General features: G+C 45.6%; 3 protein-coding genes across 5 annotated transcripts; 2 read left to right on the top strand and 1 right to left on the bottom strand.

The window, feature by feature from the left end:
• Positions 1–3,632: 3,632 nt before the first annotated feature.
• On the bottom strand, positions 3,633–6,453 carry LOC130873342 (C2 calcium-dependent domain-containing protein 4A-like). The gene is made up of 2 exons (XM_057768134.1): positions 5,091–6,453; positions 3,633–4,888 (listed from the first exon to the last, which is right to left on the bottom strand). Exons 1-2 carry the CDS (start codon positions 5,174–5,176, stop codon positions 3,826–3,828), a joined length of 1,149 nt encoding a protein of 382 aa, XP_057624117.1. The 5' UTR covers positions 5,177–6,453; the 3' UTR covers positions 3,633–3,825.
• Positions 6,454–51,302: 44,849 nt separating this feature from the next.
• LOC130873310 (zinc finger protein 22-like) lies at positions 51,303–52,670 on the top strand. Its single transcript, XM_057768076.1, is given in 2 exon segments — positions 51,303–51,900; positions 51,902–52,670. Coding segments are annotated over 2 exon segments (726 nt in total). The 5' UTR covers positions 51,303–51,414; the 3' UTR covers positions 52,142–52,670.
• Positions 52,671–122,273: 69,603 nt separating this feature from the next.
• On the top strand, positions 122,274–544,895 carry Tln2 (talin 2). Of its 3 annotated transcripts, none has more exons than XM_057766343.1 (59): positions 122,274–122,408; positions 197,914–198,003; positions 294,312–294,384; positions 360,104–360,275; positions 362,957–363,054; positions 364,760–364,889; positions 365,883–366,035; positions 368,171–368,313; positions 370,174–370,301; positions 379,379–379,442; positions 380,425–380,529; positions 385,149–385,304; positions 389,304–389,405; positions 390,485–390,561; positions 394,094–394,274; positions 395,455–395,568; positions 398,605–398,713; positions 400,135–400,343; positions 400,879–400,977; positions 407,576–407,743; positions 408,996–409,290; positions 411,439–411,605; positions 413,568–413,696; positions 415,230–415,343; positions 417,351–417,464; positions 422,374–422,508; positions 424,924–425,052; positions 426,095–426,197; positions 433,202–433,410; positions 434,476–434,595; positions 436,499–436,696; positions 437,759–437,898; positions 446,970–447,063; positions 450,211–450,300; positions 452,702–452,824; positions 454,278–454,421; positions 456,606–456,767; positions 463,262–463,402; positions 466,486–466,667; positions 468,409–468,541; positions 471,081–471,182; positions 474,403–474,573; positions 480,287–480,433; positions 485,424–485,525; positions 487,960–488,079; positions 493,566–493,712; positions 497,070–497,236; positions 498,011–498,194; positions 501,902–502,027; positions 502,212–502,328; positions 507,794–507,979; positions 512,313–512,420; positions 519,914–520,019; positions 521,251–521,375; positions 533,621–533,746; positions 535,650–535,712; positions 535,805–535,987; positions 538,877–539,002; positions 540,816–544,895. In XM_057766343.1, exons 4-59 carry the CDS (start codon positions 360,134–360,136, stop codon positions 540,942–540,944), a joined length of 7,635 nt encoding a protein of 2,544 aa, XP_057622326.1. In that variant the 5' UTR covers positions 122,274–122,408; positions 197,914–198,003; positions 294,312–294,384; positions 360,104–360,133; the 3' UTR covers positions 540,945–544,895. The 3 variants fall into 3 exon arrangements, with proteins under 3 accessions (XP_057622326.1, XP_057622324.1, XP_057622325.1); XM_057766341.1 differs by having other exon boundaries at positions 535,805–536,032; XM_057766342.1 differs by lacking the exon at positions 197,914–198,003 and having other exon boundaries at positions 122,310–122,408; positions 535,805–536,032.
• The last annotated feature ends 31,821 nt before the right edge of the window (positions 544,896–576,716 follow it).

Below are 576,716 nucleotides of genomic sequence, written 5' to 3'. Positions count from 1 at the left end.
ATCTCCAGCATCCTGGGGTCTCATTGCAGTTTAAGCGTCACCTTCACATCTTTACACAGTGGTCTCTCATGGTCCCTCTGGGGGATGCCTGACTCCGACACACTTTGCTTGGCCTCAATAGTCATTTGGAGTCCTTGTCCAAGCTTCCAACCTCCGTTCTCAACCACATGGGTGTCCCATTCTTTTCTGGTTTGAGATTCACGCTGACACCGGCTGCCAGTTTGATGTCTTCTATACCCTGGGCGTCTCCTTTATCAAATTCCTGAATGTTGCACTGACTTAGAATTTGGTGTCCCCTACTCTTTCTGTTTATTCTGTCTTCCCACACTCTGTTTGGGCACTATTTATTGAATATCTACTGTATGCTGTACTTGGCTTTAGGCATCGGAGACAGAGTAATGAATATGTAAACCAAGTTTCTACCTTTAATAAAGCATATCTTGTCATGAAAAAGAAAAATGTGTAAACAACACAGACAGCATGTAATGTAATATCTAGTAGCAACAGTGCCACACAGAAGGAGGGGGAGAAAAGGAAAACTCAGTGTTAGCTCATGAAGACAGTGGCACCAGCTAGGACTTTGTGCAGAGGTGACATCATCATCAGAGTGAAGTAAAACGTGAGGCAGAGGAGTCAGGGACAACTCCACTTGACTTGAGTGACAGAAAGATTGATAGTGGGCTTGAGAGATGTCTCGATAAGTAAAATGCTCACCTGCTGTGTAAGCCCGAGTCCCTGAGTTCATATCACCAGGACCCGCATACAGCTGGATATGGTAGCACAGGTCTGTAACCCTAGTGCTTCTGTGTGGAGATGGGACGCAGAGAAAAGTGGAACCCTAGAAGCTTGCCGGTCATCCATCCCAGGGTATGCAGGGGCAAACAAAGAGAACCTGTCTCAAATAAGGTGGGAGGTAACGACTGACTCCTAAGACTCACATGGTAAGTGCACACATATGAACATATACACATGTATGCACACATGCACACACAGATTTAAAGAGAAGAAGAAAAGTAATGATCTCATTTATTAGGTCAGATGATGTTGGGAGAGAAACAAGAGTTCTGGCTTGGAATTGTGAATACAACCTGCTAAGGGATTATATTGTCCTAGTAAGAGGTTACTTAACCATGCTGAACTTAATTCCTCCTTAGATTCATTCCCTTTTCAACCTCAGGGAAATATTACTGGCTACTTCATCTCTAAAAGCATTTGCTGCTTTCCAGACCCAATGGCCTCTGCCACCCTCCTTATCTTGTTTTTATGATAGTTACTGTAATCTGCAGTAATAAAACTTGCTTTTTGGTTCCTCCTCCTCTTCCTTCTTTGTCTTCCTTTTTTATTTTTTGCTATCCACCTGTCTATCTTGTTCATAGCTGTACCCTCTGTGCTCAGTGTGACATCAATTGCAGAGAAAGGGGTTAAAAGATTTGGGTGAGACAACACAGGGTAGACTAGTCATCTGGAGAAGTCTGGATGCTTTGGTTCATGTCTAGGTCAACTTTGTGCACTAGCTACATGGCGTTGTGAAAAATGTCTCTGTGATGGCAACTCATTTTTAAATTATATGATTTTAAAGTATTGATATGCCTGCCTTAGAATTATATTTAATGCAGGATTTGTGTTGATACTCAGAACTTCATCTGACTAACAACAATGGGAAGAGGCTTTCTGATACAGAAGAAGTGTGAATCATTGCTACTACTACTACTACTACTACTACTGAGTATGGATAAAGTGGCCATGGGAAACCTAAGGCATTCTACATTCCTGCTGCTTGGTCACTTGAGTGTTTAGTATTAGCTTCCCATCAGCTCGGCTCCATTCGGGAAAACCACTGGGAAGGAAGCAAAGGAATCTGCCTTCTGGACTGATGTAGCACCTGTTCTACCGTGCAAGCCACCCTTTCCTGCTATGGTACCATAAGTTACTGTATTCAAGAGTTGACTGGTAGCCGGGCGGTGGTGGCGCACGCCTTTAATCCCAGCACTCGGGAGGCAGAGGCAGGCAGATCTCTGTGAGTCCGAGGCCAGCCTGGTCTACAAGAGCTAGTTCCAGGACAGGAACCAAAAGCTACAAAGAAACCCTGTCTCGAAAAATAATCCAAAAAAAAAAAAGAGTTGACTGGTGCCCAAGCATCTCTTTGCAAAGCCCCCAGAGACAGATATTTTACTGATGAAGCAAAGGACACTTGGACAAGCAGCAATGGGCAGGAAGAAACCAAAAGACTAGACCTCATCTGTTTCTATGTCTGTCTGACTATCTACTATACTGTGGGGAAACCAAGGGCAAACCTTTGGGTGCAATTAGTTTCCGGTGAGCTCCAGACTATTTGAAGAATCAACAGATGAAAACAAATCATATTAAGAAACTCTTGGTGGGCTATGGAGATAGTTCAGTGATTAAGAGCATTTGCCACTCTGGCCCAAGACCTAAGTTCCATTCTCTTCGCCCAAGTCAGATGGCTTGCAACCTCCTGGAACTGCAGCTCCAGGGCATCCAATACTTCCGGTCTCACTGGCACCTGCACTCAGGTGCACATGTCCACAGATACACATAACTACACATAATTTCAAAAATAATAAAAATAAACCATATATATACATACATATATACATATATACTCTTAGAACCCACAGTCCAAGTTTGAGAACTGATCTTAACTCATCTAGGAAGTTCTATTGTAAAACTCAGCATCATGTATCTTAAACACACAGTTGGATGGGAAGAAGGCCACAAAAACAGTTTACAGCAGCCAGAAACAAACAAAAGGAATGCCCATCCCCACCATCCCCTCCAGGTTCCACTTCCTTCCCTTCCCTCTGCTCCTGCAGCCTATGAAGAATTCTCTTACAAAAAGGGCGCTGTTTTTTCTCAGAGAGGATTCTCTCCTCACCAACATGTCCTTGTGATGGAGGAGGGCCTTTGTCCAGATCATATGTGCAATTGAGATTGTGAACACCACTGCCTAACCATGTAAAACACTGGAACGGATCCTGTCTGGAATGATTTTGAAAGAATAACCAATCGTACGTGCACAGTTGCCTAGAGAGCCCACGTTAGAAACTTTGAGGATCTTCATTACCATCCACCTAGTTCTCTGTGACAGGGTCTCCCACTGATCTGGAGATCACCAAGGAGGCTAGGCAAGTCAACAAACCTCGGGGATCTATCTGCCTGGCTCTGCCTCTCCCGCACTGGAATTATCAATTATGTACCAACAAGCCCAACTTTTTAAAACGATGGGTTCCAGGAACAGAATTCAGGACGTCATGTCTGCAAGGCAAGCACTTTACCAATGAATGACCTCTCTCTCCTCTCTCTCTCTTCTCTCTCTCTCTCTCTCTCTCTCTCTCTCTCTCTCTCTCTCTCTCTCTCTCTCTCTCTCTCTCTCTCTGCTACGTGAACCTCTCAGAGTTCACACAAAGCAGGGGGACAGGAAAAGCAAGCACGTGAGAGTGCTTCCCTTCTTTCACACTCTTCCACTTCAGGGAGAACCTGTTTTTGTTTTTATGGTCTGAAAGAGGATCAAGTGCTATGAATAGAACTAAGAAAGCCATTGTTTTTTCTTTTGCTACCAAAACGCGACGAGAAAAATGGAGGCCAATGAAGAAAACATTAACACTGCAAGGTTATAAATAGAAAAATAAATAACTTTTATTTTGTACAAAAGGGAAAGTATACTTAAGACAAGAGGCTGTGTGTGTGTGTTCCAGAAGCAGGCCACCGTCAGCGTCCAAGAGGCTCTGAATGTCCCAGGGCCAAGAGTATATGCATCTCAAGGCCAAATGAATGTCAGTGTCCTTGCTCCCACGGAATCCGGGCTCAGAGCAGCAGTAGCGAGCCCAGCAGCAGCTCACCCTGGCCCAGCGGTCGTCCACGCTCCAGCCCGCGGCCCTTGCTCTCAGCCTTAATGCGCACGGCCAGGCGGCGCAGCTGCTCCTCCGAGAGCCCATCGAAGCAGCAGTCCTGGTCCAGGGCGGCCTTGCGGCTGCGCCGGAGAACACTGGCGCGCTGCTGGCCCGAGGGCCGCAGCACCAGGCTGAGGCGGCAGCCCAGGGAGCGGGGTTCGAGCGCGGCGGCCGGGCCCTCTGCGCGCAACAGGCGGAGGCGGAGACACGCGCTGCGCGGACAGTACTCGGCGGCCAGGCGCAGCGTGCAATCCCCGCGGCCCAGAGCCACGTTGGCCTCGGCGTGCAGGCGTTCATGATCCGGGCCGGTTGGGGTCGGGGGCGCGCAGGAGGCAGCACGCTCGCGCTCGGCGCCACTGGGCGTGGGGCGCGTGCTCGCCCGACCTCGAGGGGCCCGCAGTGCGCGGCTCAGCAGCCCATCGGGGGCGCGCAGGAGGCGGCGTACGCAGGGCACAGGAGCGGGTGGCGGAGCAGTGTTCAGATCAGTCGGGGCGGTGCGCGCAGGGTCCGAGGCTCGGCGCGGGCCCGCGTAGGTGTGCGCGCGGTGGCGAAGTCCGGGCCGGGGAACGCCTGGGTGGCCGAGGAAGAGCGACTCCTTTCGGCGCGTGTGCGGGCTCTCGAGCAGCGCGCAGAAACCGTAGGCGGTGCGTGCGCGGGGCAGGTGCGGCAGCGAGAGCGCGGCCTGTGAGCGCGGGTCCCAGTCGGTTCGACCCGTGTGGTCAAAGTCATTATCGTCGCAGTCCGTAGGGATGCGCAGCCACAGGTCGGGTTCGGCCGCGCAGCGCCAAGGTAGAGCTGCGGCCGATTGCGGCGATTCGGGAACGCAAGGGACGGGCAGCCGCGGAGGGATGCAAAACTCTGGGATGCGGCCCGGGGTGAGCACGTTGGAGAAGGCGGGCTCAGGAGCCGAGGAGCGGAGTCGACCGAGGAGGCGCATCCTCCTAGTCTGAGGTTCAGCGCGGCGAACAGAAGCGTGCCTGCAACACAGAGAAAAACAGATGAGTTTGGGCTCCTGGAATCCAGTGGATCCCTCCCTAAATCCTTTGAAATCCTAGATCCTAGTTCCTCTAATTTCCATACATCTAGGGTTCCGGATCAGCACGAGCCTTTGGTGCATCCTCATGCCCATTCTGCCTTCCAGTTATCAAAACTAAATACACGAATATATAGAAATCAGACCTTTTCTTCTTCAGTCTCGCTGGATCTGATTGCAAGAGCACCTTCAGCACTACAGCTGGGACAGTGGTGCGCCTCTTATATACCATAGCCGGAGTCCCGCCCAGCTTTCAAGGGCCCAATCCCAAGGGACAACGGACAGCCCGCCTTACAGCCACTTCCTCCTTCTACGTCTCAAGTGGCTATGTGGGTGTCGCAGGAGCTGGCTCTGGGACCTATCTTGGCTGTCCCTGCGCTTGAGCGCCACATACAGGCCTGGGAAATGTTGCAGGTGACTAGAGGCCACCCTGTCACCCTGCCAAAGAGGATTTGCAGTTCAAAGTGTTTGTGGCCTCTCAGAGAAGGCGAGGAAGGATGAATAAACAGACAGCTGAATTTGGCAACAGTAAATCCGGCCCCCCACTAGGCGCGTGATCTACACTCAAGTTCCACTGGTTTCTGTTTTTCTGCCCCCATTCATCACCGTGTGCAGGTGGTGTTCATCTGTTTCCAAGGACAGACTAAACTTGGCATGTCCGTTTAGGATAGGGTTACATGCAGACAGTTTTGCAGACAGTTTTTGAGAAGTTGAAAATGCATTAGTCAGTTTACCCTTGACATATTCGGACGACTTGTATTCAACACTGGGCGGGCTGAAAGGTTGGATGAAGTAGTTCTGTACCTCGTTTACTCAAAAGCTGTGCAAGTCCTAAGTGCCGGGTCCACACCTTATTCAGCCTCTCTCTCTGCCGGACTCTTCCTGATATCACACGATCTGGGCTACCCTAAGCCTTGGGCATTGGTGACCTGCGTGAATTAATAATATGCAAAAGTTTCTGGATGATTATAAGCTACTGCAAAAGATGGAAGTTCTGCTCCGATCCCTAAAAATACTTAATTTTCCAAAGCTACCGTTTTCTTTCTGCCCTAATATGGACCTATCTAGGAAACAAAATCTTCCACAAAACTGAAGGACACTCTTGGCAAGGCCTAACTTTTATTTGCAGGGGTGTGAAAGCTGAAATCTGAGGGACTTGAGGAAACTCTGCAAAGGCTAAAGAGAGCAGTCCCGGGTGGCCAGGAAAGCATGGCATGGAAAGGGGGCACACAAAACCCAAAGACCACCTGTCCTAAATAACCTGTGGGAGTGGTCCTGACCCTGCCCTGATGATAATGGACTGAATCTCTGAAAATGTAAGCTACCACAATTAATTGTTTTTCCTTTATAAGAGTTTCTGTGGTCATGGTTTTCCTTCACAGCAATAGAAACCCTAACTAAGCCAACACCATATATGTCATGAATTATAGGAACCAAAGTGAATAGTTGGAGAGAAGGAAGAAATGAGATAAATTGGAGCAACACAAAGTAATGAATGGCTGGGCACCTATGTATATATTTATAATATATACACATAGTCCATCTGCTACAGAGCCCCAAACTGCCTTCATTCCAATTACCCTGGTCCAAGTTGTTAACCAGACATCTTACTCAGCCCCTTTCAATTCCAGCACCAGGGATACAGTCCTAGGCAAGTAGTAAGGGTTCAGTCAATATTTGATGAGTTATATTGCATTAAATTGATAGTAATCTACCATTCAGTTCTCATGACTGTCAGATGCTTCCAACTACTTATCTTACTAGCTAGCTATGTTATTTGATTTCTTTCTTGTAATAAACCAGCAAGGCAGATGTTTCTGTTTGCCAGATGGGAAACTGAGGTGCACACTCAAGACCTTGTTTAGGGTCATTTGCCTGAACCTGGCCATACCTACTGAGTTCCAGCTTTCTTGCTAATTCCTGATTATTCCCTTCCTTCTTCCCCCCCTTCACTCTGGTCTCTATAATTGAGGTGTTGTGTGACTTATTGTTGCCCAAAATTTTGCTTGCTTGTTTATTGAGACAGGGTCTCACACGATATCATTGGCTGGCTTAAATTTGTGGTGATCCTCCTGCCTTAGTTTCCTTAATGCTGGAATTACAGACTTGCACCAACAAGCTTTGAGAAAATGTTGTTTGGTTGGTTGGTTGGTTTTTTGTTTTTTTTAAGACAAGGTTTCTCTGTGTAACAATCCGGGCTGTCCTGGAACTCACTTTGTAGATTAGACTGGCCTCAAACTCAGAGATCTGCCTGCCTCTGCCTCCAGGTTTGCTGGGATTAAAGGCATATTCCACCATTGCCCAACTAAAATGTCCCTTCTTTAAACACCCGAGTCTATTCTTGTGTATTTCCTACTATCCTTTCTTCGGAATAACTCATTATGTCCAAATCCTTAAATGTGAGGAAAAGTGAACTTCACTCTGTGTAAATATCAAATTCTTGTTTCTTCTTCCCCCTTCCACTACAAGAAAATCACATTTCTCTTGTAGATTCTTTTTGTGATTGGTCAAGTATTGATCCACATGAACCAACCAGGGTCAGGGAGAAGTAACCATTTAGATAAAGCCAAATTCAGGCGGAGGTGCTTGCTTTTGGGGATCCCTGACCATCTTACTCCCTCTGATTCATCAGGTCAGTTGTCCGGAGTCACTGGCAAAGGGTTCTTCCTCTCTAAAGCAGAGCACATTTAAACTGTGTCCTGAGATAGACTGGGAGAGCTATGTAATAAATTGTGTATTCAGTGAATAATTTGGGAACGGCTAATCAAATCAGTCCCTTTTCTTCCTCCTTGAAGAGTGACAGGCTTTTTTCTGTCATTTTTTAAAAGATATTTAAGGTAACTATCTAGACTAACCTGTGGTTACCTTTTTAACAATCATTAGGCTTTCTCCTTTGATGTCAGACATTTGTTTCCTTCACGTAGGTACAATGTACACAGAACCTTTAATCATTTTTGCAAACATGGTACTTACTTAATCCTTGAGATAATGGAAATCTAATACTCAAGCTCCAGCTGAGGAAATGGAACTTTGTCATTCACAATATAAGAATATATGGCTGAATCATTGCTAAGGCCTGCTTGTGACTCCCAACCATATTTTATCTTAGGGCTGGAGAGATGACTCAGTGGTTAAGAGCCCTGGCTACCCCTCCAAAGGATCTGGGTTCTATTCTTAACACCCACATGACAGCTTATACCCATCTATAACCTTAATTCCAGGGGATATTAAGGTCATTAAACTTTGTCGGGCCTGACTGAGACACAGCAAGGCTCTAAGAATAAGGTGTCCAACTTGGAGAGATTGACAGATGGGACTTCCCATTCTGACAGTAGCTGTGATAGCTTTTCAGCCAGTGATAAAATACTGTGAAAATGAAAGTAAGATTTTTTTTGGCTCATGGTTTCAGAGGTTTTCATCCATAGTCAATGAATTGTCCTGTCACTTTGGGCCCCAAGGAAGCGGAATATCATGTTGAGGGTGTATGTGTGTGTGTGTGGTGTGTGTGTGTTGTGGGGGGGGGGGCGAGAAGTTGTTTCATGACAACTAGAAGCAGAGAGAGCAGGGAAGGAACTGGACAAAAACCTCCCCCTCAATGCTGCATTTCCAATGCCCCCTCACTTCCAAGAGTTTCTATTATCTCCCCCATAGGCCATTAGACTCAGAGGCCATGAGTAAATTAATACATGTCAATATCGGAGCCCTCAGGATGCCAACATCTCACAGCAGTGCAGCTCTAAACATTGCTACACTGTGCATGCAGAGGTTTGGTGGGACATTTGATACCCAAACCAGGAGGGCAACTAACACTCTGTTTACGTCTGGCATTGCTGAGACAGTGGCCCCTCTATGGGGGAAGGGAAGCTGTGTGCTAGGACTAGAACTAACAAGACCCACAGCAAAGTGAGTCCACTATGTTGGTTGGTGGTACAGGGGAGTTGCCTGGATCTGAAACCATGAGTCTTGGACAGGAGCAGCTACAAAGCAACCCATGGTGATAAATGTGTTGTTCTCAGCTAGTGGAACTGTTTGGGAAGGATTAGAGGTATGGCATTGTTGGATTGGATGTGGCCTTCTTGGAGGTGTGACACTGGGGATTGACTTTGACATTAAAAAGCCCATGTAGGCCTACTTTTACTCCCTTATGCTCTCTCTCTCTCTCTCTCTCTCTCTCTCTCTCTCTCTCTCTCTCTCTCCCCTCCCTCCCTCCCTCTTTTGCATCAGATGTAAACTCCCAACTACTGCTGCTGTTCTATGCTTACCTGCCTGCCGCCAAGCCTCCTGCCATAATAGTCACAGACTAACCCTCTGAACCGTAAACAAGACCTCAATTAAATGCTTCCTTTTATAAGTTGTCTTGGTCATGATATTTCATCACAGCAATAGAACAGTAACTAAGGTACAACGCAACCCAGTGGGCCAGAGATAAAGGTCTCCACGCTCCACTAGTTTTTTCCCAGTTAAGATGGACTCTGGCACAACCAGCAACTAAGAAGCCTACACTGGTTAATATAGAACAGCTATCACTGTTCTTTTTAAGTTAAAGATTCAAATATAACATCTTTGCACCCAAATAATATGAAGAGACCATCATCTATTACATACAGAACCAAACATTTTGTTTATGTTTAAAAGATGTTTTATGCACATTTTCTTCGGCTTGTCTGTCATCACGGTACACAGAATAGTGTTCTAATATCATTTTGAAATACATTGTGAGCTGGCAGATCCCTCCAGAAGGTGTGACGTGTATGCACCTCTAAGCTGGATAGGTGACAGCAGTGACTCATCATTCCCAAGAAGCAACCATGTCATAGAATCTGCCAATCCCGCGCTGCTGTGCAGAGTGATTCCTGCCCTCCCCCACACCCCTTCCCATGCCAGAAAAACTTCCAGATATCACATCCTGAGGCTCTTGTCTGGATCCCTGGCTGGCGACCACTCCTCTTCTGCCGTGGGACCTGTGGGCAAAAGTAGAATGATGAAATCAAGCACATGTCAAAGCGTTATTGTCAACGTGGCGCTTTAGGGCACAATAAGCTCAGAAAACCTAAAAAGCTACAAGATAGTTTAAGTAGATGCAGTTGTTTAAAATACATACCGGGCAAACACAAAGTTAGAAGAAGGTGCACGGAAATTACAAAGTTACAGGATATGCAAGAAAAATGACACCAGCAAACTGACTCCAGAAGACTGGAAATGCGTCTATAAATTTGCTTGCCCGAATTTGTTCAAGTGTAGATGAATTAAATGTGCAGATGAACTCCTGCCTCGAGAAGGTGATCCTCCTGGAGAGACACGGCAAAGCCTCTTCACGCAGAAAACAAGTAATGGTCACAGCTGGAGGATTCAGGTAGGCAGGCTTTTGAGTGGGTGAGTGCAGCACGAGTTGCCACTTCAGCTCCAGCAAACGGAAGGAAAGGCAGACGTAAGGAGAGGCAGACGTAAGGAGAGGCAGACGTAAGGAGGCAAATGTAAGGAAAAGCTGCCTGTGACAGGATGAAAGCACAAAACACAGTGAGAAGGGGCTATAGGAAGTCCAGTGTGTGGCCCATGAACTGCCTGCAGTCAAGGCCAGCTATGAAAGTGACTCAACACCAAATCAAATGTTCAGAAGTTTTTCTGTTGTTTTCTTGTTTGTTTTGTTTTTACATTTGTTGATTCAATTGAACAGTTCGGAAGTGTGAACTTTGTAGAGGACAGTGTCACAAGCTAGAACACAGTGTGCCTTCCCTCGGTGCCCTAACTTGATCTAAGCGGGCACCTAAGTGTTTCTATAGGAACCTCTGGGACCACTTAACCTGGCTTGGTTCAGTGCAATCCACAGGAGCAGCTCAGCAGTCCAGCTGAGCATTGGACATGAAGCAGACACCCTAGTCCCTGGAGATGTGCACCTTAAGGAGAGTTATCGAGGAGGGAGGACGGAAGGACTTGCTGTCTGAAACTTGTTTCTGGACCTATAGAACAGTTAGTGTCCGAGAGGGCAGCATGTGGTGGGATTTTGTTTGTGCTTTAACAAATAAAGCCTGCCTGAAGAAAGTATAAGACTGAGAGTCATCTAAAGATAATTTTGGGTTGGTAATGCAAGTTAAAATAAAAGGTGAATTAGGTGCAATGCTTTGGACTCACCAAGGATAGATAAGGAGTATTTTTTCTGAATTTGTCAAATGCAAATGAACTAGACATATTGTTGATGTATTCATTGCCTGTATATAGTGTATATAGTTATTGTACTTATTGTATATAGTTTTTTATATTAGTTATAACCTTTTTTATTTTAGACAGAAAAGGAAATGTGGTGATATTTCGTTTGTGCTTTAACAAAGCTTGTCTAAAGATCAGAGAAGCAGAGCCGCTAGTTCTTACCTCTACAAAGTCCTCAGACAGAATGGGATATTCTGTCTCATCCTCAGACTGAATGCTGTCTCTATGAAACCTCAGACTGAATCCTGAGATCCTGACCCCTCCCACCTTATATTCCTCTCTCTGCCCAGCCACATCACTTCCCACCTCTGCTTCCCTAGTGCTAGGATAAAGGTGTGAATCACCACCACTTGGCTCTGTTTCTCTTTTAGACTGATTCAATCTTGTGTAGCCCAGGATGGACTTGAACTCACAGAGATCTGCCTGCCTGTCTCCTGAGTGCTGGGATTAAAGGTGTGTGCCACCACTGCCTGGCCTCTATGGCTAACTAGTGTGACAAGCTCTGCATTCTGATCTTCAGGCAAGTTTTATTTGTTAAAACACAAACAAATATTACCACAGCAGTGGTTATACCAGAGAGGTTAAACACCACACACCACACACAACACACACACACACACACACACACACACACTTGGTACAATTGATCCAACTGATCCATGAAGGAATCTTGACAAAGGGTCTTCAGCTACCTGTGAATACAGAATTCTGCGTTGCCGTCAGAGGAAAAGCAAAGCATGCATGGACACCTCCCTCTTTCTTTTTACACTCCTATTTTTAAATGATTTTTATAGACACGGTGTATTGTTTACATGCTTATCTGTGTACCCTGCGCATGTCTGGTGCGCACAAAGGCCAGAAGAGGGCACCAGAACACCTGAAACTGGAGTTACAATTGCAAGCTGCCCTGTAAGGGCATGAACTAAACCTGGGTCCATTGTTCTTGCCCCAAACATCCAAACTTCTTATCTCTGCCTTTTTTCCCCACAAATATACTAGCTCTCTTCACTCCAATGTTTGGATTCTTGAGATATTAAATTGGTAGTTAAGTGAAGATTTGATTTAAAAGAACATATCAGGATTGTACAGTGCTTAAGATGCCATCAGCTTTCTTCCCATTGGCTCGCCTGGAGTGGGAGAATCTGTTCTGGCACACAGGATGCTCTGGGGTGAAACTGTTGGACTTCCAGCCAGCTGCCATCACCTTCTCCATCTTCCTCACCTGGATAGAATCTGCCTACGTGCTGTGCCAGACACTCATGCCTCCATTTGTAGTAGGGGACAGGGGAGTATATTCATGGGAAAATCTCTGAAGTGCCAATGGAAGGTGCCCACCGTGTCAAGCAATTGCCTGGGTGCCTATCCTAGGTGGAATAGGTGGTCACAGTCACTTAACCTAGCATACACTGGCCATGAGGGGTATAGAACTTCCAAATTCACCTTCAGAGGCAGAAACAGACACAGTAAACACACACACACACACATACACACAACACATACAGTAAAGATATTCCTTTTTTTTTACAGCTAAAGTTGTAAATCTTGTCACTTGTATAGACACACACACACACGAGATCAAATCAAACGTTCCAGGGTTGTGAAACACAAGCAGGGTGTGAAGGGAGAAATCTAAGAACTCCATGTATGTAGTGGAGAGACGATTGTACAAAATTAAGAACCAGATTCTGTCCCCACACTTCAAATTGGCAACTCGTAGTTCCCTGCAAGGAAACTATGCCTGCGGTCACTCTCACCCCCCAATGTATAGCAAAGCAGACAGAACCAAGCTCAATTCCTTAGAACAATACCTGAGGTGTAATCCTTCCTAAATGTCAGTTAAATGTGCTCCAAGAAGAAGGCTTAAAGGCTTAGCAACCAGTTCATCAATAGCTTGTCCACTTCTAAAGAGTCGCATCTCCGCTGGTGTCTCTCTCAAGCCAACGAGCCAAGTCTTCCAGTGTCAGGGAAATCAATCACCAACCATTAACATCCAGGCTCGCAACTGAGAGATACAGGGGCTCCTCCATTCCACACTCTTTGAAGAAAATAATTCCTAGTTTGATGCCCTAAGAACTACCGTTATCTGCCTTTACCTAACTCACATATGCAGTCTTCAAAAAAATTAACATTCCCTTCAAAAAATGCTTCACGATAATATTCTAGGGCAAAGAGTTTGCGTCCTGTAAAGGGTAAGACAGTAGTTAACCTCGCTGGCCGTGCACGCTTCACTGCTGTTGGGGGTAAACCGTAAAATCAGGTAAGAGTCAGGTAGGCGGGCCGAAACTGTTTCATGTGAGCTAAGAGTATGTGATTTAAAAATTTAACAACATGCCGGGCGGTGGTGGCACACGCCTTTAATCCCAGCACTCGGGAGGCAGAGGCAGGCGGATCTCTGTGAGTTTGAGACCAACCTGGTCTACAAGAGCTAGTTCCAGGACAGGAACCAAAAAGTCACAGAGAAACCCTGTCTCGAAAAACCAAAAAAAAAAAAAAAAAAATGTTCAGAAACAAACCTAAGAAACAATAAGTGATAGATTATTTTTCATGGCCTTAAAATCCAAAGGGGCTGGAGACACGGGATAGTCAAAAACATGTCGCGCTCTTGCAGAGGACCCAAGTTTAGTTCCCAGCACCTACATTGAATGGCTCACAACAGCTGTAAGTCCAGCTCCAGGGGCTCAGACTTCATCTTCTGGCCTCCATGGGGCAATTGCGTTCATGTTGGCACATAGCCTTATAGACACCCACTTACAGGTAATTTAAACTAAAAATGAATAGTTAAAAAGATATCGAAATATTTTAAATGTTTGTTAGAGAAAAAATTGACTGTAGAAAAAGTTTGTTCTTAAAATGTCCAGTTTTCCAGACTCACAGGGTGTCAGAAGAAAAAAAAAAAAGAAATATCTTCTCCCATTTTCTTCAGTACACACAAATCTGGTTTACTTTCTCAAAATAACACCAATCATTTTCAAGGATGGAAAAAAAGTCGCTTTGCAAAACTCAACATCAGTTCCTAGTTAAAAGCAGGCAGCAAACTGGTATGAGAAAAAGTTCCTTCATCTGGATTAAAGACAAAGACATCCGTGTCTACTAAGAAACTGCAGCCTGAACCTTTTTAAAGGCCAAATATCTTCTAAAGTCCAGAAAGAAGGAAACATGCGCACACACTCTCTCTCTATTTCAACCTGGTAGCAGAGGTTTTAACTATTGTTATAATGTCATGGATGGGGTTAAGGAGAATCTGCATAACAGGGTTGGACATCCTGATGGAGGCTTGTGTGTTGTGCACACCTGTGATACAAAAAGTCCTTATGCAAAAAAAAAAATTTCTGGTGTGGGAATAGGGAGTCCAATCCCCTTAAAGGACAGAGAAGAAAGAAGTTCCCCTGATTTCTCCGGTGTCCCCCTCTCTAGTACTTACTTGAATCCTGAGGCATCTACATGGCTGTTTCCCAAAGACGCCGGACCAGCCCCATCACCAGTGCACAGAGGGACAGCACGCAGCACTCGCTCCTGTGAGAAAGCTCATTCCCGGAAGGACTGCATGCTCTAAAAGGTTGCTCCCAAAATGGAATGCGGAGTGTGAGTGTCTCTCAGAGTCAGAGCCTTCAGCATTAAATAGTAGCCCGGTAGCTTTCTTCCGGCTCCAATGTTGTCTCCCAACCCGACAGGCCCATGTTGGCTAGTCTGATTGCCTCCTCGTTTTGAAGCTCACTCACTTCAGCCCTGATAATCCTTATAAGTTTCATTTTGGTTTCTCCTGGTGGATCAAAATAAGAGTCTCTGGCAATTATCCAGATCACATTCTTCTCAAACGAGTCAACAGACTGAGTCACATCAAATTTCTTTGGGCCAAGTATTGAATAATTTTGCTTTATGCCCAGCTTCGAATGAAGGACAATTGGATAATCTGATGGCAATCCATGGGCATATCTGGCATTTTCAGTTTCAAATTCTCTGTCATCAGGACACACAATGAGCTGGGGGTATGGCCAACTCTAGACCGTATCTAGCATGCATAAAATCTTGGGTTCAACCCTTGACATCACAAAGCACACAAACAAAATACTGGAAAATCAGGACATGTTAATGATCTACCTCTAAAATTTTATGCAGTCAGTTCTGTGGTCATGTTCAAAGGAAACTTCTAGAAGTAATCACTATTTTTGAATTCAGGTTCTTCAAGTCTGAAGCACTGGCTTCCAGATTTTGAGGGTCTGGGGCCCCCTTTAGGAAACTGAGGAATGCTATAAACCTTTCTATATGTCCACATTTACATATAGGCATTTTTAGTTCAGAGATTAGCCCAGGCAGCAGGCAACGGCACGTGTGGTGGCAGTAATGTCTGCACACATGTTCTCTATGTGGTCAATGCATGTTTAAAGCTAGCTTTTCAATCATAGTTTACTAACATGAAGATTATAGAGCAATCCTCACAACAACCCTGCGAGGTGGGTATCATTATCCCAACTTTACCTATGAGGAAACCAAAGCCCAAAGACATCAGGAGATTTTCCAGCATGTACGTGGCCCAGAACAAGGACACTGACTTGTGTACTCAGTTCAAGTGCAGAGTGTTTAGGGTAGGGATCAGGGCTTCAAGGGGAAATTCGGTGTCAAACCCTTTCAATAAAGCCATGGCAGAGAAAGACCCCCCGCCCCCCCGGACTCTGTAAAGTTACAGGCCATTCTCCGAGGACTGCCAACAGCAAGCTTGTCATTTGACATTGCTGACTTTAAAATAGAGAATCTAAACTTCATTTCAAACCCAACCCAACGTGAAATCAGCAGCAGCAAGTCACCCAGGTTTGTTAGGGGGATTGAGACTTCCTTTTTCACAGTATCCGTGAAATAGTCAGTTCATAGAAGACAGCAGAGTGTTGGGAGCAGAGACAAAGGAAAAGAGTCATTCACCCAGGGGAAAATACAAGAACTGGAAAACAAACTCCCCAACTTTATGAAGGATTCAGGTGTCGGGAAATTTGCACACTGCCTGTATACATAACCATCCAGAGAAATCAAGGGAGGAACCCATAAGCTAGTCATGTACCAGACCATCCTTATGGGGTTCAGCTCTTCTTATGACATCTGCTTGAAGAGACAAAGATAGGGTGGGTGTACAGCTTGACACCATCACTAAGCTTGTGTACCCGGGTTGGGTCCATGGCAACTTAGATGCTGTCCAAGAACAGTCGCAATCTGAATGTTTCAAAGGCCCATGGCCAAAGAGAAAAAACATGGTGATGCTGCCACATGGGTAGCTACCCCTCTAGAACACCATCCCTCATTACAGAACCATGAACAGCAAACATTCCTCAAGCCCTTGGGTAAAATGACGGTGATACCGCTAACGGTAGCGCCTGTCTGTGCTTTGGTTTCCATTTATTTTGAACTCTGGTTAGGAAACCTGTCCATTGATGAGACCATGGCAGAAGGAGTTTCCCAGACCAAATCAACCACTAGGCTCCCGAAACTCCGGAAGCTCACAAGTCATTTCTCAGGGCCTGCTTTACATTTCCAAAGTAGATGAACCATGATCCTTGGACTCCCTCATATCCTGTGTGTGCTGTGTGTATAGGTCTTCAGAGCTCATAAAATAGCACACATACATCCACCCCCCCCAAAAAAAAAAGAGCCTAGGGGTAAAAACCTAGCAGCTTTTGTCCGCCATGTCCCCAGCCTCAGCAAGGACCCCCTCCACCTCTCAACAATATCTTCTCATACAAGAGTAAGGTTTTGTTGTGCTACTCAGGTTTCCCAGCCTGCAGGAGCCCAGACATTAGATGCCAAATTCTTTGCCTTTGCTTTCTGGTTTTGTTAGTTTGGGGAGACAAGGTGGCTTTTCCCCCCACCTCCTATAAGGCTTACACGTTTCTCCCCTCCCCCCTTCATAACAACCACAATAAAAGACAAGGGGCGCTGCTACTAGACAACCCACAGCAACATGGAGGGCACTTCGAGCAAAGAGATGCACAGCTCTCCCTGTCAATGACTGTGGGCACAACCACGACCCAGGGCTCCTCCCACCCGGCTCATTCCAGTTGCCTGTTCTGTGCTTGTCCCAGCTACTGGCCAAAGGCAACCAACAATGATGCTGTGAGTCCCTTGGCTGACCCAAATCAGCTGCTCTCTAAGCTCAGGCCAAGAGTTGCTTAGATAGCACCTCCTTCATTTGGGGGACTTTGGGTATCTTTGCCCCTCTCCTCCTCTATGCCCAGAAAAGGCAGTCAGTGGAGACACGATTCCATTCTTTCTACAAAAGGCACTCCTTCCACCACGCAACAGGAGACTGCCACAGCTATCCCTGTGCCTGCTCAGCACTTGGCAAGGGTTTGAAGGGAAGGAGGAGGAGGACAGGAAGAAAGTAGAGGAAGAGGAAAAGGTTTCGTCTTTCCTGGTTCTGTCTCTGGTTTCATAGAGCATTCTGGCCTTCCTTCCCTTTGTTCTTTTCCTTAGTGTGTTCCTCTTTTTCTTGATTATTTCATCTTCTCCTGACTCCCATCATCTCTGCTGCTGGAGCCTAACTTCTCTGCCATTTTTAATTCCCTATCTATATTCTTATCTGGGTTTCTGCTTTGATACTTATCTGGGTTTTTTTTTTTTCATTTTTTCTGAATACAGTTTTTTCTTTAAGGCAAGGATCAGACCGACTTAAGTTTATGTGAAAGGGAAGCAATAGCGATGAAGGGCTTCATCTAAGCACTCGGAGAGGCAGTGTCCATCGGTCCACAAGTGACTCACTCTCTTCTGTGACATGGGAATCACTCAGAAGCTCTTCCAGTTACCATCAACCGCGAAACTAACATCCACATTGGGCTATCATCCCATTCTCTCATCATATAGTCTCATCTCCAACAGAGCTAGGTACCACTTGGAGCTCCTTCTTAGATCTCATCTGGGCTCTGAAGCTTATTGCTTTCTATTTATGGTCTCCGCTAGAGGGGACTTGGCATATGCTGTGGAAGAACATGACCCCGGCTTCCCACCTGTCTGTGACACTCCATCACTGAGTCCAGAGGACAGAGTTCCAGATGAGGCAGGGAACCTCGTACCCGCTAACCTCAGGCATTTTTGGTGATGTTAAAGGATACCAGAGAGAAAAGAAACCATCAAAAGTGAAAGAAGGCTTTCTAATTCTGGAAGGTGGGTAATTGACGGAAATACAGTGGCCAGACATTAGAAGATGATCTAGGCAAGCCAGAGGTGTGGTGCATGGAAACCATGGACCTAACAAAGACTCTTGTGCATCAGCTGCACCCAACTCCCACAGCTTGGTGCCACATTCTGGACCACAACAGTTAAAGGGTATTCAGTTCCCGCAAGATTAATCCCAAATTCTTCAGAGTCCTTAGAATTATACCTAAACTGCTGTTTCATCTTCTCTGCAGTATTGTTTCTTTCTTTTTTTGGGGGGGGAGAGGATCACTTGAAATGAAAAACATGAATATACAAAGAGAAGAATTTTGGTCCCCATCCCTTGAGGTCAGGACACCCAACAACATACATGGTCAATCTTCTCTGATCAATACCACTACACATGTGACTATTCATAGATAGGTCTAAGCTATTTTAAAATGAGATTTAAGAATGACCACACCGAAGGATAAAGATAGCGTTTCTTAACACCCCTGCTGCCTTTTACTGGGAAAACCATTTCATTTTTCCAGTTTGTGGCTTCAGAAAGGACACCTCCCCCTTTTCTGTTTCACAGTGCCTGTCAACTCTGGGGTTTCCGCACCCAGACTGAAGTCTAAAATCATTCCAGGATTTCAACTTAAGATTTTCATAAATGACTGTCTCAAGCTTCAGAGCTTCACGCAAGCCATACAGCCACCCTAAAGGACAAAAGGAAGTTTCCCTCCAGGGGATAAGTTCTGGAGGACAATATTCTTTATTTTAATCCTTGCATTCTTATAATATTCTTGTTAAAGTGACTTCAAATGACATCAAAGTGACTTAGACACTTTTTTTTCTTCCTGTCTAGAAAGAATGCCTCTCTCAAACGAGGTCAAGAACAAAGGAGAAGTGGGTTAGGCAGAAACCCCTAGGCTCCTAGGGCTTGGCTGAGCCCTAAGAACTAGGGACAGAAGCTGAGCGGTGTAGGGTAAAATGGCAGACCCTTGGAAAGTTCCTTCTGGGCTTCATTCAAGTGAGATAACTCAAAAGGCAGGAGACAAGCCAGCTCTCTTGTCAGAAAAACCTGGCTCAACATCTTCAGCCTCTGTGGAGCAGTCAGTGCAAGTCAGGAGCCCACAGAAGAACACCACGCGTCCCAGTCCCATATCTCTTTTCTGGGACGGCTTTGAAATGTCCCCAAACATCGCTCCAAAAGGCCACCAAGCAAGTCACTAACATTATTTAACAGAATTCGCACAGTGCCTACCTAATCTTGCCCTAAGGCCACTGTCACCACAAGAATATATAGCTCTGCAACCGTTCAAGGTCTTGGTAACAGTTTAGGGTTTGGGAAGATGGGCTTCCCCACCCTGCCCCCACTGCCCACCAGAGCCTTATGGAGGCTAGCGGCTGCATCCTTGGTGGGGCCAGCCTAACTGAAAGGCACTGGGCTGGAATGGCCAACGCCTTCCAACCGCCCCTGGAGGGTTTTCCCGTTCCAATTACTAGGATGCCTGGGACTGGCTGGGACTTCCGGTGCCGCCTGCCGAGGGTGGAGCCAATGGCTAGGCTTTCCAGTAGACTCCAAGTACGCGCATGTGCATTCCTGTCTGTTTTATCAGTGCAGTTGATCAGTGAGTTCAGGGCAAGTTGGTGGCCGGTGCTTCATGAGGCCTTCGGGAACCTCTCACTTCATGAGGCCTTCGGGAACCTCTCACAGGCTCAGAGACCTCGAGAGGGTGTGTTTTGAAATCAGGGCTTGAGCTTGAGCACACTATACCCAAGCTGTGAGATTGGCCCCACCCCCTTCTTAGAGCCTCGTATTCTTTGACTGAGTTGGGCCATCTGGGACACTTCTGGATCAAGGCGTCGGGGATAGGGGGCTGCCCAAGTCTCACCACGGAATCTCCTATACCCTGTTGTGGGGAGCCTCTCGACAGCCTGCCCTTACCTAGCTCAGAGGTCCTGCTGGGGCTTGCTTGTTCTGGGGCAGCAGGGGCATCTTGCCACCGTGTATCAGGTCCTCTTCCATCTTTCCTAGCATGTTCTATGGTGTTCTTTCCCAGACCTCTCCAAACCACATTTACTGTATCTTTGACGTTGATGGTCGGTCATTCTTTTAAGCGCAAATGCCTTTTGTGAACTAGATAGAGCTATATACCTGCTGCTATGTGCAGAGTTTTGTGTAATGCTATCTCCTAAATGCATACGTTTAATAAGCTTCACTTTCTAAATGCGTTTTTACTTGCACATTTCTTGGCGGCAGTCTTAATAAACATTCTCTTTGCTATTTAGCTTACATCAACAGCATGGTTGAGTTCTTTGAACACCAATCTCACAACACACATCCTGCAAGATCGAAGCTCCTTTTACAAACGCTGATTATGTCACACCCTCCGAGACAATTGATTTGGGTTTCTTACACTTAGTTACGATTTCCTAGACAGAGAGAGCAATGGCCAGACAGCAAGAATATGATGTGATGAGGAATAGTTTTCATTTTCTTTTTCTTTTTACAATGTTTTCCATAGTGTAAGTACGTTAAAGATAGTTTCAGTTTCAAGTGAGAAACTATGGGATCAGGCAAGATTAGAGCCAACTGATGATTTAAGAGAACCCAGCCTGCCTTCCAACCTTCCTTCACTGTGATTTCAGCAAGAATTGGAAAGGAGGTCATGGAAGCTGACAGAGAGGCTAGGCAGTGGGCAGGCTTAGTAGTGGTTCTGATGATGGTTTGGGAGGCAGGGAAATTTGTTTCCTTAGAGGTTCCTAACCAAGGGACCAGCCAGTCCACCTTGCTCACTCACTTGTATTCCTAAGCCAAGCACTAGGAAGTGAATTGGGAACAGACGGCATCATGTCATTAAGGGTTCATCACAGGCTGGTCAGTCCCTGCTTGTGTTTGGTCTTTAGGCTACTTTCCTTAATTTTATTTGTGGACCTAAGTCCTAAACTCCAAGCTCCCTAGAGTGTGTGGAATGTTTGGAGTGTCTAGAGACTTGGAAATCAGAAAGGACTGGCTTTCCTCCAAGTCACACACCTGCTAAGTGTGTGATCCTGGGCAAATTCTGGAAAAGCAGAGCCTCTGTGTCTGCACCCACCACATGACAAGAACGTGTGAAAATTAACATCTACCACAACAGGAAGGAGAGTCAGTAATCATTTCTACCTCCTCCACCCCTGTCTATGGAACTGTAGCCCCAAACTCAGGCTGATCTGACTTACACCCTGCAGTCATAACAACCCTAGGACTCAGCAGCCTTCCTTATCCTCAATCAAAATCTCACCCTTCCATGGCGAGAAGGCACTAGTGGGGAAGCCTATTTTGGTAGGGCCTCTGCCTGAAGTCCCGCCTCCCCCAACAGGGTCCCATCGCCCACCTCCAAGACCACTTTTAAATACCCTATCCTCTCCTCTGTCCTTGGCTGTGACCCCAAGGGGTACCTTTCCTGCTGTGACATTTCCTTGATTTTCACAAACGCAGAGCCGCAACAAACTTTGGCACCGTGGAGCTCATCTGCGGCCAAGGGGTCCCCTTCCCAGCAAGGCTGCTCACAGTCAGGTGCCACTTGCAATATCTTGGGGGCCTGTTTCTCCACTTGTTATATTCCTCCATCACTGGTGCCCGCAGGGACAGCTTCTTTAACCTCTCAAGTCCAATCTGCCCCCTCGTGTCCTCTAAGGGGTCTGATGACAGGTGTTAACAGTCTGAGAGAGGCACCTCCAACTTAGCTTGCCAAATGAAGTTTCACGGGTCAGTACCTGGGACTCGTCAGATCCAAACAGTCCATGGGAAACAGTCTTTGGTGGAGCCTTGGAGGCCCACTGTCTTGGAGGATCAATCTGTTTGCGCCAGTCGGGTGTGCTGAGTAGATGGATAGCTATGTGAACACATGGCTATTGGTGGGGAAAGAAGGGACAAACCCATGGGCTGGAGAATCTTTCAGCCTTTTGGTTACTAGTAAAACACAGATTCAGCCTCGAGTATCAGGAATTTGGAGAGCATTATCAATGAGAATGAAAAAATATGACGTGGAAAGGAGAGGGAACACAGAGAGGAGAAAGACAAACTTTCAAGGGATAGCTGTCAAATGGTAAACATAAGGCAGGCAGAATGCACTGAGAGCCATGCATTGATTTGCCCACATTGTAAGTGGCTGGGTTTTCCTTTCAAAAGATACTGGGAATAGGTAACATTTTTTTTTCTTTATACATTTGATAATGTGTTGCTTACGAAGAGCTACACTTCAAATAAAATGTTCCTGAAACATATGAACAAGAGCAAGTACCTATATGTGCACATACATATACAAGAAGATGGGACACTATTAGCCCAGGATGGAGAAACTATGCCCAAAATGTAAGCACACAGCATAGCAGCTGTCTATATTACACAAAAACTCTGTTCAAAATTCAAAGAGAACTTGACTTTTAAAATAGAATTTAATGAGTAATTCAAAAATAACACCTCATAAATCTTTTGGGGGGGTCTCAAAATCGGACAAAATCTTCACATTCACATATGAAAGCCAGCATCTCTCCCAGCTAAGAATATCACTCTGCCCTCACAGGAAAATGTCTAACTTCCCCCACCAGGAAGCAACATATGATGGGGCTGAGAGCTCAGGACCATTCTGGGAACAAGGACCAAGGTCCTGTAGTAGGCACACAAAGATGGGATTCTGGGAATTCAGTCCTCAGACTATACAAGAGTTGGTATGTCAGATGGGCTTCAGGGAAGCTGCCTCTGCCAGGAAAGAGAGCAGAATGAGAGGCACGGCTGGAAGCTCTGGTTAGCATCCAGCAACAGAAGAAGCAAGGAAATATGGAGGGTTCCTTTGCTCTCCTAAGGAGGGGAAACATGCACAGAGACACGGTGAAAGGAACGGGTTGAGTGATGTTCAATATTTGATAAGCAGGTTCAACTATTGAAGGTACTACTTCTGCTGAAAGATGTCATTTTTGCCAGCAACAGTTATTAGAGGAGCCTTTTAGTGAAGTCTTTGAATTTTAAAACGCTTGGAACTGATTAGTCCCCAACTCCTCTCAAACAGTGTTTCTGGCTCAAGCTCAAAAATCCCTGGAGAGTTAGAGTGGAGGCATTGCCCATCACCCAGGCTCCATTTCCATCCCTCATCTTTCTGGTGTATATTAGTTAGATAAACCTATGTTGCACCTGTGTCTATTCCTTGATAACATGCCCATGTGCATACACCCCCATATGCCCACACACAGATACATGTTTACACTAAGACAGCTCAGCAAAAATTATGCAGACTTTGAAAGAGTAAGTTAAATAATGGAAGATGGTTGCTTTCCTTTGAAGAATGCATATGTTGTTATGAAATAGTGAAAACTTACCGATATAAGACTGGCTTTATTGAAGTTTCTTGCCTATAATTGGAGCCACCACAATGGTTCCTAGAAAGATGCCCTACCCAACTTCATGACCCTGGAAGTCCCAGAAGAAACACTGCCAAGGGCTTGATGCCTATTGAAGTACACAGAACTTCCAAGTTAGGTAGGAAGGATCCATATCTCAGAAATGATGGTGAAGGATAGAAACCATTAGGCAGGAACCAAGTCTTGGGCTATATTCCCTGGAAAGGCGGGATATGTGAAGAAGACATTGAGGCAACACAATACACAAGGTTGTGGTTCTAACTGCAGAACTATGGGGTGGAATCAAGTGAGAGAAAGTTCAGAGTGTCTTCCATAAGGAATCTGTGTGAAGCTTAATGAACAGAAGTCAAAGTGGCTTTGGGGTGGTCACGTCTTCCTGTCCCTGGGAATGGTACCTAGGGAGGACAGGGAACGGCACTTTCAGTGAAATGCAGATTTCTTATGGAGGTAGCATTGAGTTTGTTGACTTATTGGAGGCAGATGTAAAAGTTTTTAGCTCATTCTTTAAAAAAAATAGAAAAAAGGGGGGGGATAGGGGGCTAGAGAAATGACTAAGCAGTTAGGAGCACTGGCTGGTCTCCTAGAGGTCCTGAGTTCAATTCCCAGCAACCATGTGGTAGCTCAATTCACAACCATCTGTAATAGGATCTGATTACCTTTTCTGGTATGGAGAAAAGCAAAGCACTCATATACATAAAATAAATATAAAAAATAATAACCTTATCATTTGAATAACCTTATCTCTTGAACCCCAGAAAGGAAGAGGGAAAATAAGGACTGTAGCTTAATGACAGCATAAGCAAAGGCGCTGAGTTTGCTATCCAGCATTGGAAGGGCAGAGGAGGGGGAAACGCACATATTCAGCAGGATATACAGAAAGGCTCATAAGCTGAGAGAATATATATCCCGAAGGTTACCATATAGTCGAAACAGAGGAAGTCGGGGAAAACAAACACTACAGCACGGCGGTATGGAAATGAGATTGCCCAAAAGATAGGTGGGGAGTTGGTACAGGGAAAGCAGGAGGGAGGCTGAAAGCAGAATCTCAAAGCAATAAAACGGGATGGGGCTTCTGGGAATGTGTGCCTACCATGCAGAAGGAATAAAGGAGGCACACTACAGAGTGTGGGGAGGGAGAGAAGGCAGACGTAATGTCCTAGCAGGCTGCCAGCATGCCGGATCTGGGCAGGCTCAGACTTCACTCTGGAGCTTCTCCAACCAAGACAAACCTGAGAAGTGGAAGTAGGGTTAAGGCCATGTTCCAAGGGTCTGACTAAAGAGCCAGGGGTGGGAAAGTGACAGAGGACATTTTGCTTCCGGAGCAGCTCGGTGACATTGGGTGAGATACTTAAAAAACCTGTGTCCCATTTTCCTCAACTGTAAAATGAAGATGAAGTAGCAATGCCAAGTCCCTAGGGATGTTGGACAGGTAAAATAAGATCCATAGATGAAGACTGCAAGAGTTAACTGATCCCTGGTTCTCGATGTTCATAACGTCACGGTTCCTTCCTCAGATCAGGCACTGCCTCTCCCAACCACAATCCTGGTACCCATTGTGATGTCATATACTTTCAAAGACCCACTGCAACTTTTTTTACTTCCTGGAGGGAAGGTGTCTGTGAGGAAAGGGCCTAAGGACAAGTGTCAGTGGGGCTTGGAGGTGTTTGTGGTCAGTACTCAGACGGAGAAGCTCCCTGCTGCTGTGGAAGCCCACCTTGCCAGCTCTACCCTATAGCTTCTCTGAGTTATAGTGTACCAGAATGGTTGGTGCCACCTCTAGGACTAACTTGGACCTCCTTAAAAGGTTGTCTTAAAGGCCAGCTATGCAATAGGGAAGTCTATTTGGGGTCTTCCATGGACAATTAGCTAGCTCCCCCCACCCGGGGCCCCTTCCTAGCTTACAGGTGATGACTAAAACTTGGGCCCTCCTCTGCCTTCTGAATGCAAAATTCATGCTCTCCTGCTTTCTCTGCAGGGTTCAGATGGCTTGTGTGAAGGATAGGAAGTTATCTGAGCTTGAAGATGTCCTGGCATTTTCACTAGTAGGGATCCTTTTGCCTTCTCTTTAAAGAGAGCCCTGAATGACAAGTTTCACTTGTGTGACAGAGGCTCCCTGCTTGCTGGGGAAGACTTTTGAAGATGAAAAGGACTGATCGCAAGATCACTTCAGGCAAATGCAATGAGACACAATACAGTGTGTCGGTTGCTCATGCTGTCTTTTCCAAGGACGACACTAGAGAGTCTGGCTACTGGGCCAAAGAGAAGGGCCTGGGTAGAATGTACTTGAGCTCACAGGCTGCCATCAGTTCTTGTTCTTGAGAAAACCTCTATGTAGCCTTCAAGAGTATGTGTGAAGAACTGGGAGAGGGCCTGGGATGTGTCCTTGGTGCGTGACACAGATTGGATCCAATACAGGCATTTCAGAGGAGACTTAAGTGTCTACATGAGAAACTGCTTCACGTAAGGAATGAGGGAGAAATCCCTAAAGCTGTGTCATGCAAGAGGTCAAGTGAGGAGCACGTAGGCTAGGCAGTGGTAATTACAAAAATGGAGACCTAGGAGCTCTTCGAGGTTGGTGCCAAGTGTCCTGAGTCTCATGTAGCTCAATGCCTGGACAACATATTCTTTTAAGTGTTGACTGACTGAATGAATGAATGAATGAATGAATGAATGAATGGGTGGATGGATGGATGGATGGATGGATGAAAGAGGATGGCTAATGAAGTTTCTCAAAACCTGCCCAACGCAATGTCCCTCATTTAATAATAAAGGGCTCCTCTATGGAGCCCTGAAAGGGCAATGGAACGAACTCTCCACAGGCACCCACCTGCTACCCCCAACAAGAAACTTCGAAAGCCCCCAGATTAAGCCGGCATTCAGCCTTTCCAACTTGGCAGATTCGGAAACCTTGAGAAGGTTTGGAGATCCACAGGCCTACCACACTCCAGGGTTATCTTACCGCTTTTAACCCCTAGTGTCTCCTCCTATGTGTTGAGCATACAGTCATCAATTTTACTCGTGATACTATGGAGAAAGCTAGCCGTGTTTGCACAGTACTCTCCTTGAAAGCTGGATGTCTTGGTCCTTTAGATGCTTCTGCTGTGAGGGAGGCGGGAGGTTTGAGGCAGCCAATCTGTTGACAGCCCTGCTCTGCCTGGATCACAGAGGCTATTGCTGATGCTACCAAAAAGCAGGGGATCGTGCTGATCCCTGCACGGTCTCCTCACCCCATATGCCTGCATTTTCCACTTCTCTCACAGTTAATGTTCACACCCATTATTTCCTGGCAATGCCTTCTTATTGTTGCAATTCCTGCTTGAAATACTGGAGGGGAAATTCTAACCTCCCCTGGAGCATCAACAGGCTAGCCTATTGGGATAATTACTACCAAAAATCACTGGCCAAGCAGAAGGTGAAGTCTTCCTAAGTGGAAGAGCTGCAAATTTAATGACGGTAAACTTACGTTAGAATACACACCAGCTATCATCAAAGCTGAGCAGGAGAGACTGACAGGAAAACAGGCCGGCCAATCAGTGTCAGGTTTCCAAGCCTGGTAGAGCAGTGCTTTAATAAAACTGAAAATACAAGTGAAAATAATTACCACCAAGTTTTGTTGCAAATCTATTTGCTAGTTCTGGTTTTATGTTTTTCATTAAGATTAAATTTTTTTTTTTTTCGAGACAGGGTTTCTCTGTGGCTTTGGAGCCTGTCCTGGAACTAGCTCTTGTAGACCAGGCTGGTCTCGAACTCACAGAGATCCGCCTGCCTCTGCCTCCCGAGTGCTGGGATTAAAGGCGTGCGCCACCACCGCCCGGCAAGATTAAATATTTTTTATTTATGGTTAGTAAAAGAAGATAAAGTTTTTGTAAAATATTATGCAAACTCTGAAAAGAAATACAAAGAACCCAAGGAAATCACAGATAACCATGCAAGCAGGATGAAGGGAGGCCAATCAGAAGGCTACACACTGACTACTGTGTACCATGGAAACTGGCAAAGTTCAATCAAGGAGGACAGAAGAGGAGGGAGGCAGCTATGACTTTGGGTTACTACCTCTACCTCTGGATGATTGTTGGTCATAATACCCAGCGTTACAAGTCAAACATGATGCTCCTTTGAGTTTTTAGGTCTATGATCAGGATGCCAGCTCTGTGACGATGACCTGCATCTGGGGTCACACGTGGGGATGACTGTATCTCTGTGTGTGATAACTAAAAGACACAGCTCTGAGACTGATGTCATGTCAATAACGACAGTCTTAGGAAGATTTGGGTAGCAGGCTGGGGCATGGATTCTGACATGCAGGAGGACGGGATAGATGCCGGCCAGCAGGACAAAAGAAGGAAGTTGTAGCGCTACCCCTGTCATAGATGGGTCCTTTCCCTAGGCCAGCCTGGTACAAACTTCTTGGAGAGAATTTGGGTGAGAGAGAAAGCAAACAATACTGATGTATGCCAAGGGTAGATGCAGAAACATGTTCAGCACCAACCTCAAAGCAAACAGTAGACTGTGTTCACACAGTAGAGGAGGAGGAAAGAAACACACTTGCCAAAGGTATGGTGAAGAGAATGAAACCAGCAGGGCAGGGGAAACCAAGACTGACACTATCCACATAGCAAACAGCATGCAAGCTGTTGGCCACTATATTATGGTCCTCAGAACAAACCACACATCCAGACGGCACAGGCAGGATAGGCAAGAGTCTTGGCAAAGACACCCTGAAGAAGAAGAGGGAGGAATGAGGCATAAGAGAGAGTTGTTTACTGTCTGAATGGAGTAGAAATGGGAATGAACAGAGGAATCAGCTCTAAAGAACAGGATATTGGTTTTTCCTATCCCTTTGCCAGACCACCTCCCCAAATGGTGCTTTCAGATATACAAAGAGAGGGTGGTGAAGAAAGACCTGGATGAGGATTTGAAGGGGCTTCCAGAAGGCCACCATACCTTCAAGAGATTCTAGGAGGAGTCTCAGGAATCAGCATGGGGTTGCAGTCACAATTGTGGGTTCTCTCCAGAATTCAGAGCTAAATCAAAGGTCAGGGCTCAGGCACAATGGCCAGTCTCCTTCCCAAGGGAGTCTCCACGGTGCACAAAGTTCTCTGCCATCCAGGAACAGTAATATCTGAGAGGATTCTCAACAGAGGGAGTTCACTGCAGATCCTGGGCCCGGAGATTCCATTGGAAGCTGGTCCCACAGATGAATTGCATCTCCTTGGGGATAAGTTGTCAGACGTATAGGGAAACAATTGACAGCAATCCCATTGTGGGCACACACATAGGTGTGAACCTCTGTGGTCTGAGTTGGCCTCCCACTGTCCTAGAAGGTCCAACCTCAGCCAGGCTGAGTTTTGAAACTGAACACTCTAGGACTTGTGGATGAACTCTTATCTGAGCCAGATGCTCCAGAGAGTGCTGCTTGCTCTGGTCCCCACAAGCCTTCCTCCAGTCCCCCTAAAGAGCTGCCCTGGCACCCTAACCCTCAGCCCATTCCCAGGACTGGAAAGCTCAGGCTGCTGATAAGTAGTTCTGCCTTAGGAAAGGTTCTGGAGTCTTCCCACGGAGGCTTCATCTGGACATAAGTCCTGGTGTCTGTTTGGAAACTGACACCCCTCCTCCCTACCATACCCCAGCCTTGCCATGACCTTGGAAACTTGGCTATCTCTGGGAGCACCCCTCCCTTCGAAGCAGCTCAAGACATTCCTGCCAATGTTGGCTCAGGCCTTCCTGCCAGCCTGACAAGAGGCCAGTCTGAAAGGGGACATCCAAGTCCCCTACTCTTCCTAAGCTTGTTGAGTTTTCAGAGCTATTGCTCCCTCCACATCTCCACTGTCGATCTTCTGAAAGGATCTAGGCTCACACTGAGGTGGAACCAGCTGTGTGGATTCTGTTTCAGAGGCTCCTCTCTCAAGACTGACTCCCCCATGGGGAGGTCTGGAGAAGCCAGAACTGCCCCCTCCACTTCGTTTCCTTTCAGACCATCTCAGGTAGACCTCAGCTCCCTGCATTACCCACCCTTGCCAACCCCTCTCTCTGTCTCTGTCTCTGTCTCTCTCTCTCTCTCTCTCTCTGGAGGTGGAGGCCCAAGCCTTCATTCATCTGTCCAATGGGGTGGAACAGAGTCAAGCCTTCTTGGTGTTTCTTACTGAAGTCTCCCCTAGGCCAGGCTGTCAGAAGCCCAGTTTCCTAGAATCAGCAAAGTGCTCCTGTGATTCAGATGCTGATGCCAAGTGAAAGCAGAAAATGGCGTCCTGACGTGATGATGCTCACGGGGCCCCTCACAGTTACTGTGTTTCAGGGCAGAATTAAGATTTTCTCCAGCACAGGCCTCTCAGGAAGGGGGAAGAGTTTGAGTCCAGAGTTGTACATAGAGGAAACAAACAAAAAAAGAAGCAGGAGACCATGACTGCCCAAAGAAGTGTAGCCTTAGCTCCAGGCGTTTGTGGCTCCTGGAGGCTCCTGGATGAGTCTTGTTGTTAGGTGTAGAGATGGCGGTACCCCATGCAGACCAGCACATCCCTAACAACATCATTGTCCTTTCCCACTTTAATGATACAAAGAGGGATGGGTTTAGAATAACCATTTCCACAAACTGAGAACGTGACCTTTCTGATAAGTCTCTTTTACCTGTTGTCTCTGCTATGATCAAACATTGTTGCATGAATTCTCTGAGGTGGGTTTCATTGCTCAGATTCTTCCTGGGGTCAGGGGAACCCCCAGTCTTCTGTCAGAGGCTACCTCAGTGCTTTACTTCTTGTCTTGCAGTTGACTTTGGCCATCAGTACAATCGGGAGCTTCCCTTGCTCACGGTGTCTTGCAAGATCTTGGTTTGTGAACATTGCCTCTCTCCCCTATGAACTCCTCCTCCCATCTGATCATCCTGTTTCCTCTGCCCTTCTCAGTACTCACTTGTGTGTTTTCACAAAAGAATTGGTAACTTGCCCGAGAAGCTGGCTGCCTCTTAGGTCCAATGCTTGAGCCTCAGGAAGTGGAGCTCCGATGGCATGTTCAGATGCACCCATAGGAAGAGTTAGTTTAGCTCTTCAGCGGAGACCTTGGCTTCATTCTTCAAAGTCCTGCAGTGCTGTCACATAGACCTTTTATCCATTGGTCGAGGAACCACTCAGTTTATGAGTCTCTATGAAGACCCTCCAGATGGGATTACTCTGTTCTTCTAGGCCACAGTCTTGGAAGATTCCTAGGACATTGGCAGTGCATGAGAAGTGAGAAGGGGAACATAGTGTCCTCATCTTACCCTTGGGTTGCCAGCTCTGCTTGTGTAGCTGGCCATCAGGTACCCGCCTTCTCAGGCCTAGATGCCTTTCATTGCTAATGTTCTGTTGTTTCCTGTGCCAAAATATGGGGTTATTAGAGTTGTCACTAGCAGAAAGATGAGAAAACACTCCATGAGAGTCAGAAAATCACAGAGAGGACCAAATGCAGGAAAGACCCACGACGGGGTTATCTACATGGGTTAAATAAATATTTTGGGAGGAAAATATACATAAAAGATGGAACCCTAAAGAAAAATAAAAGGTCACTGAGATGGATACCGGGAAATAACAGTGGCACGAAGCCCTCACAAAAAAAAAAAAAAAAAAAAATCAGTGTATGACATGCTGCGTAGAGAATGAAGAAGGAGAAACTGTGGTTATCTCAACTGACTTCTGCAAAGTGAACACACGTTGATGCTAAATGAAAGAATTACTAAAAGATGCAAATCGATGATAAGAAATTGTCCCCAGCCTGATAAAGGCATTTGTGAAGGAACTCAAGACAATGTGACACTCAGTATAAGTACTGAAATCTTTAATCTTTATTCGAAGATGTAAACATATAGTTTTCCACTTCTACTTTCAACAATGCTATTGAACATTGTAATGGAAGTTCCAGCCAGACATATCATAAGCGTGTAAACATACATGCACACATACTCACAGAGTTCATGTAAAGTTGAAAGTCAGGTAACTTTCCATTCCTGGAGGAGGTGATTTCTACTTGATGTCACAGAAATCTGAAAACTCCTCAGAATTTCTGGCTATAAAATAGAAATCAGTGGTATTTCTGTCTCCTAGCGATAAGCAACCCCAAAAGGACATTTAGCAAGGTGTGGGGAGTACTTGTATACAGAAAGCTACAAAATGCTGCCAGAAGAAATAAAAAAGGAGTCTAGAAATGGAGAAATATCGAAGGTTCCTAGGAGAGCTCAATAGGTTACAATTATAACAATTATAAATTATACCCAGAGAGAAGTATAAATTGAGCAAGAACCCCAGTCAAATCCCCGCAGGACGATTTTGCACAAGTATGTACTTCATGGGGATCTGTAGCCTGCCATAAATAAAAAACTATTGGGAAGAAATCATAAAGAGGGATTTATGCTTCCTGATTTCAAAACCGGCTAAAACCACAGAATCCAAACCTGGTGATGAGGCAAGATAAGACACAGACTTCAGGGACTCGTTGACCAAGAACTTGCTTCAATGAGCCAACTTCTACAGACAAAGCAGTCTCAACCCTCGCTTTTTAAACTAGCCAAGCACAATGGATGGGCATCCCATGTGTGCCTCTGAAAGCCTGTATCAACAGTAGGCTTAGAGATTCTCACACTGAGCCTCTCGGGATACTCGGAACCACACAAGCTCCGTGACTCCCAATGCTCTTGTCCAGTAGCCATGGACTGTCCTGCTCAGAGAGCCAGGCCTGCTCGGTATGGATGGACAGGTCTCCATTTCTGTAGTGAACAAGAAACTCAACATTTTTGGTTTTTGGAGGGAGGGATTCTTTTTTCCTATGCTATTTCAGCTATGTGTGGAAAGAAATTCTCATTACCAATTACTATTTGTAAGTCTCCACTAAGGTTGTTGTAGAAGATTGGGATGGCACCCTCACATGCCAGGGCACTGTCAGACCAACAAATAAGTCACTGAGCTCTCTCAACTCAAACCCCATTTGTCCTGCTGATCTTTGCTAGGTAAGCCATTTCAGCAATCCTTGTCAGTTGCTCCCTAGTGTGTCACTGCTGATTGTAAAGAACCGAGTCTCTTTAGAGTCTGTCTAATTCCAATGCTTTAGTCCTCTAGCTTTGGATGGGCATCAGTGGGTGATTTCCGAGGCCCAGGTCTTCTGCAGACCCCTTAGATGTGGTGAACTGAAGGAACATTCCTCACTGGCTATTGAACCTAGGAACTTTGCCACTCTGCAGATTACATTGTTTTACTCTTTTTGCTCTTATTTCAACTCCTGGTTTTTTTTCTATAAGGTCAATGGATGTATAAATCTATGAGGAGATGCTTCATGAAGAACAGAGTTAGGCAAAGGCCTAATAAGTGACCAGCAAAAACAGCTTGAGGACTGAGAACTGGAAATTGTTTAGATAGTGACCAATTTTGGATATAGATGCTGCAAAGAGCCCTGGCCTCTGTGTGCTCAGGTCTCTGAGTTGCCTGCCAAGTGCCGCATGGCTCACCCTGCTTGATGGCCACAGCACAACAGACATTTTGTTGTGGACCAATAAAGGAATGATTGAATGAATGAATGAATGAATGAATGAATGAAAATAGGAAGAGGATAAAAGCACTTGGAGAATGGCATATTCAATGTCCCACACCTTAAAATAGTGATCCTTGCTAAAGCCCCTCAATAGTCACTGGAAACAAATTACCTCCAGACCTTTAAGATTGCAGAGGAAGGAGGAGTGCCTTCTGATTGGCAGCTTTGGAAATGTTGATGAGGCACACAGGTCCCTGTGGGAAACCTTGAAACATTGGAATAAATCCTCCAAACCCTCGGAAGTAATTTCAAAGAACCCAAGTGAAATCCCTGATAACCATCCCAGAGGGATGATGGATGGCCAATCTGGAGGACAGGATAGACAACAAACAGAGGCTACACACTGACTGCTGGCACCATGGGGGCTGGCAATAGTCATTTAAGAAGGACAGATGGGGAGAGAGGTAGCTATGGCTTTTTTTACTACCTCTACCCCTGGCCTGGTGTTGGTCACTGAGACCCAGCAGTACCAGGCAAACATGATGCTCCTTTGAGTTTTTCAGTCTGTTATCATGATGCCAGCTCTGTGAAGATGACCTGCATCTGGGGTCACACCTGGGGCTGACTGCACCTCTGTGTGTGATAGTTGAAAGACACAGTTCTGAGACTGATGTCATGTCAATAACGACAGAATCTTAGGAAGATTTGGGCAGCAGGCTGGGTCATGCATTCTGACATGCATGAGGACAGGCTAGATACTGACCAGCAGGGCAAAAGAGGAAGCTGTAGTCCTTTACCCATCATCAGATGGGTTCTTTCCTTAGGCCAGCCTGGCACAAACTTCTTGGAGAGAATTTGGTTGAAAGAGGAAATAAACAGTACTGATGTATGCTAAGGGTAGAATCAGAAACACATTCAGCACCAACTTCAAAGCAAACAGGGGAGTGTGTGTGTTCACCCAGTAGAGTGGGGAGGAAAGAAAGAAACACACTTGCCAAAGGTATGGTGAAGAGACGTAACCCAGCTTGGCCTGGGGAGCCAAGACTGACACTGTCCAGATAGCAAACAGCATGCGAGCTGTTGGCCACTATATCATGGTCCTCAAAACAAACCACATACCCAGACAGTACAGGCAGGATAGGCAAGAGTCTTGGCAAAGACCCTCTGAAAGAAGAAGAGGGAGGAACGAGGCATAAGAGAGAGAAGTATACTGTCTGAATGGAGTGGAAATGGGAATGAACAGAGGAGTCAGCTCTAAAGAACAGGATATTGGTTTTTCCTATCCCTTTGCCAGACAACCTTCCCAATGGTGCTTTCAGATATACAAAGAGAGGGAGGGGAAGAAAGACCTGGATGAGGAGTTGGGGGCTTCCAGAAGGCCACCATACCTTCGAGAGTGTCTAGCAGGACTCTCAGGACTCAGCATGGGGTTGCAGTCACAACTGTGGGTTCTCTCCAGAATTCAGAGCTAAATCAAAGGTCAGGGCTCAGGCACAATGGCCAATCTCCTTCCCAAGGGAGTCTCCACGGTGCACAAAGCTCTCTGCCATCCAGGAACAGTAATATCTGAGAGGATTCTCAACAGAGGGAGTTCACTGCAGATCCTGGGCCCGGAGATTCCATTGGAAGCTGGTCCCACAGATGAATTGCATCTCCTTGGGGATAAGTTGTCAGACGTATAGGGAAACAATTGACAGCAATCCCATTGTGGGCACACACATAGGTGTGAACCTCTGTGGTCTGAGTTGGCCTCCCACTGTCCTAGAAGGGCCAACCTCAGCCAGGCTGAGTTTTGAAACTGAACACTCTAGGACTTGTGGATGAACTCTTATCTGAACCAGATGCTCCAGAGAGTGCTGCTTGCTCTGGTCCCCACAAGCCTTCCTCCAGTCCCCCTAAAGAGCTGCCCTGGCACCCTAACCCTCAGCCCATTCCCAGGACTGGAAAGCTCAGGCTGCTGATAAGTAGTTCTGCCTTAGGAAAGGTTCTGGAGTCTTCCCACGGAGGCTTCATCTGGACATAAGTCCTGGTGTCTGTTTGGAAACTGACACCCCTCCTCCCTACCATACCCCAGCCTTGCCTTGACCTTGGAAACTTGTCTGTCTCTGGGAGCACCCCTCCCTTCGAAGCAGTTCAAGACATTCCTGCCAAGGTTGGTTCAGGCCTTCCTGCCAGCCTGACTGGAGGCCAGTCTTAAAGGGGACATGAGTCCCCTACTCTTCCTAAGCTTGTTGAGTTTTCAGAGCTATTGCTCCCTCCACATCTCCACTGTCGATCTTCTGAAAGGATCTAGGCTCACGCTGAGGTGAAACCAGCTGTGTGGATTCTGTTTCAGAGGCTCCTCTCTCAAGACTGACTCCCCCATGGGGAGGAGAAGCCAGAACTGCCCCCTCCACTTTGTTTCCTTTCAGACCATCTCAGGTAGACCTCGGCTCCCTGCATTACCCACCCTCGCCAACCCCTCTCTCTGTCTCTGTCTCTGTCTCTCTCTCTCTGGAGGTGGAGGCCCAAGCCTTCATTCATCTGTCCAATGGGGTGGGGCAGAGTCAAGCCTTCTTGGTGTTTCTGACTGAAGTCTCCCCTAGGCCAGGCTGTCAGTAGCTCAGTTTCCTAGAATCAGCAAAGGCCTCCTGTGATTCAGATGCTGATGCCAAATGAAAGCAGAAAATGGGGTCCTGACGTGATGATGCTCTGTGGCCCCTCACAGTTACTGTGTTTGAGGGAAGAATTGGCATTTCCTTTGTCACAGGCCTCTCAGCAGGCCATTGTCATCACAGACATCCTGTCGATCCAGTGGGTACAGGACTACATTTCTGTTGCTCCTCATTCCTTATTTCTAGTACTTGCTCTCTTTCCCAGGGCTTCTTTGAATTCCATGGTTGCTGGTAGGATTAGCACTGAGCAACATGGAGTTATTTCTCCAAACTGCTGTCAAATCGTGAAAAATCAAGAATTTTGAGAAATTACCTTAAAAGACTAGCTCTTACTATTTTAAAAATGCCCTGTGAAACTTATCTAATAGCGTGTTACTCTCACCAGATCGACATGTAGATCAAGCTAGAGAAATCTAGAAAGAAAATTCACATAAAGGCAGTTGATATCCAATACAGCTGACAGGACCTCTTAATGAAAAATGAATTGTCTTTTTCACCAGTGGTGTTGGAACAGCTCAGCTGGGGAGTCATATGTATCAAGGTGAAATAGGGTATTAGCGGACATTAATGCTGTGGATACAAGAATTCAAACCGGAAGTTTCCAGGAAATCTTTACAAGCTTGGACTTAGCAGTGGTTTCTTAGACATGACACCAAAGAATGAAAAACATAGAGTAGAATTGAAGTTTGAACTTTCTATGTCTCTAGGCATCCCGAGAAGACCATGCCTACCCCTGAAATCTGCCTTCCTGTCATAGGGCGGAGATGTCTGGTTCCTGAAGGCCTAAAGAACTATAACTCGAGAGAAGAAACCTCAAGCACTTCTCAAAAGATGACTCACAAGGGGCTAAAACCATATGGAAATGTGTTCCCAGTCTTTAGTCTTTGTGAAAATTCAAAGGAAGAACGTGGGGATTGTCACTTCACACCTGCCTAGACAGCTACAGCCAAAACAGAAAAGGACTGCCGGTGGTGAGGATGTGGAAAAACCGGGGTTCTCGCCCAGGACAGGATAAAGGCAAAAGTCTAGGAACTGTAACAAAAGGCCGGGACGTGTGTCGATACACTGAGCATAGCATGACACCTATGTGATGATCTCTGAACTTCAAAGCTGAAGCAGGCAGGCATTCAAAGAGAAATGCATGTGCAAATGTTTAACGCTGCGGCAGTGTCTGCGCTAGTCAACCGGCATAAGCAGCTTTGCTGTTCATTAGTCAATCAGCAGGTAAACAAAATCCAAGCTCTCTGGACCCTCGCCAAACAGAATGGTATTTGCATGTTGACGAATGGTGATAATATGGGTGAAACTCGCAAGCGTTACAGAAGACAGACACAAAAGGCCATAGTTCATGGCACGATTTTGGAGGGCAGCCAGTCCTGCACTTAGTTGAAAACCCTTCAGGCTCTTCAGACTCCTCCTGTCCATGAGGCTTGGGCTCGGGTTGGACTCCATAAGAAAGAGAAGCAAGCTGGGGGTACTTTGATAGCAACCAGCTTCAAAACGAAAGAATGAGCTGTCGTGGACCTGTCCTTGATGCGTGGGTGGCCGTACCCAGCACCACTGTCCAGAAGCCCTGAGACCCCTAGGGGATTTTATGGCTTCCATCAGCAGTGTCTGAAAGCATGTTAAGTAGGTTATAAGTCCTTACCTCCGACAATCTCTCAGGCCCAGACTCAAAAGTAGTCTCTTCTAGAAGTATCTATTGTATTAATTACAGTTGGTTCAAAGGGGCCAGCTCAGAAAATTAAGTTCTTAAAAGGCCTCCTACCTGAAAGGAGACCCTCTAGAAAATAGTGGCAAAAAGATTGGCAGCTCAGGAACCTTGCTAGATGAGAATTTGAAATGGGCCCACGTTGTCCTGTAGGTGGTGTGGCTGAAAAGACTTGCTGACTGTGGAGTGGGTAGGCCGTGCGAGGGAATCAGAATTCTGAGAGGCAAAGACCACAGGAAGTGGATGAGACTTCTAGTTTATTTCACGCTGAGTAACGCTTCCCAGGAAGATATGTCTTGGGCAAAGACTACTTCTTGTGTCTGTGGGGAGCTCCCAGTCTTCAGGATACAGATTGAGTGTTTCCCAATGCAGGCGGGGGCTATCAGAAGACAGACAGCCTTGGTTTCCCAGCTGCCTAGGAAACCCAGTCTGGGAGGTCTTCTGTTCCCTCGCTCTGGTCTTCTCACTGCCCAAACAAGCGCCGTGGGTGTCTTCTCTCTCATTTCCTTTCTGTCCTCCCACTGTCCAGCTGAAGCATTCTGTGCTTTAGAGAAAACAATGCCGCTACCACAGGCCTTCCCGTGTGGCTCAGTCAGGGCTAGGATGGCTGATGATGGGCTTCTTACCTCAGTTCCTTGCCCAATGGTACAAATGATTTTGCTTTCAAATAAAATAAGGGATTTTGACTTTGGATTTCAATGGTTTTAAGATCTACATGAATCTCTGAGGATTATCTCATTATGTCTGACGTGCCCTTTATGTTGGCGCTTGGAATTATTTTGCTATAGATTTAGTGTGAGCAGAGATGCCAACCTGTTGACGGTGTGTGTGTGTGTGTGTGTGTGTGTGTGTGTGTGTGTGTGTGTGTGTGTATGTATGTATGTGGCGGGAGAGAGGCCCTAAAACCAGAACTAAAGAAGGTCATGTACGATCTGAGAGGAAGTAGAATTACTGTAAGCAGGAGAAGCCAGCCTTTCAGAAGTCTTGTGGTAATTCAAGGTCCTTCTTGACTCTGATCAGATGTGGTGAGATTTGGATTAGGCATAAAGCAATGGATCTTGAGGAGGGTTTCAAAGGACAGAGTATCTCCTAGTATCATGCTCAAAGGGAAATTTCCAACGACATTTGTTTTTCTCCCCACTTTGGTTCTTAGATCATCTCTGAGTTCATCACAATTTCAGAGGCCGAGAGAAAGACTAAGCAAGAGAAGTAGAGAAGGAAGTGTCAGGGAAGAAAGAGGGGGAGGAGAGGGACACCCTGGACAAGAGTTTCAGACAGTAGAACATAAGGGCATCACTGGCTGCGCCTTCTGTCTGTGTTGGCACAGCAAGGAAAATGGAATGTCTCTTGCTCTTTTGTTTTCTTTTCCCTATCCCAACTTTAAACCCACTCCCCCCCTGAAATTAGATTCTTTTGTTTGTTTTCAACTCAAGGCTAAATACTTACTCCTGGGAGAGTAGATTCCTGAGAATAAAATGTCAGGGGCAATGACGTAATTGACCTGAAGAGCCACACTTCATTTTGTGATCCTCCCAATAGTTGTTGAGGCACTTTCTCATCCTTTCTGTGCCCAAACCAAATAGGCTCTGAGTAGCCCAAGTCTACAAACAGGTCTGAAAGGGTTTTAAACTTCACAGACTTGAGACAAAGCAGTGACTGCCAACAGTTCCAGTGTGTCCAGATTCAGCTTCTCTCCAGCCTGGGGAGCAGAGCCACACCAAGATTATCAGTGTCTTTTGAAACACACATGGAATGGTGGAGATGCAAATGCTACCTCAATGCCCATAGTAACAATGAGAGCTGGACCACAAGAGCCAGAGAGTTGAGGCTGTGGAGAAAGTTACTGAATTTCTTTCTCCATCCATGGGGAACCATAGAGCACACCAAAGCAGTTCCTCTTCAAAGAGAAAGCAGGAATCAGTTCATCAAACCAAAATGCAAACAACAATGCAAACAACATGTATTAGTTCTGTTGCTGTGATAAAAATACCGCAAACAAGGCCACTTATGGCGGGGTGGGGGTGGGGGACTTATTTGAGCTTACAGTTCCATAGGGATAAGAGTTGATCATGGCAGGGAGGCAAGGCAGCAGGCGGCAGGCATGGTGGCGGGCTTAGAAAGCTGAATGTTCAATTCTTCAGTAGAAAGCAAGAGGCAGGGAGAGAGACGGTGAACTGGAAGGGGCATGAGCCTGTAAATTCTCAAGGCCGGCTTCCCAGTGACATAACTTCTTCCAAGCAAGGCTGCACCTCCTAAACCTTCCCAGTCACCAACTTGGAACCAAGTATACAAATAACGGAGTCCATGGGAAACATTTCTCATTCAAACCATGACAAGAATTTCTTCTAGGAACCAAACCCCTAAAGCTTCATCTGAGTTTAGCGAATCTGTCAGTAATCCACTGCCTCAGTTCCCCGGAAGGGACTAAATCAGAATGGCAGAAATCACCAGCCAAATGACTTCAGGTGACATTCTCGTCAACTGCTTAGAGCCTCTTCCCAGTTAACTTTAGGGTTCTTTAAAGAGGAAAGGCCTTTTTTGTGCTCTTCTCAGACCCCCCTCCCCTCTCGCATGCTCTGAGCCTCAGACCCTCACCATCTAAGACCAGGTATCTGCCTGCCCCTGCCCTTGCCCCTGCCCCTTGTTCTGTACCAAAAGCAAATGGCCTTTCCCTAACACTTCGCAGTGCTTTAGAAAATGGCCTCCTACTAGAATGTCTTTAGGGGAAGGATTGTGTCCTTTCAACAATTAGAACCTACGGTGGCCACGTACTTCCTGAGGCTGGGATCAAAGATGTGGGAGACATGGCCCCTGCCAGGTGAGCCTCTTTGGATGTAATGTAACTGCTATCAGGCTGAGGCTGGACTTCAGGGAGTTGCTCAGAAGCGTCCAAATGAAGGCTAGCTCGGGGGTTTTGGTGTTCTCAGCTACCAGCTTCTAGGGAAGAGCCTGTAAAAGGGAATCTCTGGGCTCCGGTGGAAAGCGTCCTTTCTGTTGATCAAAAATAGGGCCTGGGTCTGCTTCTCTAAAATGGGTGGGGCTGAAGGGGACAGGAAGTTGGGTGGACATACAAGGTTAGATTTTTTTCCAGTATCTGGTAGATTTGAAGAGCAATAAGAAAGATCCTAGAGGGATCTAGAGAAGAATATCAGTTCTTGAGGAGGCGGAGGTGGCAGAGGGGTGTGCATGTGCATACGGAGATCAGAAGTTAATATTGGCTGTCTCCCTCAATTGTTGTTCTGCCTGGGTTTTTAATGGTTTTGTGTTTTTTTATTGTTTTTGTTTTTGTTTTTCGAGACAGGGTTTCTCTATGGCTTTGGAGCCTGTCCTGGAACTAGCTCTGTAGATGAGGTTGGTCTCAAACTCACAGAGATCCACCTGCCTCTGCCTCCCGAGTGCTGGGATTAAAGGCGTGCGCCACCATCGCCCGGCTGTGTGTTTGTTTGTATTTTGTTTGTTTTTTGGTTTTTCGAGACAGGGTTTCTCTGCAGCTTTGGAGCCTGTCCTGGAACTAGCTCTTGTAGACCAGGTTGGCCTTGAACTCACAGAGATCCATATGCCTCTGCCTCCCAAGTGCTGGAATTAAAGGTGTGCCCCACCACTGCATGGCCTCCCCTTTCTCTTTTGAGACTGAATCTAGAGTTTACCTATTGGCCACAATGACTGATCAGCAAATCTGAGGATCTTTCTTCCTCGGCTTCACAATGCTGGTACTATAGACACACACTGTTGCATCCAGGTTTTTATGTGGGTGCTGAGGGTGGGCACTCAGGTCCCTCTTGCTGGCACCACAGGCACTTGGCCTCCTCTCCCCACACCTGCATAGGGTATCCTCTGATCCACTGGGACAGTGCATGGGGAAAGGGAGTGAATGGTTCCTGCTCCGTGGAAATACTAAGGAGGTGCTTTGTCTTCAACCCCTAGCTTCCCAGAGGTCCTGCCTCTCTTATTAAGAAAACAACCCCCTCAAAAATAAGATACAGAAAAACTGATAAACCAGGAAACATGGGAGAAATAGATGAGATATGCAAATAAGGAGGAAGAGACTGTTATGAATGTGTAGCCAGCAAATGGGGCAAGAAACAAATAGGAAAAACAAGACTCCAGGATGAGATGAAGTGATACTGAGAATGAAGAGTGAAGTGGTGACTGAAAGAAGGGCAAAAGCAAGAATAAAGAGATGGTAATGGCAGGGTCAGGAAACACCCTTCAACAAAGGAACTGGTCTTGCCTCTATTTCTCCTTCTCCTTGCCCCTGCCCTCAGCACCCTTCTGTTTTAATGCTCAATCAGCAAACATTGAGGGCCCGACTCTGCAGTGAGCAAGGCCAGAAACAAACGAGGGACTGAGCCTCGCTCCCTGCTCTGAAGTCTCTGACTTAAGAATTTTGCAGAATCATAACTCTGAGGTTGTCGTCCATGTGATGGGGATCCCAACAATGCACCTGCAGTTGTGTTGACCTCTGTCTACACCCATATCACAGAATGATTGATGTCAGTCATCCCACATTTGGGTCCGCAGCTGGCTGTTGGCTGAGACTTTTCTAGGGGGCTATTTTAAGAGTCTAGAGAGGTAGATAGTAGTGGCTAAATATTCAAACCCTTGGGAAATCTGCGACTTGACCACAAGTATAAGCTGGAGGTTTTGGGATTGCTGGGCCAGAAGCCATGTCTTCATATATGTCCAGGTGCCTCCTCCACCTCTCCAGCATTAGTGTTTAGTCAGAGAATTAACGAATGCAAACAGAGCTCATTAGCAAAATTTAATAAAAATATATCACTAGCAAATTTCAGGTCCCGGTCCCATCTTCTGTGGAACTTGTCCCCTTTGTTGTTGATGGCATCTCCTGGCTTCCTTTGACAACTTTTCCCATAGTGTTCCCTGGAGTCTATGAAATCTGAATGCTGTGTGCCAGGGTCATCTCATGACGTCAGCAGTTTCCAGAGCATTTCAGAGGCCCTGCCCCCTCTAGTTGGTCCGACATAATTCCTTTTGACCTAACAGGCTCCCAGACTCTTCGGCAAGAAGTCACCTCACTAGAAAATATGCAACAAGAAATCCTGCCATGCTTGCCTTCCCTGGTTGCTGCTTGATGGAGGACTGGGGTATGTGCTTTTTCTGCTCCCACAGGGGCATGTCTGGAATGACACCAGAATCTTGGAGAGAGCTTCTTCTCACTCCGCCTCCTTTTCTATGCACCATTCTCTCCCACTGTTGACGTCTCAGGCCAAAGATACAGAGGGCTTTCTTCTCTTGAGCTTCTATGATGTGTGGTTTATTTGCAGCTCGCCCCATGCCTCTCATCACAGCCAAAGTACTTCCCAAGGCCTCTTTTTACTCAGCAAGTGCCTTCATGTTTTGCCTCGGCCTTCCTTGTCAAAGCCCTGGAGATGTGACAAGCATAACACACCAAGGTGAAAAAGACCCACCATCCTTCATTTTGACCTTCAGCCTGCTGCCCAAGGAGAGCATGATGGCCAAGGCGAATGTTGCCTGTATCGACAGGGATTTATACAGTGCCCTTTTCCAGGAAGAGGGAAGCCAGAAATAGACAAGCTGTGGGCTATTCTCATTCTGAATTTGGGGTATGCCAAACTATATCCCTATGTCCCGCGCAACCGTCTCGCCAGCAAGAACGACGCGGCACACATAGGATCCTTCTGCAGAAAGCTTTACTGCATCTTGAGAGGGAGAGCATAAGCTTACAGAGCGGAGACCCCAGAGGACCAAAGCCCAACCCTTTTATAGGTTAATGGTCCTCGCCTCAGACGTGTCACGCTCCGACTGGGTGCAGCTTGTCAGTCCATATGACGCCACGGGAGAGGCAGAGAGCAAGGGATGGAAATTTCAGTTGGCGCTGCCGGATGCAGGCGCCATCTTGTAATGGAGTATGCAGGGGAGGCTCCCCACATCTCCACCTTTCTAATATATTAAGGCAGATAGGCTTCCAAAATTATTGAGGGTAGAGAACAGTGGTCATACTTCCCACAAGCAAACATACAGGACTTGTACGAAAGTCATCCCTAGGTTTATCGAGACCCAAGATGCTCTCGACCTGTCTGTCCTCTGCCATTTTTCTGGGAAAGGGAGATTAAGGCAGGCAACCCTTATGCAGTACAACATGTCTCTCAGAGAGGGTGCTATAGCAGCAACTCTCTGTGTGATATGCTTCGCTCAACACCCCTCTTGGGATGAAAGGCCAGACACCCTACCCTGTGCAATGAACCTAAGTTCCGGGTGTGCAAGAGCTGTCCAGCGAATAGCCTATGGCTTGAGCATAGTTAACCAGACGTCAGTGGGAGCCCCCTGTTCTAGGGCGACAAGAGCCTGTGCAATCACCACCTTGTCTCTGTTGTTTTGGGTTCTGAGCCTGCAAACTAGCCAGAGGAGAAACACCATTCCACAGCAAACGATAACACCAAACAATCCCACCCCCACCCATTCTTTGAAATAAGAAACAGCCAAGGAAATCCAGGAAGACAGCCCCTCTGTGAAGGACAGATCAAGGCGGGTAGAGTTGATCTGGACAATGGCGGCTCTCAACTCGCGAAGCGTCTGTTCAAATTCAATGGTCCAGTTCTGCAAAATGAACTGCGAAAGACTTTTAGACAAATTAGCTGCTCTGGTAAAATTTTCATACTGAATGGAAGTAACACATAGGCCAGGGAGCTTTTGCTCGCAGCCCAATTGTGCCATCTGCCACAATATATCCAACTGTTCTTGTACAAGGTCAATGTGCTGATTGACTAGCATAAGACCTCCTTGTACTTGAGTATTTGCAGAGGCTTGTTTATCCAATGCCATGGAAACAGTGGCCGACAGTCCATTAATGGCTTGTGTGGTTTGCACAGAATTAGACAGGGCAAGAGCAGAGGCTGTAATGGATGCAGCAACAGCTGTGGCAGCTACAATGCCAACAATAATTGCAGAGATCCCAAAATCTCTTTTTTCTCTAAACAATGCCATACTGCTAGATGCTTCCACCGGAACAGGTACGAAGCGCGGCATTCGGGTCACTACCGCAAGGGGAAATTTTTGAGCATCCCAGCACAGGGTATAATAACACCCACCCATACTACAATCCAAATCAGTGTCTAATAAACTTCGATTGCTAACAATCCACGCAAACTGGAGTGGCCTCATAACCTATATGTCTAAAAGATTTATATTTAACATTGGAGGCGGTCCAATGAAATGACCCAGAACTCTTGCCCGATTGAAGTTGTTTACCCAGGGATCCCTGCCAATCAAATTCCAGCTGACCCTGTTCGCTTCTGCCCCCCTTTAACATTACCATGGGTGTAAGATCTGTACAACTTCCATTAATGCTGCAAAGCAACCATTGATCAAAGGGATTAGTGTTGGCCCGCGAGAGATCCAGTGATGTAAAATTAGTTCCCAGGCCTATTCTTGGGGAAAAGGAAAACAGACCTTTAACGGTCCAAGCAGCATCCTTGGACTAACATCCGGTCCAAGGCAACGCCATCTCTTCAATTTGTCTACCAGTACAAAAGGGGGCCAGCTTCGGTTGTCGAGGCGGGGTGAAAGAACTATTTATCTTTGGAAAATGTGGCCACCAGCCATAGATGACTGTAGCATTGGTTGCAATATTACTGTTAGATCCCCATTTAGCCTCTTTTAGGCAGGCTGAGGATTGGTTCCCCATAAAAATACAGGAATCACTATTATTTTGCTCTTTCACCAGGAAGCAAAGGCTCCCTGTAAAGGAGATAGTCCTGTTTTCTTTAAGTTCTTGAATTTGTTCATCTTTGGGCAGAAAGGCAAGTCCCAGCTCTTTATTAGTGGCAAAAAATCGGGGGAAAACTTGTGCATTACACATTACCGGCATTGGCAATGGGAATGTCGACATTATTCCCCAACATGGCTCCCCTTGAATTACCAGAATCTTAATCATCAACAGCATCACAAGAAGCGCCCTGTTCTTTTTCTTTATGTTGCTGGTCGGTATCATTTTCCTGCTCCAAGACAGTTCTGGTGAGTCTCACAGGGACCCAAAAGGGATTTTCTTCATCCTGTGGAAAAACACAAACAGCTCCCCTGGATCTTATTAGAATAGGATCCGGGCCTTTCTATTCATTAGTCAGCACATCTTTCCATTTTACTAATTCCTTAGGCGCTGTGGGTCCGAGCAATGTCTGTGCTGCGGTTTGATCATTTTCATCCGAATTTAAAAAAATCACAGTAAAAAGTGCGACAGCAATAGCAACCCTCAGTACTGGGGGTAAGTCCTGTACAATTCCCCCTTTTTGTATTCCATGAGGCAAGAGTCAAGGACCCGGAGCAAACATACCAGGGAGCCACCAGATCAATTTCTTTGACAAAATTTTTAAGTGTCCGATTGGCAATTTTTATGTCTCGTTGCTTTAACACCGTTTCTAGCGCTGTAACAATAGACTGAGAGGAGCCCATGATAACGAGCAGACACCCGCGGCTTATCTACGTGGTCTTACAAGTGCGAAGAAAATGAAAGTAAACTCCGGGTACGGCTCTTTTATCTACAAGAGACTGAGGCACGCAACAGAGTGCTGCCGCTTATCTACGTCGGACTTAATGCACCTAACAATGATAACGGTGAAAGCAGAGCATTCCCAGAATAAGGATTAGTAGCACTCCCAGGACAATCGCTAAGGCTTCAACACTACCTTCCCAAGGCCGTGAGAGGTCCAAGCCAAAATCCAGAAAAGACACCTCTCTGAGCGTACCCACCTGCAGTTCTGAATCCTCCTTGAATCCAAGGGGTCTCCGATGGTGCTGACGATGTTGAGGTTGCCGGGATTTCGGCACCAGTTGTCCTGCGCAACCGTCTCGCCAGCAAGAACGACGCGGCACACACAGGATCCTTCTGCAGAAAGCTTTAATGCAAGTCCGGGTTTTATCCCATGCTTTTTCAGACCCAGGCCAGCTGGCCTTGGTGAGTTCCTGATTGAACATCCCCATTGTCTCAGTGTGTGGGTGCACCCCTCGCGGTCCTGAGTTCCTTGCTCGTGTTCTGTCTCCTGCTCTTGATTTGGACCTTGAGATTTCAGTCCGGTGCTCCAATGTGGGTCTTTGTCTCTACGGACAATGAGGACTACTGAGAACTCAAGAACAATGGCAATGGGTTTTTGATCCTACTGCACGTACTGGCTTTGTGGGAGCCTAGGCAGTTTGGATGCTCACCTTACTAGACCTGGATGGAGGTGGGTGGTCCTTGGACTTCCCACAGGGCAGGGAACCCGGATTACTCTTAGGGATGATGAGGGAGGGGGACTTGATGCGGGAGGGGGAGGGAAATGGGAGGTGGTGGCGAGGAGAAGGCAGAAATCTTTAATAAATAAATAAATAATCAATAAATAAATAAGAAAGCTTTAATGCATCTTGAGAGGGAGAGCATAAGCTTACAGAGCGGAGACCCCAGAGGACCAAAGCCCAATCCTTTTATAGGTTAGTAGTCCTCGCCTCGGACGTGTCACGCTCCGACTGGTTGCAGCTCGTCAGTCCATATGATGCCACGGGAGAGGTAGAGAGCAAGGGATGGAAATTTCAGTTGGCGCTGCCGGATGCAGGCGCCATCTTGTAATGGAGTATGCAGGGGCTGCTCCCCACATCCCTAGAGCAGGGTTGGAATCCCTCCCCACTCCCACCCTGAACTGTTCTACATTAAATGTGGAACAAGGCTTTCTTGCTCTTTCATCTCCCCCTTTGATCTCTTTCTTCCATGCTCAGCTGTGGGGATCCCCTCCTATTACTACCCATAAAATCGACTTGAAGCTATCTTAGAAAAAGACCAAATACTTGATGCTAGGGTCAATGAGCCCTGAGGTTTCAGGCTTCACCTGCCAACTGAATCCTGGGTTGGGGCATGTTGCATGAGGTTTATGGGGACCCATACATACCCCTTTCTCAAAGAGCTGGTATCTCTTTTGAAGTCTCCAACTCATGGTTAGGTTTTGAGGCTCATCTCTTTTGTTTTGGAAGATTGGATTTAAGCTGGTGGCATCTCTAGCCACTTGATCTTGGAGGAGGGCATGCTATAGACTTCTCTGGGGTTGGGTTGAAATGGGTCTCCTTTGAGATGTCTGTCTTGAGCCCAGAGTCTTCATGTTCCAGATCTCCCTCTCTAGAAACAACCTCCAGTTATGCTTTGGCAGACAGTCAGACCTACAGTGTTTACCGGGGAGGTGGGGGGATGAGAAGTATGGATTTAGCAGGTGGTTTTTTCGTTTTTGTTTATTCTCCTAAACTATTTGCCAAGGAAGGCTGCAGTGACCACAATAGTAGCCTAACTTTCTCTATTTCTAGAAGGGCTTGAAGTCTCGACATATGGATGGTTTGGGCCGCTGTGAGAGGAAGGGTACCTCAAGATGAGTGTGTGTGAAGGAGGGGGCCTAGCGATTATGTGTCCTTTAAATGTGGTTCATTTTTATCTTTCCAGGGGCTCTAAGTCCAGCAACACATGTGTCAACTGAGATGTCTGAAACCCCCGGCCAAGACCAGGGTCACTTTGGACGATGTAAAGCAAGATACTAAATTATAAACATCTCATGCCTTCACTCCCTTATTTAAAAGGTAGATGAGAAACAGGGGTTCAAACTGTCACTTCCCTCTCTTATTCTGTCCCCTGCCTGTTCTGTGAACCACAAAGTTGGGCCTTTCTTCTCAACCCTTCTCTTTGGGTCATTTTAGATTTTCCTAAATGAAGGACAGTAGGGGGAGACCAATATTGATAAGATTCTCAAATACTTCCCCAAAAAGGAGAAAATAAAAATGAGAAAATAAACAGTTTTAACATAATGCGGTAGAAAATATTTTAGAAAGAAAGAAAATACGTGTGTAACTGGAGTCCTTTCCAGGCCTCTGGTGCTCTTTAGCCTATCTGTAGAACCTGGACCATGGGCCTTGCTCTCGGGGTTCTGGCATAGGGATAGAAGTTCTGTTAGAGTCAAGCTTGTGGTGGGGATAAACAGCTTCCCAGCTTCCTCTCATGTGAGGAGACCTGCCATGAGGCCCTTGGAGAATCCCAGCCTATTTCATGTATTGGATGGGAACTATGTGCAGGGGCTGTTGAAAAGGGTAAAGTTCTCTGTTTTATCTGTTTTGACTTACACACAATGCACAGGCAGGGACTAGGCAGTGACCAATTACATCTAGACCACCGAAACAGTAATATTTCCCCAGGGCTGTCTGTTGATGTCACCTGTTCCTGTGCCTAGACTTGGAAGTGTCAGCACTCCCTTAGCTTGTCTTGAGTTCCCCAACACAGCTTGAACGGATGGGTCCCTGGCTGGGGAGATGCAGGGAGGGCAAAATGGATTTCTTCTTATAGGTTGGCAAATAGCTTCTTGGAGCTTCTCTTCCCTGGGCCCCTTAGCTGACTCTCTGTAGCGCCTCCTAGTGCCTGCAAAGAGGAAATGACCCATCAAACAGCGTCTGCTCGCAAGGCTGTGTTGTAGAAAAAGGAGACAAGCAAAAAAGGGGATTTTTAGGGTGGCATTTGGAAACAAGATGAAGATAAAGGATTATTTGTGGCAGCAAATTGGGGGGAAAGAATTTTCAAAATGAAAGACCTTATTAGTGCTTAGGTGACACTGCTCAGATCTGAAGGACTCCCTTGCACTAGAAGACAGTCTTAGACCTATCCTCTGCACACACAGAGAGTCCATTAGCTACAGGAAAGCTGACAAAAATGCCAAGATGGCCGAATGAGAGAAATTGTCAAATGTCCCCTGCTCCCCTGACTCTTAGTATAATTTCAGAAGTCAGCTGGCCATACTGAGAGCCAGCCTGGTTATTCTAAGACTAGAGTTCATGGACAAATGAAAACTTAAAAAGAAAAATTGATGCCTCATGGTTTATACCATAGGTGGAAAATTGATGCCTCGTGGTTGATACCATAGGTGGCTCTAGCAAAAAAGAAAAAATAGTGAAGACTTTAAGAATGCAAAAAAGGCCTTCAGAAAATACCACCCACCACAGACCTAGCTCCAGGCCCCACCCCCAGGAATCACCTTGATTTCACAAAGCAAAATAAGAAATTCAGATTCTCCTGGGGGTGGGGGGCGCTTCCACACACCTCCCAGGTCCCTCTTTTAGGGGACAGAGAGGTGATGTCACTTTTCGGCAACCCATGACTCACCAATGCAGGCCTTCACCCAGTCCTGCTTTTGGAACCAGCTACTGTTCACTGCAGAAGGTATCTCTGGTATGCCTAGAATGCCACTCTTCACCAAATAAATAAAAAGCGAACAGACAGACAAACAAACACTTCATCCCACAACGTGCTCCAGGTTGTGCGAGGAAAACAAGACATGGGCATGGGTTCTGCTCCCTGCACGCCAACCTTCTGATCCATGCAGTAGTAGTCTCTCAAAACCAGTCTCAGGTTGTCATTTTTATTTTAGGTCAGAGAACTTGTTAAGTGTAGACTATGGCACCCCCCACACACACACACACACATTTCTGAGCCACTCTCCCAGGATGTGATGACGGCCTGGGTCCACAGCTTTCTCTTCATTCTCTAGGGAGGTTATGTTTTGTCTTTTGACATCATTGAACTCATAAATACAACACAGGATTCCTGTCCAGAAAAATTTGGCCATGGTCTTTGAAAAGGCACCTCTAGAATTGTTGGAATATCTGGAAGCCCACCCTCTACTGCTCAGGAGGTTCCAAGGTCTCTGCCGGCCTCTTTCCATTTTGATTCTATTTCATTCTTCACATCCATCTCTCTGGTGCCCAGAGCCTTTGAGTTAGTCTCACACTCTGTTACTAAAACTGCCTCTCACCCCTCTTAGGGAAAGGAACAGATAACTTCAGTGAAACACGCCTCTCATTCCCTGCACCTCCCAACCTCTCCTACATCCTGCCCAGGGGGAAGTTTGGCGATTAGAATCCTGGTCTAAAGTATACAGACAGCTGACAGTGACCCTACCTCAGGGCAAATGAAAAATGACAGCATTTCTCAAATCCATGACTGTGGCTGCATCCCTTAGGGTCCTCATCCTTTCTGCTTTGGTGTATACCACCCTACAAGGAGAGGAACTTGCAGTTAACATGGGGCCCAGACTCATGGATTGCTTGTGCTCATTTGGGGGGAGTGGATTTCGGGTTTGGGGGGTTTTGGTGGATTTGGGGTTTTGGTTTTTCAAGATGGGGTTCTCCATGTAGCTCTGGCTGTTCTGGAACTTGCTTTTCAGACAGACTGACATGGAACTCCCAGAGACCCACCGTCTCTGCCTACTGAGTGCTGGGATTAAAGGTGTGTTGTTCTACTGCTTGGTGCGTGTGCTCTTCTTTATGAAATAAAGAAACTTGTTGGTTTATCTGGTTTTCTAGATCCCTTAGCTCACCATCATGAGCTGCATTCATGTTTCCTCTGCAGTGTTTTGCTTCTCCTCACTTCTTCCTGAGAAGAAAACACCTCAGCCGTCGTCTGGAGAAAAAAAAAAAAAAAAAAGCTTTGGCCTAAAAGCTGACATTCTGGAATCTGTTGTCATTCGTCCATGGCTACACTCAGCTGTCTCTCCAAGCTGGCATACATGTGGCAAGTCATGGTTATTGGTAGTGTGACCTGCTTGGGTTTGGTTAGAAAAACTCAGGAAAGAGTCATTGGGATCATATTTGAAGTCTCTGCTTTATCCGTGGACTGTCTGTGTTGCCACACCGTCCCTCTAGAAATGAGTGAAGTCTATTTGCTTGCTCTCTCAACTCCCTAGCTAGCACTACCCACTAAGATCTGGGCAGAAGTTCTGTCTTTTTAAAACTTTGAAAACAGAGGCGGGAGGCGAGCACTGTGGCGGCCTGCACGAAAATTCTGAGTTGCGTCTCTCTAGGCTATGAGACCTTAGTTCAGAAGACAGTACAATCTCTCGACGATACATTTGCTTATTCACCATGAGGTTAGCAAAGCCTAAAGGGGCTATTTCTCGAAGCTCAAACCAAGGCAAAACCTACGAGACCAAGCGTAAGACAGGTCGCCAGCGGCAGAAATGGGGGATGACCGTTCGATTCGACTCCGGCTTAAGTCGGCGGAGAAGGAACGTGGATGAGAAGCCCTACAAATGTAGTAGGTGTTCCAAGAGTTTCGGTCAGAGCTCCACTCTTTTTCAGCACCAGAAGATCCATACAGGGAAGAAGTCCCATAAATGTGCTGATTGTGGGAAGAGTTTCTTCCAGAGCTCGAACCTCATTCAGCACCGGCGGATCCACACTGGGGAAAAGCCCTATAAGTGTGATGAGTGTGGAGAGAGGTTTAAGCAGAGCTCCAATCTCATTCAGCACCAGAGGGTTCACACTGGAGAGAAGCCCTACTGCTGTGACGAGTGTGGCCGCTGCTTCAGCCAGAGCTCGCACCTCATCCAGCACCAGAGAACCCACACCGAGAACCCACACCGGGGAGAAGCCCTACCAATGCGAGGAGTGTGACAAGGGCTTCAGCCAGAGCTCTCACCTGCGGCAGCACATGAAGGTGCACAAAGACAAGAAGCCACGCAAGAAGGGCAAGAACGCCAGGGCCAAAGCTCACCCAGTGTCCTGGAAAGCTGGTAAAGGGAGGAAGGCAGTGGCCGGGCTCCGCCAGGTGAAGGGTACTGCTTCGGGTCTTTTTAAAAAGAAAAAGTGAAAGACAGGCAAATGCGCTCTCTTAAGAACGAGGCTGCTTTATAGTAGAGCACTTAGATTTCGGGTCCTTCCCTAGCAGGGAGATGTCAGGAGTCTCGTGACATTGGGCTAAAACTCAGTCCAGCTGCCCTCACTTCTTTAGAAAAATAATGCATTTATGTGACATGGAGCACAAAGAATTGAAAAAAATGTTTGATGAGGCTATAATATCCTTGGCCTCAGTTGAAATTTCTCCCCTCTGTTTTGATAAAAAGCATCAGGTTTTCATGATTCACAGGTGTGCCGATGATTACTCTGATTTTAGGAATTTCTGTAGATGCAATCATTAAAGAAGAAGGAATGAATTCTCACGTTCTGGAACAGACTATATTTTATGTTTTTTTTTTAATGTTCTGTAGTTTATTAACATTAGTTCAAGTGTTGACTCGGCATTTGACATAAAATGTGTTAAGTTGTAGATGTTTTTCTTTTCTGTTAGTGTGTATTATATGAAGTAATGAGTTTCATTTTCTCCATTGTGTATGATGTAGCTATGTGATGTGCTCGTATCCAGCCTTCTTACCCTTACCTCCACCTCCCAGAGCTCCCTCCACTTAGAATGTTTACCCTAGGTTCTGTAAGGAGAGACGATATATTCGGTTATTTTCTTGAGTCTGGCTTACTTTACTTAACGTAATGATCTCCAGTTCTTCCCATTTTTCTTCACACGTGATTTTGTTGTTTTTGGATAAATAATAGTTGATTGTAGCATTCGAAGGCTTTAATGTCAGCCCATTTAGTTTGTTTCCTTCTACTGTGTGATTAAAGGGGTTAAAAGGTCCCCATGTGGCTTTTTTTTTTAATTTTTGTCTTGTTTGTTTTGCTTACCACTTTCTTAGAGATTCTAAGGAACCCAAAATGAGAGAGCGCAGACTTCCTCTCCCTGACATGGTTTGCGATCGTGTCATTGCCGTGGCACGAGCTTTCTTGAACTTGGGTTTACATTGAATCATGCCAGTGGCCTCTTGGCATGCTCTTGTTCTCTTTCACACAGCTCCTGCATGAATAAACTGTATTTTACCAAGAAGGCCTCAGCTTGCTCCTGCCTGAAGAACTGCGATGTCATAGACTGTGCTTTGAATATCTCTGACTGTCTGACAGATGTTTGTCCACGAGTTTGTCCAGCACACTGAAGCCCTGTTAGAATTTACCTGTTTAAGACTCACATACGTCTGTCTTTCATCAGAACAATACCAAACTGCATTCCCGATCAGCCTTGAGTTTGATGTTTTGTTTATTGAATGCTAATTTTTTTCTGATTTTTTATAATATCAGTTCTTCTTGTATTAATGACAGTTATCCTTAAAAATAAAGAATGAGATATTTTTGCATATTAAAAAAAAAAACTTTGAAAACAACCTCTCCTTGGTCCTTTGGAATCCAATAAAAAGATTCCTTTTCCCCCCTCTCTTTTGAAATTTTTCTTGGTGCCAAAGCAGAGGCTTTCTAATGATTGCATGATATGATTGATTGGGAGAAGCTCCAGAGCCATGCACTTCCCAGGGTGGATCTAAGCCCTCTCTACTAACTCACTCCAGAGGTTCCTGAAGATGATGAGAGTTTACTTAAGCTGTGGTAACCAACATGTCTTTGGCACCACCCCAAGATCTCTAAGAGCCCAAAAGATAATGACAGGCCTAGCATGTCTTGTTTTGTCTCATTGTCTTCTTGATTTTGCTCTTAAAGAAGTTTTCCTAAGGACCTCAAAGAAGTCCGCCCCCAAAAGCCCGAAAGGTTAGCTTTCCATGACTGTGGTCACGACAGGGCACAGATGGATCTGCATATGGATTGGGTGATAAAGGGTTAGGCTTAGGACAAAGGTCTCTTCTTCAGGTTTTGCCACTTTGCTGGAAGAGCGAAAGGGTCTCCTAAACATTTTGATCTTCTGTTTGGTTCCTCATGGGCAAGCTTGGAATAGCTAGCTTATCATGCAGTCTCTCTGACTAAAGCATTCCAAGGAGGAAGGGTATACAGTTCCTTGGTCCTTCTGGCCTAAGGGTCTCACTTGCACCTGTGCTCCTTGCCTACGGTGCGTGTCTGACGCTAACATCCCTGCTGCCAATACTGATGCCTCTCCTTTGTTCAGTGTTTCCGTAAAGTTTTATTGGCAGACAGTCCTAAATATGCATCTTCATCGTTAGATTGTTTAGGAATTCTGAGCAGTGGACCAAGGACCCCTCTGGCTCATGAAACACAAAATATTTGTTGCCTGACCCTGGGGAGGGAAGGTTTGCCTATGTGGGGTAGATGGTGATAAGGGCCATGAAGGAAAATGAAGCCAGGAAAAAGAGATGCGGGGAGACAGAGAGCAGGAAGGCTGCATCTTACTATAAACCACAAGGCTGCTGCTTATTGAGGAAACAGCCTGCGAGCAAATCCTTCTGAAGGCTGTCACATTAAGCACAGCCAATCCATTGCAGTGACCTAGTGACTGTTACAATCTTTGATTTAAATGATGGAGCAGCTGATCTCAGACACCTTGAAAAACCCAGAATCTTCTTGTGGGGAAGATAGCCCTCTCCCAGGCATGGTTCTCTGTCTTGCTGAATGGCTCTGGGATATATTTGCACTCCAAGGGTGAAGTACTTAGGAAAGGAAGTATGCTGCTGGTTTTCTAACAGATGAGGTGAGGTCACACCACTTCCGGTTTCTTAGCTAGGGCCCCAGTACCTGGGATAGAGGCTATCCTCTCCAAACACGGAGGAAAGGTTTTTATGGTCCAGCTGAGACACCAGCAACTTGGTTGCCAGTTACCTTTAGATCTGGGGCTAATGAAGCCACATTATCTACTGTGTAGATACCACTGGGTTGTATATGCAGACAGATGTATGTAGGAGCTGTCTGGGGAGATTATTTCTGGAGAGACTGTTTTCTTCAGATAGCCAACAAAAATCTGAAAAGGTTTAGCACTAGAACTTGAGAGCTAAACCTTTGATTACATGAGCAGAGAGCTCATCCTTGCCCTAGAGTGAGTATAAGGTTTCATAAAGGACTCCAGTGTCTTCTATTTGTGGGGTAGAATGTGCCAGATTGTGTTGACACTGACAACCTGAGACATGGCCCACTGTTTTGAGGTTCACTGTGCACACGGACAAGGCAGACACAGCACAATGGCTATTGCTGAACTCTAATCAACTGCTTGACTATGAGAAGGCCCCTTTATCTCCCCCCTCCCCTTCCCCCGCGCCCTTTGGTGACCTCACCAGTAAAATCAGGTCTTGACCACGTGGTTTTCTTCTGGAGTCTGGAGCCCCTCAATAGCCATAAACCAATCCAGTTATCTAAGGGAATGGCTAAATCCTACCTAGACCCCATAGTAAGTGAAAGAGAAGTGAGAGAGAAAAGTACTTTGGGCACAAGGTCTCTGGATCCACCGTTGCTTCCGGTGGTGGTGTCCCCTTCACTCAGAAAGCTCCATAGTGCAAGAGGGAGGGCCCTGATCCAAGAAAGGCTGGTGGAGCAGGCATTGGTCCTTTGCAACTTTCCCTGCCCTAGATCCAGGAGGAGCAGAGGCCAAGGCTGGCCATTCTGCAAGCCTGTGCCCCTCCCACAGCAAGCAAGTGTCCAGGATAGAACAAATCTTGCCTGTGTTTTTAGACCTGCATTACCTGTGATAGGCTGTGTGTGGGGTGGGGGTGCCTGCCACTGGAGACACAGGGGTCTCGTGGAAATCTCTGGGGCTATAAAAGTATCCCTTGATCTTATACTTGAGCTTTGGTCTTGGTCTGTGAGCATCCTACCCCTGAACTTGAGGGAGAGGAAAGCAGGAGCCTCAGAAATGCAATCACACTGGGCTGAATCAATGATATTCTCTACCATTTTCAAAAATAATACATCACAGATTTATCTATCTTGTCTTGAAAACCTCCAAGGTAACTTTGGGATCATCGCCTAGTGTCACTTAAGACCCCAAAATTTCGGGGAATGCATGAGAGTGAATACATTCTATGACGGGAAAATGTAGGGCAAACCTTAGCAGCGCTCTATTCGGCCATCAGGGAAGAGATTTGGAGACGCCGAAGACAGTGGGGCAAGGGGTGTGCATCCACCATGATTTTCTGTACAAGATGCTGAGAGGATACCAGAAGAGCAGGAAATGGAGGCACCTGTTTCCCAGAGCTGCCACCCCTGCTCCGTGAGGACCAGTGGGACACAGGACACCTTGCTTGGGAGGTGGTGGACATTAAAGATAACAAGTGTCCATGGAGTCCCATGTAAATATCAGGATACCAACAAGAATTCAGAGTAGGAGATAAAAATGGCACCTTTGCCCTCTGTCTGTGCTGGAATAGCTACCGCGGAGAGCCTCTCCTTTGTTTTCTGACCCTTCACACACGTCAGCCTGCTGCGTTCTTCTTCCCGTTTCAGACGTCAGTTTGTTTGGATGTATGGCTCTTTAGCTTACAGCTACCTACATGCTATTCTATAAAACACTGCCCTGCTACAATCATGATAGGGACTATGCCCCACACAAACTCTTGTTTGGCTTACCTGCAAGTTACGTTATCTCTTTTTAAAGGAGTTTTATGCCATGTGAATTGAAAACAGCTGCCCAAAAGTGCTCTTCCTTGACAAAAGAACTTGAAATTGTTTCATCCAATGTTTGGTGGGGTTTTTTTTGTTTGTTTGTTTGTTAAAAATATAGAACATTATTCTCAGTCACCGAAACCAATTCATTTTAAAACAAACTTATCTATTACATACAGGGCAGACAAAAACAGCTAGGATGCAAAGCAGGTAAATGAGTGTGTTGAGGGATTGACAGGTGAAACTGTCATGGCTTCTAAAGACCTGCGAGGGAATGCATCACCCCCCCAAACCTGAAATGTCTTGTCAGCCTTTAAATGTAAAGATTTCAAAAGGGGTAAAGAATTTATGTATATTGCACTTTGTCAGAAAATATTACACTTTTCAAAAGCCCTGGAACATTTATAAAATTAAGCAAGTAGGAAAACAATAGGTTTTATGAGAATTTTTTTTTGTACAATATATAAAATTTAAAAATGGGTAGCTACAATTGCAGCTGCCCAGGCAAAACTATGAACTCCCTCAACTACTGAGTTCAAGAAGACACAGGGAAGGATGCCTTGCTGGTGTGTGTCACACCATGGCTTACCCACGCTGTCTGTGGACCCTGGCATGCTGCCACCTCTCAGCTACCGGGGATAGTCCTGGCATGAACATAGGTGCTCAGATATGCCTTCAATAAATAACCAGAAATGAGATAACTGGGTGCATGGGAACATGATTTTAAACCTTCTAGTGGACCATAACGTTCATTAGTTTTTATTGCCAAACAATGTTGCCTCCAAAAAACTTACGTTTTGTTTACCCATTGGTTATTGTTTCTTTTCAGTGAAATTCATGTTGAGATGTAATTGCCAATGTAGTGGTAATGAGAGAGGTGGGTTTGGGCAGACAGATAGACATTAGCAGGCTTGGAAGCCCTTGAGAGTGGACCTGTCTGTTTTGGGATCCCACCTTTCATTTACCGTATGGGAAGGTGTTGGGGGGGGGGGGGGCGGTACTAGGGCTTTGTTAAGGCCCATGGAGGGGAGGTTACTTCTTCTTGGTCAGAATGTGAGTTCTACCTCTAGCCCTAGGTGGAGACAGAACATTCTGACTTACCTCAAAGATTTAAATAGTGTATACTCTTGTGTCCTCTGCTGAGAACTAGATGGGCCTGTCAGTGGAGACCATCCTTGAGGGTGGAGGGTCCAGCCTTCTTCTTTTCTGAGGGATAAAACTTCGCTTTCATCTTCTTCCTCTTTCTGGAGCTTGTTCTCCTCTATCCTTTCTCTGTCCTGTTCCTCCCCACTGGTGTTTCCCTTCCGTCTCTTTCCTGAGGACCTCCCTCTCCCTACTTCCTGATGTCTTCCTCCTGGCTTCTTTATGTTTGCCCTTACAGCTTATAGATCCCAGCAGTCTTTTAAGCAATATCAAAATTGCAATATGGTTTCATTCTATTTTTAAGTGGATGAATACAATGAATAAGATGAAACCCATGCTGGGCTTTCTCAGTTTTCTCTGAAGACGCTTGCAGCCCCTCCATTGAACAGCCTAACAGAAAGTGTGGCCTCTTCCCAATGCTGTCATGATTTTCTGCTTGACTGCCTTGTCAGTTTTCTCTCAAACTCTAGTAAAATGGCCGTCAAGTTTCCTTCTGAGTTCATTTTAAAATTATTTTATCAGTGAGACTAAGAACCCACAAAACGCCTGATTCCTTGGTACCACTGGGACCTTTATGAGGGACTGATCTCTGCCTCGTGGGACCGCTTTAGTCTCAAAATCAGTCTCAGACTAGATTAGTTCTCGGGAGAGCATGTTGAAAGTATCGGCTCTCTTTTGTCCCCCTGCTCTGGCACACTCTTGCCGCATGACACCTCTACAGTGTCTCAGAGGAGACCCTCCCCGGATCCATCTTTGCTTCTGTATAAAATGAGAGCTATGAATCTGGTTTCACTCTTTTATAGGTGAGTACCCAAGGTTACCAGCACCATTTTCTAAAGAGCCCCCCCCCACCAAGTGTCTATTTTTTTTACGCTTTGATCAAAGAGTAGATGGCTGGCTCTGTTCTGCCCATTGGTCTGTGTGTCTGGTTTTGAGCCGGCTGGGCCGGCGCCATGCTGTTTTGGTCGCTATGATTGTATGTGAGAGATGAGAGGTAATGGTCCGTCTTCAAGACAAAGGGGCCCTGAAGAGAAAACACTGCTGGGGTCTGCTAGTCTAGCCAGCCACTACCCAAAGGGAAGTTTAGAGCAGAATATTATTAAGAGCCAAGCTTGCCTAATGGCTTTACAAACTGACCAAATTCATGCCTTCCAGAAGCTCTAAAATATAGGATATTAAATGTGCAGATGAACACTCATGAACTTTGTTGAGAAAAATGTGTGGGGCGGTTGATATGTAAGATTTTTACCACTACCCCATTTCTCAGCCAATGAGGAAGATGAGGAAGGAAACTTCGGGCTTATAGAAACCATTCTCTGTCTTCCATCCGCTCACCCACCCCGCCCCACCCCTACCTCTACTTATGTTTTTGGGTTTTTTTGTTTTTTTTTAGGCTGGCACTCAGTCCTATTGAAACTAAAACTACCTCTTTTTTGCTACATGAAGTCTCTTGAATTCATTATTATGAACTGTGGGTCCCCATCCTTCACAAATTGGGTGCTCTCTGGGATTTCTGTATTTGGGGAACCAATTCCTCAACCTCTGTTGCATGCTTGGGCACCAACATTGCCTGACTTTGGTCTGTCCCCAGCCATCCAGAAAAGACCCAGAACAATTCTGAGAGAAAATCAATGCCAGGGAACTCAAGGTCTCCAGAAGAAAAAAAAAAGGGGGGGGGGGAGTCTCCAGAGCAACCAGACAATTTCGTACATGAACCAAGGCAGAAAACTTAGAATATTAAGTACTGTCTTGGTAGCTGACAATTTGGGGGGTTGAAACTATTTAACTGTCCAGGGAGAGTCCAAGAAACCTCCACTAAAAGAGACTAAGTCACTCCAGGGAGGAGCGCGGCATGACTCTGACACAGATACACGATTCTCCCGAAGAGGGGCACTACACAGACGGGCAAATCCATGGGGGAGGGGGTGAGGAAACCACAGTGTGTGGGAGTGGAGTATGAAGGGAAACTTAGACCAGCCAAAATCAAAATTCTAGGACTAGGAAATCAGAGGGGGAATTAGGATTTTTTTTTTCCTCTGATGTCTCCTTGACAGTCCACTACAGAGACATGCTGAGCTTTTTAATAGGAGGACCCCTAAGCCAAGAGAAGAGAAAAATAGAAAATGATTAAATATTGTATCATTCAGCCAAAAGAACCCCGCCCCAAGACTTCTGCCTTTGCATCAAAATGTTGCTCAGTTAAGGACTGACTATGTCAACTTCGTGTTAACAAAAGTCCTATCCACCCAGAGTAAAATTAAATTAAGCCCTTGGTTGCTGAAAGAATTATCTCTCATCCATGTTCTCCTTAAAAAGAGGGGAGATTCAGATAAAAAGTCCCAGGATCCCCCATCTTGTTTGCACCCCATTATGTTCCTCAAAACAGAGGGCAAGGAGGCCGAGGAGCAGGGGGTCAGATCACAAGGGACCAACAGCCCCTCCCAAACTTTCCTCTGCCCTCAGGAAGAATTTTGAGCAGTCAAGAAAGAAATAGGAGCACTTTCCCTTCCCTCTAAAGAGCCAAGACTAATTTCCACAAAAGTTGCTTCTATGGAGGAGCGAATGGATTTGTAAACACTCCATGCATTAACAGTGAAGTTAGGACCTTCAAGAAGAACACCAAGCCCCCTGAGGAAGGTCCCCTGGATCTACAGAATAGCTGGGCTGATTTCTGGGACCTAGTTTTTACATGAGGGCTGAGATGGTGTCCGGTTTGACCATTCTTTCTAGGGGGAGAAGGAGGAATGATTAGGAGAACAGATTTGGTTATCTGGGGATAACGCCTCATCTCAGAGGAGTCTCCGAGGCGTAGCAAAAATTTCCAAATAGAGATCTTAAATGGGATTAAAACAATCCCAAGGACAGAGCTCAGATGCAAAAGCTCCCCATGTGAATTCTCTGGGGGCACTAGGGACTTGACAATAAGTCACAAAATATTTCTGAGACACTGGAGGAAAGGCCATCGAACTTTTCCACAAAGACCCAGGGAGACAAAGGAGAAAATGAGTTCAACTAGATCCAGAAGGGCCATCAGACCAAGACCTCCTCAGGGTCCACCTTGACCCGATGACTGAAACATATCCAAAGACAGACGTGTGGCACAAAGGCCCACTGAGAGAGCTCAGAAAGGATTTGTGAAGAGGAACAAAAGATTGTGATCTCTGTGGGGGCGAAAGAGGCAGTCAAAAGGAAATTAGACTATGATTCCTCTGAGAGATGGGGAGATGGCCCTAGATGCCCCCATCTGAGGGGTAGAAAGGATATAAGGACTCCTGAGACTTCAGCTGATGGGAGAGAAGGTCTAGAATAGAAAAGGGAGGAAGATGTATTATCTTTATGACGTTCGATGAGGATTGGGGGGCTGGACTTTGTTTTTTTTTAAGCTAGTACCACTGAGAGGTGGCACATGCCAGCCATGGGTGAAGGGGTGCAATTTCCACTGCCTGGCATCCTAGGGCATGACCGGCTCAGGTTAGGCCAGCCACAGAAGTAGTAGCTTCACCCACTCCCCGGCGTGGGGCCTGTCCTGGGGAAGCCATACCATGGGTGAGGGGGAGAGAGGCAAATTTGAGGGCGGGACCAGACGGAAAAGTATTTACTTTCTGGTGGACTCCAGAGCTGTACACTGTTGTCTCCTACCCTCCTGGTGTGGGGGGGTAGGGGTGGGGGTGGGTCTAAGCCTTCCAGGGAAAATTGACAGTGTCTGGGATAAAAGGGAGAAAACACAAGGTGTGGTTTCTTGAAAAGAATAGATTAGGAGAAGAGGACTACTGGAGAGCCACTCTTGTCTGACCCTGAAGCAAGAACTAAATGCCTAGAGCAGGACTTGACTGTGAGGTGAGGGTTGGTTTGAAAGGAAAGGAAAGAGAAAGAGATAACATAATCCCTAAGGAAAGTGGGGGCTGGGAGAACTGAACTTCTTGTGTGTCTCCTTGTGCTCACAGGCAGAGAGAGGAGTGGATAACATCAGCTAGTGTGATAACTGAGAACTGTTAATCAGCCTGTCGGAGTCCTTAACCTTGACCTACGGCCCAATTAAGGAACCTTCTCTGTGTTCACGAACTTCTTGTTTAGTGTAGCGGAACTACAGGAGGCAACCCCAGGTATGCCTGCCAGAGTCTGAGAGAAGAGATCTCTTTTTCTTTGAAAGGGAAAATCCCATTAATAGGACAAAAAAAGCAACATTGCTGCCTCGTGTTGCCACAGGACTCCGTCAAGGTTCCCACTCTCTCTGGCCAAATCTTGGAGAAAGTTGTATGAGATTTTGCAACCTGTAGAAACAGTCCAGTTGTCATAGATGGCCTTTCAATTGCTTCAAAAAATAGATCTAGTGTCTTGTAGATTAGTGATCTCCTAACCTAGTGGTTCTCAACCTTCCTAATGGTGACACCCTTTAATACAGTTCCTCATGTTGCTTTGGACCCCCCCACCACCACTCACACCATAAAATTATTTTCATTGCTGTTTAATAACTGTAATTTTGCTACTGTTATAAATCATAATGTAAATATCTGTGTTTCCCAATGGTCTCAAGTGACCCCTGTGAAAGGGTCTTTTTACCCCCAAAGAGGTCATGACCCACGCGCTGAGAACCACTGTCCTAAACCCCCATGGTAAAGGAGGCTGATGGACTCCAAAACCAAGCTGGGACACTTAATTAATAAAGGTGTTGCAGAAATCAGCCTAGCAAGAAACAAGCCCCACTGCTTAGACAGTTGGAGAACTCAACTTGAACGCCAGCAGCTAGCAAAGTCTTCACAAGCAAGACCCTGGCCCACTGGTACTTCCTTTTTATGTCATTAAAAGGCTCTCCTGCATCATTTTTGAGCTTTTCTATTTCTGGTGGGTTTGAATTTTAGCCGATGTGACTGTGTACTGTGAGCAGGACTTACTCTGTAGAGAGCATGCTGACAGAAATACAGGTAATAAGGTTAGAGCTGCTGCTTTGCAAGTGTCTGCTTCTCAAGCCAAAGAGGGTTTTTAGCTGGTGTTAGGAGGCCAGCAGGATCACAGAGGCAGAGTTCGGAGCTGTCAGTGGAGACGACTTTTTACTCATTGTAATCCTCTTCTGATGTCCTTATACCTTCATAAGGTGTCAATTCCTAAGTCCTCTTGGCCCAAGGGCTGATAAACTAACAACTGAAGCCTGATGGCATGTCACGAATACAGGGACCAAACAAGAGTGCTGGAAGAAGCTAGACAGCATAGCACGAGGAGAGATCCATTTAGTGGGAGGAGTCAGGATGCCCAGCTCCAGCTGTTGCTCTGGGAACTCCAGGAAGCAGCTAGTTCTTATCTCCTCTTTGTAATTTGTCCTCTTCTCTACTGGATCATATCCTTGACTCCCCCTGACTTGCACACACAGAGGCAGCACTCTTCACTTAAGAAAAGACAGGTGGCTCCTTTCTCAGCAGTTAGCAGGTCCAGTCCTCCTTCTGTTTTGTATATTACTGTAGCCAGGGAATCTATATCATCTGGCATATGCCTGAACAATTGCTGATTAAAGGTGACCTATGAATCTATGCCTCCTATTCCAGCCATAATCCCTAATCCAATCAATAATGGTATGAATTGGATGTCTCTTTTTGGCCAGATGTGTGCGACCAGGGGAAGGGCTAAGGTTTGGTTATTGGGGGGTATGTCCATATCAAGAGTGAGAAAGCCAAGGGGTAGGTACCTGTCCAGTGATTAGGTAAACTTAAGTGTCTGTTCCGTATACAAAAGAGTCCTTGATGAGGAAAAAACAAAACAAAACAAAAAAGCACACATACACACACAAAAGCTATTTGTGTGAGGTGAATGTATAAGGCTTTGATTGTCATGGGGTCATGGGTTTTGTCGCATTGGTCACGATCAATTGTTGCCTTTTTAGTTGTAACCCATGTAGGAGTCCTTCAAGACAGTTCAGTTCCCCTTCTGACAGGCTTTAACAGAGGTATCTGTCAGTGATTGCATTTGTCAGTGGTCCTGGTAGGGCAAATACTGAGGTGTTTCTAAAGATAAGCAAAACTGTCTTTTGTCGGGCGGGGGCTAGTTTTGCTGAGGAGGTAGCACACTGTGCTCGGGATCTGGTAAAGAGAGAGGATGGAGATCATGAGCTGGGTTTGGTTTGAGTTGGGGTGAGGGTGAGTCATTTGGGCTACTCTTTCAGCTGATGAGGCCTAAAGTGTAAGGGTAGGTCTGCTCTGGGAAATCCCGATACTGTGTTTTTACCTCTCCCATTCAGGACACTTTCCCCATTTTCATTGGGAGAAAACCTCATCTGTTTGGCATGTTGGGGGCAGGCAGAGGTACAGGGGCACAGGGGCAATGCCATCATCTGATCTAGGATTAGGGATGGAAGCAGGTTCTTCAGGAGGAACTGACTTAAGGGCATGAACTGGCTCCTTTAGTGGGATGCCAGCAGAGCAGATACTCTGGCTGTGGCCCTGTGATGGAGGTCTGTCCTTTGTGAGTACCGTAGGTGGGCCTTGCTGGGATTCATGTATCAAAATCATTGTCTCAGAAGGAGACCTGATATGCATGGTAAGCACAAGGTGGGGAAGGGGTGTGACCTAGTACCACAGAGTTTAACAAGATATAGGTTAGTATTTTTTTAAAAAAAAAAAAAAGAAAAGAAAAAGAAAATGTAGTTGGAGAGATGGCTCAGTAGTTAAGAGCACTGGCTGCCCTTCCAAAGGTCCTGAGTTCCATTCCCACCACGACATGGTGTCTCACAACCATCTATAATAGGATCCCATGCCTTCTTCTAGTGTGCAGGCATACATGTAGACAAAGCACTCATATGTATAAATATTTTTTTAAAAGTAAAGAAAAACAAGTAATCCTCCTTTAATAGACTTACCAAATTTATAATGTAAAAATAAGGTTAGGGCAATCTTTTGTGTCTGGTTGCAGTCACTGGGAATTGTTGCAGCCAGGAAAGTTAAAATTACCAGAAGTCCCAATAAAGCACACTGGCATCATGGCCCTAATTCCCAAGCTTCCCTCTTTGAAATCTCAGGCTTCTGCCATGGGTAGACCAGGTGACTTTCAGGCTTACAACTGGAGCGAGAGTAAAGAAATTCCCCCAAGTTTCAACCATGTGTAGTTGGTCAATATCTAGTGTGGCCAAAGCAAAGCTGAAGGCCTTAGAAGGGCTCCATTGCTTAGAAAACGTGACCCGAGAGGCTGGTCAGGGTGGAGTCTCATAGCCCGAGACTCCTGCTATTCCAGGGCACTGCCTCTTTCACCCAAGTGTATTGGATCCATGGAGTGGTACCCACCACTTTTACAGCAGGGGGCATAACCAGAATCACCATGTGAGGACCTTTCCACATGGATTGGAGGGGCATCTTTTTTCCATTTTTTTTTTTACCAGATTGTTTTCTCATTGGTGGGCATGTGCCCAATTTTCTAAGAGAATCAGGAACCTTTCTAGGGTCTCCAAGGGGATGTGCTAGAGGATTTTTCCTAGAGCCTGGAGGTGTGAGGACTTCTCCAGGTCAGCTACCTGCCAGGGGTCTCCTTTCAATTCTCCTATTACCAAGGAAAGTCTCTGCTATTGGACTGCAAAAGAAGAACAAACCTAAGGTTCTCAGATCCAGAACAGGGCTTGGTGTAACATAACCCAAGGCAACTGGGAAAGCTTAACTGAAATAGTCTTGAAGGTCTAGTTCTCATGTTCAACTATCCCTGAACTTTGGTACCTATAAACAACATGGAGTTAAGTTTACCTCCAAAGTCTTGGTCAGAATATGAACTGTTGTTGACACAAATACCAGCCCAATGTCAGACTAGATGGTGAGATGCAGTCTTACCATGGAATTTTCTCTCTCTCTCTCTCTCTCTCTCTCTCTCTCTCTCTCTCTCTTTCTCAGCAAAGCCTAGGCCAACTCCTATGCTCTTTTGGTGCATGTGGGAAAGGCTTCAGCCCATCCTGAATAGGGTCAAACTAACACCAACAGGCATTCCTCTGTAGCCTCTACAAGGCTTGGTTGGCATCACTGAAGTCGATCTCTGTATATTTGAGAGGAACCGCTCCTGTTGCTGATCCTGAACCCCAGGATCACGTGCAGGCCCTTGGCTGGCATTGTTTTGTGTACACGCCCCACATCTAGCATTGATCTGGGCATGTGGAGTTGGCGGGAGGGGGGGACATAGGTACAAAATAATATGACTTAAAGGTTTTCCATGGCAGTCTTTCCAAGCTGTGCCATTTTATGGCATAGGTTACCACCATTTTACTTTAATCCCATCTTCATTCATGGCCCATTGGTCTTCTTCCCTGGTATACTGTGGAGAAAGGGGCAATTCTGGTGCCAGTGAGACCTTGGAAGCTAGTTCCAGGCTTGTAAAGGAGTTTGACTTGTTGGCCAAGTCTTTTTGGCTAACTGATGAGTTAATTGGTTTCCTTTGCTGACAGGCTCAGTCCCTTTTTGGTGTCCTTTGCAGTACATTGCTGCCACCTGGGAGGGCTTCCAGGTTGTCATTAAAAGCTGGGAAATGTCTTCTTTATTTTAAAATGTCACCCCTGCTGTGGGCAGTCCTCTCCTTAAGAATGGTCCTGTGCACACGCATGGTGGCAAAGGTGTTCTTTGAGTCTGTGTAAATATTGGCCCAGTTCCCTCTGGTATAGCTGAGGACTTGAAGGAATACCCAAAACCCAGCCCATTGTACCGCTCATCCCCATGGTAGAGCCCCTGCATTTATTTTCTTATCTGTAGTCAATGGTTGAACAGTTGAACAGCCCTGTTACGCTCTGACCGGTTCTGGGCTTGGTGGGCTTTGGTGGTGACAACACAGGGCAGTGGCCTTTCTGTAAGGTAAAGTGATCTAAGGACCTTGGGAACCATAAATAAATTAAAATAAATTCCCTCATTTCTACAAAGTGCTGGTCACTACTCCTCAAATGTGGGAGAGTTTGGAGTTTGCTATTGGGTCCAGCAATACTCTTCCCACCTCAGACGACTTCTGCTGCTCAGGGTCTTTGGCACTTCCATATCATTTTAGGATGGTGTGTTTTGTTTTTTTAGGGTTCTTTTTGTTTTCTTCAAGCTCTAAAGAATGCTAGAATTTTGGTGGAAGTTGCGTTGACTGTATAGGCCACTTTCAGCGTACCTATCTCTGCCAGAGGATCAGCTTGGGGGAGTCTTCCAATCTTCTAGTGTTTTTTTTCCTCAGGGTTCTAGTTTTTATTACACAGGTCATTCACATCTTTGGTTACACTTACCCTCGTCTTTAATTTTTAACAATTTAAACAACTTAACTATTGTGAATGGGCTTCCTCTTTTGTAAATGGATTATTGTTGTACCGAAAAAAAAAAGCTATTGATTTTGGAACATTGATTCTATATCCTGCTTTGTTGAAAGTGTCTATGCGATCTAAATTTTCTCCTGGACTCTATTCAGATGGCTTAAGGATAAGATCACGTCATCTGCACAAGTAGGAAATGTCACGTCTCCCTTTCCCATGTGTTATCACCTTTGTTTCTCTCATTGCTCTGGTTAGAACTTGGGGCTGCGTACTCAGAGCCAGGAGAGGACCCACCTTAGCTGCTTTCTGGATTACTGAGACCAAATGACCAGCAGAAAGCAACTTAAAGGAGGAAGAGACTATTGGGGCACACAGTTTGGAGGGACATGGCAGGGAAAGCGTGGTGTCAGGAGCAGCTCTTAGCTGTGGCAGCAAGAACATAAAGCTGCTTGCTCACAACTGAACGCAGAAGGCCGTGGCGAAAAGGCAGACCCTGAAGAGGCCCTCAGCAGTCCCACTGGCTCTCTTTGTGCAGCCAGGCTTTACTTGATTGAGGTCTCACACAGCTGCGCATGCAGCTCTGTGGGCTCGGGAAGAAAGCTGTGCTTACAAAATGCAATGGTACTTTGTCTTGTTCCTGATTTTTTTTTTTAATCTTTATTTTTATGCTTGTGGGTGTTTAGCTTGCATGCATGTTTGTGGGTCACATGTATGCAGTGCTCATGAAGGCCAGAAGAGGCGAGTTTGATACCCTGGAACTGGAGTGGCAGATGGTTTGGAGCCACCAAGTGGGTGCTGGGAATTGAACCCAGGTCTTCTGAAAGAGCAGCCAGTGCTCTTAACCACTGAGCCATCTCCCCACTCTGCTGTTGCTGATAGGAGAGTATTCTCTGTTTGCTCAGTTACTGTAATGTGGGCTATAATTTTGTCATAATAGCCTCTGTTATGATGGCATATGTTCTGTCTATTCCCAGCTTCTTCGGGGCTTTTATCACGAAGGGCCGTTGAACTTTTATCAAAGGCCTTCTCTGCATCTATTGAGACGATGAGATGGTTTCTGTCCTCAACTGTTTTGTCACATTGATTTATCTACAAATGTTGAACCATCCTTGCATCTAGAACGAGGCCAACTTGGACTTCTGTACGAATTTCTTAGTGCACTCTCGAATTTGGTTTTCGTTTGGCAGAGACTGCCAGTGCCCATATTCATCAGGAAACTGGTTTGTAGTTTTCTTTTGTTGGTGCGTCCTCACTCATTGCTGTTTGGGGGCGTCCTTCCCTTTCTGTTTTTACAATGGTTTGAAGAACATTGATGTTAGTTGTTCATCAAAGACCTGATGAAGGTGAACAGTGACCCTCCCTGGGCGTGGGCTTTTTTCTGTTGGCAGATTTCTTTGCTGCTTCAGCGGCCTCAGCACACTGCTTCTCAGGGAACCTCTGAAATTGTTGGTATACATTTTGGTAGGCCACGTGGACCTTGGAAATTATCCATTTCTTCTAGATTTTTCAGGGTTTGGTTTTTTTTTTTATTTTATTTTTTTATCTTCAACTCCCAGGAGTGTATGTTTCCAAAGTGTTCTCCAATAGTGCCCTGGGTTTCACTGGGATCTGTTGTAAACCGCCATTTAACCACTGATCTTACACACTTGTGTATTTTTTTTCTTTGGATATAGTTGCTAGCATACCTGTTAGTGTTGATTATCAGTAGTATGCCAAAGAACCAAAGTTTTTAAATCATTTTATTTTTTATTTTTCATTAATTTCTGCCAAGCTTTTTTTTTTTTTTATCTGTTCTTGTCATCCATATCTCTTACTAGTAAAGACATGATTTGAAGAATGTCAAGCTGGCATTTTGTCTGTCCCAGTACCTTTAAATTTGGGAACCGAGGTCATGAGTTTTTGGAAGATTCATGTTACCTTGCTGTGCTGGTTAGTTTTTGTCAAATTGACCCTAGGAAGAGGGATCCTGAGTTGAGGAACTGTGTCCATTGGATTGGCCTGAGGGCATGTCTATAGGGCATTTTCCTAATTTGCTGGTCAATATGGAAAGGCCCAGTCCACTGTGACCAGGTCCATCTCTAGGCAGATAGCACATAAAAAAGGTAGGTGAGCAAGCTGGGGGAAATAAATATTCCTCCCCAGCCTCTGCTTTAGTTCTTGCCTTTGGATTTCTGCATTCGGCTTACTGCCTTGGCTTCCCTCAGTGATGGACCATGATGAGGGTGAGGTGGGATACAGGCAGGCAGGAAAAGCAGGGGCTGGTTCATTTTGTTGTTGTTTTGTTTGTTTTCAATACAGGATTTCTCTGTATATCCCTGCCCGTTCTGGAACTCATACAGTAGGCCAGGCTGACCTCGAACCCAGAGATCTTCCTGCCTCTACCTAGGATTGAAGGTGTGTGCCATACCTGGCAGGGGCTGGCTTCTCAAGATGACTGCTCCTCGTCCCGGCAAACATTGTGGCAGAAAAACAGTGGGAAAGAAAAGCCTGCCCAAGGTTGGATACCTGGGTGGGCTGAACAGGGGAAATAGGAGGACTCGGGGGCCTTATAAAAGACCCAACCCAGGGCCCATTTGGCAGACTCCCCACTGTGGGACCTCTCCCTTCTGAGCTTTTACTCTCGCTTCCTCTGAACTGGACGACCGACTCTTTGTCTGTCTCGCAGAATGAACTCGGCTTTCAGTCTGTCACCCACCCCACAATCAACAGAGAAATTACAATTACAGAGAAAGCTTTTCCTCTCCGAGGTGCTTGGGGCCAGTGTTTTGTCACAATGGCAAAAAGCAAATTAAAACGCTTGCTTTCCCATGTCTTAACGTTCACTGTGGTATGAAATCTCTGCATATTGCAATTTGTCCATTGATTCCTTTGGACACCTACTGGCATCAGAGTCAACGGCGCCCAACTCCAGCAATAGTTAGTTAATAAAGTCTGTTCCCAGCCATGGAGGCAGCACCACCTTTCCCCGCACAGTTCTCTCTTGTGCCTTCTAAGTCAGCCTCGTACCCTGGGGCTCTCGCATGCTGGGCTCACTCCCTCAGCTAGCTTGGTTGTAGGTTCACTCTCAAGACAGCCGCAGAGCACAGCCTTCTGAGACGGAGGAAGCCCCACTTCTGATCCACCCTGTGGGAGAAGCCACAAGTGGCATTGGGCTCGGCTCACCTTTTTTCTTTGTGCTTGCATATATTTTTTGGCTCTCCTATGACCCCCTTCTGTGAGCTTTACGAAGCTCCTCCTCTCCTTATTTTTATTTTTCAGATTTATTTGAGACAGGGTCTCTCTATGTAGCCCTGGCTGGCCTGGAACTCTCTATGTAGACCAGGTTGGCCTTGAATTCAGAGATCCTCCTGCCTCTGCCTCCCAAGTGCTGGGGTTAAAGGTGCCCATCACAAAGGCAGCCTACCCCGTCTTTAGAAGCTTCCTTTCCCTTCTCCAGGATCCTAACCTCTTTCATGGGTCACGTGACGGTCCTTGAAGGAATGAAGATATTCGAAAAAGAGTCTTGTGCCCCCCTCTGGCTATCAAACCATTGAAACGGTGGTCCCCAAGAAATTGGAATTTCCCCAGAATCTTGAGTTGTCGTTATTGGGGAAACAGGTTCCCTTTGGGGATTTTTAGTCTTATTATTAAAAGAATTTAGAAATGGGCTCAAAATAAAACCCAAAGACAGTTCAGCATAACTGAAAATCCCAGCAGCTACCAGGAGGTGGAGGAAAGTCATGCCTTTCAAGTTAAGACCTGGACTATAAGTAACTTGTTAAGAAAGGCAAAAGTGTGCCGAAGAGTGGATGTGAGCTGGTGAACTGAGGAATGAGCCCCCAGAGCAACTGGTTGTACATTACACAACCATTTAGTCTGCTACCCCCACTTGCACGCTGTTTGTATAGCCCTCCTCTGATCTTTCTATTTCCGGGACTTTGTTTCATGGAGGCTTTGTCCAATGCTGCCAGTCCTCGGTAAACTAGCTTCTTTTGAATGTTAATCTTTTTTTTTTTTTCTTCAAGACAAGGTTTCTCTGTGGTTTTGGAGCCTGTCCTGGAACTAGCTCTTGTAGACCAGGCTGGTCTCGAACTCACAGAGATCCACCTGCCTCTGCCTCCCGAGTGCTGGGATTAAAGGCGTGCGCCACCACCACCTGGCTTGAATGTTAATCTTGACTTAGTTTTCTGAAATTCTGGTACCAACAAGAAGCAGGAAGTTGTCTCCAGGACACAGACTGACAAAGTTTTGACAGCTTTTCAGACACCCTTGTAAGAGAGACAAACAGAGATAGAGATGTGGCCAGTGACCTACAGGACCACACCCTGCCTGGACTGCCTAACTCTGCCCGCCTCTTGCTTCCTATTTTTGTTGTGGAGTTCTCATGTAGAGAGATGTGATGCGGAGGCTTTCAGCCAGGAAAAAGCATTTATTCAAGCTGTCCCTGGCTCAGCGAATCCACATCCTAAGACCTAGCACAGCGGAGGATATGTCTACACCCTTCCTTAGTTTTCCTTTCTGTCTTAGTCTTTGTTCTCCTTGCTATGGTAACACTCATTCTGACTCAGTGAGCTATGTTATGGGGTCCTGACAGAATCATGCATGAACCATGGGTGCTGCTTACACCACATCACCTTGCCTTTGTTCTGGAAGGCCCTTCACATTTGAGCAGAGGCCTCTGTCGGGATCCTGAAGCAGGCTGGGGGGTAGGGCGGGACTGGGCGGGACTGGGCGGGCCTCTCTCTTTGGGCCTCTTCCCAAAGCATCCATGTGGAACCAAGCTTTTCTCGCTTTTCGCTACCACCTGTCTCTGGAGTCAGTCTTTTGAGGACAAGTTCTGAGTGCAGTTGGTCACAATTGCCGGGGGCCCATGGTCTGACTACAATAACTGGGGTAACAATTCTGGCAAGTGATAACCAGAAGAAAACACCCATTTGGGTGTCAGTCACTAGCAGCAAGTTGACCCGGGATAGAAAAGAGAGACTAAGTAACTCTTAGTTATGGGGTCACTTTATTCCAGGGACTCCTCCTCCCACTGCCGCTGGCGTCATCTGGTTTCTCCCTCTCTTTGGCGAAGCAGAGAGATGAGTATTCAAACATTCAAACTTTAAGAGTCTGAAGAAAATGGCTCTGGGTCAGTTTCTCCCTCACCTTTCCTCGGGGTTGTGGGGGAGGGACTTTTTAACCATTTGAGTGACTTCCATTTGTGACGTGATTTTGTCTTTCAGAGTCCTCTGAGTCGCTGAAGTCTTGTTGACTCATCCGGGCTACTGCATTATTCCCAGGACAGGCCTTGGCAATTTGGAAACTCTTTTTGAACCAATTTTGAGTTCTTTTGTACGATTCATGAAATACTTTGATCTCCTGGGGTTCTGGTGAGTCATTTAGTCTTAGATGAACTACGGTGAATAGTTCATCTCGCTTTCTGCTTAATTGTTTCTTTGGACTCACGGCTTCCAACTGGTGAGATTGCGGCAATGGTTTTTCTAACGAGCAGGAAGAGGAGGCACACAGGAGGCATCCCGCTGTTGGTACGAACGGATATTTCCGATCATGGCACTACGGATCTGGTGAATCATTTGCAACAGAAAATCAGGGGCGCATAGGAGGTCCGGTGGGACCGGTTCCTTTTCCCCCTTGGTTCCTAGACCATAAACAAGCGATCTGTGCTGAAGCCTATTATTTTGGTTGCACTATGGCAAACTGACGGAGTCAGGACAACTTTTCCTTGGCTGTGGAAGTAGAAGCAGTTCCTCTTGTCTCCCTGGGCTCTGGTGATTTCCTCTTTCTGACGGAGGTACAGGTTGGGAGCAAGAGCTGGGTTAGTGCCAGCCTGGGGCAGCTTTGTGCCTGTATCTGCAGATGCCTTTCCTTTTATTTTAACAAGGTGAAGAATTGCATCTATTTTTGTATGTGACGCTTTGATCTGCTTGTAGGTGACCTTCTTAGTGGAGGTCATTTTGGGGGCAGGGATGTCCTTGCTGACTTTGGACCGAGCAGTCTCCGAGTCACCTTCTGCCTGAAGGCACGCAGTGATGGTTTTGCTTGTGAGTTAAGCATCATTTAAGTTTGAATGGCATCCTCAGATGCCATCTGAGCTACTTCTTCTCATTGCTCTTGCTCTAGGATTAGCTGTCCTTGAACCGTTGCTGAGGATGCGAGTACTGGCACAGTTGTCTCTGTGGGTTTTCCTTGCCCAGAAGCGTCTTGCTTTCTGCTTAATTGTTTCTTTGGACTCACAGCTTCTGACTCGTGAGATTGCAGCAATGGTTTTTCCAACGAGCGGGGGAGGAGGCACACAGGAGGCATCCTGCTGTTTGTACGAACTGCTATTTCTATTTCCGATCATGGAGCTTCTCCATTCTCATCATGAACTAGACCAGAATCTTCTACTCTGGGCCAATCTTGGAGACTGTCTACACCACCAGAGGCAAGGGGAGGCTCAGCAAGGGCACACTCTGTCTCATAGTCAGACAGAGTCAACATCCCTTCTTACAGGAATGATAGTCCCAGAATGCCTCATCGAGTCTTCTCGTTCTCATGTTGGCCGCTTTATGTAGGTTTGTAAAGTTGCCCAGAGCCATACATTCATGTCCTGGTCACTTAAGAGCTTCAATAAATGGAAAGCTTTCTTCACTATCCTTTTTCTAGATATTGAATTCTGTTCATAAAAGCCCTAGTGTCACTTCCTACACCCAGAAGCCTCACGGCCCTTGTCAGCCCACCCTCTAGGCTTCCACTGTTGGAAATGAGTTCATCTCGGCACGCGATGCAACTGAGAAATGGTTTAGCTATGGAATCCCATCCTGTTTCACTAGATCCAGCAATATGCACAAAAATTTACTCCCTAGACTATGGCACCTGAGCCACTGGAATGTTGATCTCAACGTTTCAATGAGCAACAGGCCTAGGTCTGCTGGTGGTGATGGACACCCTGGTTTCCCAGTTGAGTAAAGCGCATTGACTCAATGTGATACTTACCGCTCGGTGTAGTACAATGTGTTACTCTGAGAGCCCGTTTAGATCACAAGCACACAGTGTCCGTGGGGCTGTGGGGGGCTTGTTTGGGCTCTACTCGCCATGCCTTCCAGTCATCTGAACAATGATGAGCTTCTGTGACTCTGCATCCACTCTCTCCTCCATTGTGAGCTTGTTAGAATAGCAATAAAGGTCCGTTAAATAATAATAAAAAGCTCATTTGGGTTAGAGTAGAATCTCTGGCCTGGGTGGACACCTCACCATTCTAGTTGGAAGGGTCAATCACCTGGCTGAAGGACCACACCACGCAAGGTCATGCTAAATAGATAGGTAGAATAATCATTTTTTGCATGGGATAATGTACTTTTCCTCCCCATGATTCCTGCCCCTCACTTACTGGGCCACAGTCATAGAGTTTTGTAAGTCTGTCAGCTTTTCGAAATTATTCAGAAAGGTAAACCTTCTCCTTTTCTTACTCCTCTTTTCTAAGTATTAGTTCCTAACACTCGGGGCTGCCCCAACATTTTGGGCTGCCTTACTCTTTTTTCTAAAACTCCCCTCTCTTCCTTACATTGCTTGTCCACCGCGTGTCTGACCTCCGTGCTGGCCTGAACAGTGTGCCTTTCTCCCCGTCTCTGCCCCGTTCCCCTCTTCTTGGCTGGTGCTGGAACTAACAGCTTACCCGTGCTGGGGGTTTCCTTGAAACGCTAATGAAATTTTGCTTCCACTCCCATTTGTGTCCTCCGTAATTTCTTTATTAATAGACCAAGAACCTCAAGAGGGGACCCCAATTTCCCCTGTAGTGTCTGGTAACCACAAAAAGAACCTGAAATTCTGCTAACAATTCATGTAACCATGAAAATACTGCTTGTACTGTCTTGGTACCCTCAGGGGAAGAGTTCTAGTGGACAGTCCTTAGTAAATTTAGGATTGCTTCTAGTAGGGTACAACTTCATCTACCCCTAGAGGTGCTGAACACAACTTAGCTGCAAACTTCTGGCCTTTTCACTTTTGCATCTGGTTTTTGAACTTACTTTACATGTACCAAAACTACTACCCTTATGTCTAATTAAAAGGGTGTGTGTGTTTGGGGTACAGGGGGAGGAACAATGTTTGGACTGCATTAAAGTATAGAAGCCATTGCTTGTGTCTGCTTTTTTCTCTTCTTTTGCTTTTCTAAGACAGGGTCTCTCTGTGTAGCCCTGGCTGTTCTGGAACTCACCTTGTAGACCAGGCTGGCCTCGAACTCAGAGATCTGCCTGCCTCTGCCTCCCAAGTGCTAGGATTAAAGGTGTGCGCCACCACTGCCCAGCTGCCTTCCATTTTCTAAAAGTTAACCAAAAAAAAAAAATGGAGGAATCTAACTGTAGAATTTGAGAGTGGAGAAAAACTGGTTAAAGCGGACTTTAGCTTGGTCAAACCTAACTAAAATGTGAACTAAATGTCATTAATTAAAAAGGTAGATTTCCTTCTAGGAAAGGGGTTCGTGCCTGGCGTTTTCAAATGTTAATTCTGGAAAGTGAGGTTAAGAATTTTGTTGCAGGATTTATAAGGTCACTAAAACTGTTGAAAGGATAACTGAAAATGTTAAACTTTTATTAGTTGATTAGAAAGTTCTAAACTGCTCTATGCTAGATAAATACAATGTAAATTTAAAAGATTAATTTTGCATTTAACTTATATGTGTAGGCACTTTCACATGATATCTGGACTTGAGTCCTTATGACATATGTATGTTTATCTTGTTTGACTGGTTTTACTTTTGTATTAGAATAATACAAATTTTCAGCAACATAATTCATTACTAACAGATAATACATTTGATTAGTAGTAATGTTTAAAAGATTGGATATTTTAATATCCAATGTTTATGTACATTGTAAAATAAAGATTTTGAATTTTTATTGATTTCTGATTCAGTATGAGTATTGACTATGTCAGAAACCCTTTTTTTATGTGTATAGGTATGTTGTAAGTGCATTGCAAGTATGTCTGGTGCTCTGGAGGCCTGAAGAAGGGACTCAATCCTCTGAAATGAATTACAGATGTTTAGAAGCACGTCCTGAGAATCAAACCCGGCTCCTCTGGAAGAGCAGCCAGAGCAGCCGTTTCTCCAGCCCTGAGAAACAATGCCTTAACAAAAGGAAGATTTGTTTGTTTATGTTAAAATCTCTTACATAAACAAGCAACTATTTTAAAGTAATTTTGGTACAATTACTACCCTATGTCAGTGGTTCTCTACCTTCCTAATGCAGCATCCCTTTAATACAGTTCTGGAACCAATCTGTGGACTTACCTGTGTGGGGGTAGACTGGCCTGGAGACAGAGGAGCAGTGTCTCAATTCTGAAGACCACCAGAAATATGTGATCTCCAGTGGTCTTAAGGGACCCATTTAGGGGTCACAACCCATTGTTGGGGAATATGACTTTCAGGTGTGTTACTTTCGTATATGCTCTGGAGCATCTGTTTAATGGTGTATGGATGTGTTGCTTTCGTTTATGCTGCATTTGTTTAATTCTGTGAAGCTGTGATTCTTTGCCTGTCTAAAACAGCTAACGGTCTGATAAAAAGCTGAACTGCCAATAGTGAGGCAGGGCTGTCAGACAGAGAGGATAAATAGAAGGAGAAAGGAGGAGAAAGGAGCAGCAAGAGAGTGAGGAACGAGAGAGAATAAGGAGAAGAGGAAACTAGGGCCCAGTTACACAGTCACCTAGTTAGCCACAGAGTGGGAGTGAAAGGAAGACACGGAAATAAGAAAAGGAAAAGGCCCAGAGGAAAAAGGTAGCTGGGATAATTTAAGAAAAAAAAAAAGTTGGCAAGAAAAAAAAAGTCAAGCTAAGGATAGGCATTTATAAGTAATAATAAGCCTCAGTATGGGATTTATTTGGAAGCTGGGTGGTGGGCCCCCCAAAAAACAAAAGAGTTAAAAAGATAAAGTAACCAACAACAAAGCACTGGTTAAGAACCACTGCCCTATGGAAGGAACCCCAGCACTGGGGAGGCAGAGTCAGGTAGATCTCTGTGAGTTAGGCCAGCCTAAGTTCCGGTACAGCCAGGGTTATGTGGAGAGACCCTATCTCAAAAACAAAATAAACTATGTATCTCTGACTAAAAATACATAGACTTTACTTACAGAATCAATCCTGGCTGGGCGGTGGTGGCGCACGCCTTTAATCCCAGCACTCAGGAGGCAGAGGCTGGCGGATCTCTGTGAGTTCGAGACCAGCCTGGTCTACAAGAGCTAGTTCCAGGACAGGCTCCAAAACCACAGAGAAACCCTGTCTCGAAAAACCAAAAAAATAAATTAATTAATTAATTAAAAAAAAACAAAACAGAATCAATCCTGTTTACTTAATTACTAGTAATTACTTTACAGAATTAAAGACATATTAATTACATGCAGAGTGACCAGGAGACCAGGAAGTGTTCTGTTTTACCCCATATGTGGTGTGTTGTACCTGGAGTGTGGAAATATAAAATGACCAATGAAATTATTTTGAAAATATTTTACATCTGACTATTGATTTGTGTTCCTTGGTGGGACAGGTATGAGCGTGGGTGTATAGATGCCACAGCACACGTGGGGTAAGAGGGCAGCTTGCAAGAGGGTCATTCTACCATGTGGATTTGGGGGAATTGAACTCTGGTCCTCAGACTTGGTGGCAAGCGCCACCATCTGCTGAATCATCTCACCTGCCCTTTAAACAGATTTTCGCGTAGTGGCATTTTTATTCCTCCTGGGCTCTAGCAGTATCATCCTTTCGACACTGCGACAAAGTCATGAAGTTCATGGTTGAAGTCTGCACAATTCAGTCAAAATATATGCCCTTTCCACAAGGTAAAAAAAACAAAATTCATGTTTTAAGCAAATTTACTGTTTTGTGTTGGGTCTTGTTGTGGTCTGCAGGAATCCTGCATGAGATTTCAGCCGATAATGCAGAAGGCTGACCCACCAGAACCAATGCGCTCTGATGGATGGAAACCCAATTCCCAAGGTGCTGGGCCCACCACCTTTTACATATGAACAGATTCTCACAGTGGATCTCCTGTGAAGCCATAAGCAAGGTCCAGCAGAGTATGAACAAGAGGGCACGACTCTATCCCATGCGCTGGTTGGTATATTGGGGCATCCCCACACACACACTCTGTGTGACTTCCAGCTGGAAATTTGGTCACGCAGTCAATAACTTCGGTTCCCACAGTCTAATCTCTGCTTGGTACCCTGAGATCCATTAGAAGCCCCTTCCCGGCAACTGTCTTCCACTCGGCAGGACAGGCAGTCAGGAAAGAAGTCTTTCATATAGATCACATTTGGGACCTTCAAAGATAAAGGGTCGTCCAAGCTCAGAGATTTGCCTTTGTTTTGTGTGTGTATATAAACTGGAAACTTTACAGGGCAGAGGAGCACAGCAGAGGAAGAATAAAGAAAGCGGTACAGAACAGTACGTAGTGGAGCGCTCATTTCTCCCGCGCTTGCTGCAAAGCGTCTTCCGGACCCTGAGGCTGGCACTCAGAGGTCCCCGATAGGGTCCCACTGATATTTACCCTGGGCTGTAGTGGCGCACCAGCTACAGGTTGGACATGCCACAAGCTAAGTTTCTTGCCCATCAGTAAATTTATTTTTAGCTTTTCAAGAGACAGACGAATGGGGCTGGAGGGACAGCTCAGTGGTTGTTCTCAACGGCTGTTCTTTCAGAGGAACTACGTTCAATTTCCTGTACCCACATGGGAGCGCCAGCCCCGGGGAATCTCACACGCTCTTCTAGCCCCTGGGTACCAGGCACACACTGTGGTGCCCACCCGTGCATTCAGCCAATGATGGAGGAAGGTCATTGGTTAACTAATAAAGAAACTGCCTAGGCCCATTTGATTGGCCAACCCTTAGGTGGGTGGAGTAGACAGAAGAGAATGCTGGGAGAAAGAAGCCGAGTCAGGAGTCGCCATGATTCTCCCACTCCAGACAGACGCAGGTTAAGATCTTTCCTGGTAAGCCAGCTCGTGGTACTACACAGAATATTAGAAATGGGTTAGATCAATATGTAAGAGCTAGCCAATAAGGGGCTGGAACTAATGGGCCAGGCAGTGATTAAAAGAATACAGTTTCCGTGTAATTATTTCGGGGCATAAGCTAAGCCATGCGGGCGGCCGGGTGCCGGGGACGCAGCCCCGCCGCTCATATTACAACAAGCCAAAGCACATCATACACATAAAAATGAGGTCAAGTGATGCTCCGAAGGGACCATACCTGTTGGTACCCGCTTGCAGCTTTCTGAGTACACAGGAGGATCCTGTTTCTCACGTCTCCATGACAACATGTGCGGGCCTTCCTCATTCCCAGGTGAAAACACCCAAGACGGAGGCAGAAACAAGGAGTCACGTCATGCTTCCTAGACCAACCAGAGACTGTGCTCATGATCATCCTTCGACCTAACTGGGAGGCCTCTGGCACATGGAGATCAGAGGAAACGAGATCAATCCAGAGAACGGAGCCGACTATGATCTCTTTGACCACTGTCAAGGCCTCTTCAAAAAGCCAGTGCCAGCCAGGACACACCTTTGATCTCAGCACTTGGGCAGCAGAGGCAGGCGAATCTTTGAGTTTGGGGACAGCCTGATCTACACAGCAATTTCTGGGCTAACCAAGGCTACACTAGTGAGATGCTGTCTCCCAAAAGTCAATGTCTTTTAAAAAAGGAGAGATTCTCCTAGGTTAGAAGAAGCGGGGATGACATCTTAAGAAAAGCCTTAGCCGGATCCTAATTTCACGAGAGAAAAGATCTTGGAAAGACACATTGGGAACACACAAGGCAAACATGGCAAAACAGTGGCCACTAATGAACGCCGCTCGTGGGACATGTGTGTTCCTTGAGCTGTTCTTGTATTCACTAGTGAAAAAGTCCCTAATGCTTCCTACAGCAAATTTATCCTGCTGAGCAGAAATAAGATATGTTAGACCGCCTGATGAGATGGCTCCAGGGGTAAAGGCACGTGGTGCACAAGCCTGGTAACCTGAGTTCCATCCCCGGGACCCACCTGTGGTAGTAGAGAATACCGACTCCACAAAGTTGACTTCTCCATAGCGTACATAATGGTGTATGTGCACACACCACGCTCATAGAAACACACACACACACACAAAAAAAACAAAACTGGGCAATGATGGTGCACGGGGTGGGGGTGGAGGCAGGGGAAGGGGAGGAGCAGCAGACCTCTGAGTTTGAGACCAGCCTGGTCTGCAACGCAAGTTCTAGCACAGTCGGGGCTACACAGAAAAACCCTGTCTCAAAAAACAAAACAACAAAAGAGATCTACCTGCAGCACAGCCCAGTCATTGTTCCTCTTGCCGCTAATCCGAATGCATGACTCAGAAATGAAGAGCAGGCAGGGCTTACGAAGAAGAGTATCAGGATCCGGGCTTCCTGCTTCCAGTCTCTTTGTCCTCAGCGACTCTGAAGGAAATCCCATATGCGGAGATGAGAAGACAGCTTTGAAGGAAAAGGATTTTTCTCATATTATGGGGGCTACTGATTCTCAGTAACCCCACGGAAGAGTTTCTCTCCAGAGCTTTTAAAATAAGATGCCCCCAAATGGGGATCTAGAGGAGACAAACAGAAAACAGCGGGATTTGTGAGAAGCCTTCTTTGAGGAAACATCACTCATCTGGCAATAGTTGTGGCGTGTGCCTTTTCCAGCACAGATCTAAACCCTTCCTCTGCAAGGCCCAGACCTGGCAGACTGGGGTGGGTGGCTGGCTTCGTTTTGTAGGTCTAGCAGCGCCACCTGGTGGTAGGTTTGGAAAATTGTGCTGGAGGGATCAGCCTAGTACCAACAGCGCTAGACGATGACCCCAGCGCCTGAGCCCAGAAAGAGAAGCAGTGACATTACCAAGGAAAGAAAAGGCAAAGCGAAGTTTGTTCTCTCTTCCTCCCTCCCTCTCTCCCTCCTTCCCTCCTTCCTCCCTTCTTCCTCCCTTTCTCCCTTCCTCCATCCCTTTGCTCTTTTTTTTTTTTAACTGCCTTATTGTCCTACTGGTAATTAAGCTTCGGAGACACAGAGTTAAAATTCAAACAAAACTTTTTCCAATTCCCCTATGGCATTGGAAAGGATGTGATGTGTCTGAAAGGATAATATTTTTGCACAAATTTGATAGGGGCCACGTTTCATGTGCCATCTAGGAAATATTGCTATACTGTGGCTTGGACCTGATGAACACAGTTTACAACCACATCACAGGTAGCATAGGACACTCACATCTAGACCCGTGAGATAGCCCTTCCCTTCAATGTCAGAAACACCTAATGATTAGAGGCAAATAGTATTCTCTATTTTATTACTAACCAGAGATCAGGGAGTGGACTCCTTCCGTTGAGCACTTCCTTCAGGCGCATTCGGGCAGCGTTTCCTTCTGACCCTCCCGGAAGAGCACCACATAAAGGGCATTTGACAGGATCCTCAACATTTTAATACGCTGCGTCTCTTTCCTCTCCCCCCTCCTCCCCCACTACTCCTTTCCCCTCTTCGTTTCCTTCTCTCCCTCTCTCCCTCTGTCTCCAACCCCGAGGCCATATTTTCTCAGACTGGAACAAAGTTGCTGTCTATACCTCCCACACGCTAGTCTGAGCTCCGCTTCTTGGAGATTCACACACAGGCCAGTCTCACGACAGTCTTTCATAAATGTGGAAAGGCTGTGATTTAAGCTCAAAAGATTCCCCCAAAGAAGCTGCCTCGTGGGATGGAGAGCGCGCATTGCTCTTCCAGGGGACCTGAGTTCAACTCCCAGCATGCATGTCAGGTGGCTCACAACTGCCTGTAAGCCGGTTTCTGTGCACCCAACACCTTTAGCCTATTCAGGCAGCCACACTCTTGTGCACAACCTCCCCCCGCCCCACAACAGCTCATGTGTCACGAAAAATAAAGAGACCCCTGCTTGGTCCTGAAAACAGGGACAGTCTTCAGGTCCACCCTTCCTCGGAATGCCCCTCCTCCACCTCAGCTGTGACTGGAATCTGGATGCACTGCTCCACGGGGACGTTAACCAGAGTGATGGGCTCTGTAGTTATCCAGATGTTGTGTGCTATAGAACAAATGTGTATTTGAAAGAAACATTGGGACTAGAGAGATGGCTCGGTGTACTTCTCTGACAGCAAACCCGAGATAAAGCAAATGAAGGCACCGGCTACCAAATCTGAGGACCTAAGTTCAGTCATCCAAATCCACACGGTGGAAGGAATGGACCTTCTGGCCCACTCAGGAATCATCACAAAGGTGCGCGACCACACACATACACACAAATAATGAAATCAACTGGCAGTGACGCCGCACACCTAGCACTCAGCAGAGGCAGGAGGATCTCTGAGTTTGAGGCCAGCCTGGTCTACAAAGCAAGTTCCAGAAAAGCCAGAGCTACACAGAGAAACTCTGTATTGAAAAGCCAAAAATAATTTTAAAAATTTAAAAAATAAAATCTAAAGTTTTATCAGGGGTTTGAGCTTTTTCTGAGCAACAATGCCCTGCCAGTAAACTGTATGTTACTAAGCCTGGGTTCCTGTTTACTTTTGCTGTTTTTCTGTTTTACGTTCTTCATTCTTTTTTTAATATAATTGCTGCTACCCCATCATTTTATTTCATTGAGATAGACTCCTGCTTATCCAGCTGTCTGTCCTTCCATTATTCATTTTTGAATGCCTTCCATTTGTTGACCACTTCACAGTCTCTGGGAATTCAAAACATCCTCTCTGTTCCAAAGGAACTTATCAACGATGAAGAGCATTAGTATTTGCTTTTCTTAACACCACGGCGCCCCAGAGTTGTTCGGGAATCCTCCCCCCACGTTAGGTTGACCATGCAGCAGTGTGACTGGTTGGGCAACTCCGCCAGTTGGGACTTTTTTTCCCCTCAATTTTATGTATGTGTTTTCCTTGCATGTATGTCTATGTACCATGTGTGTGCCCACGGAGGTCAAAAGAGGGCATCAGATTACCCGGAACTAGAGTTTCAGGCGTTTCTGAGCCACCATATGGGTGCTTAGAATCAAACCTGGGTCCTCCAGAAAAGCAGCCAGGGTTTTTAGCCACTGAGTCATCTTGCCAGTCCCCAGTAGGCCTTTTATTGAGAACAAGTTTAGGCTTACACTATTACACCAAGAATATCTTTCATTATAAAAGTCAAGAAACGGCCCATACCTTAAATGCAAGAATGGTTTCATTTAGTATGATATCAAATTGCTAACTATACTAGAGGAAAAAATAATTCAAATAAAATTTGAAAGCACAATAATAAAAGCAAGTGAATCCTACATAACTATAAAAGGTCTCAAATTTATTTAGCGAATTGGCGTTTAGTAAAGTGGTAGACACGGTGATTTTGAAAGTATTTGTACGTGACTTTGGGTGGGACAAGTACGCAGTAGGACAGGATATTTCTCCTGTGGAGAATGTAGGGTGGGTCACAGGCAGAGCTCTGAGGTTTGCACCTGGGCTGGAGCTACAATATAAAATCAATAACATTTGTGGAAGCCTATTGATTTATGTATTCCAAGTATGGCTACGAAAGGGCTTAGAAATGATGCTGTCCCAGCACATGGCGTGCCTGAGTCAGTTTTCAAAATACCATTCCTCATAAAAGGAACCACGGTCACCTTGAGAAACAGCTGATTCCAGGAAAGCCCAAGACGAGCCAGGAAAGTCTCCCAATGACAGAAGGCAGGTACGCACTCAAAGACAGATGTGAAGGAGCCATCTTGGCGAGGAACCCGTGGGCAGACGCAGGACGACTCGAGCATCTAAATGAATGGTGACAGTAATGGGTTCTAATGGACTACATTTAGAAGGAATCAATTTGTGTAGCTACTGTACAACCAGGGGGCAGGGGAAGAGGATAGATCATTACAAGAGAATTTCTGTTAATACATGTTGAAAAAAATGTTTTGAGAAATAATTACATTTCAAGGTCAGTGAGATGGTTCTGTGGATAAAGAGACCCTGAACCAATCCTGATAACGTGGGCTCAGTTCCTGGAATGAACACGACCGAAGGAGAGAACCGAGTCCAGCAAGCTGTCTTCTGACTTTCACATGCTCAGTGTGGCATACTTTACACGCATGTACATGCGTGCACGCACACACACATACACACACACACTAACATGTAAGTTTAAAATTTTAAAGAATTACATTTCAATCACAAGCATAATTCAGGAACATATTATCAATACATAGCAACGATCACTGGCTGAAGTAATAGAATTAGAAAGAATATACCTTTTGTGACAGGATATGCATGTGATCTCAAAATATCAGTGACAGAACAGACGTGTCTAGTGGAGAGCTGTAGTGAACACCAGCACCATACCACAGAGCTGAGTGAGTGTGCACAGCCTCAACTTTTCAAGATACCAGCACATGTCCACTGCAAAGACTACAAATGAATTGAGAATTCCAAACCTGCCAGGGACAGGATGGGACTAGAATTCTCACATAGCAGAACGAGGTACTGGTTGGGGATGAAAAATGACACAGTCCAGGGGAAATAGTGGGGCAGATTCCTATAAGCTACACACATTACTCTTACGTAGCAACCCACGGTTCCATTCCTAGGTACATATATCGGGAGAAATATAAATGAGTCCACAGCAATATTCAAACCTGCTTTGTTACAGCTAAAAATTGGGCCCATTCAGATGCCCATCAACTGAGCAATGAACAAATCACTTACGCTAGACACATGTAGTGAAATCTTAAATAAAAAAACACAACAAAATATAGGCTCCTTGGAGCTAGAGAGATGGCTCAGAGGCTCAGAGCACCTGCTGCTCTTGCAGAGGACCCAGGTTCAGTTCCCAGCACCCACATGGTGGCTTACAACTTTCTGTAACTCCAAGTTCAGGGGATCTGGCACCCTTTTCTGGTCACACTTAGCACAAGACATGTACATGGCACATATACATACACACAGGCAAAACACTCATACACATAAAATAAAAATAAGTCTTAAAAAAAAACTGTCTTGGTGCCTGTCCAGAATCTGGATAAATCTCTGAAGTACTTATCTAAATGAAAGAAGTCAGACGCGAAAAGTATATTCCTTGTGATCTATTACTATACACGCAAAACATGCAAAGAATGCAAAGCAATAGGGGCAGAGATTCAATGTTTGCAGGATTTAGGGAAGGGGATTGAGTAGAGAGGGACATGAGAACTTGTGGGGATTGGAGAAATTCTCTATAGCTGGAGCAAAGTGATGCTTACACAGCCGGACGGATCTATGTAAAACATACACAATGAAAAGGGTAGTGTGGTGGTTTGAATGAGAATGGCCCCCACAGGTTCATAAATTTGAATGCTCAGTCACTAGAGAATGGCACTATCAGAAGGTGTGGCTTTGTTGGAGTTGGTGTGGTCTTGTTGGAGGAAGTGTGTCATGGGGGGAGGGGCTTTGAGTTCTCAAATGCTCAAGCCAGACCCAGTGTCTCTCTCTTCCTGCTGCCTGCCCATGCAGATCCAGACCTCTCAGTTACTCTCCAGCACCATTTCTGCCTTCATGCTACCATACTTCCCACCATGCTGACCATGGACTAAACCTCTGAACCGTAAGCCAGCCCCAGTTAAATACTTTCTTTTCTAAGAGTCACCATGGTGATGACATCTCTCCACAGCAACAGAACAGTGACGACGGCAGGTAGGTCTGACTGCACGAAAGCTACACACGTCACCCTTCCATAAACCCAGCCCACGTGTGTGTGCTGATGCGCTGCATGGCGAACGCCATCCCTGGAGTGGACTGCAAAGCAACACAAAGAAACCACACTAAACTCATCCATGAAGGAGGAGTCAGATAAATCCAGCCCAAGAGCATTCTCCAAAATAACTGACTCGAACTCAAAAGTTGATGTCTTGAAAGAACTAGAAAGAGATGTGACAAATGCAGTAGGGCCACTCTAAGTGAAAAAAAATGGGACTAAAGCACAATGAGGAACTGGGCAGAGTAGCGCACACCTTGAGTCCCAACACTAACAGGGCAGAAGCAGTCACATCGCTGAGTTCCAGGCCAGCCTGGTCTACAGAGTGAGTTCCAGGACATCCAAGGCTACACTGGGAAACCCTGTTTCAGAAGTAAACAGTTCAAAAAAGTGGAATCACAGCATCTACAATCGACTTCAGTGGTTCAAACCAAAGTCTGAGGGGAAGGAAAGGCGGGTGTGCCAAAACTTTAACAAAGTGGTAAATCTAGGGAAAAAGGTCCAAGTTCTTCTCTGTCTTCTACTATACACAATCTTTTTTAAAAATGTAGGTTAGAAATATTTCAAAATAAAAAAAGTGAGGAAATAAAATAATTTATTTTTTTTAATGTTCATGTATTTAGTTGGAATAACTTGAGTTGTGTGGGGAATCCATATTTTCATATACAACAACTGATCAGACACAGTTTCTTTTCTGTTCACATCTTTCTTTAAGAAGAAATGACTCCTTTAATCCCAGCACTCGGGAGGCAGGGGCAGACAGGTCTCTATGAGTTCGAGGCCAGCCTGGTCTATATAGTGAATTCCAGGGCAGCCAGAACTACAAAATTGAGAGTCCCTATCTCAAACAGACAAGATGAGCAGGAGCAGCCCTGCCAAAGCTTACCCAGCTCTTTCAAAAAAAAAAAAAGAAAGAAAAAGAAAAAAAAAAAACCCAGAGGACTCTGAGGTGCTGAAGCCAGCATGTTCTTGCCTTCAACCCCCTTGGCCAACTCTGTAAAACAAATATATACGCAACAAAAAAGCTTGATGCCCGAGAGAAATGGGAAACTTGCTGCGTTGGTTCAGTTTTGTTGCTGTTATAAACACTTAACCAAAATCAGCTCAGTGAGTGTGTGGCCATTTTATCTTCACAGTTTATAATCCATCTTGAAAAGGGAAGCCCAGGCTGGAATTAGAGGCAGGAACTGAAGCCTATCAAAGGCTTTCCTGGAAATAATAATATGGGACCCCAAGCCACTGTGCATTTGTGGATAGATGCTCAGGGTTCAGTTTAATCAGAGCCTTGTGGACTGAGCCTGCTATGCCTACCCTAACATACTATACCTGTTTCCTGGTCTTTGCTTCTGGGCTCTGTCTGTGGCCCTGAGATAGGGATGCCCACAGGAAGCGCGCCAAGGTTCTTCTGTGCTCCTGAGAAAAGGGCTCGGGCAATGCACAGTTGCAGCGCTCCCAGCGCATGTGGTCTCTCTGTGTCCTGTGAGTCAATAAATGATGTCAGATCTCAAACACTATTGGGACTGCAGGTTCAGAGAACTTAGGAGAGTTAAGTGACCCTAAAATAAAAGGATTGTCAACCTCAGCCTCGACATGTGCACTTTTATTTCTCTGCCGTTAAACAAGGCAAAGAAGAAAAAGAGAAGGAGGAGGAGAAGGAAGATTCCAGGCTGCAGAGTAGGGAAGAGGACTCAGTGTGGAAACCACTTTGCTGCACAAACATGAGAACCTAAGCTGGGATCTCTGACTTATACACGAAAGCCAGGAGCATAGGCACATGTCTGTAATCCCAGCCCGGTGGTAGGGGAAGAGTGGGGAGGGTGGTAGGGGATGGAGGTGGTGTGGGAACACAAAAGATAGGAGGATTCTTGGAGCTCAACAGTCACCAGCCTAGCTGCATCTCTGAGCTCCAGGTTCAGTGAGAGACCCTGTCTCAAAAATTACGGTAGAGAGTAACTGAAGACAAAAAACTGAAGTCAATTTCTGACTTCTATATACATTCTTGCACACACACACACATACATACTTGAACACATAAGTGTTCTACATACATATGCACACGTGCACACAGACATACAAGTACATACATATAACACACACACACAAGAAAATCTAGGCTGTCCCTCTTCCAACCTGATTATCTCTTAATGTCCTCCCCTCTCGATTTACCCAGTCCCACACACACACACCCAGTGACCAGTTGCTGAACTCTCACCAGTGAACACATGTGGGCCACCTGTTCCTGCCAAGCCTTTCTGCTCCACCTCCCAAGCAGCTGCTAGCCCCCTCAAACCAAGGGAGAGAAGCAGGGGCTGAAGCGGGCTCTACCAGGCTAGGCTGGAGTGCTAGCCAGCAGCCGACAAAAGAGCATACTAGAAAAATCAGACTGAGAACTGTCAGCTGAATCCAACACATGGCTCCTGTAATGAACCATCCAAGCTCCAATCCCAAGTCGGTTTGTGTCCAGGGGACAGTGGGGTGTGCAGAATCCTGTCCACAGCATTTTGTAAATCCTGTCCTGAACGAGCATTTTGTAAAAATGCATCCTCGAATATGATTCGACTTTGACATGCACAGGAAGGCTGAGAAGAAGCCTCAGTAAGTATAAGACTTGCTGCCCAACATGAGGTCTGAGTTTGGAGTCTTGGGGCCCAGGAAGATTCTGGAGGCTCACTGGCTACTCAGTCTAGCCTAAACAGTGAGCTGTAAGCTGAGTGAGGTCCCTGGCTTAGAAAAAAGAAAGAAAGAAAAAGAAAAGAAGGAAAGAAAGGAGGGAGGGAGGGAGGGAGGGAGAGAGAGAGAGAGAGAGAGAGAGAGAGAGAGAGAGAGAGAGAGAGAAAGGTGGTGAGTAAGAGAAAATAAAACAGGGCCAACCTCTGAACTTGCACACATGCACATGCATAGGCAAACACACCTGTACACATATTTACACAGACAAGCACACAACACACACGCATACACACACACACGCACGGGGTCAGCAATTTTCTGTCCCTGCTGTAGCGTCAGACTTTCCATGGGCAGTGTGAAAGGTCTTGAGCTCACATGGAAGCTGGCTCTGTTTCGCAGCACACTCAGGAGGCCGCTTGGATGTCAGAGGACTCACTGTCGCTGAGCCCCTAGAGCACAGAGACGTTAGGCTACACTTCCCGGTAGTTCTTTTAAGACACTGCTTAATTCTATTGACCCTACTAAGGTGACGTGCACTGTGGAAGGTGACAAAGAATTCTTTACTCCTACATCCTTCTGTGATTTGGTCCTAGGACATTTTGTGAAGGAAAGCAGTTTCCAGGACAACTGTCATAACTATATGGTGTTGCATATTGTTATGTGATTTATATGGTCTGAAGAGATGTTTAGTATTGAAATACCAGGAAATTAGGAGCTAGAGAGATGGCTCAGGGGTTAAGAACATTTGCAGCTCCTACAAAGGATTAGGTTTCGTTCCCAGAACACACAACAGCTCACAGTTGCCTGCGACTCCAGTTCCAAAGAATCGGATGCCTTCTTCTGGCCTCTGGGGGTACTTCATGCATATGAAACACTTAAACTCAAGTAACAACACACATACGTATAAATAAGTAAATCTCAAAATACCTTGAAATCAAAAACAGTGTCATATGAGGCATAGGATATAGGCATACTATCATGAAGTATTTATCTTTTACTCTGTATTAGACAGGGTATTATGCAGCTCAGACTAACCTTCAACTCGATGTTGAACCAAGGGTGATCCTTCAAATCTCTGATCCTCTTGCTTCTACCTCCTGACTACTGGGATTATGCGCATTGTGCCACTATGCCCAGTTTACATAGTCCTGGAGATCCAACCAAGAGTTTCATATGTGCTAGGCAAACCCTCTACCAACTTAGCTATATCCCTAGCCCTACCTTTTACATTTTAAAATGATATGTGATGGTTATTTAGAGATAGGAGTTATATATTTTGTGGAGGGCAATATTATACATTGTATGGCAGTCAGACTTTCAGGCTGGTTCACACCTGACCACACAGAAGGTCACCTGGCCTTCCAGACAGGATGTTGCCATCCTAAACAAAGGATCAGGATATGCTAATATCATTCTGCTCCTTCCTTATAATTATGGAGATTGCCTGGGAAGAGGTTTTAATCCAGGCTACATTGTTGCAAGGAGGGGCCTGCTCTTTGGTTCCCAGCCGCCCCGGCTAGCTTAGCCCCAAAATAACCACACAGAAACTGAATTCATTAAATCACTGCTTGGTCCATTAGCTCTAACTTCTTATTGGCTAACTCTTACATATTAGTTTAACTCATTTTTTGTTTTTTGGAGACAGGGTTTCTCTGTAGCTTTAAACTCACAGAGATCCGCCTTCCTCTGCCTCCTGAGTGCTGGGGTTAAAGACGTGCACCATAAAAGATGGACCATATTTCATGCTGTAAGTAGTCCACCACGTTATCTTTCCTCATTCATCAGTGGGAGGATGCTGAGGAGTTTTGTTCCTGGCTATTACAAATAGTGCTACAATTAACACCAGAGTGCCTATGTCTCTTTCACAGATTCAGATATATTTTCAACAGTGGGATTGCTGAATCACGTGGTCTTTCTGGTAGGGGTTAAAACAGGCAAGCTCACCCAGCAGTGGTGGCGAACACCTTTAAAGCCAGCACTCGGAAGATGGATCTCTGTAAGTTCAAGGCCTTCCTGATCTACAGAGTGAGTTCCAGGACAATTAAGGCTATACAGAGAGACCCAGTCTGGAAAACGAACAAACAAACCAACAAACCAAACCAAACCAGGGAAGTTCAGGAGCACTAGGAGATGATTAAGAGGGTTTGTATCTGGGGTGTGAGACAGTCAAACTGACCAGGTTCCAGGACAGAAACAACCAGACTGGGGAAAACAACCAAAATGGTTTTGGCGGGTTCCGCCTCCTCCCACGGTGCCCTCCTTGAGAAACTCATGCAGGACACACTTGCCCTTTCTGTGGCTGCGATAAAACACACTCCCCAAGGCAGCATGAAGGAAAAAGGGTTTTCCTGGCTCATAGCAGGACAGCAATGAGAATTATGAGAGCACTGGAACGATAGCTTAAATTAAAGAGGAGAGGAGATTCCTGTCATGGGGAGTATATGAGGGACAGGCTTCAGAGGAACCCCCAAACTAAGAAGACACCTGAGCCTAATAATTGTTCAGGGACCCCAGGAAGTTTTATACAATGCCATTTAGTTTGATACATACAGCATGCATGCCAAGGATCCAGGAATTGGGTAAGATTATAAATCTCTCTTGCAGCTTCAAGGGGTCAGGTTTCAAGGCACATCACAGTTTCTTACTGTCTGTCATAGAGAGAGTTCCAGGAGTTGAGGGGTGGCTGCAGATCTGGTGGCTGAGAGCCCCCGGCATTTTACGGTGGCAAGCCGATGACCTAATAACGGTAGTACAGCTTGGCACAATATCCCTGCATCTTATGTATCTAATTGCACCCGACTGAATTTCTTAGCTTCTAAGAAAGCGTCTGTCTATTCCAGGAAAGAGACCTCTCCAGGGATAGCCAATGGGGACCCATGCATCTACACCAGCACTTACAAGTGCAGATACCAAAGCTGAGCTTTGCTGTGCAACTCAGTCAGGTACTTTGTCTCTCTAGAGAGTGGGCTTTTGATTTCTGCTTCTTCCCTTGCTAAAAATAAACACTGAGTGCTGGCTGTACTTGGGCGGCAGTGTGAATTCTTCTTCGGCAGACCAGAGACTGCTACAGCAGCAAGGATCAGGGGGACTTCATGGGGAGGGATCTGCCCATAATGGTTCTATTTTTAATCTTTGAAGGAATCCTGCGCTAAGCTCTGCCCTGGCTGTACTAACTTACATTCCTGTCCACACAGCGCAAGTCTAGCTTTGTCTCCACATTCTTGACTGTGCTTGCTGCCTCTGACTCTGATGATAGCCATGCTCACTGGCCTGAGGTAACGTCAGAAATAAAACCCGACGGTTCATTTTCAAAGATGCCTTGAACCAGCTTAGGGCCAACTACAAATGAGCAGAAAACACCAGACCCTTGCTAATGCCCGATAGTCTAGCTATTCCCCAACACACACAGACACACGCACAGAGAGGCACGCGCGCGCATGCGCACACACACATATACTTGAGAGTAGAACACTGCTAAGAGTTGAGCTTGTAAACACAGTCATGCATATCAGCTTTAAACCAAACAGGAAGTAAAATGTAGAGACGAACTTGCCATTATTTTTGTTGAGAAAAGGATAAATGTGATGGGCACAGGGAAAGAAAAGACCAAGAAGATGTGTAAGAGTGTACACTGACTGGTTTATGTTTCGTTGTTGTTTTGGCTTGGTTTTGGTTTTTTGAGACAGGGTTTCTCTGTGTAGCTCTGGTTGTCCTGGAACTAGCTCTTGTAGACCAGGCTGGCCTTGAACTCATAGAGATCCGCCTACCTCTGCCTCCTGAGTGCTGGGATTAAAGGTATGTGCCACCATGGCTGGTTTTTTAAAAATAAAACATTTTTTCTTTTTCTCCTCTACTTTTGTTTGTTTGTTTATTTGTTGTTTTGTTTTTTGAAACAGGTTTTCTCTTTGTAGCTTTGGAGCCTGTCTTGGAACTTACTCTGTAGACCAGGCTGGTTTTGAAATCACAGAGATCTGCCTGCCTCTGCCTCCTGAGTGCTGGGAAAAAGCATGTGCCACCATTGCCAGGACCTGGTTATTTTTTAAAAAGTGGGAATGTAGTTGGATTTGGTGACTCACATTTTTAAACTCAGCTCTTAGAATGGCAGCAGTGGGTGGATCACTGTGAGTTCAAGGCCAGCCTGATCTACGTAGTAAAATCCAGGCCAACCAAAGCTACATAATAAGATCAGTGTCTTAAAAAAAGAAAATAAAGATGGATCCAGCTTGAGGATTCTAAACTATTCTCTGCACTCGATCAGCATGTCTACCTCCTATACTGACCCGAATTTTGCATGGTCATGAGATCAACTGCTTGCCTCTTACTGCTCTAAGAGCACAGTCCTCTCACTATGAAGTGAAGACAACCACTGCTTATAAGTTCTAGTTCATTCTGGCCTTGATTTGCATTTTCCTGAGAATTAGTGATGTTGAAATTTTTAAAAATCTATTGGTCATTGGCCTTTTTTTGAGCAATGTTTATTTAGGTCTATTGCCCATTTTTTAAACAAATTTGTGTTCGCTTGCATGCCCATTTGTTGCTATTGAGATTTTCAAGTTCCTTCTAAACATTTTATATTAGGCTCTGGTTGTCAATCTGCAAACATTTTTAACCCATCCTGTTGGCTGTCTCAATACTTTGTTGATTATTTCTATATGAAACCATTTCTTTTCCTCTCACAGTCAAGTCAGAAAATGGTTTCTCTTACCTTTGCAGACCTGAATTAATGAAAACATTAAATTATCACTGAATTAAGGTGATGTGGAAAAATAAAGACTTTTTAAAGAAAATAAATCCTTTCAACTCTGTTTTGAATGAATTTGGAAAATGGAGCAAAATTCATTATGAAACATACTATAATTTTAAATTAAAAGAAAATATGAGTGCTCAATTTGGCTAAGGGTGAAATTTTAATTACCACTGAGGGTCCTACCCCTTTTATGCTTTTAAAAATCGTTTTCCCTTGGGGGCTGAAGAGACAGCTCAGCAGGTTAAATACTTACCTCAGCAAAGTGAAGACAAGCCAGGATCCCAAGCACCCAACCAAGGCAGGAGGGCTGCCATGACCCTCCTGGACAGTGCTCAGGGGTTAGAGAAAGAAAACCCCAGACAAGCTGACTAATCAGCCATATTGATGAGCTTTGGGTCCAAGAGAGAGACCCTATCTCTAAACATAGGTTGATGAGAGACTGAAGAAGATGCCTGATGTTCACCTCTGGCCTTCTCATGCACACATGCATCCATACTTGCACATGTGCATGCACACACACACACACACACACACACACACACACACTTTTAAACCTTTGTTTCTAGAAGGAGTACACATGTTAATTTCAAGAGGTAGGATGTTCTTGAAGGTGACTTTTTTATATTAATAAGCTTAAGTCTGAAATTGACTGCACTCTGTCTTCTCTGTCCTCACATTAACATGAAGAGATGGCAATCTCTTCATATGCCTGTGGTATTCGATAACAAGTACTTCTTTAAAATTTTTATTATACTTTTATGTATTTTGTGTGCATGTGTGTGTATATGTATGGGCATATGTGTGTATCTGTGTGTATATGGGTATGTGTTTGTTTGTGTGTATTTAAGTCTTGGCAGGAGGAACCTTCTACCCATGGTTCCAATCCACCAGCTCAACAACTATTTCTTAAAACTCCAGATGGCTAAGATTCTGCAAAAATACTGCTCAAAGTTACAAGAAAATCCTCAAAAGGCTGATCATGTCTGAAACCCTAGCTGCCCCAACCTGGCAATCACAGGATGATAGCTGAGGAGCATATAACACCTCGAGACAATTGAAAGATTAGACTCTTAGCCCTCAGCATTTCTACCTAAATATTGTTGTTTTTTTTTTTTGCATAAAACAAAACCTTCTTTAGGCCTTGGCAGTCATTAGGCTTTGGTAGGAGGTGGCTGACAGATGGGAATAGAAATGCAGTTAGCTAATGCAATCCTGCCATTTAACATACCCAGTGTGGTGTTTATCTTGATGGATCAGCTCAAAAACTAGCTAAGCAACTCTGGGTGGGTCTGTAAGGACATTTCCTAGAAGTATTAATTGAAAAGGGAAAACATATTCACCTAGGGTGGGTATTTCTCTCCAGTCTACTCTAGATATAGAGAGGTCCCAGATGAAAGTGGTTACTTTTTGCCTGCTCAGCTTTCCTCCTTGTTGATGAGTGCATATGCTCGCCTGCTGCTGCTGCTGCTCCTGCTTCAGTTCTTCACTGGCAACAGAACGCAGCTGTTCCAGTCTTTTATCATGTACTGTTGACCAGTTGCTTTCCAGGAACCTCTAAGGCCTTCAATGCCAAGGCATTCAGATTTTTTGTGGGCTGAGCATAAGGTCAACCTTTCCAGGGTGTAGATAACCATGGTTGGATTACTGTGTAAACCCACCCAATAAATCTCCTTTCACAAAACACACCTATTCTATCAGTTCTGTTCCTCTAGAGCACCCTAGTATAATAGATTAAGTAAAAATGCTACAGATTTGCCAGCGGTTGCAATGGCAGAAACGCTGAAGGTCCCGGAGTGGTGGCAGGCAGTGGGCAATGTGGCAGCAGGCAGCAAACAGTGGGTCCCATGAGAAGAGACATAGACATGGATAGGCACACCAGGAGACCACACCACAGGTCTCCAAATGTGGCTGGTCCCGGGCAAGGAGCCACACAGCGGGCAAGAGACAGACGGATAGGCACACCATGCAGAGTGAGGTTGAATATTTATTTAGTGGGTTATGGAAGGGAAGGGGAGAAGATCAACTTGTCTCAGTGGATGGGGGAGGGAGTGGGCGTGGCTTGTCTCTTAAAGGGACAGAAGAGATCGTTACATTCTCATTTCTTTTTTATAATAAAAAAGGCTGGATTTAGGCACAGTAGGTTAAAGGAATTGGGGTGGCAGATTCTCAAGACTGCTTCCTGCTTATTTGTGGGAGTCATCTTGGGGAAAAACCTGAAAAAGCTGGGTGCTGGTCACATTCTATCATAGCTGATCTGTTTGTTCCTGTCCAGTGTTTATGGTATGGAAATGTCTGGTGTCTCTTAAACCTGTTTAAGGTACTGGCAGAACAGAGGACAAAGCTAAGTTTAGAAAAAAAATTTAGGACCAAGGAATTGAGGGAGATGTATCTGACCTGTTTAAGGTAAATTCTTCAATTCAGATTCCTGGAACTCACAAGAATTATTTGGGTTTGTGAAAACAGAAAATTTAGACATATACATTGTATAAACAGTAGCATATTTATGTCAGAATGACGGTGGCAGATATTTTTGCACAATGAAAAGTATCTTTAAGACCATGGAAGACAGCATGAGAGAGAAATTTGATTACTTGTATTTGTCCTCACATCTTTTCTTAGATACATATGCTGGACCATTATCTGTCTTTATTTGTACAGGAATACCCATGATGGCCATAACTTCTAATAAATGTGTAATTACTGAACCAGCCTTTTCTGAAATCAGGGCAGTTGCCCATTGAAAACCTGAATAAGTGTCAATGGTGTGGTGCACATATTTTAATTTCCCAAATTCCTTAAAGTGGAACACATCCATCTGCCAGATCTCATTCCTTTGAGTATTCTTTGGGTTACTCTCTGCAAATAGTAGTGTTTGGTTATAGAAAGAGCAAGTAGAATAACTCTTAATAATCTCCTTAGCTTGTTGTCTTGTAATAGGAAACTCTTTCTTTAAACCTTTGCTATTGACATGATGTTTTTCATGAAATTCTGGGCTTTCACCATTCTTCTAATCAATAATCCGTCAGCTTCTACATTACCTTGTGCTAGAGGACCTGACAGACCTGTATGGATGCGTGCTATGTATATAAGACAAAGCCTATTACAGGTGATGTCCTAAACATGAATGAATAATGAAGTCAATTATGTATCATCTGTTATAAATTCAGCAGTTTTAATATGCAAGACTTTCTACATATCATAAATCAGTAACTATATTGAGAGGTTCTTTAAAATCTCTTAGTACCATGAGATTAGCATATAACTCTACCTTCTGGACAGAATTATAGGGGCTTTGTTCTACCTTACTCAATTCTTTGGATTTGTAACCTGCCTTTCCTGATTTATTTGCATCAGTATAAAATGTATAGGCTCTAGTTATTGGCACAGCACATGCAATTTGGGGAAGAACGCAAGTAGTTCTCTTTATAAGATAAAGTCTATTGCTTTGGGGTAATTGCTATTAATTTCTCCAAAAAAATATTACAAGCTCTTTTCCACGGTTCATTGTCTCCCCATACTTTTTTATTTCATCATTAGTAAAAGGCACTATAATCTCTGCTGGCTCTACACCTGCAAATTGACAAAAACATAATTTTCTTTTTAGAATTAATTCAGAGACTTATTCTACATAAGTTTTTAATTTTTTACTTGGCTAATGTGGTAAAAAGATCCATTTTAAAATAATATCTTCCCACTGCATTAAAATTCCTATAGGGGAAATTCTGGAAGGCAATATGACAAGAATACAATTAAGATTTGGATTCACCCTATGCACATGTGCCTCCTGTAATTTCTCCTCAATGATCGTCAATTCTTTTTTTGCTTCAGCTGTTAATTCTCTAAAACTATTTAAGTCTTTGTTACCATCTAAGGTTTTGTTTAAATGAATTATTAGATCAGATGTAATCCCAACAGCTGGTAATACACTGGAAATATTTCCTCACAGTCTTTGAAAGTCATTAAGAGTCTGCAGTCAGTCTCTCCTAATTTGTGTCTTTTGTGTTCTAATTTTCTGTAAACCTATTTTGTAACCTAGGTAATTGACAGAATTTCCTCTTTGAATATTTTCAAGAGCAATTTGTAATCCCCATTGAGATAAAACTTTCTTTACTTCTTCAAACATTCTTTCTAAAATATCTGCATTTAAATCAAAATGTCATCCATGTAATGGTAAATTATAGACTTAGGAAATTCCTTACATATTATTTCTAATGGCTGACTGACAAAGTTTTGGCACAGAGTGGGGCTATTTAGCATTCCTTGTGGGAAGATAGTTCATTGGTATCTTCTAGTAGGCTGAGAGTAGGCACTTTGAAGGCAAATCTTTCTCTACTTTTTTCTTATAAAGGTGTAGTGAAGAAACAATCCTTTAAATCAATAACTACTAGATGCCATCCTTTTGGTAATAGAGAAGGCAGAGGAATTCCAGATTGTAGAGGGCCCATAGGTTGAATCACCTTGTTGACAGCTCTTAGCTCTGTCACCATTCTCCATTTCCCAGATTTCTTTTTGACAACAAATACAGAAGAATTCCAAGGGCTGGTTGATTCTTCAATATGGTGAGCATCTAGTTGCTCCTATGCCAGCTATTCTAAAGCCTGCAGCTTTTCTTCTGTTAAAAGCCATTGTTTAACCCATATTGGTTTCTCAATTAACCATTTTAAAGGCAGGGCCATTAGTACCCCTGAAATTTTTTCAGTTGCTTTGTGCTCTTGTACAACCTGAATGGCTGGTGACCTTCGTCTATAATACCTTAAAATATTTTTGCCAGAAACAAAAGTTTTTGGAACTGCAGGAATGTTAATCTGGGTATTCCATTGCTGCAATAGGTCATAATCCTATAAAATCACTGCAATATTAACTACATAAAGCCTCAGACTTCCTTTTTGTCCTTCTAGCCCTATGCATTCAACCCATCTTGTGCTTTGTTTCACTTGAGATAGGGTTCCAATTTCTAGGAATTGAACATCTGCCTCTTGAAGAGGCCAATTCGGATGTCAATCTTTTACAGAGTATTTTACTTATACCATGGATGGTATTATGCATGGTTTATGTGATTTGCCAGTAGCCAGGAAGGAAGTAGAGGCAGGGCTACCAGGCAGGAAGTAGAGGTGGGGCGATGAGAACAGGAGAATTCTGGGAAGAGGAAAAAAACGCAGTCTGCAGTCATCACCCAGCCGCAGAGAAAGCAAGATGTGACTGCCTCACTGAAAAAGATACCAAGTCACGTGGCTAACTCAGACAAGAATTATGGGCTAATGTAAGTTACATAAGAGTTAATAAGAAGCCTGAGTTAATAGGTCAACCAGCTTATAATTAATGTAGACCTCTGTGTGTTTCTTTGGGACTAAATGACTACGGGACTGGGTGGACAGAAAACTCTGTCAACGTAATTGCATAAAATATAAATCTTACAGAATCCCCATTGGCAGGTGTGTGAGTTCCTGCAGACTGTCCTCAGTGTCTAGACAAATGCACCTCCACCATCACTGCTCTATAGCTACCACTGTGGGAGGGAGGGCTCATTTAGTCTATTGACATAGGGGCACAGCGAGGAACTGAGCACGTACAAAAATGAATGGAGTCATCAACCTGAGCATAACCCATAAACCTGGCAGAGTCTACATCCCTTTCCCCTCCTCGTAACCCCCCCCCAAACACACACACACACACACACACACACACACAATCCCTCGGTGTTGTTCTGTTCCCAGTGGGATGCGCCTGGACACCAGGAGTAAATGACCAGTCACCCGTGTGTGACCCAGGCTTTGACAATCTGTTTTACCACTAAAAGCCAATAAATACTTAATGCTTTGGCTGATTGTGGCAGGAAAGAGGACACACGGGAGAGGAGGAAAACTCAGTTGAAGAATTGTCTCCATCAGACGGGCCTGTGAGCCTATCTCTGAGAACACATGCTTTCTTTGCTGGTATACCCCACCCCACTGTGTGTGTGTGCGTGTGCATGTGTGTGTGTATGTGTGTGTGTGTGCACGCATGCGCGCACAACGAGAGTGCAGAGGGCGGGGATTGTTCATGCAGGCAGCCACCCTTGGCCCATGTTCCTACCCTACCTTCCCTCTCTCCTGGGCCCTGGATCCTGGATCCCAGGCATCTAGAGCAGGGGCTGGTGCTTTAATCCCTGCTATGACTTGGGCAGCAGCCATACCAATGAGGCCGAATTAGAACAGCACCTGCTCCACACAGTTCATGTACAAAGTAGGGTTCCATGGGGCTAGAGAAATGGCTTGGCTATTAAGAGCCCTGGTTGCTGCCCTTCCAGAGGACCCAAGTTCAATTCCCAGCATCCACAGTTGGCTCATACTATCTATAACTCCACAGCCAGAGATCTGACACCCTCCTCAAACACTAGACTTCCAAGGCATGCATAGATACACATTTAGACAAAAACACCATTAAACATAAAATAAATATAGTAAAAATAGAGTAAGGTTCCACATGGCTAAGAGGTTAGGTATTGAAGAAGCTACAGGAGCTCAAGGGACAAAAGAACTGCCCAGCATCTGGATGCTGTCGTGTGACTGGAGGATTCACCTTGCCTTTCATTGCAGCTGCCATGGGCTCCAAATGTTCCTGCTGCAGCCCAGATGCTGCAGCTGTGGCTTCCACCACCACTGCCTGAGGCCCCACCAAGGGCAGGAGCAACAGAGCCAATTTTCCTATATTTTCAGCTGTCAGTGCCTCTCACAGGCGACTTCCACTGGAAACAGCTGGCGGGAGAGCCTTGGAACATGCAGGGCAGTCCCCGTCTCCGCTTCATTGCTCCCAGAATGCAATCCCAAGGATTCACGGAACAGTGGCAGTGATGCTGGCATTCCCTTCCATGAAACCCACCCAGTTCCCCTGCACACAAGGGCCACACATTGCCGAGGTTTTGCCTAGGCTTCTAGCGCTCTACCCTCCAGGTGGGATGTGAAGAAACCAGAGCAAAGACTGGAGCAAGAGTGATCCTTGCCTGGTGCCTTGGCGCTCGGCACTGCTTCATACACAGCTGCGCTTCTGATTTGCCATTCAGGACGATCCACGGCTAGAAAACGGCAATGCTTCGCTTTTGTTTCTTTAGCCCCCGTTCAGGACGGCTTCCTTACATTTTTTTCGATTTTGACTCGACCTACATTTCCTGGGAGACATGGCAGAACAGTTGACTCCAGTGTTACACAAAACAGGAAATTGCATTTCACGGGGTTTTATTATCGCTGGTTCCCATTTGCTCCCAGGGCTCTTCTAAGTCAAATGCTGGCCTTTGAACAAACCGCAAATTTAGCTGCAATTCAGAGCTATATACTGAAAGCCTGCTACTGGTCTGACCCAGAATAAAGACTTAAAGAAGAAGAAAGAGAGAAGAAAAGAGAAAACCTGCCACCGTCTTCATTCTTAAGTAGCTTACAGTTTTGTCAAGGGATGAGGCACAAGCATGAGCAACCTCAGAAAACATTAGGTGCAGCACTCCCTGTCGCGTGGCCATTGGCGACACGGCTATAAGAAGCATTTCAGAAAGGCAAAGCTGTTTTTAAAGGTTTTGTATTTGGAAGGCAAAGGGAGGAGGGAAAGGAAGGAAGTGGGGAAAGGAAAAGAGGGAGGAGGGAGTGGGGGAGGAGAGGGAGGACAATGATAGAACAGGTGAAAAATGAGCAGGTGCAGGGTCAACTATTGGGCCCAGGGGGTAAAGGGGCTTGCCTCACAAGCTTAGTGATCTGAGTCTCATCCCTGAAACCCGTGTGCAGGCAGAAAACGGACAGACTCCGTAAAGCTGTCCTCCTGGGCCGGTGAAACGCAGCAGCTGGTAAAGCATTTGCTGCCCCATCACCAGGTCCCACAAAGTTAGGAGGAAATCATAACTTCCTTCACGCCAGTTTCGTCTCCAGATCTTATCACTTTGGGATTTGGCAAGTCCAGTGAACTTTTCAAAGTTGGTTTTTGCCAGTGCATTTTTAATCTATATCATCATCATCATCATTGAGACAGGGCTTCTCTGTGTAACCCCAGCTGTCCTGGAACTCACTCTGTAGACTAGGTTGGCCTCAAACTTAGAGATCTATCTGCCTCTATCTCCCAAGTGCTGGGATTAAAAGTGTGTGCCTCCACCGCCCAGTTTGCCCCTGTACCAAGTGAAACCAAAACACTGAGTTAACAGTGACTGAGTAGAAGACTCTGGTTTAAGAGTACTTGCTGCTGATGCTGAGGGCCAGACTAAGGTCCCAGCACCCACATCAGACTGCTCACCTCTTCCTATAGCTCCATTTCCAGGGATCCCAACACCATCTTCCAATCTCTGAGACCACCTACGGGCACACTTGTGTGCACATGTGTGCGCATGAGGCTACACACACATACTCACAGCGGCACAAGCACAGGCACACACACACACACACATAAGATGAAACTGGAAAAGTAAGCTTGAAAACTCAGACTCATATCCAGAGCTCTGGCTTGCCAGTCAATCGCCAATGAGGCATGCTATGAATTAACTAATCTCAGTGTGGCTGGAGAGAGACGAGGGAAGGGAAAAAAACAGAAAGTGTACACCTTCTCCTGGGATTCAGACAAAGGCTTCGGTGTCAGGATTGCAACAAAAATAACTGTCAGAAATCTGGTGCATTCTTGGAAGGGCCAAATGGCATCAACGATAATCACCAAAAACTGGAAATCTTCCAAACAGCCAATTAGCTCCTAGATAAAAGATGTGATGTGTCCAAATAGCCACACAGAGGTGTGACCCGGAGACAGAAGGTCTTGGTGCGTCCATCTCTTAAGACATGTCCCAAAGTGGCGAATCTAGAGAGACAGAAAATAGACTTGTAGTTGTCAGGGGCTTCAAGAAAAAATAGGGACAGACTGCAAACAGACCTGACTGAGGTTTATTTCAGGAATAATGGAGAATATTCTAATAGTCAGATGGTGCTAATAGATGCACAAGTCTGTGACTTTACATATAACATCAGTCCAATTTACTGAAGTTTAGTATTTTTGTGGTATGCAAATATCTCAACAAGGTGGCCTGTCCTTTATAGGACAGGGCTACTTGTCTCTTTCATCATCTCTCTTTGGCCACTCTGTAGCCTAGATTAGCCTTGAATTCCTGCTCCTCCTACCTCTAGGTTCTCAAAGCTAGATATGTTATAGATATGTGCTGCCACACCTGGTCTATGTGGTGCTGGGGACCAAACCCAGCAAGTTCTCTACAAACTGAGTCACATTCCCAGCCCAGTGAAGAGAATTCTAAGAAGATAAACTGTAGATTGGAGATGGCTCAGCAGGTAAGAGCCCTGGCTGGTCCTTCAGAGGATCTGGGTTCAGTTCCTAGCACCCACAGGGAGGCTCACAACTGTCTGCAAGTTCATTTCCGTGAGATCTGATACCCACTTTTGGCCTTTTCAGGCACCAAGCACACATGTGGTGCCCATATATACATTCAGGCAAAACACTCATCATACACAATGAATCAATATTCCAAGCCAGGTGTGGTGTTACTGGCCTTTAATTCTAGCATTTGGGAAATGGAAGTAGAAGGATCTCTGTAAATTTGAACCCAGTCTAGTATACACAGTGAGTTTCATGACAGCCAGAACTACATAGAAAGACTCAAAAGGCAAATAAATAAATAAATAAATAAATAATCCGCAGATCTTACAGAGATCTTTTTCTCAGTAGAGTTTCCCTCTTCTCAGATGACTCTAGTTTTTGTCAAGTTCACACACACACAAAACAACAACAATACCCAACAACAACAACAACAAAAAAAAAACTACTCCGGCTCCCCTGATCTGACTCCCTCTTCTGGCCTCCTGAGGCACTACAGTCACAAGCAAAGACACATCTGCAAATAATTAAAAATACTTTTAAAGACAGGAGGCTGGAGAGATGGCTTGATGGTTAAGAGACCTTTCTGCTCCTGCAGAGGTTCCCCAGTTGGTACCCACCACCAATGGGACAGTTTACAACTATCTGCAATTCCATTACCATCCTTTCTGTGGGCAACAGGCCCTGGTGAGGCCCATTTCCATACATGCAGGGAAAACATTCATACATATTGTAAACATTACAGCTTGGATGGAAAGGTATCCTGGCAGTCGGGAGCCATAGAGAGGTCATACTGCACAATAAATCTCACACAAGAGATTTATTAGGAGAGGAATAAAAACAGGAGTGTGGTTGCCTCTGCTCAGGTGAGAAACAGCAGAGAACAGAAGACAGTTTTTTTCAATACATGTTTCTTGGGGGGGGGGTTGGAACTTTTTAGGAGTGAAGCTTTCCAGGGTGGGGATTTCAAGGTCAGAGCTTGGACTTTTTACTCTGTAGGGCAGGGGCAGGGTCCAGCTATTAGGGCAGTTAGAGTGTTCTGTGGGTGAAACCTGGCAGTTGGAGGTCCTTGGAGGAGGAGCCTGGCCACTCATGTGACTCAAGGGTTTACACATATAAAATAAAAGCAAATGCATCTTAAAAAAGAAGACAGAGAACAGTGAATGTTTCCATGGGTTTTTATGGGCTATCACATCCTTCCTTTAGTTTGTTGATTTGGTTTTTGAGACGGTTTCTCTGTATAAATAGCCTTGGCCGTCGTGGAACTTGCTTTGTAGAGCAAGCTGGCCTCAAACTCATAGAGATTCGAGAACCTCTACCTCCTGAGTGCTAGGATTAAAGGTGCGTGTGACCACGTCTTGCTTGGTCTACCTAGTTTTTAACTGGAAAGGAGAAAAGCTAATATCCAGTTTTAGAAGAAAATGATAGATAAACTTTTGAATAGAAAAAGGATATGGGCTAGAAGTCTGTGTGTGCTCGTGCACGCGTGTGCGCACGCCCATGCCCACACCCACACCCACTGTTTTGTTTTGTTAGTGATTGACGGAATCACTGACACATTCATAGTGGAGAAGAGACTCCCAGGAGTACACAGGTACAGTGTTGTTAGCCTCCTCAGCATGGACAATCAAGTATTTTCAGGAATTTCCACAGTCAACAGAATAACAATTGGATTTGTGGAGCAGTGACCCAATTCAGTCATCCAGAGAGTTAAAAAGCACAAATATGTCATAACACTGGCAAAAATGAGCAAAGGATAACGTTTGAAGTAAATACCATCAAATACCACAATGGGAAAAAGAAAGAACTCTAAGACTGAAGGAGCCCCAGAAGACTCCCAATCACCTTAATTTTATGGGTGGAAATGGCATTGTAAACAGATTGAAGCTTACCTGATGGTTGGAACACAGGGTTGACAGACCTCCACCCAGTGACCCAAGGACTATGTAGTTCGTAATGTTAGAGTCAGCACTAACTTACCCCAAGGAAAGCTGCCTCTGGCTGTCTTTAGTGAATACGCCTGCATGTTCCACAGACATCACATGGCTTTGACTACCCATTTTTTAAAAAGTCACATCTGGGAAAGGGGGTCTGGAGAGATGGCTCAGCAGTTAAGAGCACTGGCTGCTCTTTCAGAGGACCTGAGTTCAATTCCCAGTACCCACATGGCAGCCCACTGCTGTCTATAGCTCCAGTTCCAGGGATCCAACAGACATACATGCAAGCAAAACACCAATACACATAAACTTTAAAAAATCATTAAAATTTTTTTAAAAAGAAAAGAAATTTGTATCTATTATTTTGTGCTGAACTTTTAAGAAATACTTTGCTATTTTTTAAACAATTAATTTTGTTTTGCTTTGTTGTCTTATGCATCCCAGGCTGGCCTCAAATTCACTGTGTACCTGAGAATAACCTTAAATTTCTTAGCCTCCATCTCCTTAATGCCAGAATTACAGTATATTTTGATTAACACACACACACACACACACACACACACACACACTGGGATCTGGGAATGCAGCTCAGTTTCAAGATCATTTGCCAGGCATATATAAAGCCCTGGGTTCAATCCCCAACACCTCATATAAATTTAGCATGATGGTGTACACCTGTAATCTCAGCATTCAGAAGTTAGGAGCAATCTGGACGTAGTGTACACTTTTAATCCCAGCACTCAGGAAGCAGAAGCAAGCGACTTTCTGTGAGTTAGAGGCCATCTGGTCTACAAAATAAGTTTCAATACACCCAGAACTGTTACACAGAAAACCCCTGTCTCAAAAAGGCAGAAGAAGACGACGACGACGACGACGACGACAACGAAGAAGAAGAAGAAGAAGAAGAAGAAGAAGAAGAAGAAGAAGAAGAAGAAGAAGAAGAAGAAGAAGAAGAAGAAGAAGAAGAAGAAGAAGAAGAAGAAGAGAAGAAAAAGAAGTTGTTAGAGGCAGAAGTAGGTCATATTTGGCTACATAGTGAGTAGGAAGGCTGCAGGGACAATATCAGATGCTGTCTTAAGAGAAAAACAAGACAAATTGTGATTATATGTGCTTATGGGGTACACCATCAGGTTAAGAAAAAGGAGTATGTAGGGGAAAGTTTCTGTCCTGCCAGTAGCTCCCAAATAAACACACTGAGGTGTATATTAATTATAAATGCTTGGCCAATAGCTCAGGCTTATTACTAGCTACGAGGCTTGCTATCTTTTTTCAGTACTGCTTATTTATCTTGCTTCTCTCAGGATCTGTTTGCACCTCCAGGCTCTGCTTTTCCTCTTCCCAGCATTCCCTAGGTCAGGCTGTATCACCCAATCTTTTCCTGCCGAGCTATCAGCCAATCAGTTTTCTATTAACAACGAGAGCAATACATACTTACAGCATACAAAGATTGTTCCACAGCAGGGATACGATGTGGAATAGTTAAATTATACTAATCAGCACCCCATCACTGAAAATACCATCATTGAGGTGAGAACACTTAAAATCCACTCTCAATAATTATGGAGTGTACAATGTGCTATTAGAATCTATAGTTACCATCCTACATAATCTCTTTTAAAATCTATGTATTTCACACAAATGCTCTTTGTATAACTTTTGATTATTAGAAATATAAAAACAAAACATTAAATACATAACAATTATGTGGACTTCTTTTGTCCCCACTTCTTTTATTGATTGCACTGTGAATATCCCTAGAGCATCAGGTTAATGGTTCACTCTCTTCCAGGGTCCCTTCATTCTCAAGCCTTCGGCACTGGGTTTGGTACCCAGCAGGACCTCAATAAATACAAGTTGAATGAATTAATTAGTAAGACCTATTATAGCTCAATGTATCTTGTCTGGTGGCACATTGAGATTGATTCCAGCTTTGTCACGATTACAGATAATGCCACAGTTAATGTTCGTTGATGAATCTTCTTATTATTGCCTTATGATAAATTCCTCAAGGTAGAATTACTAGTTCAAAGGCTTTGGATGTACATCACCAAATTGCCCTTCAGAAAAATGATTCCATCCCCCATCTCCTCGCCAGTATTTCCTTCCATTCCCATCTTTCATCCTTTAGTTTGCTTAAAAAACAAACGAAAACCAAAAAAAAGACATTTCCCCTTTGGGACTGAAGCTAATACTGGCAAAACATTTCAGAAGCCTGTTGTCCAGTTTGACGGAGCGAAAACAGCTTTTGAATGTTCTGTTTCTGTATTGTAAATTGTGCCAGTAATTTATCTAGAGGTGAAAGGTTACTAAAGCCATTGTTAAATCACTTATATTTCTTGAACATGCTTTGCTGTCCTAGTTCAATAAAGAGAAGCATGTGGTTGCTTTGCTTTTTGGTTTTGTTTTGTTTTAGCGAAAGGCTAAATAAAATGCTCAACAGCAGACTGGGACCTGAAAGCATAGTGTTAAGGTGTGTGTGGTGGGGAGATGGGAAGTTTATTAAAATGAAAATGGCAGTTACCTGTGTGGCACAGCCCTTGAGAGGTGGAAGCAGAAAGATCAGGAGTTCAAAGTCATCTTCTGGCTACAGAAAAATTTAGGGGCTGGGGGCTGGAGAGTTGGCTCAGTGCTTTTTTTTTTAAAAAAAAAATATTTATTATTTATTACATATACAATATTCTGTATTCCTGCAGGCCAGAAGAGAGCACCAGACCCCATTACAGATGATTGTGAGCCACCATGTGGTTGCTGGGAATTGAACTCAGGACCTTTGGAAGAGAAGGCAATGCTCTTAACCTCTGAGCCATCTCTCCAGCCCCTGGCTCAGTGCTTAAGGACACTTGTCACTCTTGAACTGGACCAGGATTCAGTTCACATTACCCACTGTCTTAACTGGTTCAGTTCCCATCACTCACTGTCTTAACTGGTTCAGTTCCCATCACTCACTGTCTTAACTGGTTCAGTTCCCAATACCCAATGTCTTAACTGGTTCAGTTCCCATCGCCCACTGTCTTAACTAGTTCAGTTCCCAACACCCACTTTGTGGTTCACAACCAGCTCCTTCTTCTGTCCACCAGGGGTACCAGGCACGAATGTGGTACATATGCATACAGGCAAGCAAAGCACTCATACACATAAAATTAAAATAGAGTTAGAAGCTAGCATGGAATACATGAGATCCTGTCTCAAGAAAAGAACGGGCGATGGTGGCACACGCCTTTAATCTCAGCACTTGGGAGGCAGAGGCAGGTGGATCTCTGTGAGTTCGAGACCAGCCTGGTCTACAAGAGCAGGACAGGCTCCAAAAAAAAAAAAAAAAGAAAAGAAAAGAAAACCAACAAATAAATAATAGTAAATAAAAGTAAAAGTGACATTTGTGGAACACCTCAGAATAGTTTATTAAATGGAAGGAAGTTGTCCATGGACATAAAAGGTGAGAAGAGGGAGCCTAAGTGATGGCTCAGTCAGTAAAGTGCCTGCCACACAAACATGAGGACCTGAGTTCAGATCCTCACATAATGCATGTCTCTAACCCTCAACTTTAGGAAGGCGGAAACAGGAGGATCGTTGGGGCCAGTCTAGCCAATTAGCAAGCTGAAAACATGGTGAGTGAGGCACTATCTTGAAAAATAAGATGAAGGAAAATCAAGATGCATGCTGTGAACCTTTAGCCTACACACACACACACACACACACACACACGATGAGAGAAGGATCATGACCAGACCAATGTCACACACTGAGCAGTGCAAATACGTTCATAAAGAAGGGAAGAGTGGAGGAAGACAGGCAAGAAGTATAAGGGAGTAAAAGGAAGGAAGGAAAGGGGTAGACAGGAAGGAAGTATAAAAGGGAAGAGAGTGGGAGAAAGGGACACAGGATGGCCTGGGGCACCCTGAACCCCAACTCTGGAAGACAAGATGACTTTCAGCCCTGCCACAACTGTGAACACAAGTGGGAACCCAGTGTAACGTTTCTCCTGGCACATACCGCACACAGAAAGCATCACTTTTCAAAACGGGCTTAATGTATGAGATGTTTCATAGAGACCTCCCTAATATTATAAGCAGATGTGCACTGTTTATTAAATTTACAAATAGCAAAGTCTTGGAATAAGGACGTCCCTGGGACGGATGGCTATTCTTTGGCAGAATGCCAGCTATGAGTTTCCTGGTGAGGTCTGTTCTTCTCCTTTGGACCCTCACTGTATCAGGTTACATTTGAATTATTTTGATATGCCCCAGGTCTGCAACTTATTGTCTAATCCAGTGGTTCTCAACCTTCCTAATGCTGTGACCCTTTAATCCAGTTCTTCATGTTGTGGTGACCCTCAATCATAAAATCATTTTTGTTGCTACTTCATAACTGTAATTTTGCTCCTGTTATGAATCATGATGTGAATACTTTTGGAGATAAAGATTTTGCCAAAGGGACCATGACCCATGGGTTGAAAACTGCTTGTCTGATTATTCCAAAGGACTACACTTCTACAAAATCATATGAATGTCTAAGATCCTAATTCGCACCCCCCCCCCAAAAAAAAATCAAGTGAAAACAATTACGTAGGACAGAAATGAGTCGGCAGGCAAAGGAACTTGTTAAAGCCCGGCCGCCTCAATTCCAGAACCTACATCAGGGTTGAAGGAAAGAATCAACTCCACTGAGTTCATTCTGGCCTCCCGTGTACACCATGGCACGATGCTTTCCCACAGTAACAACAAAAAAACTTTTAAAAGCTCTGTGTGTGTGTGTTTGTGTGTGTGTGTGTGCGCGCGCGCATGCATGTGTGTGTGCGCGCACTTGCGTGTGTGTGTTTGCACGTGTGTGTTATATGAGGGCATGTTTCCACACGTGGATATTTATTGATTCTGAGTTAATCCTTTGAGATAACCCGACTTACTTCTATCTTAGCAGTTATTGGATAAGAGAGACCCTGAAGGCAATCCCAAGTCCCTACCAGCAATAATCTCCTTTATCATGGAAGAGAACAGCCTTCTCTCCTGAAACCTGGCTACCTTGTGGCTGATGGACTGCAGACCATCGCTGTATGAGCAGTTTCAGCTTGGTTTTCGTCTGAAGGAGGAAGCAGTTATGAGACCAAGCGTTTTCTTGCTTTTAAAAGAGCAAGTTTGTGGGGCTGGAGAAATGGCTCAGCAGTTAAGAGTATCGCCTGCTCTTCCAAAGGTCCTGAGTTCAATTCCCAGCAACCACATGGTGGTTCACAACCATCTGTAATGAGGTCCGGTGCCCTCTTCTGGCCTGCAGGCATACATACAGACAGAATATTGTATACAAACTAAATAAATAATTTAAAAAAAAAAAAGAGCAAGTTTGGCCAACCTAACTGTTGTGCTGATTACCGCCTACTCTTGGCTGCTGCCAGAAGTCATATACAGGGTGGGTCACATGTGCTCTTGGGCCACACAGCGTGGACCATGTGTGCTCTTGGCTTTTCTAATGGAGACTCGGACTCCTGGGAGACCTGCTGCCCTTGTAGGCTTTGTGGGGACAAAGAGCAGAGCTTCTCCCAGCATGCACTTCTCTCCTGCCCTTCTCTCACCATCCCTGTTCTTTTGAAGTCACCTGTTACAGAGATCAGGTGGGGTGCAGGAAGAGACAGGAAAACACCAGGCGGGACAGTCAGTATCCAGGAGCAGAAGCTGCTGCTGCAGGGCGGAAGCAGTAGTGCAGACGGAGGGGCAGCCAGCTAGGAAGACTGACATCAGCATCCGGACTTCTCTTGGAATCCGCTGTGGTCTCTTGGGGACTGAATTACAATCCATCCTTCTTCCATGGCTCTTACTACCCTTTTTTCCTTACAGACCTGGCTCCTGAAAATATTACCCAGTCAAACCCCTTCCTGTAAATCTGAGTCCCAGGGTCTGGATTCCTTGTGGTTGGAGTTCTGTTCCTATAGGTACCTTCCTGTGGAGCACTCTGAGGCTCGGGGCGTGGTAGATGGTTTAGATGTGTGAATTTGGGTTAAGTCCAGTGTCGTGGTTAAAAACATGGTGGAGGGGCCGTGAATTGAAGAGATAGCTAGTAATTAAGATCTCTTGCTGCTCTTCCAGGGAACTGGGGTCTGGTTCCTAGCATCCAAGTTGGGTAGTTCATAACCACCTATAACTCCAGCTCTGGAATAGCTAATGCCCTATTCTGGCCTCTGTGACCCTCCACACTAAAAATAAAACAATCAACAAACAAGCATGGAGGGGCCATTCACTGGGTTTGATCCCCAGCACCTCCTAAAACCAGAAGTGGTGGCATGTGTCTATAGCGCAGAATTCAGGAGGTGGAGGCAGGAGGATCAGAAGTTCAAGAACATCCTGAGCTATCAAGTTTGAGGCCAGCTTGGGCTACAAAATACCCTACCAAGAGAAATGGGCAGAAGGAAGGAGGGAGGTGAAAAGGGAGGCAGAGGAGAGATACATGAGGAGTGTTGTAGCACGAATTCTAATTGGTATTAATAAAAGCCCAGAGTCAGATACTAGGGGGTGAAAGCTGAGAGATCAGAGAGGCAGAGCGGTCAGTCGCTAGAGAGAGTTTTTACCTCTGTCAATGCTCAGACCAAAGGAGCGATCCTGTCCTTAGACTGAGTCCTCGGAGTGCATCCTCTGACTACATCCTCAGACTGCATATCCAGGCTGCAATGAGCTCCTATTTCCCCCCGCCTTATATTCCTCTCTCCGCCCAGCCATATCCCTTCCTGTCTCTACCTCCCTAGTGCTGGGATTAAAGGTGTGGGATGGGATCCCACGTGCTGAAATCTCCTTTGTGTGAGCTTTGTTTCTCTTATAGACTAGATCAATTTTGTGTAGCCCAAGGTGACCTTGAACTAGCAGAGATCTAGCTGCCTCTGTCTCCAGGGATTAAAGGTGTATGCCACCACTGCCTGGTCTCCAGTGGCTTAGCTCTGCACTCTGATCTCCAGGCAAGCTGGGTTCGCTAAAACATAAGCAAAACATCACTACAGTATGATTTCTCTGTCCTTAGCCCAGTGATAGATATTAGAAGTACATCTGATTGAATGATAGGCAACGTTTGGTAGGAGCCAAAGAGACAGCTCATCAAGGGAGAGTACTTGCCACCAAGCTTAATGACCTGAGTTTAATCTTTGGGGTAAACATGGTGGAAGGAGAAAACAGACCCCTCAAGTTATCCTCTGAACTGCACATGTGTTTTGTGATATACATGCGTGCACACTCATACATAGGCACACAGTAGACAAATAATGTAAAAATTGAAAAATTCTTTAAAAATACAAAATCTATACACTATCATTTATCTACATACAAATTATCCATCTAACCAGTATCTGTCTAGCTAGTCATCATCTCTGTCACCTGTCTATCATCTATCTGTCTTTCTATCTACCCACTGTCTATCATCTGTTTATCTACTGTCTATGTGTCTTCTGTTGATAAATTTTTCATCTATTATCTATGACCTATTTGTTTTATGACTAGGACACTCACTCATATATTTCATTTATCATGCATCACATCCCTTGCCCAATCAGAATTTGGCTTCTTCCTGTCCTGTTTCCACATCTCATCTCTGTGTTCTGTTAACTCTCCTGACTGGAAACATTCTCTATTGTTTTACTGCTGGATCATTATAGTGGTTCTTTAGTCTTCTTATGCCTCTGTGGAATCCAACAACAACAACAACAAACCCTACATTTCTCTTCATCCTCCATCTACAGCCTCTTTACAATTAGGGTTCCACTGTCCCATCTTCAGAGAAACTGCAGTCTCAACCTTCTTGGTGTCTATCTATTTTTGGTCTTTGTAGAGCGCACAATAGCATGTATAGGTGTAGGCATGTGCGTGTGCACACATGCATACACACAGACACACACCCACACCCACAGACACACACAGACACACACCTTTGTCACTTTTCTTCTTCATACTTAGTTCACTGTCTAGTCCACAAAGCCAGTGCTAGAATAAGCTATTACATAGTTACAAGGGGTTACCAGACTGAGACTGTCTCATGAAGTCAGCCATGAGTGAGGCTGCATCACCTGGATAGAGATGTTCCCAGCAACCTCCACTGGTGGTTACTCTCCCAGTATCCTCCAAGCCTCTCCTTCTAGTGCCCTCTTGATCACTCACCTTTGCTGTTCTGCTTCTCGGTGTCCTTCAGCTTCCAGCAAGTCCTTGCCTATCCGTCTCTATCCCCTGGTCTTCACCCTTCATTTCCTCAGTCACTTTCTGGAAGGCCCTTGGCAGCCTCTGGTCTCATGCCTGCCTTGCTGCTGTCTTTCTCCCTGTGGTTGGTTCCACACTGTCACCAGTGTGTTTTGCTGGTCATGATGTGTCCACACTTCTCCAGGCTCCAAAAAGGAATGGCAGAAAGGGGCTGTGGCGGAGTGTATAGCAGCCTTTAAAGGACACACTCAACTCAGAATGGCAGGCTGAGCCCTGTGTGGCACAGACTCACCCCTGTCGCATGGTGAGCATGGTCTAAGCAGGCATGTTCTGATCAAACATGAAACTCGCTGTGGTGGTTTGAATGAAAATACTTCCCATGGGCTCATGTATTTGAACACTTGGTCCCATTATTTGGGGAAGCTATGGAACTTTTAGGACGTGGAGACAAACTCCTGCAGGAAGTACATCACTGGGGGCGGGCTTTCAGAGTGTAGCTCCACCCTGCTTTCAGCTCTCCTGGACTTTCTATGTGCCGGTGAAGATGTGATCTGTTGGTTTCTTTTTTCTTTCTTTCTTTTTTTTTTTTTTTAAGATTTTTATTTATTATGTATATAGGTTTCTTCCTTCATGTATCCTGCAGTACAGAAGAGGACACCAGATCTTATTACAGATGGTTGTGAGCCACCATGTGGTTGCTGAGAATTGAACTCAGGACCTCTGGAAGAGCAGCCAGTGCTCTATTCCTCTGAGCCATCTCTCCAGCCACCGATCTGTTCATTTCTTGTTTTGGCTGCCTGCTTCTGTGCCATCCCTACCGTTGTGGAGTCCCCCTTAAGAGCCACGAGCCCAAACTAAACTCTTCTTTAAGTTGCTAGCAGCCTTAGTATTTTAATCATATTCAAAGAAAGTCAGTGCTGGAGAGGTGGCTCAGTGGTTAGAGTATATACAGCTCCTGAGGACCTGAGTTTGATTCCCAGAGTCACATCAGGCTGTTTATAACCGTCTGTAACCCCAGTTCCAAGGGATTCTGACACGTTCTTCCTTGGGAACTTCCATGCATGTGCATATAGCACCAACCTCCCACATACACATAACTAAAATAATGTAAAAAAGGAAAAGTTAAATAATCAACACCCTTGCCTTGAGAGTACAGAAAAATGCAGACATATTCACAGGGCAGTGGGTTGTGCTTTATAATTCTCTAAAATTTTTATTACATTTATTTATTGTAGGGAGAGAAATATGGAGGTCAGGGGACAATTTTCAAGAATTGATTTTCTCTTTACACCATGGGGGTCCCCAGGATCAAACCCTGGCCATCAGCCTTGGCAGCAGTCCCCTTAACCCCAGGACCAGCTTTCCAGCCCATGTCTAGAATTCTTCAGGCAATACTTCTGAGACCTACAGAATTGTAAGGAACCAGATATACCAGGTGAACCTCAGCGGATATGTGTGTGCCTCAGAATCGTCAGCAATTATGATGGACTTCCCAAATGTGGGGTCTCTGCACCTTTATCACCTGCTTCTCCAGGAAGAGATGAGGCAAACCTGGAGCTCTCAGAATGGGGAGGACCCGGCATCAGGATGAGAAGCCAAAAGAGCTTGGCTAAAAAGCCTCTGCTTAACGGCAGTTGAAGTCTCCGGAAGGCATGCCCAGCACTTTGCTTGCCTCCTCCCCTCCCGCCTCCAGTCCCACCAGACCCTCGTTGCAATCTGGGAATATTCATCTCCATGGAGATTTCATCTGCAGAGAAGAGTTTCCATCTCCCTAACATTCTGAAAGTGAATAACCAGACTTAATTTCAGACTGGCTGAGAATTGTTTCTTCTTATAGATGCTGATGGGCTATGTTATACAACTGGGGAGATTTTCCCAAAAATTACAACTAGAATACCGTGTTGGCTAGATTTATGTCAACTTGACATAAACTATGGTCATCTAAGAGGAGGTAAGCTTTTTTTTTTTTTTTTTTTTTGTTTTTGTTTTTGTTTTTCGAGACAGGGTTTCTCTGTGGTTTTGGAGCCTGTCCTGGAACTAGCTCTGTAGACCAGGCTGGTCTCGAACTCACAGAGATCCACCTGCCTCTGCCTCCCAAGTGCTGGGATTAAAGGCGTGCGCCACCACCGCCCGGCAGGAGGTAAGCTTGATTGAGGAAATGTCTTCAAAAGATTGGGCTGTGGGCCAGCCTATAAAGCATTCTCTTAATTACCAATTGATGGGGGAGGACCCAGTTCATTGTAGGTGGTGCCATCTGTGGGCTGGTGGTCCTGGGTTCTATAACAACACAGGCTGAGCAAGCCATGAGGAGCATAGCCTGATTGAGTTCCTGTCCCTACTTCTTTCAGTGATGGACTACAAATGTGGAAGTGTGAGCTAAATAAACCCTTTTCTGCCCTATTGTGTGATATTTTACTCTTTTGGCTTTTTCTGATTTGTCTAATGACAGTACTGTGAGTGTTGTAGTTAGGGCATAAAGTGAAGGCTCGGAGCTGGAGAGATGGCTCAGTGGTTAAGAGCCCTTGCTCCTGCAGAAAATCCAGGTTCAGTTCCCATATGGCGGCTCACACAAATCTCTAACTGTAGTTCCAGAGTTTGTCCTCTTCCTGTCTCCACTGGCACTGCATATATTTGGTACTCATACATACATGCAGGCAAAGAAACCATACATATAAATAGACTGATGAGTGAGACATTCATCAGTATCAAAATGAGGCTTTGTTGCAATCTGCCACCATTTTATTCTTCATTTTAGGTACCCAGGCAATGGGTCTTAGAATGACTAGTTCCTCCTCGCTCTCTTTCTGATTCTTTCAGAAATGTATCTGGCTTCTGGGTGTGGTGGTGGTACACATTTAATCCCAGCACTCAGGCAGGCAGCTCTCTTGAGTTTGCGGCCAGTCTGATCTACACAGAGAGACTGTCTCAAAAACAAAGACTAAAACTCAAAGCTGATAAATTAAAAAGTTCTTGAATTGGAGTGGTCAGGAAGCTGGGGGTGAGATCGGGAGTAAGCGGTGGATCTGGGAGAAGTAAAGGGGAGAAATAAGGGGTGAATATGCTCAACATACATTGTATTCATGTTTGAAATTGTCAAAGGATTCATAAAAATCTTATTTTTAAAGGAAACTGCATGCTTAAAATTAATAAATAAATTACTAGAGTAGATATTTCTTTCTATCCTCAGCTGTTTTTTTTTTCAAGATTCTGCAGCAGGGCTAGGTGATGGTGGCACACGCCTTTAATCCCAGCACTAGAGAGGCAGAGGCAGGCGGATCTCTGTGAGTTTGAGGCCAGCCTGGACTACAAGAGTTAGTTCCAGGACAGGTTCCAAAACTACAGAGAAACCCTGCCTTGAAAAACAACAGCAACAACAAAAAAAAACCCAAAACAACAGCAACAACAACAAAACAAAAAAGAAAAATAAAGATTCTGCAGCAGGTCAATGTTAAAAGCTTTGCAAAATGTGGTTTTGACTTTTGTGGGAAACCCTGAGTTTATAACAGCCTTGAGACAAGATGAAGACGTTCAAAGGCCCGGAACCAATGATATTTTAGAAGGTGGGCCTGGGGGAACGTACCAGCACTTTCAAAATGGCAAGGGGGTAGTTTCGCGAGAGCCCTGGCAGAGCAGGGCCTCCCAGGCCCGGCAAGTCTGGCCTGAAATACAGCATGTAGATCGCTAGGACTTCATCTGGCCCTTTGTGCTTATGACTGACCCTCCACAAAAGAATGTTATCTCAATACTTTTTAAGCCCCTGGCACTTGTTACTTGGAGGCAAGGAATAAGATAAAAGGAAATATTTAAAATCTATACAATTGATTTGGATCCAGGTATGGCTTCTGTAACCTCAGAAGGGAAGTTTCTGTTTTTATTCTGGGAGAAAGCCTGTCTTGCTCATAATGGATCCTGGTACTAGTGTAGCAACTGATTTAAAAACAAAACAACAACAACAACAAAAACAAAAACAACAAAAAACAAGACAAACAACAATAATACTGGATGTGTGTCTGAAATAGATCCAGAGCTGCCGGTTATCATCCTGAAGTTGTATTAAAAATCTTACATGATCTAATCATTTTCGTCTTATTTTGTTTATGACAAATCCATCACATTAAACGTAGACCTTGAAGGATATTTCCTACATAGCAACAAATAGCTTACTTTAAAATTAAAGCTGATCTGATCCTTAAATACCAGGCTTGTCTCACATTCATAGAATTCTACCTGCCTTAGTCTTCTGATGCTAGAATTAGAAAAAGCACTTATTTTTAAGAGTTTGAACCACAATATCTTTGTATTGTTGATATTAATATTGTTAATAACACGAGAGAGAGAGAGAGAGAGAGAGAGAGAGAGAGAGAGAGAGAGAGAGAAAGAGAGAGAAAGGTGTGATGATACCTTTAATTCCACCATTCCAGAGGTAGAGGCCATGAGATCTCTTTGCGTTTAAGACCGGACTGGTCTACACAGCAAATTCCAGGCCACACTGTCTATATCACTAGTCCAGGCCAGCCAGGGCTATGCCATGAGGTCCTGTCTCTAAACATAAATAACCAATCAACCCAGGGATCTGGAAAGATGGCTCCATGGTTAAGCGTGTGACCTGCTCTTGCAGAGGACCTCCTAGAAACCATGCCCGGCAGCTCACAACCCTCTGCAACTTTAGCTTCAGGAGATTTGACCTCTACGGGCATCTACAGTCATGTGCACATGCCCACAGACTGACACACACAATTAAAATAATCTTAAAAATCCCAAATGACTAAAGAGACACGAAGGTTACATATGTAATGATAGTTTACTGATCTACAACTTTAAAGATTAAAGGTTCATTTATTTACTTATTTGAGTGAGTGTGCACGAACGAACATGCCACAGCACCCATGTGGAGGTCAGAGAACAACTTTCAGGCGTCAGTTCCCACCTTCCATCTCTTTGAGGCAGGTTCTGTCTTGCTTCTCTGCTGCTGTGCTGTGTTCTAAGGCTGTGTGTTAAGGCTGTCATCCTCTAGGTGACCCTGCTGCCTCTGCTTACAATCTCACTGTCGGCTTACTAGGATTAAAAACAAACAAGCAAACAAATAAACACCTACATAGGAAGCTCCAAGCTAGCCTATTGCAAGATATTTGATGATACTGTGTAAAGATATGTGACTGTGATTGGTTTAATAAAAAGTTAAATGGTCAATAGCTAGGCAGGAGGTATAGCCAGACTTTTGGACAGAGAGAGCTCTGGGAGGAGAAAAGGCAGAGGTGCCAGACAGACTCAGAGAAAACAGGATGGGCTAAATGGAGATGACGTAATGAGCACATGGAAGAATGTAGATTAAAAAATATGGGCTAATTTAAGTTATAAGAGCTAGTTAGAAACAAGCCTAAGCTAAGGCCAAGCTTTTATAATTTATAATAAGTCTCTGTGTCATTTTTGTGAGCTGGTGGCCCAGAGTAAATTCCATCTACACTAGCCAAGACTATGTAGTGAGACTCTGTTGCAAACAAGTAAATAAAGATATTGAGAAAGCAAACAAAAGAAAAGCACCTTATCTTTCAAACTATTCCCTCTATAGGAACAATTTGAACTAAAAGTAAATTTAATTTGACAAGATAATTATTGGTATTTTTCAAAACAGTATGCTGTGATGATTTTCTTTTATGTTTGTCCGTGTGTGTGTGTGTGTGTGTATCAGAATCTCATACATCCCCGGAAAAGCCTTGAATTTGCTAAGTAGCTGAGAGTGACCTTGAACTTCTGACTTTCCTGCTTCCACTTTTCTAGTGCTGGGGTGACAGGCAATACCTGCTTTTTTCCAGACACATTTCCAGAACCTTCTACAGTCTGTTTTATAGACTGCAAGAAAATAAAAGGCACCGGGTGGTGGTGGCGCACGTCTTTAATCCCAGCACTCGGGAGGCAGAGGCAGGTGGATCTCTGTGAGTTCGAAGCTAGCCTTGGTCTACAAGAGCTAGTTGCAGGACATGCTCCAAAGCCACAGAGAAACCCTCTCTCGAAAAACAAAAACAAACAAACAAACAAAAAGATCACAGTTGCTTGCAGAACAGAAGCTTCCTACAGGCAATTTTTAATTTACAAATAACTTGAGTGACTGCATTTATAAATGGCTATCTTTTCAGATCCAGCAGGAGTAGTCTCAATTTCAGAGATAGGCCTTATCTTACTCCCACTGGGGAATGTATATATGAATACATGGCAATACATAGCTAGTTGGTTTTACCAAAGAAACAATGGGGTGATTTGAAGTAGTAATAGTTGTTATAGAAATGAATGCCCGTGTTAAGAAGTGTCCAGAAATATTAGTTTAAAACCCAAATTATAGTGAGGAACTCTAGGACCGATACTGCTTCTCTAGGAAAGGGGTTTAACTGATCGCAGAGGGCTGTGGCACAGCACCAATTAGATTAGTGCCACATAAATACTCTCATACCAGTATGCAAGGAAAGATTCAGCTGCTGCTTCAATGCTTTTATTTTTTATCTTTTAATCTCTCTCTCTCTCTCTCTCTCTCTCTCTCTCTCTCTCTCTCTCTCTCTCTTTCATGCGAGTTCAGGTTTGGAGCTCAGAAGAGGGTGTTGAATCACCCCTAGGAACTGGAATTATAGGCAGTTGCCAGCTAGCTGTTATGGGTGCTGGGAACTGAACTATGGCCTCTGCAAGAGCAGTTAGTGATGAAAATGAGGCCATGAGTGCTCCTGGGTCTGGTTAAGAAGAAAGGTTTTATTGTGGGTATGAAGGAGATCACAGCCAGAGGCATGCGGAAGAGTCTAGACTGAACATGGCCAACAGAACAGACCCAGCCATGAGAGGAAAGAAAGAGGGGGGGAAGTGAGAGAGGAAGAGGAGGAGGGGGCAAGCCAACAACGAAAGGAGATAAAGATCAAGAGGACAAGAGAGCTGTGTAGCCAAAATGACTGAGTTATAGAGCAAAGCCAAGCTGGGGGAAGTGCAGCCCACCTTTCGGCTGGAGAGTTTGGGGTAAGGGCTAGTGTTGTAAGGAAGCTGCTTGTTGGTTCCCAGCTGCTCAGCCCTGAAATAATCACACAGGAACTGTATTAATTAAATCACTGCTTTGCCCATTAGCTCTAACTTCTTATAGGCTAGTCCTTACATTTTAACTCATTTCTAGTAATCTGTGTATCACCATGAGGTTGTGGCCTACCAACAAAATTTCAGTGCTGCTGCCTCCATCAGAGGCTCCACGGCTTTTTTCTGACTCTGCCTTCTTTCTCCCAGCATTCAGCTTAGTTTTCTCCACCTAGCTAAATTCTGCCCTGCTATAGGTCCAAAGCAGTTTCTTTATTCACTAATGGTAATCACAGCATACAGAGGGGGAATCCCACATCAGCTGAGTGAGAAGGGCTGGCAGCAGCCACAGGTACTGAATGATTTCCCCCAGGTTTCTTTGAGTCCTAACAAGCAGAATGCATGTCTAATTGCTGAGCCCTCTTTTTAGACCTTGTTTGCTATTTTAAAAAGAGCAAAGTGACTGGGTTAGTGGAGCATGCCTGTAATCCCAGAATTTGGAAGGTGGAGTCAGGAGACCAGGATTTCAATGCCATTTTGTTCTACATAGCTAGTTCTAGGCCAGCCAGCGCTACATAGTAAGATTCTGTCTTTAGAAGAAAAAAAAAGTATTAGATAAAGAGACTAGCTTCACGGAATAAGAATTGATGGAGAAAAAATTGTTTACCAAACTGCATCTAGGTAGGGTTGAAGCCAGGCTCCTTGTTCTCTGAGCTTGCCTTATACTGTTGAACAGTGTCTCACTGTTGGGGGCTGCAAACTGTGGATATACCTAGAGAAGGATGTATTACATAATAGAAATCTTGCCATCCAGGTTTGAGGAAAGACAAACTAACCAGTTTTGAGATGTTTGGTGGAAAGCTCTTGGGCCCTATGAAGAAGGAAATGGGTGGGAGAACCATCATTCTTCTTATGGAAACCTGGATCTTGAACTAGACAAACAAGGTTGTTATTTTCAGCGAACTAAGGGGCAATTTGGCAAGCATCAATTTAATATGCTTCTTACTAGGCTCTTACTGAAATCAATAACCATTTGTTTCTGAATGTCCTGTGAGGTATCTGGCTACCTCTATTCTGCTAGCCTATCCAATATACTATCCAAAGGAGTTGGGGAACAGGCGTGTGTGTTCATGCAGCAGGGAAAAGTCTGTCCTGCAACTTTTAGGACTGTTTCTAGCGGCCCAATAATTTGTTTTCTGATTGAGGGTTCTGATTTATAAAGTGTATTCTCTGCAAAGGGAGTAAGCTACATTTTACTCTAAAACAGTGTTTTTTAAATCTTCCTAATGTTGTGACCCTTTAATAGTTTCTCATGTGGTGGTGAGCCCCAACAATATTATTCTAATTGATATTCATAACTGTAGCTTTGCTACGGTTATGACTCATAATGTAAATATCCATGTTTTCTGTTGGTCTTAGGTGACCCCTGTAAGATTCATTCCTCTATGGGGGTCAAGATCCATAGGTTGAAAACTTCTGCTCTAAGACTAGACTATTTATACCTAGGCTTATCCAAGGTCCCAGAGGACTCCTTGAAGGTAGTTCAAGTTACAAAGTTGATTCACTCTTGGGTGTACAGTGATGGCAATTTCAAGCTGATAGACAATACCCTTGCTGTAGTTGCATTTGAGGAACTGAAGAAATTCACTATCTACTTTTTGGGAAGAGGGGTCTATCCTGGCCACTCTACACTGAGCTGGGGAAAAACCCATCAAAGCCTTTTCTTATTAATTTTTAAAATTACAAAGGTTAAGAATAAAAAGCAGAACCAAGCAGAAAGAGAAAAAACTACCTAAAATTTCACCAACTACTGGGATACACGGATGAACACTTCGGTTAGTTTGAGCATCTCTATATCATAATTTTAAAGAAAAGAGATTTTGTGACTTGTTCTCCTTTCCCCTTCATACGATTACCTAAGATAAACTTCACATTTTACCTTGCCATCCCAGCATTTCCGAACTCTGTATATACAAGGGATACATAACTGACTTTTTATTCCAGGGCATAACAGGAGACATAAATAAATAAATAAAACCCGGTGTGGTGCCGCAGGTCTTTAATCCCTGCGTTCTGGAGGCAGAGGCAGGCGGATATCTTGAGTTTGAGGCCAGCCTGGTCTGCACAGTGAGGTGCTGTCTCGAATTAAAAAAATAAAAATAAAAAAAAACAAAAAACAAATCAGTGCTATAGGCAACACACTCTTTGCTACCCATCTTTCTGGAAGAGTCGTTCGTTCCCTAAACCCACTGGCATGAGGTTTGTGTGTCTTCCTGCAGAAGGACTCAGAGTTCTGTGGGTTCCCGCCACCCGCGGGGCTAGATCCAACCTGGTAACCTCCCAGGACCCGGTCGGTGGTTCAGGAGAAGCGCTCTGGGAAATAAGGCCCCATCCCAGAGACGCCTGGTCCCTATGCCGCCTCATCCCTCTCCAGAGCCAAGCCCAGTGTCTGGGGCAGCCAGGGGTGTCCCTTGTGCCTCTCCCACCCTGGCCCGACCACAGCTCCTTGCGCGCCCCCAACCCGCGCCCGGGGTGCTGACACCCAGGAGCCGGGTGGTGAGCTCCGCCGCGCCGTCCCCCAGTGATGACGCGCTTCCTGCCCTCCCGGCGCTCGCGGGCCGTGCGCTCGCGCTCGCCCTCGGCTCCGGTTCCGCGCCGGGAGCCAGCAGCGGCGGCGGCGGCGGAGGCGCAGCGGGAGCGGAGCCGGCTGCACTCGGGGGCTGGCGCTCCGCAATGAGACAGTAGCTGCATCCCCGCGGTAAGGCGCGGCGCGTGGCGCTACCCTGCTCTCCAGTCTGCATGCGCGCTGCAGGGATTTCGAGTGCCTTTTCCCTCCCCTCTCCAGAAGGAATATGTGGGTGGTTTTCTTCTTGGGTTTGCATCTCGTAAGTGATGTCAATGTAGAAAAACCCTGTCAAGCTTCTAGATTTTATTTCCTAGGAGGGATTTTTTTTTTTTGCAAGAAGAGAAAAATAAATTGCAACGAATGCACCTGTCTATTGCACATGTAGGTTTCGCCGCACTCAGCCCGGGTGCCGGGCTTTGCAAATAGTCTTCCAGCTGGAGCCGGAGAGCTGATCCCTTGCCCTAGGCAGCTGGTCCCCCCCAGGGCTCCCTCTAAGGGTTTCCGGTAACGGGGTCGGAAAAGCGGCCCGGTCTGCACCGAGGGGGGTCCCCTGGACCCGGGCTGGGGCCCCTGGCGCCGACAGAGTTGGTGGAGGGCAGAGCGGCTTCATTCCAGCACTGGCGGCTCCGACTTCCAGCGCCACTTTGCAAACAAGTCTCCCGCCCCGGCTCGCGGCGAAAGGCACTAGGGACTGCTTCCCAACGCCGGACACTGAAACCTGCGGGTTGCACGTCTCCCCCTTTCCCTGGTCATCTCGCTATCAGACAGCTACTGGCCGTCGACCGCTCGGGGGAAGCGCGGGGCCGAGAGCAGTCAGGGTTTGGATCCAGCGCGGCGGCCTCTCGTTTCCTTCTCCGACCCCCAGGAGCTGAGATTTCGCGCCGGCGGGGATCGAGAGGGACCTGGAGACTGGCAATTCGGGGCCCAAGGAACGACGTTCGAGGGCGCCATATTTTCAGTGGGTTTTTCAGAGGCTAAGGGGGCGCCCACTTTCCGAAAGCCCCCCGGGGGAGGCCGGAGCGATTGTCGCTGGGAAAGTTTGCGCGCCCGGGAGAGCTAGGAGGAGGCTGTCCCCACAAGGGCGCGCAGACTGCAGCGTGTTGCTCAGACTGGGCCAGGCTGGGTCTGGGGGGAAAGAGAGACGCTGGGGACCGAAGAGTGCGGCTCGCGGGTGTCACGGTGCAGCGGAGTGGTAGCATTTGGGACTGTGAGGCGCAGGGCACACGCCCCTCTTTTCCCCAGGTCACCGCCGCCCGCGCTCTGCCGGAGCCTTGCGCACCGCCGCTCCCCGGCCCGCGCACGTTGCAGAGCGTTTCCTCCAGCGCCCTTTCTCCCCAGCACCGCGTCTCGCCGGGTGTTCCACCTGGCGCGGGAGCTCACGCAGGGCTGGAGAGGAAGCGGCTAGGTTCGTAGATGGGGCAAAGGCCTGGCTTATGTATTTCAGCCTTAAGCCTCCTGTCGTCCCCTGGCTTGTGGAGGCGACCGGAGTAGCACCCGCGGCTGCGTGCTGGGCTCTCACTGTGGCGCGGGCTGGCGGAGGAAAGGGGGGCGTTTCCCAAAGTCGGGGCTTCAGGTGACACGTGGGAAAACTTGTTTTCTTGCTGCTGGCGATGGGGCAGAGATGGAAGGAAAGTAAAGGAAGGAAGGTTAATGAAAAACTAAGTCCGGATTCTTTCCAGAGAACGGGAGAGGAACGACTGAAGTAGCTGAAGTGTTTGGTGTTATAGAGGATACAGTTGCAGTAGGATGGTATCTCAGGGAAGCGCGCGCTGAAATACACGTTATTATGGGCACTATGGTGCTCACAGTGACACTTTTGATTCTAATAGCCCATGGAAGAGAGAGTTGACATTCGTGATGTCCTAGCTCCTGGAGGTAGTGACTTAATAGAAATGGGCCTGTGGGGGAATCTTTACTTTTGTACAAAGATAGTGACCCCTGCTTTGTCATAACAGGGTAGGGCAGAGTGTGTTTGCTGACCTGTGATTGGCTGGGTGCTGGAATATGTTAGCTTTTCTCCTTGGTGTCTTAATGAAATTGTCACAGTGGAGGGGTCGTGTCAGCTCTTGGGATCTTCATCATTGGAAGAGATTCCGGGAAGGACCACAGAAACCTAACAGGGTGAGGCGGTGGGAGAAGCAGAGATTTTTGTTAGGAAGATGTGCCCCTGACATCGGCACGTCTTCATGAGGCGCCTCCAGTGTGAAAGTCACCCTTTCAGTTCCCAAGGTTGTGTCTTGTCTGGTCCGCGCCACGGGGATCTCTGCGGAAAGTCAGGAGGAGGAAGAGTTATGTGACCGGTGGCCTTGAGAAGGGGTGGTGGTGTGCAGGCAAGAATGCTTTTTCTTCCTTTAATTTGAACACTGGAAGAGAGGAAACGACTGAGATTACATTTGTACAGAATTAGAATAGCTAATATTGGGAAGAATTTGCTGCTGAAAGCCCCCCTCCCCCAACTACATTGAAATTTCCAGACTTAGATTAGAGGTGGTACACCTCCCAGAAGCGGAGGCTTCTCAGTCACTGTCTACCCTGTGCTTTTGTGCCCCTTTTCATTTAATTAGGAAATGCTATGGGACTATGGAGGTCTCAGTTTGGGGCTTTGTGTTCTAGGCTATCTCAGAGGGAGAAGTAAGACTTTCCAAACTCGATCCTTTTGAATTGCTATTCAGAACAGGTGTAGGCTATCTGTGTTTAAAATTCACCATATTCAGATTTGTTTTTCAGCATTGTTCCCTAGAGGGCATTTTAAGTTTATTTATTTTTTATGTGCATGTTCCTGGCTCCTGTGTGCAGTGGCCAGAAGAGGGTGTTGGGTCCCATGGTAACTGGAGTTATAGGTGGTTTTGAACCACAGTGTGGATGCTGGGAACCAAACCCATATTCTCTGCAAAAGCAGTAGATGCCCTTAACTGAGGAGCCATGTCTATGTGCCACGTGTATTTTTGCACACCTTTTAAACATGATGCAATGAAAATGAACTTAAAAGAGCTTTTTAAAAAGTTTTTAAAATTTACATTTGTTTGTCTGTCTGTCAATCCATCCATCCATCCATCCATCCATCCATCCATCCGTCTGTCTACCTATCTATATTTTTGTGTGTGGTAGGTGGGGGAATGCTACAGGCACCCTCTGTGGAGGTTGGAAGAATCAACTCTTCTACCATGTGACTCTCTGGGGTTGAATTCAGGTTATTAGACTTTGGGGCAAATGCCCTCTCCCAGCCAGCTTGTCATTTGCCAGCCTCAGAGATGCTTTGTTTCAGGTCTTCTAATATTTAATTTCAGCTTTACTACCTTAATATTTATTTAATGTTGTATGCACCTTTCACTGGGCATTAGTAACCAGGCTTTGCTGTCTCTTGCTTGGTTTTTACTATCGTAACTTCATAGCTTGATCAAAGTGCCGGATTCCCCACACTCCCGTAAGATTTTGTAACTTTAAAAGGGTTAGTATAATGCCTTTGTGAACTGTAAAGTTGCCTATCAGTTTACCAGGCCACGTGACAGGTGGTGCGTGCACGCATGTGGCATTCCCAGGCTCCTAGGATGGTGTCTGCGACTTGTGATCTGTGACATTCTTGCTCCAGGACTTCTTGAATCAGAATATTTTCTTGGGGATTTTGGGTGGTGTTTGACTAACAGGAAGTGCCAATAACAGTTAAATCGTTCCAAACACTTTTTATTAGGTATAAAAAAATGTTTAAAGACAAGAAAAAAAAATCTAACAAGGAGGCGAGCATTCTAGAATTATAGCTTAAAAAACCCAACTGGTGCCTTTTTAATTACAGTATTTACCTCATCCCGAACTTTTTAATCCTATTGCTTTTATATTTAATAACCAAGCTAGCTAAAACATAAGCCAAACACAACTATTACAAATAATGGGGATAAGTGGTGGGTTTTACCAGATGTTTTCCCTAAAGCTGAACTCTTCCAAACTTTCCTGCTGCTCCCCTCCTCAACAAAAAGGCAAAACTCAAAAGATGAGGACGTCTTAAAGGGAAGACCAGAAATGTGAAAATGGACTCCTGGAGGTTGAGCACCGTAGCAACCTGTGTCTCAGTGGCCCTTGCTGTTGATGGGCAAGCTGGACACAAGATTCTGTGGTCCTTTGAGCCCCCCTTCTCGTGTTGCTCTGAGCTATGTGTGCAGCCCATTTCATGGTGGGTTTTCAGAGTCTGACTGGGGCCCACATGCTTGTTTTGTTTTTAACCAACAATTCCATGTCTACCAGCTGATTCTAGCTACCATACTCTTCTTAGAGCCTAGAGTAGCCCACAAACATTTGTGTTTCCTTTTTTTTTTTACTCTCCTACCTTTGGCTTTAACAAACTGAATTCTTGGTCTTCCATTCACTTCTGTAGTAAAAACTTTTGGGGGTTTATCTTGCTTCTCTGATAAGAGAACCCGGCCCTCACCCCACACCTCCTATCCCTTGAGGGTAGTGCTCTTGTTTTGTGTTTATATAGAAGATAAGGTGAGGGAGGAGATAAGTGTGATTAAGTGGTTTATGGAGCACAGAACTATCAAAAGATGCACACACACACACACACACACACAAACCCAGGCCACTCCCACGAGAGAAGCAGTTGTGTGGCTGGAGAGGTGGCTCAAAGGTTAAGAGCCTTTGTCACTCTTTTGCAGAATCCAGGTTCTGTTCCCAGCACCCATGTGGCAACTCATTACTTACTATATGTAATTCCATTTCTAGTGGATCCGATTCTTCTGGCCTCTGCAGGCACCAGGTTTGCACATATATACACAATGGCAAAAACAAACAAACACAAAACCCACTCATACACATATAATAAAAATAAAAAAGGGAGCCTCACTTTTTTTTGAGACAAGACTCCTGTTCTTTCCTCATTCCTCTGTACCCAGTTCAGGTTCCTGAACACCCTCAACCTCCTTGACCTTCTCCCTTTGCTGAGAAACCCACCCTTGATTAGACTTGCCCTCTGCTTTGCTTGCACTGCCCTAGCCCCTGGCTAATGAGCCTGGGTGGAGAAGCCAGGTGGCCGCCTGCACAGCCGAGCACTTGATCTATGACCGTGAATCCCAAGGGGCCTCTTGACACTGCCAGACCCAGTGTGCTTCTCATCCGAAATTGCTCTCAGCTGGTGCTGTGACTTCCTTCTCTAAGATGCAATTGCGCACTGGTCCCAGCATCTTGCTGTACTGAGTCCACCGACTGACTGGTAAGGATTTCTCTCTTAGCCCTTCTGCAGGCATCTCCCTTCCCTTCTCCACTCTTTGATGGGATTGTCTTCCCTGGAGATGCTCTAGCATCTTCATCCCAGGCAAAAAGCATCACCATCAGCAAGCGGAGCCCCTTGACCCTGTGTCCTAGCTCATTCACTTCCCATTTTTCTGCTTTCCTTTCTTAGCAAATACTTAAAAAAATTATTTCCTGCATATGAGTGTTTTATCTAGATGTATGTCTGTGCACTACTTGTGTGCCTTGTGCCTGAGGAGGCCAGAAGAGGGCATTGGCTTTCTTAGAATTGCAGTTACAGGTCATTGTAATCTACCACGTGGATGCTGGAAACTGAACCCAAATCCTCTGTAAGAGCAAAACATGCTCTTATAAACACTAAGCTATCTCTGCAGCCCTTTAGGAGAACAAAACAAAAAAAAACACTTTTTTTTAAAGAGTTGTCATGTTCTGACTCACTTTCCTCCCCATTCATTTACTTTTTTTTTTGTTTTTTTTTAAACAGGGACACATTATGTATTCTTTGGCTGCTCTCAAATTTGCTATGTAGAACAGGCTGGCTTTGAACTTACAGAGATTTGCCTATAAGATGTGTGCCACCATGCCTGGCTTCCCACTCATTCTTTCTCCCACTTTACTCAGGCTTTTGCCCTATTCCTTTGAGCAAACATTTCTTTCTTTTCTTTCTTTCTTTCTTTCTTTCTTTCTTTCTTTCTTTCTTTCTTTCCTCCTCCTCCTCCTCCTCCTCTTCTTCCACCTCCTCCTCCTCCTTCTCCTCCTCCTCCTTCCTTTTTCAAGACAGGGTTTCTCTGTGGAGCTTTGGAGCCTGTCCTCTGTAGACCAGGCTGGCCTTGAACTCACAGAGATCCCCTTGCCTCTGCCTCCTAAGTGCCGGGATTAAAGGTGTGTACCACCACTGCCTGGCAAACATTTCTTAAAGAACTGGAGAGATAACTCAGTGACTAAGAATATGTGCTGCTTTTGCACAGAGGAAACAGATTTGGTTCCCACAGCTCACCACCCTTAACTCTAGTTTCAGGGCATCTGATACCCTTCTCTAGACACCATGGGCAACTGTACTCCTGTGCACAAGCAAACTACATACATACACACAATTAAGAAATAAACAAATTTTAAAACAAAACATCCAAAGAAACAGTTGCTACTGTTTTTTTGAGACAGGGCCTCTTTTTTTAGCACTTGCTGTCCTAGAACTTGTAGGGCTGGCCTCTGCCTCCCGAGTGCTGGGATTCACGGTGTGCGCCACCACATTCTTAAGGCATCAGCAGCATCTGAGGCCTGGGTCCACAGGTGCAGCTTTCAGCATCTTCAGCCTCCCTACATAATTAGTCAGCTGATTGCCTCCTCTCTGGAACATTTTCTTCACATAGTGAATCTGTCCCTGGCTACTCTGACTTCCAGCCCTCTTGTTTTTATCTAATCTTTCTGGCTTCTGGAAACCGGAACTGTGGTTCCATGAAACATTTCATTTAGGAGTCTGCAATATCCTCTGCTCCTGAGAGAGGTCACAGTGGTACCCTACTTCTGTCTCAGGCCTCTTCCCTTTCTTGAATCCATATCCCTTTGACATTCCATGATATCATGTATGAGATCTTTTTGGTCTTGTGGCCTATAAGTCCCAAGTGCTTTGGAGGTGGCCAGTCTGCAAAGTGTTCACTGCACAAGCTTGAGGACCCGAGCCCCACCCCCAGTTCCCATGCAGAACTTGGGTGTGGTGCTGTGTATTTGTAACCCCAATGCTGAGGAGGTGGAGACAGGAGGATCCTTGGGTCTCCTTGGCTAGCCAGCCTGGCCTACTCCATGAAGCTCCTGGTCTAGTGAGAGACCCTGTTTCAAACCAGAATGTGTTGGGCCTGGAGAGATGGTTCAGAGGACTGAAGTTTGGTTCTCTGTGAGTTTGAGGCCAGCCTCATCTGTGTAGAGTTTCTGGTTACCCAGGGTTACACAATGAACTCTGTCTCAAAAACAGACAAACAACATCAACAACAAAACACCCAGAAAACAAAACAGAAGATGGCTTCTGAGGAATGACACCACCCACCTAAGGTTGACCTCTGGCCTCCCCACATGTACACACACGCATGCACACTTCACTTCTCCAGAAGAGAGCCTGGTTCTGCCTCTGGATCCCCATGTGTCTGAAGCAATGAATGCCCGTCATATACCAAACACCCGAAACATTGTAATGAGTGCTGGACTCTCACTGGTCAGGGTTAGCCCTGGGTGAGGAGATTCTATGTCAGGATTGCAGTAGTTTGAGGTCCTGTTCTGGGAATGAGGGGCTCAGGTACTGACTGGGTGCACACACCCGTGTTAAATACTTGTCGAGTGACAGAAAGCACCTGCCAAGGATGGCTAGAGGAGACAAATGACGGCCTCTCTCATTTTTATCTCTGAAGAGGGGCACTTAAGCCGTCTTCTTGGTAACTTTTGACACTGGGTTGGAGACGACAAATTGACTTGCCTGAAGTGTTTGTCATTGACCTCAGTCAGCGTTCTTGAGAATCACTCATCCCCAGAGCCCACTTGACCACCAGGGAACTGTCTCCCTCCGCTCCTTAGCCTGGGGGAATGGATTATTGAAGCTGGGTGGGACAATTCCCTGTATCTTTCCACTGAGGCTGTTCCAGCTGTTCCAGGGACCTAGGCTAAGGAGACTCAGGCTTGGTATGCTTCAGTGAAAAAATTCTCCTGTTTGCCTTGCCTCAGGACTGCCTCAGTAATGACTTGGCACTCTGTCTAGTTCCTGTTTGATTCGGAGTGAAGCCATTTCCTAAATATGGCCTGAGGTCATTCACAGCAGCTCTTCCAAGGAGAGCGTGGATTATTCCCAGGTTTGAGAGATTATGCGGAGGGCACTTTAAGAGGCTTAATTTTCTCCTTGAAGGACTTCCAACTGGCCTATCGCTTGTCATTCCAAGCCCTCCCCACGTGGAGTTAAAGGAGCCACCCTGTGGTAAGAAGTCAGCCAAAGCAGCTGAGGTTTAGTACCCAATGAAAAAGGCAGATATCTTTGTAGGAAGCCTTAGGAACCCTTAGCCTGGTTCAAGGGGGAGTGTATTTTTATTATCCCTTCAAAAGAAAAGAGTCAAAGGTGACAATTCATTTGGTAAAATCCTTTGCTTGTAATTATGAGGACCTGAGTTTGACCCCCAGAACCAACTTTTAAAAAGCTGGATATTAGTGGCAAAATGCTTGTAATCCCAACACTGGGGAGATGGAGACAGGAGGATCATTAGGATTTGCTGGCTAGTCAAGCTTAGCCTACTTGATTGGTTCCAGGCCAGTGGAGAAACCATGCTCCCAAAAAAAAAAAATGATGTTGACATCCACGATCTCCATGCACATGTGCACATACATGCTCATAAGCCTATGCACAGATGTCCATGTGCACCCAGGAAGACATGTACATGCACACACGCTCACACACACAATTGGTGAGTTGGTGCCGAGACTACTTTTTAGACTGCTGCCAGGAACTTTCTTCTTCTCTTACCTGAGCTGCTGGACCTTCTTCTAAGGCATTCCCTTTCCTAAACCTGGCCCGCCTCACTGCCTTGAGTCTCTGAGGAGTGGCTCCTAGCAGAGACTGTCAGAGAAGGGCTGGGGGAGGTCAGGGCAGCCAGAGGACTGGACAGGCTCCTGCAGGGGACACTGGGCAGACTTGGCTCCTCTGGAATGCAGGACACCCATCTCACTGGGCCACAGTTCCCTAGCTCTCCTACATGCTGGTCACTAAGACCCTGTAGCCTCCTATTTTAAATGCACCTTGAAAGAGCCTTTTATTTTCTTTGGGGAAATTTAATTTTCTGGCCTCTTTCCCCGTTGTGTTTTGTTCTACTTAGATGAGAGGGAAAGCTCAGTTCAGCTTGAGAAAATTACCTCCTCAGGGCTTTGATGATTAGGGCCCTTAGGTGCGTGTTGGGGATGGCACAGATGGGTTTGAGCAGCTCCCCAGCGAGGTGGTGGACCTCTCGATGCTGTGGGACTGGAAGAGAAGCAGGAGGTGTGGGCCAGCTGTGCAAAGGTGGATTTGGCCGTTGCAAAGGGCGTTCCCTGCTTCCTCCTGGTGAACTTGTGGCTGTGGGGACTTTCCTGTCTTGTGACAGTTGCTTCAGGTTGCGCATCGGAGCCTGCAGTTGTCACCGTCTTCTCTGCTGCCCACCTGGTACCTTCCTGAGGTTCTGGAAGCCAGAAGTTCAAGACCAAGAGCTGGTTCATTTTGAGGACCACGTAGAGACTCTGTGATCTCTGCTCGGTCCATGCCCTCCCTGTGCCCTTTCTTCACACCTTCATCTTTTTATCCTGTTGTCTGTGTCCGTCTCCAAATGTCCCATTTGTGACACACCTGACACATTGGATTAAGCCTAAATGACCTTATTTCAACTCAATTATCTCTGTGAAAACCATATTTCTAAATAAGGTCACCTTCTGAGGTACAAAAGGATAGACTTCAGTATAATTTTTTTCTTGTATGAGAAAAGAAATGTTTCTCATAGAACATAGTTCAATCTGTAGATGATCAAACAGTCTTCTGTTTCAAAAATCTGAATCCATCATGGACTGCTTGTTGGTGAAATTCCCCTCTCAGGCTAAGGAGCCCGGGTCCTTCACTGTGGAAGCTTGCACCTACGGGTGCCATTGCCCTGCCCTTGCATGCTGGTTGCCATGACAACTGTGGGAGGCAAGTGTTCTCATCCTACTTTGAGAAAGCAGAGGTCCAGCAAGGTCTTTTTGCCGAATGTTGCATGAGTTTGGCTCCAACTCAGATCTTTTTCATTCACAAGCGTCTCTAACAGCTCTGTGTCTCCATCCTTGACATGAGTAATTGTCTCCTGGGAAACCCTTTGAAAACACGGACTTGGGAGGCCTTGTGGGATACTTAGGTACCTAGCTGGGTTTTCAACCAAGGGATCTGTATCCTTTATTGTTCCCTCTGGAGATTTTGATACACTCAGATAGGACCTAATACACTCTACCTTGAACTTTGTTTCTCAGAGGGAAAAAGAAACACCACCATGTTGGCATTTGGGTTTTTTATTTTTTATTTATTTATTTTTTTCCCCATTGCCTTGCCTGGGAGGCAGCAGGAAGCTTCAGAAAGAGACTGTCACTGGAAGGGAGAGAACTTGGTGTGGAAGCCAAGCTGCTTCTGTTCTGTTGTAAGACAGTCTCATGTAGTCCAGGCTGAACTGGAACTCTCTGTGAGGCTGAGCATGACCTCCGGATCCTCCTGCCGCCACTTCCAAAGGGTAGAATTGCAGAAGTGAGCTATACGTGGTGTTTTGTGGTGCTGGAGATGGAGCCCAGCATGCTAGGCCAGTACTCTGCCAACTCAGCCAGATCCCTGGCCCTCGCTCTGCCCTGTGCTAACTCTCTTGTTCGTATTCTATGGGCTGGGCCTTTGGCTACTCAGCTTTTGTGAGTGAGATTATAGGCTCAGTAAACGTAAAATAAATCTCGTTTGAATTTTCTGTCATATAGGTGCACATCGCACTCCAGAGTGGACATAAATTGAGATGGTTCAATCACAAATAAATGCTGCAATGCTGCATGGTTTTATGATGTGAGTGTGTGTGTGTGTGTGTGTGTGTATACGCGTTCATTCAGGAAGACAGAGCAAGAAATGTGGCAAGGGGCTGGAGAGATAGCCCTGTAGATAAGATTGAGTACTTCCGTTGTAGAGGACTTGGGTTCAGTTTCCAGCACCCGTGTCAGATGGCACACAGCGGCCCATAATTCCAACTCCAGGGAATGTAATAACACCCCTCTTCTGGCCTCTCCCTCAGGTGCACATTACCCCCATCCCATTCATTTATATTAATATTAACACTAAATTATATTAATGTCAATAGTTTAAAGTTTTGTGACAGTTCAGTATCTTTACTGTTTACAGAATATACAGGTATTGGTGAAAATGTGCTTAAACCTCTGGATGCTGAGCAATCGCCCACAGAAAGATATTCAGATGTGCACATCTGGGCTCTGCCCCTTCAAAACTTCTAGCAGCAAGACTGAAGTAGGACTTGAATTCGAAACTGCCGGATCAGGGACTAAACGTAGAGGTGGCAACCCCCATTAGTAAGATGTTGTCCCTGTGTGGTTCCTTGTCATTATTACAGTACCAGTCTCCTTGGAGTGTGAAAATGTCTCTCAGTTCTTCAGTGCTAGCCTGCAAGTTAGAAGCCATGTTCAGGACCAATGCCCAGGCTATCCAGCCTCTCTCTTTCTCTCTCTACCTCCCGACCCCCCGAAACAGAGCCCTTGGCTGCCCTGAAAGTCACCACTGTATAGCTAAGAATGACTTTGAATTTTTGGCCATTATCCTTGTTTCTACTTTCTGAGTGCTGAGATTTCAGAAGTGAGACACCCAGTTTGTGTGTTGCTGGGTATGGAACCCAGGGTTCTATGCAAATTAGGCAATCACTCTACCAACCAAGTTACATCCTAGGTCCCTGAGTGATTATGTCACTCTCAGGTTCATCAGGTCTAGCTGTGAGTGTGGTCCTGGCGTAACCATCATTAGAGTGACTTCGGATATGGGTAAGCGCTGTGGCTGCCCAGCCCTCAGAGAGTCCCACTTGATAGGTTTCTGTGAGCCCCAAGAATTGGTAGTTTTTACTATCAAGATCATCTCAGGTCTTCTGAAATTTGGGTGTCACACAAATAGGGTTTGGAGGTCACTTCTGCACACTGCCTCCCCACTTCCCACCTCCCAGTTATAAACATTACCTCGTATTTTAGTGACATGTCTAACTATTTTCTGCTTTTGGATTTTGTTGTCTATTTTGAAGATGCCAGAACTTTATTCTTCAGTTAGAAATATAATGCATTTCTGAGTTTTCTTTGAATAATCCCTCTCCCGTTTTTATATAAGCTCCTGCAATTCATTTCAAAATAAGTCTTAAAATACTGGGTTCTTCGACCAGATAAAGCCCTCTGGTGCACTGACACAGTCTGCGAATGATAGTAGAGATTTCTGGAGATAATTTAAGGAGATTTTGTGGTTTTAAGCTTGCACAGGTGGTTAGGAACGGCCTGTAGTGGATGTGAGTCTGCATCCTTGGACTCAGTGTGCATATTAAATTAAACAATTGGTAAATGGTTACATATGGGAGGGGGAGGTGGGAGAAGGGCCCTGTCTCCTTGGTGAAGGAGATTCAGTTGCATTAGCCGGGACATTACATCTTGGTATTTTGAGATCCATGTCTTGCAGATGTTGTGTGAATTGATTTCCTGCCCTTAGAGACAAGATTTTTTTTTTTCCCTCCAATTCTGTGTTTTTCCTTTTGGATGAATGGAGACTTTCAGCTTTAGAAAGGGGAGCCAATATTAATTTTGTGTTATTGGGTCATGCGCACCACATTATTTTATGGTTGTGAGCCTAGCCTTTAACGACTGGCCATCTCTCCGGCCCCACGTTACTTTACGTAATGCATTCTTGAGAAGTTAGAGTTAACTACTCAGAAAGCTGTAGGAGACCGTCCCTGTGTTCGTCACAGTTGATTGAATTGTGTTCCTCTAAAGGGTGAATTTTACTGTATGTAGCCGCATTCTTTTTTGTTTTTTTTTAAATATCTATTTTTTTTTTTTTTTTTTTTTTTTTGGTTTTTCGAGACAGAGTTTCTCTGTGGCTTTGGAGCCTGTCCTGGAACTAGCCCTTGTAGACCAGGCTGGTCTCAAACTCACAGAGATCCGCCTGCCTCTGCCTCCCGAGTGCTGGGATTAAAGGCGTGCACCACCACCGCCCGGCTTAAATATCTATTTTTAATTGTGTGTGTATCTGTGTGTGTGTCTGTGTGCATGTGTGTGTGTACCCATCTCTGGCACAAGCTCTCTCTGGAGCTGGACTTACAGTAGGACCTGGAACTCTTAGCCACCTGATGTAGGTACTGGGAACTGAACTCAGGACCTTTGTAAAAGCAGTACCTGCTCCTAATTGTTAAGCCATCTCTCTCCAGCCCCATGCATAAATACATCTTAACTACATACACGGTGTCAAGGGAGCTTGTCACATTAGCTGTACTTTTTGTAAACTAGTTACCAAAAGTCAAGATTGCATCTGTGAAGTAGTGTCCTCCCCACCTCCACCTTGTGCGTCTCTGTTTCACACTGGTTTGAAAATGATGTTGCCCATTTTCTCCTTGCTAGTCCAGACCAGCTGAGTTGTGCAACTGGCCAGGGGCTACTGAGAGATGCACTTGGCCTCTCATTCCTAAGCCAGCACATCTGCAACATCATGGGAGTTCTCCGAGGTACTGGGCATGAATTAAGTTTGCACGTTGATGAGGGAACCATAGTTCAGAGAGGCTGTGGTTTGGATGTGACTGGAGTAGCAGGGCTGAAGAAAGGTCCCCTAGGTCTGTGATTCCCTGCCAGTGTCTTTCTCTGCACATTCTTTAACTCTTGTCTCGTAGGTTTCTATTTTTCTAAGTCTGGTGTCTCACGCAATGGTTCACCTGTATTGTTGTGGATTTTGGAGACAGCCCAGAAAGAGGAGCCCTGGCCTTGGTATTTCTCAGGAAACTTGGCAAAGTTCTTTCTGGGTGTCTGGTGAATGCCTGGAGGTTTTAGGCGGAAGCCCTTGCGCATGCATAGTGATGGTAAAATAGTGCAGAGGGGCAGCACATGGGTGTTGATGTGATTGCCTACCACATAGTGGCCACCATTTATACTGTGACCTTGAGCATGTTACCTGCTTGCTGTAACCATCAGTGTGCTCATCAATAAAAATGCATCCATCATCCCCTACTTATATTGTTGTTGTAAGAAGGGAATAGAAGCCACACTATGCATACTTCTGAGCATATGCTAATTATCTATAATTCTGTAGAGGGAGCAAGTTAATGTATGGTTTTGTTTGTGCCCCAGCCAACCACAGGACAGGAGTTTGGTGTGTTTTCCCTCTTCTGTTTTGGGCCCTGTTAAGAACATCAAGGAGGTGTATTCAAGGGCTGTGCTGCTTGTTTTGCTCATTGGTTGAGGAGGTTGAGGTTGGAGGTGAGCTTCCAACCACAATACTCAATTACAGTCTCGGGTCATCTGATAATGTGTTATTGAACAGTCTTTCTCCAGGTCCCGACAAAGGATTATTTCCCAAGAGTGCCAGGAGCCGGCAACATGAAAATTAGTTCATCTTTCTAACATGCTCTGTGGGGCCTTCGAGACGAAAAGGGATTAATTAGCATTTAAGTTAACTGAAGCGGGGCTGGAGTTGTAGCTCAGTTGGTAGAGTGCTTGCACTCAAGAAGCTCTGGGCTCAAGCTCCAGCACCACACACATGGTGGCATATGTCGTTCCTGCACTCTGGTAGAAGCAGTTCAGAGTCACCTCTGGTTATATAGTCAGTTTGAGGCCAGCCTGGGCTACATGAGACTGTCCAAGGAAAAAAAGACAAAACCCCAGTTAACTTAAATGGAAGATGGAACGCAGGCACTGGCCCATGAGGAACCTTTAAATACAGGTGGGGCGGGACCAGCCGAAAGTGCTTAAACACGCCTGCTTATATTACTCACATGGTACTGTCATGTTCATCACTCTTTCAGGCTTGTCTTGGTGGACTGAATGCTTCCTCCATGCGATTCTCACTAGGGTTGGATTATCAGCCTCTGTCCTTGTTCTTCAGTGTTGACCAATGTTCTGGTAACATCAGCACCACCCAGGGACCTTAGTGTTAGGAACTCAGGTTCCACGCTTATCTATAGATGTGGGACCCTGGAAGGCAGGGACACCTGTCAGTCAGCATTTTACACTAGGATGTGGGGAGGGAGATGATATTACTGTGACTGCTTCCGAACACCTGCCAGAGAGGAGGATCTAAGGATTTAGACTTGGGTTTCTGTTCTGCTCACTCCTGATGCTGTGGATCTTGGCTCTTAAGCTACCCTTCCCTATTCTCATTTCCATCCCCTCTCCTCCCTACCCTCAAATTCATCCCTCTCCTCTGCCCCATCCCCCCTCCATCCTTGTCATTCCCATCCTTACCCCCTTCCCTATCCCTGTATCCACCCTTCCCCCTCTCTAACCTCATCTCCATCCCTCCCCCCATCTCCATCCTCATCACCTCCATCTCCATCCCGTTTCTGTTCTCATCTCCATCTCCCTCCCCCTCCCTCCACCATCTTCATCCCCATCACCTCCATCCTCATCACCTCCACCTCCGATCTCCATCTCTCTTTCACTGCCTTCCTATTAGGGTTGTTCCTAGAAGAATGGTGCCTGGGGATAAGCGAGCATTTGCACGGCTGGGCCCACCCAAGTGTGCTGTCTTCCTTGGCTGTTCTGACACCTTGCTGTCCCTGGAAGGAAAAAAAAAAGACTTAGATCTAGTGTAAAAATCAGCTAGCTTGGCTTTCAGGAGACCTTTAGGGGTTTGCATCCTATCACTGGTGGGTCCCTAGAAACCTGGGTTTATTCCTATCCAAGGACAGGGTTGAACAGAGTACCATTTTTCTAATGGTTCTCCAGACTTTTAAATCCTCCTTCTCCAAGTCCCATATCAGAGGAATTATCCTGGGAGACGCTTGCCAAATGGCACCAAATAAGCTTTCCTGCACTTTTCTGAAAAGACAATTAAAAGTGTATTGAGGAACCAAAGGAGCTTGGTGCCAATTTGGGAAGCTCTCCTGAGGGAACCTTTCTCATCCCAGCCCTTGCTTTGAGAGGCTTAGCTAGGCAAGTAGAGAGACAGTCAGTCTTGGAAGAGGACAGGGAAGAAGAGAAAAGGGAGCCAGTGTGCTGGAGAGGGCCTCCTCAGGAGAATGGAAGTCTCTGCAGATACAATCAAGTGGAAATGGGAAGCCCATTATAAATGCATCAACACTTGAATCATGTTACTCGTTAGCCCTGGCATCCTGGCCTGGGATATGCCTAGAAAACTGAGCTCTTGTGGAGGTCAGACTCTGTTCAAGGTCACATTGCAAGTTAGGGACTAGTCGGCTCAGGATCCAGAGATGGTAATTAGTCCCGTGTGCAGCCCGATGTGCTCTTCCGCCTTCCGTCTGGGATGGAAGATGGTGAGAAGGCAAAGCTATGGTGACTGGATCCAGATGTACTGGCCTGACCCCTCCTTCCTTTAAAGCCAACATAGTACATAGTGAAGTGTTTTGTTTTGTTTTTTTTTAAATAGAATATTTTAATCTGCTGGTTTTATTTACTAGTCTACCTTTGTGCACAGGGCTAAAGATCAGAAGAGGGAAAAAAAATTCCCAAGGCAGTCAGTATCCTTATTGCTGGGGATGCTATAGCAGGCTGTGTTTTTCTTAGCTTCAGGCACAGCTAGAGTGACCTCGGGTGCAGAGGTCAATGGAGACCTCTGCCCTGGAAGTGACGGAATGTTTGTTTTCTAGTTGGGAAACAAGTGATAGACTGTTTCCAAGGCCCACACTTTAGGTGTGTATTAGGTTGAACATTAAAACGTAGGAACTGGTGGCGGCCAGGTCAGTTGGTAGAGTGCTTGTCTAGTGTGTCTGAAGCCCTGAGTCTGACCCTATGCCGTATAAACAGGGTATGATGGTGAATGTCTGTAATCCTAGCACTCAGGACGTGGAGGCAGGAGGATCTGAAGTTAAGGGTCATCCTTGGCTACATAGGGAGTTGGGAGCTAGCCTGGGCTGTAAGTGACTCAACAACAACAATGCCCAGGAATAGTGGAACTTGTCAGTGATTCTCTTAGCAGGGACTCTGGAGACTCCCATATGTAAGCCTGTGGGATGTGACCGCTTCTGTGATTAAATGCTAGGTTATGTGTGCAAACAATCTGAGGGCAGTTTTTGTTGTTATTGTTGTTTTATTTTGTTTTTTTGTTTTTTTGAGACAGGGTTTCTCTGTGGTTTTGGAGCCTGTCTTGGAACTAGCTCTTGTAGACCAGGCTGGTCTCGAACTCACAGAGATCTGCCTGCCTCTGCCTCCCAAGTGCTGGGATTAAAGGCGTGCGCCACTACCGCCTGGCTTTTCTTTCTTTTGGTTTTTAAAAACAGGGTTTCTTTGTGTAGCAGCTCTGGCTGTCCTGGAACTCACTTTGTAGAGCAGTCTGGTCTTGAACTCACTGAGGTCCACTTGCTTCCATCTGCATGTGCCCACGCCCGGCCTGGTATTTCTATTTTTATTTTTTAAACCACATAGTTTAGCAATAGACTGCACTAAACTGGTTAAAAACAGTTTCATGTATGTAATGGATTAAGTAAAATGCTGCTGATCCCTTAGTGGCTGCAGCAGCAGAAATGCTGCAAATCTGCAAGAGGTGGCAGTGGGTCCCAAAAACAGCCAGTCCCAGGCAGGGACGGTACAGTTCCCAGTGGCTGCAGTGGGCCATGAGGGGCAGTGAGTCCCACAAGGAGAGATAGACAGATGGGCGCCATGAGACCACGCCACAGGTCTCCGAAGGCGGCTGGTCCTGGGCAGGGAGCCATGAAGCAGCGGGAAAGACAGAGACATGGATAGGCATGCCATGCAGAGTGAGGTTGGATATTTATTTAGTGGGTTATGGAAGGGAAGGGGAGAGGGGGCAAGGGAAGAAGGGGAAGAGCAGAGAGAAACAGAGAGTGGGAAGGGGGAGTGGAGAAGTGGGGAGAATGAAGTGAGGCAGAAGCTGCCTCTTCAGGGGAGAGGCAGAAAAAAGATGGGACTCAGGCTGGAAGTTGAAGATCAGCTTGCCTCAGTGGATGGGAAAGGGAGTGGGTGTGGCTTGTCTCTTAAAGGGACAGAGCAGACCATTACAATATATATGCTCATTTTGTCGTCCTCTCCACTGTGTAGGAACTAAGTCCTTTGCCTCACTGATGTCTAAAGGCATCAATTAAACAATAAGAGCATTTAAGGGCATTGGTCAAGGAGATGGACTCAGGAGGCTGGACTCCAGGCTGAGGCCTTGTGGGCAGAAGTTTTATGTCTTTCTGAGAACTGTTGGTCGTGTCCATCTGACCATCATTTCTCCTCAGCCACAGGAAGTATCTGCAAAGCTACGTATCTTTTGCTGAGAAATTAAGTCATCTTAGACTAGTTGGTCCTGTGCTCTGAGAGTTCTGTAGCCTTGAAAGTTCAACCGATCCACAGATTGAAAATATTTGTGTATAGGCCGGGCAGTAGTGGTGCACACCTTTAATCCCAGCTTTTGGGAGACAGAGGCAGGCGGATCTCTATGAGTTTGAGGCCAATGTGGTTGTTAGAACAAGTTCCAGGACAGCCAAGGCTGTCTCAAAAAATAAATAAAAAAGGACATGAAACAATAGGTATGCTGGTGCACACCTATAATCCCAGCACTTAGGAGGTCTAGAGACATGAGGACCAGGAGTTCAAGCCCTGCCTGGGCTATATGAGACTTCGGGGGTGGAGTGGGGCGTGGAATTGAAAAACATTATTATCTGTTATATGCCCACTTCCCCTAAAGCATGGGGTATAAGAACTGTTAACTATTTACATATAATTTACATTGTATGAGATATCAAGTAATCTGGGATAACTAGAGCATAAGAGGGGATGAATGTGTTGGCTCTGTAAACACTATGCTATTTTATATGAGAAATCTGATCATCTACAGGTGTTCGTCTCTCCTGGGGCTTCTGTAACCAAGGGCCCTATGACCTCAAAGTGGAAGCAAGCCGTCCTGGGTATCAGAGGTTAAAATTGACATGAAACCAGTGCAGATGTGTCGAGAATGGGGGTGGCATGCTCTGCCTTCAGTGTTGGCATATCAGTGTTCCTGGGGGAGTGGGTGTGAGACCCTGGACTTTGCCTTGCCACTCAGTCCAATAAGAAGCCAGAGTCCTGTCCAGTGGGTGGTGAGGGATTCTGTTCAGCACATACCTCCATGGGATCCCAGGACTAGCAGAGGAGGCAGCATCACTTGGGAACTTTCCGAAAGCACAGGTTGCACAACTGCGTCCCCGCCCAGCAGAACCATCAACTGTGAGAAGTGTGAGTGAGGCACGCATGTGCAGGGCACTTGGTGCACCGCAGACGCCGGGTACAGGACTGGGCAGCAGAAGCTGTTTGGATATGCATTCTGTTGGGTTGTTTCCCAAATCGTTTCATGGTGGGCTAATGTCTTGTTCTGGTAACACTGAGGATGGGGTCAAGCTAGATTTCCATTAGTGCTCAGTGATAATTCACTACAACCCACGGTCCATAGTCTGGATGTATGATAACCATCCGACTCACCTCAGACTTATCCCTGTCCGAAAAAGACTTGGGTTGTGAGCGGAGGCATTTAAGAGTGGCCCCTCTCAAGGATACTCGTGACAGCTATTCTGGGAGGAGTGGAAGACAGGGCCTGATCTCATAGTTAAAGGGAAGCACTACCCTAGGGCTCTGGGGGAAATGGGTTTTTGCTGCAGAAGTGGCGGGCTAAGTGCCGGTATTTCCCATTCAGGCTTCTTTGAATTCTAGGATCTTGAAGTTTGTTTTCTGCTGAAAGGGCGGTTCAGTAGCGTGGTACAAACAGAACATCTATTGTCTGAACAGTTACTCTTGGTTCAACAAATGCTTCCAAAGGAAACAAATTAAATTTGAGATAGAATTTACTTTGACTTTGAATGGAAAGAGGATAGTTAAAAAGTGTCTGTTCATGCCCTTGCCTGGGGCTGGATAGACACTGGAGCAGAAGAGATTCCTGCCTTGTGGGTGTTACCAGAGGCAGCACTGCTTGCCAGCTGCCTTGGTACAGGCCTTGTCTGGGAAGGGTCTGGTCAGCCAGCTCAGGACCTGAGACCTGTCGCCTGCAGGAGACTTCTCCTGGCTTGGAATTTTCTTATGATCTTTGCAGTGTGTGAAGTAGAGGCTGTCACTCAGCTACCTTCTGAAATCCAGGCTTTTTCCCGAGTGAGTTGTCGCCTTCCCCTTCCTGCTCCTGGATAAGTCCCAGCTTTAAAGTTTTAGTTGACGCCGTAGCTGGCTTAACATTAACTTCAAGAGGTCAGTCTGGGTAGAGGTGATTCTTTTGAGTACGAGAGGAATATAATTAAAAACAAAGCTCAGCCCAGAAGGATCTCTGTACAAAGGGGGAAGGAAAGAAAGTGTTCTCATGCTGAACTAGGCATTAGACCGTTGAACACACACCACAGGTAACCGAAGTTACTGCACAGAAGGCAATCTGTAAAACTTTACAGATTACATTGATTTATTTACTGTGCGCTTGGGTGCTTGTTTTCTACAGTGTACCTGTGGAGGCCAGAGGACACCTTGCAAGAGTTCATTCTCCTTAAGTCATGTGGATGTGGCTTCTGGGGGTAGACCTCTCGTTGTCACCGAAGTCTTTTCTGCTGAGTGATCTTGCTGGCCCAAGAAATCTTACATCTCACAGAAAAGTGGTATCCATTCGGTGGGATACCGGGTGGGAGTTTTCAAACCACACCCTTGCCCAGCTCCACCTGAGAAACATTTTATCTAATAGCATATGCTCTTGCCCGGGCCTTGTCGTGTCGGTTTTAAAGCTCTCCAGGTGAGACGGGAGCACAGGCGAGGATGATGGTTTCGGGAACAACAGTGACCTCTCTCCAGAGTCCCTGAGCTCTTCCTGCAGGGTGTATCCTCAGGGCTGCTGGGAAACAACCTTTCCTCCAGGAGCCCTTGACCTCATTCACAGCCACTGTAACTGGTGCTGGTTTCTCTGGGATCCAGGCACAGCGCAGAGCCCTGTCAGCCTGACAGACTGGGGGATGAACTCCTACAAAGTTGTGTCCCCTAACTAGGATTAGGTTGCTTTTTGCTTTGTTTGTTTTATTTTTGTCAGCTTGACAGAAGGGCTGACTAGAGTCATCTGGGATGAGGGAACCCCAGTTGAGGAACGCTTCCATCAGAGCGGTCCGTGTGCTGCCTGTGGGAGCATTTTCTGGGTTGATGCTTGTTGTGAGAGGGCCGAGCCACTGTGAGCAGTGCCGTCCCTGGGCAGTGGTCCTGAGTTGTGTGAGAAAGCAGGATGGATAAATCACAGGGAGGGAGCAAGCCAGTAAGCAGTACTCCTCCATGGCCTCTGCTTCAGCTCCTGCCTTGACTTCCCTCAGGGATGAATTGTGATGGGGAAGTGTAAGCCGAATAACTCAGCTTGCTTTTGGTCATGATATTTTATCACAGCAGTGGACTCTGCATAAGACATTGGGTGAACCAAGCAGTATGTTCACGGTCTCAATCTGTTAGTGCGGTGTTGGGGCATGTGTGTCTTCATGCTTTGGTATTGTCTCTGTTCGCAGTTAATTGTGTGTTACTGAAGTGGACTGAGGGTCTTTGTCTAAGGAGAGGTTCCTGGGTTTTGCTGACATACCAGGGCCAGGTCTCAATCTGCCAACTCTATAGGATCATTTTGTCTTTCCATTGCTGTTTTCTGTAGTAGTTGCTCAATTTAATCTGCCCTCATTGTCAGTGGAGAGATCTTACCATTGCCCCATGTATATAGAGCTATTGTTTGTGGACAGCGTGCAGGCTGTGCTAGAGCTGCTACAACCACCACTCTCTTCCACTCTCTTGCTTGTGGCCTTCAGTTTCTAAGTCCTCTTGACTTTTCCTTCCTTTCCTTTCCTTTCCTTTCCTTTCCTTTCCTTTCCTTTCCTTTCCTTTCCTTTCCTTTCCTTTCCTTTCCTTTCCTTTCCTTCCCTTCCCTTCCCTTCCCTTCCCTTCCCTTCCCTTTCCCTTTCCCTTTCCCTTTCCCTTTCCCTTCCCTTTCCCTTTCCCCTTCCCTTCCCTTCCTTTCCTTTCCTTTCCTTTCCTTCCTTTCTGACAGGGTTTTTCTGTGTACCCCTAGTTGTCCTGAAACTCACTCTGTAGATCAGTCTGGGCTTGAACTCACAGCATGTCCCTGCCTCCTGAATGCTGGGATTAAAGGTGTGCACCACCACTGCCCAACTTTAATTGCCTTTTTAATTCAGCATGTGTGCGTGCATGCATGCACAAGTTCATGTATTGGGGTGATCCTGGGAGTTGTCTTTTTCTATTGCACACTGGAAGCCTAATTCTGGAGAAGCAGTTGTTCTGAGGCCCTACCTAGGGAGGGTTCCAGAGAAGCCCTTGACATCCTGAGGTATAGCTTAGGACAAGGGAGGGGGAGGAAGAAATAGCTCAAAGGGTAAAGTTCTTGGCAGGCAAGTATGAGGCCCTGAGATTAAGCACCAAAACCCAGGTAAAAAGCTGGGCACAGTATTACATGCTTGTAATCCCAGCAGTGAGGTAAACAGGCAGATCCCCAAGGCTTGCAGCCTGTGGTGGTTTGGAAGAAAATGGCCCCCATAGGGCCAGAGGGAGTGGCACTATTAGGAGGCGTGGCTTGGTTGGAGGAAGTGTGTCACTGTTGGTGGGCTTTGAGGTATGAGAAGCTCAAACCAGGCCTAGTGGCTCGCAGTCTCTTCTTGCTGTCTGCTGGTTCAGATGCAGAACTCATCTCCTCCAGTACCATGTCTGCCTGCACACTGCCATGCTTCCTGCTATGGACAATAATGGGCTAAACCTCTGAAACTGTAAGCCATCTTTAGTTAAATGGTTTCCTTTATAAGAGTTGCCATGGTCATGGTGTCTCTTCATAAAACCCTAACTGTGCCACTACCCAACGAGCCTAATCATCAAGGCCCCAGGTCACAGTAAGAGATATTGTCTCAACATTGTGTGGGGACTGGAGAGAGAAGACTCCAAGGTTAAGAGTGCTCTCTGCACTTCTAGAAGACGCAGGCTCAATTTCTAGCACCTACATGGTGGCTTACTGTAGTGCACGACACCCATCTGTGTTCTGTGCGCTACCATGTAGTTCGTGAACCGGGCAAGGGACTGGAGATTGAAACACACAAAGACATACAGATCGAGACAAGGGTCATCCTTGAAACAGGAATGCCCAAAGAATGCCCCCTTTATTGTGTCCAGGGGCAGCTTATATGGGATAGCCATGCCCCAGCCAAACGCACCAGAAACCATTCCTGTCATCAGGAACTCCTGAGGGTCTTGTGCTCAGAGCAGCTGCAAGCATTATAAGTTGTTTACCAGAAATTCAGGATATGGGGTTCACAGCTCCCAACAGCTCACAATCTTCTGTAACTACAGTTCCAAGGGATCCAACACCTTCTTGTGGCCTTTGTGGTCACCTGATATGTAAGTCATGCACAGACATGCATGCAAACAAAACATCCACACATATAAAATAAAATTTAAAGCAAAATGAACCAAAGCCCAAGTAGAGCGTGCATAAGAACAAAACGGAGGTTGACCTCTGGTCTTTAATCTCACACACACACACACACACACACACACACGCACACACGCATAGGCACAGGCACATACATACATGCATGCACGCATGCACACACACACTCCTGGGGCCAGACAGAGCTTCTAGGACAGCAGATCTGATCTGCTACTTTTCACCTTCCCCCTACCCCCACTTGCAGATTCCTATAGACAGAATAGCTCCTCCCCTCCCCCTACCTCTCCCCAAGGCTAGGTGCCCTGGGTCTGATTGGTTCAAGCTTTGACTGGCTAGGCAAGGGGACTTATAGCTAAGATTTTTTTAAGACCTGAATATAGCTCAGCTTGAACAGCTGGAAGTTTCTTTGTTTGATACCAGGGACTTAGATGTAGAAATTTGCCTGAGCTAAACCCTAGTCCTACCCTTGGGGCATGCTGGTAGCTAGCTGAGCTGTTCATGCCATTGCTGTCTTTTTTCCTAAAAGTTTTTTTTTTTTTTTTTTTTTAACATCTTGGCAAATGTTCTTTGGGCAGCCCTGCTTGTGGTGAGTATGTTGGGGACAGGGTTGACCACAGTGCTTGCTCTTCAGAGGCTGAGATTCCAAAGCTGTGGGGCCAAGTGTGGCCTGGAAGCTTCTGGCCCAGTCACTTAGTGTGCTTGTTCATACTGTGGCTTGTTTTTGCCCTACCCGAGCTGCTAAATCTGCATTTTTATCAAGTCTCTCTGACCGCCCACCGCTATAGCTTCCCATAAGGGGTTGGGTAAGCCTGGCTTTGGGGGTCTTTCCTCCCTTGGGTGAGAAGCTGCAGGATGAACGCAGAGTAAACAGATGCTTCCAAGGCAGTTGCTGGGGCGGAACTAAGGGGAAACAGTGTGTGGGATTGGAAGTGTTGAGGGGACCCTGAGTTAATCTGCGTGAGTGCTTTATTGGCAGTGTCTGCGTGGGGCTTTGCAGGTCTTTGCGTACAGGTACACTGTCCCTGTCCATAGGGACTAAAGAACTAAATGTCTACTGGGGGGGGGGCTGCTTGTATCCTCCCTAACCATGCTCCTAGGCCTTCTCCATTCTGAAACACCATCATTTCCTGAATGACATGGGGGATATGGGCCTTGAATGTGACAGGAAGAGGCAGTGAGCAGGGATGCTGAGGTGACATGCGTGTATAACTTGGCCAGGCTGCTGGTGTGGGGCCTGGTCTGGCTCTTTCTCCCCTGCTCTGAGGCAAACCCAGCCCTCTGTGCTCTGCTGGAGACTGTGGTGCCTCTCAGCCTGAGCATGCGGCTTCAGGCCTTCTTACCTTCCTCTGCCTTTCAAGTGGCCTAAGGCCTCTATTTCTCTAGGTGACTTCTGATGGTAGATAATTCTTTGTCGGGGTTAGGGAGAGGCTGTCCTGGCTTTATAGGATGGAGAATCCACCTTCTAGACCCCATTCTTGTAACATGAAGGGGCCTGCTTGTTGGGGTTTCTGTCCCACCCAGTACCCCACAGCCGGCAAGCCCCAAAGAAAATCACACAGAGATCTCCATAAGATTATAAACTGGTTGGCCCATTAGCTCAGTCTTCTTATTAGCTCTTGTAGCTTATATTAACCCATTATTCTTATCTATGTTAGCCACATGGCTCGGTACCTTTCAGCTGGGCAGGTTACATCTTGCTTCTAGGTAGTCTGGGCTGGAATGAGAGAAATGGGCTTCTTCCTTTCCAGCATTCTCCTGTTCTCATTGTCCCACCTCTACTTCCTGTCTGTTTGACCCGCCTATACATCCTGCCTGGCCAATCAGCGTTTTAGTAAATACATGATTGACAGAATACAGACAATTCTCCCGCATCACATTCTTACCCTCTTTCCCCAGCAATGAGCACAGAGACTGTCTCCAGACTTTGTTGAATGTGTCCTATGGATTGGGGGCAGTCACCCTAGTTGAGAAATATGATGTAACTGGTATTGCTAGGGTTATTTTAAAGATCCTAGAGCAAAAAGTAAAGTAGTGAGCAAGCTTAGTCCACTTTCTTCTTTTTAAAAATATTATTTAAGTCTCTCTCTCTCTCTCTCTCTCTCTCTCTCTCTCTCTCTCTCTCTCTCTCTGTGTGTGTGTGTGTATGTATACAGTGCCCATGGAGGCCAGCAATGGGCGTTGGACACCTCTGATGTCTTCCATGCGCCTCACACTGCCTCACTAGGCAACAGTCCTCACGGTTCCCACTCAAAAAACTAGAAAATTATACTATGAGTATTGTTGATCGGAAATGATAGGGACCAGGAGTGTTGGGGGGTTTCAGAATACTTAGAAGTCTAGACCCCAAACTCATGTGTTTCATATACACCTTGCCCTCACAGCCTGAAGGTGATTTGGAGCTGGAGTTACAGGTGGTTGTGAGCCAGCCATCATGGGTCGTGGGAGCCAAGCTGTGGTCCTCTGTAAGAGCAGTCCACATGCTTAACCATTGTCCATCTTTCTAGCTCCAAGCTCACTTTCTAACTGAAAGCCAACCATGTTCTGCAGAGTGTGCAGAGTGGGTGGTGGCTTCCAGGAAAGATGGGTGGCTGAGCAGGTAGGTGGTAATGAACAGGACTTGCCCTGGGTGACTCTAGTGTTAGAAGTCACACATTGGTGCTGTTCCTGAGAACTGACTTCTGCTGCCCTCACTAAATAAACTGGCCCTGTTCTTTAGGGCCACTCACTACATTCTTTCCCTGTTTTCCAAGTGAAGCCTTTGGGGCATAGGAATCTTTTTAGCCCTTCAGTCTAATCGGACTATCCCTTTGTGCTGGCTAGTTTTATGTCAACTAAGCTGGAGCCATCAGAGAGGAGGGAGCTTCAATTGAGAAAATACCTCCATAAGATCGGGCTATAGGCAAGCTTGTAAGGCATTTTCTTAATTAGCGATTGATGGGGGAGGCCCAACCCATCGTGGATGGGGTCACCTCTAGAATGGTGGTCCTGGGAATGCTAAGAAAGCAGGCTGAGGACCCCATGGAGAGCAAGCCAGTAAGCAGCACTCCTGAATGGCCTCTGCACCAGCTCCTGCCTCCAGGTTCCTGCCCTGCTTGAGTTCCTGCTTTCAGTTCCTGCTTTTATTTGATGGGGAACTGTCTTATGGAACTGTGGGTGAAATAAGCCCTTTCCTCCCCAAGTTGCTTTTGGTCATGGTGTTTCATCACAACAATAGTAATCCTAACTAAGATGCTCTTACAGATCAACTTGCCTGCCCACTTCCTGAGAAGACCCTGTTACTGTGCCCACACCTTTGAAATCTCCTCTCCCTGAAGCCCAGCCTTTGAACTTGTGATGTACAGCATGGCTTTTAGGTATCTTACTCAGCAAGGCTCACACTGCCTCTTCTGTTGCTCAGTCCCATGTTGTCCTTCAAACAGGGTTGAGTATCACCACTCCAAAATGTGAAATCAACATTTTGTGTATTTGTAAGCGCACAGTTATACATGCTTTTGTGGTTTGGATGTATGTTTGTGTCCATGAGTGTGGAGGCCAGAGGTCAATTTTGAATTGTTCCTCACCTGTTTTTTTTTTTTTTTTTTTTTTAAAAAAAACTATTTTTAATTATAGGAATCTGTATGGGTATGTGCACATGAGTGTACGCACCTGGGGAAGTAAGAAGAGAGTGTTGGATCCCTTGGAGCAGGAGTAAAGGTGGTTGTAAGATGCCCAGTATGGGTACTGGGAACAGAACTTGGGTCCTCTGTAAGAGTAGTAAGTACTCTTAACCACTGAACCATCTTTCCAGCCTCCACCTCATGTTTTGACATAGTTTCTCACTGGCTTGGAACTCACCAAGTAGGATGGGCTGGCTGGTCATCATTTCCCGGAATATACCTATCTCCAGGTCCCCAAAGTTGGAATTATAAGTACACACCACCATGCCCAACATTTTTATGTGGGTCCTGGGGATTGAACTCAGTACTTTGTTCTCATATAGCAAGCATTTTACCAATTGAATTATCGCCCCAGCCTCAAATCTGAAGCTGACTTGACACTACTGGTGGAAAATTCCACACTTGACCTTGTGTGACAAATCAAAAGGTCAAAATTTGAGTATAAAGGTTGGGTGTGGTGGTACCATACTGAGTCAGATTCAGGAGGATCTCCTTGAGTTGGAAGCCATCCTGGTTTACAGACCAAGTTCTCGGATAGATAGGACTTTATTAGAGAGACCCTGTTTCAAAACAAATAAACAAACAACATGTAAGTATAAAACCACCTTTGGTCCTTGAGTATAAGGTGTATATAAAACAAATAGACTTTGGGTTTAAATTTGTTCTAAGTGTTCCAAAATCCCAAACACTCCCAATCTCAAGCATTTCAGATTGATAATACTCAGATTGTAATTGTCCAGTTTCTTGCCTGGAAACTAAGGATTGCTGCCTGGACTAGGTGGTGCCAGGAACATGGAAGACATCAGTAAATCTTTGTAGAGGACACAAAGGAGTTTGATCTCATTCCCTTAATGCACTGAGAGCTTGCTTCTTGGAAGGTGGGACCCAAAGGGACTGTGAATGGTTCAGGATATCTGGACCCTCAGCTCCTCTTCGAGGATAATTGTTATTACTTCCCTTTGGTGATGATTAATATGTATTATCAGCTAGATTCAATTTATAGTTACCATGGGAATATGGGGTGTGTGTGTGTGTGTGTATGTGCGTGTGTATGAGTTTTCACAGAAGGGTTTAAATGAAGAGGGAAGACCCACTCTGAATGTGGGTGGCAGCATCCCATGAGCTGGGGTCCTGGACTGGAGGAAGCAAGCTGAGCAGTACTGTTCACCTGTCTTCTTTTCCTGCTGTGGGAGGATGCAATGTGACCAGCTGCTTCCCAGGCCTGTGCCATGCCTTCCTTGGCATGATGGACTGTGTCTTTTTGTACTGTAAGCTGAAATAAACCCTTCCTTCCTTAGATTGCTTCTGTCTGGCATTTTGTCAGAGTAAGCAGGGAAGTCCTGGATATGCTCTGTACCATGTGGATGGCCTTGGACTCACTCTTACAGTCTGTTTCTAAGAAAGAAAAACCATTTGTTTGTTTAAGAGACAGGTAGTACTAAGTTGTGAGGTCTACCATTCCTGAGTGGAGTTGCAGTTTTATAAGGAATTTTAGGTCCTAGAAGAGCAGTGGGGAAGATGGTGGAGTCAGTCAGCCAAGGAAGCATTCTGACTCTGGTGAGAATCTACATCGTCAGCCGGGCTAATGAAAAAGGTTCATAAGCAGAACCTCTTCTGCTTGTTTGCCTTATGGGTACGCAGACGTTTCTTTCTGCACATGATTCCCGTGACCTGTGTTTAGCGTAGACGGAATATTTGTGTCCCTGGACTTTATTTTAAGAACAACAGTAGGCGCAGGATTGTAGACCTGGGCTTCGGCAGCTGGTCATTTGAAGGCCAGTTTGCCCCCTTGTTAGCTGGGTGGATTGACGGCCCCTCTGTACTCATGGGTGACTCTCTTTAAATCCCTGACTACAGTGGAATGTGGGGAATCACTTCTCAGAAGATGACAGCTCTCCTGTTGCATTATTTCTGTGCGTGTTTCCAGAGGTGGCATGGGGCACCTGGCAGGTGTTTCTGGGAAGGGTGGTTTTGAGCTGATGGATGTGTCATGCTCTGTGTTAACTTCAAGGGGGTAGGAATTCTGAGTACCATGGTTGTTGGCTGGGGTGGAATACGTCCTTGGGCTATTAGTAATATGAATTATTATACACTGAGTCCTCAGCCTGATTAGTCTTCAGTAATCCCTTGGGAGAGCTCAGAAAATGCAGATTTTAACAGACAAAAATGTGTGTTTATGTGCATGATGGGTGTGTGGCTGAGGACAGCCAGCCATGTGGAGTTGGTTCTCTCCTTCCACTTTCACCTGGGTTCTGGGGATCACACTCGGGTCACCAGGGTTTTGTGACAAGTGCCGTCACTCATCCCGCCATCTCAAGGGTCCAGAGAATACAGACTTTAGAATGTTCCCCAGACTCACTTAATCTGAGCCACTGGGGTTGGGATGGAATGGGGGCTTCTCACAGCAGACAGATGCTGCCAGGCTGCTTTGCCTCTGAAGACCAGTCCTGGAAGGAGGCTCCAGTTTTCACGGGTTGCCCATGGGTTCCCTCCTCTGCTGCTCTGCCTTGTGGGTGGCTGACCCTAGGGACACAGTGAGTTGTTGATGAGCCCTTTAGGATGGAAGAGAAGGCGCTTGGGTCCAGGGCGGCTCTACCTTCCTCTTCTAGCCTACTTTTCTGCGAAGTCTGGAGGGCGACTTTAGACCCTGTTTTGTGGAACCGCCTGAGTCTTCACTGTCTGTTTGAAAAATCTGAAGTCCTGGAGTTTCTAAGAAGCTGGAGTGTCAGGATCTCATCCAGCCACACCCTGACGTGTCCTCTCATTCAGCCACGTCTCTAATATGGCTTCTCATATCTGCAGCTTTTTTACTAACAGCCCTTCCATCGTGACTGCCTGTGTGGTGTTTGTTCCCTTCTCATTTTTGGCATTTTAGCTGCATAATTGAGCAGCGATTGTCACGCTCTCTGTTTAGGGAGCTCTCGTGAAGCTATGGAAAGAAATTTAGTGATGCGGAAGTTTCCTTAACGCGTGGACAGGTTGTAGTCAGCCCTGTGGTGCATTACTGGAAGAGCAGCTGCCGTGTCCTGGGCCAGGTGCAGAGTATGGTTTGATTTTGTTTGGTTTTAATTGTGACCTCCTAAAACCTATCACACTCATATCAGAAGTCCTAGGAACTTTCTAGAAGCAAACCCCAGTAAGTGCTGGAGACTCTGTGCCTCTGTTTGGGCTTCTCATCAAGGATGATTTATGCTGATAAATTCAGGTGTTTCCTGAGAAGCATTACATCATTTCCTCCCCTGGCTGACTGACTGCTGGGTAGGCTTTACATACGAACGGTATAAGCAGACTTTGCCCAGGTTAGCAGTTTCGATAATTATGATAGTGATATTTGGAAAAGTTTATTTGCCCTGGTTTTCACTTGGACCTTTTAGAATGTGTATGTAGACCTGTACACATTCTAAAAGAAAAAAAACCCTGGGCTTTTGTAGCAGCGTTTATATATTCTGAACACTTTTACTGGACTTCTTGCGCTCTGTGATTTACTATTGGTGCTTCAAAGGGAGACAGTTCCATTACAGTTTAATTGGCTTTGGGAACCGAACCACTGTCTGCGGAGTTAAACAACTATTTTGTCTTTTAAGTGGAAAACAAATTTGTGTGAGTTTGGAAATAGTGTATCTCTTTTATTGGGTCATTCATGGTTCAATTTACAACCCAGAAAAAATACACCATCAAAAACAACATTGCAGCTGCTATTTCCTGTTGGCTACCCTGGCCTAGTGGAATGTTGGCTCCAATTAGAACTGGAGGCTTAATTTTCTCTCCTAGATGTTTGTCCTCTAAATGACACTGGGTTACTTGGGGGGTAGCAAACAAGACAGTGCTTGTGAGTTAATGATTTGCATCCGCTTTTCTGGGTACCAAGTGGCTTCCGCACTACAGGAAATAGGATGTATTCTGGGCACGTCCCATCTCTACTGCTTGAGACTCAGATGAACCAATAAATATTTACTGATATCTGCTGGTGGCCTGCGTCATACCCAAAGTCTGTGTAGGTCCTGAGCAGAGTATGAAACACGGTATATTATTTACAAACACACGGCGGGTTAATTGTAGGAAGATGAAAAGGGGCCAACTGCTCCGATGGCTGCTGGATGATGAGTGAGGGTCAGCAGTCACAGGCAGTGGTTGATCCGGGAGTCTGGAAGGATGTGAGAGGAGAAAGTGAGAAAGGTCACAAAACAGTAAAAGGAAAAAAAAAAAGTGTTTCGTCTGAACTGTCTCACTGAGAGATGGTAGCTTTAGGGTGGCCCTTGAGACCCAGGCCCATGAGTAAGGCTGAAGGGGGGACTTAGCAGGTGGCCCTTCCTTTGTAGGCCTCAGAAGGCTCAGGCCGAGAGGACTGTGCCTATCTGATGCATCCTTGAGACTTGTCATGTGCCTTTTGGGTCATGTAAGAATGTGCATGCCGCTTTTCTTGAAGAGGAATTGACTGATTAGTGTACATATGTCTGTGCACAGTTGTGTGTCACTGAGCCTCAGGGGTGTGCATATGTCTATGTGCACAGTTGTGTGTCACTGAGCCACAAGGGTGTGTATATAACTGTGTGCACAGTTGTGTGTCACTGAGCCACAGGGGTGTGCATATGTCTGTGTGCACAGTTGTGTGTCACTGAGCCACAGAGGTGTGTATATATCTGCGTGCACAGTTGTGTGTCACCGAGTCACAGGGGTGTGCATATATCTGTGTGCACAGTTGTGTGTCACTGAGCCACAGAGGTGCACTCTGAAAGATACATCACTAGGTAATTTGGTTCAGGCATCACAGTGAACTTACTGTATAATCTCAAGTAACTTCAGTATCATGGGTGATATAGTCTTGGAGGCACTGTTGTGTATGTGGTCCATTCATTGATTACCAAATGACATTATGGCTCTGTATTTAAATGAACAATGAACGTAAAACAAAACACAAGCAAAAACCACTAGCTCAATAATGTTAAGTTTTCAAATCTGAGATTAGAACTGCACTGCCTTAGGGATAAACACTTAATGAAGGCCCAGCATCCTCCTCTACATATTTGTGAATGTTATTTGCCTACGCATCAATGACATAATAAACATGAGAGTAGATAATTACATAATTAGTCAACTAAAACATGTGTCATGTCCCTCAGGACACTAGCGCAAGCCCTCTGAGGTTGGGAATCTGCAAATATAACCATTGTTTATCTGGTTCCTTGGGGTTTCTGCCTGGAAGGGCTGTGCACATGTCAACTCCGACCCTGGAATTTGGAAACTAAACACTGACAAGTGGTTTACTTGAGATTGGTGCCTCATATTCAGATACTGAAGGAATCCTAAGAGCGAGCAATACGAACTTGTCTAGCTTTCTCCCTTGGAAAAAATAGTTGAGGGAAGACTGGGAAATGTTGCAGCCATTCCTCAAATAAATAAATATTTAGAAGTAAAAGAGAACCTTCTAAATAATGAAAGACCAGAAACTTGTGTTTGTTTAGTTCCGTGCTTCTGTTTAATCTTGATGGTCATGTTCTCTGCACTTCTGAACTGGATCCAGTGCTCAGGACAGAAGTGCTGTGATTGTCAGTGTGTCCAGGCTTATCCCTGCTTACACATTGCTCTTTAGGTATGGGATGCCTTGTGGTTCATAGCCTGGATGTAAAAACAGTCAGGTTCTCTTTCCTTGGTGAATACAGTTTCACATTTTTCACTTTCTTATTACTAAATCGTATTTGTTGATTTTTTTTTTTTTAAAACCGGAAGACATTTCTGGAAAGGAATTAAACGAGCCCCATGGGAAAGTAATCCTCTATTGTCAGGGGGATAAAAAAGATTGTTGCAGTCTGTTTGGTGATGCTCTGAGAGAATACGTGAGTCTGGGTAGCTTGGAAAGAACAGAAATTTATTTCTCCCAGTTCTGGATGCTGGATGTGCAGAATGAAGGCAGCGGTTCTGGTGGGGCCTTCTTACTGCCTCCCCCAGGACGGAAGGGCAGGACAGAATAGCACATTCCTAGTGCAGGCATGCCTTGACCTCCACACCTCTCTGCACTATTGGCATGGGATTGTTTCCAACATGCACGTTTTAGGGAACGTGTTTGGATGCTGGCTGTCAGTTGGTACGGCAGCAGGAAAAATCACTTGTGTTCTGAGCTGTGGAGGGCTCCAATACCTGAGCTGTAGTTTGTGATTTACCGTCTTGCCTTTTAGAAATGGGAAGATGTGTACTATTTCTTCTTAGGTGGCGCCACATTTCCTGAAGACTTTCGTGAAGATAAACACACTTATCAATATTTTCTGCTGTTTATTTTTATTTACTTTTGAGACTGGGACATAATAGGAAGTCCTGGTTGCCCTCAAAAATCACTCTGGAGAGCAGGCTGGCCTTGAATTCACAGAGATTCATTTCTGCTTCCTGAGTACTGAGATTAAAGGCACGTACCAGCACACCAGGCACAAAACCCACCAGTTAGTTCAAACAATATTTATTTATTTATTTGTGTGTGTGTGTGCATACCTCTCTGTATGTGTATGTGCTTGTGCGTGTGTAAGTGCAAGCTTATATGAACATAGGTGCCTACTGAGGTCAGAAGAGGACATTGGATTTCCTGGAGTTGGAGTTACGGGCAGTTGTGAGCCACCTGACATAGGTGCTGGAGACCAAACTCAGGTCCTCTGCAAAAGCAGTTCATGCTCCATTAGGCTTAGTCATCCCTCCATCCCACTCCTCTACTGTTTACTGAGGAGCAGCGCTGGGCCACACTGCAACCATGTGGCTTTTGGGGTGGGAGTTAACAGGACATCGTGTCGAGACTCTGCTGTTGGGCACCTTGGAAATGAGCAGTGGTATTCTTAGTAATTTTCGATAAACTTTGCTAAACTCTCCAGTGTTTTGGGAGATTGGGTTCTTGAAGGCTAAAGACTGCTTGTAGGTTTTATGGAGCTTTTACTCTGTGATAGATAGATTAATTACCAAGGCTCATTTCAAAATTTGGCCATGATTAATGTGAGCTTCTGTGCCTTTTGCCCTACACTGCATATGTAAGGAGTACTTGTGCTTCTTGTGAAAACTGCTTGCTGACTCCATAAAATCCCCTTTGTAGCTGGCAGAAGGGACTGTTTGCTTTGTTCTATGGAGCTATGGGGAGCCCTTGACAGTCAGGCATATACGAGGCTCCTTGTAGTTGTATTGAGACTATTTCCCAAACAGGCCATAGCCCACGGCACTCAAGTTCCATTTTCAGGTAGCTGTGTGGACAGGTATTGAGCCCATATACAGGGGCTGAGGTGGGGAGCCAAGGCTCCCCCTAACTAGGTGAATTGTCACCTTGACAATTGATAGTGGTTGTAGGAAGAAGACCACAGCCTGACGTAGCTCTCCCCCTACACTTTGTTCTGAGTCTGGGACCTGGGACACAGGAGCCCTTTTCCTTGAGCTTCTCATCCTATCGTCTTTATTGAATCATTTGCGGGGCTGTCGAAGCCCCCTGGACTAATGTGTTTATGTGTTCACACCAGAAGGAATGATTCCATAAGCATTGACCATTTGATAGGTCCCATGGAGACCCAGAGGACAAATCCCTGAGCCAGGGGACCACTCCCAGTTTAGCTTCCGGGGCATAGACTATAGTTGAAGTCATTTCTCAGGCATTTGAGCTTCGTGTTTAAGCCTCTTGGTTGGACTGACTTGCTCACTGTTGCTTCAGGGGTTCTCATGGGCGGATTATGCTTCTAGCTTTTAGATGAGGTATTGCCTCATGCCTTTGCCCCTAAATGTCCTTTGCACACAAGGCCCCTGATCTGATATAAAGGGCAACTTTTTTTTCTTTTTTTTTAAAATTTATTTATTTATTTATTAAAGATTTCTGCCTCCTCCCCGCCACTGCCTCCATTTTCCCTCCCCTCCCCCATCAAGTTCCCCTCCCTCGTCAGCCCAAAGAGCAATCAGGGTTCCCTGCCCTGTGCGAAGACCAAGGACCACCCACCTCCATCCAGGTCCAGTAAGGTGAGCATCCAAACTGCCTAGGCTCCCACAAAGCCAGTACGTGCAGTAGGATCAAAACCCATTGCCATTGTTCTTGAGTTCTCAGTAGTCCTCATTGTTCGCTATGTTCTGCAAGTCTGGTTTTATCCCATGTTTTTTTTTTTCATACCCGGGCCAGCTGGCCTTGGTGAGTTCCCGATAGAACATCCCCATTGTCTCCGTGTGTGGGTGCACCCCTCGCGGTCCTGAGTTCCTTGCTCATGCTCTCTCTCCTTCTGCTCCTGATCTGAAACTTGAGATTTCAGTCCGGTGCTCCAATGTGGGTCTCTGTCTCTGTCTCCTTTCATCGCATGATGAAGGTTAATATTCAGAAGGATGCTTACATGTTTTTCTTTGGCTTCACCTTTTTATTTAGCTTCTCTAGGATCACGAATTATAGGCTCAATGTCCTTTATTTATGGCTAGAAACCAAATATGAGTGAGTACATCCCATGCTCCTCTTTTTGGGTTTGGCTTACCTCACTCAGGATAGTGTTTTCTATTTCCATAAAGGGCAACTTTTTATATCCGGTTCTGGCCGTAGTCATTCATCTGAAGCGTGAATGACGTAGGTTACCTGCCTCTTCCTCTTCTATAATTTTAGATTCATAAATTCTCTTTTTCCTTCATCTTACACTTAAAGATTTATGTAGTTCTTATTTGAGTGTGAGTGTATTTCACATGTGTATGTGGGGGTGCACACACTTGTAGGAATGCAGAATGCAGGTTAGTATTGGGTATCTTCCTCTATCTTTTCTTCTTATTCCTTTGAGGTATAATGTAATAATATTTCTTTGGCTGCCAGCTCCCAAATAATGACATGGAGACTTATTATTAGTTATGAAAAGTTGGCCTTAGCTTAGGCTTATCTTAACTAGCTCTTATAACTTAACCCATATACATTAATCTATGCCCTATCACATGACATTACCTCTCTCCCATCTTGCACCTCCTGTTGCCTCTCTCTGTCTCTTTCCACTCTACCTTCTTCCCAGAGTTCTCTCTCTGCCTGGCGTCCCACCTATACCTCCTGCTTAGCTATTGGCTGTTTATCACACCAATCACAGCAATGCATCATCACACAATGTACAAATATCCACAATAGCAGGGTCTCCCCCTGAACCCAGAGCTCATTTATTCTTTGTTAGGCAGAACTCAGGAAGCCTCAGCAATCCTCCTGTCTCCACACACCCACATAGAGGTGGTTTGCAGGTCTGTTGCAGAGAATAAACCTGACTTATTGGGTGGGTCTTGGAACCAAGTTTGAGTCTCATGACTGCTCAGTAAGCAGCTCTTTAGTTTGTTGAGCCACCTCTCTACCCCATGCCCCCTCTTCCTAATACACTTCTAATTGTCAGAAAGCTAAGACTCACACAGGGCAAGAATTTCAATCAGTACAAGAGTTGTATTGTGAGAAGTGTTTTCTCCCACCCGTGTCCTCTGGAAACCAAGTTTTTTCTTGAAAATCAGCGCTCTTGGTGAGCAGTTGAATGATATTCCTGTCTGTGTATTTTTTGTGTGCTCACACTGTATTCTTCATTCTGCACTATACAAACAATACCCTTGTAAATAATTTTTTACTGTATTTGACAGACAAGCCTTGCTCTTTATTTAAAATTTAAAAATTATTTGCGCTTAGTGTGTGTGTGTGTGTGTGTGCGCGTGCATGTGTGTGCACGCATGTGTGTGCAGAGGCTAAGAAAGAGCATTGCTGGCCGGGAGCTCATGAATGCTACCACAACTGACCTCTTCTTTCTTAGAATTGTACTGTGTGGTGCTACAGTATTCTGCTGTATGTTGTAACTGGCACCTTGCTGACAGGTCACTCTTTCATCATTTTATATGATGCTGTTGGCGAGCGCACATATGTTCATCCTGAGAGTTCCTCATGTTTGTTTGACACAGGCACAGATTCTTCAAACGTCTCATTGTGAACCTTGCTCGTCTCTAATTTGATATTCTACATTACTCTCTGAGAAGATTCATCAGTTTAATTGAGAGTATGAGAGCTCCTGTTTTCCCTGACCCTCAGCTACATGGTGTGTTGTCATGGTGGTAATTTCTCATCTGCGTGATGAAAGTGGTGTCTCTCATTTCTTACTTTGCTGTGTGTGATGTGTGTCTTTATGTTGGACTCATTTGTGTTTCATGTTGGTCTGTGCATTTGTTGGGTCTTTTTTGTGCTGATTTATATTTGTTTATTTTTTATATGACAAAACACGAATATTCTGGTACACTCTGAGTTAGCTAGCCCATGAACTTCTGGGTGATTCCATCCCTGCCTTTTATCTCGATGCAGGAGTGCTAGGTTTACAGATGTGTGCCATCACGTCTGGCTTTTTACACAGGTTCCGGGGTAGACATGGAGTCATCAGGAGTCACCATCTTCCTGGTCTCATTTGCTGCATATCTAGTTTAGCGTGCCATTGATCAGTTCCTTGATGACACTGTGGATGCAAAAGGGAAACTGAGAGTTAGGTGCATCATCCTTCACCATTTTCCCATGGAGCCTTAGAATACGGTGACCATGAGGTGATTGAGACCTTGTAAATCTTTCAGTTTGTTGGCCGGTAAATAGTGTTCTGTAGGTGGCCTTCTCTCCTGTCTCCTTCTTCAAGATATCACCTGCAGAAGCCAGGGGAGGGGCTTAAGTGATCCTGAGGATGCAGGGAAGAAAGGTCCTCGCTGGTATGGCCTGGATCTTTTGAACTTTCTAGCAGACGCCTTTGGTTGGACTTAGATTGAAGTCATACTTCTTACTCTTAATTAACATTATTTGTTTTTTTGTACTTAGAACTTAACAGTATGGTTACAGTTTAGGTGGGAACTGTAATATTGGCTTTTGTTTATTTTTATATGTTAATCAGAGAAAGTTAATTGCATATGGTATATATTTGTATATGGTTACAAATATATATGTGCATATATAATGCAATTAGACAATGTAATCAGGTTAGGATCAAGGATAGAAAGAACAGAACTGCGCCATCAACTTCTGTCTTACTTCCATGGTAGACATTACTAGGAGGTCATACCATTTTCTTCCATCCTACGAGAGTCAGCCATTGTCAGTTGCTGTATGTAAGAAATTCTTTTCGTTATTCTGAACCCAGGTTCATCCTGAAATATGAGACATTTGACTATCTTACCCAAGTTTTCATAGGTAGGGTAAGCAGGATTCCAGAGGCCACCAGCTTCTAAAAATGTAATAAGAATAAATGTTTATTTCTGTCAAATAGCCAAAGTCAGTAACTTTGGAAAAAAATCCCTAGCTAGTGGTAGGTGTCCCCCCTCCTGGTGTGCATCACTTTTTAGGAGCATCCAGATCTTGGCCTTGATCCTTTTGAACTTGCAGGTTGTCTTGTGATGAAGTCAAAGACCATTATTGAGGAGGCCAGAAGGCACATGCTGTTTTATTTTTAGTTGTCACTAGGTCAACCAGGGTTAGGGTTGTTCTAGAGTCAGAATTCCATGTGCAAGCCTGGACTTCAGGTACAAGGCAGGACTTCAGGTGCAAGGCAATATTCCAGGTGTAAGACAGGTCTCCATGTGCAAGCATGGAGTCCAGGTGCAAGACAGGTCTCCAGTACAAGCATGGAGTCCAGGTGCAAGGCATGTCTCCAGGTGCAAGCATGGAATCCAAGTGCAAGACAGGTCTCCAGGTACAAGCATGGAGTCCAGGTGCAAGGCATGTCTCCAGGTGCAAGCATGGAATCCAAGTGCAAGACAGGTCTCCAGGTGCAAGCATGAGTCCAGGTGCAAGGCAGGACTTCAGGATCAAGCATGGAGTCCAGGTGCATTGCCCAGTTTCAGACATGGGCAGGAAGACCAGATGGTCTGTTTGCTCTTGCTTTACAGATATTTGTTTGCATATTCCATGTTTGCACCTGAAGAACCTACTGTGTAGAGACTCTGCTGCAGGATTCACTCTTGGTTTTATGTCTTTGCCCATGGTGGGATTCTGCCCTTATCTCAATTGGGGTCACCCTAATTGGTTCTTTCCATCTCCAAGATGTAATATTACCACTACCCAGAGGTAATATATACTATGATTTTAGCATCTAATTCATGTAGGAGCTAACAATTGGGTTTATGATGTACCTTGTCTTGTAAAATTTGGTACATTTAAATTTAAAATGCAGGCTGAGGAATAGCTTAATTATACCAAGCACACACAAAACCCTGGGTTTAATCTCTAGTGTGGTATAAAACTAGGTGTGGTGGTGCATGCCTGTAACTTCAGCACTTAGAAGGTGGAGGTGGGAAGATTAGGTCATCCTTCTTGAGTACCTACTGACTTTGCGGCTAGCCTGAACTATATGAGCCACTGGGTCTCAAAACAACAACAAATTTGGATGAATTTGAAGTTCAATCTGAGTCACACATCTCTCTTATCTTTGCTTAACTGTATGGGAGGGTACCATTCAGTGGTGAGGTACACTGGAAACTTGGTGAACAAGGATCCTTCCTGTAGATCTGCAAATAGAACCAAATGACAGCACACTTTCTGCAGAGGGCCTTGACAGGAAGCACAGTAGGGTGATGTTTGTGCCCAGGGACCAAGACAGTCCTGGCTGTGTTCCTTTGCTCTAGTGGTCATTTTTAATGACAACCTCCTTCTCCCTGTCTTGCCCTTAAGTCTGCAAGGATTATTGACTATCTATTTAGGATTGATAGCTCCCTTCTAAAACAGATGTGTCATGCAAAGTAGCATAAGCAGGTTTCCATCTCTTGCCCCTTCGAAAGCGAGTGCATAGAGGCAATTCAGCCATTGTGGTGTTGGCCTTTTGTGATACTCAGAAACATGGAAAGCACAAGTGAATGACTGTTCAGAGCAAACTGTTCCATAGAAGCAGTTCGTAAAACAAGACCGTTTTCATCTTTTGGGAAATGGCGCATGGGAACAAAGCCAGGATCTGGATGTATTGACATTGGTACATTAATGGACTCCTTGTTGAACCAGGGCTCCATCTCCTTCTTGCTCACCCCAGTCACATTCTGGGATAGCATGTCTCCACACGTGCTCCATGGAACCAGAGGTGTGTCCCTTACCTGAATGTATGCGGAAACAGGTCCCAGGATAAGGATGGATTTGCTGCAAAGTTATAAAGTTGGGGTTGCAGGACCCTCTCAGATAGAGAGCCCTGCCATAGCAGCATAATCATTTTATATTTCTGAAAGGATTTATTTTGTTTTTAACTGTCTGTATGTTTGTATGGGTGTATGTGCATGGGCTGCAGATATGCAGACATATGATCCAGCTTTTGCACGCATGTTGGAGATCCATATTCAGGTCATTGAGCTTGTGTAGCAAGTCCTCTCGATCTCCCAAGCTGTCTCTCTGGCCAGATCCCCATATGTTTGGTACGTAGAAATGTACTGTACGTAAAAGAATAGGAGAAGTTACTCTTCTCGCCCCTCATATCTTAGCATTGAACCTTCAAAATTAAATCAAAACTGAACAGTTTTGTCTCAGCAACTGTTTACTGAATGTAACGTTTGCTAGAGACTGAATGTAATGCAATTTGATTCTCTTATGGTTTCCCAAAGAGTTCAGGGGTCCTACAGTCAGCGTGTCAGGGGGGCTTTGTTCTTCTCGTGACTCTTTAGAGAATCTGTTTCCTTTCTCTCTATGGGAAGTTTTGCATTTTTATAACAACGTTCAAATTTGGCCATTAGGGAAGTAAGCTGAACCATGAATGAATTCTATTAAAGCTGTAAAGGAAGGTTGGTTTTTTTTTTTTTTTTAATTTTCATTCTCATCCACCCCAAGAGACCTAATCAACATCTACCCAAATTCCTAAACCCCAAACAAAAAGAGAATGGAGCCCTGGGAAGAGCTGAGATGGGGAATATGTGTACATAGCTGACTTCACTTGGTGATGGAGAGCCTGAGCAGCCATCTGCCTGTAACTGTGGATGGCCATGAGGGTCATTGATGTTCACAGCATTCACCAGTTTAGTAGTTGATGTATTTATGAGCACCTAGAAGGAACTTGTCATGGCTGGCATGGTGGGACAGGCTAGCCTGCAGAGGAGGTTGACAGGGCTCTGCCTGAGGGAGGAGGAGAACCAGGAAACATTGTAGAAGGGAATGAGCTTAGGGATCTTAGAAGTTGTCTGTAGTGATGTGAGTTCTTTGGTTTCCATGTAGGTGAGGAAGCACTGTGGAGGTCCAGATAGTTGTGGACAGCCGTGTGGGGCTGTGAACTCAACTGCAGTGCTCTGCCAGAACAGGAAGTACTCTGAACTGCAGAGCCCCATCTCCAGCCCCAGAGCCCCAGATTTGTAAATATCCTCACAGATGATAACCGACTCCAGAAAATGCAACAATGTCGTCTTTAAAGACTTTGAGTCTGTGCCTGTTGATACTTTCTCAACAGCTACTGTTTCTCAACCCTTTCTACAGTTTCCATTCTTAAGAGCAGCTTAAGACTGTTAGTAAGCAGTTAAGCAAACAGTTCTTAATCACAGGTCCTTGCTCACTAACAGGTCTTGCCAGTTGTGAGTTGCCTTGAAGTAATCTGCCAATAATTACTGGCGAAGGAGCTAAACATTGTGTGTGACTTTCTTAACAAAAGATCGGCCTCCTAATAAGCTTGTGTTTCGTTTCATGTCTGATAACCAGTAGACTAGACCCAGAGGCAGCTGCTGCCGGGTTGCATGCCTGTTGGGTGCTGCTAAGGGGAAGTGACGTTGTGCAGCCTTGTCTGTCTTTAGTGGTTTTGTGTGTGTTTTTTAGTTGATTGAGTTCCGCTGGGTCTTGATGACGAGCTAAAAGTACGCAGAACCGGGATCTATGCTTGTATACAATTGTAATTGTTATTTCTCCTGCCCTGGAAGCGACTGGAAGGGATGCCCAGTGTCAGGTGTAATTCTAGAACAAGAGAATGCTGGACTGTAGATATCAGGGTCAGAGAGTCTTGGTTGAACAAACACACCCTTGGGAAAAGAACTGGATAACTTGAATTTTCTGGGGCAGCTGTGCCTTTAAGTGAGACCATAAGTCACCAGAGAAGCAGTAGATCTCAGCTTTGATTGTGCTTTGGAGTCGCTTGTACCTTAATCAAAGTGCAGACCTTAGCTCTACTTCTGGAGGTCTTGTATTTGCATTAAATATGTTCACATACCCTCTAAGCCATTGGAATATATGAGCCAAAGATGCTGGAGTTGATCCCATGATATGTTTTGCTAGAAAACTAAGAGCCTCATGTTTCCATAGACCTATTTAAGAACAAGCAGTGGGGTTGGGGAGATGGCTCAAGTGATTAAGTACCAACCAGATAAGCACGAGGGCCAGAGTTTGGATCCCAGAAACCTATGTGAATGCTGGGTGGGTGTGGCAGTCTGCGTGTAATTCCAGTCTCAGAAGGTAAAGACAGAATCCCCAGAGCAAGCTGGCTAGCAAGACTATGCATATCAGTGAGTTCTGGGTTTGATTGAGAGACCTGTCTCAGTGAGTAAGACAGAAGAGCAATGAAGGATGATTCTGTCCTATACTTGCACACACATGCGCACCCCACTGCCATGTGTGACCACACATGAAAAAGCATGCATCCACACACAGGCACAGCACATCCGCGACACTTGAGGAGAAAGAGCAAGTAGTGATTTACACATGTGCACACGTATACAGGTATGTACGCACAACCTCAGGTACCGTTTATTTGACTATCAGTATGTCCCACTTGTGTAAATACAGGCCTCGAGAAGTAAAAACCATTACGGTGCTGTTTCAATAAACAGTCAGGTCTACAAACTACAGAGATCATAGTGTTTTCTCACATTCTTAATACTGAGCATTGAGGCTGTAACTTTCTAACAAGCATTCTGGAATCTTCTTAGTGATTAGTTCCTAATGAGTGGAACTCTGATATTTCTCAGATCTTCTTTCTAATTTCACTTTTTTTTAAAATTGCCCTGCCCAGGCTATTCAAGTCACCAGGGCACCTTCTGTTCATTTATTTGTCGGAAAACCAGATGGAAACCAGGAGAGTAAGGCATATTTAAGTCTCAGAAGAACTAGACTCGCTTGAGTTCTGATCATGGTTCTGTTAATGACTTTTGACAATCCTTTGCACATCTCCCGGCTTCAGTTTTTGTGGAATATTTCTTTACCCTGTATGACTATATGTCACTGTGATTGGTTTAATAAAGGAGCTCACTGGCCAATAGCTGAACAGAATAAGGTTAGGTGGGAGAGCCAAACTGAGACTGCCAGGGGGAAGAAGGGCCGAATCAGGAGAGAGAAGCAATGTGGGCATGCTGTGCTGAGAAAGGTACCAAGCTCCAAGGCAAAGTGTAGATAATAAATATAGGTTAATTTAAATGTAAGAGTTAGCTAGCAACAAGCTTGAGCTATTGGCCAAGCATTTATAATTAATATTAAGCCTCTGTGTGATTACTTGGGGAGTGGCATGCAGGACAGAAATGTCCACCTACAAATTTTCTTCTGTATTAAAAAATGAATGGGTGACTGAAGAGTTAGCTCAGTGTTTAAGAGTGCTTGCTACTCTTGAGGACTAGAGTTAGTTCCCAGCACCAGGGGATCTGATATCCTCTTTTTACCTCCATGGGTACCCCCACACAGAAACACACATACATGTGTGCTTTTTTTTTTTTTTTAAATGAATGGAACTTTGATTTTCTGCTGATTGATATTTTAAAATAATATTGAAGACACACTGGGCACAGGTGATCTGTTAGTTCAAGACCAGCAAGATCTATACAGCTAGTTTTAGAGCTGTCGTGTGTGTGTGTGTGTCTGTGTGTGTGTGTGTGTGGTGTGTATACATGCATGTACTCACTAAGACACATCAGATTTTCTTATTCTCAGATCTGGCACTTCCAAATTAGATGAAATTCTTGGGTATCTCTACTATGTGAGGGATTGACTTGGGTAGGTGAGGGATTGACTTGGGGCAGAAGGAAGTTCAAAGATATGCAAACTATGCTCCTTGCTCTAAGATTTCATTTAAGGTCATGTAAACACAGAGTTAAATCACACCAGGTTAAATAGCCCTTCAAATGAGACACGGGGTAATTAGTTGGTTGTTAGATGAAATAAATCATTTCATCTGGCCACCCATTCTGTAAGAACGGTTTTTAGATTTGCTGAGTTTAGAAAATGTTGGGCGAAAGAAAGTTAAGCAGACTTCTGTATTAGCTCCTGCCTCCGGGTTCCTGCCCTGCCTGAGTTCCTGGTCCGACTTCCTTCAACAATGAGCAAAGATATGGAAGAATAAGCCAAATAAATCCCCCAACTTGCTTTTGGTCATGCTGTTTCATCACAGCAATAGTTACTCTAACTAGGACATTGGACCAGGACTGAGTTGCTGAGGCTCACCCCCAGGGCTGGATGGTTGCTATTGCATCAGAATCCACTAGAGAGAGGGACAGGGGTCTAATTTCCACCAAGTCCCAAGTCCCAGTTTTGAACATTGATGAAAGTTGTGCAGAACCAGCATGGCTCTTCTTGACCCTTAACAACGACCCTGCATAGACCTGCCTAACTTTAGATTGCATTATACCCCTCGGCCCAAGGTCATCCTGAGGAAGCTATAGGCTTCAGGGCAAGGTACTGAAGAGTCAGAGTTTCCTGTGGGTGAATCATTGCTGCCCTCAGACAGGTATAGCCCAGTGGGGGGTAGCAGTTACCAAGGTCCTTCAGTTGCAAATGTTCTCAAGTGCATAGTCCTGTAGGCTGGTCCTGTGCAAGCTGTCTGAGCTCTGCCTCTGCATGTGGCTTAGTCCTGGAGTGATGGTTGCCCCTCGAGTGGACTCTTGGCCATGTGTTCTCTTCTAAACCCTCTGGGGAATCATTCATCACGAGAGATGACATGTCGATTACTTCTGAGATGCATGAAATGGGGAAGACATATATATTTCCATCCTGTGGTGCTGCTAATTTTAAATCAGAGAATGCTGATGAGGGCCCAGAGAGATAGGCCAGTAATTAACTCTTGTAGAGAACCTGAGTTCTGTTTGGAGCACCAATATCAAGTAGTTCACAACAACGTATAACTCCAGCTCCAGGGGATCTGAGACTGTTTTTCTTTTCTTTCTTTTTTTTGGGGGGGGCGGGGTGAGAAGGGGAAGGTGAGATAGGATTTCTCCATGTAGCCCTGGCTGACTTGGAACTCCCTGTGTAGACCAAGCTGGCCTCGAGCTTACAGATATCCACCTGCCTCTTCCTCCTGAGAACTAGAATTAAAGGTATACACCACCATCTTCCTGCCCTGAGGCTGTTTTCTGACCTCTCTGTGCAACTGCACTCAAGTGCATACATGTGCACATGTGTACACACGCGCGTGTACACACACATACACAATTAAAAATAAATCTTAAATGCTGAGAAATTTGTTTTCTATTTTTTCCAGTCCAGTCATTTAACTAAGTAACAAAAGGGAGCTTTCGTCACAGATCTACCCAAAAGCATTTTCAAAGTTTTACACTACAGCCCAAAGCTGTGACCTAATTTTACAACTTATGCTGTTAGAAGATGACTAAGACAAGAGTATTTGTTTCCAGTTTCTCCATTATCTGTCCAGGGGCCCCCTTTCTCTTCAAAGAGAGGGCTTTCTTTGAATAATTTTACCAGACAACTGGCTTCTTTTGCATTCCTTAGTGATGTCTCAGCTTTCCCATTTTGGGGGAAAATTGGCTTTTGATGTGTAGGAAAAGTGATAACTGGTTTTAATATAAAATAGTGAATGCAGCGTTTTAAACTCCTCAGTAATAGAAGAACATAATGTGTCAGAGAGCATTTGCTTTCCAGACCTAAAGCAAAGCAGCTTAATTTCTCAGTGGAAGCTTTGGGGATATAGCAGGTCTTAGGAGGCAGGACCCCAGGAGATGGCAGGTGGTGAGTGGGGGCTGTGTAGGTGCTGGTCCCTCAGGAGTAGCCTTGTCAAAGCTTCCTGCCAGACTCCATTTGCTTTTTGGCATAACTTTGTCATTTGTGGTCCTGACAGTAGAATGCTTTTCCCCTATTCTTCCCTGGCCAGGAGCTTTGGGGTTGGACTAGATGCTAGTAAGGAAGAAGGTGACAGAAGGCAGGGCTGTTTAGAAGTTGCTGTATGTCATCTTTTTGTTATCAGAGCCTCGACTGCAGGGTCAAAGCTGCTGTCCTCTGAGTCCTGATGACCAGTGTTGCCACATTTAGAGAAAATAAGCAGGTAAAAGTTTTCAGTTGTGACCCATTAAGCTATGGTTAGGTCTCTTTAGTCATTTGGGGATCTTTCAACTGTTTTGAGTTTTAGTTAAGAGTATGCTTGTGTGTGTCTGTGGTATGTGTGAGTACAGGGGCCCATGAAAAAGGCGAGTAGTTGCTGGATCCCTTGGAACTTGAGCTACAGGCTGTGGTGAGCGACTCAGCGTGGGCACCGGGAACTGAACTCAAGTCTTCTACATGAGCTGCATCCATTCTTTACTCCTGAGACCTCTGCTCAGTCCCTGTGCAACCATGTTAAGTGGGGAAAAATGGACCTTGCTTACCATACGGAGGCCAACCACCTGACTATTTCCTGTCTTCTTACCCGGAGGGGTGGGCACAGGGTGCTGTTAATCTGTGTAGAATGAGCCGACAGCTGGGGATTCCCAGATTGTTCCAGCTGTTCCCAGGCATCAGGATTTTTCTCTGCTGTGACGTTGACTAGAGATTGCCATATAACCCAGGATGCCCAGCTAGACTTAAATAAACTGATAAGCAGCGAATTATCTTTAAACTATAAATTATGTTCCAAACTTAGGTGTGTCATACTTACTGAGTGACTGATCTGACGTTCAAGTCTAACTAGCTGCCTTACAGTTCTACTCTGCAGACCTGCACGGTGCACCAGTGAGTGCCAACTTGCCTGCCGGTAAAAGGTTCGTAGTTCATTGGGTGGATCTTGGAAGAGGAGTAGACTTGATGGCAGAGGGGGGGAGAAGTTAATTTGACACTATCAAATATTGAGTATTGAAAACCCATTATCTTGATTATGTCTTCAGATATTTAAGTAGCTGCTGATCCACTGGTTAGGGCAGGGTTTGGAGTCTCGAGAGTGGTTGCTGAGACCACTGGCTCCTTGCATCTCAGAACAATGCATTGGACAGTGGTATGAGGATAGCGATAGAAACAAAGGCAGTTTGTGGAAAGAAAGGAAAAGGGCTCTCCTGAGGCTGGAACTGGCCTGGGGAGCTGGGCAGACAGCTGCTGCTCCAAAGCACAGGATACAGGAGTTGTGTTCCTTTGCAGATCACTTTCAAAGCCCCCAGCTCCTCCCTCAATGCCCCTGCTCATGCTCTGTTTGCTATGTGTAGCCCAGGTAGTGATGGGCTCCCAGTGTCTCTCTGCTGACTGCGGTCTTTCATTTGTTAGCCTTGTGCCTGTCTTTTGACACCCACCTTCTCCCTCTGTAACAATATAATCTATGCATGGCAAGTATGAGAGCAGGGACTCTAACACGGGGTCCTTTATTTCTGTGCAGGTGCCTTGGTAGCTGACTGCGGCAGAGACCCAGGGAGGGAGGTTCTGATGGGCAGGCTGCTGTGGCTCTTCTTCTGGCTGTGGTTTATTCTGTTTACTGACCGAGAGTGCCAGCAGCTAGGAGGTGGCTTATTGAGTGTGAATAATTGAACTTTGATTCCAAGAGCCCCCTGCCCCCATAGCAATAACTGTCCTGAAAATTATTTTATTTATTTTTATGGTGGTGTCGTCAGTCAGATTCAAAGATGCCTGTGTTGAGTGAGGCAGGCCCGACTCAGTCACCGTTTCCTGTGCTTCCTGTGGGCCGTGCTCCTTTAGCTCACTCTCCTTTGGTTCAGGGTCTGAGGTTGACGTGCTGGCTGCTTCTTTCTCCTCAGTATTTTGGAGTGTAGAAAATGATACCCTGGAGTTTGCAGCCTGAGCCCTTTCTTGTCGCTGCTGGGAGGAAGGTGGAAATCGTCAGCTGTTGGCTGCCCCCCCCCATCCATGGCTGCCAGGCACCGACCCCCGCAGCAGCTGGTGGGGATGAGTGGATGTCCTGCCCAGAGGGCCTCTGTGGGCCAGAGGAGGTGGATGCATACCAGGTCCCCCCCAGAACAAGGGCAGATACACTTTCTGTTGGGGTTTTGAAGACCCAACAATTTGTGGCTTGGTTTGGCCTTTTTGTTCTCCGAGGGACTGTACAATTTACTGACTCAAGTCTGCTCATACGCTGGATGTTCCCTCTCTACCAATGTTGGTTATGGAGCAGTCCCTGGAAATGTTTTTGCAAAAGGAAAGACAGAAGGGGCCCTTGGGCCTCTGAGGGTGGGCTTCAGCTGCCGTCCCTATGTACATGTACTGGGGAGTGTGGGCTGGAATGCTGTGTTGTTCGATGACTCTGGTGTCTAAGGTTCTCTGCAGGGTCAGGACTGGAATGAGAGGTATCATCTGGAGACCTGACTCTTCAGGACTGCGAGTCTCTGGTCGGGTGGCCTGAATGAAAATCTCATGACCCTGGGTGGGAACATCTTCATGCGGTAGATGAACAGATGTGGTCATCAGGTGTGATGTTTCTGGTGGATGCCTCCTCAGGAAGTTGGGTGCACACGCCCTTCCACCACTACTATCCTTCCTCCAGCCCCCTTCTGACTGTTACCATGGACTTCATCTTGCTTCTAGAGATATGAGAAGCCATGGGGATGATGGAGGCTTCAACATTGAAGGTTTGGCTCAGTGTCTGGAAAGTTGGCTTCCCTCAGACTGAGGAGTGACTCAGAACAGCCTAGGAAGGACTGTTCTGGGATGGGGACCTGAGGAAATGGCTTGGGAGGAATTGCAGGGCATTCTTCCCAAGGTTCCGCCTCCCTCTGACTAACTGCTGGTCAGGAGTCATGAAACTGGTGTTTTTCTTTCTGTCTAGGCCCCTGTGCAGGGTGCATTCTTTTGTGTCTGTGAAGAGTCTGACAGCAAAGACATACTGAGGGGATAATTGATGTAGTAGTGTGTGTGTGTGTGCATGCTCTACGTGTGTGAGTGTGTATGTGTGCACATGTGTGTGCTATGCGTGTGCATGTGTGTGATTAGTTCTGTTATGGAGTGCAAGGACTGAGTAAAGGAGGGAGAGAAAGAGCGTCACAGGTTGACTTTTGCTGTTACTGTTGTGTGTGGAGGTGGGGTGGGCGGGAGCATGTGCCAGTGCCTGTGTGGAAGTCTGAAGACAACTCTGTGGAACTGTTTCTCTCCTTCTGCCTTTACATGGGTTCTGGGGATTGGATTCAGGTCATCAGGTTTGTGTGACAAGTGCATTTACACACTGCGATATCTTCTCAACCCCTTTAAAGAAAAAAAAACTTTTTAGTTGAAATAATAAGGCCTTGCAGGATGACACCCCTGTCCTGAACTCATCGCTTTACTTACAGGCTCTGAATCAGGAAGTGTGGACCGGGAAGCCTTCGCTATGTGTGCCTCAGTAGGCTGGGATTTGATCAGGAAAGGAAAGGCTGCAATTTATGAGGCAGGATGTCTTCTCGTAAGGAGGTGACATGATGAGGACCTTGGAAAGGGGCTCATGGAGGTGCAGGTCCCACCAGGGACGTGACAATATCAGACAGCCAATAGGAGATGGGGGAGATCTTGAAGGCACAGAGACACCGATAGGAAGGTCCCGTGAGGTCGGGCTGGCAGAGGGTGTTACGGATGTGTCTGTAGCTGTACAGGGAATGATTGGTTGGGAGGTGTCCCTGGATAAATTTAGAGTGGCCTGTGCCTCTGGTCCCTTCTCAGGTTCCTACAGTGGCTCCCGCACTAGAGCACCATTCTGGAAGGCTTCCAACAGCCCTTGGTGTCTAAGACCTCCCCTTGGGTTCATAGGTGCCCTTTGAGATTTACTGGCTGCCATATGCTGGCCTTCCTCCTGGGCCTTGCCTCCTGGTCTCTTTCCTCATACTTAGTTTCCTAGGGCACATCTGCAGAGCCCACCCCTCTTCATCTCACCTCTACTTCCCAGGAGAAAGGGTCTAGCTGGCCTTGTTTCTCCATATCAGGGAAGCAAACCCAGACCCTTAAACCTTCAGATCTTCAGTTAATTCCATAAACACCTATTCAGCATCCTTGGGTACCGCCACGGGGGAGATGTCGTAACCCCTGGTCTGCCTTCACTTCTGTGGCTTCTCCCTTCAGAGTTCTAAATTAGCTCTAGTAGTCTCAGAGGACCGAAACTCCTTTTGTCCTTTGTGGGTTTTACGAGTGCACGTACATGTCACATAAGAGACCAGAGGACATCTCAGGTGCTGCAGTTTAGGTGTCAGCCACCCTTTTGGGGATTTACCAGGCCTCTCATTGGCCTGGCCAGTGAGCTCCAGGAATCTGCCTGTTTTCTTTCTTTCTATAGCTCTGGAATCTATACTACCATTGCCAGCTTTAAAAACCAATCCAGCCCAAACCAAACCAAAGCAATGAGGATTCTAACTGGGCGTGGTGGGCCGTGCCTTTAATCCCAGCACTCAGGAAGTAGACAGGTGGATCTCTGTGAGTACTGGGCAGGCTGTATCTACGTAGTGAGTTCCAGACCAGCCTGACTACATAGTGAGACCCTATTGCAAACAAACAAACAAAGGAATGAGTGAATGCACGTAGACTCTGGGTTTCAAACTCAGGTCCGGTGCTTGTAAGGCAAACACTTTACCACCTTGGTTGTCTCCGCAGTCTCTTTCCTTTGCTGTCGTCTCAGTCTTCTGTGGATCGCTAGACCTACGGCAGGGTGTGGCCCCAGGAGATTTATGTGTTCTCTGGGTCGGCATCTTGTGCAGGAGACTCTGAATCTGACACCCCTACTACAAAGCCAGTGCCTGGAAACCCTGAAACCGTTCCTGGTATTCATCACTCAGGTGGTATTTATAGCACTCCCAAGCAAGTTATTGCCAGAGGAGGTAGTGACACTGACTGGGCCACGCAGGAGACAGGCGGAGCCGAGCAGATTCTTTCTCTGGCTAAGTTTAGATTGTCAAGGCCTACTAGGCTCTGAGCTCCCTGGGAGAGCACATACAGTCAAGGGGTTTTGAGCCAACTCTGGTACTGCTGAGCGACTTACTTATTTCTAGCTCTTTCCTCCTGCAATACTGGGCTCTCTGATAAGCTGGCACTGGGTTAGCCAGCTGGGACATGGGAAAGGGCCTGACTGTTGGATCTTGTGCATGACTGGCTAATTCTCACAGCCAGTGAATGCCTGCTTTCCTGCCTCACTTGCCCTTGGTGTTGTCTGCCCCTGATCAAGGGCAGTCTTCCTGGGGTTTCTATTAGTCAGCTTAGCCACCTATCACAAAACCCCATGGACATAACAGCAGAAATGTATTTCCTCGTGGCTCCAGAGAACGGACTCTCTAAGGTCAGGTCAGAGTCTGGTGCGTGCCTCTGGCGAGGGCCCTATTATTGGCCTGCAAACTGCTTCCTGTGGCCTCCTGTGATTTAGACGCTCTCATCCGTGTTTTAATGTAAGACACTAATCTTATTGGATGTGCCTCACCCTTCTAGTGTCATCCTATTAGAGACCTCATCTCCCAGCATCCCACACTGGGGATTGGAGCTTCAGCAGGAATGCAGGGAGGCAAGTAGCTCAGCACAGCGGGGTTTCTTAACAATCATGAGCTATATATTGTCCTTTTAATTCTTACTATACCAGTTTATATGTAAATTGGTTTGTATTTTAAGCACGCCCCATACTTCACTACCCTCCTCTTCTCCCATTTGCCCTCTTTCTTCCCCAGATGATTTCACATCTATTTTCCTGCCCGTTGTACATCTGTGATTTTTGTCTATTAAGTCTAGAACACACAAATGGCAGGAAGTGTGATACTTGCATTCCTACGATTGACTTAAGTCACTTACTATTATCTTCAGTTGGCTCCATTTTCCTGCAAGCACTATGACTTCATTTTTGATAGCTGGAAAAAAATTGATCATGTATATATACTGCATTTTCTTTATCCATTCCTCTGTTGATGGAAGTAGTCTTGTTAGGGTTTCTATTGCTATGAAGAGACACCATGACCACGGCAACTTTTTCTTTTCTCTTTTTATAAAATTATTTTTGTTTTTCAAGACAGGGTTTCTCATACTTGGTCAGGCTGGCCTAGAACTCACAGAGATTTGCTTGCCTCTGCCTCCCTGAGTACTGGGATTAAAGGCGTGTGCCACCACCCCCAACTTCTTGATTGTAGAGCTCTGATGTGCTGAGGGGCCTGACAAAGAGAAAGTATATAGGAGTGTGTATAGGTGAACGCTCACTCGTGTGTGTTGTGTGTGTATTGTGTGTGTTGGTATGGGTGTGTGTGCATGTGTATGTGAGTGTGTATGCTTGTGTGTGTGTGTGTGTTTGTATGTTGGCCTTCAAGGGGTGATGAGGGATGGTGGTCAAGTCACCTTTTCTCTACTTTACCACTTGGCCTCCAGCAGCCTCTCCCTCATTGTGGTTACACCTGACCAGGTAGGTTCCAGTTGTGTTTTTCTTTTGTGTGGCCTGTCAGAGCTCAAATCGATTCTCTTGTGTCATCCATTATCCATACTTGGAACATTTGGCATGTGGAATTTGGAAGTGACTTTGCCAGAAAAGTGGAAAAAGCAGTTCCTTTCAGTGATAGTGTGACATTCATGTCTATCCCACTGTTTCTTACCTAGTGTAGTTGGCCTTGGCTTCCCTGCCCTGCAGTGTGGAAATCTTGCCTGAATGAGTCAACAGCGGCGCCTTTATGGGTCAACTGCTTCTCCGCAGCCATGCTGGCATCTTGGTCACAGAAAGAGCTTATGCAGTGATGGTGAAAATGGGGACAAACTTGGCTCTTGTGCCTGGACCGTTTCCCAGTGTCCCTTTGTGCTGTATGTCAGGCGAGGTCATTCTGCTGCTTGAGTTTAGTTCCCAGTACTCACGTTAAGTGTCTCAGAACTGCCTCCTTTTTCTGGACTCCATAGGCACCTGCACTCACACATACACATACCTCCTCCACGCATGGCCATAGACACATAAAGATAAAAATACATCTTAAAAAAGTAACAAGCTTTGGATCATTCATGTTAGGGGCCTGGTTCTTAGTGTATTTTTGATTTGTAATTATCAGGTGGAGACAAACTGTGGGTTGAAGACAATGGTCTGGTTGGCTGGGTTTGTATCTTGGGTTTTGTATGTGAACAGATACATGAGTATGTGTGTATATGTGTGTGTGTGTGTGTGTGCATGTGTGTATGTGGAGGCCAAAGGTCAATGTCCAGTGTCTTCAATAGCTCTACACCTTTATTTTCTGGGGCAGGGTCTCTCACTGAATCTGGAGATCATCAATTCAGCCAGACTTTTTAAAATTCTGATGTCTTACTTATGGTTTCTATTGCTGTGAAGAGACACCATGACCACAGCAACTCTGATAAAGGAAAACATTTAACTGAGGGGATGGCTTACAGTTTCATATGTCCATTATTATCATGGCGGGGAGCATGGTGGTGTTCAGGCAGACATGGTGATGTCTATATCTTGATCAGAAGGCAACAGGAAGTGGATTGTGACATTGGGAAGTATGTTGAGCATAGGAAACCTCAAAGCCCACTCCACAGTGACACACTTTCTCCAACAAAGCTATACCTTCTCCAACATAGTGACACCTCCTAATAGTGCCATCCCCTATCATCTTATGCAGACCAGCAGTATTCAAACTAACCAAATCACATTCCATTCCCTGGCTCTCATAAGTTTTTAACAGTATCATAATGCATAATGCAAAATGCAATTAATCCAACTTCAAAAGTCCTCGTAGTCTTATCACCGTCTCAAAGTCTTTTTAAAAGTTCAACAACTCTTCTGAAATCAGTGCCATCTGTTAACTGTAATCCCCTATATAATCAAAATAAAAGACAAATCACATATTCCCAAAATATAGTGGCACAGAATATATATTACCATTCCAAAATGTAGGGAAGGGTGCGTAGCGAAGAAATACTGGACCAGAACAAGACAGAAAACCAGCTGGGCAAACTCCAAACTCTGCATCCCCATGTCTGATGTCAAACTGCTCTTCAGATCTCCAGCTCTGTTCAGCTTTGTTGACTGCATTGCACTTCTCTGTCTTGTGCTGGTTCCGCTCTGTTAGCAGCTTTCCTCTGCAGGGATCCCATGACCCTGGCATCTCCAACATCTTGGATCCTCCAAGGCAATCCAGGCTAGTCCTTTACAACTTCATGCAATGACCTCTCTTGGCATCCATTCAAGGACACTCCTGACACATGCCTGACCTCAGCAGCTTTCCTTAGTCTTGGGAGCAAATTCCATAGCCCCCTTCTTCTGCCGTTAACTCCAGAACCATGTGGCTGAAGCTGCGAGGTTCTGCTGCCACCTGGGGCTGGATCATGGCCTGCTTGTTCAATTACCAGCTTTTTGTCCTCTACTGCCTAAGCTTGGCAGTCATGGAAATGGATCTCTACCAGGCTGACCTCAAACTCAGATCTACCTGCCACTGCCTTCCCAGTCCGGGAATTAAAGGTGTGTACCATCACAACTAACTCTAAGCATTACTATAATTTCTGTTCACAAATTGGAAACTTAGCTAGGCAGGATCTTGCCCTGAGGTCACCACTTCTTTTATTCCATTTCTTAATCTGTTTATATCTTTAAACGCAGGATTTAGTTTTATTCCACTTCCTGATTCCCCTCTTCTCAATCTGTACATTTTATGTTTTATTTACTCAGTTTGCTCCTTTTTATTATAAATCTTCATTAGAGTGACCACTAATAACCACACAAAAGAGTGTATACTAAGTTGTTTTGAGATTTCTTCTTCCAATGGAATTAATCCAAAACTATTTTAGCCTTGGGAAGACTCTTCAAACAGGAACAAAAAGCCTCCTCATTCTTTACCAAATATTTACAAGAATGATCCTAGGCCACATATTAATATGTTTTTCCTCTGAAACCTTTTGAAACCTGACAGTGTCTGACAGTTCAAATCACTATTAGCACCATTGTCTTTCATGCTCCTACTAGTATGGCCCATTAGCAGAGCTTTAAGCATACCACTGATTTCCTAATCCAAAGTACCGAAGTCCAAATTCCTCCAAATAAAAACATGGTCAGGCCTATTACAACAATGGCCCACTCCTGGTACCAACTTCTATCTTCGTTAGGGTTCTGTTGCTGTGAAGAAACTCCATGACCATGGCAACTCCTGTAGAGGAAAACATTTTATTGAGGTGTTGGCTTGCAGTTTCAGAGGCTTAGTCCATTATCATCATGGCAGGGAGCATGGAGGTGCTCAAGCAGACGTGGTTCTGGCTACTTCTTGATCAGAAGACTACAGGAAGTGTGCTGTGGAACTGGGCAGTATGTTGAGCATAGGAAACCTCAAAGCCCTCCTATAAGTTTATGGGGCCAATTACATTCCAATTATCATAATTCAGATCTTCATATTTACAGCAGCAAGCATTTTACCCAGCGGGCCATCTCCCCAGCCCTGCTCATCTTATTTGGTGCCATTTATGGGATGTCTTGCCTTTAGGAGGTGGAGAGACCCTGCAGGCAGTAACTTTAGGGTGGTGCATGGTTGGGATGGCCCTGTCATCCTGAGGTTCCTCAGGCTATGCAGTCCTCTGGCACTTCTGCTCCATCTTGTGACTGATGGACATGAAAGAAGGCCATAATAGTGACACCATCATTCCTATGTTTGTTGACCCACAGCTTGGGTTATAATCGGAAAGTGGTGAACTCTAGTTTCCCTGAAAAAGTGAATTACGAAATCAGTTTATCTGGTCTTTCTATCTCATAGGGCAGAAACAAGTAGAATGAATGACCAAAGATGGTGAACTATCAATAGCTTATTTAATAGGACGACACATTTGAGATCCCAGTATCTGTTTACCTTTATACTGTTCTTCTGGCTCATGATATGAGTATACAATTGTGAAGACATTGGCAGGGTTGGAAGTAGGAATACATGTGTGTACACGTGTACACATCCGTCTGCAAATGAGTGTGCACAGGTGTGCCTGGCTGCACAGATCTGGGTCTACTTCTCACTTAGCAGGAAGATAATGATCCAGTTAGGTCTTGTCTCTTTTAGCCCCTCAGCTCTAAGGGAGATGTACACCAGAAGCTTTCTGGGTTGAGGCTTAGGTGTCCAGGACAGGCTCCATTTTTCTTCCTTCCTTCCTCTGCTCCCTATGGTTCTATCCTAGTTCATAGCCAGCAAATCATGGTTGGCCTAGGACTATATGGCTATCTTAGGTGCTAAGCTGTGGACTGAACTGATAGGCTGTTGCTTGTTACTCTGTTTGCCCTGTTAGAGAGAGAAATTTGGTTTAAGACTTGGGGTCTGGAGAGATGACCCAGCAGTAAAGGACACAGGTACTGTTCCCAGCCATCATCTAGTAACTGTCTGTAACTCAAGATCGGGTTTCTTCCTCTGACCCCCTCTGGCTCTGCACACATGTGCCGCACGTACATCCATGCAGGCAATACACATACTTATAAAATAAATAAATATATGTAAAATCAGATCAGTTTTCACCAAACGTTTGAGAGATACTAATAAGCACAGAGAAGTTTTCAGATGTAGAACTTAATAGATCCCTGCGTCCTGCATACAGATCAGGAGGGAAAACGGGAGCAGACTTCAGTGGTTCCTACCAGTGATGACGTCTTCTCCCAGAGCTATTGGCTTGACATTTGATGACTAGACTGACCAACTCCTTCTGTTTCTGTTTTTCTTCCCCCAGCATAATGTTTAGGGGCCCTGTCTGCCTTGTTGTGAGGGCTGTAGGTCTGTCGGTCTCGCCCGTGTGTCCCTTTCCTTCATGTTATTATAGTTCATCTTTCTCAGTTGCCCTTCTTGTCATCGTGACCCAGAATCTGTCAAGAAGCAGCTTAAAGGAGGAAGGTTTGAAGCCAGGAGTGGTGGTGCACACCTCCCAGTACTGGGAGACAGAGGCAGGAGGATATCTGTGAGTTCAAGGCCAGCCTGTGAATTCAGCACAGCCAGAGCTACATAGTGAGACCCTGTCTCAAGAAGGAGGAAGTTCCATTCTGCCCCACAGTCCCGGAGGATCCTTTCTATCATGGCAGCGGCTGGAGTAGGAGTAGACAGGTCACATTGCACCCCACATTCAGGAATCCAAGGGTGCATAGGAAATGCGTCCAGGCTGTGAAGCATCAAGGCTTGCTCCCAGTGACTTACTTCCTCCACAGCCTCCCCAAACACAGGACCAAAATGTTAAAATATGTGAGCTGGAGAGGCAGCTGAACAATTAAGAGCACAACCTGCTCTTCTAGAGGACCCAGGTTTGTTCCCAGCATCTGACCACTTACAACTATATATCCCTCTGGTCTCGGGATCTGATGCCCTTTTCTGGCCTTTGCAGGCACTGCGTGCATATAATGCACAGACATACATGCAAGGAAAACACCCATACCCCTAAAATGAATAATACGTTTTTAAAAACAACAGGAACCACATGAGCCTATGAGGGCATTTCATGTTCCAACCGCAGCACTGTCCTTCTGTACATGGGCACTGGGGAAGTTTCCCTAACTTCAACTCTGTAGCTAATATGGATAATCTCTATGCCTTTTGATGTGGTGGGCTTATCCGCAGGGAAGGCATTTCCAGTATGTTTGTTCTGCATTTTCCAGTATATGCAATGATTGAGTAAACAGTTGCAGAGAGACCACTGTGGCCTCAGTCTGCCCCAGGCCCTAGGATGACCGAAGGGGCAAAGCCACACTGAGTCTGGCTGGTGGGGAGGGAGACCATTTCTGCAAGACTGTCTAACGAATTAAAGGGAGGCTGAGAACAAGCAGCCAGGTGCAGTGACCGCTGCACAGGGGGAAAGACTGACTGCACGACTCTGCAGGACATTGCTGCTGGCTCAAGAGCTACTCGTTCAGCAGAGAAAAGTGTAAGTGTTGGCAGATTCTGTCCAGGCTGCTGACGTAGCCCAGGGCACTTGGTCCCTGCCCCCACACCTCCCGTCAGTCAGTCTGTCTTATGTAACCAAGGCTGGCTTCAAACTCGCTATGTAGTCACAGTTTTCGTCCCTTCCCTCTCCAGTGCTGGGATTATAGGCATGTGCCACTATACCTGGGTTTCATGTCCTACTGGGGCTTGTATCCAGAGCGTCATACAGTGAGACAAGCTCTTTACCCACTGAGGGGCATGGCAGCCTTACACGCAATCTTTGTAGCGGTCAAGATGAAGGACTATGTCTGCATTTTTCTGTTTGGTGGTGAGTTTTGTTTGTTTTTTTTTTTAAATAAACAAAATAGTATGAGAATGACACTTGCCCCAGCTTCGTAGTAAATCATTTCATGGCAGCTCCAGGAGAGAACCAGGCGATGGGCCTGCGCTGTCTGCTTTTCATAGCTGGCCACCAGCCTGGGCTTACCAGACATCCTCTGGGCTGTTCACTCAAGGGAGCTGGCTGGAAGGTTGTTAAGGCCCTGTGTTTTGGAAACCAGCCCTGCCCACTCACTGGGTTCCTGGTTCTCAGCCATTGACTCATCTTCCCCGTCCTGTGAGGGTCTAGATTCCCAGGGTGGACATTGCCAGCTCTAGATGGTGACTCTGGAACATGATGGAGTATCGTACCTTAGGGTTGCAAGGAAAGTTTACTTAGCTAGAGGGTCCAGTCTGTTTTGAAGAAGAGTTGCTGAAGACTGGATGAGAGTTCTGAGCAGGAGGAAATGTTCCTGAGCTGTGGGTGTAGCTCTTGTCAGCTGGGATAGGCCTTCCTTCCAGAAGATGAAGCTAAAAGGCAACCTGGTGCAGGGCCACGGTGGGAATGGGAACCACATGGAGTCCTCTGACTGGACCAACACCCTCTGGAGAGTTCTCTTTTCTCCTTGGAAGGCCCTATGGCTCATTCTTAATTAGAATGTTCCTGTTAGGAAAGCTAGCTAGCTCGCTCTAGGGAAACTTTTCCTGACCACAATGCAGAGCAGCCTCCACTAGGCAGAGGGTGTGGGAGGAGGCACTTAAACTACGGCTGGTCCCCCAGTAAGTCCCCTGTATCACACAGGTTGGTTGGGGTAGCTGTGGCATGAGAACCCTTGTAGACACCTTTAGGGTAGAGGTAACCCCCGCCTGTTTCCAGTCACACAGCTCTGACAGTTCTTCTCTGAACCCCTCTTGGGGCTTTCGTGTGTTCCTCCTCACCCTCCAACTTTATTAGTGAGTGGAGAAGAGAAAAGGATTTTCGGTATTTAATAAACTTAAAAACCACCCTGGTGTGGAGTAACCACCCACTGACTTCCCCTTTTCCTGACCCCTAAGGACCGAGGAGTTGAGAAAAATGCCCCAGCGCTCTCCTCTGCATCTGTCCCTCTTCCTTCAAAAGTCAAGTTCAAAAGTCAAGCTGTTTCCATCAGTAAAGTGCTGCCCACACAAGCACTCAGAACTCCTGGGAAGAAACGAGGCATGGTGGTTTGTACTTGGAACCCTAGAGCTGGGAAAGCAAAGACAGGCAGATCTCTGTGCCTCCCTGGCCAGACAAATCTGAGAGCCCCAGACCGGAGAGAGACCCTGTCACAGACGGCAAGGGTAGTCACTGAAGTCACTGAAGAATAACACTGAAGGCTTACCTCGGGCATCTACATACATGCATACAGTAGTGCACATGCAACCGCACCCACACAAACATGTGCACGCGCGCGCACACACACACACACACGCACATGCACAAAATAAGTTCTGCTTCTTAGTTAGGATTCCAGGCACCACTGATGTTAACTTAGAGATCTTACCAGTGTTCGTCACCATTGCCTTCCTAACTGGGTGACTTCACACTGCCCCCACCACCCAACAGCTCCCAGTGTTTGCACTGCTGGTTGTCATGCAGCTAATAGCTGCGGAAGAAATGACAGGCTTCAGAGTTCGCCCTTCTGTTGACTTCCACTTTGATTTTCATAGGCATCTCTTGTTTCCTGATGCCACTTAGCTTGTCCTTGGGACATGGTAGAGCAAGTAAAGCCTGATCCCTCGGCAGTCTTGTCGCCTTGCTCTCTTTTATCCATTCGATTCCACTTCGCGTGTTGCTCTGGACCCGCCTTGCAAGATGCAGCTGCTACGTAGCAGAGTCCTATGGCCTGTAAGATACCTTGGTTGCCATAATGAGAAATGCAGGGTAGCATGGCATCACTTTCCTTCCTGCTAATGCTAGTGCCAGTGATTAGCATTCTTGGAAGGCTGATGAGATGCTCATTTTAAATGCAAATTCTTTGCGTGGTTAGGAGGAAAATGAAATTGTCCCGGCTCCCAGCACTCCGCATTTTTGCCATTCCATCTGATGGTGGAGGGGAGGGCTCCTGACTAAATCCCTCAGTGGCCTTATTATGATTTCACATTTGAACGTGCTGAGAGGCAGCCTTGGCCCCAGGACATTAACTCTCTGTTGCCAAGTTCCAGCATGTGGGTGTCTGTGGAGGCTCTCAGAGTCTTTAGTAACTGGTGCTCTGCACTCGCAACGCTCTTGGGGTCCACTCATTTGCTTTGCGGATGATGGATGTGCTAGGAAATTTGTGGTGAGCGGAGGTGTTTTCTTTTTTCTTGGAGGCAAAGGAAATGTGCTAAGCCCTTTAGCCTCTACTTAGCAGCATTCACACATGCTGTTTCCCTCAGCCTTAGCAGGGACCTCACCCTTCTCTTCTGGGAGTCCTCTGTACACTGTTGCAGCTTGCTGTCTGGAGATTCCTTGTATCGGGTGATAGAGAGGTTGGGGCTCCCATATGTGGCGTTGCTGCGCCCATGGTTCACTCTTCATGACTCTCTTCTAAAAAGAAGGTATAATGATGAATTCGTAACCGGGTCTAGAATGCTAAGCCTGTTCTGCAGCTTGGTGAGTTAGATTTTTATTTTTATTTTTTTTTAAACAGCTCCTGCACTCTGGTCCTAGAGACTGTTGGTGTATGTGCCCGCGTGGTCAGCCTCTCTGGGAAGCCCTGTCTTTAGAGCTGTGGGTCAGCTAGAGCCAAAGGAGAATGTCTTAAGACTGGCAAGGCAATCATGTGCTTTCTCTGTCCATAAAGCAGTTGGTGTAGTACTTGATCCACCCTAAAAGCCAGGGTGATGGGCTGGTGTATGGTTGCCAAGAACAACGGGTATGCAAAAATCTTTATAAGTATATTGCATATACTTGAGGTCATTTTTTTAAGCTGTTTTTTTCTTCTCCTTTTTTTTGCTTGGCACATTTTTGCAAAACAGAGTTTAGAATTCAAAGTGAAGTGTCTGTGCCTATGCTCTTGTCGACTAACTAGGATCATAGGGTTTTAGAATTAAAATAAGGTGGTGAAGTCCGCAGTGCTTTGGTGGGTGGCAGTGTGGAGCAGTAAACGCCTACAGCATTGCTCTTCCTTCCTAGGCAGATGCTGTAAGGCTTTGAGAGGCTTCCTGGGCAATGCCCCTTAGACCTGGAGAGCCACCAAACTGGTAGGCTTGAGAATTAGTACTGGACGCAGTCGAGGGAATAGAAATCCTTCAAACGGGCCATGTTCTCTGCCTCCATACCTCTCCTGGGATGCAGGAAGTTCAGCTATGTCCAGAAGGAGCAGGCCACTGCCAGGAAGATTACAGCTCCATCTCTTCCTGGTACTGTTAGGCTCAGACTTCTCACCTCCAGTACCCCTGACCTTTGGGTCAGACAGCAGTTCTTGCTGTGGAGGGTGTCCTCTGCATCGTAGAGTGTTGAGCAGCATTCTCGTCCTCTGGGACACAAACGACAATGACACGCTTGCTCCCTGCAGCCATGGCAGCTAAAGTTGTCTCTAGACATAGCCACATGTCCCCTAGAGATAGAAATTGCTCCCTGTTTAGACTGCCTTGGGATGTGTCTGATGGCTAGGAGAGATGGCTCAGTGGGTAAAGTACTTGTCATGCAAGCGGGAAGTTCCAAGTTCAGGTCCCCAGAACCCACATAAAGCTCCACTTGGTAGCATGCATCTGTAACACTAGCAGTTTACACCAAGATGGGAGATGAAGACAGGAGACTCTCCAGAAGTCTGGGGGCCAGCTAGCCTGATGCAACTGCAATCAAGAAACCAGACCTCAAGCAGGCAAGGCTGTCCTCTGATTTTTGTATACATGGTGAGGCCCTCTGCATGATCACATGCACACCCAAGGATAAATGACCAATAAAAGTGTGTATGACATCCCCTATAGTTCCCAAACACAACTTCATTATTAGTGTGGCCCTCTCCCCATTTTACTTTGTAGTATGAAATATACATCTGGAATCTTTACTAATTATTAATAACGTGTAGAATAGTTACAGTAGCTAGCACTGGCTCAAAAGCTGTCCTTAGGAAAGTTCTCACTTGAGCCTATGGTTGTGATGAGGTTTCCTTTGAGCAGATGTGGCCTTGCTTGGTCTTATTTTTAGTCTTTGCTGCTGTTGTAGAGGGTGATGTTTCTGGCTGCTAGAGTGTCTCTGGGGTCTCAGGTTTGGGAAGCCTTTTGTACTTTTGGGAGGTCAGAGAAACTGAGAGGCAGAGCTTAGTAAGAGAAGTTAGGTCATTGCAGGAAGGAGTGATCGAAACTCCAGCCTCTCCTCTCTTGCTCATCATTTTCCAAGCACCACGAGGTGAGCAGATTGGCTTCACCGTGTTTTTTTCTGCCGTCACGTTCTGCCTTACCATAGGTCTAACATAGTGGGGCTAAGAGACCATGGACTGAATATTTCAAAACCAGGAACTGAAATGAATACTGCCTCCTTGTAAGTTGTTGACCTCAGACATCTGCCATAGCAACAGGAAGGTTATTATCACACTGGCTCCGTGACTGTGTCCACTAAACAGCTTATATTTTTAATTTTGCAAATGGGAGTGAATGGGAACAAAATAGGTGATGGCTGGGGAATAAATATTCTCAAAGCTGATGAGTTTTAGCAATCCGGTGACAGTAAAGAATCAGTCCCCTTTCACAGACCTTGGGTCAAGCTTGAGGTGGAAGCTCACCAATCTTAACATACCCCAATATGTAGCAGGTGTATGGGGAGATTAAAAGGTCGATCATGGCCTTATGAGTTAGAGTAACTGAGTGGCTGTGAACTGTGTGGCTCTATGGAGGCAACGAGCTCCTGAACAGTGTCCAAAGATCTGGGTCTACCTCCAAGTCCTTCCTTGCTTGAGTGGCCTGATATATTTTGGCAGTCGGCTCCTTCCCTGTGGGAGGAAGGGAAGACACTAAATTGCTGCCTTTGGCACGGAGCTGAAGGGCTAAGTGGTAAGTCTGAATTTATGAAATAAACATAAATTATGAAACAAATGCAAAGCATGCGCTGTAGCCTTAAGGTTTCTGAGGGGATATGGAAGGTAAAAGCTTGTTCTAGTATGAAAGTAAGCATGCGAGTATTGAATAAGCTAGAATACAGGATCCCATAAATGAGATGAAAACAAGCCCGTGTGCATGGCTTCTCAGTGCTGGCTGGCACTCCTCTGCCTTTGGTTCTGGCCAGAGAGCCTGGAAATTCTTGGGCTATAGGAACCCCAAAGCCACTTCTGCACCTCAAAATTCTAGTTGGAGCAACAGCAAGAAGAACAGCAGCAAAAAAGATACAGTTTTGGTGTAGACTCTTGGCTGGGTTGACATACCGGTTACCTGAGAGGACCTTGGGAAGAATGGGCTGCCACAGTCCTGGTTTTGAAGAGTCCAAGCATTTGGCTTCTAATCTGAATTATGAACTTGGAACCAGAACCAGGAAGGGAATGGGCTTGGGCTGTACCTAAGTGTGACCTCAGTTTGTCAAACCTAGGAAATATGTCAGAGAATTAATACCTCTGAGAGACAATGGTCAATGTGAAGGTTGAAACAGCTCCCTCAGAGCAGGGGTTTACTGAGGTGGGAAAATTGGGGTGTTGGGGTACCATCATCACTCAGTATCTGTTTTTGAAGTCATTGGAAACGTTATCTTTTGATATTAATGCTTGTGCTGATTTTATGGGGTGAGAGAAGGGAGGATAGGATCCCATGTAGCCCAGGCTGGCCTTGAACTCCCTATGTAGCAAAGGATAACTTTGAATTCTTGATCCTCCTGCCAGCACCTTAGGAATGCTAGAATCACAGGCGTGTGCCACCATGTCTAGGCGTGTGCACCATGCCGTGCTAGAGAGTGAACCCTGGGCTTCTCACTTGCTCAGTGAGTGCTCTGCTAAGTGAGGTGCAGCCCTGGTCGCAAGATTATTCTTTAGATAGAAACAAATGGCCAAGGCTTTAGTTGGAATTGTCTCCCCAGTGCTGCAGGCTGCTTTAATGGAGGCCAGCCATGGTGGAGGCTGCACTTAGGAGGCAGGTGGACTAATATGAGTTCAAGGCCGGCCTGGTGTACTAGTGAGTTACAGGTAGAGCCTGGCTGAGTAGCAAAGGAATGCTCGCTCGCAAGCAAACTGCAGCCCAGTTTTGGTAACCGTTTGTTAATCATCTGCTTGGCTGGCTGACGAAAGCAACCACTTTAAATGTCTCATCAAAGCGGGAGTAGGTGGTAGTGGGTTTCCTTGGTCTCCTTTAGGCTTGTAATTGAGAGAGTTTGGATCAAATGAGAAACATTTGTTTGATGGGGGTGGGTGGGATTCCAGAGCCTTCTTGACTGAGATCAAATATTGCTTCCTGATTTTCTTTGAGGCATGGGAGTAGAGCCTCCATCCAAGAGGAGCATTGAGAATAGAACCATTCCTATCCTTTTGTAAGAAAACGCACTGACCTGGGAATTCTCATTTATTTTGTAAAGTTAGGTTAGCATGGCGGTGGTGCATGCCTTTAATCCCAGCTCTCAAGAAGTAGAGGCAGGCAGATCTCTGTAAGTTCGAGGCCAGCCTCATCTACAAGAGCTAGTTCCAGGACAGGCTCCAAAGCTACAGAGAGAAAAAAAATCAAACCAAAAACTAAAGTTTGTATGTGTGTGTGAGTGAGAGAGAGAGAGAGAGAGAGAGAGAGAGAGGGAGGGAGGGAGGGAGGGAGGGAGGGAGACAGAGAGAGACTAAGAGAGTGTGTGTGAGAGAGAATGTGTGTGTGAGTGTGTGTGAAAGTGTGTGTGAGAGTGTATGTGCGTGTGAGAATGTGTGTGAGAGTGTTGTGAGAGTGTGTGTGTGTGTGTATGTGTGTGTGAGAGAGAGAGAAGATAACTTTTAGAAGTCAGTTTTTTTTTTTTTTATTGTGAGGCAGCGTCTCTCCTGTTTCTGCCATATTGCACACTCCAGGCCAGCTAGTCCAGCCCCCTGGCATTCTCCATTCTCTGCCCACCATCTTCCATGGGTGTGTTGGGAGTGCACAGAGCATGCCTCTGCATCTGGCTTTTTATCTGGGTTTCAGCGCTTGGACTGCTTTTGTCAGGCTCTCATGGTGTGCATTTTCCTTGCAGAACTGTCTCCCTGGCCCAGGAATTGTGATTTTAGAACCATGCACACAGGATGAGTCAGAAGGAAAGATGGGTGAACAGATAGCTTTCAAAATTAAATTCATTTCACAATGACACTTGCCCTGAAGCTGTTCTTTATAAGGACAGGTGCTCACTCTGAGGCCACCAACTTTTCACATTGGCCCCAGGGGAGTCTTGAAGTTTGTGGAAGAAATTTGGTTGTGACCTTTGTGTACTAGATCCTAGAAAGAGGGCCCGATGTGGTGGGAGTCTTTTATGCTGATAGAGTATGCACAGATGAGCCACTCCTTGACCTGGTATGACTCACTTCTAGAAGTAGGAGAAGTGAGCCCAGCGGGGTTACCCAAGTCCTCACCATCAGTTAAAGTCTGTACTGGATGCTCCGTGGGGTGGAAAGATAAAAGTGGGTTAGGTACAAGCGCTCCAGAAGAGAACTCTGGTGGTTAGTGTGGATTGTCAACTTGACGAGATCTAGACTCATCCAGGAGGCAAGCCTCACTATATCTGTGAGGGAGTTTCTAGATTCCCTTGAGGGGTGAAGACACACAAGTGTAGGTGCTGCCATTCCATTGGCTGGGGTCCTGGATTAAATAGACAAGACAAAGCCAACTGAGTAGCAGCATCCATTCCTCTTTGCTTCCTGTTTATGGGTGCCACATGACTAGCTGTTCCTGCTGCCATGCCTTGCCCATCCTCATGGAGTGCCTGAAAATGTGAATCAGAATGAATGCTGCCTTCAATTGCTTTTGTGAGGTATCTTGTCACAGCAGTGTTGCTTGTCTGTAATCCTGGAGCCATCCGGTGTGAAGTTGCTCAGTATGAAACAGAGAGCAGGGCCAGAGTCCTGTTGGAGGCTGGGGGTGGTGTGCTGGGTTTTGAGGAAGGAATATTTATATCGGGAAGATAGGGTGAAAAGATGCTTTTCCAGAGGGAATGACTTGAGCACAGACCCCACAGCGAGGGCAGGATGTGGTAGAAGTGGGGAGAGAGCTTCAGACACCAGACACCCCCTTGGGACCGCTCTGTGGTGTGTGTCTGTGTGGGAAAGGTGGGAACAGAACTGAGTCAGGGATCAGCTGGGAGTCTGGAGTCTGAGGGCCCTGGTGTTTCAAGTAAGAAATTGGAAGTCTGTCCTGAAGGCAGAGGAGAATGTCAAGCACAGGCCAGAAAGGAGGAAGCTGGACACCCCCCCCACCCCCCGGCAGTGTTGCCCACAGTGTGGAAGGCACAGGAGGGCACCTCTGCTCTGAGTCCCTTTCTGCTGTCTTGCTGTTGACTGATGATGACAGAAGCTGGGTGTTTATTTGTGCTGGCCTCCGCCTCCCCAGGTTCTATAAGCCTGTATCATCACACCTGGCCTTTGAAAAAGTGCGCAAGCACTTTGTTGACTGAGTGCTCTTCCCAGATCCTAGTCCTTGAGTTTTCAGGGCTGATTGTAGAGTCACTAAATGACTCTGGATTCCGGAGAAGGGGATGAGGGGAAAGAATGTGGAGTAATGCCGTGGTACCCTGCCCCCTCTCCACACTGTTTATCCTGCAAGAATGGGCTTCCTCACATGTCCCCTTTCCTCCTCATCAGTGTCCTGGACACTAGGCCCTCAGTAGGCCCTCAGTAGGTACTACTCTTGTGTAGGACAGGACAGCCTTACCTTGCAGCAGCTGCTGGTTGAGAGAGACAGTCTTCTCATACTGAGCACAGTATGGTGGGGGATGGGGCTGCTGGTGGGGAGAGGAGGAGAGAGCTGGAAGAGACTGCTCTGTAAGTGGGAGGAGATGCAGCTGATAGCCTGTTTCCAAAAGTGTCCTCGGGAGGGTGGGGGTGGAGTGGGAGGCAGTGCTAAAGCTTCTTTCAGGTAGCAGAGCCTAATAGTACAGTGTGTGTGTGTGTGTGTGTGTGTGTGTGTGTGTGTGTTTATGTTGGCACAGTAGCATACCGTGTTTGTATGTGGCGATCTAAGGATAACCTGGAGTGTTGATCCTTGTGCTGGATCGTTTTATGCCAGCTTGACACAAGGTAGAATCACTGGAAGGAAAGGAGCCTCAAATTGAAAAAAATGCCTCCATAAGGGATTGATGGTGGAGAGCCCAGCCTATTGTGAGTGGGGCCATCACTGGGCCAGTGGTCCTGGGTTCAATAAGAAAACAGGCTGAGCAAGCCATGTGGGGCAAGCCAGTAAGCAGCGCTCCTCCATGGCCTCCTCATCAGCTCTTCCCTCCAGGATTCTGCCCTGTTTGAGTTCCTGTCCTGACTTCTTTTGAGATGAACAGTGATTAGGAAAGCTAACCCAAATAAACCTTTCCTCCCAAAGTTGCTCTGGACATGGTATTTCATCATAGCAAAGCAACCTGAAGGAAAGTCCTTGTCTTAGTGACTTTTATATTGCTGGTATGTCAGTGTCCGAGACAACTTATTTTTTCTTTTTTTTTTTTTCCTGAAGCTGAGGACCGAACCCAGGGCCTTGCGCTTGCTAGGCAAGCGCTCTACCACTGAGCTAAATCCCCAACCCCACAACTTATTTTTAAAAATGTTTAATTTGGCTTATAGTTTCAGAAAGCTAAGAGTCCACGTGAGACATGGTGACAGGAACATCTGAGAGCTCACATCTTGATCTTCAAGTAGAAGACAGGGACAGGGGATGGGGAAGGGCTGGGGATGGGGCAGGGCTGGGGATGGTGGAAGTCTTTTGAAACCTCAAAACTCACTCCCAGGGAGGTACCTTCTCCAACAAAGCCGTACCTCTTAATCCTTTCCAGACAGTTCCATGAACTAAGGTCCAAGTACTTAAACATGAGGCTGTGGGGATCATTCTCATCTAAACCGCTGCAGTTATCAACTTTCACCTTGTTTGAGATGGCCTCACTGTCATTTGCGGCTGTGCACACCAGCTGCCCCAAGCGCTTCTGGAGATTCTCCTAACTCCATCTTTCATCTCTGTCTAGGAGCAGATTCATGCTTCTACACCTGCTTTTCCATGAGTTCTGGGGCTTCAGATTTAGTCTGCATGCTTGGACCACACGCACTTTCCACACACAGCCCCCTCCCCAGTCCCCTGTATTTATTTATTTTTGATCTGGTTTGTTCTTGCACCCCATTTTCATACCAGCATGGGTCAGGACATAAGCACATTTACTGTGTTGGGGGTGGTTCATGAAGGGGCCTTTCAGCCATGGGTGTCAAGCATTCTGTATAAAATAAATATTGCTACTTTACAGATGCCTAGAGGGGCTACTGGAAGAGATGAAATACTTAAAGCACTTTATCTTGACATTGCCTGAGAATATGAGACTGTGACTGTATGGAGGAGGGGGTGAGCATTGCTCGCACAAGCTGAAGACCATGGAAGGAACTTTTACTCGCCTTTTAGTACTGCTGCTTAGGTATGTAGGCAGTAAACAGAGGGGAGGTTAGCATCGAGGCTCCTGCTTGGATTTCACCCCGCTGTAGCCTCATGATCTGCTCCAGGTCACTCTCAGTGTCTGTCCTGGTAATGCTGGAAACACAGGCATCACCAAGCCCAGAGCACATGACCTGTGAGGGGCCCACTTGTGTGAGTCACTGGGAGCTAAGGGTTAATAGCCGAGTGCTGCAGAGACACAGGGCTGTTATCAGACAGTGCATTTTAGTCCTGGCTCAGGCCCTCACTGGACAGGAACTAGCAGCTGGGGGCAGTGACTAATGCCTGCAGGTAGACTGAGAGGTCTCGAGCCTCACTGAGAGTTCCAGCCTCTGCCTGGTGGAGGAACCCTGATGACCAGTGGGTTGTCTGGGCTAAATATCAAAGAGCCACCTCTGGAATCTGTTTCCTGGCTTGGCCATCCTCCCACCTCATCCTCCAGGGTGGAATGGGACTTATAAGGGAGCACTCCAAATCTGAAAAGGGTCCCCCCATACACAGGCTTAGGGGTGGGAGCTTGAGGGGGTGAGGTCATTATGTTCCCACTTTAGTTGTTGAAACTCTTTGTTCTTTTGGAGTTGGCAAGACTTGGCTTTTCCTGAGCTATTAACAATGGTTTCCCTGTAAAGCTATTATTGTGAGCCAGGCAAAAATTGTATGTGCATGCATATAGTAGAACACATGTACCCGCTCATGAATGTAAACATGTAAACAAGTAAACATAGACACACATGCACACATACACACAAACATCTTGAAAAGTCAGTTCTGTGTTCCTCGTTTTGCTTTTTAAATAGCAGACTTAGGAAAGAAGAGGAGACCCTCGGTAGAGGAAAAGGAACTAGAATAATTAGACCTGTGTGCCTTTCCTGGGTGTTAGGTCATGTGCACTGCCAAAAACCAGCTCAAAATGTCACTAAGTAAGTGTCAGTTTTTGATTATTATAACTACTGAAATTTAAATGTCCCTCAAAGTCCCTGTGTGTAATCTAGTTCCCAGTGAAAGTATTGGGAGTCAGGCCTGGGAAGAGGATTTTAGGTCATGAGGGCCATGCCTGTGCTTGCACTGATACCATTGCCATGAGAGTGCATCAGCTATTTTAAGAGTAGGTTTTGGACACGGGAGATAGCTTTGTTGGGCTGTCTGGGCTAAATATGCTTGCCTTACATGCACGAGAACTTGCATGTAAAAAGCTGGGCATTGTAACACATGCCTGTGATCCCAAGCAGTGCTGGTCAGCTAGTGTAGCTTAACTGGAGAGCCCCAAGGCCTTGTGAAAGACCCTGTCTCAAAACACCAAAGTAGACAGCGCTTGAAGCATGTCTGATGCCAACATTGGCCTCTATGTATAGGCACACATGCACCTACCCACAGATGTGCATACTCTACACACTATAGTAGTGCCAAGGCCACTTCAGTCCCCTCTCACCCTTTTACTCCCTTACCCCTGCTACCATGGGATGATATGTCATACTCCCTTACCCCTGCTACCATGGGATGATATGTCATGAAGGCCCTGCCTGCATATGAACCTCATAAATAATGTGTTTTATTTTGTTTTTGTTTGTTTTTAAAAATCAATTTTCTGGTCTCCTGTCTCCTGTTTTAGCAACGTGAGAGGAATGAGGATATTGACTTAAAAGATGACAAACTCTGTCTCCTGTGAGACTTGTCTGGATAGCATGCTCTTACTCACTAATTCGGTCAAGATGCTTCTGATGAGCGTGGGGAGGGCTAGAGATTTAGACATACTGTCCACATCTCTCTACCTTTTATCCATCTTATGGCGATGGATGACTTGACTTGATCCTACCAATGAGCAGAGTTTTCATAGGAAATGCAAAGAGAGGATGAGGTCATGGGAGGTGTGTGAAGGGACCTGGGGTTAGCATCTTCATAGAAGGAAGCAAAGTCCTCCCAGATCTGCAGAATGCCTGGCTCGTCTTGTCCCTTCGCTGCTAAGGACAGCATAAGGACATTGTTCCTGGTAACTAACACATGTGCCGCAGGAAATAGACTTGCAGCATGTGTCAGAGAAGACCCTTGGGTGCGCAGATACCCAGTGCTGGCCCAGCATGGTGTGAGCTCGGAATGCAGGACTGTGCCAGAGTGTAGACTTTCCAAAGAGAAGTTGTATTTATAGGAGATGTCTCTAGAGCCTCTGCCTGGCTTGTCAAACCCCGCCCTTGACAAACTCTGGGCTCACTTCACTTTTTTCTGGCATCTTAAGGTAGGCTGAGAATAATTCTCAGAATAATCCCAGTAGATTCCTGTTACTGGCTTGAATCTGTTTTGTGATTTTTATTTGTTTGTTTTATTTTTTAATGTTGTATTGTGATTCTTAAAACATCTAGGTAGATTTTCAAGGCCCCTTCGAGACCAGCCTGGTCTACAAGAGCTAGTTCTGGGACAGGTTCCAAAGCTACAGAGAAACCCTGTCTCGAAAAACCAAAAAAAACCCAAAACATTTAGGTAGATTTTCAAGGCCCCTTCTGGGGTCAGTTGCCTGTAGTCACATTTAACTGGGAGGCTGAGGAGGATCACCGGAATTTAGGAATTCAAGCCCAGCATAGCTGGGAGGGGTCCTTCATAAGGAGTAAAAGGAATACCCATGGAATCCATGCCTTCCTTTCTCCTAAGAGGTGACCAGCATTTCTATGTCTTAAAAATGAAAATATTGATTATTTATTCTCAGCAGGTCCAGATATTTGTGCTTAGATGTGAAGATTTAGTAACATAAAATAATTGGAATACCCATCTAGATTATTGTTGGGAAAACACTCTTGGTTTTTGAATGAAATATGATCTGAGACTAGAATCTTAAGAAAACAAATTTATAGGACTGGAGAGATGGTTTTGATCTTCCAGAGGACCCAAGTTCAGTTCCCAGCACCCATATCTGGTGGTTCACACCTTCCTGTAACTCTAGTTTCTCAGGGGTCTGACACCCTGTACTGGCGTCCAGGGGCATCTACAGATATGTGATACACATATAGACAAGTAGGCATTCACATACATATAAAAATAAATAAATCTTTAAAACAAGAAAACAAAGTACTGGAGAGATGCCTCAGCAGTTAGAGCATACACTGCTCTGGTTTGTTTCCTAGAACCCACGCTGAACAGCTCAGAGGTACCTCAACTCCAGCTCCAGGGGGATTGGGCCTCTGTGGGTGGACACCTGCATAAATTTGCATATATTTTTGCTATATGCATATAATTAAGAAGAATAAAAATCCTTTCAAAAAGGAAACAAAATTGCATTGAAAATTCACTAAAATATGGCATGTCCACAAAATATTTAGTAGCTAATTTCCTAGTTTTTATACACTAACAAATGATTATTATGCATATTCTTTTATGTATTTGTTTGCTTATTCTTATTTATTTATTTTATTTTGTTTTTTCAAGACAGGGCATTTCTGTATTACAGTCCTAGCTGTCCTGGAAGTAGCTCCTATAGACCAGGTTGGCCTCAAACTCAGAGATCTACCTGCCTCTGCCTCCCAAGTTCTGGGTTTAAAGGCATGCGCCAGCACTGCCCAGCTCTTATTTTTATTTTTTAAATTTTTATTGAAAATGATTTTTTTTCTCACATTATGGTTTCTCTCCCTCTCCTCCTCCCAGTTCCTCCTCACCGTCGCTCTCATCTACATCCGTTCCCTTTCTGTCTCTTATGAAAACTGCATATTTTTATGTGCTTTTATCTATTATTATTTCCATAAATCTTGAAAAGTTGAGTACTGAGCCCTACTCTAGCTTTCTAAAAGAAGACCCATGCCGAGGCTCTTAGCTGAGAGCTCTAGCAGTCCTGAGCAGTCCTGGCTTCCAGGACAGCCACACTGTCCGCCGCACCTGCTTCAAGAAGCCAGCGTTCCCTGCTGATGCGATTACTTCACAGAACAGGCTGCCATTCAGGACTCTGCTTGCGGAGGACTTGGGGATAGTTGAGAGATTAAAGAAGAGGGCTCTGGGATATGGTAATGTAGGATCTTTACACTGAGGAACAATTGACTGTTCTCCATTTAGGCATTAAAGGGCCATTGGATTTTCAGAGGAGCTTGCAATGCTCCTTACTCCCAGTCTGTTTTCTCCTTTAAGACTAAGGAACATTGTGGACATTGTGGGAGGGTTTTATATGTTTGTTTAGATGGACCTAGGGACTGTTGACTATTTCTAGTCTTTGATTTGCTTTGTCTGTGTCTTCACTGGTTTCCTTGGGTGTCTAACTATTGGATGGGAAGTGATCAGTTAGCTATGTGCCTGTGTTTCCTGGTGTGGAGGCCTTGACCATGTGGTGGCCCAAGAAGCCTTTGCATTTTTCTCTGAAATCTCCGTCTCCCTCTCATGATCCAGAGTAACTAGAATGTGAACACAGAAGGAAAAAAAAAATTGGAATGGTTGCTGTAGTTTCCAAACAAATGACCTCACTGTCTGAATTCTGCTTTGTGCAAAAGAAACCTTAACTTTGTCTTATAAAAAAAAGTAATGGATCTTTGGGGAAACAGATCCAAATCCCCATTTAGTGTATGTGGGATGGGGGTTGAGGAAGGCTGGCGCTGACTCTACAGACAGACTGTCACTAACATAACTGTGTTACACCAACGTAATAATGAACGCCAAAGAGACACAGCCGCTCAGATTGCTAAAGACTGACAGCCCCTTCCTCAAGCAGGCAAGTCATTCTACTATGTAGAAGCCAACTCCATGTGAAGTTTATTCGGCTCTGTGTTCCCAGAGTGAGGAGGGTTGTCAGTCTGTATCAGTGAGTGCCTTGGCCTTACCTCGTCTCCTTACCTTACTCCGCGTTGCACAGGGGAGCTGTTATGGCATCCGCTGGTTGGGCATAAGCTGCTGGGTAACAGTGGTTAGTAGTCAGGACCAGCTGCAGCTAAAACCCAGGAGGAGGGGCAACTGTTTGGAAGATTATGTTTCAATGTATAATTGGGTAAAGATTTAATTTAAGAACCCAGACCATAATCAGAAGCCTCATTTCGTACAGAATGAGTATTTTGATTGTCTATTTCAGTTCATCAGAATGAAACAGGACAGGAGTGTGTTTGCTGTGCCTTAAGATGTCCTAATTCCGATGGTCCTCAAGCATTTCCTGGGGTGGACTCTGGTCCCTTGAATGTCATCTATGGTTCCCAAGCATTTCTTGGGATGTGTTCTGGTCCCTTGGTTCTCATATCAATTGGTTGTAATTCCCAACACACACAGCTTTCTTCCAGGGAGGAAATATTACAGTTGACTCACCGCTTTAGAGGGTTCGTCCTATCATGGCAAGGGATACGTGGTGGAGTTCAGGGTGGCAGAAGTACATGTCAGAATTTCCCCAGTTGGTGATGGATCAGAACTAGGGGCCAGTTCTACCCTTCAAAGGCATGCGGCTGTTAAACTGGTTTAGCTACCCTCCATCTCCTTCAGGTCCTACAGCTTCTTAGAGTAACAGCCAGCAGCCGGGGACCAAGAATGAAATATTAGCTTCTGGAGAGCGTCTCAGATTCAGGTCCTCCCAGGTTTGCCAACTTGAAGTGCAGAGATGGAATGTTCTCTCTTGGTCTATGGTCTTTACCTCTCAAAGACTTGAATTTGTTTTTTATATCTTTAGATTTCTTGCTGAAGGTTTTAGATAATCTTATGGACACACACAAAGAATGGCTTTGCTGCTTTTTTAACCCTGATTTTTTTTTTTTTTTTTTTTTTTTGAGGGAAACCGGGAACCTTGGCTTGACTGATGTAGGTCTTTTTTGATTAGAGAGGCAGAAGGGGGAGAAGGATGGAGAGGGAGGGAGGGGGAAGAAGGAGAGAGGCAGGAAAAGGGAGGAGGGAGGAAAAGGGAAGGGAAGGAGAGAGGAGGGAGAGAATATGAATGAAGTAGGCAAATGGTTATGATTTGGAACTGTAGGCTACTTTGTCTCCTCCCCTGTCTAGAGCCAGACAGAACAAGAATCACATTTATTTAGACACAGAGTTTTACTAGGAAGGTAACTGCCTGTTGTTGGTCCTGATCCTGGGCTGCTGTTCTGTGTTCTTTGCCTTGGCGTCATCTCTGAACACAACACCTCCAGCCATTGGTCTCCAAGGGCCCCTGCATCCCCAGTCTGGGCTCTGAGAGGCTCTGCTTGATCTGCAGCAGGGTTATGGAGTCTCTTTCTCTGTCTGAAGATGGGGAGTTTGCCAGCTCTGAGGCTGCACCCAGCCTGGAGATCAGGAATTCCACTCCTACTTCTTCGTCATCTGAAATCCAATCAGGAGTGTTCGCTGTGGTGAGAATGTTGCTCCCCTGCTGTGATAGTTCATCTTGATTGCCAGTTTGATGGGATTCAGTATCACCATGGAAACAAACCTCTGGGCATGTCTCTGAAAGGGTTTCTAGATTGGGTTAACTGAGGTGAAGAGACCAGTAAATGTAGATGACACCATTCCATGGGCTGGGACCCTGCACTGAGTAAAAAAATGAGTGAGCACCAGCATTCTTCTCTCGGCTTTCTGATTGGATGATGTGGCTTTCAGTTTCGTGTTCTTGTTGCCATGCTGTCCTTACTTGGTGTACCTGATGGACTATACTCTTGAAAAATGAGCCAGAATAAGAATAAGTCTTTTCTTCCTTAAGTTCTTTTTATCAAGTATTTTGCCAAAGAAATGAGTAAGTGAGTAACTTTTTTTTTTTTTTTTTTTTTGTGTGTGTGTGTGTGTGTGTGTGTGTGTGTGTGTGTGTGGTAGGGTTTCTCTGTGTAGCCCTGGCTATCCGGAAACTAGCTCTATAGACCAGGCTAGCCTCTAACTCCAAGTTCTGCCTGCAACTATCTCTCAAGTACTGGGATTATAGGCATGCACCGCCACACCTGGCTAACTAATACATTTCTTATTGAGGTCTCTGAACTGACATTTGTGTTTCCTTCAGTGCGCTGCTGCAGGGTAACATCTGGACTGGAATTGAGGCTCCTCTGGTGCTTGGATGTCCCTAAATTTCTGGATCATCTTGTTGAAGACTGTGAGTAATGGCCATATTGCTATTTCATGAGCCTAAAGAGATTGTGAGCAGCAGTTAAAAGAGTTCAGCCAAGCCTGGTTGATGAGCTCATTCCATGCAGGCACAATTGTCCTTCATCCATTGGTTGCATATGCCCTATAATAACCATGAATTTGACCCAATATAAATTATGAAATTACATAAAACATCATGACATTTTTGGTGATATCTGTGTCTACCTACTTTTTACCCATCTACCTAACCACCCATCCATCCATCCATCGATATATGTATGTATATGACTATATCTATATATTTTTTGATAACTCAATTTCATGGTACTCCAACTTGAACTTTGTAGATAACAACATTATGCTGCAATGTCAAAAGGTTGAATGTGACTGGTAGAACCAGGCTCTCTCATGCCTAGTTTCAAAAGCCTTAGAGATGGCAGCTGGAAATCTACATGTGACCTTTCTGTCCTCACCAACAGCCACCACCAGAGCTACACATATCATCTTTATCGTCCTGTCTCCTCCCTTTCCTTTCACCACACTCCAGCCAGACTGGCTATTGCTTCTGGCCTATATGCGGCCAATGCACATGATGGCTGCTGCAGGTATCATGCCCCCCCCCCCAGCATTCTTTTCCATGGGACATGTGCATATCTACTCATTCAGGCTGTTCTGTCACACTGCCACATCTTTCTCCACCCAGGTGTTCACATGTCTGTCTGTCTGTCTGTCTGTCTTTCTCCCTCTCTCTCCATCCTTAAAGAATTGTTCTCTGTATTTGCCACAGTGTAGATGGCTTCCATGGTCAGCCAGTTAGTAGACTGCCCATGCATTTGATACTTACATATCAAGCACACACTAGCCATTCAGAGTCAACTTGCTGCTGTGGAACTCTGTGCAGCACGAAGGAAAGAGATCCCATGAAAACCCCAGTGAGCTATCACAGTCCTGTCTGAGTGGGCTGTGGCGTCCTAAGCGCCCTCAGGCTGAGTTGCTAAGGTACCTTGTTGAAACTGCAATTCTCAGGACATAGTCATGCATTGAACTAGCACAGTGCATTCCATTAGTGTTCAGTTAATATGGTTTTTGTTTTGTTTTTCAAGGAGGGGTTTCTCTGTGTATCCCTGACTGTCCTGGAACTCGCCCTGTAGACCAGGCTGGCCTCGAACTCAACAGAGATCCACTTGCCTCTGCCTACTGAGTGCTGGGATTAAAGGTGTGCGCCACCACTGCTGAGCTCAATTAGTATGTTTTAATAATTAAAGTAAGCTGTAGATCCTGCTGGGTGAGGTCTGAGAGTCAGCTGAGCTGCCATGCTGCAGGTGACGCTGATGCTATTGGCCTGTAGACCGTATTTGGAGAAATAATACCTATTGCTTTGAAGTTGATTGAGGTACAGTGATTTGTCAGTGAGTGCAACTTAGTAACCCCCCCCCCCCCCCCCGCTATGTATGTGTGTGTGAATTTGCTGAAGGCCTGGCAGGACTCTGTCTTGTCTATGTCTGGAACTTGTACTTCATCTTCATTACAGCTGTTGTAGGTTGTGGTCTTAGCTTCTGGATCCTTCCTTCAATATTGTGCTGCTCAGATTTATGCCTTGAAACCCTCCAGGGCCTCTGTGCAGTGGGCATGCTGTCAGTATCTCTTAAAACAGCCGGAATTTTTCCATTTGGAAGAGCAGGCATCATCAGCTGGCCTTAAGAGACGCCTGCAAGTGGACTGTCAGGGGCCACATTCCAAGCCATAAACAGGGCGTAGACACCTTAGAGCAGGTAGAGTGAGGGCCTGAGGGGCATGGCAGGAGGAAGGTGTGTGTCGGAGGGGGTTGAAGGGAAGTCTCGAGTCCACATGATGAATGAACCCAGAAATCATACTTGAGGTACCTATGTAATAGTGTCGGCTGAACAGCTGGCAGGTCACCTCTGTAGACACTTCCAATATATCTGGTTTCTGTTTTACAAGAACTAAACCGATTCTTCTTCTAAGTCATGGATAGTTCAGAAAGCCATATGTGGAGCCCTTACAGCATCTGAAATGCTGGGCTAAATGTCTGGTGTACGTCCCTGCAACTTAACTCTCCTCTGTCCAGGTGGCAGGTGTGCCCGCTGTTTCAGTGAGGATGAAGGGACTCGCTTGGAGTCACACTGTAGGAGTTAGGTAGCGGGCGAACAGCCGGGATTGTTGGTCTCACATGGGGCTCTTTCTGCTCTTCATTTCACTTGCTGCTCCGTGAGTCAAATCGCTTTTCTTCGAGGCAAATTATCAGTCTAGCACAGCTGCTGCAAACTCATGTTAGTTCTCCTAGCTCAGCTTGTACCCTGGCTGGAAATAGGGTTTTCTGGACAGCGAATAGGGGTTGCTCGTTATTTACTACTCATTCAGCATGTCCCGAGGAAGGACCTTCCCAGGGAGACAGTTTTAAACCATGTTGGTCCCTTGAGTTAGGGAAGGCCTTGGGTGGTGTTTTTTGTGTTGTGCGACGTTTGCTGAGGGGATGTGAACAGATGTCTATTCGCTGCAGGTAGGGCACAGATGGCAGACCAAAGAACTGATTCCACCTGTGTCTAGCTTAGTGGACTCCCAAGTTTAGCATGGGTGACTCAAAGGCAGCTGTATCACCAGGAAGCTTACCCTCATATGGGTGACATCTCATGAAGGCTGTTATTCCTAGAAGTCCTTGACCAACTCCCAGTTCAGCTTGGTTGGCTCGAGAGTTCCTCCTCCTGAGCAATTGCTTGCTGTTTTTATAGAGGAATCTTGTGAGGTCTGTAACTTTCAGGATCTCCCTGAGCCTTGCAAGTTGCTTTTACTTTACCAGTCTTAGGGCCTTCACCTTTCTTCTGGGAAGGGACTTTCTATTCAGAAGAAATAGCTATCGAACAGGCAGATGTAAACAAGAAATAGAAATGTCAATTTTGGGAGATGGATGTCTTATACTGCCTCTGCCAGCCTTAGCCTCTGCCAGCCTTAGAGGTGGGAGGTGCTGGTGGCTCAGGGAGATAGAGCTGTAACTCAGTCCTTGGCGGCTCACAGTGGGGAGATAGGAAGTGAAAGGTCAGGAGTTGGCTCACTGTGTCATAAAGAAAGAATTTTCAGCCACTTGAGCACTTCTGTATCAAAGATAATCTCCAAACAGCTTCGTTGTGCTCGGATTTATTTAGTCTGTTCTATGTCAGACACACAGACCTGGTATTTTAATGGGTTTTAAGTTTTCAATTTGACTTGTCAATATTTGGCTTCATGTACCTGTATGCAGTTCATGGTTGGGCCAAGGCATTTGCAGTATTGAGTTTCTTCATTTAGCCAATTATCCACATGAAATGTGCACACCAATTCCCACTGACACTTTGGATCCAAGCTCTTGCTTATATTGCAGGCTCTTCTGCTAAACTGGTGCATATAACTCTCTGCTGGGGTGTGAGATGCCAGGGGTGACAATTGCACCTAAACATTAAGTCCCTCTTGTCCTTTTAGGTCCAGAGTTAGCCTTGCTTTTCTACTGGAATAAAAGCTCTGGGTCAGGATCTGCAGTGCAGTAGCTTCCCCCCCGGATCTTGCTATAGTGTGCCTCCCTATATTACTGTTCCTCACATGGGCCCCCATGGCCAGTGGCTCTCTGTTTCCTTGGCTTGTTTCTTTAGCTTGAAATGAAGAAGTGATTTTGATTTGAAGCCAGTTGTCAAAACAGGTTCTTTGACTTCTCTGTCTTTATTCAGGCCATGCGTCCTGAAGAACTGGCAGTGGTGTCCTTTACTCCGTGTGGCTGTCTGATTTCCTCTGAGTTTGTCTGACGTTTCATGTCACCTGAAGCCAACTGCTTTGTCTTTATACAGGGAGACTCTAAGCGCAGGGCCGGATGATGCAGGGATGGATGAGGCTTCCCTTATACTTGAATTTGGGGCCTAGTGCTAGACCCTAAGTGCAGTAGGCATTTGAGGTCTGAACCCAATAAAACAACGTCCTTCCTTCCATTTGTGGCCCTAACTCCAGTCTGCTGGAAGAGCAACAGAGGAACATTGCACACATGGAGACCAGGAAAGCCTGGGCCTTGGCATGGTGGTCATATTGACTCCTGTAATGACAAGTCTACACATGAGCTCGCAGGTGTCCCCAGGCTTTGTGAGTTCGGGCCTGCAGACCTTACTCTCCAGGTCTTAGGTTATATGAGGCAGTGGCAGAGAACAGGAGGAAGAGCTGCTCAGAGAGGACAGTCTTTCCTGTAACTCAGATGGTGTCCGTTCGTATCTCTTTTACACCTCTTCCGACTTTGCAAAGTTGCAAAAGTAATTCACAGCCTGTTGATATGCTGAATAAAAAAATACAGAAAAGAAGGGGAAATGCTCATAAAAAGAGGGCGCTTCCCCACTGGTAGTTTCAGGTCAGGATGGCAGCATTGCCAGTCTTTGGGCCTGTGTACGATGCAATCGTTAATATTGCTAGACTAGCCACTGACTTCCCTTGTTATACCTGTCTCCTCTCCTCTCCTCTCCTCTCCTCTCCTCTCCTCTCCTCTCCTCTCCTCTCCTCTCCTCTCCTCTCCTCTCCTCTCCTCTCCTCTCCTCTCCTCTCCTCTCCTCTCCTCTCCTCGCCTCGCCTCGCCTCGCCTCTCCTCGCCTCTCCCCTCCCCTCCCCTCCCCTCCCCTCCCCTCCCCTCCCCTTCCCCTCCCACCTTCCCTACTTTCATCTCTCCCTCTTGGGGCAGAGAACCTAAGGAGGTGCTCTACCACTGAGCTATACCCTAAGCCTTGCTTTTCCTTTTCCTTTTGAGACTGGGTCTTGCTAAGTGGCCTAGGCTGTTCTTCAACTTGCTTTATAGCCAGACACATCTTGGTCTTGTCTCTCTTGTCTGCTTCCCTGAGTACTAGATTGCAGTTACCACGTCTGACTCTTGTTTTATTTTAAAATGACAAAGTAGAAAATTCAAAGGAATTATGGAAGAATCTCTCTTCCAAAAGTCCGTGCCCATGGAGGAGGGCTGCTTTGAAGATGGCAATGTAATTCCCTTTTAGCTTGCCAAGGCAGAGAGAGACCCAGCTTGTTCTGTTAGGTCACAGGCCCTCTATCTGCCTCTGTCTCCTAGAAATGAGACGTGGCCCTCTGCTTTCCCTAGAGAGCTGATAAGAAAGTGTGCTGTCACCTTGTGGCTTCATGGAGCTGAGTTATCATTCTCCCACCTATAGCTGCAACCAGCTGCTTCTCAGTCTCTACCAGCCAGACTCAAGGCGGCTCGGGATTACAGTTGACTTTTATCATATGAGTCGTATCCTAGCTTGTAGGCTATACCACAAGTGTGGAACTTCCTACCCCTGGAAACCTGGAAGAACAAGAAACCCTGTTTGTCCCCTGAATCTGACAGGCCTGAAGGATCTCTCTCTTCAGAGCTCTACCACGCTGCCTGTGGTAAACAGGGTATACCCCTGTTATTCTGGGAACTGGAGGGAACAAAAGGGAATTGAGGACTCTCTCCCTTCAGCAAGGACCCTGTTCTCTTCATCCCTGATGGCTGTCTGTCCTCATGAAGTGTTCCTTCCTTCCTGGAAATTGGCTCTCCCACTTGGCAGCCCTGTGGCTGCAGCTCTCTTAATAAAGCTCTGCTGAAGTGATGTTCATTTCAGCTTCCCTCTGTACACCTGTAACGTCTCTACCCTGGAAAATAATTCCGTGTGAGAGCCATAGTCAGTGCATCCCCCTGCATGTGCAGTGCTGCGTGAGAGCCATAGTCAGTGCATTCATTTTCCCTGCATGTGCAGTGCTGCGTGAGAGCCATAGTCAGTGCATCCCTCTGCATGTGCAGTGCTGCGTGAGAGCCATAGTCAGTGCATCCCTCTGCATGTGCAGCACTGCATGAGAGCCATAGTCAGTGCATTCATTTCCCCTGCATGTGCAGCTCTGCGTGAGAGCCATATTCAGTGCATTTCCCCTGCATGTCAGTGCTGCGTGAGAGCCATACTCAGTGCATCCCCCTGCATGTGCAGTGCTGCGTGAGAGCCATAGTCATTGCGTTCATTTCTCCTGCATGTGCAGTGCTGCGTGAGAGCCATACTCAGTGCATTCATTTCCCCTGCATGTATGGTGCTGCACGAGTGCCATAGTCACTGATTTCCTGCTGCATGTGCAGTGCCGTGTGAACACCATATTTTGCTATCTTTGTTTTTCGTCTGTGCTTCAAGGTTAGATGCTCAATTTTCTTCCCCATTCATGAAACCAACAGCAGAACTGGTGATGTTCACAGAGAAAATGCAGTGGGGACACAGAGGTGCTATGACTAAGTACCCAGAAGCATCTTCATTCCCGCTAACATGCACATTTAGGAATGCTGTTGACTGCTTTATGTAAGGAGGAAAATACTCTTTGGCTGGCATCAAAATTGTTATACAATGCCTTCACAAGGCTTTGTTCTGAGGAAATGTTTTTATAAACAATGTTACTCTTTGTGATACAGTTGGAACATAATATGTCATAGACCATTGTGCAATGACTACATAATTGCTTTTTATGATGTTACATATTTTCACATATAGTCACCCATTCTCTCATTCCTGACAACTTTTTTGCTTGTTTGTTTTGAGACATTTTGGAACTATCTGTAGACCAAGCTCCTTTTGTCTGATGTTTGGTGGTATCGATTCTGGAGATGCTTATACACTCCAGCTCAGACTTCTGAGAGGGAAAGTAAGATGAGCATGGAGCTTCTTCTGTCCTTGCCTACAGAGGCCTGGCTTCCTCTCTGTGTGGTCCAGTTTCTCTCCCTCCATCCTGGCTTGCAGAGACACTCCTGTGAACTCTTGCTTTGCCTGTGCTGGTCTGTAACCTTTGCTGGAAGTACATTTCTCCAAGGCATTGTCATGCCACACTGCTGTTCAGCAGGCCTCTGTGACAGATCCCGTATTTAACAGCAATGGTAACACTCCCTGGGGATGAGCCTTGCTGGCCCGCCTAACCCCCGTAGGCTGCTTCCTGCTTTGCTGTTCCCTGTGCTCTGTCTGGTCTATCCTTTTATTAGTATCCTTAGAACAGACCAGAACTATTTCTAACCCAAGTTCTCCTGGATTATTCATTCTTTGTTCTCCTGGTTTATTTCATGCCCACTTTAAAAGTGATGCCCCCTTCTCTGGACTGCTCTCCTGTGTGGCTCCGCCCCCTTCTCTATATTGCTCTTCAGCATGGTGTGGCTCCAGTGGGCCTGGGCTTTAAAGTGAATAGAAAGCTGTGCTGTCAGAAATCATGGCTTCCCTTTTCTTCCGGGGGGGGGGGGGGGGGGGGTTGCCTTGACTTCCTTCTGCAGGAGCTGCTTCTCCCAGATGTTAATTGAACAAAGAAGTGGGCGTTCCAAATAGGCTCCACCCCAACAAACCCTGTTGCCAAAAGCCTCCAGGCTTTGGCATGGTCTTATTAGTGAGACAGCATAGTAGTCAGGACAGAAGCTGTCTCATCCAGATGTTGTGTTCCATGGAACTATTTCTGTGATAAAAATACCCTCCCTTCTCAGAGCAGAGACAATCACTTCAGTATCTCCTGCTGTGTAGCAGAGGAAGCCAGCCAGCACAGGACCCATGGGCTGCATTTGGCCCTGTGTCCTTTGGCCAGTTATGTGGCTCCTAAGAGACACATACAGTTGCATGGAGAAAACGTGAGGGAGGGTGACCTGGGGAACCAGCTGCCAAACTCCCAGCACTGACTCTTGCCTCCCTGCCCCAAGCTATTGCTCAGCTGCTGCTGGGACTGCAGGGTCTGCAGTGGAGAGGGTGACTCAGAAGTTTGGATGAATCAGCTCAGCTCATTTCAGCACAGGAGCAGGGGAAGAGTGAGTTGGCCTGGGTTGGGTGGGTTCCTGGGGTTCCCTGAAGAAGCAGATGTGAGCTGTTGCCTGGGCACCTGTCTAGACCATTAGGGTCTGCTGGTTGGTTACACCATAACTTGGGATATATTTTACTTTTTCAATTAGTTAATTTTTGTTTCTTTCTTATGTGTGTGTGTGTGTAGGCGCATACATGTGTGTCGAGGAGCTAGAAGCCAACCTCGAATGTTGTCCCTCGGAGCTGTTTGCCTTACTTTAAAATATGTTTTATTATTTTGTGAGTGTGTACACATTATGATAGAGGGCAGAGGTCAGCTATGCGGAGTTGACTCTACTGTCCCCTTGTTGGATCCAGGGATCTAACTCATTTTGCCAAGCTTGCTCAGCTCTTCTACACACTGAGTGGTCTCACCAGTCCACTGTACCTTACTTTTGTGAGATAGGATCTCTTCCCTGGGACCTGGGTCTCGCTGTTTTTAGGTGATGCTAGTTAGCCAGAAGGCCTCAGAATCCTCTTGTCTGTGTCCACCTGGCACTGGGACTGTATGTGTCACCATGCTGGGCCTTTCACTTGGGTTCTGTGGATCAAACTGAGGTCCTCATGTGTACACAGCAAGTTCCTCACCAAATGAACCATTCCCCCATGCCAAGTTTGTATTTTTATTTCCCAAAAGAAAGATCTCAGGGTTCTGGAAGCAAGCTATGTAAAACAAGGGCACCAAGCAAGTTCAACCCGCTCAGAGCACACATGTCACGTGTTAATTTTCTCTACAGAGCTGTCCAGGAGTCATTGCTTCTTCTATGCATATGAGTATAGGATGTTCTTACTCTTTCAGAGTCCTTTCTTGATGACTCTTGCAAATCCCTGTTTGTCAGGTAAAATGCCCCCACAGGTTTCAGAGGTTAAGATATGAATGCCTTTGAAGTCTGTTTTCTGTTGGCCGAGTGTGGTAAGTAGTCCAGCGTTGGCAGGAAAAGCAGGCACAGGGACCCAAGTATCTCCTGATGACTTCTCCTGCTTCGCTGTGTTATATGATGCCTGGTGGCCGACTGCCTTGCAGACAGTGAATCCCTTCTTGGTAGATAATTTGACCCTAAAAAGGAGGCCATGGGGCCTGAGGAAAGCGACGAGAGCCCTCTTCCTATGAGTAAAGGGCAGATATTGCTGCAAGTTCCTGTGCACTGTGAGATTGCTGTATTCATGGTTCACAGCTCATGAACTGGAACAGAGGCAGTCCAGGCAAGCGCACAGTGAGAGTGAAGGCAGGAATGGGATCTGCTGAGGGCCAGAGCGGTGGTTTGTAGGCTCATGGTTTTGTCAAAGGAGCTTCACACAGACCACCAGCCGGATGCAGTGGGGCTAACAGACTGTGAGAATCGCAACAGAGTAGCCAGAATGTATGTGTGTGTGAATTTGAATAATTGGTGAGTGACTACCCAGCACTGCCAATGAAAACAAAGCTTGAATGAGGCCAATTTTCAAATTCTGTCTGATGAAACATAAACAGAGTGTTTACGAAGCAGCCACACTGCCTGAGTGGTTATCTTCAGAATACAATGTGCAGCCAAATGGCTCCTAATTGGTCTCAAAATATTTACCAAGCCTAGCGCTATCTGTGGTAGTTTCTATCGAGTTGTTGATTTACTCCAGAAAGACAGTAAAATATGAATATTCCATGACTAACAAAAACAACTGTCACAAATGAGGTGTTAAAAGGCATAAATACAAAACGCACAGGTCCTTGACAAAACAGAAATATGCGCGTGAATCCTCTTTTCTGTTTTTCTCGATCTCAGAATGTGAGGTCCAAAAAAGTCACGTATCCCTTAAAACTTTCCATATAGCTGCTAATAATTGCAAAACTGTCATTTCAGAAACCCTGGTTTCTTACTTTCCTTTTTTTTCCTCCCAGGACCCTGAATACCTCAGCATGGTGGTTTCAAAACAGGTTTATAGGTCTAGGGAGGTGGCTCAGCTTGTAGAGAGTTTGCGTAGTAGCATGCGTGACGTCCTGGGTTCAGTCTCCCTCACTGTATAAACTGGTTATGGTGGCTCATGCCTGTTACCCCAGCACTTGGGAGATAGAGGCAGGAAGAACAGTTGGGCAAAGTCATCCTTGAGCATTTCAGTTCAGCCCGAGATACGAGAAACAAAGCAAAACGAAGAACCAGGTCTATCTATTTCCAGTCCCTTTCGTGTCCCTTATCTTTACAAGTGGACTCAATTTAGCTATGTTACTAAGCTATAGAATACAATGGAAGTGTGTGTGGGGGGGTGACTTCAGAGACCGTGTCATCAAAGGAATGGTGGCTTTCTTAATCTCTTAAGATTTCTCATTGGGAGCCTGCTGCTATGTTGAAGGACACTCACGAATCCTGCATAGGGCTGATGCCGTGGTTCATGCCTGTAATTCCAGTGCTGGAAAGGAAGAGTGGGAAGATCTAGAGCTTAAGCTCTGCCTGGTATACTTGATACCCTGTTTTTATAACAACAAAGACAAACCTATATTTTGAGAAATCAAGACCTCTGTCAAAGTCATGTGAGTGCCATCCTAGAGGTAGGACCTCCTGCCTTCCTTTGGGCAAGCCTTCCTGTGACCTAGTCTCTGAGAGAACCGTGGAACTGAGTGAGTACTCCCCAACTGAGTGAGTACTCCCCAATTCCCGAAAACTCTTGCTGCAAAACTTGTCACCCTGAGTATGATTGGATGGGAGACTAGGCAGTGGCTACTTTCACCTTCTAAGGTCCCAAGGACAAACCAAATTTTGATTTCATTAAGTTCTCCTTGGGGAACCAATGAGTTTGTTGGTTTGCAGAGCCATTGGTAAGGTGGGTGACCCCCGAGCACCCATACTTGAAAGTTTGCACCCTGCATGGATGATGGTGTCTCCTAGGACACTAAAGACCCAGGGTGGTTATTTACACAGCTGTAGAGATGAAGCACCTTCCTCTACTCTTTCCCTGGCTATCTACTCCAGCTCCTCCCAGAGTCCACAAGACCCTGGGAAATTAGAGTAGAACTGCGTAGGAGTGGCGGCTCTGGCGAAGGCCCCCCTCGCTCCTTCTCTGAGGGAATCTCCACAGCCCACAATTCCCCCTGTGATGATCTTTTCCAAGGAGCACTACTGTTCTGATCTGAAGATGGTGGCAGTTTGGCTCAGAGGATAGACCTGTATGTACACCAGCTCTTGACTCACAGAGGTTGTGAGATAATGTTTATTTTAAGCCACTCCACTTTGGGGTAAGTCTTGGCAACACTGGTGGTAAACAGTAGACTTGAGACAAGATGGTTAGCACTTTTGCTGGCACATGTGTGGTCAGACTCCCAGCTCTGTAGTGATCTGTAGTGATGTTACCATTATTTTGCTGCTTCGCTTTTGAAAGAGATGGCTCCCATAATAGATATGTAAGTCCCACCCTTCCCTTGGTGTGTGTACGCTTTGAAAAGACAGTTGCTAAGATTAAATTGATTTATGGTCTCATTTGTTTCTCGCTTTTCTGATTTGTTCTGGGCCGTTGTTAATGCTTGAGCTTTCTTGTGTGCTTATCTCTGTGTGACTCTGTGACTCGGGACACATGCTTACCCATGCCCTCAGAGGAATCTGTGGTGACAGGAAGCCTTTGGCACATCCTAAAGACAGCTGGTTGGAAAATAAATACACCCGGGCATATGTTCCCAGAGGATGTGCCTGAGTTGGAGTAAAAATTACAGGCATCCCCAGGGAAACCCCAATAGGAGATTGCCCATCTTCCTTAAAAGGGTGTTAGTCATTTCTTATCCTGGGTTTTGGCCTGAGGCAGTGCTCCAGGGCTGTTGTATACCCTTAATTTTGAAAGACAAATGTTTTGGACCCATAGAAATCTTTTGTGAGGAGAGAGCTTTGGCCAAGCGCTAAGATTCCTCTCTCTGTATGTGTATACAGTGTGCAGATGTGTAGGTAAGAGGTTGGTGTCAGACATGTGTGTGTGTGTGTGTATACACAAATGTGCAGGTGTGTATGGAGGAATGACAAGGCAAAGCTTGGGGCTGGCTAGTTAATAATTTCTGTGTGTTTTGGTCTATAGAGCTAGGATGGAACAAGTGTGTAATCCTAGCACCCATGAGGATGATGGTGAGTTTGAAGCCAGCTTGGGCTATATAGAAAGATGTGGGGAGGGGTCTTTATTACAATTAACCTTATGGTAAGCAGATTTAATAAAAGAGAAATTGAGAGATGGAGAGATGGCTCAGTAGATAAAGCACTTGCCATATAAATGTGCTGACCAGAGTTAGGACCTGTTGCAACCATATATATAATGGAGGTGTATGTGGCAGCCTGTCTATAAGCCCAGCCTTGGGAGGCAAGAGACAAGGCGAGACCCGGCTGCTTGGATGCTGCCGGGATAATTAGCTAGCTAGTCTAGCCAAATGGTTGAGCTCCCAGTTCGAGAAGAGGGGGGAGGGAGAGAGAACTCCTCAACATTTCAGGTGAGAGTGGTCTGGAAAGGCATCAGGTATCACTCTCTGGCCTCTGGTATGCACATATATGTGCATGTATGCATGCATGCATGCTCAAACACATATACTCCCACACATGCAAACATGCATGTACACATATCACATACATATAGATCATAGCCTTGTAACAGATGGGTTGGTGTTATCTGGGGCCGGAGCCTGTCAGATTTCTCCGAGGTCATTGCCACCTTTTTCATGTGTGGTGTTTGTAGGTTTCCTAGCAGCTGTAATGCCTTGCTCCTCCTTGCCTTCTGCCAGGAAAGGGGCTCTCCACCCTTCTGTGGAAGGTGTTCTGGGTGTGCTTGTCCTTATTCAAGTGCTTCTGGGTAGCTGGTGTGTCTTCTCACTTAAAGTGAAGAAGCCTCTGAGAAAATGGGCATGGGGAGGTGATACTGACCCCAGCCAGACCACCCCCTCCCCCCGCAAGCTTCCAGTGTGAAGGTGTGCACATACATATTTTATATTTTATAATGCCTTAAATGTCTAGCTTATAATTGTTATGGTAAAGTAAAGCAGCGCTGTTCCCTGAGTGGCTGTAGCAGACAGCAGGTCCCGAGACCACAGCGGGCCACGGAGGCAGCCAGTCCCAGGCAGGGAGCACCCGAATTTGGTGCTGTTCCCCAGACCACGCCACAGGTTCCTGAAAACAGCTGGACCCAGGCAGGGATTGTATGGTGGTCCGCAGGCCATGAGGGCCAGTGGGTCCTAGGCAGGGAGGGAGCTGCATGGTGGGTGAGAGCCTGAAATGGATAGGCACACTAGGAGACCACGCTGCAGGTCTCCGAAGGCAGCTGGTCCCAGGCAGGAAGCCACACGGTGGATGAGAGAGACCTATTTGGCATGCTATGCAGAAAAAGTGGGTGTTTATTTAGCGGGTTATGGAGGGGTAAGGGAAAGGGGAGAAGGGGGAAGAGCAGACAGAGAGAGAAAGAGAGAGAGAGTTAGACGGGGAGGGGAGAAGTGGGGGAAAGGAGCTAGGCAGAAGCTGCCTCTTCTAGAAAGAGACTGAAAGATAGAAGCAAGGACTGGAAGCAGAAGATCTGCCCTGTCTCAGCAGTTGACCTGGGAGGGAGTGGGCGGGGCTTGTCTCTTAAAAGGACAAACCATTACAATAATAACCCCTGAACTAGCTTGTTTTCAAATGCTTTTTTATAACTTTTACTTGCTATACATGTACACATACTCTGGGATTTTAAAAAATTCAGACTTATAAAAACTTTACTACCTATTTTAAAAATGATATTTGGTCATGTTTTCTTTCCTGATTTTTTTTCTCCTTACACATTTTCCCTTGGGACTTTAAAATGTCCCCAAATTGCTGAGTCTGGAGAGATGGTCAGCACATGAGAGCACATAGTGCTCTTGCAGAGGACCTGAGTTTAGTTTTAGCACCTACATCAGGTGGCTCGTAAATAACCTGTAATTCCAGCTCTAGGGGAATCTAGTGCCTCTGGCATTTACAGACACCTGCGCTCATGTGTGTGGAGAAACAATTACGCATAATTAAAAACAAGATAATCTTCAAAAAGTCCTCAGATTGTAAAGTTCACAATGAAAAACCTGCAAGTATGTTCCTATTTTGCACCCCCCCCCCCAATCTGTTGCTTTCTGTCATGTTGGAAGTTTTGTGATCATGGAATTCTATCACAGAGGATTGTTGTCATCATTCTTATGTTTGCAAAGGTCCTTGAGATGAAACTTCAAAGAGGTGTGCTAGCTCAGAGTGATGTTGTGGCATTCCCTGTCGTTGCTGACATTTTAGAATCATAGTGTTGCTATTTTCTTCTTGGATCGCTGATGTAGACTGGAGGAGGCTGAGGATGTAGCTCTGTTAGTACAATGTTTGCTTAGCATTCAGGAAGACCTGGACCAGACTCCCAGCACTACGTATACCCCATGTGGTGGTGCATGCCTATAATCCCAGCTCTGGGAAGAGGCAGAAGGCTCAGGAGTTCAAGGTGATGCCTGAGCCTCATGGAACCCTGTCAAAAGAAGAAAAAAGAAGAAGAAAAAAAAAGAAGAAAAAAACTTAGCTCCCCCAAAGAGAAAAATATCCCCACGAATCTGGAAAGAGCTAATTATGTGAATTCCTGTTCCCTCCTGCCTTCTTCGGGGGGCAGAGTAGGATGTTTGTAGCGCATAACTGGAGAGCCAGATAATAGGCACAAATCATGATGTGGGAAACTGGTCCCTGAACAGCTGTCAGCCAGCTGCTGTGCTAGTAACTGGGCAAACAGTGCGAATGTTCATCTGAGAATCTCGCATTGTGCAGAACGGAGCCGTGCAGAATTGTGGTCCTACATACTTGTCACAGGCAGCAGAGCTCTGGGCTCACCTCTTCCACCTGCTGGGTTAGTCACTGCAGGCCAGTGCCAAAGCTACCTCCCACTTCTACTGAAACCCTGTTGAGGGACTTTTTCCCTGCAGAGCTAGACTGGATGATGCACGTGACCCTATGGCAAAGACACTTGGTAAATTACTGTCCTCTGTGTGATTAGTTATCCTTCAGGGTAGAATGATTTGAGCAGATTATTGCCAGGATGACTCTGTATTACAAAAAGCTTGCATTGACAATAGTGCTCCAAATCTCCACGATGTACTGTATAGAAGCGTACCAGCTGGTGGCAAGCACCAGTGCTGGCGAGCAGCCTCCAGGAAACGACAATGCTGGGAAAGGTTTCTTTCAAATGTGTCACAGTTTAGGGACCTGGCCTCCCTCAGACCAATGTAGGCTGACATGATTTACTTTTAGTAAGAGAGCAAATGGGAGAGATTGGCCAAAAATTTTTTCATATGAACTTTATCCTTATTTCATTGTTTTTTGTTTGTTTTTGTAGTCTAGAGCATCCTCAGAGTTGTGAACCCCTGTTTGTGTTTCCCTTCAGGGTTTATGTGGAGGTGCCCTGTTCTGCAGCCTTACATGGCCAGCTCTAGAGCAGGGACTTGGTGAAATTGGCTGCAGCCTCTGCTAGGTGTGCTGGACCTTGGCTGGCATTGTCTTTGCGGTGAAACAAAGGCAGGGCTTCTCAGACTAAGGAGACATCTTTTGGGTGTGTGTGTGTGTGTGTGTGTGTGTGTGTGTGAATCTGGGCATGTCACTAATCCTCCTCCAAGCAGATATCGGGTGAGAAAGACTATGTGACCCTATTTAGGAAAATGCATACACCCTGTTAGCCTCTCTTCCCTTAAGAAGGAAAAATCATTACATGGCAGAGGTTCAGGCCTCGTGGGAGGTTTTTCTGGATGATTCCATTTTAAGAATCATGCTTCCATGGGTGTGATAAAATTATCAGTACATTCAGACCCCGCCCCATCCACCTTCGTGTGTGGGTCCATATTTCTTGATATCCTAAGCCTTTGTCCTCTTTCCAGCTCTGGCAGTCAAGGATACAGATGATATTGTAATGTGAGATGGGGGGGAGATGTTCAGCTGAGAAGAGGTGGCACACACGGTGGCCCTGTGTCCCTCCCCCTTCCCTCCCACACATGTTTCATTCTGGCTCAGTGGTAGTAAGTGATGAGAGGGTTCTGAATACATTCCTTCAATATAGCCTAAAGGTGACCTGGTCTCCTTAAAGCCCGCCCCCCTCCCCAGATGCAGCTGCTCAGTCTTCCCAGCTACCCTGCCCTCATAGCCAGCCCAACCCTCCTTTCCCTCTCTGTTCCCACAGCACTGATTGCCACTGCTAGCGGGCAACAGCAGGTAAAGAAGAGTGTGCTCATGCTGTACCAGAGTACCCAGGCACAGACCCAGCTGCCCCGCCCTTCCTCCTCCTGCCGCTCTGGATGCAGAGTGCCTTGCTTTTTCTGCACGTACAATAACATTGTGCAGAGCCTTGGAAGTCCCCTGGCTAGAAAACTGTACTCCTGGAAGACAGGATGTTGCTCATGTTGTTATTCCCAGCCATTTATCTAGTCATTCATTTCTTTACACAATTACCCTCCCAGGACCCAAGAATAGAGAGATGAGCGTGATATGTTTAAGCACGTGATAGGCATCGTAAACTGCCGCTTCTTTTCTTGTTTTTCCGAGTGACCCGCAGAGAGTTGAGGAAAGTAGGAACCTTCTCCAAGAGCTCGCACCTATGTAGCAGCAGCAGAGGGTCTGTCCACCCCTGGACCCTGACTGTGATGCTGAGAAACTAATCTTGGGAAAACTTCTTTTGGGAATGGCAAACTCAGAATTTACAGGTCAGCAGAGATCTCTCTGTTGGAGAGTTTCCCTGCCCGCCGCCAGCTAACTGTAACCTAAGCAAGGCAGAGACGGGGATCCCAGTTTGCTGCTTTTCATGAGATGGGTGTAATCTGAGCATGAGGTTGAGTTTGTGGAGTGGAGTTTGAAGGGCCTTGGAATGTGGATGCGGGAAAATTGGACTGCTGGTGCTGCAAATGGTCCCGGAGCTGTCACCTGTTTTCCCTGGAGAGTGAAGACTGTTATTACTCATCCTTTCTCAAAACAAGCGGTTTTGTGTGTGACAAGCCCCGGGGGACCACATTCCACGGGATCCCTTTATTAACAAAATTGCTCCTTGCAGCCGGGCGGGTGTGGCTGGAGAGCCCTTCCCAGACAGAGCCCAGAGGCACCTGGCTGGGTAATTGCAAGCTTGCCTTTTGGCTTCTCAGTCTTTGATCACAGATGACCTCTCAGCTGTAATTTCTGGACCCTGCAAAATTTTCTCTTTTTTCCCCTCCTCCTCTTCGTAGGTTTTATGAAGCTACCCGGGCTATGATAATGATCTGAGCAGTCACCTTGGAAAGCAATTAGAGTAGATGGGCAGGGTCAAGATCGATTTCATCCCTGGTATCTGTCCGAGGAGTGTTTTATATATGTAATGAGTGAGTTTGACCTGTCCAGCCAGCTGAGCAGGACTTCATTTCCCTGAGCTGGCAGCTTTGCTGATCCTGGGAAGCTGTTGGCTCAGAACTGTTTAGAGAAGGAGACCAGTCGTTCCTGGGACCAGGAGTACTCACAGAAAATCTGCTCAGAAGATTTTCACAGATCTCACTGTGACTTAACTTCCTTAGAATTATCTAGAAGAGACAACAAAAGAACTCCCTTTCCTAAGAGGGTATGTTTGAGCATGTGCCAGGTAAGGGTTGGAATTTGTGTCCTTAGAGAGCTCCACAGGTGAGTAGGGTGATGGGTCAGGCCCGGGACTGTGGGCTTCTTTACCTGGAGCCTGTCAGGTCTGCACATCCCGGACTTCTTCCTGCCTCCGATGTTGCTCTTTATTGGTACCCCTGTCCAGACACTGTCCTACAGGTAGTGCATGATGGTTCCTGGAAAGGGAGAATTCACCCAGGAGTTTGTGTTCGTTTTGCTTTGCTACAGAGAGAAGAGCCCTACTTTGCACTCAGCTAGTTGTTTTTAAGAGTTGTAATGCCCATCAGTCTTTTGTTTTGCTGGTTTTTGTTCTTAACTGCGTTGTGACTTTTTTTTCAGAGTTGCTTTGCCTTGTATTGCCCTATGCACGCACATATAACAGTGTGATTTATTTGAATGTATGTGCTTTATCATGAGCCATGTTCTGCTTGATTGTGTCATCATTGCCTCTGTCCCCCATGCCAGGAAGTAGTCTGCTGGTCGCTTCTGCATACCTGGAGGCAAGCTCCCCACATATGCTGCATGAGTGTCCCCTAGTTATGTGACTGATATTACAGTTGCTTTACATGTTGGAATTATATGTGTACATTTCTGACCCCCAAGAGAATAGGGTCTTTTGGGGGGGGGCATCCCCTACTTAGGGCTTGCCTATTGCACAATAAGGATTTAAAAATTGTTTGCCAAGGGGATGGATGGATGGATGGATGGATGGATGAATGCTGATGAGTGGGAGCTCCCACCCAACTCAAACAAAAGTGTGCGAAGGCAGTGCCTTTGCGTGCTCTCCTGACTTGCTGCTTAAGACTGAATGAAGAAAGGAAGCTGGTGGTAGTGGCGCACGCCTTTAATCCCTGCACTCAGGAGACAGAGGCAGGTGAATCTCTGAGTTCGAGGCCGCCTGGTCTACAGAGAGAGTTCTAGGACAGCCAAGGGCTACACAGAGAAATCCTGTCTTAAAAACAAACAGTCCGAGGAAAGGCTTACGGTTCTTGTCTTAACTGAGAAAGTTCAAATGTAGGCTTTTACAGCTGCCCAAAACAGAAGTGAGATGGCTCAGTGGTTAAGAACACTTGCAGAAGACCCAAATCAGGCAGCTCACAGCCCTCTGTAACTTGAGTTCCTGGGGATCTGATGTCCTCTTCTGGCCTCTGAGAACACCACACCTGTACCTGGTACACATACATACATGCAGTCAAACATGCATACATACAAAAATAATAAACTATAAAGATACTGAAGTATATAAATGAAAGTCAGAACCTTCAAGTGCCCCGTCCAGTTTTTCTCTCCAACCTTAACTTGTCATCTCCCTATCTCTTGTGCTGATTTCATTCATTCTGACTGGTTTGATCCTGCAAACAATCCCTCTGTGAGGTTTAGTGTTCAGGTTTTTTTTTTTCAACTCTAATAAATGTAGCCTTACATGTTCTCATCTACCTTCCTCGAGGCTGAGGATGAACTTTTCTTCAGCCAGAGGAGCTGGCACCCTTGAGAAGAGTGGGATTGTTGGCTGATCTCCTCATTGGCTAGAGTATTGGCTTTGAAAATATGCTTTTTTTTTTCTCCCCTGAGACAGGGTTTCTCTGTAGTTTTGGAGCCTGGAACTCACTTTGCAGACCAGGTTGGCCTCAAACTCACAGAGATCCTTCTGCCTCTGCCTCTGAGTGCTGGGGTAAAATATACTCTTATATTGGTGATTGTGGTCATGAGAGCCAGGGTTGCCTAAGGCTGACTTTGACCAGTCAACTGAGTGAGAGACTTTTCTGTGTCCTTGGCCCCAGCCTCTGTAAGGGTTTGTTAATAGTGCTAGCTTTCTGGGGGGGTCCCTCCCCCACCTCTGCGTTCTTTTGTTTCTTTTGATGACTCTACTAATCCATCATCAGTTCATTGCATGTTAGGGATGGAAGACTGTGGAAGGTATGAAACATTAGTGAAAGGAATTTGGCAAAGCTACTAAGTAATTGGTGCATTCTGAAGTGAGTCCTGTAATAGTTATTGATGTCATTCCAAGGTAGAGATCAACTGTCAGCCAGGGCAGAGTCAAGTCATTGTTGGTTTTTTGTTTTTGTTTTTTGTTTTTTTCTAGACAGGCTTTCTCTATGTAATAGCTCTGACTGTCCTGGAACTCGCTTTGTAGACCAGGCTGGTCTAAACTCAGAGAGCCACCTGACTCTACCCTCCCTAGTGCTGGGGTTAAAGGCCTGTGCCCCCACCGCCCAGCCAAGTCATTGTTGAAGAATGCCTGGTGCGAGGCATGGGGGACTCGTGCTTCACCTGTGCACCCGTTATGACAGAATGACAGCCTCGCCTGCTAGCTTCATGGAGGTATGTGGACACCACCTGAAGCTAAGCACGTCCACCCCATCCTTCCAGGCCTGTGGTTATATCTGCAATATATCTTTCTATTGTCTGGGATGCTACTTTTTACATTTTTATTTATTATTTTTTGGGGGGGGGCAGGGAGCCAGGGTGGCCTTGACCTAATAGAGATCTGATAATTTCTGATTCCCCAGTGTTGGGATTAAAGGAGTGTGCTACCCACCACACCCATCTTGGGATTTTTCTTTTCTATTATGAAAGTTGAACAGAGAAATAGCTTAGGCCTGGCTTGAAGCTAGGCTTCTTTTAGCAAACACAGCACAGAGACCGAGAGTACCATTTGGGCATTTGGTTCAGTGATTAAGATTTCTTTTAAAATATTTTGCTACTACTGATACTAGGGTGGTTTTGTTGTTGTTGTTGTTGTTGTTGTTTTGGTGGGGGCGGGGAGACTGGAAATGGAAGCACAAACCATGCACACAGGCTAGCCTGCCACTCTGCCATTGAATTCTGTCCCCAGCACAGTCACGTTCTTGGAGCATCACAGTTATACAGATTCTTTCAAGATCGCCATTCCAGTGAGAGGAAATGAATGGGCCCAAATCAGTGGGGATTGTTGGTTGTTTTCTCCTGTGGGAACACAGAGGGGCCTTTTGACCACTGTCACTGCACAGAATGTGAGGGGCTGGAGAAGAGATTTACATTGTTTCTAGTGTGTCCCCATGATACTCAACTTCCAATGACTAGTCTCTTCTCCCCATCCAAGGGGGTGGGGCAGGTCTGACTTGCCCTTAGACCCTTAATTCCTAAATAGATCTGTAGAGTCAACCCTAAACAAGCCGAGGAAGTAAGGGTTGTTGAACAATATTCTCTTAGCAATGTTTAAGACCAGAGTATCCCAGATGGCCTTTTGGAGCTACGTCCTTGCCTACTTGAAGTGAAATCTTTTTTTTGGTGAACCTTATTGGGAAAGAAATGGTTTTTTGGTGGTGGTGGTGTTTTTTTTTTTCTCCCTCCTTCCTCAATTAAGTAACTTTTCGGTTTAATGCATTCTCCTCTTGAGCCCTTGAAGATACAGAAGAAAGATAACATTGTCTAAGAACAATTATCAGAGACTGTTCTTGGCCCTTTCTCCAGAGTGTGCAGGCCCCACCATGGTCCATATGTCAACACAGTTCTGTTTGTTCGGAATTCGGTCACCCCAGGGGGCTTGCGGTCTTGGCAGAGCGCTTCTCTTTCTCTCCAGCAGTGCCACTGAAAAATGCATCTTGTGCAAGTTTGGGGGTTTAGAAATCGTGCACTTCAAAGTGCAGTGTGCTACAGGGCATGCTACAGACTGGCCCATGAATGGAACACAAATGCCCGCTTCTCAGGAGATGGCAGAGCTTGGAACAGGTAAGCCGCCTCTGTTCATTGTTTAGGAAAGGAGCTTTTTCTCTACCCCGTGCTTCCACCTGGCCAGAAGTGGATGAGGCCGTGGGTTGGCTGACTCAGGGCTCTGCCTGGTCTTTGTTCTCAGTGTTCCTGAGCAGGCAACACATGTTTCTTTTTGCTTGAATTTCTTAAACAGGCCTCCAGCTGAGGGAGAATACCCATGATTGGTCATTAAGACTCCTTCCCCCCATAATCTCCATCTTCCATGGTGTTAGGAATATTTTTTTTAGAATGAGCCTCTCCACCGATGCAAATAATTCCAATCAGACCATATCAGACCAAATAAAAGATGCCCATGTTTAATGCAATGCTCCCCTGAGGCACCGGGAAAGCATGGAGAGGGAAAGAGAGGAAAGGGGAGACCATGCAACAAAACCCTGAGACCTCGTGTTCATCCTCTGGGGGGCAGTTTAAGTAGCCTGTAGGAGTGGTCTTCCATGGGGAGGAGTCACTGTTTGGTGGGCTTTCTCAGAGGTGGAGTTTGGACTAAGGCAACTCCTAGGGGAGGGGGCTTGAAGTGGAGTTCCTGCCCAGTATTCCAAAGATGGATGCCAGGGGGCTGGGATGAGGCCCCCCAACTTTAATAAATGGGCTTATAGCAAAGGAAGACCCCATCCCCCCATAAGGATGCTTGATACCTTTTGTTTGGGTATTCTCCAAAAATGAAACTTGCTTGCTTGGCTGGCCTGTTTTCCTTCCTTCCTTCCTTCCTTCCTTCCTTCCTTCCTTCCTTCCTTCCTTCCTTCCTTCCTTCCTTCCTTCCTTCCTTCCTTCTTTTCTTCCTTCCATTCTGGGACAGGGTCTCTTATTATATTTTTGTTGTTGTTTACTCTTTGACTCTTGACTTTTTGTTTTTTGGAGGCTGCCACCCAGCTCTTAAATAAATCACACACGGAGGCTTATTCTTAACTACAAATGCCCGGCCGTAGCTTGGCTTTTTTCTTGCCAGATTTTCTTAAATTAAACCATTTACCATTTGCCTCTGGGCTCTTACCTTTTCTTATTTCTGTATACTTACTTTCATATACTCTGTGGCTAGCTGTGCAGCTGGCCCCTTCCTTTCTCCCTCCTTGTTCTATCTTGCTCCTCCTCCTTCTCCAGATTTCTTCCTCTATTTATTCTCTCTGCCTACCAGCCCTGTCTATCCTTGCTCCTGCCTTGCTATTGGCCGTTCAGCTCTTTATTAGAACATCACATGTTTTAGACAAAGAATCACAGCTTCACAGAGTTAAACAAATGCAGCAGAGTTAAACAAAAGCAACACGTCTTTACGTCGTTAAACAAATGTTCCACAGCATAATCATGTAACATACCTTAAAATAATATCGTACAACATTCTGTAACCCAGGTTGTCCTAGAACTCTCTATGTAGACCACTCTGACATTGCTTCTGCTTCCCCAGTGCTGGGATACAAGGCATGCATGACCACAGGTGGCGAAGCTTTCCTTATGCCTGGGGGCATTCCCTTCCACAGCCTCCTGAGTGGTGAGGCCACCGGCTACTGTGAAGGACACAGGTACTGCCGAAGTGACTACACTTACTCTGCAGGTTGCTTGGGATGGGAGAGGGAAAATGAGTTGTGGGTGGAACTTTCCAAGCTGTTTTTCTTTTTCCCCACGCAGTTACACTCAGCAGGATTTTAGGGTACTCTTTGATATCAAGGGATAATAAGCAAGAGCTTGCCAGTCTTTATTTATTGTTCCTAATTTTAATAATTATTATTTGTGTCAATTTATATACATGTGAGGTTAGAGGTCAGAAGCTGCCCACTATTTTTTTTCTTCTGAAATATTTTGATATACAATCTTACTTACATCTAGGAAAAGACATGGTAACTCGAATTTACTGTATTCGATAGCTTTTCTCGCGTGCCTTTAAAGCATGAAGTTGTCAGGAAGTAGGCTCTAGGGTGGGTGACTTTCCTCTGAGGGACTAGTAGTGGCGTCATCATCGGGTTTCAAAGTTTCCCAAAAGGAACTGCCTAGGTAGGGAAAAATCTAGGTTGGCAAGCCTGCTCTATTGCCTCGTGTCTGACCTTGGACAAATTGCCCTAGGCCCTGGGCATTATGGTCACTGTCAGAAGCCAGGTCTGTGACAAGTGAGATCTTAAACTGACTTTCACAAAAGAACCACCTACACCCTTGACTCCAGAATTGGCCACAGCCCTATCTTTAAGTAAAGACTCAATGTGTCTGTTGATTCCTGGACCAGCTATGGGAGAGGAGAGGGCGTCCTCTGTGGCTCTGGAACCAGATTTGGGGTGGAATTTGGAAACGAGAGCACACAGGCAAGCTGTGATCTGCCCCTTGTGAGCATGCAAGCGTATGAAATAGAAAGGCCGGGGATAGACGGCCCTCTCTGCTTGCGTGTGCCCTCTGCCTTCCCTTCCTCGCACTGGCGTTTTTGGTAACAACCTGAAGACAAAGCCTTTGATTTTAGCGGTCAGAGCCCAGCCGCTGGGCTGGAGGGGAACAATTTCATAAAGCTCCAAAGGTCTGACTTTACAGGTCTGTTGGCTGCATTTTCAATATGACTCTATCAGCTGTCCGTTCTTCCAAGGGTGACTGCTTCATGCCTCATGACCTGGCCACTTTGATCCATGGTGCGTGGGATTTATATGGCTAGATTCTAAGCTGAGCTGCAAAGAGAGTCAACACATTTCTTTTAAGGCTGTTAAAATAGATTTATTGTCTTTTATTACAGAAGTCATCTATGTTCGCTATAGTCTGCTAGATGTAGGAAAAAGATGAAAACTGTTGAAGTTACCCACTGAAGTGAAACCAAGGATGCCAGCCTCTTAGAAATGGGCCCTCGGTCCTTCTACCACACCGAGATCTGAACTGGCCCTCCCAAAGCATCTGGGACCCACAGGGTGATACCTATCTAGGCAGTTTTTCTTTTCAATTATTTTTATTTATTTATGTGTGCACACACATGCCAAGGAGAGGTCAGAGGGCAGCTTGTTGGGGTCGGTTCTTCTCTTCCTAGGACTGAACTCACGGTATCACATGTGGTGGTAGAAAGCATCTCTGCCTGCTTGAGCCACCCGAGGGCTCCATGCAGTTTTTCCACCCTGAGATACCTCTCCCATTCATTGCAGCCTTGTTGGCATTCTCCCTTTTGTTTCATCAGAGACTTTGAGCAACTTTGGGACAAGTGAGTTGCTTGCTCACCGCCACAGTCCTCAGAGCACCTCACACAAATGATTTTCTGGGGGTGAGAAGGAAATCATAGTGGTCCAGCGCCCCACCCCCACAACCCCCTGCTCCTCAGGCTCTCTGCCTGAGACTGTCCCAGGAATCTTTGCAGCCAGGTGTATGCTCTCAGCTGCCTCCAAGGAGCAGCCCCATGACTTCTCCTGGCTTAGCTCTAGCTAGTGCTTTTCCAGAGGGATTCTTTCCTCCAGGTCTGCATTTACTTTCCTCTCCTCCCTGCCTCGTTCCTTCTCCTCCTGCTCTTTCAAGTCGGCTTGCTTGGGGACGTGGAAGCTGCCTGCAGCTTCAGGGGCAAGTGCCCGTCATGTAGCTGAACGCTTCTCTCTTCCCCAGCTGCCGTCTCTCCTGTCAGCCTCGCTGGAGTCTTAGTTCTCTGTGAGCCTCAGGGACCTGCATTAGAGAAGAGGGCCTGGGTTTGGGTTGCGTGCCTGCCTTTTGAGCTGCGTGGTTTCAAGGCTTCCCTTTCCCATCAGCTGAAATCTGTTACACATAATGAGATTTGTGAAATGATTGTGGAAAGCTATAATTTATCCACAGAGATGGGCAATTTTCTCTTTCACGACACATAAGGTAGCTCTAGATTTTGTTATTATTTGTGTTTAATATGGATAGAACCTTTAAATGAGAGACGCTGTATTTATGGATTGGAAGACTTAGTGACGGTAGGATGTTTTGTCCACTAATCAATCTACAGGGTCAGTACGTTCCTGACTGATGGAAGTGATGTTTTCTTGTTTACACTCCTGGAAGACATCAATAAGCCAGTCCCAGGATTACATCACATGCAAATGCAAAGGACTAAGGGAAGTGTCAACTATTATAGCTAACAGGTTGAAGGGCTTACACTCTCTGACATGAAGGTTTTCTCTAAAGCTCCAGAGATCAAGGTAGTTAATAGTGTAAAGATGGACAGGAGCATTGATCTCTGGAACTGATTAGAGTGTCTGGAAATGCACCCCACACTTTTATAGTGTGGGGTACATTTTCATCAAAGCAGTCGGGATCAGTCAGTGAGGGGAAGGGGTGGGATTGACAGTTGCACATCAGTACAGAAGAGATAAAACCTGATCTGGGCATTGTACTGTATGGAAAAGTGGACCCAGGATAAACCAGACTTAAAGTTAAGAGTGCTTGTAACTCATCAGAGGACCAGAGCTCAGTTCTCAGCACCCATATCAGGCAGCTTACAAATGCCTGTACTTCTAGCTGTAGGGATCCCATGCCTCCTCTTGGCTTCCATGCCCCTCTCAAGTGTATCCACACACCTAAAAACATCTCTGCTATTGCAGAGAGGTCAGAGTACTGATAAAATAAGGAACTAATAAAACTAATAAAAAAAATAGTGTTTGTTGTAGGAGGCAGCCTCTTGTTTGTTAATGGCTGCCCAGAACTGAAATAATCACACATAAACTGTATTAATTACAACACTGCTTGGCCCATTAGCTCTAGCTTCTTATTGACTAACTCTTACATCTTATTTTAACCCATTTCTATTAATCTGTGTATTGCCACATGGTTGTGGCTTACCAGCAAGTTTCCGACGTGTTTGTTCCTGGCAGTGGTTCCGCCTTCTTTCTCCCAGCATTCAGTTTAGTTTCCCCCACCTACCTCTGTTCTACTCTGCACTGGTCCAAGACAGTTTCTTTATTAACCAATGGTATCCACAGCATACAGAGGGGAATCAAGTGTTCTGTTGCTTGATTTCTTTGCTTTGCTTTTTTGAGACAAAGACATGCTGTGTAGCCCAGGTTGGCCCACAACTCAAGGAGATGCCAAAGGGTCTCCTAGCAGGAGGACTTTCATCTTTGCTTGGTAAAGTGCATTTCCTGGGGCTCTAATGCTAGTGTGTGAAGTCTGGCTTCTGTAGTTAGGGACTTACTTAATAAACATCTGCTGAGCCCCTTCTATCTGCCAGGCACCATGGATGGCCTACAATAACTCAAGGAGATATTCTTGTCTCATCCTCCTCACCACTGAGATTAAAGCCATGTGCTACCACACCTGACTTTTTTTTCCCTTGCTTTTTGCGAGTTTATTTTCTGAATGGTACCACACTGTCCTCCTCGTTGAATAATTAACATTAGAAAGCAAAACCTCAAACTTGATTCTTGTAGCTACCTGGCCCCTTCTAAAGTAGGTTGGCTGGTTCTTCCACTCTGTTCTCCTCCCCTTTTATTGAACAAGATAATCATACCTTAGCTCATGGTTTTCAACGACCCTGTAATACAGTTCCTCTTGTTGTGGTGACCCCAACCATAAAGCTATTTTTGTTTCTACTTCATAACTGTATTTTTACTACTGTTATGAATCATAATATAAATGTCTGTGGTTTCTAATGGTCTTAGGGGACCCCTGTGAAATGATCATTTGACCTCAAAGAGGTTGTGACCCATGGGTTGAGAACCACCACCTTAGTGGGTGTGTTATGTTCATCCATATGCAGAAATGGTCTTTCATCTGGCTTAATTGCATTTTGAAGTCTTGGCCTCCAAACAACCCCTTGGTATCATATTAATAAGCACAGAATCCTTCTGTTAGCCAGTCTTCTGGAATTCCTGCCTGGATCTGGTTTCTATTTATTGGAAGTCATTTGCACCCCCCACCCCAGTTGGGGTTAGGGTGATAGAGTTCTATCATCTGCCTGGTGGCCCCAGGCTGGAATTCTTGAAATCCTCAGAGCTGCACTGCTGTGTCTGTGCGTTTATACATAGACAGTAGATGTTTGTGAAATGTGAAGTCACTCTTTCCTTCCTACTCTGTTCTGGATTCATTTGTTCTACGCAGGGGCCAAACTAAAGGAATCACATCTGATGTGGGGGTGGTGGTAGTCAAAGAAGGTCGGCTTGATCTGTAACAGTCTGGGGTCTGTGATGTCTCTGTGTAAGCAAGGAGTGGGGATGAGGGGTGGCTGACTTTTCAAGTAACCTGAACTTGGTACACTCCATGCCTTGAAACTCTTTACATGATGATGATGTCAGTGTCTAATCTAAGGTTGTAGGTTGCTTCAGGATTTCCATGAGATAGAAACCTACTGAATATCAGCTTTTTGGCAGGCATTGTTCTAGATGCAGGAAAACAATGGGCAGGAACCATGAAGATCTGGCCCTAATGGGATCTACATTGTGGAAGTTCTTAAGACATGACCTCTTGTCTCTTTTTTAAAGCCCTGCACAAACCCAGCTAAGTAGAGTGCCCCAAGAGAAAGCCATCTCTCTGTCTTCTGCCTCTATGATTGTGTGACAGTGTTTCCAGGCCCTCGTGTCTGACTCTTCCTCATTTCTGAGGAAACCTGAGTAGGCTGGGGAGTACAGACTCCCATGGTGCCTTGCAGCTAGAAGGGGCTCAGCAGATGTTTATCGAGCAAGTGTGTAACAACCAAAGCCAAGCTTTACAGACTAGTACTAGAGCCCCAGACACTGCACTTTACCTAGCAAAGATGAGAGCCCTCCAGCGAGGAGACGCTTTGGCGTGTTTCTGGAACAGTTCTATGTGAAAACAACCCTGCCCCCAAATTAGGGAATTCTACACTACCAACATGGTTGAAAGAAGCACGACTCTAGGATGACCTTCCCTAGGGCCTCTCACTCTGTGACAGCAGAAGCAGAACTCAGAGCTGTAAACAACCATCCGAGTCACACATGAGGGTCCCAGGTTAAAATAACTGATTCTGCTTGTTACAGAATGTAAGAGAGCGCTTTTCCAAAGTCCATGGAACAACGTGGTACTCAAATGGGTCTTATTCTTCCTGGAAAGTATACAAAGAAAGTACAGTTCCCCTTTTACACCCCCGTCCATATACTGTTTTTTTTTTTGTTTTTTTTTTTTTTTTGGCTTGTTATATGTTTATCTTAGCATATGTGAAGTAAGCTGTTTTTAGTTGTTTACTGGTGGGAAACAATTAAATATGGCTACTTTTTTTTTTTTTTTTTTTTGATTTTTCGAGACAGGGTTTCTCTGCAGCTTTGGTGCCTGTCCCGGAACTAGCTCTTGTAGACCAGGCTGGCCTCGAACTCCCAGAGATCCGCCTGCCTCTGCCTCCCGAGTGCTGGGATTAAAGGCGTGCGCCACCACCGCCCGGCATATGGCTACTTTTTAACTTAAAGACAATTTCTAAGCTCCAGTGGACAGATATAATGGTTAGAGGGGAACTTTAAGCAATTTAACCTAGTATTTTCCTGGAGAGCTGATCCAGGAATTGGTATGAAACAGCAGAAGGATCGTGTGTGTGTGTTTGTGTGTGCATGTGTGTGTGCACAAGTGTGTGCATGTGTGCACACACATGTAGCATGTGTTAAGATCAGAGAACAACTTGTACAAGTTGGTTCTCTTCCTCTACCATATATATAGGGGTCTGTAATCAGAGATAAAGCTTTTCTTTTGTCCCAGCCGCCTAGTCCCAAATAATCCCAGAAAAGCTTATGTTAAATTACAAATTGTTTGGTCTGTTGCTCAGGCTTATTACTAACTAGCTCTGACAACTTAAAATTAACCCATTTCTATTAATCTACATTTTACCACGTGGCTTCGCGGCTTTACCTGTTCTCTAGTATCTTGCTGGTGCGGGGCTGGCATCTCCCCCTCACTCTGCCCTTCTCCTTTCTGTATTTTCAGTTTGGCTTCCTGCCTGGCCTCATTCTGTCTTGCTATAGGCCAAAGCAGCTTCTTTGTTAACCAATGAGAGGAATACATATTCATAGTGTACAAAAGGATTATCTCACATCAGGGCCCAGTGGTAGAGCTCATGTTGTCAGGCTTCGTGACAAGGGCCTTCACCTACTGAGCCATCCCAGCAATTGAAGGATGTCATGCTGTTTTATGTTTTGACATGCTCATGTCTGTATATATGAATATGTGTGTGTGTGTGTGTGTAGAATATGGACACATGGACCAGAGGCAGATCCTACTTTATTGTTCTCTACCTTATTTCTTTAAGATAGAGTTTTGAACTTGGAGCTAGGCTGTCAGTCAGCAGCCACATTCCGTCTCTGCCCTCTTTACTCCCCTCACTGAGGTCATATGCACACTCATGTATACCTGACTTTTCATGTGGGTCCTGGGGATCTGAAGCCAGGTCCTAAGGGTTGCACAGCAGTTCCTCTAACACATTAAGCCATCTCTCTAGCCCCAGGATAATTAAAACAAATTATTTACTTGTTTTATCTTTTGTGTATGGGGGTTTTGCCTACATGGATGTCTGCACCAGGTATTTCTAGTGTCTGTGCGGGCCAGAAGAGGCGGAGTTACAGATGGTTGTGAGCTGCCATATGGGTGCTGGAAATTGAAACCAGGTCCTCTAGAAGAGTAGTTAGTGCTCTTAACAGCTGAGACACCTCCCCAACCTTAGAATTTTAAAAAGATAAATGTATCTGGAGGCTTGCTTTATTGAAAGATGTTATCCTTACTAGTTTTTAGGTGTAGAAGTGATTGTTTTCAATGAAATAATGGTTTAGGGTTGTTTTCAGGCTGGATGATTAAGGGCTAAGTTATGTGAGCTGTATTTGTCAAGAGTAAGGTTTGCCATTCTGAATATCAGAGTCTGTGCACACCTCATCCTTACAGTGGGGTTTCTGTTCTCCCACTGTCTAGTTGCCAGGGATCAGCAGCAGCATCGCTGGTCTAGCTTTGGCAGTTCTGGCTGAGGTTAGACCCTTCACATTGAAGGGAATCTTCAAGCACAGAGCAGACCAGTTCCTGTGAGGCAGAGTGCAGATAGGCCGGGGTAAGTCAGGTGGGCTCTGGGTCAACTGTTTGATGATTTCTGTGGCTAAAGCGGAAATACCCATGAGTTTGTGTTAGCGCCCTGAATTAATTGCATGGTAATTAAATGTTAACATGGTTGATCAGAGGAACTGCGTAATTGAAGCATAATAAAATATGGCATGCTTAGTAAGCAATTGAGTTGTCTTCCAAGGATGAAGCAGTACCAGGCAGGCGAGGCACAGATGTCTTTAACAAGCTGTTCCTGGCACAGCGATGCTCTTTTGTTTTCTAAGCAATTTATGGGGATGTGTTGCTCTAAAATGATGTGCCCAAAACTGCTTATCACACCTGAAAAGCATATTTGTAATTTAATTAAAAATACTTGAGATGCCTGATAGCTCAATCAGCAGAACATAGGATTCTTAATTTGAAATTTTCTATATTCTATAGCAATTTGAATACTTTATTTTTTCTTTTGAGGCAGGGTTGCACTGTATAACTTCCAGGCTGTCCTGGAATCCAGTAAGTAGACCAGGTTGGCCTCAAACTCACAGAGCTCTGCTTGTCTCTGCCTCCCAGGTGCTGGGATAAAAGCGTGTGCTACTTAAGCTTACCTGGCTTAATACTATATTTCTTAAAAATGATTTGTTATTTTATGTGCATATTTTGCATGCTTTTAGGTCTATATATCACATGCATGCAGTGTCATGGAGACCTGAAGAAGTTGTCAGATCCACTGGAACTGGAGTTACAGACAGCTGTGAGCTGCTGTGTGGATTCTGGGAACTGAACCTGGGTTCTCTGCAGGAGCAGTCTGTGCTCTTAACCTTTGAGTCATTTCTCTGGTTTCTGAATAAATTTTCTTTTTAACAGGCAGATTATTTTACATTTAGTTAATGGTAAAATGTCAACTTTTTTGCTATAAATGTTTGAATATATATAAATACACACACATATATACATATATATGTATTTGGATGAGATAATCTCTCAGAGGATTTCATATGAATACTTTATAGCAGGTCGTTGTAGATTTTCTTATTCATAATCTTTTTCACTCATGAAATATAGGTATATAAGAGATATACTGTCACAATTTATTTAAAAATATTTTTGTGATTCATACTGTTTAGTAAGTTGGGAGCAAATTTGCACAGTGAAATGGATGTTTTTATTTAGTTTTTAACATAAAGAATTGAATGATCTGTTGAATATTTTATGGGTCAGGACCGGGAATGTCTTTACCACTTTTTCAGAGATGTTTGCTATTTTGATTTTATAATCGTCTATACTGAGGATGCTTATTTCCATAAATACTAGGTGCAAAATGGCAGAAGTATGTTTAAAGTATTTTCAGAAATTGCTGGTAATTTTATCCTAATTCAAAACTGAAATTCATTTAGAACGTTTTATGGTGCTTAAGTCAGCTACTCAAACAGCAATCTTAAAAAACAAACATTCTATCACAAGCGAATTCAAAGTAGACTAATTTGACACATCTCAAGGAATGGCGCTCTCAGAGGATGAGGTCTTTATTTCCTGTATCTGTCTCTGTGGGCTCAGGAAGCTTTGCGTACAGTAGCCTAGTGAAGTTCACAACCCTGAATAGTCTCTCCTCCGAGCCAAGGAGCTCTTGGTAGTGCACGCTGGTGCTGGGTGGCATTGATGGCTTCCGCAGTGCAGAGTGGGTGCCGCGCTCAGGACCGACGCTGCTGTGAAGCTGTGAGGTGACTCAGGCAATTGCTGCCAGAGACATCTCATCTTCATTGTGTTTCATTTTGAATTAAGTTTTGGTCACTTTGAATCATCAACTTTATCTGTTGTGTGTGTGTGCATGTGTGTATATCTGTCTGTCTGAGCATATGTATGGGTACCACCTTTGAATGGGTGCCCAAGGAAGCCAGAAGAGGGGTTTAGATCCTTTGGAGCTGGAGTTACACATGACTGTGATCCACCTGATGTGGGTGATGGGAACAGAACTCTGATACTCTGCAAGAGCAACAAGTTCCCTTAACTGCTGACCCCCAACTCTAGTGCCATATACACCTTTCACTTTTGACAGTTTTTTTTAATGGGTTCTACAATGAGTACACAATCCCTTACCCCACAGGTTAAGAAGCTGTGCCCATGGTAACTCCCTGGGCTTAAGCAGTGTGTTTGCTAGAGATGAATGAATGCTCTAGTGGTGGTTTGAGTAAAAATGGCCCCAGAGGCTCCTCTATTCGAATGCTTAGTCACCAGGGAGTGGCCCTACTTGAGAGAATTAGAAAACTTAGGAAGTGCTGCCTTGTTAATGTAGGAAGTGTGTCCCTAGGGATGGGCTTTGAGATATCAAAAGTCCATGCTAGGCCAGTTCCCCCTCTCTGCCTATGACTCAAGATGTAACTGTCAGCTACTGCTCCAGAACCATGAGGACTACCGTGCTCCTACCATGATGTTAATGGACTAAACCTTGGAAACTGTAAGCCAGTCTCCAGTTAAATCCCTATGAGTTTCCTTGGTCATGAAATCTTTTCACAGTAATAGATAATTAGATATTCATATTTCCTTTTTGTAAGTATTTAAGCCCCTTACATGATTATTGAGCATAAGTTCAATTTTTAAAAGGAAGTGATATAAAGATTTAAAAAAGTTTATCAACTGAGGAAAAAATTTAGGGAAATGTTTTTTAAAAACAAATAGTTAACTCAACTTTGAGTAAACAGTAAATTAAAGTGAAAGTTTTATAACTTTGTTTGCTATTTTAAACTTTTCTTGACAATGCTAGTCCAGACTTGGAACATGGAGATTTTGCTAGGGAAGACGTTACATGGGGTGTGCTTTCCTCATAAGCTTTTGTTTTCTGCCCACTAGAGCAGTGATTCTGCTGCAGTACTGTATTCTAGCTCTTCTGGTCTACTTTTCTTTCTGTTGTGATAAAGCACTCCAACCAAAAGCAATTTAAAGAAGAAAGGATTTATTTGACTTCTACTTCCAGGTCCTGGTCCATTGCTGAGGGAAGCCAGGGCAGGAACTTGAAGCAAGAACCATGGAGGAAATATGTTTGCAGGGCCATTCACAGGCTCATGCCTAGCCAGCTTTTATACATCCTGAGTCCTACTGCCTAGGGAATGGTGCTGCCTACAGTGGGCTGAGCCTTCCTATATTAGTTAACAATGAATGCAGCCCACCACAGACATGCCCACAGCCAATCTGCTCTGGGCCATTTCTCCAGGGAGACTCCCATCTCAGGTGTCTCCGGCCTGTGTCAGGCTGACAGTCTAAGCTAACTAGGACACCTTCTTTCTGCGAAGACAACGAACATTCATTGCTTCTAGCCTTGTGCTTCACTGAGTGTGTCTTACATACACGTGGCATTATAGACCACACTTACAGGGAAACACTTATTGTATGTTGGCTTATAATGTTACACTTTTTAAATTACTACTTGTAGTAGGAGCTGCGGGCCTGCTTTTCGTCCTGCCCGGCTCCTGCACGGCTAGCTTTACACCAGAAATAACAACACACAAACTGTATTCTTTTAAACACTGCTTGGCCCATTAGCCCTAGCCCTTACTGGCTAATTCTCATATCCCAATCAACCCATCTCTAATAATCTGTGTAGCATCAGTCTTACCAGGAAAGATTCAGCATGTCTGACCTGGCGGCTTGCTTCATTGCGTCTGCCCGGGAGCACACCGGGATGGCATCTGCCCCAGAGAGGAAAGGAAATAGCGTCTGAGCTCACTTCCTCTTCCTCCCCGCGTTCTGTTTACTCCACCCACCTATGTTCTAACCTATGAGGGCGAAGCAGTTTCTTTATTATTTAACCAATGACCTTCCTCCATCAACTACTAGCCTTCTAACAGCCGTAGGAAGTAGGCTTATTATTACCTCGATTTTATAGTTAAATGAACAAAAGTACAGGAAGTCATATTTACCTTTTTAGAATCCTGTGTCTATGTAGTGGGGTGTTACTAAAATTCATTCCCCGGGGCCGATGTAGAAAAAAATGTCTACCCTATTGTACCTCCTAAGGGCCCCTGCATGCATGGCTGCATAAACAGAGCCCTTGCAGCCTCTGTGCTTTGAACTCTTCCTGGCACCACATGTAATTAGGGCAGGGTTACCTACACCTGGCTGGATATTGTGGCGTGACTCTCCCTGCCCCACCTTCTATGAAGGAATGTCAACACTCAAAAAACCCAACTGTGAAGATTTTTGTGTGTGTGTCAAATGGCACCACTGAACACACGAAGATGGCGTGTATCCTCCATCTTTGGCTTGAAGGATGGTCTTGTGGTTATAGTATCAAATGAGACTTACCCAGTTGACATATAAATCCTGATAGACTCAATGAACTTTCAATCCATCTTCTAGAATAGTGGTTCTCAACCTGTGGGTCATGACCCCGCAGGGGCCGTTGAACGACCTTTTCATAGGGGTCACCTAAGACCATTGGAAAACACAGATATTTATATTAAAATTCATAACAGTAGCAAAATTATAGTTATAAAGTAGCAACAAAAATAATTTTATGGTGGTGGTGGGGGTCACCACAGCATGAGGAACTGTATTACAGGGTCACTTTAGGAAGGTTGAGAACCACTATTATAGAAGAATCTAGATTCCCAAGACCTGCATTGTCTTGGGATTGTGTCTAACCACAGAAATGTGCTCCGCAGTGTTTCAGCTGTAGAAGGGGCAGCCCCTGCTGCTGCCAGCCTTGCCTCTGCTCAGTCCTCCCCACCCCTTAGCATCTCCCTGACTGCAGATCACAACTGACTACACACCTTCCTTATTACAGATTGAGGTGCCACACTGGTTGGCCAGCCTGGCTTCTGGCTCGCCCTGGCTTTCGCTGGCCTAGAGTCCCCTCCTTTGTTGTGATGCTTCCTGTTGTTGTGATGAGGGTGAATGAGGTGAATGGGGGCTCCTGACTAGTCCTTATCATCAGTAACATGGTTAAAAGAAAATTCGAGTCTCTGAGGAGTTTGGTTTTCATGTTGAGAAATGTTCTTAAGTTGAAGAGCTAGTGGGAAAATAAGAATTACTCTATGCTTTCCACGTAAACTGGGCTTGGTGAGATGGTCTGCAGTCCCAGCACTTGGGGGATGGAGGCAGAAGGGGCAGGAACTCAAGGTCATCTCAGCTAAACATTAACTTCAAGGCCAGTCTAGGATATAAGAGACACTGTCTCAAAAACAGAACAAACAAACAAACAAACAAAAACCAACTTCATAAATGTATGGCAGACTAGGGAGTGCTGAACAAATGTGGGGATCTGAGCTTGGATCCTCAGAACCATGTAAATCTGGGCATGATAGTGTACAACTGTAATCTCCTACAGGGAGCCTAGAGGCGGAGTCAGTAGCATCCCCTGAAGTATGAAGAGCAGCAAGTAGCAAGCAAAGGCTTTCTTCTAAACGAAGTCGAAGAGGAAGATTGTCCTTTGACCTCCATACATGTGCTCTGTGCATATCCACATTCATGCATAAACATGTGCACAGATACATATATCACACACACAAGCTAAAAATAACATAGATATAACTGCTTAAGGCCCTTTTCACAGTGTGCATTTTCATTGTTCTCTTTTGAGTATAGAGCAACTGTTGAAAATTCTTAAGTTCCCCGTGCGTTGCAGCAAGCCACTCAATTCTGGAGCATTTGATGTGATTGGTCTGCCGTATCTGTTTCTTGGAAGGAAAAACCATTCTGGGAAGATCCTCAGTGTTGCACTGCACCTTAGCTTATGTTTGGGGCCCGCTTCTCCTGTATGGATTGAGAAAATCTGTTTTTCCTCCCAAGTGAAGGCCCCACCTTCCAGCGACCATCCACAGTCACAGAGTCCTTGAGTCACTCCAGGCCTCCCCTTCTAAATCCCCATTTAAGGCTCTTAATTCCTCCTAGGTGGCTTTGGTTGGTGTCCCAGCCTCTAATTGCTCAACATCTGTTTTATACGTCCGGTAACCTGCAGCTGCAAGCTGTTTTTCCAGTTTTGGAGGCCTCTAAACCCCGTTCCTTCTGAACGGATGGGATACAAGTGCATGAGGTCATTCTGAACCCTTCCTACCTCGATGACCTAAGTTGTGCTCCCCTGGCCTCATCACTTACATGCCTTCCTGCCAAGATGCCCCGTGACCTGCCTTGTAGGCCCTGGGCCTTTGCCATGGTCCTTTTCTCTTTGTTTTACGGTGGACTTTCTGCTGGCTACCCACCATGGTGGCTTAAAAACCAGAATCTATCAGAGTTTTATTTTCTGTGAACCCTCTGCCTGTCTGCCAGGTGAGAGGATATGTCTGTACGTTTGGACTGAGATTTTCTGTGTGTTCCCGCAGCCACAGTGCTTCCGTCCTTCCTAACTGCTTGTGAACGCAGGATTTTTGTCACCCTGTACTCTGGGGGGCAGTGAAGGAGACCTAGGTGTTTTTCTTGCTTCTGCCGATGAGCTCTGTGTGCTTAGACAAGTCACGTAGCCTGTACTTACTCCCCCCTGCTATGACTGTCATTCCTCCTATCTTGGGCCAGTGCTAGAATACAGACTCCACGGGGTCTGGCAGGAGTATCTGGCACATGAGGAACCCTGAATAAATGCCAGTTCTGTCCCTAGTCTGCACTGCAGTCAAGGGACTGGAGGGGGGGCAGTTCAAGGTACAGATGGTGTTGAATAGGTACTGATGGTCCTGCCAGTATCACGCAGCCACAGGCAATGTAGGGGTGAGGACCCAGAGCCCTGTCTGTCAGAGTTACAACCCAGGCTCCATTTCACTGATTTTGATCTTTACTAGGGACAGAGAATGTTCCAGAACTTTTTCATACTGACCCCTCTTCTCTCCACTCAGCAAAGCAAGGAAGAGAGACAGTATGTTAGAGCTCAGGCAGAAACCCCAGTGTTCCCTTTGCTGTTACTGATCTTGTCTCTGTACTCTATTGTGTGAGAGCACACATAATTATCTTGTGACTATCTGCCCTCTCTGTGTATGTGTGCATGTGTTTGCATGCGTGCCAAGGCCAGAGTTTGGCATTGTCTTTTGTGATTGGTTTCTTCATTATTTTATTTTATGAGTTACTTTTAGTGAGTGTGTATGTGTTTGCATGTGTGCATGTACATGTGTGTGTACCTGAGTATAGGTGTGAGATTAGGTCTTCTGGGAGTGGAGTTTCAGGTGGTTATGAGCTTTCTGGTGTGGATGCTGTGAACCCAATTCTTGGTCCTCTGGAAGAGCAGCATGGACTTTTAACTGGGGAGCCGTCTCTGCAGCCCCCACCTATCACTTAAACCTAAAGCTTACCCACTTGGCCTGTCTCAGTAGCCACCTTTCCCCAGGGATCCCCTGTTTCTGCCTCTGAAGTACTGGGGTTACAGGCAGGCATATACACATGGGTAACAAACTCAGGTCATTGTGCCTCTGTGGCCAGTCTTTCCCAGCAGAACCCTTCATTTCCCAGCCCTCAGTGTCTCTCAAGGGGGACTGGCCTTGTCCACACACATCTTCCTTGCTTTCCTGTCGGAATGGATTTTCTGGATTTGTTCCTCCTCGAGAACAAAACTTTTGATTAGACTAATCTTGCCTGTTTTCAGCATGCCCTGGCGTTATGAAATAGAAATCTCCACAAAACGTTTTCTGCTCTGGAAATGAGGTGTCATTCTCCTCAGACGTCCAAATGTATAGTGTTTTCAATGAAACAAAGTCCCTTGAAAAGTATATTTGGTGTGTTTGGAAGAAGGCATTGAATTGGCTTTTTATTCCGACAGATCCTATACCTTGTGTTAAATGGATGAGCTTGTTTAACTAAGTCAGTGTGTTCATCAGTGTGTACCCGTGATCTGACCTTCAGCCATGGAGGAGATTGTGTACTTCCGGAGCTCTGACTTTTGATGGTGAAGGAGAGTCAAATCCTGGGTTTGATATGCACCGTATTACATGGAAATGCTCTTTGTGCTGGGATTGTAATCGAAGCATTAGAGACCTGGCAAGTTGTGAGTTGCGTCTGATCCCTCTGCAATCCTGACGTGCAGGTTCTACCTAGCTGGCTCCTCCAGTGAGAAGAGTTCTATCTCTATACTGCTGGGATGTGGAATGAACAGACCTGGGAATGAGACTTTCCCAGAAGAAAGTGAATATGTTACTGAAGTTGGGGGCCACAGTCTTCATGTATTCCAAGAAGATGGGTTCAGCCACCGATCTCTGAGAAGCCGATTAAAGTGGCCAAATATATAGTAAAAGAGAGAGAAAGGAGGTTTTTTTCAATTTAGGCACATTGGGAAGAGAGACAAAGAGACCTAGTGATCCCCTATCCCTAAAGTCCATTTTTAGGGTCATGGAGTAAAATTATTCTTACTATGTTAAAATATGCCTATGTGTGCATCTGTGTGGTATGTGCACTTGAATACAGGTGCTTTTGATAGTCAGAGGCCTTGGATCCCTCTGACGCTGGAGTTACTGGTGGTTTTGAGTCACCTGATATGGGTTCTAGGACTAGAACTCGGGTCCTCTGAAAGAGCAGTACATGCTCATAACAGCTGACTCGTTGTTCCATCCTAAGACTAAAGTTTAAGTAGAGTTCAGTGTAGCAAGCTTTCTTGTAAGACTATCTTTGGATCACCAGCCCTCAAATATTAACATGGAGACTTCTTATTAATTATGAAAGCTCGGCCTATTACCTTATGCTTGTTCCTAACTAGGTCTTAAGACTTAAATTAACCCATTTCTATTCATCTATACCCTGCCACATGGCTCATGGCTATTACCTCTCCTCCTGCTTGTCTTGCTTCTTCGCCTCTGAGTGGCAACCCTGCCTTTCTTAAGCCTCCCAGTGTTCCTCTCTACCCGGAAGTTCTGCCTGTACCTAGTGCCTAGCAATTGGTCATTCAGCTTTTTATTACACCAAACACAGCAAATACATCTTCACAGGCATACGGATGTCCCACAACAGGTCAGGGCTTTGCACGTCTGAGCAGCTGTGGTCAACATAGGGTCCTGTCTACTGTAGATTATTGTCTGGGCTTCAGTCTCAGCTTGCAAGGGGTTCTGATAAGTTGTGAGAACCGCGTCACATCTCTTTCCTGGAGGCCAGTCCCCCGTCTGGCTTTTCTTTCCCAGTGTGAGATTCCTGTGGAAGTTCTCGTCTCTTGGGGTCCATTGTTCAACAGTTTAGTAGATGATGGTACACCAGAGCCTCTTTAGGATATCTTCATGTCTGCCGGGCCAGTTAGAAATATGCAGTATGCTGTTTTTATCACATAGTGGACAACAGTGAAAAGGGAAATGTTAGTTTAGAATCTCTGGGGAGGGAGACGAAGGGACAGATCTGTGTGTAAGAGGAATATGTGTGGGTTTGACTATTCTCAAGCTCCATTCCTAATCCATCAAATGAAAACTACTAAACAATGGAAGATTTAAGGCAATTTTAATCCTAAGAGTTTATTTATAGTTCTGATATTTGGGAGGTTCTAGTATGTAAATCTATGCAGTGGATACCTGGTCCAAGTTATTTCCATATATATTATATAACATATAGATAATATATAATATATATTATATATATATAATTTTATTGTGTGGTATGTTGCTTTCATATATGTCTGCACATCATGTGCTTTCCTAGTTCCCTTAGAGGTAAGAAGAGGGCATTGGACCCCTAGAACTAGAGTGATGATGGTTGTAAGTTGCTGGGAACTGCACCTGGGGCCTCTGCAAGAGCAGCTAGTACTCTTAATCACTGATCCATCTCTCTGGCTCCTCCCAGTATAATTTTAATCTCCTTTAAGGTAATTTTAGTTTAGCTGTTGCTAGCCATCAGCTCAGTGTTAGGAAGTTCTAACTTTATTGTTTGTAATGCTAGTTTATTTTCACGTTGTCATAGCAATCCACTGTGTGTACATTACCATTTCTCCAACATTACACTCAGAACAAATGGATGTATTGTGTATACAAATGTATTTATTATGACACTAGTGTGTAAAAACCATCATAAAACTTCCTCCATTGCAGCAGTGAAATACAATTCTGTTTGGAAGTCTGAATGTCTAGTTGACTCTCGAATTAAGGACTGTGTCTTGCTTTATGGCTCACCTAGGCAGGAATCAAAGCACACAGCTTTGTTTTGTAATCTGTGTGATGTATATAGTCCTATGAGGTGTGCATGCTAGAAAGGTTGGTGCAATGCTATTTATATAGGAAGAGTTATCCATAATGTTGGTGCTTCCTTTAGTGGACAGTACAGCAGAGGAAACCAGCATGCTACATCTGGGATTGTCATTTAGTTTTGTTTTAATTGCTTTGTGTACATGGTTGAATTTTTATTTATTGTTTATTTTTGTTCTTAATGTATTTTTGTGTCAGAGTCATGTGAATAAGAATTTGCAGTGGATAGTCTGCCGAGTCTAAAATAATCTCACAGAATGTTTGGCATTGCCTTGTTAGGCATCCCTGACCTTTCCTGTGTGTGTGTGTGTGTGTGTGTGTGTGTGTGTAGCTAGTCGCATACCAGTCATGTTGGATGTCATGCCCCTTCCGTACATGCCTCATTACAACCCAGCCCTCACACTCCTTTTCAACCAAGATCTGTATGGAAGGGCCAAGAAGATAGCTTGATTGGTAAAGTGCTTGCCATTGAAGTATGAGGACCTGAGTTTGATCCCCAGAATCTAGATTAAAAAGCTGGGTGTCATGACATGTGCTTGTAATCCTACCTCTAGGGAGGTAGAGACAGACAGCCCCTGAGATAGACCACAGTTTTCCACACGCCCGTGCCCATACACATTCTGGGAAAGAGAGGGATGGCACCAGGGTTATGTGGTCCTGATGCTAAGGAATTGTCAGTCAGGCATGAAGAGAAATCCTCAAATCCAGCTTGTCTGACGGATGCCTCACAGATAACTAGATGTAGCCATTTCTTCCTAAAGATGGAGATGTGAATTTCAGGCTGACAGAGCCTTGTCAGGGTGGAATCTCTTCCTGCCTTTGTGTTACATCTTGTCTGAAATTCTTTATTGGTTGGGGACTGGGCAATATCAAAAGAATGCTGGAAATTTATTGGCAGGACTAACGCCACTAGAGTGGCTTCGGTGCCCTGTGAATTTCTACTCTCTCCTGTGCAGAAGACACATGGTGTCCTTCCCTTCTGAGTTTATGTCTGTGTTTTATGGGGGCTGCTGGGTTATTTTGGTACAAACTTCATTACGCTGACATCTAGTTTGGAGTTTTGCTGTTCTGCCTGAAGAATTCTGAACTTCACTGGGGTTTTGTTTCGACTACAAATAAGACAAGATTTACCTGGCAGGCAAGAGATGTGGTTCACTATATGTCTTGGTTGTCCCCTCATTGTCTTAGGTCCTTTGATTTCATCTTTGGGTGCACACTTGCTTCTAGACAGCTGCCACAGCCACAAAGGTCTTTTCATGGCTTTTCATTCATGACTGAAGCCCCATTGTGTCTCTGCTTTAGATATTGCCAGCTTCAGCCCATGCAGCTTAATGAGACAGCAGTTCCGGGAGGCAGGTGATAGGTCAAAGTCTTACCCATGTGCTGGATGCTGTGCAGTCTCTGCAGCAGCTTGCCAGAGCTGCTACACATCCCATTTTGATGGCAAGAAGATTTTGTTTCGAGCAGTTTTCTTTAAGAGTTCATGTAGATTTTCATGCAAGTCATGATGGAGACTTGTGTTTTCATAAACTTGGTCCCAAGCTTTATTGCAGAGTTGGAGGTTGAGGTTGAAGGGGAAGGGGTGTGGGGTGGTGGTCTGTACTGGGGTATGCCTGGAGTGTGATGTTAGTATGAGGTTGTAGAGAGCCCCCTGTTCCTTCCTGGTGTGGACACCTCCTCATTTTCTTTGTTGGAGATGGGTGAATGCAATTAATGATCTCATGGGTTTCTTTTTATTTTTAAGGTACATTTTGTGTTTGTTTGTGTGTGCACACATGCACATACACTCATGTGCATCCATGTATTTGTTTTCAAATCATACATGGAGAGGTGTTTATCAAGTCCCTGTGAAATGACACATTCTTTCTTGGAGGGAAAAAATTACAAAGATTCAGAAAGTTCTAGTGAAAGGTGTAACTGGAAACTGCTTTTTCGTTTCCCATCCACCCAGACCCAAATAATCATACAAAAACTAATTAATTACAACACTACTTGGCTGATGGCTCAGGTGTATTTCTAGCTAGCTCTTTTATCTTAAATTAACCCATTTTTATTCATCTGTGTATCTCCACGAGTCTGTGGCTTACCAGTAAGGTTCCAGCGTCTTTCTCCTTCGGCAGCTACATGGCATCTGCCTGACTCTGCTGTCTTTCTCCCTGCATTCAGTTTAGTTTTCCCACCTACCTATATTCTGCCCTGCAGCTTCTTTATTAACCAATGGTAATAAAACATATTCATAGCATACAGAGGGGAATCCCTTATCAGAAAGGCTCCTTAAGACTCAGAAAGTAGCTGAGTGCAGTGACACATGCATATTTTTAATTCTAGCCCATGGGATGCAGAAGCAGCATGGTATCTGTGAGTTTCAGGTCAGCTTGGTTTACGTAGTGAGTTATAGGGCTATATAGCCAGGGCCGTGGATTGAACGCCTTTCTCTAAAGCAAACTCTATGAACAATTTACAAATCTCAGGAAGTCCCTGAAACTCACAAGACCTTTTCTTCTCTAAGGTTATATAAGCAGTAAGTCAGGGCTGCTGAGGAGAGGGAACTCTGGCCTTTTGAGCTGTTTACAAGTCATGCCAAGAGCTCCAGGTTCCACATTTCATGAGTCCTCACCCATACTGGGGTGGGCTTTTGCTGATGTAACTCCCTTTGTGTTGTCCTTGGTCTCTGTTCATACTCTTGATGGTACAGTTGGGGCAGGTTAGAAGGTACAGCCTTGCTGAAGAAAGTTAGTTCTTTCTTCCAGACACTGTGGTTCAAGATCTGAGCTCTCAGCTTCCTGCTCTTGCTATCAACACCTGTCTGCTTTCATACTCTCCCATCACGGTGAACCTCTGGAACCCTAAGTCAAACCAAACTCATCCTTCTGTAAGATGCTTTTTGTCATGGTGTTTTCTCACAGCAATGGAAAAATATTACAATATTACCAACCAAACCTAAGGCCTTGGACATCCACTGAAGCTTTCTACCATGGACAACTTTTTATTTTAAATTAGTGTCGCCTTTGTTGTCTGCACTGGCCTTGAAATCACTCTGTAGCCCAGGCAGGCCTCTCTTTGTACTTCTTCTGCCCTGTCCCCCCATGTTGCTGGGATTGTAGGACTGTTCCACTAGACCCAGCTTGCTGGTATTTGTTGCTGCTGCTGCTGCTATTTTCAATAGGGTTTCTCTGTGTAGCCCTGGCTGTCCTAAACTCATTCTGTAGGCCATGCTGGCCTTGAACTCAGAGAACCTCCTGCCTCTGCCTCCAAAGTATTGGGATTAAAGGCATACACCACCACTGCCACTGCCTGAATTTGTCTTCATTTCTTTAAATGACAGCCATGTGGCCAGTATTGCAGGAGTATTGCGGTTTATTGGCCTAGTACCCCACTGGTACAGAAATCAAATAGCCCTACCACCCCTACATAGGTTTCCTCAGTCCTTTAGGAAAATCTGTTTATTCTTAAATGAAACCAGAATGGGATTTTTATCCTTCACCACTACCCCTGACTCGCTAATCTTTGGTATATTGTTTCAGCCACTTAAGCCTCAGTTTTCTTATATGAAAGTAGGAGTAATGTCATCTACCCATAGGGTTGTCCTGTGGAGTGAGAGGGTATAGAAAGTGTTTATGTCAGACCCAGGGCTTAGTACATCCTCAGGAAGTGTGCCTAGCTGCAGTCCTTTGCTGTTGCACTTCTCTGAAGCAGAGGGAGCAGAGCACTGGCCTTGCTGGTGAGCTTTTAAACTGCTCAGAGCTTTGCATTTTCAACCAAGGAAAATCAAATCCTTTTCTGCTTTGTCAGAGCAGTGTGAGGATTTCATGGAGTGACATACACAAAGAGGAGTGCAGAGGAGAGCTAGGAACTGAGTGATGCCTTTCCAGGATAAGACAGCAGTAGTTCGGTGGAAGAATAGATAGTGAGCAGCTGGACAGGTTTCTCAGTTGGTACCATGCTTGCTGCACAAGCCTGAGGACCTGGGTTCAGATCCCCGTAGCTTTTCTGATAAAAGCCAGGCATGGTAGATGTGCTTGTAATCCCAGCTTCAGGGAAGTGGGCACAGGTGATGCCTGGCACCTGATGGCTAGCCGGCTAGCCCGGTAATAGAGCTCAGGCCAGTGAGAGATCATGTCAGCAAGCAGCGGTGGCAGCGGCATCTACATGTATGCACCTGTGAATGCACACGTGCGTGCACACACACCTACACAACAGATGCACATAGATGCAGAATGTATAGTGTTAATTAAGATCTTCGAAACAGTTAAAGAGCCACATGGAATTCCAAGTGCGACTGAACATAAAAATAACTTGTTAAAGTTCTGTGACAGTCCTAAGAAGTGATTGTCCCTGTTATTCTCGTTTCCCCGGATGGAGAAACCGAGATTCTATGTGGTTACACATCATGGCCAAGGTCACGTATCTGCAAGTTCCAGATCTGAATAAACATAGTCTTTTGGATCTGGAACCCACAGTATAATACAGAACTTGTACTTTTGAATCAAGTGTTCCCTTTCCTCCTGTCCTTGTGAATTAGTCTGCTTTGTGGCTTCTGTGAGCAGATACCTGAAAGAAACAACCTAAAAGAAGTATTTGTTTTAACTTAGTGTTTTGGAGGGTTCGGTCATGGTGCCTTGCGTTGGTCCTGTGTGCTTCAGCAAAGCATCATGCCTGGGCAGTGTGCTTTGGAGGAGAACACTTCTCCATGGTTGACCTGGAAGCTGGGGGCTAAAAGGGGACTCCAGTATAATATTCCTTCTAGGCTCCACATCTAGCACTTTGGCTAGAGTTGTTAACTATTCCTTAACATACATTAATAAACATTTCCTTAATATTAATGACTCCAAGTCAGAGATGATTTGGCTCAAGCTATGTTGAATTTTTGTTGATGTTATTATTTCTCACACTCTTATTTTAACCCACATCCTTCATAGCTCATAAAGAAACACCCAGGGAATTCACTTTCTGTGCCTTTTCAATTTAGATCGTTAGCATGAGATGATGAGGGCACATTAAATAAGCCCAACCTTGACGGTCTGCCTCTCCGCCGAGTGCAGAGCAGTGAATTGATGACTCTGGTTGTCTCTCCTCTATTTGGTGATGAATGTGGGTGGTGCCAGGCACTGGAGCTGGCCAGACAGCAGCCAGACAGAGAAAGGGATCCAAGAAGCAGCATAGCAAAGATTGTCAACTTGTGGCAAGCTGATTTCTAGGCACCTTTGTCCATGTGTCTGTCTGCTTGTCTCTGCGGAAGCCAGAGATCGATGTTAAATGTCTTCAATTGCTGTCTACCTTTTAAAAATTAATTTTGAAATTATTTTTAGTTATCTGTATGTGTGGGCTCAGACATGTGAGTGCAGGCTCCATCTGAGTCCAGAGGTGTGAGCTACCCAGGAGTTGGAGTTACTGGCAGATGTGAGTCTCCTGATGTGGCTACTAGAAACCACACTTAGGTCTGGTGACTGAAGTCAGATCCTTGGGCTTGTGCAGCAAGCACTTTATTGACTGAGTTGTCTCTCCACATGCTCCGTGGCAACTCATTTCTGTTTGGTCGTTGACAACTCTTAAAGGCTGACCATATCTACAATTGTCAGCAAAGCCCAGACTCCAGAAGAGAGTGTCATATCTCTCTGGAACTGGGAGTCCATTTCTAGGAAAATATTTGTGAAGTTTTCCCTATTAGTGTAAGTAGGATCCAAAGGAAATTGGGCCAAGACCTGAGGGATATACACTTTCTTGGTCATCTGAATTTTATTTTATTTTTAAACTTTGACATGGGGTCACACTGTGTGATCCTAGTTATCTTGGAACTAGGTACCAGGCTGGCCTCAGTCTCACAGAGATTCAGCTGCCTCTGCTTCCTTAGTGCTGGCATTAAAGGTGTGTAACCCCCTCCCCCATACACCCAATGGTATTTGGACTCTTTACTGTTGTAGATTTCTGTGTTCTCTGAAGTTATGTTCCTAAATTGCCCCTAGTTTAGGGCAACACAATCTGTATATTCATTTCCCTGCTTTTTGAAAAGTCTGGAATTTACCCCCCTGAAGTTTATTAAAGTCCTAAGAAGTGAATGGATGCTTGGGTACATGTACGTGTGCATGTGAGTGTGTACAGGTACACAAACCTCTTAGAAGCAGATGGAAAGGGTAGCTTCCTGGCCAACATCATCAATGTTTTGGAAATACAAATTGTGAGTAGGTCTTATTTCTACTCCTTTACTGGCAGAAGATCAATAAGTCAACCTTCTCTTCTTTTCTTGAAGTAGGAGCTCATAGCCACAGCCAAGAGACTGTGGGAGGTGAATGGGAACATGGTACTTTGTGCTGTTAACTAGAGCAGAAGCTCCAGGCTGCACATCTAGGAGGTTCAATATTATTTAATCAAGTATGTATCTACCTCCTTGGAAGTTCTGCTGCTAGGCATACACTAATGGCAAAACACTGTCTCTGATGTTTTAATTTGTATGCACTTGATGTATTTTGAAAATGCGTGTGCACACATACGTGTGTGTTCACATTCATGTAAGTGTGAACATATACATCTCTTGTAGGTTGAGAACTTGAAGTGATGACATTGAACTAATGCTCTACCCTGCTGCCTGTGTTTTGGGCTGCAGTGGAAGAGCAAGCCTCCAGTGTCTCTTGCCTTTTAGGGTATTGTTTCTTTGGCTCTCTCATGCAGAGGGTGAACATGTCCAGTGCTTTGAGTTCTAGGCTGAATGTCCTTCAACTATGACTCTGAAGCTCAAAGGCTGAGAAGGGCTGTTTCTGCGACTGACATGCTGCAGCACACCCTGCTCTTTCCCTTGGATAAACTTTTGACATGGTGCTTGAGGAAATGAGAACGTGCCCACAATGTCCGCGGCAGACTCTAGTAGAGCTAGCGTGGCTGCGGACAGATGATCTCTGACAAAATGGTGCCTGACTGTAAAGGATAAGAGAGCAGGGCTCATTGGTAGCGGTCCTTGTCTCCCTTTTGCTTTATTTTATTGTTTGTTAAATTATTGCCTATCTGTAAGACAGGGCTTTACAGTGTATGTCCAGCTGACCTGGATTTTGTTCTGGATCCAAACTCACCATCCTCCCGTCTTCAGCTGCTGAGATTGCAAATGCGTGCAAGCATGCCCAGCTCCCTTTATATTGTCCAGGAGAGATGCATTTCTAAGTCTTGTTATTACAACGACAGAATACCTGACGGGAGGCAACTTAGAGGGGGGAAGGGGCTCTATACTGGCTCACAGTTTAAGGGGTGTGGTCAATCATGGTGGTGAAGGCATGGCTACAGGTGAGTCTGTGGCAGTGGGAAGATGAATGAGGATGGATGTGTCTTGCTCACATCTCAGTGAATCAGAAAGCAGAGGGATTCACTTCTTTTAGTCCAGCCCCACATTCTCAAGGTTCCACCATCTCTCCAAATAGCACCAGCCTTCAGGGACCACATATTCAGACCTAGGCAGGACATTTCCCATTCAAAGCATGAAAGGAAGGTGACAGGAAATAGGGAGTTGCTATGAGGATCTCCTGTTAAAAATGCTTAGTAAACTATACAATTGGTTCTTCCAGAGGTTGTCAATCAAATTCTCATAGCTTAGCAGGATACTGGCTGACCGAGCTCGTCTGAACTAGGCACTGTGTACAGCCCCCACCCCTCCTCACACACACATTCATACACACACACATATGCTATGGGCTTCCTACAGTCGTCCGATACAGATAAACTTGGAGCTGTAAACTCTGGCTCAAGAACCAGTTTTTTGAGGTGTATTTCCCTGGGGTACTGCTGTTGTTTTGTTTTTCTAAGAAAAAAGAGAAAGTGAGTTCTTGACTGGCTAACCCTTGAGGTTTTCTAAGGATGTTTCTTCAGCGTGGCAGCTTCTCTGGCTGGCTTATTCTGCCTTTGGGGTTATATTTTTTTTTTCCTCTTCAGCTGTCATTTTGAGGACAGAACAACTCTCAAGTGTCAATTTCAGAGTTCAAAAGCCAGAGAAGAAATCCGCGTCTTTTCCCCTGGGATTGCAGTTAGCTCACCCCACTGAGATATGGGGGAATGTCATGGTCGAGTGCTCGGAAGCTGCTGATAAGATTAATGGTCTGTCCTGAGCTGTGCTCTGCATCCCCTCTCCCTCTGTACATGTGCATGTATGCATTCACATGCATGCACGCACACATGCGCGTGAGTGTACGTACACACACACACACACGCACGCACACACGGTAAGCTTTTAGAAGTTGTTTGTGGTGGGGATGTCATTCTTGCTTACGTTAAATATGCCCAAGCTTATGCCCTGTGTTTTGGGCAGCTGTTTCAACAGCATCTTCAGCGAATAGCAATGGGAAATAAATTCCAACAGAGCAAACTCACTGGGTAATTAAATAGGAGGAGACGAAATTATCAGTTGACATAGGATCATAACCCTAAGCCCTCAAATAAACTTTCTGCAAACCCTCCCCTGCTCCACCCCATCCTGCTACCAGATTGACACTGAGTGCCGTCAGTGGGTTTCCATCCTAGGTAATAGCTGCGGGGTACAGGCCATTTTTTTTTTTTTTTTTTTAAATCAGCAACAGCATCTTTAGACCTGGCCACTTGGCTACGTGTATTAAATTCCCCCTTCCTGTGTAATCCCCTTGAGCTCTAGAAAGTTGTAAATTTCTCTCTTTTTAATGAATTTGAATGGAAGACTTGTACCTTTAGAATAGGTTATAGGACAAGGGAGATGACTTAGGTAAATGTGTTTGCTGTGCAAGCATGAGGACCTAGGTTCAAATCCCCAGTATCTATGTCAAAAAGCCAGGCGTGGTTAGACACCTGGAACCCAGTACTGTAAGCAGGCAGAGAATCTCAGAAACTTTCTGACTGTCAACTTAGCTCAGTGCTAAAACCTACCTTGAAGGACCTGAACACATACCCCACAATCATCACACACATATAATCCCAAACTAATTAATTAAAATTTTAGAGTAAGTTGGGAATCTCACCTAAGCTGCTGATGAAATGAAAGGACTCCCAAAGGTTCCATTGAACATCTGCAATGTGTAGTAATTCTGAACTTGTGTGCTCTTAATATAACTTTGTATGACTACACACACACACACACACACACACTAGGGGGTGGTTAAGGGAGAAGATGACAGATTCAAGTCACCAGTGCATCAAACAACAAATACTAGCCTGACCTAGTGGGCATGTGCTTGGCTCAGAGCTTACTCAGTCTTAGGCATACATAGCGTATTTATGAAGAATGGTGTGTGCACACATCGGTACCATTTAGGAGTGCACATCAAGGGTCCCACTTCAAAAAAAAAAAAAAAAGACAATCAGTTTGGTTGGGAACTGAAGAGACAAAGCAAATCTTTTCCAGTGCTCTGTGAACTGGGGTTGTGCTCAGCCTCTTCTCATGCTGAACTTCCCACTGGGCTCCCACTGAGTAGAGCTCACAGCTGTGGATTCTGACCCAGGAGCAGAGTAAGCTATGAACCTCCGGGTCACACTGGATTCTGAGCTGCTCCTGTTTTGCCTGGAGGGGTCAGGATGGAGGGCGATCTGAAGGGGGAACCACTGTGCTTCCAAGATAGGCATTTTCTGGACATAAATTCGACCTTCTCTACTTCATAGGAGGAACAATCCCCAAAACCACTTGATGCTGGAGATTCTGGGCAATTCCAGCCTTCTAATAACATAGCCTTTTCAGTTCTGAAACTTTTAAAAGTCTTATTGATATAAATTTAAATCATGGGCTTTCACCAAACTGTGAAGAGGACCTTTGTAAATGGAGGGGTTCATTCTCCAAGTTGTTCTGTTAATGGAATAATTCTGGTACTCAGAAGGGCACACATGGTGTGTGAGTGTGCGTGTGTGTGTGTAAGCATGAAGCTCCACCTTGTTTATTCTCGGTACAACATATCAGTGCTTTCTCTTCTTTGAGATTTGGATGAGACTTCAGACTCTGACCTTGAAGCAGGTACTGAAAGAATAGAAGAAAAATCATGTTGTTTATAACAGCTGTCTGGGCTACAGGATTGGTAAACAGTATCCGTTAACTCAGTCCTATAGCTTTAGAATTCAGAATTGGTTTGGCTGTGCTCATGCCTGTACTGTATGCATGATTCTATTTATTCATGCTTACGGATATTTGAGAAACCTTGGGAGGGTCTAGAAGTTCAAGCTGGTGCCTGTTCTTCATGAGACAGGATTTCCAAGCAAATGAGTAGAGAGGACCTTTTGATCTTTACTCAAAAACATTTCAAAATTTGAATGCCTTTTTCTTTCATACTGCACTCGAGGGACTGTAAAACTGATTATCTTGAGTTAGAAAGTTAGCTGGACAGAGGGGCCTATGGATGTTGGTCAGTTGGTAGAGAACTTGCCTAGTGTGAGGAAGGCTTGGTTTGATCCCCAGCACGGCACAAAGCAGGTGTGGTGATACACTTTAGAGGCCAGCCTGGGATGCAGAAGATCTTGTCTCAGAAAGTTAGCTCGATCGTACAGGGGCGATGCTGTGTTTTTTATAACTTCTCTGTGTGCATGTGTTCATTTCACACTGATTACAGCCCAGTTCTTTGTGCAAGAAAACAGAGGCCGCAGTGAATATATGGAGCGTGCCCAAGGCCATGAGCGTCATGTGACTCTCATTCTGTTCTGTGTAGCTGTAGATCATACCCTCCTGTTCCAAGACTTTCACACATGGTCTTCAGAGTGTTCAATTTGCTTGTTCCTATGAGCTTGCTAAAGCCATTCATGCATCTCTGGGCAAAGTGAAGGCAATATGTAAAATGTTCTCAGCCCTCCCTGAAACATTTGCCAATCTCTGGTAGATGATTTAAAACCAGCGTGGATTGACTGGTGCACACAGATTTATGTAACTTGCTTCTACTGGAATTCATTGAGATGTCCTTGTAGTCTCTTCAGAAATGGGGTCATTCACAGGCCCCTGGGTACCTCCTCACCCCTCTTCCTCTGGTCATATTTTCTCAGGCCCTGGCCAGAACCAGACTTGAGGTTAGTTCAATGCCTGTTCTGTGATAAGGCTAGGATTGAGTGTGGTCTTTTCGTTGGTGTCATAAATTGGTGGACACTTGGGTGCTGTCGCCCTTTTCTTACCCATTTTGGTTTTCCCACTGTGTCCTTATCTTATCTCTTCAGTTGCTGAGTGCGGAGTGCTTTGCAGATGGCATTTGCTAGACCCGAGGCCGTTCTGTCTGGAAGGGCTCCGAAGGCAGTTTAAGAGGTCTGGAGACTAAGTCCTAGCAGACAGGGTAGCCTCACGGTGTGCTGTTGTATAGCAACAGAAGCTGCTAGGCTCTGCTCATCTCTCACCCTGTACCCCACAGCTGGGTTCAGGTCTGTCAGTAGATCTCTCATGCACACTGCTGAGGAATTCTGGTCCTCTCTGTCAAAGCTCTTCAGCGACGTGGTGTTGGATCCTTGACTCTGCTGCGAGTGAAAGCTGATGAAGGAAGGCCTAGAACTAAACAGAAAGCTGAGTCTTATGTTCATGGTGGAAGTGGCCCGAGCGGTGGGTAGGAGAGGACAGTGAGGCAGCTGGTCATGTAGAGTGTGTATTTACTCTTTCTTTCATGTAAACAATATACTCAGATATTTCAGGGGAAGTTGATGTTAACCCTTTCACTAATAACCGTGGAAACACTGGTGCATTTCCCATGGATAAATCACATTTCATATGTATGTTAGTGGTACACATAGATACTGGGCTTCACTGATGAGAGCTCCTGTGGCCCAGTGAAGTCAATACCAGTTCACCTAGGCTTCTGGTACGGAGTGGCCTAGCCAGATACTGGCAAGGGTTCACTTCATGGGTCTAGAGGCATCCTCCTCTACTGAGCTGCTCCTTTGGAGAACTTAAAGGTATTTTATTTCCAAACTGAGGTAAGCTATTTTAAACCTGTATTGTCTCTATTAGCTTAAGTTGCTGGCTCAAACGAATCTTCTCCCAGCCTATGTTCTCAGAGATTTTTATTTCTGGTGGGGAGTCGGGAAGTGTTCTCTGTGGGCAAGAGGTCCTGTGGGGTTAGATGCCAGCCCTGTCTCAGGGGAGTTGTCTAGTGTTTGCATAGATAAGCTGTGAATTGCGGGGAGGTGAGGCTGGAGGGAACTGGACTTGGGTAAGTTTGGGGTAGTGTGGTGTGCCTGTTATCTACATAGCAAGCCATAGTTTAGAATCTAGTATACATTGTCATCATGGTATGCATGCGTATGGTGTGTACATGATAGTACAGAGGCTCAGAGTTCTGAAGATCCGTGAGCCTGATAATGTTCATGTAACTGAACTTGAGCCACGTAGCAGTTGGCCTCAAAACTTTCTATCATGACTTTGTCAAATGGGAGTTCAGTATATGAATGTTGGTCTCAGGAATTTTTTTTTTTTAACTTTCTTATTTATTTATTTGTGTGTGTGTGTGTTTTAAGAGGTCCTGCTGGGTGGTGGTAGTGCACATTTTTAATCCCAAACTCTCTGAGTTTGAGGCCATCATGGTGTACCGAGTGAGTTCCAACACAGTCAGAGCTTCACAGAGAAACTGCATCTCAAGAAGAAAAAAAGAGAAAAAAGGGGGGTGCCTTTTAAATGATTCTCAGGCAGGTTGCTTGTGATCTACATTTTGAGAAACTTGAGTTAGACTCAGGAAAGTTGGTGGTGTGGTTGCATTCCTTTATGGCCTTCTTCCATCTGTTTACCCTTTACCCAAAGTGATCGGCTTGGACTCAGCTTTAGTAGGAAGGACCCTAATGCAAGCATTTAAACTCTAAAGCCCATATAGATATGGATAGCTGAAGGTGGCTGTATGAGAGATAGATCAACAGATACATAAATGATAAGTTGTTTTTGATCTGGGTACAGTGGTGTTCCTCATTTATTCCTCATCAGTTACTGAGAGGTTTCCTCCTGTGTTTATATAATAATAATAACAACAAGAACAACAATACCAGGAGGATGCATGAATCACAGTGGTGTTTAGATGTCTCATGCATGTTCATAGAGATTGGTGCCTATACCATAGGCTGTCTTGGAACTTTTCCCTGGGACAGGTTTTAGTATTTTTGTTCAGCAGCCTGTGGGTAGTTGATGAGAAGGCCCCTGCAGCAAGCCCTGTGGATGACTCTGATTTGGTGATGGAACAAAACCTCAACCCGGAGGCCGCAGAGCTCAGGCAATCCACCAGTGTTTGCTTCTGGTGTTAACAGCAGCTTTTTGCCAGCTGTCTTAATCAATGAGAGGCGGATGCTGGGTACTCAGATGGCATTTCCTCCAATGTGTCCCAAATGTCACTGTGGACAGTAGTCACCAGGGCTTCACTCCTGGCTCTGACTCTGCAGGCTGAGACTGGAACCCGATGTCTGCATCTCCCAGGTGGGAATCTGTGCCCAGTCAGGCAGGCGAGCCTAGATGACCAGCTTGGCTCTGCCACTTCAAGCTGTGCTGCCTCATGTGACTTTCATGCTTAGGCTATTTTCTTCTTTCTGTGACAGGACAATGTGACTGAATTGGATGACCCATAAAAAGCGCACATCTAGATAAACGTTACCACTCCTTCAACTGGATAGAAATTGGGTCATGGTCAAAATGTGTTGTAGCAGTCTGTCCTGAACAGATCAATAGAAGAACCCACCGAATGCACTTTCCAAAGCATGGGAGGACCGATTTCAATATGAGATGAAACCCGAAGTTAGTGTGCTCCCCGTCACAGTTTATCCATTCCATTCGAGCCTCGCAACAAATACTTCCATACACACGTGGACTCTGTTGGCTGATACCATCTAACCATGCTGGTGTGGTTTAAGTTGGTGAGGACTGAGTTTTGTGTTGTCAAGTTTTCCAACTTGATATGAAGAAATTGCTCATTTATTTTTTTTTAATTATTAATTAGATTTTATTTTTGCTTGTTTGCATGTGTGCATTTGCATGTTTGTTTGGGTGTGGGGAGGAAGGTGGGTGTGGGTGTGCTCATGGTAGCAGAGGACAACATGCAGGGATCAGCTTTTCCCTTCCACCATGTAGGTCGTGGTTATCAAACTCTGGTCAGCCATCTTGGTGCTAGATACATTTATACACTGAACTATCTCACTGAACCTCCTTGCTTATTTTTGTTAATTTTTTTAAAAAATTATTTTAAATTATGTATGCTGTATGTGGATACGTGGAGCTGAGTGCAGGTGTTCTGTGGAGACCAGAGGCATCGGATCTCTGGAGCTGGAGTTATAGGTGGTTGTGAATTGCTTGACATGGGTACTGGGAATATATTGAACACAGGTCCTCTGGAAGAGTAGTATGCGCTCTTAATCTTTGAGCCATCTCTGGTTCCTCCTTGTTTTGTTTTTAGTGACCTCTTTTTGGGGGTGTCTTGTTTTTCTTCTACTGGATTCTCATAATACCCAGTTCAGAAGACTTCTGGAACCTTTGAGATTTCTTCCCAGCAATGCACGAGCCATTCTGTAGATAAATATCATCCAGTTTAATCCTGTGTGTGTGAGGTCTACCTGGACACAGTGTCAGATCCCATCTGTTCAGGACTCCGTCTCACAAGACTGCCTCTGGCCCAGGTTCCAGGCCAGCAGGTCATAGATTGGAACTGCCATGACACACTCCATGGGTTCATAATTTGAGGCAGCATCTCATGGAACTCAGGGAACACACACCAAAAAGATAAATCGGCCAAGATGTGGGACATGGGTCTTGGAGCTTCTGAGTCTTTTCTGGGCACCACACCCCCTTCAGGGAGCTCCCCAGGGCACCACGCCCCCTTCAGGGAGCTCCCCAGGGCACCACGCCCCCTTCAGGGAGCTCCCCAGGTCTATTCACCGGGAGTTCACTGAGCCAGTGTTTGTGCTGCTTCCTTGCTCAGGCATGACTGACTAAATCACTGGCAATCGGGAGTCAGTCTTGAGCCCCTCTCCCTCCCAGAGTGTGGGGAATGGGACCAAGTGTCCCAATCATGACTTTGGGTCTGGATGATTCAGGGGGTCAACTCTAGCTATGTTGAGGTTCCTGCCGTCAGCTCCTTCATTAGTATGCCAGAGACATTCTTACCATTCTGCAGAAGCTTAGGGTTTGTGGAACCATGTGCTGGGAAACCAGGAGGAACAGGTATGTGTTTGTGATATCCATGCAGTAGTCTGTATTCTATTACCCTACAAGAAATTAGGAGCATGGGGTCTAAGTCTGTCCTGGCTACTGACTGACTCTGTGAGAATGGGCAGGTGCCACAGCTGTGGGCTTTTGCTCTGTCTCATCTCTGAGAGGGTGGAAATCCTGTCTATCCTCTTTGATGTTCATCGAGATGAACAGATTCTGTATTTAGTATGTGCTCAGTAACCATGTGCTACACCAGCGAGGTAACGGTTGAGGCCCAGGCTTCTTCAATGGTGATGTACAATTGTATCACATAGAGATCCTGGAAGAGAAATTCTTCCAGTAGGTTTGAGGTGGGCCTGAGATTCCAGGTGTGAACCCCTGCCTTTTGCAGCCTGTACATTGAATATTTCTAGATGAGATAAGCTGTTCTATAACTGACAGAAACTTTTATGCTTCTTCCTTGTCTTAGTTTATCTTTGTGATGATGTGTGTGGTATGCATGCAAGTGTGTCATTATGGGTGTGGACTCAGAGTATGGTATAGGGTGTCTTCGGTCATTTTCCACCTTAGTTTTTGAGACACAGTCTCTCATTGAACATGGAGCTCACCAGTTCAGCTGGGCTGGCTTCAGTGAGCTCCCCAGCACTGAGGGTACAGTTGCACTGCCATCCCTGGTTTTTATGTGGGTTCTGGGATCAGCATTCAGTTTCTCATACATGCATGGCAAATGCTTCACCAACTGAGCCATCTCCCAAGGCCCTCCCGCCCAGATTAGTTTGTGAATATCAGCTTGTCATTGAGACTGACCAATAGACTGCTTCTAATTTAGCTCACCCTCCAGTAAAATGTCTCCCTTCCAAGCAGCAGCAGCAGCAGCATCAGAGAAACTGTCAGAAGTGCAGATTTGGGGTCCAGCACGCCCTCTGGGATTCCTGTGTTTGAGAACCACTTCTCTGCTGAAAAGTTGTTGGCAGGTGTTGAGGAAGTTCACTGTGTTGCTGGTGCGTAGCAGGGGGTTTTCATGTTTGGATTATGGGTCATGCCAATGTCTTGAAGCCAGGTGCAAGTTGGAGAAAAATAAGACATTCAGAAACCTGCATGGATTTTAGTGAAGGTCCATGACTGAGTGGGAGGTAGGATTAGATGTGACTCTAGTGTAGATGAAGTCATATGACTGGCATGCTGCCCACTGCCCTGCAAGGAGAGTCACATGGTCACCATTGGAATCAACGGGGGCACGTTAAAAGCTATAGAAGCTTCGACCTGCCCTCCCCAGTCTGATGTAATAAACCAGCAGCCTGGGCATCAGGATTTTTAAACACTCCCTGGGAGATTCTAGTACTCAGCTAAGATGGAGAGTTGCTTGCCTTCTTGAATCATCTTGGGACTCTTTTTTCCCCCTTGTATGTTGCTAGTTTAAGCTCCCATCTGGTCACTCTTGTTTTGCATATGTATCAGCAGTTCTGTCAGCGGCTACAACTGTAAAGAGCCTTGCAGCTACTGCTTCATTTATCATAACAAGCATTCAGTTGTCACAAGTGCATTTTTGGAGTCTTGCTTTTTAAGATGAAAAACAAAAACATAACTGTTCTTTGATATTGTCCGTCAGTGTCAGTGATTTTTTTTTCTTTTTCCTCAAAGTATTTTTATTTTATGTGTCTAGGTATTTTCATGTATATGTATGTGTGTGTGATCACATATATATGATCTACATATCATATATTGCACATATGTGTATGCATGTGTACACACACATACACACACACACAAACACACACATATATACAACGTGTACCACATTCATGCAGAGTCCTGAAGAGGGCATTAAGATATCTTGTAGCTGAAACCACATGGGTGCTGGGAATCAAGCCAGATCCCAGCACCTATAGCAGTTGTCTAAACTGTTAACCATCTCTGCAGACCTTATTTTCATTTTTAATTTTGTGTGTGTGTCCCCATCTGTGTGTCTGTCCATCCCTGTGGGATTATGCATATGGAGGCCAAAAGAGGGCATCAGAGCTCCTGGAGCTGGTATTCTAGGCAATGGACTGCAAACTCAAGTCCTTTGAAAGATTAGTACGTGTTCTTTACTCCTGAGCCATTCTCCTACTCCAGTTTGGATGTTTTAAAGGAGAACTAATCAAAAAGACTGACTCATGCATACTAATCTTTGACATTGTCTTCTGATTGGTGGAATTCTGCCAGTTGCCACAATACATCTCTTTTGTCTTTCATCTGTTTCACGTACCATCTTCAGCAGCACGGTGCTATAGCAGATCACAGTTGGATTATCTGAGGACTGTCACATGGCACAGTCCCAGTGACATTCTAACTTAATCCAGAACCAGTTTGCCAAGAGGTGCTCCACCCAAGAAAGATTGGTGTCATTCATTGCATCAGTCAGCTTGATATTACTATAACAAAGTGTCCCAGGCAGGCTAACATTATTATTGAAATAAAATAAGTTTTCGGGGCTGGAGAGATGGCTCAGTGGTTAAGAGCACTGACTGCTCTTCCAGAGATTGTGAGTTCAGTTCCCAGCAACCACATGTTGGCTCATAACCATCTGTAATGAGATTTGGTGCCCTCTTCTGGTGTGCGGGGGTATACATGGAAGCAGAATGCTTAATAAATAAATAAATAAATAAATAAATAAATAAATAAATAAATATTTTTTTAAAAAGTAAGTTTTCTTGGTACCTGTTTTGGGATTCTCAAAGTCTCCAGTTTCGATGGTATCCCAGTGTGTTTTCTCATTGCTGTGTTAAACACTCTGACCAAAAGTAATTCCGGAAAAGGAAGGGTTAGTTTCAGCATACCCTTTCAGAAACCTAAGAAACAGAATAGGGATGCAAACAGGAGCAAGGGCAGGAACATGGAGGGAAGTTACTCAGCTACTCTTCTTACGTCTTTCAGGACTCAGGCATTGAGACAGTGGTCTGGGCCTCCCACATCAGTTAGCAACCAAGAAAATGCTTCTCAGATATTCCCACAGGGTGATCTGAGTGTGGCAGTCCCGTGTCCCCCGCCCCGCCCCTCCCCGCCCCTGTTGAAATTATCTCAGGTTACTCTAGGCTGTTTCTGGTTGCTAGCTGAAGCTGCCCAGGAAAGGCATCTTTTTAGTTCACCCTTATCACATCCTCAACATCATGGAAGCTTGGGGGAGAAGGCGCGTCTCAAAACAAGAAGCTAGAGACCAACTTGTCAGGCTTAGCTTCTGTAGTAACTCACTTCCGGAGACCAGTATTCTTACAGGAAGGAGCCTGTTCCCATTCCCCAGTGTCCTCTCACTATAGACCCCACAGACGTTCCATCTGCTCCCACATTGCCTCATTGGGGAATAAACTTCTAACTCACGAACTTTGAGGAATATTTAGTTTATATCCAAACGGTCTATCTCTATAAAATGTCTAAAGTACTATACAGACAACCTTCATTGGTGCTTAGGACAAACCCATTTTGTGGATAAGACACCAACTTGCCCAGTCACTTAGCTGATTCTTTTGGTCCAAAGCCTTGGATTTTTTACTTGATAGTTTGGGTTCATCCAGGAGGCCAGATGAAAGATGAGAAGATGAAAGAATAAGCTTAAAAATGGTAGTTTATTAAATTCCAAACTGATGGTTATCTGGCTCCTCCTTTTTTCAAGGAAATTTTCTGTTCAAAGGATCTAGTTCAGGCAAGTAGTTAGGCACTGTTTCCGTTCCCTACACACAGTGCTTAAGAGGTAAGTCCCCAAAGGGCTTTTCCTCCTTGTTATGCCCAACCCTTGCCTCCTCCTTGGCTGTCTTGAGAGTGCCAGTTGTACCTCAGTTCTTGCCACTTTGTTTTCTCTACTGTTCGATCCTTCTAAGTTGAAGAATCCTGTGGTGACAGCCATTGGGTATTTTTATACCCCCATTAGCCCCCTGCTCCTGCTTTAATTCCTACTGTGCAGCTGCAAAGTGCTGCTGCCAGTGACTTGTAGTAGAGGTAACACAACTCACCAAAGTCCCAGAGCTCAGACTCTAGCTTAACTGGGAAGAGGAATAAATTACTTCTCAACTGTTTAGTGGAAAGGTGAATTCCAGGGCATGCATTTGTTAAATAAGCACATTGTGTCCCGAGAGGTCGTTCGGAGGGCCCCTTTAGAGCATGCCTCCTCCTGAGTTTTGGCTTTGGAGTTTGAGGTACATGAATCCATGGGTTTCAGTGTGTGCTTTCTGAGAGGCGGGGAGTGGTTAGTTCTGCCTATAAGCCAGAATGTGAAATCTTTGCCTTTGACTGCCTTCTATGTGGGAGGTGCGCGCCCACGCCCACAGATGCGGGCCGCTTGCGAGGCACTACGCAAATTATCATTCTGAAAAATGTTCCAACTCCTGAGAACAAATAGAATGCTTGAAAAAATAGATAGTAGAAAAAATATCCGATTTGATTGCCAGTGGAAAGAGAGTAAGGCTTTATGATCTGTGGATTACTATAATAAAACATCCGTGTCCTTCAGAGGAACATGAAGTCACAGTGTCTGGAACAGTATTCTTTCTGTTGCTTGTCCCTGGTAGGGGACCAGGCTGAATGTCGTTAGCCAAAGGAGGACACCAGTGGACATTTCCAAGGGCCAACTGTGAAGGCGAAAGCTTAGTTTTTGCAGGGATGATTTGGTAACATCCCCTTCCTGCCCACCCTCTGTTGGTATTTAAGTTATGAGTATGTACTTTAGGCGGGCACTAACTGGCATCCTAAGGTACTGTGGTAGGATGGGACCAGCCTTCATGGAAGCATCTGTGTTTTTGCATGAGCACAGTGTTGAAGGTAGCAGAGAACTGTCCTGGTAAATGGTCTGTGTGCCGAGATTGGGTAGTAGATGGGACTGGTATCTCTGTACACAGGCTTTGGGTGGTCTTGATAGTGGTATTTCTTCCACTTTTTAAAAAAAAGATTTATTTATTTGTGACTGCTAGATTCTGATCGACTGTGGGAATACCAGCACTTTTAACTGCTAAACCATCTCTCTAGCCCCATTCATGGTGACATTTCTTGTAACTTCATGACTGAGAGGGCATAGGTTCGTAGTAGGACAGCAAACAAAAGTTGCAGGACAGTGTACCTGAGTAGCATCTGGGTTTGAGTCTGTAGTCAGTTCAGAGAGTGGCGGACAGAAGTTGTGATTAGTGTCACCATCACTGTGAAGTGTATGAGCCAGGGCAGTTGCTTGTCTATCAAATACCTGAACACTGAAATTAGTGTGACATCTTTGAAGCTGAAGGGAGGCTGGTCCAGCACATGAGGGCAATGTACACAGGGACCTCTTTACATCTGGAGCTTTTGCCAGGTGAGAAGTGTGCCCTGGTGGAGACTTGAAAGCTTCCCTGTGTGCTCCCTGTTAACCAACTGGCACTGCCTTTGCTCTTTTTATTCAGTTAACATTACCCGTTAGTTCCTTCAGTGATGGGCTGTGATGTGGAACTGTCAACTGGAATAAACGCTTTCAGCCCTAGGTTGCTTTTGGCCCTGGTGTTTTATCACAGCAACAGAAACCCTTAGACAGACCCCATTGGAGAACTGTAAAAAGCAAAGATTATTTATTTAAAATTGTGACGTCTAGACATTTTTCTGTTATTCATCAATAGGTAAGACATTCCCTTAAAATAAATGATACCTCCAATTAAATTGTTTAAGCTGTGTGGTGGTGGCACATGCTTCTAATCCCAGCAGTTGGGAGGCAGAGGCTGGTGAATCTCAAAGAGTTTGAGGCCAGCCTGATCTACAAAGCAAGTTCCAGGACAGCCAGGACTTCACAGAGAAACCCAGTCTCGAAAAAACAAAAATTAAAAATCAAACAAAAAACAAAAGCAAAAAAATTTAAAAATTCCCCAAATTCCCAGACTTAGTATAGAATCTAGTACCTAACCCTGGGGATGGTGGCACTCACCATCAGCTGCTTCTTCTCATATCCACAAACATAATTGAGCCAGTCACCCACAGTCATGCCCACAGACAGCCTGTTGTAGATCATCTTTCCCGGAACCTCATTTCCGGGTGATGCTAGGTGGTGTCAAATTGCCGAGGAAAGCTAAACATCACAAGGAGCTTTCTTCCCACCCTCAAGAAATTGCTTGTTGCCATGGAAATTGTTTGTCAAGTTATGGGAAAGAAAAAATCTACATTTTTTTTCTGTGAAAGAAGAAAGATTAGAAAGTGGAGAGGGGAAAAGTGGGTCAACGGGAAACGGAACATTTCCTCCCAGGACAGGCCACATCTTTTAACCTTTCATTTGCATGGCGTCTCTCCCCCCCCTCACTCTCTGTGTGTGTGATCCTGTTCTTCCAGAGTTTTCTGGATGGGTTCCAGGCCTAGCAGAGCTACAAATCTTTCACAAATTTGCATATCCCTTTTATGCTCAACCCAGTCAATAATGAGCCATTGTTGCCTGTTCTTGGACAGTGGCCTGAACTGTATATCTCCCCCTATGCATTGAGCAATTTCATCATCCCAGCCCTCTCATGGGAACCTCACCTGGCTGACTTGCAGACAAAGCAATGTTCTGGTGGAACACTCAGTCAATACTTGTAAAATGGGAACCCAGGATACCCACCCACATGAGGGCTTATGTATCCTAGACTGGTTCTGTCAATGCTGTAAATGTGACTTGGAAAACAGCCTGGGGAGCCATGTCCAACCAACTCCGTGCCTTGAATATCACGTCCTTCCTGTACTCGGTAGGATCTATGAAGCAGTACAACCAGATGAGCAGGATGTTTGGAAGAATTGAACATTCTGGAAAAGGGAAAACTTTGTGCGGGAGGAGTAACTGTTTTTGTTGCTTGAGGGGAGACCAAGGCATAGGCAGTGACTTGGTGTGGCAGGCCCTGTGGAAGTGGGGGGTATGGATGTCACCCCTTCTGCTTCTATAGAAGGAGCTCTTTGTGGGTTTGTTAGTGACAGGAGAAAATGTGGCCCACCATGTGGCTTTATGAGAATCGGTTCTTGCTGAGGATTTGCATAAGAAGCAGCCGGACAGGTGCACCAGGGCATGGCGGATTTGCTGGGTCTGGATTCCTGAATGAACAGAAGAATGTGATTGGAGACTTTGGTGGTTGGTGCTCAGACGGTTTGCAGCTGCTGAGTTCAATCTGCTCTTTTTGCCACATTAATTTCATTTCTTGTCCCTTGGTTTGTGAACTGCCAAGGGATTTGTGAGAAAGAGGAAGGAAGGAAGGAAGGAAGGAAGGAAGGAAGGAAGGAAGGAAGGAAGGAAGGAAGGAAGGAAGGAAAAGAGAGGAAAGAGAAGGAGGGAGGGGGACCTGGAGAAGAAAGTCTCATCAAGACTCAATCCCTGTCTACCGACCATTTCTGCTATGGCCACGTTTTGTGTCCCTCACTTACGTCTCGCAGGAATGTGTTCTGCAAACCCCTTTCACCCTCTAGACTTGGAAGAAACTGAAACTCTGTTTAGGAAAGGGGATGAAAAAACCACCTCGGAAGTGTTGCCTGCTGTACTGTGGATGCCCTGGGCGGTTTTCTCTGGGATGATTCTGTGCAGATGTTGGAAAACTGTGGGTCTTTGGTTGTAGATCACACCAAGTTATTCTGCCTCTTCATTGGAAGGACTTCAGCAATCTGCATATGGGAAAGTAGCCTGAACAATGTCTGCTCCTCAGCTAGTTCTTACTGCCAGTCCAGTTGTGAAATGTGGCAAGGCCATAGCCAGAAGTGTGATGTTGAAATTCGCTACATCTAAAAATGATTCTTCATCTTCTGTGTTGATAGTCAAAGGAAGATGGAATGACTGGCAGGGATCAGGGGCCTCGAAGCCACAGTTTGAATTTGTCTAAACAGGATTTATGGTTTTTCTGCTAATTGCAAGACATTACTCCAGTGATCATTTGCATGTGGGTTACAGAATTCCAGTTTGGGACTGGACTCAACCCCAGGATGATTGAGAGATGGCAGCTAGTGCTGAGGATGTTCTTTAGGTCAGACCTCAGAGAGGACCAGAAGACCACAGTCCTGGATGCCTGCCCTCAGAGAATTAGGACTCCAGCCCAGGCAGGATTTGGATGATGGAAAGGCTAAGGGAAAAAAAGACTATGTCAGGCCGCATTAGACATACTGTTGTGGAGCTGGGAACAGATGGGGGATGTCTGGGAACAGCATACAAACTCTTGGAACATGAACATTACATAGGTTCTGAGAGAATAGGGAAAGCACATACCAGAAAGGATATGTGTATAATCTACAACAAGAGGTTTGATTCAATGGTTAAGAGTACTTGCTGTGCAAGCATAAGGACCTAAATTCAAATCCCCAGCATCTATGCAAAAGAACATGGCTGCCCCCTCCCCACAAGCCAGAGTTGGTGCGGGAAACAGTCAGACTGTGAATGCTTGCTGACTTGCCAACCTAGCTGAAGTTGCCAGTTTCTGGTTAAGCCATAGATCCTGTAGGAAAGCAATAAGGTGGAGAGGGAGAGAGGATCCCAGTGCCCTCCTCTGGTCTCTGCATGTGCGTGCATGGACACACACACCTCTACATGCTCATTTACACACATACACTCTTTACAACACACACAACACAACACACATACACATTCATGCTTGCATATACACCACACACACACACACACACACACACACACACACACACACACTGGAATAGGCAGGCATCCCAAACTGACTTAATCAGTAAGCAATGCATTGGCCCAATAATTGAAAAAAGGTCAGTTTCTCAAGTTGTAGACATGTATTGTAGTCAGTGTGCTATTGCTGTGAAGAGATAGCATGACCACAGCAACTCTTGTTAAAAAAAAAAAAAAAGAAAAAGAAAAAGAAAGCATTTAACAGGGGCTGGCTTACAATTTCAGAGGTTTATTGTTATCATGGGTGGAGCAAGGCGATACACAGGCAGACATGATACTGGAGAGTAGCTGAGAGTTCTTCATCTGGATGGACAGGAAGCAGGCAGAGAGGCACTGGGACTAGCTTGGGCTTTTTCCTTTTTTTAACCCTTTAAAGTCCAGGTCTTTTATTTCGTAGGGGATGTGCTCCAGCAGCTTAGGCTCCTTCCCGTTAGTCCTCACAAAGTGTGCTTCAGCTGAACCCAGGTGCCCTTCTCTTTGTTCTCCTTCACCCGCTTCAGGAAGCTGTCTCTGCTCTTCGAGTGCTTGATGTGTTCAATCCGCACATTAATTCTCTAGGCAACAACCTTGCCCTTAACTTGGTTGTTTACAGTGATGCCCACAGCATGCTGGGTGACACTGTAGACTCTTCTGGTTTTGCCATGGTAACATTTATGGGGCATTTTTTTTTTTGAACATTCCCTTGATGTCTGCAATATCGCCCTTCTTGTAGATTCACATATATGTGGCCAAAGGAACAGCTCCATGTTTCCTAAGGGCCTGGAGAACATAGAGTGAGTGCCCCTCCTCTTTCCCTTTGTGTTGTCATTTGGGAGAGTTACTGAAAGATGGCTGCCTTAGCTTGGGCTTTTTAAACCCTAAAGTCCACCCCCAGTGGTACACTTTCCCCCAACAAGGCCACACCTACTCCTTCAATAAGGCCACACCTCCTAATGCTGAATGCCACCCCCTGATGACCAAACATTCAAATATATGAGCCTAAGGGGACCATTCTTACTCAACTACAACATTTCCTTACTCTTTAGGTTTCTGTGTTAGTTACTTGAGACAAAACACCTTACAGCTTACAGGAAGAAGGGATTATCTTGGCTCACAGTTCAAGGGTACAGACTGTCATGGTGGGCAAGTCATGGTGACAGGCGTGTGAACAGCTAGTCACAGCTTGTCAGCCAGGAAGCGGGAGCTATGAAGATTGCCAGTACCCAGCCCACTTTTCTCTTTTTACTCAGTTCAGGAACCTGGCCATGGAACTGTGTGACCTTTCTTAGGCTGGGCCTCCCCCCTCAATTAACCTACTGTAGAAACTCCCTTACAGTAGGTGCAGAGGTTTGTTTCCATGGTGATGTTAAATCTGGTTACCTCGACAATCTTCCCTTATGCTCACAAAGTGGTGGTTAGTGTTTGTCGGGGCTCCAGTGCTGCTCGGTCACATCTACAGTCATCCAGCGAAAGACCTGAGCTTTGTTCTGGAAGGCACACCATAGTGGCCATGGGGATGACACGTGTTTAGAACTGTGCTGAAGTTCTGACTTGTTCATCTTGCAAGTGGCCAGAAGAAAAGGGCTTGTGGCAATGATGATGATTTACCTCTGTATCTCACTGTTGCAGCTTCATTTCTGTTGCTGTAACCAAACACCCTTAACTAATAGCAGCTTATTGGAGACAGGGTTTATTTTGGCTCATGAGTGTGGGGTCCTGTAGTGGGAGCTGCCGGCTGCGTTTCTGCCGCCCCAGCTCCTGGTCCGCCTGGCTAGCTTATGCCCCAAAATAACAACACACAAACTGTATTCTTTTAAACACTGCTTGGCCCATTAGCTCTAGCCCTTACTGGCTAATTCTCATATCCCGATCAACCCATCTCTAATAATCTGTGTAGCACCAGTCTTACCAGGAAAGATTCAGCATGTCTGACCTGGCGGCTTGCTTCATCGTGTCTGCCTCTGAGAGGAGCTGCCCTGCATCTGCCCAGGAGAGGGGAGCATGGCGTCTATCTGAGCTCACTTCCTCTTCCTCCCAGCATTCTGTTCTGTTTACTCCACTCACCTATGTTCTAACCTATGAGGACCAAGCAGTTTCTTTATTATTTAACCAATGACCTTCCTCCATCAGGGTCCAGTGGCAGGAGCGTCAGACAGTTGGTCATTCCTACCCACGGTCAAGAGCAGAAGGAAATGAATGTGAGCATGCTCGCTTGTGCTCCTCTGCGTTTCTCAACCTTTATACAGTTCAGGACCCTCTGTCTATGGAATGGTGCTGCCCACAGTGAGCTGAGTATTCCCACATCAGTTGACTGTATTAAGGCAGTACACCACAAATGTGCCTACAGGCCAGCCCATGTAGACAGTCCCTCATCAAGAATCTCTTCCCAGTGATTCTAGGTCATGCTGGTAATCTCATCATCATATTCGGTTTGGAACCAATAGCACATACGGTCTCGAAGCTGCTACGTGTATATGACTTTCCCAAAGAAAGTCTAGAACAACAGAAAGGAATGGAAGAGAGGATAGCATACCAATGAAAAATGTCCACTCAACAGCCAAATTGTGAGTGAATTTTAACCCTAGGATCAGTGACTTTGGTAAGTAGAGAGGTCATTCTGTGGACAGCCAGCTCACCCTATTATAGTGTTGTTTAAGGCCTTGAGAATAAGAATGGAAAGTCATTAACCGTGTCTGTGTACACCTGGAAGAACGCTTTGGTAACTAGTTTTTCTCTTTTGTCTTCATTACCTCTTTCATATCCCTGTTGGTGCTGTGCAGGCTTATTCAGAGCTGGATTTCTTTCCTGAGACCTATAGAGAATCTTTCACTGATTGACAATAACAACAAATAGTGTCTAATTGCTTAACTTTCCTAAAAGCTGTTCATTCATGTACCCACCCACCTTCTTACCAGTAACCCGCTGTTACTGAGTCAGAAACTATACTGACCTCTGCAGGTAAGTCCACCTGTGGCGTGTGAGCCCTAAGCGCAAATGCCCAGCCTGGCTGCCGGCTCTGACAATGCTTCAGTAGTATTGTTTGCTTGTTTGTGAGACGGTTACAAGTAGCCCAGGCTTGTAGCAGTCAGTGACTCTGAACATGTGATTCTACTCCTCCTCCTCCTGGTGCTGGGATTGTATGTGTGCACTATCAGACTTGCTTTTATGCAATGGTTTCCTGTGTGCTTGGCAGACACTACCAACTGAACTGTATCCCCAAGGCTCTAAACTTATGACTAGGTGAAATATGTGGTATGTCACATGTTTCATGCTGTAGAAGTTCTGAGAAGAGGCGTTTTTCTGACTAGGAGATGCTAGTGGGTAGCATTTCCTAGTTTAGGTGATGTTTAAAATGGGTAGAAAAGGGGGGTGGGGTGGGACACTAGACAGACCTGTAAAACAGAGGTCAGATGATAGTGATGTAAGAATCCCAAGAGTCAGTTCTAGGAAGGCCCGGCTGTTATTCCGAGCTAAGACTACAGTTATTAGAAAGCAGGGAGGTGCAGTTTCTCCAACCATCCCCCTGTGCTCCTGATTAGTATGCTGGGAATACAGTGTGTGAATTATTTTGCTCTCAACTGCATAGCTCAGGCTGATGATGCTCTCATAGGTTTGAGGTCTTTAGTGCTGTACTCAGGTATGGTCCTAGGAGGGATGAGGGACGAGGCTGAAAATGTACACTGCCCAGAGAAACTCAGGGGCTGGAGAAAACGGCCAAAGCAGCAGGATAGAGGAGGACAGGTCACGTGTGGCCGATAGAACCTAGCGGAAACTGAAGACATGAGCTCAGAGCGCCTAATTTCTAGCAGAACATACTTAAAGCAGAGAGTAATCTCATATGGATATTTTTATTGTTGAACTAAGATATCTTTTAAGGAAAAAAATGGCTCTGAACATAATGACTTGGCTCATCTCATATAGCCAAGAATTCAGGTTCAAGCCTCAAGTGTAGCTCCTCGCCAGTCTGCCTTCCAGTGGGGATGATTTACCCTGATTAGCTTAGCTCGGGGAGTTTGGGATTCTCTTGAGGAAGCTTGGAAGCTACGCTACAAATTGCTTGACTCGATATTTTGAAAATATGATAGATTCAGTCGTGCATAAGTGTGACATCCTGGATCTGCACAGGGGAGCAATGGTGGGGATGGTGAGCATGTTTGCAATTAAGAAATGAGGGAGGGACTTAAATTGTACCTCTGCACAGACTTAGCAAGACATTTTTAGTTTCCCACTTCAGGAAGTGTAGCCTTGGAGCTCTTTAACTGTTTTTGACTTACTTTCAAACTTTCTTAGGAATGAGCTGGGTTTTCTAGCTTGGAGACAGTATACAGTAGAAAACATTGTGTATTTTCTATTCCGTGGTAATTTTTATTTACTTGATAGTAAAAGAAAGAACTAAATTTAGACTGATTCATTATATCATGGTTGGAATTACTCAGTCTCCATTATCTCTGAAAGTGACTGAGTTATAATGAATATATAATATAATGAATAATGAAGTCTCTCTCTTACCCCTCCCTTCTCCTGCCCTTCTCTCTCTCCCCCTCTTTTCCCACTTCCTCTCCAGAGTCTCTTGTATTCCAGGCTTGCCTCGAACTTGCTTTGTAGATGATAATGCCCTTGAGCTGCTGATCCTACTTTCTCTACCTTCGAAGCGCTGGGGTTACAGGCCTGTACCATCATATCTGATTGTCTAAGCTTAGTGCATGATAGGCCCATGCTCTACTAACTCAGCTGCATCCCCAGCCCCACATGCTTGCATATATCTTTAAAAAGATTTTATTTTAAATTATATATATATATCATGTAATATAATAGAACACATTATATATTTATTTTAAGTTATATATAATATGATATATATAATATGTGAGTGTATAGATAGAGGGGGGTTATGTGCATGTGAGAGCAGGTACCTTCGGAGGTCAGATCCTCCTCCCATCCCCAGATGGGGCTAGAGTTACAGCCAATTGTGAGCTGCCCAGTTTGGGTACTGGGTACTGAACCAGGGTCTTCTGCAAGAGCAGTGCAGACTCTTAACCACTGAACCATCTGTCCAGTCCCTTCAGTGTAGTTTATAACTGTTTTGTGTCTTTGATGCATCTGCTAATTTCATTAATGTAACATGAAGGTACATGGTCACCAAGCAATGACATGACTCATTAATGGTTATTTTAGGAAGCACAGTGTAGGTTGATAGAAAATACCAAAATATGCACTTTTAAAAAAGATTTTTTTTATGTATGTATATGTGTGTGCCTGCATGAATTTATGTACACTTTGTGCATGCAGGTTCCACAGAGGCTCGAGGGCATCAGATCCCTGGAAATGGAGTTACAGTTGATTGTGAGCTACTATGTGGGCACTACTGGGAACTGAACCTGGGTCCTCTGCAAGGGTAGTAAATGCTCTTAGCTGTTGAGCCATCTCTCCAATCCCCAAAGCTACGCTTTTTAAAAATTGAGATTAGTGGGACAGTTATTACAGTGGCTCCCAATCTCTTACTGGTGACATTTTCAGCTAGATAATTCTTTGTTGTTGAGTGCACTGTAGCACCTCAACTCCATGTACCAGACCCAGCTTCGACAGTAAACAAATGTCACCAGGGGTTGCCAAAGGTCCCCTGGGGAGTGAAATAACTTGTGGTTAAGAACTGCTTATTTAGCAGAGACAAACATTTTTATGGCCTGTGGTTTTATGCTGTCTTTGGCCTATCATTTGAGGATTATGGTCAATAAATTTAACACAGAGTTAATTCTCACTCACAGACTCTGTGTTTGAGAATTTACCCATCACTAGCTGTGGCATACCTGTGAGCCTCTGAGGACCTGTGCAGCTCTGACAAGTCCAGTTGACCCGTGCTAAGTAAGGTTCAGCAATGATTCTGTGCTGGCTCTTTTTAACCGTCAGAGTGGCACAACCTAGAAATACCTGGAAGGCCACCTCAGTTGGGGAATTATCTAAATCATCTGGGCCTGGAGGCATGTCTGTAGGAGACTGTCCTGATGTAGTTAGAACCTGCCCACTGTGAGTTTACCATTTGGTGGGCTGGCCCTGGTCTATGCAGGACTGGAGACAGCTAGCTGGCGGCAGCAAGCAAGGACTTAAGGATTCACGGTCTCTTTGCTCTTGACTGTGGGTGTCATGTGACTTGCCACTTGAGTTCCTGCTTTGGTTTCCTCTCAGTGATGAATTGTCACCAGGAATTGTGAATCAAATGCCCTCCCCACATACTGCTTTTTTAGATGTCTATGGATACATTGCCTCTGTGTGTGTTTCTGCTGGGCTGATGCTCTAAGAGACCAAGCAAGGGTGTTGGAGCCCCTGAGCCTAGAGTGAGCTACATGTGGGAATCAAGCCCTGGTCTTCTGAGAAAGCTTTCCAGCCCTGTGTAGTAGATATGTTTTGGTCTGATTTTTTGTTTTTATTTTTATTTTTGCTACAGCATATCCTTAGTTTTTTTCCTCCTCTCTAGACTTGACATGGGATGGTAAGAATTCACTGTTTGAGTAGAAAAGTAGTGGAATGGATGGGTCCAATGAGTAAACACGATCTGGGGGCATGCTTGATCTCAATCAGTGCGCTGTTGCTCGAGAGAAGAGGTCACTGGGCTGCTCTCTCGTGTGTGTCTGACAACCCTGGAACTGGTGTAAACTTGGTGAGAATTCCTGCTTTTGAGATATCCATAGTCTGGGCGTGAGGAAATGAGGTCTTGCACCAGCTGTCAACACTACATGCAAAATGTTAATTGAGTCTTAAGCCCTACTTAGAGATCAGACTTACCATTTTAATGGGGTAACTCAGAGATAGATAATAACAGTGCCCCGGGACAGAGCTGAAAATACTACTAGGTGTGATCCACAATAAACTCGGGAGAGCCGAAGCCCTTGACACCAATGAGAGGGTTGGTTGTTCTAGCCTGGTAGGATGAGAAGTTAGAACAAGCTTGGGTTATCTATTCACCATTTAGAGGCAAGCCAAGAAGGAATCACCGAGAAATGACAAGAAAATTGTGTTGAGTCTTTGACTGAGCTAAGGAGATTATTTGCTGAGCAGCCTTCTCAGCAAGAAGAAACCTCATTGGTTTTTTTTTCTCTGATGAGACAGGCCTGGAAGGCTAAGGTCCGCTTGGGGGTATCTTGGACTTGATAACCTGGTACGCTGATCCTTCGTTTAACATCCTAGCATGGGTCCAGCAGTTTTTTACATGGTATTGAGGATGCTGAAGGGTCCAGTAGAGGGGTAGTTTGAAAAAAAAAAATCTCTTTTCTTTCTCTCTCGTGTATGTGTAGTGTGCATTCATGTGTGATGTGTATGTTTGCCGGCATGCATGTGAAGGCCCCAGGTTGATGTCATGAGTCTTCATTGATCACTCTGCACCTTATTAGTCAAATCAGGATCTCTCAATTGAACCTGGAGCTAGCCATTTCTGTTAGTCTCCTAGTCACCTTGCTCTGGGGACCCACTCTCTTTAGGAACTACAAGAGGACTTCAGGCCCTCTAGGGCATTTATGTGTGTTCTGGAGGCTGGGGCATTGGTCCTCATGCTTGCATGAATGCACCCTAATCAATGAACCATCTCCCTGATTCTGAAAAGTTTTCCATGTTGCATTTGCTAAATGTAAGTGCATTTGAGTTGGTAAGTTCTGACTAAGAAAAATCAGACCATTCCCTTAGGTTAGGAATGAAGTCATCTCTTTCCCATGAGATTCTGAGTTTGCTTCTGGCATGGAGTTTGCATGTATGTTCATATGAATGCAGATTTCTGTGGTTACCAGCATATCATATGCTCTAGAGCAGGAGTTACAGAAGGATGTTAGCCATGTAACATGAGTGCCGAGAACCAGACTTAGGTCCTCCGCAGTAACAATCAATATATACTCTTAACTATTGAACCATCATTTCTTTAGCCTCAAAAATAAACAGTTTATTTTATGCTCTTCAATAAACTTTAAAATAATGCTGGTTTGGTGTATTTATATGTAACTTTATTTTAGGCATCCTTTTGTCTTCACAAAAATAAAAAATCAGAACGAAATAAAGAAAAAAACCACCTCCCTCTGTTTTCTTCCCTATCTTTATTCCATCCTTTTTCATTATTTATGAGTGGGACTTTAAAAAAATTTCCATTATCTATTTGCCTGTTTGCCTGTCTATAATCTACTTGACTCTAGGCAGACAGGCGTTTCCAGCATAAATAGTAAAAGCTTTTCTGCCTTTGCATTTTATCTTACTTTGTCTTTCTGCCCCGTTGCTGCTAGCGGAACAAAGCGCTGGACAGAAGCAGTGGCCGAGCTCATCTTCCTGACATTAATGGGGTGCTTACTATTAATGGGGCATTGGTGATCCATCATTTCCTCACTCGTTTTTCTCCGAGGAACGCTTGTTGCTTTTAAGAATTAACTATCAAATGATCTATAATTGGGGAAAATAGTTCTCATCTTTTCATTTCTCCTAGGATTCAGCAGGGGCGTGAAATATAGAAAGAAATACAAATAGTCTGGTTGGAGACTCTCCTGTTGGCCTCTTCTCTGAGGAATTTGGTGATTTAGAACCTGCTGAAGCATCCAAGGATACATGGGAACTTGTGTGCTCTGAAGGATGCTGGGAATATAGGCACCTGATGTGTTGTCTGATTTTTCTGAAGGAAATGTTGGGTTAGAGTCTTGGGATGCGTAAGCCATTCATGTTTTCTTGGAATAAATGAAGTTACATTCCAGTTGGTTGGGTTGAGGTTTAAAACATCTAATGGTCAGTTCCAAGGGAAGTTTTATGTGTTTGTGTACATGTGTACACGTGTATTGTTTGTGTATGTGCAGAGGATGATGGCAGATGCGTGCTCTCTCTCTCTCTCTCTCTCTCTCTCTCTCTCTCTCTCTTTCTCTCTCTCTCTGTGTGTGTGTGTGTGTGTGTTGTATTTTCCTTGAAACAGGGTCTCTCACTGAACTTAGGCCCTCAATCAGTTCAGCAGGTCCCAACAATTTTCCTGTCTGATCCACTGCACCTCACCATGGCGCTGTGTTTAGGGGCACATATGCCACCACACCTTGCTTCCTGTGTGTTTCTGGGGTTTTGAACCCAGGTCCTCATGCTTGCACATACCTCTGAGCCATTCCTCCAGTCCTCTGAAGGGAGTTCGGTTGCTTCATGAAGGGAGTGAGCTGCAGTTAAGAAGAACCAGATTCAGAGGAAGAGAAAAGCACACAGTTCTGCGCCATCCCAAGGCTCTGGGACCTTGTTGTCATGCCGTAGCCAGGTGGATTATCCCGGAGGGGCTGGTTTGGTCAGAACCCAAGGCTTTAATTATAACCTCAATACCTTGAAAGTAGTCTTTTTCACCAATAGACTCTACTGTCTGGAATTACTTTTATTTGGCCAGTTTCAGGTTCTGTTTATGGCCAAATGCTCTGAGTACAGCCCCCAGTGTCATCCTTAGAGACATTCTAGACCTACTGAGCTGTGGGTGTCAGGTGCTGTTTAGCCTGGAATGCTTTCTGTAGGAACCTGCTGCCTACCAGGCTCTGAACAGTTACCTCTGCAGAAGAGACGCCTGCTAAAACTGTGGGAGCCATTGCTGGAATTTGCTCCCTAATTTCAGTCCTCCTCCTTAGTGGCATTGATCTTGCTTATAGAGCTGCAGGCATTTTGCATTTCAACGCAATTGCATTTCTCAAGGAGAATTTCCCTGCACGTGGCATTTAGAAACCATTTTCCCATCCAGCTAGCTACCGCAGAACCCTGGAGCATACAAGCATTTGATTGGGCCAACTATAAGCATGTTATATTTATTTTGATGAATTCTAAGCCTCTTAAAGAGCCACCTGTTCCTTTATTTTGCACCACCCCACCGTCCAGTGCCTAACACCAAGTTCAGGATGTCGTTCCTGTCGAAAAGGGAAAGGCATTGATTTCTTCACTCCTCAGAGGTTCTCAGTAAGAATGGAGCCCTGGAATGAAAGACAAAAGAAAAAGTGTTAGTGGATGCGACAGCTGCTCTTGGGAAGAGGGAACCTCAAGTGAAGAATTTCCTCCATCAGATTGTCCTTTAGCGTATTCTAGATTGCTGGTTGATGCGGGAGGACCTAGCCCTCAGTGGCACTGCTATCCCTTGACAATCTGAGGCTTTCCATTCTGGATTCCGTTTAAAATCCTCTGACTGAGCAATCACCTTTCTGTTTAGAATGTTACTCCTCCTGTCCATCAGCAGGCAGCTAAGAGCACCAGAGTTCCTTCCCTGGGGATTGCTCTGACTAGGATCACCAGAATTGGAGGCAGGAGTTTGCCAAGGGAGCTTCCCTCAAGTCTGCGTGGGCTGTGGTCTATGTCATAGAGGCCAACGGATGTGAGCAGAGCTTAGAAGAGTTGCCAGAGGAAGCTTTGCTTCACAGTGGAACTGTCCACCTCATCCTCTGGTTTCAGCTACATCCTTCCTACTCTCTGTAGCCATGTTGGAGACCTGTCTCTTCTGAGGAGCTCTCTGGAAAATCCCGCCCCTCTCGGCGTCACTAGACCCATTGTATTTCATCCCCAGCCCCCAACTTCACCTGCTGCCATGCTTGTGAGTTTTCCAGTGTGACATCTTGTCTCCACCACAGGCTCTGAGGCCACACTGTTGTCACAAGACTGACACACACTATATGCCTGTTTTGGTCAAGCGTCTTTGGGGCATTGGAAGCCCACTGTGATGCCATTTGGTACATAGGGAGGGTTTAAGTTTGTCCTTAGAAGCAAAAGGCCCCTGGATCGGGTGAGCTGGGCTGAGATGGCAGCAGTGCTCTCTGGCTCCTCCGCCTGCGCACTGCCTTGCATTCTTCCTCCCATTCTACAGATGGGGTCACACGATTTCTTCACAATTTGCCGCAGCCTTTATTGCTGTCCCAGCTTAGTGTTAGGATCCTTGGCTCGGAATCAGATGAACTGTTTTAGGGTCAGGACCGCTTCATTTCCTGCATAGCTTTGACGGAGTCAGGGCAGGTGTTCAGATAGTATGGGAGCCCTTTGGCCTGGAAAGCCCACCACCCCCGTATTGAGTGTTCGTGTATTTACTAGGTAAAATGATTGGTCCTTTTCCTGGCTCAAACATTCATTGTTTGGAAGTAAGATTGCCCTGCACCCAGTCTGTTTGAGTTATCAGAAACTACAAGCACTCTGGAGGATGTATTTCCAGTGTGGGACTTGGTCCTGCCCTACTCCTCAGCCCGGCTTTGGAGGAACCCTGCTGAATTGCATTCCAACGGCAATCAGATGGCATGGCATTTGGAAGCAGGGAATGAGGACAGCTATGTCAGGAGAAGTGTAGAAGTGTAGGTTTTTTTTTTTTTTTTTTTTTAGCATGGTGGGATTTGAAGTTCCCATCAACCCTTCCCATGAGCTAAGTAGAGTGGCAGCTGAAGCCCAGAGGCCAGGCGGGATGGTGGCTACCGCCCCAGTTCTTTCCAGCAGGGAACAGCAGTTTGCTTTTCCCTGTGTACAGAATGTTCCCACTTCCCACTCTTCCTGTAGAGTAGGAAAGGAAAAAGAAATCACCATCCTGAAGCGAGAGAGTAGCGGTCGGCTGGGCCTGGTTCGGGGAAGCCGGGTTGGCCTGGGCTCTGTGTTACAACTTCATTAGGCGCATGTGTTATTTTTTTGAGTGGCAGGAGTAGTAAGATTTACACCTAATCAAGGAAAGGCTTGCCAAACAAACGCTTGGGTGGGGTTTCCTGGGTAGGAGTGTGATATTGTAATAAATGGGAAGCAGAGTTCTGCAGTCCAATCTCTGGGCTGATTGCACACATTACAGCAGGGGCCCTGTTTTCCAGGAATGCAACACACCCCATGTCCAAGGCCCCTCCTTGGAGGGTGTGTCCTCATTTCCTCTAGCCCTCTCCTTAACTGTTGGGGCTGTCAGAGGAACTGAGGGCCTAATGTGGGGATCCCTAAGATGCCTGCCTTAGGCTCTTTGCCTTAGGACCACTTGACAGGTGAGTGGACCTTATGTTAAAGTCCACTAGGGACTGATACAGTGTGGGTTAGGTTCTCCAGTCTTCTGAATACAGAACAGAAAGTGAATGTAGGCCTCGGACATACCAGTAACAGTCTTGAACATTTCTAAGCCCCGGTGGGCAGGGTGCTGTCCAAGAGGCAGAGGAAATCATGCTTGTGCAGAGAGGGTATCGTTTTCTGTACCCTTGCCTGGCAGCTGCCTGATGCCCTGAGGTTTTAGATGCTCAGCCAGTCACTTACTTCTGCCTCCTTGGGGATCCCTGGGCTCTACCTTCCCAGCTTGATGCCTCGGAAATTTTTTTTTTCCTGATTCTCCTCTTGCTGAGTCCAACTGCCTTTCTGTCTTTTCTCCTCAGTTTTCGGAATTAAACATAATTCCCCTCAGAGTTGTTTGCCTTTTCTTGCTCCCTCTTGCTTTGTTCATCCCCACAGCATGCCTTAGCTCAGGGTTACATCTTTCTTTCTTTCTTTCTTTCTTTCTTTCTTTCTTTCTTTCTTTCTTTCTTTCTTTCCTTCTCTCTCTCTCTCTCTCTCTCTCTCTCTCTCTCTCTCTCTCTCTCTCTCTCTCTCTCTCTTTCTGTTTCTTTTTTAAATTTTCAAGCTCCTTAAGATCAAAGCCAGTTCCTCTGCTGATTCATGATACTTGACACATAACTGATACACCTGAGCAGTTGGCAAATTTTATCTCTTAAGTTATATGTTCTATTTTTATTACTTTTTAATTTTTGTTTGTGTTTTCCTTTCTCTCTCTCTCTCTCTCTCTCTCTCTCTCTCTGTCTCTCTCTCTCTCTCTCTCTCTCTCTCTCTCTCCCCTCCCTCCCTTCCTTTTTTTCCTTCCTCTTTTTTTATTTTTGAGACAGGGTTTCTCTCTGTAGCCCTGGCTTTTCTGGAACTCACTCTGTAGACCAGGCTGGCCTTGAACTCAGAGATCCTCCTGCCTCTGCCTCCTGAATGCTGGGATTAAAGACGTATGCCACCACTGCCCAGCTTATGTTTTAAATTTTTATTAGGAACAATTTCTGCTACTTCTCAGATATATTTATATCATATTCCTACTGATTTAAGATCTTAACTTTTTCCTTGTCTCTTTGACTTGTTTTTCCCATAACACCTCTCTGATCCTTATCCATTTCACTTCAAAGTGCCAGGCACCCAGTGATATTCGGCACAGGATGGCCAGGTTAGTCGCTCACACTGGGAGTCTCTGGGGCATGCAATAGCTGTCAGAGTAAGGGAAAGCCATGCAGGTGGTAGGCAGTAGTCCTCTTCCTACCTGTCCAGGTCACGTCCCTTCCAGCCTCCCCCAACAGTTCCCTTTCCCTCTTCTCAGTGCTGGGCCTGGTGTGCAGACTACCACAGTTCTCTCCATGATCTTTCACAGTTTCCCTGGGATACCCTGTGGTCCCTTAAGCTTCCTCCACCAGACTCTTCCAAAACATCTGTGGGTGAGGGCCCCTAGCGCACATCATATGTGCTCCAGTTGTTCTGTTAAAGGTCTGTCTTCCCACTGAATTGGAGGGGTGGAATGACTAGGCAAGGACTTGCCTTTCTTTTTGTATTTTCCAGTACATGGCCAATATCAAAAGTAGTAAATGCTTGTTGGTCTAGTTTATTAGTGCATAAGAAATATTCTACCCCTGTCTCTGTCTGTCCCTGTGTGTGTCTTCTTCCTGCCTGCCTGTCTCTGTCTGTCTGTCTGTCTGCCTGCCTGCCTGCCTGCCTGCATATCTGTGTGTCTTATATGTGTGGGGTGGCATGCATACCTTATCTTGACACACCTCACTGGTCACAAAATTATCTTCGTTTCATTTTCACATGTAGCTTCTGTGTCGTCTTCTCTGTGCTCATGGTTTTCCTGGAGCATGCCAATGGGCAGGGACAGAGACACGGTTCCGTGTTATCACCCACAGGAGCCCACGTGGTTTTTATTGCTCTTCAAAATCCCATGATTGATGGCTTTGATGCAGGAAAACATTTTAAGACAAACTAGCATGAAGCACGGTTGCAGTTTATTCAAAGACATTTAGAATACATAGATTTTAAGCACAGGGGTGAAGGGAATGGAGACGAAGAGCTAGGGAAGACAGTGAAGCTATCCTGACACCATGGGTATGGTTTTCTCTAAGATAGGCTCACGATTTTAATATAGATTTTAAACATGGCGGCTCAGACACTTGTGCAAAGAGTACGGCATACCAAAGTGCGAGTACGGGCTTCTCAAGGGAAAGTTACCTGCCTTGAGCTTTGACCATTTGCACCAGTTTTGTGGCTCTCAGATTATGGCTCAAAGGGTTGCAAAGCAACCCCCAACCCCGCTTAATAAGTAAGATCATAGGATGTCTTCATAGCCGCCTTTGATAAGTCTGTAATAGGTAAAGATATGGGATAGATAGATAGATAGATAGATAGATAGATAGATAGATAGATAGATCTATATGTAATAGATAAAGTAAAACCAGGAGGTTAGGATGTGTACTTGGACGGTGAATGGAGTATCTGAGAGTCCTAGAGAACTGCAGGGTCCAGGAAGGGGAGAAAGACCTTAACTCAGTGTTATTAATGTGCAGAATTCCTGATTCTGTGCTGAACCAGACTCCTGGGGGAGCGCTCCTGCCCCTTCCCATGTCCCCCTGATTTTCCCTGCTATCTAGAGTGTCTTGGGAAGATGCTGTATTCCCCTCATTGACAAGCCAGCCCTCAGAAATGCTGATAAATATCTCACTGTCTCCTGGGTAATTAGCCCCCAAAGAGCTGGGGTGCTTTCTGGAGCTGCTAATTTGTGTGTGTCAGCTTGCCAGAGCCTCACCAGCAGCAAGACCCGACAAGCTGCTAACAAGTGTTAAACACTGCAGGAGCTTCCTGCCAGGGGCTTCCAGATAGCACTCTGGGGACAAAAGTCCCTTGATGGCCAGGAATGACTGATGGCCAGAAATACCAGTTTTAGAAGTGTTTTTTAGTTTGGGAATAATAGAAAGTTACCTAACTTAGAGGGTCATTGAATTTGAAAACAAAATCGAAGGAAAGACACAGTGACACTAAGGCCATAGGTGACCGCCTCTAGGAGTTCTGGAAATTAGATCTGTGACACAGCTTTAAGATATTTCTGCCTGGTAGAGGCTTTTAGGGGATCTATGCTAATGGATGTTTAAGAGCAACAATTAACATACCACTTCATAATTAATTATGGGGCATTGGCAACCGACAGGGGTTTAAATTCCTTACATAGCCAAATGTTAATTTGAAAAAAAAAAAAAAAACATATGAAACTATTTTTATTGGCTGTGTTTGCCAGGCAGCCTCTTTGACCTGCAGCTGTCCTGAGTCACCTTATACATGATGTTAGTGTTCTCTAAGCCAAGTGGCTCCTAAGTATCTTCACATCTTAAGCCAGTATTTGCATGTCTGCCTCACACAGCAGTGACCAGCAGCTGAGAGGGAGTGTGGAAATGCTTCTCCTGGCTTCTAGAAGATTATAGTCCTTTTAGATCGCATTGCTAACGTCAAAACTTTGGAATTGGACCCCAGTGCTGTTTTTCAGGCATGGGCACCTCGTTCTTAAAATTTTAGGACCCATTTTCTTCAGCTGTAAAATGGGAATAAAGTTACATCTTTGGGTCACTGTGAGGGAGAGTCAGGCAGTGTGCAATCTCTGCGCATTTGTGGTTTGTGAGGCTGCTGCTAGGCTGCCAAGGAGGTATGGAAGGTGCAGCATGGTAGAAGGTTCCATTAGGTGAGATGGGGTATATTGCACGCTGCTGGGTAGTACTGGGTGGAGATGGGGGTACACATCAGAAAATGGGCTTTGTATGAGCAGGATGTTGATCGGGCATTGGTAATGTGTCCAGGAGTGATTCACAGCAGAACCCAGGCCCTCTTGGAGCCTTCATTCTGGGGGGGAGGGAATGTGGGGTGCACACCCTGTGGAGGCAGCAAAATCATTGAGGTAAAGGGAGTCAGACAGGTTCCAAAAACACGAGCCCTTTAACTGGAACCCAAAGGTCTTATGAGTGCCTTGAAATGGGCGGTCACATGCCTTTATGAAGGGATCCTTCTCAAAACCCTCCGGTGACAGTGGCTAGCCTTGGGAATGGGGCGTATGTTTTTCCTTTTTGTTTGTTTGAGGCAGAGTAACCCAGGCTGCCCTCGAACTCATGGTGTATCATTTGATCACCTTGAAATTCTGAGCTTCCTGCCTCCACCTTCCCAGGGCTGGGATTACAGGTGTTCATCACTGTACCTGGCTGATGTGGTGCTGGGGATCAAACCCAGATCTTCCTGCGAGCACTCTGCCAACTGAGCTTTGATTTTTCTTCTTGAGTTATTTTTCTCTACCTGTAATAACTGTGCATTATAGAAAACATGTACAAAATTTAAAAGTAAAAGAAAAATAAACAGCCATAGCTCACTGCTCTGGCAAACAATGTCTTTTGACTAACTTCCTTTCAGAGTCCCCTTTTCACTCATGGAGTTAGCCACACTCTCTTACTTCTTGGCCTAAGTGCTCCCTCTACTAGTACTGGGAAGCTGCCTGCCTTTTCATTGAGTGAGGGGAGGGTGTTTCTCAAGTTCTTATAAGCAGTATTTTTCGGATCAAATAATGTTCATTTGAGAGTATAGAACCAGCTGAACTTAGGCAGTGCGCCTGCAGGTTGTGATGCTGTTTCCAAGTCCTCAGAGAAAGAACCCACTCATCCTCCTGGAGGACAGGGCTTCTGTATTGGATGACTTCCTGTTGTGAGGTCTGTAGCTTGTACTCAGGGTACTGAGTGTGGTCAAGGATATTTGAAATATCTTCCCAGAGCTCTTTCCTAAAACCGTACCTGCCAGAAAGACTTCTTAAGCTTTTGTGGGACTTGGAGCTGCCTGGGCATGGGAGGGAGGGTGGACATAAGCAGTAGGAAGAAGGCAGAGAAGTAAGTGGGTAGCAGTTGCCTTGGGTTTTTTGAGGAGGACTGCCAGCAGGATGCTTTAAAGTGAGGTGTGTATGTGTGTGTGTGGGGGGGGGGGTGTCATGGCGCCCTACTAACTGGAAGTGGCCGAGGGAGATGCTTGCACTGAAGAGGAAGGTTTTACAACTTGAATCTCCTTCTTCCCGTGTTCTTATGTTATAACTCTGCTTAAATGTCATTATCCCCTATCAGACTGAGTTATCAGAGCCCATGATCCAGAAATTAACATTTTATGTACCTTAATAGTGTTTAATTAAAGCCATAAATATGGACATGAGAGGAAAGGGGGCTAGGCAGGAATGTACCTTGGACAAGGAATGTGACCTCTGGTCCAGTAGGACTTCCACTGGAGGAAGGGAGCATGCCACAAGGAGGAAAGGGGACAAAAGCTTTGGCCAGGCAAAGCAGAATATAGTTAGTAGTAGGGCCTGAAGACACAGAGATCTCTGTTGGTAGTTCTGGCTTCTCTAGTGACTGCTGGGTTAGCTGGGGTTAAACATCAATATCATTCCTGCCCGTTTTCCTTAAGAGGTATGTTAGTCAGGGTTCTCTAGAGGAACAGACCACACACACACACACACACACACACACACTGAGTTTATTAGAATGTGTTCCAGGCTGTGGTCTATCTAGTCCAACAATGGCCATCTACCGACAGCAGGTAATCTAGTAGTTTAGTCCACGAGGCTGGATGTTCAGCTGGTCTTCAGTATATGCTGGAGTCCCGGATAAGTAGGCTCTAAGGCCAGTGACCTTTATATAGGTTGTCTGTAGAAGGCGTTTCCCACATTAACGTTGGATCTTGTCACCTCAAACATCAAGATTAGATAGAAGTGGATCTTCCTACTTCAAATGATTTTACTAAGAAAAAAAGTCCCTCACAGGTGTGCCCAGCCTTTTGGGTTTTAGTTAATTCTCGATGTAATGAGTTGACAGCCAAGAATAACCATTGCAAGTGGTATGCTCACAAAGTCACTCTCTTTTCTCCCTTCCTCCTTTGCTTCTTTGCTTGCATGTCATCCTGAGCTCATTTCTCTGTCCTTCCAAATTTAGCATTGTCCTTCCAACCCACCCCATCTCTTTTAACTTGTAACACTGAGTGGTTATTTTGGGGCCTATACAGATAGGTAGCAATTTGAAGGAAGGGCAGGTTAGCATGAAATCCAAACTCTCAGAATTGCCTGCAGACAGTGCTTGGTAAATGTCTGTTGATAGTCGCTTATTGGTGATCCACACTGTGAGGCCTCCCTGCCTCAGTGACCCTCATGGAAAGGCATTTCTCTGGGGCAGTGCTCTGCTCCAGGACACAGGGAACCCTTGTTTCTTTTGACTGGGCTGTGGGGTTGCCCTTTGGATGACGTATTTGGTCTGAATTCTCAGAGCTCCTCTAAATCCCACCCACCTGAGGTCTTCAGGGCGGGAGGAGAAAGCCCCCGGAAGAAGCCCACTGGTGCCCTGAGCTGGTTCTTCTGAGAGCCCAGCACTGGACAGCTGCAGTCTTATGACACCAATTGAGCAGAGGGAGGCTACTCCAGGAGTGTGGTCTAGGCTGGATGCACACGTCTTGAAACACAAAGGTGCCAGACTTAATCAATGACCATCAGAGGTGCCACAAGCCAGTGGCTTCCAGGTCTTACGAGCTAGAAGAATGAATTTCCTGGTCATGGGAAGGTGAGCTCAGGAAGGAGTTTCATTATGGGATTAGAAGTAAGAGCCTGAGAGATAGACTCCTGTATAGCCTGAGTGGGTTCCAGAAAGTGGGATACCATCAAGGGTCCTCCCCAAGGAGTTAATAAGGCTTTTATATGGGGATGGGGTGAGCTAGTCAGTCAGTGGAGTCTGATGACAGTCACTGACCAGCGATCTGCCGTGTGTGGTGGCTGCCCTCCTCAGTGGCCCTTCTGGAAAGGCTGATTTCTTAGGGTGGACTACTCTCCTCACTGTGCCTGAATTCTTTTGGCAAAGGGGAAACGGCTCTGTATCCAGTGTAGCTCAGTGACATGTAAGAGATTTTGCGACCATGTAGGTTAGCTGCACTGAGTAAGTCACTACACTTGTCACGTTAGCATTCAGTGTTTGTGCATGGAAACAGCGTGATTGGAGTGAGAAGCTGACTGTGGTCAGGACGCAGGTGAGTTGTGGGCTATAGAGCCGAGTTAATTATCAAAGTCTCGCTACTGTGCCCAGAACAGTAATTATGCATTTTTCCTTCTTGCCTTCGTTAGGTTGAAAACACTGCTTCAGTTCTTTGGTGATAACTGTGTGTCTGCCTCCTTTTCTATATTCTATGTTTGTTGTTGGTTTTTCTATGCTTTTGTTTTCCTTTTCTGATGGCTCTGCGGTCCTGCTAAACGTTAACAGTATTGCCTTGTGCCTGCCTGTAAACATGGTTAGTAATTGCCCTCTTGAGAGGCTGAGGTAGTTTTAGAGTCCCCTTCTTGGGTCGTCTTCCCCTGGCTGCACATGGGAGACGGTGCCAGGCCTCTGTGAGGCTGTATCCCAAGTGTGTCAGTAAGCAGTTGGTTTCTACTTCACCAAGAACAGAATAATCTTGGGTAAACGTAGCCATTGGAAAAAAGCAAATATTTGTCTTGGCAGCCATTGTCCCTCAAGAGTCTGGCCTGTTTTTTGGGCAAACTAGGATGTAGGCCAGAAGGCATGGTATTGAATAGTACATTGCTTAATAAACCATTGGAAGTGTTTGAGTTAGGGGCATATAGAAAACAGTGTCCCAGGGGCTGGAGCCTAATGGTAATTCCAGGTGATTGCAGAGGGTTTGAAGTTCAAAGTCATCCTCAGCTACATAGCAACCTGGTAAAAAGCTTGCTATGCAATTGTGAAATCCTGAATTTAATCCCCAGAAGTCATGTTGAAAAAAAAATTGTTTTTGAGGGGCAGTGGTGGGTATACACCTTTAATTCCAGCACTCAGGAGGCAGAGGCAGGTGGATCTGAGTTCGAAGCCAGGCTGGTCTATAGAGTGAGTTCCAGGACAGCCAGCGATACACAGAGAAAACAAAAACAAAACAAACAAGCAAAAAAAGGGGATGGGGAGAAGAGGAGGAGGAAGAAAATTCTTGGCCCAGTAGTGTGTACCCCTAATCTAAGTCCTGGGGAGGTAGAGGCAGATGGATCCCTAGGGCTTTGCTGGCCAGCAAGCCTGACCTAATTCGTGAGTTTCTGACCAAGGAGAGACCCCGTTTTACAAAAGTTGATCGAGGAAGACACCAAGTCAGTCTCTGGCCTCTACTCACATGTATGACACACAGGTGCGTGTAGGCATCCACACACACACACACAGTGCCCTAAGTGAACATGCACACACACACACACACGAGGACACACAAGGAGACAATATCCCTTTCTGCCTCCTGCTTCTCTCTTTTTTTTTTTCTATCCTCACCCACCCCAGCAACTCTGAGAATTCCTTTTTCCCTCTTTCATCTCACTGGCTTAACTGGGGCTTCTTCACTTTACCCTGTTGGCATTTGAGTCTTGCTCAGTCTTTGTTGTGTGGGAGCATCCTGTGCAGTGGGTGGTACTTGGAGCTGATCTTGGCCTCTACTCTACTGGTGCCTGTAATAATACCCTTCCACAGTTTCAGCTTGCAGAATTCCAGAATGTCCCCAGATATCCCTGGGGAGAGGGTACTACCCTTGTTTAGGCACCCCAACTTAAGTTGGCCCTTCTCACCGTGGTCATTGTGATCCCAGTGGCATGGAAGGCCTGAAGTTGGTGATGATTGGTGGACCACAGCACGGGGGTAGGGATAGTCTGTGTCTCTCAACCTTGATTCCTGTTAAGAGTCAGCTTTTATCCTACCAGCAGTGAACTTGGCTGTGATGTGACTCTCACAGAAGCATGGGGGTTAGTGATGATCAAATCCACGTTAGCCGTTGCCTTTCAGGGCAGGCGTGTGCTGTTTCCCCCTCAAGGCTTCTTGCCTTTCTGTGATAGTTTTAAACAGGGCATGCCAGTCACAAGGAGGATGCTCCGGAGATGAGCCTGACACTTGGCACCTCCAGGGACAGATCCCTCAGCTGGCCAGCAAAGCATGACAGGAGTCTATGCCCATCATGCCTGTGAATCAGTCAGACTTACTTTATGTCATTGGAGGCCAAGGCGCCGACCTTTGATGGCAGTGTGTTACTGTGTTTGGGCAGATGTAGTTCCTGGCCTTCTCAAGCGTGACTACACATATGTTCCGCCAGGCAGTCTTGCTGCTTTAGAAATATGAAGAAAAGGCTCTGTCCCAAAGGAACTGCCAATCTGCCTTTAAGACTTGAGCGTTGTATTCCTTAAGAAAAAAAAAATCTTGGAGTCTAAAGTTGTCACAAAAACGTATCCCTGCCTTGGTTACTTAAAAATGAAGAATTTCTGGTCTGAGGAGATGGTCACTGGGTAAAACAGTTGCCATGCAGGTATGAGGAATGAAGTCTGGACCCCTGGTACCCACATAAAAAAAAAGCTGGTGGTTGTGGTGGCTGCCACTGTAACCCAAAGACTTGGGAGGCAGAGACAGGATTCCTCTGGGCAAGCTGGGCAGTTAAACTGGCAGAATCAGTAAATGCTATGTTCGGTAAGAGACCCTGCCTCAGTAAATAAAATAGAGTGATAGAGAGGACACCAGGCATCAACCTCTGACCTCCACATGCATGTACATCCACCTGTAAGCATACCCACACAGACACACGTACCCACACACGTACAAATTCCATATACACATGATTTCCATTTTCTGTTGGCTCCTCTTTGTTTTCCTGCTATTAGCTTTTCCTTGGAAATTTCAAATAGACTATATGATAATCCCACGTGCACTCTGCATTGATAGTCCACGCACGACCTTCTTGTTTGATTCGAGCCCCCACTCAGCTGATGATTTTGAAGCTGAGCCTGTGTGTCACAGCATTCCGTCTGTTTCAGGGAGCAGCTCCAGAAGATTGAGGCTCTTTTCTTCAGTTTAATCGTCACTGCATGTTGTCTGTCTGTCCTTCAGGCCTCTCATAGTGTCTCCCTCTGTATCTAACCAAGGCTCCTGCTGGAGGGATACCAAAGCCATCTTTCATTCTCCTTGCCTCTCATGTGCTAACAGGTGAAGGTACTGCATCCCAGATGGGGTCTTTCTAGATCTGATCTCCTGCTTACGTTTTTCCTTCTGGGTCCTCTGGCTTGACACAAGGCCCAGCCTTCTCTTAAGGAAAATGCTCAACCGTTAGGTGCCTCTGCTTGCCTGATGGCTCTTCTCCAAGTGCCTGCCCTGCCCTTAGCAGGTTGCTGTCTGGCCTCCACCCCTTAGAGGAGATACCACTTTTTAGTCAGTGCTATCAAACTTTCCAGTGGCCTCAGACATGCATGTCACAGTGTTGCATCTCTGGGTCTGTGTTTCGGCTATGAACAAACAGACCAAACCAGAGTTCATATTACTCATAGATGATTTTAAAGGCTGTGTCTTTTTCTTGGTCACTGTTGGCCTGGCTGGGCTGGGAGGGATATTTGTATGAACCCAACTTCCCGGTGCCTCTGACTTCTGCGTTCTGTTCAATTTGCTGTTTGCCCTCCCTTCTTGACTTAGGAACTCTGCCCCAACTTTCACTGTTCCGCATTTAGCTGATGCCTCTCTTACTTGCTAGGGAACTGGTGGTCCCTTCTCACAGTTCTTGTAATACAACCCAGAGCTAGACATGGTCTCCCTAGAAACTGAGTCTGTCTTGATATGTCTGCCCTCACTGTACCCTTCAACTATGCTATGATGTCACTGCAACCGTCCCACGGAAGCTTCTTCTTCTCCCTTGCAGTCCTCTCCCTCAGTATCCTGATTTCTCTTTGTTCTTTATTTGGTCTCCTCTGAGTGATTGTAGCTTCCCCTGTAGCTCTTACCTTGACCCCTTGGAGGTGGCAAGAGGTGTGACCTCCTCTGCCTTCAGCTTAGCCTAACACTCTGGATGCACCATTAGAGGTCAGTGGCAGTTCCCATGAAGACCCATCGTCTTGGCCTGACCCTCTTCCCATAGGTATCCTTCCTTGTAGGTGCCTCTGTGAACCTGTGCTGAGCTCCCTGCGAGGTACCTGTAGCATCACTGTTCATAGAATACTCTCCTCTTTCCTGCTGGGGACCACACTCCCAGAGAGGACATTTCTCACTCTGCAGATGTTCTAGGCTGGGGTATGAGTGCCAACTGTGAGAGCATTTCGACTCTCTTCCAGAGGAATCATCTCCGGCCTGCTTGGTGTCTCTTTTCTCTCTGCACCTTCTGTGGAGTCTTGCCCTGCCCCAGTCCTGGAAGCTGTTACCGACCGAAGGAGCCCTCGGGGAAACCGGGCGATGTGTGCGCCTCCATCCCTTTCACAGATGAGAACACTGCACAGTTGGGAGGAGGGGACTGCACCGGCTCACAGACAGTAGTTATTGCTGGAAACAGACAGGAGCCCAATCAGGCAGGTGCTGTCTGATTCCTGCCTAGACCCTTGATTCCTTCCAGAAGCCCCATCCTTGACCTGGGGTCAAGGAGCTTTGAGACCAAGCATAGCTGAAGTGATCCTAATAGAAGTTGTTTGAAGCTTCTGCCTGCTTCACTTCCCACTCCTTGAGGTACACACCATCTGCTTTCCCAGCTCCACTGAGTTCTTCTGGGCTATTGGCTCATTCCAAGGTCTCTCAGAATACTCTGCACGTACTGGATGCTTGGGGTCTTCCTCACCTAGGAAAGTTCAGCTTGGGGGCCCTTTAGAAACAGTTTAGTGGCTTAGGGGATGGAGTGGATAATGTTTGTTGTGCAATCATAAAGACCCAAGTTTCCATCTCCAGCATCTGTGTAAAAAGCCAGATGTAGTCCTTGTCTGTAGTCCTGTACTGGGAGATGATGGTGGCATCCCATGGGCTCCCTGGTTAGCAAGTCTAGACAATTGGTGAGTTCAGGTTCAGCGGGAGATCCTGTCTCAGAAATCAAGGTATAGGGCAGTAAAAGACAGCAAACACCACCCTCTGGGCACTGCATGCACATGCGTGTGTACCCATGAAGGTATTCCCCACACACTTATGCACACACATACCCCACATGAACACATTCAAATATACAAACAAAATGCACTTTCTGAACTTGTGTGTATGTAATTTGTAGCTGACTTTTTGTTTAGTTGAGGTATAAAGGCATAAAAATCATTGCAAACATGAACATCATATGTATATTTCTGTATGTACATAAATATTCAACTCATGTGTATTTACACCTACAAATGGAAGGAGAGGGGAAATAGGAAATAGGGGGTTCCAGTGAAGTGGTCTAGATCTGGGTTTCTGAAGTCATCTAAAGGGAGGTACAGTTTCTTTTTTTCTTCTCTTTAGGGGAGTTGGGAAAGCAATAATTTTCTTTTAATTGATTAAAATACCCTTTATTCTTTGACAGGTCTTACCGTATCTTGATCTGCCCAAAACCCCACTCTCACTTCTCCTTCATCCTTAGCATGTCCCCCTCTCGCCTTCATTTCTTCATGTTTTTTCCCTTGTTCTTTCATCCCCTTTATTTTATTTTTATTTTTGGTGACCCATTGGTTCCAGTTAGTTGCCTGCTAGATTATTGGCTGATCTTGTGGGTTTGATCTTGCACAGGGAGCCAGAAGAAGGTGATACTTGACCAGCCTCCTTTCTAGAGAATTCTTAAGCCCTCCGTTGTCTTATGGTAGAATGATGTTTTTTTTTTCCTGCTACATAGTGTGAAATTCTAAAATCCCAAGTCCACATCAGTCAGATGTACTTTTATCCTATTCTGATTGCAAGATAAAAATAAATAAATAAATAAATAAATAAATAAATAAAACGACCATACAAGAAACATATGGGAATTACTAAATTAAAAGAATATGGAATGGGAATTGCTTTCCAAGTAGAATAGCAGTTAAATGTTTCTTTTTGACACAGTCTGTAGAGATCTCCCTGGTGGTGATGTCATGTTTTATGCTCAAGGTAGCTGTGATTGTTTTATTGGAATACTTTAATCTTTTTTCTAAATTAATTTATTTTATATTTTAACTGCAGTCTTCCCTCCCTCCTCCTTCAACTCCCTCCTTCTCTCCTCTGCTCCCCCCTTAATCTACCCCTTCTCTGTAATTGCTCGGAAAGGGACAGGCCTCGGGCTTCAGCAAAACAAAGCACATCAAGCTGCCACAAGACCAAGCACTTCCCCCTGTATTCAGGCTGGGCAAGGCAATTCAGCTTAAGGAATAGGTTCCCGAGAGCCAGCTAGAGCACCAGGGACAGGCCCTGCTCCCATTGCTGGGGTTCTTACATATAGACTAAGCTATACAACTGTCACATGTGTGCAGAGGACCTAGGTTGGTCCCATGCAGGCTCCCTGATTGTTGGTTCAGATTCTGTGAGCTCCCCTGAGCCAGGCTAGTGGTTTCTGTGAGTTTTCCATGCCATGTCCTGTCCCTACCCCATTTCTTACAATCCTTCCTCCCTCTCCTCAGCAGAACTCCCCTAGCCCAGTGTTTGGCTATGGGGTCTCCAAATCTGCCTCCATCAGTCACTGGATGAAGACTCTTCAATGACAACCGGGGTAGTCACCCATCTAATCACAGGGGATGGCCAGGCCGGTTCAGGCTATGCATTGACAGCTGCAAAGAGTCGTAACTGGGGTCATCCTTGTAGACTTGTGGAAGTTTCCCTAGCATTAGGCTTCTGCCTGACTCCTTAAAGCCCCGCCCCCTTTCTAATCATCTCTTTCAGTACTCTCTCCCTCCCCCAACTCCCAACAGGATCCCTCAAGTGCCCGTGCCCCCCTCCCCTGTCCAACTAGGAGATCTCTGTTTCCTCTTCCCAGGGAGATGGATGCATCCCCCTGGGCCCTCCTTGTTACCTAGCCTCTCTGGATCTGTGGATTATAGCATAGTTACTCTTTTCTTTACAGTTAATATCCCCTTATGTACATACCATGTTTGTCTTTCTGGGTCTGGGTTACCTTACTCAGGGTGATTTTTTTTTCTAGTTCCATTCATTTGCCTTCAAATTTCCTGATTTTTTAAAAAGATACTTTAATCTTTAAATCATAATGAGAAGTGGTCAGAACCGTTTGGGCAAGCATACTGAATAGTTGATGAAGGAATCCCAAGTGAATCAATTTTCACATCCGAGTCATCCTCACATGGTAATGTTGATGGAAGTTGACTGGGTGGGGCATGTTTGCTCGGTGTGAAAAAGAGTCTGAATCTAGGGGAGCATTATCCCGAGGATAGAATACAAAATAGAGATAGGTCGGACAGTCTTTAAAAAGTGAGCTTAGTATTTTTTTTTTATTTTAAACCAATGCACCTCAATTATACTTTAAAATATTTTTTAAAAATGGCATATTCCTATTTGAGCCCCCAGAGCGCTGCTTTTCTCCCCTGGGCATGATCTCTGTGGAGAGGAACTCCATGTGAGGTCCACACCTAGGCCATTTGGATGCCCGAGTCTTGTTTGCCTCGTCCACACCTTCCTGTGTACAATAGCAACAGAACAAATAAGTTGCCTGTGGTTTTATTTAATGAATATCAAATCAAATCTGTATTTTCTAAGTGTAAGCATCATCATTTTGATTAAAAACACTAGTTTCACATGGCTCAGTGGTGCATTTTAGTATCACATCCTCCCACTCTGACTTCCCAAGAGAAGGGCTCATGAGGATGGTGACCACCTACCCCACTGTGTATCCTTCTGCAAAGCTGAGGCTTGGATTAATGAATGGCTGAGAGCAAAGGCGAATGTCTTTTAGGGTTCCGAGTTAAAGTAGCTTATTTAATAGAGTCTTCGTCTTCCAGACTTTACTTGTTACATCTCGGAAAGCCTTTTTGAGATGGAAGAGAAGACATAAATGTCAAATAGTAGGTTTCCCTAATTGATAGACCAACAAGGAGAGAGCTTTTTCAAAGGCACTGGGTTTGTGGCAGAAGATTGAGCATTTATTTGGTCAGTGCTTAGGTAGGGCTTCTGAATTAGGAGACTTTGAAGTACAAGTGAGGATCCTCAACAGAGAATCTGGTACTCCGATTTTGATATACACAAGCTTGTCTGTGTAAGACTCCATTCTGACCCTGTTTCCTTTAACCCTGTGAGGCCCCATTGTGGGGAGTCATTGCCCATATAAAATGTGCATGTAAATTTCTCAAACACTCATTACCATTTAGTGTGTTTTAGGAACTGAGCTGAGTCTAGAAATAGAGGGTAGGCCACAGTTCCTGCCCTCAGTCCTTCCAGATTAGACACTTAGTAAAATTCATCACCGTACTGTAAATGTAGGAATTAAGATTCAATCAATAAAGATTCCTTTTAAGAAGGTGGACTGTATGTGCAGATCCTATAGGGGCCAGAAGAGGGTAGACTCCTCAGAACTGGGGTTGTAAATACCTCTGAGACCAAGTACTAGGAACTGAACTCAAGTCCTCTGCAGGAGTCCTCTGCTCTTAATCAAGAAACCACCTCTCCAGCCTGACTAGGTTTTTTTGTTTGTTTTGTTTGAAGATTTTTCTGGAGTCTTACTTCTGGGTCTCACTTTCGCCTTTGTCTTGCAGAGGACAAGGTAGTCTTATTTCTAGTCTCCTTGGAATAGCTCTTCGCTGAGATTCTCTTGACTCAGACCAGCACCCAGTCTCTGGCTGGACAAGTTAGTGAGGGGAAGTCCAGAGTAGAGAAATGACCTCTCCCTGTGTAGTCAGACATCTTCAACCTAGCATAGCTGGGCTGTGCTCATCGACCTGCCTTTTTTTTTTTTTTTTTTTTTTTAAAGATTTTATTTATTTATTATGTATACAACATTCTGCCTTCATGTATGCCTGCATGCCAGAAGAAGGCGCCAGATCTCATGACAGATGGTTGTGAGCCACCATGTGGTTGCTGGGAATTGAACTCAGGACCTCTGGAAGAGCAGTCAGTGCTCTTAACCACTGAGCCATCTCTCCAGCCCTCGACCTGCCTTTTGAAGGAAAGTATTTCTAGATTTCAGTACAAGAGCAGGCACGACAAGGGACAGAAGCTGGAGAAAGTTGGAAGAGTTTTAGTCTGAAAATGGCTTTTCTTTTCTCCCTTTGATTCTTGCCATTGCTGTATAGGGTTATCAAAGAATCTTCGTCTTATTTCTTCTTGGATTTTGTGATCTTGAATGACAGTCAAGAATGCACTTTGCTCTTTTTTGAGTTACTTATAAGGGATTTTCTCCTCTGCATAGTCTTAAAGCCTTCAAACTGGATAATTTGGGGCCGCAAAATACTTGGGTTACTAATGCCACAGACAGGCAGGCACATAACAGGGTGGTAGTGTCTCTGTGAAGGGTCCAGCCCCACGTGGCAGGAGGAAGTGGGGAGAGTCTGTGCCACGGTGTATGAGTAGTTCATCTTCTGTGCCTACAGTAGAGCTGATTCTGAATGAGGTGTGAGGGTGGGGAGGGAGAGAACCTAGAAAAATCATGTCTTGTTAGTTCTGGTGGTTTCAGGAATTGTCAAATTTAGCCCCAAACGGGGGGAACTTTATAAAACACAGCCCTGGCTAACAACACCCTTGCTTGTGGTAAATATGGAGAGTGGTAGTAGCTTTTGTACTTCACGCATGATGTCTTCCACACAACGGGCCACAAGGAGCTGCCCGGTGATGGGATGTGATGATTGAGTGCTCCTGCGAGGAAAGTGATCTTCAAAGAGCTGGAGAGAGCCTTACTCAGGTTTAACCAGAAGTATTTTAGGGCAAGGCATGTAGTTCTGATAGAAAGGGCTTGCCTGGGTCCTATCTCTACCACCACAAAAATCAAACAGAAGTGTTTTAAACAGATAGCTGTGCCTGCAGAAGGCCTGTTCTGTGTCAGCGTTCTCTGGGGACCTGTTAAGATCAGACGGTGAACAAGAATCTCTGCCGTAGACTGTTTCCATCTCTGTATCAAATGCCTGCTGCTCAGATAAACTCCGTGTGGCTGCTGAGCTTTGCTGGCTGAATTAACTGTGTGTTCACCTTGAGCCTGCCCTTTCCACCATTGGTTTTAGTACAAAGCAGGAAACTTAAACCCAGATTTTAAGTTTAAGGCATATCCATGGCAAATGACTAGAAAATTGTTCAACCGAGATCAAATTTGTTCCTCTTAGCCACTATGCTAATGCCTTCTCTAAATGCAATGTTGAGTCCCACAAATCTCTTGTTTTTTTTTCCCATTGGCACATGAGTATGATGTGTTGTGTGCTTGTGTATGAATTACGTTTTTGCATGTGTGTGGTTGTGCATGCACATATAATTGGTATATGGGAACCTTTCCTAGTTGGTTCCCGTGGCTGTGATAAAACTCTATGTTCCAAGCAACTTGAGGGAGGGTTTTATTTGGCTTAGACATCATGATAACAGTCTGTCACTGAGAGAAGCCACGACAGGAACTCTCCTCTAGGAAGGGAAGAAGTCAAGCAAAGACCACAGAGGAGTGTTGCTTGTTGGGTTGTTCCTTGTGGCTCACTGGCTTTGCTCTTTCAATCAACTCTGGATCACTTGCTTGGGGGTGGTACCACTCGCAGAGGGCTGAGACCCTTTAATGGGGTAAATGCTTTTGGACCAGTCTGGTGGACACATTTTCTCAGCTGAGGTTCCTCTTTCTAGATGACTCTAGCTTGTGTCAAGTTGGCAAAAAAAACTGAACCAGCACAAGGCCTGAGATTAATTGTCAGGGTTCACCTTCGACCAATCTCCACCTCTTCTTTAGCCACTGAGGCATCGTCTCTCAGTCAAATCCAGAGCGAGCTCTCCGGCTTGCTCTGAGGATCTCCCATCAACACCTCTGAGGATGCAATTATGGAAAGGCCACCATGCCCACCTAAGGGTTCCAGGAGTTCTGAACTCTGATGGTCATAGTCATATGCTAAGTACTTGAACCTCTGAGCCATCTCCCCAGCCCCATCTCACCAATCTTAACACATCTCAAGCCCCTGTGTAGACGGGCTTGGCATTGGGCAGGCTACCTGGCTTTGGTGACCTGCAGGTTTTCCTGAGCTGTGTGTGAGTGCCATGGTAGCTCCTCTCTGAAACAAGAGGGGCTGTAGTCTTTCGTCTTGTCTTCTGCAGGCATTTTCCAGGAATAGAAAGGGCAGCTAGCTGATAAAGGGGGCTAATTAGAAATAAGATTTAAAGACAGCTCTGCAGCTAACCAGGAATTATGGCTTTCTAACCAAGTTCATAATTACGATCTTAGGAGTGCTTGTATGATATGTAATCTTTAAAAATAAAGCAAAAAGAATACATTTATTTTCCAGATGTAAAGTGAACATAATGGGCCCATTGTGGGAATAAATTTCTGTGTTTTGTAATCTCAATAGAAAAAAAATCATTTAATATGTGAATGTAATCTGATGAAGACAAACCTGTGCAGTGGCTAAGCGTACTTAGGCTAGAGAATGTTTTAACAATGGACTGGCTCACCTGGAGACTCGCGGCTCCTTTGTTTCTGTTCTTATACAGTTTGTCTCTTCACAAATCTCACTGCTAATTAATTAGGTGGGGCTGGAGAGGTGGCTCCGCAGTTGAGAGGAGGTGTGGCTCTTGCAGAGGACCTACTCCTACCCAGTCCCTATGTGATGATTTCCTACTGTTCTCAACTTCAGCTCAGGGGATTCGGTACCCCTCTTCTGACCTCAGCGGGTACCAGGCATGCACATGTTGGTACTCATATATACATACATGTAGGTAAAACACTCAAACATGTACAAAGTAAATAAGTCTAAATTTTTTTTTTTTTTTTTTTTAAGATTCTACCTATTTCGTGAAATCACTCTTTGCCTGTGGGATCCTAGGTCGGAGCTGGCCTGCTAACTTTAGCTGGAGGTGACAGACATTAGATGAATTATAGGTGATTAATCTTCACTAGAGGGTCACAGAACTTAGTATATTCCCTTTCCGATGAACTGCTATCATATTTCTTCATCTTAAGGAAAACTACTTGCTTTATCTATCTTAAGGGGACTATTAATTTCCTTAAATTGGTTTGTAAATTATGAACAGTAACTTTTTTGTCTTGTGTGTAATTAATTTTTTTGACAAAAGGATCAGTGAAAGTTTTGTCTTATTTTTGTAATTCATCTATTAATATGTGTGTGTGTGTGCATTCACGGGTGTGCATATGCACACATACACATGCATGAGCATGTGGGTGCCACTCGAAGAGGGTGTTTGATCCCCCTGAAGCTGGAGTTACAGGTGGTTGGTTGTACCTGCCCCATGAGGGCGCTGGGATCCTAACTCTGATCTTCTACAAGAACAGCAAGCATTCCTACCTGCTGAGAAGCTACTTTAGTGTTTTCTTGTTGTTGATGTAGCAAGCCAAATTTGGTTGTGAAAGAAAATTAACCTTAATGGGAGTGGCCTTAATGGGAGGTGTGGCCTTGTTGGGGGATGTGTTGTCACTGTGGTGGTGGGCTCTGAGGTCTCATATATGCTCAGGATGCTACCCTGCTTTTCAGACCACTTCCTGTTGACATAGTGAAGAGATAAAAACTCTCAGCTCCTTTTCCAGCACTGCCTACACACTTCCATGCTTCCTGCCAGGACGATAATGGACTAAACCTCTGAATTTTAAGCAAGCCACCACAATGAAATGTTTTCTTTTATAAGAGTTGCTGTGGTCACAGCAATAGAAACCCTAAGACAACAAACATCTTAGTCTTTTATACTTTCAGATTTTGCTCTCATGTTTCAAAAGACCTTTGTTATCCTAATATTATAAAATATTCAGGCACATACTCCTCTAGTAATCATTCGATTCCATTTTAGATCATGTTTTTGTAAGTTGAGAAGCTTGTAGAATCCCTACCCCCACTTAATAAATCCCCATAATTTATTAACCCACTTTTCATTCCTACCTGGACTTGATGACACATTCTCTGTCTTTTATGAACACTGCACTTCTCCTCTTGCCTTGTTGATTCACTGTGACCAGGCTGTTTTGGTAAATCTGTAATTGATGGTGTTTTTCTGCCTCTTGTTGGGTTTCTACTGAGTGAGGTGTCAGATGGTGAACTCTTGGGGGGGAGGGGCTGGGGCTCAGAATGGACATGACAAAAAGATGAAACAAGAAGGATCTGCTTGATAAATGAGTCCCAGGAACTAAGTAAGAAAGAGGTGGACAGGGCAAGAAGGATTCTGTATGCTCATGGGGGAGGTCGAGTTGGGGGGGCACTGGGTCTGAAATTGGTTTAGACATGGTGCAGGAAGAAGGACACATTTATTTGGTTTTTTGTTTAAATTCAGATCCATTAAAGCCTTCCTAACGCAGAGGAGAGGAAGTGTTCTGCCTCTTTGCCAGCAGTAATGTAATTTTGGTCCTTGCGTAAGTGTCCTGGGACCTCGATTCCCTGTCGGTCTAGCAAATTCCCAGCACATGTGGTGTGAGGGAGACTCATTGCTTTCGGAGTTACTTCCTTTCTTTCTTAGTGTGGGGAAAATGACCAAATGTATAGACTTTTTACTCACAATCTCGTGTCTGAATCAGTACTTGTGTCTAATGGCTTCTCCTATTGTTCTAGGTATTGCTGCTAGAAGCTTCTCACACTCAGGATCTTCTCAGCAAAACGGATACTGCATAAATTGAGAATTTAGGTAAGTCTTTTAATACTGGATGCAAGAAAGACAGTTTAAAGAAAACCATTCTCATTTACCAAGTCCTGGGGACAGGGACATATGTTGATGTCCTCCAAAGCCTGTCACCTGGCACCTCCCCTGTGGTCCTCTCCATAGCCTGTGTGCTGCAGTGGATGTGCAGAATTCCTGGTCCTGGTGCCTGCTTGCTGTTTGGCTTCCTCTCTTAAAGGTTGGGTATATGAAAAGGGATGCGGAGCTGGGCATTTCCTGTACCAGGTCTTCATGAATTCACGTTTATCCCCATGGTTTGCTTTGTACACACTTTTAGAGGGTGAAGATTATAAGCACTGGGTAAGGAACTAATCTAGAAATTCCGTTGTCTTTGTAACGAAGTCCTGGGGACTTCGGGTTGTAAAGATGGATGTGGGATGGGAGGAAGTAAACATGAATTACAGGTAATGGGTTTTTCTTTGGTTGTGCGTGGGACAGATCCCAAGTGATATGCTTGGAAAATCTGCAAGTGGATGTAGGGACACACCTGCAGATTCTGGTTTGCTGAGTTTAGTCTGACAAGGTAAATCTAGTTCGACAGCCCTTAAGTAGTGTCATGGGCCACCCACCTTGTCCAGTTCTGGTTCTAATTGGCTGATGGCCTTGGGCCAGGTCATTTATTCTCTGACCGTTCTCTCTCTCCATCTGTGAAGTTTGTAAGATAGCCCAGGCTAATTGTTTATGGGCTTTAAGATTTGGGATGATAACAAAACCATGTTAAGATGAATTTACAATATCTTTTCAGTGAATATGAGCAAAGTTGATGATTGTTGAAGCTCAGTGGGTTGTGGGAATCTTGTGTTTATATGTAGTCATACTTTGTGTCTGGAATTTTTCATGATAAGGTTTTCACAGAATAATACTATCCTCTGCTAATAACATCTTACAAAAAAATGATTATTTTGATACTGAAAGAGTAGGGAGCCAGACGGTGGTGGCGCACGCCTTTAATCCCAGCACTCAGGAGGCAGAGGCAGGCAGATCTCTGTGAGTTCGAGGCCAGCCTGGTCTAGAAGAGCTAGTTCCAGGACAGGAACCAAAAGCCACAGAGAAACCCTGTCTCAAAAAACCAAAAAAAAAAAAAAAAAAAAAAAGAGTAGGGACAAGGAGTGGTGGTGCACACCTTTAATCATAGCCCTTGAGCCAAGCAGGTCTCTGTGTGTTCGAGGCCAACTTGGTCTACACAGAGAGTTCCTAGCCAACCAGGACTATATCGTGAAGCCTTGCCCATCTTTAGTGAATACGTATTTAGCTTTATAAAAATGACTGGCTTTTTCATAGCCTTTCCTAACCCTGTCTCTACAAACCCGTGACCTTCAGTGGAAGACTCAGAAGCCCAGGACGGAGGGCTGACATTGGTAGGTCCTAGAGTATAGGCCCCCAGAGCCGTGTCCTTTCTCTTAGGCAAGAAACAAGGTGTAACCTATGTTGACGTTGTCTGCATTCAGAAAATGCCCCTTGGGCACACGTGAGTGAACTAAGAGACAATCAATGTCAAGTCGAAGCGAAGGGACTGTTCTGTTGGGAGCCTAGGTAAAAATGGCTCACTTTTAGAAATGTGGAATTATCTGTGGGCTACACTGTAGTCAGTGCAGATCGAAATGGTGACAGTGTTGCTGCTAGTCTGATGAAAGGTCACAGCAGCTCCCGCCTCAGTGTGGGGGGTCAGCTCTGGACGGCTGTATGAATACATATTTCAGAGGCGTATGGTGGTGTCGGGGCAGGTACCAAGATCTTCACAATGGTGAGCCTGACACCTGGCCTCTAGGAAACCACTTACCCCTAGTTTAAGGAACTCAAGGCTGGGTGTAGATCAAGGGCATAGCTAAGAGTGATGAACTCTCAGCAGTGTGGTCTGAGTTCCTCAGGACAGTGAGGAGCTTCACTGAGACATCGGATGTGAAAGGAATATGCTTGGTGGCACTCTGAGCTGTGGGCTGTAGAGAATACGCGTAATGTTTCTGTTGACTTCTTCTTGGACTGTGGGTGGGTTGTTGTTGTTGTTGGTGTCTCTGTGTGTGTGTTGGAGATGGAGAAAGTCATGGCAGGGATTGCTCTTAGACAAGGAAGTCACATGAGGGACAGGCACTGTTCCCTTACTTTGGAGAGTACTGAGATGCTGTGTCGTCTATGTCATTTAGGGCATGGTGGCTCAGTCCTTTGTTCTTCCTTCTCCTATGAGTTCTGGCTTATTTTTCTGTTACCAGTACAATTTTCAGAGAAACTCAATGAAATTTGACAGGCTTACCTGGCTGTTTTCTGCCATGTCACCCCAATTCTTGGCTTACAGCCTGTTGGTTATGCTTCAACTCTCAGGTTCTACTCCAAGAATACATACTCACTGCCCTTTTTAGGGGCGAAAAAGGCTATATCAAACAATAGTGGGAGCACTTGTCTTAAATGTGTAATAATTCAAAAGTATATATCCTAGATGGGGCTTTTATTTTGACATGAACCAGGGAAAGGAAATTTGCTTTAAGGGATCTCTGGACTCCAGATTGGAATAAAATTTAATGAATGAACAATGAAAACAATCAATCATGTTCAGGATTTTTTCAGAAGAGCAGGACGTTCTGGGTGAGAGCTTGTAGGGATGGATGGTTAAGAACTGGAGACAGCCACACTACAGAAATCAGTGTGGTGTTTCAAAGGGTGCTATGTAAGCACACAAGTACATGTGCATGTATGTGGGGAGGAAGATGCTGATGGATGGGGTGGGAATGATAAATGACTAGTCTAGTTTTCTATTTAATGGTTCATGATGTATTCTGGATTCGAGTGTCAATGCAATCTGTTGTTATCGCTGTTCATTATAAGCTTATAAGAAAATATTTAAAGCGCTATCTTAAATTCAAAAGAAACAAAAAGACATTATTTTGGACTGTCTGGGAAATTTCCAGTTCCCATCGCTGTTTAGTGGAGGATATTCAGTCTGTAAAATTCAAAGTAGGACCAATGTAGGTACTTGGTGTTCTATACCAGCCCCTTAAAGGCTATGACGTTGGCAACGATAAGCTGTTTCCATGATAACTTTTCTTCATTAAAGATGAAATCAGTTATGCACTTTCATCTTCCCAGCATGCTCCATCTGTTTAATTCTTTGAGTTGCTTTTCCTGGTGACTTTGGCCACCATTGTATTGCTTGCCCTCCACAGGCTCCTGAGTGCCTGACGCTCCTCGCTAGACCAAGGTTTCCGCACCCGGGCTGGGATCCTTGCCCTGCTGCCGTTTCCTGGTACATGCTTTCAAACAGAAGCAGCAACAGATTTTAGATTGATTGACATCCCATTGAGATGACTCTTGCCCTCAAGACTAATGATCAAAATCTAATCCCCAGGACCCATATAGTGAAAGGAGAAAATAGTCTGTTGTCTCTGAACTCAACACACACGATGGCACGTGTGTACCCTCACAAGTACACAGACCCATACACACACAATCTAAATTAATCAATAGGAAATAAAGAAAGATTAATTCACAGTGTAACAAGATGCACCCTTTTCTTGAACTTGTGGCTAATTATGTCTGCCCATGTTTTTCTTTTGAGGTTAAAAAATTCTAAGGGAGAACTTAAAATTTGAGCCTTTTCTAACAATTGGTTGGATTTTATGGAATCAGTGGCTGTTTTCAGTGATTTTTGCTTGCATTTGCGTAATTCACTTTGGAACATGAACCTGGAACTAAGAATTCAGGGCCGGAGAGGTGGCTCATGAGGACCCGAGCTTGGGTCCCTAGCACCCCAGGTGCACTAGGGAGGCAGAGACAGATGGACCCTGGAGCTCAGTGTCCTGCCAGCCTTCACATTCATGTGCAGACACAGGAACATGTACACACACACACATACAGATACAAGAGATCATGCATCTCTTTAGCTGTAAAATTTGAAAATTCAAATTGATCATGAGAGTTAGCTTTCCAAAACTGTGAAAACAACTAGTATGTTTGCAGAACTGAAAAGTGACGTAATACAATTCAAATAAACATACTTTAAGGTCATCTACAATAGCATCAATATCTGGATATATTGACAAAAGCTGAGAAAAATTCCATTGTCGTGATGTTAACAGTGGTCCCATAGGGGACCTTAAAACAGCCAAGTCCAATTGTTGCATGGCTTAAACATGGGGTGAAGCATTGGGCTGGAGAAGTAGCTCAGCTGTTTGGAGCCCTCACTGCTTTTCCAGACGATGCAGCTTGGGTTGCTAGTACCCATGTTAGGTGGCTTACAACTGCCCGTCACTCTTGCTTCTGGGGAACTGACACTCTCTTCTGACCTCTGAGCACTAGTACGGGTATGTGTGCGTGTGCACTCACACATGTGCATGTGAGCACACACACACAAATTAAATAATTAAACATTTTAATGGGAAACATAAAAATTGAATCACAATAGACCTCATATAACCAAAGCAATCTTGAGCTAAAAGAATCTACCTGAAGGCATCCCACTTTCTGACTTAAGTTTTACTATAGACCTATATTGGACCAAGAATATGGTAATGACTTAGTAACAAATAGAACAGTGAACAGAATAAAGAAAGCCCAGAAATGGATGCATTTGTGGTTAATTGATTTAGATAGTTGTGCCAAAAACACACAGTAGGAAAGGGGCAGTCTCTCTGATACTTCTTTTGTTTGTTTGTTTGTTTTTAATATAGCTATGAGGGTGTCAGATCCTGTGGAACTGGAGTTACAGCAGATTGTGAGCTTTCATGTGGGTGCTGGAAATTGAACTTGGGTCCTTTTAACCTCTGAGCCATCTCTCCAGCACCTCTAATAATTGATCTTAGGACTAGTGGATATCAATATGCAATACAGAAATATTAAACTATGCCTTTACCTCTTGTCACATCAAAGGTCAGTCAAAAATGTATTAGGGAGTGCTGGAGAGATGGCTCAGCCGTTAAGAGCACTGGCTGCTCTTCCAAAGGTCCTGAGTTCAATTCCCAGCAACCATGTGGTGGCTCACAACCATCTGTAATGAGATTTGGCGCCCTCTTCTGGCGTGCGGGCATACATGGAGGCAGAATGTTGTATGCATAATAAATAAATCTTTAAAAAAATGTATTAGGGACTAGGGGTATAGATTAGTGGGTAGAATTCTTGTAAGTATTAAAGGCTTGAAGATCTGAGTCTGTGAAATTACTAGATGAACACATAGTGAAAGAGGCTCTGAGACATTGTTCTGAGCAATGGGGTTTGGGAAATGAATCCCAAAGCAAAACTAAAAATAGCAGTAATAGACAAAGGAGGTCACATCCGACCAAAAGACAGCAGAAGAGCAACAAAAGCCTGAAGAGGGCTGGCAAGATGTCCTAGAGAGTACAGGCACTTGTCCTTGCAAAACTGACAGCCCGTGTTCAGTCCCCAGAACCTACCCGAAAGAGCTGGGTGTAGCAGTGCACGTCTGTAACCCCTGCTCGCCTAAAGAGAAAAGGGAGGTGGAGACGGGAGAATCTCCCAGAAGCTCCCTGCCTAGCTGGTCTGGAGCATGTAGCAAGGCAGTAAGACCGTCCATGTCGCCGGGCGGTGGTGGCGCACGCCTTTAATCCCAGCACTTGGGAGGCAGAGGCAGGCGGATCTCTGTGAGTTCGAGACCAGCCTGGTCTACAAGAGCTAGTTCCAGGACAGGCTCCAAAACCACAGAGAAACCCTGTCTCGAAAAACCAAAAAAAAAAAAAAAAAAAAAAAAAAAGACCGTCCATGTCTCAACAGGAGAAGGAGGGAGCTGCCTTCGGCCCCTGTGCATGCTACTGCGCATAAGGCCAAGTTAGAGGACAGCTTTTAGGAGCCAGTTCTTTACTGTGGGTTCTGGGTCTTGGACGCAGGTTATTAGGCTTTTATCGAAAGTGCCTTTGCCCACTGAACCATTTTGCTGACCAGGCAGTGTTATTCTTTAGAGCCAAAATACAAACTGTATATGTTATCACATAATAAATAGGTCAAGAAAATGATTTATAGGTACACGGTGACATGCTTGTCCTCCCTTTCAAGAAGGTAATTCTGTCTTTCAGCAACTTGAGTAAATCTAGAGAATGTTGCCTGAAATGAAATAATCCAGGCACAGAAAGAAAAAGACTACATGTTATTTTGACATGGGATCTATAAATGTTGAGCTTAAAGTGTAGAGCGATGATTGGCAGCTGCTGGGGGCTGGGAAGCTGTAGTTAGGAGGAGCGAATTCACGAGATCTCTTATAGAGTATGATAGCAACGCTAATGATGACCTCCTGAAACTGATAAAAGAATTTGTGTTATCACCACATATAAAAGCACATGAGGTGATGCATGTTAATTACCTCAATGTAACCGTGTGTGTATGTGTATGTATATATATACATATATATGTATATATATATATTTAGAAATAATACATTTCATGAAATGTGTGCCATTTACTTGCTGATTAAAAACAATAAATTAAAAAAAACATTTCACTATAAATTGTTTATGTCAAATTATTCCATACAAATAACTAAAAACAGAAATCATTTCAGAAAAGCTGATGAACTAGTTTAGGTTAGTATCTTAGCTGGACATGGTCACAGAGGCCTGTAGTACCAGCAGTGGGGGCCTGTGTGATCCTGCTTCTTGGAAGCAACTGCTGCTGTTTGGTGAATATTGTTGGTGTGTTTGGTGATTTTCACGTGTATATAATATGTTGTATCTCTTTTCACATTATTAGTGCCTGTCTGATCTGTCTGTCTGTCTGAAGACAGCATGTGGGTGGGTGCATATGAAGGCAGAGGTTTTGTTCCTCAAGTGTTACCCACCTCACTTTTGTGAGACCAGATCTCCCACTGTGTCGGCGCTCAGTGATCTAGCTAGGTGGCCTGGCCCCAGAGATCTGCCTGTTGCCTTCTCCCCTGCACTGGGATTACAACGATGGGCCACTGCACCTGACTTTGTCCCATGCGTTCTGGGCATGAAACTTGGGTTCTGAAAGGCACACAGCAAGCATCTCCCCAGCCCCTCACTTCATCAGTTTAACGGCTGTTTCTGGGTGTCTTGTAATCAATCCCTTATCAGCTCCTTTCTCTCTTGGCTGATTCATGTTTCAGGACCTCCCTGTCTCCTCTGATTGCTGTCTCCTCTGTGCGATTTCTTTGTTTACACCAACCCACCCCTATGAAATCTTTCATCTTAGGTAGTTATATCTTAATTTTACATTCTTAGGATTGGTGATATATGCATGTATTGTATCTTGACAGGTTTTATTTGTTGGGTTTTTATTGGGCTAGTGATTGACTCTAGTGTCTTATATGCTTAGCAAGCCTCTATCACTGACCTGGATCCCCTTACCTTTCTCTTCTCTTCTTTAATTGCAGTTGAGCTTGTATGATTCATATCTTAGTTCTTAATGTTAAAAACCAGTAAGCAACATTTAACACAATTAAATAAATACTGTCCCCATCAGAGCATAGTGGTAGCCTGATGCCTTTGCCCTTCAGTGGAGCGTGGCTAAGTAGAGAGCTTTTACACTACACTAGCAGTCTTGAGTGCAATCTAAAGTTTCCTGGGCTTTATCCCCCAATCTCCCCTCTGAAAAAGCCACTTTGTTCTGAAGATCTCACTCTCCTGACCCTGAGTCTAAGAGGGTTGTCTCAGCACACCACCGAGCAAGCACTGATGTTGGGGAAAAGCTCCTCCCCTCAGTGGATCACAGTTCAGGGTCTGTTGTGTGGAGGAAGCAAGCATCTGATATTTAAAATTCACCACAGTTTACTGGGGACCTGAGGTGTTAGCCACAAGGTCCTGGAAGCCTGGTATCTCCTGAAATCCTCACAGCTACCCTGCAAAAGGGGTGCTGTGTCCATTTTCACACACAGACATGAACCTTGGACTGAATTGTTTCTCAGATTCTGGGGACGCCTGGGCATGGCCGAGCGCTGTGGCTCTACAGGCTGGAAACACCTTCCTCTGCGCTTTCAGCAGCAGACTTCTCTCCCACCTGCCATAAGAGTCTGCTCCACCCAGCTTCGCAGGCTTGTCATGGAGCCCATCTTACAGAATCCTGCTCCAGCCTGGACTTGGGGAACATTCATTTCCACTCTGTTCTTGCGATGATTTGAGCTGAGAGAAGGAGGAGCCACTCGCCCTTCTGGAATATGGCGAAAGTGCTTTGTCAGCGGTTGTTTCTGTTCAGAGTCTTTCCAGCCCCTGTCACAAGCAAGCTGCTTTGCACCCAGCCTCAAGCGCTTCTAGGTCCTAGTTACCTGGAACAGATTCTAAACTGCTTTTATTAAAAGAAGGAGATAGATGATTTTAAAATCCTTTTTACCACTGGGTACAGCACACCATATTTTCTTTAGTTTATTTACCTCAGGGAGATGAGGGATGATTCAGTCTCCCTGATGAATGATGTCTGGCTCTTGGTGCTGAGGCTGTCCAGGACTCTCAGCTCATTTACTGTCCTATCCCTGTGGACAGCTGGCAGCAGGCTCATGGGCTCTGCACTTAAAGCTAGAGCGAGGACTGTTCTCCGCATGGCGTCCCTTCCCTGAAGGCCGGTTCAGAGGAAGCAAACTCATGGACAGACATAGGAAAGTGGCCTCAGAGGATGGGATCATGTGAGTCTTGTTGCTTTTTCCTGATGTTCACAGACACACTGCAGAGCAGCAGGGTCTGTGAGTGACAGTGAGCAGAGAAAGGAAGCAGAGCAGACGAGGTTTCCAGAAGAAAGGAACTTCTGTGGTTCGTAGCTGCAAGTTTCACCTGGAATGAAGTCCTGAGGTGGCTCTTTAAGCCTGGTCAGGCAAGGGCATACTCTGTCAGCAGCAAGATTTCAGTGTGGTAGCCTCAGGCTTTAATTGGGGAGTGAGCTAAATTTAGTAACTGAGCAACTACCCCTTCTAGACAAATACATATTTCAGAATTGCTTAGGAGGGCTGAGAAGATGGCTCAGTAGGTAAGAGTGCTTCCTCTGCACTGAGAATCCCCAGCACCCAGCAAAAAGCATGGCCCTGCTTGCCTATAACACCTATGCTGTGGGTGGGGGGCTCATAAGACACAGGAGGACCACTGAGCTTGCTGTCCTGCTGGACTCACTGAAAAACAGAGAAGGGAAAGAGTCGTTGAGAGGCCCTGCTTCAAGGGACTAAGGGCAGAGGGATGAAGTAGGTCACCTGGCATTCTCCCTTGACCTTCCTATAGCACACACAAGTAAGTTCTCTCACACACAGGTGTGCACAGACTCACTTATACACTACCACCTGTAGGTATTGCTCTCTATGTCACACACACACACACAGTGCTAATGCTGAAATTTTCATCTAAAAATAGTCAGTGCGTCTCGATTTAATATTTTTTGTTGCTGCTCAAGCAGTCTCATAACTTAGCCAGTGGGAGCTGATTCAAGTTGATGCTCACTTTCTTTGAGATGACTCTTGCACGGTTTGCATCTGTCTGCAGATTCTGCTGTGACAGTGACTGATGTTGCAATCCCATTTCCTGACTAGTCCTGCATCGGCTATGTCTCCAAGGAAGGACTCTGTTCCTTTAAGTGTTTTGAGGGCACAGGTGGAGAAACAAGGCACATTGATTGCTGTGGATCTTTCCGGGGGACAGAACTAGAGACTCTGGATGCATAATACATAGAGATTCAGTGTGTAAGGTTTTTACACAGCTGCATTAGCCTGCCCGCATCCATTCTTCTGTGCTCTGCCTCCCAGTTATGATGAGACTGTGTATATTTTAAGACCACACACAGTGGTCTTCATTGGAAGTATACTTGAAAAATTGGTTTGATTTTATTTTCCATTCCTGGCCATTCCTTATGACTCTTGGCAATGAACACTTGCAAGTAAAGATACATGGACACTGCGTGGCTCACTGTGTCACACAGAGCCTCCATGATGAGATTTTTGTTCTCTTCTTTTTTCTCTTAAGCTTTATTTGGTGGTGGGGGGCGGATGCTTCAAAGGCAGAAACACAGGGGCGGGAAATGAATGGCGCTGAGATGATGATGTGAAAGACACAAAGAAGAAAGAAAGAAAAGGAAGGAAGGAAGGAAGGAAGGAAGGAAGGAAGGAAGGAAGGAAGGAAGAAAGAAAAATGTTAAAAGCAATATCTATTTTATTTTGCTTTGTTTTGTTTTGTGTGTATGCGTGCCTGTATATTTTGTGTGTTTGTGTCTGTGAGTGCCTTTGGAGGCCAGAGGACAACTTCAGGTGTTGTTCCTCAGATGCCATCCACTTTGTTTTTGGAGACTGAGTCAATCACTAGCCTGGAGCTTGCCCAGTTGACTGATGCGGCTGGCCAATGACTCCATATCAGAAGAAGTAAAGGAGTTCCTTGAGGTCTCTTCTGTAATGGCACCAGTCCCATTGGCGTTGTGACAGAATGCCTTCCCCAATTTCCAATCTTAAATACCCCTTGGGGGTTAGTTTTTTTCATGTGAATTTGGGGACCCACAAGCAGGAGCAGGAGGTGTAGCCTTTGTCTTACCTACCTTCTCCTGTTTCCCCTTATCCCACAGGATCCCATGGGTAGCAGTTGGAAGCATTACTGGTTTTCCCTGGGAGCATTCATACATATGCAAATCAGGGTATGCTCGCCTATCTGTAGTGCCTTCCTAGAGAGACACCAACATGCAGCACACACGTTTCTTCCCTTTGTTTTTTTTTCTTTCCCTTTGTCCCGGTTCTTATCCCACAGCTCCATGTGGAGCTCATCCCCCACTCCCTGGAGCTCCCCCCCCCTCCATCCTGTAGATCTGATCTGGCTTGTCTGGCCTGTAGGCGGACATCTGGGTTGCTTCTACCTTGTATTGTTCCAGAGAGTCTGTGGCCACAGTCTTGGGCACTCCCGATTCCTTCTCTTTTTCCTCTTGTAACCTCATGGTAGTTAACTGTGTGTATTCCTTCTAGGCTGTCAGCAGACGGCAGGACCGCACAGTTGTGGAGCAAGGGGAACACTGGGCGATGAACGGAAAAGAGCGTTTCAGTCCTTAACTAAGAGCAAGTCAGGCTTTTAGAAAGTTGGCTAGATCAATGTCCCGTGTGGACAGGATTCTGTGCTTCTGGCCAGGAGTTAGTGACCTGTTCTCAGAAAGGACTAGACTGTAAACATTTTAGGTTACTGTCTGGGTTGCCATCACTCAGCCCTGCTGCTGGAACACAGAAAACAACAACAGACAGCTCATAAATAGGTGTGGCCATATTCTAAATAAACTTGATTTGTGGGCCTTGAAATTTGAGTTTGCTGTAATTTGTATGCACTGTGACGTATTCTTGAAGGTGTTTATTTTTGTCCATCAGTGTTAGAAAATGTAACACCTAGGGACTGGAGGTATTGTCCCTGGTAGAGTGCTTGCCTAGCATAAGTAAAAACAGTTCTTAGTATATATGCCACACTTCACCAACCTCTGCTCTAGGCATTCGGGAGCCTAGAAAATTCTTAAACGTAAGCGGTGCCTGCTGAAAGGTTGTAGGGAGGGGCATGTCAAAGAGGTCTTCCTTTGGGGCCCGGAGCCGAGGCTCAGGAGGCCGCCAGTGGCTTGGAGGCTGCGTCCGGAAGCATCCTGTGGAAGCACAAATGAGATTTCTTTTCTCCTTTTATTATCTGAGGCTGAGAACTATTAGGAAACATGTAGCTCATTATATTATGGGTAGGAAATTTGTTTCTCAAAGCTATGTTGTGTAACTTTGTACAGATGGTACACAGAGACCATTTAAACCCACTCTTCCATGTGTAGACTTGGAGTTTTAGTCTCTCGTCCTTTCTGTCTTTCTTCTACCTCTCCTGTCTAGAAATCGAGCTCTCTGAGCACCATTCAAAGGCGAGCCCTCTGAAGCAGCTGCCTTCTATGTCTTGATTCTTACTGTATTTGTAGCTTTTCTGTTGCGAAGATAGAATTTTGTTTGTGGGAGGAGAATCCAAAGTCGATGTAAATGAAAAGTGCATCTTCGTATAATGGAAATTATTAGAGCGCCTTTTAAAATGTCATCACAGACTAATGCAGACAAGGAGGAGTGGAGCGTATTAGAAAGTAGGTCAAGTTATCTCATGTTTATGAATGAGACAAATTATACTGTAGATTTAGGTTTATAAAACTTGAGTGATAGTATAGTTTATGTGAATTATCCTAGCCTAAACAGTAATACCCAAAAATGTAATTAAATAAATTGAGTTCGTTTCTTTATCCTTTGTGGCTAAGTATTTTATACCTAATGTTTTACAAATATAATAATCTAGTAGAAGCTGCAAGCTTCTAGTTTCTTGTTAATATTTCCTGTATTGGACACAGGGTTAGCTCTCGGGAATTAGAGCCGGAGATAGGTGTTCCCAGAATCCATCCAAGACTCAGAGGAATTATTTTTCAGTGAGCATCCCATAGCCATCTTATCCTCCCAAAACCTTGTCAGTTTCTTTTGCTTCTGCTATAGCAAATTCTGATCTGTGGGCTCAGACACTGTGCCTCTTATGCAAACAGATCTTGCTTGTAATGGATGGCCATACTTTGCCCTTCTTTCCATGATGGGTTCCAAATAGATCTGCCCATCTCTTTGTTGGAATCCAAGCCAAGCAACAAAGGAGTTAGATGGATACGCAGTAAATTTAGGTCTGTAGTTTCTCAGTGCATTCGTGAGCCAGTCTGGTGCTTGCCAGATTTCTGGCCTCATGAAATACCTCTTTAGAGATAAACCTGCCACAGGTAGGTGTTTCCATGTGCAATGACAGAGGAATGAGACCTAAAAGACAGTGTGGAGTGACTTTCTTTCAAACAAGATGGTCAGCCAAAATGCTATCCCCCAGTGTCTCTTAAAGCAGTGTTTGTACTAACTGGGTGGAAAGTCAGTGACGCGCCTTGCTCTCCAGTCTTGCTGGCAAATGTCCCGAACACCGCATTCCGCTGTGAATGATTAGTACGGGTGATCTGTGCTCCCCTCCCCCTCCCCCCACCAATCCCCACCCCTCTCTTCCTTCACCTCAGCTGCTGCTGCCACCACCTTCTTATTGGAGGAGGTTCTGGATAGAAACACTGAGAAATAAGTTGCCAGAAATGGATCTTGAATAGAAGATCTTGGGTTCAGCAATAGTTAGCAGGTTTGTAGATTTTGGCAAGGGTAGACTTTTCCATGCTTGTCTCTGTGTGTAAGAATAGAGCTATGCTACCTTTGCTCTTGACGTTGCCTTTCTCTTTGCTGTCACAAACACCTGAGAAAAGCAGCCAAGGATCTGCTGAAAACAACTTGATGAGAAGGGTTGATCTGGGCTCCTGGTTTGTGGGTGCAGCCTACCGTGTTGGGCAGGCATGGCGGCAGGAGTATGAGGACAGCTGGTCTCATTGCTCCCACGGTCAGAGCTAAGAAGGGGTGCTGCTCAACTCACCTTCACCCTTCTTTTTTTTTTTTTTTTTACTTATTTATTTATTTTTATTCTTTTTTAATTAAAATTTCCACCTGCTCCCCATTTCCCATTTCCCTCCCCTCCTCCCAAATATTGCCCTCCCCCCACTTCCCTCCCCCTATCCCCACTCCTCTTCTCCTCCCCCCACTCCATTCCCCCTCCCTCTCGATACTGAAGAGCAGTCCAAATTCCCTGCCCTGCGGGAAGACCAAGGTCCTTCTATCTACGTCCAGAAAGGTGAGCGTCCAAACAGGCTAAGCTCCCACAAAGCCAGTTCATGTATTAGGATCGAAACCTAGTGCCATTGTCCTTGGCTTCTCATCAGTCTTCATTGACCGCCATGCTCAGAGAGTCCGGAATCAACCCATGCTTATTCAGTCCCAGACCAGCTGGCCTTGGTGGGCTCCCAATAAATCAGTTCCACTGTCACAGTGGGTGGGTGCATCCCTCGTGGTCCTGATTTTTTTGCTCATGTTCTCCCTCCTTCTGCTCCTCATTTGGACCTTAAGAGCTCAGACCGTTGCTCCAAATTGAGACTCTGTCTCTACCTCGATCCATCGCCAGATGAAGGTTCTAAGGTGATATGCAAGATATTCATCAGTATAGGATAGGGTCATTTCAGGTTCCCTCTCCTTAGTTGCCCAAGGTACCAGCTGGGGACATATTCCTGGACACCTGCGAACCCCTCAAGAGTCAAGTCTCTTGCCAACCCTAAGATGGCTCCCTTAGATAGGATATATACTTCGCTGCTCCCGTATCCATCCTTCCTATATCCCAACCATCCCAATCCTCCGAGCTCCTCCCATCCTCCCCTTCTCATATTTCTCATCCCATTTCCCCTTTGCCCCATGCCACCTCACCCGCAAGTTCCCAGTTTTTGCCCTGGAATCTTGTCTACTTCCCCCTCTCCATGCGGATGACTATATGATTTTCTTTGGGTTCACTTTCTTATTTAGCTTCTATAGGATCACACATTATATGCTTAATGTCTTTTATTTTATGGCTAGAAACCGATTATGAGTGAGTACATCCCATGTTCCTCTTTTTGAGTCTGGGATACCTCACTCAGGATAGTGTTTTCTATTTCCATCCATTTGCACACAAAATTCGAGAAGTCATTGTTTTTTACTGCTGAGTAGTACTCTAATATGTATATATTCCACACTTTCTTCATCCATTCCTCCATTGAAGGGCATCTAGGTTGTTTCCAGGTTTTGGCTATTACAAACAATGCTGCTATGAACATAGTTGAACAGATACTTTTGTCATTTGATGTGGCATCTCTTGGGTATATTCCCAATAGTGGTATTACTGGATCTTGGGGTAGGTTGATCCCATAGCATAAAATATCTTGGGGTAACCCTAACCAAGGAAGTAAAGGATCTATTTGACAAGAACTTTAAGTCAATGAAGAAAGAAATTGAGGAGGATACCAGAAAATGGAAGGATCTCCCTTGCTCTTGGATAGGGAGGATCAACATAGTAAAAATGGCAATTCTACCAAGGGCAATTTATAGATTCAATGCAATCCCCATCAAAATCCCATCAAAATTCTTCACAGATCTTGAGAGGACAATAATCAACTTTATATGGAGAAACAAAAAACCCAGGATAGCCAAAACAATCTTATATAATAAAGGATCGTCTGGAGGCATTACCATCCCTGACCTCAAACTCTATTACAGAGCCTCAGTATTGAAAACAGTTTGGTATTGGCATAAAAACAGAGAAGTCGACCAATGGAACCGAGTAGAAGACCCTGATTTTAACCCACAAACTTATGAACACCTAATTTTTGATAAAGGAGCTAAAAGTATTCAATGGAAAAAAGAGAGCATCTTCAACAAATGGTGCTGGCAGAACTGGTTGTCAACGTGTAGAAGAATGAAAATAGATCCATATCTATCACCATGCACAAAACTCAAGTCCAAATGGATTAAAGACCTCAATATTAGTCTGAACACACTGAACCTGATAGAAGAAAAAGTTGGAAGTACTCTACAACATATGGGTACAGGAGATCACTTCCTACGTTTATCCCCAGCAGCACAGACATTAAGGGCAACATTGAATAAATGGGACCTCCTGAAACTGAGTAGCTTCTGTAAAGCAAAGGACACTGTCACTAAGACAAAAAGGCAACCCACTGACTGGGAGAAGATCTTCACCAACCCTGCAACAGACAAAGGTCTGATCACCAAAATATATAAAGAACTCAAGAAACTAAACTTTAAAATGCTAATGAACCCAATAAAAAAATGGGGCACTGATCTGAACAGAGAATTCTCAACAGAAGAAATTCAAATGGCCAAAAGACACCTAAGGTCATGCTCAACCTCCTTAGCGATAAGGGAAATGCAAATTAAAACAACTTTGAGATACCATCTTACACCTGTCAGAATGGCTAAAATCAAGAACACCAATGATAGCCTTTGCTGGAGAGGTTGTGGAGAAAGAGGTACACTCATTCATTGCTGGTGGGAATGCAAACTTGTGCAACCACTTTGGAAATCACCTTCACCCTTCTATTCAGTCTAAAATCCTAGCGCATGCAGTGGTACTGCCCAGATTTTGGTAGATCTTTCCACCCTAGTTAGCACAGTCTAGAAACTCCATCACAGACAAACAGCCAAAGGTTTGTCTCCTAGGGGGACTGTAGATCCTGTCATGGTGACATCAATATTAACCATCAGGCTCCTGTAGTAAGATAGTGCTCTTCATCTTTGATGTGATGGCATTGTCCCCAGGGCCACACATTCATCATCACTTTCATCCTTTTTCTTTTTCTGGATGGAGTTAGGTCAGTTTGACACAAGCTAAAGTCTTGTGAGAGGACAGAGCCTCAACAGAGAAAACATCTCCTTAGGTCCAACTATAGACACGCCTGTAGGGCATTTTCCTAATTAGGGATTGCTGGGGGCGGGCCCAGGCCATTGTTGTTGCTTATCCTGGGCTGGTGGTCCCAGGTTCTATAATAAAGCAGGCTGGAGAAGGCCAATAAGTAGCACCCGTCCATGGCCTCTGCGGCAGCTCCTGTCTCCCTGTTTGAGTTCCGGTCCTGACTTCCTTTGATGATGAGCAGTGATGTGGAAGTGCGAGTCCAATAAACCTTTTCCTTCTCGACTTGCTTTTGGTCATGGTGTTTCCTTGTGCGGTAGTAATCCTGACTAAGACCGACGTCGGGTATTTGCTTAACTAGGTAAAGATGTGTTACGTTTGTTTTTGTTTAATATGTAAAGATGTCTTGCATTTGTGTTAATTAAATGAAATTAACTTGCGCACAGAGAGGTGGGGTAAGCAACTAGTTGACAGGAAGTAACAGAGAAGAGCATAGCATGAGGTTTTTATTGGGGCAACGAGGGGAGGGGAGACTGGACACCAGTAAAGAGCGAAAGTTAGGCAGTTGCTGTACTTACTCTGAGCTCACAGGTTTTCACCCTAGCCTTTGAATCTTGAGTTTTATTAGAATAGAGATTTAGTAAAAGCTACCTTTAATAGCGGCAACAGAGAGGATGTACGGGGAAACGAAACTCCCCCAGGCTCCTGCCTGACCCTGGCCACTAGCAGGTTGAAGTGTAGCCACTCTGACAAAGGTAAAGCAGCAGTAAGACAAAGATGGAACCAGGAGTGGGGTGCTGCTGTGACCAGCCTGACCCTGTCTGGGGGGGCATAGTGGAAGGACTTTGGAATTTTGTGCTAGAAGGATCTATGGAATATTGAGAGCTCGATGGGCTGTTCTGTCTGAGCTTTGAAGATAAGAATGTTGAGAGGAGGCTGATAGGGTTGGAGGGATGGCTGAGTGGTTAAGAGCACTTGGCTCTTCTTCTGAGGTCCCGAGTTCAAACCCCAGCAACCACATGGCAGCTTACACTCTGATGCTCTTTTCTGGTGTGCAGCCATACATGCTGACAGAGCACTCATACCTAAAATACATAAGTCAATTTTTTTTTAATGTTCACAGTAGTGCAGACGATAGGGGCCTTCTTGTGAAGTTTCAGGGGGAAGCAAAGGCTCTACCAGGCCTTTTGTGTGACGAATCTGTGTTGTCTGGGCATCTGGAGCTGAAGAATCAGCTGTGACTCACAAGAGACCAGAACCACTAAAGTGAAACCCTTGTCTTACTGGTACAATTGATTGGTTTGCTGGAGCTGAGAAATTAGTGTGATTAAGAAGAGACCAGCATCGCTGAGGTGAAATCTTCTGCCGAGTTGTTTCCTGAGAGTCAACACACAGAAACTGCGTTCCAGAAGTGGCCAAGGTTGTACCTCGCATGGGCATCTGAACTTGTTCAGTTACCCAAGGTGGTACTGGTTTTGAAGGTATGAATGGGGTTATGGAGAGAAGCTGAGGCCTAGCAGTCTGAGAGGCCAGGAGAGGCCATTAGTGAAGGTATAGCCTAATTGGAGCAGATGATCCCGGCATTTGGGAGATGCCAGTACCATGGGATGGCCACCAAGAACAGCAAAAGCAATGGAGTGGAGCCCGCCCAAGCTTGTAAGATAAGCTGTGTCTGCTGAGGGCAGAGCCGGGGAAGTGACCCTTTGGAGGCGCACAGAAGATAGTGAGTCGCAGACATTGGACACTGAATTATTTATACTCTTGGAGTTGGTTTTGCTTTGTTCAGATTTGCACTGTGCCCCGGTTCTCCCTCTTAAAGTAAGGAGGTAGTTATTTGGTTTTGATCTTTCAGGAGCCCACAGTTGAGAGACTCGGCATTTAAAGCCATCTCCTGGCTGTGGTTTTCTCAGGCTTCAGCTACTCCTAGCTCTACACGCGCCAGTCATTTTCTTGCCCTTGATGCTGGGTCCCTAGGCTGCTGCTTCTGTTTAGTGCTTGCGGGGCTTTCTCCCGCCCTTCAGATGCCCTTGGATTTCTATTCACTGTTCTCTTTCCTCCAGGGAAGGCATCTCTCTTAATGCTTAATAGGCATCAGCGTGGGCGTGAGGTCACCGATGTCATGGTGGCTTTTTATTTGTCACCCGCACGTCAGGACTTTTCACTCAGGCTCCAAAGGATGATGCAGCCCACCCCGCACCAGCCCTCCTCTTAATGAGATTATGGGGTCCATCATAGTGATGGTTTCCAGCTAAAATGGACTTAATTCTGTTGCCTTTGCATTTTCCTTCTCGACTCTTATCTCCTTTGACTTCCCCATCATCCCTTAAATAGATGGGGTGACAGTGGGTGGGGTTCTCAGCATGTTATCAAAACCCAAGGGGTGTCTATTTTACAGAAAATGTTAGAAATTTAAACACACACACACACATAAGGTTTATAATGTTTTTTTTTTTTTGAGGTCACATGCCAAGGAACTTTTTATGCACGGTCCCTCTTTGTATTTCGTCTCTGTCTTGGTCTTCATTGTTCAGGGTTTACCCAAGTCCCATGTGGAAGAGCTGACAGCCTACTCTCCCCTGCTCCTGTGTGTATCTGGGGGTGTGAGTAGCGCTGCCTCCCTCTTATTTCTCTGTTTGCTGTGAGCATGCCTGAGGACCACACTGTGCACACTGTGAATCGAATCAGCTTTGCCTTTGATCTCTGCCTGCCGGACATTGAGCAAGTGTGAGCTCCCCTTCTTCTCCTGTGTGGTAACCTCGGGAATTTGAACTTGAACTAATTAGGCTGTGCAAACTTGAGTACCTTTGTCAGGATTTTGCCAGTGTTATACACTGTGTGTTTCAAACCCGAGTAAGCCTGAAGATTGGAGTCCGTGTTTTAATATTAAGTCGCTCTGGCACCCTTTCATCTAACGACTCATTGCATCCATTATTCATTCGATCACGGGGATTTATATTTATGGAGCACCTTCACTCTGCCGTGAGCTTTATTGTAAGGTGGTGGAAACAGAAACGTTCTTAATAGATTGGTGGAGAAGATCTGAGACAGTACATCTTGTCATGTAGTAAAGGGTTTAGACGGGCCCCTAAAACGGTGGGTGTCCAATCAATGGTCAGAGACTAACAAGCTCTAGACAGATTTAATTTCTGGGAGCCCGTTGGCTAAGAGGTGAAGAAGGCATTGAAGCAGCATAAGAGGAGAGCTGTGGAGCCCTGCTGGAAACCACCCTGGTGATTTGAGTAGGAGACAGTTAAGAGACAGTAGAAGAGGGTGGAGTCAGGGATGTTTAAGGTAAGAGTTAAGGTTGGCAGAGGGTGGTCAGTAAGATAGGGGATTTGGGAGAAGATTGTCTCAGTCATGCTTCTCATATTTCTGGCCTTGGCAGATGAGTAGATGTTGGCACAGTTGTGCTTAGGAACCCAGGAGGGTAGCAGGCTTGGAGGGAGTCAGGGCAGGGCAGAGGTGGTGAGTTCGGTTTTGACTGAGATGAATTTGTTATGCCTGTGGGAGATCCTGAGGAGCTGGGGAGTAGACTTGGATGAGAACTCAGGGAGAGCTCTAGCCTCTGTGTGTAGCCTTACAGCAGTGAGATTAAGCGAGCTAGAGAGTCCAGAGGAGTAGGAAAAGGTGACCAGGAGCAGACATACAGAAAATCATGCTTCAGCACGGAAGAGCCTGCTCGGCCTCCTATGGGGTCAGAGAGGGCAGGCTACTCAAGTGGCACTTTTGCCCACTACTGTGGGCACAGGCCTGGATTGGAAAGTGCATGTGTGCTTCCTCAGCAGGGAGAAGATAAGTCACCTTGATTGGCCCAGGTTCCAGTGGCGTGCTGAGCAGAGTCAGATGAGGAGCAGCAGGAGTGACGTGGGCTCTGTACTCTCAGAGACTTCGTCTTAGCTTCGCAGCTCTTCAAGGGAGGCAGGGGTAGTGCAGTTTTCTTCAGGACTTGTGAGCGGAGTGGACTTTGTGGTAGACGAGAAGAAAACTGAATTCTTTCCCTGAGCATCCTCCCCTTGTATTCTTTCCCTCTGACACACACACACACACACACACACACACACACTCCCTTTAAAAACACATTAGAAGTTTTTAAAGCAATCATGTACTTTAAAGGAGCTTGGAGTGTAGCAGGGACAGCGCTTCCTGGACCTTTGGATTATAAGTGGTGACCTAATTAATGTCCAGTTACCTGCAATTGCCTTGATGTTAGCAGGTTTTTCCTGGAAAGGACATCCTGGAATATAACCCCAGCGCGCCCATCAGAGCCACTGGTGTCCAACTCCCACAAGCCATCTGAGGTCCCACATACCCTAGTGATGCCCTTTAGCTCCAATGGGTGAAGCTGAGAATCATGGCTTTCACTTGGCCTCATCTCCCTCACTCCCCAGAGTCTTGAAAAAAGCTTTTATGGTGTCACTTTTTATTTTTCAAAGAAAGACTCTGTGTAGAGTAGCCATAAGTCTAGGTTTGTAGCTTTACTTGATATTAAATGCGGGCAATATATCTGTGTGAGTCCATTTTCCACCCCTACCACAAAAACCCGTGGTGGCTAAGCAGTTTATAGAGAAAAGAGGCCCAGTTATCTCAGCGTTGGGGGTCGAAAGTCCAGACAGCACAGTGAGGGTGCTAGCAGGGGCCTGTGGCTGTAACGTGTCATGCGTGACACATGGCCTAAGCACAGGAGGACTTGAGAGAGGGAGGGTTTACACAGTAAGACAGGAAGTCAGAGACACTCTGCTACAGTCCTGTGGTAGCTCAGCAGGAGCCCAGGAGAACTCCAGTTTCTTCCCAGGGAAGTGTCCCCAGTGACTCACAAGGGTGTGCTTCTTGAAGAGTCCCACACATATTGGACAACGGGACGTAGGCCAGTGGGAGGGAAGAGAGACAGAGGAGCAGAACTGAGATATGAAATTATTATTAAAGTACATTATATGCATGGAAGAAATTTTTATAATGAAACTAGTTATTTTGTACAATATATACTAATAAAATGAGTGAAGACTGGAAAGATGGTTCAGTCGGTAAAGTGCTTGCTATGCAAACATGAGGACCTGGGTTCGGATCCCAGCACCTACGTAAGAAGCCAGCCTTGAAGGTATTCACAGAATCCCTGTGCTGGGGAGGAGACAGGAGCAGCTTTGGGGTTGCTGGCCAGTTAGTTCAGCTGAATTTGGTAAGCTCCAGGTTCAGTGACTCTCTCTCTCTCTCTCTCTCTCTCTCTCTCTCTCTCTCTCTCTCCACTTGCTTGTGCGCACACACACGGGGGTGGAGGGGCAAGAATGGAATAAAGACAGATTCCCACACAACCACCACAAGGGACTCTGAGCTGCCAACATCCGAGCCCTTGGGGAAGTATTCAGGCTGTGTCTAAATCACAGACATATCCATGGCAGGAAGTCCCAGGCTATGTTGTGCTGTTTTTCATACTGTCACCTGGTGCAGACTGTAGACTTAGCCTCCACCCCTCTTCACCATGTCACTTGACTGAGGAAGGCTTAGCTTTGCTTCAGTCGTGGTTTTCCTGTCCTAATGAGCTAAGTGTTTTACAGGGACCTATTTTGAAACTACACAGAGACCCATTTTTCACTGAACTCGCCTTTTATGTATTCATTTATTTTTATTGATATAGATGCGTGTTTCCATATTTTATTCACAAGCTATAATCTGTTTCTGTCATTATTCCAATATTGAAGATATTAATAACCTAGCCTGTGGGAGCCCTTTTAACTTGGTTTTTATGTGATTTAGATACGCCTCCATTATTATTGGACCAATATTTTACTTTGTGGCGCAGATGTACCACACTCATCTTGCACTGCTCACTAGCCCTGAAATCAGCTGTTTCTCCTGTGAGTGCCAGTTTCTTTGGTTTAAAAAGGCCTCTCAGAAACCAAGATCTGAGCACTGAGCTTGCTCTTTGCTATCAGCTACCATTTGTCCTAGCCCTTTTCAGTGAGCACAGCCAGAGAGTTCAGTTGAGTCTTTTAAAATAGCTTTTTAAAGATATGTTTATTATTTTCGTTTTATGCCTGCATGTATGTTTGTGTACCATGTGTGTATCTCATATTTCCAGAGGCAAGAAGGGGCTAGATCCCTTGGTACTGGAGTTATAGGCAGTTTTCAGCTATCATGTGGGTACTGAGAACCAAACCCAGGTCCCCTGCAAGAGCAACTAGTGCTCTTAATCATGGTTCCATCTCTTTAGCCCACAGCTGATCCTTTGTTTCCCGGCTGCTCAGACCCAAATAATCACACAAACTATATTAATTACAACACTGTTGGGCCAATGACTCAGCCATATTTCTAGCTAGCTCTTACATCTTGAATTAACCCATGGCTATTAATCTGTGTGTTGCCACAAGGCTGTGGCTTACCAGGCAAGGTTCTGGCTGATATCTTTCTACTTCTGCAGCCACATGGCGTCTCTCTCTGACACCACTTACTCTATCTCTGTTTGGATTTCCTGTCTGGCTTTATTCTACTAAGCCGTTTGCCAAAACAGCTTCTTTTTTTTTTTCATTTTTTAAAAATTTGTTTATTTATTAAAGATTTCTGCCTCCTCCCCGCCACCGCCTCCCTTTTCCCTCCCCCTCCCCCGATAAAGTCCCCCTCCCTCGTCAGCCCAAAGAGCAATCAGGGTTCCCTGCCCTGTGCGAAGACCAAGGACCACCCACCTCCATCCAGGTCTAGTAAGATGAGCATCCAAACTGCCTAGGCTCCCACAAAGCCAGTACGTGCAGTAGGATCAAAACCCAGTGCCATTGTTCTTGACTTCTCAGCAGTCCTCATTGTCCGCTATGTTCTGCGAGTCCGGTTTTATCCCATGCTTTTTCATACCCGGGCCAGCTGGCCTTGGTGAGTTGCCGATAGAACATCCCCAATGTCTCCATGTATGGGTGCACCCCTCGCGGTCCTGAGTTCCTTGCTCATGCTCTCTCTCCTTCTGCTCCTGATCTGGACCTTGAGATTTCAGTCTGGTGCTCCAAATGTCTCCTTTCATCGCATGATGAAGGTTAATATTCAGAAGGATGCTTACATGTTTTTCTTTGGCTTCACCTTTTTATTTAGCTTCTCTAGGATCACGAATTATAGGCTCAATGTCCTTTATTTATGGCTAGAAACCAAATATCCCATGTTCCTCTTTTTGGGTCTGGCTTACCTCACTCAGGATAGTGTTTTCTATTTCCGTCCATTTGTATGCTTAATAACCAATGATAATAAAACATATTCATAGCGTACAGAGGGGAATCCCACGTAATCCTTTCTAAAATAAAATATTTTATTATTGTTAGTAATTTGTATATGTGTGTATATTGAAGTATAAGCTTGTACACAAATGCAGTGCCCTTGGCTGCCAGAAGAGGGTGTTGGATCCCCTGGAGCTGAACTCATAGATATTGTGAACTGCCAAACATGGGTACTGAGAACCAAACTGGATTTCTATGCAAGAGCAGTATGTGCTCTGAACTACAGAGCCATCTCTTTAGCTCTTGATTGTTCATATTAATGGCAGAACTCCTAAAAAGTCTCTCATATTAATTATGTAAAAGAATAAGTTGTCTCTGTCTGTGGTGTTCCCCCAAGCCTCAACTCTACATGGCTAAGACTAACCTTGAACTTCTGATCTTTCTGTCTCTACCTCCCAGATGCTCGGATTCCAAGTGTACTGCCGTATATTTACACTTGGTTCCTTAGTTCTGGATGGCCAACCCGGTTCTTCATGCACGCTAGCCAAGCCCATTGCCAGTTGAGCCACACCCCCAGTTATTTGGACATCTTTAAAATACACATCTATCAGAGTGAACCCCATTGTCCTCTCCCATAGCTGTCTCACCCTTGTCTCAGGTCGTCTGCAACTTTCATGATCCAGTCTCTCTGAACGCTGGCTTAGTGCGGACTGCCATGCTGCCCTTAGAAGTTCAGGGTCAGGTTCTGTCTGGCCTCCCATGGTGGCGATTTTGTCAACTGATTAACATATAGCCTTGTTTTATTTCTGTTTAGAGACAGCCTATTTAATATGTGCCGCTGAGTCATTAACCCTGGAATCCTGACTCTTCCCTGAAGCCTAATGCAGGCATTTCCTCCCTCAGACACTGATGGCCAATATTTTTGTCAAACTTTACAGGTCCTAGAATTACCTAGGAAAGGGACCCCCGGGGGTGCTAATGAGGGAGTTTCTTGTTTAGGTTATTTGAAGTGGTAAGGCCCACCCTAAATGAGGATGGTGGGATCCCGTGGGCTGGGGTCCTGGACTGAATGAAAAACGTGAAGGGAACAGGGCAACAGTTGTCATTGCTGTCTGCTATTGTTTGCTGTCATGACTCTTCTGACATCAGGAGCTGTGTGCGTGTGCTGAAACAGATGATTTCTCCATTCACACCCTTATTTTTTATTTCTTCATAACTCTGTGGACTTCCCTCTAGTTATCCCCATTCTGTGCATCCCCACCCCACCCCGCACCTCTTGCTGGTACCTGCCTTGTTCTCTCCCACTTGGAGGCTGAATTCCCCGAAAGGGAAGAGTAGAGGTGAGAAGCAGGAGAGGTATGGTTGTGGCTTGTGTCTCTTCACAGTGCTGCTTTGTTAAGCTGGTTTCACATGTGTGAGATCAACACATTTATGAAGCCTCCTTATAATCAGCATTTTCAAATAAAGGTAAGAAAAAATTAAAAATTCGGAGCTTATAACGTCCAAGTATTATATACCTGTCGACTCCCTGAACACGATGCCATCAAAGGAAGAGTATGTGGGCTGAACCTGACATGGCATTTCCGCGTCCCTGGAATGCCCGTGCAGTGAGTGGTGAGTGTCTGCGAACTTCATTTTTCAGTACCCTGTCCCTCCATCCTCTGAGGAGCAGCTGCTCTTCCTAGGAGTAAAATGATCTCCTGTAGCTCTCTGGCCAGTGTTCCTGAGTTTTTTGTAGGAATCCATCCACTCCCTCACTGCCCAGGCGTTTCTGAATGACTGCGGAGCGTTTGCACAGCCCCCGTAGTAAGGATGATCAACTTCTGGGTTGAATAAAGGCACTCGGGTTCTCATCCTGGTACTTCCAGTCTGGTCAGATGCATGTTACAGAATTTACCCCCTTCCGTCCAGCGTTCTGCCAGGAAAGTGGAACTGTAGCTACCTCCCTCAGCTTTAGTGGGGATTAAATGAAACCTTGCTTCGCTGGTGGCAGTACTTAATGCCGAGCAAAGATTAGCAGACTGCCTCTATCTCAGAGCCTGGCATTCTACTATAAGTGTAACATCTTCCTTTAAATTAACGCCGACTCCAAATTGGGGCCAAGTTCTTGTTTTCTGCTGCGTGTGTAGCCGCCCATTACCACCGCCACAGTCCCGCCCCCAGCCCTGTCCGCGGCTCTGCGCCCAGGAGATATTAAGTAGGTTTTGATTTGTCATTGAGTAGTCCCCCTCCTCCTGTGCTTTAAGATCCTGCTTCATGTACATGATGTTGCTAATAGAGCAATTTCCTTTCTTTTTGTCAGAGCTCTGGGGAGATACTGATTGTTTTTTCCAACCTTGCTCTCTTTTTGATTATGAATCATTTGTGTAACTCGCTCGATGTCACAGTCTGCAGCTGCTTCTGGGAAATGCCATTTTCCCTACTTTTTCCTTAATGCAAGCATGGCCCTCAGTCCTTACCTACTGTGCTTGGAGAATTTTTCTAGACAGGGAAGTGGCCGCACAATGACTCTCTGTATTTTTATGCTTTTAAAATTGTGGCAACAGATGCCAAGAAGTTTTAAAAATATAACGCAATTACTGACCTGGTTATCTTCCAGCCCTGGGTCTTTATACAAGCCTTTTAGTAACTGGATTGGATTTTGTAAAACCACAACAGTCTGAGATACAGTGAATGATGAATCTGCCTGATTATATAGGATTCTTTTTCTGGTTTTTGTTATTTATTTATTTGTTTGTTTGTTTGTTTGTTTATGGTCTCTTCCCTACCAGCAAAGTGCTCTGCCTAAAATAGGCTTTTACCCCTTTTAAAATTATGTCTTTTTTTAAAAAAAAGCCTACGTTTTTTAGTGAGTAGTTTACATCCATTGGATTGAATTAATCAATGTCTGTTCTGGTATTGCTCTGCTAATAGGATATAATAGAGATGTTGGCATTCAAAGACTGTATCATTTGATTTGAATCTTCAGCTCAAATGTTGTGCTCATCATCTCTTACTTAATGGTTTGAAATTAATTCTCTCTGGAAAGACATGTTAGAAATAGTGCATAGTTTTGTGTAATAAGTAACATTTAGTGATATATGGATGATAATAATGGGTATAGGTAGACTCAGATGTCTGTGTCCACCAGTCCATCCAACCATCCACCCACCCATCCACCCATCTGTCCATCCATCCATCTACCCATCCATCCGTCCATCCACCCATCCACCCATCCATTCTTCTATCTATCTATCTATCTATCTATCTATCTATCTATCTATCTATCTATCTATCATCTGTCTATCGATCTATCTATATAATCTATTTTGCCTATCTATCATATCTAGCTATTCATTTGTTTTGTGTGACTGTGTATGTGTATACATGTTCCTGTGAGTGGATTCTTATGTATATGGAGGCCAGAATTAATGTCATTGTCTTCCTCAATAGCTCTTCACTTTTTTTTTCTTTTGATAGGTTCTTACTATGTAGTCCAGGTTGGCCTTTTGATGTAGAAAAGGATGGTCTCAAATTCACAAGAGATTCTTCTGTGCCTACTTCCCAAGTTCTGGGATTAAAGGCATATACCACTATACCTGACTTTAAATTCTACTTTTTTTTTTATTTTTTATTTATGTGATGCTGGGATTTGATCCCAGGGCTTTGTGTATGGTAGACAAACACTATGCCACTGAGCTTCATTCCCAGCCATCTTTACATCCTATTTTTAAGAAAAACCTGGAGCTCACCTTTAGGTTAGGATGGCTTGTTAGGGGCCTCTAGGGATCTTTCTGTCTGCCTCTAGTCCTGGGATTACAGACACATGCCACATTGTCTGTCTTTCATATGGTGCTGGGCATCCAAACTCAGGTCCTCGTGTCTGCACAAGCACTCACCAGTTAAGCAGTCTCCCTAGACCATGGTCCGCATTTTAACTCTGGCTCGGCAGTGGATGCATTAGTGACCACAGATAATCTGTTTTGGGTTTCTGCACCTGTAAAATTGACCCTCCCAGAGTTGGTAGAGGGGTGTACAAATGAGCCGTGCACAGTGAGGTTCATAAAGGACACTTGGTAAGTATGCGAGGTTGTTCTTCGTCACACACTTTGCTACTTTTCGTTGTGGTCTGTCCTACAGGGAGAGGACAGAGATTTAAAATTCACTTTAGTGCTCAATGTTTAGTTCCTATGTAGTAGGGTGTATGAATGTACAATGTATAGGTTGTATAGATATGTATCCTAGCTTGATTCCTATTGCTATGATAAAGGCCATGGCCCAAAAACAACTGGGCGGGGTGGGGGGATGAGTTTGTTTGACTCATGTGTCCCCACACAGGCTGCCTGGAGGGAAATGCTAAAGCAGGAACTGAAATAGAGCAAGAACCTAGGGGTGGGGACCAGGCTACCCCGCCCCCACCTAACTCTCCATTGTTTGTTTGTTTTTTTATATAACTCATCACCACCTACACAATGGGCTAGGACCTCCCCCATCAATCATTAATTAATTAACTAGGTAAATCCCTTACACTCGCCTACAGACAGATGGAGGCTTCTTCTGAATTAGGGTTACCTCTACCCAAGTTGGCAAAACCTAACTGTCACAAAAGGGGTTGTATTCTAGAAGGCACCCACCTGACTCATGGGGAGCATTCAGAGTTCACACTCTGCTCATGGAAACAAACATACAACCTCTCTGGAAAACATTTTTACTACTTCTTCTTACCTCCCCTCTATGCGACCCTGCAATGCTTCCCACCAGCATTCACACGAGAGAGACCTAAGCTGTGGCCTGGAGAGACAAAGACAGACTGTTGACACACACACATCTTAGCACGTGTTTTTCCTATAATAGCTCATACTTGGAAGGTGCATGAAAAAGGAAAATGAAGTACTGGGTCCATTCAAGGGAACAAGAACAAGCTATAAATCAAGGAGGCTATCAGTATATGGAACAAGAGCCAGTCTCAAAATAATTATACTGAGTGAGCCAAGTCAGGTTCCTCCTGTCTCCCCCAACAGGGAGTTATATCCTGTTTGATGTTGTGCATATAAAATTCTGTAAACATACAAATGGGTGCACAGAGACAGGAAGCAGACCAGTAGTTATCTGTGAATAGTGGAGGGGAAAGTTGGAGAAGGCATTATTAAGAGGCGTGGCGAAGTTTTAGGAGTGTGTACCTATGCTCTTTCTCTTGTCATGGTGTTCTCATAGGAATATGCATATACTCTCCAGGCAGTTTCTTATATTGCCCATCTTATTCTAATGTTTAAAAAAAACTACTATATCAAAAAGCATGCTTGCCTAGCTTCTACAGCAAAGAATTCTTCAGCAAACATTGAGTCAATAATTAATTAGCTATGTTCTTTAATTTCTGAACTTAGATGCTTTATTAGATGTTTTTGTCTGGAGAGTCTGTCTGAGAGGATTTGAAGTAATGACCTTTGTGATCAAGTCCTCTGTGGCAGGTAAAAGCTTTTGTAATTATTGTATTGATTTTATAATTAACCATTATAGTAATGCACGATGACATGTTTTCCTAGACTTTCAGTTTTGTGGCTTGGAAATCTAAGTCTTGTTTGTTTTCTAAGTTTCTGTTCTGTTCATACTCTCCTTTTTCTCTATTTCTCTGCTAAAGACGTTGTTCTCAATGTGGAGAGTCTTTTATAGAACCAGAATTCATAGAAAATGTAAATCTGTATTGACATTTAGATGACGAAATGACTATCTACTTAACAGAATCTAGAATCACCTGGGAGACAGGCCTCTGGTCACCTCTATGGGGCATTACCTTATTAGATTAATTGAGGTTGAAGACCTGACCACCGTGGGTGGCATGATTCCTTAGCTGGGATCATAGACTGTACAAATAAAGAAAAGGAGCATGCGTTCATCACCTGCTTCCTTCTTGTTGATGCCACAGAACCAACTGCTTCAAGCTCCTGGCTCCTGTTGCCTTGATTTCCCTAAAGGGAACAGTGAGCAGAATACCCCACCCCACACCAGTTTTTAAAGTTGCTTTTGCCAGAGTGTTCTCTCACAGCCACAGGAGAAGAAGTGAGGACAGATGAGCTTTCTCCACACCTACTCTGTCTCTATACGCATGTACAAAGTAACTTAGACCGTTTAGTATCTTCAGTGGTAAACATCCTGGAACACAAGAAGCCAGCCTTGTCTCTAAATAGAGTAAGCCCTACGTGAAATAACCAGTCAAGAATGTAAGCACATCTACAACTCCTAAAGAAGACGGCCATATTGACTGCCCAAAAGTCCATGTTTGCTCGAGAGGGGGCTGCTCATTACTCTGTCTTCTGGCCAGTGTGATAGTGTTCGGAGCCCTGCTCTCGGGATGGAAATGTCTTCTTGGGTTTCCAGTTGAAAGATCTGAATGACAATGGCCTTTGCTCTATTTCTTTTTAACATTTCATCCATAATTTATTAAAATTTTATTTGTATTTTGTTTCATGATAGGATATTTATCATAGTTTCTTGCTGAGTTCTCCCTTTCCCTCTTGACCACATCTTTCTGATAGTTATCTTGAGTTAGAGTCTATAAAAATGCTTCTAAAGTTCATCATTTATCTTCTGTCTGAATTTTACAATGATTTTACTTTAGATAAAATTTTCGAGAAATTTTTTATTTAAGAACTACTTAATTAAACATTAAATTAATTATAAATTAGTTAAATCAATTAAAAACAATTTATTTTTTAAGAAGTTAATCGTTCTTGTTTTTGTGTACCTGACATATATGCATGCAGTTGCCACAGTGTGCAAACCAGGAACAAAGGAGCTGTGGGTTTGGGGCTCAGACTCCCGCTGATGTTTGTCATAAATGCTTTTAATCACTGAACCATTTCACTGTTCTTTTTTACTTTTGTATCGCAAAATGTCCCTGAGTTCTTTTCTTGCATTTTGCTTTCCTTGTTGTTTTAAGACAGGGTCTCTCACTGTGTATCCCTAACTAACCTGGAACTCACTTTGTAGACCAAACTGGCCCCAAACCCACAGAGATCTGCCTGCCTCTGCCTCCTGACTGCTGGAATTCAGGACGTCACCACTGTGCCTGGCTTCTGCGTTGTTTTTATTTACAAAGTTCCTTCCCAGAATGACTCAAGTCATATGTCCACACCTATGAATGTTATTCCTCCCCTAGACAGTGGGCCTCTTATTTGTGTGCCCTGGCTCAGTAAGAACTTGGATTTATTTTAACGTTATAAGAGCTTTTTACTATGTGGCAATCAGCTTTACACTTTTACAGTGCCTTTCTTCTTCCAACATACTCTCTTCTGTTGCACATGTTTCCAGATGGTCTGTGGCCAAGTCCTGCAGCATTGCAAGTCTGTCCCTGGTTATCCTTGTCTGTGGGTAATTCACTGAGGACCTCGTGGCACTTTTGTTATCTCCTATGTATGGTTTGTTTCTTTGGTTCTTAATATCATTGTATTCAGCTGCTACTAAAAATTCCTTTTCCTTTTTGTCTAGTCTGAGTTCTTTTGCTCCCCTCTCATTTTCTTAGAAAGCACTTAATAAAAATGACTTTTTTTTCAAAAAAGCAGCCCAGAGCTGGAAAGATGGCTCAGCAGTTAAGAATGCTGGCTGCATAATCATGAGGACTGCGTTCCATCACTCAACATTAATAAGCTGTAGTGTGCACATCTGTACGCCATCCTTCCAAAGGGGCCAGGAAGAGCCTGTCTTACTGGTTTCCAGCTTAGCTGTGGAACAGGGACCCCAGATTCAGGGAGAGACCCAGTCTCCACATGAACAGGTGGAGCGCAATAGAGGAAGACACCTGACACCTCTTCTGATCTCAGTCTGCCTTCACACCCACCTATAGTGTGCATACGCCAACCATATGTGCATAGGCACAGAGGTAAATAAACAAATAAATGGTTTAAAATAAAACAACAGCACAGCTTCCTTGTTTCTGCTGTGGCTGGTGTGCTCTGTGCCGTCGAGACCAGCTCTGCAGAGCAGTAGGTCTTTCCTGAATGCAGGTCTTCCCGTACACTTTCCTCACTGTTCCAAAAAGATAATCCAACCACACTATGCCCTGTACCTCTAAAATGTCACTTTAGGATTTGAGGTTGAATGCAGGGCTCCAGGGTGCTTGGGCAACTTGGCCTGCCCATTAAATACCCAGTGCACAGCAATATCAAGCCTGGGACACTGCTTTCTCCATTTTGAGGAAATTGTCCAGCAGTTGCAGTGTCTGAGCAGAAGGCCTAAGTTAGCTGAGCCCATTGGGCTTCACCACCGTTGGGTGTGGGTGAGTTCAAAGGTCTAGCAGCAGGTGACAAAGACTGACCCCAAAGCCCTGTCTTGGGTGCTTCCTCTTGGTGATCTTTTTCTGGGCCTTTTGATGGCTTCCTTCCTGATCTGATAAGCTAGGACACACGCCTACCATTGATGAGGACTGCTAGGGTAAGAAGAACTGTTAGCAGCCTTGAAGAGAGGTGGCTCCCTTGCACCAGAAGCCAGGCAGCATGCTGACTGCTCTCCCTCCCATGCCCTGGCAAGCTTGCCCTGTGCTGATCGTCACTCCTGCTTCAGAGGCTGTCTCGCATGGCTGTATTCCTGTTCGACTCTTGGGCTGCCCAGTCAAGAGTGGGAGCGTCCACTAATCGGTTTGCAGTGTGTGCTGCTGCCGTGAATGGCTCTCCGGTGGGGTTGCCGCTCTCACGTGTTCTGTTGTTGTCGACCTTGTGACGCGGTGGCGTCAGTGAGAAAGGTGCCGGTGTGGATGATAAAAAGGAGCCATCTACTGTTAGAAGCAGCATTTTCCACAGCATGGACAGCGTGAGACCAAAATCTAAGTTTGTTGTGTTTGGGCATAGTCCTTTCTGGGAAGTAACCATGGAGGAAGCCCGTTGTCTTTGCTCATTCATCCTTCAGGAAAGTATTGGGAAGGTTTTTGGCTTCTTGAGTTAGCCAGGTAGATCCTAGCAGTCTGAGACATTGGAAAATATTTTATAGTGTTATGCTGAATTTGAAACTTAGATTTTTCTCTCATGCTCTTTATTTGGAAGGTTTGTTGTTGTGTGTATATGTGTATAGATGTGTCTGTGTATTTTGTTGTTGTTGTATGTATATTTGTATATGGGATGATGCACTTGTATGTCCAAATGTGTATATGTATGTGTAGGGGCCTGAGATCCACATTGGGATTTGTTCTTCAGGAACCCGCCTCCTTATCTTTGGAGACCTTATTTTTTGGTGCAGAGTCTCTCACTGGTTGCTGGCACACGCTGACAGCTAGACTGGCCGGCCATTCAGCTCCTGGGATCTTCATGTCTCCACCTTCCCAGCTCTGGGATAAGTATGCACATGATGGTTGGGTTTTTACAGGGGTTCTAGGGCTTGAAGCGAGCTCCTTATGCTTGTGTGGCAAGCACTCTACCAATTGAGCTGTCTCGCATCCATCTTCTGAGATGCTAGTGGAAACATGTCTGATTTCACTGACTATTTTCTGGTGTAAAGCATAACATGTTATTTTCATTCAATTCCCTTTCTATTCTGTGCCATTGCCACAGCCTTCGTTGCATAGGACAGCCTGTGCAGTGACTACTGCACCTGATACGGGCAGCAGTGCAACCCTTGCACGACACTTAGTAAGAACTGCTGATCAACGGGCTTGACTGTGAAGGTTGTGAGCTGGCTACTTGGTTAGAGGTACTGCATGTGTGTTGATGGAGAGTTTGGATTTTCCTCGAAACCCTGGGTGCTGGCTGTGTGCTACTTGCTGTGACTCAGGCATGGAATGGCCTGTGTCTCCCTCCATCTCTGGAAGAACTGCAGACGAGAACCAGCCAAGTGAGGCAACTCTCCCATCATGGTTTCCTTCTTGATGATGCTCAAATCCTCCAGCCTCAGAACTGTGTAGATGTTGAAAGGTTTTCCTGAAAGTTACTGCTTTAGTTTTTTGAGCAGACCCATGGACTGAAGGTGTTGAAAACCTTTCCTGGTTTTGTATTTATGGAAGAAAGTTCCAGTAAGGAGCAAGCCTGGTTCATGTAGCATCCCCTGTCCAGCAGGCTCTTATTGCTGTAAGTAGGTCAGACTTAACGATGCAAAGAATGGGTTCCAGGATTGAAGAGCTGGGTTTTTAATTGTTGTACGATGGCTTGGGAAAGCGCATTAGCATTTCTCGCTGTGGCCTTTACTGCGTTCTGTTCTTGGCTCTCAGTTTGGATTAATGAGTGTGGCCTGGATGCCGAAATGTTCGGGCTTTTAACTGAGCAAAGCAGTGACTCTGGGTTTAGAAAGAGAAAAGCCATACATGTTGGCTACAAATCTTTCTTGGTTGGAACTGCAGGAAGGGTGACAGCAACACACATTTCTCCTGAAAACTGTCATTGATTTACTGTGTTTGGCTCTGGTGGGAGAGCCTCACTCCTTAGGGAAGGGTCAAGGTGGGGGAGCTATTAGAATGGACTCATTCATTATTCTGGTTTCTCTATATCTCCTCATAGGCCACTCATATGCTCTGTTCCCTGGTTTCCATAATGGCTATGCATATTTTCTAGATCTTTGTAATTCTACACAGAATAATATTTTAAAAGATTTCATACATTTGTATATTTTGTATATGAATATATATTATATTTGAATATGTGTATATACAGATATAGAATATATATTTCATATATTTTATTTTTGAACATATTGGCACCTCTTCAATGTGGGATTCCCCTCTGTATGCTATGAATATATTTTATTACCATTGGTTAATAAAGAAGCTGCTTCAGCCTATAGCAAGGCAGAATATAGTCAGGCTAGAAGAGATATAGAGAGAGTAGGTGGAGTCAGAGAGATGCCATGTAGCTGCCAAAGGAGAATGACGCCTCAGCACCACGGCTGGAACCTTGCCTAGTAAACCACAGCCTCATGGTGATACACAGATTATTAGAAATGGGTTAATTTAAGATGTAAGAGTTAGTTAATAAGAAACCTGAGCTAATAGGCCAAACAGTGTTGTAATTAATATAGTTTCTGTGTGATTATTCAGGTCTGGGCAACTGGAAAATGAAAGAGCAGTCTCTGCCTACATCTCTTGCTCCCCTTCTCTCTCCCATTTGTTCCCTTGGTCTCCCTAAATAATTTTGCTTCTTTATATGTGAGTGCACATGCATGTGCACTCACACAAAAACACACAGACACACGCACGCATGCTCACACACCGGAGGAGGGCAAACAGACAGAATTTTATCTGTAAAAAAATCTAGAAACCACTAATGAAAGAAATCATTTAATATGATCTCCAGTTGCATTCATTTTCCTATAAACAACATAATTTCACTTTTCTTTATGGTATATCTATTCCACATTTTCTTTATCCATTCCCCTGTTGTTGGGTATCTCAGTTAGTTCTGTAATCCAGCTTTTGTTGACATTGGTACAGTAAACATTGATGAACTGGTCTCTTTGTGTTGTGTTGACTTGAGTCCTTTGGGTCATATGGAAGATCCATTGTTAGTTTTTTTTTTTAGATACCTTCGTATTGACTTCTAGAGTGGCAAAATATTTTTATAACAAGATCATACTTGCCATAGTGCTCCACTTAGCATTTTGGTAACAGTGTAGCAGGCTAAATAGTGTTCATGTCTGCCCAGCAACGCAGAATGTGACCATACTTGGAACCTAGTTCTTGGCAGATATTACTATGGAGATAAGATTGTGACAGATGAGGGTGAATCCTAACATCAGTGACTAGTGTGCAGACACAGAGTAAAGTGCCACATGAAGTTGAAACTTCTAGAAAGCTGAAAGGGAGGGAGACCTTTGGAGCAGAGCCTGATTTCAAACTTCTAGGTTCTATTGTTTGTGTCCTTCGGGAGCTAATGCGTCAACCAGCCCACACTGGCAGAGATTAAGGAGCGGAGTCCTATGACCTCCATCTTTCCATGTTCTCAGGTTCATTTGGGTCTGAAACTGCTACTTCTAATGAGTGCTATAAGTTTTTTCTGTGTGCAAGGTGTTCTAGGAGCCAGTGCACCTTCCATTCACATATATTGCCAACACTAACGTGCCTGAATCCTGTACTCCTGGAAGAAGTTTTCACCACCATTCTGATCCCAACCTTCACCAAATGTCTCCAGCAGTGGTTCTCAGTGGTTCTCAGCCTGTGGGCCGTGACTATTTGGGGGTTGAATGACCCTTTCATAGGGGTCACACTATCAAATATCCTGAATATCAGATATTAGTTAGGGTTTCTGCTGCTGTGAAGAGATAAAATGACCACAGCAATTCTTATAAAGGAAAACATCTAATGGGGAGGCTTACAGTTTCAGAGGTTTAGTCCATTATCATCATGGTGGGACATGGCAGACGTGGTGCTGGAGCTGAGACTCCTACACCTTGATTGGCAGGCTACAGTAAGTGAACTGAAACCCTGGGCATGTCTTGACCATATGTGAGCCCTCATAGCCCACTCCCACAGTGACACACTTCTTTAACAAGACCATACCTGCTCCAGCAAAGCCACACCTCCTACTGGTGCCATTCCCTATGAGCTTATGGGGGCTAACTGCATTCAGACCACCACTGATATTTACATTAAATTCATAACAGTAGCAAAATTACAGTGATGAAGTGGCTACAAAAATATGGTTGGGGGTCACCACAACATGAGGAACTGTATTACAGGGCCACAGCATTAGGAACGTTGAGAACCACAGGTCTACATGGCTAGGTCAGCTCTGTTGTTCTGTCAGAGTGAAATTTTCCATTTCTTAAACTGACTTCTTGTCCCACCTAGGGACATAAGGAGTAGGTTACTTCTCTGAGGTGTTTATTTGTCCACTGTTATCAGTGTGAAGGATACAGTCAGAACATCACCAAGGTTGGAAATCCTGTGAAGAATGTTGGGTGATGCTGCATAGCCGTGTCCTTTTGGGAGTTCAGTGGGAAACGCTGTTGAGGAACGGTGCCGTCACTCGGAGCATAGGGTAAGGAGAAGGGGAAGTCGAAGCATAGTTAGGTGAGAGCAGGGAAAGCAATGGGAAAGGTGAATGACTCTCTTAGTTCAGCAGAAATGACAGACAGACTCTTGTGGCCTCTTTGGCTCTCTTTTTCTTCCCTACCCCGTATTCTAAATGGCACACTTGAAATTTAAATCCAAATCGGCCTGGTCTTCATGCTGTGAAATGCGATTATCCAGCAACTACGAGGTCACAGGGAGTGGTGACAGAGGCCCTGACATGATTGGTTCCTGCTGTCTTGAACTTCAACATGATGTTATTTGGCTGAGTAGCTTGGTCCCGAGCCCTCTCATTTGCTATTGAGCACTCCCTGGCCATGAAGGGGTTGGCTTAGTATGGATGGAACCTTCCAGCTCCAAAGCCATGGTGTTAGCAGGTGCTGAAAAAGAATGGTAAAATCTGGACAGTTTCTCCACGCAGAATTTCTAGCTAATTTCGTCAGCAGGCCCTCCCAACATAGATGGGCTCAGGACATAATACCAATTTACAGTAGAGGACCACTTGGCATGTGTCAGGTGTTATGTATGCAAATTTAGGGAAGCTGCCCTGGCATCCTGTGTTAAGATCTGTGTACTACTCTCCTGCCTAGGAGGTGTCATGTATGAGCCAGGCCATTTTGGGTCTGAGGGACTGTCTCTGTGTGGTTGGGAGTAAAAAGAAGGGCAGGAAAATTCTGTGAGTGTCAATTCAAGCTGGCATCCCTTGCTTGATTTAAGACTCTTGGGTGTAACCCTGTGTCCTGTTGGCCTTGAGATTAATGTGGAAATTATTCTGAGTTTTAATTTGGAAACTAAGGGTCAGAGAATGAAAATGACTCACTTGTAGTCATACAAGGAAGCAATTACTAGGGCTTTAAAAACTTAATCATTTTGTTTTATTTATTTATATATCTATTTAGTTTTTTTGAGACAGGGCTTCTCTGTGTAACCCTGTCTGTCCTGGAGCTTGTTGTGTAGATCAGGCTGGCCTCGAACTTAGAGATCTGCCTGCCCCTGACTCCAGAGTGCTGGTGTGGTACTAAAGGCACGCACCACCACCATGCCTGGCTACAAATTATTTATTTTAAATTTATGTATATGGTTGTTTTGTCTGCATGTATGTCTGTGTACCACATGCATGCCTGCTACCCAGTGAGGCCAGTAGTGGGTGTCACATCTCCTGGAACTGGAGTTATACAGGCGTTTGTTATCCAAGGACTCAAACCTGGTTCTCTAGAAGAGAAGCCGATGCTTTTAACTGCTGAACCATCTTTCCAGCCCTTCCTAGGGCATATTTTGAACATACAGAAATAGATGGGGAAGGGTGTTAGTGTGTGGATGTATCTTTGAAAGTTGGGGAGGGAGTGTCCAATTTCTGCCATTTAACTACAAATCATTGCAGCTTATCATCCCCTATACAAGGTATATCTTTTCATGCACACTGGGGATGCAGAGGTAGCCATGTCTTCTCATTCTCTTGTATCCTCATACATTATAAATCATAACATAGATTAAATAGTAGTTAAATTAATTTTTACTAGTGCTTATTTAAGAATGTATATTCCCTGTTCTTAATTTAAAATGCAGATGACAGTGTTTCGTAATCTGTTTGGACACCCACGTTTACTTCATTAAGGAAGCCTTTTTCATGATATGTAAGTTGGTGTTCTTGTTTTGTGTGTTTTTTTCCACGTTCAGGATAAGAGAGGGAAGCTTCCCAAGTCCTGCACTGTATCACAGACAACCCAGTTTGTCTTAATAAGGGAAGATGAGGTTTGGGTTTCTCTCGGGCAGTTCTGTATCCTTAACAACACTATATGCTGTCCACAGAGCATCCATCACTGCCCAGACCAATTGCTTAGAGGCTGTCGATGTTGCCCATTGTCTCTGTCCATGGACCCTGCACAGCTGGCTCCGAGCGCCAGTCCGTCGCCCTTTCTATGGCAGACAGGGCTAATCAGCAAGATGATCAATATGGCCCCCATTCTTCATGGACATTCACTAAGTGGATTTGCTTTTCTTAATACCATATGGAGTCACTGTTGGGGCACTGGAGACTTTAACTAAGCCCTCTGCTGCTTTTAACTAAGCCCTGGGCTGGAGTGAAACTCGATGAGACATTGTCACATCCGTTAATACAAAAGCTTTTTGGGTTTGGGCACCCTGAGCCAGTTAAGTGAATGCTGTACCATCCTAGAATCATTTTCTAGGTGATTTTCCATGGCTTTGTGAATGGATTCAGGGCAGGCCAACAGAAAACGAACTCCATGGCTTTATTTTATTTTATTTTATTTTTTTGGGGGGGGTTAAACTTTTTGTTTCATTTTGTTTTGTCTTGGCTTTTTTCCCCCCGGTCTTATTAGACTTATGCTTGTTTGTTTTGATTTTTGTTTTTTCCAGCTTTTATTTTTAGAGAGCAAGAGAGAAACATATACAAACAGAAAGGACATAAAGGTGGGTGAATAGGGAGGTGGGAAGGATTTGGAGGAAGTTGGGGGAGAGGAAAACATCATCAAAAATATATTGTTTGAAAAAATAACAAAAACCGGAAAATGTCTGGAAAGGGGCTAGGGAAATAGCTCCTTGGTAAATGCTTGCTATGCAAGCATAGAACCTGAGTTCATTTTCCAGCACCAACATAAATAAGTCAGCTATGCTGGTGTGGTGATGCACACCTTTAATCCCAGCAATGGGAAGGCAGAGGCAGGCGGAGCTCTGTGAGTTCGAGACCAGCGTGGTCTGTGTAGTGGGTTGCAGGGTAGCCAAGGCATTTATACAGAGAAACTCTGTCTCATCTTAAAAACAAAACAAAACAAAAACAAGTAAGAAAAATAAAAAGTCAGGTATGGTCCTTCATGTTTATAATCCAAATGCTGGGGAAATAGAGACAGACAGGTTTGGGGGGCTTCCTAACCTGCTGTCCTAGACTACTTGATGAGCTCCAGGCCATTGAGAGACCCTGTCTCAAGAAACTAGGAGTATGGCATCCAATAAACAACCCACGGTTGTCTTCTACCATGTGCACAAATGGACCAGAGCCAAATTTAAATTGTGAGTGCCTGTCTGCTATGTTGCTAAGATAATTGGATGCAAGTTCACTTTTATTTTACTTTATTTTATTTTATGTGTATGGGTGTGGTGCCTGCATGCATGTCTTTGTACTTTGTGCTTGCCTGGTGGTCACATGCCAACAGAGGCCTTTAGGCCCTCTGGAATTGGAGTTACAAATGGTTGTCAGCTACCTTGTAGATGCTGGAAATTGAAACAGGTCTTCTGCAAGAACATCAGCTTTCAGGTATTCTTATCTCTCTAGCCCTGGCTTGCTCCTTCCTTCCTTCCTTCCTTCCTTCCTTCCTTCCTTCCTTCCTTCCTTCCTTCCTTCCTTCCTTCCTTCCAGATTTGCAGGTGATAATTGTAATTTTGCATGGAGTACATGTGATATTTTGGTACCTTTATACCTTATTGATGATCAATACAGAATAGTTATGTTACTCATCTCTGAATTTTTTGGTTTTTTTTGTTTGTTTTTTGTTTTTCAAGACAGATTTTCTCTGTAGCTTTGGAGCCTGTCCTGGAACTAGCTCTTGTAGACCAGGCTGGCCTTGAACTCACAGAGATCTGCCTGCCTCTGCCTCCCGAGTGCTGGGATTAAAGGCGTGCGCCACCACTGTCCAGCTTCATCTCTTATTCTTTTGGGTAATGTGAAGCTGTGTAGCTAACTAAAGTTTGAGCCACAGTTCATCTGTGACAACCCTAGCAGAGGTCACCATCAGGAACAGTCCACTCTGGAGTTATTGTTAATATTGTTATTTGGTCGAAAATTCAAAATAAACATTTTTCTTTTAATTCATTGTCTCTGGTGCACATACATGTGTGCAGGCAAAGCTAATATACACAAAATAAATTCTTCTTAACAAGTTGACTGTTTCTCCAATTCTCTTTCATTTGTGGCCTTTGTTGAAAGTCCAGTGCACATCAAGAGTAGGTGACTGGATTCTCAGCTTTGGTTGGTCAGTAGATTTACCATCGTATAAGAGTAGCCCCTAGATTCTTTAATGTCCAGTTATATTTCTCCTGGTTCTTTGGGACATTAGAATTTGTTTTGCACTCAGCAGTATATCTAAGGTTCATAATTTTCACTGTATCACTGACTACCAATGAGAGTTAGGGATCTGACCCCTTGTAGGAACACAGAAATGTGTTAGTGCTGCATGCGAACATTGTATTCCACTCACAGATGGTGAATGTTGTGGTGTTGGTTTTAAATGTCTAACAGTTCTGTGCTTCACGAGGTAGAGGGAGATCCACAGTTTGACTCGTGATTTCACATGCTATTTATATGTGGTCACGTATTTCCTTATTTGTGCCAAGTTTAAGACAGTCTTTGCTGGCTTGGAATATCGCTCTCTTGCAAGTTGAGCAGTTACAGTAGCACTTCAAAGGTCCCCACCACCTCACTGAATAAGCCATTGCCTCTTTCTGCATCCCTGCAGGAGTCAGAGCACTCCTGTTAATGGGCTTTTGATGTCTCAACTGTCATAGAGATGTGCATCGCTGCCAGGTAGCTTTGTCACCGCAGCTCCATCTTGCATCACTGATACTAAAAGGCTTAGGGTTCTCTCTGCAGGTGCAGGGTCAGATGTAAACAATAACTTAGTTCAGGGGGAGGAAAGGGGAAGGGAGAGGTGGGTAAGCATTGGCAGTTTCTCTCTGCTGCACTGTCATGCTGTCTTGGAATACTTTTCTCAGCTCACTGGAGTACTCCCGGGCGTTACAGCTCTGGAAGTCAGGCTGTACCTGGAGCTGCAGCGGGACAGCTCTGGAGGTTGGAGCTGCAATAGGACAGCTCTGGAAGGAAAGATGTCCTGACTTATTTGGAAGTCAGGCTATATCTGAAGCTGGGGTGCAGTGGGGGTTGGGTTCCCCACAGGATGTAGCAATCCTGCCCCTCTCCTAAAGAGTAACATTACAACTGAGCTCTTCTCCGTTCCCTTACGGGAACGTCCTAGCAGAGCTATCCATTACTACAAGGATAAGTCCCTACAGAAATGTAGCAACCTCCCCTTGCTCTAGCTAAAAGTTGTTACTTTTTCTGCTCAGCCCTCCTAAGGGAATGTCTCAGCAAAGGTTCTTCTGCTCCATAGTGGGGAAAGATCTTCACCCACAACTCTTTTAAGATAAAAATTTAGGAAGGAAGAGTCAAGAGAGTGACTGCCTCTGCCAGGGTGGGAAAGGACAGCCAACAACTGAACAGGCAGGGTGGCTATTATAGGGCTTCTTTAGGGACAGTTTTTCCCAGGGAGATTTACTGCTCAGGGGTTGATTAGTTTTCCTGCTCAGGGATTGGTTCATTCAGTTGGTCTAGGGCAGAGTTCAGGGCCAAAGTGTGTTTCTTTCATTAGTCCTCCACCACGTTTTTTTTTTTTTTTCTCCAGTTTGGGGTCAGGGCGTATTTCTTATAGTAGCTCTGGTTCCAGGGCCAAAGAGTGTTTCTTTGGCTCTGGTTTTAAAGTCAGGGTGTTTTGTTTTTTTTTTTTTTTTTTTTTTTGGTTCTGGGTTCAAGGCTAAAGCGTCTCAAAACCAGGGTGGGTTTCTTTCACTGGCTCTGGTTTCAGGGCCAAGGTGGGTTTCCTTGGCTGGCTCTTTAGCCTACAGTACTGACTGTGCGATGTTTAAAAGTGTCCGTGAAGTGGATGAGGAAAAAGCAGTCATGGACGTAAGCACAGAATGGAAGTCAAGAGTGCAGGAGAGTTGGGGGCCTGGGGAGATAGCCAGTGCCATGGTGAGTGTCTGAAGCTTGAAGGACAATGAGGATGGTGGTCTTTTCCTTCCTCCTTGTTTGAGATAGAATTTCCTTTGTTCCTCACTGGGTATTCTAGGTTAGCTGTACCAGTTGCTTCCAGACAGTCCCTCCTGTCTCACAGACCAACACCCTAGGATCCCTGCACCTGCAGAGGAATGCACTGTGGATTCCAGGGAACTGAGCTGAGGACGTCAGGTTCATGCAGCAAGTGCTTTGCTTGCTGCCAGAGTTAACCTCAGCTGAAATTTAGCAGAAACCTAGAAACACCTGGGACCCTCAACTGAAGAATTCCCATAAGCAGATTGGCCTGTGGGCACGTCTTTGAGGCCTTTTCTGGCATGTTTTTAGTTGTTATTGAATATAGAAGAGCTCTGCCCACTGTGGGTGGTGCCATCCCCTAGGCAGGCGGGTCTGGATTTTATATGAATACTGACTGAACACAAGCCAGTGAGGACCAACTCAGGAAGCCACCAACCCATTCGTTCCCAACTTGGTTTTGGGTTAGTGTTTTATCAGAGAGACAAGCAAACTGGAACATCCACAGAGTCCAGCAGCAGGGTCCTTAAAATGTGGATTTGAAGACAGAAAACATCACATTAATGTCACATATATTGACCACATAAAGAAAGACGAAGCCCATCTTTATCAGAGGTTGTTGCTTTGGTCTACCTGATTGGGTAACCTGAAAGCTGATGCACCAGTGACATCCTAGGTTGCCTTATTTTCCCTCCCTGCCTAGGGGACCCTTGTTGGGTTTACATGACATCTCCATGACAGGGGGTAGACGCATGTTATTGTGCTGGAAATCAAGGCTTCTGGGAAGGTGCAGAGGTGGGGGATGGCAAGAGTAGCAGAAGGATGCAGGTGCAGATGCTACTGCCTGCGTCTTACAAAACCCACCAAACTGTGAGGCTTAGCTCTTCATTAGCAAATGCGCACATCGGGCTTTGGACTGTGACTTGGGCTGCTGACCTACTTTTCTGGCTACTGAGGAGGCTCAAATGAACCAGTTAGGAGAGAACTCCTTCAAAGTTGGAGTCCTTACTATAATCACACCTGGAGCCTCACAAGGCCTTTGCCCTGGAGCAGAACCCCCTCCTCTGGAGTATTACCAGGTTTGGGGCCGTTTCAGGGCCAGCTGGTGACTTTTCAATACCAGAGACCTAATTAAGTCATCTTTGTATATAGAGTAAAGGTAAGAAGCACAGGTCATAGTTAGAACAAAAAAAAAAAAAAAAAAAAAAAAAAAGGAGGCAGTGCCCGGAGCTAGACTCAGCGCTACCAGCTTCATCATGTGTGAGTGAAGTGTTGCTGAAGGGCCGGGAGGAAGCCAGCAGCTGCCAGGAACAGCAAGCTGCTCTGCCCTGGCAAGGGCAGGGGGAGGACAGGAATTCACCCAGCATATGTTTGGGGGCTTGCTGGAGGAGCATAGGCCGAGGCTGATGCGTAGAGAGGAATTTTAAATGAAGCCACCTGTCTTTTTAGCGGATGAGATGTTCAAATCCAGCTACTTTTAGGCTTTTCTGTCAGCAGCGTTCAGGCTGCACAGTGATGATGCCATTTTGTTAGAGACTGCAGAGCTGCATGGGCAGGTGGGAATGGATGCTGGGGGGGGGCGTGCCAGCTGGGGTTGGGGGAGGCGGCAAACATTGAGGTAGAGCTGGGTAGGACCTGAGTTTTCCCTGAAATCTGTTTGCATTATCCCTCCAAAATGGCAGATAGCACATTGTCCCTTGGCCAGCGGGTAACTGGAGACTCTGAGTTAAGCTGGACACAGTGCCAGATGCCGATTGATACAAGTGATCAGGAGATTAAAGCAGGAAGCTCACTTGACAGCAATTCTGTATTTAAAAAACAATATGTATCTCCCTACATTCTCTCTCTCTTTCTCCCCTCCCCCTTTGTGTGTGTGTGTATTTAAACAGGGTCTCTCTCTATAGCTCTTGCTGTCTTGTAGACTAGCCCCACACTCACCAAGAGTCCCAGTGCTGGGATCAAAGGGGTGTGCCACCATGCCTGGCCCATCCTACACTGTTAAAACTATCCATCCTAATGAATTTCAGGCACTCGAGGTGACAGCCTGTGAGAGGATTGTTTGGTTTTAGCATATCTAGGAAATATAAGCGGTTGTAAAAGAGTTTGGTCATACCTTTCAGGCTTTGGAAACTATCAACTCAAATGTACAGATCACCACTTCTGCCTATTTGCCACCAGTTGTATTACCCTTCATTACTTTTCTTCTTTTGAACAAGCAAAAATATGAAACCAGAATGAGTCTTTAAATGTTGACTTGGAATAATCACATAAATAGTTTGTTGAACTGTGTCAAGATGAAGCCTCTTGTCTGCTGGAAGATGACACTCAGATTCAGGTAACTGTAGTGACGCACGTAGTTTAATCTCAGCACTTGAGAGTCTGGGACAGTAGGATCTTGAGTTTGAAGTCCATCTGGGCTCCAGTAAGATGTTCATTAATTAATTAAAAATGACCAGACAGATGGGTCAGGGGGTAAAGGCACTCACCACGGAGCTTGACAACCAGAGTTCTATCTCTGGGACTGATTCAAATGGTAGAAGAAAACCAGTTCCCACAGGTTCTGCTCTGACCTTCACATTTCAGGCACAATATATAACACACACACACAACACACACACACATACAACACACACACACAGAGAGAGAGAGAGAGAGAGAGAGAGAGAGAGAGAGAGAGAGAGAGAGAGATTACAGCCTCACACATTTCTGACTTTCTTTTTTTTTTTTTTTTTACAAAGGACACTTGCCCTGGAATAACGGCAGTGGGTGGTGAAGGCCCGTCTCAGGTCACCTGCCCTCACTACTTACTTGAGTATGAGTCTAAGTGATGCTCAATACCTTGTCCACAGACACACATCCCTTAGAAGCCACTGCATGTAGTGGCATAAGTTACAAAAGTGAGTTTTTAGTTAGAGCAGTCATCTTTGTGGACTGTGAGATGAAGCTCATGTGTAGATAGAACGGAAGGTAGGGTGACTTGTGGTCAGGGGCCAGGCAGTAGACACTCCGGGGAGCCACTTTATGAGTGTAGTGGGGTAGTTTTTAACTTGAATGCTGTCCAGTGTGTTTCCTCTTGGCCTGCATTCAAGACCCATAACAAGAATTTTTGTATCATGCCCAGTTCAGAGAGGAGTGTGGACATTGTTGGGGATCAGAGAGAGACTTGGGCAAGTGCTGGAAGCAGAAGGATCAAGAAGCGTCTTGATTCCTGCTTGGCTGTGCTAGCCACGCCTGGGGTGCACATGCCTTTTTAAAATTTCATTACCAGGATGGCTAATGCAGTTCTAGTAGTTAGACCATTTTGTTTCTTGGCAAAAGAGAATTCTTAGGGGGATGATCCAGCCTTAGATGTACAGGAAGGGAAGTTAGATATTAAAATCTCTGTATCACTCTGCCTTCTGGTGGGGAGGAGCTCTGCCCCATGCTTCCTTTGCTTTCACCAGGGCAAGGATTTATAGGGATTCTGTTTCTGTCTTGCTGTCTTTGTCCCTCCTGGTGAGGGGAGTTGGTGAGTTTTGGGAACCAGCCAAGGAGGGAATTAGGTAAGCAAAGGACTTTTTTTCCCCTCTCTGCTTTTCACATTAAATCCATCCAGTTGTATATTTAATGGTTACAATTATCCTGAGATAAGCAAGGGTACGGAATCACGGTACAGCTCATTGATTTGTGTTTTTAAAGGCAAGGTAAAAATTGAACCGCTATGTCTGAGATGCATTATTTTAAAAATAGAACGAGCTGCACCGTCTCGTCTCTCTCTCTCAGAACCAGCTCCGTATATTCCAGTTTTTAAAATTGCTTATTACACAGTTACATTAAAGTGTCAAGTATACTAATTTTTCTAATTTTCTTTTTCTTTTCTTGTTAAGAATATGTCTTCTTAAGGCTTGCAGAGTAAAAAGATTTTTATTAAGCAATTATTATCCGGCTTGGTTTTCCTCTCTGTTAATTCTTTCCAGGTAGAGGTTGCATTATGTTTCCAGCGCCTGGTGTCATGGGGGAGTTTTGAACTGTTTAGCATTGGAATTTAATCTATTAGGATTCAAATCATGCTATGACTTCAGTTTTCAATAGAAAATATTATGGAAGGGCCCAATACCACACACAGACTAATAAATATTCTCCTCTATAGCCCTGATGTAGAAATTGGTTTCATAATTCTATTAACTTACTTAGATTCTTTTACACCAAGAAATTTAATATTCATAGCAATGCTAATTGATATCTCTTGCTTAATTAAGTCTCATGTTGCAGTTGCTCTTTACAATAAGGTGAGGGTTTAGTTTTCCTCCTCCTTCATTGATAATCCTACACTAAGATTTAAACTGTTCTAGCCATGCAACTGTTCTTCCCCCACCATGACGTGTGTGTATATGTGTGTACATGTACATGTATATAATATACATGTGTGTGGAGGTCAAAGGACAAACACAGGTGTCATTCACTAGGTACTGCTCACCTTGTTTTTGAGAGTTTCTTAATGGTCTGTCTCTTGTTCTCTGGGCCAGGGCTCACCCATTAGGCTGGGCTGGCTGAACAGTGAGCCCAAGTGATCTGCTTCCTCCACCTCCCCATCACTGGGATTCCAATCATCTATCACCACACCTGACTTTTTTGTCCTGAACTTCATGAATCTCCTTTCTGCGTCTGTAAAGTCAGGAAATGTTCTTGTGTTGTCTAGGAAAGTGATTATCTGTTTTATAATATACAGCAGGGATTCCGGAGCAATCAATGACACCTCCACAAAATGACGTCTGCTGTCAGAAATAGCTTATGCTTAATAATATTTCATTAGCCCTGTTGGCTTTATCATTTAAGATATAGCCTGAAAGAAACTTGACTTCTCAGAAGGACCTGTCATTTAACTTCTTATTCTTTGAGATAGAACTATTGCCTGGGAAACAACCCTTTATTTTCCAAATTGGTTATAAGAGCACAGTTAGGAGCTGTGTCTTGAGACCTTTATGCTGTATTTTGCTATAGAGCACACATGGGTCACATTGACATTATCTGAAACGTCTTAAAAGATTTGTTTATTTGTTTATTTGAAGTACATTTATATGAGTGTATGATGCACCGTGTGTGTTCAGGAATCCTCAGAAGCAAGAAGAGGGCTTGGGTCACCTAGAACTAGATTTACAAATAGTTGTGAACCGCCGGGTGGATGTTGGGACCCAAACCTGCATGTGGATGAAGCAGAACACATCAGATGGGGGAACACAAATTAATAATCCTATACTAGCTACGAACAGGGGATACTAAGATTTTTCTTTATTCGAGGGGAACTCAGGGATGACCACGAGGAATCAATGGGAACACAATCCATACAGGTATGACTAGTAAGGCCAGGGAGATGAGCAGGTGGAATCATGGCATTTTGGTACCCAAAGTCACACCCCATCTGACCAAGCTTCTCAAAGGCCATTGGCTGAAGGAGCTTCCCCATCATGTGGCGACCAGAGGTTAACTTCAGGTATCATTCTTCAGTAGCTGTCCACCTTGGTAGTGTCATTATTTTGATTTGGCCTTTTTCTTGTTGCTGTTGTCGTGGAGCTTGTCCATTAGGCCCTGAGGGCTAGCCAGTGAGCGCCGGGGTGCCTGACCCTCCTACTCAGCACTGAGGTTAGCACCATTAGCTACCAGGTCCTACCTTTCTACATGGGTCCTGGGAATTGAGCTTGGTTCCTCTTGCTTACTCTGCTACTTTACCAACTGTGCTGAAGCCCCAGCCCAGTTTCCTCGGTTTTGAAAGCTGATGCAGATCAGTTTACACTCCTGCCCAGAGTGTGTATGAAAATGACCTCCAAACTGGTCGAAGATCTAGATGTTTACCAGCTAAAACTATAGAAGTTGGAGAAAAAAATCGGTCTGTTCCTACATGGTGGCTCACATCTTTAATACTAACTAGGCTGAGGCAGGCAGATCTCTAGGAGTCGAGGCCAACATGATCTACAGAATAAGTTTCAGGTCAGTCAGAGGTGTATAAACTAAACAAAAATAAAAACAAAAACCCTGTGTAAAACAAAACAAAAACAAATAAACAATACTAGATACTATCTAGACAACTTCAAGGATTGGAGAAAATATTTCCAGTCATCTTTCCAGAATCTGGTACCTAGAATATATAAAGAACTCGAAATCCAATAAGTAAAAAAGAAATAATCCAGTTGTCCTCTTTACAACAAGGCAGGGGCTGAAGTAGGACTAGAATAAGTATTTCTCCCAGGATAAACAGATGGGTAATGGGCACTGGAAAAGGTATTCAGCATCTGCAGCCATTAGGTTCATGTGTAAGTTAATGAGATGTAGTGCCAGCTTCCAGGGTCAATGAATGGTAACAGGTCTTGGTGGTGTGGAGGGACTCAAATCCCTGTGGTCATGGACTAGAGTATAGATGGTGCATTTGCCCTGAGAAGCTGTCTGACTTTCTGTTCCTAGGGATGTGACCAATAGAAGACAATTCTGAGAATTTGAGTTCAGAGAGAGGGAAAGGAGGAAGATCTAGTTGAGACAGGTGAGCTTCTCGCCTAACTATTGGATGGGGTGTAGGAATATGATAGTGACTCATCAGAGGCTTCACTTATTCCCAGGGTGGGACTCACTTGGTGGTGTGACTTGGATAAATGTCCCCCAAAGTCCATTTGTGGTGAAGGCTTCATTTCCCAGGCTAGGGTGGTGTTTGTGGAACTTTTAGGAGGTGGGACACATTGAGCAGGAGGTTCTCTGGGGAGGACTATTGGAGTTCCACCTCTCCTGCTTCCTGTTCGTGAGTTAAGCAGCTTTTTCAATTGTGCCTTCATACCAGGATGTTCTGCCTCAGCACAGGCCCCCAAACAAATAGGTCACTCAACCTTGGACCAAAGCCTGCAAAACTGAGAGATGAAAATCCTTGGAAAGAGGATTGCCTTACAGGTGAAGCAAGCCAGGCTTTTGGTATTGGAAGAGAGATTCAGAAAAAAAGACCTGGGAGGCTAGGGAGATGGCAACTGGGCAAGTCCCCAGAACCCACATAATGTTAGATGTGGTAATGTATCTGTAATTCCAACCCTCCTATGGGAAGATGGGAAGTGAGACAGGAGAGTTCCCAAAAGCTAATGGCCAGGTAGGCTGGACTACCCAGTGATGAAGAAGAACCCCTGCCTAAAACAAGATGAAAGGCAGATCAGCAACTAAAGTTGTTCTGTCCTCTGACCTCTACATACATGCCCTGTCATGACTGGTCCTCCACTCAACAGACCTGAAGACACACACACACACAGAGAGAGAGAGAGAGAGAGAGAGAGAGAGAGAGAGAGAGAGAGAGAGAGAGAGAGAGACAGAGAGAGAGACAGAGAGACAGAGAGAGAGACAGAGAGAGAGAGACAGAGAGAGAGAGAGAGAAAATATAAAGGTAATTTTGACAAAAATTAAAGGAATATAGAGCCATATTTTAGACTTGATGCTTTGAGGACACCTGCCTTAGGAGCTTTCTAGTTTAAAGGTGACAAGAACATCAAGAAGGCCTCCTAAGTGTCATTGACATGTCATTCTATGGCAAGACCATTGAGAAGGACCACCCAAATGTTAGTAGACATGTTTTTCTCTGGAACTTCTGTTTTTAATTAACCATCCTATTGCCTTGCTCTTTCCTATGAGCCCCAGTCAGAGTGATCAGCATTATCTAATTGTACATCCATGCATACATGTCTAATATATACATACATCACCTGATCATACATAATAGTCACGGAGGGAAGAGGAGGAGGAGCCTGTGGATTGGGGGGCTCTCATCACAGAGGAGAGACCTTCCAAAGTTCGTTTCCTGTGCTCCCAAGATGAGTTTGTTGTGACACTGATTTCTTGTCTCATACTGCTCTCTGGGATATAACAATGACATTAAATGAAGTCAATCAAGTGTGTGTGTGCGTGTGTGTGCGTGTGCAGGTGTGTGCCTGCCCGTGTAGGTGTGGATGTGGGAGGGGTGGGTCTGCACTTAGTTGATGTATGACCTTGTGACTTTAAAGTCACTCTTACCTTTCTATTTTCTGCTTACCACGTACTGTGTAACTAAATCAATAATGAAAAAAATGAGAAATGGCTTTGCTTAATATTTCAGGGGTGATGGAGTCATAGTGTCTCTAAATATTTATTATATTTTCCTGAAAAGATACCTTTTCCTTTTTGACATTTAGACTTGCTCACTGTGAGATTCTTCACTGCAGGGAGGTGAGAGGCTCCAGAGAGGGGATGAAACCTTTGTCCCACAGTGAGCTTTTTAGATGACGTTGTTTGCTTGTTTTGAGACAAGGACTCAAATTCTCTATGTGTCTGAAGATGAGCTTGAACTGACGCTCCTGCTTTTACCTTCTGAGTGCAGCTGGTGTGACAAAAAGCACCACCACGGCCTGCTTGTGCAGCTGCAGGAGACTGGACAGGCTTCTTCTGTGTAAGCAAGCACTGCCAACTGAGACACAGCCCCAGCCTGAACCATGAAAATCTTTAAAATCAACCCTGACAAGATTGAAATCTACGCCGGGTGGTGGTGGTGCACACCTTTAATCTCAGCACTCGGGAGACAGAGGCAGGTGGATCTCTGTAAGTTCGAGGCCAGCCTAGTCTACAAGAGCTAGTTCCGGGACATGTTCCAAAGCCACAGAGAAACCCTGTCTCAAAAAAAAAAAAAAAAAAAAGATTGAAATCTACTACAACAGTAGAGAGAACTGAACCCTTGTGGGTCAGAGCCCTTGGCCATCACCACTGAAGGACCCAGATGTAAAGGCCGCACTCTCCCGAGAACTCCACAGCAACTGATGATGGGAGGCAGATGTGAACGCTGATGGAGTTTTCATTTGTTGATGCTGTTTTACCGGAGTGTCCAAGGCTGGGCATCTTGTAAGCAAAAAACATTTCCCACAGTTCTACAGGCTGGATGTCAGAGATCATGGGGCCAATAAGCTCAGTGCCTGTTGAGGGCTGCACCTCCTTCCTGGGATGGTGCCTAGATTCTGGGTTCTCCTCCATAAACCCTATATTCTTACATGGCAGAGGGATGGAAGAAACACTTGTTTCCTTGAGCCTTTGAAAATGCACTAATCCATCATGAGGGTTTTGCCCTTGTGATTTAATCATCTACTTGGTCCTCTTGCCCCTTACTATTGTAAATCCAGGATCAAGTTTCGCCATGAATTTGGGAGGGCATGTACACAATGAGTTCTTATTCTTAAGTCAGGAAACCTTCTGTAATGCCTTCTGCTAATGATATTCATCTTTTTTCACACTTGGTATTATAGCAAGGCTTTTAAAGATAACCTGCTATCTGTTTATGATTGTAATGATGATGGAGAACTAACCTGGATGGCTAAGGTATGACCATTGGACTATGCTAATAGGGTGGCCTCACAATCTCCGTAAATTCTAATTAGAGGTTCTATCTTGCCTGAAAATTTATCACCATAGCTTTCTAAATGAGGACAGCAGTTCTGTTTGGGTCTTCCATTGTCGTGAACAAATAATTCATCGAGGATGTAGTCTTATGTTATGGGACTTGTATCACTTATGGGATGGGATTAGAGCTGGATGACTCTAACATGCTTGTCCTGGAGGCCGCGTCAGAATATGACCCACTTGGGTCTTCCCTGGGAAGGTCCATACTGACCTAAATATATCTTGGAATCCTTCAGTAGCCTCAAGACTCCCAGCCACATAGACGCATAGAGCTGTGCCTTCATTTCTTGAGTCATGTAGACTTTAGAGGGACTTTGGTGATGGGAACAACTGACACTCTTTTTCTGAACTCTGGGTTGCTTTGTGGTTTCTTTCTGGACCTACACTGTAGCTCCAGAGGGCAAATCTTTTCTCTGGATGACTGTATCTGGCACTAAGGACTCTGTGCAGAGTCTGTATGCTGTGAGGGTTGAAGCCCCTTGGATGCAAGAGCAGCCTACTTCATCCTCCTCATTCCCCTGTAGCTGTCAGCTTCTCCCCTCTCCCCTACTGTCACCATAGCAACAGAATCTCAGTCTTCCTTCTCAGGTCTCTAGATACTCACAACTGATATTTGAGGTGGTTGTGCTGAATCTAGTGAGCCATTCTGTAGAGCTAATTTCTGTCCTGCCCCTTTCTAGAACATGGGTTTCATCTTCTAAGGAAGTCATGCAGGATAGTCAAAAAACAAATGCTAAAAGCAGGCTTCTGCTGTTGTTGAATTTATTGATTTAAAATCTGCAAAAATTCTGTACCATAGCAAATTCTAACAATCCCCAAAAGATTCTATCACTTCAGAAAAATGCTCTTCGACGATGCTTCTAGGCACATGTGGCAGAGAACTCTCTTGCTTCCTTCACCCCAGGCTGATGGATATTTTCATTGTGACAATGCAGTTTGTTTGTTTTGGTTTGGTTTTTCCAGACAGGGTTTCTCTGTGGTTTTGGAGCCTGTCCTGGAACTAGCTTTTGTAGACCAAGCTGGCCTCGAACTCATAGAGATCTGCCTGCCTCTGCCTCCCAAATGCTGCGATTAAAGGCGTGTGCCACCACTGCCCGGTGACAATGCAGTTTTGTTGGGTGGTACAGAAGAGTGGTGTCCGGGACCGTAGAGGATGAGAGTTCCACCTCTGCCGTTTATACCCTTTGTGACCTTGCATGCTTGTGCCTTTGCCTACATCAGCACCTGCATCTATGACTGCTTATTTAGACATGTGTTTATGCTTACCTCACGGTTTACTGTCTATACTTCATTATGCTATTGATTGGTCAAGTCATGTCAGAAAAGCTCCTAAGGTTAAAACTCCTTCCCAGGGAGAGACATAAACAAGGTCTATCCTCTCCCCTAAGGTCTCAGTGACAAATGGATGCATGTGTCTGCCAGCATTCACGCCAAGGAACCAATGAGTTTATTGGGCTTCCTTACAGAGCCGAGGTGAAGGGTTACCACTTACAGGAGTACAGGTGTTTCCACGCACACCAAAGGCGCCACTTGCAATGCTTTTTCCCATTAGGGATGAGGACTTTCCTGTAGTCACCTAGATGGAGTCCATCTCCTCTACTCTCTGGCCTACACACTTTAGCCCCTCCCCAAGGTCACATGGAATAAAGACAGAGTTGTACACAACTCAGGTCAGGGTCATGTGACCCTTTCCAGCCCTCCATGAAGGAATCTAAACAGTCAGTAAGTACAGCTGGCATGACCTTTTGCAAGCAGGTGCAGCTGAACTCCCCCAAAATAGTGGTTTGACTCAGAGGAGAGTCATGTGCAACACCTACATTTTGTAAAGTCGTGCTAACTAAAGTCATGGAAATATTTAGCCTACCGTAGGAGAGCACTGTGGTAAGGTGTTTGTAACAAGTCCCATAGACTCACACTAACTTAGATGACAGAAATCTCTTTCCCCATAGTTGGGGAAACTGTCATTCCAAAAGGATGGCTTTGGTCAGAGTGACTTCTGAGAACTGGGAGGGGGAACATGGTAGCATATGCTTATCTGTCTTCTCCTTGTGTCCTTATATCTTTATATCCTTGTGTCCTTATATCTTTATATCCTTGTGTCTTTATATCTTTCCTGTTTCCAAATTCTGCCCCTTTTAAGAACACCAGTTATCTTGGGTTAGGGCTGACTGTGTATTAGTCTTTTGTATTTCTCCTTTAATAAGACATACATGAGGTAGGTTTGAAGATGATGTAGCTCAGTTGCTTGAGTACTTGCCTGGCATGCATGAAGCACTGGGTTAGTGGCACATGCCTGTGTTTTGAGTACTTGAGAAGCATAGAGGAGAGGAGCAGAAATTCAGGGTCATTCTTGGTTACATAGTGAATCAGAGCCAATCTGGGATATGAGACCTGTCCCTACCTCCTCCCAGAAAAATCCTTAAGTGATTAACTTCAAAGATGAAAAGGTTTGTTTTGACTGGTGGTTGTTTTAGTCGCGGTCATTTGATCATATTGCTTTACAGACTATGTCATGAGCTCATGGCAGAGGAGGCTGCTCACCTCATGGCATCAAGGAAGCAAAGAGGAACAGGAAGGGATTCCTAAAAGTTCCTTCAGGGACACTCCCCAAGGACCATAGCTTCCTTTTATTGGGCCCCACCTCCTGAATGTTCCACAGTCTCCCGGGGTTGCCATACACTGGCAACCAGTCCTTCAGTATGTGAGTCTTTGCAAGACATTCAAGGCGTATTCATAACAAACTACAGTGAATGACTTTAACCTAACTGCCTCTGCACAGACCGCCTCTCTGAATCAGATAACAACCTGACCTACTGGGAGTGACAGCATAGGAGGTCTTGTGTCTATGTGGCTGCGCCTTAGCTCTGCCATGGGAGGTTCATCGTTTCTTGTCATCTCTCATATGCTCCTTCCTTCCTTCCTTCCTTCCTTCCTTCCTTCCTTCCTTCCTTCCTTCCTTCCTTCCTTCCTTCCTTCCTTCCTAACAATTTCACATAGATACATCACACACAGTGACAACTTTTACCTCCAGTCTACCTACTACCCCTGCCCACCTTTCTCCCCTCCCTCTTTAAATCTCTCACAATTATGTCTATCCATTTTATTCTGGGACCTAGTAAACAAGGATCATCTGTGTGACATATTTTGGAGCTATCTATATAAAGTTGGTGAGCTCAGTCCATGTACAACTAAAGACAGTGACTCCCTTTCTCCCAGAACACATTGATAGTAGTTTAGAGATACAGGTTAGGAGTCCACAAGGCCCTGCCCCCTTTCTGACTGATTGTTGGTGTGGACCTGATCGTGTGTGAGTCCAGTGAAGGTAACAGCAGTTGTTGGAAGCTGATGATTGCGTCGGTTGTCTGTAGTATTTACATCTCCGTGGTTCACTGTAAGGAAGGGCTAGCTTCTGATTAAAGCTTTCCCTTTTGGTTTTTTAAAGTTTCACTTATTTTTATTTAATGTGTATGGGTGTCTTGCTTGCATGTATGTCTGGTCACCACATGTGTGCCTGGTATCCAAGGAGGCCAGAAGAGGGTATCAGATCCCCCAAAACTGGAGCTACAGATGGTTGTTAGCTTTCATGTGTGTTCGGGGAATTGAACTCAGGTCCTTTGAACCCATTGAGCCACCTCCCCAGCCCTCCCTTGCTTTTTGATGAAGTAAAATTGACGCATATTGACTTGACCATGATTGGTTTTTGTTATTCATAATGTAAATCTTGCTCATCATCCACTGACAAATTTGACAAGATTTTTGATCTTCATTTACTAAGACCAGGATAAATAACACCCCTTCAGTCCTTCCATGTAACTAAGTTCCTCTTTATAGCTGGTGGGTTCTGGTGGGCAGTTCGCGAAGCTTGGGCTTATAGAGGTCAGAGTATTGATGCTTGCTAGTTATGTCCACACAGCTTTTTGTAGGAAAACCTGGTTTGCTCCTTTCTTCTGTCATTTCTACATTTTGCAATATATTTTAAAATTTATGTTAAGCATCCATCATCTCTCTGCCTCTTGTGTAGATCTGGTTTATGAACCACACCAGATTTTTTTTTTTTTCTATTCATTTCTTTGCTGATTCTTCCTCTTGTTCTGGTCCCTTACAGCCGAGTCTTGGATAGCAGGATTGTTCTGCAGCATAGATTGCACTATAAAACCCGGATTGATTTTTGGCTGCCCAGTTGCTAATACATATTCATTTAACTTTGCTATAACTCAAAACACAAGCTGACGCTCCCTCTACATTTGCTTCTGTTTTTCTCTTTTGGTCTCAGTCTCTTTTGAGCTTCTCTGAAGAAATGTTGAAATGGAGAAAAAAGGAAAATATTTAGATATTTATCTTACAAAACATCTGAAATTAAAAACAGAGGAGATTTAAAGTGGAAAAGTTTACTATAGCCTTGTTTATGAGTGTTAAAATCTAAGTACAGCTATTGTACGCTCAATACATTATAGGATCCTTCATTGCAATACTATATATCTATTAAAATATTATTTCTACTGTTTACAATACTGTGAAAATGATTATTATGGAGTTAGAGCTTCATATACAGAATTATATAAAATGCATTGTCTTAACTATACCAAAATAAACAAAACCCAAACATCAAGGCGTCAACATTGCCTGACTGTAGTTGGAGTGGCCTAGGCACAGGAGTCTGGATTTAGGCAGCCCTGGATGTCAGCCTTCTGTGTTTTTCTTTTTATAAAGCATGTCTCTTTATCAAACCTGCTTTACCAGGATAAATTGGACCTCGTTTATGAATTATTAGGCAAGTATATGATACTCTGTAATTCACCAATTGCTAGTTCAATTATTAATAACAGTGTTAATAATAAATATACCTCCCATTTTCCTGCTTTCTTAACTCAAGCCCTCAGTTCTGCATGCTCCCTCCTCTTTAGAAAGTATATGTTTGATGAACTTACAAAGCCACTATATTTTGGTTGGCCTACTTAGGCAAAGTCTCAACCCCTTAGCTGTTATGTGTTGGAATCTGTGTGCTTGACCCATAAAAGGGGTTAAGAATCATTGTCAGGTATATAATCTAATGTGAGTTCCCTGCTATTATTTACAATGTTTTAATATATGCATTTATTAGGGTTCTCACATGATAGAAGTGGGAAAATTCTGAGAGATTTACGTATCTTGATTATCAACCTTAGTGGATTCAGAAATACTTAAAAGAATATTAACCATGCCTCTAGGTATGTCTGTGGTGAGGCTTCCAAAGGGCTTTGACTTAATCAGTGATGTAATCCATTGATAGATTGATGATAAGCAAGGCCGGATCTTAGTAAATGGGTTGCTTGAGTTGCATGGCAAATGTTGGCTCTGGGCTAGTCTTTCTGTTGCTATTCTCTGTTTCTTGGCTCCCCCGAGATGAGCAGCCCCTGAAGGACAGCTTTAAGAAGCTGCCACAGCCATGGTACTCTGCCACGCTGCAAGCACAGAGCAGTGGGTGCAGCTGTAACCCAGGTGTCTTTCCCCAGGTGTGCATGTGGTTATAGAAAGGCTAACATGGTCTCCTGTAGAGATCTATATCCTATGGTTTTCAAGTCTGAGATAAGGAACATTTTAAACAGTGCATTTTTACTGGAGCATTCCAGTGTTTGAGTATAAAATGGGGCGGTCCTGGAGGAAGGGCCAGATAATAAAAAGAATCATTTGAGAAATCTAATCCAGTCCGAGAACGCTGAATGGATCACATGACAAGTCTTCTGCTAGACTTTGAATCTATGGGAATGTAATTGTCAGTTACCATATGAACTACTTTTCTCATTGCTGTAATGAAAGCAACTTAAGGAAGGGAGGGTTTGTTTTGGCTCACGGCATAAGTACATCATGGTGGAGACAGCATCTGATCAAGTCTAAGGTGGCAGGTCACATTGCCTCTGCAGCCTCAGCTCACTTTCTCTCCTTTATTCAGTTTGGATCCCAGGCCATGGAATGCTGCCACCCCCAATTAGGGTGGGTCTCCCCACCTCAGTTAGCCCAATCTCGATTAGCTCACAAACATGCCTGGATTGAGTCTAGGAGATGCTAGATCCTGTCAAGTTGACAATGGGTGTTATCCACCACAGTCGCATTCATTGTTTCGGTGCTTCACAGATACCAGATTTTTATAGCAAGTCGCCAACAGAAACGCTCTTCTGTTATGTGGCTGATAGGTTAACATAGACAAATGGCAGTTCCCTCTTGCAAAAGCCATACCCTACTGTCTTTGTGAGTGACGTGTGGTTTGCAGCCTTTCGTTGAAAGGGACCATAGCTGGGAAGTGGGAGGTTCCTTCTGGTTTTTTTTGTGTGAAATTACACATGGTCATGTCCGCGTGCACCCTCCCTTTGCAATTGAAGTCAGGCTGCTGTAGCAGATATCATTCAGTAGGGAACACACCAGCTCGGTCTCAGATTAAATACCAGCATGAGAAAGATCATGGGGGTGTGTGTCTGCATTCCCCCCACGATGAATCTAGAAACTACTGACCTTCGCCCCAGATCTAGTAGAACAGAGCCTCACGTTTTCCAGGTAGAGACTAGCGCGTGGTCTGTAGCCATCACAATGTTGTGTGCTGTGAAGACACACACTGCCTCTGCAGCAGTACCTAACATCTATTCCTGAGACTTTATAAGCTTGTCATGAAGGGTCCAAAACCACCAAGTGAATGGGAGCATTACTGTCCAGCCACCCAGTGCGTGCGAGATTCACCATGCTCCTGGTTTACACCAAGGGATGGTTTCCCTTCTGCTTTTTCTTGGCTATGACCTTTTATTTTTTTCATCACACTTGCTTCTGAAAGCAGCCTGTTGACAACAATCTGAAGAAGTTAAGGTGTAAAAGGATTCAAAATGTGAGTTCAGGGTAGAGCCAGTTTCTTTCTTTAGCTTTTGTTGAGGGAGAAAACAGCAGGTGGACCAAAGGTGGACGCGGAGGGGCAGATGATTTATTCCACTGTCTTGAACATCAAAGCTGAGCTATGAGGTTCCTGGAAGCGCACAGAGCATTCTTAGAGGTCTGACAGAGAATGACAGTACATTCCTTACACAGCCTAGGAATTCACTTGTCTTTCCAGACCCCTTGTATTAGTCCTAGAAAGGGATAATGGCGGCGGGGGCGTGGGGTGGGAGGGTCTCTGTCGAACACATTCAACAGTGACACATTCAGAGTGCTCTGAAGCTGTTCCATACCAAGGGCCATCTTGTGAGGAGCCTGCTAACTTCTGTGGCAACTCCCCCCAGGAGTACCACAGCTGAAGCAAGAGCTACAGCGGAGAGCCGGTGGAGGAGATTGAATTTCCTCATTGTGGCTGTGGAAACGATTGTCAGTACCAGCAAGGCTGGATTCTGGGTCGGAAGGGTATCAGGACCTGGACAAGAGAGTGGTACATTTCAGGTCTGAAATACCTGGATAGTTGTTCAGTAATTAAACCACACCCTTGCCATCTGAGTGGGGAATCTCTGGGTGGATGAAGCTGCCATCTAAGTAGTTTGAATCTGGTTGCCTCTTGCGTTGCTTTCTATTCTAGTTGCTACAATAAATTGTCTAAAAAGAAGCAGCTTCCGAGGATTTGCTTAGACTCACCGTTTCAGGGTTTCAACTATCACGGTGTGGAAGGCAGGGCGGCGGGAGTCGGAGGCCGCTAGCCGCCTTATATCCTCAATCAGGCTCCAGATGGGTGCTGGTGCTCACTCACTTCCTCTTTTGATTCACAGGAGCTCAGCCCACGCAATGGAGCCGTGCACATTTAGGATGAGTCCCCCACTTCATTTAAAATAATACAGAGACTCCCTCCCAGATGTGCCCAGAGGTTTGTCTTCTAAGTAGTTCTAGGTCCTGTCAAGCTGACTGTCAATATTGAGCGTTACACGCCTACATTTCAAAATCCTACATGCATTAAAAATCCCCTCAGGAGAGGATAGAGCTATGTGTGTCTACAGCGTTAGTTTCCTTCCCTCTCTCTCCCGGCAGCAGGATCTTCCCACGGCCCCCTGCTCCAGAGTTCTATGCTTTTCTGTAGTCCGCTAATGCATCCCTCTGCAGAGTCTCCTCATAATTAGACATCATCTTTAATAAAGGGCAGTTCCCAGCTACTTTGCCTGAGAGTCCGAAGGGCACGTTCTGAAATCTGATGGAGGCAGATGCATGTGTGTGCTATTAAAGTCGAATATAGCTGGGCACTGTCAGCCTTCATGATGGACTCTCGGGTGCCAGTGCCGAGAGGTTATTGGAGGACTCCTGGGGGGCTGGGCTGCAGCCATACAACTTGATAGCCCCCTCTGATCGCCTGGTGGTTTATTGAACTGTGACCTTGGGAAGGTGATAGTTCCTTCATCTCCAAGTGGGAAAATGGAGAAACATCTTTTCCCGTCACTCTGTTCCACGCTCTAGAGCAGTGGTTCTTACCTTTCCTGATGCTGTGACCCTTCGTGTGGTGGTGACACCCAATCGTAAAATTATTTCATTGCTACTTCATTTTTCTACAGTTATGAATCATAATGTAAATATCTGATATGCAGACTATCTGGCTTGCGACTCACAGGTTGAGAAGCAGTGATCTGGGCTGTCTTCAGTTCTCTTAGGAGGGAGGAAGGCCCGCTTGCCCCTGCTCCTGCATTAAAATCAGCATTGAGCCCTTCTCCATGGCAGGTGTTACCAGGAACAGTGTACCTGGTCCTTGTCCTGTGAAGTTTGACTTGTGCGGCTTTTGTTTTTTGTCCTTTCTTAAGGTTTTTGTTTTGTTTTCTTCAAGTTTATTTTGTGAGCCACTAGGTTGAGGTTCTGTGGTCCTTGAAATGGGTTTCAGGTGTGTAGCCATAGTTTGGTCTGGTGGATGTTGGCACCCTGTTTATCCCTAAGCCTTTGGATTATTGTGAATAGACACTTCTTGGTCAGATTTGAGGCAACTCCACAGAGTAAGAGTAAGAGTCAGTGTAAACCTGGTTAAAAGCTCAAGGCTGGGGAAGTAAAGGGCCTGGTAAGCAAGCTACTGCTTGTGCTCACTGGGTGGGCTTGATCCATCTATCAGATTGCCTTCTGTAGATGTTTATGTTTCTATCTATACATTAGTGCTGCTGTTGTCTTTAGTCAGAGAAAGGTCTTTTTGCAGTAGACAGTGGTAACTATAGAAACATCTGTTCAAAGTTTTGAGAGAAAGTGACTGTTGGATGCTCTACCTTAAATGGGGCCTCATCCAAGGCTCCAGAGCTTCACAAAAGATGGGACAGAGTCGGGGGAAGAGGCGGACTATTGTGAAAGTTTCTCTTCTGGGCACGCTTTCATCTTTGCACTCGTGAGCTCACAGCAGGTATGATCACCTGCCCACCATTGCGCCCACCCATTTTGTCATGGAAAGAGAAGGCACCCAGAGGCTCTGCCCCTCTCTGAGGATCCACAGGCAGCTGATGGTTGCTAGGAGAAAAAAGGGACATTTTTTTAGTGGTGCAGTCACTGGTTAGGCGTCCATCCATGCTCCTATAAGCAGTCCCTAATGAAACTCGTAGGACACCAAAATAAGACAGGAAATGGATCTTGCCATGAAGTACATATTAATTTTAGGAATCCTCAGCAGCTGCCATGCCTTGGTGTCTTGAGATTCAAAGCCCTTGTTCTCAGAAGCCAAGACAGCTGATGGTGCGCTAATGCAGACGTGTTCCTGAACCCATAGTGTAGATGCTTAATGCCGGATTAAGAATGGGCAGGGGTCACAGTGGCAGCCCCCTGGGCTCTTAGCGCTGCCCATGACTGGGAATTTTATTGACCCCCTTGGACTCATGCTCATTTTACACCTGTTTATCTGGTTAATCACTTCCATGCTCCTTCACTGCCAGTCCTTCTAATAGCGGTTACTTCTAACTGAAAGTCTCAACGTGGAACAGTGGTCCTGGCCTCTCTGAAAGAAAACCACTGATGAACTTGTGGGACAGTTCCCTGTGTCTGGGCTCCCACTGTGACTGCAGAGGGGGCGTGGTAGGCCTGGTCCTTTGCTGCTTTGCCAAATGGATGCAGCATGCTTTGAAAAATCTGTTCCTTGCTGCTTAACCTGAGTATATAATGAAATGGAATTGTCCCGTGTGTGACAAAGCGAGCAGCCTCCTGGGTCCTCAGTGGCTGGGAAGAGATGAGAGGGAGGGAGACTTAGTAAGGAGAATCTGGGTAACTCACAGAAAATACGACTCCTGTAGCAGAAACGAAATGGGGCACCTGGCTGCTTACCCACACCACCTCCCCTCCCCAGAAAAAAAGCCGGCAGGCTCCCAGGGAAGGGCTGGCTTGGTTTACCTTTCTGATGGGCCTGCTCTGCTTAGTGTGTTGGAGTCTGAATAGTCAGGGCAAACCCTGTGCAGCTGAGCCCTGAGAGGCCTAGGAGACAAAATTTTACAGACCTCTGAGTAGCAGGGCCCCAGTGCATGGTGGATTATTGCTGGGCAAAGAAACTACGTCCCTTTCCTTATTAGAGGTGCAGGTCAGACTACAGGGAAGTGCAAGCGCTTCCCTTGGCTCTGCTCTGAGAGAGCTGAAGTCTCACTGGAGCCTACACTGTAAGTAAGATGAAGGCTAACTTTGTAAAGACCCATCTGTATGTTGGCTTTTTGTTATGAGATGTATGCAGCTATCAGACGTGGCTGCAGAGCAAGGGACAGACATGAAGAAGGGGGATGATATCCACCCGTAATTGGATGCAAGGCCATTCTGTGGTTTGCAGTCCAAAAGGGATGAGCATACTGTCCAGTCCTGAGTAGAGGTGTCTGACCTTCCAGCTTGCTATTTTACAGGAAAGAGATAGAGCTCCCATATTGCTTCCTATAGGACATTCCTGGGCAGACTTCACTCATAAGGGCTACTGAGCTGGGGTAGTTATGATACCTAGAGAGGGCACTGTCTTTGCCTCTTGAACTCTTGGATTTGGATGCTAAGACTCAGCCTCTCCCCAGACGCCCAGTTTTACATCTCCTCATGCAATCCCGGGATATCTAAGGAAGAGTGTCCATAAGGCTGATGACTGGATCCCTCCAGTGCCTCTAGGGCTTACAAGGTGCTTGCTCTGCTCAGCATTCTTGTCCGCCTTTGCTCCCTCCTATGGAGTTAGCATAAACAGTAAGATGAAATTTACATTGTCTGTGCTAGCTAAATGCGGTATGATGCTTTCAGTGTTTCTATGACACTCAAGGCTAATTTTAATAACAAAATTATTCACCGTGATCTGTGTGTCTTTGCCATATTTAGCTCATTGTATTCTATGGCAGCCTTACTGGTAGATCTGTTTTTCTCTATCTGAGGGGGGAAACCAAGGCACAGAGCACTTAAGAATTGTGGATGGTACATTTGGAAAGGCAAGGAGGCGTTGAACACCTCTTCTTAGTCCTGACTTGGCAGGCATAAATCCAAGGAATAGCTGCTCATCCTGACCAAGGCTGGGTGTTTATATTGGAGCTCCCTGCCTAAGGCTGGGCTTGCTTATCTCTGGTTGAACCGGGATGATACTAGGTGTATACAACTCTGCAATTGGAGGGTATTTTTATTTCATGTCTGTATTTCATGGCTGGTTCCAGTGGTTCACCTTCTATAATGGAGGGCATAGAAGGTTTCTTTATTGTGTGTGTGCGAGACCAAGTGACCTTTATGCATGGAATGAAAGCAGAGTATCATCAGAATGAGAAGGAATTATTAAAAGGAAAATAAAGGAAATGCTATGAATTTACAGTGCATCCTGCCTTTTAATATACACACAGAATATTTAAGATCAATATGAGAGCAGACTCTCAAACTGGAGTAGAAGGAAACAAAGCTGCCTTGGCTGAGCCATAAATAGGAGCGGCAGAAACTCATACATGAATTTGGCCGTGGGCTTTCTTGCAGCTAAATCTAAAAAAGGAGCCCAATCAGCCATTCTACATGCCAAATGTGCGCCATTAAAATGGGGTTAGGGTACAGGAGTGGAGACGAATGTCAGTTGCCCAGAAAATAACCAGATAAAGAAGGGCATGAGTCATTACCAAGGTGGTTGTCTGGGTGGCATCATTTGCTCAGGAAACCCAGTGAGACTGCTCAGAGTTCCTCATCTTTAGTCCCCATCTCTAAGTTGATAAATGCTTCAATCCCGTCTCCTTGCTGTGGGGCAAAGCGTGGCACTTAATGCCAGCAAATGTCCATTTTGCCGGAATCTTGCTCATTTAAGGGTGGTATGAAGGCTAGCTCATCGCTACGGGGCCTGTCAGGGTGAGCAAATCCTCGGGCACATTCATCTCAGAGCCAGGCACTGGCTGTGTGAGTGGTCATCTTGCCTGGTAATAAAAATCTGGTCTAGGATTCATTTCTTTATGTCCATACATTGCATTTTTAAAATATTCCTGTGCAGGGGCTGGGGAAGTGGCTTAGTTGGTAAATGCTCACCGTGCAATCGTGTGGATTTGATCCCAGATCTCTAGCACCCATGTGAAAAGGCAGGCGTAGAAGCACACACCCTTCGTCCTACTCCTAGGCAGGCGGGGACAAGATGATCCCTGGCTCACTGCCCGTCCAGTCTAACTGAATTGATGGCCTCTGGGTCCAATAAAGAAGCCTTGTCTCCAAACATTTAAGTGAGGAACCATAAAGGAAGGTGCCCAAGGTTGTCCTTGGCTTCCACACACATAAACACACATGGATACATACACGCATACATAACATGTGCACCCACATGCACTCAGTCCCGTAAAGTAAACTGTTAGTCTTGTTCATTTGGGGAAAGCTGAATCACAGTAAAATAAGGAGCTAGGAGTAAGAAAATCATGCTGGACACTCTGGTCCTGGGACTATGAACAAGGCCCATCTGTTTGAGGAGGGCTTTCTTTAACAATGTGCTCTCCTGATGTGCTAGGAGGAGAAGGCATGAAAAACTGATAGGGAAAACTGGCCATGGGAATCGATTTCTTCCTGCTGGCTGAAGGTTGGAAGCAGGAAAGTGATTGGCACAGAAGCCCAAGGCACTCTTGGCCCTGGGACTGAACCCAGACAGCAGGCTCCACCTCATCGCCCCATCTACCAACACCTGCCCATCTTCTGCTCTCTAACAGACTGAGAGGCAGCTGTGTGGACAGGGCCCAGAACTGAGATGGTGTACTGTAATGGAGGGCATGTAGATACCTGGAACCATTAGGAGGCAAACCCCACATGTCGCTGTCTTCCTGATACAACAGGCGGCACACTTTTGGATTGAAGTTTATCCACATAAGATGGAAACTTCTGCCTGTTGCTCTGTCCACTGCCCAGCAAGCCCGCCTAGGAGATGTGTTGGTACCCTTGGAGCCAGCCCTCTCCTCCATCGTGCTCCTGACCCTGCAACCCACTTCAGTTTTGGCCCTTACTCTACTAAACTGTGTTAGCTGAGTTGGCAGAGAAGGTCAAGTTGTTGGACTCCTGGTCCTCCTCACCCTTCACCCCATCTGCTCTGTGATCCGGTCCAGTCTTCCGCTGACTTTTCCTATGTTGATGCTGACGCTCATTCTCCACCCCTCTTTTACCACTACAAGGACGCTTAATTTTTTTTCCCCCAGGGACTAGAAAAGATTAGCCATGGCTTCCTCTCTGCTATATCTGATGAAAGGATCCGTGATGATATTGACTGGCCTTCCCCACTAACTTCTACCCCTGAACTATGCTGGGACATCTTGGGGGTCTGGGAAACTCTACAACACAGCAAGACTGCCCATTCATCTCTGGAGGCCAAAGGCTATTGACTGAAAGTGGTCCGATTGCCTTAAATATGCCTGCAGAGAGAGCGTTGGAAACGGCCTTACAGTTGGCTTTGAAACCTTGACGTGGTGGCACAAAGCGTCAGCCATTTCCAACTCCTCTGTCCTGTTGGCAGTCAGTCCCCTGCACAAGCTGTAGTGCCTTTTGTTCAGGCTGGGGCTAATTTTTGACAATCATTGCTGCTGCTCGCGGAGGAGTTTATGATGACATTTCTCACATAAGGAATGCTAACACATTATCATACATGCCACTCAGACCAGTTCTGACAGGATTGTGAATGACTTTAGAGTGGGGCAGCTGGGGTAGAAATTGAGCTTTTTTGTCTCCCCTGTGGCTACTTAATGATCGTATACATCAGTACCTGTCTCCTTGTGTTTTCTAGACGCTCTGAGTGAAACCCATCAAGTCATCTATGAAAATGGTGGCACTCTCCTTAAAGATCTGTGTCCGCCACTGCAATGTGGTGAAGACCATGCAGTTTGAGCCGTCTACGGCTGTCTACGATGCCTGTCGAGTCATTCGGGAGCGCGTGCCTGAGGCACAGACTGGACAAGGTAGGTCATGGTTATTCCTTGGTGTCCATCCAAGAATGTGCCTGGATAGCCCTTTACTCTGTAGCTAAAAGGACACACATAGATGCATATAAGACATCTCTGTTTTAAACCAAGCACGGAGGCCCATCCCTTTAATCCCTGCACTCTTGAGGCAGAGTCAGGCTGGTATTTCTGATTTAAGGCCAGCCTAATCTACATAGCCACTTCAGTTCTAGGCTAACCTGTACTACACAGTAAGACTCTGACTCCAGGAGGGAAAAATCTGAATTTTGAATCAAATGCCTTCTTATAGTACTTCCTGGCAAGAACAAGGCTTTCATTGTCAATGGCCACATTAACATTGACCCTGAGTACTCGTAGATATGCCTGCTATCTCGGCCCTTCTCGGGTGCTGCTCTGTAGTTTGCAAACCATTTTTTGATGTGCCGCTGAACTAGTTAAATAAAAAATGACATACTTGCCTGGTACATGCTGACTCCTGTAACCTCAGCCCTGAGTGTAGGTCTTACTGTGCAGGCCCTCTGAAGAAGCTTCATGAATTTTATCTCGATTTTTAAAAAAGATTTTTTTTTTTTAATTATGTGTATGTGTGTATATCAGTGTTTGAGTTTGTATGTGTGTGGGTACTGACACCCACAGAGTCCAGGAGAGGGCGCTGTTCATGATATTCAGCTTGCTGAGTTATATTAAATTAACTGGAAATAAAATTTGCAGACAGTCCCTATCTGACTTAAAATTCGCTTGTCTGGTCTTGCTGGTACTCTTCAGTTCCTTTTTTATTATCTTATGACACTATTAGAACTTTTCTTTGTGCTGAATTAATACAAGTTCTGGCGGAGGCCTCTGAAGACCCAAAAATCATTTTCCTGAGGTGCTGTGGAAGCCCGGACCCTTCCGGAAGACTCTAAGGCTTCTTCAGTTACATTAAGGAAAAGATGGGCTGGGAAGATGGTTCAGTCAGTAAAGGGCTTGCTGCATAAGTTTTAGGGTCTGAGTTTGATCTCCAAAACCTTCATGGACTTGAAATACCATCACTGGTAAAGAGGAAACAGGAGAATCCCTAGGGGCTAATGACCAGTCAACCTCGCTGTCAGCAAACAGCAGGCCAATGAGAAACCCTGTCTCAATGAACAAGGGAGATGGCACCCTGGGGAATGATACCTGAAGTTGACCTCAGATCTTCAGAGACATGTGTGTGCACCCGTGACCTCAGGTCTTCAGAGGCATGTGTGCACCCGTGACCTCAGGCCTTCAGAGGCATGCATGTGCACTTGTGAGCTCAGGCCTTCAGAGGCATGCATGTGCACCCGTGACCTCAGGCCTTCAGAGGCATGCATGTGTACCCTTCCCCACTTCACACACTAGGAAGAGAGAAGTCCAGGTGAGAAATGGCTGTTCTGCTTTCTTGCCTCCAGGCCTCTTGAACTCCCCACATTGGACTAAGAGGCCTTTTTTAAAAGATACTAAGTTTAATTCTCCAACTGTTTTCTTTATTTTGTAGTATTTGTGGTATTTGTGACAGAGACTTTATCCCATAAGGAAGTTCTAAATATCTTGTTCTTTTTTTTTTTTTTTTTTTTCTTAAATTCTGTTTTGTTGCAAGTTTCTCATCATATAGCCCAGGCTGGTCTTTAATTACTCAGTCTTCCTAGCCCAATTTCCCTAAGGCTAAGTGTAAACAGAGGTTTCTGTCCCTCCTGGTCCTGTAGCCATTCAATCCCACATGGAGGCCTATGTTAATTACAAAACTGTTTGGCTGATGACTCTGGCATATTTCTAGCTAGCTCTTATATCTTAAATTAACCCAATTCTATTAGTCTATGTATTGCCACGAGGCTGTGGCTTATCAGTAAGTTTCTGGCATCTTTATCCTTCAGCAGCTACATGGCTTCTCCATGACTCTGCCTGCTCTCTCTCTCTCTCTCTCTCTCTCTCTCTCTCTCTCTCTCTCTATCTCTATCTCTATCTCTATCTCTCTCTATCTCTGTTTGGATTTCCTAACTGGTTTTACTCTGCTAAGCCATTGGCAGCTTTATTCATCAACCAATAAAAGCAACTCATACACAGAAGGACATCCCACATCAGCTAAGATTGCAGAGCATTTACCACCAATTTTTTATAATATGTTCCTTTTAATTCTTTTTATTTTTTACTTTATGTGCATTGGTGTTCTGTCTACATATATGTCTGTGTGTGGGTGCTGGAGTTATAGACAGTTGTGTGCTGCCATGTGGGTACTGGGAAGTGAGCCCAGGTCCTCTGGAAGAGCAGCCGGTTGTCTTGACCGCTGAGCCATCTCTCCAGCTCCCTATAACATGCTCTTTTGCTATGCCCAACTTCCCTGCTCTGCCTCGGTGGCTCTGGTCTTAGGTGGTTACGGCCTCCATTTTTTCAGGGCTGTGAGTACCTGGCTAAGTGAGACTTTGAAACCAGGAACCACGTGATTCTATTAAACTGCAGGCACACCTCTAGCCCAGTGGTCCGTATGCATGGACCTTGCGGTGACCTTTGATTCTGCAGGGAGGCCCCTGCTTCCCCGGGGTTGAGGATGCTCTTCTGCTCTTGGTAAGAAGCAGGTCTCTCTTCTGATGGACAGCCTCTTCTCCTTGCTGAGTCGGTGTGCTTGAGCCAGTGATAGCGTTGTTCCCATTTGGCCCCCTTTTTCTCTGTTTATTTTGCAGCCTCTGACTATGGGCTGTTTCTCTCTGATGAAGACCCCAGGAAAGGAATTTGGTTAGAAGCAGGACGGACACTGGATTACTACATGCTGCGGAATGGGGTATGTTGTTGGCCCTATTTTCTTTTCCTTTTATTTTATTAAATCTATTTTTACATGTTTGGGTGATTTAATTGCATGTGAGGCTATGTACTACTTTCTTGACCAGTACACTTGAAGTTCAGGGCATTGGATCCCCTGAAAGTGGAGTTACAGACTACTGTGAGCTGCCATGTGGGTGCTGAGAATCTAACCTTGGTCTTCTGGAAGAGCACTCAATGCTCTTAACCACTCGGCTGTCTCCTGAGCCCCATCGTTAATTTTTTAAAAATAATTTCCTTATTGTATGTCTGTGTATGTGAATTTGTATGTTTCATGGCATGCATGAAGATGCCAGAAAACAACTTTCAAGAGCTGGTTCTTTCCTTCCATAACTAAACAGTCTTGGTACCAAGCACCTTTCCCCACGGCTTCATCTTGCTGGTCCACTGGTCCTATTTTTCTCATTGCTTCACTGCTGGGAAACCAACTTTGAAAACCCACTGTAGCAATGTTCTAATCCAAGGGCTTCTTATGAACAGCTCCCATGCAACAAACCTGTGAGACTGTCCTCACAGGTGGAGAGAAGATTCTACCCATCTCAAATGCCTGGAATTCCACAGAGGTATTGAAATAGTTCGAGGTTAGTATGCTGAGCAGAGTTGGGCTTGGCAGCGGCTGTGAGATACTAGATACATTATCTTCCTTGAGTAGATACTAGGTGTCCCTGGACTGGATCAGAAACAGACTGCATGAGGGGAAGCAGAGAAGCCCAAAGACTGCCCAGAGCTTGTTTTTTTTTTTTGGTGGGGGGGACCATTAACTGGAGATAAAGTTACTTATTAGCTCTCAATGGCAGTGACAAAAGTTACCCTGCAGTTTAAGTGATGAAGACAAAGACACTGAGTGCTGTCTCTCTTCTCCCCCGCCCCCTCACACCTCCAGGATCCTGGGGTTTTGTCTGCCCAATAGTGGGCTTGTCAGACTGACCAGGATTCCAAAAAGCAAGGGTGGAATGTTCAGTTAGTCTATGGTACTTACTCTCCCCATCTATGTTTCTGTTTCTAAGAATAAAAATGAAAACGGGGTCTCCTGTTTTGAAATAACCCCCACCTCACCCTTTGTTTTATCTTACCTTTGTCATGTTTTCCTGCAGTCTTGTTAGACTATTCTTGCTTCGATAGGCACCGTCTCTGAAGCTTTCCGGGGATGTTATTTATGTCTTTCATTATGTAGACTATGTATACAGTAAATATATACAGCCAACGTTCTGAAGTAACATTTTATAAAAAAGAAATGTTCACCTTGTATGGGGGTAGTAAGAATTGTTTCTGGTGGCAAAACATGGCTGCCGACTCCGATGCCGCTGTTTGAAGTATGGCCCTCTCCTGAGTCTCATGAGTGCTGCTCTTTCCCAGCCGCTGGAGCACACAGCCATCTTCTCTTCAGAGAGAGTGAATTTCAGTCATTGTGAGCCTCAAGTATTCCCTCTTGAAGGACGATCTTATTACGAGAGGTTTTTGTAATCCCCCTGAAAGTCGTTACTTAGCTCTCGGAATTCGGTGTGCTAGTCACAGCAGCGCCCCCGCGCATGCTTAGGAAGGCTTTTGGGAAAGTTTTGCACAGAGGAATATGGAGGCATCTTCTGGGTACTTGGCTTCCAAAGAAAAGTGTCCCGTGCTGTCGTGTTTTTCCACTCAGTGTGTGGGGCGTGTGTGCTTGTGTCTAGGATATCCTGGAGTACAAGAAGAAACAGAGGCCTCAGAAAATCCGCATGCTAGATGGCGCTGTGAAGACAGTGATGGTGGACGACTCTAAGACAGTTGGAGAGCTCCTGGTCACCATCTGCAGCCGGATAGGTGAGCACCTCAGCTCTGCCCTCCGCTCTTGCCGTGGCCACACCCTCCCCTGCAGTACTCACAGGCTGAGTTCTCCACACCCCAGGAAGTTCTGTCCAGTCTCTCCATTTGCCTGGCCTCCAGCTGGTATAAAACTTCTCACTGAACTGTGATTGGGAGTTCTTATTTCCCTTGGCAGAAAACAAAAAGGAGTCTCTCAGTGAAAATGATTTTTGATCGTGTGATTCACCCTTCCCCACTGATGACAATTATCTCTTGAATTCTCATGGTAACAGCTAATGTGACTCTCACAGACTTACTTCATGTTGGCCTGTCAGTCTCTCCAGGGAACAACTTCAATGAAACCCTTCAAATGCTGGGTGAAAGGAATTTTATCTATCTTAGACTTCCCTTCAGGGAAGGGCCCAGTTCACCCACATACTTCTTGTTTGATAGGGTCTTGCCTTATTCTATCTTGCTTTTGTTTCTCGAATTTAATGGAGGCAAGGCAAGGTAGTAGACACCTTTAATCCCTGCAAGCAGGAGGCAGGGCAGACAGGTCTTTGTGATTTCATGGCCACCATGGTCTATATAGGGAGTTCAAGGCCAGATAGGACCACATTGTGAAACTAGATCTCCAAATAAGTAACTGCATAAATAAATAAGTTCCTGGAGTAGTTGAGATGTGGCTCAGTGATAGATGCTTTTCTTTTATGTTTTAGGTTTGGCCTCAGAGAGAAGAGGGGGGCAGAAACACAGAGAAAGAGAGGAAAGAGTGTGTATACAAGTATGCTTTGTAGAGAAAATTGTACTTAACACCTTGACTATGGCTTCCCAGCCTGCAGAGCCTTTGTTTGGACTGGAACTGTGTAGCATGTGACCACCCTGGCCCTCAAGTGGGGAAGGCCCCTTCCTGTGTTTTGACAACATGGACCCTTTGCAGCACCCCGGGCCCAAAGCAGAAGTTGGTAGCAATTTAATGATGTATAGTTATGACCCAATTTCTGTTATTAGGAATAACGAATTATGAAGAATACTCTTTAATCCAAGAAACCATTGAAGAAAAGAAAGAGGAAGGGACAGGCACACTCAAAAAAGACAGGACGTTGTTACGAGATGAGCGGAAGATGGAGAAGCTGAAGGCCAAGCTCCACACAGATGATGACTGTAAGTCTTGGATGGGGAGACTGGTGGCCCAGGTACACAGTCCCTCAGAGCCTGAATCCCTGCCACCATCCACATCCTGAGAGCCACTTTGGGTTTTTTGTTTGTTGTTGTTGTTGGATTTTTTTTTAATGTGTAAATGTTTTGGTTTGTCTCACTAAAAGATAATAATTACAAGTAGTAACATGGCTTTAATAATCTTTGACATCTAAAAAGAACTTATTCATATCAAATATATAAATTGTGTTCACGATTTCCTACTATAGTGCTAAAAGTCTAATTCGTGTATTGTGATCTAAATGTGCCAGAATAGCATATGCAATAACTAAGCAAGTTCCCGCTCCAGCTCTCTTAGTTTTCCCTTGCGATTTGTGCGTGCATGGAGTGTGAGTGAGTGTGTGTGTGTGTGTGTGTGTGTGTGTGTGTGTGATAATAGCCTTTCTTATGTTGATCGTTTGTGTCCCTCTGAATCCCTTAGCCCTGGAGGCTTGCTCAGGAGTGTGGGCTGGGGTGGTAATTGGCGCTCCTTCAGCGGGGTGCCTCCATCAGAAAGTTCTTTCTGGCTGTCCCTGAGAAAGATGCTAATAGTCTGCAGCTCAGGCCGAGATTCATTGTTTCCTTAGCGATTAAGATCAGTGCGATTGGTCTGTCACAGCAATGTCACTCCCACAGCCACATGGATAACGTGTACAACAGCAGCAGGTGTCCTTGCATGCACCCAAAGCTCTGCCGTGTGTCCCGTGCTGCCCGCCCTCCCCCGGTGGAGCTTAGTCCATCACCTGGCCTCCTTCCCTTCCAGCCTTGTTCCTGCTGTGGCTCTGGGATGACATCATCACTTTCATAATGTTTATTGATCTTTGGTGGGCCTGCCATTTCCTCTGAGCCCTCCTCGGTTCCCTTCTCTTTCTACCTCATTAAATTTCCAGTTACAGACTTCTTTCCAGAAGCTGTTAGTAGACAAATCCGAGGATTTATTAATGTGTGCGCAGTGCCCAGGTGGCTGTGGGAGAGGAGATCTGTCAGACAGGTTTCTTCTGCCAGAGTCGCTTAGCATTTGGTGAGACTGCTCATACTTAGCCCAGTGAGCTTGGGGCGTGGGGAGGGGAGGAGAGAGAGAGGAGGAGAGGGTACAGGGGGCTTCAGGGAGTGAGCAGGGGAATGGCTGATTCCCGTGAGCCACCATGTGAGGACAGGGTGTTTAGGATGAGGTTAGATTCAAGCTGGCCCGCAGCAGCAGATGCCATCTCTAGCTCTTGGTTTAGAGTCTCTACGCCGCCTTATGACTTTCATTTTCTCCCTATTTCCTATCGGAGATCAGAGAAACTTGTTCTATCCAGGGTGTCCTAAACCATCTCACTAGATAAGATTGATTTCAGGGGAAACTGACATAGTGTGTTATTTGTCTCGTTGCTGTGACCAACCTGACAAGAAGATATTTAAGTATAGGCGAGGTGGCTCAGTGGGTAAAGGCACTTGCTGACAAGCCTGATGATCTGAGTCTGATGCCTGGAGCCCATATGGTTTGAAGAGACAGCCCGTTCCTGTGTGTGTGTGTGTGTGTGCGCGCGCGCGCGCGCTGCGCGCGCGCACGCGCGCGCGTGTGTATTCCACAACATAGCCACACACACTAAATAAATAAAATGTAATCAACAAAAGAAAAACAGATATTTAGGAAATGGAAAGTTTGGATGCATAGTTCAAGGGAATACCTTCCATCTTGGCAAGGAAGGCATGGAGACAGCAAGAGGGGGCTTTCTACTCACATTGTATCATCAGGAAATGGAGCCAGATTGTAGAACCCAATTTCTCCTAGGAGGTTTCCTAGGACGGTCCCATAGCCTTCTTCCCAACTGCAACCAACCCCTGAGGACCCAGAGTCCAGACACTCTCATACAATACGGCTTGGTTTCTTAGTGACTTCTCTGTTCCCTCACCCCCACTTCTCCGTTTCACCAATGCACTGTGGTACGGTAGCTAACTTTGGGAATGGCTGGGGATTTGCATATGGTAGGTGTCAATCATCTCACAAAGTTAAGAAGTAATCGTAAGCAACCATCAACATTTATGGAAATCTACTTCCACGGCAGGCTGCTGCAATGAGTAGTAAACCCTGTCCATCTGTCTGTCTCATGCTGCAGTAAATTGGCTAGATCACAGCCGGACGTTCAGAGAGCAAGGCGTGGATGAAAACGAAACATTGCTTCTTCGGCGGAAGTTCTTTTATTCCGATCAGAATGTGGATTCCAGAGACCCGGTGCAGTTGAACTTGCTTTATGTCCAGGTATGGTATTTCCTGGTCAGACAACAGACGGTGTGAAGGCTAGTGTTTATTGTCAACAGGACAGCACCTGGAGTCACCTGGGAAGGGATTCTCAATGAGATGGTGACCAGCTTAGGTTGACTTGTGGGTGTGTCTCGGTTATGTTAGTTAAGGTAGGAAGACCCACCTGCTGTGGGCGGCACCATTCCCTAGGCTGCAGAGTCTTGATTCAATAAGAGAGAGAGCGCATCTATACTCAGAGCTAGCATTGCCTCTCTACTCTTGACTGGATATAAAGTGGTAAGCTGCTTCAAGTGACAACTGCCCTACTTTCCCACGATGGCAGACTAAAATAACCTAGAATGGCGAACTGTAACCTAGAATTGTGAGCCAGATAAACTCTTTCTCTCTTAAGCTGCCTTTGTTAGCATTTTATTACAGCAACCGAAAAGACACTAAAGCCTTAAGTGAACTGTAGGAGACTTCTGCATGGTCTTGCGGCGAGAAGGTGCCCATCTCCAGTTCCCACATGGTGGACAGAATCTCGAGTCCAGAGGTGCTGTTCTTCAGTCTCTGGTGGGAATTAGCATTGGGGATAATCGGCTGGTTATCCAGAGGAGGGCCTCGCTGGTCCTCTCTGGGGCTTCTTGTGTTTAGGACCCAGTGGCCGTCGTTGTCCCCAGACCAACCCTAGGAGGCAGTTGGATTCATTTAATTGATCTTACTTCGCAAGATAACATCTCAGACTACAGAGGAATATTGGCCAGAAATCAGTACTTCTCAAGAGCTCCGAGCTGTCTGCTTAGTCACCTCCTATGTCTTTGTTAACTCATTATTTAAGCTCAGACAATCGTTTAACACCTGAGTTTTGATCCCTTGGCATATGTGATATGGGCTTTGTACTAGTTTGACTGGGGGCTTCTTTTGACTCAAGGAAAATACCACCCATGTTTCTTTAGAATTTCTTTCGGTGCAAGACCTGCAAACTGTAGCCCTGCCCTCTGCCAACGTTGAAAGTAAATAATTCATTTATGTAAGCATTCTGTATCGGCAGATCCCCTCACCCATTGCATAACTGTTTGTCTGTTTTCTGTGACTACTCTTGGATTAACTAGCAGAAGTGGGTAGGTAGTTGTAAGACAGACTGAGTCCTCCGAAGGTCTGAGATGCTTTACTGTTTGCTGACTTCTGCAGAAGAAAGACTGGTATTGAATGGTGCTGGAAGGTAGAAAGGAAGGGAGCTAGCAAGGCAGTTAGGAGAAATTTTCCACATTTAGAGCCCAGGGTAATAGCTGAGAGCATCCATCTCAGAGTGTTCTGGGTCATGGAGCTAGAGTAAGGAAGACAGAAGGGTGAGGGATAAGTAGGACCAGCCAGTGTGATCCAGGAGAGCTGGGAGCAGAGCTTTCATGTAAAATCTTGCATTGCTGGGCCCTTCATGTCCTCAGACTGGTCTCTGGTCTGGGTATGGGAGTACATATCTGTCTGTCTGTCTGTCTCTCCTAGTAGATCCCATGGTTTTACCTCTTTGTAGATATTCTTCTTGCTGGTTTTATGACCTAGGCTCAGGTGAAGCAAATTAACCCATATAAATCCGGGCATTTCACACGATTCCATTGTCTCTTCCTTTTTCACAGTCTCATCTGCCTTCCTCCATTACCAGTGAGGTTGATTAATTTCTTTGTCTTTTGATAATCCAGGCGCCTGCCGTGCTGTTGTCCACTTTGGAAGGGGAACACAAAACCTCCCTTTCTTTGAGCCTTGTTTGTGCCTACCCCACTCTTCACTGTGGCTGCTTGTCTGCAGTACCTGTCCTGAGTCAGGAATATGTCACTTGGAAAAGTGAAGCCCCTGAATCCCTTCCTTCTTCATGTGTTTCAGGCTCGGGATGACATCCTGAATGGCTCTCACCCTGTCTCCTTCGAGAAGGCGTGTGAGTTTGGTGGATTTCAAGCCCAGATACAGTTTGGACCTCACGTGGAGCATAAACACAAGCCTGGATTCTTAGAGTAAGTGCCCCTCCATTATTTTTCTTCCCCTCTTTCCCCCTGTTGACTTTCGAGGAGGAACCCAAGAGGTACCTCCTTATCCCAATTGGTTGTATGAATTGACCTTCATTCAGCTGAGTTTGGAACCCAAAATGCAGATATTGTTAGAGTAAGATATGTAAAAATACAGACTTATGACTGTCAGTATTACCCATTCTTCATCCCCACAGTAGATGATTCTTTCTTTGCTGGAGAGTCTGTGATACCTGGCCAGTTGGTTCCTACACCCATCTCTTTTAAGATGTTGGAACCCCAAACAGAATAATGGCTAAGCTATCTCTCCAGCCTAGGTTTGAATTCTTTATTAGAATCTTAACAGTTCTTGGTCTCTTTGGGAGCACAGTGTACACATGGATTCCTGGTCGTGGCCTTGTCTCTCTTTTCTAGAAGGACGGGGTGGTTTCTTTTCTCTACCTCTGTACTCTGATACCTACATAAGAAAGGTGACTTTACAGATTCACTGTGGCCATGCAGAACAGGGAACCCTTGGCTTCTCCCTCTTGAAAACACCCTACTAGGCCGCTCTCCTGAGGTTGCCTTTGCCTCGGCATGGATCTGAACTTTCCTAGGGGCTTTATGCATTGCTTCCTTTGGTGCTGTTCTTTATCTGTTGCCCTCCCTTTCCCGCTCTAATTCCATTAGTGTGATGCATTTGGATGAGGATAAAAATAATCTACCATTCTCATCAGTGTCCAGGTCACCTAGAATTATAACCTGGAGGGAGGTGGGATGGGAAGCTTATGTGAGTTCCGCCAGAGGAATATTCGGCCATCTCAAGATGTCTTCAGCGGGTCATCTGTAGAGCTGGGAGTGGCTTGAGGGGTAAGGGTAAGGCAAGCATTTTGGACCTTCACGTTCTCTTTGGTAGAAGGTTGGAAGCAGCCTGTGCCCTTGAGGGAAAAAAATGAAAGAAAGCTCAGCTTTTCTCCTGACTCAGGCAATGTCAGATAGCACACCTTGCTATGTGGTCCGAACTGAGCTGTTAAAGAAAAGACACTACAATATTAGGTTGAGTTAATGAACCCCAGGAGCTTTTGCAGTGTGATGCTTTATGCTGTAATATGCATTCAGCAACCTTGAGTCTGAGGTGGCCTTGAACAGTTCCTGTTATGCTAGTCCCTGTTTCCCAGATAAGTTGTCTGGCCAAGTGTTCCTCTGGGCCCTGTTCTCCACGGCCAGACTGGCTGCCTTCTGTAGGATCCCTGGGGAAATGTGTCCTTCTGTTCTGTGACACTATGTGCCTTGCTAAAGACACCATGCTTGTGTTCTTTTCATGGATTTCACATTCACAAATTCAAACCTCACACTCGGTCAGTCTCTCAGCTGACCTCTGCTTCCACAGTGACTGCAAATGAACAGGAGAAAGTAGAGGGCAGATTAAGGAGACAAAGACACTGTAAGTCAAATACATCACTAGCTTTAGGCTTTCCTAGCTACAGCCTTGTTAGCCTCCTTGATGTCATGTGTTCTGTCACCCAGATTGTGACAGGTGTTCCTTTCCTTTGTGGATGGCCATTTGTACAGCAGTCAGTCTGGCGCTGGTCTGACAGATGTCACTGCAGACTGGTCCTGTTGTAAGCTTCATGCTCACACCAACCAAAATGTCTTGGCCATCTGACCTTCTAACAGCTGATGTTAGGTAGTTGTATTGCTTAGGACTTTCTTTTCCTAGATGAAGCCTGCGTCTCTCAATAGTTTGTGTCCCCTTGCTCAGATTCTAAATTAAAACAAACTTGTTATGCCTGGTAGCAATTATTTCTTCTCTTACATTTGATTTACTTTTTAATTAGGCCAGATCTAGTCTAGGTAATGAAGCTTTTTCATTTACTGTAGATACTTAATTGTGCATGTTCTTGTTTCTACTATATTGGTGAAGATTGCTGAGGAGGTGAGCCCCCCTCTTAATTAAAACAAACCTGCAGGGGCACACTTCTGATTTGTAGATTGAATGTTGGATGCTAGTTTTGCTTAGGTTATCCCTGGTAACTGGCTAGACTTACGTTAGGATACCTGGTAACTAACACTCTCTCTCTCTCTCTCTCTCTCTCTCTCTCTCTCTCTCTCTCTCTCTCTCTCTCTCATTCTTTTTCTTTTGTTGCATGTAGCCTTCCTCCCTGCTTTTTACCTAAACAAGAGTTTGCAAACTTAACTTTGGGAAGGTTGAACTTGTAAGAGGGCCAGGATGACCAGAGCCACTGGGAATTTCAGCCATGTAATAGGTGAACAAGATGTGAAGGAGTGCACATAATGTTATGATTTTTAAAAAGTTTTTTTTTTTCTAGCGCTTGTGTTTAATATCAGCACACTCGGGACATTTTCATGAAAGCATCTTCTGACTCTCCTGCAAGCTTTTCAGTGATTTCTAGACTCAGCACCACATTAGCAAAGATACTGATTTAGAATAACAGAAATCAGTGCCAGGCATGCTGGGACGTGCCTGGAATCCCAGCACTTAGGATCATCCCTACAAGTCTGCACGTTAGAGCCAGTGGTGGCGGTGCACACCTTTTATCCCAGCATTCGGGAGGCAGAGGCAGGTGGATCTCTGTGAGTTCGAGGCCAGCCTGGTCTACAAGACCAGGACAGTCAGGACTTGTACACAGAGAAACCATGTCTTGGGGGAAAAAAAGGTAAGATTGCAAGTTGTAGGTCAGCCTGGACTACTTAGCAAGTTTTAAGGAAGCCTATATTACATAGCAAGACCCTGTCTCAAGAAAGGAAGGAGGAGGAAAGAAAAGAAAGAAGAAAATGGGCCAGCAAGATGACACAGTAGGTAAAGACATAGTCCACAAAAGCCTGACACCTGAATAAAATCATCAGAACTCACATACCACACACACACACACACATTCCTAAATATAACCTGCTCAGTCCATGTAATGTTATTTATTTGTATGTATGTTTTTTTTTTTTTTTTTTTTTTTTTTTTTTTTTTTTTGGTTTTTCGAGACAAGTTTCTCTGTGGTTTTGGACCCTGTCCTGGAACTAGCTCTTGTAGACCAGGCTGGTCTCGAACTCACAGAGATCCTCCTGCCTCTGCCTCCCAAGTGCTGGGATTAAAGGCGTGCGCCACCACCGCCCGGCTGTATGTATGTTTTTCATGGCTGTTTGGTAAAGCTTTAAAAACAAAATAACAGCGTTGTCCTTTAATTCACCGAAGACTAGCATATTTATTTCTGAAGTTGCAGCAGTGTAGAGAAGACAAAAAGACACCACATACTAATTTTTTGATGATTCCTTAAGTCTACCTTGTCTGCTCTTTCAATTTTATTTTTGATATTTATATGTCTGTGCATGCTTCTGTGCTTCTGTGTGGGTGGGAGCAAGGCCAGAAAAAGATGTCTATCTTTTGGAGTTGGGATCACAGGGTCTTGTCAACCACCTGATGGAAGTGCTGAGATCTGAGCTCCAGACCTCATGATGGAGCGGTCAGTGCTGTTAACACAGCATCGTCTCTGTTGCGTTAATTGTAGGGTGGTCTGAGTGTGAACTGTTTCTAGAAAGGTGGGCGACTATGGTCCCAGAGCTGGTACTGCTGAGAGAGACTGACACAACCCAGGCCAGTTTAAAGAAGAAATAACTCCTAAATCAGCAGCAAGGCCCCCCTCCATGAGCCTTAGAAGCCCGTGGAAAATGTAAAGCAGTGTTGAGTGAAAGCCTCCCATAGGCCTTTAGTGTTGGTGAAGACGAGAGTTACTGATGAGCCTGAGACATGAGGTCATCTGTTATAGGTGGGACTTGAATGACGGTAACACTAGGAGACGAGTGTGTAAAGTGCTCACACCGTGAATCTTCAACGTCTTAATGTGTCTAAAGTTGTTCATAACCAAATTATTGAGGGGTTGCTGATGTGTAAGAGCCAGGTGTTCAGTCCCCAGCATTGGCAAAATTACAGAAAATGGAGACCAGGGCTTTAGCTCAGGTGGAAGTGCTTGTCTAGGAGCGTAGACTCCTCACATCCCAGACCCTTAGAGGTGGAGGAGGGGGACCAGGGGTCGGGGACATTCTCAGTTACAAAATGTTTACGACTACAAGCAAATAGTTTTTCATAGTGTGTTTGTTCTGATTTTGTGTGTGTGGATATTTTGTTCGTTTGTGTATATGTTTATCTCAGCATGGTAGCTGAGGAGGGCCAGAAGAGGACATTAGACCCCCAGGAACTGGAGTTACAGATGGCTGTGAGCTGCCATTCAGGTGCTGGGACTCGAACCCCAGTCCTATGCAAGAGCAGAAAGTGCCTTACTGCTGAGCCATCTCTCTAGTCCCAAGTGATCTCGAAAATAGAAAAGGCATGGAGTGTCACATTTCAGAATGCTTGAAACCAGTGACTTCTTAGAGGAAGCAATACATCCCAGAATTTGCCTCTTCTGTGTTTAAAGACACACCCACAAGGAAAAAACGGATATGTTATTATTCATAGCTACAGGGAGCATAGAGTATATTAAAATATTTGTGATAATTAACTCCAAGAAAGTAGCTACTATTAGAGATATCAAGAAGGAACCAGGGTTGATGGCATGTGCCTGTAAATTCGGGACTCAGAAAGGGTCATCCTTGGCTACCTAGTGAGTTCAAGGTTAGCTTGGGCTACATGAGACCCTGTCTTAAAAGGAGGAGCTCAGTGCGTAAGGATTTTTTGCTGCACAAGCACGAGGACCTGAGTTCAAATCCCCAGCTACCTTGTGGCTACCTGAGACAGGAGGATACCTGTAGGCTGCCAGTCTAGTCCCAGGTTTGTTTAGAGACACTTACTATCAAGGGACTAGGATACAGAGTGACAGAACTGGATATGCCTGTGCTTGTGACACAGTTACATCTACAAACACTCAATAAATCAAATGTGCTACCGTTAACATGGACTTCTTCATGGCAGGTTGTCTTAGTTACGGTTTCTATGAAGAAACACCATGACCACGGCAACTCTTATAAAAGAAAACATTTAATTGGGGCTGGCTTACAGTTTCAGAGGTTTAGTCAAAGATCATCATGGTGGGACATGGAGGCGTGCAGGCAGACATGGAGCTGGAGAAGCATCTGAGAGTTCTATATCTTGATCTGCAGGCAGCAGGAGGCTATGTCCCAGTAGCCATACTTGAGCTTCTAAGACCTCAAAGCCTGCCTTCATGGTAACACTTTCTCTAAGGAGGCCACACCTACTCCATAAGGCCACACCTCCTAATAGTGCCATCTCCTCTGGGCAAAGCATTCAAATACATGAGTCTGTGGGAGTTGTACCTATTCAAACCACCACACAGGCATATAAATAATGGAGAATAAACTTTTTATGATATGAAGTATTTCCCAATTAACATCACGTTTCAAAAGAGAGTTGCTGTAGTCTGGCTTTGAGATGGGAACCTGGTCTCCTCACACAGGGCGGAGATAGAGCAGGTTACTAGGTGTTCACACCAGGTCCAAAAGGTTCTGTGTGTCTGTGTGAAGGTAGTGTCTCTTGGTGGAGGGTGGGCAGGCAGGGAACAGGCAGAGGAAGACTCTGACCATGGCTACTGGCGCCTCTGCTCCCTGGACCGTCCTTCCAGTCAAGTATTTACCAAGAGAACAAAGCAATCCCAGAGATGAATCTGGGTTCTGAAAGAATTCTGAGTGAACTTGGAAAATTTCCCCCACAAACTCTAGGTAATTCTACTGTCAACAAGCAAAGCTCTCGGCACAGTAGGAGGCCCAAATCAGTTTTTAAGCTGGTGCCAGTTCAAACAGTACTCCCCCCTCCTGAGCTGCTGTGCTTTTGTGGAATCTTTGGCTAGAGCCTGTGCTTTCAGACTGATCATGAAGGAGACCTTCCAACCTGGGCTTTTCTTCTGCTGTGGCTTGCCCCCTGCACCTCACCATCTCTGTCCCGCTGCATTAAGAATAAACTGTGCTAAGAGACAACTGTCTGCATGAGTGTTTCCCTATTGCCTATACCTATTTGTGGGTCTTACAGCCCAGAGCTCTCCTCAGGGTGGTTAAATGAGGACTAGTGACACCTTCCTTCCACGTCTGTTCCTTGTCTGCCCTCCAGGCCCTGCTTACCTGTCTTATGACATTCCAACTCAAGAACACAGCAAACCAACAAGATCTGGATTAATCCAGCCCTGTGCTGACTCTTGAGTTCCAGGGTAGTGGCCTGGGCTGCCTGGGCTGGCTGTACAAGGGTATTTGGACTAGTTTGGGATCGCAGAACCACTGTGAGGGTAAAATAATCTTCAGACTCAGTTTCTGCGCTTCTTCCAGGCTGCTATGATTAATGGGTCCCTTCCACACTTCAGGGATTGCCCATATGCTAGACTTAATAAGAGGGGTCTTTAGGATACTGCGAGGCCATCAAGATCATGCAGATGGGACCTCAGGATACAGTCAGGACCCTTGTAAAGATGAGGTATTCAGCTAGTATATTCATTACCTGGATGAGGACTCAGTGTCCCTCCACTCTGGAGGGCGCAACCCTCTCCAGATGACTGAACATAGGTTCACCGTGGTATCACATGCCCTGGGCTGCAGGACTATGAGGCACAAGTTTCTGCCATTTATAAATGTCTCAGGCTATGGTTGCAGACGGGCCCATGTGCATTCCTCACCCTCATCTTAAGATGGTCACTTCTTGTGGCCGCTCCAGGCATTCCCAGCTCACCCAGGACTTCCTTCAAGCCATGGTCTTGCCACAAGCCACCAGAGTTTACCCAGGACTCCCAGCCACACAGACATTTTGATCTTGAAATCCGGAGTCAAGTCCAAGTCTTTTGGTTTGTAATTTGAGCTGGCTGCCCAGGGCTTGTGGTGCCTCCGCCTCGCTCAGAACCAGGGCTTGCTGACATATGCCACTGAGCTCTCCATTGAGCCCCTTAGCAGGTCCCCAGTTGACATTCCTAGCAGGTTCCTAGCTGGTGCTGATGCTGCTGATCCAGGGACCACACTCTGCAGTGTCTAGGACACCAGCTAGAGATGCTGTTGTTGTTATTTGGTGACTCAATAGTAAAGACTGAAGTGAAAACGAAGCTGGTTTTCTGTGTCCTTTGGTGGTACTGCTTAGTTCCTGCCACTTCACGTTCCTGTAGCCTCTGCCAGGGGGACACTTCACATCTCTGTGTGTCCCTTTCAGCCCTCAGTCCTCGTGAGTTAGGCACATTCTTGTCAACAAATGTAAGCTATAACAATCCTCTTTGGTCTTCAGGTTATTTAAAGCCAGTGTGGAGGTGGCTGTTGCCCCTTTGGTGGCAATTCTGGGACATGTGGGGACAGTAAACATTGTCCCCAGCAGTAGCAGCTTCCCTACCCATTCTCAGTGTATTGTCACACCAGGGACTCTTCTGTTGGAATTGCTGGTTCAGGCAGCTTCAATTTTACATAAGAAAATGGGGTTTTAGTATATGTATGAGAAAATAGGAATCAGCCTTTAAGGAGACCCTGTCCGTTTGATAACATGGATGAACCTGAAGACGTGTAAATGAAATAAGCAAGAGAAATTGAGATGCTGCGTGTGGAGGAGGGAAATATAACTCATTGGCAGAACACCTGCCTGTCATGTGTAAGGCCTGGGTTTGTTCCTCAGATGGAGGGAAAGGGAGAGGGAGAGGAGATGGGGCCAGGGGAGAGAGAGAAAGCAGATAGAGACAGCAGCAAGATGGAGGGATGATGGAAGTCAAAGAGCAGTTTCAGTTCTTTGGACAAATGACTGAAGAGCAAGGGACCCAAGTTAATATGTCTGCTGGAAATCTGCTAAGAAAGAGTTTAGCTGCTTCATCCCTGACATGCACCAACAGTATGAGCCGATAGATATACTAGTTTGCTTGTTATGGTAATTCTTTCTATCAAACGTATTATATACCTTCAAATATAAACAATAAAAGTAATATTGTAAGTAACCCATAAAAGGAAAGAACTTGAGTTTTAGTGAACATCTGGGTTTGAGACCAGGTCTGGTTTTCTTCCAAATCACTCATCTCTGATTCCAGCAGTGTCTGGACACTTGAAAAAAGAAATCAACTGGCACCATGTCACCCTACCTATGTGGTTGGTTCCTCATTTCCCTTCCCTTTCCCTCTCCTTCCCTTCCCTTCCTTCCCCTCCCCTCCCTCCCCTCCTCTCCACAGGCATTGGAATTCTGATCTCACTGAATGCCATGAGATTAAAGGGTAGCTTGAAGGTATTGAGTGTGCAGTGGTATAGTCAGTGTCTCTGGAACCCAAGAAGGAGTGAGTTGGAACCAGGCACTGTGACCTTGGGTGACTCATTCCCAAAGGGATCCTTTCCTCCTAGGGCCTTGGTCAGAAAGTCTCTTCCTAACCCATGTAAAAGTAGAGGAGAACAGACGCCTCAACACATGTGTGCCCATACACATAATGGACATGCAATCATCACGACATATTAAATGATGATAAATAATAAAATTTAAATAGTAAGTCAACATTTTGGTTCTTATTTCTTTTGTTTATTTCGTCTTAAGGTATATCTCACTAGGGATGTATAGTCAAAGGACTGTTTTCCAAAATTACTTGGAGTCATTATTTTTCTGATAGCAATAGTGTCAACATAACGTACTTTCTTAAAGTTTGTACCAATGTACTTTAGATTTTTAGCTATTTCTTGGCGATTTTGTGTGTTCCGCAATGAAAAACCCTAAAACAAGATATTTTGACTAACCTGGTTTCATCCGATCCATTCTTGTTTTTCTTCTTCTTGGGGAAAACATTTTTCATTAGTATTAGATTAGTTTCCCATGATTTCCTTACAAAATATAATTGTTTTTACAGTAAAAATACTGTATTGTGTGTCTTGAGAAAGGACGCACGCTGTAGCTGTATGTGTTGGCTGCATTTGACTTTTCACTTGACGGTGCGTGCTGGACCTCTCTCCTAAATAAATCAGCTGCCCCTCCCCTTGGGGGTGTCTTTCTTAAGTGCATCCTGGGTGCTACCTCCTAGTATCATGCCATGAGATGCTGGGAGTGTTGGTGACCTATCTGAGAGTTTTACCAACAGTCTCTGCTTCTCCACAGAGTGTGGTAAATGCTGTCTCTCCCCTCCCCCTCTCTCCCTCAGTCTAAAGGAATTCCTACCGAAAGAATACATCAAGCAGAGAGGAGCCGAGAAGCGGATATTTCAGGTATTGTCAGTGTACAGAAATTCCTACTTCCCCTTCATCCTCATTCATTCTCCGGAGGCACATCCCTCACGTAGTAGTCTGGTGCCCCATGCATGTATTCTTCTATAATGAATGATCCGTGAGTCAGGAGGATAGAGGCTGACAGCTCTCCTTTGGACAGATTTATTATCTTAATTCATACTTTCTTGCTAAAGGTTACTTAGCTCTTCTGAGAAAAAAATGTGCATGCATTTAATTTCAAAGGCATTATGCTGGTAACATTGAAACAAGGTGATGGGCCATTAAGCTGCTTTGGGAAAGACACAAAGAACTCCTTTGTCCTGAGATTTGGTTTTTTTGAAGCTAGAATTGGGGAGCTTGGGCCTTTCGAAAATCTCGGATTATTTTAAAAGTCAGTGACTTGTCCATCATAGACAGTCAACAAGAAAAGCCCAGCTATCCACATGACCTTGAAACATTCTAGTGAATCCAAGCTCTCAAGCTTCTTTGATTTTGAAATAGAAATTGAAGCTAAAATATAAATTGTGTATTTATAAAACATTTTTATTCAATATCCTTTCCAAACACAAATAAATCAGACATGTATGTGCCTTGCTCCATAGAAAACATACATTCTGAATCAATGGTAGAAGGACACCTGCCTGTCCTGAGAGGGACATCTTTCTTGCTATTGCTTAAAATGTGAACCCTGGGCCCTTTCGGGTATTGGGTCCTCTGACGATGAAGTTGTCCTTGGGGCAGCTACTCCTGCCATGCTGGATATGGACATGGGTCCTTGCACTCTGCTGTAACCTACGTGGGAAGCCCTGCACTTAAGCCTCCCACAGGCTCAGTGTCATGAAGGAGCAGGAGAGATCTGATGCAGAAATGTCATTACTCCTGGTCCCTGAGCACCTTACCTGTAGGGACCTCCTCTCACTGAGTCCAGCTGATAGCTGGCTACAGTAACAGATCCACCCCACGCCCACTGTTGCTTTTGCAGGAGCATAAAAACTGCGGGGAGATGAGTGAAATAGAAGCCAAGGTCAAATATGTCAAACACGCCCGGTCCCTCCGGACATATGGAGTGTCCTTTTTCCTGGTGAAGGTGAGTGGCCAGGGTTGGGGGATGCGGTTTACCTAAAGCAGATGTGGCATCTGGCCAATCATGACCCAAATCTAACCATAGCACATGAACACCAGGCTAGTGTGTGAGCCTCCTGAAAGCTCTGCCTTGCTCACGTCCCAAGGGAGCAGTCTTGGTACTGCTCTTCTGACCTTCCTGGAGGTCAGCTGACTCAAAGCCCTAGAGTCCTCTAGAATAAGTGATCAGGGTTGACCACTGACAAACAAATTGAATTTGTGTCACATGTCATCCTTAATTTGTCCCAGTCCTGAACTGACCCTTTGTTAAAAAGAAGCAAACTCTTGGTATCTTTTGAGGGCTTGAGGGTCACAGAGTGCTTTGTTCTCCCCTATTCCCTGAAGGTGTTCTAACAACTCCTTTTGTGAGGAGGTCTGTCTGTCTGTCTGCCTGCCTGCCTGCCTGCCTGGCTGGCTGGGTGGGTACCTTCCTCTCTCCTCCTCTCCCTCCTGCCCTCCCTACCTACCTAGAGACAAAATCTCCCGCAGTCCTGGCTGACCTTGAACTTGAAAAGAGGACTGTCTGCTTCCTGAGTACTAGGTGCTAAAGATGGTTTTTGTTGTTGTTTTTGTTTAATTCGGTATTTACTTACTTATTTATTTATTTATTTATTTATTTATTTATTTATTTATTATGTATACAATATTCTGTCTGTGTATATGATTGCAGGCCAGAAGAGGGCACCAGACCTCATTACAGATGGTTGTGAGCCACCATGTTGTTGCTGGGAATTGAACTCAGGACCTTTGGAAGAGCTGGCAATGCTCTTAACCTCTGAGCCATCTCTCCAGCCCCCTCGGTTTGGTTTTTTTCAAGACATTGGTTTCTCTGTGTAACAACCCAGGCTTTCCTGGAACTCATTCTGTAGACCAGGCTCTCCTCAAATTCAGAGATGCACCTGCCTCTGCCTCCCGAGTGCTGGATTTAAAAACATGGGTCACCACACCCATCCCAGAGATATTTTTGAGCTTAGGCATTTGTTCCCATTGTGTCTTTACCATTTGCTCCCATTCTGTCTAAGCAAAGTGTCTTAGTTAGGGTGTTGATTGCTCTGAAAAGACAGCATGACCATGACAACTCTTACAGATAAAACATTGAATTGAGGTGTTGGCTTCCAGTTTCCGAGGTTTAGTTCATCATTATCATGATGGGGAGTATGTCAGCATGCAGGCAGACATGGAGCAGACATCTTTGAGCAGAGGCAGCAGGAAGTCAATTGACTGACACACTGAGTGAAGCTTGAAAAAAGAGATCTCAAAGCCCACCCCACAGTGATACACTTCCTCCAACAAGACCACACCTACTCCAACAGGGCCACACCTCCTAATAGTGCCACTCCCTTTGGGGGCCATTTTCTTTCAAACCACCACACAAATAGTCTCTTCATTTACAAAGGGAAATCTTGATGACAGTGATCTTGTGGAGTCTGGGGTCTTTGGATGATGCATGCTTTAGGGAGCATCAGGACTGCTTTAAGTGCAAGCGCAGGTTCCCAAACATCCCCCAAACATGCATTCTACACGAATGTGAATAGACACACCTACTTTACTGAGGACAGTTGTGTTGGTGTGTGCACATACCACTGAAAAGTCTTTCTGATAGTACTGCAAGTTTAGCTATAGTCAATGAAATTTTAGTAATAAAGAAAACTGTAGCAATCACAACCATTATCAGCATCTTTTCATCTAACACACCAGACCTCTTAAAATGTTTGTTTGTTGAGCCAGGTATGATGGCTGTAATTCCAGATCTTGGGAAAGAAAGGATGATCCAGAGTTTCAGGTCATCCCTGGCTATGTAGTGTGACCTGATTCTCTCCATTATATATAAATATGATGTTGTTGCTGTAGGATCACGTATCCTGTGGTTTTTACTTTATATATGCTGAATTATTTACTTCCATAAAATCTTTTTTCCTACAAAGTTTATCTTTATCTGTGTCTGTGTGTGTGTCTGTGTGTGTGTGTGTGTGTGTGTGTTTGTGTGTGTGTATGTCTACCATGTGCATGAAGTACCTTTGACAGTCAGGTTAGGATGTCCAATTCCTTAAAACTGAAGTTATGGGTTAGCTGCCATGTGGGTGCTGGGAGCCAAATTCTGTTCTTTTGCAAGAGCAGCAAATGCTGTTAGCCAGTGGGCCATCTCTCCTGTCCCACAAAATGATTTTTAAATATTGTAATATGTTTCTTGAATGTGCCATACTTTATTTATATGAAGTTTTCTGGTATTGGAAACTGGGAATCTTTCTAGCCTTTCACTAAGACAAACTCCATTTGTATTTCTTGTGACCAAATAATTAAATACACTTAAAAATTTTATAAAACAAAAAAGTTTCTAGAGGCAGGCTGTGTCAAAGTTTTAAGCCTCTGAATGGGTAGGTATTGACATATTCTCTTTTATAAAGGGTTGTCGTTTTTTAAGATATGTGTGCTTGCGTGCTTGCAGATGTTAATATAGTACCTGTGGAGACCAGAGCCATCAGATTCCCTGGAGCTGAAGTCACAGGTGGCTCTCAGCCGCCTGGGCTGGGTTCCGAGAGGCAGACTCAGGCCCTCTCCAAGAGTCGTGCATGCTCTTCACTGCCAAGCATCTCTGTGGCCTCAGGCTGGACCATTTTTAACTTCCATTAGTTATGAATTAATTCCTTTCATACCTTCTTCAGTTCTGAGAATTAATTTTAGAACACTTTTTTGACATAAATGAAATTTTATTTCCTAAATTTTTGTTGTTAGGAATACTGTCTGTATTATTTTTTGGAAGGTATTTTGTTTGTTCGTTCGTTTGCTTTTGCTGATGTATAAAAACGCTTCACAGATAGCAAAGGGCACGTGTCTAGCATATGCTTGGCGTATGTCCTGCAAGCATTTATTCTCTAAACCTTCACTTCCTAATCTTTCTTCCCATGAGACTTACTTCTTGTGACTTTCCTCTGTCCCTCTGTCTTTGTGTCTCGCCTATCTTGTGTGCTAGAGTGCTGTGCTCTCTCTCTGTCCCTCTTCTCCCTCTTCCTCTCTCCCTCCCCTCCCTCTCTCATTCTCCCTCCCTCCCTCCACCTCATCTGTGTGTGTTGTGCTAAAGCGCTTTCTCTTTTCCATTATTCTTACTCAATGTTTTTGCTGGAACAACACTTCTTACCCAGAAGTCTCAAAAATATACCCACCTGGCCGGGCGGTGGTGGCGCACACCTTTAATCTCAGCACTCCGGAGGCAGAGGCAGGCAGGTCTCTGTGAGCTCGAGGCCAGCCTGGTCTACAAGAGCTAGTTCCAGGACAGGCTCCAAAGCTACAAAGAAAACCTGTCTGGGGGAGAGGGGGGTGGGGAATCCACCTGTGTTCTTCCTAAATCATTAACAAATCAAAAGGTTTAACATAAGTGTGAAGGAAGAATCAATTATTTTAATGGATAACGTTATGTTTTTAAAAACTGTTGTAATATGAGCGGTGGGGCTGCATCCCCGGCACCCGGCCGCCCGCATGGCTTATGCCCCAAATAATTACACGGAAACTGTATTCTTTTGAACACTGCCTGGCTCACTAGTTCCAGCCTCTTATTGGCTAGTTCTTACATATTGATCTAACCCATTTCTAATATTCTGTGTAGCACCATGAGCTGGCTTACCAGGAAAGATCTTAACCTGCGTCTGTCTGGAGTGAGAGAATCATGGCGACTCACTGACTCGGCTTCTTTCTCCCAGCATTCTGTTCTGTTTACTCCACCCACCTAAGGGTTGGCCTATCAAATGGGCCTAGGCAGTTTCTTTATTAATTAACCAATGAAAGCAACAGATTAATACAAGACCCACCTCCATCAAAAAACTATTAAATTAAACATTAATGCCATTTTTAGAATCACCTGGAGTCCCAGCACTTAGGAAGCTGAGACAGGATGCTTACCATGTGTTCCAGCCCAGCCTGGGCCCTATATCAAAGAAACAAAATTGGGATGGGGGTGCTCGTTCTCCGTTATATGCCTGTAAGAAACTGCATAGCACCGCAGCATGTACAGTGAATATACACAGTGACAAGTCTTCAAATGCTAGATAACGCCCCAAAAACAAGGCCACAAAGACTTGAGACCTGTCGCTGTGCAAAAGCAAGGTCTGGGAGAGGAAGTGGATTGCAGGGATGTATTTAAAGGGGAAGAATCTCTCCCTCTGTAGAAGAAGATCCTAATTGGGGCCATTTGAGTTCACTTTAAGGGTTTGAATTATACAGTTCCCCTCTTTGATTTTTCACCCACCCACATACCCCCAGGATGATAATACTTGGATTTCACCCCCAGTCTCTTTCTGGGTGTCTCTCCGGTTCAGTCCCTTCTTTATGACACAGCTTTGGAACAGCCCCTCTGCTGAACAGTGTTCCTATACAGGAAGCTGCACACTTTTATGAATCTCTCCAGTGTCCTGGTGTCCTCCTGCCCCATTCCTTTTTCTCAGTGAGTTATTCACCTGGCTTTTCTAAAAGCCATACATGGTTTGTAAACAAACTGCAGGTAAAACACACACACACACGCACACACACACAAAAAAAAAAAAACCAGTATATTCTAGAAAGGCTGATGATCCCTGGCTTCCCTCTTTCCAGGAGAAAATGAAAGGCAAGAACAAGCTGGTTCCCCGCCTCCTGGGCATCACCAAGGATTCCGTCATGCGGGTGGATGAGAAGACCAAGGAGGTGCTGCAGGAGTGGCCCCTCACCACAGTCAAGCGCTGGGCAGCTTCACCCAAGAGCTTCACACTGGTAGGGACAGCAAGACCCTGAGGGGACTGATATATATGGTCCTAGGTAATACTGGAGGGCAGCCTGTGGGTACAGCTGGTCTTAAAGGGCTAGCATAGAGGGAGAAGGTGGTGCAGTCTATGGGCGTAGAGGGCACTGGAGCAGAAGTAAGGGGCTGAGCAGCTCTGGGATTCTCCGTGTACCACCTCTCTCATGTCCTATCCAAGTCCTCTTGTAGTTCATTGACTGCAAGGTGATGCTCACCAGGACGCTCAACCATGTGCTCCTATCCTATAGGGAACTATAACCCTAAGTCTCACGTGTGCGTCCTCCTCAGACTTGCACTATTGTGCTGAGGATTCCAGCTGCCTAGAAAGAATACAGGCTGTGTGTAAACATTGTAGAAATCTAGGGTATTACTAAAACTCTACAATGTCATTTCCTAGCTCCGTGACCTTGTTCAAGTTACCTCTTCTCTCTGAGCCCTGATTTCCCCAGCTTAAATTGGGATAGTAGTGACTTCTTCACAGTGTCCAGCACTGGGTGAAATTCATAGAAAGTAGTTGACTGTTCCAGACTTTCTGACCTCTACTCTGCCTCTCAACTTCAAAAATTGCTCTTAGCAGAATATAAGTATGTAGCCATCTGGGGACACATTTACACGTGAATCTTGAAAATGCAAGTAGTTTGCCAAGCAAGTTGAGCAAGAAGAAAAGTAAAACAGTACTGGAGGTTGTTAGCTGCAGACTAAAGTCTTTGGAATCTACATTTCTGTGTAGACATTGGAAAATAAGACATTTTAAAAAGTATAAAGGAGTTTGGAAGGAATGATTGGTTACTGTTCTTGTTTCTTTTCTGTTGCTCTGATAAAATAACCTTGACCAAAAGCAACTTCAGTCCATTGTTGCGGGCAAGTCCAGACAGGAACTTAAAGCAAGACCTCCAGAGGCAAGAGCAGAGAGAGAATAAACACAATAAACACGTGGAACCTTAATTACTTGCTCTTGATAGTTGCTTCCTCTCTCATCCTGTTGGGGAACTTCTCTGTTTAGGGAATGGTACTGCCCACAATGGGCTGGGTCTTCCTGTATCAATTAACAATCAAGACAGTTTCCCCACTGACCAATTCAATCTTGATGACTTCCCAGTTGAAACTGTGCCAAGTTGGCAATTAAAACATATTTGGCGATAGAGAGACTTGCAGAGGACCCAGGTTCAATTCCCAGCACCCACGTGGTTGTTCACAAGCGTGGGTAACTACAGTTCTGGAAGATCTGATGCCTTCTTCTGAACGTCATGGGCACAAAGCATTCACATGGTGCACATGCGTACATGCAGGCTAACCTCACATAGTAACATGAATAAATCTTGAAAAATGTTTGAAACAAATAAAAAGCAAAGTAGCAGAGTCACATAATCTGATCATAGATTGATAGGCCCAGATGAGTCTCACCTTCTGTAGTCAGCTGTGGCTGGATGGACGGCACAGACCCCCAAACATGGACGCTTGTTCTCAGAGAGCTGTGTCCTCTTCTTTCATCGTGGGAAGTCATGGAGTATTTCTAGTTTTAAGATTGATATACATATAAGCATGATATTTAGGCATACTAGAAGAAATCGCTTTAGGAATTTTGGAGTGGCACTTCAGGGAAAGGCATTTGAATTGCTAACATCTGTGATCGTTAGCTTGGTTAAGTGTGGTGCCTCTGCTCCTGTTAACTGCTAGAAAAACCCAAGCTGCTTCATGAGTAGCAACCACTCCAGGGTGGCTTTCAAGTCTTTAATTAAAACTGTGATTTTTTTCTATTGTTGTATCAATAAAGATGATTTATATTTAAAAAAAAGAAAAGCAGGAATAGATAATTTGGAGACAAGTATATTTGTTATATCTCTTTCAATACCATCGGTCTTTCCAAAGAATTCTAAGTACTTAAAAATATTGTTTTATTTAAAAAATAGAATATATTTATAATAAGCTATTTAATGGCCTCACCCCAAAGAGAGAATGTATATTGATATTTTCACCACGGTGTAAAGTTAGGTAAAGACTTCTCATAAGGAGTTCCTTCCGCCTACTCTCAGCTTTTATTAATGTCCCAGTTTTTGGTGCTTTCCTGCTGACTCTCTGTGATTGATTTCTGCTTTGGTTCTCTTGTGGTCAGTTGTTTGGAGATCTCCCTGTTGTCTTTCTACTATTGATTTTCTGTTGGATTCCATTATGGTCAGAGAACATGCTGAAAAGGAATACAGGGTTTTGTTTTGTTTTCCCTTTCAAGATACTATTTTATGTGTGTAGATGCTTGCCTGCTGTGGACTGTTAGCTATGTAAAGGTGTGTTACATTTGTTTAATCTGCATTTGTGAGGCCATATAAAGATGCGTTGCTGTTTTACCTTACCTGTCTAAGACATTTGATTGGTCTACTAACAAGGCCAATAGGTAGGCAGTAGAGGTATAGGCAGGCCTGACAGGCAGCGAGAATAAGTAGGAGGATGAATCTAGGCTCAAGGATAGAAGAGAGAACAAGGGAGAAAGAGGGGGAGACCAGGGCTAGCCAGCCAGGCAGAGTAGGACATATAGAACGAAAGAAAGGTAAAACCCAAAGGCAAAACATAGATGAAGAGAAAGAGATTAAATTAAGTTATAAGAGTTAGTGGGACAGACATAAGATAAAGCTGATCATTCATAATTAATAATAAGTCTTCATGTCATGATTGGGAGCTGGTAGTGGCCCAAAAGAAAGCCTGCTACACTTGCCTGTGTATGATTGTGTACCTCATATGTGCCTGTTGTTCACCATGGCCAGAAGAGGGCACTAGATACCCTGAAATCACAGATGCCTGTGGGTGCTGCGAACCCAACCCAGGTTCTCCGCAAGAGTAACGAGTGCTCCTGACCATGGAGGCAGCTCTCCAGCCCTTACCTGTGTTTATTGGTTTGTTTGGGGACAGGTACTCACTATGTGGTTTTGGGTGAACAGGAACTCATTAGTGGACCAGATTCACAGCCTCTGCCTCTCAAGTGCTAGAAGTTGGTGTGAACCACTCACCCAGCTCACCTTATCTTTCTGATACAGTCTGGATGTGCTGGCTTTCTCTGAGGACAGAAGGCACTTCTCCATAGTACTTACTATTGTTTGATGACCTTGATGGGAAGAAGCAGAAGCCAAACGAGGCCTGTGACACTAAGGGGACAGTGGGGCCACACAGAAATTCACTGTGTTTACTGTTGAAATAAAGTGAACCTTCTCACCTGCCTGGCATGTCTTGGGCCTCAGCTCTTCAGCTGCTAGTGAACTCCGCCCACGTTGGGCTGCATCTCCTGTCTTGCACTCTTGTGGCCTCCACTCTCCTGGTCCCCTGGAAAGAGTAGGCTTTTCAAGAACGGCTGCTACACGCTGAGGTATACAGGCCTCTCAGTTCTCTGCTTGAGGATGAGTGGGTTGCAAAAGAAAGCCCGAGAACTCACCACCTTAGATCCCCTTTAGTCCTAAGGCTCCAGTCCTGTCTGTCTTCCTTTACAGTTTCTGGAGCCCCTTCCCCCTTTTCATGTTGACATTTATTTAGGTGGAGGGCACACGGAGGTAAGAAGACAACTTGCCAAAGTCAATTCTGTTCTTCCACCATATGGGTTCTAGCGACTGAATTCAGGTCCCGAGGCTTGGCAAGTCCCCAACTTGTTTGTTTGTTTGTTTGTTTAGAGTCAGTTTTGAGACGAGGTTCTCTGCAGCTTTGGAGGCTTCCTGGAACTAGCTCTTGTAGACCAGGCTGGCATTGAACTCACAGAGATCCACCTGCCACTGCCTCCCAAGTGCTGGGATTAAAGGCTTGCACCACCACTGCCCAGTTTGTATTTGTTTGTTTTAATACTCACTGATGAATAAGCTTTTAGAGTTGACTTTTCCTTTGAGCGGAGAGCAGTGAAAAGTGAGCCGTGTCCCAGAACTTTACGGCTGCTCTCCGAGGCCTCAAGAGGGCTGGTCTATCCGATACAGCTGTTTCTCCTACTCTTGCTCTTCTAGGATTTTGGGGAGTACCAGGAAAGCTACTACTCAGTACAAACCACCGAGGGAGAGCAGATTTCCCAGCTGATTGCAGGATACATCGACATCATCCTCAAAAAGGTATGCTGTGTTGACAGAGCCCAAGAAGATCAAGGCTCGATGATGGAGCCATGTTAAAGGAAATTTTTATTTGAAATGTTTGGTTGACAGATTGGGTCTTCGACATTCAGACTGCTGTGTGTGAGATCTCTGACTTTGAATCCCCTGAGCATGTCTAGTTTTGCTGTAGTGTGTATTTGTATCTGCTACTGCTGGATAAGGAACAGCGGTCTGTGCTCTAGTTTGATTTCTCTTGCTGAGACGAGACAGTCTGACCAAAAGCAACATAAGGGAGGAAAAGGGTTTATCTGGCTTCCACTTCCATGTCACAGTCTGTCCTGGACAGTACGGGTAGGAACCCTAGTAGGAGCTTGAAATTGGGCCCTCTTGCTGTCCTGTATAAGCAGCATACCCTCCAACCAGGTGCTCACAGCCGAGGAAGGAGAGCAGAAACCATGGAGAGATGCTGCTGAAGGCTCATGCTCTGCCAGCTTCCTCGTGCAGTCCAGGAAATGGGACCACCCAAAGCCGGTCGGGCCCTCCTAAGTCAGTTAACAATCACAGCACTCTCCTACAGACATACCCACGGGTCAGACTGTTCCAGGGCAGTCCTCAAGCTGAATCAAGCTGATAGTGAAAGCTGCTTGGGATGGTCTCTCCTGGTTCCTCACTGTTTCTCTCTAGAAAGCTTTTGGCTTTCCTGACTTTGTAGAAACTGAAGTGTTCATTGTAGTTTTCCTGAGTTTTTGTTCTTGCCCAACATAATGACACCATGCGCCATTGTAGTATATAGAATCAGACGTTTTAAGGCTTCCAATACAACCCATCCAAACAGCCATATTCTGATAGAGTGTTTTTAAGTGTGCCTGACTTCTTTCTGTGTAAGCAGTGATAAACAAGGCTTGATATATTTATATGTCAGGTCACGGTTTCTGCTTTATTTTCATTGGCATTGTGCTTTTGTTCTTCGCTTGTTAACTCTCCGGTGCACAGGATTTGCAGTAAACTTGAGTATTCTGCTTGTGTCCCCTGACAAGCTCTTTCCAGTGTCCTGTGCTAGGATTTGCTGATGTTCCTTGTTGTGTTTGTTTTGCCTCCAGAAACAAAGCAAAGATAGATTTGGGCTGGAAGGGGATGAGGAATCAACCATGTTAGAAGAGTCAGTTTCCCCAAAAAAGTAAGTATCCAGGGTACCAGGGATCTGCCTCCTCCTGCGGCGAGGTGGTGATGGGATAGACAAGGCTTGCTTTTCAGTTATGGCCCCTAGGTGAGCAGTGTGTGCCATATAGCTGTCCCGTGTGGGCGCTGAGCAGTGCATGCCTCCATCTTCAGCAGCAGCCGGTTTTCCTGGGTTATTGCCTGCATTTGCGATATAAAGTTCATGGATTGGGTTCTTCCCTCAAGACCTGTAACTTGCCTTCTGTTTGATTCTGTTCCGGGATCTCAGAGGCTTGCCAGTCCATGTGAGGCACTAATGACAGGGCCACACTACTCTCACTGGCTGGGAGGCAGCAAAGAGACAGGGCTAACCATTTGCTCTTGGAGCTGGAGAGATGGCTCAGCTCTTAAGAGCACCAGCTACTTTTCCAGAGGACCCAGGTTTGGTTCCCAGCAACCACATGGCAACTTTACAACTGCCTGTAACCCAGTCCCAGGAGAATCTGTCACGGGGCTTCTATGGGCACTGCGTGCAAGGGATACACTAGCATGTATGCAGGCAACACACTCATACATGTAAAATAATACAATTTTTTAAAGAAAAATAATTTTTTTTTCTCATAGGAACTATGCCCAGAGAAGATCTGGGGTCTGTTCTTTGATTTTTCTACCTTCAGGAGTCCGTGTATAAGTCAGGAATAACAATAGTATCACTTCGTTATATTTGGTTTTGATGACAGAATCACAAATAATGCACACAAAACATACACATATTGTTTGTTTGCTATTATAAAGATCATTGCGATTTCAAATTCAAAACTTGGTGAAGCATTTTTCTAATTATTCTTTATCAATAAAAGCTCATGGGGTTAGAACCTGAATGATCAGAGAAGCAGCAGCGGCAGAAAAGCAGCCAAGCACCTCCTCTCTCTTGTTCCTCCATCCAAATAGGCCGAGACCCTCTCTAAGCACCACCATACTGCTTCCTGTGTCTGTCTATCTGTCCTCCGTCCTCCAAAACCTCTGTGGTTAATTTTGGTCAGCTAGTAGCTAGCTCTGCCCTCTGATTCAAAACATTTTATTAGGATTCTCAGGAGTGTCAAAATACAGTCAAAATATCACACAACTTGGGGCTATGCAAACACTTCAGCTGTTAAGAGTGCTTGCTCTTCTCACAGAGGACCAGAGTTTGGTTCCCAGCACCCACAGTGGGCTGCTCACAACCACACAGAATTCCATCTCTAGGGGATCTGACTCCCCCTTTTGGCCTCTACAGAAACCTGCACATACCCCCCTCCCCAGACATACACACACGCACACATAAAATTTTTAAAATTGTATGATTAAGAACTCTTAGCTCGCCGGGCAGTGGTGGCGCACGCCTTTAATCCCAGCACTCGGGAGGCAGAGGCAGGCGGATCTCTGTGAGTTCGAGACCAGCCTGGTCTACAAGAGCTAGTTCCAGGACAGGCTCCAAAACCACAGAGAAACCTTGTCTCGAAAAACAAAAAAAAAAAAAAAAGAACTCTTAGCTCAATGTATTAATGACAGAATGGATTTAATAAAAATAAAAAAATATCTAGTACGTGATACTAGCTGAGGAAGGCACACAGATACCCTTATGTTAAACAGAACTTTGTGATAACTGCTCTTATCTTCATTTTTATTCTGTGTGTCAGCATGCTGTCTCATTTGATCCCAACATGGTTCCCTATGTAAGAGTAAGGCCCATGTTGCCACCCAAAATTTGTTTCCTCTAAGAACACAGAGGGGAGCTAGACTGGCCATGGCATATTTCAAGGCTGCCGTGTGTTATGCTAGCCTTGTTTCCTTCGTCCTGGAATGACTAATGTCCAGCAGGTGTAGTAAGTCCGTGCTCCCCACCAGAGTGAGGTGTTCGTTTGACAGCATCTGTAGCACTTATGTACCCCACAGGAAGAGTCAGTGTGGGTGTGCAGAGCGCCAGGGCCCCGCCTGTCTGGGACTTCCTCTACTGCTAGCGCATCGTGGCTTTAAGTCCGCATGAGCAGGAAGAATGGTCCAGGAGCTCTGATCCTGAGACCTTCCATGTCTTCACGTATGGCTGTAGCTGAGGTACAAGAAAGGGACCTCCAGGCCTCACTCCCTGGTGTCGTCTATTCTGAGTTCGTATAAACTAATGTTCTATAATTATTTTCTACAATTTTGAACAGATGTGTTATTTACTTCAATCAGATTCACCCCCCATTACCTTCTTCCTCCACCCTTGTGCTCCCTCTGACCCCTTCTTTCCTCAATGGATCCCACCTCCTCTTGATTCTTTGTTTATTGTCCTAGTAAGTTTGATTAGGATTGCTTACATAAGCATGGATGTAGGAAGCATGGAGAACTTACTAGTGTCTACACCACCAAAGAAAAATGACTTCCCTGCCCCGAACAAAAATCAACTCCCATGGGCTCCTCAGCTAATGCTGGGGCCTCATCAGACCCACTCCATGCTAGAAGGCCATGGAGCTTGTTATTGTGCAGCTGTTGTTCAGGTAGCTGTGCCTGCTGTGACTCGAGAGCCTATCAACCACATCACATCCAGTAGAGCGTTTGCTGCACTCCTCCCATCCGCTGGCTCCTTTGCATTCTTTCTGCCTCCTCCTTTGACCCCGCCCCCTCCCCCCAACAAGGGCCAAGGTTATACAGAAGTTCTGTTTAGCGTTGAACACTTAATGGTGATTGTTCTCCACACTTTGACCTCTTAGGACTCTTCATTAACCACCACCACCTCTGCTCACACTTTTGACTCTCTCCGCTTTTCTATAACTTGGTTAACAGCGATGGTCTGAGATCGTCCCCACCTCTTGACATAAAATCTCTCTTCCCTTGTCACCTCTACAGGCACACCTGAGTTCCCCAGACCCCTGTACCCCTTGTGGCTTCCCCACTGGGTTCCTGAGAAACTGCCCTCCACCTAGCTCCTTACTTACACATGTGCAAAGTCCTTTGCACTTATAGCTCATTTACCACTCATTCTAAACACTTTAAGATGGGGTGTGTGTGTGCACGTGTGTAAAAATCCTAATCTCTGGTTGGAGTCATTTAGAAAAGATGCAAGAATCTCTCAAGCCTTCAACGATGATAAATACCCTCTGTGGTCACTGGACTTGAACTCGTGAAAGGTTTTCCTTAAGTTTATTTGCACAAGATACGGGTGAATACCATCTATTGCTCCCTAGACTGAAAACCTGTTGAAAAATGTTCTTTCAGTATGACTGACCACGTGATAGAACAGAATATTCCAACCTTCCCTCAGAACGTCATTGTGGTAGGACTGTCATTTGTCTTGAGAACAAACGAATTGTATGATACTAAAACACTACCCACTGGAGACACTGGCCCTGGTCCTGAAGGGATTCATCTCGGGTGCTTCCACTGAGCATCGTGGTGCCGTTCTTCTCCTGCCCACTGTGTGCTTTTGAAGTGGCCTCCTCAACCTAGGGCAGTGCACATCCTTCATGTCTTCCCGCTGTAGTACTGCACATGGGTGCCTACTTCGCACTGACCAGCCACCTCCTCCACAGGTCTACCATCTTGCAGCAGCAGTTCAACCGGACTGGGAAAGCGGAGCACGGCTCAGTGGCATTGCCAGCTGTCATGCGCTCTGGCTCCAGCGGGCCTGAGACTTTCAATGTTGGTAGCATGCCCTCGCCACAGCAGCAGGTCATGGTTGGACAGATGCACCGAGGACACATGCCTCCGCTGGTGAGAGTGCCTGATTATTCATCTGTTAATTGCTGGGCTGTCAGAGATGGCAACAGGTTCTATGTAGGACCCCTGTGCCTCACATCTGAGCCACAAGTCATCAACTGTGCATGCCTGTAATTGCATGGCTAATTGTTTCTTTCTAGAATCAGTGGCTAGAGAGTGAGGCAGCTTGTCTTTAGATATGTTTCTCATTGCAATTACAAAACACCTGACCAAAGCAACTTATGAAAGAAGTATATATTTTGTCTAACGTTTTGAGTATAGTTCGTTGTGTGGAAGAAGGGATTGGCAAGCATACGAGGCTGCTGACCACACAGGGAATCACATTAGGAAGCGGGGGAGGGGCATGCTGGTGCTCATAGTCCAGGAGCCTAGCCTGTGGACTAATGCCACCCACATTTAGACTGCAGCTTCCCACCTAAGTTAACACAAGCTAGAAATTGATCTACGCTCAAAGACCTGCCCAGGGTCTTGTTTCCAAGGTGATTCTTAATCTATTCAAGCTGGCAATAAAGGTTAACCATCCTGAACCTCTTGGTGCTGTAGAAACAAAGCCCCTGCCCCTGTAGCAGCTTCAAGCTGATTGACCCTGAGACCCTTGTAAAGTGTGGGAAATGGGCAGGTCATCCATGATCTCCTTTTGCAACCTAATCTTGCTGAATCTTCTGATTCATCTGATTCACTACCGCCCAGACCTGGGAACCCCTTGGGAATCCCTTGCTATTGGGCTGGTTCTGAGAACTCGTGAGTGTCAAAGCTTAGAAATCATTCAGCTGTAAAAGTGTGTTGGCTCTAAGTTTGGGCAGAGTCCTAAGGATGTTCAAGAATCCATCTTATGAAACTGTCATCTGTGTTCTGTACATGAGAGCTTTTATCCACAGTACTCAGATCAACTGTACCCCCTGAACTCCCCTGTGAAGATGCTCGTCAGCCTTCTTGTCTGCTAATTAAGCCCTCCACACCCTTCTGATTATAAGCCCTTCACTGCAATCACCTTCGCTTTGTGTTCTATTAATATAATGCGCTATTTCTAGCCCTCAGGTTGAAATGGGAGCTAGTTCAGGTGCATAATGAGATGTGCTCTCGACTGAGGAGGTTTAGTTTTGTTCTGGTTTGCAAGGGGACCCTGTCAGTCCCCAGATTCTGCTCACCACCTTGTGCTCATCCACCTTTGCAGACTTCGGCACAGCAAGCCCTTATGGGGACCATCAACACAAGCATGCACGCTGTCCAGCAGGCTCAGGATGACCTCAGCGAGCTCGACTCACTGCCACCTCTCGGACAAGATATGGTAAATATCCATCAGTGCTTCTCATCCTGTGTCTCTGTCTTGACTCGGAGTAAGGCAACGTGCTCTGTCTGGGTTCCACTGGATGACGCTGTCTTCAGCTAGCTGGTAATGAAATCTGTGTGTCTTGGTATACATTGGGTCTTTGATTCTTACTATTGTGCTAAGTATAGACCCGGGAGTCCATTGATCCCACCTCCTCTGTTCACTGGCTGTGTGAATCTGGGCATCTCACCCACGCAAGCTTTTCCCCTGTCATCTGTGATCAGGGATAATAGGAGGAGGTGATGATCCAATTCTTAGCATTCTCTTAGCATCTAATAAGCGCTCAACTCAGGTAGCTGGCTTTGTCATTTTAAATACTGCCAGCAGCTCTCAGATCTCAGTACACAATGGTGTCTCACGGATGGCTTGTTAGAACCTACCTCAGGGCCCTGGCAATCATCTTCGCTTATGTTCTCTGCTCTTTGCATGTGATTTTGATCTAGTGGGTATGGGGTGGGGCCTACCAATGTGTGTTCCCAACACATTCCTGGGGATACTGGCTAAGTACAGTGTTTTGTCGAGCCCTGGCTTGGCTGTCACACTGCTGACCTTGCAGCAGGGTGAGCTGATGAGCACTGAGGCCTTCTGGTGGCTGCTGCACAAAAATCAGCTAAGGCCTCACACTTCAAGGTGCAGTCTGAAGGACAGCAGCGTTGCCATCACCCAGGTTCTTAGGAGAGAAGCAGAAATCACGGGCCCCTCAGCACCCTCTGTCACTGTGCCTGTTAGCCTGCTGTCCCTGGGGTTTGTTGGCATGCTAAACTTTTAAAAGCACTGGCCAGCAAGCTTGCTCCCTGCCACCTTCTTCTTCTCCCTCCTCTCCTTTCTCTGCACCCCATCACAAAGAAATCTTAGGTTATACAAGTCGGTGTCACAGTGCACAGGCCTGGGCAACAGCGGGTTTGGTTGGTTGGTTTGCCTTCCTCTTCTGATGGGCAGTCCCAGGGAGAAACCACTGCCATGGGATAAACTGATAGCCTTGCCGGAGCCAGCACTGAGATGCTTTCTGCAACCTCATCCTGTCTGGTGGGACCACTGTTGCAAAGTTGTCCCTGAATGCTGTTTTCCATCTCTACACTGGTGTAGGTTGCTACTGCCCCTTATACCATTTCTCTCAAGTCCTTGAATTCCTTTTACATTTTACTCAGGGAACTAGAGTGGAAATAAATAATGGCCTTTCCTATCCAGAACAGTTGGGAGATAAAGCCTTAAAATATGTGGAGGTGACTGTCCCAATTCACCAGTATTTGAAGAATTAGAATACGCTAAGATAATACGTGATTCCCCTGAACCTAGATCAGTGCCTTACTTGCAGGGTCATCATTATCGATATAAATCATCATTTGATAAGTGAGCCCTGAAATGCTAGAAAATAGACGTTTATGAACATGTATAATCTAAACTTTTGATATGAGTGAAGTTACAAAACAATACCAATAAATCTCACAATGTTTTAGGTAAATTTACATTTTTGTATTAGGCTCCATTCGTAGCTATCATCAGCTGCTTGTAACCCACAGTCTTCAGGTTGGACACACCTGCTTGCTTGAAACACAATATAAGAGCTAGGAATGCCTTTTGAGCTTCTGTAGTAGGAAAAAGGCAAAGCCCTGGACTTGGGTGTGATTTGTCATTGTCCTGCCACCTGATAGAGCAGAAGCTTCCCAAGCAAACTGGAGAAAATGCCACCTGCACATGGCCCTGATACTTGATTTTCTTCATGATAGTTCATGTCATGCCAATAGAAAAAACTTCCATGTTGGTCAAGAACCCTTGTGAGCTGACATGCACAAGTTCTAACTCTGTTGCCTCCAAAAGCAAAATGAAGATTACCATCAAGTGTTTGTGTTAATGCACATACAGAATTAGCATGAGGCATTAGCATATCCCAATTCCATATAATAATGGGTTTCATTGCAAAATTTTCATACATATATATGTGTGTGTGTGTATATATATATATAATATTCTTTAATCATATTTACCCCATTGCCCTCTCTTATTCTTCTCCCACTCCTATTGAGCCTATTCATTCCTCCTTCATCTTGTTTATTGTTGTTATTGTTATTTTAATATGAAGCAGTGAGTTTAATTAGGGTTACTCCTGGGAACATGTACTATGTATTGATAGCAACACCACTAAAGAGAATGTCTCTACTTCTCACAGCAACCATTAAAATGTCTGACAATCCTCAGTGTGAGGCAACACCTTAAGAGTCTCTCCAGCCTCCCTGGGGGACCCAGTCTTGTACCCAAGAGGGTCATGGCCGTGTCACGCCCAGAGCCCTGCGTGTACAGCACTCTACTTGTCTTACCTCTCTGTTGCTGTGACATCATGACAAAGACCCTTAGGAAAGAAAGCATTTAAATAGGTTTATGGTTTCAGAGGGTCCGAGTCCGTGATGTTGGAATGAAGGCACAGTGCAAACAACAGCTAAAATCTCCCTCTTGATCTTCAAGTAGGAGGCAGAGAGGGGCTTGTTTTAGTTTTCTGAAACCTCCACCCCTGCCCCCAGTGAAACACCTCCTCCAACAAGGCCACACCTCCTAATCCTTTTCAAACAGTTCTACCAACTGGGAACCTATGGGGGCCATGCTCATTCAAACCACCACAGTGCTCTTCTCTCCAGCTTTTACATTTTCTTCTTCCCTTCTGTGATGTTCCCTGGGTCTTGGAGGAAGTGCTATACGTGATCTTTGACTCTTTTACAGGTGTTTTCACCCAGATATAGCCATCTCAAATTACTTTTCCTAAAAGTTGTAAACGTTTTTTTTTTTTACATTGCAGGATAAGTTAGAATTTATAGACCTTTAACATCTCTGAACACACGGGAAACCTGTTCAGGATATGGTTTAAGGTGACGTGGGCTTGTTCACTGCTGGCACAGGCAGGAGAGTGCAGCCAAATTCTGATCTCATTCTATGGCTCAACTTCTCTGGTCTCCTGGGCAAATCAGTGCTGCGATTATGTCATTCCATTGTCTGGTTTTACAGGCATCTAGGGTATGGGTTCAGAACAAAGTGGATGAATCCAAACATGAAATCCACTCTCAAGTCGATGCTATCACAGCTGGGACAGCTTCAGTTGTCAACCTCACGGCTGGTAAGTCCCTGGGTGATTTGCACTGGTGTGTGTGTGTGTGCGCACGCGCGCGCGCACGCATATTTGTGTGCATATTCATTCTTTCTCTGCAGCAACAAATTGCTATACTGTAAGAAGACAGTCTATTTTTAGACATCTGGCCTGGTTAAGCATTTCTCCAAATGACCCAAGAGAAACCTTGTAAGAAGCATTGCATTCCTTCTTGTTGATATCGTGCATCATTAAAAAGCGCTCACTTGGTGTCCATTGTCCATCAGTGTGTAGACATATTTCAAAGTCTTTGAGGCCGGTTTATCCTGTGAAGAGTTTAGAATCTTGAAAGGGTCTGGACATGCCAAGCATCTATCCTTTGCCTGTCTTATCCAGCCTGACTCCCACCCTCACACAGTCTGGTGAGAGCCAGGAAATACCTAGACTTCTCTCTGCGGTGTATCAATGTTTCAGGAATAGAGCGACCCCTGAGCTGGGATCATGGGATGCTGATTCATACACTGGAATTTGAGGAGAGAGAAAGAGAGAGAATACATGTGTGCTTCCACATGTGTGTGTGTGTATGTGTGCATGCATTTGTGGAAGTCATGGCACAACTTGAGCTGTCCCTCCTCAAGCACAGTCCTTTTTGTTGAGATGGGTTTCTCATTGGCCTGAACCTCTGGAAGTAGGTCCAGACCAACCCTCCATCAGGCCCAGGGTTCTACCTGCCTCCATTTCCCCAGCATTAGGATGACAAGTTTATAGCATCATGGCTAGCTTTTTTTTTAAATGTAGATCTACAAGGAAAATGCTTTGCTCACTGAGATATCTCTCTAGTCTGCTTTGGAACTTTATTTTTTAATTTTTAGTTACATTTGCTTATCAGCATGGGTGGGGTTACACACGTGTGCCACAGTGCGCATGTGGAGAGCAGTGGACAGCCTTCAGGCATTAGATCTCTCCTTCCACTGTTCAGGTTGTAAAGAACCAATAGGGGTCATCAGCCTTAGCAAGCATCTTACCTGCTGAACTGTCTCACTAGCCCCTACTTTGAAATTATAATTGTGTATATATTTCATAACAGAGTACACTGAATTTTTATCGTTTCCACATCCCTACCCAGCCACTCCAACTCTTCTTACTGCCCCTCTCAAATTCAAGACCCTTTGCTTTAAAAGGTTATAGGAACCTTTTTCACTGTCTCAGTATGTGAGACCTCCAGGGGAGAAGACCTTATTCTTATCGAAGCCACTCGGAGTCAGGGTGATTTCCAATTCACTGAGCACCTCAGAGTTTTGTATTGGATACCTGCAGGATGGTGGGACGTGGGCTCTTGCCAGTGGGAGTATTGAGGAAGTCTCAACAGATCCACTTACCTCCTACCAAGCGAGGTTCTCCTTATCCATCACCACCCCCCTTTGGTCTTGGTCCTTCCTTTTCTGTCTCAGGTGACCCCGCTGACACTGACTACACGGCCGTGGGCTGTGCAATCACGACAATCTCGTCCAACCTGACCGAAATGTCCAAGGGCGTAAAGCTGCTGGCGGCCCTCATGGACGATGACGTGGGCAGTGGAGAAGACCTTCTCAGAGCGGCCAGGACCCTCGCCGGGGCCGTGTCTGATTTGCTGAAGGCCGTGCAGCCTACTTCTGGAGAGGTGAGCCCTAAGGACCCATAGTCACATTCAGATGACATACCTGCATCCCTTCAGGTCTGTGGAGCTCTGGCTTCCTGACAGGCTTCTGCCGTCCTCTTTCAGGGTGGTACTGAGAGTTAGTGAACCGAGTCAGATCCTATGGTTCAACCTCTGGGGAGGGTTGTGCTCCTAGTAGGAAGCCTTCCCAACAAGGGTCTTTGATTAGACACAGCTAGTTACTCAAGTCCCGTGACTAGTACATAAAAGGCATACATACAGGTTTGCAACTGGATTTCTGCACATACCAGCTCTGATCTTATTGTGCAAGACCGGGTCCCTGGAAATTTCAAGTACATCTGCCTATTATTGGTCGATGAGCATTTTCTTGCATCAGTCTCACCAGAATTCTTTTTCTCTCCTATCTTGCATACAACCCAAGATCTTCATTTGCGAGTGGGAAGAACTGATCTGTGTGATTCCTCGCTATACTGATGTGTGGTGAGACTTGGGAAGAAATTCATTTTCTTTCCAACCAAATCATGTTATCTGTTCGTAGCCTCGACAGACTGTTCTGACTGCTGCTGGGAGCATCGGCCAAGCCAGTGGTGATCTCCTGAGACAGATCGGAGAGAATGAGACAGATGAGCGATTCCAAGTAAGATGTCTGCGGCTTCCCAGTCTTGGAAAGGAGTCTGAGTGATGAGTCTGACCTCGCAGGGAGGATGTATTGGGATGCAAGCCCCGACTTCCTGGGGCTGTTGAGAGTAAGATCAAAGGAGGTGATTTGAGTAGTGAGGTCTTTTAGTTGTTTATCAGTTCCTTGGACATTTTATGAACAAACAGTGAATAAGGTAATCATGAATCCCTTTCTCTTGGCTACCCAACCTCTATACCTGCCATTCTTAGCAAGTCTTGTTTTATTTCGTGGGGAGTAGTTTCTAATGGCCTCATTCTTTGTGACATCAATGTTGTTTTTATTTTGCATGGGGATGTTGGTGTACTTGCACGTATGTGCGCATAAAGTGTGGAGGCCGCCGGGCGGTGGTGGCACACGCCTTTAATCCCAGCACTTGGGAGGCAGAGGCAGGTGGATCTCTGTGAGTTCGAGACCAGCCTAGTCTACAAGAGCTAGTTCCAGGACAGGCTCCAAAACCACAGAGAAACCCTGTCTCGAAAAAAGCAAAATAAATAAATAAATAAAGTGTGGAGGCCGAAGTTCAGCCTCTGATAGCATCTCTCAGGATGCTGTTCACCTTCTTTATGGTTTTGAGATAAAGTTTCTCACTGGGACCTGGGAACTGTTGATTCAGCCAAGCCGGCAAGCAGTCAAGTCCTGGAGATCAGCCTCTCTCAGCCTCCGTGGCACTACATGCCCCACCACGCCCCCTGAGCTATAGCTCCAGCTCCAGTCTTTGCTTTTCAAAAGCATGTTTCTAAATTACCATATTTTAAAAAGTAGAATCTGGGTATTTGACTCAGCCTAACCTAACAAGCACTCGATGGCTGAGCTAAGAACTGGCTATGCAGGGACGCGGTGTCGTGTGCAGCACCCCACTGAGAAATCATTTTGTGGCTCAGACTCTTCAGTGCTAAAGTCTTGCACTGCTTGTCCTCTGCTGAGCAGCTGTTGCTACTGTCTGCAGCTGGCTTGATTCACTGCCAGTTTCACAACATTGAAGCTTAGACAAGATCTCAGCCTGTCTGCCTCCCCGTGACCCACAGTCAACATGTTGAGGACTAAGCCTGAGGTTGTAGGCCAGGGTGAGCTCTGTGCCATATACTTGGGCCCAGGGCCTCTTATTCCTCTTTAAATGTCTCTGATTTTGCAAGTAATACATAAGTCCATCCCAATTAGAATATTTAATTTCTAAGCTATGCTTTCTAAGGAATACACTTAATCTAAATCTAGCAAATTCATTGTCTGATAATTCGATTGAATTTCACTGGCCTTTACATTTTACTTTTTATTTAGCTTATTTTTATTTATGTGAATGTGTGCCTCTGTGTGCATGTGCATGAGGGTACCCTCGAGGACAGAAGAAGGTGTCGGAGCCCCTGGAGGCAAAGATGCAGTCAGTTTTGAGCCACCAAGAATATGTGACTGAACTCGTGTCCTCTGCAACAACAGCAAGCACTCTTAACCACTTAGCTGTTCTTCACTCCCTTTATTTCACTTTTGGCCACGTGGTCTCAGGTAGTCTGAGCTGGCTTCAGGCTCACTACGTATCTGAGGGTGACTTTGAAATTCTGGTCTTCCTGCTTTCTTCAACGTGCTACGATTACAGGCATGTTCCATCATGACTTGCTTATGTGGTTCTGGGAATAGAACACAAGACTTCGTGCATGCTAAGCAAATACTCTATATCTCTGACCCTGGGCTTTTTAATCACTTTTGTTTAAATTGTCATAATGCAATATATAGCTATATGTGAAACACTGATTATGAAATCAGAAATCTCAAAAATTTAAATATAGAAGAACTGACACTAACTACCAAATTCAGAAAAATGACATCCCTTTTTTCTTTAAAGATATATATATGTCTTTACACATAAATAAATGCTCTGTCTTCATGGACATCTGTACTCCAGCAGAGGGCATCAAATTCCATTATAGACTGTTGCAAGCTACTATCCAGTTGCTGGGAATTGAACTCAGGACTTCTGGAAGGGCAGCCAATGATCTTAACTACTGATCCATTGCTCCAGCCTGGAAAAAAATTCTTTTTATCAACCACTTGATACCTTAAATACATCCTTCCCACAATGCAAGAGGATGCATTTTTTTTCTACATCCCCTTTGACCACCTCTTCATTGGTCACTGACATCATACTATTTTCTAGAAAGAGATCAAACAGCTTCCTCTCTTAGCTTTCCCTGGCATTCTGGCTTTTTACCTCATGGATGGCCACATGCCACTTGTCTTATTTAGGGTTACTGTTGCTATGACGAGACACCATGACCAAAGGAACTTGGGAAGGAAGGGGTTTGTTTGGTTCACACTTCTACATTGTAGTCCATCGCTGAAGAAAGCTAGGACAGGAGCTCAAACAGGGCAGGAACCTGGAAATAGGAGCTGATGCAGAGGCCATGGACGGGTGCTGCTTCCTGGCTTGCTCACCATGACCTGGTCAGCCTGCTTTCTTATAGAACCCAAGACTGCCAGCCCATGGATAGCACCACCCACATGGACTGGGCCCTCCCCGATCAGTCATTAATTAAGGAAATGCCTTATAGCTGGATCTTATAAAGGCATTTTCTCAGTCAAGAGTCCCTCCTTTCAGATGACTCTAGCTTGTGTTGACATAAAACTAGCCAGGATACCATTTTCCCTAGCGTTACTGGGGCAGGATGTGTCACATGAACTAAATCATGATTGTATGTGCGAAGAGAAACTTACACTTTCATCCATAGTAGTGTCTTTGTCTCCTTCCTGTCCCTGCACTTGTGGTTCTGGGACCCCAGGACCCATTCATGTCCTGAGCTGCAGTAGGATGTTCAGTACACAGTAGAGACTAGGTCCCAATAATCACTTCCCGGAAGTCATTTCTACACTGAGATTTCTAGAAGCCTTCTTACTATGTGCAGAATTCACCACAGATCACATAATAAATAGACCCCACTGACACCTACTCTTGTCCCCATCCCAATTCCCTTTCAGATCTCCATACTGTCTTTGTGCTGGCCTCACATTTTATATTGGTACAGGTAATTCTCCTAGGCAGATAACTCTTAGGAATTCGGTCTATATTAGATTCAGCTGCTAGCTTGCTAGGCTTCATTATCTTTAAGCACTCAATTTACTTTCCTCTAAAGTATTGCTTTCTGGAGACTGGAGAGATAGTTCAGACAGTAATGTACTTGCCATGAAAGCGTGAAGCCCCCAGTTAAATCCTCCATTCTCATGTTTAAAGCTGGGCATACACAGTAGTATGTGTATTTGTAATGTCAGCACTGGAAAGACAAAGACAGGAAGATCCCCTGGGACTCACTGCCAGCCGGCCTAGCTGAGTTGGCAAGCCTATAGTCAGTGAGAGACCCTATCTCAGAACAAACAAACAACAAACAAAAACAAGGCAGACAGCTCCTGAGGAATGGTACCCAAGCTTGTGCTCTGGTTTCCACACTCAACTGCACACCCAAAAACAATACTTTGTCCGGTGTCGAGGGCAGTGGAGGACATGCTGTTGATTCCTGTCAGGCGTGCCACTTGCTCTTACAGTTTTCTGAAGCTTTGCATCCTCTCTGCCTTTGATGGATTGTCTACAGTGTTCAGATTCAGACTCCGCCTCCTGTTTGGCCACGCTGAATGGTCCAGAGAGTGGGGTCTTTAGAGGAGGATTAGCGTGGTGAGATGAGCTTCCCAGCCTCCTGCAGTCATGGGTCCACTGGCAATGGGTTTCCACTCTGATCTTGTGTCTTGAGCTCCAGGGTGGAGCCTCCCTTGTGTTCTCAGTGTACTGCATGTTCCCAGAGCTGACAAGGATTTATTTCACACACGCTACACAACAGTGGACTTATTGAAAAGTTTGACAAAGACCTGGTCAGCAGCTCTAACTGCACGATCCCATTCTTTTCCTATTTGTTTTGGAAGAAACAGAATTTCTTTAAATGACTCAAACAAAGTCCTTTGTGACAATCGTGGTCATGGGTGACCCATTCTTGGTCCCTGTGCAAGCAGATGGATTCGTATCACATGAAATACTGCTCTGGTTGGCTTCAGAAAGTTAGGCTTTAAAGTCTTGTTAGTAATGTGTGACATCCAAATTGCTTTTAACTTGAATTCAGTGACAGATGTCCAAGATCGGTGGGGGGCTGAAAGGAGAACAATCCTTGAGAGCCATGCAGCAGCTAAATGCCTCCTGACTCCTGAAAGTGTCACCAGCGTTTTCTTGTACCCCCAGACACTGCCACAGACCCATGAAAGGGCACAGTAAATGGTTCTTTTAAGACCATTTTATTTTCATCCATTTTAAAGTCAACTTCTTTTTTTCCATTTTATTACATTTGTGTATGTGTGTGCACATGTATACATGTGTGTGTGCGCGCGCGCGCAAGCTTACCACTTTACCACTGTATACATGTGAAGGTCAGAGACAACTTAAAGAGTCTCCTTTAATCATGGGGTTCCCAGTGACCAAACTCTGGCCATCAGGTATATCAGCCAGTGTCTTTTCCCTAACGAGCCATCTCCCCAGCCCCCAAAATCAGTTTCTTTAGGCTGTTTGCTACTTTTTAGAATTACCTGGGTTGCATGTATTTATCAGCAGTATGAACTATTCAGGCTGAACACCATTTCCAATATATTTTCTCATAAAATCTTTCGTTGTAAAGACCCTGTGGGTGTCCTTGATGTTTAGAACCAAATGTGCTTTTTTTAATATATATATATATATTAATATATATATATATATATTAGTTGATGAATAACTAAAGACTTCTGACCACAATTCCTCTGGAGAAATGCCTTGACATGCTTGCTCAAAGTAACAGTAGCTTGGGTGCTAGGGAAGGTACTTCTAAATCAAATAAGCTGCTTTCAATATTTGCAGCACTGAAGTAAATTAAATGGAGAAGTGTTTCCCCTTCAGGTCAGACAGACAGGGGACAGATCTGGCGGTTGTAATCAAAGGATTCTCCCCCTTGCAGGCGAATGCCTTTCATAAACTGAGCTTTGAGTTCCCAGCAGCCCTCGCACACTTTCTTAGAGAAGGTTGTTGTTGTTTTGAGATAGGGTTTTATGTAGTCTAAGCTGGCCTACCAATTAGATTAGCCCAAGACGACCTTGAACCGCAGGTCCCCTGCTCTGCCTCCCAAATTCTGGGATTACAGGAAGGCACCACCTTAGCTGGTTCATAGGCATGGCACCCAGGGCTTCACCTCTGCTAGGCAAGCTGTCTGCTAACTGAGGCATGCCTCCTGATCCCCATCATCTTGCCACTAGTTTGTTTATGCAGGTTCTCTTCTGCTCGCATAATCCAATCCCTATGCGGAAAGTTCCGAACACTGAGCATAAGTTATGTTCAGAGCAGTCTTTGGCTCTCCGGCTGTAGGCGTTGGTGCCATCAATTTGTCTGTGTGTGTCATATGTTGCTTTCTGGAGGCATTGAAGCAGCTGACTTTTGAATCGTAACAAGCAAGATGTTCGAAAGATAAATTTTCAACTTACGCTGGGGCATGACGGTTTGGAGGCAGTAATTCAATGCCTACCTACTGCAGGTGATAGTAGTGCTATCTGAATATGTATTTGTTTCTCCTGACACCACACATTCATCACACATATGAGAGTCTAGGATCAACGGGAGAACATGAACGTGAATCATCAGTTACACCCTTCCCCTTCAGTCTGTCTTCTTTCATGTTTAAATTTGTGTGCGGTATTTTGGGGGATCTATATATGTCCTCATATGTGTGTGTATGTGTCTGTTTGGTAATATGCACATATGCATGCACATGAGTACCAGAGTTTGATGTCACATGTCTCCCTCAGTCACTTACTCTCCACCGTCCTTTTGAGACAGTCTAGTCTGTCTTGGGATCAGAAGCTCACTGATTAGGGTAGGTTTGAGACAGTCTAGTCTGTCTCAGGATCCAAAGCTCATTGATTAGGGTAGGTTTGAGACAGTCTAGTCTGTCTCGGGATCAGAAGCTCACTGATAGGGTAGGTTTGAGATGGTCTAGTCTGTCTCTGGATCAGAAGCTCACTGGTAGGGTAGGTTTAAGAGTGTCTAGTCTGTCTCGGGATCAGAAGCTCACTCATTAGGGTACGTTTGAGACAGTCTAATCTGTTTTGGGATCCGAAGCTCACTGATAGGGTAGGCTGGCTGACAAGTTAGCTCCAGGGATCTCCCTGTCTCTGGGCTGACAGCACATCTCAAGCATGTGCGCTTGGCCTGCGGCTTTCTACATGTGCACTGGGGATCCTCAGGTCCTGGTGCTTGTGTGTTAATGGCTGGGCCCTCTCCGCAGCCCCCGACCTGTTTTATATGAAACCTGTGCTACTCGTTGTCTACAGGGACATATTTTGTTATTAGTATACAAGTTTTTCCTCTCATTTCTTATAAGGATGAGCTGGCATTTCAAATAATAAAGGGAAAAAAATTTAGGTGATGAAACCCTATAAAAGCCAAGTGGGGTTTTAATAGAAAGTTTGGGTGCATTTCATACAGTTTTAGTGTTTGAAGGGTAATTTAAAAAAAAAAACAACAACAACAACAAGAAATAAATGAGTAGTTTTGGTCCCCTTTTCCTAGGATGTTTTAATGAGTCTGGCTAAAGCTGTTGCCAATGCCGCTGCCATGTTGGTACTCAAGGCGAAGAATGTGGCCCAGGTGGCCGAAGACACCGTCCTACAGAACAGAGTGATTGCTGCAGCCACCCAGTGTGCTCTCTCCACCTCCCAGCTTGTGGCATGTGCCAAGGTAAGCCGGCTGGCATGCCAGCCCTTCCTACAGTGTCATATATTCTTACCTATCATCAGTCACTAGGTCTGGAGCTTCCTTCCCATGGCTGCTTTGCGGGGACATGATAGAATTTTTTGTTTGTTTGTTTGTTTGTTTAGATTTGGGGCATATTTTTGGTTTTTTGCAGCAGTGGTTGGGAGACACCGTTCTCAGTATGTAGCTTGGTTCTCCTGGAACTATCTATGGAGACCAGGCCAGCCTTGAACTCACAGAGATCTATCTGCTTCTACCTTCCAAGTGCTGGAATCAAAGTTGTGTGCTACCACACCCAGCCAGACATGATAGGATTTTAGTATAATCAGTCTAATTTTGTTTTTATTGTTGGCTTATCTATTATTAGGTGCAAATTGCTGCATCTCCCTTTCGGCCTCTCAATGCATCTTATTTCCAGTGCATAAAAGAGGCTTTACAATGGGTGGCACAGGGGTTCATACTGAACCCACAGCTTCCTGGGGAGGCCTACTCATCCTTCCTGTGAATGGCTCCAGGGTGTGTTCATTGTATCAGAATCACATGACTGGGTTTGCCCAGCAGTCCTGCACATTGAGCAGGCATTAGCCTTCATTTACTGATGAAGAACCTGGGATGACTCTGTGTTAATGAGGGGCCTTCGGCCGTGGAAATAAGCAGCAGAATTGCGATTATGACTCAGACCTGCCCCGACTCGAGGTGCCCTTCCGCTCCATCATGCATGTCTGCTTCTCCAAGGATGGGGCTTCTGCTTCTGATCTTTCCATTTCCTGCTGTGTAGATCTGTGACTGACAGTGGCTTTTCCCACCTGGGATAGGATTTGGAGTCTTCACAGGCATCCTTAGTGATGCTCCTTGTTAGCCCTGGAGTCCACAGAGGCCTGACAGACTTTCCCTAGCCTTTGAGGAAGAACAGGCAGAGTTTCAGATGGCCTCTGGAAAATGCATGCAATTCTTTTAGGTAGTCATTTGCCTTCTCTCAGCCTAGAAGAGTCACTAAGAGGAAAAGCATATAAGTGATAAATATCAAAACTTTGTCCTTGTTTAATTATGGGGCATTGAGGACTGCCACGCATGGCTAATTAGTAGGATTTCTCAAATAACAAAGAAAGTATAATAGTGTGGGGGTTATCACATTGGTATATATGCTAACTGAAGATCAAAGGGACCTGAGGGAGACGCTGGGCATCCTGGGGCACCAGGAACATCCCCTGCAGCAAACTTTTCTGTGTCTTTCCAGGTCGTGAGCCCCACCATCAGCTCTCCTGTGTGCCAGGAGCAGCTGATCGAGGCTGGGAAGCTGGTGGACCGCTCTGTGGAAAACTGTGTCCGTGCCTGCCAGGCGGCCACTGGCGACAGTGAACTTTTGAAGCAGGTCAGCGCGGCAGCCAGCGTGGTCAGCCAGGCCCTGCACGACCTCCTGCAGCACGTGCGGCAATTCGCCAGCCGTGGCGAACCCATTGGCCGCTATGACCAGGCCACCGACACCATCATGTGTGTCACCGAGAGCATCTTCAGTTCCATGGGTGATGCTGGTGAGGCACTGATTTGGTGGAGGAGGGACTGGTTAGGTGTGGGTTTTCCTCATGGTGACAGTCACTTTCTAGGTGAAGGCTTCTAGAGTAACCAGCGGGAGCAAATAGAGTATCTTCCTTAGTCCGAAACTTCCTCACTGAAGCACAGGGAAAGATCCGGGAGTCCTGCCAACCTGTTCCAGGGCCATAGTTAAAAGCCTCATCAGAATTTCATTATTTGAATTTATAATATTAATAAGTTCTTTTATCCCGTTTGCAGGACATAGTTGGTAAAGTCAGAGCAGCCACCCAAGGAATCAGGAACAAAGCTTGGAATGAAGAAATTTATGTAGAGATCCACTAGAAGTGTGGGGGGTCAAGGTCACTATAGAAAACCAGGAGGGACAGCAGATGAGATTGACCCACTCCGTGTTAACATTTCCTGGGGAAGTGTAGAGTGGAACATTTTAATATACTGTGATAAACTCATGCTATAAATTAAAGCTATATATGCAATATACCTTTCCAGCCTGCTGAAAAGCAAACTGCTCTGAATTTATCCGGTCACTGTGCCCTCTCGATCCCAGAACTGACCACTTGATCTTTGTACTGATGGTAAAATGGCCGCTATAGAAGACAAGTTAGCAGTCCCATCCTAGAGCACCTCTAAATTTAAAGGTTGTGGATATGGAGACAGACGGAGGCCCCTTCACAGCTTAAATAAACATCATTGTGTTATACATTCTATGAATTTTTTAAATGACAGGATAACATCCCATTTTGGAGGCATCGTCATACAGTTAACCAATTACCTTTTTTCTCAGTGCTAGGAATCAAACCCAGGGAGGGTTCTGGCTGTGTGCTGGGCACTGAGCTTAGCCTCTGGCCTCTGACTGCTCATCTGTTAATAGACTTTTAGTTTCCAAGTTGGTTTTGCTTTTACTAAAATGTTCCTATGTGGAGCCTTCTTAAAAATGTGTCTTCACTTGCCTTCAAAGTTTTGTATGTACCGGCGGTGCCTATGTGTGGAAGTGCCCAGCCAACTGATACTCAAATTTTGAAGTTTAAACTTCTTAATGAAATTTCTCTCTAAAAAGGATTTACAGCCCTACTAACTGCCTGTACGAAGTCCGCTTCTTCTTGCTTTGCGGTGTGCAACCATGTTTTATAACAAGTTCTGGGAGGCGGTCCTTTTGTGTGGCTAGTTTTTCCAGACAGACTCTCTTCTGTAGTCAGGGCTACTAGCCTTGTGCTTGTGATACTCTGTTGGCCGGTGATGTACTGGGACTCCAGGTGTGTGCCACAGGCCTGGCAAGTGTTTGGTAGTTATTGAGAAAATTATCTTGTGCTCTTTTTTTTTTTTTTTCGAGACAGGGTTTCTCTGTGGTTTTGGAGCCTGTCCTGGAACTAGCTCTTGTAAACCAGGCTGGTCTCGAACTCACAGAGATCCACCTGCCTCTGCCTCCCGAGTGCTGGGATTAAAGGCGTGCACCACCACCGCCTGGCCTGTCTTGATGTATTAAAGCTTGTCTCCCCTCAGACAAGCTATGGAGAGGAACCGGTCCTTTCCCTAGAATGGTTTCATTTTTAGTGTTATAATAGACCTCCCACTTCTGAAAGAAAGTTCAAATAGACTTTTACAAAGTCACAGGCACAGCGAGGACAAACAGGACAAATAAAGTCTCCAAACCTGGATCTGGGTGATGGTGACACATGCCTGTAATCCCAGCACTTGGGAGTCAGAGGCAGGCAAATCTCTGTGAGTTTGAGGCCAACCTGGACTACAGAGTGAGTCCCAGGACAGCTGGAGCTATTGCTCAGAGAAACCCTGCCTCAAAAAACCTAAATAAATAAATAAAAATGAATTTTAAAACTCCAAACTGTGGGTGTATCTCATTTTGGTAAATTGCTTAGCTATAAGAAAGCCTTGGGTTCTGCCCCTAGCACCTTATAAACCAGACATGGTGGTGCTTGCCTATAATCCCAGCACTAAGGAGATAGAGGCAAGAGGATTTGGTGATGCTTGACTGTATAGCGAGTTAGACGCTGACTTGAGACACATGAAACCCTGTTTCAAACAAATAGCAATAAAAAACCCTTCCTAACCACTGAGATCATTCTAGACAGAATGGTAAATAAACATCCCATACCTGCTGTCCTGTCCTTTAGGTGAGATGGTACGCCAAGCTCGGGTACTGGCCCAGGCCACGTCTGATCTCGTTAATGCCATGAGGTCAGATGCGGAGGCTGAGATTGACATGGAGAATTCTAAGAAGCTCCTCGCAGCTGCAAAGCTCCTGGCTGACTCCACCGCCCGCATGGTGGAAGCCGCAAAGGTAGGGCATTTGGTCTTTTGGCTTGAAATGCAAACACTGTTGAGTGTTAGGGTTTGAAGCTTACCTTCAAAGGTGAAGGATGGAGTATGGGTTTCTCCTTGTTGAATACTTGAGTGGCTTTGTAACATTTAGCACACTTGGGATAGCAGAGTTGTTGACCATGAGAAAGAGGTGCTGACTCAGCACAGACAGCAAAGCATGACTGCTTCTGCCAGCATCGTGATTTTCTCATTGCTGCAACAAAATGCCTGTTGGGAGTAACTCAAGGGATGAGGGATTTATTTTGGCTCACAGTTTGAGCACACAGTCCTTCAGGGTGGCAGAAGCGGTTGATTGCTGGTCACATTGCATCCCTAGTCATGAAGCAGGTAAATGCAGGTGCTAAGCTGCCTTCCTGTTTTTAGTCTGAGACCCCAGCCCTGTGCAGTGGGACTGCCCACACTTAGGATGGGTCTTCCCACCTCAATCATCTCAGTCTAGAAACTCCTTTGCACTTGTGCCCAAAAGGTTGTTACATGGTGATCCTAAATCCCCTCAAGTAGATGATCAAATTTCAGCATCGTATTTTGTCTCAAAGGGAATAAAAGAGTATCCACTCCCTGCATTAACTCCAGCCTGTCATGACTTGAATCCTGCATATCTCAGTAAACCTGACAAGATTCTGAGGACAGGCCCAGCTAAAGTACCGTGCTGCAGGGGCTGTGGACCTACACAACGGATACTGGTGACCGCTACGTGGGTGCCATACTCTTTTGCCAGTTAAGGGCAGCAGCTTTGCACTTTTAGTATAGTTGGGTGCCAGCTGTTTGTCTCCATTCTCCCAGAATACTCCCCAAGGACACGATTTCTTTTGCACAGCCTTTAGCAGACTTTTTGTAGGACGTGCATACCCCTGTGGCCTCCGCACCTCCTCTCATCATGCTCCGTTCAAGCCCGTGTTTTTCCAATGGAATCTTCATTTTTGATATTGACTTTTGCCTTGAAATGTTCCAGCAGCGATGTGAAAACATGCACCGTCAAGGTGTGTCATGCCAGTTAGGATACCTGATGGGGAGAGATTTATCAGAGCCTCTTTCTTCAAAAAAGAAACTGAAATTGACTCACAAGAGCATATACTTCTGTCCATCACTCTGAACATTCGCTCCATGTGCATTTTCACCATATGTATGTAATTAGTTATCCTCGACCATAGCTTCCCCTCCACATTACAGAATGTTAGAGGTCAATCCCAACTATACACTGAATTTCTCACTGTTCTCCATCCTTTGTCTGTCTGTCCCTCCCCCCACCCTTCTCTAATAAAGACCATTCTGTTTTCTCCTACAATAAGATTGACTCTTTTTTTTTGTTTGTATTGACCTTCAGTGTTTGGCATAGTAGTAATTGAAATCAGCAAACAGGAAACAGTTGATGGTTTTGTTTTTGTTAAGTAAATCATGCCCACACAACTGTTCTTCCTCCTGGAATTAGATTCCCAGGGCCTTTTATCTTACAAGATTTGTAAAATTAAAGCCCAGACTAGAAGAAAATATATTTCTTTTTACTTAAACTTCAGCTGCTAAATGAAAATAGAAAGCATGCATACTAATGTAGTATTTTGTGATAATGCCTTAAATGTCTTTGAAGCCTTGAGTTTTTGAAATCACCAGTTACAAGATAATTTATACAGACACCCCAGACTGATTTACAATGTTACTTCTTATAATTGGAACTGCATAGCCATGAGGCTTGGTCTTTATTATAATGATGGTGTTTGTAGGGGCTGGGGATGTGACATTCAGGAGACTGTGGGTTCAGTCCCAGCAACACAGCCTGGTGGTCCATTGCTATGATCCGAGTTGACGGCTTTCTATTCCAAATGCTATGCGTTATTAGTTAGAAGTGAAATTAAAGGCATGCGTTTAGCAGCTGTGACCTACTGCCCCTGGGTACTTGAAATATCTGTTTCTTCCACCTTTGCAGGGGGCTGCAGCCAACCCAGAGAATGAAGACCAGCAGCAAAGGCTGAGAGAAGCTGCCGAAGGCCTCCGAGTAGCAACCAATGCCGCTGCACAGAATGCTATTAAGAAGAAGATCGTCAACCGGCTGGAGGTCAGGAAAGGGGCTGGCTTTTAGGGTGCCAGCTGTGACTGCAAAGAGTTACCTGGAAAAAAAATCAAATCACCAAAATGATGCCCCTATAAAGAAAGCCAAATCAAAGTTAGCAGTGTTGGATAGTTTGGGTATTTTAAAAGAATTGACACAATTTGAAAAATTGCTTTAGTTCATAGCTGCCAAAGGCTCAGGTTCAGAGTTCAGCATTCAGAAATAGAATGAAGTCTTTTTACAGGAAGACTGGGTTCTTTTTTCCTGCATTAAAGAATATATTCAGCAGACCAGCCATGCAGAGTTCCTGTTCTGTTGGAGGCGATGATTTTTCCTAGAATTCTAGAGCAGGGCCAGGGAGCAGGGTGGGACTGAGAAGGGAGGAAGAAGAAACTTTTTTTGTCATTTCTTTTCAGAATATTTTTTTCAATTAAAGAGTTGAAAATAATAGGCACAAACTATGTAAGAAAAACATTTCTTTCCATGGACGTTAAAATTAAAATGTGGAAGGATGGAGGTCAAGTGACCTGGCTCTTTAATGTGAGTTCCCCGCCCCCATAGACAGTCCGCTGGGCTCTGTAAGAAATCAGCCTCATTATTGGAAGTAGACAAAAGATAGAACTGGATTAATTACCTCAGAGGGGTATGTCATATCTGAGCTGAGGCCTCTGCTGTAAGAGGAGGGACATGGACACCTCCGTGGACATAAAAAGCAGCCTGGGCCTCATGGGGCAGATTTTCTTTCCCTGGAACGTTAAGACTTCGTGCTGCTTGCCAAGGCCATCTCAGCATTGCAACTGTCTCTTGTCTTTTTGTATTTTCAATTTCCATTTCTTCCGTGGTAAATTCATACGTGAACGTATTTAGATCATATCCATCCACGTTGCACTCCCCAGTTCCTGGACCATTTCTCTATATCCCCTTCCTAACTTTACGCCACTGGCACTACCCAGCACCTCCTCTTCCTCTAATAATAATAATTCACTCAGTCCAAATTATGTTGTTTACATGTGCATGGGTGTAGGCTCCCTCCAGGAAGCATAGGCAACTATGATGGGCTATGCCTCTTCTTTTCCTATTGGCCATCTACTACCAGTAGCTCCTCCGCTAGGTGTGGGGTCTCATGAACCTCTTCCTGCTCCATGCTGAAGAGTTGGCTGGCTTTATCATTTGCAAAACTGGGGAATGTCAGGGTAGAAAGATCGAATAGCCAGAGGTCGGGGAGGTTCGCTGTGAAGTAACATCTTCCGGGTATGACAGGGCTGTTGTGCTCATGAACTCACAGGCACCTATGCTGGGCAGCACAAGACCTGTAACCGATCAAGCCAGTCTTATGAAAAGCAAGTGAGGTGAGCTTGCTTGCCTTCCGGTCCTTACCTCTTCATTCGGGATTGCAAACCCAAGGGAGGCAGCAAAGAGTGACAAGGTTGAGATCATTGGTGACTTTAAAGACATAGTGTCTGCCCCAGTCATGGAAAGGCAAGGCATATGAATTTGCGAGTATAATATTGGACTGACCTGTGTCATTATCCTCTGCAGGTTGCAGCCAAGCAGGCTGCAGCTGCTGCCACGCAGACCATTGCAGCCTCCCAGAATGCAGCTGTGTCCAACAAGAACCCCTCAGCCCAGCAGCAACTGGTCCAGAGCTGCAAGGTAAGCTCACTGTGTGCCGAGGGCCAGGTCTGCAACATGTTACTGATAGCATTAGACCTCCACATGCCCTGGTAATTCATTTAAGGCAGGTCTTCCAGGCTCCTAATCCAGTTTGCGGTGGCTCCATGCTCCAGGTGTATACACGTCTGGTCTTTGTCCATTAAGTAGATTGTCTGTGTTTGGAAGGAGTGGCTTTTTCCTTCCAGCATTATCTTTCCTTTATCCACATTATTTTTAAGAGACTGAATTAAATAAAGAGAATTGATGAGGCCATTTCAGAGCTTTGAAATAGAAATGGAAATGAGCCCTTGGCTTTCCAGAACTCCTTCCCCTCTGGGAAGCTGGTCAAATTCAGTCTCTACACACTACAGCACGTTGGCTCCCTGCTTTCTCCTCATCTGGGGTCTGCTTTGTCCCATCTGCCTTCTGTGGCCTCATGTTTTGGTGCTTTCTGCTACCTGCTGCTTGTTTGTCTCTGTTTTTCTGGAGCAGGGGCATTGGTGCTGTGTTGAGGCCAGCTTACCACAAACATTCTCTGTTCCCACTAAGAGGCTTGACTCTCCAGGACACCTTTGATGGGTACCAGATACATCATCTTGCAGAGCCATTGGCCACACATGCTGGGGCATCTTACTTAGACCGTTGACAGTGGAGGCTGGTGACAGGCATGTCTGATTGTGACAGTTCTGACAGTTAACCTGTTGTGATTTTTTCCTCCAAACCTCTGAAAGGTAACAATCACCTGAGGGAAATGCCACTTCTTCAGTAGTGGCCATGCTTCCGAAGGGACTCGGTTCTCCTCCAGAAATGGAAAGAGTTGCCTAGAGCTCTCTATTCCTGGTTCTGGTTTTTCTGAGGTCCCCCTCTTAGAGTTGACTGTGTTCTAGGGGAAGAGCATCTTTAGGACGCAGGGACCTGAGGTCCTTTGTGCTTAGGATCTGTGGAAGAAGGGCTTGCTGAGAGTGCCGCCTCTGCTCAGTGTAGTTCTTTCTTATACTATTCGGTTGCCAGCAGGGTGGGAAAGTGGCCTTTTCCTTCCTCTGGGACCACAAGCTGCTCACATCTGGGAACCTGTTACAGAATCAGTTTTCTCTCCCTCTTTGCTAAAGGAACTGAAGGGATTAGATCTCTGAGCATCCCTGCTAGGAAAGGAGAGCGATGCAAAAGGACGGACTGATGCTGAGAGGGAGGATGGATCAAGTTTCTGCAGTCAGCATTGGAAAGGACCTGGGCACATATCCATAGGGATGCTTTTAAATATTTTTTACTCTGGCTGGGGTTGGGGTCTGGACACCAGGCCAGAACGCACTGGCACCTCTACCAGCACCATTTCCGGTGGTGGCCCTCAGCCCTCTAAGCCGGCCCCATCAGAGGGTAGCTAGGAAGAACACAGTAAATGGACTGAACGGCTCCTGAGATGACTCTGGAGGTGACGGTCTTGTGGCAGTCCTGCTTTGCCATGGGCCCCCCTCTCCTGTTTTGGGCTTTCTCATCTGAGAAAAGCTAAGTACTGGTTGGATCAGAGAAGCAGGAGACATGCCCACATGTAGACTGAGGCCCACAATCCATGCCCACGAAGTCAGAGGCCTGAGCCTGTAAACAGACTGGTTCATGATCCTCTCCCCTACTTCTTCTGGCCATGGGGCCATCTGAGTCAGTTTACCTCCTTGTGAATTCTGTACTCTTTGATTTTTGCTCTTCAGTCTGCATGGCTAGAAGCTTGTGAGTTTTGACTCAGAATGTTCTTTCAAGGCTTGGGTATAGAGGATTCTATCAAATAGCCTAAGACCATTAGGACTATCGTTAAAGTGGGAGGGGTGGGGAGAAGAAGACGTGGGGACTGGAATTCAGCATTGGGAAGGACCCCACTGACGCAGTATGCTGTTTAATCCAACGTCTGAAACCGGCGTCCTTGGGAGTGAATCGCGCATTGAACAACAGCACTTTGGGTCATTCCCCTGCCCCTTCGCTAGTCATGCTCAGTTCCTCTTTTCTTACCTCTTGCAGGCAGTGGCCGATCACATCCCTCAACTCGTTCAGGGGGTGAGAGGGAGCCAAGCTCAAGCAGAAGACCTCAGCGCCCAGCTGGCCCTCATCATCTCCAGCCAGAACTTCCTGCAGGTAACAGACACCAGCAGCATGGTCCCTTGTGGAAGCCCCAGCTGGCAATCTGCCCTTTGTCCCTGAGGAAGGGAACATGCCTGTGTAGACCCCACAGCCATGGCTAAGGTTTTGCCTGAGCAGCTGCAAGGCCTCTGTACATTTCAGGTGAGGGAGATGTCACTGGCCAAGCTGAATGCTAGTGATCAAGGCACATACCGGTGGGTTGGTTTTCAGGTGCAGCCCGCGCCTCCACTGTACAGAGATAAAACACAGCTGCTTCAGCCTACTTTATTGCGTCTTTATTACACACAGAGAGATACACTAGCAGGGGTGTGGGGAGGAAGTATAATCTTTTCTTTAATGTTAAAGATACCTTTGTTAATTCATTGAGAATGTCATGCACTGCAATTTGACCAGATTCACTTCGGCTCCTCACCTTAGCTTCTTCCAGAACCACTCTCACCTCTTTACCCTTAACTTAGGCTCCTCAGTTTTTACAGTTGAATAACCTATTGGCTCTAGTTTATGTTGCGCATATACTTCTGCTGCATGCACACTAGAGGGTGGTGACTCTGCCAGGGGCCACACCCTTAAAGGAAACTGACTCTACTAGCATTAGTTGCTCCTCAGTGATGCATGGGGGCTCATGAACCCCTTCCCAGTTCACACGAGAAGAATGCTGCCTGGCTGGGTATTGTGCAGGTCTTGTGCCGACCGCCATGGCTGTTAGGAGTTCCTGAATATCGCAGTCCTGTCCTGTCCAGAAGACAGTTTTGTTCCAAACCTCCCTTACTACTGACTCTTAAAAGCTTTCTTTTTTTAATTGAAAATATTTTTTCATACAGTGTATTCTAATTGTGATATATAATCCTCTGAATTACATTCATTGTATATACACCATCTGGGCATTGACCCTAGCATGAGAAGCAATTGTTCTAGCCCTGAGCTTCAGCCCCGCCCTGCCTTTGTAATGTGGGTGCTTGTGATTCAAAAGGTCTCCCATGTCACTGTACTCTACCTTTAACCGTTGTCCCTTTATCGGACATGCTGGTTTTTATTTGGGGGCCACCCCAAGCACCCTGTAATTCAGTCCTCTTTGTGTGCTCATTCTTCACCCCCAACTTGAGTTATTTACTTGGGTGAATTCCTAGAAATCAGTTTGCCAACAGCTTACATTTTCGTTGTCACACTGAGACTTAGGATTTAGAAGATCTTTCCCTTTCCTTAGTAATCACAGAGCCAACTGTGTGTTTAGTCTGCACCCAGGCGAACCATAGAGAGTTAAGATTGGGCAGTGTGGGGGTGCTTCTCAGTCCACGCTGGCTGAACCTGCTTGCCAGTGCTCTCTCCCACCCCTTCCCACCTCGTTTCCTCCTTTCCCTTCTACCTTTTTTCTCTGTCCTTTTTTTTCTCTTTTCTCCTCTTCTTTTGTTATTATGTATTTGTTTGTTTTGGTTTTTTGAGACATGGTTTCTCTGTGCAGCCCTGATTGTCCTGGAACTTGATCTGTAGATCAGGCTGGCTTCGAAAGCACAGAGATCCAATACCTGCCTCTGCATCCTGCGGGCTGGGATTTAAAAGCATGTGTCACCACTCCCAGCTCTCTGCTACTCTTTTCACTGCTATTGTAGATACTTAGGTCTTTGTGAGGTGTCTCTTAAGAGCAACAGAAGCAACAAACCAAAAAGTATGTGTTTAAGCCGGGTAGTGGGGAAACCTCCTGACTATCATGGGCTTGAGAAACACATGGCATCTCCATGATTCATGAGGCATAGGAGATTACAAGAGAAGACTTTGCCACATTCGATTATATACTATGTATGGATGAAAGCAATCTGAGAGATCTGAATAGAAAAAGTAATCAAGTTAGAAACTGCAAAGCTAACATTGAGCTACTTGGGAGCTATGATCCACAGAGACATCCTAATGTGGCAATGACTCCGACTTCGAACTGGTATATTAGTAATACCTCAGGTGCTGCAAGGCTTTCCTGGAGAAGGCTCACTAGATGGTCCTGCCCACCACTATGGAGCTCACTCACCAGAGCCGTGCCCAAGGGTGGTGTCAGTCCTTAGCCCCTTGTCCTTTCTGTCTTTTTATCTGACTTACTGTATAGCTTTAAAATAGCTATAGGCAGAATTTAGGTATATGTTCAGAAAGATAAAAATACTAAAAAATAAGACAGTTTGAGGTGTGGCTAAGCATTCTTAGACTAATTGAGCCTCTAATTACAAAACAGTGAAACAAACAAATATGAAACAAAATAGAACCCAATAAAGTAAGAATAAAGTAAGAATGACTCACAAGGTCCAGGTCTGCCAGCCTGGGTAGTCTGGTCTAACTAGAGTGTGTGCATGGCCAGCACCCAGTGGTGTCATCTGCTTGCCTTATACCTCTCTATCCTAGACTATTGTGAAAATAACTCCATCCTTATCAGCCTTCCATTTAACACTGGAAGAGTTTAAACTCAGACACACTGAGAGCATTGAAATATTTGATGATGTTGCCGGCCTGCAAGTCCAGCAGGCCATCCTGTGCTATACGGTGAAGATAGGGCGACAGACTGACGAAGTAACATCTTTATCTTGCTTGGTTTTTGTCTTGTGTTTTTGAGCTTTGTTCATAAGTGAGTCACCGCCTCTTAGATGGGGTGGGTGCTTAAGTAGTAGTGTGTGTATAGTGTTCCTTCATCAGCATTTTAAAGTTACCGGCAAGCATAAGTCATTCTAATGCATTTTTAGAAAGTGATCTCATTCTCATGGCTGTATGTCAGAAAAGAACGTGAGTTCGGCTGGGAAGTTAATAAATACAACTGAAATTTAAAAATGTGTGTGATCTATATTTTACTATTGGGCTACCCTCCCCCTAGCCTGAATATACATTTTCAGCTTTCCTCATGAATATTGTAGAATTGCCCTTCCAGAAGGATGAACAAATCCAAATTTACGACTCGCAGTATATAGAGCATACTTTTTAATACATCTTTTATAGGATGGAGTTAAGAGCTTTAAGAAAGCATGTTAGCTTGTTTGTTCTTTAAATTCGGTTTGACTTGATTTCATGTCCTTTGTTTTCAAATGTTAAGCATTTTTCCTGCACTTCAGTATTACGCTTTTAAGGCCTGATAACCTGAAATTATTCAAGCGCTTTAATACTTACGTCTGGTTCTTCCACTGATTCTCATTAATTCTTTAAATACTAAAAGTAGTACTTTTACCCTGAATATTTATGATCAGGCACTCAAATCATTACCATTTTTCTGACACATACTTACAGCATACATTTTTAAAGCTTTAAAAGCCTGTATGCTTTTGAGTCAGAAAAACTACTTCTATAATTTTACACACTGAAAATTATTGAGTTTTAGCTAATTCTTTACAATTTTTTTTCTGCACTGGCAAGGAAATGAACATGTGTCCAACAATAGGAGACTGAGACACATTAACAGGACTCTTAGAACACTATATACCTAGGAAAGAGGTTATTGTAAAACAACTCAAATGGCCTCCCCTGTTCTTGAAGATGTATCTACATGTGCATAGGCATTCGTGCCTGCTGAGTGTGTTTTGGTTTGTGAAAAAGTAAGATCATATTTTCCTTTATTTTTCTGGTCTAATAGGTGCATTTAAATGTCAGGGTAAAGGACTGCTCTAAGAAACACTAAAGACATTTTTTTTTATTAGATAGCTATCTTTGAAATCTAATTTAAATGAGAATTTCAAGTCACTTTCATCAGTTTGCCTGTCTTGTCCCTTATGGTACTTTGTACTGCCCAGAAATATCTGATTTACCATGGTAATTATTATTTTAAGATTTATTTAATTTTAGGTTACATGTTTATGTTTTGCCTATGTATATGTGTGTACCGCATGTGAAGACCATGGAGGCCAGAAGAGGGCATCAGATTCCCAAGAACTGGAGCACAGACAGCTTTGTGAGCTGCGCTGTGGGTCCTGGGAACTGAACTTGGGTCCTCTGCAAGAGCAGCCAGTGCTCTTTACCGCTAAGCCCCACCTCTCCAGACCTAGGAGCTAGTTGGTATTTAATGTCTCCCTTTGTATTAGTTATTCTTTATGGCTATGACAACAATTACCATGACCAAAGACAACTTAAGGAAGAAAGGATTTATTGTGTCTTAGGTTCCAGAAGGATGGAGTCCATTAATGGTGGAGAGGGTATGGCCTGGCACGATGGCGACAGAACCCTGGCTTATCACATCTCATCTACATACAGGAAGCAGCTAGAAAGAGATGAGAAAGTAGGGCGATGTTTTGAACCTTCAAAGCCTTGCCCTCGCGTGCTGGCTGGTTTTATGTCAACGTGTGATAAGCTATAGCTTATGGGAACCTCAGTTGAGAAAATGCCCCAGAAGATTGGGCTGAAGAAGAGAAGCCTGTAGAGCATTCTCTTAATTCATGATTGACGAGGAAGGGTCCAAGCCATTGTAGGTAGTGTCACCCCTGCCCTTGTGGTCCTGGGTTCTATAAGACAATGGGCTGAGCAAACCATGGGAAACAAGCCAGTAAGCAGCACCCCTCCACGCCTCCACGGCCTCCGTATCAGCTCGTGCCTCCAGGTTCCTGCCCTGTTTGAGTTCCTGCCCTGACTTCCCTCGAAGATAAACAGTGCCGTGGAAGCATAAGATAAACAAACCCTTTCCTCCTCAAGTTGCTTTGCTCATGGTGTTTCTTCGCAACAACGATAGCCCTACGACGCCTAGTAGCGCCCTTCCTCCTCCAAGGCTCTACCTTGTAAAGATTCCCCAAGTGTTCAGACACGTGATCCTGTGGGAGACATTCCTCATCCAAACAACCACACTCTGTTTTAAGGGCAAAAGTTGTTCTGGTCCCCATGGAGGCAGTGCTGTTGCTTCTTTCAGCATCTTGTTGCCCAGGAGATATCTTACTTCCTGTTTATCTCTCCGCAGCCTGGAAGCAAAATGGTGTCCTCTGCCAAGGCGGCTGTCCCCACTGTGAGTGACCAGGCTGCAGCTATGCAGTTGAGTCAGTGTGCGAAGAACCTGGCGACCAGTCTGGCCGAGCTGCGTACCGCCTCGCAGAAGGCAAGTGGGGCCTTGTGCCAGTGGTTAGCTCTTCAGGCGACTTCTCATCTCTTGGTGATGCTGTGGTATGAAGGCTGCCCAGGCCCTAGCATTGCTGGGCCAGTTTCTCAACAGAGCCGTCTCTTTCATTTAAAGAATATTGAAGATAGCACTATGGGGTAATATTTAATATAAGCTCCCAGGCTTGCTCATCACCTTCCGGTTACAGATGACTTCAAGCTCTTCCTGGGACAGGTGATGGTCTGTTTTCAGGCTTAGGTCAGACTGCTGATCTTAAGTGTGTTGATAACCAGATCAATTGCAGGTCAAATAAATGTGCTGAATAGCTTTTCGTTACTAAGGCAAATACCAAAGAGAATCAATGTAAAAGGAACAAAGGTTTAGTTAAGCATGGAGGCACTTGGTAGATGAAGCAGAAGCTTCCAGAAAGTTCAAGGTCATCTTTAGTTTATTGGCTACATAGGTCATCCAGGTCTATGTAAGGCCCTGCCTTAAAAAAAAAACAAAAAACAAAAGAAGAGTGAGGATGCTGAAGGAAGGAAAGGAAAGAGTGAAGAAAGGAAGAAGGGACATCATGGTGGATTTCTGTTCTCTGTTAGCTGGTCTACTTGCCTGTGGCCAGTAGCAGTACTGTGTGCCTTGTAGTGGCAACACTATGTGTCTTGGTAAAAGTTCTGGCGAGTGGAATTTGCTTTCTTCATGGCAGCCAGGACGCGCAAGATCTGAGATGGAACCAGGGTCCTAGTAACTCCTTCAAAGGCATGCTCCCAATAACCTACGAGGCGCCATTTCATAAAGGTCCCAACACCTCTCAGGAGTGCCAGGGGCTGGGACTAATCCTTCTTCTCACGAGGCTCCAGCAAACTAAAGCGATAATTGATGAGTAATTCATATCTTCCATGTATCATCTTGAGAACTTTAAAACAGACTATATATATATAGAAAATATAGTTTGGAGTCAGGCTATCATCTTAGGTGTGATTTTCTTCCCTAAAATGTTTTCATACCTTACATGGACATGTTTGCCTTACAGAACCTCAGTAGAACAAAACTGAGGACTAAGTAAATTTCTGTCTCTGAAACTCAGTTATCAGAGGAGTTCATTATAACTCTGATGTAGTTATTAGCATGAAGTTCTGGCTTGATTTCATTTTTTCCCTTGTAGCAATCCCTTTATAGAACCTAGCAGCCTCATAAAGTAGTGAGAGAAGAAAGTAGAAGCCAACTTGAAAGCCTGACATGAACAGAGATTCTCCATTGCCAAAATAAAGTGCCAGGGGCCCTAGACTATCTCCAGCGAAGATGGTCTTTGAGCTCTTTTTCAAAGAGGTCCTGGAACCATCCACACTGTAACAGCCTGGTGTGTGTGTGTGTGTGTGTGTGTGGTGGGTGCTTATTAGAATGTAGGTACCCAGCATGCCTCTGACAAGCCCATCCCCAGCACCAACCATGCAGCCCCCACAGCTGCAGGCTGATTCCGCAGTGAATCTTAGCATATGCCAACATCACAACAGCTACCCCGGGACAGTGAGCCCCAAAGTGATACTTAAGCATGACTGTCTGCTGGTCCAGAAAGAGGCCACAAGAACTTTTCATTTATTTTTTTTAATACGTCAGAAGGCATGAAGACTCTGGAATCAGGTAGTGTGGATTTGAATTGGGCCTCTGTCGTTGTCACGTTTGTTGATCTCTCTGAGCTTCTGTACCTAACAACATGGACACCTAAAGATCAGCCACCTCGTATTTACTGCTGCTTCCGCAGAACGATAATTTATAAGTGTTGAGAATACTGTTAGGCAATATTACATATGCATAAAATTTATTAATGTGTTTTGGGGCCATGAAGTCCTGATTGTTGGAGGCCGTGTTTGAAATGATCAAGAGATTTAAATAAGTAAAGCAAATAACTAGATGGGGGAGTTTATAAATCTTTAGTATGGAAAGCTAATGATTTATGGTGTTGAAACCTATGAAAAGAAATTGCTGTGGGCTCTCTGAGGAGTTTCCTCAGTTTGCTTATCCACTCCTTTGCTGCATGTGTCCCTAGCCTCTGTACACACATACCTGAGTACAACTCAAGCCTGTGTACCTACATGCTCTGCTTTGTGCCCTGTCGCTGCAACCCGGGCCTGGTGAATCAGGGATGCATCTTCCAGGTCTGAATGTAAAGTAGTTTCAAGGAGGTTTCTAAGTGTCTGCAGTCCTAAGAGACACATAATTAATGACTTAGGAAAAATGTGGTTAAGGACCCGAGTGACGAAGGTTCTGTCCTCTCTGGGGAAATACTTGCTACCTTTGCCTTCTCCTTGAGTTAGAGTTACCAGGAGTGTCTAGGAAAACATTTAATAGGTTGCCGAGTGTTAGAGACATTTTCCCAAGCCTACTGTATGCACACATCCTCCGCTCTGTTGGCAGGCCCATGAAGCCTGTGGTCCCATGGAAATCGATTCCGCACTCAACACAGTGCAGACTCTCAAGAATGAGCTGCAGGATGCCAAGATGGCCGCTGCAGAAAGTCAACTGAAACCACTTCCGGGAGAAACGGTGAGGCGTTTGGGGTGTGGGTTATGCCATCTTCTCGCTCACTCTCCCTCCCTCCCTCCCTACTTTCATTCCTCCTTTTCTTTTTCCCTCCCTCTCTGTTCTTCCTTCCTTTCCTCCTTTTTCATTTGGTTACAGTATCTCATCATGTAGCCCAGGTGACTCTGCAAATTCCTAGGATGGACTGAAACAATGTGAATTGTACATTTACACCAAGCAATAGGTCTAGTAGAGTACAAAATAGTGTAATTTTTACTTATTTTGTCCATTTGTGTGTGTGTGTGTGTCTGTGTGTGCATGCATGCACGCACATCCGGGGGAGGGGGTTGTACATACTATGTTCCACCATTGGCTCTACTGGACCAGACTCCATCTTCAGTTGAAGGTATGGCCTTCAGTGGGGAAGGCGTGTGTGCATCTCTTCTAGACAGCGTCCTCATATGCTCATTAATTATCTGTACCCTAGGCCTTTACCAGTTTCGTTTTTTATTTAGTGGACAAAACAAGCTGGCATGTTCTTCATGAGAGGCGCGCCCTCTGCCTTCCTCCACGGTCTCAGTTGCCACTCCAAACCTCCATTTTTCTTGCATGTCTTTCAGTTTGAACTCCTTGAGGGATAATGACCAAACTGGGCTGTGGTAATGGTCCCACCAGCCAGGAAGCTGGTGCAGTTGGATGCCTGCCTGCTTCCTGCCAAGGCATAATCACTGTCCACTAATGATTTCTTTTGGACTTTCTAAAGGCCTCATGCTAATCGCTACAGTCTGTTAAGGAGCTGTATTCATTTGCTGAAGGCCGTCTTAGCTAGGTCCCTCCAGGAGTGAGGCTTAGCGAGGGTCAGTAGCTCACAGTTTCACACAGCTAGCAGGACCTGCACTGAGCTCACTTAGTCTAAGCCGGGCCCTTTTCCCCTGTCCTGCCCAGCTGACTAGGGTGAGAAAGAGCTCAAGTTCAGGTTCTGATCCGCATCATTGATCTAAATCATGCTGAGACCTCAAGAGAATGTTTCTTTTCTAAGTTCTGACTTCCTTGGATTTCCTTACAGCTAGAAAAGTGTGCTCAGGACCTGGGAAGCACCTCTAAGGGAGTGGGCTCCTCCATGGCACAGCTCCTCACCTGTGCTGCTCAAGGCAACGAACACTACACAGGTAGGACTGACTCTCGGGGTCTCCTGCTGCCCGCGGCGGGGTTGCACGCGGGTAGGACTGACTCTCAGGGTCTCCTGTTGTCCGTGGTAGGGTTGCACACAGGTAGGGCTGACTCTCAGGGTCTCTGGGATGCCTGCGGCGGGGTTGCACACGGGTAGGACTGACCTCAGGGTCTCTGGGATGCCCGCGGCGGGGTTGCATGCCCAGGACAGGGTTATATGCCCAGGTCGGGGTTGCACGCCCGCGGTGGAGTTGTACACCCACAGGTCTGGAAAGGAAGGTTCACTGGCTGACAGTAAACTTTTCCCCCAGCTTCATGGCACATCCATCAGGACAATAATCTTACCTTTTCCCCCCAGCTTGACAGCATCTGTCAAGCACAGTTGCTAAGTTCTTCCCAAGCATGGTTGATACTTTTCTCACGGCTATGATGAAAATACCTGATGAGTGTCCAGTTAAGTAGGGAAGTGTTTTTGACTCACAGTTTAAGGCTATAGAGTCCATCATAGCTGAGAAGTCATGTTGGCAGGACCATGAGGCAGCTGGTCATGTGGTACCCATAGTCAGGAAGCAGAGAGAAATGGATACTGCTTCTCAGCTTGGCTGCCTTCTATTTATTTAGTCCAGAGCCCCAGCCTTTGCACCTATAATAGGCCTTCTCACCTCATTCAACCTATCTCCAAATTCCCTCACAGACATAACTAAAGATCTGCCTCCTTAGCCTGGTTCATCTCTATTCTGTCAGCTTGACAAAGAGATAACGTAATAAAATTATCCTTAAACTACATGTAGATCCCTTGTTAGACACCGAGCAGTAATTGTACATGTTTGGGACTATCTCTAACTCCAGAAATCCCACCAAAGTATAGAAACATAAAAGCTAGAGAAAAAAGAATGTCATCAAAGTCAGAGGGAAGGCAGGTGATGGAAATGGTGGAGCTGAATGAGTCCAGGGAGGGATAGAAGGAGAGTAACCAGTGAGAAGGAAGCTGGGTTGTGTTGCTAGACAAGCCACTAAAGGGACCTGAGTTTTCCAATGCCAAGTGTCTGTCTCTGAAAGGCAGAAGAGTCCTTAATTAGGAATCGTGAGGAAGAGGCTGTGTAGCTAATGAAAGGGAAAAGCGGAGACTGCTGGCTGGGAGTCATGACATCTGTTTCCGGTTTCCCTACCAGGGTGTAGCCGCCCCCCCCCCCGCCCCCCCGTAAGGCTATAGTGTGCACCAAGGCTGCGTCCTCACAGGCTTGGAACTATGTTCTCGCCCACCCCATGTGATCTCTTTCTGTCCCTCCCTCCCTCCCTCCCTCCCTCCCTCCCTCCCTCCCTCTCTCTCTCTTTCTCTCTGCTGTTATAAATTAGGAAATGTCTTGAGGGAAGAAGCAGCCCTAAGCCTTGGGCTCCTCTCTGCTCTTTTCATCCTTCCAAGATCTTGGCCAGCTCCACCTTGATGCCTTCCTGTTGCCCAACTGACTTCAACCACATGTTTCCCAGTTTCTTTGTGAGAGGGTTGGTTTGCAGTGAATTAATCTGCCATTCCTCTAAGCAAAATAAAAAATGCACATATTTATTAGTTGGAAAATAAAAGAACAAAACAGGAAGTCAAGTGGCATCGTATAACACAATATGTGCAGTAATAAAAATAACTCTGTCCTACACCTCTCAGAGAATATGGGAATGTTTTAGAGGAGACCAGAGTGTTGAAGATCACCCAGAACACTTTGAGGGGCTCCAGAAGAAAGGGAAATGTTGGTATGACTTCGTACAAACTAGAATACAGGAAAGAAGTTTACGCTCTAGAAACTCCTGCATGATCCTAGAAGTCTGGCAGATTCCATGTAGATGATGAAATGTGTGCTTCAGGGAGGGGAGACTGCGCTGGAGCCCTCGAAGGTACATCACCTGGTACAGACAACATGCAGGGTGGCAAGCAGCCTCTTTGCTTGGCATCTGAAAAGCAGCCTAGATAACAAGCCATTCAGCTTTGCAGGCATTGGAAAGGGGGTGTTGAAATGGATGCTGTGTGTACGAGTTCTCAAAGGTGAGTGGGAAACTGAGTCGAGGAACTGGGAAGCTTCTAGTAAGAAGGAAGACACAGCTGGGAAGCTGAGCCAAGGTGCAGCTACTAAGGGGTCTCGTAGGCAGCATGAGCAGCTTCAGGTTTCACCAAAATCCATGGGAAGCCATTGGAGGGTTTTAGCTGTGGAGACAGGTGACAGTGGCCTCTGCGCCTCTTCCTGTGTGTGGAACAGACAGCGGAAAGCAGGGACGCTGACAGTCAGACTGCTGAATTCGTCTAGATCAGATGGCAATCTTCTGTGAGCGTTGGTCAGCTTTCTGTCACTCAAGTAAAATAGTTTTTTTTTTGTTTTGTTTTGTTTTGTTTTGTTTTGTTTTGTTTTTCGAGACAGGGTTTCTCTGTGGTTTTGGAGCCTGTCCTGGGACTAGCTCTTGTAGACCAGGCTGGTCTCGAACTCACAGAGATCCGCCTGCCTCTGCCTCCCAAGTGCTGGGATTAAAGACGTGCACCACCACCGCCCGGCCTCAAGTAAAATAGTTGAGGTAATTAGCTTCCATAGAGAAAAGGTTTATTTTGGCACATGGTGGCTCTAGTCTATAATGATGGCATAAGATGGCAGGAGAATGCAGTAAAACAAAACCACTTACGTCATGGCCAGAACGTAAGAGTGAGAAGGAAGACACAAAGGGTGTCTCCCATAACCATCTTCCAGAGCACATGGCCGGTGTCCTGAAGTCCTCCCACTTGGCCCTGTGTCATAAAGCTATTAGCATCACCTTGTCTTTAACACATGGACCTTTGGTGTTCAAACATTCACCAACTAGAGTATAGCAATAGTGCATAGATGAAAGAAGCAAGCAGACACTGCTTGGTGATTGGTAAGGATGTGGCAGACATGGAGATAAAGAGAAAAACAAGGAGTCTTAGCCCATCAGCTAAATGAAGGGTTCCGTGAGCTGTTAGAGTTAAGATCGCAAGATTGTTAGGGTTGAGGGCTGAAGTTCAAGGATGCAGTTCAGTTCTAACTTCAGATGGACTTGGCTTAAAGTACTTAGTGTGTTTACCTATAGAGATGTTGTAGGCAGCTTGCTCTCTGACTCTGTTAGGAGAGGAGGCTTGGCTGGAAATGGAGATTTTGTAATTATTAGTTTAGTCATGCTCATTGAAACCTTAACTGTGGAAAAGTTTGCTTGGAGTGAGTGGTCGATTGGGAAAAGGTTAACTAGTGAAGCATGAAGCCGAATGGTAGACATGGGAGCCACATCCATGGGTAAGAGGTAACGTGTCTCTGGAAACAAAGAACTGCTGCCCAGAGAGTACCATGGGGCAATGGAGATGCCCCCATTAGCTTTAGGAATAAGGAGGTCCTTGCCCATCTGGTTGGGGGCAGTTTCAGCAACTGAAGAGTGTGGGAAGCAAGGTGGACAGTTCCTCACTGAGTCCAGGATCCCTCCTTCCATGTTTGAGGCGTGGAATGTTCAGGGGCTGCACATTAACTATTAGTGGGCTGTACCAGAATGTAAGTAGGTTTTTGTTTGGCCAGTTAAATAGTCCAAATACATTTCTAAATCATTTAACATAGCTACGTACAAATTTTTACTCAAAACAGAATAAAAGATTACATCATTTCTAAATTCATCTTGGAACCTTGCATTGTGGTCCAGCACTGGCTTGGCATGCAATACGTGTGAATTCTGGAAATAACAAACATTCTGAGAGCTGGGCGTGGCAACATGTGCCTGGAGACAGAAGGATCAGGAGCTCAAAACTAGAGTGGGGAACATGAGACCCTCTTTGAAAAACAACTTCACAGTATGCTGATATGTTGGATATTTCTTGCTGTTCTGAAACTCTGCTACTGAGTATAACTAAAGATCCAGATGTGAACAAATATCCGTGTTCTCCAAGGATTGCAGCTATGAGAACAGATGTGTGCTCTACAGCCTACCTTGTTTCGTCTTCTTGATGATGTGACTTCCTCTCCCTGGGAAACCTGGTTCCTCCCAAAAGGAGCCTTGGTTGTGCCTTGTGATTTCCCAGTGAGATCTCCATAGAAGATCCATGGAAAGGACAGGTGCAGGGTCTTCGAGCTTGGCTTTCCAGTTTCTGTCTTTCAGAAATCATCTTAAAGAACAGTAGGGTGTCTCAGCAGTAAAGATGCTTGCTGCCAAGCCTGATGATCCGAGTTCAATTCCTGGAACCTGCGTGGAGGAAGAAGAAACTGACTCCCACAGTTGTCCTCTGACCTTATGCATGCCACACCTGCCTGCACACGTACACACAGACCCACACCTAAACTGTCACATTTGCTCACACAAAATAAGTAAATAAAATGTAATTTTAAAATTTTTATATCTTCTTAAAAGGGAAGTGGCAATACGAGATGTCTTTTAAAAAAAGAAAAATCGCAGCCTAGAATCGTCAACAGTCAGTTCTCAGTTACTCCTGAAGCGTTTGGAAAGCTATGGCCTATGAGAGAGACAGCAGTCTAGACACAAACTTGGCAGGGCAGACGGTGAGACAAATGATAGCCTGACCACATCTGGAGTTCTTCTAGTGAGGACATCCTTCAACCCTGAGCCAAAAGCTGAAACAGAAAGTGTTTCTCCTCTGGCCTTAGCTTTATTTATCTTTGTGTTTTCTATTCTGGACTTCTTCGTGTCTGCACACACACACACATACACACAACTATCACATGTGCACACATACCTGTCACACACATCACATACACACCCATCACACGCACAACATATCTGACACACATATCACACACACACAAGAAAGAAATCCCGAGTTTAATGCCCTTCTCTTCCATAGGCTGGCCGACAAAGCATAGATTGACAGTATTGTGACCTGCCATGGTTAGGCTGCAGCACTCCATCCAGCTGTGTGACATGCGGATCCTTCATTGAGTCTGCAGCTACAGAGATGGCTTTATGGGGTCTGGGGCTTTTCTTCTTATGGAGCCTCATGGGTATGACAGGGAAGGCCGCCAGCTGTGTCTGCGATGACTCGAAGAACAGCGCTGTAGAAAGCTATACTCCGGCCTGAAAGGAGTAGCTTCCATGCAAAGTGCCAATAAGAGGCCCTCACTCCTCAGTGTTCCCAAGAACATTCTAAAGACTGTGTGGCAGGAAGCTAGGAACCTCAGATCCAGCTCCAGTGCTGCCTAGGAAGTGTCCTGTGGTCAGGACACTGTCACTGCTAGGCCTTCTGGGCAACCATTTCTTGAGTAAAACTCCATGGTAGATCAGACCCCTTTGTTCACAGGAGAAAGTTCCCCGCGCTCCGTCCTCTCTGTGGTGGTCTCGGGGTCCTCACGGTTGGACATGTGTTTGTTCCGCATGAGGTGTTGCTGAACCTTTAGAGGACTGGTATACATTCATCGTGGCTCCACAGACCTGCTGTCTGCATCAAAATGGTTTTAAAGATAGGCACTTCACAAGAAGAGATCCAATAGCCACTAAATATATTTAAGTGTTGTCAACATCACCCCCATACTAGTTCATTTTGGCAGACAGCTTGACACAGCCTAAAATTACCTGGAAAGGGAATCCTTAAAGCAGATTAAGATCTATTTTTTTTATGTATATGAGTGTTTCGCCTGCATGAATGAATGTATGTATGTGTACCATGTGCAGGGCTGGTGCCCTTAGAGGTGAAAAGAGAGTCAGATCCCCCAGAACTGGATTATCAACAGCCATGAGCCATCATGTGGTTGCTGGGAACCTCTGCAAGAACAACACGTGTTTTTAATTGCTGAACCATCGCTCTAGCCCCATGGAAAGAGAATCTTAGTGAGGAATTATCTGGCCCAGGTTGGCCTATGCGCTTGAATCTGTGTGAGGTTGATTGCTGGGCCATCTAACATCCGTTAGCGAATTGTAGGCAGTGTCATTCCCTGGGCATGGGTTCTGAGCAGTGTAAGGGAGACGAAAATGCAAGCATGGAGCAACCATACCTTGGTTTTCTTTCTCTGCTTTCAACGGTGGATGTGGTGGTTTGAGTTCCTGTTTTGACTCCCTACAGTAATAAACGACAATCTGGAATTATTAGCTGAGCAAACCCTTCTCTCCCCTGCGTTGTTTATTGTTATTTGTCATAGTGACGGAATAGAACTTGGATGCTTACTTCTCATGCAGTTACAGACCCTCAGAAATTCCAACTCCAACAGTACCCACAGCTCCTCACTGTTGTCTGTGGGGTGTGTAAAGGCAGAACCATTCTGGAACCCTGCCGTGTACTATTTTCTAAAGCTACGTTAGCCCTCTGTGACTTAGCAACTCAAATCCTAGGCTTTATTTAAATTAAAGTGATTCCACATGTCCACCTGAATGCATGCACAAGACCTTTCTTGGGAGTTTGATCCCAAACACAAAACGGCTTAACTGTCCATCAGGAGGGACAGATACGCACATGTTAGGACATTTGTGTAAGATCAGATAGGAGGAAAAAGAAATAGTGCCACAGAGCAGCACCACTTGAACTCACAGCCTTGGTAGTTAAAAAACAGATACTGCATGTTGTGTGGTTCCTTTAAGCCAGCCTAAGATGACAGATGAGATTAATTACTTCCGGTGTGAGGAGCATTGCTGGGAAAGGACGCTGTAATGATGGATGTATCTGCCCGTGCAGATTCACTGAAGTGCTCTCTCTCTTTTGTGTGTTCATGCCCCAGTAAAGGCAATTGGGAAGATTAGTATATTAAAATAACACATATTCTGTGTACTCCATCTGCATGCCTGCTCCCATGTATGTGGTATGTTAGATCTAGGGACATGTGAGGCAGTAGAAATTGGAGCATGGAACATGTCATATACTGTGATGCCTACATTGATTGGCTTGGACACAAGAGAGTGAGCTACTTCATTGAGAAACACAGCAACTCACATTTGTCAGAAGAATAGTCTAGACTCCAGGGGTATCATAGGGGAGAAATGTAACTTCTGATGGAATTTAATAGAAACTCTAACTGGCTTCTCTCCGCAGGAGTGGCAGCTAGAGAAACCGCCCAAGCTCTGAAAACATTGGCCCAGGCTGCCCGAGGAGTGGCTGCATCCACAAATGACCCCGAGGCTGCTCACGCCATGTTAGATTCTGCTCGGGATGTGATGGAGGGCTCTGCCATGCTCATCCAAGAAGCCAAGCAGGCCTTAATTGCGCCTGGTGATACAGAAAGTCAGCAGAGGCTAGCCCAGGTGAGCCTGGGAACCAGGAACCATGGTCATTGGGCTTGTGAATTCTGGATGTTTTTCTGGCAGGAATTCTAGGGACTCGGTAGGTATTTTCAGATCTTTCCAAGTGTGTGTGGTAGCAAGCTGGACCATACATGATGCTCATGGTTATGTCTTACTTAGCATTTCCTACATTAATGTGGCATCTACTTAATTCACAGTCAACAAGTGACTTGGGGGCTTTGAATTCTGTCCAGCTCGGGACTCCAGACATAGCATGCTTGCTCAGGGCTTGAGTCTTCTTCACTAAACTCTTCCTAGTGAAACAGATATAATACAGGTCCAGCTACCCAAAAGTCCCTTACCCTCTTCGGATGATTCTTCAGCTTCCAATGAAACTAACTGGCTAGGGGCAGTCTGAGCGGTGTTCTCGACATGGGACTGGGAAGGTATCTTAGAACTAAACAAAATGTCGCTGCCACTCCCTGGCTTCCATTTTAACTGAGGCGACCAGAGCTTGCAACAAGCAGGGAGTCATTTCAGTATTCCTGAAAGGCAGCATGCGGGCATCTTCACCAGGTTGGGCTGGTTGTACTCGAGCACCCTCCTTGTCTATCGTGAAAGTGAGATCTTGAGGTGGGTGAGCCCCAGAGGGTCAATGAGAAAAATCAGCCAATGGTTTAGCTATGCTCCCAAGAATTTAAGTATAATTTCAACCTTGGGGACCTCAGCAGGACTCCAGATAAAGGAGGCATTCTGTTTCATTTAAGAGAAGGTGCCTATGCTTTAGGATCTGGTCTCATATTAGAGAATTCTGTGTTGGGATTCCAGAGCTGTAGCTCATCCTGGCCCTGGGGAACAGGTAGCATGTGAGCATTTAGGCTGTTACCCCCAGCCCCAGGGTAGCAGAGACTGGAGACCTGGCCGAGCTGATTTAGTTTAGTTAACAGTGTTGGGTGGCTGCCAGTGAATCATTCCCATGTCGGTGGCAGCTCTGCTTGTTTTCTCTGCTCCTTCTCAACAAACATGCAAAGGCATTTGTGCCGGAAGTGGCTTTCTTAAGGTGTTTCCATCCCTTTGTGTGTGCAGGTGGCGAAAGCCGTGTCTCACTCCTTGAATAACTGTGTGAATTGCCTCCCTGGCCAGAAAGATGTGGATGTGGCCTTGAAGAGCATCGGGGAGTCCAGCAAGAAGCTGCTTGTAGATTCGGTGAGGTCCTTGTATGGGAAGGGGTATCTAATTGCTGTCCACCCAAGGCGGGAGCATGACTTTCCCCTTCCTGGATCTCTGAGCATCTTTCTCTTAGGAGTCCTGATGGTCTGCCATTTTTCTATTTCCTTTCTGGTCAACAAAATTCCCAAGGGAGGAATTGTCGAGGAAGAGTTTGTACTGGCATGAGTGCACATGTATGTGCAGGTACATGCATGCATATATGTGTGCATGCCTCTGAAGACCAGAGGACAGCTTCAGGTGTCATTCCTTGGGTGCCTTCCGCTTTTTGTTTGAGGCAGGATCTCTCAGTGACCTGTAACCTCAAGGCTAGGCTGGCTGGTCAGTGAGTTTTCTCTTCCCACCATGACTGGGGTTACAGGTGTGCACCCCCACCTCCAGATTTTTATGCACATGAATCGAACTCCAGTCTTCATGTTCATATGGCAGCCCCTTTACCAATCGAACCATCTCCCTGACCCCCCGGGGTAGAGCTTTTAACATTAACACTTTTTTTTCTTTGAGTATATATTTACTCGAGTCATCTGAGTGGGACAGAAAAGAGGCTGTGATCATCTAGGTCTTTATCAGGGTATAACCGATGGTGACAGACAGTCCAAGGACAGAGGGGCATCTGCTCAAGGCTAAGAAAAAGGCATCATAAGGGTTTTTGCCTTGGAGCCCTCTCCTAGCCCACACTGAAGGAGAAGCATGGGACACATTTGTCTGCTTCTGGCTCCAAGAACCTAGCGGTGTGTGTGAGTGCTTAGTAGCATCTGCAGTCTTGACACTGCTGGGTGTGTAGCCCCCCTCCCCCCCGACCTTTAAGTTATTTTCAAGGACCACTAATAAAACAAAGTTGGTAGTTATTAGTTAAGAAGAATGGATTCGAAGCTGGCTATCATCAACCTCTTCGCTCTAAAAAGCTTAACCTGAGAGTTTGCGTCATGAGAGACACACAAGAGGATAGAGACTGGATCCCAGAGTTGAGTTGTCTGGCCATGAATCTTGGGCCTGCCATTTCAAGGAGTGTCCATTACTGGACAGTAGCTGCTTTCACCACATTTAGCTCTCTGGTGACTGCAAAGTGGGTGTTCCATAAGTGTGGTTGGATGGATGGATGATGGATGGATGGATGGATGGATGGATGGATGGATGGATGGATGGATGGGTGGATGGATGGATGGGTGGATGGATGGGTGGATGGTGGATGGATGGATTGGTGAATAGATGGATAGATGGATGGATGGAGGGAAGGAGGGATGGATGGTAGATGGATGGATGGTGGATGGATGGTGATGTGTTGAAGGCCCAACTTAACATGGGCTCACACTGCATAGCTTTGTATAAACTAGGGGCATAACCACTCCAGGGTGTAGTTGAGGGAAAGATTTTTATTGTGTATATAAGGGAAATTACAGACAGAGGCTTCTAGAAGAGTCCAGAGCAGGGAGAGAAAGTGATAAACTGAACATGGCCAGCAGACCTAACCAGGTTATGAGATGAGGGGAATGGGATGGGAGAGAGGAAGTTGAAGAGAGTAAGTAAGTCAAAGTAGAGAGAGAGGGGGTCGAGAGAGGGGCGAGCAAGTGCATGGCTGAAATGGCAGGGTTATGTGGGGATGAGAAGCAGGGTGAGGAAAGCCTTGAGCTGGAGTTAGCCAAAAGGGTGGGGTGAGAAGAGCCACAGGTACTTGTTATCTGAGGCAGCCTGGAAGCCAACATGCTCTTCGGTATGCTGATAGGCACCACAGATAGCCATCTGTTTCTCTTGGACCTGCCGTCCTCTCCCTGGATGACTCAGAAGCACATCCCTGGGCAGTCACCATTCCTTCCACAGTACCGTCCTTCACCCCCTTATGCAAGGTAAAGCTTCCCATGGCCTGTGCCTTTTGTCCCCATAGCTACCTCCGAGCACAAAGCCTTTCCAGGAAGCCCAGAGCGAGCTGAACCAGGCTGCTGCTGATCTGAACCAGTCTGCTGGGGAAGTCGTCCACGCCACGCGGGGCCAGAGTGGAGAACTGGCGGCTGCTTCCGGAAAGTTCAGTGATGACTTTGATGAGTTCCTGGATGCTGGCATTGAGATGGCTGGCCAGGCGCAGGTAGGCGGGAAGGCCGTTTGTGTTGCTCCCCTGAGCCTCCTCCCCCTGGTAGACCCTCCAGCTGAGGGCAGCGGGTTGAGTGGGAGACAGCATCCTATAAACAAGCTACAGCATCTTCCTTGACTGCCTTGGAAATTCTGTGACCTCACAGGCTTGGCATGCCTGGCCATGGTGGGGATGGTGGCGACTTTTCCCACGGTCCACCCACAGAGTCTATTGCATTGGTGCAGGGTCAGGGGGGCGGGCGTCAGGAGCAGAGAGAATTTTTATCAGAGGTGAGATGGGCTAATACACAAACATGAACACACATATGTGTGTATTTGTAGTTTGGCGGGCTCACTTAATGGATTACATCCGGTACTTTCAGATGATTAAAAATTACCTCATTCAGGTAGAGATGAGCCGCTGGGAACATGACTGGTCTGGCATCAGATAGCAGGACTGTTTTGTGTTTTTGTTGTTGTTGTTAATTTGTTTTGTTTTGTTTTTTCTTTCTTCTTTTTTTTTTTTTTTTTGAGGTTTTATGAATATTTTTTGAGGTTTTATGAGACCCCTAAAAAGATAGCCAGGGTACTTCTTGCTACATTTTCCACAAAAGGTAATTTGTCAGTTAGCAAGCTGGGTGAGAATTGTGTCCCTTCCCCAGTTGGATACTTCCGCGATGCTGTCAGCTGTGAATATCTACACAGTGCTGGTCGCTTGTGCCAGGCTGGGATGTGCAAGATGCTTGACAACTCCAGCATTGTTGAGCAAGATGCCCGAATCATTGCCCAGTCTGGGCACTGGGGCAGCTCTCATCCTCCCCCTCCAGTCCCGTAACACTCCCATAGAGCACGAAAGCCAAACTCCAGGCTGACCCACTTGGACATGGATTTCCTTCTGCCACGTGCATCTTGCTCTGAGCATCTGTTTGAGGGTGCATAGACTCTGTTTACACATCTGCAGACCGACTTTCCTGACATAGTCTATGCCTCCTCCTCGGGAGTTATTCCTTGCTCACTGAGAGCTTCCTGGGAAGCTGTGGTCAGTTCCAGCTGACTCTGCTTCCTTTTGACTCTCCAGACAAAAGAAGATCAGATGCAAGTGATAGGGAACCTCAAGAACATCTCTATGGCATCCAGCAAGCTGCTGTTAGCAGCCAAGTCTCTCTCGGTAGATCCTGGAGCTCCCAATGCAAAAAACCTCCTGGCTGCAGCTGCAAGGTAGGAGCAGGACAAGATGTGCTTTGTGGGTGTGTAAAGGGTTCTGTCATGGTTGAAGGGTGTGCCAGCATCCTGCCACTTCGGCTGAGCACAGAATTGCTGCCATCCTTGTTGTCGGGGGTAGAGTAACAAGTACTTTTTCTGTAAATTGATGGAACTTTTGGTGTTCTGTAAAAGTAACTCATTCCTGTATTTTGAACCCACTAAGAATGTCTTCCCTCTTTCCAGATGGCCTATTTGGTTCTTACTTAGACGGCGCTGACTTGTAAACATGATGGTTTAAGTCGATTTTTTGTTCATGTTCATGTATAGTGTGGTGTGTGTGTGTGCATGTATGAGTATGTATATGTGTGTTCAGGTGTGTGTTCACACATATAAAAACCTGAAGTGGATGTTGGGAATCATCCTTGAACATACTCTGTTGATCTTCCACCTTTTTCACTGATCAGTGTGTTTTAGTCAAGCCCAGAGTTTGTCTCACTAGCCACCTTGCTCTGAGGCACCCCTGTCTCCTTAAGCCAAAGCTAGACTGCCGGGTGGGCTACCACATTCATTCTGTGCTTTACATAGGTTCTCGGAATCTGAACACTGGTCCTCAAGATTGCTCAGCAATCATCTAAACCACTGAGCCATCTCCCCGGCCCATAAGTGGGTTGATTAAAATAACATTATGTTGTTCAGATAATGCAAGAAGTATCTGCTCACTGCAATAGACATTGGGGCATACTTCAAAACAGTGCTCGAGCCATTCTGTAGACACTGGGCTCGTACTACACACTGGCATCTGTGTTGGATTCGGTTTTAGGTGTTCTACCCATCACCTGCAGGAGGGCATTGGTTTAGGGTTGATAGGATGACAACGGATGTACACTGTTGTTGAGCTGAATTAAAGTGTGAACCAAGTTTGGGGTGACTTCAGACCCTTCCCCTACTCACTCAGGGATGCACTTGGGCTCCGTAGGTAGGATTGACGGCTGCTCTGTGTAGCACTCACACAGCCTCACACTCATTTTCCCACACTTCAAGCAAAGGATGTGTTGTGATTCTACTTATTTTGAGACAGGATCTCTCTGGGTAGCCCTGGATGTCCAGGAACTCCCTATGTAGACTAGCCTGGCCTAGAACTCCCAGAGATCAGCTTGCCTCAGCCTCCCCACTATCAGGATCAAAGGCATGCCCTTGACTTGCATTTGATTTTTAACATGGTTTTTGTTTATTTTGTTGTTGTCCTGTCTTTAAGCTGTCTAAGTTCAAAACCTTGAATTCTAATCCAAGGTACTTTAATATTAATAGTCTTCCTGCCCGGTCAGATGTTCAGATGGGTCAACCTGCCCAAGCTTGGCTACCTGTAAAGTGGGGTGTAAGCACCAGCTGCCTTCAACAGGTTTTAGCATTTATGCTGCTAATAGTGGCATCCCATCTTTCCTCCCTTGTTGACGTGAGTGATTTATTTTTATTTTTATTTTTTTTGCTCTGAGAGTGTATATTGACAAGAGCAACCTAAGGAAAGTTTTATTTGGGGCTCAAACTTAAGGGTAGAGTCCGCCATGGCAGGGAAGTCATGGCAGCAGGACTTCGAGGCAGCTGGTCCTATTGTCTCTGCTCTCAGGAAGGAGATCCATGAATGCTGGTGCTAAGGCCCCAGCCCATGGACTGGAGTTACCCACAGCTAGGGTGACCTTTTCTCTGTTAGCACAATCTGGAATCTTCCTCTCAGGCACGTGTAGTGCTCCCCCAGCCCATGGACTGGAGTTACCCACAGCAAGGGTGACCTCCTCATCTCTGTTAGCACAATCAGGAATCTTCCTCTCAGGCACGTGGAGTGCTCCCCCAGCCCATGGACTGGAGTTACCCACAGCTAGAGTGACCTTCTCATCTCTGTTAGCACAATCTGGAATCTTCCTCTCAGGCACGTGCAGTGCTTTGTCTCCTGGGCGATTCCAGCGCCTGTCAAGTTGACAGTCAATATGAGTGATTGGAGCAGAGCAGCAGGTACATGTAGTGGCAAACAGTATCCAGAGCCACAGGGGACAGCAAAATTCACCTCTCATCAACCTGCTCCAGTCTGTACTTCACTTGTGATCGCTCTGGTAGAGCAAAGGCCTTCCCTTGACAGTGGGCACGGGGTCAGGGTGGGTGTCTGTTCTATTTGGACGCCCTCTTTGAAAGGCTTCTTTTTTCTTACTTTTTTTTTTTCCTGCCAAGAGCCTTTGGGAAAGATATTTCCAGGTGTCTGAACTCCAATGTTTTTTTTATTATCTTCACTTTTTGCATCATTTCCAAGTTGTAGTTTCCAGCTTTAATGAGCTGTTCACTCTCTTGAGCTGTGGGAAGAAGGCGAGAATATAAATTGGCTTTTTAAAAGCTAGCTGTAGAAGGCCAGACAGACCAGAGAAGAGTGATGGCTCCAGGTATCCACAGGCCCCCTGGTGGTGGCTCTGAGAGCAGGCGCCCAGATGGAAAATCTCAGCAAGTGACCCAGCTTTCAGCCTGGAACTTGAGGGTTGGCTTTGGGTTTTTTGTTTTGTTTTGTTTTGTTTTGTTTTGTTTTGTTTTGTTTTGTTTTGAGACAGGATTTCTCTGTGTAACAGCCTTGGATATCTTGGAACTCACTTTGAAGACCATGTTGGCCTCAAACTCACGGAGACCCGCCTGCCTCTGCCTCTCAAGTGCCACCACCACCTGGGGAGCCTGAGATTTTAAAGCCAAGAAGGTAGTCAAAACATCTCACTTGAAAGTGTGGAATAGAAGTGACGCGATGATCCTAACACCTCCTTTATGATTTCTTGGTATATTTTGGCTCCTTTTGCTCCTGGGTGGTTTCTGGTTATTCAGCAGGAGTCTGGCAAGCTTTGTCTGATTAGGGGAGCATCTGTTCATGCTTGTTTTATAGGTTCTTTGTAAAAATGTACATAAGGGGCCAAGGCCAGTGCTAGGTGCTGGGTTCTGGTTGTTAGGTACACACACACAGGCTCATACAGATACCTAGGAGGTTGAACAACAGGGTCCTCTGTCGTCAGGTCCATAGCCCTCTCCATTCTAGAGACAGCCCAGCCCTGCTTGTCCCTCTGGCATGGCTCTGGCTGGCCTGTACTATTGCTGTCAATCTTGCTGTACCACTTGTTCTTTGGGGCTCTGTGATCCTTCGTGCTTTGGGCATAGAAGTTGCTTTTGAAAAAAATACTGAGGTTATCTTTTCCTCACCTCTGAACTCCACCTCAGTGCCTCATGGGGCAGAGAGCCCTCATCTGGCTCCTTCCCTCCCTGGACCTGGTCTCTTGGTCGGACAGCCCTGGAACTTGGGCCTGGAATGGAAAACCAGTCTCCAGCTCCCTATGAGCATGGTCCCCACTGATTGACATCAGCTTGCATCACGCTGGCCACAGATCAGCCGACTGGTTGTTTTCTTGTCTTCTGAGGGTCTTCCCTAGGAAATGGAGGCTCCTTGTATCCTCTTGGTTCCTGCTAGACAGTCTTCTTTCTATCTCCAGAGACTGTGACAGAAGATTACCGTGGAAGCTGCACAAAGGGAGGATGGCCTGCACCCAATAAAATAGAAAAATACAAATGGCAGCTTTCTTCTCCTTATTTGGTCTCATTCAAAACATTCTCAGCCTTTATCCAGCCAGAATCTAATTCAGCATAGATTCTTTCAATGTCCTTAGTCCTCATTCAGACCTTTGTTTGTACAGAATCCCAGCTCCATGATTGAGGTTGTTGGGTTTTTTTTCCCATGCTTTTATCTGGTTATTGTCAGCAATTTATCATGTTCTCTCTCATGTCATGTCTATCTCAATGTCTTCCCTTTCCTCATCTTGCTTCTTCAGCCAGATTGTGAAATACAGTTAATAGAAATTCAGAAACTGATTGGGCTTCAACCTGAAGACTAGAAAAGCAAAACAGTCAGCCACTGGCTCTTACCTCTACCTCAGTCCGAAAATGGTGGCCCTGCCTCCAGGAATCTCAGAATGAAACTGAGAGCTGTCTCCTCCCATCTTATAAATCCTCTCTAGTTCTGGGATTAAGGGCATGCACTGTCTGGTTTCTATGGCAACTAGTGTGGTTACTGGGATTAAAGGAGTGTGTTACCTTTGCCTGGTCTGTAAGGCTGACCAGTGGGGCTGTTTTACTCTCTGAACTCACGGCAAGCTTTATTTATTAAAATACAAATGAAATATCACTACAAGATTGTCAGTACCTTGCTGGCCTAAGAAGATCTCCAAGCCTTGGGCATGATAAGGCCCAGGGGATGCTTTCAGAGAAATTGACTGTGTCTCTCTTCCCTTCCTTGCAGAAGAGACTAGTCATGTTTTGTTTTTCCTCCAAGTTCCTTAACAGGTGACCGTTTGCCTTATGATGATTCTAGCACTGTATAGTAAGACTCGGTCTCCAATAAGTAGGAAAAATTAATCCCAGCGAGATCTGCCAAACTTAAATTAAGTCTGTTCAATAACTTTGAAACAAAGCGATTTTACTTTAGAACCCCCTCTTAACCTCCGAGGTTGCAGATCTCCGTTCCTTAAATACACCTAGACAAAAGACAAAGCATAGGCCAGACAGTGGCGCACACCTTTAATCCCAGCACTCGGGAGGCAGAGGCAGGCGGATCTCTGTGAGTTCAAGGCCAACCTGCTCTACAAAGTGAGCCCCAGCACAGCTAGGGCTGTTACACAGAGAAACTGTCTCAAAAAACCAAGATAGATATGGAGAGAGAGAGAGAGAGAGAGAGAGAGAGAGAGAGAGAGAGAGAGAGAGAGAGAGAACAAGAAAACAATCTGTAGACTGTAAAATATAACTATTTAACCTATGTGGAGGGGGTGTGCGTGCACACATGTGCACACATAGTTATGTATGTGCATGTGGAGGCCAGTGATAAACGTTGGGTGCCTTATTCAGCCTCTCTCTATCTTACCTCTGAGCCAAGGTCTCTCATTGAGCATGAGCTCGGTCTCAGATAGATTGGCTGGTCAACCAGGCCCAGGCATCTTTTCATACCTGCTTCCCCAACGTTAGGAATACAGGTGTGCACCACTTCATCCTGCTTTTTATGTGGATGCTTGGCATCTGAACTCAATTCCTTATACCTACACAGTAAGTACTTTATCAACTGAGCCATCTTCCAAGCCCTAATGTTTTTATATTAAGAAATAAATTAAATTAATGTCCAATAAAAAAAACTGTGGTAAGAATAATAATAACTATAGATCAGGCATTTTGAGTTTGCAGAGCCCAAATCCTACTTGTTTTGGTGACCTTTTTACTATAATATAAATTGGTCAATATATAGTTTTTTGAGATTTATTTCAATTTTCATTTTAAAGCAACATTATAAACTCACTATTAACCTTTTTATGTGTTTTAATCTACTATTTGTACAGGGGATGGACTCACACTATTTAGACCATTTTTTTCAATAGTATTGTATTAAGGCATATATCATGAATATTCTAGTACATTAGCAGTATGTCATGCATTATGACTTTTACTGAGAAGCCTCAAACCTTGTTATGCTTTCTGTCCTTATTTAGCAAGTCCTTTATTGGTGCATAGGTAGGGTCCCTGCTCGTTCTTTGCTGGGAAAAAATCACTGCTATCTTGTGAAATACGTAAATGTTACTTCTTGTTGTCAAGTATTTGTTTGCCCCTGAACCACTGAGTTTATATAGCTCTGTCATCCAGACGCTAAGATGACTTACAGAGATTAATCGTACCGTAATTCTATTTGATCATGGATCAGTTACCTAAGTGACTTGTTTACATGTGCAGTGCCATACCAGCATTTTTGTAGTTTGTCCAACCCCGAACCACTAGTCTGCCTCGTTTTCTTTGGTGTTTTGTTTTGTGTTGTGTTTTCCTTATCTCATCTTTTAGTTTAATTTTTCTTTCACGGCTACAAAAATAAAAGACTAGGAAAGGGGTCTCTTTCTCCCAGCTCTGCGTCCTCTGGATTCGCGAGTTGTAAACACTTTCTAAGTGGAAAACGGCTCACGAAGTTGCGCCTGTGAACCCAGAGCACCTATAGTTGCTGTACACAAGATCAGCCGGTCAACATCTCACGGGGCGGGAATAGGTTCATGAGCCCCACCCTCGTCCAAGGGACTGTAGGCGGTTGGTGGCTCCTGGGTGAGGGAGAACCAGGCCTCCTTAAAAGGGCGTGGCTCCTGGTAGGTGGATCAGCTCAGTAAATAATTCTACATCCATGAGCGTACAAGCAGCACAAATTAAAGTGGATGGGTTATTATTTTTTTTAAAGAGGCAGTGAGGTGAGGAAAGATCAGGGCAAAGTTACAGGGAAGAGTTGGGGGTGAATATGGTCAAGATACATTGTAAGAAATTCTGAGAAGAAATTAATAAAAATATTTTAAATAAAAATAATAACAATAAATTTAAACCAGATAGGGGGTGAGAAGATGCCTGCTGCACAAGTGTGAGGACCTGTGTTGAGATCCCCAAAACACACATAAAAACCTGAGTGTGGCCACTGACTTCTAGAGTAAGCCTAGTGCTGGCCATAAGTGTGGGTGGGGCATCAAAGAGAGGCAAAGACAGATCCTGGGGCCTCACTGGCAAGCTAGTACCAGCTTCAGTGAGAGACCTTGTCTCAAAAAAATAGGCTGGAAGGAGAGTAATAGAGGAAGACAGTGAATATTGACCTCTGGTCTCCAGGCACATACACACAAACATAAATACGCGTGTGCACACACTCAGAAACACATTTAAGGAGGAATGAATTTGACGGAAAGCTTCTGTGATGTCTAGAAATAAGCTCTAATGATCATGTGTTCACAATTCAGGACATTCTCTACACTTTAGTACAGTGACATATGCTTGCTTGTCCCCTCAGAATTGGGTCTTGACAACTACCAAGCAGGATGTGGCATTGACCTCTCTGAGGAACATTTCAAATGCATACATTGTGGACTGTGCCCTCCCAGGTCACTAAAGCTAGGGACGGCCATGCCACGTTGGTCTTTCTTTTTCTGCTTACATGGAGGAAAGAATGCTTTCTGATGACACCATAATAAAGCACTTGACAACAAGCCAAAGCGTCCATCCTACAATCACTATTTTAGGGTTCTCTCTTGAGTCTGAGAATGTTTTTCTCCTTTTCATCCTCCCTAGCTAAGCTTAAAATGAAAAGCAATATTTGATTGCATAATTCAGCTAATTGCTTTTGTTGGCAACATCGTTTTCCATCTAATTTGATATTCTGTGGCAAGCTGAAAAGCCTGTTGAACTAATAAAATGAGGATCTTTTCTATTAGATAGTGTTACTAACCACGTGGGTCTTATTTTGGCCTGCCTGTTCTAGGTTGCTCATCAGCTGTGGCAGGTAGGAAGCATGAGTAGAATTCCGAGCCCTGCCAGAAGTTTGGACCTGTCATAGTCCTGCAGAAGTGGCTTTTGGGGTCCGCTTTAGAGCCACACAGGCAGGCGTGGGTTTAAGTCTTTTTATCTATATCTTATTTGTAGCTTCCTCATAAGGAGTCATCACATCTTTTGGAGCCTTCATTTATGAAACATAAGAGATTTATTGCTTTTACTGACACACAGTATCTGTATATATTATTTACACAGTAGAACAATTTAATACATGTGTACAATGTGCAGTGATGATATCAGTGGTTAGCATTTCTTTTGGGGGAGCTGGAGATAGCATTATTTTTTTGTAGCCCTGGCTGTCCTGGAACTTACTATGTAGACCAGGCAGGTCTTGAACTCAGAGATTCTTCTCCCTCTTCCTCCCGGGTGCTGGGATTAAAGGTAATGGGCAACTACCACCCAGCTTGTGATTGGCATTTCTAATGCCTAGGTATTTATTGTTTCTTTGAAATTTCAAGGCTTATTTTTTAATTTTTAAAAATTGTATGTGAGGGAGGAGAAGAGGAGTGGGGATGGGGGAGGGGAGTGGGGGAAGGGGGCAATGTGTGGGAGGAGGGGAGGGAAATGGGAAACGGGGAGCAGTTGGAAATTTTAATTAAAAAAGAATAAAAAAAAAATTGTATGTGTATGTATGTTTATATTCGAGAGTGGGTGCTAGTTTGTAAGCTACCTGACACAGATACTAGAAACGAAGCTCGGGTCTTTTGCAAGAGTAATACTGTCTTTTAATCACTGAGCCATCTCTGTGGCCCTTTGAGACTTACTATAAAACTATAGCACTGAAGATAGTGTGATATTAGAGAAAGAATAGACCATTGGCCAATGGAACAGAATAGAATCCAGAAGCAGACCCCCACAAACACAGCCAACAGACTGTAATTACAAGAGCAATTCAATGGAGAAAAGTTGTGTTAAAACAGACTTCTGTCCCTAAACTAAAAACAAAACTTCAGCTTCTATTTCCCACCTTGTAGAAACTAACTCACAATAGAACTTGCGTTGGTAAATTATCCATAACCCAGGACAAGGTAAGCCAGGGGCTTCTCATGGTGGAACAGAAAAAGAAAATTAGGTTTGCCTTTTAAGTTCTGAAAATAGAAAATAATACCAGGGGCTCTGATATAACCCTATTGGTGTTAATTTAAAAAAATAGCTATTTCAAAGACTGGGGCTTGCCTACTCAGGTCAGGCCTAGTCATCCACACATCCTTTACCGGAAAGTAGAGATTTGAGGTCCTTGGCAGATTTTACTTTCTGCTTGTAGTATTTGAAAATGATCAAAATATACCAAGGCAATCTGAAACATCCTGACTGAATAATCTTGTTCCTTAAAGACTGCCACTGAAGGGTCCTGAAAATGGCGTCAGTACGGTCTTTTTGCTGTTTGGAGCTTTATTGTCTCTAATGAATATATCAAAAGATAGTCCTAATTTCTTAAGGGAACTATTAGAGCACTTGAGAAATCAGAGGAGTAATCAGAAATAAGGTAGGGAGTCTGCCTTTCCTCTTCCCTGGGTGCGTTTATTGGGGTTGTATAGAGAGAGCTTGTGGAAGAGGCCTCATGGGATCACAGCCTAAATAGTCAGTTCTTGCCTCTGCTGAGGAAAACACTGAAATGGGTAGTCACGTAAAATAGTAAGATGAAGCAGTGACACCTAAGCCCGTGCTCCCTTCTGTTCCTGCCCTAGAGCTGTGACAGAGAGCATCAATCAGCTCATCATGTTGTGTACCCAGCAGGCCCCTGGGCAGAAGGAGTGTGACAACGCCCTGCGGGAGCTTGAGGTGAGTGTCCTGAAGACTTCCAGGGATGGGAGCACTCTGCGCTTGTGTGTGGGGGTCTCTATCCGTGTTTGGTGACTGTCTCTTTTCTGTCTCTGCCTTCTCTCTCACCTAGGAGGCTGGGAAGAGCTAGAAAAAATGGCATTTTGTAATATTTTTTGCCCATGTTCCTTTTCCGTCTAGACCAACGTGTATTTTGTAAAAGAATCTTTCAATTCAAACAGGAAGTGGTATTGACGACCTATGAGCAAACTTTGCCTACAAAGTAGAAATTATTCTCAGACAACCGGGAGAGATAAAGAGGCTGGGGCTGGGGATGGAGTGTAGCTCGTAAAAGACTCGCCACAGACAGGAGCTCCTGAGTTCTAGCCCCAGACCACACATAAAGAAGTTGGACATGGCGATGGAGAGGTGGAGGTAGACCGGTCCACGGTCCGTGACGCTTGCTTGCCAGACATCCTGGGGATTTTGTCTCAAAACTGAAGTTGGTGGCACCCGAGGAATGACACCTGAAGTTGACCTCTGGCCTTCATACTGTTGGCGGATTTTTCTTTGGGCCGCCAGTTCACAAAAACAGCACAGAGACTTATTATTAATTATGAAAGCTCAGCCAATAGCTTAGGCTTGTTTTTAAGTAACTCTTAAAACTTAAATTAAGCCTTATCTTTTAGTCTATGTTCTTTTATGTGGCTCTATTACCTTGACCCAGTATTGCCCATGCTACTTCCTCTGTATCTTCTGGCATCTCTACCCTTCTTCCCAGCATCCTCTATGCCTGGAAATCCTGCCTAGCTATTGGTTATTCAGCTTCGTATTAAGCCAATCAAAGCAACACATCTCTATAGTGTACAAAAAGATTATTCCACATTATACTCGTGTGCACACATCTTTACACAAGCAAGCACACACAATTTTTTCTACATACATTTATTCTTCCCCACACAAGGGACACACTGGAGGAGGTCAAAGGGAGTATTTGCCTCTGCATAACTTAGGAGGTTTCTAGTGGTGCTTATGACTTGCATTTATGTGTGTATTTATATTTGAAATTCTTCATGTTTCTCATAGTCTGTGGGTAAAGAAAGCCAATTGTGCATACCCCTATGTAAAATAGCCCTTATCTACAAAGATCTGATTGAATGGGCCCAGTGGTCATCTCAGTAGACATGGATTGTTTGTACCTATTGTTCTAGTTGTCTGCATGGCTAGCATGGGTCTGACTTCTTGGAAGTACACATGGCAGCTTCTAAATGCTTGGGCCCTGAAGATAGTGATCAGCAGAGTAGAAGTGAAAGGGGTCAAACACGCAGGACTGAAGCCTTTGAAAACTTCTGGGAATGCTTCTCACGTGGTGTTCTAGTATGCTCTCTGTTGCTGTGATGAATGCCATAATCAAGAGTCTAATTTGGCTTACCGGTTATAGTTCCTCATTGAGGGAAGCCAAGGCAAGAGCTCAGGGCAGGAGCTTGAAGCAGAAGCCATGGAGGAGTGCTGCTTACTGGTTTCCTCCTAGGCTCTTGTCCAGCTCACCTGTCCTGTACAGCCCAGGCCTATCCGCCTCATAATGGTGCCACTCACGATGGACTGGGCCTTCCTGCATCAATTAGTGATCAAGAAAATGTCCCAGAGACATGAGACGTGCCCCCAGTACAGTCTCAGGAGGCAGTTCTTCAGTTGGGGTTCCCTCTTTCCAGATGTGTTGGGTTGACAACCAAACTCAGCCGTCAGACATGGGATGTTCACTGCTCTAGCATGTTCATTTCGGTTTAAAAATATTATGGCACCCCAGGTGGTGGTGGCGGTACCTGCCTTGAATCCCAGCACTTGGGAGGCAGAGGCAGGCAGATGGCTCTCTGTGAGTTCGAGGCCAGCCTGGTCTACAGAATGAATTCCAGGACATCGAAGGCCACACAGAGAATCCCTGTCCTGAAAAATCACATATATATATAATGACGCATGGGCAGTTGGTCTAAATAAGATTTGTTAGCGTGGGTACCCTGTGCTTTAAAGGTATCCTTGGTTGCCTGCCAATTTGGTGGCTTCTAACTAGTACTGAAAAGATTTTAGTTACCCAAGAAGAGGCTTGCAATGAAGTAAGCTCCCGCCTTGCACAGCCCGCTTTTCCGTATCTTTAAATGGATGTGCATCAGCAGCTCCCGTTATCCCAAGTGCACCCTGTGGAACTCGGCTGCTTGTCGTTTGTTGACTGTGCTCCCTGAGGCTTCTGACCCTAGTGTGCAGTCTATTGATGATGAGCAGATTCAGGGGTTCACCCCAGGCTGTCAGTCACTGGAGGAACTCCTCCTGGGTGCTAATCCAAGGTCATTGTGCTGAGAGAGCTAGTGACTTTTTTTAAATATATATTTATTTATTTATTTATTTATTTATTTATTTATTTATTATGTATACAATATTCTGTCTGTGTGTATGTCTGCAGGCCAGAAGAGGGCACCAGACCTCATTACAGATGGTTGTGAGCCACCATGTGGTTGCCGGGAATTGAACTCAGGACTTTTGGAAGGGCAGGCAATGCTCTTAACCACTGAACCATCCCTCCAGGCCCGTTTTTTCTGATTTGGAGAGACAGAAATCGAACTCTACCCATTTCCTAGATGGGTACCTAAATAAGAGTAGACTTTTTCTATACTGCTTAAGCCAATAACAAATGAACCATTCCAATGGACCATCCTTGGGAACCACCTTCTTCCATGTACTTCCATTAGAAGTTTCCAGAACTGAAATATTGGAGTCCTTCTTAACCGTGGATGAGTGAACAAATATGCACTTAGAATGGAAGCTCTTCAGAGTTACCCAGTGGAGAAATTGTGGTCGCCAACCATGAATATATTGCTTTGTATTAACTTCCAATTTCGTTTTAAAAGTTTCCCTGTAGATAACAAGCTTCTGAAAAACTGAACTGATAGCCCCACTGTGGCAACGGTAACCTGAGGCTCCCACCCCATTATTGTTTTTGCTGGCAGGGAATCTGAGGTCTTGACACCCTGATCTGAGTTCCTCCTATGACTCTAAATGAATGAGCATTCATGGCCCTTGTCCTAGTCCAGCAAGGGGTAGGAATGGTTACACTCCACAGTGCGTATCCTCTTCTCTGCCTCTGGCTCACTTTCCAAGTTGTGTTCTCCTTTGTAGACTGTCAAGGGGATGCTGGAAAATGCCAATGAACCTGTGAGTGACCTCTCTTACTTCGACTGCATTGAGAGCGTGATGGAAAACTCCAAGGTGAGTCTGTCTGTGTTAGTTACTTCCTCACTGCAGTGATAAAATACCCAACAAAGGATAACCTAAAGAAGGAAAGGTTTATTTTGGTGTAAATTTGAAGGCTCAGCATGATGTAAGGACTGTGAGACAGTCTAGTCATAATGCTTCTACAGGAAGCAGAGAGAGACAGATGCTGGTGTCAAGTTCAATTTCTCCTTTATGACGTTCAGGACGGTAGGCCTGTGGATAATGCCACCCACATTTGGGATGGGTCTTCCCTTCTTAATTGACCCAGTCTAGAAACTCCCTTCCAGACATGCCCAGAGCCTTATTTCCTTGATGAGTAAAGATCCTATCAAGTTGACATTCAGTATTAACCATCACGCTGGGCCAAAACACAAATGTCAACAACACTGATCCTCAGTGGGGAGACATTGAGGAAGGCTTTGAAGGCACCTACCTTGCCACTGGATGACCCAATATGGGGAAGCCTTGTCATTCAGCACCTTGCTCAAGTATTCCTCAGCACTCAAAATATTGCAGATCCATGTAGGAAGCTTGGGAAACACCAACTGCCAACCCCCAGCTCCAAGATTTGAGGTCTGTGCATTTCTGAGGGGTCCCTGTCCTGTCTCTGGTCTAGGAACCCTCCTATGAAAACCACCACTTGTATCATATCATAGATGGGTCTCCCTGCGAATCTAGTCGTGTGTTGTCTGTTCTGGAGGCTGAACTACTGTGGAAAGTCACCCTGTGACCTTGGCTTTCATGAAAGGCCCTTGTCATATTTTGGTCTCTCCAATCATAGCATACATTTTTTTTTTTTTTTTTTTTGGTTTTTTGAGACAGGGTTTCTCTGTGGTTTTGGAACCTGTCCTGGAACTAGTTCTTGTAGACCAGGCTGGTCTCGAACTCACAGAGATCCGCCTGTCTCTGCCTCCCGAGTGCTGGGATTAAAGGCGTGCGCCACCACCGCCCGGCCCCATAGCATACATTTTTGAGGGAGTAAGCGTTAGGGGTTTTGAGTGACTGGGAAGAAAAGTATTGCAAAATTACCACAGTTTCTAGGCCTTCCTCCATCTTTTCCTCAGTAAAGTCTGATTCCTTACTATTTAACTGAGTGATGGTGGTAATTAAGAAAAGGCAATGCTAAGAGTCCTTTGAAGGACAATAGTGGAGGGGAATGCCTATGAATCAGAAAGTGACAGTGAGGCACCAGAGAGATGGTTGCCACCTGACCTCGGTCCTGGTACCCATGCATGCTGGTTTCTATCTCTTCCGTCTTGGAGAACCATCTGTATTGATGATGTCAAGAGTGCTCTGTTGTGTTGGGCTAAAATGAGAATACCCTCTGTTCAGCAACTTGCTTGGAATAAAGGGCTATGTAAATATGATTTAAATACTTAAATTCAGAAGCTTCCCCCTTTTTTTGAGACAGGGGCTCATGTAGCTCAAGTTGGTCTCAAATGTGCTGTGATAACCTTGAGCTTCTGATTCTCCTGCTCTTTCCTCCTAACTGCTGGAATTGCAGATGTGCACCACCACAGCTGGTTCCTTTGGTGGTGGGTGAGGTTACAAAAGAGAGTAAGATTCTGTATTTACAGATACTCCCTAGCTGTTTTGCTCTGTACCTCTTTGTGTAAACTCAATTAGTTTGTAGATAAGAAATTATTTTGCTTCCTCTCCCAAGTGGCTTATTGTCTCAGAAAGAACCCTGTATCACATTTGAGACTTGACAAAGCCATCTCTCGCCCAAGGGTGAACACTTTCTACTTTATCATCCATGGCCCTGGGGAGTACAAACTCTCCTCCTGGCACATGCCAAAGCCCACAGAGGACAGGACACCAGATGAGGAGAGATGTTCTTCTCTGCCCATGAGACCTGCTACATGATCTCAGAGGACATATGACCTCCCTGAGCTGCACACTGACTCGAAATCCTTATCAGCTGGTATGAGGCCAAAGAAAGAATGTGCCAGTGCTTTTTAATAAATCTAACTACTTAAAATACTTAGGAAATAACTTTAACACAATTCTATGTAAATTTTCAGTTGATAAATTAATCATGCCAGGAACAGTATGTCTTCTATTTTCTGGCTAGAACTTCAAGTCCAGCTCTTGGAAGTAAGTAGTTGTCAGATTGGGCCATGTGCCCATGAGAGGCTTTATATAATTCTTCCTGGTCATCTGTGTGTACTGACTGTACCTCCTGGAGATACCAATAACCTTTGGATGCAAGGTTTATACTTTTATTATGTATTTATCTTCATTGAACAGAAATGATATAATTCTCTTGAATCTCTCTTGGGCACAGTAAAGGCAAAGATGACAAATGCTTTAAATTAAATACCCTTGAGTATTAAAGACAACTCCTGTGCCTTGGATTGGAATAAAAGCTCAATGATTGGTTGTTGTTTTGCAGGTTCTGGGCGAGTCAATGGCAGGAATTTCACAGAATGCCAAGACTGGGGACCTCCCTGCCTTTGGGGAATGTGTGGGGATTGCATCCAAGGCTCTCTGTGGATTGACAGAGGCAGCGGCCCAGGTGAGAGCCAGTCCCCTGTCTATCCCTTCTTTCTAACTTGTGCCCTAGGACATAGCACAGACCCCTTAAAGATACCTGTTCCAGCTCCCCAAGCTCTGACACAGGAACCGTGGAAAGGCTGGTGGCTTATGGGTGGGAGGGGCATATGTGCAGGCTCCCAGCCAGTGTTTCCATGCAGGAGTGGGGAGGACAGTGAGCCCCCATGAGCACTGCAGATGCAGCATGCAGAGGTCCCCTCAGGCTACACAAACTCATCTTCTATTATCTAGTTCCCGGCACAGCCAAAGGGAACCCAGAGCAGCAGCCTTTTCTGGGAGTGTCCTGTTGGAACCAAATGCCATCTTGTTGTTTTTGGAGTTTTGGTTTGTTTGTTTAGTTTCATTTCGTTGTAAGCAGAGACTGTACATTGGTTTCCCAGCCGCCCAGACCCGAATAATTACACAAAAATTATATTAATTACAACACTGTTATACTGATGACTCCGGTGTATTTCTAGCTTTCCCTTCTTAAATTAACCCATTTCTATTAGTCTGTGTATTACCATGAGGCTGTGGTCTACCAGTAAGGTTCCGGTGGTGTCTTTCTCCTTCAGTGGCTACATGGCATCTCTGATTCCACCTTCTTTCTCCCTGCATTCAGTTTAGTTTTCCCACCTAACTCTATTCTGCCCTGCCATAGGCCAAAGAAGCTTCTTTATTAACCAATGGTGATAAAACATATTCATAGCATACAGAGGGGAATCCTACATCATTTCATTTTCTGAGTCACCTCATTCTTTTCACTCAATTGCCTCATCTAAGATGCTAACTGCTATTGGGAAGAGTGACCTAAACAAGGACATGTTAAGCTCTGTGTTGGGAAACTTTTGGGTAACAAAGGCCCTGGGACCGTCTGTCCCTGAAGTTCCCTTTGTCAGTCTACACCAGCTTTCAAGGAAAGTATCCTTCATGGTCAGACGATGGCTGCCAGAAGCTGTGTGGGCTACATCTGTCCACATCCATGTTCCACAGAAGAACGTCTCAAAGCCTTTTTCTTAAGAATAAGGAGGCTTTGTTCCCTGATGCCTGCAGCAAAATCTTGACAGTGTGTCAAACCATCATGTGCATGCACTGTCACCATGCACTCATCGGTGAGAGAAATGGGCTTACTTTGTGCAGTTTGTGCTGAGGAGCACTTGAGCTTGCCAGCTGCAAGTACATCACGGGCCATTGTGTACACCGCAGACCATTGTGTACACTGCGGACCATAATGTATACTGTGGATCATTGTGTACACTGTGGACCATCGTGTACACCACGGACCATTTTGTATACTGTGGACCGTTGCATATACACCACAGACTATTGTGTGCACTGCGGACCGTTGTGTACACATATGCCGCAGACCATTGTCTCCCATGGGCTCGTGGAAGAGTTGTAGAGCCTGAGGGGTGCTTTTGTTTTTCCTTTTCCAGGCTGCGTACCTGGTTGGCATCTCTGATCCAAACAGCCAGGCAGGCCACCAAGGCTTGGTGGACCCCATCCAGTTTGCCAGGGCTAACCAAGCGATTCAGATGGCATGCCAGAACCTGGTGGACCCTGGCAGCAGCCCATCGCAGGTAACTGGGGAATGACGATGGATCATGTGATCTCTTAGGCGTCTCTGGGTGGGAAATGGGCAGGTGAGCAGGGAATCCTGTGTTTTCAGAGCTCACAGTCCCAGATGACTGTAGCTGTGCAGATAATGACTGTCCTCGCTCCATTTCTGTTGCTGTGATGACATGCCCCAACAAAGAGCAACTTAGGGGAGAAAATGACTATCTACCTTCCATTTCCAGGTTTCAGTCCATCATTGAAGGGAAGTCGAGGCAGGAACTTCCAGAAGCTAGTTATGTCACACCACACTCAAGAGCCAAGAGTATGCATGCGTCCACTCAGCTTGCTTTCTTACACAGTTCAGGGCCTGACCCCAGGGAATGGTTCCTCCCATTTCCAGACATCAGTTAAGGCCATCAAGACAGTCTCCACAGGCATGCCCACTGAGACTCTTCCCCAGGTGACTGTAGGCTGTGTCAGGTTGACAGATGAGCTAGCCATCACAATGACCATGAAAGTAATGTGCAAACGCTTACGTATAGGGCTCTGGGATGCTACAGAGTGAAGCAGCCCAAAAGGAGTCATGAGGAGCTTCATGGCTGTCTATTGACAGCTTATTCTCTGCTCAGCACTAAGAGGTCTGTATAAGTGAGACCCGACCTATGTCTCCTTTGGTTCTCACTCCATTGGGCAGCTGGATTGGGCTATGATGGCAAGATAAAGGATTGTTCTAGTTTCTGTGGCTGTGATAAAACACTCTGAAGAAAAAAAAACTTGGGGGAATAAAGGACTGATTCCAGTTCCCATCCTAGAGGAGATGTCATGGCAGAAACTCAGGTAGAAACCATAGACAGGTACTGTTTACTGGCTCCTGCACTGGCTTATGCTCAGCTTGCTGTCTTATATAGCCTAGGCCCACCTGCCTAGAGATGGTGCTGCCCACAGATTGGCTGGGCCCTCACAGACCAAGTATCAGTCAAGACACTCCCTCAAAGACCTGGCCGCAGGGCTGGGCCCTCACAGACCAAGTATCAATCAAGACACTCTCTCAAAGACCTGGCCACAGGCCAATCTGGCTGAGGAAGTTCTTCAGTTGAGGTCCCCTTTTTCCTAGATGACTCTGGGTTGTGTTGAGTCAGGAATAAACACTAAGCAGGACAGGGAGGCGTCAGGGTAAGTGTGGCAAGTGTCCTCGGGTCACTTCAGAGATGGTGGCACTGAGGCAAGCCTCACAGTTGAGGTCAGAAGCCACAACACAGAAAGGAGCCAAAGAAATATTTGAGGAGCAGATAGTATGTGTCACATTCTGTGGTGCTTCTGGTGTCACAGAGATCTGGTTATGTCGGAAAGCTGTATACACTGAAAAGAAAGAGGACCAGATGCTATAGGGTACCATGGGCAACCTTGCACGTGGCATGCCTACTGTGAACTTAGGCCAGCATTCGTAGGGCAGTACAAGAGCTTGCAGACCAGAGTACACAATCAAATGCCCCTGAGCCCTTGCCTGTCTAGCCTCCACCAAAAGAAGTCTGTGGCTTCAAGAGAGTATCTGAGCTGAGGATGGGGATGGAGTTGATAGATGGTCCACAGACTCCTAGTCACTGCCTACAGCTCCTCCAAGGGGGAGGAGGGAGAAGTGCATCTTGATGCTTATTATATCCATGTAAACGTGTGTTCTCCAAGGAGTTGGCCACTAGCAAAATGTTGTTATTCATTACTAGAAAAATAGTGATGGCCTGGGAGTATCTGATGCATGCTGAATTTCAAAGACTTGGTATGAGCAAACACTTATAATATCATATTGCTATTTGTAAATTGATTGTGGTAAACTATATATTAACTATATTACTTAAATTAGTTTCTCTTGTTTTTCTACTCATTTTAATGTGCCTGCTGGAAAACTTTAAGTCAGGTGTCTTAGGTCTTGACCTGGGGCCTGGACTCTGGGGGTTCCAAAGACTAGCTGGCCGTATCCCCATTAAGACTGGGGCCAGCACAACCCTGCTACAGCACCCTTTCCCTTTTCTATTTTCATTTTCTCTTGCTTCATGTTTCTTGCTCTTTCCTTCCTCGGGGTGACTTTAGGGACAACAGAGCTAGACAGACAATACTGCCCAAATTCTAGAAATAAGAGTCGCAGAGAAACCCAGGCTTCTCTGCACCAAAACGTGTGGGGCCCACTTCCGAGCTAGCTCCATGCTTTGTAGGTTCTGTCGGCTGCCACGATTGTTGCCAAGCACACCTCAGCCTTATGCAACGCCTGCCGCATCGCCTCATCCAAGACGGCCAACCCTGTGGCCAAGCGGCACTTTGTCCAGTCCGCCAAGGAGGTCGCCAACAGCACCGCCAACCTAGTCAAGACCATCAAGGTAGGTCACTGTATTGCAAAGTAGGTCATTGAATTGGTCCCTGTACAGAGCTGGGAAAGGAACCGGGCTGAAGCTCTGTCTCCTCAGATACAGGAGTCGTATGACATCCTTGACATCATGAGTGGGAAGGGCTTGCTTACTAATCAGGAATCATCCACCAGGAAAGCCCAACCAACTACATCTCCACTCACCTCCATGGTGGTAGGAGAGCTACTCCTAATTCTGTTGCTAGGAGCTTAGGGCCTGAAATTAGGGGCCTCCCTTAGTGCTGTGTGTCCATAAACTCTGTGTACTTGGTGTGGTCTTGAGTGGTCGAGTAGAAGTTGTACCATTGTTGCCAGAGACTTTAGAACCAAAAGATGATGTGGAAGGGAAAGGGAATGGGAAATTATAAAACAACTGCATTATTAAAAATTAATTTGGAGCTGAAGAGATAGTCCCGTGCTTGCCATACAAACACGAGGACCTACAATCACATCTCCACAGCCCATGTCAAAGCCTGACATGTTAGTGCACGTCTGTATTCCCAGCACCCCTACAACAAGATGGGAACTCACAGGCCAGCTAGGCTGGTTGGTGTGTATACTGGCAAAACAACAAAAAAGATTGTGTCTCAAGAAACAGCTCGGGGGGGGGGGGGGATTCCAAACCTAGAATCGACCTCTCACCTCCACATGTGCACACACCTAGAAATGACCTCTCACCTCCACAAGTGCACTGTAGTATATTGATGCCCACATTGACACATACTAACGTGTACACATATATAATGTCTTGAATATTCCATATGACATCCATGCTATTTATAAATGTTTAGGTCTCCCCACACACACCTTGGGGCACCAACTTTTTTTTTTAAGATAGAGCATTCTGTATTTCTAAAAAATCATCTTTGTGTGTAAGTCCATGAATAGTTGAGGTGTCCGGGAGGCAGGCTCCCTTGCAGTTAGGAAACTGAGTTGCTCCGGCAGTGGTCTTTGTAGGTTGGGACCTCTAAGCCAGGCTCATACACATATCAGGCAGTGACCTTGTGGGGAGACAGCTGAAACCGGACAGCACAACACAAACACCCAGTATCTTCTCAGGCCCCTCCCTGGCCTTTAACAACACAAACACCCAGTATCTTCTCAGGCCCCTCCCTGGCCTTCAAGGACATTGTTATAAGCAGCAGTGAACCTTGCAGTGCTGAAGGGAAAAGGATTATTTGTTTGTTTATGATTTGGGGTGGTGCTGGACGTCAGACCAGTGGTTTTGTGCAGGCTAGGTAAATGAGGACATGACCTCTCCAAGATTTGATTGAGGAAATAGTTTATATTGTAAATATGAAAGAGAGTACAGCCAGAGGCGTCTGGAAGAGTCCAGACTGAATGGGGGCCATGGGAGGGAGGGAAGAGAGAGAGAGAGAGAGAGAGAGAGAGAGAGAGAGAGAGAGAGAGAGAGAGAGGAGAATGAGAGAGGGTAGTCGGACCAAGAGGGGAGCCGAGGATCAAGAGAAGAACTGAGAAAAGTGTTGCTGAATTGGCAGGGTTATAGATAAAGAGAAGCTGGGGGAAGGGAAGCCAACTGTCTGGGTTACAAGGCTAAGGAAGTTTAGGGCAGGGGGCCATGGTGAGAAGAGCTAAGAGGTGCCACCGGTGCTGAGCGAGCCTGAAAGCCTTTGTGCCCTTTGGTATGCCGATGGACACCACAGTTCCAGGTTTCCTCACCACCTGACACTTGCTCTATCGCTGGATCACACTCCCAGCCTGACTTCAGTAAGAGTCTACAAACCTTACTGTAACTTGGCCTTTTTTTTTTTCCTGCAAAAATCACTGTATGATCCCATGGAGAAGTCAGTCACAGAGTGAGCATTGCAGAGCCGACAGAAAGAGCATCCATCCGGCCTGGAGCAGCTGGAAGCTGACTGTTGAGAGCCGGGCCAGTCAGCGGTTTCGTAGCTATTTTAACAAAGAGTCATTTTAAAAACACACAAAAGCCCCGTGTGTTTGAAGACAAGAAACTAGATGGGAAATGAATAAACAAATTAAATCCAGTGTCCTGGTGCTCTGGGAGTCTTGCGGTAGCTCATCTCCCTGGCCATTACAGTTCATGACATTAGCAATTAACAATCTATGTTTTTAAATATGTATTTTATGTTTTATGTATATCACTCATTTCATCCACACATGCAGGCTATGTTTATCATGCCCATTTTGCTGATGGGGAGCCAAGGCACAAAGAGGTTAAACAATTGCCTAGGTAAACTAGCCAGGAAATGACAGATGAGAAATCAAGTGCAAGCTCCAGAGCCCCTGTTCTCAGTCCTGGCATGCAGTTGGGCTCCCTGGAACAGAGGCAATGAACTCATCCCTCAGCCTGGGGAAAAAGCCCTGCCTGTGTTTACAGAGCACCAGTGTGGGGGTTGGGAATGGAAAGGACAATGTAGTTAAAAGCTGTGATGTCACTGTTGCTTGCTGCATAATTAACTGTTCTTAGTTAAAAGTCAAGGGGAGGGAAGACCTCAGAAACTCTTGAAGCTTCTCCCTCCTGCAACTTCTCCCTTCTGCAGCCTCTCTCTCCTGCAGCCTCTTTCTCCTGCAGCCTCTCTCTCCTGCAGCCTCTCTCTCTCCTGCAGCCTCTCTCTCCTGCAGCCTCTTTCTCTCCTGCAGCCTCTCTGTCTCCTGAAGCCTCCTTGGTTGTAAATTCTAGTCTGTCTGTTAAGATCGAATCTTCTTTTACATTCTCCTCACAGTGTCAACCCCTTCACAGTTCCCTGCAGCAAATAAGCTCTTGTGATGGTCCAGAAGATAGGCCCGTGGGAAGGAGGAGAGCCGGTGATTATAATGTGGGGCACATAAAGCCGATTTCCCATGAGTATCGCTGCAAACCGGCATCAATATAAGGGGAACAGAAATGAACCTATTGCCCCAGCTTGTCAAAATGTGGCCAGGGTTTTCAATTTCCACCGTGTGACAGGGTTTGCTGGTCAGTCCTTGAGCATTGCCTTTCACTAACTAATAAGAAGATGGCAGAGGTCACTTCCTTGGTGCCCCCTGCTCTGTACTGAATGGATTTCCTATTCGAAGGAACGGTTAGGTAGCCTGTGAAAACCGGATCCTTAATTTCCTGACTAGTCCAGATAGCAGTGCCACAGCTGTCTTGTTTGCTGTCTCAGACTCCTTAGCGTGTGCTTGATTTGTACCGTGAGGCTGTGCCCATACGTAAGCCCAGCTGCCACACCCTTCCAGCAATGAAGAAGGGAGCAAACAGCATATCACTGGGACCTTAGATCGCTGCTGATGGCATTCCTTAGACTTCCCAAGCATAGCCTGGCGAGAACCCGCTTCGGTCTGTCTCCTACCAGGGAGGGCTCTCAGTGCCGGGTGAGTTGCAAGGACTCTGGCTGAGTTTCCATTATGCTCCTTACCTAGCCTTGAATCAGATGTGTGGAATTGAATGTTATTTTAAATGTGCAGCCGCTCAGGTTTGAGTGCCAAGTAGAAATTATGCAATCCCAGCTTTTGTTTTGCTGAGACGTTGAAGTTTGGCCTTGTCATTCACCGCAGAGTGCGTGCTCAGGTTTTTGCAATTAGGCACTTCCAGCGAGTGCCGCAGACAGCGATCCAGCTCTCTCTAATTGAATTTGACTTGGCTGTAAGTATATTTTCTTGGTCATCCTTATGTTTGGACTGGTAAAGCCGAGTTCTTCAGATTGGGGTAGGAAACTCTCCTGGATGGCTTTGGCCTTGCTGCCTTTGCTGTTGCCTAGGTCTGTAGGAAAGAAGAAAGTGGAAGTCTCGGGTCGTGACTTGAGGCCTGACCGCAAGTAACAGAGTAGCCTGAGCAAACTGTGTCGTTTCTCCAGGTGCCAACTGATTGGGAAAAGCAAGACTATTCAGCGATCTTTAAGGCCCTCTCTAGCCCTTAAGCCCATGAATATTTTCCCCACATGCCTGTGAGGTTAGACTGAAGATGCAGGAGTAGCGGGCTTAGGGGTAGGTAATGCTCTTTTCACAATGGTTTTGAATTTGCAACCAAGTGAATTGACCCCTTTGGTGACTAAGGCGACACTCTGGACTACAGAATGGACACAGGGATGCATTTCTGGCTGCTCAGCATTTCACTGCAAGGCTGACTTGAGTGTCCACTTTACTCAGGTTGGCTCCGTCATACCCAGTGCAAGCAACATTTGGAAATGAAATAATAGCTTTCCAGGCCCGTCTTTCAGGTGCCGAGCGCCTCCCTTTGAGGAAATAGCTTTTCCCTTTTAAAAGCCAAGGAAGGTGGGTGACGCAGGTTTCTCTCGCAGCCCGTGTTAGTCAGTGCCCTGTATGATAGCAGTGAGTTCCATGAGATGTGGCTTTTAGGATCTGTGCTGAGCCAAAGGGAAAATCCTCCTGGCATCCCATTGGCTCATGTTTTGAGGTTATACCCTTGAGAACTGTCCCTTCAGATTTACCTCAAGGAGCCATCTTTTCAGTTTGTGTAAGGTCAGACGTGGGCTGATGACCTGGTCCAGAGGAGGAGGTAGGAAAGGATGGGCCTGAGTTTGGAAAGGCGAGAGGGAGAAAGGAAACCATATCATTTCAGAACCCAGGCAACGGGACTGGTGGAGCCGGCACCCAGACTCTTGGGACTCCACAGTTCGCTATGACCACCCTCTTGCTTCACTCCTCTCGTGCCGGGACCATTTGTACCAGGCACCCGCCAGGTGGCAGCCACCATACCTCCCACTGGTATTCCCGGCTTGCTCTGAGGCTTGGCAGTACCCGCCCTTAAGGAAACTATTGTGTGACTGGCACAGTGAGGCCAGCGCTCTGAGGCTACCCTTTTCTGTGCGGCCAGGGCCAGCACTGTAGATCCAGTATTTAATCCTGGAGGGCAATCAGAGGTGGGGCCGTACGTGTGAGCAAGATATAAGAGGCCTTAGCTAAGCTCTCCAGTGGGCCCAGAAGAATGGCTGAATCTAGGAGGTTAGAATAGGGTCAGGGTCTGTTGGGTGAGGGAAGCCAGACACCCTAATTACTGAGCATGGTAAGTGAGCGGGCTCAAGGGAATGCCTCTGAAAATATTAGCATTGTGGCTTTGTAATTATTATCCCAAGCTGCCAAGGCCTGGCTGGAATGCCGTTGTTATTCAGAAGTAGCCTTCAGACCTACAGCGCCTGCCTCCTCTTGCCTTACCGAGGAGCAGCTCCCTCCCACCCAGCTGCTCGGATAATGCCAGTGCCTCTGGTTTGTTTGTTCACTAATTGTCTAAGTAGGCTTTTAGATATTGCTCGTGCTTAAATTAAAAGTTTAATTGGTCATTTAACAAGAAAATTTGCATTCTTCTGCGAGCACAACTGCCTTCTCCCGGTAGAAGATAGGGCGGTGTCGCTGCTTCCCAGACTGTTTTGTTCTTGAAGAGGTGGAACCTGAGCTCCTAGCTCCGAGAACCTTGACCTCAGCTGTGAACCCTTTGAAAGGCAGCTTGACGTGTCTCCCAGGCCTCATCCTGGATCCTCACCTCCCAGGCCTCATCCTGGATCCTCACCGAGCTGGCCACGAGTCCACAACATGACTTACCGCTCAGTCATCTCGTGTTGTCGGCTCCTAATTAAATAAAGATGAGGCATGGAACGTGCAGAGGAGAAACACGTCATGTCTAGAGCTCAGTGAACACCCCGAGTCACAGTAGCTAGGCTGAGAAATAGAACCTAACCAGCACCCAGAAGTCACCTCTGCCCTGACTTTGTGTACCTTCTGTCCCAGCTCCTCCAGAGTGTCACCCAGCTTCTAACACCCCAGTTAGTTTTTTTCATGAATGGAATTGTGCAAGAGGTACTCTTTCATGTGACCTCCTTAACTAGATAGACCATGGTGTGTGTGTATGTGTGTGTTTAGGAATTGCCCATTTAGTTGAGTAGGTCTAGTCTATTCCTTCACATTGGATTCCATTATCTTTTTTCGAAGATGATGGTATTGCAGGGATAGCCTTAGATGTAAAAGTTAGAAAAGTTGGAAGTGTGAGGGATTAGAGATTTAGCTCAGGGGTAGACTCTGGTTTTCATTCCCAGAAACAAAAAAAAAAAAAAAGAGGGAGGGAGGGGGGAGAAAGGGGAAGAGGGATGGAAGGAGGAAAGGAGGAAAGATAGATTGGTCAGAAGTGTCACACCATGCCATGTAAAGGATCTTTGTCATTTGTGAGGGAATGGACTCAGTGGAGAGGATCCATCTCAGAAGTGGAAGAGAAAGTGACTTGGCAGCCAGGTGTGACATCATGGCTGAAGAGGGAGAAGAATGAGCGGGCTGACGGCAGGACTGCTCTCCTGTGAGCTGCATGTCTAGATTTAGTCCTCAGGATGGCTACCTGGGCCTCTCCGGTTGGTGGCAGGGATCGACCGCTCCAGTTGCTGCTCACTTGTTGAAGAGTTTTCCCGCTGAACTGCCCTCCCTTGCTGGGAGGTGAGGGCTATGGCTTAGGAATGGTACCTGTTTCTCAGTGGGATGAAATCTCCATTTTTTTCACATTAGGCCCTGGATGGGGATTTCTCTGAAGACAACCGCAATAAGTGCCGTATTGCTACCACCCCCTTGATTGAAGCTGTGGAGAACCTGACTGCATTTGCATCAAACCCTGAGTTTGTCAGCGTTCCTGCCCAGATCAGCTCCGAGGTAGGGGAGTCTGCAGCAGTCGTCATCTTAGAGTCCGTGGCTAATTCCCTGCCAAGTAGAATGAGCACGGAGAGTTAAAGCTTCAAAGGGCCTCCTGTCAGCGCCCATAGACTAACAATGTAGTAAGCCCAGTATTTTGCAGTACTAAGTAGTGTGTTATGTACACAGTACATTGCTACACTGCGTTACTATGGGTGGTGCTTGATGCACGGTTACTAAGCTCAGTGAATGTCTATCTTTTAAGAAATAATAGCTTGATATTGAGAGTGAGCTCTGTGTCTGAGATTGTGGCTGATTCTTTCATGAAGTGTGTTTTTTTTTTAACTTTAACATAGCAAAATTACATATAACAAAACAGTTATCAAGTAAAAATTACAGTTACAATATTTATATCTATTTTATCTTTTTATCATAATAATGGAAAACTATAACTATCTATCTATTCTTCAACTCCATCAAAAACTCCAGAAGAATACAATATTACCTAAGCAAACAAAAAATAAGCAACTTTCAAAACTCTAGAAATGACAGAGACATCTCGCTGCCTGGACAGTCACCCAAAGTTCTTTTGTACTGCTGGGGCATCCATCTTCGGCCTTCAGGCCCATAGTATCCAGAGACATTTCCATGAAGCAGGAAATTTCAAAGGCAGTTCAGTCACTATCTGCTGTTTCCTGCAGAATGTCTCACAGACTCCTTCATGAATCAGGAACCCCGAGAGATCATCTCAGCTTTAGGCAAGTTCAGTAGTCCTCTCTCTGAGGGTTCTCTGTATCTAGTTTATACAATAGTCCAGGCAAGAGCAGTTTCTTGCCCAAATGGCTATCAAACTCCATAAGGTGCCTCTTCGATGCCCATCTTCTTCTTGAAGTAGATTGGTGCTGCCAGGAGCAGATGTGTCTCATTGTCATGAAAAACCCTAAGTTTTTAAAACATTAAATGTCCTATTCTGTAGTCTTTGAAAGATATGAAGAATGTCTATCTAAAATATATCTATGTACATCTAGAAAATCTAACTAACATGACTACAAACTTGACTATTATAGATGATTATCTATTAACAACCTATATACATTACATTTTTAAATGAACTACACAATCACAATACCTTAATCAATATCAGAAATACATATACATATAACAAGATTGACCTTAAATTTATATCAATAAAGTCAAATTCATACCAATGCAAATTATTCATATCTATATCATATCCCCCTTTAAATGTAAAAGAACATTTATAAACAATATTTGGGAACATGGGCACAGTTTTTTCTCTCCAAACTGCTTCCTGCTAATGGGGGTGCTGTTATTTAGGTCTTTTATGGTATAACCTGTGTGCCAGGTTCATCTCAGTCAGCAGTTGAGCAAAGTAATTTTTTGAAGGTGTTCACAGCAACCTTTCAGGAGGGCGTGGTCTATCATACCATATTGGGATAGAAGCAATCCACGGGGTCTCATCCTCTGTGAAAACAAAATAAGATACTCTTTTCCAAAGTATCATATCCTTAGATCCAAATTTTAAAGTCAAGGTATTTTCAAAATATCTATGTTGGATTAGTTCAGCAGCATTTATAAACAAATATCTTTTAGCAGCTGTTACTCTTTCCTCAGCATTCGAACAACTCAAAGAGAGCATAATAGCATACAGTATCAAAATTCTCTGTGTATTTTCCACCTTTGTGCGGCTTTATTTTAACCTCTATTTCATATATTTTTACTTTTATTTTATATTCTCTGTATATCTTTGTCCTGGAATAACTCTGTAGACCAGGCTGTCCTTGAACTCTCAGAGATCCCTCTGTCTCTGCCTCCCAGGCACTGGGATTAAAGGTGTGTCCTACCACACCTTGAAGTCATAGAGGTCAATCTACCTCTGCCTCCTAAGTGTTGTGATTAAAGGTGTATACCACCACACCCAAACTACTCTCTTTCTTCCTTTTTTTGTTTTTTACTTTAAGAACTTTAGCCTGTAGCCTGCATATATTTTTAACACACTGTAAATTATTTAAAGGTTTTTTTTTTTGTTTTTGAATCTCTGTTTACTGTATCTCTCTCTCTCTTTTTCTGACCACATGAGCCTTTAAATTACTGAGCAATATGGGTAGGATTAAAGCCGTGGCTTTGCCAGCTAGATCCAGCCCATTCCTTAGCTTTCAGCTCATGGTGGAGGTACTGGCTGTAGCCATGTTTATTGCCACAAGTCTATGGCGTTTCAAGGTCCCTGCCAGCAAGCAAGCTGCAACAGTATGTCCACAGACAACACTCAAGTCCTCTCTCTGTAGCCGGCCCTCCTGCCTCAAACAGTCAGATTTTGTCCTGGCAGGACGGCCCAGAAAGCTGGCATTTTTAAACGGCGCAGCTTTTTTCCTGCTACAGTTGAAAACTGAAAAGTATGCTTTCAAGTTTTCATCAACACCGTTTAAGTGTTTCGTGGCAGGACCTCTTAAGAGCTGCAGGGTTTTGCAGCTAAAGCTGAGTCAGGAAGCCTCTCTTAGCTGAGAGCGCTTGCTTGCCTCTAGCAAGCAGAGCAGACCCAAGAAATTGCTGCTACCAGGAAAACATGCTTTACTCTATTCTTTCTCAAGGTTTTTCAGGCTTTTTGTGGATGTAGTTATCCACATCTTGGCGCCATTCTGTTGAAGCAGCTGTGGGCTGCATTCCTGCCACCCGGCTCCTGGCCACCTGGCTAGCTTATGCCCCGAAATAACAACACACAAACTGTATTCATTTAAACACTGCTTGGCCCATTTCTATTAATGTGTGTAGCACCACGAGGTGCGCTTACCAGGAAGATTCTAGCCTATGTCCATCCTGGGTCGGAGCTTCATCGCGTCTGCCTCAGAGAGGAAAGCTATGGAGCCTCCATGAAGTGTGTTATACTCAATAGTTTTTATTTAAGAAAAGAAATATGTATTATTTAAGGATCAAGCCTGGGCCCACATTGCCCCAATCTAGATCCTTCCTGTTAGCTAGCTTCCCTCCGCAGGGTAGAAGTTCTGGCGTAAAGAATAAGACTTCCTAGGGCCCAACTCACTGGTCTCTGCACACTCACCTTTCACTTCTCTTTTGGTTGATCTCAGGGCTCCCAGGCACAGGAACCAATCTTGGTCTCTGCCAAGACCATGCTAGAGAGCTCATCGTACCTCATCCGCACCGCACGCTCTCTGGCCATCAATCCCAAAGATCCACCCACCTGGTCTGTACTGGCTGGACATTCGCACACTGTGTCGGACTCCATTAAGAGCCTCATCACCTCTATCAGGTCAGTTTCTCATCAAGAGAGGAGCTCCCAGCCTGCCTCTTGAGTAGAGCAGGAGGGGATTACGCCCATCTGGTAACGCTGGTCGTTATTGTCATGGCTCGTCTTGGCTAACAACTTCACACAAGCTAGAGTCGCCTGGGAAGAAGGAATTCAGCTGAGGAGTTGTCTCCATCATAAGACCCATGGGTGTCTGTGGCATTTTCTTTATTGATGATTGATGTAAGAGAGCCTAGCCCACTGTGGCTGTGCCATTCCTGGGCTGTCTAAGAAAGGTAGCTGAGCAAGCCAGGGAGCAGCGTTGTTCCATGGTCTCTGCTTCAGTTCATGCCTTTAAGTTCCTGTATTGAGCTTCTACCCTGGCTTTCCCTTAAAGGTGAAGTAAGTTTTCTTCCCTTCCTGGGAGGTTTATCACGGTAACAGAAAAGCAAACTGAGAAAGTTGCAGTCCTCTCTCTCATCTCTAAGACCCATGGTAGTGCTGGCCACAATAACAGCAAATCTAAGCACCTATTAAAACCAGATATTATTCCGAATATTTTACCTACGTTACCTTTTCTGATCACCACATTTTACAGTACATCTTATCGTTGTTTCCATTTTAACTACTCTGAAGTTTGGGCAAGAGAACTTAAGGAATGTTCTCATGGTCATCCAAAGGCTCCAGTCCCAGCCCTCTCACCATCACACTGAATTATCAGCTCATAGGGGCTTGGAGAGCTCTACTGTTCCAGTTCTCTTAGTCTGATAACAAAACAAAAGGAATATTCTATAGCACCAACTCTGGGTATCCTGACCTTCTTAGTAATAATATGCAAAGACTGGGAAAATGAAATTTCTCAAGTTGACCAAAATTAATATCCTATAACATGGAATGTGTTTGTTTTCTCAGTTACACTATCTTGCTTCTTAATTGTTTCTGAAGCTCAAGGCCATAATTGAACTTTCTCTTAATGTATTACGGTGAGGAAAACTCCTCTGACTGCTTGAATCTTACTGCAACCCTTGAGTTTATGAGTAGTGTGTAATGTAGAACGCCTCGTGTGTTTACACTGCAAATGGTGCTGCACTTTATTTTCAGTGGCTGGAGCGACGGATCAGGGGAAAGATGCTTGCCGCAGAAGCAGGAGGGCCCAAGTTTGAGTACCTAGCTCCATATAAAAAGCAGGCTGTGTGCTTGTATTCCTGAACTGTGGGAGACAAATACATGAGGATTGATGGGGATTGCTGCCTGCCACACTGGCCCCAGGTTCAGAGAGAGACCCTGTCTTAAGGAACTAACACAGAAAGTGCTCAAGTCCGACACTTGACTTCCTCTTACAGTCTCCATGTGCTGATGTTTGCAAGCACGTGCACACATATAGACACATAACAGCACACATACACACACATACCACATAGATACATAGATACACACACCCATGCGCACTTTTTTTACTTTAATATTTAAAGTGAAGGAAGCACCCAAGTGCCAATTGTTTCCTTTGTAATTGCCTATAATTAGCCTGAGAGGAAGGGCAAGATTCCATCCCTCCTGCTAGAAACAGAGCTCTGTCAGGGACGAGTGTTAATGGAGAAATGTATGGGCTCTGTACCAAGCTTTGCTGAGCAATCCTCAGAGACGCACTACTTAGTGAAGGTGATCATGTAGAAGGGGTCAGGGGCTCCTGGCCCATGCGCGCAGGGGCTGTGTGACATGTTTTAAGCCTTACAAACTTTTGCTTGCTTTATTCTGTCCGTTTCAGGGACAAAGCCCCTGGGCAGAGAGAATGCGACTACTCCATCGATGGCATCAACCGGTGCATCAGGGACATTGAACAGGCCTCACTGGCGGCAGTCAGCCAGAGCCTGGCCACGAGGGATGACATCTCTGTGGAGGTAGGCTGGGGCTCTGTCATCTACCTTAGGAGCTCCGCTGGAGTGTGATGATGGGCAGCCCGCCCCTGGAGATGTCAGGGGGGACGTAGGACAAGGGCTCAGAAGGCAAAGAGGGCATGGGAAAGAGCATGCCATCTGAAGAAGAATGTTCAATGAGGCTGAAGTTTGCAGGAAAATGATCAGTGCTGGTAATTCTGTGTCTTAAGGTCGACCACTGTGTTCAGTTGCATGCATCAGTGGAGCAGGCCTGGGCATGCAAAACTTGAACGCTTCTCTCTGGCCACATTTTGTCTTTGCACTTTTTCGGGCAAGTTTGGTACTAAACTTTAGTGCTTTTGATCCATCCAGAGATAAAGAATTGTGCCCTGAGGTATTCTTTATCTCATATGTATGTGTTTGGGGGTGTCTTAGCATCCTATAATTTGGGGTCACTCTGTCTTTTCTCTCTGAGTGTTATACATATGTGTGTACATGTGTATGGGAGTTCTCACCCATGTGGACCTAGAGACCTCAATTGCTTCTCTATTTTATTTTATTTTATTTTTTGAGACAGGGCCTCTCTAGAACCTGGAGCTCACCTTCAGCTAGGCTGACCGGTCAGGGAGCCCTCAGGATCCACCTGTCTCCACCTTATCCCCCCTCCCTGCACTTGGGCTGTGGACACTCAGGATCCACCTGTCTCCACCTTACCCACCCCTCTGCACTTGGGCTGTGGACACTCGGGTCCTCATTCTTGTAGAGCATCCACTTTATCCCCGAGCGTCTCCCTAGCCTTAACTTTATTGGTTCTTGGTGGTCTCTCTTGAGTTGTTTGTTACCCATGAAAAGTTCACAATCCATACTTATTTCTCTACTAAGAGCACAGTATTCATTATTCAGAAGACATTTGGTTTACATAAATGGTGTGATTACCTTGATGCCATAGAATTTAGGCATAAAAAGCTCTTTCCCTGTTCTGAGCAGTAGACCTAGAGCTAAGCGTTCCTAATTTTCATTAATAGAGCTATCTGTATTAATAAAACTACTTAATAAAGCTACTTCAGCTTCACACACACACACACATTCTAGGAAATGAGGAGCAGGACTAAACACTGTAACCATGTGAACCACTAGCATCACTGTTTTAAGCCGGTTCTTGAACATACAGTGAACACTCAAGAAGGGTGTGTGTTGATGACCTGTCATCAGACCACCTCCTTTAAGTAGCCCCCATGTCCAGAAGCCAAGATGAAGCCAGGTCTGGTGGTGCACACCTTTAATCCAGCACTCAGCAGGCAGAAGCAGTTGAATCTCTATGAGTTCAGGAACAGCCAGGGCTACTTAGACACTCTCCCCCCAAATCCATGACCACCACCCCAAAATTGCCCCCTCTTTCCATCCCTTCTAAACTATTTCCTCTGCCCTCCCAGAAAAAAAAAAAAAGTACCCCTTTTACATCCAAGGACCTTCACTGTACAATAGTGAATTTAACAAACCATCTATCATAAAACACCAAAGGGATTCTCTGGCATTCTTGCCCATAATCACATTAAGTGTGTGAGGATAATAAATAATTAGCTAAATAAGGCCTTTGGACTCTAGGGAGGCTTCTCTCTGCCTGCCCCATCTCTCTAGCTCTTTTCTGGTTTGCTTTCAAGCTTGCCTGTTAAGCCTTTTCTTTCCCAGAGTGAACTTTGCCCAAAGCCTTCCTGTTCAAGTGTATCATGGCTCTGTGGTAGAGTAACCAATGCAGGAAGGATATTGTCACTTTATTAGATGACATATGGATGGTATGTCTCTAAGATGCCCAGTGCCTTTATCTATTAACACTGAACCTCTCCAGTATAGGTCCTAATGTGATTTTGAGAAACAGGTGGGATTTTTCCTGCTTCCAGTTAATCTCCAGCTTTGAATCCTTCATCCCCCACCCTACACCCTCCCAGCAGAGTCTGGCTTTCCTCCCCTGTCTCTTAAGAGCCTGAACTCATTTCTTTGGAGCAGACAGGATAAACCATCTCAGGTCTGATACGTCATCCCTCAAGAGTGTCATTTCCAATATTTGCCTACAAGTCACCAAGGACAGTGAGCCGAGTCTGACAGGCTCTGCACGTAGCCCACTGGTGTCTTCAGGAGGCACCGTCGGAGACACTGTCAGAGGTCAAATCACGTGTTCACATCGTCCTTAACCACCTCTTTAACTTCTGAGAGTACTAAGTCCTGGATCCTCCCTTGATCCCCAATGAGCTGTCTCCATTTGGACCAAGTTGTCTCTCCTTCTTGAAAACCACAACTATTCCCCATTCCCATGCTATATAACCTAACCATGGAGATCCCACCAGCATCAGTTGCCAGGGCTTGTGGGAATGAAGCCAGTAAGGAACACATCCCTCAGACTTCCCTCATTGCACATCTGAGGCAGGATAAGGGATATCACCCTGGGGAGCAAGGCAAGTCAGAGAATGCAAGATCAGGGGAGCATCCAGACATTCTGATTTTATGCAGGTCCCCTGTCCTTCATAAAGGGCTTTTCAGAATAATGACCTTGGCAATTCTCTATCAGGCCCTGCAGGAGCAGCTGACCTCAGTGGTCCAGGAAATCGGGCATCTTATTGATCCCATTGCCACAGCCGCTCGAGGAGAAGCTGCCCAGCTGGGACATAAGGTAATGTGCAAGCAGGGAATCCTGTTGATAGAGAGATGGTACGTGTGTGTGTGTGTGTGTGTGTGTGTGTGTGTGTGTGTAGGGAGGAGGGGTGTCATTATTGCCAGAAGCCTGTGACCAGTGTTTCCTGTGCTTTGATTCAGTCTCCCTCACTGTGCCCATGAGCCTGGTGCTGTCACCAATCCCAGATTACAGATGAACAATCTGTAGCACAGTACGTGAAGAAATCTGTATAAAATTCTTAAGAAGATAAAAGCAGGGAAGGTCCCAATCCAAAGGACCCAAGGCTAGGACTATCATTCTTTATGATCTGGCCCTGCTCACCTTCCAGAGGATGTTGGGTCCTAGCTTTGTTTCACTTCCCCTACTATGTAACAACTCGTTACATCTGCATTAGTAAAGTTAATTCCTAATCAAATAAACCTGGAGAACAAGTAGGATTCTAATGCATTCAACATTTTGGCTGTAAGTTTTGAGTTCTCAGGGACCCATCAGTTACTGTATTAGTTTCTTTTTGGATGCTGCGATAAAAAGCCCTGACCAAAAAAGCAACCTGGGGGAGTAAGGGTTTTTTTGACTTAAAGTTCCAGATGGATAGAGTCTGTCATGACAGCCGGAGTGTGAGACCAGCCTGGCAGTCCAGGAGCAGAGAGATCGTATTTCATTAGCACACAAGAAGCAGACAGAAAGAACAGGAAGTGGGGCCAGGCCATGAAACCCTAAAGCCAGCCCCAGTGACTCACTTGCTCTAGCAAGACTCCATCTTCAGAGTGCCACCAACTGAGGACCAAGTGTTCCAACATAGGAACCTATTCCTCATTCAAACCACCACAGTACCCTGTTGCCTTTAATGATAAACACAGTATCATTTCTGGGAAGGGACAAGTCCTGTGCCAGTGTACAGGGTTGCCTGTGCTTGCTCAGGTTGGGACCTCCAGATGTGGAAGATCTCCACATCTGGACAAAGCAAGCAGCGGGGAGCCAGATCCATCTGTGCTCTGCCTGCAAACTTCCCGCCTGGTCTTCAAGGGGTTCTAAGATGCACTCAGAGAGGTTTGGGGATGCGTCTCAGGTAAATTCTTGCTACGTGAGCATGAGAACCAGAGTTCGGATCCCCAGCACCTGCGTAGCTAGAGTCAGTAGTACACAGCTGTAATACAACCCAGAGGAGGCAGAGAAAGGCGGGTCTCTGACTCACAGGCCAGCCATTCTCGCCAAACCTGCAAGCTCCAAGTTCAGTGAGAGACCCTGCCTCAAAAATTAAGATCAAGGGGCAGATGGTTTGGTGAGCAAGAGTGCTCACTGTGCAAGCATGAAGACCCGAGTTTAAATCTCTAGCACCCTTGTAAAAAGCTGAACATTGCTCTATGTTCCTGTAGCCCCAGTGTGGTGGAGCAGACAGGCAGATCCTGGGAGCTTGCCTAGCCAAAATGGTCATTGTAGATTCAATGAGAAACCCTATCTCAAGGGAATAAGGCAGAGACTGGTTAAGGAAAACACTAGACATCTTCTGGCCTGTCACATGTGGACATGGTCATACGGACCCAATCACACACATGCACACACACACACCTCACACACAAAATAAAGGGGAGAGCAATTAAGGAAAAATACCAGATATCAGTCTCTGGCCTCCACGTATACCCACATATATGTGTGCAGACACACACAAATGCACATAAAAGCATGGTAGGTCAGCTGCAGCCACATTCGCATGTCTGTAAGATAGCCTGATGAGAATAACAGAGCAAAGTATTCTTACTGCTGGCCAGGAGTCCCGTCTCGCTGTTAGCAGCAATGACTGTTGTTTTTTTGGACACTGCTACTCACACTTAGGCTTGTCCTTGTAATGCCCCAACCCTTGCTTTGTTTGGGGCCCAGTGTCTGCTTGTGTGAAGTGCTCTCTCTCCACTTATATGCCACAACACGGTGGGGAAGAAAGTCTTGATGGAGCCACAGGCTAAAGATGTACATAGGAATACCCTCAGTGGGAATCTTAGCAATAGTCACGACTGCACAAAATTGAGCACTTAGACTAACCATCGGTGCTGGTTTGTTTCATTAGAGCGAGAATATATGGAGCCAAAGATGAAAATATGGTCCTTTAGCTGTCAAATAGAAGGGTGTCACTTTGAACATGTCACCAAACAAGAAACAGATACCAAGCGATGAACTTCTCAAGTCTGAGTGCAGCAGAACGAGAATGCAAATTAAAGCGTGAACGGTGGCAGTGAGAGGAGGGTAGCAGCCTAGAGCCAAGCTGTGAAGTGAGCCCAGCCCCCTCCACATCCCCACCCAGCTGCAGAGCTGCAGCGTACAGCCCACACTTGCGCCTCAGCTGCTCTTCATCTGGATCTGTCCCTTCAAACTGGGGGGAATCGACTAAGGAATTGGATGGAAACATTTAACAAGTGCACAAGGGATGCACCTCATAAATATGTGTGACATGTGGCTTCAGGGCATCCAAATGTATAGCATGCATACATATAAAAGATATTGCAAGTGTGTGGCATGGTCCGCTGGAAGGAAGTCTGCCCTAGGGCAGTAGGTAGCTGTCTTAATCAGTTTTGCTTTTGTTCTTTTAGTTGTGGAGTTTGGTTTGGTTGGTTGTTTTTTGGGTTGGTTTGGTTTGATTTGATTTTAGCACTGGTGATTGTGCTAAAACCCTCACACATTAGTAATCTACCACTGAGCTACATTCCCAGCCCCTTGACAAGGTCTTTTATTTTCCCAAGTTGAGCCAAACAAAGCAGTTAGACAGTGGAAATCATTTTGCTTTTATTCCATTGCTGAGGTGGCGATGCCAGGTGGACTGTCCACTGAAAGCCTAGCAGACTCTCTTCATCTCACCCCACCTCACCCCGCTCTCCCTCTCCTATTCTCGTTCCCTTCTGAATCTGTGAGATGTCTTTTATTCTTAACAGTTTTTACTTATAAAACTGACAATTTCTAAAACAGGGTCTAAGTCTGGTGTTTACCTCTAAATCCCAGAATGGGCTTCTTACCATATATGGAGAGGAGAAGGAGAATTCCTTGAAGGAAGAAAACCCAAGCAATAGTTTGTTAAATAGTGGGTATTTTTGAAGGCAAGCTGTAGCCAAATTGCCTTTCTCTAATGAGTCATCTCATCGTTGCTCCAAATCCCCTTCTTACCCAGGGAGCCTCTCCAAAAGGAGACCTGAACTTATATGATGCATCTGGAATTTTTCTTTCTTGAAAGGTGACACAGCTGGCAAGCTACTTCGAACCCTTGATCTTAGCTGCAGTTGGTGTCGCCTCTAAGATGCTGGACCATCAACAACAGATGACAGTGCTGGACCAGACCAAGACACTCGCAGAGTCTGCCCTGCAGATGCTGTACGCAGCCAAAGAAGGTGGAGGAAACCCCAAGGTATGGTTCTGGGATCCCACATCCCTCTTGTGTTATCTCCTTCCTCGAAAAATACCTCCGAGTTGATTTTCCAGTCTAAAGGAGAAAGAACCCAGTGGCTTTCCAAACAGATATAGCTAAGGGTTACAAGTCCTCTTTCCTTGGTAGGGTACGTAGGCAAGCATCTGCAGGGCGGGAGAGCGCATGGTGTGCTCTCTGTAGGAATGAAGATGGTACACTTACTGGTACCCACTGGGTGTTGATCCCTAACTTCCAAGAAGGAACACAATTTGCTTTCAGTGAAGATGATGTCTTCTTCCTATAGGATACTTATTTTTGCAGGGTGGGAGGGCCTCACATATGCTAGGCAAACATGCTTACCACTGAGCTAACTCCCCACCCCAAGAGATGCTAATTTATTATAACGGTGCCCCACCACCCTGTCAGTTTGTGAGAGGGACATTTCTTCAGTGAAGTGCTTTTAAGAGCCAGGCATAGCAGGAGTCTGTCATGGATGACTGACCTTGTGCCACATTTGGCTTAGAACTTAAGAAGTGTCCGCAGGGCCTGAAGAGTGTCTTAGAAGAGCGCTTGCTGTCCTTGCAGAGGGCCTGGCTTCTGTTCCCAGCACCCATGTTACATGTCTCACGACCCTCATAACTCAGTGCCTTCTTCTAGCCTGCACATACATGGTGTACATGCATATGCCCAGACAAACGCACATCCAAATAAACAAACAACAACCTAGCATCATCATGGACATATATAGAATTGAAAAAAGGGGGGTGTCTTCAGAAAATTGTAAGTAGTCTGGCTGATCTAGAATGCACAGATGAGGAACACAGCTGGACAAGTTGGATCAAGATGTGCTAATGCATCTCATCTTCTTTGCTAAGGAGTAAGACCTTTCTGTAAGTCGAGGGATCTGGTGGGGGCTGTTATACAGGGACATGGCACTGCCTGTTCTAGTTTAGTTCTGACCCCGAGCAACTTACAGGAGCAAAGAGCTTATTAGGTTTACCCTGCCAGGTCAGTCCATCACTGAAGGAAAGCAGGAAGGAGCTCAAGGCAGGAAGCTGGAAGAAGCAGAAACTGGAGGAACGCTGCCTCCAGCTTGTTTATTCCTGGATTTGTGCTCAGCTAGCTTTCTTACACACCCGGGATCACTGATTAAAGATGGTGCCATCCACAGTGGACTAGGCCCTCAGTTAAGAAAACCCCTCACAGACACACCCTCCAACCAATCTGGTAATGACAGTTCCTCACCTGAGATTTTTTACTCATTCTAGGCTATGACAAGTTGACAGCTAATACTAAGACAGACCCATATGTTATTTTATTACTTATAATACATGTCTGTCTGTCTGTATTTATCTCTCTTTCTCTGTCTTTTAGAAACAGGGAATATAACCTATACTGACCTGAATGGCTTGATAGCCCAGATTGGCCTCAAATTTGTGAGCCTCCCTCCTAAGCCTCCTAAGGACTGAGGTAACAGACTTCACCCGTCACCCCCAAAACAAGCATCGAGTTTGCTCCCTTAGACCCTTTGCTAAGAGACCAAAGCCACATAATTAATTATTTTAGATGTTATTGTTTGGGGGAATAATTATTAAGCTTTATTTGCTATTGGTTTGGTATTGTTTTATCTCATTCGTAGAAGAAATAAAGTTTAAATGTTGTTAAATATAGTAGCAGGATGGCTCCGCTGGTAAAGGTAACTGCCACCATGCCTGCTGACCTGAGTTTGAGTCCCAGAAACCACATGGTTGAAAGAGAAAACCAACTCCTTCAGTTGTCTTTTGACCTCCATGCATGGCACTGTGGCATGCAGGGTCCCATATACATGTATACACACTCACGCACACTCACGCACACACACACATACATGCGTACACTAAATAAATGTAAACTTTTATTTTAAATAAGCACATAATGTTAAATAGTCATGAGTAGTCGTGATTTGGCAAAACAAACAGTCCAGGGACTGGATCAGACATAAAGGTTTTCAGATCCCAGTGCCGCCTCTTGCTAGCAAGTACTCCATTTCTTTGTCTCCCCTACTAAGCAGTAAGGTTAATGATGAACCTCTCGATGTTGCTATAGAATCTGAATGAGCATGGTGTTTAAAAACAAGAACATGAGGGGTAGCTCAGGTGGTAGAGCACTGGCCTAGCATCCACCGAGCCCTGGACTCCATTCCCAGCGTAAACTGGGAGTGATAACACACACGTATAACCCCAGTTCTTGGGAGGAGGAGGCAGAGGATCAAAAGTCCAAGGTCAGTAGTCTTCAGCTGCACAGGGCATTTGAGGCCATCATGGGCTGACACCCCGTGCCCATCAGACCAGTAATCAAGCAAGACGGCACCAAGGCACGTGTGTGTGGCCCCTATCGCAGCTCCTTGAGCATCTTCCACATCACCCCTCCCCTCCCCCATTCTCTTCTGTAGAATTCCCTTCAAGCTGCCGCATGCAGTGCCCCCTGCAAGCCTCATCTAACTCAATGGAGAGCGCTAAGTATCTGCTGTCCTGCCCCGCCCCCAGAGTTCTGAGTTCCTGTACTGCTGTAGTCTCCTCTCACTTCCCATGCTTCTCTGATGTCTTTGCCTGCTGTCCTGAGCTTTGTAGTGCAAGTCCTGTCCGGAAGGAAAGGCTCCTTGGAAGCCATCCTCAGACACTTGTCCAAGAAAAGACAGATGTGGTTTTTCTCCTGTGTGAGGAGCAATCTTAAGGAATTGCTCCAGACCCTAAAATAATGACTGCATTGTTGGCCTGCTCTCTTTGCTTCCTAGAGGACTGCTCTTGTTAAAGCGTGTTTTCATTGAGATCCTGCTACGTCTTTGGATGTCTAAAGCTCGTGTGCTCAGCCAGTCCACAGTGTATGGACTGGGGCCAGGCCATTTACAGAAGATAGAACTTGCCCCTAGGCTTCTGAGCAGAAGGCCATGGTGAGGAAGTCATGCCTAGGGATGTCATAGAGGAAGAGAACTCTGATCTGACACTCTAGAAATCTTTAAAACTTAAATCTGAAGAGCATGGACTAAGGACATGGCTTGGTTGCTAAAGTGCTTGCAATACACGAGTGAAGACCTTAGTTCACATCCTTAGCACCTCCCTACAAAACTGGGCGGCACAGAACACACAGATAATCTCAGCCCTGGAGACCCGAGACTCACTAGCTGGCCAGTCTAGCCAGATAGTCAACTCCAGGTTCAGTGAGAAACCCTGTCTCAAAATAAGGTGGAGAGTGTCCGAGGACGACACCTAAGGTCAACCTCTGATCTCTACACTTGTGTGCAAATGTACACATGCATTCACATACATGTGAGCATGCACACACACACACAGAGAGAGAGAGAGAGAGAGAGAGAGAGAGAGAGAATATGAAGGAGAACCTTCTAGAGACTGTATCAACTCATCTCTAGGGCAAACGGTCAGGTATCCAAGAATAGAGAGCTATCCAAGAGCAGAGATGTTTACTGAGAGGTTCAAAGATCATCCTTTGATCCACTGATGCTGTCCCTGAATTATGTTCTCATGTCCAGAGTTGTTATGGTCAGACCCTGGTTTGATTCCCTTCTATGGCTTCCTCGATGCCTGCCCCCAAGCTGTAGTATGCTGACAAACTCGGTTTGGCACCCACTGTCAGTGGGCCAATGAAGAGACAATGAATAGTGAGAATAATTTATTCATTATATCAACATTGGGAAGAAGAGCAAATAATTTATTCATTATATCAACATTGGGAAGAAGAGCAAATAAGGGGTCCAGTAACTCCCAAGTCCCAAGTGTAGATTTACGCAGATAGTAAGAGGCGTGTATAGCGAAGCAGTTCAGATCATGGTGTGGTCCCGCCCATCATCGTTGTCTGAGCTCCAGTCTCTCCAGCAAGGTGGTTGACTAGTTGTCAAACTGTGAAACCTCTACCTAGGAGACAGCTTCCCTCTCTGACTGGCGCCAGACCTAGCCTACCCTTCTCCCAGCCTGAAGCTCCTGAGAGACTCCAGTTTCTTGGGGAGTGTTGTCAGTAGTCTGCCAGCCAGAGGGAGGGCACAAGCATCTCTCCAGCTCCACTTGTGTTAAGAGTTTGTACTCCTGAGACCCATGAAGGGCGTGGGTGGAAGCAGGCCTCTGATTGGCAACTGTTCTCCCCTCTCCTAAAACATGTGCTGGGCTCTGATGTGGTCATGTAGAGTTGTGGCCGTAGGGTTCTCGTTGCACTGAGGCATAGAGGAAAGTACTCCTGCTGTCTGACCACATGTACTGAGACTCTGTGGGGTTAGAAGCTTTCTCCAGAGAGTTCTGCACAGGAATATTACCTTTAGGATTGTAGCAGGATAAAACTATGAAATAAGCTAGCAAACTAAATCATGAGCTTACTCAGTTCCATCTGCACAGGCAGAATTCTGTGTGTCCTGAAGGTTGTCCCAAGGATAGCTGTGAAAAGTGTGTTTGACATCTTATCAGATGCCATATTTGAGGAGGAGTTCTTGTTTCCCAGGGTCCATGGCTCATACTGACACTTCATCAAGCTCTTTGATTTAACAAAAAGAGATGAAAAAAAGCAAGGAGTTTCCCTCTTCTATGACCCACTGGCTTCCCTTCCTTCGTATCCACCAAAGTAAAGCTGCAGTATCTTGGGCCTTTGGGGAGGCTCACTCCCCTGCATTGGGCCAGGATAAGCACAGATGTTGCCCAGGCAGATCTAGTACTTGAGGACAGTGCAGTTGTGATGTTTAGTCACATTGCACAGGGTTAGAGCAGAGTTCCCTGCTAGCCTGCCCTTCTTCTGCATGAGGTGTCCGCACCAGTGTAAATAGCCAGACTTCCTACAGTTCTCCGCACCTCACTGAAAAGAAAGCCAAGCTCTGCCATGTAGCTAGTTAGTGGCCGAGCCAGAATTAGAACCTAGGTCTCCTGTACCCATAGCTCAGCTCTCTCTTCTTCCTGCCAGGTGAGGTGTCTGCTAGGGAGCCCTGCACCAGTGCTGTTCCCATTCACTAGTTCTTGTTAAGGCCCCGTTTCCACCCTTGACATTGGCAAGTCTCCAGGATGCTGTTTTAAGAACACATGGTGACTTGGGTTTTAACCACAGTGCATCAGCCCTTGGAGGACTCTGCTCATCTAGTCTGCCAGTGTTGCACAATATAACTTACATATAGTTCTAAAGCCTAGTAGGCTCTCTGCAGTTTATTTCTTTTATATGCACCTACATTTCTATAATCAGCTTATTTACTGAAAGAGAATGATAGTGTGTTGGGCAATGTTAAAGAGACGTATGTTTGTTACGAAAACATTTTTTCTTTGTATGATGGATTTTTTAATTAAATGTGTCTATTTGTGTATGTTGGAGCCTGTGGCATTTTCTACCATTCTGAATATAGCAGCATATAAAGCTAGTTCTGACAGCTTAGGGTTGCATAAAAAGGGATTACTTTTGATTCTGCAAGTAAATGGATGAAATCAGGGAAAGAAAACATTTCAGATGCATTACATGTTTGTTTTTCTGCGGTGTGGCTCTCCTGGGGCTTGTAAGGTCTCACCATACTGCTCAAGTTAGCCTTAAACATGAGGGCCTCCTACCTTGGCCTCCTGTGTGCTAGGATGACAGACATGCACCGCCATGCCAACTCTGTCTTCTGACTTTTTAGGATTATTTTTAGCATATCAAGTGATTCTTAAGAGTGAGCAATGTTTTGTGCTGCTGAAGACATTTTTAACTCCCTTCCCAGGCACAGCACACCCACGATGCCATCACGGAGGCTGCACAGCTGATGAAGGAAGCTGTGGATGACATTATGGTGACACTGAATGAAGCTGCCAGCGAGGTGGGGCTGGTAGGAGGCATGGTGGATGCCATCGCAGAGGCCATGAGCAAGGTAGGTGTAAGCTAGCTCCTAGAACCCCTTCAGCCACATCCCCATCTCTCTCACATTCTGTCCCTACATGCTCTTCTCTGGGAAACCGATCGTCAGTCAAAGCTGAGATCAGCAAACCTTCTTTCCCAATGGCTGTAGCTAATGAGCAGGTGGCCGGTCATATACCCAACATATTATTCTTTCTTCATTATTAACTCATCGGCTTTCTAAGCCACTGTGCAGTTCTTCCTAAGTTACATGTGGTAAGAGAGATATTGTGAAAGTAATGTTGTTTCCTTGTTTGTAAAATAAAAGTAATTACTTATGCTTTGTGTCCTCATCATAGGCCTGTGATGGGAAGAAAACTCCAAGAGGAGCTAGAAAGTCATTTCTGAGTGTTAGCTCTTGGAATGGCAACGTTGGAATTGAGGAACTTTCTAGAAAGTAGGATCTTGGGCTCTACCCCCGACTTGCTCAATTACAGTCTCAATTAAGTGGAGTCTAGGAATCTCTAATGGGACTTTCAAATATCTTATGCTTTCATTATCTACTTAAATGCATAAGCCATTAAATTGTATGAAAGGCCTTGGTGAGCTCTCAGAGACAACAGTTATAGACATGAGTCATTTTCTCACTGGGCAACCAATCAATTGACAATGCTTCAGACTGAAGACGGTTTTGACTCCAAGGTTTCTACTTTTCCTGCAAGGATTCTGTCTCTAGTCATGTCCTTTTGATATTGTTGGGGTAAACAGTTGTTCATCAACATTTAATTTTCAGCCTGTGGTAGCTGACCATAGTGTTAGACAGTGTTTGTGTTGGGGAATGCCTGCTGTTGGGTCGTGAATACATCTGTATGGTATTTCAGGATAATATGCAGTCTTAAGTTGCTGATTTAGAGATTAGTTGTCCCTGTCTCCATAGGGAGTGACTCCACGGAATGGTCACTAGAGTAAAGCTCCTCAGCCTCCTGCCATCGTCTTCACACTAGTGAAGTGGCAAGCCTGGGTCACACCCTGTGTCCTTTAGAAGACCTGATGCTCTACTTTCTCAAAGTCTCTTCAGTGTTCACTCTGCCCTGCTTTTACTTGAACTTTGGATGGTTTGGCAGATAATATGTAAATTTCCCATCCTCATCAAGGCCATTGGGCAAGGCTCAAGAGGGTTTGTTTGAGTTTCAGAGCAGCAGAAGAGCAGAACTTTGGAAACAAATTCATGTCCATCAGGGATGTTAGCTAATGGAGTTCACAGCTCCTTAGTAGCAGTTAAAAGGCAAACGGTCCCTCCTTTTATTTTTCTCAGTATGAATGTAAAAATAGGGAAATGCACTGTGAATCCCTAGAAGTTAAAGTTGGGCCCTGAGGTCGTTCTTTGGTAGACCATGAGCCTCACTGACTGGGCAATAGCATCTCTGGTATCATTGGCCCAGCTACCCTCTTCAGAAATAAGCCTGGTCTTTTCTGATAGGGACAGGAACTGCTGGCAACTGAGGCCACACACGAAAGGTTTCCCTCTCCTTTCTGTAAAATATAAAGTGGGATTTCATGGCTCCCCACAAGCCCCTACTGTCTTAGTTACAGTGAGCATTGAAAAGTACTTGGAAAACAATATATAAGGAGCCAGGTGGTGGTGGTGCACTGTTGAGTCTCAGCAGTCGGGAGGCAGAGGCAAGCGGATCTCTGAGTTCGAGGCCAGCTTGGTCTACAGAGTGAGTTTCAGGACAGCCAGGCTACACAGAGACCTTGTCTCAAGAAAAATTAAAAATAAAAATAAAAGAAGCAGCAGCAATATAAGCGTAAAAGGTCTACTTTGGCTTACAGTTTTGAGGAGGTGCAGTCCAGCCTGGTGGGAAAGGATGCTCCGGGCGTGTGAGGCAGCTGCTTGCCTGCATCTGCAGTCAGGAAAGGAGCCGTGAGCACTGACAGTCAGCTCACTCTCTCCCTTTTATTTCTTCTAGGACCCAGCCTATAGAATGGCCCACATTGAGGCTGTGCCTTCTCAGCTTAGTTAGCTCAGTCTAGAAACTTCCATGCAGACACTCTCAGGGTCTTTCTCCTAGATGACTCTACCGTCAAGTTGACTATCAGTGTTAACCATCATATTTACACATCTTGACCTGACATTTAGAGGATCACCCTTCACCCTTCCCTCATTCTCCACGTCCTCCGCCTGTCATCGGGGCCTTCGGGTGAAGTGATGTTTTAGGCCTCAACCCACATGTCCATGAGCAGCTGGCATTATGGACCTGAGCTTCACTAATTTACTTGAAACAGTGCAGCAGTGGGGTTACCAAAGTTAATTCTAACTTGGATGCCATTTTTGACACTTATGAGCTTCTGCCATGGAGGTGACCTAGATTCTCTCTGTGTTTAAATACCAGCGATTTAAGAACTGATGGGTTAATACTAAGTCCTGTGCTGTATGTAGGTGAAGCCACAGGAGCTCTTGGTTTCCCCAGTCAGTGAGGTTGGAGGGATTCCATGGGGCCTTTCCTATTTGTTTGTTGGTTTTTAAGACAGGGTTTTTCTGTGTAACTCTGACTGTCCCGAAACTCACTCTGTAGACCAGGCTGCCTCAAACTCACAGAGTTCCACCTGCCTCTGCCTCCCAAGTGCTGGGATTAAAGTTGGGCTCCACCACCGCCTGGCTCCGTGGGATCTTATATGTCTTTTCTTTCTCTGGTTTGGTTTCCTCCACACTTTTCGTGCCAAGTATGTAAATAACAGGGACAAAATACAAATCTAGCTTTTATATCACTGATATTTCATAAAAGGTCACAATCTAGAAAGGTACAAAGGCTAGATTCCTAGAATATGAAAGAGAGTTCCTTCAACTAAATAAGTTTGAGATCCCCAAACACTTGTTTTGTTCTTGCCTTTCTCATTGCCTTCCAGGGGCTAACTTTTCACTATGTGGGGAGTGGTTATCATTGCCTAAGTATTTTTTTTTCTTAAGGATACCTTATTTATTGCTTGAAATCAGTCACTTTTAGTTCTTTCAAGACAAGACACCTTCCTCTCCATCTCCCAACTCATCCTTGCTGATGAGAAGGCACATGAGGTAAAGCACCTTGCAGCTAGTCCTGACCACCTGAGTTCCAACAATAAGAAAAATTAAAAATGAAAATAAAAGAAGCAGCAGCAATATAAGAGCGAATGGTCTACTTTGGCTTACAGTTGGCTTCCTTTTTATTTTGTTTTGTTTTGTATTTTGAGACAGGTCTCTCTGTGTAACGGCCCTGGCTGTCCTGGAACTAACTCTTGCAGGCCAGGCTGGCCTCAAACTCACAAATATCCGCTTGTCTCTGGGACCAAAGGCGTGTGCCACCACCGCCTGGCAAGGACTGCCTTCTACAAGGCCTCTACATGGCTGCCTGGGCTAGAACACAAGCACACAAAATAAATAAGTAAATGTTAGAAATAAAACAATCAGTTTATTCATTTATCCCTCAAGTATTCATCAGCTTATGGACTTGATCTTTTTAAAGAAATAGACCTAAGCCGGGTGTGGTGTGACTGTACCTTTAATCTTGCACTTGGGAGGCAGAGGCAGGTTTGCCTAAGTATTTTGACTTCTCTTTATTCTCAGCACGCTTTCTTGTTCAAAGTTAGGCCATGTCTCAGTTGAAGGAGACTGACAGACTGCAGACATTTAAAAAGATGCCTAGTCAGCTCTTGCTGAATGAATGAGCTCCCAGCTTGATCCTCGCCTGGCCCATAGGGTCCATGCAATGGTGGAGGTGTCTGGCACCATCTGTCTGCCTAGAAGAGAAGCCTTGACAGGTTCCGCTATGGTTCACGCTGATAGTTTCATGAAAGCAGCTTCCTGGGATGCACGATATGCACGGTGATGCATCTCTACCTCACGGCTAGTTCATGCCTGCCTGTAACACGTAGCCCTTCTTAAGACACTGCCTGGCAACTCCTCAGTTGACCGCTCAGCACATGTCCTGCTTTTTGACTCTAAACCATGTTGACAAAGAGCTGCCAAAAAGATTTTCTTAGTTGCCTACCCAGGGCCCATGGTGATATCAAGACACTCCATCCAACAGATCTAAGCCCCGCTCCCACCGCTCTGCATGCCCCCCTTTCCTTTGGCAGTGCTGTCTTTACAATAGTTGGTCACCCTGTGTTGATTTCCATGCCCTTCGCTGCCTCCCTGGGACATCATTTGGGTGCTATTCAACATCATGATCGGGAAGGGGTTGATAGTGAAGTGGGTGGAATTTTTCTTCATTGGGGTCTCTGACTTTTCCTCCCCTTCCTTCTCCCTCTTCATAGTCATCCTTTATCCCTTTTCCTGTCCTTTTCCTAGTTGCTGGTGCACTTAGAGGCAGGCAAGCAACAGATTGTTCTTAGCGGCTCCAATTCTTTCTCTTGTTGACTTAGTCATCACGGGGCATCCCCCAGCACAGATATTGGTGGGCTGAAGTACTGTCTTGGAAGTCCTTGGTGATGTTGATTCTGCCTCCTCTCCTACCTCATCTTCCACCCCTCTGTATTCCCCTGGAGTATCATCAGACTCATTCGGTTCGCCATGTGCTTGAATGCTGGTCCCTCTTCCTGGGAGTCCTTCCCTTCATTTATGTGGGCATCCTCCTCCTTATGTGGAAGACTTAGCTAAGTCATAATTCCCATGAAATACTTCCACCTCTGTAAGATAGAACTGGGACCCCCCAGGGAGGCAGAGACAGGCGGATCTCTGTGAGTTCGAGACCAGCCTGGTCTACAGAGCTAGTTCCAGGACAGGCTCCAAAGTCACAGAGAAACCCTGTCTTGAAAAACCAAAAAAAAAAAAAAAAAAAAAAAGGGGGGGGGACCCCAACTTGTCTGTGTACCCTGGATGCCTTACTTGTACCTCCATTGCAGTTCTGATTGGAGAAGTTGGGGTTGAGTTTGGACCAAAAAACCTCTGAGGGGCTCTCTATTTTTCCTAAGTGTCTAATTCTTATAAGTACAGTCCACAGTTGGCCAGGCTTCTTATGACTCCTGGGCTCTCCTCTTCTCCACAGCTGGATGAAGGCACACCTCCAGAACCAAAGGGAACATTTGTTGACTACCAAACGACCGTGGTTAAATACTCCAAAGCAATTGCTGTCACAGCTCAGGAAATGGTAAGAAAAGGAGATGCTCTGCCCACTATGTGTTGTCCTTCTGTCCACCACCATCTGAGTCATCGGATGGGATCTGTGCTGGAGTGAGTGGCCAACTGGTGATTCCAGTTCCTCCTGGATGCCAGCTCCTACCCCCTCTCTTGGTCCCTCTGGCTGCCTGTGGTGTACCCCAGCAAGAAGGATTTAAAGTTGACAGACATTTGGGCATGAGGACAGGGAACAGAGGCAGGAGAGAACATTCAAGAAGGCATGAAATGAGGAAGAAGATAGCAATAAGAAGGAAAGCGTCTTACTTGTCTCTGAAAGCACTCAGGGTGTTTTAATAGATTTCAATTCTCATAGAAGAGAAGATATTTGGGAACAAAACAGTAAAGGGCGAAGCTGTCTGACAAAATCGTATCATAACGCTTGGGCAAATTAGTCTTTTAGGCAAAATCAATGTGGTTTATTTTTTCTCAATTCCTTATAGCAGACACTGTGCCACTTTTGAAAGTAGTTTTTCTTTCACTGAAACAATGCAAAACGCTGTTCAGATGAATCTTTGTAATCAGCCCTGAAAAGCAGCGTGCACTCTCTTGACTTTATAGAGTTCCATGAAGGATGACAAATGAGATCTTCAGAGAGCTAATACCCAGAAAATGTTCCTCTCCACATGGAGTCCCAAATGCTGTAAATTAGAGAAGATTACCACATAAGCCTGCACTGGGTATTGGAGTGGCCCAGCCCGAGTGGCCAAGGCACGGCTCTCACTGTCATATAATTGTGTGTCCACTAGAGGTTGAGCTTGGATCACGAAGACCTCCCTGCCTGCTCTGCTCATGTATGGGAACTCTGTACCAGGCCTGCTGTTTAAGTGAATGTGGCCTGAGGGAGTAGGGAGTAGTCACAGGTACCTCTGAGTGTCCTGGAAAGCTGGAGCTACTCCATGACTGTCCTTTCAGGGGAGGACAGGACAGAGCAAAGGCCCCTTAATGTCCAGCATGGCAATGGAAGGAGGCATTTTTGAGTGGCTTCAAAGGGTTTTAAGAGAGTCTTCTGGGTCAGGCTTTGAGCCAGGCTGTCTCATGCCTTGGCCTCTGTGATTTCCAGCAAGCCCAGCCTCCAGGAGATAGCCATCCTGAGGTAGCTAGCCTGGCACTTCAGGTTGGAGCTAGGCACTCCTCACCTGGTAGATAAAGAATCTCTGTATTCCTATTGTCAAGGCACAGATGGTGCCGCTCAAGATACAACTTCATTCTCTTGGGATCCAGGTTCTATACTTTGGAACTCGCTGTTCCAAAGGGCTGTAATATTGGGTCTTAAAACATAAGTATTCCCACATCAGTAGATATGGAGTCATTTAAAGAGGCCCTTTAAAAGCCCTTTAAGCTGGTCATGGTGGCACATACTTGTAATTCCAGTCCTCAGTAGGTAAAAGCTGGGGATTAGGAGTTCAAGGCCATCCTTAACTGTATACTGAGTTTGAGGGCAACTTGAGCTACACGAGACCTTGTCTCAAAAACAAATGGAACAGCCCTTTAAAGTCAAGGTGTTAAAGGGCATGGAGAGTGTCGCCAAGCAAGTGGCCATCAGGTAAAGATGCTTGTAACATAGCCTGGTGGCCTTCCTTCAGTCCCTGGAACCCACACAGAGGAAGGAACCAACTCCTGTAAGTTGTCCTCTGACCTCCACACGTGCACTGTGGTACATACAATGCACACACACCACAAAACTACAAATAAACATAAAAGAGTTTTAAAAGAATGAGAAAGAGATAAGGCAAGAGTGAAATCCCTAGAAAAGAGACAAAGAATGTCTTCAGACAAACTGCAAAACCCAAAAACAGACTGGATAACATTAAACTTTGGCATGCTGTTCTGAGGTACGGAGAGACTGGGTTTGTGGACCACCACGTTTCTGGTAGCACCTTGTGATGCTTTGTACGAATTCGCCCCAAGACTTAATTCCCTTCTTTCCCTGATGTTGGCTTCTCCACTGAGTCTCATTCATGGCTTTGTGGCAGCGCTGTCTTCAGATCCTCTCTTGCCCAGATCCCCATAGAAGCCTGGATCAGGGTACACCCTTCACAAGGCTTATTCCCCTAAGTTCCTTGTGGAAATTCTTCCAGTGATCCCAAAAGGACAAGCTCCCTGAGATCGGCCCCTGAGGCCCCAGCTCTATGCTGCACGGCCTGCGTGCTGAGCATGTGCCCCCATCTGGCCTTTGCTGCAGGATAGTCCCAGCTCTGGCCTGTCTTGTGCAATGTAGCATGGGCTTCGCTTGAAATGCCCTCCCTTGTACCCAGCCCTCATGCAAGGCCTGGCCTCCACCTTCCCCAGGGGCTAAAAGTGAATGAAACCCTTTGGCTTCCCCGGGGTATTAACACACATGGTTCTGATGCTTCTCTTTGTGTATGTGTGTATGTATTTGTGTCTTGCTTGTTTTCTTTTTCCAGATGACTAAGTCGGTTACTAACCCGGAGGAGCTGGGAGGCCTGGCTTCACAAATGACCAGTGACTATGGGCACCTGGCTCTCCAGGGCCAGATGGCAGCAGCCACCGCCGAACCAGAGGAGGTCTGCCACCTTAAGACCCCTATCTTAAGAAGCAAGCGCATGGTCCCCATTCCTGGGGATGGGAGAGGGGAGGACCCTGAGCCTAGTTCTGTAAGACCCTATCACAACAGCAAGGAACAGGTTTCATTCCCCCTACTGTGAAACTGATGCCCCAGCTTCAGTCAGTTTCTGAGGCCAAGCATTAGGGCACCCTGGAGAGTGGGCTCTCAGATAGAAGGGTTCTCTTTACAATGATCTGCCAGGTTCCTTGCAGCTGCCCGTCACCCTCTTTAAGTTCCCAAAGCTGGGGCTGCCCTTCCCGCTTCCTGCCCACCCCCAGCACATCCCACCAATGATGTTTATGTTTTCCAAAGTTTCCCCAAAATATTAGATCCACATGTGGGATTTTATATCCCCTCTCTTGAGAAGTCTGCTTACATGATACAGAACCCATCCCGACTTTCTAAGAACTGGCCTAGATCCCACCCACCATGACACCTCCATTGTGCTCCTCAGGCCCCACCCGCTTTCCTTATCCAGAGGCTAGAGTAGACATGGCCTCAGCAAGTCTATACTCATAAGAGTCTTTGACTAGGAAGTTTGACCTCTGCCAGAGAGCAATCATCTCTGGAAACTATGAGAAATAGAGTGGTCTCCTGGGACAGGGCAGCCGAGCCGGGGACCCAGAGGGCCTGGTGGTAGCAGTGTTAGTGTGAGCACCTAGAAGGATAGTAGAGCCCGAGAAAGCATGGCTCCTTAGAGAAAGTTCAGTCTGGGGAACAGCATGATGGGACTACAGGAACACAGGAAGATACAGGTAACGCATTCTGTGAAAAGCAAGCCGTTAATGAATGTACATCCTGTTCAGTGTTCTCCTAAGTATTTGGGGCTATGGGAGCTATAGGTTTATAACTGGTCTGCTCCTTTTCTTGAAATAACAGGCGCTGCCCCCACCTACCCAGTGCTGCTGATTCTGCTGGGAATAGTCAGGACCAAGCGTGTCTAACAAAGGCTTCTCGAAACAATTATTGCAACACAGACCCAAAACACATCCTCTTCTAATGTGTCATAACAATGCATGTGAACAGGAGTATCATATATATGTACTAAGGTACATATATATTCAGCATGGAGTTTCTTTGGTTTCTAACCATGCCCCTGTCTTCAGATTGCAGAGCAATCAGTTAAACCTCTGCATGAATAATTGCATTTATAATAATTATGTTAAGTCACCAAGAAAATACCAAAGCTTGATTTCTTTTATACAGCTCCCCCTCCTTCTCTTCCTCTTTATCTTCTTCCTCCTTATCCTCCTCCTTCTCATTTTTTTTAATAGACTCCCTGTTTTAGTCAGACTAGACTATAATTCTAGTCTGTAATTTATCTAGACATATAATTCATTTGGTCAACGTGTAATTTTGAATTTCATAAACAAGTAGAAGAGGGCTTGTGTTGCAGTCAGGAAACCCTAGTACAAAGGAAAGAAGTGTTTGGCTTTGAGAGGGAATTAAAAACACAGACCATGATTGCCAGGGAGGTTTGGACCCCTCGCTGTGGAAAGCTTTGCACATGGGATCCACCCTCATCTGTCTGGGTTTGGAACATTGGCCTATCCTTTTCGTAATGGAGTTCTCATGAGCTGCTCACCCCAGTGTGGGAAGCAAGCAGAGCCCTACTGCAACAAAGATTCGACCATAGCACCGAGGCCGCAGGGAAAAGTATCTGTCACTCAACCACTCAACACTTCACCTTGCTGGGTACTGGGCTTTAACCTCTGACATTGTTAGTAAGGTTTGCTGTTTTCAATGGGGCATCTTGAGATGTATTTTACAGTCCAGGCACAAGAGCAGTATTACCCACAGCCAGAAATGGCAGCGAGAATATAAGATTACCAGTGGCTTGTGCAGGAACGTTCTGTGTGCATTTGCCAGACAGATGCTTGGGGGAAAACTGAGAAGGTTAGGAGGTCCCTGAAGCAATGTAGATTTTTTTTTTTTTTAAGCATACCAAAATTGTGGAAGTTATTTGTCTACCCGAGAGGGCCCCATATCCCAGCTTGTGAAAATATTTACATCTAGGGCAAGCGGGAAGCCTTTTCTGCAGAGCCTGCGGTGTGCCCTGCCGAGTACAAATTCTGGTCTTTTCCACAATGTGACAATTACAGGAAAAGCTGGCCCTCTGTCCTCGAACATCAAGCAGGATCTTTCTCTGTTTATTTTTCCATGGAAAACTTACAACTTTGTTAATAGGACTGTGGAAAGTCTTCAGAAAAGTGAAAACCCTTCTGGCAACTTTGCAACTTAAGATTAGTTCCTCTCTGAATACAGAGAACAGAGAGGGCTGGGAGATGGCTCAGTTCTCTACAAACATGAGGACCTGAGTTCGTGGCCTCTTCGTGTGCATACATGGGTACATGCGCCAGCATCCACACACCCAGAGGGGGTGGGCAGAAGTGGGGAGAAGAGAAGGAAGGATGGAGAGAGGGAGGAGAGACTGAGATCCTAGGAGCTATGGCTCCTAAATGTGAGTCCTGGGGAAAAGATTTAGTAACTGCAGCTCTGTCTCTCGGGGAAAATGACATCACCACTTTGTAAGCAGGGAGAGGATCCGTAAAGTGACTGGGAAACATGCCTGCCCTCAGGTGGGATGGGTGGGTGGATACTCTAGGTTTTTGTTGTTGTTTTGGTTTTTTGATTTCTACCCAAAACTTGCTGTCTGATGGAGAGAAAGTGATGCCTGGTTCTGTTGTTCATACCATTTGTTTTTCCTGTTCCGTTTCCTAAGTTGATCCAAGTTCTGATGCCGCCCTTGTCTGACTCTCATAAGGTCCCCCAGGCAAGCGTGGACCCAGTTGCTTTTAACATCTGCGAAAAGTCATCTCATTTTGTTTTGTCTTGAGCAGTAAAGGAAAGCGATCCGATCCGTTTTTCATAGACAACTCTTCCCCGACCCCATTGTAATCGGATCTAAAACTCTACCGAGGCCCTAGCATTTTTTTTTTTTTTAATTTCCTTTAAGGCACAAAAGCAGATGGTTTTTCCCACAATATTTTTCTTTGAGCAAGAAGGGAACTGGGGGTTTTTTCTTCAGAAGGAATGCTCTCCTAAAGTTGCCTGTTTGAAGCCCCAAGTTGTGTGTCTTTGAGCAGCATTCCTTTATAATAAACACTGGTCATACATTCAATCCACCCTGTGGGTCTTGCAAAGTTGGGCCAGACTTGCTGAGAAATTTAATGTTGCTTTGGGAACTGGGCAATTCTTAGTGCTTATCAGTGGAAACCCAATCTTGAAAGTGTGTTCCCTTTCTAGGAAGCTCTTCCAACCGTAAAACCTTCCAGTGAAATTGCCAATAGACTGTTGACTCTGTGGTCCTCTTGTGTTTAAGTATCTCACCGTGACCTGGAAAATAGGCAGAGTGATGAGTGCCGAGCCCAGGTGCTATGGCCTTCAACAGAGTCTGCAAGACAAAGATCGTTCTTCATTTCAGAGACAATCAAACAAAAGTTAAGAGAGGCTAACAACATTCTGATTCTATTAAAACCACTCTTAAAAACTTAAATTAGAGGGGTTTCTTATTTTGTTTCATTTTCTAATTCCCTGGGTGTTGCTTCCACTGTGTCCTTCTCCCCTGGTGTCACCAGCAGTCCCCTGGCGTTTGGGGGTATAAGAGCTCCCACCTTTACTGCCGCGCCCTTGGATATCCTTGTTAGACTTTGTGGAAGCCTTTAAGGACCAAGTTAAGTTTGAAACTAATGTCTCAGCCCCTGACTTCGCCTTGATGTCGTGTGTAAGCCTTCAGCATATCTTGAAAATATATGTCTGATTGTCTCAGCACTTGGGCAGCTGAAGCAGGGGAATCAAGACCTCCTGGACAGCCCAAGCTCTGTCTCAAACAATGAATGTTTGAATGGTATCCTTGCTGTACGTAAACATCTTTCCCCCTCAGTGGTATGTGGTTTGCTGCACCAGTTCAGACGTGTACAGACTGGCACGCTGTAGACTCCCAGGCTAACTTTCCTATTGTGCATCCCACGGAGAGGGTCAACAGGACAGCCTAGCTGTGGAAAGCCTGTCCCAGGGCACATAAGAAGATACCTGGAAAGCAGACGCTCACCCTTGGGCATCTAGTGAACTTTCTGCTAAGTGGCTTTCAGAGTCCTGTGGCCTTTTTCCCTCCCAGCAGTGGGCATTTCTACAGTAGGAAAGCAGACATATGCAGTCCTTCCACTCTCCAGAGTCACTCTGCCCTAAACTTTGCCTGCTGAGATACAAGCAGGAGATAGCATCCCCTGGCCGGAATCTCCCGAGAATTATTTACGGTATCTGGGCCCTTTTGGTAAACAGTCTTAATGCTAGAAGAAAAAGCCCCCCAGCTTGTAGCTATTGTCGATTCTTGGCGGTAACACTGACTCACGCTTCAAGTGTTTGCTCTTCTTCTTAGTTGCTTACCTGGCCTGGAAGGCAGTTCATTTGTGGCTGTATTTATCCAGCTCAAAGTGAAAACTGACACAAAACAGAACGAGAGGCATGCTTGCTTTTAGAAGGCGGAGGGGAAATTTAGTACGGCTTGAAGGAGACAGCTAGCAGCCTAGCTATAGTGAAGTTATTTGGCTTCTCTTAGACAAACTACCCCTTCTAATCACTCAGCCCAATATCCTTAATCAAATGCACGCCCCAAGGGCTTTAACTTTGTTGATAGATTACTAGTCTAAGATGTATGAGGCCCCCAGCCCCGCAGACTGGATTTACTATAGTACATATCTGTAGTCCCAGCACTTGAGAGGTGGAGGCAGGAGGATCAGAAGGTCAAATTTATTCTCTTACAGTCAGTCGAGGCCAACCTGGACTATGTGAGATCCTGTCTTAATTTTTTTTAATCAAGTAAATTAATGAAGTAGGGACGCATGTCTGCCGAGACTTTAGAACTGAAAAGGGAAAGTCAAACCTGGCTCAGGAGACAGGAAGCCTGGCTCCGTGGGATTGCCCTCACCATGAATACACCAGGAAGAGGTGTTCTGTTTGATAAATATACCAGTTTTATGAAAATATGACTACTTTAAGTTATGCGAAAGATGTACTTTGAATTCATGAAATGGAACGGATAGGAGAGGCCTTGGTGTACTGTAGGAACTCAGTAAACACTTGTTGGATGGATAATAACAATAACCATCCCACAGAGCTCAGTCTGGGGAGCATCTACTCCTTGGGTATAGACTCTCAGGTGGCTTGACCCAAATGAGCCAGACCAGGAGAAGATGAACAAACACCAGGAAGGCATTGTACTATCACGGTGAGCTACAGGCTTGCTTAATGGAGGCTGTGGGCATTTTTACAGTCATTTTACAGGAAGGTAAATCAACTAAATTCCCTACCTCACCAGACAGGGGTTCCAGATAGAATGGAATTTTCCTAGCTGGGCTCCCAGAAGGCACAAGAGAAATTTTCCACCCAGGGCAGGCTTGGATGGCAGGGTCCCTCACACTCCTTCCCTCTTCTTTGCCTCTGTAGATCGGATTCCAGATTCGCACCCGTGTGCAGGACCTGGGTCATGGCTGTATCTTCCTGGTGCAGAAGGCAGGGGCCCTCCAGGTGTGCCCCACAGACAGCTATACCAAGAGAGAGCTGATCGAGTGTGCCCGTTCCGTCACTGAGAAGGTAAGGGGTCCCTTGTGGGTAAGATGGATATAGCCATGGGACTGAGCCCTGACAATGTGACCAGCTCTGGTGGAGACCGAAACCAAAGTTAATCCAGCTAAGGCGGCTCTTTCCCTCGCCACCCAGATCTTCCCCAGTGAGGGAGCTGTCACAGGACCTGAGAAATTCTGAGCAAAACAGAGGCAGCCCTGGGAAAGTCAGGGACTCCCTCCAGATGGCCCTACCAAAATCAGCATTCAGAGCCAGCCAGTGGAAGACTGATATCACCGCCCACCCTGTAACGGCCGATCCCCTGTCTCAGAGAGTTTCTGAGTGCTAGAGCTGGGACAGAGAAACTGGAGGCGCTGGGTAGAGTGGTGCAGCCAAAACCCCAAAGAGCCAGCCTGGGCTATTTAGTGAGACCCAGTCTCCAAAGGCAAAGCAAACGAAGCGTGAAGCAGAGTGGTCTCCGTGACAAACAAAAGACTGAGATCTGTTTGGTGTGTGACCTCTCCACTTACATACCGTGAGGTCCTAGTGATTTTGGACAGTCACCTGATGGACCATGGAGGAAAAGAAACCTGTCCTGGGCTTCTGAGCCTCAGGGCTGCAGTTGGGGAAGATGGTCAGGAGTGTGGGCAGCAAGGCTTGAAGAGCATATCGGTTACATCGCGTTTCCAAGCCTCAATCTCCTCATCCATAAAACGAGCACACAAACGTGCAATCTCTGACTCACAGCGTCAAGGTGTGTAACAGTATCTGGTACTGTGCCAGGTACGGAGTTAAACATTGAACAAAATAGCCGCCTCCTCTGAAATTGTGTTCTCCCGTGGCACTTCCCTAGCTGACGAGGCCCGCATCAGATCCTCCCTTCATACCCAGTGGCTCTTTTATCCGCCCCCGGTCTGCTAGTTCTGGCTTTGTTTCTGGATCAGAGTCCTTCTGTGGCAGCTGTGGCAGCTGCGAGTAGTGAGGCTGGAGCATCCGCGCTCCGCAGTTCTCGTCACGTCTGTGTGCATAGAGCTCCGCATTATTCCGAGACTTGGCAACAGGGCTGGAGGGCTGGGCAGAGGAAGCGCTCAATGGGAAACGGCTAACAGAGGCTGCTCTGTCAACCAGTCCTGGGCCAGGCCGAGCCTCCCTCTGGCAACTTCCCTCAGCCCGCAGGACTGGCCAACTACTGGACTCTACAGTTAGAATTAAATCTCTCAGCTGGAGGAAGGCACCTTCCCTCGCTTCAAAGACTTTGCCCATTTCCCCAGGCATCCAAGCTGCGTGCAGAATCCTCCTGAGCAGGTCTTGGTCTTGCTGCTCCCACTCAGAGTGGCCTGACTTGGGACACGGGGAGGACAGAGATGGGGAGGTGGCCAGTTCCTAGCATTCGATGCTGTGACAGAAAGCACCAACAAGGAAAAGGGGTTCATTTTAGGTCACAGGTTACGATCCATCTGTGGGGGAATCCCAGCACCCAGAACTTGGGACAATTAGTCTTGTCATAGCCACAGTCAAGAGCAGAGAGAAATGATTGCCTGTGTGCTTCGTGCTCAGCTAGCTTTCTCTACTCTGATACAGTTCAGGGCCCAAAACCAGGGGATGGTGCCACCCACAGTGGGCTCACCTCAGTTAACCCAGTTAAGGAAAAATTCATGGCTGGAGAGTTGGCTCAGTGGTCAAGAGCACCAGTTACTGCTCCAGAGGACCTGGGCTTGATTCCCAGCTCCCACACAGTGGCTCACAGCTATCCGTAACTCCAGTCCTGGGGCTTACAACATCATCTTCTGGCCTCTTTGGGCACAAATAAATAAAATTAAAAAGGCAGAAAGAAATCCCTCATAGCGGGCCCATGGGCCAACCTGATCTTAAGACAGTCCCACATTGAGACTTCCTAGGTCGGTCTAGGTATGGCAAGTTGGCAATTAAAACTAACCATCCCAAGAAACAGTTCTCTGTGGACTTGTCTTGGAGAAAATGGCCCATGTGTCCGGACATTCTGCCAAATTATACCCGCAAGTCTCCTGAGTCCTGAGGGGTACAAGAAAGAATATCCCAAACTCCATGCCTCTTATTTATGCTTTGACTCCCGCTTGTTCGTCATGCTTTGAGACGCGTATTTCCCATATAATCCCAACACTGATGGGGCAGGGATGAGCAGAGCCCTGCAGCTTACTAGCCAACTACTCCAGCAGAATCTGTCAGCTTTCAATGAGAGATCCTGTCCTGCTCCGTCTAGCCCACCCTACCACTACCACCTGGGGTAGAAAAACAAAAGCGCAGTTTGGTGAGCAACTAAAGAAGACACCTAGGGTTTGACCACTGTCCTCACCCCCCACTCCTCCCTCACCCACACATGGTGTATACATATGTGTTTTTACAAAGCATTTATGTGTATCAGCATGGTCAAGACTAGCGGGTGTGTACAGGCAGAGGTTAAAGAGCCTTCAGCTGCCATGTGACAAACTGTTTCTGATCTATAGGACAATGGCTACCTTGAGGACAGGAATAGTGTACTCAGACTCCTTGGGCAGAACTGCCTGTCTGAAGGAGAACAGAGAGCCATCTAGGGGAACCTGGAGCTCTATCTCACAGGGTGAGCGCATCAGTGCTGGGGGAAGAGAGCAGGACAAAGCGCTTACTCTGAGCAGCAAGGCAGGAGTGTGGGGACCTTAGCCGCTGGCAGACTTGACAGACAGTGGGCAGGTGGACAGGTGGACACATGGTTTAATGGTGAGCATGTGGGGCAATCAGGCTGCAGCTGTAGAAAGTGTCTCTAGGAACAGGAAGAGGTGCAGGTAGAACCTGGCGCCCAGGGTTTCTGATATGGACTGTGAAGCCGTTAGCCAACTTGCTGGACCCTCAGGTCACTGCATTGCTACCTAGTGATGGACGGTGACATGCAGGAGCTCCACTGGGTTCCACTCTGGAAAGTGACCTGTCCTGCATGGCCAAATGAATGATGAGTATTGACAGTGGTTGTTCCTTCCAGACCTAATTGATGGGTGGAAACTGCCACCCACATCTTGGGAGCCTAAACCTGTTCCCTCAGTATGGTGTCAGAAGCATTGTAGTGACTTTGTGAGCACTGTCCTCCAGGAAATAGTTGTGACCTACAAACACCTTATTGGGCACTTTGCATAAGTTGTCTTGTAATTAACTGTTTTACATTCAAGGAAACTGAGGCTCGGTACCTAAGGTCCGGTGGCGTGTGAATGGTAACACTGATACTCAGACCCAGGCTCTTGGCTCTGATCTTGTGCCGTTAACCTCTGTGCCGCATCAGCTCTAAGAGGGAGAATTCAGTGTTTTCAATGGGGGCACACTATCTTAGTCTTACCTTCTCCATTCCCTGGCTCCCCTTCACATCCCCTTTCTACCTTCCAGGTATCCTTGGTGCTCTCCGCTCTCCAGGCTGGCAACAAAGGGACTCAAGCATGCATCACGGCTGCTACTGCTGTTTCTGGGATCATCGCCGACCTGGATACCACCATCATGTTTGCAACAGCAGGGACACTGAATGCGGAGAATGGCGAGACCTTTGCAGATCACAGGTACCGGGGGAGACTCCAGCTGGCATCCCTGAAACTGGTGATCACATTTGGTCACCTCACTCTGCCTTGGACGTCAATAAGATTCTCAGAGGGGGGCGTGAACCACAGGGTCAGAATAATTCCCTTTGACAAGTTAGAATTAGTCTTCCCCAACTGAGGTCAGCTTTTTTGATGCTTGCACACCAGGGAGTTGCCCCTCTGGTTGCCCACAGACCCAGTAGGACCAGGAGAGGCAGAGTTAGCAGTCACTTCCCAAAGCCTCCTGCCTCCTCGGATCCTTCATTAGGCATACGTGTGTCAGTGGCTCTGCAGATTTACCACTGATGACCCCTAAATCCTTATCATGTGTCCAGCCCCTTTCTTGTCTCTCCAGTCCAAGGGATATGATAGAGTGGAGATTCTCTGTATTCTGTTGTCCATTCTGGAGCCTGGCCCCATGGGCTCTGAGCCCCAAGCAGGACGTACAAGCTATGTACCCTCACAACCCTGTGTGCCTAGGAAATATCTTGAGAGATTGTGGGGCCATAGGAAGAAGCTGAGCTTCTGCCTAGCTACTGTGCTGAGCCTCTCTCTAGAGCCGTGCTACCAATCCCGCTATATACTGTTTGAAGCTACAACCTCACATGCATGGAAGACTCCCCTCCCCTTGAGGGGGGTGGATCACTGGGGCCTCTCTTCTCAAAGCCCCCGGGAAAGGATTTCCTTCCTTCCCAACTGCAAGTGAACAGGTTTTGTTCTGTTTCTCCCGTCTCTCTGACCTCCCTGCTTTCTCAGGGAGAACATTCTGAAGACAGCCAAGGCCTTGGTGGAAGACACTAAGCTGCTCGTGTCAGGGGCCGCATCGACTCCAGACAAGCTGGCCCAGGCCGCTCAGTCCTCTGCAGCTACCATCACCCAGCTTGCCGAGGTGGTCAAACTGGGGGCTGCCAGCCTGGGCTCCAATGACCCTGAGACCCAGGTATGAATGGGACCTGGGGACTGCCTTTCTCTTTTTCCTGTACACCCTGCATCAGGCTTCAGAATGGGGTTAAGCATGTAGCTTTTGAAGTAAGCAATACGTGTGCATGCTTGATTGGAGAAGCGGATAAGAAGCGGTTGACAGAGAACGTGGACTGTCGTGACGGTTCAGGGGTTGAGACAAGCCTATGGATTTGGGAGGAACCTAGAAGGATAAGTCAGCCAGGTCTGGTGAACAATTGGTTGAAGAAGACAATGTGAGGATAAAGCCGCGGGAGGAGTGCCAAGTGTCCTGTGGTCAGGCTGGAACAGTGTGTAGTTTCATGAAGCCAGAAAGTGACCCATCCGTGGGGGGAGAGCCATCCAGACCTGAGGGAGGAGGGTGAGCCCCAGTCTAAGGCTTGTTGAATCAGAAGTGCAAGACAAGCAGCTAGAAGCATCGAGGGCATGAACCTGCTCCTGTGCACAGGTATGACTCGGGTGTGGCTGCCTCTCAGCATCCACAGGCACAGGGAGGGGAAAGCATGGGTCAAGAGAAAGGATGTCAGATTGAGCCTGGAGAACTCCAACCTTCCGGGCACCTGCTGAGGAAAGAAATGCCTCAAGAGTGGCCAGAACTGGTGTGTGGTGGGTGGCAGCTAGAGAGTGTGACCTGCGAGAAAGGAATATTGTCACCTATGGCGACAGTGAATGTCTGGCAACAGGCCGTCGGTGACCCAGCTTCTGGCCCGGAGTATGGTGCACATGTCGCTTAGCTGGAGATGGCTGGCTCTGAAGCAGAGGGAGAAGTGGGAGGACTTTCTGCTCAGGAGGTGGTGACTTGGTTGAAATGCCCCACCTGAGCCTTAATGCCCTCTCCAGGCCAGAGTCACCGCAGGTTTTCATGTTTGACACCAGCACACCGTGTATAGCAGCACCTAGCACATGCCAGATACACAGTGAGCTGATGTTCCCACGACCTGGAGCTGACAGCCAGCTGGAGTCCTCAGGAGCCTGTCCCACTCCCCTGCATTTGTCCCAGTAACAGAGGTGCCTGCACCCGTCAGGTCAGCAGTCTAGTCCACTGGGCCCCAAACCAGATAACACTTGTCCCTCAGGACCTGGGCGGGCAGCAATGACTGAACTAATTAACTGGGGGCCACCAACCTTGCTCCTCTGTCCCCTGCCCCTTCCGTTCCCACTGTCCTCCGAGACAATGGAGCCCCATGAGGAACCCTCCTTAGTGTTTGTATCCCCCAGCTCCGTTTCCTCCAGCAGCCCTAGAGTTCAGATCCACTGTTTGCACAGTGCTTCTGCAGGAACCTGAGACGGTGGTCCCACCCTGGGGGGAAGGAAGGAAGGAACGGCTGGCATCCCTTTTGCTGAGGTTGGAAGTGCAATCCCACTCCCCACCCCCATGATCTTCTCTCACCAGCTGATTTTGAAGAGAAAGCTATGGATCTTCTCCACACAGAGAAATGTGTTAAATTGCTGAGGGATTTTTTTTCTTTTGTTTGAAAACATCTTATCTCAACAAGTTATATTAGGCACAAAAAGTAGAGAATCCCAAAATGAGTTCTTAGAACCACCTCCAATCTTCTGTGACACCTGGTGTTGTTTCCTTTTGCCCCCCCATCTGGGCAGCCTGTTCCCCAACTCCTATTCCTGTTTGTTGGTGAGCGCACTTAGCGTGCCATCTACTCCGCAGACCTTTAGCTGCTGTCCAGTGGTCCTTATCTAAAGGTGCCATCCTGTTCTGGTTACCGGACAGCTGACTGGCATGCAGAGGGGTCATTTTTCTGAGCAGATTTTTAAATTAATTTTATTTACATAAACCGAAATAAATTTTTAAAAAGAGGTTTCTGTTTTCAAGATATCTAGAAGGTTTGGAGTGCTTTGTTTTTTATAATTATGTGTGGGTGGGTGTGTCAGCTGTGGGTATGTGTGCATGAATACAGGTACCCAAGGAGGCCAGAGGCATTCAGTCCCCTGGAACTGGAGCTAGAGACAGTTGGGAGCTAATCGATATGGGATCTGGGAACCTAAATTGGATCTTCCAGGAGAGCAGTTAAGTGTTTAACTGCTGAGCCATTTGGCCAGTCCCCTGAAGGCAGCTACTGCTAATGAGAACTCACTTTAAAAAAAAAATTGGGGAGGGGGAGTGAGATGATTCAACAGGTAAAACACCTACTTCACAGGCTTGACAACCTGAATTTGACTTCCAGAACCCACAGAAAGTTGGGAGAAGAAAGCAACTCCATGGGGTTCCACTCGGACTGCCACACACACTAATACTAATTAATAAATTAAAATTTTTCATAAGTTATTTTTTCAGATCTGCTCAGAAAAAAAAAATGTTCCCTCTGCATGTCAGTCACCTGTCAAGTAACCAGGACAGGGCAGTACTGTTAGCAACAGCCCTGGCTTGCGGTGCCTCCATTTCTTGCTGCACATCTTCACTGTTCCAGGCTCGGGAGAGAGTGTCAGGCCTTCACAACCAGCTGACCCCAGCCTGTGGGTGCAGGAGGGCTGGCTGGGGTCCCTTGGCCCTCTTGATGAGGTGACACAGCAAAGGGTGCCAAGGACGGCAGGAGGCCGCTAAGTTACAATGTTTCTGAGTCACTGCTGTCTGGAGTTCTGGAGACTACAGAAGGCTTTGATGTTTATTACCCGGGTTGGTCCTCACAGCAACTGAATGAGGTGGGAAAGGCTGGCACTCTGTGAAGGTTACGTCTTGGGCCCTTGGCATCACATTGACCAGAGTCCAAATTCTAAACCCTCCGCTCTTGGCGCCAGTGCAGTGACCCAGTTCATGTCAGCTCTCCCTTTGGCTGGTGCTTCAGGTTCCAGCTCCAGCACTCGAGATAGCATCAGCTCCAGGACGGAGCAGGCCACTTTGTCTTCATTTCTTCCTCAAGACTGAGTGCCAGGTGTGTGCCAGAACACGTTCTGAGGAGGAATCCAAATAGGGTCTGTTCTAACCTCATTGGGTTGTAGGAGAAGATAAATCATGGATAAGCGAATAGATCAAATGGCACTGTGGACTAATACGACTGTAGTATTAAACAGGGCCATCTGATAGTATTTTGATATTCAGGAGTTAGACCCATTGCTAGGTGGTCAGGATCGGTCTCTTGGGACATACATTCAAGCTGAACCCAGAGGATGGAAAAAGCCAGGTTCCAGGTAAAAGACAACAGGAAGAAAGATCTACGTGTCCAAACTCATGGTGTGGGGCAGGGAATTGCAGGCACAGAGCTAGAGAGTAAGCACAGTGCCATAGAGACTTTACTGCCCCATATGAAGCTGTCATTGTGTTACCAATGCTTCTGGGTGAGTGATGGTACCTCAATGATGGTAACTCTGCTTTTGTAACCTTCATCCAGTCAGAGACAGCTTGTTGGCAGACCTGGTAGCCAGGGGACTATGTACCCAGATCCCAGCCTGAGCATCAGCATCAGCCTCCACTTTGGTGTCAAGCTAGGCATTAGTTCTCAGCCTCGGCCTTAGCAGCAGCAGTGGGAGCAGCCTCTCTGTTAGTTTTATTATCAGCAGCAGGAAGATTGGCCTCCCTGAGCCACAGACCCTCAAGGGTAGCTTCTTGAGTGGTGGTGTCATGTGCAGAACATAAAGCTACCCATAAAGAGCCTCCTTCCCACGTCCTTGCGCCCTGGCAGAAGCCAGCAGTGAAGGTCATCCTCTCTACTCACCAGCCTCCTACTCTTTCAGGTGGTGCTGATAAATGCCATCAAAGACGTGGCCAAGGCTCTCTCTGATCTCATTGGTGCTACCAAGGGAGCTGCTAGCAAGCCAGCTGATGACCCCTCCATGTACCAGCTCAAAGGAGCTGCCAAGGTAGGGTGGGACCCCAGCGGGGGCTGACCATGATGGGATGGTGATATGCCAGACTGCTGGAAGGAAGAACATTTGATCATCTTCCTCGTATGAAGGAAGGAAATTATCTTCCACACCATTTGCATAGTAGGTTCAGATGCTACACCTCAAACAGCATACCCTATGCTTTTCTCCTCCCATGCAGGTAATGGTGACCAATGTCACCTCTCTCCTTAAGACCGTGAAGGCGGTGGAAGATGAAGCCACCCGGGGCACAAGGGCACTTGAGGCCACCATCGAGTATATAAAGCAAGAACTCACAGTGAGTACGCAGCAGCCGTCACCCTCAGCTAACTGTCACTGTCCAGCATATGACTGACACGTGAGCTTCTCTGCAGTTTTTAAAGAGCTTTTACCTGGAACTCCTGGACTGGGGAGGCTTACGTATCTGTCTCCTGGTGGCATTTGTAGCTGCTTACCTATATGTCAGTGAGTGTGCCTGGGACTCTTTGTTTGTGAGACAAGGTTTCATATAGACTAGCAAGACCTTAAACTTTTATATCTTCAAAGGTAAACTTGAACTTCTGATCCTCCTGCCTTTACCTCCCAAATGCTGGGATTACAGGTGTATGCCACCGTGCCTGGTTTTACAGAGGTGACGAGGACCGAATTTGGAGCTTGATGAATGCTAGGCAAACACTGTGCCAACCGATCTATATTCCTAGCCAGGTTGTAGCCCTACATCCCTAGGGTTGATATGTATCACAGTCCAGACTTTATTCCACCCAAATGACAGCATGAGACTGGAGCATTGTAGAAGATTTCTGGCCAAGAGAAAAGTCAGAATGGCAGTTTACGCTAGCCTTGTGTTTAGATTATGGGGATTACACACATCCTTTCTTGTCACATTGCTGTTGGCCACATGTGGAATGACAGTTTGAGGTTCACTGTTAGGGGAGAGGCGCAGATGCCTTTAGGTGAGACACTTCTTCAGCATCCGGTTCATCTCTGTTTGAGATGTCTCTCCTTAGAGACATTAGCTCTGTTTACTCTTCCCTCGTTCTAACCCTGGAGAGTTACAGGCACCAGGAATTGCAACAGTAGAGATGTTCTCTGTTTTCTCTGTGCTGTGCAAAGTTGCATACCCCTCATCCTAACACCCACAAATAGAAACAGACAGGAAATGAGTGGTTTTGCCCCAGGATTTCTTTGTAATAGGTATAATCACAGATGTAGCTTTTTAAAGGGATATGCAGGCACTTGGGGACTCTGCCTCTGCTGCAGGTGCTTTGCCTCTCAGGATCACCTGTGAAGGCAGCATGAGAAGCAGCGCTAGAAATGAGCAACTCTGCTGGTGCTGGGATGACTCTTGGCTTCTTTTGTCCTACCAGCTTAGGAGATACAGTTAGGTCATAGTTTTAAAGGAGAAGCTAAAGAATATGTAACTCAAAAGCAGGTGATTCCTTAACACATACTATATGGGTTGTAAGTGGAGAGTGCTTGTTCATTTCCCAGCTGCCCAGATCTGAATAATCACACAGAAACTATATTAATTACAACACTGTTTGGCCAATAGCTAAGGTATATTCTTAGCTAGCTCTTACATCTTAACCCATTTTCGTTAATGTCTGTATCACCATAGGGCTGTGACTTTCTGGTAAGATTCCAGCATCTGTCTCCTTTGGCAGGTACATGGCGTCTGCCTTGACTCTGCCTACTCTCTCTCTCTCTCTCTCTCTGTATATATATATATATATATATATATATATATATATATATATATATCTTCCAATCTTCCAGCCTGGCTGTATTCTGCCCTGCTGTAGGCCAAAGCAGCTTTTTTATTAACCAATGGTAATAAAACATATTCACAGCCTACAGGAGAAATCCCACATCATCTCCCCTTTTCTGTCTAAATAAAAAGGAAGATTTTTAACTTTAACATAGTAAAATTACATATACAAAACAGTTATCAAGCAAGAATTATAGTATAATATTTAGTCCATTTACCTTTGGCAAATTAAGGAAAATACTCTTATCATCTATCCTATCTTTGTGAGTCTAAAGTTTTATATTTAATTTATCCTTTATCATAACTAATGAAAACTATAACTATCTGTCCTTAATTCCATCAAAGATGCCAGGATATATTACCTAAGTAAACAGGAAGCACATTGTAAGCAACTTCCAAAACTCTAGAATTGACAGAGACATCTCACTGACTGAACAGTCACCCAAAGTTCTTCTGTAACATTTCCATGGAGCAGGAAATTTCAAAGACTGTTCCACCTATATTGGCAGTTTGTCAGTCACTTTCTTCTGTGTCCTGTAGAATGTCTGGCAGACTCTTTCATAAAGAAGGAATCTCACCTTCTCTTGACAAGCTCAACAGTCATTTTTCTGTGGGTCCTGCATGTCCAGTTTATATAGCTTACCGCCAAGCAGTTCAGGCAAGGGAAGTTTCTTGTCCAAATGGCTAGCCTTGTCACATTGAAGGCAAATTTCATAACGAGTTTCTTCGATGCCCAACATCTCTTAAGTAATTGGTGTTTCCAAAGCAGACATGTCTCACTGTCAAGAAAAGTCTAAGTTCTTAAAACATTTTAAATGCTGTATTCTGTAGGTCTCTGAAAGGTTTGAAGAATATCTATACATCTGAAATATAGCTCTGTACATCTAGAAAACCTAACTAACATGACTACAAGTTTGACTATTATAAATGACTATCTGTTAATCTATAATTTTTAATTATACATTACATTTTTAAATGAGATACACAATACCTTAACCAAGAGCAGAAATACATATACACAGTGTAACAAAATCAACCTTAAATCTGTATCAATAGACCAAAATTCATACCTATGCAAAGTATTCATCTCTATATCATATTCCCATTTAAATGAAAACAAACATTTCTAAACAATCAGTTTGGGAATTGGGCATAGTTTTCTCCAAACTGCTTCCTGCTGTTTGTTGGGTGAAGGTATTTTTAGGGTTTATGGAGACCTTTGGCAGGGGGTCTTGTTCCATCAAACCAAATTACTCTGGAGGAATCCACAGGTTCTCATCCTCTGTAGAAACAAAAGGAGAACTTCTTTTTCAAAGTAACATATCCTTAGACTCAAATTTTGAAGTCAAGATACCTTTAAAATATATATGTTGGTTTAGCTTAACAGCCCCCACTATCAAGTATCTTTCTCTAGTTAACTAATTAACAGTCAAAAAATTTAAAGAAACCACAATAGTATACATAATCTAGACTTTCTGTGTATTTTCCATCTTTACATGACTTTTTTCTGTTACTTTTTAATATTTATTGTCTTTATTCCTTTTATCTATGTCTGTTTGTACTCTTTTATATTACTTTTATTGTCTCTTGAAAAACTTTGTTTTATTTTTTTAAAACCATTTACTTCTTTTTATAACTCTCTATACTCTTTTTCCTCTGTCTCCCAAGCCTACATACATTTTTAAAAGCACACTGTCGTTTAGAGGTCTGTTATGTCTGAATCTGTCCTATTGTGTGTTTGAAATCCTTTTCTGACAAAGAACATTTTAAAATGGTAAGCAGTGTGGTTGCGGTGGCCCTGGATGCTGACTCTACCTCTCAGGCTTTTAACATGGCAGAGGTAGTCCACCGCCAGCTCTGGGACCTCCAGGTGGGAACTGTGCTTACCACCTCAACTCTGGGAAGCAGGTGGCCCATGCTACCACCAAGTAACTTGCACCATGCTCCAAAAGAGCATAGCTGTTCATGCCACCAGCATGAACCAGGAAGCTGTCTCTTAAAGGAGTCTCAGTTTATACTCCTAATTCTGAGTCAGGAAGCCTTCTCTTAAAGGAGCCACACCTCTACTCACCACCAGCAAACAGAGCCTATCTGAAAATATGCAGCTACCAAGAAGCTGCATTTGCCTCCCATTTTTGTGGGTCTAGAAGCCCTATTTTTTTTTATTAAGCTTTTTCTTAGATCTTATATGGATCCATGCCCCAGATCATGGGCACCATTTTGTAAAGGAAGACTGCATATTTGTTTCCCAACTGCCCAGACCCAAATAATCACACAGAAACTATATTGTTTGGCCAATAGTGTAGGCATATTCCTAGCTAGCCCTTACATCTTAAATGGCCACATTTCTATTAATCTGTGTATCACCATGAGACTCTAGCCTACCAGTAAGGTTCCAGCATCTGTCTCCTTTGGCAGCTACATGGCGTCTGCCTTGATTGACTCTACCTGGTCTCTCTATATTTATCTCTTCTAGCCTGACTGTATTCTGCCCTGCCATAGGCCAAAGCAGCTTCCTTATTAACCAATGGTAATAAAACATGTTCACAGCATACAGAGGGGAATCCTACATCATCTAGGTACCTTAGAATGGCTGCACAGGATGGCTGTGTTCCCGCCTGAGATCTGGATACAGGTTCAGACAGCTGTAGGTACCCATGGTGGCAGTGGAAGCTACAGAAAATAGACTATCTTGGGACATTACAGGTGCTTGGTCATTGTGAGTATATGAGAGTGGCTTAGAATTCATCCACGTTTTCTCAGTTGGAAGGATGGGGAGACGACTCAGCAGTTAAAACACCCAGATACAAGCATGAAGACAGGAGTTTGGCTCCATAGAAACCCACATAGACACCAGCACTGTGGCCCATCTGCAATTCCAGTCTGGAAAGATGGGACAGGGAATCCCCAGAGCAAGCAAACTAGCGAAACTAGCCATATCAGTGAGCTCTGGGTTTGACTGAGGGACCCTGCCTCAATGAATAAAGTGGAAGAGTGGATGATGCTGATTCCTGACGTTAATCTCAGGCCTACACATACACGTGCACATATGTGCCCATACACAGGCAAAACATGCATACACACAAACATGTACACTGCCCCACACACACGTGAAAAATGGAAACAAGCAAATGAAGGTGAATTAATTCACCCAGAGTGTTCTCCACAGAGCCTCTGCCATGAAGACCACAGTAGTTTGGAGAACTCTATGTGTAGCCACCATCCCACTGTGGTACCTGGGTCTGGACATGGGACTTGCTGTCCTGAGTTATTTAATCGTCACTGCCGTTTCTAAGGAGCAGTGATGTTTGGCTCATTGTCACAGTGCAGAAATGTTGTATGGGTCCTCCGTCTTACTCAGGTCTGAAAACAGGCAGCCCCTCTTCCACAGGGATAGATGCTCATGTAGCACACAGTCACAGGGTTAATCCTTCATAGTAAAGACAAAGGACCATGTGTGTGTGAAGTAGAAACAGCTTGCCGTGGCTAACATGAATTCACTGCAACTTTTTAAAGTGTGTGTGTGTGCATGTGTGTGTGAGTGTGTATTTAAATCGGAGTCACTGACTTGAACATAGCCCTGCAGCTATCTTCGTGAAACAGAGTTATAGGATAATATGCTTCACCCCATAAACTCATACCTGTGCAAAGTGGGCAGGAGATCATCCAAAGTGATGTCTTCAGGTTACTCCTGCCCCAGAGCCCACACTGGGATTGAGAAAGACAATATGTAAATATGGGGTAGTGATGTTTGCAAATTGATGAGTTAGCCCTTTAGAAACCTCCTGCTCACCATATTCTTTCCACGAATGTCAAATGTCTCTGTGTGACCCACTCTACTGTCCTTAATTAGGTTTCAAATTTCCTGTCATGTGACAGTCTCTCCCAATTGTTAGCTTGGTTCCCAGACACTAATTGCACCAGGTGGAAAAGAGTAGGTTATGTTTGTCCTTTTCTTTTTGATTTTTTTTTCCTCTTCTGTTTCTGACTTCAAGGTGTTCCAGTCAAAAGACATACCTGAGAAGACATCATCACCCGAAGAATCAATCAGAATGACGAAAGGCATCACCATGGCAACAGCCAAAGCCGTGGCAGCTGGGAATTCATGTAGACAGGAAGACGTGATTGCAACCGCCAATCTGAGCAGGAAGGCCATCTCAGATATGTTGACAGCTTGCAAGGTAAGGACCTGGGCATTGTTGTGGATGGATGATGGATAGATAGTTTCCTGTTGGAACTGGGCATTGTTGTGGATGGATGGATAGATAGTTTCCTGTTGAAAATGACTCATTCAGTGTCCTGGTGAAGGAGGTAAGGTGGACTATGAGCAGAGGGCAGCTTCACACCTTAAACTTTGTGGTAGACCAGCGTGCAGTTTACACCTGGCATGGTTAGCTCCCACCTCACCTGAATCCTAGTGCGAGGAGGAGGAGGCTGGAGGATTATTGCGAGTCAGAAGCCAACCTAGGCTACATAACAAGACCCTGCATCAAAAAAAAAAAAAAAAAAAAGGTGCTGAAGAGATAATGGCTCAGAGGCTCACAGCACTTGCTGCTCTTCCAGAGGACCCGGTTTCCATCATAGTACCCATATGGCAGCTCCAAGAAGATCAGCTGCCCTCTCTGGCCTCCAAAGGCACTGAATACATATGGTACACAGACATACCTGCAGGCGAATCACCCACCCATACACACTACAAAAACAAACAAACAAAAACCAATAGTAAAAATGAGATGATGGCAATGATGCTGACAGTTTCCTTTGGAGGCAGCTGCATCCCTCACCTCCCTCCAGAAAAAGGGCATCATGCAATAAGACAAATACAAAAAACCAAGCTGCTAAATGGTGGGTCAAGAAAAATGTCTCTAGGGGCGGGGGTGGAGTGGGGCTCAAGGAATAAAGTGCTTGCTTGCAACCATGGAAACCTGAGTTTCATCACCAGAACCCACGTAAGCAGATTCTAAACCACCGATAGCAAATGCAAACTGGCATGATTTATTTACTTATTTATTTTTGTCTTTCTTTTTATTTATTTTTTGTGTTTTCCACATCATTCCTCTCACTCTCACTCATTCCTCATCCCTTCGTACCTGCCCTATGTCCTTGTACCCTTCCCTCCAAAATAAAATAGAATAAAATTTGAGAGAAAATTTTTCAAGAGAAAGAAAATCTCATCACAGAAGCTGTAGTGTGACACACTGAGTCCACAGTATATCCAGAATGTCCTTCTGTCCATACAGTTACACTTGCAAGTCTTCTTTCAGAGTCACTGATCTGGGGTGAGCCCTCTGGTTTCTGCTACACCATCAATACTGGGCCCTCGCTGGGGCTCCTCTTAGATAGCCTATTGATGCCCTGTGAACTGATGTGATTTATAAATCTAATCATATATTTTAGCTATTAATTGTTAAAGAGAAGCCCCTCACACTTGATTCCTATTGTAATTATAAAGTCCCTTTTGCCAAGAACATGTAAGTGCCTCAGTGTTTGTGAGATTGCATGGAGCAGATGCTGGCATGGGTGCCAGCCAGCGCCATGCTACCTGAGCTCCTCAGGATATCGCCCGCATGCGCATGCACAGACTATTGAGGAGCACAAGAAATGGGCCGAGATCATGGAACCAACCACTGACAGTGCAGCTGTGAGGTTTCTTGAACAGTTGAGACATTCAGTGGGCATTCAACCCAATCATGGTGGTAGAGAAAGAGACTCCACCTACAAAGACAAGGTTCCAAAGTGACTTATGTGTAGCGTGATGCGGCGGTGTACGTGTCTGTGCCTCTAGACACAGAATCTGTACCCAAGAGGAAGTAATAGCTGAGATAAGGTGATCGGATGAATGTTTAAGATGCCTAGAGCATTAAAGTCACAAGTTAAGCCAGGTGACTGCTTGTAATCCCAGCGCCAGGAAGGCAGAGACAGGTGGATCCTTGGGGTTCCCAGGCTAAAGTGGCCTAGGCATGTTGGCACACACCTTTAATACCAGCACTCAGGATCAGAGGCAGGTGGATGGCGGATAGCATCCGAAGAATGACACCTGAGGTTTCCCTTTGACCTCCACATACACGATATTTTTTTATTAATTATTTTTCTGTATATTGATGTGTTTGCTTGAATGTATGTCTGTGTACTGCATATCTGCCTGGTGCCCACTGAGGCCAGGTGAGGGTGTTCATCCTAGGAGTTAGAAGACAGTTGTGAGCTGCCATGTGGATACTGGGAATTGAACCCCTGTCCTCTGGAAGAGCAGACAGTGCTCTTGACTGTTAAGCCATCTCTCCTGCTCCAACACACAGAATTTTTTTTTTCTAAGCAGAAAACTTTTGAAGTCACACCAGTGAACCTAGTTGCTCTGTTGGAGCATGACTTCTGGGCCTGAGTGGGGAGCCAGGCAAATGTGGAGGTGAGGCCTGTCCCACACTGCCTGGCCTCAACAGAATGCCAGGATTGACCAGTCCCCGGGTGTCTTCACCTGGGTGAGTTTCTGTGCGGTCTGCTTTCGTGTGCCTATATTTTTGTTAGATTTAATTCTTTATTTCTGGTTGTCGTTGGCATGAGGTGGCCGGCCATTCCTGTGTTGCTCTGGTCTTTCTGACTGTTTGGTTCATGACTTCTATCAGCCAGTACTGCCTTCCCCTTTGGTCAGATAGGTAGGTTGCCTACAGTGTTTATTGTTGTGAGCTTTACTGTTTCATTTTTGAGATAGGGTCTCATGTATCCCAGGCTGGTCACTATGTAGCTAAAGATGACCTTGAACTTACAACCTTCCTGCCTCTCCACCCCGAGCTCTAGGCTTCCAGGCATATCCCACCACAGCTGGTTTATGGGGTGCTAGCTCGTGTGTGTTAGGCGGGCCTACTGCCAACTCACCTACAACTTCGCTATAAGAAACATCTTTGTGTTTATTTGATTTATCTGGGCTTTGGATTATTTGCTCAGGAAGACTCCCAAAAGTGGTATTAGGGGATCAAATTGTATAACCTTTTCATTATTGCCAGATTGTTTTCCCAAAGGTTCTGCCAAGTTACAGAGCCACCACGGTTAGCAAGAATGTTCTTCCCCCAACCCTTCTTGGCAACCTGGTAACCTGCTCTGGCGAAGCCACTGCACTGTAGCACCACGACCCGTGTCACATGACCCACAGTAGTGCACAGCTCTGTGTTTCACATTTAGAGGCTCGGGGAAACATGGAGATAATGAAATAGAGCATTTTAAGAGCACGGCTGTGGACACCCTCCTTACCCACATCCCCACCCACCACCCCTGGTTTCTGCCTCTGAGGTTTGTTAGTCCTCAGTCAGTCTAACTTGTCTCCTCAATGGCAGCTGCTTGCCATGTTCCCTAAGGGAGGGAGGGTACACAGGTCTTGCCACCCACACTGCTCATCTCTGAAAGGGGATGAACTGTAAAACCAAACTAGTCAGCCCCCCTTACGCCTTGACTTTTTCTGTGTTCCTCTAGATTTAGCCTAAGGACCCATGAATGGTACCCAAACACTCTGCCACCAAGTTATAGCCACAGCCCTCTTTTTACTTGATTTTGAATCAGGGGCTCACTCGGTTGCCCAAACTGTAGCCTTGGACTCACTCCATAGCCCAGGCAGGTCTTAAACTTGGGGTCCTCAGCTTCCCCAAGCGTCTGAGATTACAGGCCTGCCACAGAGAGACTGGCGAATGTGCCGTGCCTTTGTTGTGCCTGCTGGTTTATTGGGAGTGTTGTTTTAAGCCTTTCTGTAAGCCTCCCAAGTGCTTTCCAGAGTGGAAGCTGTGCAAGAAAAATTAAGGGGATAGGGTTTCCTTATGTAGCAAATAAAAGATGATACCCCACGCCTGCACTTTCCCATGCTTTCCAGGGTGCATTTTATCCTGCAGCCCTGCAAGTCAGAATGCTAGCTGAAACGATTTGTCCTGGATAACTGGAGGTGGCAGGTCACGGTACAAGGAAAAGCCTGAGAGGCTGTTACCCAGGGCTCTGGCTTGCTTATCTCTGCATTTGTATAATGCAAGATGAGTTCTTTACAGAGCCTGGGGGTAGCAGGGAGCTGTGAACTGAAGGAACCTAAGGGCTCTGGTCACAGAGAGTGCCCTGTGACTGTAACTTGGGAGGCCCAGTGGGAACAAGGGCTTCATTAGTCTGGGGACATAGAGATGCCATAATAGTGCCCCTGCTGGAAACAGTAGCTGTGAATCTTCCTGGATGCTTTAGTGCATGGAGAAGAGGGTGAGAAAGGACAGAAGGTCCCAGACTCCAGTGTTTCTGTCATGTGTCCCCAGGAAGCCAGCCTACAGACTGTCAAAGGACCTGCTGCAGAGGCGTGAGCATGGAGGGAGAGATTCCTTTCCCACCTAGAGAATGGGGGTGAAGGTCTTCAGAGAGGCCGCTGGCAAGGTCTTCCGCCTCAGAGACCAGGGTGGCCAGCTCTGCTGAGCTGGGAACACACAAGCAGCTCTTCTTTGTTTAAGATGCCAACATTGTCTTCTCTTCTCCCTGTTCCCTCTCTCAATCTGTCTCCAGCAAGCATCCTTCTACCCTGATGTCAGTGAAGAGGTACGAACCAGAGCCTTGCGGTATGGCACTGAATGCACCCTGGGCTACTTGGACCTTCTGGAACACGTCTTGGTGGTAAGGAGGGATGTGGGCAGGGTGGAGCAGAGATATATATCTTTGTGACTGACATAGATGAAGACCCTCCTTCCCTCAGGCACACCCCCTTTCCAGCATCCTGCCAGCATCTCTCATGAGGTTAGGACTATGCTGAGCAGACCGTCTGATCCAGCACACTGGACGAAAAGTGCAGCCTTCAGGAAGACTCGGAGGGGGTCCAAAAGATCTGATTTCACTCTGGCACCAAAGAGCCAGCAGAGCAAACATGCCTGGGGTAGGGTGGGGAGAGAAAAGGAAGAGGCAATGTCAGAGGAGAATTGATAAGTTGAAGGTCAGAGGCAGTCTTAAAAAGAATTGAAAGGTCTCTGAGGCTAGTGAAGTAGCTGAGTTGAAGAGCTTACCATGCAAACATGAGGGGCCTGAATTTGATCCCCAGCACCCATGTTAAAAAAAAGAATTGAGTGAGGTAACACACACTTGTAATCCCAGTGCTGGGAGCAGAGGTGTGGTAAAGATAGAAGGATCCCAGAGTCTAACCGAATCAGCAGGCTCCACATTGAGTCAGGGACCCCCATCTCAATAAACAAGGGGAAGCTGTTGAGAGAGGTACCCAACATTGACCTCTAGCCTTACACAAACATGTACATGCACCTACACAAACACGTGCTCATGCACACGTGCGCGCACACACACATCATATTGGGAGGTCTTATTGCAAAGACCCAAGTGCATTCTAAAAATATAGAAAACAGGAGCCTCCATGACCAGCTAAAGAGAACCATTGCTAGTGGCCTGCTAGTTTCTGGTGGCTTCTTGCCGTCCTTGAGTGAATGGTGTGAGTCATATCAAGAGTGCCTGGCCTGCTGTATCCACCGTGGAACTAGGATTAGAAGACAAAGACAGAAGATTCTGGGCAGCAGATATTGTGGTTATGGTTGGTCACCCTGTTTTTTAGCCTTGTTCAGAACCTTGTATGGACTGGAGCAGAGCCCAGGAGAGTTTGTCCAGGAACCAGGGAAAACACAAGAAATTGGATGACATGTCCCCTCCCGTGTCTGCTTCACTCTCCCCAAACCTAAAAATAAAAACAAATCCCAGGCCACCTCAAGTACACAACTCTTGTCTCTAGAAGACAAGCGTTAGATTTCCTTGTTTTTCTTTGTACAGCCACATGAACTATGGCTGAAGAGATGAATGACCAGAAAGCCACAAAAGTCTTTCCCTTGGTTAAGGTCACTCCACAGTTCAGCAACAGACGTGAGAACAAGTCCCCAGCTCTGTTCTGGTTCTAGCGGTCACTGCCTTCATCTTAAATTATCTTCTGGCATTAACTATTTCAGGTCTTCTGAGGAGTCATTATGTTCATCCACAGATCTTCAGTCATTGATAAAGTATTGTGTGATATTACTGGTTTTGTTTGGAAAAAGTAGTCCGGGCAGTGGTAGCACACGCCCTTAATCCCAGCACTGAGGAGGCAGAGGCAGGCAGATCTTTGAGTGGAGGCCAGCCTGGTCTACAGAGTGAGGTCCAGGACAGCCAGAGCTACTTAGAGAATCCCTGTCTCAGGTGGGTTGGGGAGGAGTCTGGGGTTATGAACCTTGGGCTTCCAAAGTCTGAACTCCAATGAGTGGAAGCTACTATAAACTACATGAGCCAAAGAAAAAACACCTTAAGCAGAGGAAGGAGCCTCTGTAACCAAACTAGATGTGCCAGAATCCATTGAGAAGACTGGTCCATGAGTATATGACATGCAGGGTCAAAGGAATAAAGCCAGAAAGATGCCTCCTGGGGCATCTTTGTCCTTATGAGACTGTATACCATCTTCCATTATCTTTGGGGTATATGTTCTGTACCCTGCCTATTATTGTACCAAACTCTCTATTGTCTGCTCTTGCCTATGCATATTAGATATGATAGTTTAATTTTAAGTCAGAAAGAGTAGGAAATCATTAGCAATCACTGGTATAAAAATGAACAATTATAGCAGTATACTATAATAAAAGATATGTGAAGGACCATCAGATGGCTCGGTGGGGAAAGGTGCCTGCTACACATTCCTGGAGACATGAGTTTGATGTAACCCATGTGAAGGTGGAGTGTGAGAACTGACTCTACAGAGGTATCCTCTGAGTGCATCCACATTAAAGGCATGGTGGCATGTGCCTTTGCTCCCAGCGCTTCGGCAGAAGCGTATGGAGTTCTGTGATTCTGAGGTTAGTCCACTCTACATAGAGAATCCCAGACCAGCCAGAGCTACATAATGAGACCCTGTCTCAAACAACAACAACAAAAAAGATATATGAAGCTCAAAGTGTCAACACTCAGGAGACTGAGGCAGGAGGGTCGTTAGTTTGAGACCAGTCAGAACAAAATCGCAAAATCCTGTCTTGAAAAGGGGTGTAAGAGATGGCTTAGTGGATAAAATACTTGCTGGACAAGCATAAGAACCTCAGTTTTGATCCCTATCACCCATGTTAAAGAAAAAAGCTAACATGATATCACATTCCTGTAATCCTAACACTGGGGAGGCAGGGAAGGATCCCTGAAGCTCCTTGGCCAGCCAGTCTAGCCAAATTGGTAAAAGCCCTCAGGGAAAGACCCTGTCCCAAAGAGATGGAGAGTGACAGACAGATACCCACATATTGCATTCATAGGCAAACACACAGTCACATGTGTACGCACATGTGTGCAGAGACAGACAGACACACACACACACACACACCCCTCCTCCTGAGGGGAGATAAGGGGTCCAGAGTCCCTGAAAACATACAAGAAGGTCCACAAAGCTCCCTGGGCTACACATCCTGGTACCCCACTTAAGGCTGTCTAGGTGCTGTGTCTAGTTCCAACCCTAAGGATGATCAGCAGGAGGGAAGTTGCCAGTCATAGGGGATGACTCCATGTGTCAAGGAGGAAGCTTCATCTGATGAGGGCCCGTGTGGGCAGGAGGCTAGATGAGGAGGGGGAGCCACTGTTTTCTGTTCTAGGACCCCAACAAGAATCATCAGGGAACTTTCCCTGTGGCTGCTCACACTGTTAGTGTTTCACACAGATTCTTCTTTCCTGTTGCGTGGAGGCTCAGTCTTCCATGTTGCAGACCTATCTCGATGGTTGGTGTAGCTGTCACGGTGTGCCAGGACACCAGGTGTCCTCGTCATCCATAATTATGGGAAACACAGGAGCGTGCTGTTTCTCCGAGGCCCCTCGGGGAACCCTCCAGGGCCAGACCATTAGCAGAAGAACCAGCTCAGTGGCCTAAAGCTAGTGCTATAAAACGAGAAGAACTCAGCCCATCTAGTGTGATAAGAACTGTGTCTGGGGCTGGAGAGATGGCTCCGTGATTAAGAGTGCTCGCTGTTCTCGCAGAGAACAGGAGTTTGATTCCATTGCTGGACCCAAAACTGTCCACATTCCACCTCAGAGGATCTGATGGCCTCTTCTTCTCTGGCAGGCACCCACATACCCGTCATACACATTAACACAGAGACCCAAACACAAAAATTTAAATAAGAGTTTTTGTGTACCTTAACGGTATGTATGCATACACACACAAAGAAACACAAGTACACAGAATGTTTCTCAAACTGTTTATAAGGAGATACCAAATTGAGAGCCCCTGCCTAGAACCCCACTTCTGCCTTTTTCTAATGCTCTATTTAACTCTCGGCATACACAGGCTCTGGTTTAGGCAGAGACATCATGGCTGCTCTAGGAAGCTCCTCAGTGCCCATGGAGTGCATCGGCCTTCTGCATTTGCTGTGCACTGCTTCATCCTGGAGCATCTGCTCCACAGGGCAGGGTGCAGGCACCAGCCTCCCGGTGCCAGGCTGTTGTAGCCCAAGATCTTGGACAGGGTTAACATTCACTTCCCTGGAAGAACTTTACTCTGGGTCTCTCTGTGTCCTGATATCAGAAATTGTGTTGACTTAATCACAGAATTAAAAATAGAGCAACTCTCCTCCTGGCTGTCTGGAGCTAAGACACCTTAGCTCGGCAGTGCGCTCTGCCTTAAAGGGCCATCTGTTCCTGGAAGTGGCACTCTCTGTCTACCTGGAGGGCTCTTCTCTCAGCTGTAGACGTCTTCAATCATTACAGCTTGATGATTCAAGTGTTTCAAGTTCCCACACCTGTAACTCCCCTCAGCTTTAGTGAGGTGCAAGACAGAAAGCAGCAGCACAGATTCCTGGGCCTAGGAAAGCAGGACCATACTGAAGGAATAAATGTATGTCTCGCCTTCAGATTGTCCAGGCAGCCGATGGCCTGCTCTGCATCACCACAGATTTGTTTGTGTTTTCTACACTTTGGCCAAAACTCATTGTACAAAATTCTAGAAGAACTAATATATTTTCTTTATTAAAAAGGTGTTTAAACATGTAGGGCAGTGGACTCACATTTTCTCAATAGAATTGCAGAATTTTCAATCCTATCTATATTACCATATAGATATATGTCATATCAGTCTTATTACATAGCCTGGCACTTGCTGTCCCACTTCATCAACCTCCCAAGTGCTGGGGTTGCAGGCGTATGCTTCTTTAATTTACACCAACTATCTTATTTTCCCTTGAGAATTTTTCTCCTGCTGATCATCCTTATGGTTGGAAGCAGACACAGCTCCTAGACAGCCCTTAAGTGGGTACCAGGATGTGTAGCCTAGGGACCTTCTTTAATGTTTTCAGGGACTCTGGACCTCTGATCTCCACTCAGGAGGAGGTGTGTCTGTCTGTCCGTCCATCTGTGCATGCATGTGCATGCACATGTGACTGTGTGTGCACCCATGAATGCAATGTGTGGGTATCTGTCTGTCACTCTCCATCTCACTGAGACAGGGCACCGAGCATGGGCTTTACCAATTTGGCTTGACTGGCTGGCCGAGGAGCTTCAGGGATCCTCCTGCTTCTGCCTCCCCAGTGTTAGGATTATAGGAATGTGATATCATGCCAGCTTTTTTTTTTTTAAACATGGGTGATGGCCATGTTAAAGTATGAATAACTCTACCTTACTTTTAACTCACATTCATGGCTTTTTGTCCACAACAGAGTAATAATTTAACAAGGTCTTTGGATTGGTTAGCAAGTCACAAAATGAGCCATAACCATTATTCAACTAGTGGTCTTAGAGCACTATTTTAGCAAAAATGATACCACTTGGGAATTTTTTTTAAACATGATATTAAGATTTTACCTAAGTAATGCTATTGGGGCCCTTTCTATGATTCGCTTATATAAGCCCACCACAACTCTGTAGGGGAAAGACTGTTACACTTGTTTAATAGGCAGGTAAACTGAGGCAAGGCTCAGAGAGCAGAGAAATATTTGGACTCAGAGTTACATGGCTGCATTGATTCCAGAAGATACACTTGGTAAGACAGCCTGCCCACTGGCTGTGTTAGGAAGCAAAAGGTGCCTCTTCCCTCAGCCTTCCCAGGACTCTTGTGATTTCCTGGAAATGCTCAAGGAAACTGTCTTATTAGGACTTATTTTTCACTCATTTGTTCAGTTTCTCCCATATGTGTATATATGTGTATACATAAATGTGTGTGTGCTTCCAGCACCACTGTTTAGTCCTATCAAGTTCAAGGTGCCTTAATATTTTTATTAGAAACCTCTTGATTAACTGTGCATGTAAATCTAGTTACACACTGCTCAGCCTTGTCCTGGTCTATAAACTGATACCGCATCATTTTGGCTACAACCTTTTTGGTCTTTGTGAGAGGAACTGGAATCATAGAGCATTATTCATAAACGTAAAACCAATAAAAAGATAACCAGAGGAACTGGAGAGATGGCCAGTGGCTAAGAGTGCATACTGCTCTTGCAGAGGATCTGAATTCAGTTCCCAGCAGCCATACTGGGCAGCTCACAATTACTCGTTAGATCTCCAGGAGATCTAATGCCCTCTTCTGGTCTCCATTGGTACCTGCACTTAAATTCACATTACCCCCCACCACACATACACACTTACTTACATACATACATACATACATAGTTTTTTAAAAAAAAAATACCAGAGGAAGGAAGATGGGGAGAGATCTGTACATTGGTGTGTTTGGGACTGGTCACAATGTAACCCATAAATTCCTTCAACCCAGTTCGTTGTTGTTGTTTGTTTGCTTACTACATTTCTTTTAGGAACATAATCAGAGGAGTTAGGCCTAAGGTACAAGAACTATCTCTTCCATACTTCTGAAATACCATATTACCTGACCAGATTTTTTAAAAGAGTATAGGACAATCAGCACAGAATTGACACTAAATGAGTGCTTACTGCATTCTGGGCCTTGGGTGAGATGGTTCGCCTGTGTCTTTTATTTGGTCCATGTATCAGTCCTCAGAGACAGGCGTTGTCCCAGCTTTATAGAGGAGAATCAGAATCAGAACGGGCCAGCCAGGAAGATGCACCTCAGTTGAAATCCTGGGGAAGATGGTAAAGGAGTCTTTGCTTCATTTCTTAGTTCCATTTTTGAAGGAATTTAAGAAGAGATCATCTGGTTTCACAGTATATTGCTGGTTGCCAGTTCTGGTACCTTTTTAAATAACAACTTAAAAAAAAAATCTTGAAACCTCTGGGACTAACAAGAAGGCACAGCAGGTCAAGGTGCTTGCTACTAAGCCTGGCATCCCGAGTTCAACCCCTGGATCCCACAGTGGAAGGAGAGAACCAATTCCTGCAAGTCATTCCTTGACTTCCACATGAGCGTGTGTGTGCATTCTCGAGCACGTGCAAAATCAGCAATGCCAGGTGCACGCCTTTAGTTCCAGCATTTAGGAGCAGTGCGAGATGGATCTCCATGAGTTCAAAGCCAGCCATATCTACATAGGATAATCAGGACTACATGACGATACCTTGTCTCAAAAATAAATAAGATAGGCCTAGTTGTTCTGTTTTTTAACTTTGAACTAAGTCAAAAGAAAGTATATCCATATCAAACCAGGCAGTGGTGGTGCACGCCTTTAATCCCCGCACTCAGGAGGCAAAAAAAGGTGGATCTCTGTGAGTTCAAGAACAACCTTGTCTACAAAGGAAGTTCCAGGACAGCCAGAGCTGTTACATAGGAAAACCTTGTCTCAGAGAGAGAGACAGAGAGAGCATGCAAGCGTATCAAGACATCTTGCAGAGCAGATCATGATCAGAATCCTAGGGCTGTTGCTCATGTGAGAATTTTGCCTGCAACCCTGCCCTGCCCCACGCTTTCTCTGCTTCCGTGTTTGCTTAGCCTGGCCCTTCTGTACTCACGGTGTTCTTCCACATCATTTTTACACTTGTGGATTTGTTTTACCTAAAAATAAAAGAAATGAAGGGTAAGATCAGCCTCATGCTCTTTGGTAACTATGTCAGAGGGACCACTGAGGCACCCCTTGATTCTCAGAGTCACTGTCGTAGAAACCTGGTGAGTCTGTTGTCTCTCGAGAGCTTGAAATCCTTCACAGAGATGCCCCTCTCCACCAACAGGAGTGTACTGCCATGAGGCATTCCCCACCCCATGCGTCTAACATGTTTTTCACCCACAGATCCTTCAGAAGCCAACCCCAGAACTCAAACATCAGCTGGCTGCTTTCTCCAAGAGGGTGGCCGGTGCCGTGACGGAGCTCATCCAGGCTGCGGAAGCCATGAAAGGTAGGTCAGAGCCTCATGTCATCTTGTAGCGCTGCACTAGGCAGAGGGACAAGACAGGGAGATGCAAACAGAAGTACAGTGAGAATGAAAAGCATAGGATTCTTTTATTTTTATGTTTAAAATAACATTTTTCTCTGATCTTTATATCGAGTGCTTTTACCTGCACGAAATAATCCATCTGAAACTCTTCACCTCCCTTGGGAGTCTTGTCGTTTATTTTTAGCTGTATTTTTAGTCATCAGGCTGTCTATTGATTGTCTGTTGGCTAATACGCTCATGAGCCAGGCCCCAAGACTGCAGGACTGTAGTTCCAGATTCTTAGGGGCTCGGGGAGATGATTGCAAGTTTGAGGCCTGACTGCACTACAGAACAAATTGAACTTTGGGCAACCTTACAAGATCCTATCTCAAAAATTAAAAAAAAAAAAAAAAAAAAAAAGAGGGGAGAGAAACTAGGAATATAGCTTGGTGGGAGAATGATCGCCTATCATGTGCTAGACCCTAGTTTCAATCTCTAGTCATACCAAAGAAAGTAACCAGGGCTGGAGTGATGTCTCAGCAGTTAAGAGCACTTGTTGCTCTTGCAGAGGACCCAGGGTTGATTTCAAGTACCTATATGGCAGCTCACTACCATCTATAACTCCAGATCGGGGGGGATTCAATGTCCTCCTCTAGCCTCTGCAGGCACCAGATTTGCATATAGTACTCAAATGTACATGCAAGCAAAACATCCATACATGTAAACTAAAATGAGGTAAGTACTTTATAAGTAATATAATAATATAATATAATAATAATATTCTTGTGTATAGGGGATTGCACTGAATACAGCATTTGCACGCCCTTACTTGCTTACACGGATTCTCTAAGAAGAACATTTTTTTCTGAGGCATGTGACCCTTCCTCACATTCCCTGAAGAGAATGTCAAAGCTCTGTGGCCTAGAGTCTCATGAGCATAAATCAGAAGGCAGAGAAAGACTCGAGTATTGGTCCATTGATTAATCTACCGTCAATGGCCATTCCTGTGGACGGGGCTACACATGTAGCTGGTTTTGAAAAGCAGATTAGCTCCCCTTAGTCCCTGCGTGCAGAAGATGGAGAGCTAGGTATCCCTTATGCAGAGAGGAGGCCCATGGGGCCATCCAAAATGCCTATTTAGATTTGTTTGTGATTACACCAGTACCCTCATGTCTCCACCTGCCAAGAGTGACTTTCCTGGGACTGATTCTAGGAACAGAGTGGGTGGATCCAGAAGACCCAACCGTCATTGCAGAAACAGAGCTGCTGGGAGCTGCAGCATCCATTGAAGCCGCAGCCAAGAAGTTAGAGCAGCTGAAGCCGAGAGCAAAACCAAAGGTGAGTGTTCATTGCTGGTCACTTGTACTTAGAGGAGAAGCAGAGCGTCCACAGCCTGCTGTGTGTAATTCCACCGTGTAAAGCAGGTTGTCGATGTTTTCTGTCAAAAGTCTCTGTGAGTAGACAGGAGACCGACAGCCTTCAGTTCATCAGCTTCCGTCCTGCCTTTCATACAGAAATAACAGTTATTGAGTATCTTGTTTTCTTAGAAACAATAGGTCTGGGCAAATGATTTAGGCAGTAAGGTGCTTACTGGGAAAACATGAAGACCGAGTTTGAATTTCCCAGCACCCATGTAAAAAACTCATATGGTGGTGTACACCTATAATCCGAGCACTGGGGAGCTGGGGCAGGCAGGAGCATTGCTGAGGTTTGCTGGCCATTCAGACTAGTAAGTTCCAGGTTCAACAAGAGACTGTATCTCAAAAAAAAAAAAAAAAAAAAAAAAAAAAACCAAGAGGGGTGACTAGAAAGATGCTCAGATAAAAGTGCTTGCTGTTGCTGATCCACAGGACCCGAGTTCAGTTCCTAACACCCACAACAGGTGATTCACAACCATCTGTAACTCCGGCTTCAGGGAATTCCACTCCTCTCTGACTCCATGGACACTGTACTCATGCACCCATACAGACACATATACACAAACACACACACACACACGTACGTATACATAATTAAAAAGAAATCTAAATATACATATGTGGAGATATGGTAGAGAAGCAATTGAAGGAGATACTTGACCCCTGGCTTCCACATACGCATGCAGACACACGAGTAGAGAATAAGGTGCATTCAGCCATGGACAGTTTCAGTGTGTACAGGAGACTGTACATTAGAGAAGTGGCAAGGAAAGAGATTATTTTTTCTGGGGCAGTAGGAGCTCACCCATCTCCAGGCTCAGCCTTGGTAAGCAGCTGCACTTTCCCACCGCACACTCTGGCCATCTTCAGGAAGATGGTGGGACCCAAGGAGGCTTCCTTTTCTTCCTATCCTTCTTTATGCTGTCTACAGTTTGCTTCCCCATGACCCACATACATGGAAATAAAATCTGGCTCTTTTCACCCCCCCTCCCAAAAAATCTGGACCCCCAGTTTAGGACTGTGACTACCTAAAATTCTACCTTCTTGTCAGACTGAAAGATGGAATCTGAGGGCTGAAAGGTACCAACCCTTTCCAAAGCCGTGTTCAAGAGGAGGTGTGTGCCGGACACAGGAGGCTCATGAATCTGTTGAAGTTGGAGCTTTCCTAAAACCTTCAAGCATTCCGACCGATCTTCTAGCATCAGCTGCAATGGCAAACACATTTCAGATTTTCCTCATCAAGGTGGAACCGGAGATTTTTGACCCCTGACTTTTGTGTTTGCTGGGGTTTCGCTGGCGCTCTGGGGGTCCCAGATCATCTGATATTATCAGAGTTTAAGATCTGTCTGTGGGTTAGAGACAACGGCATTTTCTGGTTAGGTTTTTGTTTCTGCTTTGCAAATCAAGTTACTAGTGGATGAAAAGCGTACTCGAAGGCTGAGTCTGCCTAGGTTCTGAGGTTTGCGGTTTAATTTGCATGTCCTTAGACTTGTTGAGTCTCTCCCAAGAGACCCCTTCAGCAGGGGAAGGCTCCTTGTCGGCCAGGTAGCACCTGCAGTCTGTGAAGGAGTCTGCTGCTCATTTAACACCCAGCCCCTGCCCCCACCCTTCTCTAGGGTGCTCCTGAACTCCTGTCTGTTCTCTGTCTGGTGTCTCATCTGCTTCAGTATTCTTGATTTGGAAAACAGACTTAGTGGAATCTCCTTCATCCTGCAGGATTGTTGTTGAAGCGTATAATCGCTAATGTCAGAACACAGTGCCTAACTAGGTCTTAGTAAATGGTGGTCTCACCACCATTGTCACCATCACTGTGACCAAATGCATCTTTCCTCTTCAGAAAATGTGTGAACGAAAAGGTCTTTTGTGGTTCCCTATGGGATAGGAGGGAGAGTGACAAGGCCACAGGCCACAGACGTGTTCCAGACCAGTCTATCACCTCATTAGGGGTGAAGTCATCTGACCCTTGACCTGGCTGGCCACAACTGGACCATGTGATTGAACAGGATGGGAGCATCCGGCTGGGGTGGTAGCTTCTGTAAATCCCACTCCTTCTTTGCCCCCATTGGCAAAGAAAATTGTCCTAGTCCCTAGGACCATTGCACCTTATAAGGTTTTTTAAGCTGTTAGACTTGCTTTGGGTCCTGTTCTGAGGAAGAAATCCAAGACCTGCAAGAGAGGGTTGTTCCTTGAAGCCTTGCTGGTAGCAATGAGAAGTTGGGGTCTTCCTGCAGACTGTTCGTCGGTCTCAGCAAGGAAAAGCAGTAGTTGCCAGGACTGCATCACATGAAGATGCTCATGGAACGAGTTATGGGGGAAGAGATGGTAAAAGCGTATGCAGCCATGAACGATGCTTGGAAATGAAGGAGATGGACAGAGAATGTCTAAGCATTGGGGTGGGATTAGGAAATAACAGGGTCTGGTGTACTGCCACACCACCCTGAATGCACCTGATCTCAGCTGATGTGGGAAGCTAAGCAGGGTCGGACCTGGTTAGTACTTGGATGGGAGGAAATGACAAGTTCTGGAAAACAACCCTGAAAGCCAACACACACCAGAAGCGAGGGGTGAGTGCTGTAGGAGTCCAGCGAAGCACCTTACACTAGGTTCCGTATTTGAAATAGGGGTCTTAGGAGAGAGCTGAGGGGGTCTTCTGTGAAGGCGAAATGAGCACCATTGATCGGGTTTTTTTATTTGATGGTGTTTGCTGTTGGTGGCCCCTGACCTGATGTTGGGAAGAGTGGCTGCTACTTCTGGGACAGTGGAGAGTAATCTTCCTGGTGACCACAGGTTCCTGCAACACAGGCGTTATCTATGAAAGTGTCTCAGAGAATCTTACCATCCCAAAGCACGCGACTTTTGTTTTGCTAGGAGGGCCATCCACTTTGGGAAATTTCTCCCATGGTGTATGATATCCTCCTTGCCTTTATAAAAAAATTTTCCCCAGCTTAAAAAATATTACAGAAACAACAGTATTTTGAGGTTACTTTTCTCCATCAGCTCCTGTAACCTTAAACAAAAGTTTCCAGGGAGCCATAAATGGCCATTGCTCTTGCATTCCTGCCCCTGTAACTGACCCTGCCCCCCCCCCATGCTTGTACATGCCCGTGAATGTGGACTTCCCTCATCCCTGCAGAACACCTGCGCTGCTCTGAGGAATAATTTGGGGGAGGGGAGGTGATGACTTCAAGCTGCTTTGGTCACCTGATTCTCGGGTTATCTGTTTTAAGAGAACAGTCTATGGCATCTGAAGACGGTTCTGCTATAGTTCCACCCTTGGGCTCTGCCCACCGAAGCATCTCCTTTAACCTGCAGTCTCTCAGACGTGAGTGATGGACAGATGCACAGACTCCCCTTTTATCTGGGGAAATGGTCCCGGGCTCAGAGTGTGTGCCAGCAGTGTTGTTATTGGCACCCTTACCACACCTACAGACGAGCTCCGAGGCAGGCCGGGAGCTCCGAGGCAGGCCAGGAGATCCTGCAGCGGCCACTGGCTCCTGCGGCTGTAGCCGTCAGTACTGTACCTATTGTCAAGCTCAGTCAAACCTGGATGCCTTTTCTGCAGGCCTCTGTGTGATATGTTTGATATATTAGGTTGTTATTTAATCCAACTATATATCAAGCATATTCCTACAGTGTCTTGCCCTTTCTCCGGGGGTCCTAACAAAGTTTAGAAGGCAACAGGAAGGAATATATTAAAAATCACAAATAGGTTTAGATGACAGAGTGCTTACTTTGTTATGTTTTATTCCGCTTCTTGTAACCTTTAAGACCTGTGTCTTCATTACCTTTCTGGTGCTGTGACAGACTACCCCAACAAAAAGCCACTTACGACAGAGAGGATGTATTTTGGCTTATAGTTTAGAAGGGTTACAGTCCTTCATGGCAGTCAGGAAGTGGAGAAAGAGGAAAACCAGTGGGGTCTGGCAATCAAACCTCAAACCCCATTTCTCCTTCAGCAAGACCTCATCTCCTAAAGGTCCCGTAGCCTTTCCAAACAGCCCCACCAGCTGAAGACCAAATGTTCACACACATGAACCTATGCAGGGGGCGCATTTTGTTCCAAACCACAGCAGCCTGCCTGTATCACTGCTACTATTGTTTGTAATGGAAAGGAGTCATAATTCCTGAAAGCTTGAGACATTTTCTATAGCTTAGTTGTATGCAGTGAGCAGTTCTTAAGAGAATATTAAAGAAAATTCAGTGAGAAGATTCCAGCCCATCTCTTCGATATAAGATTGTAACATCTAGACATTTCTTCCTGATTCAATTTTATCCTGATTCTCAGCACACTCTCACAGAGTAAATTTTATAATCAAGTTTTTTCAATGCAAAAAATAAAAAAAAAATCAAGACACATTATCTATAACTTACCACGATATCTGTACTCACTGTATGGCTGCTGAGCCGCTGGCTTTATACAAACCTCAGCTGGGACCAAGTGTGTCTGACGAAGAGACTGTGCTGTGGACTCCGCTCTGCCGGTTTTCTGCTGCAGGTGGACTTATAAGCAGAGGTTCATAGTATTTAGAAGAACCCAGCAGTCAGAAAGTAAACACGTCGTCTAATTGGCTCGGCAGGAAGTTGGGTGATGAGCGGGAAAGCATTCTTTCGAGTCTATGTCAGCCTTCTCTGGCTGCTTTGACTTCTTCCCATAAATGAGTCTGTGGAACATATCATATATGAGTTCATTCTGAGTTCTCTAGCCCCAAGTCTTCATAAGCACTGTTTTCTGGAAACCATGTGGCTGTGCTCCCAGCCTGGTTTTTTGTTATTGTGTTGTTTTAAGAGAAAAGAACTCTTTTAATGAGCACTCCTGACTGTGGAGAAGCGAGGTCGTCCCCCCCTCCTTTTCAGGGGCAGGACAGTAGTATAACTAGGGCTGTCAGGGACCTTGGAAGTATCTAGAAGCCTCCACAAGAGAACGAGTGGTGATGGTTACAGACAGCAGTACAGGAGGAAGACATGCTGTGGTGGAGTCTTGGAGTCCCTTCTTAGTGGCCAGTGTGCTGTGTGTGTCCGCAGGTGCTTGGTTGAGTAGGTTTTCAGAGCAACTGTGACCGCCCCCCACCCCATGTTTGCACAGCTTCGAGTCTTGGCCTTGGGTCCATCCGCTCACCCTTCTTTAACTGAATTGGCAAATGACCGTATGAAAGATGTAGGAGGCTATTACAATTGTTTTGAAGCGTAGCTCTGAAAGGTCTTTCAGATGAAGCCCACTTGCTGGAAGTGATGGGAGTGTCCTGTTTCTTTGGGTAACTTTGCTGTTGGCCAGCATTCCCGTGTTACTGATTGATATGCTGAGTTGGAGAAGGCGACCAGGTGTTCTGTGAACTGGGGAGGCAAGCTTAGTGTTTTCGGCATGGCTGTGCTATAGGCGTGGGGCTCATATACCAGCTGCTGACCCCAGGCCAAGAGATGAGCACGGAGAGGAGAATACCTGAAAGGGTTCTATTGACCCTATTGACTAGGTTAATGTCTAAGTGTCCCTCCCCTTTTTGAGAGCATGACAAAATCCTGAAGAATTTTTTCCATCACTCAGAGAGTAATTAGAAGAGCATCTCAGTGGTATTACTTTTCATTTTGAAAATGAGCACAAAAATGCAATAAAGCAATTTATTCTGTGGGAAAACTTATTTCCTGGATACTGACTATAAATTGGGTTTTTTCCAATGGATGCTACGTGAACTAACTTTTTATTGTGTGCCTGCATGTGGAAGTGGTGCCTCTCTAGCCACAAACATGAACTGCACAGCGGTGGTTTCTCTCTGTGTTACCCTGAGCTTCCCTTGAGATGAGGCCTCTGTGAAGGGGAGCCAATTACTCTGGGAGATTTGCCTTTTGTTAGAACTATTAAGGATGAAGGCGGTCCTTGAGCCAACCCCTCCATGGGTCCACCGGAACACAAACTGATGCAGCCGTTGTATACTCCGGCCAAGACTTTCTCCCCAAAGCATCTCTCAGGTCAAAACCAGAAGCAAGCCGGTAGCAACCAGATTCAGCACAAAGGAAAAACATGGCTGCCTGTCCCTGCATCCAACTGGCAGGAAAAGACCTTCTTCATGATGTAGGAGTCCTAGGTATCCACTGAACTTCCGACTTGATGGGACCTTGTTTCAGCAGTAGCCACTCTGCAACTCTAACACAGGAGACGACAAGGTGTGAGCTGAGGGGAGGGGAATAGCTTGAGTAGCTCTTTGGCACGTGTTGCTGACTGTGTGGAAAACAGTCATGGTACTTTTTAGCTCTCAAAGAGTCCAATCTGGGCTGGTGAGGTGACGAGGGGGGTAAAAGTGCTTGCTGTGTGTGCTTGGCAAGCTGAGTTCAATCCCCAAACCCCATAGTGGAAGGAGAGAGCCAGCTCCAGAAAGCTGGCCTCGAACTTCCACACGTGCACCATAGTACATGTGTGTCCACACATGTACACACAGTAGAAAGAAAAATAAATAATTTTTTAAGTCTGGTCTCTCAGGACTGGGGATGTAACTCACTTGATAGTTTGCCTAGCATTCGTGAGGTTCTGGGTTCAATCTCCTGTGCCCATAAACCGGGCATGGTGCATGGGTCTAATCCAAGAGACAGGAGGATCGGAAATTCAGGTGGTCTTCTACATATCTAATTAGAGGCCAGCCTGGGATACATTAGATTCTGTCTCAAGAAAATAGCAAGACAAGTCTCTTAACTCTAAGATGGGGGCAGAGGTCAGGGCTGTTCCTGAGTGAAGGGTCTCAGGGGCCTAATTCACAAAATGGGTGAGAAACAAGACCATGGAGCCAAATGCTCTCCCTGCCCACACGTCCCCAGTGGACATGAGGGAGTGTGGGTGGATCACTAAAGACAGAGCAGGGAGGAGGCAGGACTCCTGAGGGTGGAGAGGAGAATGCACTTCCTGCTTATTCTAGTCAGCGTCTTACCGAAATGTAATGTGAAATATAAACATGTCTCAGCTAAAGACCAAAGAAAATTGATAAACTCTGCCCAGAGAAGGGTGGTACAGACCAGAAGTGATGCGTTAGGCAGTATGGAACAGTGACCCATGTCCAAGTTATCCACTGCGTGGACTGGGGCTGAGGGACAAGCCAAAAAGCAGTGCCCGTCTACACCATGCGTCCCTTGAAGCTTCTTTATCCTTACTTTGTGTTTTATTTATAACACGAAGCATGCATGCAGCACAGGACCCAAATAGAGTCACCTCATCTAAAGATGTAGCCTAAAAAGCAATTTCTGAAGTATGAGGACCCTGGAGATGTAGCTCCATAATAGTGTTTGTCTCATGTGTGCAAGACTCTGGCTCCTGTCCCCAGTACAATGAGAAGAAGTAAAGAACTTTGATGTCGGTCATCCTTGACTATCTACTGTGAGTTTTTCGTGTTTTATATAGATGAATTATTTACTTCCAGCGGTCCTACCTCCTGGCCAGGGATTGAAGGATGAGTCACTGCAAAAATAAGATTGAGATTCCCACACGACAAAAACGTAAGATAAAAATGAAAGACAGATCTTTCCACTCTCTTTTTCTCCTCCCTCGCCCAATGGGACTCGAGTCTGAAGTCTGAAATGTATCAGAGTAGAATCAGGGGTGTCAAGTTCCCTCCTGAACGTGGGAAGTGACCCCAGGTGTATCCTTGCCCAACTGTTCTCTGGCTTTAAATGGTGGTCCCTGCAGACAGCCAGCAACAGGAAAATGTCACTAAAAGATAATCAGACCTCTCTTGAAGCTGTTAAACAGCCCAGGTGAGGACAACCCCAACTTCAGCTACAGACAACCAGACCACCCAGAAAAGACAGGGCTAAGAGTTGGTGGTGACCCAGCCAGTAGCCTTTCCAGTAGAGGAGACCAGGAAAAGGGACCTGACATTCAAGATTGAGAGTCAGTGACCAACTTCACTAGGTGGTACTTTCTATGTGTGCTAACCATCTTCCCAGAGCCAGTGTAAGTAAGAGGGCTTCTTGATATAAAGCCGTGTTTACAGATGTCTTAATGTCATATGGCTTCATGTCAGAAGCTGACTTTGAACTTCTGATCCTCCTACCTCCACCTCCTGTAATGCTAGGGTTACAAGTGTATACTGCCATCAAGTTGTGCAGTACTGGGTCTCAAAATCAGGGTCTTGTACATGTTAGGCAAGTGCTCTGCTAACTGAGCTACATCCCTAGCCCCCACTTCCATGACTGTGTCCTGACTGAACTCTGGAACTTTCAAGGGCTTCTTTTGAACAAAGGCAATAAGTCATTCAACTGCCGTGTATCACATGTCTTCTCCTGCCTGGTTCTGTGCAGGAGAAACATAAACTGAATGCAGCCTTAAGCAGATCACAGAGCGATCACCTAACCGCCCTGTGCTTCCCAGAGTGTTCCTAACCACCTCTCGTAGAAATAAGAGCCTCATCCCGACCTGCTGCCACACAGTCTGCATCCTCAACCAGGCCTGTGGGTAACTCTGCAGAAGGGATCTCTGGTGAGCCTGTGGCTTCTCAAGGGCATTGCCTTCCCTTCATGCCAGTCATCGTGAGGCAGCCATGTGCATGAGATCATTCATGCTGTTTAGTTTTTAATTAAGTTTATTTAGTCAGTTCTGGGAGTAGGGGTTACCACAGCTTTAAGGAGTTGGCTCCTCTTCCCACACATGGGTTCCAGGGTTCAAACACAGGTCGTCAGGCTTGGCAGCAAGCTCTGTTAGCCATCTCACCAACCCCAATCATGCTCTTCAAGGGATGAGTTTTAACAATCATGAAAGCTTTTTGCGATCCAGTGTTGGGGAAGATAACTCAGGAGTAAGCATCTCACAGTCTTCCATTTTCCAAAAATAGAGACAGGTTCGGCCATCCTGGGTCAGATCAGCAAAGGGTCTCAAAGAGAAAAGGGCCCATTGTAGTGGCGCATGCCTTTAATCCCAGCACTCAGGAGGCAGAGGCAGGCAGATCTCTGAGTTCGAGGCCAGCCTGGTCTACAGAGTGAATTCTAGGACAGCCAAGGCTACACCGAGAAACCCTGTCTCGGAAAACCAGATAAATTAAATAAGTAAATAAAGTAGAGAGGAAAGTGACCAATCAGCCTTCTGTAGAGGAGACAGGGATGAAGCTTTGCTGAGGGAAGCAGGCCTGAGCAGTCGTGGTGCCTGCTCTGCAGGTTCTGCACTGGTATTCCCTAGCTGCTCTCCACACTGCTGCTCTTCCCTCTCTGATGGAGGCCGTTCTCAGAACACACCTTACATATGTAGATTGTGATTCTTTTCATATAGGATAGCCCTTCAGAGAACAAGCCTTTCTCCTCTTTTTACCACATGCCCAAAGGCTGTGTTCTCCTTCCCTTTTTACTGCCCTACCCTCCCCAGAGCTGATAGGCAAACCACAGGCTGGGTCTGCCCTCTGCAGGAGATCCCGCTGTCTGTGAGTCTACAGGATGGCTGGTTCTCGTGGCTCATGGTGGGTGTTTCCTCCCAGCAGTAACCTTGGCTTTAGAGAGAGATGCAGACCCAGGGCTCACTAAGGGCCTCTGCCCAGGCCGGAGCATCCGAGTATCTGCCTTTCTTGGGGGAGCTCTTCGTGTCTGAGCTGGAGCATCAGAAAATAAGACTGTGTACTGTGTTCAGGTTCAGAGATGTGATGGGAAGAAAAGTAAAAGTGGGGAAAAATTAAAATGGTTGCCATTGTAAAAAAAATCTCTGGGTGCCAAAAATACTTCCAAGTTAGATATTTAAGTGTGTGTGTGTGTGTGTGTGTGTGTGTGTGTGTGTGTGTGTGTGTGTGTTTAATTAAAGTCAAAGTCTCCAGGGTGGCAGAAGATGGGAGCAGGAAGGGCATTCCAATCAGATGTGACCAAGATTCTTGTGTGGAGGCGTGGTCTTGGGTTATAAGGGAATTCCGTTTTCTTGAGACTTAAGTCAGAATCTCATGATGGGCAATCTGCTGCTGTCACACGAGCTTGGACTTTGAGGCTCCTGAGGCAAGAGTCTGGGAGACTTGGGGTGCCACCACAGGCTTCCGTTTCCTCGTCAGCAAAATGGGGAAAGTGGTCCCTTCGGTGAGTCCCCTGATGCCTTAGTCTGCTCTATGCTTCGCTTTCTTTGGCAGAGGGAATTTTCAGGAAATCTCCAGGTCATTAAATGAATATATGCAACATATATATTCATGTGTATTTCTATGTCTCCATATAAATCTGAGGTCATGTATTTGGGGCCAATGCATGCAAGTCAACTTATGCCAGTGTCTTCTAATAGGTCGTTTTCACATTGTGGTAAAAAAAAGTCCTAGACCCTTCTAGAATGAGCACACGAAGCTGAGTCACTTTCTATCCAGAATACTCTTTGAGCAAGACGTTTTTCAGAAATAAGGAGCATGCACACCAGTCTCCCTGGGAACCTACAGCACGCTGCTCTCACCCTTCACCTCCACTTTCAGTGCATTCAGCTTTTATTTTGATAGTATGTGTTGTAAAATAATCATAATCCGTATTTGGAGTGTATGGAGCAGGGGTCAAGGACACCAGTCAGTAAAATACTTGCTGTGTAAGTATGAGGACCAGAGTTCAAGCCCCAGATCCCACAAAAAAAAAAAAAAAAAAAAAAAAAAAGCCAGGCGCAGTGGTGTGTACCTGCACTTGTAATCCCAGCATTGAGGAAGTAGAGATGAAATTCTTGGCACTTGCCTGCTAACCCAGCCAAACTAATAAGCCTCAGGCCAATAAAAGAGCATGGCTCAAAAAAAGTGTGTGGGGGGGTCATCCCAAAGTGTGACTCCCAAGGTGGTTTTCTGCCTCATACACAGAGAGGTGTGGGAAAGAGGGAAGAATGGCATCTGTAGTGCCTAAAGTCTCAAACAGCCCATTTGCAGGTTGTTTGGGATTATCATTTTTCTGTGGTGCCCTCAGGAGTGACACAATCTGACAGGCATGCACAAATTTGAATTCAGAGGGATGGGGGTTCAGATTCTGGTTCCGATTCCTCATGCCACCACACGACCATAGACGTACCATCTTCCACCTGGAAGCCGTGCTGTCTTGATTTCTCTTACCCCACTGAGTCTCCTGTGGTTGCTATGTAGCTGTCTGAGCCCAGTCACCTCACTAGAACCTAGGCTTTCTCACCATAAAAATGTAAAGTTCATTTCAGTAAATGGTTGGCCAGATAGTAGACCCCCAGAAATGTCTTGCTGTTACTCAACATTGTGAATACACTTAATGCCAATGGATTGTATACATAAGATTATTAATGGGATAAATTTGACTCTGATTTCAGTATACATACAGAGAGAAGCATTGCTATATCTGACATTGTCTTCTAATGCTCAAAAGTATCAACCACATCGTCAACAGTTTATAAACCAAGGACAGACAAACCACACTGACCTAGAGTCACACAGAATGTTAACCCAATAGACCTCATAAGTTCTCCATTCTGCTACCCCAAACTGTGTGCTCCATTCTACCCAGCCTGGGACCACCATCCTTATACTTGCCTGGATTCCCCCAAAGTACCTCCCCATCTTCCTGGGTGGTTTTGGCATCAGGGGACGTAGCAGTGGTGAAATAAGATCTACCTCTGGTGCCTGCAATCTGCCTAGTGGTGTCCAGGGCTCTTCCTGAGGCGGAGCCCTGCTTGGGCATCAAGGTAACTGAACAAGTACGATCTTGAGACAACCTTGTTTGTTCTTTGGCTCCTGTTTACAATGTGGCTGACTTCTAACTCAGCCACAGAAATGTCAGTCCTGAGTTGCTTTTGTTTTCACCCAAGCAAAACTGGACTTTCTAAAACTAATAACCGTCTTCCCTTATTTTCAAAACCATTTTTTTGAGCTTGAGGTTCTGGCCAAGTAGGTCACCACTCATTCTTTTGACTTGGATAATTGATTACTTTGAGTTGGGTTATTGATATTTCTGGAGCCTTCTGAGCGTCTCACTGTGAATTTTCGTGACTGTGATCTGGACAAGTGGTTTGTCTCAGACTTTTCTGATTTAAAATGTGTATAGAATGTCACTACTAACAGCTTTTGCTTTCTAGTGGAAGGGGAGGGGAGGCAGCAGATGGAGAGGCCTCCCTGCCCTGGGTGTGGCTTGTCAACAAAAAGCAGTAGACACCCGAAGAGCCAGGCGATCGAGCAGTAAGTAGTCTGGCAGAAAGAGCCCCTGGGGCTGCACACCGCATTCGACTTGCTTTTCTTTCCGTTATAGCAAGCAGACGAGACCCTGGATTTTGAAGAACAGATCTTAGAAGCCGCTAAGTCCATTGCTGCTGCCACAAGTGCCCTGGTCAAATCAGCCTCAGCAGCCCAGAGGGAGCTGGTGGCCCAAGGCAAGGTGAGTAAACCTGGGTGGCCAAGCCATGGGGCATCGTGGAGGAAGAGCCACTGAGCGATAGAGGAGAAATGTTCGGCTTGAAAAGGAGCTGCGTGTTGGGATCCTGTTGCTGGGATACAAGTCTTTTCCCCACCACTGAAAACCGTGCTTAAATCCCATGAGCTGAGTGAATGCTTTGGCTCCTAGGCTTCTCATCTGCTTCTCATTAGGGAAAACATCCCACCCACTCCAGGCAGTGATCAGGGCCTGAAAGAGACACTTACAGAGCCACTGTACATTAGGTTGTTTAAACTGTCAGCATTTGCTGGTGAACAACTTAGTAAGTGCTATAGTCAGGGGCTCTATAATCCCACTTCCCAACTCCAAATGCCTCTACTTGGTTTTAGAACCATCGAATGAATGCTGGCTAACTTAGCAGTTAGTGCCTTCCTGAGCCTGTGGCTCACACGACTGGTCTAGACTTAAATCTGAGATTCCCTCCGTCCGTATCATTGCCGTTAATCCAATCCACACATTTTATGCACACATTTTATGCACAGGCATAAAAATATCACTGCTTTTCAATATTTAAAATGTGTCCCATGTCCTGTTGTTCCATACATGGGGTCATCCTATCCAGGCTGGGTCTTGCTTAGAGCCTCCCGAATACAGAGGCTCTCCAGAAACCTCTTGAGTTGTAGATCTGAGGATGACTCGGTCACTTGTATGCATGTTATAAGGCCTTTGTTGCCCGTAGTCAAAGAGTTGGGTCAAGTTTTAGAAAACAGAGGAAGAGCTTTTCCTGACCAGTGAGTGTTCAGCTTCTACCAGGAAGTTTTGTGCATCTTGCTCTAAAGTACATGCTTGCTCTTCTTCTAAACCATCACATGGTATGTCATGCAAGATCACTGGATGTACATCTTCCCGCCCAGGGATGCAGGCTGACCCCTGGGCTTCTCAATGAATCTCTGTAGGTCCTGCCTGTGCTTGTCTTGCTGCACATTTTTATCAACTTGTTGTTGACTGGACAACCTATAGAGACACAGATAGATCATTGATGTATTCAGCTTCCTTCAGCTGTAGTAAAAGATGCTAGACAGATTGCTATATGCCCAAGAGTCTATTTTGAATGCAGTAGGTTTCCTGTCCTCCATGGCATTCAGTCTGTTCAGGCATTTAAAAGTTGGGAAAGGAAGTTCAGCTGATCTTGGGGGAGCTATAGAATTATATGAGGGTCTTGAGGATTTGCCTACACTCAGGAAGTATCTGTAACTATTGATGGATCCCCAATCTTGTTTTCAAACTGTGGTGCTCATCTCTTATCTCCTGCAGCAATACCCTGGAGATCTGGACAGCAAATCTCTCATTTGCTGTGATTTTTAAAGCAAAAACAGAGATGGGATTCTTTTCCTGAACCTCTTGTTCTTTCCACTACTGAGAAAATTTCCTTAGAACTAGGGTCTGCCCTAATTTGCATAGAGGGAAATACACCACCCTTTAGCATCTCCTCTGCCAGAATCTCACACCATGGCTTTTAGGGTGCGAACAGGAGAGATTTAAATTGCTCTTGACCTTTGAAGAAGGAGGCCTTAGTGTGTATAGCAAAAGAAAGGTAACAGAGCAAATCAGCCTCAACGAGAGCCCCAAACCATCATTGCCTGGAAATGTGCCATCAGCAGCCAAAGGGGAACCATTGGTGCATTGTCCTTTGTGTATATAAGGCCAGGCAGCACCAGCCAGCAGATACTGACCCAATGGATCTGTGGCTGGGATCCCGTGAGGGGGATGATTGGACCATTCCAAGGTCAGTGCTCTTGGTGAGGGTAACCAGACAGTGATGTATGTCTGGTTTCAGGGCACAAGAGGGTTTGGGGTGACTGCAGCTCACCTTGCTCATGGCAGACTTCCCTCCCCTGTTCAACAGGTGGGCTCCATCCCTGCCAATGCTGCTGATGATGGACAGTGGTCACAGGGGCTGATCTCTGCCGTGAGTCACCTTTTCCTTCCTCTTCATTTGCTTTGTGGATTCCCCCAAGGGAGGTTTGGGCCTTGGGTCACTTCTCTGTTGACTGTCCTCAGGCCCGGATGGTGGCAGCAGCAACCAGCAGTCTCTGTGAGGCGGCCAATGCCTCTGTTCAGGGACATGCCAGCGAGGAAAAGCTCATCTCATCTGCTAAGCAGGTTGCGGCTTCGACCGCTCAGCTGCTGGTGGCCTGCAAGGTGAAGGCCGACCAGGATTCAGAGGCCATGAAGCGGCTACAGGTAATGGTCACTGATGCTGGTGGGAAAATACTCCTGTTGGAGCGGGTAAGTGTCGCCAGAAGGGACCGTCTCACTTCCTTGGCATGACCCACCAGGCTTTCCATCCGCCAGCTCTGTCTCTCTGCAGCCTCATGCTCTGCCATCTGCATCCGTGTATCCCACAGCCACTGCCCACCGCATCCACACAGCACCTGGGCCTTCTGGGCTGGTGCCTGTGGACTGCCACTCACCTGGGATGGTCTAGCTTCTCACCAGCCCAATCCTGCTCATCTTCCGTGACTGAATTCCAAGTCACCTCTTTTGGGAAACTCTTTTTGACTCCGTCCTCTGTCCTGCCAGAGCCCCTGGCCTGGCCACTCTTACGGTCCCTATCCCATGGCACCTCTGCCTGTATTTTTCTGGGTCCCAGCTGTATCTCAGGTACCCCATCTTCATGGCACCTGACTCAGAGGCCCTCAGGTAGTGTTTGCTCAAGCAGAGAGAAAATGCCCAGAGGGGATTTCAGAAAGTTGCGAAAGTTTCCTTCCCGGAACCTAGAAAGTATGTTTATAACAATCAAGTTCTTCAACATACATACACATTGTTCTGATTGTTTAACATTGTTTGAGGGCTGTAAAGATGGCTCAGTGGGTAAAGGTGTTTTCTGCCAAGCCTGATGACCTGAAATGAGAACTGACTCCCACAAGTTCTCTTCAGACATCCACACGGCATGTGTGCTCACACACACACACACACACACACACACACACACACACATTATGTATATATACATACATATATATATATATATTAAAATAAAACTGTTTTAAACACAAGGGAACATTTGAATGAGAAACAAAACTGTGTTGCCTCAGTGCCCTCATACACAAAATGTTTGTTTTCCGTTCCTCTTGTCGTCTACATGAGATGATTGTGTCTGCTTGTGGTCATAGCAAGATACATCTGCTTCTCTGTTGCATACGTATCATCATATACATTCTTCCTCGAGGTGGAGACTCCATTTTTCAGTGATTGCATGGTTTTGCATCAGCTGATTACATCAGTTTCCCCCATGCTTCCGACATTGTATTTGTTTCCAGCTTTCTAGAGTTTTACTGTGATAAGTGTTATTATATAGATCGTTGGTATTGCTTCCAGGATCTGATATATACATCATGAATGAAACCATAAAGGGCAGAAAGTCCAGATGCTTCTTACAGACTCAGAAGTCTCCTATGATTTTTAAAATCCTTTTTTTCCTCTTGGATATGAGACTCCTAAGTATGGAAGATGCTCTGAGGAAACCACTTATGTTAGAGGCTGGGGTTTGAGGGTTAGGGGTGTGGCTGTCCAGCAGAGTGCTTGCCTAGCGTGAATTCAGCCTTGGATTCAGTCCCTCGTACCACATAAAACAGGGTTGGTGGTGTGAGCCTGTGAGAGCAGACCTAGAGAGGTGGAAGCTGAAAGATCAGGAGTTCAAAGTCATGGCTGTCCCTTAGACCTAGACTCTTGACTCTGAGAGAGATGGGCAAGGAACGTAGGAGATCTAGTGGCTCTTTCAACACCACTAAAAGATAATTCCAGACTGCAGCTGGCAGAAGACAGTTCCCTAGGGCCCTGCTCCCTGAAGGTTAAGATAAACTAGGGGGCTGAGGAGATGGCTCTGTGGGTGAGGTGCTTGCATGTACAGGCATGAGGATTTGAATTCCATTCCAACCCCCACATCAAAGCCAGACACAGAGGCCTGTGCCTGCAATCCCGGTGTAAAGAAGGCAGAAACCGGCAGATCCCTAGGCTCACTGGCCAGCCAACTTCTGACATCTATGTGCATGCACACGTGTATACTCAAACACATAGAAGAGTAAACTAGAACAGACAGAAGTCTGTAATAGAAAGATGGAGACTTCTCTTGACAGACTTACCTAGATCTGTCTCCAGCAGTCGCTTCATCCTTGTTCATAAAGTACAAACCTAGCTGTGACTTCAAGTCTATCCATAAAGTCCGCTACTCACAAGACTTAGCCCCCCTGCAAGAGCGGATGCTCCAGGCTTGTACATGCGTAGCCCCCCACTCCCTCTGGAAATCTTCAGTGAATCCCAACTCGGAGCAGCCTCTGTAGCAGGTTCTGAGGGCACAAAGAGTTTAATTATTAATAACTGCCCCTGTCCTCAAGTTGTTACTGCCCAGAATAGAGTTGTCCCAAGGATGGTAGGGATGGTAACAAAGTCATCAGAGAACGCCCAAGGACCTCGATAAGGGAACGTGAGCATTGCCATGACCTGCAGGAAAGCATGAAATCTGGCAAGACTTCAAATACATGTGAAGTTAGGGCCATGGGGCAGCGGTTTTCCAGACTAAGGGGGCAGCCCCTGCGTGGACTTCTGTCACAAGCATAAGCTGTTAGCTGTGTCTCATCATTCCCCTCCAGAGCATGTGCGGGCAGAGAAAGCTCAGTCAGTAACGCACTCACTTGGTAAGGATGAGGCCCTGAACTTGATCCCCAGAGCCCACGTAAGAAAGCTGAGCATAGCAGCGTCTGTTTGTAATTCCAGGGCTGGAAAGGCAGAAACAAAAGCATCCCAAGGGCTCACCAACAAGCCAGTCTAACCTAATTGGTGAGCTTCCGACCACTGAGAGGCCCTGTCTCAAAGGAAGTAGGTGGCATTCCTGAGGTTGTTCTCTGGTTTCCATATCTACACACATGCACCCATAAACAGACACATAAATGCATTTTTAAAAAAAGCTTATGTGGTCAGTGCTGGAGGAGTTGATGTGTAGACAGATGATGGGCACTTGCTGGCTCCAGAAAACTTCTGTGTTATGACTTCGTCTCGTGAACTTCATGTCTGTTCTTGCCAGGCCCGTGTGGCATTGCTAATGATGTCCCGTGTGTCTTGTTCCCTCTCTAGGCAGCAGGAAACGCTGTGAAAAGAGCCTCAGACAATCTTGTCCGTGCAGCCCAGAAGGCAGCATTCGGCAAAGCTGACGATGATGATGTTGTCGTGAAAACAAAGTTTGTGGGAGGCATTGCTCAGGTGAGTGGCTAAACCCACAGTAATGTGCAGCTGCCAGACAGCCAGCTAAACAGTGCCTTACACAGGCTGCAAGGTCCTTTCTTCTTATGAAGCCATTTAGGAAAGGCGTGATGTTTCTGCCATGTTTGAGACCCAGACTACACCTTATCCTCCCTCCCTAGATGTTGCCCCTGGCAACTGGGTCCAAGGTGGCATAATTACCACCCTCAGTGTCCCATCTGTCAGGAAGAGGGAAGAAAGCAAGCACTGGAACTTACAAACCTCACTTCCTGTCCCATACTGTTGGTTAGTACACAGTCACACAGGACGATGGGAAATGTGGGGTTCTTCTCCGGGTAGCCATGCATCTAGCTACAATCTAGCTTTTCTGTCACAGAGAAAGAAAGGAACAGACAGACTAGCCTAGAGTAGAGCAGGGTGTCTTTGGGACTGCCGTCCTGGCCGTTCTCCACTGGACCAGTTAGCTAGTACTCCTCAGTTTTGACCTTAGAAGCATGAAATGCGTGCATTCTGTCCTCTGTATCTATCCACAACTTTCGCATCCTGGGATTCAACCAACAGTGGCTTGAAGATATTCAGGAAAAACTGCAGCTGTACGGAACGTAGGCAGGCTGTTTTTCTAGTCATTCTTTAAATGATACAGTTTGGCTATATGTGTGTGGTGTTCGCATTACGTTCAGTCCTATAAATCACCTGGAGATTATTTAAAATATGCAGAGGGAGCTAAGGAGATGGCTTAGTGGGTAAAATGCTTGCCATTCATGCATGAAGGCATGTGTTTGGTCTCCAAATCCCATGTTTAAAGAAAATAGGTGTGGTGTGCACATATGTAATACCAATGCTGAGGAGGCAGAGACAGCCTGAGAGACACTGTCTCCAGCATCAAGCTGGATGGCTCCCTGAGGAACAACAGTCAGAGTTGACCTCTGGCCTCCACACACACACACACACACACACACACACCGATGCACATGTGCACCTATACACACACGAACCTGCCCATATGTGTATACATGCATACACTCACTAAATAACTAATTAAAACAGGAGGAGATAAATAGGTTATATGCAAATACTATGCTGTTTTGTATGAAGGACTTAATCCTCATGGATTCCGGGATCTAGTCAGAGTCCAGGAATCCGTTCCTGTCAGAGACTAAAAGGCGACTCTATATGAAGGCTGCCTAGTAGTTGAGGGTCCTAGCTTCAGCTTCCTACACACCTTGCTCCATCCTTCTCTACTACCTGAGTCACTGCCATGACCCACTCCTCTCAGCCTCAGACCCCTCATTGTACATACGGGACTTTCACAGGCTTGCCATAAAGGGGATGCTATAGACAAGTATAGACACCAGGCCTGATATGGATGCGGGAGATGTTTGCTGCTAAGTCCCTACCTGCTCAGAAGTCAGCTTGGTTTTTTCTGATTAACTGAGTCTCAAAAGCCAGCCATGGTGTAGATAGAGCTTAGCTCAGAGCTAAGAATGCTGCTCCTGACCAGTATCGTGGCTCAGCAAGTAAAGATGCTTGTAGGATAAAGCGCTTGTCACCAGGCCTGGAGACCTGAGTTCAATCCCCAGGACCCATGTGCTGCACGTAGAGAGCTGATTTCTGCACGTTGTCCTCTGACCTCTACATGTGTGCTGTGGTTGTGTGCTGTGGCACCTGCACACACACGCTACACACACACAATAAATAAATGGTTTATTTTAAGAGGAATGTTCTTCTGTATCCATCATTGGAGGGCCCAGGGAAGAAGAGGCCTCCAGCAAAGCTTCCCATCCCGTTCCATCTTACTCTTGTTTCCCTCCAGATCATCGCAGCCCAGGAAGAAATGCTAAAGAAAGAGCGAGAGCTGGAGGAAGCCAGGAAGAAGCTGGCCCAGATCCGCCAGCAGCAGTATAAATTCCTACCCACCGAGCTGAGGGAGGATGAGGGCTAGTGCCTGCCCACAATGGCGAGCCCCAGGAGGTGGTGCCACCCCCCAACAAGAACTGGACAGAGCAGTGCTCCCAAGAGCCAGGCACTTCCTGGAAACTGCTGGCCCTCCACCTGGAGTCTCTTTCTCACTCCTCGGTCCTGTTACCACCGACTGCATGACCATGACCTCACGGTACAGTGTCCCACCCACAGCCCCTCCAGCTCCCCTCGTGCCTCGCTTTATCTCAGGAGAGAGGGGCGCACATTTCATGGACTGTTACCAAAAAGAGAGAAGTCAGTATTATGTCGTTCTCAGACACCTTAGTCTTTGTCCTCCAAGACTGCTCCAGGGCCTCTGTGACATCGCCACACTATGAAAAAGAACAACAATCGTGGCCCACAGGACTCGTCAGTATCGCGGACACAGATATTCTCTCGCTAGAGAGAAGACAGAAGCTGGAGTCGGACACTCTGAGGAAAGCCAGAAACGCTCCCAGGTGGACTTTGGGTCTGGCGTCACAGAGGTCCTTGTAAGTTTGGAGCACTGATTTGCCCACGGGGGTGAAGAGCCCCTGCCCCGTTTGCACGCTTTTCTTGCCTCAGTGTGTAAGCTACTTGTACAATCTACACCCATCTTGTATTCTTGTGACCCAGAAAAAAATGGAAGTTATTTTATTTTTTTTCTCTCTCCGTAACCCAAAGGGCAGAGTTGTGGAAGGTGGTCAGGGTTTAGGTGGGCAGGGGCCCGAATAAAATCCTGGGCTCCTTACTCTGCAAGGCTGTTTTGGTTCATGCAAATGAACACACACAAACTGTGTCCCTGATGAGTCTCAGCACAGCACCCCCTGGAGGAAAAATCAAGAGGGATTTAGTTGGGAATGAGGAGCCTTCCACCTTCAAGCCCCGTTATCAGCTCCTATGCTCTTAGCAGGGTCCAAGTTCAAGGTGGAAAGCTGTCTGTTTAGAACTTTCTCTGCTCTTCCATCCCCAAGAGGGTATTTCCCACCCTGTATCTTACTACATTATAGATCCATGAGTTTACATTTGATCTGAGCCCCTACCTAAGATGATGGGTGAAGGATAAATGGCCTATGGCCAAGGGCCTAATACCAAGCAAGCCTGGCAGATTTCAATGAAATCATGAAGGGAAAATCAGAGTTAGTAGGGACACACTGAGGCTATAGTTTAGCTGGTAAAGCTGGTAAGAGTGTTTGCCTGGCTAGCTGGCACAAAGCGGGTTCCATCGCTGGCATCACCTAAACTCGGTGTGGGGGCACATGTCTACAACCCCAACACTGGGGAGATGAAGGCAGGAGAATCAGAAGTTCAAGATTATCCTTGGCTACACAGTAAGTTAGAGGCTAGCCTTGGCCACGTGAGACCCTGTCTCCAAAAGGGGCAAAAAAGGTAATAGCGGCATATGGTTTTCAAGACTGAGGGCTGCTGAAGGCAGTCCTGTCCCTTAATGATCTGAAGCCAGTACCGCCGAGTGTGTTATACTTAGCATCTAGACCCAGATTGCTACCAAAGAAGAAATATTGATAGTCTGATGGAAAAAAAAAATGCCCTTCAACCTGACCAGGAGAGTCTTCTCCCCTGTGTCACAGTTTTAAAATATAATTAAATTCAGCAGCTTCCCAGATGTATAGAGACTTATGAGTGCCCCCCCATGGGCATTCTTTTCAGACAGGTAGAAGAATATACAGAGTGGGGTGTGGGTGGAGAGCGCATATGGAGGGAAAGAGGGTGTGCAGGCTTCAGATCTGGTAGAGGAGGATGCTGGGGAGCCCTGGGTGCTCATGGGAAAGCAGATGGTCTTGCTCACCGTCTTTCAGTGGAACTCTTCATGTCTCTGCTGGGGGCTTTCCAAAGCTATTAAGTCAAACCCAAAAGTTCACGATCAGGATGTGATAATGACCTCACGCAATAGAACAGGAAGCCCTCCTACAGCCAGCTCACCCTCCTTCCTGTAGGGTATGCTTCCAGGCAGAGTTCTCTGTCCTTGCCCCGGGGCTGTTAAAAACCTTCACAGAAGTGAATACTGGAGGAAAATCTCTAACAACTGAAAAGCAGAGGGCTGTCCTTTCTGGCTGTGCGGAGTGTTTCAGGAGAACGGGAGTCAGGGCTCCTGTCTGGACCAGTGTGCCGCTAGGAACTTGGCGGGGAGGTGGTTCCCAGGCATCACCTGCTGTGGTCCTGTCTCACCTGTCCCTTGCTTGTCCATGCTGCGTCCATGTTTGTGAAAGTCCTTGTAGCTGGGTCTCTCCTTATTTCATAAAATGGACGAAATACTGAGCTATGGCCATTACTTGATAAATGTTGCTGGTGGTGCCCTCAGGCACCGAGGGGACTTCTGGCTCCTAAGGCAGAAAGAATACAGATGCAGTGAGTTGCATTTTGGAGTAGTTTCAAAGAAAAGTGGCCCGAGGCCCGGAGTGTAAACCGCATCCCTCTGTGAGGGAGGGGCTAGGTATGCAGATGAGTGCTCTCCTACCTCTATCCGCAGAGAGAAGCTGCTGTTGGGTTTGGAATTCTTAGGCTGATCTATCTGTCCAGAATTTCCATTTTCGATGATCAAAAGAGGGATGTGTTCGGTGACTGGGGAATTCCATCTAGCTTGCTTCTTTGGATCGGGATTCAAAAGACATGTTTGTTCAGACAGCCCTGGGTAGCACTTCCACTGGCCAGTTGGGGGTAGTCTTAGAAGTCATTATCAACAGATAGTTAAGACCTAGCTAGTCTGCCAGTTGTCGCTGTGGTTTTCAGAGGCAGCTGCCCAGGCTCCCGTCTGTGCACAGCCTTTCATAGCTAAGCCACCAACAGATCTGCTGGTGTATACGCTTAATCCAGAAAAGCCCCTAAGCTGCTCACCAGAGTCATCTGCTTGTCTTCTGCGTACTCTACCAGCTGGGGAGAGTGCAGGCAACCGAAGCCAACCCCTCATTTGTTGAAAACAGTATAACCAGGTGTGGTGCCATACATTTATAATCCCAACACTTGGAAGGTGGAGGCAGGAGGATCAAGTTTAAGGCCAACCTGGGCTGGGTAGCAAGCCCTGTCTCAGAAAACCAAAGGCTAGTGGGTGTAACTTAGGGTTAGAATGGTTGCCTAGTAAGCGCAAGGCCCTGGGTTCATTCCCAGCAGCACACATGCAAAGTATAGCCAAAATATTCCACTACCTAAAAGGATGTATCTCCTCCCCCCCCCCCCCCCCCCGCACCACCCTGCCTCCTAAGTGACTTCAGAACCAAAACCTCACTGAGGAACCAGGGTGGAGGTGGTAGGACCAGCTCTCTGCTCTCCCTCTTTCCTCTCTGGCAAGTGGTCCCCCAAATCTCCCTGAGCTCTGCAATTGCAGGCTATGGCAGCACCTCTGGGATGTTTGGCTTAAGATCCTAGCACAGATTGCCTATGGGGTCTGCTCTGACCCCTAGAGGAAACAAGCACTCTGCAACCAAGGGGACAGATGCTTCTAAGAGATTTAGCAAATACAAGAAATCCAAAGGAATAATTCACTTTCAGGCTGAGAGGCAATAGTCCCCAGAGTCCTGAAAGCCAGAGGTCTTGGTGGCATTGGTCTTACCTCTCCACCAAGTCCCTCCCAGAGGGTTATCTGTTAGGGAGGGCACCCTCTGCAAACCCCCAACACCACTGTTCCACTGCTCTGAGTTTGTGCCTGGTGTGTTGAGGTTATGGTCATTGGGAATGAGCGTGAAGACGGACCTTCTGCTCGTCTGCAAATACCGTGAAAAGCTGATACTTTTCTGTGAAGTGGGCTAGCTTTTATCTGGTCTCCCTGGAACCCAGCTCCCTGCCTAACAGGAAGCAACAACATGCAAACCCCTCTACAGCCGTGCTCACTAGAAGACAAGAAAGAGAAACTCTGCCCTTGTCATAATGTTTAATCACATAAATTAATTTATCTAATCACATAAATTATTTTTTTTATTCATCAGAAATAAACTTTTAAAGGAATGAACTTGTGTGAAAGTTTAATGGCAATGGGAGGGAGACAAAAAAGAGGGAAGAGAGTGTCTTCTTCTTGGGGAAGATATTATTCTTTAAGCCAACCATCTCCATAGTAACCAAAGATGTGGAGGGGAGGTGTATGAGAGCGAGGGATAAGACCGTAGTCAACCAGAAGGCCACAGGGTGTCACCCAGTTCTTTTCCACTTTGCTGATGCCAGAAGCTAGCTTGAATAGGAAGGCGTTGTTTCTTCTTCACTTTGAAAGAACTAGGCTTCCTGAACAGGTAATTTGGCCTTTTGCATGTCACTGGAAGACAGAACACCTAAATCCCAAAGGGTACGATGGGACACTTGGCCTGGAGACCACCACAGGAAGATTGGGTTCATTTGTGACAGCTGAGGCCAAAAATGTCACCTCCAGCCTTCCTTCCTGTTTGAAGGGGTGGATCCTTGGCCAGGACTCCTTGTTGTCGGGACAGCCAGATTTAGAAAAGTATGAAGCATTCCTAATCTGCAAGATGGGGTTGTCCAAGAATTGCCATAGCAACCAAAAGTGACATTGGGATGGCCATCAACTTTTAAGAGGACTCTTAAAGTCACGCTCGCTAAGCCAATTGATAAGACTTAATAATATTTCTGACTTAATAAGAACGACAAAGGTGTTAGTTAGGGCTGACCACCACACAAACAGAAGTGAGGAGTCTGAGGCAGACCAGGAAATGGGGTGGAAGTCTTCTGAGTGTCAGCCCTGAGCTACCAGACATACCTCAGGGCTCAGCCGTCCAGGAGAGGCCGGTGTATGGTCATTCTTCAAAGGGACATCCTGAGACTCAGGCAGGCAGGAGGTATCTGGGTTAGGTTGGCTGCTGCCTATCAAAACTCACATCCTCTGTGCAGAAAATCAACTCCAGTCAAAAAGCCAACAAGGACCACACCTGCGAAACCCAGCACCTGCTGTGCCCAGGACATTGGAGCCCAACTCACAGTCCCAGAGATGACCACAATTCAGAGAATACAAATACCTGACTCAGAGAAATGGAAATAATAGGGTACTGCTTTGACGGTAGGAAAGGCTTCCCAAAGGAGGCCACAATATAGGGACCATGAAAGTAACCCTTGACCCAGAACTTTGGGGAAACAGGTTCTCGCTCTGAAGGGAAAGGCTTCCTGGAGGATGGCATTTGCCTGGTTTCTATACACTGGAGTTTCACAGGCGTGAAGGGGTGATGCCTCAAGCGGTAGGGTCGTAAGGGTGACAGCCTGGGTTTAATGAGACAGTGACTTAGAGGAACAAGGAACAATTTAGTGAGTCCAGAGCTTAGAGAGGTACAGAGAGAAGGGTCCCAGAGCTCTTCAAGGAGGGGATGCAATAGGGGGAGGGAACTACCACCAGCGAGGACAGGGAAGCAGATGTTAGGGAACTCACACTCTGGTACCTCCATTTATTCCTCATAACAAGACACAGGTAGTCTATCCCCAAGTGGTAGCTCTAAGGCCAAAGCACAGAGGAACTGGGCAACTACCCCAATTTACAAAGCTATTAGAGCTGGGATTTCCCAGCTACTCTGCTAAGGTTACCCACTAACAAAGGACAAAGTTCCAAGTCGGTTTTTCCAAATTCATGGTTTGTTTGTCTGAAGACCTTTTAAATTCTTAATTCTTTGATAATTTCCTACAGTATGTATTTTTAAAGATTTATTTATGTTTTTATTTCTGTGTATGTAAGTGTTTTGCCTGTGGGTGTGTATGTGTGTTACATTCATGCCTGTTACCTGCAGAAGTCAGAAGATGCCACTGGATCCCAAGGAACTGAAGTTACAGATGGTTGTGAACCACTCGTTTGGTGTTGGGAGCCAAAGCTCAGTCCTCTGGAAGAGCAGCCAGTGCTCTTAGCCACAAGCCTCTCCCCAGTCCTTTTATGATATATCATCACATCATTTCCCATATCCCAACTCCCCTGAGATCCTCTCCCATTCCTACCCACCCACCTTCATGTTCTTTTTTTTCTCTCTTAATAAGAAAAGACTCTAAAAAATGCAGAACTTGATTCGTGTTGAACAACCGCTCCTGAGCATGGGGCCTGCCCTGGAGTGTGGGGGATATACCCAGTCACTCCACTGAAGAAAATCATTTCCTCCCAGCTCCTGTCATTTGTGAATAGCTTCTTGGCTACGGTTGGGACTTTGCGCTCACTCGTCCTCTGTCCTGATGGCATTTTGTATGGCTCGAGCTTGTGTAGATCTTGCGTGTGCTGGTATAATCTCTGTGAGGTCATGTGTGTGTGCTGGTATAGTCTCTGTGAGGTCATGTGTGTGTCTGCCCTTGCTTTGTCTGGAACATCATCCACCACATCTAGTTCTTACAATCATCCCACCCCTCTTCTTCACAGGTCCCCGAGCCTCGAGAGCCAGGATATGATAGACATCTCATTCAGGGCTGAGCACTCCAAAGCATCCACACACTGTCCAGTTATGGGTCTCTGTGTTTATCACCATCTACTGCAAAAAGACGATTCTCCAGTGAGAGTTAATAGCAGCATGGCGTTAGTTCTTTTATTGCTATCTTCGTTTTATAGAATAATAAGAGTAGGTTTTCCCATGGGCCCATGATCCTGGTCTCATCAGTACTATCAGGCATGAGTTCCATTTCATGGAGTGGGCCTTAAATCCAATCAAAATGGTTGGTCACTCCCCTAACGCTCGTACCACTCTTCACCTGTAGGCTATCTCACAGGCAGGTCAGTGCTGTAGCTCATAGGATTCGTAACTGGGTGAGATTGATGGTTGCTTCTCTCCAGTGGTGTGTATAGCACTTCTAGCTCCATGAATGCCAGCCAATAGGGGGAAAGCTTCCAAATGAGTGCCGACTAGGTTTCTCCATGTTCTGTGCCATAAGATGTGGCATCTTCAGCAGTAGGTCTTACTGTCAAGTTGTAGACGGTAACCACAGCATTGGCAATAGCCTGTAGTGTTTAGGGTGTGTGTCTATGGGACCCCTTCGACCAACAAAACAAAAAGATGTAACCTACTCCTGGCACTAGGGGTTTTATTTGGTAGCATAGGATGTACTGTCTTCCCCACTATATAGTGTCTCCATTTAAATCCCTTTGAATGTGCATGTATTTTAGAAAGCCTCTACAGTAGTAGGTTTTCATATCAGATTTAAAAATACATTTGTGTGTGTGCATGTGTGCATGCACACCATGTATATGAATGCCGCATGCATGTGTGGAGATCAATGGACAAACTTGGATGTTGGTCCTTGCCTTTCACCTTGTTTTAGACTAGGTCTCTTGCTCTCTGCTGTATACACCAGGCTACCTGGGCCATGCAAAGCTCATGTTTTAACTGTCAGTCTGTGAAGTGAAGATTCGCTATGAAGTCCTGCCCTGCAGGAAAGAAATCATGCAGACAGACGTTGGGAGAAGGACTGAGGAGGGGACCATACATACATGTGGCAGAGCCTGGGTCATGCTAGAGACTCCTGAGCAATGAGGGATGCTGGGGCAGGGAGGGAGGGGAGACCACAGGAGCAGAGGACCATTCCATTCCGTGTATGTTTGCGGCACGAAAGGGGCATCCAGAGGTCACTGACTAAGCACCTTCCTCTGCTGCTCAACCGCTGATGGAGTCCCACTGGGTGTGTCCACAACCCTACTTCAGAGTCCTTTTTTCAGACCATAGGTTTTTTTTTGTTTTTTTTTTTTTTTTGGTTTTTTGAGAAGCTTTTTTTTTTTTAAGTTTTATATTTGCTGGGTGGTGGTGGCACATACCTTTAATCCCAGTACTTAGGAGGCAGAGGCAGGAGGATCTCTGAGTTCAAAGCCAGTCTGGTCTACAAAGCAAACTCCAGGACAGCCAGGACTGTTTCACAGAGAAACCCTACCTCAAACAAACAAAAAACAACAAAAAAACTAAAAGTTGTATGTTTGCTTGCATGTGTGCGCATCTTTGTGAGTTTAGATACACTGCAGAGGCCAGAGGGCATTGGGTTCCCCAGGACTATAGTTACAGGTAGTTGAAAATTATGGGCTGCCTTCCATGCTAGGATCCATATTCTACCAGTGTGCCATGGTGACTATGACTGAGAGACATTGACCTGGGGGTTTTCATTTGAACATCCTTCACCCTGAACACAACAGAATTGCTTGCCCTGAGTCCCCCAGAATAAGAAAGCCTCCGGCCTTGTGCCCAGGGATAGATGGGTGCTGAAGACAGGATGACCTATCCAGGGACATTACCTAAGAAAGTCAATACAAGGCTCAAACACTTGGGGTCATATTCAGAATTCCCTGTCAATTCCAGCTTGGAAAAAGAGGTCTGATTCTCTTCAGCTGAGATCTCAGTGTTGCAGGAATGCTTCTGATTTCATTGAAAGGCTGACTGTGTTCCACAGACATTTGGACCTTGAGGAACCCAGGGTATAAAGAGACCTGCATTCCCAGCCTTCTAACATTGGGACTGACAGAGAAGCAGAAAGGGAAGAGCCTGACTGATGTCTCCTCAGCTCCCAGGGCTCCATAGAAAACCTTCCTTCCTTCCAAAGACCTGAGGCTCTGGAGAAGTCAGTCCCTCTTCCACTGTAGGCCAAGGCTAGAAGGACCCAGAGCTTCAGGGATGGACAGGAGCTCAGGCTGAGCAGGACAGGGGCTAGAGCTGACCTTCAAAGGCAGCCAGGGAAGCAATTAGCAGATAGTGGCGGTGAAGGATGTTTGGGGCTGCAAGGGTGGGGGTGGGGAGGAAAAGACCATGAAAGGCTAAAACAATAAACTTTTGAAACAGATCACCTGCCAGCCCTACAACTTAGAAATCAGAGCCTTATCCCAAAGGGAAGAAGAGAGACACAGTGAGCCCCACACCACTGCCTCTTAACCTCAAGGCCATGGTCTTCAGACCTGTAGATCTGATACATCAGGAACATGACAGCCCTGCCATGTGGACTGTGCCCTAGAAGGGAGCCATATTTGCCGATGTAGTACATGCTAGCTGTACAGTTTCAAGCTCCAAGCTGTTTTCCAAGCACATGAAGAGTACTCTCCTCATCCCAGATGGTTTGGGCCATAGGGGGCAGTATGGTTCCATGGGACATGAATAGAGTGTCCCTGTTTCTCTGAAAGGAACAAAAAAAAAAATGTTTCTAGAAGGAATTTAAGAAGTGAAATGTCAGTGAATAGCTATGGGTGCCTCTAAAACTGCTCGAGGGCTTCGAGACACTCGTGTGCATTCAGTATCACCAGGGTCATGGTGCTATCATGTCAATACTTTTGTCCTTAGGGAGTCTCTCTGTTTGTATGGACTAGGGACAAATGCTGTGGGAACCACACCTTGGATGTATTGGAGTCCTACTCCATAATCTCACTAGAATTATCTCTTGCCTATATTTATATCTCTGAAACAACCCCTTCTGTGTCACAGGCAGGGCTTACATCCTGCCACCTGTATCCTCACCAGCTTCCAAAGCTATGAAACTTAGACAAGACAGAGAGCCTAGGTGAAGGACGTGAGTTTGTGGCCGGTGTTTATGAGCTGTTTGAGGGCCCTCTGATTTGAACTTGAACACACAACAGAAAGGTTGTTCCTGAACAGCTGCCACCCACCACAGCTGACTCCTTCCTTCCTCTTCTTATCCCCACCCTAGCATGGAGTAACATGACTGCTCAAAATAGCTTTTCCAAAGAGTGCTTTCCTAGGGCTCCCTTCCTAACACAGCTTCCAGGAAGCACAGCTTGATCCTTACTGGGCTGCACCTCCTCGTCATGCTCTCCACGGACAAGCGAAACCCGAAAGACGGAATCCTTTAGTGTTCCTAGTGCTGGGCTGACACCAAACCAAAGGCAGTGTAGGGAGCAAAGGGTTTGCTCACTTGCAATTCCACCTCACAGTTCGTCATCAGAGGAAGTGAGGTCAGAGATTCAAAGCAGGAATCTGGAGGCAGGAGTGGAAGCAGAAGCAAAGGAAGGATGCTGCTACTGGCTTGCTCCCTATGGCTTTTCTTATAGCACCTAGGATTACCAGCCCAGGGGGGCACTTCCCGCAGTGAGCTAGGCTCTCTCACATCAATCATCAATCAAGAAAATGCCCGAAAGACTTCCCTACAGGTCAATCCTATGGAGGTATTTTCTCAACTATGATTCTTTGTTCCCAATGACCCTAGCTTGGGACAAGTTGACATGAAAACTAGTCAGCAAAGTATCCAACCCAAAGGACGTTGTTACTGAAATACAGAAACGACTTCAGCTGGTGTGACCTGGTCTCTAGAAGGTGGTACTCATGTCCTGAACCCACAGAGGGTCATCTAGAAGAGAAGTCAGGGGAGCAGAGAGAAAGGTTTCTTTAATAAACCTTGCAGGCCCCTAGACCATAGGCACTTGCAATTCAACACCCAGGCTTGCTTTCTTTGCTACTTAGAGACAAGAGGGAAGCAAAAAGGACATTCGAGAGCTTTGGGCTTCAGAGCCATGGCTTTGAGTGAGTGAGTAGCTTTCAAGACCATTGGGAATGCATGATTAACATTCTGCTTAACTCACCCACTTCCTTTCAAAGTGAACAGTGTCTACGGAGATGACCGGAAACCAAGGGTGCTCTAAGTCAAGGACGCTACAATCCCTCCTACTAGTGGTTGGGTCTGAACTATGTATATACCCTGGTTATTCTGAGGGGAGAAAGAAATGTCTGCTGGAGGTATTGGACTCTCTCTCTCTCACAGCCCTGATGAATGAAGAAGCTACTTTTAGCCATAAGGATAAGCAGCCTCAGGATGGATTCTGCCCCAAATATGGCAGAGTGAAAAGAATCAAGACTCCCTATCTCTAGTTACTTTTTTGATCAGCTTCTCTAACAATTGTGAGTGTAAAACACATCTTTTGCTCCAAATGTAGTGTTATAGTACAACTGTTTAATCCAGGTCTGACATGATCATCCCATTGCCATCTTGGAGTAGAAATAACCATGCCTTATAGCTATAGAGCTGAAATAAAGAGATGCTGGGAGGTAAGTCTATAGTAATGATAACGGAACTATTGACAATCCTTAATAGAAGCGTGGGGGAAGCTCATAGGCTCTGCACCTTTGATTTTAGCAATTACTGCCTCCTGCACCTGCCCCCTTGCTCCTCTCTTCCCTCACCTCTGGATGCACGCGATCTTGGGATGTGTTCAACATGGAAGACTGGCTGAAAGGGGGACTGCATAACTCGCCTGCCATGAGACCGTCATTCATGACAAACTGGGGTGGTTTCTCAGAAAAAATGGGATCAACCTACCCCTGGACCCAGCAATACCACTCCTGGGAATATACCCAAGAGATTCCTTATCATATGACAAAAGCATTTGTTCAACTATGTTCATAGCAGCATTATTTGTAATAGCCAGAACCTGGAAGCATCCTAGGTGTCCTTCAATGGAAGAATGGATGGAGAAAGTGTGGAATATATACACATTAGAGTACCACTCTGCAGTAAAAAACAATGACTTCTCGAATTTTGCATGCAAATGGATGGAAATAGAAAATACTATCCTGAGTGAGGTAACCCAGACCCAAAAAGAAGATCATGGGATGTACTCACTCATAATTGGTTTCTAGCTATGGATAGGGGGCCTCTGAGTCTATAATATGTGGTCCTAAAGAAGCTAAACAAGAGGGCAAACCCAAGGAAAAACATATAGTTATCCTCCTGGCTATGGGAAGTAGACAAGAGTGCCGGGCAAAAAATTGGAATCTTGGGGGTAGGGTGGGATGGGGGTAAGGGGAGATAGAGAGAGAAAAGTGTGAAGGAGAGGATGAGGGGAACTTGGGGAAACGGGATGATTGGGGATATAGGAAGGTTGGATAGGGGAGCAGGGAAACTCATATCTTAGTTAAGGGAACCACCTAAGGGTTGGCAAGAGACTTGAACTTGGTGTGGCTACCAGATGCCCAGGGCAATGTCCCCAGTTAGTTCCTTGGGCACCTGAGGATAGGGAACCTGAAATGATCCTATCCTATAGCCATACTGATGAATATCTTGCATATCACCATAGAACCTTCGTCTAGCGATGGATGGAGATAGAGACAGAGACCCACACTGGAGCACCGGACTGAGCTCCCAAGGTCCTAATGAGGAGCAGAAGGAGGGAGAACATGTACAATGAAGTCAGGACCACGAGGGGTGCACCCACCCACTGAGACAGTCGGACTGATCTATTGGGAGCTCACCAAGGCCAGCTGGACTGTGACTGAAAAAGCATGGGATAAAACCGGACTCTCTGAACATGCCGGACAATGAGAGCTGACGAGAGGCCAAGGACAATGGCACGGGGTGTTGATCCTACTTCAGGTTCTGGCTTTGTGGGAGCCTAGACAGTTTGGATGTTCAACTTCCTAGATCTGGATGGAGGGGGGAGGACCTTAGACTTTCCACAGGGCAGGGAACCCTGACTGCTCCTGGGACTGGAGAGGGAGGAGAAGAGGAGTGGGGGGGAGGGGGAGAGGGGCGGGAGGAGGGGGAGGGAAATGGGAGGCGGGGAGGAGACAGAAAATTTTTTTTTTCAATAAAAAATTGTAAAAAAAAAAAAAAGAATTTCAAAGGTTTAGTTCCTTATGGTCATGGCAGGGACCATGGAGGCACATAGACAGACATGGTGCTGGAGAAGCTGAGAGTTCTACGTCTGGATCTGCAGGCAGCAGGAAGAGAGAGACACTGGTCCTGGCTTGAGCTCTTGAAATTCTAGAGCCCACCCCCTCTCACCCTCTTCATCCCCATGACAAACTTCCTTCAACAAGACCACACCTACTCTAACAAGGCCACACCTCCTAATCCCTCTTAAGTAGTACTACTCCCTAATGACCAAGCATTTAAATATATGAGCCTATGGACACCATTTCTATCCCAACAACCACTTCTGCCATGTAACTGACTTCTATGCTAGCGTACATAGAGTGACTTCTCCCCTCCATCCTTCTTCTCCAGCAGCTTCTGAGGTTTAGAGCAGCATACCCTGGGTTGTTGTTTTTTTTTTTCCCCTTTCTTTTAGACTATTACAACTGTCCTTGAAATTCCCTTTGAATCCATTCTTAAATTCTTTCATTAAATGAGACCAAGAACCACAAGAAGGGACCCAGATTTTCCCAATGTCAGTTTTACCTAATAGTCACAGAGATGTTAGGTCAGATACAGCGGTTAGTAGTGAATGGCTATTCTGAAAACTAGAGATAACTCAAAATAAAATCTATAATCTATTAGACATAATTTGACTGGAGAGTCAGGAAGATCTTCCACACAGATGGGACTTCTAGAGGAAATCCATTCCCACCTCAATTCTTCCAGGCTTTCCTACTCAAATTCATTTCTGCAATAATTAAGCCAGCCCACACCGGCTACAGAGACCAGTCATATAGGAAAATACCAGCAAGTATTTGGCCGTACATAAAGTATTCTACAAAGTTTTGTTTGAAAGCAATCTTGAAGATGTAACCATTTGTCCCAGTTGGTAAAGTACCTGCCAAGCAAGAATGAGGACTTAAGTTTGGATCTCAGCAATGAGTTGGGAAGAGGGGACAGATGGGACTGGAGGATCCCCAGGATTCACCAACCAAATCTAGCCAAACAGTGAGTTCCACTTTCAGTGAGCAACTGTCTCAAGAAACAAGGTGGTGGTGCACGTCTAATCCTAGCACTTTGGAGGCAAAGACAGATCTCTTTGACTTTGAGGTCAGCCTGGTCTACAGAGTGAGTTCTAGGATAGCCAAAGCTACACAGAGAAACCCTATCTCAAAAAAAAAAAAAGTAGAAAGTAACTAAAAAAGACATCAACCCTGACCTCTGAACTTTATATGCACAAGAGCATGTTGGACTGGGGTCCTCTGTAAGAGCAGTACCTGCTCTTAACCCCTGAGCCATTTCCATGCACTTCTAGAACAAAGTGTTGATAATGCCTGGACTCCAGAAGTGAGTAAGTGTTAACAGGCTCAGTGCAGACAGCAGAAGGAGCAGACAGCAAGGTTCCCTGGCCTCTCCTGTGACTAACTTAATGGAGGCACAGGACTTCCTATTTCCTGCCATGTAGTAAGCCTGAATGAGCTACAGAGTCTGTAGCCCTCACCTACAAATCAAAGCATCTGAGGAATGTCTGGTATTCAGGGTATGTGGTGTGATTTTGGGGGCTCAGTACCAAGCTGCCTGTTCAGCTTCTATCCATCTCCTTTGTTGTTAGTGGCAGGGAGAGTGGAGGGTGGACATGCTCAAAATATATTTTATACAGGTGTGAAATTGTCGAGGCATAAATCAAAGATATTCTGGGTAGACAATTAAGTGGAGAAGAAGTCAGGAAGACAGCTGATGCCCACTTCTGATGTCCATACCACTGCATGAGCGCGCACACACAGAGGAGATGGGAGATCGGTTTTTTTTTCTGTGTTTTAATCAGGACAAAATATCCTTTTCTTCAACTTCATAAGATATTTTTTCCAGAATCAAGAGTGGATATAGTAGGATGGAGCATGCCATGGCTCTGATTTCTGTTGTCTTGAGAAAACAATCATCAACTTCAGCCTCTGGAGGCTTAAAGGGACCATTTGTTGGCTACCAGGTGAGAAGTTACAAAGTCCTCAGCTCTGGAACGTCCCTGGGAGCACTGGTGAATCCGGACAAGGATGCACCTCCTGAAGGCCATGCTGGCAAGACAAGGATCATGAGGCTTCAATGGTGTAAGCCACATGAGTGACTCAGAGCCTCCAGGAGCTCTGAGAAGCTTTAAAAGGATAAGATGACCCAGTGTCATCTCACTGGGCACCCAGGATCAGCAGAGAAGGACACATGTCACCGTCTTCATTGGGAATCAGAACACTAAAGGCCCAGAGGGTAAAGCTAGAGCCTCAGTTGATGTATTTCTTATTATAATTGTGTGTGTGTGTATGTGTGTGTGTGTGTGTGTACTATGACACCCATGAGAGCTTTGGGGAGATGATTCTTTCCTTCCACCCTATGGCTCCCTGGAATTGAACTCAGATCCTCAGGCTTGGCAGCATGTGTCTTCACTCACTGAGCCATCTCTCCAGCCCCTGTTGCATTTAAAATCTTTTGTCCTTGTCGGAAGGCAGAAAAGGCTGGGTTCTGATGGCAGCAAAGGATGGCCACAGCAGGGACAACAAAGGGAGAGATCACCCTGCCAGAAGGTGCCAGCTCTGGGAGACCATCTCTCTTCAGTTACTCCTCCCTGGACACATCCAGGAGAATGTCTCTTGGTTGAATCCAAACCCAGTCAAGTTGACAAGATTAACCATCCCAAAAGGTGTCCCTGGCCACAGCCTTTCTGGGCATGGGAGGGGCATTGGTGAAGTGCCGTGTTCTTTTCCCCAGCCGCATATCCACACTGAAGAAAGAAGCAAACAGAAGGTTAAACACTACACAAACTTAACTGGCTGGTGAATCCCTGGGACGTCAGATCAGGCCCTCCAACCCCGGAGTCTCCGATGGAGCCGTTCCTGGGCATGGCCAGTCACCTCCCTTCTGGATAAGTACCAGATGACTCTCAAGCCCAGGGGCACTAGAGAAATCTGCCTTTCCCTCATGGTCTAGCCCAGGAGGCAAAGGAAACATACATCTGGTAGCTGAGCAGTCAGACCTTAGCTGATTGGACCAATCAGTTTCAGAGCCTCTTGTCTTAGGGTGTCAGTATGTAACTTGATAAGGAGATGAATTAGGAGATGACTTAGATTCTAAGCCTGGATGCCCTCATTAGAATTCTGCTGACGAGGGAGGGGTTTGCGTGCAGATTTTAGTTGCAGAGCGTTCGCTTTTTACATAATCACAGCAAGATGACAATTTAATATTCGGCTTTCCCCGGGGGCCTTATTACAAATGCTGTCCATCCATGCATGTAATCTCTCTCCTAGGGCAGCTCCTAGCAACTGGAGATTGGGGAGCGGGTTGGGTACCTAGGTGGAGACTCTTCTGTGATCAACTGGAACAGATCAGAAAACCCACCTGGCATCCTCGAGGCTCCATAGACTGTCTCGGGCACAAGTGGATGCTCTTAGAAAATGGCCCAGTGGTGCAGCAGGTCAGTAGTCACAACTACTTGAGAGGCAGAAAGAGGAGGGTCTCAAGTTCAAAGCCTGTAGGGCAAGTTAGTGAGACTCAATTTCAAAAAGTTAGCAAGGTGGTAGAATGCTTGCCTACTGTGCACACCGTCCTAGGTTCAATCCCAAGCACAGAAAGAAAAAGAAGGGAAGAAAGGGAGGAAGGGAAGAAGGGAGGGAGGAAGGAGGGAGGGAGGGAGGGAGAGAGGGAGGGAGGAAGGAAGGAAGGAAGGAAGGAAGGAAGGAAGGAAGGAAGGAAGGAAGGAAGGAAGGAAGGCAGGCAGACCCTGGCTTTATTCTGAACAGAGTTGCTTCATCAGACATTGAACATGAACCCAATACCTTAAAGATTGAAAGTAAGAGCGCAGTCCCACGGGCCTGTTCTCCAGACAGCTGGCTCTCGTGCTTCCCAGTGGCCCTGCCCCATATACCCTGGATGGTCCTCCCAGCCAGAGATCTGCCATCTAACTCACCCCAAACCCCTTTAGTCACCCTGTGTTTGAATCTTGGAAATGACACTCCCTTCGCCGCAATCCGCCATACATCATATGTCCCTCCACATTCTAAGCCCACAGCCCTTTCTCCTTCAGCTTCAAGTTCCCACACCACGGCCATTCCTTGCCCCAGGAGAGTGGCGTCTCTTGGTTGTCTCCCTACAACCTCGGGTCCTGAGAACCACATCCCCGCCCCTAAAATCTCCCCATCCCAGGATACCATCTACTTCTTCACCCCACTTAAAGTAGTGACAAGGCAAACCTATGAGGATGGAAGCAGCGTGGTTGCTGTGAACAACTACGAGTGACTTTCTTTAAAAAAATCATTCTAGTTAACTTGTAAATAAAAATACCACACAGCTGGCTTTAAGGATGCCACATAAACATTTGCCCAGATCCAAACTCTGTAGCTCTCCATGACTTCTGCGCAGTTCTGTCCATTCTGGAATCATTGATATCACTTGGGGTTTTGCATATCCACTATAAATTATTTTTTTCTTTGTTTTATGGTTCTTGGTACTTCAATACCCAGAAAGTTGAATTTGTTTATCCAAATCTCTGACGGAATTTTAACTAGGAAAAAGCATGGCCTTGTCACTTCCTTCATGACTCCTATGTCCTTTAACCTGCATTCCATCCTTCCTTCCCAGTGGCCTGCCACTAGCACACTTTCTCGGGTCTCTTTTCTGAATTTTGCACTATACTCACATCTAGACCTGTTTACGTGGATACATGTGTACATTATAGACTACTATGGATCTGCATGTGAGCGAGAACCTGTTTACATAGATACATGTATGCATTATAGGCTATTATGCATATGAAAGGGGACATGTATATTTTTGTCTTCCAAGTTTGGGTCACCTCACTATTATTCTTTCCAAATCTATCCATCTTTCTGTAAATTTAATTATTTCATTTTTCTTTAAGCTGAATAATATTCCATTCTGTACATGTTTTCCATTTTCATAACCCAGTCTTCTGTTGGCGGGCATCTAGGCTGATTCCATTTCCTGGCTATCAAAAAACGGCATCTTCTCTTCATTGCTCTAAGCCCCTCTGTACTGTCAGTTGTTAAGTTGCTTTGCTGATTTACACTGCCAGGCAGATGTTTGCTTTTTAATGATATTACTACCTCTTGGCACAAGAAAATGCAATTGAAGAAAGTGCTTTCCAGGACACATTTCCATAATTTATGAACAGAGCAGGCAGAAAAATGGCCCCAAAGCTGTTCGCATCCCAACAACCAAAGACTGTGCTGTTACCTTGCAGAGCAGAGGAGAGTGTCAAAATGGAATTAAATCAAAATGTTGATTTAAATTTAAAAAAAGCAGCTCTTTGGTAAAGCACTTGATAGCATCTGGGATCCCAAGTTTGACCCCACTATCACAGTAAATAAGTAAGTAGATAAATAAGGTTGGGGTGCAGCTCATTTGGTAGAGCGCTTGCCTAAAGTGAAGAGCATTTGTTTGTTTTTACATCATCTTACTTATGTAATTACACACATATATGTATATATGTATCAAGAATGCCAAACAGAATTTAAGAGGAACTAATCAAACACTAACTGTATTGAGTGACATAGTTTGTTCATATTCCTGATAGACAGCATATAGTACATCTCCAGGTTGCCTGAGTTTCAGGGCTGGTGGCTCCTTCTTCCATCTCTAGAGCCAGCAGGAACACTTTCAAATAATTTGTTCTGGGGATGGAGAGGCGGCTCAGAAGTTAAGACCGCTATTGACTTTACAGAGGACCTGGCTTTGGTCTCCAGCACTCTCACCAGGGGTTCCCAACCGCCTGTAACTCCAACCCAGCAGATGAGAGGCTCTCTTCTGGCCACATGATCAAAAGTCAATTCTCGTCTTTCCTCCTCGACTGCATGCCTCTCTCCATTCTTTTATAAGGAATTTTGTGATTATATGAGGCTCACGTGGAAAATCCAGAATAAATTCCCTATCTCAAAAATCTCTATCATTTTATTGTATTACTTTGAAACAGTGTCTTATGTATCCAGACTGGTATTGAACTAACTTTGTAGCTAAGGGTGACCTTGAACTTCTGACCCTCCAGTCTTAACCTTCTAAGTGCTGGCATTCTAGCCTTGCTCTACCACACCCTGTTTATGAGGTGCTGGGATGGAAGCCAAGGCTTCTTGCATGGCAAGCAGGCACTCTTACCAACTCAGCTCCATCTCAAGCTCATCTACAGCCTGCAAACAGTTTGCTACCATGGCTATTCTGAAAGTGTCTTGGAGACTCCTGACCCACATTCTGAGATCCACTCTCTTGACCCATGAGTGTGTCTCCAGATCACTTCATGCTCTTAACTTCAGATGTGTATCATCATTATTCCTGTTTTATGAAGGGAAAAACTGAGGACAGTAAAGGCTTAAGAACTTGGCCCAGGCCACACAGCTACTAAACAGCAAAGCAGGTTTAGTCCGTCTCTCTCTGGCTCTCGAGTTGCGTTTTAGCAGAGGAGCTGCTCTATCGGAGCGCTGGACCAAAAACAAGCCGTGAGACCCTGAGGCTGGTAGAGGGGACTTCACAGGGGGAAGGTGACCACACGAGGTGGAGAGGGTACTTGCCGTGACAATTGGGTGGGTAGAGGACACCTGAGAGCAAGACTTGAGGTGCCGCCCTTCCCAGCCGTCAGCATTCGGCCCCAGATCCAGGGTGGATCCTTAGGGTCTGCTGGTCAACTAAGAGCTACATAAGTCTCAACCTGCGAAGGAAAATGTCCCGTTTTTTCTAATCGCATGGTGCAGGATCAGTCCAGAGGCTCAAGGCCTCTTCCTTAATAGGGGATTTCTCGCCAAAGCTTGCCAGTGGGAGTGTCTACTGAAAATCACCGAGTGGGTTTTATATTAGGACAGCATTCCACAGCCGCTGGCCATCCGCTGGGGAGGTCTGTTACCAATCTCAGAGATGTCAAATAATCTTAAAGGCACAGACACTCATTTATACCCACCCAGGCAGGGAAGAGGGATCCTCACAGCTCCCAGGCTCCCCTTGGCAAACCTCAAGGCAGCGTCTCCAGTACCTACCCCACCCCAGGCCCAACTTTCCATCCTGTGTTCTGCTTTCCAGCTCCAAAGTGTGGTGATCCTAATGTTGAGGATGCCGTAGCTACCCACGCACACTCTCAGGAGCATACGTGTCCACACAGCAGGCCCTCCTGCCTTGGCACCTGCAGTCAGACACATGGCTCCTGGGTACAGTGTCTGGAGTCACAGGTGCTGAGAGCTCACGTGTCATGCTTACTGTGCCTGTCTTGCACGCCACCTCCCAGACACTAGCACTGGCTTCTGCTGTGGCTTTTCACCCCGTGTTTCAGAGGCTTGTCTCTCTGCACTTTTACCAAAATCTCAGGAAGTGTTCAGGTCTCAGGCCGAGTCATTTGCAGATGGGGAAACTGAGGTTCACCGGGTGAAATGGAGTGTCTAAGGCTCTCCCTAGAGTGGGTGAGAAGAAAGATAGAGGAAAGTCTGACCATTTTTCAAGCTGTATATTGTGTGAAGATTTTTTTTTTGTCAGATTTGGTAATTCTCAGCACTGAACCTTTTTGACCATTGCCAGCGAGGTCCTTTAATTGAGTTCTGGGATTAAACATGGAACCTCATGCCTATGCAAAAGGTACTTTTACCAACTGAGCCGTCTTCCCAACTCCCCAAATTATTTACTTTTATTAAATCTCAATCCATGATTATGTCTTTTTACTATCTGTGTGACAAAGTAGAAAATTCATAAAAATACTTCCTTTGCCTATTGCATTACAGTCAATATATTTAACACCTATCTCTGTGTGTGTGTGTGCATGGCACATGTATGTGGGCATGCAGGCCCAGCACTTGCATGGAAATCAGAGGACATCTTCATGGGGTTAACTCTCTTTCCATCCACATCTACCTGGGTTGCAGATGGGCAATCAAGCCTAGTTGCTAAGCTTCTGTAATGAATAGTTTTTATCCACTAACCCATCTTGCTGGCCCCAATATACAGTGTGTGTCTTGAGGAAAAACGTTTGTGTGATTGAGGCACATACTGAATTTACTTCTTGTTTGTATATGACCCTCTGCTCATATCTGAAAAGGATGACTGAAGTGAGATGACTCAGAGGGCAAAGGCACATGCCACCAAGCCTAAAGACCTGATTTAGATCTCCAGACCCACATAATGAGGGCAGAGAACAGACTCCCAAATGTTGTCTTCTGACCTCTGTATGTAGGCCACATACACACATGCATATGTATGCATGCGCACATGTACACACACAGACAGACAGTAATTTTATTTTTAAAAAGATATATTCACTATTAATCTGTACATGCTTTCATGTTTTATGTGGACCATGTGTATGCACGTACCCATGCAGGCCAAAGGTGGCATTAAATCCTCTGGAACTAGAGTCATAGATGGTTGTCAGTCTCCTGATGTGGGTGCCGAGAATTGAATCCAGGTCCTCAAATGCTCTTTACCACTCAGCCATCTCTCTAGTCTCATTATTATTATTATTGTTGTTGTTGTTGTTGTTGTTGTTATTATTTATAGTAAAGAACTTTTGGAAGGGAATGGAGTTTCTGAGCCTGAGATATGTTCCTGTGAAAATCTATGTAGAAGTATCAGACTGTTTGCAAATGAGATCCTGTCCTTCTTTATTCTTTGTAATACTTGCTATCGTCAGACTTCTAGATTTTCCCCCCCAAACCAATTATTATAAAATTGTCTTCACTACAGGGTTGATTTCTGTTTTTCTAGTCTCTCCTGAGGAGAATTCTTCTTGGCTGTCTCTTTTGCATGCCACTGCTAATTTTGAAGCAGGCTTGTCAGCTAACTTCCCAGATAGCATCAACATGAGAACACGTAGCACCTGCCAAGGATGGGGGTGGTTTAGGATTACCACATTTAATATATTATAAGATGCCATGGCTTGTAAGAGACACCATCCATTTAATATAGAGTCTCAGCAAAATAAACAGAAATGTCATCTTATATTATACAACTTTTAAAACCTAACACCAGCGTGCATTCGTTTGCCAGTCTAATCACACAGCACTTTCTCCTTCAGTGCCACCAGAGAAAGCCCATTTTGTTTTCATCTCATTTTGAATCTAAAGACTCTCTCCAGTCAATGCAAACACTGTCAGGGAGACAGATATATGTAGCCCGGCCCCATGAGCTTGCTCTCCTGGGTGCATGTGCCAAAGACAGGCAACACACCAAAGATTTACATACATTTAATTAAATTTGTGGTTTCACTTTTTTTTTTCCATCTATAATTGAATGACATATGGCTGGAAATCTGAAAGTCAGCCAGACACGTTGGAAAGATGGATGTCTAGCGCTAATCTTCTGCGAGGCATGAATCAGCTGCAGCAGCTCCTCCCAGCTCCCAGAAGGATTAGTGATGTTTGGATGTCGCCGTAATGACAGCCATGCTGGAACTCTCTCCTCTATTTGTAGCTAATAAACTTTGATTGTCATCAATTAAAACATACCACCCAACCTCAAAAGCATCAAATGAGAGAACAGGCGTCTTATATTTATTCTAATTATTTGTTAGGTTTCGGGTGTATACATTTGTACATACGTATGTGACATGTTCTGTCAGTATTTGTTGAGCCTATGGTGTGAGTCAGTTTCACGGTTCCAAGTCAAGGAGGCTCCACTCATCTCTAACCTTTATGGTGATTTAGTGGCCTATGTAGTATCCTCATTTTATTTTATTTTTAAATTAAATTTTATTACTTTTTTATTTCATTTTTTAAAGATTTGCTTTTATTTGTGGGCGCACGTGTGTGTGTGTGTGTGTGTGTGTGTGTATACATTAGGATTACAAGTAGTTGTGAGCTTCCGGACTTGAGCGCTGGGAACTGAACTCTGGTCCTCTGGAAAAGCAGCAAGTGCTCTTAACAGCTGAGCCATCATCTCTCCAGCCCCTACCAACATTTTAAAGAAAAACAAAGTTCAAAGAGGTCAGATGACTTGACCAAGACTCCCAGCAGCACAATCAGAATTCAAACCCAAGTGGCTCTCACTACAAAATTCATAAACTCCCCACCATGCCACAATTCTTCTTTAGGTACCAAAGTTCCCGGACATTCCCAGGTGGTCCTCAGATGACTGTATGCCTATCCCTACATGCTTTGTCCCTTGTATCAGATACCTCCCAGCGGGGAGAGTTGCTGGCGGAGACAATAGACTTTTGAAAGCGTTCAGCTCCATTAGAAATACCTGGATGTTTACTCCTAATCCTGCTAAGCTCTCACACTCTGTCAAGCCGACAGCAGAGAGCAAGTGCATTAACTGGCCCGAAAGCAGGAGGGTCTAAGGTTGCTGCGAGAATCTCCCATATCTTCCCTGCAGCCAGGGCTCCCTGCCACCTTCTCCCGTGCTGACGGTAGAAACCTAACTCTGTGTCCTGATGCGTGGTTCTGTGTCAATGAAGCTCAGCCTCATCTGTAGACATGGGTTTCCTTTCCTTGAACACAGCCCAGCCTCTCAGCAGAAGTCTGATCAGAAAGAACTCAGGTTTGAATTGTTCATAATCTTCTATTTACATAAAGGTCTATCTTCCAAGTCTGAATAGACCTAGGAATTGGGAGGCGCCATCATTGTTAAAAGGGCCCCCAAGCTATCTGAGCCAATAAAAACTTATTAGACCAAAGAACAGTGTTCCCCCATCTCCCTCAAATAATGCTTTAATCTGGTGTTCATCACCAAAACCCCAGCGTATATTTCCCTCATGAGACCCTCTTTTCTTCCCTCCCTTTTTTTCCCATCTATTTCTTTAATAAAGTCAGTCCCATGCAGTCTAGGCTAGCCTCAAAATCTCTAGGTAGTGGAGAATGACCTTGAACACCTGATCCTCCTGCTTCTACCTCCTGAGTGCAGACAAGCCCTACCGTGCCTAGTTTATAACGAGCTACACCCAGGGTGTCCTGCATGCTAGACAGGCCCTCTACTAACTGAGCTACATGCTCACCCAGGTCTCCTTGAAGAATCTTCATCCAACACACTGTTTCAGCTTTTAAAAAATTTCCCATTAGAAAATAGCTCTTAACTTCTCTAGGCAAACCTATAGTACAATATGTGGTTTTCCTTTGATTTTTTTTTAAGTGTGTGGAATAACCCTGTGGCTCCTTCACACACTACTTTTCTAGCTAGATCCCTAGAACTCCAAGGAACTGAATTTGAAACTGCTGGTCTACCTTCTTAACATGGTTCCTTTAACTTTGGGGTTAACTTTGAGGCTGGCTACCATTCACTGGCTCCTCCTACCTTAGAGCAACACAGTTTACACAGGAAATAACATAGCCTACTATTTCTTTTTTTAAAACATCTATTTTCTTTACTTACCTATTTGAAAAACTTGGAAATAAATAAAAATATCACACAGAAAAATTCAAGTGCACTAAGAGTCTAACCTTCCAGCATCTGGCATACCAGAAGCACCTTGGAACCAGATCTCCAGCTCATTGGCCCCAGAGGTCAGTGCGGTCCTGCGCTTCCCTTCCAATGCTCCCAGGATCCCCTGGGAGACTAGAGCTTTGGTTCCAGTGGCATCTGAGGTCAATTTGAGTGTAGGGTTTTGATAGCTGGGCTGCTAAATGTCAGCACAGGACCTGGAGTCTATATTTCTGTGCTGCCAGAGGTTGCTTTGGGCATATGCCTCTAACCACAGGCTTCACTGGGTTTAAAGTTTAGCAGATTCACAGGATCCAGGAGTGACCAATGTTTTGACTCCATCTGATCACCTTGGTCTTTAGTGTAGAGCCTCCTCTCCCTTTCCTTGGTTCAGTTGGCTCATAGCCAAGAGGGGACCATTTTAACAACTCATTTGATGCTCAAACCAAGTTTCACCAGTGCTCACAGCTTAACTTCCGACAAATATTCCTCTGAGAAGAGTCGTGGAAACCAGACTACCCAATAGGCTCTGAAGAAGAGAAAGTCAAAGCAAGCCCATTTCAAAAGATGCATAAAACACAGCAAAGCAAAAAAAAAAAAAATACAATTACCATTGTTTATGGGTTTGCACACTTTAGTTCAGGTGCCCAAGGAAGCCAGAAGAGGGTATTGGATCTACCGGAGCTGGAGGTGCAGGCAGTTGTAAGCACCCTGACATGGATGCTGGGAACCAAATGCTGCTCTCCTGCAAGAGCAGCAAGCCCCCTTAACCACTGAGCCACCTCTTCTTCTTCCCAGATTTCTTCAAATTAAAGAAAGATGCTGTAAGCAGATTTTAAAATTTGAGACACAAGATGCAGGGGAAGCCCAACCAATCACAAGTCATATGTTGAGGGACTGGAGAGATGGCTCATTAGTTAAGAGGTCTTCCAGAGGATCTGGGTTGGATTGCCAACACCCACATGATGGCTCACGATGGTCTACAACTCCAGTTCCAGGGTATCTGATACCCTCTTCTGACTTCCGTGTGTACCAGGCACACACATGGTATGCAGGCATACGTACAGGCAAAACATTCATGCACATAAAATAAAAATAATAAATCTTATAAATAAAAATGTAAAAAGTCATAGTATTGGATGTGTCGTTCTGTGGGTTTTGACAAGTGCATACTGTTGTATAACTGATGTCTTGATCAAAATAGAGAACAATTCCATTGTTCCTAAAACATAGTTTGTTACTCTACATGGCAATCCTGCCCTCTACTTCTAGGCTTTGACAAGCAATCTAGTCTTTTCCCCTAAACTTCTTATTTTCATAAAATATCACAAAAACAGCAAAAGAAAGGTGAGTTTGTTCTCTTTCATTTGCTAGAAGACTTCTGAGATTTATCAATATTGTTGAGCATGTTGACTTTTTCTATGTAAACATTCAACCTACAAGGAAAGACAATTTCATGTTTCCTTGGGAGTCTCTGCATTGATTTCTTCCTGTGGCTCCAGTACATGGTCTAGACCTTCTAGAGAAATGGTGGGTGTGGCGGTTAGTTTGTCAGCTTGACACAGACTAGAGTCTCTTGGGAAGGAGGACCCTCAGTTAAGGAGCTGCCTCCATCAGATTTGCCCATGGGAATGTTTGGGGGACATTTCCTCAGTTAATGATTGACATGGAAAGGTCCAGCCCAAGGTGGGTGGTACCATTTCTGCGCAGGTGGGTCTGGGTTGTCTAAGAAAGTAAACTGAGCAAGCCGTGGAGAGCAAGACAGTAAGCAGCATTCCTCCGTGGTCTCTACTTCGGTGTCTGCCTCGGTTTCCCTAAATAAAGGATTCTATAAGATGTAATAAACCCTTTGTTCTCTGGGCTGGTTTTGGTCATATTGTTTATGACAAAACAGAAAGCAACTGGAACACTGAGCACTTCTTATGTGGCACACAATTGACTTAAGTATAAATTCTGGCATCCCATAAAATGATGGCAGAATTGTTCCATTCCGCCATGGAAGCCTAGTTCTGAGATGGTGTTTGACAGCTCATTAATATTCAACATTGTCTGACCACCTGCTGTTCTTAAGCCTGTCCAGTCTGCTGCTGTTACAGAGTATTTCAATGGCTTTGTGAGATATATACCCTCCCTTCCTCTCTCTCCCTCCTCCCTGTTTATAGTGTGTGTGTGTGTGTGTGTGTGTGTGTGTGCCCACAGTGTCAGAAGAGGGCATTGGATCCCCTGGAGTTAGAGTTTAAGGTGATTGTGAGCCACCTGATGTGGATGTTGGGCCTTGAACTCCGCGTCCTCTGCAAGGGTAGTTAACCTCCGAGCCATCACTGCAGAACTTCACTCCCAACTTTAATTTTTGATACAGAATCTCCTCATTGGCCTGGAGTTCACTGACTCAACTACCTAGGCTAGCTGGCCATCTGGTCCCAGGGATCTGCCTGTCTCTGTCTCCCCAGTGATGGGATTACAAGTGCATGCTGCCATTCCCAGTTTTTTCCATGGATTCTGGGGTCGTGGGTTTAAGTACCACTGCTCGAGCAGCAAGCATTTCACAAACTGAGCCATCTCCCCAGCCAGTACCTCATTTTTCAAATCAACTCAACAAACAAAACTGAGCTGCAAACAGCTTGAGAAATTTGCCCAGGCACAGCTTGTCTCTTCCAGATGGGGAACAAATCTTCTTGCTTGCCGCGTCCAAGTCCATGTAATTCCTGCTGTATTGTCCTGGGCACGGTCTACGTCATTATCATCAATCCCAACCTGTCTACACAGAGGCTTTTGTGGAAGCTGTAGAAAAGTATGACTTCCTGCCTCCTCCACACCGAGCGAAGCTGAAGCTTAGCCTGAGGGCTTTTTGGTTTTAACTATTTAAAATTTGTTTTTGTTTCTTTTCTTTTTTTTTCTTTCTTTTTTTATTCCTGAGACAAGGTTTCTCTGTAGCTTTGGGCCTGTCCTGGAACTAGCTCTTGTAGACCAGGCTGGCCTAAAACTCACAGAGATCCACCTGCCTCTGCCTCCCAAGTGCTGGGATTAAAGGCGTGTGCCACCACTAACCAGCTGTTTTTGTTTCTTAAATGCATTGTGTGTGTGTGTGTGTGTGTGTGTGTGTGTGTGTGTGAGAGAGAGAGAGAGAGAGAGAGAGAGAGAGAGAGAGAGAGAGAGAATATACATGGGTCACTGAATACGGAGTCAGAGGACAACCTGCAGGAATTGGTCCTCTTTCGCAATGTGAGCTGCAGAGACCAAACTCTGCTCCCCAGACTTGGTGACAGTACCTTTACCTGCTGAGTCGTCTCACCAGCCTGAGTGTCTTTTAAGCGCTCTCTGGTTGGTGTTGATCTGTATTCAGAGTTGGGAACACTGGACCTGATGGCCTTAAAGAGAGGGCTCCTTCTTCCCAGCGAGCTCAGGATCAGGGCTTCCTGTTTCCTGGTCGGGAAGCAGGGTATAATGAACGCATAGCAGACAGCAACTGCTACAGCTGCTTTAGGCCTGGGAGGCTCAGAGCTATAAAAGGCAAAGCTTTCTCCTTCATCTGCTAGAGGCTAGTAAATCCAAGGAGTGTGTCATGGTATTTTAGCATCAACTTATCACACATGTTTGTGCTGGCTGATGCAGGGCAGTCCTGATGGAAAACAGGTGTGATTTCTACAAGCGGCTATGGACTTAATGGGTTACATCGGGATGCCAGTGGAAAAATCTGATGAGAGGAATGTTGCCATTTCCAAGGATATGGAGAGACTCGGGTTCCCCAGAGGTATTTGGCCTGCTGGGATATCTTCCAGAGCAGAAATCGAAGTTCTGGGCATCACGGTGGGAGGTGATGGACGGCATTCCTGAAATATGATGCCCGGAGTAGCCCAGCTACGCAGATGTGGACCGTAGGTTGGAAGGAGGGGAGATGGCTCAGTCTGCAAAGTATTTGCTATGCAAGCATGAGTTTGGATCCCTGGCATCCATGGAAAAGCAAGGCATAGGGGGCATTCATCTGTAATCCCAGAGCTGAGGGAGGGGTGAAGTCAGATACTGGAGGCTTGCTGGCCAGCCTGTCTAGCCAATCTGTGAGCTCCGATTTAGTGAGAGACCCCGTCTCAAAAAATAAGGGGAAGAGTGCCTTGAAAACACGAGTCATCAACCTCTTACACACATCCACCTGACTGCATATGTACCCAAGCACTTAACGCACGCACGCACGCATCTGGCTTGGGGTTGGGGAGCAGGGAAGGGTTTTCAAGTGAAAGTGTGTCTCAGAGATCTGGAACCAAGGAACACCACAGAATCACACCATGCAACAAACCTCAGCAGGTTTATTGGAGTGGGGGATGCGCAAAATGACTGCCTCTGCGTGGGAATGGAGATGGCATCATGGCCAGGCTGTGACGGCGGCTTTATGGGGGTATGGAGCATGCGCATAAGGAAAATACTGACGGTGGAACCATGTGACTTTGACAGTTAGTAAAGGTGGGTGTTGGTGCTGAGAAATTAAAGGTGGAGTGGGGACAAGAATAGGGGAGCTCTGAGGAACCTGGTTCCAGAAGGTAGTTCTTAGTATGACCAACAGGGAAATAAAGTAGATTGATAGATTAGATAAATATCACTTGAACTCATTTTGTTTGTTTATTTATTTATTTATCTATTTACTTATTTTAGTTTTTCGAGACAGGGTTTCTCTGTACTTTGGAGCTTGGAACTCGCTCTTGGAAACCAGGCTGGCCTCGAACTCACAGAGATCCTCCTGCCTCTGCCTCCCCAGTGCTGGGATTAAAGGTGTGTGCCACCAGCGGCCGCCTGAACTGGTCATTTTCTAATAATGAGTTTCCAGAAAGCCCTCCTTGTTGCATTTGGTCGAAGTTGGAACTCTAGTATATCTCGTGATACACAAAGCTGAAGAACTCAGTGTGGGCGCACAACCACCACCCCACACTCTGCAATGGGAGGCAGGAGGTGTTCAAGGTCATCCTCATCTACATAGCAGTAGCCTGGGCTATGATACCCTGTCTCAAGAAACAAAGTGGCAAGCTGGGATCGAGACTGTGCCCTCGCCAGACAAACCTGTTGTGTTTCTAAGCTGTTTGCTACTGATGTTTTCTGACTTAGATGTAGCGTCTCTCTAGGTGACATCACCTGGTTCGAAATGTCCCTATTGCATGAACTATGCTGGTGGTTTTAAGCTTAGGGTTTTTGTTTGTTTCTTTAAAGGGTAAAATACACATCACAGAAGGCTTCAGAGGTGCAGAACATTGCCCAACATAAGGCTATGGATAGTTTTCATATAACTAGCGCTGTGCTAGAACAGTCTTACACTCTACCTCGCTGAATTCTTTCAAGAACTCTTGCAGGGAGAGGCATAATTCTCATTTTCATATGAGGACCCTGAGGAATAAGGACAGTTAATGGCTTACATAGAATGTCCCTGCAAGCAACTGCTGGGGACCCCAAAGCTCTTTCTCAGCCCCTTGTATTTGCTGGCCTAAATACATGTCCAAATATTTCTTTATGGGCCTTCTTTTGTCAAGCAAATGTTTTTGTTTTTGATAGTCTGCTGAAGCCCCATACTTGGGAAAATGTGAAAGGAGTGGTTTTGCTTCCACAGTGTTTCATTTTGTTTTTGGAGACAGGGTTTCTCTGTGTAGTCCTGGCTGTCCTGCAGAATCCTTTTTAAATGTAACTTAAAACAACAACAACAAAAACAGTTTTCTGGTTAGCTAAGCCTTCACATGCGTGTTTGATAGATGACCCACTGCTTAACACTAGGCTTTAGGGCGTTTGTCTTGGCAAACCTGGCTGTGGATGAAACCGCGCACAAAGGGCCAATCATTCTGGGGAGGTGTGTGGGTTCAAGGATGTGGGTGTTCAGGTGGCAGAGCCATGCGGGAAGCGGAGGGAGAAAGAATACCATGTACATACCATGTACACACGTGTAACTCAAATGCCCATTGCTCAGAAGAGGGCCTTATAAAAACTAGAGGGTCGTTTTTGGAGACAAGGTAACTGAGCCCTCCTTGGTTCTGATTAAAACCAAGAAGGTGGAGGTGAGGGTCTTGGCTGAGTTGCTGGAGGGTGTGTCTGAAGGTGTCCCTTACCCCAGCTGAGTGAGCCAAGACAGAGGAGCACAACAAACAAACCAGACAGAAGCGGATCCAACAAAGAAAAGGCAGAGCCCTAGAGGGGCCAGGCAGACCTGGATTCCTGGCCTCAGGAATGAGCATAGATGCTGTGTCTAGCTCAGAACCTCATGTGACTGTGAAGGCAGGTAGCCTTCCCTCTAAAGCAGTAGAAGTTGACAAATGCCTTCATAGCCCAGCTCAGGCGCACAGGGCCAACCCCTCTTTCTCAGAACTGCGGTCAAGGGTCTTGCCTTTGCGTTGTTTGCTTCAGGACAGTCTCTGGCTCATGCTGACCTGTGGGGACACGTGTGGGTGGGCTGGGTGGCAGAGGGCCCACAGGAGCCATCACAGAACAGAGCTCCCATTTCTCTGAACCCTGGGACCCCACTGTTGTCTTTTAATGGAAGGGTTTTGCTAATTAACTCCGAGGGATTGCTGTGGGTGGCTAGCCTGAGGCCTCCACAGATGCCCCTGTGTCTCCTCCCACTCCGATTTTAAGCCCACTCTCTTTGGCTGAAATCTAAAAGTTGGGAAATCTGAACTGTTTTCTCTAACATTCAGAGCTTCTAATTTTTACAGGAAAGAATTTCAAACAACCTCCCTTAGCCTCTGAGCAGAGGGGAGACTGGTATCTGCTTGGAACCCACAGGTGAAGGACAGAGCGAGAGTCTGGTTCTTGTTAGAATTCTTGGCAAAGCCTTCGGCGACACATCTGGAAAAGAAGACTGTCGGAGAGAGAGTCTGTTTAATGAGCTCCCGTCTCCCTCACGCGTCTGTTGACTTTCCCCAGGATAGGTCACCGGGACCAGCTTTTCCAGGCCCCATGCACTGCAACATGAATCTTCACATATTCAGGACATACAATGTGCACGTGTCCTAGTTGGCTTATTTTCTTTTCTTTTGTCAACTTGACATAAGATGGAGTTATCTGGGAAGAGGACCTTCAACGGAGAAAAATGTCTCCATCGTCAGATTGGCCCGTGGGCAACTCTGTGGGGGCATTTTCCGTGATTAATGATTGACGTGGAGGGGCCTAGCCCGCTGTGGGTGGTGCCACCCTTGGGCAGGTGGGCCTGCATGGTAAAAGAAAGCAGGCTGAGCAAATCAGTAAGAGGCATCCCTCCACGGCCTCTGCCTCATTTCTCGATTCCAGGTTCCTGCCTTGAGTCTCTGGCCTGACTTCCCTTCATGATGGACTGTAGGCTGTAGGTGACATAAACCCTGTCCTCCTTGGGTTACTTTTGGTCATGGTGTTATATGACAGCAGCAGTAGAGACCCAGCTGACGCAGGGTCGGGAGGAGAACACAAAGACCGTCCATCTCACCCTTGCGTTTATCGATGTCAGTGAAACTCTTGCTCTGGCAATCTCACCTCAGGAACACAGGGGACCTCAGGGAAAATGAGCAGAATCCCTTGTCCCAAAACATGACCATTAATAATTTAAAGGTGATCCTGCCCCCAGAGTCATTGCTTTTCTACCTGTAACACAGCATTCCCGTTCAGTAGCAGACCTTCATCTCAGACCAAAAAAGAAGCAAAGCCAAAACCAAACCCAGGGCCCAGAGAGACTTACATACATTGTTATAGCAAATGGGAGTCTGAGCTGGATGGAACTGGATCTCTGATACTGTTACCGTGGACCACAGCATCTCCCCACTTCCACCATGTTGCCTCTCCCGGACACCTATGGTCTTGGGCATGTGCAGGTGTGTGTGTGTGTGTGTGTGTGCGTGCATGCACGTGTATATAGTACACACATGCCATCCACAGGTGAATATATGTATATGCAGTTGGAGGTGCAAGAATAATCATTAATGTTGTTCCTGAGGTCAGACCACCTCTGCTTTTTGAGACAGGGTCTCTCCCTGGCCTGGGACTCGCCCTGTGGGCTAGGCTGGCTGGCCAGTGAGTGCCAGGAACCTCCTTGGTCCACCTACCCAGCACTTGGATTATGAGTGGGCTTGGAAATCTACTCGGGTACTAAAGCTTAGCGGACAAGTTCTTTGCTAACTGAGCTAGTCCCCGCCCCTGCCCAGCTCTCAAATCTCAGTTTAAATGCTTCTTCCTCCAGTAAGCCTTTCATGAACGAACGCCATCCTCAGGCTGTTTAGGGTTCTCTGACTTAGCCCATGGTCCCAGGTCATCTATCTGTAGAGGAAGGTGGAGAGACATGGGTGGGGGGAATGGCCTATGAAACAATACTGACAGGGCCTTATTTTCCAGATGTGGCTGAACAGCTTTGCCAAGAATCCTAATGAGAACCAGATTGCAGAGGTTAGTGTGCTATATTCTTCGTCACAACTTCTAGTCAGTTTTATGTGTTCATTTGCTTCCTAGTTTCCTTTCTAGAAAAACCGTGAGCTACAACTGACCCAGGGTCTGGTCTTGCACTTCTTGTTTCTACCTACCCAGCCTGGCCCTGGGATGTACACAAATATGTTTGCAAAACACACGAACAAGAGCCAAGGAGAGGGCTCAGCAGGTATAGCATTCGCCGCACAAGCCTGATAGCCTGAGTTCAGGCCCAGAAACCCAGAGTAGAGCCAGATGTGACAGCACACATCTGCAATCCCAGCATTCCTACGGGGTGCTGGAAGCAGAACTGGGAGATTCTCCCAGAAGCTCCTGTACCTGGACACCTTCACAGAGCAGCAGAAGGAGAACAAGTGCTGTAAACAGGAGAGTGAGCACCGGCTCCCCACATACACGTCTGCGCATGCAAACACACGCACACACACACACGAGTTGCAGACAGACCACCGGCTCCCCAAAAGCTGTCCTCTGGCCTAAACACACACACACACACACACACACGAATGTATAAACGAAGGAAGCATTGCCCAGCACACTGCGATAGTAGACCTCAACAATGCTTCTCTTCTCTTGTGAGTCGTTGTGGGATTCCCTAGAGAGAAGCTTGGAGATTGTTGTTTCTTGTGAACATGACATGAAAACCTTTTGACAAATACTAAGAAAGCTCCTGAAAGCCTAGAGGCTGAAGGTTACAACTCACTCAAGACTTCTGCTTGCTGCTAGCCCTGGGAGTGTAAGAAGAGGGCCCTGGAAGGGTGTCTCATGCCCCAGGCTGAAATCCAATTATAAGGCCCAGCTGTGGTCTGGGGGCTTCCTGCTTAGAGAGTTCTCTCAGACCTTGCCTGCTTTTACAGGGTGTGGGAGAGTTCTAGCATCTAGCCAACCATCAAAAGAGTTGTGGTTTTCTAGTTTATGTGGGGAAACTGAGGCCAAAGAAGAGCATGGTGGGCCAGAGTGGGGTTTAGGTTAGGGCATGGCTGTAACTGATTCATTTGCATGGGAGCAAAAGCCAAAACTTGGTGATCTTGCCTCTTTGTCTGATGTCCTCGCCATCACCACCTGAGAATGGCTAGCATTTGCCGTGTACTGGCTCCTGAGATCTATGCTGGACTCTGAAGTGGATACAAAACGTCTTGGAAGTTAAGTACATACCATAATACAAAGATCTAGACTTACCTTCCAAGGACCTAGTTTATGGGCAGTAAATCTAAACTCTTGAAATAATGGCTGGGGGAAGCTAGTGAGTTTAGGTCAGGCTGTTACACTGTGTTCAGGTCAGACTCTAAGCACTGAGACATTTGGAGACATTTCTCAGGAGACATTTGGCCAAGAGCACACACTCCACAACTCTACCTGAGGGAACTTCAGACACAGCAAAAGATTTCCACAAGAACTTGAGGGTGTGTGCTGGGGCAAAGGGCACAATCTGCTATTTCAGAGCTCTGTGACCTTGGGAAGGTCAGTGAGTCTTCCTTAGATTTGACCTTCTCGTGTGTAAAATGGGATGGGATGGTAATCGCCATTGTTCTCTGTAGGGTCGTTGCAAGAGTGGCATCTGCTTGACACTAAATTTTGATTGATTAAATAGTAATTAATGCTGTTCATGGTAAAGCTATTTGGATATGGAGTGGTTATTATAGAAAGGTTATTTTGGAGAAAATGGGTTGCTAGTCACCAATGGTTTTCAAACTGTGGCTACAAACTATAGAAGAACTGGTTTTAGGTGGTGGTGATCAGTGGGCCCAGCTTTTGTCATGGAGGGGAGAGGACTTGAGTTTGAGTTCCCAGAACCCACAGAAAACCGGATAAGGTAGAAAGCGTCTGTAATCCCAGTGACTCCACAGAGAGATGAGAGGCCTGTAGGCCAGTCAGCCTGGCATACACCACACAACAGCAAACTGCAGACGCAGCCTGCCTCAAACAAGGTGGGAGATAGGAACCAACACAGGAAACTGTCCTCTGCACCCAAGTTATGGCATGTTCACAACTGTGTACACGTTTATGTATGCACACGTGCACACGTGTGCACACACACATTGCTTTTAGAACATAAAAGATCAAAGAACTAGGTGAAGTTTAAGATCTTTCTCAGTACTGACCCCAAGGTCAGGGCATTAGCTGGCATTGGGGAAGACTATGCATTGACCATTTAGAAGGAGGAGAAGAGTGAGGTCTCCAAAGGCGGGACAGCATGAGCAGAAGCTGAGGAGATACCAGAAACTTCGAAGCCACAGCTGTATATCCCAGACATTCCTTAGATGTGGGTTTCTGAGCATCTGAGGCCTGACCATGGGCTCCCAGGATTTTGTGGAGTGACGAAAGAAGAGATGTTTGTGATATGATTTCAGAGTTCAATCAAACGAGCTCGAACCACAATGACCCGCATGAGTCTGCTCGGCAGGGCAGTTGTCCAGGGGGCCTATCTGATTTCCTCAGGATCAGCCTTCAAACCCAGCTGGAGCAGTCCAGCCTTCCACCCCCAGAAACAAGCAAGCTGAGGTGGATTCACCACTGCAATAGTCTCTGCATGAACCTTAGTGTGAGAGAGCGTGGTGGAAGAGGGGGAGGGGGTGGGAGCAGAAGGTGTTTGGACAGCCACGGAAGCTGAAAGGTAATTTGGTAAAAACTGTCATATTTGGGTCCCCAGGATCTACCCAGGCATAGCTCTTACTTATTTGTTTTTAATTTTATTTTATTTATTTTTGAAGTTTTTTTAAAATGGTTTTTCAAGACAGGGTTTCTCTGTAGCTTTGGAGCCTGTCCTAGAACTAGTTCTTGTAGACCAGGTTGGCCTCAAACTCACAGAGATCACTTGCCTCTGCCTCCCAAGTTCTGGGATTAAAGCCGTGCGCTACCACCGCCTGGCTTATTTTGAGGATTTTTAAGACAGGGTTTCTCTGTGTAGCTTTGGAGCCTGTCCTGAAACTCACTCTGTAGGCTAGGCTGACCTCAAACTCCCAGAGATCTGCCTTCCTCTGCCTCCTGAGTGTTGGTATTAAAACTATGGGCCGCCACTGCCCAGCTGATTTTTTTATTCTTATTTATTCTTTTATTTGATATTTTGAGACAGAGTTTCCTTGTGAAGGTTGTTCTAGAACTCACTTTGTAGCCAGACTGGCCTCAAAAATCACAGAGTTCTATCTGCTTTTGCCTCCCAAATGCTGGGGTTAAAGGAGTGTGCCAACCTAACCCTTATTTTATTTTTATTTTGTGTGTGTGTGTGTGTGTATAGGTGTCCAGAAAATGGTGTCAGGTCTCCTGGATCTAGATCTTTAGGTGGTTCAGAAGTCCTCTGCAAGAACAGTAAGCACACTTAACTGCTGAGCTCTCTAACCCTCCACATACATCCTTTATCCCTTATCACAAAAATTGGCTAAAGATAATGTTCTGAATCACCCTAAAGGAGGAAGTCTGTAGCCTGTATGCAAGCAAATGTGTTCTGGACACCAAA

Source organism: Chionomys nivalis, chromosome 4 (assembly GCF_950005125.1).
Source record: "Chionomys nivalis chromosome 4, mChiNiv1.1, whole genome shotgun sequence".
Taxonomy (NCBI): domain Eukaryota; kingdom Metazoa; phylum Chordata; class Mammalia; order Rodentia; family Cricetidae; genus Chionomys; species Chionomys nivalis.
Note: the sequence above shows the minus strand (reverse complement) of the source record. Positions and strands in the feature narration are given on the sequence as shown.

Bases quoted from the DNA above. Each gene is read 5' to 3' on its own strand.
- Tln2 (XM_057766341.1), top strand. From the start codon at position 360,134: ATGAAAATGGTGGCACTCTCCTTAAAGATCTGTGTCCGCCACTGCAAT. The intron at 498,195-501,901 runs GTATGAATGGGA...CTACTCTTTCAG, and splicing joins CCAATGACCCTGAGACCCAG to GTGGTGCTGATAAATGCCAT. The intron at 521,376-533,620 runs GTGAGTGTTCAT...TTTCCGTTATAG, and splicing joins AGCCGAGAGCAAAACCAAAG to CAAGCAGACGAGACCCTGGA.
- LOC130873342 (XM_057768134.1), bottom strand. From the start codon at position 5,176: ATGGTATATAAGAGGCGCACCACTGTCCCAGCTGTAGTGCTGAAGGTG. The intron at 4,889-5,090 runs GTCTGATTTCTA...TCTGTGTTGCAG, and splicing joins GCGAGACTGAAGAAGAAAAG to GCACGCTTCTGTTCGCCGCG.